Source organism: Pleurodeles waltl, chromosome 1_2, assembly GCF_031143425.1.
Source record: "Pleurodeles waltl isolate 20211129_DDA chromosome 1_2, aPleWal1.hap1.20221129, whole genome shotgun sequence".
Classification (NCBI taxonomy): domain Eukaryota; kingdom Metazoa; phylum Chordata; class Amphibia; order Caudata; family Salamandridae; genus Pleurodeles; species Pleurodeles waltl.
The window spans coordinates 190,404,452-190,981,167 of NC_090437.1; the positions used below are offsets into that span (position 1 = coordinate 190,404,452).

At 45.1% G+C, this 576,716-nt stretch overlaps 1 protein-coding gene and 1 pseudogene across 3 annotated transcripts; both read right to left on the reverse strand.

The window, feature by feature from the left end:
- Positions 1–2,560: 2,560 nt before the first annotated feature.
- Positions 2,561–283,777, reverse strand: MELK (maternal embryonic leucine zipper kinase). Of its 3 annotated transcripts, XM_069237613.1 has the most exons (18): positions 283,641–283,777; positions 214,964–215,062; positions 202,114–202,199; positions 187,565–187,681; positions 184,472–184,615; positions 184,317–184,385; positions 178,891–178,983; positions 164,681–164,779; positions 159,292–159,360; positions 139,385–139,483; positions 101,201–101,287; positions 91,618–91,740; positions 69,910–70,053; positions 53,005–53,227; positions 47,151–47,235; positions 31,306–31,474; positions 6,034–6,137; positions 2,561–3,369 (listed from the first exon to the last, which is right to left on the reverse strand). In XM_069237613.1, the coding sequence occupies exons 2-18, from the start codon at positions 215,025–215,027 to the stop codon at positions 3,192–3,194; spliced, it is 1,953 nt and encodes a 650-aa protein (XP_069093714.1). In that variant the 5' UTR covers positions 215,028–215,062; positions 283,641–283,777; the 3' UTR covers positions 2,561–3,191. The 3 variants fall into 3 exon arrangements, with proteins under 3 accessions (XP_069093714.1, XP_069093722.1, XP_069093729.1); XM_069237621.1 differs by lacking the exons at positions 184,317–184,385; positions 184,472–184,615 and having other exon boundaries at positions 3,048–3,369; XM_069237628.1 differs by lacking the exons at positions 184,317–184,385; positions 184,472–184,615; positions 187,565–187,681 and having other exon boundaries at positions 3,048–3,369.
- A 118,122-nt stretch (positions 283,778–401,899) lies between these two features.
- LOC138295450 (nuclear receptor subfamily 2 group F member 5 pseudogene) lies at positions 401,900–403,619 on the reverse strand (annotated as a pseudogene).
- Between the last annotated feature and the right edge of the window lie 173,097 nt (positions 403,620–576,716).

The window sequence follows — 576,716 nt, forward strand, 5'->3', positions numbered from 1 at the left end:
CGGTAAAAAATAAATAAAAACAAAATCTTCATTGGGACAGTAATCTGGGAGATCAGAGCATGAATTCCTGCCCATGGAGGGACAGGCATTTCTTCATCCTTCATCCTTCACTCCACACCGAAAAAGTGATATGATAAATTCAGTTAAATCAGCTGTGCGGACCACAACATCAGGTAGAAGATCCATATTCTCAGCCACTTTTAAACTTTCTGGCAGACTGAGGCATGTTGACGGCTTGTAGTGACTTTGCACACATTGGCAAGGGAGGTGGCTTATAAGTTTGCAACTTTGCTTATGCCTACAGCTGACACAGCTTGTTTTTCACCAGCTCCTTCATTGGTACAGTCTTGAAAAAGCACCATGGCAGTACCATGTGTGCTGATGTTCCAGACAAAGAAGAGCTGCCTTCAATATCAAAATCATCAAGAGCAGAAATTGTAAATCCTTTCCTGGTAAAGTGACTTGAAAGTGGTGCGTGGTTGGATTCACATGATTTTACAGCATGAGCTAACAAGTTCCTGCTCCATACTATGCCATTATAACTAGTTCAAACTCCAATCCTATTCATACAAGTAAATACCTCTACTTTTGCATATGTCAGACTGCATGGACAGTCATCATGGGTAGCAGAGATTTATTTTTGCCGTGATGTAATTCATAAAACATGATTTGGAAAAGACAGTATCTTTGCACAGCATAAGTCTATTGGTTCATGGGATTGTCTTGCACTTCTTCGCTTATATCTTCAAAGCCATCATCAAAGTTGTCTGCTTCTTTTCCGAACATAAGAACTTTAGTTGGTAACAGTTTTGATTTACTGTTATTAAACAATGATGCAAAAAAATGTTAAGACAGACATTCTTGTTGACTCCCATGATTTGGAGAGCTCTTGGGCATCACAACATTTATCAAGTCCAAAACCGAAATCTTTTAGGATGTTTCTTAAAATGATTCCTGCTGATTTTACTGCATCCTGTAATCTTATTTTGGCACCAAGAACTTCAGGAGTCAAGTCAGGTGAGAACACAATAAGTGGCTCATGCTTTTGGTTAGACTGACAAAAACAAATTCTGTCATTGTACATTCTCACCAGAAAAATCTTAATTTCATTGTTACATGTCAATACAGTTTCATCAAGGTTGATCATTATGTCTCTTAATTTGCTTTTTCAAAGAGAGCAAATAGTTACGTTGCTGCTAGGAGCTCATTGTACATTCAAATTTGTGACCGTATTCATGCATGCAGTTCAGGTTGGCATACAACTCTGCTGCAAATACATTCACCTTGCTGTTTAGATCAGCTACTCTGCTGAAAACTTCATTTTGTAAGAAACCAGCTTCAGATAAAAACATGTTTGCCCTTTGAGACTCACATACACTGTCTGCACTTTTTTTCTTTCATCAGTCCATTTGGCCCTGGTTCTGGCTAAACCACAGATGACACATTGAATATCCTCTGCTTTCTGATCAGTTGTTAGAGGTGGACGGGCCAGCGATCTTCTAAGTGGATGGGCACTGGGCTTGGTTGTTGTTGCTTTCTCAAAAGACACTGATACTTGTTTTGATTCACTGGATTCTGCTATTTGTTGGCACATTTTTCCAGGCTTTTTTTCCATTGTATATGACTTAAAGCACTTGTTACCATGATGAAATATTTGATCCTCTTCACCCATCAGTTTGTCTCTTGTGAACTTCATCTTGCCGTGTTTCTGCAGCATCTCAAACTCTTATCTGTCCAGCTGCAGTTGAGGTTCACTTTTCTTTCGGATTAGTTGGACATGACATTTTTCTTTGTTGGAGTCATCAGATTTTGTACTTAACAATACTGCCAGGAGGTAAAGATCCTCTGCTACCACCTGCTTCGCACATATTAACGAATTTGAATCAATGGAAAAACAAACAAAAAACAGTATTAAAATAAATTATCAATATGATTGCTAAAACACATCATTCTAGAGCCGCCATTTTGGAAAATGGCAGAAGCGTCGCTCTGAGGAGTTATTTTCTGTCTCTATAAGACTATTGACCCCCAAAATCTATGTTTTGACACCAAAATGAACTATATAGGTTGCTTGGTTCCTTAAATGTTACATCACTGCAACACATCCGCAATTTTAAAAAAATGTCGTGCAGGAAACAAAATAAAATAAATTGGTCCTGATTAACAAGTCTACCCAAACTAAATGACTTCTCTAATTATACAAAAACACAAATCAAAAATGAAAATCTCTGTACAACAATTTTTTATGGAGGTAAATTAAGGGGCCAGGACTATTAGTACCATTGGTATATTTTATATCCCGATTAAAAACTAAAAGGTATAAAACATGGAAGAGCAGTTTCAAAAGAATTCACATAGCTGTCCTTTGGAGACTGACTGTTACTGGGAAATACTAGAACACATCTCAAATAGAAAAAAACTGAAACGTATACACCTGCAACGCTACATTGGATATTTCTTCACCTCAACAGTCATGAAGTCTAGGAAGAGCAGAGAATGGTGACCTGGTCCAATTTCAATTTTGGTGCAATTCAATTCAGCTCACAATTTAAGCCAATCGTCGATTTAAAAGAACTCATTTATTGGAATCGATTCTATTTTTTATTCACAGTATTGTGCATACAATTAAACCACAGCTGTGGCTTCATTAACAGACTCAAATCATACTTTGGGCGCAGACAGGAACAGAATTATGAAAATGTTCATTCACCCTTTTTGCAACCTCAGCTGTAGTGACTTGATTGAAATTGCTGTTCATTTATGCAAACAATATATAACAAATACCTGTGGTGGATGACAAACCAGCGCCCTATTAGTTCAAAAATTAGTATATACTTTATTTCAACTATCCTTTTACTTACAAAACATAGCATTTAAAAAGATTTTTATTACCAAATTTTCTTTGCGATTGACAAAAAATACTGTTTACATCTATACAACATTGAACTAACATGTACATTTGGCAGACAACATACACAAGTATGGACAAAACGAAGGACAGACTGGACATCTATTTATATATATATTACAACTATTCACAATATTATTAAAAAGAAATTGAAAAAATGGTGCTTAGAACGGTCACATTTAAACAGATCAATGAGACAGTGTACATTGAACTGGAAGAAACCGTAAAATGTGTCCACTAAGCACTAATTATGCTACTATATATACATGTATATGTGAAGTAATTACACCTTGCAACTGGCTAATATGTCTTCTACCAATCTCTTGTAGACCCAGGCATCCCCCTTGAGCCGCTGCCTCCGGATACCAACGACTTCGGGTTTGCTCAGCTGGCATACTTCCAGTTCAAACTGCAGAGTCACCTTGCCAAAATCGGACTGAGTCCGGCACTTCAGTTTATAACTGGGCAGAAGAAGACAAAGAAAAAGACAATCTCGATTGGTAATCTGGCAGTGCATGCTGGGCAAGAAGAAAATACAGACGATTATCGAGCACCTGCCGAAATGGACGAGAGGGCAAAGATTTTAGGTCTACAGCCACGTGCCACCCATGCCAAGGAGCTCAATCCACATAAGGGGGGGGGGGGGTACTAATCCCACTCACAATATCAAGACTTGCCTGCTATGCTTCAAATAATACAACAAAGCAGCATGGGTGAAATTTCCCTGAAGCCAGGTTATGCACACCCTTAAAGTGCGAAAACTACTGCAAACGTTCTAAACATTATATCACAAGGGGAACCATTTTTTTCTTTTAATGTCAATTTTTATTCTACTTTTCACAGGAAAAACGAGGAACTAAATTGACTGGGTGCAAAGGTCCGGCTCCTCTAGTAATGTCTGTGTTCCAATGTAAGGAGAGTATTAGACAATGACATGACCACTTCAAGAACTGGATGTTCGATTCCCATTGTGAGCATATTTTGAAAGAAATAAGCTACCGACTGAAAAGGCCTAGCATGGGTAGGGCAACGTAAAATAACAATTAACTTATCCAACCAATCAAAAACAGCTCAACTAAAATAGCTCTATTGTGTAATATAAGAACTATGATCTTTCAACAACATTATGACTAAATATTTATAAAGTGTAACAAAACTTTTAAACGGTGCGAATCATCAGAAACCGGGATTTTCGGCCAGCTGGTCGGTCATAACTAGGGCCACTGCTATTATGTGAGTTTGTAGCCCATAATTGTAAATTAAAGTTGTTCTTGCCACACGCTCCACCTTCTGCTACATTATTTCCAGATTACAAGAAAAATATATTGCTCTAAAAGAATCAATCTTTCTAAAAGAAAGACTGCAGGCATGGTGCAGGGGAGTGCCTGGCCCCGTGCTAAAGATAACTGTTATTATTTATGTTGCGGCTTTCTGGATTAATTCATTAAAGGGGTACTAATGAAGTGAAACTGTTGCCCATACGGCATTAATGGCCCGACGACGGACTAGGTAGAACCTCTTCTGTTACGAAAAAAACTCTGAAATATATAAACGTAATGCAAGCATGGGGTAAATAACGATTCCCTATTTATTAAGAAAATGTTTTGCTTCATTATTCGTGACATTTCATATTACACGTCACACTTCTCAGACCAGGAATTCTCAAGAGGGGGCTCCAAGTACAGTAAAAACCCAGACATTTTTGCTTCACTTTTTAAGGTCTGCTATCTTGAATCTCAAAGAGGCTCTTAGCACAACACAATTACATAATGCACAATCCCGCTCTGCATGAACTTTATGAATTAGGAGGTTGTGCTTCTTAAAGACCATAATATGGTTCTAGACAAGAACTAAAACCTGGGGTCGAAGTGGGCAGGATATGTGGGACACTGTGCTCATACTTTAACAATAGTCTTGCAGCCCAGCATATGCACTGTATAGATGACATCTAAAAACAGTTCCACTAGTTGTTTTTAACAATGGCACTGGTGTAGTGTCACGCAATTTTTATGACTGAACCCTTTTGCTCCGAACATACTCCGCGGATGTGTGACGTAGTTGTTAGAGTGCAACGCAATGAAAGCTTGGTTTAAGTGTTTCCCCGTATTAACAAATGAGAGGATGGGACAGTCGTACCTTCATGACATCTGTCTTTTGTAAATCAGTTACTAAGAGTGATGAGTTTGGTGAAATAGTAAAAAGGGTCAAAAATATTCTGAGTGCTAAGCTAGTTGGTAGTAAAGCACATCATGATAGAGTGCACTGGGTAAACCCCAAATGGTTAAAAACGGAGAATGGGTACCTATTTCAAAACAAAGCATAGATCACAAGGGTGCATTGAAAGTTATGACACCTGCACAAATAGATAGTGACAGAAAGTGCAGTGTTACTACACAAGAAGGGGTGGTGAAATAGGAGCTTCATTGTGGTTTGTAAACCAGGTCAGGAAAAGTTGTTCAGAGATAATAGTGTTGATGGATTTCATTTCAGCGATGTGTCTATGCCAAAATGTCCTGATGGTGGTATAATTAGTTATTGTTCACCAGGAAATTTGGTTGGTGGTTGTAATACACATAATGTGGTTTGTGTTGAAACTGCATGAGAGACCTCCTTTAGTTCAGTCACTGGTACATGAGGACATTTCTTGATTTTAATCAGAAGGTACAGAACTCACACTTATGCAGGAAAAGGTTTCCACAGATGTTCCTTGTGGATATGTGCAAAAGGAAACATCTTTGGCTAAGTCGCAATGTACGGGGTTGACAATAATGCAGAATGATTGTTATTGTAAAAACACGATTCAACACCAGTCAAAAAGAGATTTCAAATTCGTTTATTAAACTGTACTCTTTAATTTGGTTTGGGAATGTTATTGTTTGCATTGACTGTTTTGGTACTACATAAATGCTTTAGACTTTGCCCTAAGTTAAACATGTCTGCTCTGTGCCTTAGCTATCAGGGCTGAGCTCAGACTAATTTAGTGACTTTGTGGGTGCACCCAGACAAGGGTTGTGATAATTCCTCGAGGTAGGGGTAGCCACCTACCCCAATACCAATCTGCTTTCTTACATTAACATTACAGTTAGATCTACTGAGGAAAAATGTAATCAGTGTTTCATACTTACCCCTTTTGCACGTAGTCCACTTGTTTCTCTGGAAGGACCTTTGTTATTTCATTGAGTAAATAGTCAGGATTTAACAGCTTGGTTGTGGTCACGTTGTACTGAGCCTGAAAAGTAAATTGACAGTCTTGGAAGAAGGTCAAAACAAAATTAAGAACCATAGAATTGGTGCTAAATTAAGGGTGATACTACAGTGGAAGAGTGAGCAAATGTTGCTCCCTATAACCTAATAAAATAATTAAAGTCAGGTCAGCTGATGGGAGCATTTTATTTTTTTCACACTATGAACTGGCACTGTAAAGGTGAACTAAGTATTTAAACAAGTAAACCAAAAGTGACAATAACATTCTTAACATGTACATGAGTGACATAGGGAAATGTTCTCCACTTAGAGGGAGCACATGAGTTTACATAAGGATTTAGTTTGTTTTTACCAGATTAGAATGTGTTAGTTGCCCCCCCCTTTTTTTTTTTTTTTACATATAGAATGAAAAAACAACATATTTGGTAAAAATATTTCCAGTGGATAAACACCACTTGCGGTCTTCAGGTGAACGGTGACAGAGTATCTTCGCCTCACACTGTTACAACACAAACCAAAGGGCCTGTGAGGTCATGTCATCAGATGACCAGTCCTGCCTAGTAAGGAGACATCTGTGACTATGGTCATTTTAGCTTGTGAGATGTTGAAAGGGACACCCACCTCAGGAAGTCAGAGGTGGCACACACCAGTGCAGATCTTGATGCACCAAATATAAGAGCGTTACTGAATGAAGCAGCTTGCTTGATATTGCAACAATGTCTCTTTAGACACAACGGAAGGGCCCTCAACCACCAATTTATTTGAGGCACCAACAGGATTGACACAGCCATTAGGCCTCCTAGCACGTGCAAGATCTGGAGGACTGGTGTCTTGGCTTGAGTCATAAGTCACAATCAGATTGAGTATCTGTAAACTTTCATAGAAGGGAAGGCCTTCATGAGGCCAATATTGATTCCCCATCTCAATAAACGTCACTGTGTGGGATTCAAGGACATTGATAGAGAAGCCCAAATCTTGGAGAAAAGTCATCATCATAGGCCTCAATCCTTCTTGGGGGGGCAGGAAGTAAAATAAAATCCTGTGTCCCTATGATTTGAGGCATTATTTCTGTGGCCCCCTTTTAAGTAAATCCAGATTTATTTGTTTGGCGCAGTAATAGTGTATAATGTGAACAATGGTGCCAATTGACAAAGAGCGAACACAATAATACTGTTAACTCAATAAATCACTTTTTCGACAAAACTCAAAATCAAAGTACAATTTGGATTAACAGTCAAATTTGTAGTCAACAGGCGATTATGGTGATGTTTCAACCCCAACTGACATTTCATATGGTCTTCATCAGGGTAATGATTGGTAAAAACCTTTCAGGTAATAAAGACAAAGGACTTCTATGAAAGAATCCTACATCCTTGGAATAAAATGCAAATCAGTTTCTCTGATCACGAATGATCTAATGAATTAATGCATCGGAGAGGAGCATAATGTCCCAAGCCTGAATCGAGCCACTGTTCATGGCTGTCTTGCGCTCAAAGACGCTGCTAAAAAGGAAAATGGTCCAGGTGTGTGGTATTCTGGTCAGCAGGACCTGGGCAAGGATGGGCATTTTGAATTTGCGAATCACTAGGAAGACACTTAGAGCTCAAAAGTCCAAAATAAGTCTTAAATTCCTCCCCTGGCTCTCATTCAGGACAAAGAAATAGTGAGAGTACAATGTGCCTTCTCTTTCAGAGTCTGATATTTTCTTAGTAGGACCAGATTAAAGGTCTCACTCAATCAATCAGTTTTTGTAAAGCGCGTCTACTCACCCGTGAGGGTTTCAGGGCGCTGGGGAGGGACCTCATCCGAACAGCCACGTCTTGAGGTTCTTACTGAAGATGGTGATTGATGGGCTTTGTCTAAGGTGCAGGGGGATTTTGTTCCAACTCTTTGCTGCAACGTAGGTGAAGGATCATCCTCCGGTGGTGGTTTTACAAATGTGAGGGATGGTGGCCAGGGCCAGCTGAGCAGAGCAAAAAGATCTGGCGGGGGTGTGGAAGGAGCCGCGGTGGTTCAGGTAGGCTGGTTCTGCATTGTGTATGGCCATTGACGTGTTGGTGAGTAGCTTGAAGGCGATTAGTTTCTCAACCAGGAGCCAGTGGAGGGTCCTCAGGTGTTGGGAGATGTGTTCTCTGCGTGGGAGGTCCTGGATGAGTCTGGCTGCGGCGGCCTTCTGGATGAGTGGTCGTTTTTTTAATGTTTCTAGTTGAGGACGTTGCCGTAGTCAAACTTGTTTGTGACTAAAGAGTGGGTAACTGCCCTGCGGCAGTCTGCTGGGATCTTGCAGATCTTCTGAAGTTTGCGGAGTGTGTTCCAGCAGGAAGAAGCGACTGAGTTCACCTGGTGGGTCATGGATAGGGTGGAGTCGAGGATGACGCCTAGGTTGCGGGCATGCTCAGTCGGTGCAGGGACGGCGCTGAGGGATGTGGGCCACAAGGAGTCGTCCCAAGCTGAGGTGGCGTTTCTGAAGAGGTTGAGCTCAGTCTTGTCAGAGTTGAGCTTGAGGCAGCCTTCTTTCATCCAGGTGGCGACGGATTCCCTTCCTGAGTGGAAGCTCCTTTTGGCCATGTCCAGGTCTTCGGTGAGGGAAATGAATTGTGTGTCATCGGCATATAGCACAATATTCATACCGTAGCTTCTGACTATGGCTACGAGAGGGGGCCTTGCATATTTTGAACAGTGTGGGACTCAGTGAGGATCCTTGGGGGATTCCACAGTTGACTTCTGTGGGTCTGGATGTGTAGGGCAGGAGTCTGACCCTCTGAGTCCTCCCAGAAAGGATGGAGTGGATCTATTCCAGGGCTCTTCCACTGATTCCTCTGTTGTGGAGTCTGGTGCGTAGAGTGCTGTGTGAGACCGTGTCGAAGGCTTCTGAGAGGTCGAGGAATAGGAGCGCTGCTGTGTGGTGTGGTCGCGGGCTAGGGGTAGTCAGTGGCTGCCAGGAGGGCTATTTCCGTGCTGTGGTTGCTGCAGAAACCGGACTGGGAGCTGTTCAGGGAGTTGTTGGCCTCGATGAAATTCCATAGTTGTGCATTGATTGCTTTCTCCTGTACTTTGGCGGGGTAGGGTAGCAGCGAGATGGGCCGGAAATTCTTTAGTTCTGATGGGTCAGCCGAAGGTTTCTTCAGGAGAGGGAGTATTTCGGCGTGTTTCCAGTCCTTGGTGAAGGTGCCAGTGTTGATGGAGAAGTTCAATGTGTTTTGGAGCTGGGGGCGATGGATGTGCTGGCTCTGATGTATATGTGGTGTGGGCAGGGGTCTGTGGGGGCTCTGAAGTGGGTCCTGTTCATGATGCCGACTGTTTCCTTCGTGGTTAGCGTGGGTCCGTCGCAGGTTCCGGTGGCAGGATTTTCCAGGAGAAATCTGTCGTAGAAGTCCTGGATCTTGCAGTGGAAAAAAGTGGTTTGTCGCAGAGGGGGGACTTGTGAACACGATGACTGAGAAGAGTTCCTTAGAGTTGAATGTGGACGAGTTGATGTGATCCCAGAGTGCGTCCTTCCTTGCGTTCTTGATATTTCGGTCGTGGACGGCGGTTGCGGTGCTGAATGAGGTGAGGTCTTTGCTGGTTTGGCTGTTCCTCCATTTCTTTTTCCTAAACGTCTGCAGGTATGCTTTGATTCTTGGAGTTCAGTGGTGAACCAGCTGGCAGTATCAGCCAGACAGGGTTTGGGGAGGAATTGAGAGGGGGGAGTGTTTGAGTGTCGGCGTATTCAATGAACTATGCGTTGAGATTGCACGCTGCTGTGTTGCCGTCATCGGAGGGAGAGATTTGATGAGATGAGGCAAGTTGCTAGCTGGTGATTTCATTTCCTTTCCTGTGGGAGACCTTGGGGTGCAGCTGCAGATGCTGGGTGCTGTGATTGTGAAGTGTATGCAGCAGTGGTCGGTCCAGTCTGGGGTGGAGATGGTTTTGATGGTAATCCGGTTGCTTGAGGTGAAGGTGGGGGCCAGTGTGTGTCCTGCGATGTGTGTGGGTGCGGAGACCAGCTGTCTGAGGCAGAGGGTGGCGAGGTTGTTGAGTAGAGCGGTGGCGTTTGGGTCGGTGTAGTCCTCGAGGTGGAAATTCAGGTCACCAAGGAGGAGTTAGTGTCTGGCGCCAGGGCCTTGGGGAGGAGGGGGAGGGGGTAGCGATGTCTACAACGTTGTCTATGAATGCTGGGCAGGGACCGGGTACACCAGGGTGCTGTGGATGGAGGAGTTGTGGTTGGAGTGGACCAGGAAGTGAAGGTGTCCATGGTGGTGCATTGTTCTTCTAGGATGGGCTTGACACGTAGTGAGGACTTGTGTACGACGGCAAGTTCTCCGCCCAGGTGGGAGGGCTGGTCCCTCCTTAGGATGCTGTATCCGTCAGGAATGGCAATGGTGATGTCTGGTCCCGATGTGGGGTTGGTCCAGGTCTCGGTAAGGAAGGCGATGTCCAATTGGGCGGTGTCGATCAAATACCAGAGTTCGGTGGCGTGTTTGTGGAGGCAACGGATGTTCAGGAGCACGCAGTTGATGGGCTTGTGGAGGAAGTTGGAATCTCTGTGTGTAGGGAGTACCTTCAGCTAGTTGAGGCTGGAACTGAAGTTGCAGTTCCTGCAGGTGAAAGGTCTGTGGGTGTCCTAGGAAGAGATGGTGCAGCAGTTGCTGAGATGTTCAGTGTTGAGGCAGAGGAGGGTCTCTGCGTCGTAACGGAGGCTGGCCAGGGAGTGGTTTGACAGACATCCAGGGCTGCTGGCGCTGGCCACGGTCCGGGCACAGACAGGCTTGCCTTTGGTGCGTCTTCACTGGGACATTACAAAGGAAAAAGGGGGAAACATATTTTAGCCCTTTCAAAAATTGCATCGCAAACGGAGACTTCAACAAGGAGGACTAATCTGGCAACTGTAAGAAGGCCGAAACTCACTGTGCCCAAAGCAAAGTCATGCTGGTCAAGAGACAAAACAAACAGAACATCAGATAATTTTGCCTGTAAGGGGTCAATATGTTGTGTGACATCTTGGCAGCTAGGCATCCCTCTATAAAATCAACCACCTCTGAAGGAATATCAAAGGTGTTCAGCTGCCGCAATTTAATCTCCAAGCATAAAGGTGAAGATTGCAAAAGCCCAGATGCAGAACCCTGCCCTATTGTTGAGACAGCAGGTCCTCCCGAAGAAGCAGTCTGACCAGAGGACATATGGTTAAGCCCAAGAGTTCTAGTTTCTGTGCCCAGTCTGTAGCCAATAGGATGACGTGGGCCCTGACAGTCCTGATCTTTTTTTAAACTCTGGCCAGCAGCGGAGTAGGTGGAAAGGCATAGAGGAGTCCCAAGTTCAACTCAAGGCGGAACTCATCTCCGAGTGAAAAATGTCTTTGAAACGTCACTGCGCAGAAGTGCTGACATTGCACGCTGGTGGCAAATAGATCAAGCTAAGGTTCTTCCCATTTGCTTTAGAGCCCTTGGCCACCTCCAACTGTAATTGCTTGTGATACAGTAAGTGCCGACTGAAGAGTATGTCTGCCCTGGGGTTAAAAGTGCCTGCCTGGTTTGTCACCAGCCATTTCTAGAAGAGCAGTGCCTCCCCGCACAAGGTCAGAGACTCCACGCCCTGTTTATTTCTTTACCACATGGCAGCAGTGTTCTCTGAGCACCTCAAGCAGCCGCCCCTTGATAGACGGAAGGCTTTCAGCACCAAGCGGATAACCCTTTGCTTCAGAAGACTGATGTGAAGCCAGGACTCTTCAGGGGACCAGAGGCCTCCTATCTTGATCTCTCCCAGATGGTCAATCCACATGCAATGCATCAGTCTCCACTGTTAGTTCTGGGTGAGATAGAGAAAGGAGTCTACTGCTGACCCAATCATGGTCCAGCAACCACTACTGCAGTTCTTTCGTAGCCTCCTCTGAAATCTGGATGTGGTCAGAGAAGCCCCATTGATCTTGGGCTCACTTGGACTCCATATCCCACTGCATAGCCCACATATGCCACCTGGCATGCTCGACCCGCAGGATAGAGGAAACCATCAGCCTCAGTAACCTCCAAGGCTACCTCACTGAAATCCAGAACTGAGGCTGAAAGATCAGGATCATAGCTTGAATGTCTTGGACTCTTTCTGGGGAAATGGCACAAAACTGAACAGTGTCTAGAATGATTCAGATGAATGGGTGCACCTGAGAAGTCAGGTGTAACTTTGGTATATTGACAGTGAACCTCAAAAGTGAAAGGAGGTTTGCCGTACTCTCGATGGTGGCTATCGATTGCCTGGGGCGAGAACGCCTTCAACAGCCAGCCAATCATCGAGGTAGGGCAAGACTGGCACCCCTGACCTCAAAGTGTGCTGCCACCGTCACTACTTTCATAAGGACCTGAGGGGCACTGGTGAGATTAAAGGGAAGCACCATAAACTGAAAATGCTCCTGTCCCACTATAAGCTGCAGGTAGTACAGGTGGGCCAGCAGGATGGGTAAAGGGAATTAAGCGTTATGCTGGTCCAGCACCGTCATCTAGTCTCCAGGGCAGATCAGACCTGGGCTAGGGTGGGCATTTTTAATTTCTCCTTCCAGGAAAAGCATTGAGGGTACATGCCTCAAATAGGCCACAGGCCTCTATCTTTCTTGTGCACCAGAAAGTAGCAGGACTAATAAGCATGTCCTACTTCTGGCGCTGGCACTCTCAATAGCTATGTTGGCCAAATGGGCTTGTTCTTTCTGCAGCAGAATAAAAAGGTGGTCCTTTATAAGTTACATGGTCAGGGAAGGCTTGGTGATTGGACAGTGGATGGTGCAGCAGAAAGAAAAGGGTAAGGTATATTCCAAAAGAAAAATCTATGCAACCCACCTGTCTAAAGTTATTGCCTCTCCAACCCAGTAACAATCTGCGGATAATGCATCCCACCTGATATTTGTGCTCCTCTAATGGCACACTCATGATGTTTACTGGGTGGCCTTGGCGGTAGGGGCGGTGGGCACCAAAGCCTCAGAGAAACTGCTGTGTTCCTTGTTGGGGCTGGTGGTGTGGGGTACTTTGGCCAAAATCGGTGAAAGGAGCTGTATAACTGTTGCAGGTGACAAGGTGGGGCAGATGGGCCCAAAGAGCATGCAGTAACCCTGCTCTCTTTAAAACACTCTTAGAGCAGAATAAGCCTTGTCTCTAAACAGGTGAGCTCCGGCAATAGGTGTCCATCAAGTAAGGTCTGAATATCACCCAAGAAGCCAGTCAATAGCAGCCACACAAAACAGTAAATGGCAACAAGTGTGCCAACGGCCTATCCATATAATCTGTGGTGTCCAAGCCACAACAAATAGTAAACTTGTCCACATTACAACAGTCTTGAGTTGTCTCTGCATCAACAGGCATGAGATCTTCAGGGACACCAGGGAAATCTTATGCGATTGAGTCCCAAAGGGCACAGGAATAGTGTGACAACAGACAGCTGGCATAATCTGATTGGAATGCTAGACTGGAAGAGGAAATTCTTATTTACCCAACATGTCCACCCGCTTAGATTTTGTGTCAGGGGGAGTGGTAGGGAAGCTGTTTGGGTTAGACCTGCTTCTGGAATCTAGCACCACTAGGCTTTTAGGGGAATGGTGCAGATAGATGAAAGTTGGGGCACCTGGAGCAGGCCGATGGCACCTGGCAATTTTTGGATTGACTGTGGGGCCAGAATAAGAGTTCGCCCAAGCCCCCAATAAGGTATCAGTCAGTGCCTCATTAAGTGGAAGAAGGGCCTCAGAAGATGTTGGCCCCGGTTGGAGAACTTTTGTCACTGTATTGGACAACCTCAAAGGTGGGGGTTGGATTTCAAGTACTTTGGCAGCCGTACACACTACCATCGTGTAGGAAGAAGATTTCTATGTGGTCAGGCCGAGGGGTGAGAGTAGGCAAGTTTCTGGGGAGGTACCGATACCACTAGCCTCGTGTAAGTCATCATACGAATTAACATCCCAGTAGGGTTAAGTGAACTCATCACTTAAGTCATTGTTGGTACCAAAAGGGGTATGCAATGTGTGTCTCCTACCCTCTGGAGGAGGTAATTCACGTAGAGCAATGTCTATGAACCATCGGGACCTCCTTAGCCAGCATCAATGGGGTTAACATTGGGGCCGCCATAGGCTGTGGTGCGGAAGTGGAGCTGGAGGCAAGACGAGCTCAGAGGGTCCAACTAGCTCAGAGGGCAAACCTGCAGGTAGTACTCCAAAAAGAGGGTCTTTCGGCTCATTAGGCCCAAAGGTGCTCCAAAGAGCCGGAGTATACTCACAGAGAAATCTTCGATCTCATACAACATGGCTGTAGGCCCTAGACCCTCTGATTGTGCAAGAATAGCTGCAGGATTGGCTCTGGAGATGGGTGACTTTGGGAGCAAGATAGTAGAGGAGATGTGGCGCCACTCCTGCTTCCTTTTTTTTTGTGCTTCTCTTTTGACTTACTGGATGATTTGGACCACAATGAAGACAGGCCTCTCAAACAGCTATGTCAAATTGGGTATTGGACGGGGAAATCGAACCTTTGACACAGACCACATCTTAAGAGCAGTCCTAGCAATGAGTTTTATTTATGTTTGGTAATGTAACACTTCAACTCATGATCCCAGACGACCTTCAGGTTTATTGACATGCAGTTGCTGCAGACCTTGGAGTTGTGTCTCAACCCCAGACACCACAGGCAGACCTGGTGGGGATCTCTCACAGATATTTGTTTGCAACAGCAGTTCCTACAGGGCTTCAAACCCTTTTTCTTTTGGAAGGGTGGTGGCACCCCTTGCACATTGAAAAAAAAATTTGGAGTAAATGTTTCAAAGACCGAGCTCTGGCCGGATCCGCATCTGGTGTGTCAGAAAGGAACTGGCATCTGTGTGCAGTAGTGGTGCCTATGTAGGCTGTACAGGGGAAAAAGGCATCAGTCGGGAGATGCGTGGTGCCACCTGAATGCTTGCCAGGGTACTACTGAAAAGTTTCTGGATCCAGTCTGATGCCTGGGGAATATTCAAAAGGTGACAAGTCTGAGCCTAGAAATCGATCAGAAGCCTCAATCCTCTTTAATTGGCTTTCTGGAGGAATAATGGGGAAATGAGTTGTGATTCACTTTATTGGTTGAAGCTTGAACTACGAGGTTTTCTGGAGTAGGATGTTTGGTACGAGTATCTGGTTCTTTAGGAGCCGATCTGTGATGTATGCCTATTTGCAGATGGGCAGGAACAGGGCTTCGATCGGAAAGAAGGTTTTAGTGAAGGCCTTGTTAAATGGGAGCAAGGGCTCAGAAGTAGCTGGCCTAGCCTGCAAAATGCCTGACGACATTTGCCTTGGTCTCAAATGAGGATAGCTGTAAAATCCACAACCTCAGCTGCCCTCCGGACTGCTACTGCAAAGGAAACATTTTCTTCCAATAGTGGGGATTCAAGGCTTACCACAGGTAGAGCTGTCAAGCCCAACAGCCCCTTGCAAATCCACATAGTAAAGGCATTGTCTGTGTAGTGACAGAGCTTGTCATCATCAACATCCAGGGGTGTTCTTTGCTTTGAGGCAGAAACAAAACGATAATAGAACCTCTGCAGGCATGTATGCCCTGGTTGAGTCAAAGGGATCAGAACCAGAGTGCATGACAACCAATAATATTTTGTGATCTCTTAATGCAACATTGTTCAAGATCTAACTGAAGTCAGTTTGGTGTCCAACATCAATATCAAAGCCACATCTTCTGGCACTAGTAGCCTTTTTTGCCTGCATCAATGCAGAATCAAGCAATGCAGGGCTTGAAGTCAGAACGGAAGTCTGTATCTGTGTCAGTGGAGAGACGAAATTTGTCCCAAAGAGTCAGAAGGCACCAAGGATAGATAGGTAAAAACCAACAGTGGGACCCTGTGGTTCCTCAGAGCCCAAGGGTGCACCAGAGGAAACCAGAAGTGCACCAGAAATCGTTAGCAGGGCCTCCTTGAAGGTTGCAGGGTCACCAACAGCCCGGAAAATGCATGGCGTACCATGATCAGTTGAGGAATCAGCTCAACGACTGGAGACCTCAAAGATGGACTGACACTGCAAAACCCTCATGCTTCCTTTTTAGGTTCATAATAGTGGGGTATGGTCAAGCCCTTCTCCACTTTGTACTTGAGCTCCGAGTATGGACCTGGATGACTGAGTGGGATGTTGACAGCTTGCAGGACCTCCTTCTGGAGCAGTAAAGATTCCATGCCCATGACTTGGAGAGGCACTTACAAGAAGGCTGCAACTTCTTGTTTTCATTAACATACATATTCACTACCCAATCCCAGACCACCATCAGGTGCACAAGGGCAGATTTATCATTCGACTTACAGTTGCAGCCCAGACCCAAACATCAGAGAAACCATTTCAGTAGTCATGGCATTCAGTGTAGGCTGTTGGGTCCCTAACACAAAGCATTCATTTTAGGATTCGTCAGAATACCAACAATATTGTGAACGGAGCTCTGTTATAAGTATTCATAAGGATCAGCTTCTGAGTTGTCATCCTCTGTATGTCCATAGTCATCTTAAATAGTCAAGGCATATGAGTCCAAGCCAAAATATTCCTCCAAAAAAATCCTTGGTCCCAAGAAAGGTGCTCAGATAATGGTTCACTGTTGAAATTGCCCCCAACTTTCTCCTTTGCGACAAGAATGCCAGTTCCTATCAACTCCACAGCTTGCACTGGAATCAGCTTCATATCCTGCGACAACACCGACTTTGGCAAAGGTGCAGGGAAAGAGGAGGGAGGGGTCAAGTGAGAGTTGGAAGGAACAGGGACCTGTGCCTTAGTTTCAATTTCACTTTAGGCACCAAGGCCAAACCCCTAGAAGGTGCAGTGTTGGTCAGAGCCACTGAAATTGCCAAGCCTGCTGAATGGACTTGTACAGGGACAGTTGACGTACCAAGTCACTTTTTCTTAGGCACCAGAAGTTTGTGTGACTTTGAAAGAGAGTATGGCCTTGTGGAACATTGTGGAGACTCGGAACTATCAAGAAAACGAGACTTTGTTCTCGAGGAAGAGGTCTTCTTTGTGGCAAGATCTTAGGAGAACATTCCATAGAAAAGGACTTACATTTGGGAGATGAAGTGTGCTCAGGAGTCACCCTGCAGCCCTGATGGTCTTTAAATTCATAGGGGCACATGTTCACATATCAACCCTGGATACCACACTTACATTTGTGGAGGTGGCCGGAAAGGGACATCTTGCTACACTGCCTGCAAGGCTTGAAGCCACAGGCAGTTTAAAGGGACATTTGATTTGACTGGAGTTGAAATCTGAGAACTATGCAGGTGAGACACCTAGAGAAAGCTCCCAACTGCATTGATGAAATGTTGAAAACGGAGGCGACGTAATTGTGCTGGTGCCCATAAAGTAGGATAGTGACGTTGCACCAGGAAGTGCAATCATGGCTGGAACTGCACGGAGACACCTGGCATTGCTGGAATACATTACTTGGGGCTTGCTTTGGGGAAGTCTGCAAGGATTATTCACAAGGTGAGGAATCTACTGGAAAATGCATCCATCAAATTAAGCAAACTCTTGTCAGTTGGGTCAACAGTGTAACTGTGCAAGCAAGAGAAACACTTAAATAGTGAGGAACATCTAAAATTGTCCCTTGAATTAGAGCGGTGTATGCAAGTTCCCTGGGAAACGGATAGTCTAGGTCTGTCCTAAAAGTAATAATGATGCAGTCTGCTGATATGTAAATGAAGAGTATTATATCTCTTTGGCACAATTTTTGCAAAGAATGTTGACTTTGGAGGCTTTTCTAGATCAGGATGGGTCCAAAATGAGAAAAGTTGGCTTTTTATGACTACGTTTCAGCCTGAGTTGGTGTTTTTAAAGAAGATATTCAATAGTATTGGCGTAGTTTCCTAAAAAACAGTGATGGGAACAAAGCTTGCAAATTATCAAAGCACTGGTGACTGTTTGATAAACATGCTCCAAGTGACCAAGGTTATGTGCAGGAGTGGGACCCATTCTCACTGTGCCACTAGAAGCAAGCAGCACCCCACGGAAAAGGCCTAAATTGTCTCAAATCAGTCTTGAGTTGCTTGTGTTTCTGTTCAGCTAGAACTAGGTTGGCAGTTCAGGCTGGGCATGACTGGACTGTTCTAATTGGAGCAGGATCACAAGTGATTTGCATACAGCTGGGTCCTGTCCGAGGTGGCATGATCAGCAAAAAATTATGAATTTGAAAGCTACCCTGAGTAATAGCCAGTGGTTATACTATTTGAAAGCATTTCTATAATCACTTTTCAGGTGTTTGTTGATGTGTATTGCACTGTAATTATACTCAGGCATTTCTGTAAAAGTAACAAAGATGCAAGGGCAGATGTAATGTGCTCAAATATTTGCATTTGGAATCCCATGAGTTCTCATGTGAAGGACTAGCCTGTAAGGAGATAGATGAGATTTGAGGAGGCTTGCCAGTAACTTATTTGGTAGGTTTGTGTAAGGAAATGCCTCCTTGGCATGGTTGCCCCCTGACTTTTTGCCTTTGCTGATGCTATGTTTACAATTGAAAGTGTGCTGAGGCCTGCTAACCAGGCCCCAGCACCAGTGTTCTTTCCCTAACCTGTACTTTTGTATCCACAATTGGCAGACCTTGGCATCCAGATAAGTCCCTTGTAACTGGTACTTCTAGTACCAAGGGCCCTGATGCCAAGGAAGGTCTCGAAGGGCTGCAGCATGTCTTATGCCACCCTGGAGACCTCTCACTCAGCACAGACACACTGCTTGCCAGCTTGTGTGTGCTAGTGAGGACAAAACGAGTAAGTCGACATGGCACTCCCCTCAGGGTGCCATGCCAGCCTCTCACTGCCTATGCAGTATAGGTAAGACACCCCTCTAGCAGGCCTTACAGCCCTAAGGCAGGGTGCACTATACCATAGGTGAGGGTACCAGTGCATGAGCACTGTACCCCTACAGTGTCTAAGCAAAACCTTAGACATTGTAAGTGCAGGGTAGCCATAAGAGTATATGGTCTGGGAGTCTGTTTTACACGAACTCCACAGCACCATAATGGCTACACTGAAAACTGGGAAGTTTGGTATCAAACTTCTCAGCACAATAAATGCACACTGATGCCAGTGTACATTTTATTGCAAAATACACCCCAGAGGGCACCTTAGAGGTGCCCCCTGAAACTTAACCGACTGTCTGTGTAGGCTGACTAGTTCCAGCAGCCTGCCACACTAGAGACATGTTGCTGGCCCCATGGGGAGAGTGCCTTTGTCACTCTGAGGCCAGTAACAAAGCCTGCACTGGGTGGAGATGCTAACACCTCCCCCAGGCAGGAGCTGTAACACCTGGCGGTGAGCCTCAAAGGCTCACCCCTTTGTCACAGCCCAGCAGGGCACTCCAGCTTAGTGGAGTTGCCCGCCCCCTCCGGCCCCCACTTTTGGCGGCAAGGCCGGAGAAAATAATGAGAATAACAAGGAGGAGTCACTGGCCAGTCAGGACAGCCCCTAAGGTGTCCTGAGCTGAGGTGACTAACTTCTAGAAATCCTCCATCTTGCAGATGGAGGATTCCCCCAATAGGGTTAGGATTGTGACCCCCTCCCCTTGGGAGGAGGCACAAAGAGGGTGTACCCACCCTCAGGGCTAGTAGCCATTGGCTACTAACCCCCCAGACCTAAACACGCCCTTAAATTTAGTATTTAAGGGCTACCCTGAACCCTAGAAAATTAGATTCCTGCAACAACAAGGACTGCCTAGCTGAAAACCCCTGCAGAGGAAGACCAGAAGACAACAACTGCCTTGGCTCCAGAAACTCACCGGCCTGTCTCCTGCCTTCCAAAGAACTCTGCTCCAGCGACGCCTTCCAAAGGGACCAGCGACCTCTGAATCCTCTGAGGACTGCCCTGCTTCGACGACGACAAGAAACTCCCGAGGACAGTGGACCTGCTCCAAAAAGACTGCAACTTTGTTTCAAGAAGCAGCTTTAAAGAACCCTGCAACTCCCCGCAAGAAGCGTGAGACTTGCAACACTGCACCCGGCGACCCCGACTCGGCTGGTGGAGAACCAACACCTCAGGGAGGACCCCCGGACTACTCTACGACTGAGTACCAAAACCTGTCCCCCCTGAGCCCCCACAGCGCCGCCTGCAGAGGGAATCCCGAGGCTTCCCCTGACCGCGACTCTCTGAAACCTAAGTCCCGACGCCTGGAAAAGACCCTGCACCCGCAGCCCCCAGGACCTGAAGGACCGGACTTTCACTGCAGAAGTGACCCCCAGGAGTCCCTCTCCCTTGCCCAAGTGGAGGTTTCCCCGAGGAAGCCCCCCCCTTGCCTGCCTGCAGCGCTGAAGAGATCCCTTGATCTCTCATTGACTTACATTGCGAACCGGACGCTTGTTCTAACACTGCACCCGGCCGCCCCCGCGCCGCTGAGGGTGAAATTTCTGTGTGGGCTTGTGTCCCCCCCGGTGCCCTACAAAACCCCCCTGGTCTGCCCTCCGAAGACGCGGGTACTTACCTGCAAGCAGACCGGAACCGGGGCACCCTCTTCTCTCCATTATAGCCTATGCGTTTTGGGCACCACTTTGAACTCTGCACCTGACCGGCCCTGAGCTGCTGGTGTGGTAACTTTGGGGTTGCTCTGAACCCCCAACGGTGGGCTACCTTGGGCTGAGAACTGAACCCTGTAAGTGTCTTACTTACCTGGTAAAACTAACAAAAACTTACCTCCCCCAGGAACTGTGAAAATTGCACTGTGTCCACTTTTGAAATAGCTATTTGTGAATAACTTGAAAAGTATACATGCAATTGAAATGATTCAAAGTTCCTAATGTACTTACCTGCAATACCTTTCAAACAAGATATTACATGTTAAATTTGAACCTGTGGTTCTTAAAATAAACTAAGAAAAGATATTTTTCTATAACAAAACCTATTGGCTGGATTTGTCTCTGAGTGTGTGTACCTCATTTATTGTCTATGTGTATGTACAACAAATGCTTAACACTACTCCTTGGATAAGCCTACTGCTCGACCACACTACCACAAAATAGAGCATTAGTATTATCTATTTTTACCACTATTTTACCTCTAAGGGGAACCCTTGGACTCTGTGCATGCTATTCCTTACTTTGAAATAGCACATACAGAGCCAACTTCCTACATTGGTGGATCAGCGGTGGGGTACAAGACTTTGCATTTGCTGGACTACTCAGCCAATACCTGATCACACGACAAATTCCAAAATTGTCATTAGAAATTGATTTTTGCAATTTGAAAAGTTTTCTAAATTCTTAAAAGTCCTGCTAGGGCCTTGTGTTAGTCCCTGTTTAGCATTTCTTTTAGAGTTTAAAAGTTTGTAAAAGTTTGAATTAGATTCTAGAACCAGTTTTAGATTCTTAAAAAGTATTCCAACTTTTAGAAGCAAAATGTCTAGCACAGATGTGACTGTTGTGGAACTCGACACCACACCTTACCTCCATCTACAGATGAGAGAGCTAAGGTCACTCTGTAAACTAAAGAAAATAACAATGGGCCCCAAACCTACCAAAATACAGCTCCAGGAGCTTTTGGCAGAGTTTGAAAAGGCCAACCCCTCTGAGGGTGGCAACTCAGAGGATGAAGATAGTGACTTGGAGGGAAATTCCCCCCCTCCAGTCCTACTTAGGGAGAGCAGGGCTACTCAAGCCCTGACTCCACAAATAATAGTCAGAGATGCTGGTTCCCTCACAGGAGGGACCAACAACTCTGAAATCACTGAGGATAACTCCAGTGAAGAGGACATCCAGTTAGCCAGGATGGCCAAAAGATTGGCTTTGGAAAGACAGATCCTAGCCATAGAGAGGGAAAGACAAGAGATGGGCCTAGGACCCATCAATGGTGGCAGCAACATAAATAGGGTCAGAGATTCTCCTGACATTTTGAAAATCCCTAAAGGGATTGTAACTAAATATGAAGATGGTGATGACATCACCAAATGGTTCACAGCTTTTGAGAGGGCTTGTGTAACCAGAAAAGTGAACAAATCTCACTGGGGTGCTCTCCTTTGGGAAATGTTCACAGGAAAGTGTAGGGATAGACTCCTCACACTCTCTGGAAAAGATGCAGAATCTTATGACCTCATGAAGGGTACCCTGATTGAGGGCTTTGGATTCTCCACTGAGGAGTATAGGATTAGATTCAGGGGGGCTCAAAAATCCTCGAGCCAGACCTGGGTTGACTTTGTAGACTACTCAGTAAAAACACTAGATGGTTGGATTCAAGGCAGTGGTGTAAGTAATTATGATGGGCTGTACAATTTATTTGTGAAAGAACACCTGTTAAGTAATTGTTTCAATGATAAACTGCATCAGCATCTGGTAGACCTAGGACCAATTTCTCCCCAAGAATTGGGAAAGAAGGCGGACCATTGGGTCAAGACAAGGGTGTCCAAAACTTCCACAGGGGGTGACCAAAAGAAAGGGGTCACAAAACCTCCCCAGGGGAAAGGTGGTGAGACAGCCAAAAATAAAAATAGTAAAGAGTCTTCTACAGGCCCCCAAAAACCTGCACAGGAGGGTGGGCCCAGAGCCTCTTCACAAAACAATCCTGGGTACAAGGGTAAAAACTTTGATCCCAAAAAGGCCTGGTGTCGAAACTGTAGTCAGTCTGGACACCAAACTGGAGACAAGGCCTGTCCCAAGAAAAGTTCCACTCCAAACTCCAATCCAGGTAACACTGGAATGGCTAGTCTCCAAGTGGGATCAACAGTGTGCCCAGAGCAAATCAGGGTCCACACTGAAGCTACTCTAGTCTCTGAGGGTGGGGTGGATTTAGCCACACTAGCTGCCTGGCCTCCTAACATGCAAAAATACAGGCAGCAGCTCTTTATTAATGGGACAAGTGTAGAGGGCCTGAGGGATACAGGTGCCAGTGTCACCATGGTGACAGAGAAACTGGTTTCCCCTGGCCAATACCTGACTGGAAAAACTTATACAGTCACCAACGCTGACAATCAGACTAAAGCACATCCCATGGCAATGGTAACTTTAGAATGGGGAGGGGTCAATGGCCTGAAACAGGTGGTGGTCTCCTCAAACATCCCAGTAGACTGTCTGCTTGGAAATGACCTGGAGTCCTCAGCATGGGCTGAGGTAGAACTAAAAACCCATGCAGCCATGCTGGGTATCCCTGAACTGGTGTGTGTAAAAACAAGAGCACAATGCAAGGCACAGGGTGAAAAAGTAGAGCTGGTGTCTGGAAAAATGGCCCAGCCTACCAAGAGAAAAGGAAAGTCAGTTGGGAAACCAACTGCAACACAGTCAGAAAAAGGGAACCTCTCTTCTCAGGAAGAAGTTCTGCCCTCTGAGGGAACTGAGCCTTTGGAGCTTGAACCTTATCAGGTTGAGCTCTTAGGCCCAGGGGGACCCTCAAGGGAGGAGCTGTGTAAGGGACAAGAAACCTGTCCCTCTCTTGAAGGCCTTAGGCAGTAAGCTGCTGAAGAGTCCAAGGGCAAGAAAAATGGAACACATAGGGTCTATTGGGAAGATGGACTCCTGTACACTGAGGCCAGAGACCCCAAACCTGGTACCACTAGGAGAGTGGTAGTGCCTCAGTCGTTCAGAGAGTTTATTCTGACCTTAGCCCATTATATTCCCCTTGCTGGGCATTTGGGACAAACCAAGACGTGGGAGAGGTTAGTCAACCACTTCTACTGGCCCAATATGTCCCAGAAGGTTAAGGAGTTTTGCCTCTCCTGCCCCACCTGTCAATCCAGTGGTAAGACAGGTGGGCACCCAAAGGCCCCCCTCATTCCACTTCCAGTGGTGGGGGTCCCCTTTGAAAGAGTGGGTGTGGACATAGTTGGTCCACTGGAACCTCCCACAGCCTCAGGAAATATGTACATCCTAGTAGTAGTGGATCATGCTACTAGGTATCCTGAAGCTATTCCCCTTAGGTCGACTACTGCCCCTGCAGTAGCCAAGGCCCTCATTGGTATCTTTACCAGAGTGGGTTTCCCTAAGGAGGTGGTGTCTGACAGAGGTACCAACTTCATGTCAGCATACCTAAAACACATGTGGAATGAGTGTGCAGTGACTTACAAATTCACTACACCATACCATCCACAAACTAATGGCTTAGTTGAGAGATTCAACAAGACATTAAAAGGCATGATCATGGGGCTCCCAGAAAAACTCAAAAGGAGATGGGATGTCCTCTTGCCATGTCTGCTTTTTGCTTACAGAGAGGTGCCACAGAAGGGAGTAGGATTCTCACCCTTTGAACTTCTGTTTGGCCACCCTGTAAGGGGACCACTTGCTCTTGTTAAAGAAGGCTGGGAGAGACCTCTTCATGAGCCTAAACAAGACATAGTGGACTATGTACTTGGCCTTCGCTCTAGAATGGCAGAGTACATGGAAAAGGCAACCAAAAACCTTGAGGCCAGCCAACAGCTCCAGAAGTTTTGGTATGACCAAAAGGCTGCACTGGTTGAGTTCCAACCAGGGCAGAAAGTCTGGGTTCTGGAGCCTGTGGCTCCCAGGGCACTCCAGGACAAATGGAGTGGCCCTTACCCAGTGCTAGAAAGGAAGAGTCAGGTCACCTACCTGGTGGACCTGGGCACAAGCAGGAGCCCCAAGAGGGTGATCCATGTGAACTGCCTTAAGCTCTTCCATGACAGGGCTGATGTGAATCTGTTGATGGTAACAGATGAGGATCAGAAGGCAGAGAGTGAACCTCTCCCTGATCTTCTGTCATCAGACCCAAAAGATGGCTCAGTAGATGGAGTGATCTACTCAGACACCCTCTCTGGCCAACAGCAAGCTGATCGTAGGAGAGTCCTACAACAGTTTCCTGAACTCTTCTCCTTAACCCCTGGTCAGACACCCCTGTGTACCCATGATGTGGACACAGGAGACAGCATGCCTGTCAAGAACAACATTTTTAGACAGTCTGACCATGTTAAGGAAAGCATCAAGGTGGAAGTCCACAAGATGCTGGAATTGGGAGTAATTGAGCGCTCTGACAGCCCCTGGGCTAGCCCAGTGGTCTTAGTCCCCAAACCTCACACCAAAGATGGAAAGAAAGAGATGAGGTTTTGTGTGGACTACAGAGGGCTCAATTCTGTCACCAAGACAGATGCTCATCCAATTCCTAGAGCTGATGAGCTCATAGTTAAATTAGGTGCTGCCAAATTCTTAAGTACCTTTGACTTGACAGCAGGGTACTGGCAAATAAAAATGGCACCTGGAGCAAAAGAGAAAACAGCATTCTCCACACCTGATGGGCATTATCAGTTTACTGTTATGCCCTTTGGTTTAAAGAATGCCCCTGCCACCTTCCAAAGGTTGGTGAATCAAGTCCTTGCTGGCTTGGAGTCCTTTAGCACAGCTTATCTTGATGATATTGCTGTCTTTAGCTCCACCTGGCAGGATCACCTGGTCCACCTGAAGAAGGTTTTGAAGGCTCTGCAATCTGCAGGCCTCTCTATCAAGGCATCCAAATGCCAGATAGGGCAGGGAACTGTGGTTTACTTGGGCCACCTTGTAGGTGGAGGCCAAGTTCAGCCACTCCAACCCAAGATCCAGACTATTCTGGACTGGGTAGCTCCAAAAACCCAGACTCAAGTCAGGGCATTCCGTGGCTTGACTGGGTATTACAGGAGGTTTGTGAAGGGATATGGATCCATTGTGACAGCCCTCACTGAACTCACCTCCAAGAAAATGCCCAAGAAAGTGAACTGGACTGTGGAATGCCAACAGGCCTTTGACACCCTGAAACAAGCAATGTGCTCAGCACCAGTTCTAAAAGCTCCAGATTATTCTAAGCAGTTCATTGTGCAGACAGATGCCTCTGAACATGGGATAGGGGCAGTTTTGTCCCAAACAAATGATGATGGCCTTGACCAGCCTGTTGCTTTCATTAGCTGGAGGTTACTCCCCAGGGAGCAGCGTTGGAGTGCCATTGAGAGGGAGGCCTTTGCTGTGGTTTGGTCCCTGAAGAAGCTGAGACCATACCTCTTTGGGACTCACTTCCTAGTTCAAACTGACCACAGACCTCTCAAATGGCTGATGCAAATGAAAGGTGAAAATCCTAAACTGTTGAGGTGGTCCATCTCCCTACAGGGAATGGACTTTATAGTGGAACATAGACCTGGGACTGCCCATGCCAATGCAGATGGCCTTTCCAGGTTCTTCCACTTAGAAAATGAAGACTCTCTTGGGAAAGGTTAGTCTCATCCTCTTTCGTTTGGGGGGGGGGGGGGTTGTGTAAGGAAATGCCTCCTTGGCATGGTTGCCCCCTGACTTTTTGCCTTTGCTGATGCTATGTTTACAATTGAAAGTGTGCTGAGGCCTGCTAACCAGGCCCCAGCACCAGTGTTCTTTCCCTAACCTGTACTTTTGTATCCACAATTGGCAGACCTTGGCATCCAGATAAGTCCCTTGTAACTGGTACTTCTAGTACCAAGGGCCCTGATGCCAAGGAAGGTCTCTAAGGGCTGCAGCATGTCTTATGCCACCCTGGAGACCTCTCACTCAGCACAGACACACTGCTTGCCAGCTTGTGTGTGCTAGTGAGGACAAAACGAGTAAGTCGACATGGCACTCCCCTCAGGGTGCCATGCCAGCCTCTCACTGCCTATGCAGTATAGGTAAGACACCCCTCTAGCAGGCCTTACAGCCCTAAGGCAGGGTGCACTATACCATAGGTGAGGGTACCAGTGCATGAGCACTGTACCCCTACAGTGTCTAAGCAAACCCTTAGACATTGTAAGTGCAGGGTAGCCATAAGAGTATATGGTCTGGGAGTCTGTTTTACACGAACTCCACAGCACCATAATGGCTACACTGAAAACTGGGAAGTTTGGTATCAAACTTCTCAGCACAATAAATGCACACTGATGCCAGTGTACATTTTATTGCAAAATACACCCCAGAGGGCACCTTAGAGGTGCCCCCTGAAACTTAACCGACTGTCTGTGTAGGCTGACTAGTTCCAGCAGCCTGCCACACTAGAGACATGTTGCTGGCCCCATGGGGAGAGTGCCTTTGTCACTCTGAGGCCAGTAACAAAGCCTGCACTGGGTGGAGATGCTAACACCTCCCCCAGGCAGGAGCTGTAACACCTGGCGGTGAGCCTCAAAGGCTCACCCCTTTGTCACAGCACCGCAGGACACTCCAGCTAGTGGAGTTGCCCGCCCCCTCCGGCCCCGGCCCCCACTTTTGGCGGCAAGGCCGGAGAAAATAATGAGAATAACAAGGAGGAGTCACTGGCCAGTCAGGACAGCCCCTAAGGTGTCCTGAGCTGAGGTGACTAACTTCTAGAAATCCTCCATCTTGCAGATGGAGGATTCCCCCAATAGGGTTAGGATTGTGACCCCCTCCCCTTGGGAGGAGGCACAAAGAGGGTGTACCCACCCTCAGGGCTAGTAGCCATTGGCTACTAACCCCCCCAGACCTAAACACGCCCTTAAATTTAGTATTTAAGGGCTACCCTGAACCCTAGAAAATTAGATTCCTGCAACAACAAGAAGGACTGCCTAGCTGAAAACCCCTGCAGAGGAAGACCAGAAGACAACAACTGCCTTGGCTCCAGAAACTCACCGGCCTGTCTCCTGCCTTCCAAAGAACTCTGCTCCAGCGACGCCTTCCAAAGGGACCAGCGACCTCTGAATCCTCTGAGGACTGCCCTGCTTCGACGACGACAAGAAACTCCAGAGGACAGCGGACCTGCTCCAAAAAGACTGCAACTTTGTTTCAAGAAGCAGCTTTAAAGAACCCTGCAACTCCCCGCAAGAAGCGTGAGACTTGCAACACTGCACCCGGCGACCCCGACTCGGCTGGTGGAGAACCAACACCTCAGGGAGGACCCCCGGACTACTCTACGACTGAGTACCAAAACCTGTCCCCTCTGAGCCCCCACAGCGCCGCCTGCAGAGGGAATCCCGAGGCTTCCCCTGACCGCGACTCTCTGAAACCTAAGTCCCGACGCCTGGAAAAGACCCTGCACCCGCAGCCCCCAGGACCTGAAGGACCGGACTTTCACTGCAGAAGTGACCCCCAGGAGTCCCTCTCCCTTGCCCAAGTGGAGGTTTCCCCGAGGAAGCCCCCCCTTGCCTGCCTGCAGCGCTGAAGAGATCCCTTGATCTCTCATTGACTTACATTGCGAACCCGACGCTTGTTCTAACACTGCACCCGGCCGCCCCCGCGCCGCTGAGGGTGAAATTTCTGTGTGGGCTTGTGTCCCCCCCGGTGCCCTACAAAACACCCCTGGTCTGCCCTCCGAAGACGCGGGTACTTACCTGCAAGCAGACCGGAACCGGGGCACCCCCTTCTCTCCATTATAGCCTATGCGTTTTGGGCACCACTTTGAACTCTGCACCTGACCGGCCCTGAGCTGCTGGTGTGGTAACTTTGGGGTTGCTCTGAACCCCCAACGGTGGGCTACCTTGGGCTGAGAACTGAACCCTGTAAGTGTCTTACTTACCTGGTAAAACTAACAAAAACTTACCTCCCCCAGGAACTGTGAAAATTGCACTAAGTGTCCACTTTTGAAATAGCTATTTGTGAATAACTTGAAAAGTATACATGCAATTGAAATGATTCAAAGTTCCTAATGTACTTACCTGCAATACCTTTCAAACAAGATATTACATGTTAAATTTGAACCTGTGGTTCTTAAAATAAACTAAGAAAATATATTTTTCTATAACAAAACCTATTGGCTGGATTTGTCTCTGAGTGTGTGTACCTCATTTATTGTCTATGTGTATGTACAACAAATGCTTAACACTACTCCTTGGATAAGCCTACTGCTCGACCACACTACCACAAAATAGAGCATTAGTATTATCTATTTTTACCACTATTTTACCTCTAAGGGGAACCCTTGGACTCTGTGCATGCTATTCCTTACTTTGAAATAGCACATACAGAGCCAACTTCCTACAGTTTGCTACTGCCCAATCAGAATCTTAGTTTCAATGCCTGCAAATGGGCTGCATGACAAAATTTGTTAAATCGGACTAAAGCTCAGATAAGGTTGGCCCAGCTTACAAAACTTTTGTTTATTTGTCTTAATTACAGAAGAAGGCAGTTGGAGATCCAAGAAATCAGCAGCACATCGGATTACCACAGCAAAGGACTCTGTGTTGGCAGCCCAGGAGGTAAACCAACCCTGGGTGTGGGGATATATTAAGCCTACTGGCCTCCTCCAAGTCCATTTATGAATGGTCCAAACGGGGTGGGGGTGTTAAGTCACCACCTTCATCACCACTGATCTTTTTGAGGTGGCAAGCTCTGATTAAAGTCAGACCCAAAGGATGATGGAATCTCTCAGGATGGATCTGTGGTAGTAGAGGCATGTGGTCAGAATACGGCTATACAGGAAACTGGTGAGCTGGAGCGTAACGTTGGAGGTGAGAGGGATTCAGCTATGGGTCAGACATTAGAATGTGCACCCAAAACCGCCCTCCAGCACCAGAAACATGGGTACTGGAGTCTACTAAAGAGGAACAGGCACAGGTCTTGGAGCCGAAGTGGAACTCAGAACCGAAGTCTGTGCAGAACCGGAGAGAAGTTCCAGGGGCTCAAACACCACACAGGACCGTTCTGCTGGCTCCAACCAGACAGAGGTCCCTTCAGATCCATGGGGCAAAAGGAGCTCCAGACAGAGCTGAAACAGTATAAAAACATGTTGCTTAGCTTTCTTAAAGCCCTCACCCTCTGCAGTATCGCTGATAGCTCTGAACTCGGGGCACATCAGGATCAGTTGCAGAATCAACTCAATGAGGTGGATGGAAGTGACTAAGTGACATCGCAACACCCTGTCAACTATTCTTTAGATTCAGAGTGGCAGGATGCTGCAGTCCTGCTTCACCTTCTTAGGTTTCCTCTCTGATTTTTGCCCTCAACTGCAAAGGTAAATCACAGCATCGGTTCCGCGGCCTGGGTTGGAAGCTGGAGGGTGCCAAAAATATGCAGCATATCCGTCTTAAAGGCCTTCGCATGCTTTGGCATTGCAGATGGTCTGGGGAGCTTGGGGCATATCGGAGTCCATTGCAGAATCAGCTAGTCAACCTGAGATCAGGCGTGAGTGGCACCTTGATGCCCTTGCAACTTCTCTTTAGATAGTGGTGGCATGGGGGTCGAGTCCCACTCTTAGTTTCCTCTTCAATTCTGACTTACTGAATGACTTCGACCTGCTGTGTGGATTGGCCTCGGAGTTGGGTCCGCCTACTTAATTGAGTGTGAACTGGATTTACACAAGGTCTGCTTATTCTCCCTATATTTGACAACATACAGCTTTGCTTCACAGTCCCGGATCGCCTTTAGGTGCAGGAGGGCGCACTCTGCACAACCTGGAGTTGCACCAAGTGCTCTAATACCATAGGCACACACATGTGGGTTTGTTACATATGTTTCCGACAGTTACAGCATGGGTTCAAGCCTTTCGTTTCAGTGAAGCCTTTGCTCCCTTACACACTTGATTTCAGTTGGAAAATAATTGAATAACAAAAAATTGAATCGCCATACGAAGGTATGGAAACAAGGGAACTGACTTCTGTGCACAGAGATGGCGTTTAAATGCGGCTACACTCAAGTCACTTTCGGGGCGAATAGAAGCCATCGCAGAGCTGCATGGCACCACCTAACGGAGTACGTAAGTACTAATATGAAAAGACTCTGGATGCAGTGTGGTGTCAGAGGAATATTCTTCAGGTGTGGAATCTGTAGTTAGAAGTATTCACCAGAAGTCAACATTTCCCTGGCTATTTGGTTCATGTATACACAATTAGAGCCTGTTGACTTCTAGATGCTTTTATAATGTTCTAGCATTGCTGGTGTCTCTGAGATATTCTGTCAATTGAATGATTGATTAAGAGTCCCACGCCACAGATCTCCCACCACTAAATGTTCCACCTTGTTGACCTTTTGATTGCATCACCCAAACAAGTCGGCAAGCAATTCTTCATACCAGGTCTCTAGTATCCTTTGGTGTTCACCTGTCTAAACACTGTGTGCCAGTGCCATATCAATGTACATATGTTTCAGCCCATCTGTAACTACCACTCAGATTTAAAATCCAGATAACATAACTTGAGCAGAACTAAGATTGATTTTTAATGCCAAAATGTAGGCTATCACAGGCCCAATGACATTGGCAAAAAAAAAAAAAAAAACACACACACACACAAAACACTTTGGCATAATGTCTCACTGCACGACGCACCCACAACCACGATGGACCTTCTCCAGTTCAATGACCAGGTCAGGATCTGGATAGTAAACAACGGACAGACATCTCACCTTTAATTTTCTTGGTCCGTCTCTAGATGACCCTTTCCTTTTGCTTGGAGTGAGCATCATGAGCATTTTATCCAAGCCTCTTTCAAGGCTCCCAAAAACTTTGGTGCTTTTTTTCTTTTGACCATTGTCCAAGTGTGCTTGGTTTAGTTCCATATCCACAGAACGGCACCTGCCAAGAAAGCAAGCCTAAGAACTTAAGATGGGGTCAAATTTGAAAGGTGAAATAGACTGTGCACATACCAGTATTAGACTTGCAATACCATACTGGAAACACTGAAGACCAAGAAAATTTGAATGAAATGTAGTGTGTATAATAACCAATTAACAAGGGTGGCATTTTCAATTGTATTAAACCGACCTTGCCAAAACCAACGGGTCTGTATACAATGCATCCACGAGACAATGTCATGTGCAAAGATATTGCATTTTTGCGATTTAAAATAGTCGATCAGAGATTGTAATGCAAGCCCTCCGTAGTAGGCAGAATGATAGAATATAAAGCCAATAGAGGGGTCAGAGAATTACTCGTCTAGGCAGAGCCAAAGCCCAATCTATCTATCAATAGGTCAACAGACCGCTGCATTGTCAACCCAAATCTAACAAGTTAGAAGACAATCATATTAATGAGTTGATAGTGATGGGAGAAGGATTTACCTTGTTGTAAGGTAGCGCACATTATCTACAATGCACAATTCTTCCATCCCCGATGGGTTGGGAACCTGGGTGTTCGGAAGAACAAGTTACCTGCAATGTACAAATTCTGCCTTCACCTGTGGGCTGGATTTGATAACCTCCAATTTACTGATAAATATAGTCCTGAACAAAGATGGCATGTGTAGAGACACAAAATGAGCAACAAATACAGCACAATACATTTGCAAACCTTAAATGTATTAATCACAACACTAACTCAGAGACTGTGGGGGGAGGGGCCACCACGGTGAGGAAACTGCAGAGATATGGCGTCCACTAGGAACACTACCAAGGAAATTAACTTTCTCCTAACAGACACTGCTTCCTGCAATTTAGGAGTACTAAATCTATACCCTCCAGGGGGTATAATTCAGTTTTGGTGAATAACCAAGAAAGGTCTGCAACACAGCTTTGACAAAATATCTGTCAATGCAGGCCTGAGTGTGAGGCAAATCTATTTAGCAAAGGGATGTTAGAACGAGCACCTGGCTGCCGGCAGGCACTGGCCACTGGAACACCTATGGTGAGAGCTAGGGAAACAGCTGTGGCCCTCAAGGTCTGAATGCCAGATGGAGGTACTTGCTTATAGCAGATCTTAATGTAAGCAGTAGCCCAACATGAAATTATGTGCCAAGGAATCATTTTGCTCTTCGTGTCTCCTGCAAAGCGCACAAAGAGCTAATACTACACTTTGACTTGTCCTATGCAGTCAATATATTAAGGCAGAACACTCAGGGGCCTAGTCTATGCAATTGCTCCACAACATTGGTGGCAGAAGGAGGGAAACTTACGGACTGACCCATTTGAAAAACAGATACTGTTTTCCCTAGACAAGGACGATTTCAAAGAACCCATTTATCTGGGTAGAAAACAGTGAAGGGTGACTGGACCAATAGAGCCTTAAGTTCACCTGCCGCAATGGGCCGAAATTACTGCGACCAATAAAACAGTTTCTTAAAGTCAGAAGTTGAATTGGGAACTGTGCATTGGCTCCAATGGAGATCCAGTGATGAAGGTAACAAGATTCGAATCCCACAGAGGAACAATTGATGGAGTGGGAAGAAACCAGTAAAGCAAAACATTCAGGTAACACACCTCTAGTGGTCACAGAAGCAAAGATGCTGGTCTGCGGGACTTGTGAAAGAATAAGAGGCAGTCAAATAACCCACAACTGTAGCTACTGCTGGTAGGAAGAGTAGAACTTCAGAAAAGCTGGATTTTAAAGAATTCAGACTTGAGTCACACCAAGGAAAAAGATCATACCAGCAGCCCGCACAAATGGATTTGATGGTGAGTTTCCCGGGCGTCATGATGACGTCTATATCTAGCTGGCACCATTCTAAATAAATGTGTTCAGCTGCAGGGTTTGGAGATTGAAGTGAAGGACCTGACCATCCTGCTGTGAGAGCAGGTCCACCCTTTGCAGAAGAGGAAGGATGGAGAGTGTTCTTTACAGCAGTGTAGCAAATCCTTCTCACCAAGTTCGGGCGTACAGAATCATCTTTGCTCAACTTTCTTGCTCCAGGACTTTTGAAAGATGCTGGAACAGGCAAAATGAATGAAGCAGGTCCCATGATTAACTGACTATGAAGGCATCCTTCAGGAAATAATCAGAGAGAAGTGTACGCCACAAAACTAAGACACTTCCTGTTCTCGGCCATGACAGTGAGATCCGCACAGGAACACCCCGGTCTGGAAAAATGCTTAATTCATGTCAGGGTGACGTTCCCTCTGGTGGTCCTCTAAAGAGGGCTGACCTAGCATCCACCCGCATGGTCAGGGTGCTCTTGAAATGTGACACTACTGTAAAAAAAACAAACAGGCGAATCATCTATCACAGGGTGCCTGACACCACAGTCCACTGTCTACGGATGTAATGGGAGGCATGGGTGTTGTCCAAAGGAAGCTGAATAGAGCTCACTGAGACATGCGGGGAAAAAAAGTCTTCAGAGCAAGAGTGACCATCTGCAAGTCTAAGAAATGTATGTGCAGGTGTTGCTTCGATGTGGACCTTAGTCCTAATGCTGCGAGATCACAAAGCTGATCACCTTAGCCCAATGAGGTGTCTAATGGTAGTCTGAACTGCAGAGCGATGAATAGACCGGTTGGAAAGACATCCTCAAGTAGTGAGCCCAGAGTACATGATAGTAAATCTCAACCTGAGACCCCTGATGTTGTAGCTGTTGCTTCCTGAGGCACATCTGAAGGCCCCCAAATCAGGTGCATGGCACTACCAAGATACATAAAGGCATCAGGCCTATGGTTTGCATAACAAAGAAGATGAGCTAGAAACATTAGGATAATATCTGCAAACCTTTGAAGAGGAGTACAAGCCTTCATAAAGGTTTTGTCTAGCATCTCTCCTGTTAAGGTCAGACTGTGTGGGTACGAGATCGGACTGCTGGAGAAGGTTTGTGAAGCCCAAGTCATGAAGAAAAAAAAACAAAATCAAAGTACACTGAAGACGTCCAGCACAGGGGACCCCTACCTCCACCCACCAGTTGCCCAAGAATCTGACTTCATAGAACACACAGTGAAGCCACCAACAAGGTTAATAACTTAGTGAAAATGTACATCGTCACTTTAAATAGCAGAAGCGTGTACTGGCCACACCTGTGAGAGGGTATTATTGGCAGATGAAATTTGTCTTTCTGGAGATCCGGGGACACCAGGTAGTTACTGGCATTGAGGGTCAACAGCCCTTTGCCCTGACAAATTAAATTATTCATGGTTTAGGCTGATCTTCAGGCCTTCGTCCTTCTTGCAGACATGAAGTAAAGGGAGTAAGATCCCATGCCCCATTCCTCCATGCATACTACCTCTATTGCCCTCTGGTTAATTAACTCAAGAATGTCTGCCTCCATTTTCAGGGCGTGTGCCTGAGACAGGTATAGAATGACGTTTGTCTGGAGGAGAGCACTGGAAGGCTAAAGCATTGCCATGTAGATTAGATGGACTAACTAGGACTATCACAATAGTCATTGATGGAGGAAGAGGAGACCCTTCTTTCCCCCACTGGAAGTTGGTGGTGTAGTTGTGGTACATATGTACTTAAAAAGGTTTATGACAGAAAAGACCATCTGCAGATGGCGGAGACTGGAACTGCTGTTGATAGCAATGATGGCATTTTTTGGGATCCATCTGTGCCATGAAAAGAGCAATACATTTCCTTGAGCATTTGGAACGGCTGGACGTGTTGACGCTAATGGGACTGCTCTCTAGCCACTTCCTGTACTGCTGGTGGAACTGTTTCCCTGTGGAGTTCAAACCCAAATAAACTATGTGGCATCTGCTGTTTTCAAAGAATTCCAAGGAAGAGTCTTCCTTCTCTATAGAAAAGCTGCTCATTGTCAAAAGGCATGTTTGAGGTTTGACTGAACATTGCCTGAAAATCCAGTGGAAAGCAGTCAGGCATTGAGGCACAAGGAGACAACCAGGCTAATGGATGGAGCTGTGGTATCCACAAAATTCAGGCCGCACGTCAGCATTTTTTGAAGCATCAGAGTCTTTTTTAACCAGATTGGAGAAAGACTCGTACCCAGGCATACAGATGACAGTCGATTTTGTCAACTACCAAATTGCATGGCTTCATCAGCCTAGTAGCCAATGAGCATTATCTTTGCAATAGTCAAAGCTACTGGAGGCAAATGTTTTTCAATGCACAGAGTTCAGTCTTTTAGACTATCAGATTGGAGGGTCTGTAGCAAAAGGCATGTAAGTTCAGCTTGAACTTGACAGAGGAAGCTTGGATCACAAGACACTCCATACAGGGACATGATAAAATGTTGGTGTCGTTCTGTTATCAAGTGATCTGCAAGCCAGAAAAGGGTTTCTCCTAAGTATTGAGAATTGGCTTTAAGACTACCTTGTTAAAAGGAGGCAAAGGCTCTGAAACTGAAGATAAAGGCTGCAAGCTTTCAGGAGTGGCAAGGTTAAATCCAACACTTCCACTGCTAAAGCAGTATGGTATCTTCCTTTTTCTGATGCACCAAAACCACTTTGGTTGCTCCATATGGGAAAACGTCTAGGCCAGAGGGAGGGGTTTTGCCAAAGGTTAGTTATCAACACATGCTAACGTTATTCTTTTGCCACTTGTAAGACGTCAGCCAACTTGGAATGTTTTGAAGGCAGCACAGGAAAAGGGTTCTGAAGTCAGCGCCACTCTCGTACGAGGGAACCTTAGCACCTGGGGGATATTCCTAAGGAGATAAGGCTGCGAGAAGCAGAATCCATAAGAAATAAAAGGTACCTTTTTGTGGAGGCTAACAATTTTTTGTATAACTAATATTTAAAATGTACTGATCATTAAAAAAAAAAAAAAATTGTAAAAGAGGCTGCTCAGCTTGATAAAAACCTAAATAGCTCTAAAAGATTGTGCTAATATCCCACATCCTTACAAGCCCGCGATTTTTTAAAAAAAATGTCCTCAGGCATCTGACTAGACTGTGAGAAGTTCAAAATTACCTACTAGCGGCACCATGAAGACAAAGCATACATTGGTCATTGTAATAACAGAATTGTACTTGTAGCTCTTAGGCTACATACTCCCCACTTTTGCGGGGGTCCAGTGAAGTTAGGTTAGTGGACCGAGCCACATTTCAGCAGCCACTTTTTTGCCTAGGCACATACACAGCCTATGACCGTATGGCAAGCTGCATCTTCCATGTGCACACACAACCAGCTTTCAAGCCTCCGACCTTTCCCTTTTTCTGGACATAATTTAATTGAGAGCATTGTTGGCAGGTGGGCCATCCAGAGGAAGGAATCTTGACAAAAAACTCCATAAGTATACGGTGAGGAAATCTTAGTTCTACATTTAGTCCCTTTATCTCAAGACTAGTGAGGGCATGTTATGACATGCACTGATGAAAAGAAGAAGTAATAGAATGAGAGCACAATAGACAAGTCAAAGATATTCTTTAACGTATCCTGGCCAAACTTCACATCTAATCTTGAACTATCAAAGTTACAAGAGGCAAGACAAGTGGCTTAAGTGGCAGTTTTATGAGCCACAAGGGACTGTGTATTAAAATGCTACAGTCACTAACTAGAGGATAAATAAACCATTAGTACTAATGCATCAAATAACCAAGAAATGTAGGCGTTTAAGACCTGCTTGCTGGAACATAGCAATTATAGGCAACAGCAACTTTAAGCACACCAGACAGTTCAGTTACAAGAGGTCTATTCGCAGGAAAACTATAGATGACTAAACCGGCAGACGTTTTACTTACATGAAATACAAATATAACTTAACATAAGCGTGATGTTTGAGTTCTTAGGTCAATGTCTACTAAAAAGGTAGCTTACGTTAAATACAACTGTTTCATGCCACTATTAACCATCAGCTCAAGGGACATGAGGCAAAGTTAGGTTCAACTGAGTTATGATGGTGGGCAAAAATATCAATACTTCACTACGAGGCGTACTGATCACCATTATTGGCTCCCTCACCAAGCTGGAACAAAACTCTGAGCAAATACTACCAGGACTGGAACTGGATACAGAACCATTAATGGATCACGAAGATGGCCCAAAAGGCTACAGAGCATTTAAGACAGTGACTGGTTGCAGGAGTGCTAGAGTGGCCTAAGTGCATGCAGTGTGGGCAGTTATATTGGCTTTAACTTCCGAAGGCAGTCCTGACTGGGAAAGCTGTGGGAAGATTCAGCCAATCTACTTGGCCACCCTCGAGCAGGAAAGTCCTACAGTATGGCTGTGCTTAACACTCACCGAGGCCTGAATGCAGGGGGTTACCACCTAAATACAGTAGCTTTATGCCTAATTACTTTATTTTACTCATAGTTGTAAAGAACATTACATTGATAATTATCTACACATAGCAAGGCGTTCATCTATCATATTGCCTTGTGGTTGATATTTCTCTGATAAATGTGCAATGATTAGCAGTGATATTGTCAACAAAAGACCGCTGCTGTTACCGATTTAAGGAGTCAACAACCCAGAAGGAAAACAGCTGTGTCGGGCTTATCTCTCTTCAGAATTAGTCAATAGTACACAGGACGTATTGGAAGGTTTGGATAAAGAAAATCTTATGCCTCAAAATCAAGATTTTTTAGGAGCGAATATCATACCAATAAAATAGGGCATATCATAACCTTAAATATATATATATATATATATATATATATATATATATATATATACACACACATATATAAAATAAAACGTTCATGTTCTGATAACTGACAAGTAAAATTTTACATTTTGGACAATTTTCAGCTATCTGGGAGGTTCAAGAACATCAAGAGCCAATTTAATAGTAATTCAGGCGGTATGCTTTAATACAATAGTTTGTGCGTATGATAGAATAAATGGATGCAATACACGCAACTTTGCAGGCAACAAGGAAGGTAAAGGAGGAGATGTACTTACACTAGGTCCAAATTAACCCGCCAGAGTACAATGAAATGTCACTTGATTATTACATCTACACCATGAAAACAGATAATGCCCTGCGTTCTCGGGGGAGTCTATTGTAGTAAGTAAATAAATATCTTGGGGTTGAAATTAGTGAAAACTGAAAATCTAGAAGTAAGGGAAAGGCATATGGTGTTATGGCCAGAGCTGCCGATTTGGGAACCAGGTTGGTGTATTAGCATCGGCTCAACAAAGGAATATGACTTTGCAAAATGTAACTGTGTAACCGATACTCGTGTGAAGTGCTCCAAAACCTTTGGAGATTAGTTCGCACTATATAAAACTGAAAATAAATGCAATTACTTTTTCCTAAAACTTAAAATGAATATATAGAGTGGTAACTGAATCAATGATCGAATCCCAAACAGGCGGCTTTGTGGTAATTGGGGAGGGTAAGAGGATCAGAGAAGGCAGGGTCCAATAAAATTAGTAAATAAATACGTTTCAGAAAGTGTTTGAGGGACGCCTTTGATCTGCAACATACTGTATTTTCTTGTAAAGTGCATTTAGAACTGTTGTCCATTCATGAAGTACAATTTAATCTTCAGAAAGACTTCTCGGAAGAAGGATTTATCTCAAAATAAAATGTGGACTACTTGGCGAGTTGTTGAATGTCAGTAAGGTCATATCTTTTCCAACTTGTCAGATTGGAAAAGTGGTAACATGGGCAACATATGGAGTGGGAACGGCCCATTCTGCCAAAACACAATGAAAATGTCACGGGTGATTATATATTTATATATACACACACACACACACACAGTCTGATAAACAGTCACTACATATCTATGGTCTTTGGGACTATCACATAAATGGGAAAAGGGCTACTAAAAAAAAAAAAAAAAAAAAAAAAAAAAAAAAAGGCAATGGCAATGGCTCAACTGAAATATTGAGCCATTGGTAGTAAAATTTGTGGCGAATACCTGTTACTTGGTAGGAAACATTGATAACTAGTTTAGGTGTCAAGACACTATTTGGCTTCTGGTTTGTGGTACTCAAAAAAGTGTTTTGGCACATTGTATGGAAATAGCATTTTGAGTAAAGCTTTCAGTAGCTGAAGAACCAAAGTACGCAACTTTGGAACAACTATGGCAGGCCTGCAGACAAAAAAACACAACAAATCAGAAAATTCTGTAGGGCAAGTAACCTATCTTTGGTGACGCCTTATCTGGTAGAGACTATGTATAGCTGCAGATTCCTTACCTTTGAATTCTCCCCAGGCGTCAGACTGGAACCAGAAGATTTTTGTGAGCAGTACCCCTGCGTGCCGGTAGGGCACACTAATCGGCTAAGTTTCAGTCGTTGACATCGTTCGTGTCGGAACGGACATAGCGAATCCTGTATGGGCACCATCTAGGTGCGCTGTCAGTTTCTTTTCACGACTTTACATGCCAGAAGCGCAGCACTATGAAGAACACTGACTACTTGTGGGTCAAACTAAGACCTGGAAAGGGAAATCCCTGCCCCTAAAAATCAGTTTGCAGAGTGGTGAGGATGGGTCGGTCGGTAAGGAATCTGCAGCTAGACAGTCTCTAACAGATAAAGCGTTACCGAAGGTAAGTAACTTCTCCAACTGATAGAGACTTCTAGCTACAGATTCCTTATCTTTGAATAGATACCCAAGCAATACCATCCCAAGCGGTGGGTCTGCAAACCAATTTCAATCAAGAAAGTCCTGCAGGACAGAACAGGTATAGTGCCTGCCACGAAGGAACTGACTGTTCAGGCAGTAGTGTTTGGTAAACGTGTGCAGAGATGCCTACATGGAACTCCACATGCTAACAGCAGTTGCAGCTTTAGCTTGGTTAGAATGTGTGTGAAAACCCTCTAGGGGTTGCTTTTTGGGCTTTGCATAACAGATCTTAATGTGGAGTATGACTCAACTGGAGATAGTCCGCTTCTGAACTGCCCGACCTTTCTTCCCACCCACATACCCCACAAAGATTTGGTCAACCACCCGGAACTCTTTTGTATGATCAAGGTAGAACGCCAACGCTCTTTTTTGGGTCCAGGAGGTGGAGTGTCTGCTCTTCCTTAGAAGGCTGTGGGGGTGCGTAAAAAGTAGGCAAGGTAATGATTGGCATACATAAAAGGGTGCAACTACTTTTGGCAGAAAATGGGCCCTAGTACAATGCACCACTTTTCCAGGATAGGCGGAAAGGAGGGCGGCTTAGGTGATAAGGCCTCCAGCTCACTCACTTTGCAGGCAAATGTAATCTCCACAAGGAATACTGTTTTCAGTGTGAGAAGCCTAAGAGGACAATTGTGGAGAGGCTTGAAGTGAGCGCACATCAAAAAAGGTAGAACCAAATTCAGATCCCATTGGGGCATAATTAATGTGGAAGAAAAAGATGTGTAAGGCCTTTGAGGAACCTACTTAAAGAAGGTTGAGCAGGGAACCAGAAAAAAAAAAAAAAAAGAAACAGCAGACAAATATCCATTAAGAGTGCCTAAAGCAGAGCCCTGCAGGGCAAGGCAAAGAATAAACAATAGGATCACACAGAGTAGGGGGTCAGACTTGTCTGTGCACCATGCCACAAATTTCTTCCAATGACAGGTGTATACCATTTTAGTAGAGGGATGTCTGCCTGTCAAGATTATGCTACAGACTTTAGGAGGAAGGCCAAAAGCTCTCAACTGCCACAGCTCGAGCTCCACGCAGGAAGGTGGAGACTGGAGAGGATCAGGTGAAGAACCCTCCCCCTGCTGCTGCAACAGAAGATCCTTCTAAAGGAGCAATCTGATTGGAGGATCAATGGACATTCTCAGCAGCTCTGGATACCAGACTCTCCGTGCCAGGTCCGATGTCACAAGGATGACTTGAACCCGGTGGTTCCTGATCTTCTTGAGAACCTTAGAAAGAGTAGCATGGGCAGAAAGGTGTACAGGAGGCCTGAAATCCACTCAAGAAGAAAAGCGTCTGAGCGATTGCTGCCCTGGAAACTCCAAAGTGTGAAACTAATGATATTCTGCATTCTTGGCGGGGCGAACACATCCAACCAAGGCTCTCCCTCACTGCTGAAAGACCTTGCGCCACACCTCCGAATGGAGATGCCATTCACAATCTTCTAGGCATTTTCAGCTGAGTTTGTCCGCTCTGGTGTTCAGAGATCCCGCCAGATGATTAGCTACCAGGGATATGTCCTGCTGTTCCAGCCACCTCCAGAGGCACAGAGGCTTCTGACAAAGGTTCTACAACACCATCCCACCATCTTGTTGCAGTACCACAAGGAGGTGTTGTCCATAAACACCTGATCCTCCATCATCCTATCATAAAATGGTGGCATGGATTGAGGAGTAGTCTCAAAGGGACAGGAGTAGCCCCTCGGACCACCTACAAAACCCACCTGTGTTAAATGATGGATTACCAGTGGAGCAGATGATGGTGAATCCTGCCATCAACTGGTCCTTGGTGGTGGGTCAGGGAGACAGGGGGTGGTAGTCAGACTAGGTGGGCTTTAGAGGCTGCTCCGGGGGTTGCAGGGTGGAGGCAGCAGACTGACCAGACCACTGGCCACCTGACCCACAAAGTTGGTGGATCCTGTGCCCTCGGCCATGCAGAGGCTAGGCAGCATGCATGGCACAGTGGCTGGACGGGAATTCATTGGAGACATCTTCTGTAGCCGCGCAAGGCAGGGGAAGAGGTGGGGCTGTTGCGAGGCCCAGGACCTGGCCACAGCACAAGAATCCTTGAAGCGCTCAAGCTCAGTCAGGCTATTCTACGAAGAGACAAGAGACATCCACGGAAAAGCCATAAGTCCTCAACCAGGCATAGCACCTCAAGCATACCACCATGGAAACCACTCTCCCTAGCGAGCCGGTCATTTCAAACTTTTTGGATTCCCTATCTGGGGAAACGGTAGAGAAGGCGCCTCGGGAGGTAGAGGCTTGCACCACCAAGCTCTCAGAGGTGGGGTGTCGAGTCAGGAAACTTGGCTTCTTAGATGCGGGCCGATGGTGGCAGGCAATCGTCCTGTTCATAGGAGTCCCTGTGCTGCGTTTGGACCAGATACGCAAGGACGAAGTCAGTGAGGGCATCATTAAATAGGAGCAGGGCCTCTGGGGTAGAAGCTCCGGGTTGCAGCACCTCTGTCAAGAGATCAGTCTTGATGGCCACTGAGGGGAGGTGAAGGTCCTAGACCTTAGCCACCATCCTCACCACCACTGCATGAAAAGCTTCCTGCTCTGTAGCCAGGGGAGGTGGAGAAAGCATCCCAGTATCTAGAGATGTGTCCAGTTGGTTTCACCCAAGTCCTCGTGCCAGTCCATTTCACCTGTGTGTGTCTGGTATTTAAGAGGATCCAGCGATCTATCCCATCCTTCCAGAGGCCTAGCCCAGTGAAACAGGGCTCAAGATCTGAGTTAGGAGGCAAAGCACCTGTGGATGCCGGAGTCAAGCGACGCCCATCTGGCTCCTTGTCAGAGTCTAGGAGTATAATGGGGATGGCGCTGCCGGTGAGCACCAAGAGCGTCAGCATCAGGGGCTGGCCAAGGTGGTATGATCAACATTGGTCCAGATCCAGAACTGGATCCCTGGAGCCCCTCAACACCAGAGCTGCAGAATGAGAAAGCCCCCCCCCCCCCTCCTCTGACTCTCAGGGCCCTAAGGCACTGCAGAAGGGTCAGACTGCAAAAAGAAAAGAAAAAAAAAAAAAAAAGCTGCAAGGACTCATAAAATTCTTTACGTTGGACAGGGGTTGCTCCAGCTCCTGGAAATTCAAGGAGGAGTTGTCGAGTTAGGCACAGGTTCGGCAGAACAAGGTCTGGAATTTCAAAATTCCCTCATCGGCAAACGGATGAGGGGAAGTCAAAGAGCGCTTCATCTTCTTGATTTCTTTCTTGTACCTTGACTCACCTGATCACCCCAAGGTCTTCAAATGGGATGACAACGACTTTGGACTCCGCGACCAGTTCTGATACCTTCCTCTCAGCCGAGACCACAACCTGGGTGGATTCGACGTGCTGGGCTGGCATCAGCTTCAGGGACTGCTCCCTTAAAGCCTTTGGATGCACAGCCTAGCACTCTGAGCATGACTTCGGGGTGTGGACGCGCTCCAAACACCATGGACTTATGAGGTGCAGATCCATCACCGACATCGGGCGGTGACAGGCTCTGCAGGGCTTAACACCATCCCTCGATACACCAGGAGAAAAAATCCAGAAAAAGATTTGACAAAAATTGAAAAAAGACTGTTAGAAATGGGGTCAGTTGGTTTGCACCCTGTCCAAGTAGGAACCCTCACTCTAGTCAGGATAAGGGAGATACCCACTCAGATAACCCCTGCTCACCCCCTTGGTAGCTTGGCACGAGCAGTCAGGCTTATCTCCGAAGCAATGTGTAAAGCATTTGCACATAACACACAGTAAAAAGTGAAAACACTACAAAAAGGACACCACACCAGTTTTAGATAAATAGCCAATATTTATCTATATAAAACAAGACCAAATACGATAAAAATCCAACATACAGTAAGAAAAATATGAATTCTGCAAGATTTACTCAAAACTACAGTTCCTTGAAGTCGATAGCTCCACCTGGGGCTATCACGGCATCGTGATCAACAAAAGCAACAGTTCAGGCTGGCCGCGGCGTTGCGGGCCAGCTAGGGTGTCGGGAAGACCCGCAAACAGTACCTTGGATTTGCAGGGCGTCGTGAACCTCGCGGTGATCTCCGGAGAGCGGCAACACTGACGTTGCGGTGTCGGTTCCGGAGTTGTCGGGCCCTTGAGGTCACACGCGTTGCAGATCGAACTCCAGGCTAATGAAGTCAGGTGCACCGGCGTGGATGGCGTCAGGGCTGCGGTGTGAAGCGGGACGATGCGACGTGCGTTGCCCACAGGGCTGCGGTGTGAAGCGGGGCGGTGAGACGTGCGGTGTCCACAGGTCACGGTGCAGCCAGCGGCGGCATAGTTTCTGAAGCACTGTCATCAGTAGGCCCAAGCCAGTGGTGCGGGATGGGGCGGTGCTTCATGACCCTCACGAGCGGTGTCCACAGGCCACGGTGCAGGCAGGATGCCTGGTGACGACACAGGAGTCGATGATACTGGCATCGGTGGACCGGGGCCCGCGGTGCGGGATGGGGCGGTGCTTCGTGTACCTTACGAGCAGTGTCCACAGACCACGCTGCAGGCAGCGGCGCCGGTGTCAGCAGGAGTGGCGTCATCAGGGATGCCCAGACTGCGGTGTGAGCAGGCGATGCTGGAGTGCGGGCCCACAGGTCGCGGTGCGAGCAGCGGCTCAGTGAAGTCGGATGACGGCGTCTGTGAGACCAGGGTCGCAATGCGAAGTGGGGCAATTCGACTTCGTGTGGCGTCGGCAAGTCACGGTGCAGGCCAGCGTCGTCGTCGCGGTTGGTTCTCCTCTTGAACAGCACAAAACACACAGTTCCCACTGCTGCAGGTCGAGGAAACTGAAGTCTTTGGTGTCCCTGAGACTTCCAACAGGAAGCAAGCTCTACTCCAAGCCTTTGGATAATTTTCTCAAGCAGGACACACAGCAAAGTTCACCCTTCGCACTCTTTTCAGGCAGAAGCAGCAAATGCAGGCCAGTCCAGCAAAGCAACACAGCAAAGGGACATTATTCCTACTCCGGCTCTTCTCCTGGGCAGAGGTTCCTCTTGATTCCAGGAAGATTCTAGAAGTCTGGGGTCTTGGGTCTTCTTCTTATACCCAGTTCTGCCTTTAAAGTTGACAAACTTCAAAGCAAAGTCTCAAGTGTTTGCAAGATCCTTCCTTGTCCAGGCCAGGCCCCAGACACTCACCAGGGGGTCGGAGACAGCATTGTGTGAGGGCAGGCACAGTCCTTTCAGGTGTGAGTGACCACTCCTCTACTCCCCGCCAGCAGAGGGCTAATCAACATATGTAGGCTACACCCCAGCCCCCTTTCTGTCACTGTCTAGAAGAGAGGTGTGAACAGCCCAACTGTCAAACTGACCCAGACGGGGAATCCACAAACAGGCAGTCACAGAATGGATTAAGCAAGAAAATGCCTACTTTCTAAAAGTGGCATTTTCAAACTAACAATCTAAAAACCAACTTCACTAAATTATGTATTTTTAAATTGTAAGCTCAGAGACCCTAAACTTCATATTTTTATCTGCTCTCAAAGAGAATCTGTGCTTTAAGGATATTTAAGGCAGCCCCCATGTTAACCTATGGAAGAGATAGGCCTTGCACAGTGAAAACCGAATTTGGCAGTATTTCACTGTTAGGACATATAAAACACACTAGTATATGTCCTACCTTGAACATACACTGCACCCTGCCCATGGGGCTACCTAGGGCGTAACATAGGGGTGCCTTACATGTAGTAAAAGGGAAGGATGAGGCCCGGCAAGTGGGTACATTTGCCAAGTCGAATTGGCAGTTTAAAACTGCACACACAGACACTGCAATGGCAGGTCTGAGTCATGTTTACAGGGCTACTAATGTGGGTGGCACAACCAGTGCTGCAGGCCCACAAGTAGCATTTGATTTACAGGCCCTGGGCACCTCTAGTGCACTTTACTAGTAAATCAAATATGCCAATCATGGATAAACCAATCAACAGTACAATTCCTATAGGGATCACTTGCACTTTAGCACTGATTAGCAGTGGTAAAGTGCGCAGAGACAAACCAGCAAAAACAGACCTATAAAAAAAAATAGGAGGAAGAAGGCAAAAAGTTTGGGTATAACCCTGCAAAAAGGGCCATTTCCAACAAAGACCAATCAAAAAACAACTGAGGGGCAGCTCTCTTCAAATCAGCACTGGCTGGCGCGGAAAGAAAAGTACTAACGTCGGTGCCCCTGGGTGTTGCCTATATAAGGGCCCATGACGTCAGTTCAGACGATGATTAATGTGTTGCCGATAGACGCCACCTACCAGTAATACAGGGGTACTGCTCATGAAAATCTTCTGGATCCAGTCTAAAGCCTAGGGAGAATTCAAAGGTAAAATAATCTGCAGCTAGAAGTCTCTATTAGATGTATACACTTGGACAGTATTTGTTTTTTATTGAAAGGGGAGTGTATGGGTGGGTGTAGTTAGGAACAATATCTATAGTGAAGAATATTAAATAAGGCATTTGTTATTCAGTGTACGCTGAAATCAATAGAAGACAATGCTGACCAAAAAAATGAAATCCTGAACAGGAGACTATTAGCATGCCTGCCTATGTTTCACACAAAGTCTGTTTTGATGCTGAAAGCATAGCTTCTTTGATACCATCAAAATGAAAGTAAATTAGTGGAGCGGGGAGACTTTTTCACCTAAATGTCAGTAGTGGTGATTTAATTTGGTGCTACATAAACAAGTCAACCAATACCTCTGTGAGGATTTACTATGGAGGGGTTACAAACAAAAACTCAGCGCAGAGATGTTCTGGATTGTTTGGAACATTAGACATGTATTGCTTACCTTCCAAGGTAGTATCCGCTATCACTACATAATGTACATGAGACACTGAACCCTTTAACATTTAGAGCCCAAGTCACAGTTGGAACAAATTCAAAGACTTGAACAAATGTACGGGGAAATGGTTCAGCATTTTATGTAAGACACAGATGACCAACTTAGACCGGCTGATGAAAGTTGGAGAATTTAGAGTAGGGAGCACAATTTTCCAACAGAATAGTTTGAAATTAAAACAACTCAATTTACTCAAACTAAACATGATGCAGCAAGCAACACTATAATATACCAACAGCATTGTGCAGGAACTGAGACATACCGCCTTTCTGGACTAATGCTCGCAATTTCCATTTCATCCGTTTTGGTAGAATTTTTTTTTGTTGGGTTCTCTTTTGTACAGTTCTCTGTTGGTGAAAAAAATTTATCTTTTGTGATGAAGAATACGTCATAGGATTCCACCTCCATCAAACTGACAACTTATTTCCAAACATCGCTTATCTTCTGGATACGCATTTACATTTTCATTTCTAATAAAGTACAATTATAGGGAAAAGGATTAATGTTATACAGATGAAGGCGATTTGTATATGCTCCATTGATGTTTGGGGGCTCTCACCTTTTAGCAGTAAACACTGCTTTTCAAGGCGCTTGAATAAAAGTGGTGAGTAGCCAAGGAGCGACCTTCCAGAATGCACTTACCCGACTACAATACCTGTAAAGTAGAGTTAAACACTCACCTCAGTTCGCTTTTTAAGTTTGGCTCGAGCTTTAGCTCTAGTCTGTACCTCATCTAAACTCACCAAGAAAGGTCACTATTGACTAAAGGTTTTGAGAATGTAATACTTTCTAGTTTCACACTGACTGCGGCTTTGGAATTTAACGCCATGGCTGAAGTTTTGCCCTTACTTAAATTACAGTGCCTACCTGCACAGTCCAATGTAGCACAAGTACTCAAAATATAAACACAAGGTATTTCACATCACTACCATTACAGTCTATCAAAATAGAACTGCAGTATACATTCAGTGGCATTTCAACAATTGTGTATCACATGTTGATCTGCTGGGTTAAGCTTCGCCTGTGCAAATGAGGCACCAAACCAGTTGCAATGGAGATGAAACCCAGCATCCAATCAGAAAGCAGATAGCAGCTCCATTGAGCCCAGCCTTTGTCAGAACGATAGTCAAGACCAGTACACAGTCGAGTCATTTGAGGCAAAACATAACACTCGCATGTGGAGGCCAGAGCAGCTCCAAGTGAATGCAATCAGGAACAGGAGAAATAGAGCTGGCATCCAGGCAATCAGACGGACCAGTGAGAGAGATATCGAACCTCCACATCTCCCAGAACCATTTCAGACTACCCCACTCAGTCTCCACACAATGCAATCCAGGTCCCATCCCTGCTCCATGGCATCCATAAAGTCAGTCAGTCTGGTCACTCTGACCAGTCATTCCAAACCAGCGGTCTTAGAAAGCTCTACTCACATCCACATCAACCACTATGTGAAACAGCAAAGGAATATGGTCACCACCCAGGAGCTTGATCTGCAAATGCCAGACACTACAGACCAGCTGCAACCCCTCTCAGAGGGATCACTAACAGTCCCTCCAGAGGAAGGGCCACAGGGAAGACTAGCTGATCCTCTGATATCATTTGTGCATGACAGCAGGCAATTTCAAATACAGTTTTGAAAACAGCCAGGCATTTAACTGGGATCTGCCATTGATTAGCGAGTAGGAAAGGCATAGAAAGGATATTTGGCATATTTTAGACTCGTTTGGATTAGGTATACACAGAGGAGGTCTGGTTGGTAGGCTCTCTAGCACTCCTCTTTCATATCGACAGTGTTTTCACAAAGCAGGATCTCTCTCATTTTCATCTCTACCCAGCACTAGTTGGAATGCAGACTAATAATTTGTTGAATGAGAAGAGGTAGGAGAAGCTCACTCTTTGCATGGGGCTTGTTCTTACAGACATCAGCTTCCTTGTGTGACAATAATCGTTAAAGTTTGAAGAAATTTGGATTGTAAGGATATGGTCAGAGTCATGATCCCACTTGCACTTTGGGTCACATGTCCATTAGAGGTGCACTGATCAAACAAGAGAGATAAATGTGTCAAGGGTACTGTGCCATCGAAGGAACTGCGAATTGAGGTAGCACAAGAGATTTGCAGGGGTTTTTTTTTCGGTTAAATGCATAACTTACATATGAGGGGGCTGAAAATCCCAATCCAGTGGTGTAGGAGGCTGGCCTGGCTTATAGTGGGTACCTTGTGGTACTTACACCTTGTGCCAGGTCCAGTTATCCCTTATTATTAGTAGATTAAAGGTGTTCTAGCAGCTTAGGCTGATAGAGGTAGCTATAGCAGAGCAGCTTAGGCTGAACTAGGAGACATGCAAAGCTCCTACTATACCACTTATATCATATAGCACTATATCATAAGAAAACACAATACTCAGAGTTACTAAAAATAAAGGTACTTTATTTTAGTGACAATATGCCAAAAGTATCTCAGAAGATATACTCCCTTAGGAGGTAAGTAAAATACACAAATTATACACACACACAAACCAAAATCAGGTAAGTAACAGTTAGAAAAGTAGTGCAAACACTGTAGAACACAAATAGAATGCAATAGGAGACAATAGGCCTAGGGGCAACACAAACCATATACTCCAAAAGTGGAATGCGAACCACGAATGGACCCCAAGCCTAGTGTAGTGTGTAGAGGGTCGCTGGGAGTGTAAGAACACTAAGGGTGTCCAAGACACCCCACCCCAAGACCCTGAAAAGTAGGAGTAAAGTTACCCTACTAACCCAGAAAGACAGTAAAGTCGAGATAGGGGATTCTGTAAGAACAACAACTGACTGCAACGCACTGAAGACGGATTACTGGACCTGAGGACCTGTAAAGGAAGGGGACCAGGTCCATAAGTCACAAAAGTGTCCGGGTGGGCAGGAGCCCACTAAACCCCGGATGAAGGTGCAAAAGGGCTGCCTCCGGGTGGAAGAAGCCGAAGATTCTACAACAACGGAAGGTGCCAGGAGCGTCTCCTTTGGTCAGAAGATGTCCCACGAAGTGCTGGATGATGCAGAGTTGTTTCCACTCAGAAAGACTGCAAACAAGCCTTGCTAGCTCCAAGAGTCGCGGTTGAAGGTTTTGGGTGCTGCCAGGGCTCAGGAAGGACCAGGAGGTCGCCCCTTGGTGGAGGAGACAGAGGGGGCGCTCAGCAACACAGAGCCCACGCAGAAAGAGGCAGCACCCGCAGAAGCACCTGAACAGGCACTTAGAAGGTCTGAGGATGACGGTCGACTCAGAGTCACAAAAGAGGGTCCCACGACGCCGGAGTCCAACTCAGCGAGTTGGGCAATGCAGGGCGGAGTGCTGGGGACCTGGGCTATGCTGTGCACGAAGGAATCCTTGCAAGAGTGCACAAAAGCCCTAGCAGCTGCGATTCACGCAGTACACAGGATTATTGTCTGGCGTGGGGAGGCAAGGACTTACCTCCACCAAATTTGGACAGAAGGACCACTGGACTGTGGGGGTCACTTGAATCCAGCTCCTGTGTTCCAGGGACCACGCTCGTCGAGATGAGGGGGGACCCAGAGGACCGGTGAAGCAGAAGTTTGGTGCCTGCGGTAGCAGGAGGAAGACTCCGTCAACCCACGGGAGATTTCTTCGGGATTTCCAGTGCAGGGTGAAAGCAGACAGCCCTCAGAGCATGCACCACCAGGAAGAAGTCGAGAAAGCCGGCAGGATTAGTCGCTATAATGTTGCTGGTAGTCTTCTTGCTACTGTGTTGTGGTTATGCAGGCGCCCTGGAGCAGTCAGTGGTCGATCCTTGGCAGAAGTCGAAGGGAGAAGTGCAGAGCAACTCTGGTGAGCTCTTGCATTCAGAATCAGAAGAGAAACCCACAGGAGAGACGCTAAATGGCCCTCAGAGGAGGATTGGCTACTGAGAGAGGTAAGCACCTATCAGGAGGGGTCTCTGATGTCACCTGCTGGCACTGGCCACTCAGAGCTGTCCATTTGGCACTCACACCTCTGCATCCAAGATGGCAGAGGTCTGGGACACACCGGAGGAGCTCTGGGCACCTCTCCTAGGGAGGTGCAGGTCAGGGGAGTGGTCACTCCCCTTTCCTTTGTCCAGTTTCGCGCCAGAGCAGGGCTGGGGAATCCCTGAACCGGTGTAGACTGGCTTATGCAAGGAGGGCACCATCTGTGCCCTTCAAAGCATTATCCAGAGGCTGGGGGAGGCTACTCCTCCCCAGCCCTTCACACCTATTTCCAAAGGGAGAGGGTGTAACACCCTCTCTCAGAGAAAATTCTTTGTTCTGCCTTCCTGGGACTGGGTTGCCCAGACCCCAGGAGGGCAGAAACCTGTCTGAGGGTGGCAGCAGCTGCCCGGAAAACCCCAGAGAGCTAGTTTGGCAGTACCCGGGCTCTATGCTAGAGACCCGGAGATGCATGGAATTGTCCCCCCAATACCAGAATGGTATTGGGGGGGCAATTCCATGATCCTAGACATGTTACATGGCCAGGTTCGGAGTTACCATGGTGACACTACATTTAGGTATTGACCTATATGTAGTGCACGTGTGTAATGGTGTCCCCGCAATCAGTCAGTGGAATTTGCCATGAACAATGTGGGGGCACCTTGGCTAGTGCCAGGGTGCCCACACACTAAGTAACTTTGCACCTAACCTTCACTAAGTGAGGGTTAGACATATAGGTGACTTATAAGTTACTTAATGCAGTGTAAAATGGCTGTGAAATAACGTGGACGTTATTTCACGCAGGCTGCAGTGGCAGGCCTGTGCAAGAATTGTCTGAGCTCCCTATGGGTGGCAAAAGAAATGCTGCAGCCCATAGGGATCTCCTGGAACCCCAAAACCCTGGGTATATCGGTACCATATACTAGGGAATTATAAGGGTGTTCCAGTGTGCCAATGAGAATTGGTAAAATTAGTCACTAGCCTGCAGTGACAGTTTTAAAAGCAGAGAGAGAATAAACACTGAGGTTCTGGTTAGCAGAGCCTCAGTGATACAGTTAGGCACCACACAGGGAACACATACAGGGCATACTTTATGAGCACTGGGGTCGTGGCTTGCAGGATCCCAGTGACATAGGCAAAAACAAACAAACACACAAGTAAAAATGGGGGTAACATGCCAGGCAAGATGGTACTTTCCTACAAGTGGTAATCAGTTTAAAGGCAGAAGGAGAAAGATTCTTGTAGCAGCCTGGTGTGGGCTGGTATGGTGCTGGGTTAAGGCTTCATGTTCAACTCTGACATACATTTATCAGAAGAATGCTTGAGATCAATGCACGTTTCAGCACTATAACAGTTGGCTGATTTCGAAGGAAGCCAGGACCTAAGAGTAAAAGTGTTTATCCAATTCACACGTCAAGTCAAGACGACAGATACTGCAGAAATTTAATCCAAAGATCAAAGTACCTCCAAACACAGTCCGCATTGGAGGAAAGACATTTAAAATTGTTCCATATACAATATGCATGCTAAATACCAACCTAAGTCTTAGCGAGAACAAGAAGACCACGAGAAAAGGCACAAGCCCACTGCTAAACCATAAAAAGAAAAATGGTATTCCTTGCAGGCATTCATGCACTTCTCTGCTTTTCAGAGGTGATATCAGCTCTGCAGAAGAAAGGGGACTGAGTGAAACCAAACCAAGAGGAACTAGGTGAGAGGTAGTCTGGATAACACAAAGAGGTCACAAATTCTCAAAATTGGGCTTTCAGTGCCTGGACATGGTCCTGGTCAATTCACCTACCATCAATCAACAATCCACACCTTCAAGGAAAACAAGGGATACGTCACTTAGAATAGAGAAGAAGCATGTTCTATGCAGCAACACATTAACCTACTTCCATTCAGATTGATTTTTTTTTCCAGCTAAAGTTCAAGTATAAGAACATTTACCGGAGACAACTTTCCTATTAGATCTAGAAGCTGCTAAAATATTGCCTACCACTGTAAAATGATGTGCATCTGTCCAAAGTGACAAAGTTCTACTTATTAGGACCACATAAAGGAAAGTTGCTTCAAACGAGGATGTATTCTGCTCTACAGCAAAATATTTCTAATAATGAAATCTCAGAGAACATCCATTAAAAAGGTAAAAAAACACCCAAGAAAGCCTTACCTTTTGAAGAACTGGCAATGATGCCATTTGGAGTCGAAATAATTTCCCGGTGTTCATTTTGGCTTTTCTTAACTGGAATTTTTGGAGTAGGGGGATACAAGAAGTTTACTTCATTCATCCTACCATAATTTTCTTTGTTTTCAGATCGTGGAGTCACTCCCCGCTTCACTGGTGTTTGAGGTGTAGATTTTATACTGTTTGATCCAGACTTATATTTTGAAGGCTATGATTGATAACAGACAGTTAATTTGAGATCACAAACTGATATTTCACAGATATAGGTGGTAGTTTAGACGTTAATCTGAAAAGAAGAAAGTATCAGAAAACTACTTCTGTAGAAGTGAAGGACATCTTGTTTCCTTCTTTCAACAGCTTAATTCAATTAAAACATTCATGAAACACTGCATGCAAAATCTGTATTCTCAAAATCATCTTGACATCCACATCGCTACCATCATTGAGTTACATGGTCAAAAACTAGAAACAAATATTTTAATAGTTCACTGCCCAGCAGAGTTGAGAACCAGAAGAGCAAATCATCCAACTCAATGAAACCCTCCATGTCTTTGGTAGGGCAGACTTTACATCTCGCAGTTTCTGGAACACACCTGTCCCAAAGGAAGGTTTGTCCAGGGTGACTTCAGGGGATGCCTGCAACATTCAAACATTCCCTTTCATGTCCTATGCAAAAAATCTGTATCATTTTTTGCTGGTAGCCATCAGTTAACTGTGATAACGCCTCACAAAGATGGTGCCGAGGTCAGGGACCCAATAGCAGCCTGCATTCACATCCCCAAGAAACGGCTGCAGAAAGAAAACGCTGAGCATGGAGCATCGGCAATAGGAAAGAACTGCAGCCTTCCTTACGTTCAAAGTGGACATTCCATAATGATGAACAATATTCAGTGAATTAATTCAGAGGGGGAACAATCCCACTGATTTCTAACACAACTATTTTGCAAAGGATTTACAAACACCCGAACACATGTATAACTTGCGCAGTTCTGGATTGGTTATTCATTTTATGAACTCGGACTACTCTCGACGGATCACTTCCAGTGCAATGTAGGGTTACCTACGGCACAAAAGTAATTCTAACCTTTCATAGAACATCCTGGAGAGGCAGGACGCAGTGATTCATCACTATGAGGATGACACTAATCCAACCAAAGAGTTAATGGATGACAGTTCAAGTTTTTAATCATTACTTTTGTTCACTCAAAGCTCTTCACCACAAGGCAAACTTAACCAAACAAACACATTTCTTATATTTTAGAGCAATGTTGCACAGTCTAGAGTAAGCATTATGTAGGAAGCTGGCCTGGTGTGGGGTGGGTACCTATGGTTCTTACACCTTATACCAAGTCCAGGTATCCAGTCTCAGTGAACTGTAGGCAGTAACTAGAAGCCAGGGCCTCTAGAGGTAGCTGTGGATGAGTAGCCAAGGCTTATCTAGGAGACATGCAAAGCTCATGCAATACCACTGTAGTCACACAGCTCTTACACACACAAAAGAAAACTCAGTTGTACAAAAATAAAAAGGTACTTTATTTTTGGAACAAATCACCACAAAATACTAGACAGGTGACTCACCCTTAGGAGGTAATACACTAAATATATACACTAGCAATCCGAAAAAGGCATAGAAAAGGTTAGTAAACAGTGCAAACCATATTAACCAATAGTGACCCCTGGGGGAGCACACCCCATATACTAAAAAACATGGAATGCGAACAAGATACCCCAACCAAGGTAAGTAAAATGAATGCGTAGAGAGGAGCTGGGAGTACTAGAGAACTAAAAAGGTAAGTAACAGTACCCCCCCTCCCCCGCCCCCCCAAGCGACCAGGAATGTAGGAGTTAAAACAATGGATGTTCCCCAAACCACCCAAAAGGAAGAAAAGACGACTAGAGAAGACTGCAAGAAAAGCAGCGGTGGATTCCTGAAGAAAGAAGACCTGTGGAGAGAGGGGACCAAGGTCAAGGGTCACAGTGGAGTCCAGGAGTAGTAGTAGGTAATACCCACCCACCTGTGGATGCAGGAGTTGGTCGACAGTATTGAAGAACAGGTCAGCACTGCTGCCCTGGGGGCGGAGAAGAGTTCCTGATGGATGCAGAAGGTGTCCCACGTTGGAAGGAAGATTGCAGACTGGTGTTGGTGCAGGATTTCCACCAACAAGCCTTGGCAAAGGCCAACACGTGGTTAGTGGAAAAGAGCTGCTGCCTGGGACCAGCAAGGCCCAGGAGGACTCAACCCAGGAGGGAGAGACACAGGGGACCCTCAGCGTCAGAGTCCACAGGAGCAGAGGCATCACCTATAGGAGTCCCACACATAAGTCGCAGAAGGAGCCCTACAAAAGTGGATCCCACGCCGGAGGAGAACCACACAGGAGGCTGTGCTTTGCAGGATGGAGTACTGGATCTGGAGCTACACGTCGCCTGAAGATCCCTTGGAGGAGATGAAAACAAGCCTTGGCAGCTGCAAGAGATGCAGTGCACGGGGGGACTGTCCTGCGTGGGAAGGCAACGGCTTACCTCCACCAAAGTTGGACACCTGGCAGAAAGGTCCAAGAGGACTACTCTGGACCACTACCTGTGATGCAGGATCCATGCAGCTCAGAAGGAAAGGGGATGAACGCAGCCGGTCGTTGCTTGTCATTGGTGCCTGTGGTTGCAGGGGAGTGACTCCTTCACTTCAGGGGAGATTCCTCCTTCTTGTGCAGGCTGAAGGGTTGCAGTCTTCTGAGGATGCACAGCGAGGAAACTGTTGCAAAGCTGGCAGGAACTCTGGTTACAATGTTGCGGAAGAGTCTTCCTTGTGGATCTGCAGCTTGTCGTTTCCTGGAGGATCCAGTCGAGGTGCCAGAGGCCAGAAGTCAAAGCAAAGGTTGCAGAGGAGTCCTGCTGGAATCTTGCAAGCCGAATCTGAGGACCCACCCAAGAGAGAGAGACCCTAAATAGCCCTGAAAGGGGGATTGGTCACCTAACCAGGTAAGTACCTATCAGGAGGGGGCTCTGACATCACCTGCCTGGCCACTCAGACTCCCAGAGTTCCCTGCCAACCTTAGAAACAAGATGGCAGACCCCAAGGACCCTCTGGGGGAGCTCTGGGCACCACCCCTGGGGTGGTGATGGACAGGAGAGTGGCCACTCCCCTTTCCATTGTCCAGTTTTGTGCCAGAGCAGGGACTGGGGATCTCTGAACTGGTTTGGACTGGTTTATGAACAGAGGCCACCAAATGTGCCCTTCAAAGCAAACCAGTGCTTTGGGGAGGCTACCCCTCCCAAGTCAGCCTATTTCCAAAGGGAGAGAGTGTTACCTCCCTCTCCCAAAGGAAATAATTTGTTCTGCCTTCCTGGCCTGGATCAGATCAAGCAACAGGAAGGCAGAAACCGGTCTGAGGGGGTGGAACCTTTATGCCAATTGTGGGTAGAAAGGTTAGTGGCAACCAAATTTAGAGGAGAGAGCATAATCACTGGGGTCCTGGTTAGCAGAATCTCATTGAACACAGTCAAGCACACTGACAACAGGCAGAAAATTGGGGTAACCATGCCAAGAAAGAGGGCACTTTCCTACACATTATGTTTTGGCTCACTCTAGAAGTCATACCATCTGCTTTCATTCCATTCTGTTCTCACATGACTGATCTGAGGATAAATGATTACAAAGTCTAACTCAAATATGAAGCCAGCCTTGCTTTCAAGACTGACTCATTAAGGTCAAAAGCACCATGTAGGAAGTTGGCTCAGTATGCACTATTTCAAAGTAAGGAATAGTATGCACAGAGTCCAAGGGTTCCCCTTAGAGGTAAGATAGTGGCAAAAATAGATAATACTAATGCTCTATTTTGTGGTAGTGTGGTCGAGCAGTAGGCTTATCAAAGGAGTAGTGTTAAGCATTTGTTGTACATACACACAGGCAATAAATGAGGAACACACACTCAAAGACAATTCCAGGCCAATAGGTTTTTGTATAGCAAAAATATATTTTCTTAGTTTATTTTAAGAACCACAGGTTCAAATTCTACATGTAATACTTTGCACGAAAGGTATTGCAGGTAAGTACTTTAGGAACTTTGAATAATCACAATAGCATATATACTTTTCAAATAAAACACATATAGCTATTTTAAAACTAGACAGTGCAATTTTCACAGTTCCTAGGGGAGGTAAGTAATTGTTAGTTCTTGCAGGTAAGTAAACCACCTACGGGGTTCAAGTTTGGGTCCAAGGTAGCCCACCGTTGGGGGTTCAGAGCAACCCCAAGGTTACCACACCAGCAGCTCAGGGCCAGTCAGGTGCAGAGGTCAAAGTGGTGCCCAAAACTCATAGGCTTCAATGGAGAAGGGGGTGCCCCGGTTCCAGTCTGCCAGCAGGTAAGTACCCGCGTCTTCGGAGGGCAGACCAGGGGGGTTTTGTAGGGCACCGGGGGGGGGACACAAGTTAGCACAAAAAGTACACCCTCAGCAGCACGGGGGCGGCCGGGTGCAGTGTGCAAACACATGTCGGGTTTGTAATTGAAATCAATGGGAAACCAAGGGGTCTCTTCAGCGATGCAGGCAGGCAAGGGGGGGGCTCCTCGGGGTAGCCACCACCTGGGCAAGGGAGAGGGCCTCCTGGGGGTCACTCCTGCACTGGAGTTCCGATCCTTCAGGTCCTGGGGGCTGCGGGTGCAGGGTCTTTTCCAGGCATCGGGATCTGAGAGTTAGGCAGTCGCGGTCAGGGGGAGCCTCGGGATTCCCTCTGCAGGTGTCGCTATGGGGGCTTAGGGGGGACAACTTTGGTTACTCACAGTCTCGGAGTCGCCGGAGGGTCCTCCCTGAAGTGTTGTTTCTCACCAGTCGAATCCGGGTCGCAAGTCTCACGCTTCTGGCGGGAAATGCGGTTGTCTTTAAGTTGCTTCTTTGGAAACAAAGTTGCAGTCTTGGATGAACAGGGCCGCTGTTCTCGGGAGTTTCTTGGTCCTTTTAGAGCAGGGCAGTCCTTTGAGGATTCAGAGGTCGCTGGTCCTGGGGAAAGCGTCGCTGGAGCAGTTTTCTTCCGAAGGGGGGAGACAGGCCTGTAGAGCTGGGGCCAAGGCAGTTGGTGTCTCCGTCTTCTCTGCAGGGTTTTTCAGCTCAGCAGTCCTCTTCTTCTTAGGTTGCAGGAATCTGAGTTCCTAGGTTCAGGGGAGCCCTTAAATACTAAATTTAAGGGTGTGTTTAGGTCTGGGGGGTTAGTAGCCAATGGCTACTAGCCCGGAGGGTGGGTACACCCTCTTTGTGCCTCCTCCCAAGGGGAGGGGGTCACATTCCTATCCCTATTGGGGGAATCCTCCATCTGCAAGCTGGAGGATTTCTAAAAGTTAGAGTCACCTCAGCTCATGACACCTTAGGGGCTGTCCTGACTGGCCAGTGACGACTCCTTGTTATTCTCATTATTTCCTCCGGCCTTGCCGCCAAAAGTGGGGCCGTGGCCGGAGGGGGCAGGCAACTCCAGTAGCTGGATTGCCCTGTGGTGCTGGAACAAAGGGGGTGAGCCTTTGAGGCTCACCGCCAGGTGTTACAGCTCCTGCCTGGGGGAGGTGATAGCATCTCCACCCAGTGCAGGCTTTGTTACTAGCCACAGAGTGACAAAGGCACTCTCCCCATGTGGCCAGCAACATGTCTCGAGTGTGGCAGGCTGCTAAAACCAGTCAGCCTACACGGGCAGTTGGTTAAGGTTTCAGGGGGCACCTCTAAGGTGCCCTCTGGGGTGTATTTTACAATAAAATGTACACTGGCATCAGTGTGCATTTATTGTGCTGAGAAGTTTGATACCAAACTTCCAAGTTTTCAGTGTAGCCATTATGGTGCTGTGGAGTTCGTGTTTGACAGACTCCCAGACCATATACTCTTAAGGCTACCCTGCACTTACAATGTCTAAGGTTTTGCTTAGACACTGTAGGGGCACAGTGCTCATGCACTGGTGCCCTCACCTATGGTATAGTGCACCCTGCCTTAGGGCTGTAAGGCCTGCTAGAGGGGTGACTTATCTATACTGCACAGGCAGTGTGAGGTTGGCATGGCACCCTGAGGGGAGTGCCATGTCGACTTACTCATTTTGTCCTCACCAGCACACACAAGCTGGCAAGCAGTGTGTCTGTGCTGAGTGAGGGGTCCCCAGGGTGGCATAAGATATGCTGCAGCCCTTAGAGACCTTCCCTGGCATCAGGGCCCTTGGTGCCAGGGGTACCAGTTACAAGGGACTTACCTGGATGCCAGGGTGTGCCAATTGTGAAACAAAAGTACAGGTTAGGGAAAGAACACTGGTGCTGGGGCCTGGTTAGCAGGCCTCAGCACACTTTCAATTCAAAACATAGCATCAGCAAAGGCAAAAAGTCAGGGGGTAACCATGCCAAGGAGGCATTTCCTTACACACCATTTGTATGAGAATTAGATAATAGACAATGTGTCGCAAATAACCAAAAGTAAGCCTCTGCTCAATTTCAAGATTCCTCTAATGTGATATTCTGGAACACATTTGATCATGCCTCCTGCAAGGCCCTCCAAGCCCACCTAATATCTGAGTAATATCTTCCTTACAGTCACAACCTGTTAATGAAAATATTACCATTTGTCTGCATTTCTACAGTTTGTTTTGTATATACAATTAGTGAAACAATGTGTTGCCCCTAGTGAAGAGTCTCCCACAAAAATACTTTAATAAATATGCAAAATATAAATTAAACTTAAATAATAATAGTAATACTATAGTTATTCTGAGGCACACAGTCTACCTGTTATCAACTGTTGGGACACCTGTCACCCAGATACTGATCAAAACATTTTTGTTAAACAATTTAAGATGTGCAAATCTCCAGACCATTTATGCACTGGGTACACGCGTATAATTTCTCTACCCGATTAACAGTTCCCCTTCAGCTCCGCAACAATGAGATCAGTTGAAAGATCGAGTAATCGATAATCCAAAAGATTGAGGGAGGAATTTATGTTGTTCTCTCTCCTGTTTCTAACTGATGGAACACCAAGTAATGAAGCAGTAAGTTAAGCAGAACAGCAAACAAAGTTCCTCTTAGAACATATTCTGTGAAAGTTTGTCTGAAATGATAATCAAACGCAAAAAAAGCTACTGTTGGAAAAAAGCATATGTAAGTGCCCCACAAAGCATGCTGTACCAATGTGCTTAATTGGCACACAGCTTCTCCCTTGAAGGGCAGCAGTAATGATCTTTGTGTGAGAATATACATTTAACACACTGCAACGCGAAATGCAGTACACTGTCCACGTTGTGATGGTGCCCATAAAGATGAGACTAAATGGGCACAGAAATGTGATTAACTGATGCTTTTCGTCACATGAGCATAGCTCAGTGAAGGTCCTGAAAATGCAACTTTTCCTCACCCAAATTTAAGAATGCAGAAAGAGCAGAGATCACTCATAGGATTTTAACATGAACAAACTACCTACCTTTGGTAACAATTTATTTTTGTGGTGGATACTCGAGGTAGCCATATATTCTTCACCTTGTGAATATTCTCCTGGCATCAGACTGATCTAGAAACTTTTAGAGCAGTTCTCCAGTGTGCAGATAGGTTGTGTTGTGAAGCTTTGGTCCAACGCCATTCTGCACTGGAAGTGATGAGCAGTCCTGCATATGCACGCCAATGTCAGTAGCTTTTTAGGCTGTCTGCACCTTTAGACGCAGAGCCCATCTGCAGGATGGTATGACCTGTGTGCAGCTCTGTAGACAGAGTTTTAGATTACCAAAAAAAAATTTATAATAATAATAAAAATAATAAAAAGTCCAGTTCACGGAAAGGGGAATGTTTGGTGAGAAATCTGCAGTTCGAGTACCGAAGGTAAGTAATTTGTTCATCTGATGAATATAGATTCCTCACAGGGTGATAAGATACAATAGCATTACCTCCAAAGATGATGGGTCAGTGAACTGGCTCAGGGTTAGACAAAATAAAGTGCTGCAGGACCGAGAAGGCAAAATGCAACTCTTGAAGGACCAAAGTGTTGAGGCAATAGTGCTTCATGAACATTCATAGTGTCGCCTACATAGGTGCCTGACAGATGTTGAGGACACAGTCCTCATGTCAACACAGTGCTAGCAGATTTGGCCCTGGTGGAATGAGCAAGCAAGACTTTGGGGGGCTGCTTCCTCATCAATGTGTAGCAGAACTTTGTGCTGAGAAAAATTAATCAAAAAGAAGGCCAGTTTTGCACTGTACTGCCCTTCTTTGCTTTGGTAAGCCTAACAAAGGGCTGATTGTCTGCACGATGTTCCCTGGCATGGTTGATAGAGAAGCTTAATGGGCTTTTAGGATCCAAACAATGGAGTCTTTCTTCCCCAGAGACATGAGATAGAGCAAAGAAAACTGAAAGTGTGATAGCTGGGCCAACGTGAAAAAGGAGTAACCACTATTGACAGAAATTAAGCCTGGATCCTTAAAACCTACTTATCAAGGGAAAAGGTGATATAAGGTGGATTGACAAAGAGCCTGAAGCTCGCTCACACATGTAGCTGATGTCATAGCAATCAGAAAGACTGCCTTCAATGTCAGAAGTCTCAAAGGATAATTGTGCAATGGCTCAAAAGGGGTGCACATCAAGATGGTCCCACTGAGGCATCGCAAAGGGTTTTCGTCGGAAGAGATGAGGCACACCTTTCAAAAACATCACAATTGGCGATTTGAATAATGAAGGATGGTCTGGAAAGAATGCTAAAAGAGCCAATAAACTGCCCTTAATCGTGCCCAAAGCAAGTCATTGATGGGCGAGGGTCAGAATAAATAAAATTTCAGACAACTTTACCAGTACAAGGTCAAATTGTTGGGTGCCACATCAACCCACAAATTTGTTACAACGACTGGCGTACAATTATGTTTGTCGAGGTATGCCTCTCTTTCAAGTTGACATCAACTACCTCAGGGTGCAGGTTCAAACAGGTCAATCGTTGCCCCTCAATCTCCAAGCATGAAGATGCAATGTGTGCAGCCAGTCATCGAACTGGGAGAAGACTCGTTTTTCCAACCTTTGAAGGTGTATTGTGAACACTGCCATCACTTTCATGAACACTGAAAGGGTACTGGTGAGCCCAAAGGGAAGCACTGGGAACTAAAAATGCACCTTGGCCACTACAAACTGCAGGTAGCACCTGCAAGATGGGGGTGTGAAAACAAGCTTCATGCAGGTCCAATACCACCATCTGCAATTTCTAATTTGCATTTGCATTTGTAAAGCGCATTCCGGCCATAAGCACCGAAGCGCTAAAGAGCGAGTTGAGCAGAACAGAGAATGCAAGGACAGAAATTACTGGGAGAATAGCCAGGATTTAAGATGTTTGCAAAAAGATGTATAACCCTCCAGTCTCCTGATATGTACTGAAAGGGAATTCAAGAGCCTTGCCGCACCAACTGAAAAGGCCCTTTTTCCCCATCTAGCTTTCTTACAGCGGGTGAAAAGAGCCTTATGGAGGCCCACTGATGTTCAAAAAGGCGGCTCAGAGTAAGCCACCTTATTGTGGATTGGCGATATCCACCTCCCTGGGCATGAAAAGCCTTACGTGTAAGACAAAGAGCTTTGAAGGTAATGAGCTTCCTAATAGGAAGCCAGTTGAGCTGTCTAAGATTCATTTGCTGAAGCAGACCTGGGTAGATCTAAGATAATCGAGCTGCAGTATTCTGTATAAATTGAAGCTTATGCAAAGATCACGGATTAATATTCAGCAGTAATGTATTGCAGTAGTCCAACAAAGAAATAAGAGCAAGGACCACTGGAATTCTGAGCTCGTTGGGAAGGAACAGTAAAACGTTCTTTAAAGTTTTAACCATCCAAAAACAGGCTCTGATAGTTTGGTTAACCTGTAGGTCGAAAGTCAGGGAACTATCAAACAGAATGCCTACATTTTTTACTAGTGGAATGGGTGATGGTAAAGCCCCAGAGGATTCTGGCCACCAGTGGCTGCCCCAAATAAGCCTGTCTCCGTCTTTTCTCTTTTCACTCAGTTCTGGCTCATCCATCTGTTAACTTCCCTCATGCAAATATGGAACCTGTCAGCAACCTCTTCCCAGTCCCTACTAATGGACACAATAAGCTGAGTATCATCAGAATATCAAGAGACCTGTACACTGTATGAAAGAACCAATTGCGCCAGATGTGCTACATATAAATTAAAAAGGGGTCAGGCTAAGGGACGACCCCTGAGGAACACCACAAGGGAGTTGAAAAGGGGCAGTTCTATAGTTCCCACAGCTCGCAACAATCGATCTCTTGCTCAAAGAGAGACTCCAAAATCCACCAACCACTCTCCAGGGTCTAGGGAAAGCAGGACAAGCATCTCAAGTTTGTCCTTCAGGATGGTGTTGAGAAGAACAAAAATAAGATGAAGGCCTCCATCCTTCTGTAAAAGAAGTATCAGGAATAACACCCAGTTCCCACCTCCAAGGCCAAACCCCCCTCTATAGTCCTTTTGGCCACAAAGGCCCGCACTAAGTCAATGGTATTTAGTCAGCCACCCTGAGCGCGACAGAAGGTGTGGCAGGGTAGAAGAGAAAACATAGCCCCAATGGACAATTCTGAGGATCCACTCGTTTGATGTAATGGCCTGCCACCTCTGAAGGAAATAATGGATTCTGCCTTCAATAGGGTGGCTGTGTGCTGGTAAGGACACACTAAAGTTAAGAGGACTGAGTCTGATTTGTCACTGAAAAGGCGAGGGCCGTCAAACAGCAGGTCAATTAATGAAGACTAGATATCAGAGAAGCCCTTAACCCTCCCTCAGGCGTTGTGCCAAAGAGCCACTTTGGTACCCATGCCGCTTCCTTCACTTTGTCATGTCCAGTCGATATTTGATTATAAATTTTGCTGCATTGCAAAGTGTGAAGGTTTCAGATGAAAGAGGTGTGTGCAATTTGCCAACCAATATTGCAAAAATGTTAGCTACCAGAAAAACACCCTTGCAGGAAAGGAGATTGCAGTCCTGAGAGGTTATTGGTGCCCCAGGTATAAGTTACTTGTGAGCACAAAGTTTAAGCTCTACTGAGCTAGGTGCAGAGTTCCCCCTAGACGGGCGACATTTAGAGGAAGCAACCAGCATATTTCAGTATCTTGTACACTATGAAGACTATTTCCACAACCATTTCCGAATGCTCATCAGATGTAAGCATGACCAACTTAGTCATTCCAAACTTCAGATTACAAAGAGAAAAGAATTCAGGACTCAAATAATAACTCGCATACTAATTTAAAGCAGCAGATCCTTGTTGGCCTGCATGGAGTTGAGAGCGGTCTGAAAAGGACACTGCAATGAAGGTGCTATCTGGGTGATGCTTTAGTAGTTCCACATCTTGTGACAATATTCCCAGAGAAAGTGATATACCAATCTAATTCAAAAGCCATTATGACTGAACCATGCAAATGCACACGATCAATGGAATCGAAGTTTGACAGCACCAGGCAGAAGTGCACTGAATGGGAAGCAGTTGGCTGTGTCTTCTATCAAAATCGCTTTCTGAATGTAGGCAAAGCTAAACCATGGCCAGTGTCCAATGTGTTCAGAACAAAATTAACTCTTTGCAGAAGTTGGACAGAACTTATCTGAACCACAATAAATGTTGGGGAAGAGCAGCTGCATGTTGGGCAGGCTTGTTAGGTATTATAGGGCACTTAACTCATTCTAAAAGAGACAATCACCATTACTGTGATCCGGTCCCTTATTAAGCCACATAAGCCATATCGATACCAATAAGGAGGGAGGAATATTAGGAGCAGTCTCATGTCAAACCCTATTCAGGAGGCTACAGAGCAGCCTCAGGCAAGTAGATCAGAAACATGGTCCTTGAGGTAGTTTGTCACTGGTGTTCTGGAGTCTGTTCCACTTTGGATCTGCAAACTGGGCGAAGTAAAACAGTTTTCAAACTTAACTGTCAGGATAGCAAGGGCAAACAGTCAAAGGCTTCTCAGGAAGGTAGTGCGGGGTACAGGAACTCATCAACCAATAGACAAAATGTATTGATGAGCTATGATTCCTTTCGACAAAAGAGCCTAATTTCCTACAGCAAAATTAACCAATGGTCCTCTGAAAACTGGTGTGTGTGTGTGAGGGGGTGTGGTGGGGGGGGGTGGGGGAGTGCGGGGGTTTGGAGAGGTACAAAGGAATGTCAAAGCATAACCCTACTGGACTATCTGCGGGCCCCACCTGTTGGGTGTTACGGGTTGCTACCAGTAGAGAAAATGAGTGATTCCTGCCTCCCATGAGGAGGTAATAAGTAACTAAAGACCAACTAAAGTGACTTCGAAAGGATTGGGGTGCCTATTGTTGGGGTTGGGGGCTTTGGGGCATTTAAAGGGAAAACCCCTAGAGATGTCTTGAAAGGGCTGAAATAGTTAGGGGAATACTGGCTTGCCTGTGTTGAAAGAGTGAGCATGTAGTAGCTCTACTCTTAAGAGCTCAAGGACGGAAGCGGCCTTCTTGCAAAAGAGAAGCTTGATATCAAAAGGTACATTCATGAGTGACACCTGAAAGTCACCCAAAAACCTGTGGATTTCATCCATGTGTGGTGCCGGAGCACCTGCAAGTATCAACTACTCTAGTCCTAAGCAGCCTGATGTGTCCAGGCCTGTACAGATGATGTACTTGGCCAGGATTGGCCATCTTGAATAGTCTCAACAAAACTCCTCAGCTCTTTCCAGCTCTGTCTGAGGTAGTTAGAAAAGAATTGGGGTTAACCCAGCTACTGGAGGCCTGTTGCATCAGGCTCTCAGGAGTAGGGTCCTGCATTAGAAAGGCAGGTCACCCGGAGCATGCTGGTGGAGACGTCCAATCTGTGTTTAACGGTGGGCAAGAGCAGGGTTTGGTCCAAGTGTCCACGAGGGTGTTGGTCAGTGCCACGTTGAATGGCAATAGGGGTTTCTGATCAGCATTATCTGGGTTATAACACTTCTGCAAGATCATTGCTCTTCACCTCAAAGGAGGGTACATTTAGGTCTAAGACTTTGGCTGCCCGTCTAGTGACCATGGCAAATTAAGCAATTTCTTCTGTGGAAAGGACAGGAGTAGAGACCAGCCCAGTGTCTGGGAAAGTGGCCAGACCTCTGGCCTCTTGCAGGTCCATATAAAAAGTATCATCATATTGTGGGGGAAAATTTGTCCCCAATATCGCCATCACCACATAAGTAGGCTGGCTCAGGTCAGAGTCCAAATCAAACAATTACTGTAAGAAGGGATTATGTGAGCAGAGGTAGAGTGCAAGGGGCCAGGTGCATAAGGACTGACCTCAAGCAGAACTTTGGCAGAGCTCACAGAACTAAGGGTTCAACATCATCTAATGTCAGCAGAGTTAACTTGGTGCAGCAGGAATATGCATGGCCCCTGGTGCCTGGCAAGGGTCGAAGGAGAACCTGGAGCTAGTTCAGTAGGCACAGATGGCGCTGAGGGTGGACCTGCCAGTGGTAAGACTAGATCTCTCTCTGGCTCCATGGGGCCCCAAGGCACACCAGAGGGAGCCAGTAAGGTGAAGAATATGCAAAGCAGGACCTCCATCAATGCCTCAATCTGCTGTAGCGTGAACTGACCCAGAAATTCGGGGTACATCACAATCAGCTGTGGAATCAACTCTTCAACAGGAGTCCAGGAACGACATCACAGGGCCTCTTGACATCCTAATGATTCTTATAATCGAGAGAGTGGCGAGGCTAGGGACGAGGCCTGCTTAGACTTCTCGTACTTTTGCTTTGACCAACCTCAAGACTTTCCTTACAATGACGGCCTGCTGCAGGACCAGCCCGAGAGCAGAAACATCTCAATATCCTTCAAAGTCAAGCCAGACACAAAGTCATTTGGAGTTCAGTGACAAAGATTGGCTTCATGGTCCTGGATCGCTTTAGGTGCATCAGGGCACTCCTTGCACGACCTGGAGTCGTGGTTACCCCAAACACTATAGAGACTTTATGGGATTGGTCACAATCATATGTGCATGAAAAGAAAGGAACTAACATCATAGCACATGCCACATATACGTAGCTCCAAGCACATACAGGGAGGAGCTGAGTTGACAGAGAAGCACAACAGCACGTACTGGCACGCAGATGCCATCCTGAAAAATCTTCGAGGTTCAGTCTGGCACCCATTGAGATTCTAAATGTAAGGAATATGCAGCTAGAAGTATCTGTCAGAATTACGATTTTTGGTAAGGGACTATATCTCCCTACCAGTAGTCTCTCCCAGCTACAGGAGATCTCATTCTCCACCAATATACTGTGGGTATAGGCATGGATTAGGCACAGAAGCACATTAATATAAGTTACTCCCACTGACCAACTGTAAAACTCTATCTTTTACTCTGTGTTCTCCTCGACATGCAGCAGTCATCTGCACATTCTAAAGTTTTGTGTCAGTTCCAAATTGGGACCGCTGTTACCTGATGGTTGGTGTTGCAGTTCTAACGGAATTACAGTGTGCTATGCGTACACCTCCTGGCAGAAGTGGCTTTACTACTTCTTTTGCCACAGTGATGACCTTGCAGTGCAACAGGTGTGCTAAATGAAGACAGCGCAGCAGGACTGCACACTGGAATTGGTATTAGGCAGTGAAGACCTCCTCCATGTCCAGGTGCATAAGGGTACTTGGGCTCAGTAATTGCAGTCTCTGGGATGACTCATCTGGTATGTTGTTTCTTCAGCAGTTTTGTCTCAGGCCCAATCAGTATGCTGAAACGACATGGCTCCTTTTCTAGCCATCAGCAGCACCAGTTTTTTGAAGGGCATAGCAGATTACCAGGAAGCAGTGCTATTTGGGTTTGCTAGTCTAGGTGCTATTTACATAGTAACTGCTCAGAGACATGGGGAACCTCTAAAAGCACAGATTACTCCACATGTCACTTTTGTAGTTCACTTTCTCTTGGTGCTCGTCTTGCTGGGAACACATTGCACTACGCCTCCTGGACAGTCTCTCCTGCTTCAGGGCCAGGCACACTCCTGTCCTCTCAGCAGACAGGCTTCTTGGCAGGCACTATAGGCAGACCCTCAGCCCTTCCAGGAGAAAGTGCATACTTTAGTTTGCATCATGTCACATACAGAGCCTCACTACCATACATATGCTACACAGTCACAACATACTTGAGCACTCAGCATATGCACGGTTTGTCACCGCAAGGTCTGGGGGCTCACTCAACAGAGAAAAGTTCATGTGAAAGGTCAGTAGACTGCACACTCTCTGACACAGAAAAAGGTCTGTTCATACTAAACATCGCATGTCATATGTTCAACACATTGGTAGTGGTCTGGCTGGGTGAGCTTAAGTATGTGCGCCCTGGAGGACAGCAGATAAGAATCAACCCCTTTATTGAATCACCGCCTGACCAAAAGTTAGACATTTTAACTTTTCCATAGGAAAGAACTGGAGAAAACTGGTTGAGATAAGGTGCCTAGCAATGGATGAAATTCTCCATGCTTTTAAAAGCGTATTGCAAATAGGGTCTTTAGAGAAGGAGACTGACTCTACCTGTAAGAGCAGCAACAGTTTCAGTAGAAGTTACAGTGAAAAGAGCTGAAGGCCAAGCAGCTGTGATCATGGGGCTACACTACATTGCAAGGTTTTTTCCCCCAACAAAGGGAAAACACAGAAGCCTTTTGGAAACAACAGTCCACTGATCACTTGGCGGGAAAGCTACCTTCCAACTTGTGTGGCAAGCAACACCGGTGAAACATTCAGTGCAACAATGTAGTTGAGGTAACTGGACATGGCTATTCGGGACAAGGTCAACTAGGGTGAATGTCCCATGAGCAACAGCAGCCTATATACCTTCAGACGTCTTTGAAGATAAAGTCCTGAAAATAATTCAGGATGTTTCAACTGAAGGTATGTGTTAAGTAGACACTTTTTCAGAGTACCTAGCAGGACAGATGATGGAAGAACTGTGAAGGCGGTGGTGGGGGTCCAGCAAAGTGAGTGTACCCCGGAGATCAGCAGCATGAAGACTTTGCACTCCCTGAGTCTGACGGATATAAAGTCGGTCTATAATTTAGAATTTGATTATACCGACCCAAAAATAAATACATACATATATGGAAACTAGGGCAAAAACGCTTGATAAGGGATGGCTTCCGCCCCATCACAATGCACCACTGCATGTTTTATGATGGACGGGTTACTCAGAAGGAGGAGTATGCTTTTGAGGATCCTGCAGTGTTGCTACATGGATGGCTATTTTCACAGCTGAAGGGCGTAGAAGTTGATCTGGCAGGTTTTTGTTTTTAAACAGGACGGTCTTTTTGTCAACAATTTTTCCAGCGTATATTTTGGCACACCTCTTTGCATTAATTTGGATTAAGATGTGTGTGCAACAGTTTTTGTTTTTTTATTTTTTTAAACATTGCCTCTTAAAACGAAATTGAACTCTGTGACAATCATAGGAAGATGACAGCAAGGAGAGAAAAGTTCAGACTATACAACAAATCTTGTGACTTTATCCTAATTTCTATTAAGTCTAACTAGCGTGCTAGTCTCAATAAAGAGATTAATCCCTTTACTATTTACAATATATCTTAAGATGCTTAAAAGATGGCTTGATTCATCTTACAGTAATTATTATGGATGCCAAAATAGACAATAAGGCATTTTCAGCATTGAGACAACACATTTAGTCAGCTCACCATCCTATAAATGCGTTATCGGTTGGTTGGCATGCGGTATTCTTCAATACTTTTGACGCAGTGTGGAACTTCTGTTGTAATTGGATACCATGGGAAATTACATTTTATGACCTTGAACCCAAATAAAGTGGTAGCCTACTACTCGAATAGAGACTGCATTGTGTAAAAACATTTAGAAATTTGTTATATGTCATAAGTTTTAAGTCATCGTTTATGCACATTTTATTTTGAATAGTCCCACCACTATAGAATGTGCAAGGCTTACCTCATTAATGATAATTGGCGTAAGAGGCATAAGACCAGAAAATGGGTAGTCTTCATAAAAATCACAGTCTGCAAAGTCCATGGAACCAAATACGTAAGGACTCTCACTTCCATCAATGTCTTCAAACTGGCGATTCTTTTTGGACTAGTTGAGGGGTGTGTTAAGTGAAAAAAAGCACATTTAGTCGAATAAGGCAAACATGTTTACATCTATAGACGTTTCAAATGGTAATTCAAAGCCTTCTGGAAATTAATTGCACATATTGACAAATCATACAGTATTGATTATCAGCCAGTGCCTTTTACATTGTATTGCACTGTGGAGCACATGTCCAATAACGTGAAATGAAGCTTACCACGGTACTTCAGTACAAATGAACTGGAAATTAATAAGATGTCAGTTTAAACTGGCAGTGGTAGATCTTGCGATAGTTCAAAAACAACTTTCTCTAACTTACATAAATGCTAACAATATACATGAAAGGGCTGGTACTGGAGGTGTCCCACATGGCATGGCATTGAGTGTCTAGGGATACTTTGAGAAAGGAAGCCTCTTCAATGACCCACAGACTGTAGGAGGCTGGCTCTCTATATAGTGTACAAAAATGATGTGCCCAGTGCAGAGTCTCCAAGCAAACCTACCTTGGTTTACAGAAGTAAAAAATAGACCACCTAGTGCTCTGATTTTTATGGTAGCTTGGTTGAGCAGCTAGGCCAATTTTGGAGAAGTGCTAAGCATTTGTTGTACTCACAGTATCAATAAACGTGGACACACAAAAGAATAACTCAAGACCAATTTACAAAAATACTTCAGATTTTTATAAAAGGTTTGAGACCAAGATCCTCAAAGTCAGGTAATTTTTTTTTTTTTAAAGTTATGATTTTTCAAGGTTTAGCAAAAAGTATTTTTGCGTGTAATTATGCACCATAGAAATCAATGAGGAAAACTTTAAAAATGCATACAAAATCAGGCAGTGCGTTTAATAATGTCTCGTTATAGGTAGAGGTTGTCAACATGTCCTGTGGACCAGCTAGGCAAGTTCGGGCGGCTCCCAGTTTGGGCAGGAGCAGTTGCTGAAGAGTCCTTGGAGCTGGTACAAGACCACCGTGGGGGACCACTTGGAAAAGCAATGCAAAGTCAAACTTCAAGGTAAGACCCTCAAGTCCACTTGGAGTGTAGAGGTCAGACAGAGTGGGGGACCCTTACAGCACAGCTGGTTCCATGGTACAGGGCCTAGGGAGGCCTAGTGCAGAGCAGATAGGTGAGCCAGGAGCTGTGCGCAAAGGTGCCCTTGTAAGCAGGAGGAAGGTCACTTTAAGCAGGTCAGCAAGGCCACTCTGGGGGAGGGGAGGTGGGGAGGGGGTTCTTACGTGTCCTCAAGGCCCTAGACTGGGGCATGCTCCTGGTCCTTTGAGAGTCAGGAATGGACTTTTTATTTTCCTTGGTGTCCGACATTGGGTGTCCAGTACCCTGGCCTATTGCATGTTCAGCCACTGGAGGTTGCAGTGCCACCAAACGTGGCACACTTGCAGGATTTTTCCCCCCCAGTCTGTCGGGTGGAATTTGGTCCGGCTGCTGGGTCCGGTTCCTTGGTCAGCGGCGGGTCAGTGAACTGGACTTCACTTGTCTTTAGCTTCTTTGTTGCATGGAGTGATGCCTTCACTCTGGAGGAAGGTTTTTGGTGATTTTCAGAAGGGTGGAGGTCCTCTGGGGTTTTGTTGAGTCAGTCGGATGTCCATGCTACCCCTCAGCGGCGACTGAGTCCAGGGTGCAGCAGCAAGGTTTGGCGCCTTTATCTTCATGCACCAGGAATGTAGTTCGAGCTTTGGGTCTTCTTTGTTGCAAGCCTTCTTGTGTCCTTGAAATCTGATCTGCAGGTCTAGGGGTGCCCACAAAATACTACATTTAGTGGGTGTTTAGGGGAGTCCTAGTAGTGACCAATGGGTCATCTACCTTAGGGTGGCTACACCTACTGTATGACCACTTCCTGTGGCCAAATGTTACTTCAGTATGCCTGATAGGCTATTTTCCTACTATTCAAGATAGAGGAAAATGAAATGGAGAGGTCACCTTGCATGCAACACCTTAGGAGTGGTGCAAGCTGGGGGTGGCCACCCCTCCTGTCCCCTGTGCATTTTCCCACTGTTGCTCCCACCAAAAGTGAGGGTTTGCAATGGGGGCGGCCATCTGCTTCTACCAGCAGTGTAGGTGGTCGATGTTCAAAGGTGATACGCCCTTTGAAGCTCGCTGGAAAGGCAGTGCACATTCCTGAGGGAGGTGGTGTAACACCTCTTCACAGGAAGTGCTTTGTTTTCTGAACCCATAAAGCAAGGGCTCTTACCCCAGGGATCCAGAATCATGTCTAGTGGTGGCAGGCTGGCTGTGACTGGCTAGCAACTACGCCGGGGTTAGTTAGCTTTTGCAGAGGGCACCTCTAAAGTTGGTCCTGTGTACATTTTGCAATAAATCCAATACTGGTACCAGTTTGGATTTATTGTTCTGAGTTGTTTGATACCAAACAACCCTGGACTCAGAGTGGCCATCATATAGCTGTGAAACTTGTACTGATCGGTGACCAGCACATGCATTTATAATGGCTGCTCCATTCACTTACTATGTCCCAAGTTTAGCAAGGACACATTAGGGGCATATTGCTCATACAACTATGCCCACACATGCATTATAGTGCACCCTGCCTTAAGGCTGGAATGCCTGCAAGAGGAGTATCTTACCTATATTCCATGCAGTGGGTAGATCACACAGCCTGTGTGCCCTGTCAGTTTTGCATTTTGGAATTACACCAGCACACAGTCTGCAATGGCAGTGCTGGGCCAACTTGGATGCATGGCCCTTGAGGGTGGTCGAGTCTGTGCTGCTGACCTCAGGGGCCTGCCCTTAGTCCCCATGCCCTCGGTACCCAAGTACCATTTACTAGGGATGTATGGTGGCAGCTAAAGGTGTTGCCAATTGTACCAATGCATCACAACAGTTCTGAGAAAGAGATCTGGCCGAGGAAACCTGGTTAGCAGGGACCATGGGCACTAACAACTTTGAAACCACATTAACTATCAGGCAAAAGGGGGGGGAGGTTGGGAGGGAGGGGCCGGAGGAGGTGTGGGGGGCTAATCATATAAAAAGAGGCACTTTCTCACACAGCCCGCTGGCAATCATTACTAGTATTGCCAATTAAAGATAAATATTTGCAAAGCCAATAGGTCTCACTGTACAAGAGCTATTGGCTTTGGCAATGTGTTTTAGCCATGTTGTACACCAGTGTGGCTGCTGTTCAGCACGGCTAAAAGTTAGTGGCGTGGAGTGTTGTAGAGTGGGGAAGTACAGTGTCAGAGGATTTGTTTGAGTGTTGTAGAGTGGAGTAGGGGTCAGTGGCAGCAAGTGTTGTAGACTGCAGTGGTATACAGTGGGGTGGAATAGGGTGGAGTGGGTTGAGGTAGTGAGTGGATGGGATTACGATTGAGTGGGGTGGATTGAAATGGGCTGGACTAAAATGGGGTGGGGTGGGGTGGAATGTGGTGGACTGGACTGACTGAACTGGGTGGACCGGTGTGATAAGACTGGGGTGGGTGGATTGGACTGGGATGGGATGGGTGGATTGGACAGGAGTGGGGTGGGATGGATTGGAATGTGGAGTATTGGAGTGGACTGATGGGGTTCGGTGGACTGAGTGCGGTGGACCGGATTGGGGCGGAGTGAGTGGGGATGATTTGAGTGGGAAGGTCTGAAATGGATGGATTAGTTTGAGGTGGACTGGATTGGAGTTGAGTGAACTGGAGTGGGGTGGATCAGATTGGATTAGCATTGGGTGGATTGGACTGGAGCAGGGTGGATTAGGTGAAGTGGATAAAATTGAAGTAGGTTGGACTGAACTGAACTTCTTTCCATCACTTCCTTGGTGGTTCTGAGCCAGTACAGAGCCCTGAGGCACCATGTGGCAGTTTGTGTTAATTCAGTTAGAAGTATCCATCAGAAGCAGCAAATCACACATGGTCATTAGAAGGTTTTGAGCCGAAACACTTGCTGAATTCAGACAAATATTGTACCAGGTCAATAAAGCTATTACTTGTGTGCCATGCATATCCCAGAATGAAAAATGTTAATGAATCACAAGCCGATGCCACACTGCAGGAGTTAAAAGAAAAAAGTGCCAGACAACCGACGTAATGCACATTGATTAATTAAACTTCATGTAGCAGAAAAAAAGCTTTCCGATTTTTATGACGTGAAGATCATTTAATGCATTTGTCTTTCTCATTCTGTAACTTCGTTGTGCATTGTGTTTGATTTCAAATGCAAAAATTTGCTTACCTGTAAATTTGGTTCTCCAACAAACTCATCTTTTATGGATTCCAAGGATATTTCAATATCTCTCTAAGTTAATGAAACGTGAAGCCATAAATCAAAATCCCAGAAAAGGGTAACTTTCCGACAGGCAGTTAAGCTCTGCTCACTTTTATCGAAACCTCTTTGCTCTGTAATTATCCCTACCTCTAACACGCCTTTGTTTAGAGCCCGAGCAGGTCTCATAAAAGAATAATCCAGTGAACCTCACCTCACATGGATTTATAACAGACACCAATGTTGGAGAGACGTGTACATGTAAGCAATGTATTCTTCAGTATTGGATTGTGTATAGGTTTACCTGCTATTTCAACAGCATGTCAAGCAGTGGATACAAGGAGGAAAGTGAGTATTTGTAGTTATTGAAACAGGTTATTCACATCCACTTGTCAAATAGTGAACATCTGCCTTTGTTTCTACATTCAAGCAATAATTCTTACAGAAGCTCCAGGACCTTTTGATTACTCCACCAACAACAGATCATGAAAGCCATGATGGCAGCCATTCACCTTGTCAACAGGGTAGTCACTCTTCCGGGAGTTGCCGCCTCTTCTGCCAGGCAAGATGTCTGCAGTCTACTTGTTTCTGGCTGTGGTGGCCTTAGCAATTACCTGACCCTTCTGGCTGTCAAAAGGCTGCAAACAGAGGAGCTGTTGGTTGACCACAGTTACTGTGAACTGACAGCAAAGTGTCCTTTTGACATCCTGAGCAAACACTCACTCCAGCTAAGACATTGGAAGCACCAGGCAGGTGCAGCATAGTGGAGATGAAACTAACAATAACTGTGCCAGATCTTTAGAAGCATTTCAATTGCTCCCATCCCCCAGACAAAATGATAGCTGCTATCCTTCCACATAAGAAATATGAGGTGATGATCTTGCATTGCCTCAAAAAGCTGATATGATCTACTACTACACTACGTTCCCACCTGACCCTGAGCTGCAAAAGATGGTGTATCAGAGGAACTAGTTGGAAGGCATAGAGAAACTCCAATTTATGGTAAACATGTCCCCAGTGACCCATAGGTCATCCTCAACCCTGTGGTAAAGTACCTACCAATGCAACTTGGACTCAAATCCACTACAGTGGCCCACCCCTTTGTTAATTTCCAGCTGTCATCATGCTGTCAGGGAAATAGGTTAGCGAGCAGCTAATGCCTTGCTTCTGGTTGTAGAACCTCAATGTAAAAGCCCGTCATTTACCAGCATCTTTTTCCTTGTCCCTCGAACACATTCAGTGTATTTAAGATAATGTGCAGTCCAAGCATTTTCATGAGGTTTGGGCCCATAACACAGATCCCTTATTAACAGCCAGGTCAGCTGCACAGCCATCAAGGGACGCATCAGTAATGATCATGTGAAGCAGAAATGCAAATCAGTCCTCCGATGTGGATGACCGATCCATTGGTGGAGGTTTAATGTAATTAGGGTGAACATCATCCTGCATTTATTTGCAGGATGATGCCCACCTACCAGTGCCCACCTACCAGTTAAGCTCATCCTGCAAGACTCACATCACAATGTTTCAATGATAAGCATGACCAACAGGGCTATCAACCACCAGGTTGTCAACTTGGTTGACTCACTGAGCAGATCTTTCCAACACAGCCTCAACTGTGCCCTGTTAGTTCTATCTTACAGAACCTGGAATTTCAGCCATTTTCAATAAAGAAACCACACTTGCCTCAACCTTGGCTGAGGGCCAAAAGGGAGTTCTGGAAGTGAAAACCTCACATGTGTAATAAAATGCAATTTACTCATTGCACATGGACAAGTTACAAATCAAAAGAGCAGCTCCATTTGGGTCCTTTGGGACCAGAAAAAGAGTGTTGATCTTATGGAAGTTGATATGATGTCCTAGGGAACAACATTTTCATATTTTGATGCATGATTCAACTCTTGATTCCCAAATATCAACTCTAAGGGGTGTCTGAAGCAATGATCCTGGGACAAATGGTGGATACAGCTATGAATATCAGATTATATTCTTTGACCATCACAAGAGTGAGATTGATCAAGAGGAGAATGAAAGTAGGTAAGACCGGTCATCGGGTTACAGTCTTGAAACAGATGTAGTTCAGTTTGTGTTTTCTTGTCAACTGCACCAATGATGCAATTATAATTAGTCTCTACTGGTACCACACCACATACGGACTTGGTCCCAACATGGTGCAGTGCAAGCAGCATCCTCAGGATTCCCTACAGACGGTTTGACGTGGCAACATATACTTACTCTACACGCCACGCAGCTCCTCCTGTCTGCCTCCGTCCCCGACCCCACCCTTGCTGCTGCGAGTTTGAGGCCCTCAACCACCTGCAGGCACCCTCCTGCGCCTCATCCCTGGTGTCTAGTGGTTGCCGTAAGTATTGTGTGTCTGTCCTGTAATCTGTACTTTGTTATTTGTGCAGTTTCCCCTCTTTTTTGTGCCTTTTTCGGCTCTCTGCCTCTTTTTGTGCCTTTTCCTCATCTTTCTGTCTTTTTCGCAGAATTTTCACTTCGTTGGCTCTTTGCGCTCTCCCTGTTCCCGCCGCTGCGTCCCCGCCCCCTTGCACCCCCACCCTCCCTGCACCCCCATTTGCCCACCGCTCCCCGCCTCCCAGCTGCTCCTCCCTCCCACCTCCCCTTCATAAAGGTGGCCTCTGCGCGGCCGCTCGCAGCGGGTGCGCCAGAGGCAAGCCAGACTACACCCGTCGGCACCTGGACCGCGCCCAGGGCCGGTCCGCCTGGGTCCACGCACTCCCCACACCGCCAGATGCCGTCACACCGCCGAAGAACTCCACGCTCTCAACCCTGGCCACCTCACCACCTGCGTCCAGCCCTTCCCGAGGCACACCCATGGACCCTTTTCCTGCCGGATGTGCAACTTCTCCTGCACCCAATCCACCAAGCACCAGAACAGCTCCACCCATAACAACCACCTCAGCTGCATCCTCCTCAACATCCGCTCCATCCAGAAGCGCGCCGTCGAACTCTGGGACCTTCTCACCTCAACCTCCCCAGACATCGCCTTCCTCACCAAACAAAACAGAGGAGGAATCGCCATAGTCCACAGGAGCACCATCAGGGTCGCAACCAACACCCATGACACCATTGATGCCGCCGAACACTTGCACTTCCAGATTTACGTCAACACCACCCTGAGAGGAACCCCTGTCCACAGTTCTGCGACGCCATTGCAGACACAATCAGCACTCACGCCCTCACCTCTACGGACTACATGCTCCTCGGTGACCTAAATTTTCACCTAGAGAACACCAACATCAGCAACTCCTCAGCTTTGATCAACAAGCTCGGTCTCAAACAACTTGTCACAACGCCCACCCACTCATCTGGCCATACACACTACCCCATCTTCTCCACCAGCAGCCACATCACCTTCTCCCATACCACCGAACTCCACTGGACCGACCACCACTGTCCACTTCTCTTCCAGAAACCTACCACTCACCACCACCTGCAACGAATCCCTCACCGCAGCTGGAACAAGATCTCTAAGGACCAGCTGATCTCCACCCTCGCTCACACCCCGCCACCCAACACCAGCTACCCAAACACCGCCGCCATCAACCTCAAACAATGTCTAGACGACTGCGCCAACACCCTCGCTCCACTCAGGAAACCACCCAACACCCGCACCAGCAAGAAAGCACCCTCAGTCCTCCAAGCACGAGTGCCAGAAAATCGAGAAAATATGGCGCCACGAACAAACGGAGAGCAACCACGCCGCCCTCAAGACAGCAATCCACAAGCATCACCAGCTCATCCTGATCACCATAAGGTCATTCTACAAAGAGCGAATCGACAACACGCACGACAGCAAAGAGCTCTTCAGCATCAAAGAACTTGCCAACCCCAAGTCTTGCTCCATCGACCCCACCCCCTCGCAAGACCTCTGCGACTCTCTCGCCACCTTTTTTCATCACAAGATCACAGATATCCATGGCAGCTTCATCTCCCCAATCCCCACGACCACTGCGACCAACACCAACCCCAAAGTACCCAACCACACCAACATCCTGAGCACCTGGACCCACACCAACGACGAGGACACCACCAAGACCATGAGCACCATCCACTCCGGATCACCCACCGACCCCTGCCCTCACTATGTCTTCAACAAAGCCAGCCAAATCATCGCCCCCCCCCCCCCCCCCAATGCCGCACTATCATCAAGAGCTCCTTCGAGACCGCCACCTTCCCGGAGAGCTAGAAACATGCGAAAGTCAACGCACTGCTCACAAACCCCCAAGGCACACCCCGAAGACCTCAAGAATGACTGGCCTATCTCCCTCCTCCCCTTCCCAGCGAAGGGCATCGAGAAGATAGTCAACAGCCAACTATCCCACTTCCTGGAGGACAACAGTTTGCTCGACATCTCCCAATCCGGCTTCCGCAAGAAGCGCAGCACCGAGACCGCTCTCATCACAGCTACCGACATCAGGATCATGCTCGACAAAGGTGAAACCGTGGCCCTCATCCTCCTTGACCTCTTGGCATCCTTCGATACCGTCTGCCACCACACACTTCGCACATGCCTCCACGATGCCGGACTCTGCCACAAGGCCCTGGACTGGATCACACCCTTCCTCTCCGACAGAACTCAGCGAGTCCGCCTCCCTCCGTTCCTGTCGAAAGCCACCAAGACCATCTGCGAAGTCCCCCCAGGATCCTCTCTCAGCCCTACCCTTTTTAACGTCTACATGGCACCACTCGCCAACATCGTCCAATCCCACGGCCTCAACGCGGACGACACCCAACTGATCCGCTCACCCACGAAGGACCCCGCCACCGCCAAGACCAATCTCCACAACGGACTTCATGCCATCTCCAACTGGATGGAGATAAGCCGCCTCAAACTGAACTCTGATAAGTTGGAGATCCTCATCCTCGGCTCCAAACGATCAGCATGGGACTCCTGGTGGCCTGCCACACTAGGAGCCGCTCCAACTCCCACCAGCCATGCGCGCAACCTTGGCTTCGTACTGGACTCTTCGCTCACCATGACCCAGCAAGTCAACGCCGTCTCATCCTCATGTTTCAACACCTTCTGCATGCTTCATAAGACCTTCAGATGGATCCCCATCGAAACCAGAATAACGGTCACCCACGCCATCGTCAGCAGCAGACTGGACTACGGCAACGCACTCTACGCCAAGCTCCAGAGGAAACTTCAGCGAATTCAGAACACCTCCGCACGCCTCATCCTTAACCTCCCTCACCACAAACATATCTCAGCCCACCTCCGAGACCTTCACTGGCTACCCGTCAGCAAGAGGATCATCTTCAAACTCATGATCCACGCTCATAAGGCACTCCACGACGCAGGCCCTGTCTACCTCAACAAGCATCTCAGCTTCCACGTGCCCACCAGCCAGCTCCGCTCCACCAACCTTGCCACCATTCCCTGCATCCACCGTACCACGACCGGCGGCAGATCCTTCTCCCACCTCGCTGCCAAAACCTGGAACTCCCTTACAGTCAACCTACGTCTGACCCAGGACCTCCTGACCTTCTGGAAACGTCTCAAGACCTGGCTATTCGAGCAGTAGCAATCCAACCCCTTCCTCCCCCCAGCACCTTGAGACCCTACTGGGTGAGTAGCGTGCTTAACAAGTCATTGATTGATATATGTTAGAAATTGGGTCTCTGGTCGGCAGTCAGTTTACACTCTGTCCAAGCAGGGACCCTCACTCTAGTCAGGGTAAAGGAGAGAAACACCTTGTTAACCCTGCTCACCCCCTTGGTAGCTTGGCACGAGCAGAAAGGCTTAACCCCAGAAGCAATGTGTAAAGTATTTGTACCAACACACACAGTAATAAAGTGAAAACTCTACAAAATTGACACCCCACCAGTTTAGAAAAACAGGGAATATTTATCTAAATCAAACAAAACCAAAACGACAAAATTCAACATACACAAGTCAAGATATAAAATTTAAAAAGAATAAGTCAATCCATAGAAAACAGTGAGAACGCGGTTACACAAAGTACCTGGTCTGCGTCAAAATAAAGCTGCATCGGCGAGTGTGCATCGGAAAAGTCAGCGATGCGCCGATTGCTTACTCGCAAGTGAGGCCGTGCATTGTTTTCTTCTCTGGTCCGATCTGCGATGCGTCGTTTTTCTCCCTCGCAAGAGTGACGTGTCGATTTCCGGATGGGCACCTCGGGTCCAGGCAGCCTTGGGGTCAATTTTTCACACCCAGTGATGTTGCATTGAAATCCGGTCACACTGTGTCAGAAAACTGCACTGCCTGGGGTTTGCATCATTAGCAACAGCACCCGCTAGCACGTGTTGCGCTTCGTTTCTCCAGCCGCAATGCATAGATCTTCCAGTAACGATGCAGGCGGAGCGTCAATTTCAGCCGCAAGGCCGGCTGCACGTCATTTATCAGCCACGTTGCAGATGGTGCATCGAAAATGTCCCCGCACGGCGGTCTTTGCATGGATTTCAGTCCTTTTCCACCAGCTTCACCTTTCAAGGGCCGAAGGGACTCGATGGGGCACCACTTGGCAGGAGTCTCACCAGAGTCCAGGTGCTGGCAGAGGAAGTCTGATGGCCCTGAGACTTCAACAATAGGAGGCAAGCTCAACTCAAGCCCTAGGAGATTCTTCTCAAGCAGGCATACACAACAAAGTCCAGTCTTTGTCTACTTTCACAGGCAGAAGCAGCAACTGCAGGATAGCCCAACAAAGCACAGTCACAGACTGGGGCAGCACTTCTCCTCAGCTCTTCTTCGTGACAGAGGTTCTTCTTGAATCCTTGAAGAAATCTGAAAATGTGAGGTTTTGGGTCCAATACTCATAATTCTTTCTGCCTCTGAAGTTTGCAAACTTCAAAGGAAAGTCTTGGTTGTTCACAAGATCCTGCCTTGCCAAGGCCAGGCTCCAGACTAACACCAGAGGGTTGGAGACTGCATTGTGAGAGGGCAGACACAGCCCATTCAGGTCTAAGTGACCCCCTCCCTCCCTCACTCCACTAGCACAGGCTACTCCCCAGTTCCCTTTGTCTCACTGTCTAGAGGGAATTCACACTAGCCCAACAGTTAGTCTGACCCAGACAGGGAATCCTCAAGTAGTCACAAAATGGTTTAAGCAAAAAGTGGCATTTTCAAACTAACAATTCAAAAACCACCTTCACTAAAATATGTATTTTTAAATTGTGAGTTCAGAGATCCCAAACACCACATTCCAGTCTGCTCCCAAAGGGAATCTACACTTTAATGATATGTAAAGGCAGCCCCCATGTTAACCCATGAGAGTGATAGGCCTTGCAACAGTGAAAGCTGAGTCTAGCATTCCTTCTCTGTTAGGACATGTAAAATACATCAGTACACGTCCCACCTTTAACATACACTGCACCCTGCCATGGAGCTACCTAGGGACTACCTTAGGGGTGCCTTACATGTAGAAAAAGGGAAGGTTTAGGCCTGGGAAGTGGGCGCACTTGCCAGGTCGAATTGGCAGATTAAAACTGCACACACAGACACTGTAGTGGCAGGTCTGAGCCATGTTTACTAGGCTACTCATGCGAGTGGCACAACCAGTGCTGCAGGCCCACCAATAGCATTTGACTTACAGGCTCTGGGCATATCTAGTGCACTCTACAAGGGACTTACTTGTAAATCAAATATGCCAATCAGGAATAAGCCAATTACACATATAATTTACACAGGAGCACTTGCACTTTAGCATTGGTCAGCAGTGGTAAAGTGCCCAGAGTACCAAAAACAGAGTCCAGCACACAGTCAAAACATGGGAAGCAGAGGCAAAAAAGGCAGGGGAGACCATGCCAGGTCTAACAATATACTATACTAGATCTCAACAAAATAGATTGTGCAGCACAATTTTGATAAAGAGAATCATCCAGACAATGCATAGTTGCTTGTGACATTTATGCTCAATAAATCTATCAGAACATGCCTTTTGAAAGACCATTGATACTGCCTTAGCTCTTGAAAAAGGATCACAGACTTGAAGAAAGAACGCTTATTCACATAGGATTGGGAGATTGGAGACAACCCCCCTTGGTATTGGTAACAGGCACTCTTTTCATGCCTGCGTTGAGACCACCACAAGTGATGAAATGATGTAACTTTTCAAAATGAGATTTCCTTGTGTAGGGTGAACAGTCTTTGGAATAAAAGAGGACTGTTCTAAGTAAGACGCATTAAGAACTGCTGAATGCAGATTTGAAGAATTGTGAAGGCTTCCAAACTACATTGCTGAGGTGACATATGTAAAGCAGTTTTCAGTCTCCATGACAATATGAGATTAGTTCAAACAGCTTAGAAATAAAGATTAAATGAAGATCACACCACAAAGCAGTTTCACAGATCGATGAGTGCAACTATAGAAAAGAAAACAAGTTACTTACCTGTAACTGTAGTTCTCCAGTATTGCAATCTTTCATAGATTCACATGCTTGAATCATTCCCCGTCGTCGAGATGGGAGTCCCGGTATAATTTTCATAAGTAATGTTAAAACATATTGAAGAGAAAAAAGGCCCTAGGCCTCTTCAATTTGATAGTCTATCAGAGTCATTTTGTAAAAAGGACCAAACTTGATCCTCCACCAATCAGGCGACAGCACCCTTCAGAACCTCCTGAGAGAAGCTCTAGCACCTCAGATTTTCAACGCACAAGTGCGTATATTACTATGAGTATATGTACTGCTAGACAGAAAGAGGTGAAGTGAGCTTCTCCGGGGAGGTGGGTGGGTCGCATGTGAATCTATGAAAGATTCCAATACTGGAGAACTACAGTTACAGGTAAGTAACTTGTTTTCTTACTCCAGTATTGGAACTTTCATAGATTCACATGCTTGAATCAGAGTAGCAAGCAATAACTATGCACATTGAAAAAAGACAACTCCTTTGATAAACAGGTTATCTTATGCCACAAAACCTTATCATCATCATGTATAAATTAATGAAGCATATAATCATACTGACATGTCTCTCTATATCTACATATACATATCTACACATCTATGTATACACATATATATATATATATATATATATATATATATATATATATATATATATATATATATATATATATACAGGGAGTGCAGAATTATTAGGCAAGTTGTATTTTTGAGGATTCATTTTATTATTGAACAACAACCATGTTCTCAATGAACCCAAAAAACTCATTAATATCAAAGCTGAATATTTTTGGAAGTAGTTTTTAGTTTGTTTTTAGTTTTAGCTATGTTAGGGGGATATCTGTGTGTGCAGGTGACTATTACTGTGCATAATTATTAGGCAACTTAACAAAAAAAAAATATATACCCATTTCAATTATTTATTATTACCAGTGAAACCAATATAACATCTCAACATTCACAAATATACATTTCTGACATTCAAAAACAAAACAAAAAAAAAATCAGTGACCAATATAGCCACCTTTCTTTGCAAGGACACTCAAAAGCCTGCCATCCATGGATTCTGTCAGTGGTTTGATCTGTTCACCATCAACATTGCGTGCAGCAGCAACCACAGCCTCCCAGACACTGTTCAGAGAGGTGTACTGTTTTCCCTCCTTGTAAATCTCACATTTGATGATGGACCACAGGTTCTCAATGGGGTTCAGATCAGGTGAACAAGGAGGCCATGTCATTAGATTTCCTTCTTTTATACCCTTCCTTGCCAGCCACGCTGTGGAGTACTTGGACGCGTGTGATGGAGCATTGTCCTGCATGAAAATCATGTTTTTCTTGAAGGATGCAGACTTCTTCCTGTACCACTGCTTGAAGAAGGTGTCTTCCAGGAACTGGCAGTAGGACTGGGAGTTGAGCTTGACTCCATCCTCAACCCGAAAAGGCCCCACAAGCTCATCTTTGATGATACCAGCCCAAACCAGTACTCCACCTCCACCTTGCTGGCGTCTGAGTCGGACTGGAGCTCTCTGCCCTTTACCAATCCAGCCACGGGCCCATCCATCTGGCCCATCAAGACTCACTCTCATTTCATCAGTCCATAAAAGCTTAGAAAAATCAGTCTTGAGATATTTATTGGCCCAGTCTTGACGTTTCAGCTTGTGTGTCTTGTTCAGTGGTGGTCGTCTTTCAGCCTTTCTTACCTTGGCCATGTCTCTGAGTATTGCACACCTTGTGCTTTTGGGCACTCCAGTGATGTTGCAGCTCTGAAATATGGCCAAACTGGTGGCAAGTGGCATCGTGGCAGCTGCACGCTTGACTTTTCTCAGTTCATGGGCAGTTATTTTGCGCCTTGGTTTTTCCACACGCTTCTAGCGACCCTGTTGACTATTTTGAATGAAACGCTTGATTGTTCGATGATCACGCTTCAGAAGCTTTGCAATTTTAAGAGTGCTGCATCCCTCTGCAAGATATCTCACTATTTTTGACTTTTCTGAGCCTGTCAAGTCCTTCTTTTGACCCATTTTGCCAAAGGAAAGGAAGTTGCCTAATAATTATGCACACCTGATATAGGGTGTTGATGTCATTAGACCACACCCCTTCTCATTACAGAGATGCACATCACCTAATATGCTTAATTGGTAGTAGGCTTTCAAGCCTATACAGCTTGGAGTAAGACAACATGCATAAAGAGGATGATGTGGTCAAAATACTCATTTGCCTAATAATTCTGCACTCCCTGTATATAACCATATAAGTATCTTCTTATCTCTAATATAAATAGGAATATTTGTATGAAGATACATGATGAAATTTGAATAACAAACCAGTATTGTATTATTTTTAGATACATTTTTTAATGTGCATACCTTTTCTAGGATGGAGGGATGTAGGAGAAGTGGCTCACCTTCACCTGAAGAGATTCCTGAGAACCGCTTGGCCCACTGCTACCTCTCCATGCGAGAGGGACTCCAAGCAATAGTGTTTAGTAAAGGTATGGCAGCTCTTCCATGTTGCTGCCCTACATATGTCTTGTAGTGGCACTCCGGCAAACAGTGCCGTTGACGCTGAGACCTTTCTCGTCGAGTCAGCATGCACAGATGACTGCAAAGGTTTGCCCGCTGCTAGATGACAGAAGCGAATAGCAGAGGCGATCCATCTTGAAATACTCTGCTTGGATAGTGGGTACCCCTTCCTAGGGGCACTGTACGCCACAAATAGCTGATTAGAGCGCCAAAACGCTTTTGTCCTGTCCAAATAAAATTGAACGCATCTTTTCACATCTAGAGAATGTAATGCTCTCTCCGCTGGAGTAGATGGACGAGGGAAAAAAGACTTGAAAACCAGAGGTTCGTTAATGTGAAAGTCTGACGGAACTTTAGGAATAAAATGCGGGTTAGTGCGCATTAGTAGTCTATCTTGTTTCAACTGTAGGAAAGGCTCTTGGATGGAGAGCGCTTGTACCTCACTGACCCGCCTAGCTGATGTAAGGGCTATTAACAAGGCGACCTTCCATGATAAATGCTTGAGGGACGCACGGTGGATTGGCTCAAAAGGATGCTTCATCAGTTGCGCCAAAACAATGTTCAGGTTCCACGAAGGAGGTGGAGGTCTGAAAGGAGGGTAAACCCTGAATAATCCTTTTAAAAATCTTTTAATCAGCCGAGAAGAGAAGAGCGAGGGTGTGTCATCCGAACGCCTGTATGCAGCTATGGCTGCTACATGAACTTTAATGGACGAATGTGCCAGGCCAGATCGAGCTAACTCTAAGAGATAAGGCAAAATCTTTTCTGGTGGTGAAAGAAACGGGTCGATTTGACACTGATGACACCAGGTACAGAATCTCTTCCATTTGCACTGATACGCCTTGTTCGTGCTATCCGCTCTGGCCTGTGACAAAATATCTCTGCAGTCCTGCGGGATATTCAAATGCACAAATTCTCTGTGGTGAGGAGCCATGCCGCTAACCGCATTGACTGCGGATCGGGGTGTCGAACTTGGCCGTTGTTCATTGTTAGTAGATGAGGTAACGGCTCCAGCGGAATATGAGGCTTGACTGAGAGAATGAGGAGCTCTGTGAACCAATGTTGGCGCGGCCAGTACGGGGCTATCAGTATGAGAGTGCACGGTTCTGTTTTCATCTTCCTGAGGACCCTTGGGATCAACGGAATGGGAGGAAAGGCGTAAGCAAAGATGTCGGACCAGACTATCGAAAACGCATTCCCCCAAGATCCCTTTTGGTGATGCCAGCTTGCGAAGAACTGGCATTTGGCGTTGGTCTTCTTCGCAAACAGATCCACTGTTGGTGTTCCCCACTGAGACAAAATCTGGGTGAGTACCGTCTGGTCTAGTTCCCACTCGTGGCAGTCTGATTTCTGCCTGCTGAGTGCATCCGCTGCCTTGTTGTTTATTCCCGGCAAGTGCACCGCCGATATTGTGACGCCTTGCTGCGAGGCCCAGTGCCAGATCGCTTGGGCTTCCCTGGAGAGGGTGAGAGATCTTGTACCTCCTTGTTTGTTGAGATAGTGCATCGTAGTAGTGTTGTCCGTTCTTATCACCACTCGCGATCCCTGGATTCTTGGGAGAAACGCTTGTAAGGCGAGGTTCACTGCCCTGAGTTCTAGCCAATTGATATGTCTTGATGTCAGAGGAGTTGGCCATTTGCCACTTATCTTCAGGTCCTGTAATACTGCGCCCCAGCCTTCCAGTGAGGCATCTGTTGTTATGGTCCACGGGGCTGGTTGTTGAAGAAACAAGAGGCCGATAGAGAGATGATGCTTTTGAGACCACCACTTGAGGGTTTTGAGCATTGTCGGAGTAATTTGTATCTGGTCTTCGAAAGTTCCTGATACTTGAAGCCATTGACGGTTTAGCTGCTCCTGCAAGGGGCGCATCTTTAGCCGACACAAAGGGATCAGAGGTTTGCATGAAGACATCATGCCCAATAGAGATTTGAAGAGACAGACTGTAACCTTTCGTTTTTTGTGTATGAAACTCCCTAGGGTTAGTAACCTTTGTTGTCTCTCTACCGTGGGACATGCGATGCCGGAGTCCGTGTTCAGTTCCGCTCCCAGAAAAGTAATACTGCGGCCTGGTAGAGGGTTGGACTTCTCCCAGTTGATTGTGAATCCGAGATTGGTCAGCAAGGAAACGCACCTTCTTGTTGACTTGTGTGCTCTCGTGTAAGTCTTTGCCTTTATTAACCAGTCGTCTAAGTATGGAAAGACCTGGTGCTTTCTTCTCCTGAGAAAGGCTGCCACCGGTGCTAGGCACTTGGTAAATATTCTTGGGGCTGATTTGAGCCCGAAGGGAAGGACGCGATATTGATAATGGCTGCCGGCTACGGTAAATCTCAAAAATGTTCTGTGGGCAGGGTGGATTGGTATGTGGAAGTATGCGTCCTTGATGTCTAGTGATGACATAAAATCTCCTTGATTGAGACGCAAAAGGACGTCTTGCAGACTGATCATTCGAAACGATTGCTTCTTTAGGTATACATTTAGTTGCCTTAAATCGAAGATCGGTCTCCAATCCTTCCACTTTTTTCGAATTATGAAAAACCTGGAATAAAATTCTGTTCCTTGTTGATTCCGAGGCACTTTCTCTATAGCTCCCTTGAGAAGGAGCTTGTAGACCTCTTCTTTGAGTTGTTGAGGGTATCTTGAAGGAGTCCTGCAGGGAGGGTTGGAGGGAGGTTTTTGGACAAATTCTAAAGTATGGCCCCGTTCCACTAATTGTAGGACCCACTTGTCTGACGTAATAGTTTGCCATTGACTGAGAAATAAGGAAACTCTTCCGCCCAAGGTGACAGCAGGACTGGGCGTAGCCGGAGCCTCGAGGACATCAGGTTCTACGAGCTGCATCCCTAGCAGGGCGGGCTGAGCGTCCACGGCCTGCCGGCCTATTATAAGCTGGTTGAGTCGATTGTCTTTGGGAATAGTACGGCCGAAATTGTTGTGACGATGATGGGTAGGAAGAGTATCTCTGTTGTTGATACCCTCCTCTGTAAGAAGGCTGGCCACGCCCCCTAGGGCGAAAGGACGACTTCCGATATTGCAGGGTTCCTAGTGACCTTGCAGTGTCTGTGTCTGTTTTAATTGACTGTAGGGCTTCGTCCACATGTTTCCCAAACAACGCTTGGCCATCAAAGGGTAAGTCTAGGATCTTATTCTGGACTTCTGGACGAAAGGAAGTGGCTTTGAGCCAGCCCTGTCTTCTTAATACAGCAGCGCCTGCTAGCTGTCTGAAAGCAGTGGTCGCTATATCCATTGCGCAGTCTATCAGCTCTGCAGACGCGCGTTGACCCTCTTGCATCGTCTTATTTGCCTCTGATCTTACGTCTTCCGGCAGCTGAGTAATAAAGGGTGCAATATCTGCCCAAAGCTGTCTGTCATATCGAGATAAAATAGCCAAGGAGTTGGCAGCTCTCAGAACTAGGCTGGCCATAGAAGAGAATCTCTTTCCTATGTTATCTAGCCTTCTACCATCCTTATCTGGGGGCGCGGAAATCGGAGCAGAAGGATCCTTTGAGCCGCTTGAGCTACTACCGAATCTGGAGGAGGATGGCCTGTCAAGCATGCTGGGGCATCATCGGGAGCTTTGTATTTCTTGTCTAGACGTGGCAAAACTGCTATGACAGTTGCTGGACTAGTCATGACTTTAAGGCCCTCTTCCCACAAATAGTTCACCATCAGGATGGAATGCACAGACTTCTGAAAGGGCTCTTTAAAATCATAAAGGAAACAATCCGTTTGCTTCGTAGGTAGCGGTAATGCAAAACGCTTGGCTGCCCTCTCTAAAAGATTATGAAAGCCTCCAATGTCTTCAGGTGGGGACTCCACCTTCGAATGAGAAGGAGAAGATGGAGCAGGAATAATATACTCGTCCCACTCTGAGTGAGTATCTATGAGCTCTCCTTCTTCTTGATCTCCATCTGAGATGTCAGTGTCCTGGGGAATTGTCATGTCTGGGGTAGCCACATCTGTGAGATGCAAAGACGTCGGTCTTTGATGTGGAGTAGAAGGGCCAGAAATGGGCAATGGATGAGGTTGTTCTCCCTCTGGAGGGAACCTTCTATTGTAATCCACCAACATGGCTCTAAGGCCAGTAAGCAGGTCGGAAGGGATATACGCTCCCTGTTGATACTGCTGATGCTCCAAGGAGGCCTGGGGATCATAAGCTTCCTCAAATTCCTCCTCTTCCTGATATTTTACATTTAATTCAGAGGGGCTGTGAGCTGTACCAAAAGGCCCATCTTCGTCCGAATCTTCATCTCCCTCCAAAAGATGTACTGGTACCAGTGAGGATACCTTACTAGGTGAAGTGTGGGTTGGAGTTAACTTTTCCGTTCTTTTTTGGTATTTTTCCCTCGACGACGGTCGACGACGTGTAAACTGACTTTGTCGTAGACGGTGCCGTCGATGCTGGTCGCACTGTTATTTTAATAGCCGCAAGCTTCGCAGACGATTCTACCGTCGACGAAGTCGTCGTCGACGGTAAGGCTGACACTGACGTGAGCGCCGTCGACGAGGAAGAGGTGTATACGGTCGTCGACGCTGAAGTCGTTGTTGTAGTTCTCGTCGACGGTGGTGTACTCATCGACGAAGTCGCCGATGGAGCCGTGGACGACGGAACACCTGAAGTTGCTAGAGTCGTCGGCAATGCGCCCACCGACGGTGCCGTCGACGGGGAATCCGTCGACGAGGACTTTTTTCCAGTCACAGAAGATGGTTTTTTGAAAGGCACAGATGGTGGAACAGATGAGGATTTTCTGTGCCTCTCAGAACTGGAAGAATGTTTCTTTCCCTCTTTACTTGAGAGTCTAGTTGGGGAAGAGGATGGGCTGCGACCCTTATAAGACCCTGAAACAGTCTTTTTGAGGGCTTTTCTTGAGGTTTGTGAGGGAGATCTAGAGCGTGATCTTGCCCTTTTAGTTGATCTCTTGGAAGTGGAAGATTCCTCACTCTCAGAACCAGAAACTGGATCCTTCCTATGCTTCAGTTTCTGCAGCCATATTAGTAATCTGCCTTCTCTATCCTTTAAGGTTTTAGAAGAAAAAGTACGGCAAATCTTACAGTCTTTGGCTGAATGATCTGGATAGAGGCAGTAAATGCAATCTTGATGAGGATCTTCAGAATGAAGTCTTTTCTTCCCACAAGTCTTGCAGTCTCTAAAGAGACTTTTCTTTTCCTTGTCAGACATCGTTGGTAAATAGCTGACAAATAAAAATAATTGAGTTTCTCTGAGAGAAAAAGAGTTGAATAAAGGTGTGAAAACAGAGCAGAGCTCTGAGGAGACTCCCTAGCACGACGTGCGGTAGAAAATCTGAGGTGCTAGAGTTTCTCTCAGGAGGTTCTGAAGGGTGCTGTTGCCTGATTGGTGGAGGATCAAGTTTGGTCCTTTTTACAAAATGACTCTGATAGACTATCAAATTGAAGAGGCCTAGGGCCTTTTTTCTCTTCAATAGGTTTTAACATTACTTATGAAAATTATACCGGGACTCCCATCTCGACGACGGGGAATGATTCAAGCATGTGAATCTATGAAAGTTCCAATACTGGAGTAATCAAAATGCCCATCTCCATGACAAATTGCATATATTATCTATGCTTGTTCCGAATGGGTATGTGGAATAAGAATCTTGGAAAGCTGCAAATACTAACCAGTCTCTTGATGCAACCCTCCATACTCTGTGCCAGAGCTACCACATCAAAAGTGTCAACCAAGAGAAAATGTTTCAGGTTGTATAGGCCTCAGTTGGCTCTGCTGCACTGAGTCTTCTGGTGGACACTGAAATACAAACCCTCTCTCTTGGCCTTCATTGCTTGGTCTGAAGCAACTTGGTAACTCCAAAGGCAGAACCAGATTACCTGTAAGAACTCCAGCTGTCTCTGTGATGGGGAAAATGTGGAGTAGTGGTTTGGGGAAGGCTCGAAGCAAGACCTTCCAAACGTATTAACAACTCACTAGTTCTGCATTATTGTGAACACAAGGGAGAAAATCTTCCTTCTTGGGGAAATACACTAATTGAAAGAAAAGGAGGGGCCAGCAATCCCTGAAAGAAGTAAATTTCCTTAGATTCTTAGAGAAAGAGTCAGATTTAAGTGGTGGGCTTGTCTTTAGATTAATTATGTGATTCTTGGAAGAGGAGATGAAGGAACATTCACATGTTGCAGACTGCTCCACCCTGAATGTCATTTGGCAAATGTGCTTAAGATGCTTGATCTCCAGAAGGGATACAATTCGAGGAGTTTGCCATTATTATATGTGTCATGTAGTCTAATGATTCATCCAGATCATTCTACGATTATCAATGATAAGAAATTGCCAATGTCATCAGACGAATAAAGCAAGTATAGGCTAGTTTGCAGCAATCCCATTTTTAATTTGTGGCATGTTCACAAACCAATGTGAAAAAAGTAAAAGATTACACAAATTTAACAATAAAAATGTGAAATTCTTGCTTACCATCAGTGGAGTAGCAGTGCTATATTCAGAAACTACAGCTTGAGCCATTAAACGAACAGGCTTGCCACGGGTCTTTTTAGACTTCAGTAGGAGGTAGGTTGCAGTGGTCTGGTCATAATTCCACTAGAAACAAATCATTGCATTAAAAGTTGCTTTATGCCTTAAATACAATGGGTATCTTGCGATTCATAATTAAAGTAGTAATTTCTTAATCTAGTGCCATTCGATTTGAGTAAGATTGTTTATGTACTAACTTCTTTTAAGTAAAATAAATGTTCCAATTTAGTGGTTCACGCAGTTAATTTCATGATACATTTATCACGTAGGCATTGATACAACGGCCTAACAGGTGAGTACAAACAATTGGGGGAAGAGGGGAAGCAAGGGCTCTGTGAAAGCCAGTTTTGAGGTCACATTTGGGTATTGTGTCAGGAAAGTGTTGGGTAGTGTTTCTTGAGAAGCTTCATTGGATAAGTCACGGATCTTGCTTTTGTCCATGCCAGAAAGTCTTTTACTGTCAGAAAGTTGGCCACAAAAGCAATCAAAGCATAAAGCAGGTAACAACCTTGTGATATTTTATAAAATCATGCATAAATTGCATTTTCCACTGCATTATGTAGCCAACTGACTGTACTGGAAAAACGACTTAAGCAGTTTGAGATGGGTAAGGCCAGGGTGACCTAGCACGTAGTCATCTAGTGCTTTGCATTGGAACCTCACACCTAATTTTGCGATACAGAGAGCAATTTGAAATACCCATAAGGCAACAGCTAACCAAGAAAAGATGTGCACTTGCAAGAAAGTAAGCCTACAGTTTAAAATAAACTGCCTCAGGTGAGTAACTTACCATTATTTATGTTTCTCTTACTAGTCACAATAGAGGATAGTAGTTACTAAGCTGAGAATATTGGAAGAGATGTATGTGGGCAGTCCCAAGAATCAGGGAAACAGATTCTAGAAGAATGCAACCAAACTAAGCATTCATCCAATTTGCATTCACAGTATGGAATTCATTGTAGTAAAAAAAAAAAAAGGAAGCCTATGCACCCATCCTACAAATCTCAGAAACCAGGCAGCTCACAGAAAACCACTAAAGATGATCAGTGTTACTTTAGTCTTGATTAGCAAAAACCTATCCGTGGATCAGGGGTGGAAGGAAGAAGGGCACATGTACCAGCTTTACAAAGTGCAGCACCAAAGTCCTAAGCCTCCCATTCAGAGAAAAGGTTGTGGGTTTGAGCAGTGGCACACTATCAGCGTGTGGTTTCAGTTTAGGTACAAGGAGGATGGAGGAATCAGTAGTAATAGTAGTATGAATCAAAGGCCTTTTATACTGACAGAGCACAAACAAAAACGAATAACTCAAAAGTATGAGCATAGTCTGCTTCTTTGTATGTACCCAGATACAGTGTAGCATGGCACAGATCAAAGACCTATTCACTGCGAGTGTGGCATTGCAGATTGGTGTAGCACTTGGTAAAGCTGGTACATGTACCCTTTTCTCCCCTCACTCTAAATATCAAAGTAAACACCGCATCTCCAGACTGTAGCCAGGCTCACCTGGGAGGCACTGAAGGGGCTCCCGAAGGACTGCTTGCCACTTCCAGGACACCTCTTGTACATCGTGTCCTGCTACTTCGCAGCACTCAATCACCCAACATGGAAAACTCATGGGGGCCCACTGTGCATTTCATCTATGAAGAGCAGTGGATATGGTGCTGCTAGACGCATGGTAATGAGTTGGGCAGTGGTGAAAGGCTGGAGCAGCGTAAGTGACATGAACAAGAACATTCTGCATCCGAGAAAAACTCTGTTGAAGGTGTCAGCTTCTGGGCTCTTTTTGGATTCCCAATACCACCCCACTGGACTACAATACTTTCTGGGCAGCCTACCTGGAGAGAATGGTACCTTGACTGATGCTCACGGTACACACTGAAGACAGTTGTTCTGAGTGATAGCCCTCCTAGTAGGTGAACCTATGTGAGGGTAAAAGGCAGGCACATGTCCCCGGCACCATTTACAGCATGAATTATTCAGAGATGCAGGTGTTGCCCTGATCCTCTTGACAACATCTAGATTCTAGACCAACAATCGGCAACTATTTACGTAATCTAGGTACAATAATGACAGCCATGATGGAAGCAAAACTGGTCACTCATTTCTCTTGTTTTTGTGACTGCACGTTTTCATAACAAAATATATTGTGCTGTAGAAATATGCTAGAAATTTTTACTGATGCAACGGTGTGTACGCGTTTTATGAAACGAAACCTACGCAGATGTTCTCTTGTAAACTACTTTAGGAGGTAACTATTCACAGCTAACGAGATCAGATACCCTTTGGTGTCTTGTTGGCGCTGTATTAATTGCCCTGCCTAAGATACATTTATAGGAAATGATTACTTAAAGACAAAGCTAAAACGAGAGGGAGCGTTAAGAGGGCACTAGGACTCTGGGATAAACTAGTCTAGAAAATACATCTGAATAGCTACGCCTTTGCCATTGGGTTTAGTAAAAAAAAAAAAAAAACAAGGCATGAACATTTTTGGCCCAAACATATGAATACAAATGTTCGCCATAGCAACAATGTTGCTACTCTGTCTGGGTGCCAGGTCAACACATTGTATAATTCTGCGAAAATTACACAAATTACTTAAACGTTAACAATTAAATAGGAGTCAAACTGAGATCCCTCCATTACCTATATTCACAACAATCGCCCTTCGAACTCTTTAGTGGCAGGGCCACATTTCTTTTTTTAATGGCTAACTGAATTAGACTTGGATAGACTGCAGTGCCATCTTAAGCCTCTGGCTCTCATGCCCTTTCAAAACAGCACTTGAAATTCCATCAAAAATATATCCCTTGAACACCAGATTTACACTGGAGAAACATCTTAGACACCTTTCAGATTTAAGCCTGGGATAAGCTCAGAAATCGTAGTGCTGTCAGTACTGGAGGACTCATGAATTGGGTTGGAGATGGATAGTGCAAGGCCACACATTCTTTTACATCTGGTAGCTCCTTTGCGCGCGCTCACGACCAGCTGGTCATCCAGTGCCTTTCAGAGGCAAGCATAGCAAGTTCTCTCTTTATATGAGTTGCTTCCTCTCTTGGAGGACATTCCCGACGTGTCCTTCTTCCTTGTTTTCAGCCCTCACCAAAGAAAACTACCTGGGGCTAGGAAGGCCACAGAGGATTCTGCCGTCCACTTTCTCCACCATTACCAGTGGTTGCCCTCAATTTTCATACACACATGTAGGGGACACATAAATGTAAGCCAATGACGCCTCACAGGCCTTATGCCATAACAGCCCATGCGCTGAAGCTAGTTCATCGGGCATACAATGACACCGGTTCAGAGTTCGGTAAATATTTTTAAATTCCCTCTCAGGTCAGTCATTGTGACACTCAAACATGCTTAATGTTTTACACCGCTGGGTTGCAGGACTAGATATACAGTACTTCAAAAGCCTTCAACTGCACATCAAAATAAGCGCCATTAAGACCTTGCAAAGTTCAATTCTCATACATCACACAATTAGGCCAGTTAAAACTGATCTCTTAGGCACTCTAGGAGGAAACTTAAAAAAATTAGGAACAGGCCTGTAGTGAGCAGTGTAAAATCATTTATGCCAGCTTTACTGGCTTTCAGGGGTTCTTTAGCTGAATATTTTCACCATACTCAATCTCCTAGGGCAAAGCCTTACAGCCAAAACACCTTGGTCGAGGTCACAGCGCTCTCAATGTATTTCTCATTCAGTCATTCACTGGTTCATTCTTTGCATTGTTCAGCCAGTAATGGTTCCAGTTAATACTTCTCAAAAATAGTCTGTTTGCTCTCCATGCAGGATGTTCTGATTCTCCTGTAAGCTTCTATTTGCCTGTACTTAGATTTAAAAAGAGCAGTCCGGGCACTCTGGCTTTCCTATGGATTCCCTCTACCTCAATACGTCTTTTGGGAAGACGCAACTGTCCTCCTTTGAAGAGATCATTTTTTTGGTACCAACAGGCCGGTAGGTATTTAATACAGTTTAAACATAATTTCTCATTGTCAGTCATTCATACCCCCTTTCAACCTACCTGTGGATGATCTGAACAAGAAAGAGCCCGCGTCTCATACCATTTGTAGCACAAAGACAACCGGAGGCTGGCTTTTCAAGAAGTAAATTAAACAAGGACTTAAAGTTGCCCAATGCAGAAACTAATATACATGCATTACAGCTAATTCGGACCAACATTTACAGAAAACAAAGGCACTGTTACTGGCTAAACAGAAGGGAATGAAGCCTATTGGAATGTATTGCATCATCTTCTGCAAACAGATACTTGCTACACATACCCAGTTGTGGCGTACTATTCGCATCATGAGGTAGAAGGCACAGTACACTGGCCAGTCCAGCCTGTCCCACAAACGGCCAGGGGAAAGGAACAGGAACGTGCTGCAGACAGAGGGCAGAAATGCAATGGGCTGGCGAGAGGGATATTCCCTGGATCATCTTGAAGCCAGTGGGTACTAGACAGCATCAGTGGTGGATACTGTTTATCATGAGTATCATAAGGACTCGCGTGCCATTGCAGGCAGTTAGAGAATCAAGTTCCCCTTCTACTAGACTTTCAGAGAAGAGTGGGGTCGAAAGGTCAAGGCTTACTTCAGGAGTACCGCACACATTCAGTAGTTTAGCAGAACTTATTTCAAAAACAATTTTATTTTTATTTTATTTTTTTCCCCCAGATTTACACACATGAATGGTGACAAGCAATCAAGTGCACAGAACTAAACATCTATAAAGCAAATGGGTTCACTATGGGCAAAAACCGTATTCACAACAATCTTTCCCACATCGAGAGCCAGCCCTCGGATGACAACTCCAGGCGCATCAATTAAGCCAACGATGGTAACAACGTAGCACAAGTGTTACTGGTGTGCTTATTCTAGGAGCCAGAATTGTTTTTTTGGTTCCTCACAAACCGCACCTGAGTGTGTCAGCAAACGTTGAGGGCTGTAATAGGTAGCAGTTGTTCATAAACAAAAGTTTCAGGGTCACCTACTGAATTGGAGGACCAAACCTAGCTACATCTTGAGCCATAGTTCACAGGACACCGAGTTAAATGGATCAAATAATTAAGGCACTCAGAGGACAAATAACCCGTGCATACCACAGAGCCCTAAGAGAAAGCCCCTTGTGTTCATGGCAGTATTTCCCTAAAATCAGGGGCTTTACCAGGTCAGGGTCAATTAAAAAATGAGACATTTTCGTATATCATTACTCCAGACAACAGTGATAGAGCATTTCATCACAGGCATTCCGCAGGGAAGATTACATCAGGTGACCAAACGGATTCTAAATGGACAGACCAACCAAAACTCCAGAGCATGGTTCTCTGCTTTGTAGGGGAAATCCAAATACAGAGAGCGAAAGAGTAGTAAGTGGTTACAGGGATGTGTATTGGGGCAGGCAAATGCCAAGCGGGCTGTGTGGTTACTGTAACAGCCTAGGAACCCAGTTTCCCCTATGTCTGCAAACTAGCAGAGTGGTTTTAAACCAGACAAGAAGTGCCATTCCCAAGCCTCTAAGAAGGGTGACAGGCTTTGGCCCAGGGAAAGTATACAAATACTGCCAAGTCCACCAGGATGAAGATGCACCTTTTGTGCTTAGAACTCTGGCCACCAGGGATACCATTCATGCAGCACAAGGAATCCCATACATCTACTCTACCCACAAACTCACACAAGATAAAGTGAAGGCCACAGAGTGGTTGAGGCGGCCCAGTAGATCTTCCTTACCCATGCATCTCTACCAGCAGGAGCCACCACTCACCAACTGCTGGTAATCCCAAAGGAGAATTGGGGCACATAGCAGTCCTTTGGGCAGGTGCCCTGTGAAGCAGAGGCAGATGGTCTGCTCCAGGAACTAAATGTATGGAGCTCCTCAAAAGGGATCGCAAAGTACAAATAGGGTTTGTTCTGATAGTTGGGGCCGTTTTCCCTAGATATTCCACATGGGGATTTGTTTTTTGGAGGTATGGGGGAAGGGCGGGGAGGAGAAATGAGAGTGGTGAATTACTTTGTAGAAGTAACGTGAACACGTCTCAAGAGCATGTGTCTGGAACAGAATAAGGGTGAGCTGTGCCCATTTTTTGTTTTAACTGTTCTACTAATGTTTTGCTGGCTCTTTCTGCCAGGAGCTTTAGATACTGGGCAACAAACACCTGGAGAGAAATCGAATCATTCACCGGTTCATAGCAAACATTGCCTACTGATGGTATGAAAATATTCTGGCACAAGCCGAAGTCACTCTGTTTAGTCAAGCTCTGCTCCACGCTCGTACTAGAAAGTAACCTTCCATCAAGATTTGCTATAGAAATCATTTGTTTTTCTGGCAAATCCCAAACCGTGCACACAGAAGGTTACTCTTAAGCACATTAACAAATAAACTAATCAAACGAGCACCAGTGGGCAACACGCCAAAGCTACTGAAACGCGACACCACCAATAAGCTGTATGTAAATGGTTAAGAGCTGTGGAAACAAAAAACGACCAGCTTTGTTTAAACTGCATACGAAATTGCCGTTTCAGTCTCTGGAGTGACAATTGTTACATGGGGTCAATATTTCCTTTTGAAATAAAGTGGAAAAGGGATCAAGAAGCTACTCAAACAGATGCTACACTTGAGATTAGTTTCTTCTCTTCAGGAGGATCTTACTTTATTATTCCACACAGCTGACAGAATGGTGTATGCAAAAATATGCTCGGGGCTAAAGTAAACAAATTACAAACCACGTCCTCAAAACTATAGACCAATTACGCAGAGGACTTTTGCATACAGGGCAAGTAATTGATTCTAAGGTGCAATTGCAAAATTCCAAAATACGCATGTTGTAAATAAAAAATGAAAAGGAACATTTCAGATCAGATAAGGAAATGGCTCATTCATTGATCCTCGACGGCTAAATGATAATTCTATTATTTTGAAAACACTAGTCATGTCTACAAAACTCAGAAAACTGCACATGCATTAAGCAGTTCACAAATCACTCGCCGCAGTGATCCCGAAAATGGTAAGCCTTTCTTTTCTTGCTTCCAACTCATGTTAAAGTCTTCCCTAACATGCAGGATGAGTCGGCTTTAATTTACCACTGGCTAGTACGCAGGCCTGCATGGGGGGGTGGGGGGGGGGGGAGGTTGGTGGTAAACAGGGGCAGGCAGGCGAAAAGCTGGTTCTTCTAGAAGAAAGGGGCCAAGATCTACTCAGTGCTGGAGAACCTACAGTGAATAATCTGTACTTAAAGGTATACCCAGTGAAGGGAGTGACAGACCAAACAGCAGGCAGAGAATTTACTTGCACTCCGTCCAACAACTTGAGAAAACTTAAGAACCAGTCTAAACTGAGCATCAACTCTATGGATGGATGTAAGCTCCAGGACCATCTCCAGAACACAAGGAAAGCTGCGGCATTATTTTAAAAAATGATGGTTGACACCTTGGTGTGTACTTTGACTTTCTCAAGAGACATAGGAGAAACCTTGTAAAGCTCTTGCTATAATGGAGACCTGTATTCCAGAGGGGGAACCACACAATTTGTCAATAGCCTCTCTGAGAAGTACATGACTTTCACCCTGCCAAGTAAAAAAAGATGAAGCATCTCTGAACATTCAGAAAGGGAAGCTTCACCTCTAGAGCTAATAAGGTGTGAAAAAGCACAGACAGTCGAAACACGCCAGTTGTGCACAAGGTGGACAAAGCTTAAACAAAACGTCTGTACACACACGACAACACTCAAAAGGCACAGCGAAAAGCCATTCAGGGAAGGGGATGCACACAGGCATGAGGTTGGGGCATTCCTTAGCACAAACGAGCAGGCCAGAATAGAAGTAAGGAGATTAGGCTGGTGCTAATTAGCAGTTTTTATTTTACAGGGTCCCTTGAACTCATTACTACAACCTACAGAAACAATCAGACTAGTTCAGGCCCAGATGCAAGTAACTAACTGGTGGCTGAACAAAGACAATGTCGTTCATTTTGAGAAAAGGAGGTAGAAGGAGAACTTAACTAGCAATCCTATTGGTTCTTTTGCTTCCCCCTCGACCATTGATATTAGTCCCTGTCTGTGAACCACAACCCAGCATCAGTCGCCACAAGCCAATAGCCACAGCTGAACAAAGCAGCAACAATTATTTTGCCTTTCCCTTGGTGTTCCGGATCAGAGTTTTTTTTGTTTTTTTAAGTCTCCGTAACTAGTTGGGTTAGTCTATGATTGGGATAGAACAGTAATGTACTTCATCCCTGGTTCCCCTGCAGGAGAGATAAGGTGTCATATCTGTTAGAGCTCCAAATAAAGGTAGAATCCAGGGGAGCTGCTGGAGAACCTCATGCCAGGCCAGGAAGCTCATCTCCAGCATCATTGGGTGGGTAAAGAACATTTAGGACTTAATGACACCTCCGTGTTCCAGTAGATTTAGGCCAGAGATCAGGTGTGAGTAGGATGGACAACACACACAATATTATGGACACTATTACAATACTTGCGCTCAATGGCATAAGATGGGTTAATCAATCAGAGGACTTGTAAAGCGCGCTACTCACCCGCGAGGGTCTCAAGGTGCTGAATGGGGGGTGGGGGGTGGCGGGGAAACTAGAACTAGTTTAATTAAATAAAGCTAACACTACAACACCCAGAAAGCATCAAGTCATCACAAAAAAAGCCCAGGAGGTTAAACATTGTTCAGGATGGTTTCTGTAAGGTGGTCACCTCTGAGGAATCTGGTACAGAAAGGTCAGAAAGCCAATTCCGAGATGGCCCTGGGAGCCTTCAATAGTCTCAAACCTAGGGGAAAAAACTGAAGCTGGCTTGAAAGTTCTGGATTTGGTGATTATAGGCTAAGTGGACACCATCAGTGTTCAGCAAATGGAGAATATTTTACTTGCATCAGATACATGGCTTGAAGCAATCAGCTCTCGTCTGATGGCTACCTTGCTGTCACATTCTGTTGGGAAAGAACAGATCTGGTTTGGAGATCTTTGAAAATAAAGGTTAACTCACAGCCACTTCTGCACCACCAAATCCAAACAATGGAGTAAGAGGCCTGGTGAGGAACTCCATGGAGGCTATCTACAAGTACTGCAAGCACATAACACGTGGGCTAGATTGGCAGAATACGATTTACACAAACAGTATCTCTTGAAGCCCACAAGGAGTGCTTCGTGAGGAAAAGAGTGCACAGCACGGATACAATTAACTGCACTGATAACTGGGACATTCGAAAACAAGCATAGCTATGGAAAAGTTCTCATCTGTAAAAGAAAAGTCGTCATGTGAGCCAGCAGGGAGGGACTGTAAATCAACCTCAAATTCTAGTACATTACCTGAAGCCCCCAACTTCAGCTCTGTGTTAGGCAACAGGGTGAAGTCAAGAACAAATAAATTACACCGGAGGCGGGAAAGGACTGAACAAGCACCTGCAAATATGAGCTATGACAATTATAAGCTGAGAAAGTTCAGATTTGTAAGAGCAATGCATTGGGAAGTTACAAATGAGTCGCCAACGCAGTTACCAAATGTAATCTTAAACAAAATTCTTACCTTGGAAATTAAATCAGACATGCTCTCTCTACTTCGTTTATTGAACACGGCAAGTTCTGTAATACAGTCTTCATCGAGGTGGTCGAGCTGCAGGATACAAGCAAAAGGTTCAGAAATCACTTTTTAGTGCTTGCTAAAGTATTGCCAGATACAGCGCTAACAGAAAACGCATGACAGAACATGGTTGTTCACCCATATGACGACCAGATCACATCCTCTGCTACCAATAATACCCGTTATTCTAGGTCAACCGAAATCGAAATATTTTCTGGCCGTGGAGTCTCTGAAGATCGGATTTTTCCCAGGAAAAATAAAAACTTGAAATATTAGCGTAATAAGTTACATCTCAAATTTCCAGATATTTCTTTTAAAAAAACTCAGTTTAACAACTCCAGAAGCACATGTAATAGGTTCACCAATAAATCGTGGCTCGTGGAGGTCATCAAGAGGATTAAAGTATCGCCTGACAGGTGGAGGAATGGACATGAGCAGAAGAAATTCAGCAAGAAGAAATTCAGCAAAAGTTGGCAGCTTTAACAGAGTGAAAAGCGTTTGTCTGAAATATGTTTCCCCCCAGTCATTTATCCCGAGGCATGATGTGCCTTGATACATGTATCCCTGAGCTGTAATGGCTGCTGAATATCGCTGCCCTGTGAGTGAACGGACTCTCCAACTTGATTTATCCTGTTAGGACACGAGGCTGAAGCAGCGTAACTTTAGGGTCATTAGCCCTGCCCAAACTCCATGTCTGCTTTTCCATCTCTTTTAACATCTGCAGTATATTTATCATTTGCAAAGTCCTGACATGAGTATGTTTAGTTGTATCAGTTATATTTTGTGTTTTTATTTGCAAAACCAGTATAGAAATATTTAACCCCTTAAGTGATGATGCTCCTACACCAACCCCTCCACCAGAGTGCTGAGATATATTTATATAGGTGTAGTGATTAAGCCTGCAAAACATTCTTTCCACAAGTTACATCAAGGCCAAATGTGCCCCCTTTTTTCTACCCAGGTATTGGGGAGTCTAGAAAACCAATGGCTCTTCCACAAAAGGCATACTGTCCTAAGATCACCTTCACAGTTTTAGGAACAGGCACTTTATAAAACTAAATAAAATAAAAAAAAACACACACACACAGTTTTTCGTTTTTGCAACTTTCTAAGTAGTAGTCAGTATTTCCTATATATTTTTTTATTTATACCCACCTACAGTTTGTGGGGTTTGGATCAACTGCTCAGAGGCAGTGACCTAGACAGGAGAACAAGGCAAAGTAGGCCCTTTCAATACTACTACCAGTTTCTTTACATTCTTCTTCATCTGACATACCAGGAAAACTCACTTCCCCTGGGTTGGGCCGAGTCTTCTGGGCGTGTTGGCTGGGGGAAGTTGTACGAGAACCTGGGCTCTTTGCAGATGAGCCACAATTGTTTGCTCCTTGATGCTGTCATTTTTTATCTGAAAGTGCACTGAGGCCTGCTGATCAGACCCCAGTGCTAGTCCTCATTTCCTTAAATTGTAACTGATTGGTAAACCCAATTGGCAATGACTTTACCACCCCTGTAAAGCCCTAGCAAATGGTACCAGTGGTACCCAGGGCAGGGATGGTAAAGGAGTCGCCAGGACGGCAGCATCAATTATGCCATCCTGAGTGACCTGAGTAAAAAAGTCTGCAGGGTTGCCAAGTCAGCCTGCACGAGCAGCTTACCTGCTCTAGTTCAACTCTGCTCACACCAACTGCAAGCAGAGTCCAGTCACTGCCCATAACATGTCAGTCACCCCTAAGGTAGGCTTCCTATATTCCAGGAGGCAGTATGCATTGTGATATGAGTGTGGAGATATATGTGCAAGCATATATGGCCCTGAGGTAGCATTTAAAACTTAATGCTACCTCAAGTAACCGGTGGTCTATAGGATATCAAGGGCTGGAACCCAGGCAGATCCCAGACGTCCAGCTCCATGATGGCCTGACTTAATTCCCTAGTGTTTTGTGTCAAACACTGTGCTTTTTAATCCAGGAAATCATGCTCATACTTTACCAAGAACCAAGAATGTACCCAGATGGCTTCCTCAGAGGATACCCACCAAGTTACTAACTTTCTCCAGCCTTGGCGGGTTTTCCTGAGTGTTTGCGACAAAGACAGAGTTCTGACCACATGCTCGGAAGTGTGTGCAGCTCCCAGAGGTCAGGACAAAGGCCTGTGTGGGAAGGAGGTCACACCTCAGTCCTGCCAGGATGTTTAGTGATTAGACCCATCAAGGCAGTAAGCTTCAAAGGCTACACCACCACTGCTGAACAAAGGAATTTGTCCACCCGCTCGAGGACAAAGCCTCCCTCTGCCCCAGGCATTTTCTGAGGTGGGCAGGTGGGAAAATTACCTAGTCAGGAAGCAGACATTGCCCTAAGGCTGACCACACCTCTAGTGTGGGTCAGCTGGAGTTTACTGTGGCAGATGGCCAGTGCCATCTTGAAAATAGTGGGTTCTGGGTCGTATAGTAACACACTCCAACCGGATGTGGTCACCTAAGAGGCAGTTTAGCTGCAGGACTAAATGCTCATTGGCCACTGGTCCTCACACCCCTTAATGCCCCTAATTCCTAAGATTTAAGGGGCACCCCTGGCACCAGAACCTCAGATCTGCTGTGAAACAAGAAGAGACCCGACAACTGACCGATTGCATACCATGTCTTCTCCCATTGACCGCAATGATGGAGTTTGACAGCTCTGCAAAGTACTGATTTATTTAATGCCCTAAAACCAATAACCCTGGTTATCCTAAATTTATCAACTTCGTTTTAGTGTCTAAATTAATATAATAACCTGCTTTATTTTTTATAAAATGGTGTCTGATTTCTTTCGAGTCATGTCAATTATCGTCCATTTTGGTGTTGTGAAATGCTTTATACATTCCTCTACGTAGCCTGACAGCTCAGTCATGGTAGAGGGCCAAAGAGCAAAGGTTTACTGGTGTTAATCCGAGGTCCACTTTTGGGTATCATGTTAGTATTACATTGTAAGACTCCCCAGCAATGTCACATAATACTGCCACCTTGCTATAGCAATGAAAATGAAAATTAAAAGCAACTGTTTCAGCTGTAATCTTTTATGCCTAGATGGCTGAGCTACAAAAGAGATAACATTACCTCCTTCATAATCTTCTAATTGCATGGATAGTTACAGTTTGTTGGTTGACCAAAAACACTCCGTACCCAGAGCCATTGACCAAACTGCAGTTCACAATCTTGCATCAATTCAGAAGGTAAAATGTAATTCATGAAAATGAGTAGGAAAGCCATACATTGTTAAAACTTCTGCAACATTCTTGTTTAGTATATGTGGTTATTTGGTATTTGAATTCAGGGTTTCCTATAACATCATGCGATTCGGAGAATGTTTTACAAGCTTTTTCTTACACAGTGCCTTAAAATTTGAAAGACAAAAACGGATAAATCTAATAGATAGTTACAAATGTTCTACTATTCTGTGTACCAATTTGTGTGGGTGGCCTACCATCCATGACAGGGAAGGCACCAAATGTAACCTCAAGACATGAAGAGTATTTCCTTGGAATTTCAATCTTCCTGAAGTTGTGGGTAGCTGCAGTATTTGGGCCCGGGGTTGGCTAGAAAAAGATAGAAACTGGAAAAAAACCCAGATGTTTCTGAAAACTGGGCAACTGGGAAGTCCAGGGTGGTGCAGCTTACGAAAATCCCACCACCATATTCTCTTAGCCAGAATTTACTTCAAAAGTAGACTAAAATGATAGATTTATAAACACATTTTCCATCATCTACAGGCTGACAAAGATCCTACCAGCCATGTTCCCACAGTTCTCCAAATAAAAACAGTGCCTCGCGAACAGGTGGGCCTGTTGCCTGTGACGGAACAGGTCAAATCTTGAAGTATGAAGTCAACGTTGTATCAATGTGGTCTTCATATGGTTACAGTTTTGGTCCATCTACATATTGGGGGAGGGGATAGTAGCATTTTTATCAGGAGAGCTGTGAGAACAAGTGCCTGAGTTTCATATCACATATTGGGGGGCGCAAGCTATGCTTTTCCATTTAGAGGGCAATTTGATTACAAAAGTGTGCTAAGAACAGAAACATCACCCTGGATTCCTCTGGGCTGATCGTTATCAGAAATGCCCAGGGCTGGCAGGGTTTCCTAGGTGTCAGCTGACCATGGGCAAAAGCGTTGTAATCTGTGGAAAGAGGAGAAATTAGGTTTTGGCATATTGAACACGTTTAATTCCAAGCAAGGGGCACCATCCTTGGTTTCTAGATTTTGTAAGGTTCTCTGCATGTCAGCTGGCCCAAAGCCAGAATATTACAGCCATTCACCATGGCCAGTGTGAGAAGACTGGGTTTTTGATGGCCAAGGTTTTGACATATGGACTGGCAGAGAGACTGTAAACACTTCATACTGTCAAGTGCTTGTTGCCAAGATAGTCCAAAACCCTACCACGTAGCCTTTCTCAGTTTTTCCAAAGAAAGTCAAACCGGGGACTTTACACCCTATCTGCCCATCCTGGGCGAGTTATGAGGGTCAAGAAGTCCATCAAAGAATTAAGGAGCAAAGTGAGAAATTAAATGGGGTGTGGGACTAGCTCATCCTGGCACTTGAGTGAAGCCACGGGGTCAAATCACTATGCAAACATAAAAACACCCCCAGTGATCACCCCAGCACATGAAGTGCACCAGTGTGATTCATATTGTAGAAGGAGATGTACACGCCTCTGGAGCTCTTTCAATAACACTAAAGGGTCTCAGGGGTGCAAAGTGCAGGCACAACTAGCCGTTGTGCCCCAGGGAACTTTCTACAGCGCTTCTCCTGGACCCATATTAGGAATTAGGTGCACGTTCCATGCTTGCGCCACAGCACACCTTAAAGCAGGTGCGCAAGGTGCAAACACGGAAAGTACGCCCTATTAGACAGAGTGTGCTGCCCTAAGGGCAGCCATGAACTCGAGCTGCCCCCAGGGGAGCGTATTCAAGAGAGAAACAGAGCAGCTGTTCAAAAGCTGCTCCATGTTTCTATGTGCAGGCTGCAATTCGCCTGCACTTTTCATAAGGATTAGAGATCCCCTTGCAGGTGAGTGCAGTGAGTCACTTCACCAGCCTGCAGAAGGGCGTCTGAGGGGTCCATAGCAACCCTTTTCATCCCTTTAAAGGTCTACCTTTACAAGCAACTTTCAGTGCCTCTTCTGAAGGCATTGTTGCCTCTGAGCCCACATCAGTAATAGGGTACTGGCACAAAAGCAAATAGATTCCCTCATTTAAATGGGGGTGTGGAATGCCCTCTAAAGATAGCTATATGTGTGTCCCCCCTCAAGGCTAGCAGAATGGGGATACATTTGAACCCTATTTGCCCACCATGAAGGCAGAATGATGGGGAGAGGTACCCCGCGCAGATTTTGTTTACTTTACAAAGTATCAAACTGTGCTGTCAAGCGGTATTTCTCCTCCATCCATCAATATAGGTGTAAATCGCTGAGCAGACATCCAACAGGGACAGGTATTTTTGGAAAGGAGAGTGTAAGGAAATGCCTCCTTGGCATGGTTACCCCCTGACTTTTTGCCTTTGCTGATGCTATGTTTTGATTTGAAAGTGTGCTGAGGCCTGCTAACCAGGCCCCAGCACCAGTGTTCTTTCCCTAACCTGTACTTTTGTTTTACACAATTGGCACACCCTGGCATCCAGGTAAGTCCCTTGTAACTGGTACCCCTGGTACCAAGGGCCCTGATGCCAGGGAAGGTCTCTAAGGGCTGCAGCATAGCTTATGCCACCCTGGGGACCCCTCACTCAGCACAGACACACTGCTTGCCAGCTTGTGTGTGCTGGTGAGAACAAAACGAGTAAGTCGACATGGCACTCCCCTCAGGGTGCCATGCCAACCTCACACTGCCTATGCAGTATAGATAAGTCACCCCTCTAGCAGGCCCTACAGCCCTAAGGCAGGGTGCACTATACCATAGGTGAGGGCACCAGTGCATGAGCACTGTGCCCCTACAGTGTCTAAGCAAAACCTTAGACATTGTAAGTGCAGGGTAGCCAAAAGAGTATATGGTCTGGGAGTCTGTCAAACACGAACTCCACATCACCATAATGCCTACACTGAAAACTGGGAAGTTTGGTATCAAACTTCTCAGCACAATAAATGCACACTGATGCCAGTGTACATTTTATTGTAAGATACACCCCAGAGGGCACATTAGAGGTGCCCCCTGAAACCTTAACCAACTACCTGTGTAGGCTGACTGGTTATAGCAGCCTGCCACACTCGAGACATGTTGCTGGCCCCATGGGGAGAGTGCCTTTGTCCCTCTGAGGCCAGTAACAAAGCCTGCACTGGGTGGAGATGCTAACACCTCCCCCAGGCAGGAGCTGTAACACCTGGCAGTGAGCCTCAAAGGCTCACCCCCTTTGTTCCAGCACCGCAGGGCACTCCAGCTAGTGGAGTTGCCCGCCCCCTCCAGCCACGGCCCCACTTTTGGCAGCAAGGCCGGAGGAAATAATGAGAATAACAAGGAGGAGTCACTGGCCAGTCAGGACAGCCCCTAAGGTGTCCTGAGCTGAAGTGACTCTAACTTTTAGAAATCCTCCATCTTGCAGATGGAGGATTCCCCCAATAGGGATAGGATTGTGACCCCCTCCCCTTGGGAGGAGGCACAAAGAGGGTGTACCCACCCTCAGGGCTAGTAGCCATTGGCTACTAACCCCCCAGACCTAAACCCGCCCTTAAATTTAGTATTTAAGGGCTTCCCTGAACCTAAGAATTTAGATTCCTGCAACTTACAAGAAGAAGAGGACTGCTGAGCTGAAAACCCCTGCAGAAGAAGAAAGAAGATACCAACTGCTTTGGCCCCAGTCCTACCGGCCTGTCTCCTGCCTTCCAAAGAAACCTGCTCCAGCGACGCTTTCCCCAGGACCAGCGACCTCTGAATCCTCAGAGGACTGCCCTGCTTCAAGAAAGACTAGAAACTCCTGAGGACAGCGGCCCTGTTCCAAAAAGACTGCAACTTTGTTTCAGAGGAGCAGATTTAAAGCCCCCTGCAATCCCTGCAAGAAGCGTGAGACTTGCAACACTGCACCCGGCGACCCCGACTCGACTGGTGGAGAACCAACACCTCAGGGAGGACCCTCCGGCGACTCCGAGACCGCGAGTAACCAAAGTTGTCCCCCCTGAGCCCCCACAGCAACGCCTGCAGAGGGAATCCCGAGGCTCCCCCTGACCGCGACTGCCTGACTCTAAAATCCCGACGGCTGGAAAAGACCCTGCACCCGCAGCCCCCAGCACCTGAAGGATCGGAACTTCAGTACAGGAGTGACCCCCAGGAGGCCCTCTCCCTTGCCCAGGTGGTGGCTACCCCGAGGAGCCCCCCCCTTGCCTGCCTGCACAGCTGAAGAGACCCCTTGGTCTCCCATTGACTCCCATTGGAAACCAGACGCTAGTTTGCACACTGCACCCGGCCGCCCCCGCGCTGCTGAGGGTGTACTTTTTGTGTGGACTTGTGTCCCCCCCCCCGGTGCCCTACAAAACCCCCCTGGTCTGCTCTCCGAAGACGCGGGTACTTACCTGCTGGCAGACCGGAACCGGGGCACCCCCTTCTCTCCATTGAAGCCTATGTGTTTTGGGCACCTCTTTGACCTCTGCACCTGACCGGCCCTGAGCTGCTGGTGTGGTGACTTTGGGGTTGCTCTGAACCCCCAACGGTGGGCTACCTTGGACCCAAATCTGAACTCTATAGGTGGGTTACTTACCTGCAAGAACTAACAATACTTTACCTCCCCAAGGAACTGTGAAAATTGCACTGTGTCCATTTTTAAAACAGCTAAATGTGTTTTATGTAAAAAGTATATATGCTATTGTAATTATTCAAAGTTCCTAAAGTACTTACCTGCAATACCTTTCAAATGAGATATTTCATGTAGAATTTGAACCTGTGGTTCTTAAAATAAACTAAGAAAATATATTTTTCTATAACAAAAACCTATTGGCCTGGAATTGTTTCTGAGTGTGTGTTCCTCATTTATTGCCTGTGTGTATGTAGAACAAATGCTTAACACTACTCCTTTGATAAGCCTACTGCTCGACCACACTACCACAAAATAGAGCATTAGTATTATCTCTTTTTGCCACTATCTTACCTCTAAGGGGAACCCTTGGACTCTGTGCATGCTTTTCCTTACTTTGAAATAGCACATACAGAGCCAACTTCCTACAGAGAGATTCTCCCTTTTCCAGTGATACTTCTCCCATTGTGACTGGTGCATGGCTGGCTGGGATGTGCTCCCAAATATTGAAAACAGAAGGAATCCAACAAAAAAAGCTAAGGACAGAGAAGCTCTACCTCAGCAGCCCACAAGGTGGCCATAAAAGAGGGCTGCTCTGGTGCACTAGAGGGATTTTCCTACCCTTAGTGGGAGAACATGAAGATCATGTTCTCCACACTAAAGGGTTTCAGAAGGAGAAAAAAAAATAGAGGGTTAACAGCATGAAGAGATTGAACCAAAGGAAACAGAAAAAATAAGCTTACCAAAGGTGGAATGAAAGTAGAACTTTACTCAGACTAGTGCGGTCTATGACTTGGTGTAACTATACTTCGCAATTTGAGATAGTTGCATTGCAAAAAGGTGGTGAGCGTTAGTTTGTATAGATGACTTGCCTAAACGTGAAAGTTTGTATCTTGCCAATTCTAGCAATCACGTTTAAGTGTTAAGAGAGATTAAATTAGCTGGTGAAAAGTTTGTCTATTTACCTCCCCCCACCATCGTGAAATTTGATGTGATGGAAAAAATATTGGTAGGGGAATGAAAATGCATGACAAGCATTGTTCGAATTCAAAGGCAGAGAGGAAATGTAACTAGATGTATAGATAATTTTACTGAGTGAGGAAAAAAAGTTTTTCAACAGACTGAACTCCAAGTCCTTATGAAAAGCCTTTCAAGCACTAAACTTTCCCATTCCAGACGTGGAGGAGGAGGCAGTGAGGCTGGGATTGTAACGCCCAGGTGGACATAGGTGTGGCAAAGGAATAAACAGAATCTCTTCAAACAAGAGGAAATATTGGCAGGCCGGAAGGCAGCACTGGAACAAGTTCAAAGAGTAAGCAAACCACCGGACTCCCACCTCTCTTCTGCACAATCTACCATGGAGCTGTAGGAGACAGAGGGCTGACATTCGTGGCGGCAGCCAAGAATGAGAGGGTCAAGGGGAGATGTTAGCTTGGAGATGCGCAGAGTCTACACAGCCTATGAGAACTGGACAGAGATGTCACTGGCCGGGGAGTGCGTCACTCTGATCCAGTGTTGACAGAAGCCTTTTCTCCTGTCCAGAACTGTCATATTTGTTCTGCTCTTGCCACTCTTCTCAGCACGTGCCCTATATGGACTGACTCTTACTGTGTTAAGCAGGCTGCAACAACCTCCTTTACAAAGTTTCTTATTTTCTTCCAGTTGTGGGGCTGGTATCAAACCGCCCTCCTTCCTAAGGATTACCATTGATTCTGTCATTTTCAGAGTTTTTGGTTATTGGAAAGGGTTAACCCCCTCCCGCCCGCAGGCCGCAGCCATTCCATTACAAAACACACCATTATACTCAACAAAACATGGATACCAACATATCACATACAATGTAAGGGGTCCCATTAATCCAATTAAACAACCCTCCATTTGCCATGAACTAACCCTCCTATGCACAGACATTGGGTTTCTACAAGAAACCCACCTGTTACGACTCAACCATTCCAGCTCTAAACAGAGAGAATACCCAGGCCAATATTTTCGCTCCAGTAGAAAGAAGACAGTTGGGGTGGGCATCCTGTTACACCACCACTACCCACTGATGGTGGAGGGGACCCATCGAGACACTAACAGGAGGGGGTGGTCCTACAAGGCTCCCTGAAAAGTCAATCACTTAGTATGACCTTTATCTATAGCCCAACCAAAGACAAGAGCCATTTTTTCAGACAATTCGTAGTGTCTCAACCTGGTCGACTACACCGATAATTGGAGGCGACTCCAATTTAGTGCTTGACCAGACGGTTGATACTGAGCACACGGGGCACAGTGGCCCCATAAACAGCAGGTAAAACATTGGAAGAGTAGGGCGTTGTAGGAAGTTGGCTCTGTATGTGCTATTTCAAAGTAAGGAATAGCATGCACAGAGTCCAAGGGTTCCCCTTAGAGGTAAAATAGTGGTAAAAAGAGAGAATACTAATGCTCTATTTTGTGGTAGTGTGGTCGAGCAGTAGGCTTATCCAAGGAGTAGTGTTAAGCATTTGTTGTACATACACATAGACAATAAATGAGGTACACACACTCAGAGACAAATCCAGCCAATAGGTTTTGTTATAGAAAAATATATTTTCTTAGTTTATTTTAAGAACCACAGGTTCAAATTTAACATGTAATATCTTGTTTGAAAGGTATTGCAGGTAAGTACATTAGGAACTTTGAATCATTTCAATTGCATGTATACTTTTCAAGTTATTCACAAATAGCTATTTTAAAAGTGGACACTTAGTGCAATTTTCACAGTTCCTGGGGGAGGTAAGTTTTTGTTAGTTTTACCAGGTAAGTAAGACACTTACAGGGTTCAGTTCTTGGTCCAAGGTAGCCCACCGTTGGGGGTTCAGAGCAACCCCAAAGTTACCACACCAGCAGCTCAGGGCCGGTCAGGTGCAGAGTTCAAAGTGATGCCCAAAACGCATAGGCTTCAATGGAGAGAAGGGGGTGCCCCGGTTCCAGTCTGCCAGCAGGTAAGTACCCGCGTCTTCGGAGGGCAGACCAGGGGGGTTTTGTAGGGCACCGGGGGGGGACACAAGCCCACACAGAAATTTCACCCTCAGCGGCGCGGAGGCGGCCGGGTGCAGTGTTAGAACAAGCGTCGGGTTCGCAATGGAAGTCAATGAGAGATCAAGGGATCTCTTCAGCGCTGCAGGCAGGCAAGGGGGGGCTTCCTCGGGGAAACCTCCACTTGGGCAAGGGAGAGGGACTCCTGGGGGTCACTTCTGCAGTGAAAGTCCGGTCCTTCAGGTCCTGGGGGCTGCGGGTGCAGGGTCTTTTCCAGACGTCGGGACTTAGGTTTCAGAGAGTCGCGGTCAGGGGAAGCCTCGGGATTCCCTCTGCAGGCGGCGCTGTGGGGGCTCAGGGGGGACAGGTTTTGGTACTCACAGTCGTAGAGTAGTCCGGGGGTCCTCCCGGAGGTGTTGGTTCTCCACCAGCCGAGTCGGGGTCGCCGGGTGCAGTGTTGCAAGTCTCACGCTTCTTGCGGGGAGATTGCAGGGTTCTTTAAAGCTGCTCCTTTGGATAAAGTTGCAGTCTTTTTGGAGCAGGTCCGCTGTCCTCGGGAGTTTCTTGTCGTCGTCAAAGCAGGGCAGTCCTCAGAGGATTCAGAGGTCGCTGGTCCCTTTGGAAGGCGTCGCTGGAGCAGAGTTCTTTGGAAGGCAGGAGACAGGCCGGTGAGTTTCTGGAGCCAAGGCAGTTGTTGTCTTCTGGTCTTCCTCTGCAGGGGTTTTCAGCTAGGCAGTCCTTCTTCTTGTTGTTGCAGGAATCTAATTTTCTAGGGTTCAGGGTAGCCCTTAAATACTAAATTTAAGGGCGTGTTTAGGTCTGGGGGGTTAGTAGCCAATGGCTACTAGCCCTGAGGGTGGGTACACCCTCTTTGTGCCTCCTCCCAAGGGGAGGGGGTCACAATCCTAACCCTATTGGGGGAATCCTCCATCTGCAAGATGGAGGATTTCTAAAAGTTAGAGTCACCTCAGCTCAGGACACCTTAGGGGCTGTCCTGACTGGCCAGTGACTCCTCGTTGCTTTCTTTGTTCCCTCCAGCCTTGCCGCCAAAAGTGGGGGCCGTGGCCGGAGGGGGCGGGCAACTCCACTAAGCTGGAGTGCCCTGCTGGGCTGTGACAAAGGGGTGAGCCTTTGAGGCTCACCGCCAGGGATTACAGCTCCTGCCTGGGGGAGGTGTTAGCATCTCCACCCAGTGCAGGCTTTGTTACTGGCCTCAGAGTGACAAAGGCACTCTCCCCATGGGGCCAGCAACATGTCTCTAGTGTGGCAGGCTGCTGGAACTAGTCAGCCTACACAGACAGTCGGTTAAGTTTCAGGGGGCACCTCTAAGGTGCCCTCTGGGGTGTATTTTGCAATAAAATGTACACTGGCATCAGTGTGCATTTATTGTGCTGAGAAGTTTGATACCAAACTTCCCAGTTTTCAGTGTAGCCATTATGGTGCTGTGGAGTTCGTGTAAAACAGACTCCCAGACCATATACTCTTATGGCTACCCTGCACTTACAATGTCTAAGGTTTTGCTTAGACACTGTAGGGGTGCAGTGCTCATGCACTGGTACCCTCACCTATGGTATAGTGCACCCTGCCTTGGGGCTGTAAGGCCTGCTAGAGGGGTGTCTTACCTATACTGCATAGGCAGTGAGAGGCTGGCATGGCACCCTGAGGGGAGTGCCATGTCGACTTACTCATTTTGTTCTCACTAGCACACACAGGCTTGTAAGCAGGGTGTCTGTGCTGAGTGAGGGGTCTCTAGGGTGGCATAATACATGCTGCAGCCCTTAGAGACCTTCCCTGGCATCAGGGCCCTTGGTACCAGAGGTACCAGTTACAAGGGACTTATCTGGAAGCCAGGGTGTGCCAATTGTGGAAACAATGGTACATTTTAGGTGAAAGAACACTGGTGCTGGGGCCTGGTTAGCAGGGTCCCAGCACACTTCTCAGTCAAGTCAGCATCAGTATCAGGCAAAAAGTGGGGGGTAACTGCAACAGGGAGCCATTTCTTTACAGGCGTGGTTAATGAATAGAGGACCACACCCCCATTAGTTTTACTCCCACTATTCGGGAGCCTATAAAACATAGGTTAGACTAAATTACCTTCGATAAATGCCTAGTCCCCGGTTTGACTTACCCCACACAACATTCAATCACACTCTGACCATGGCCAGATTTCTTGGGGTCTGAGACTAAGAATATCTGTGGCCTCCAAGACTACTTATTGAAAAATCCTGTGATGGTTAATAATGTTAAGAGGCATTGAAGACTGCATTACACATAATGATACCGGGAAGGTGAGCACAGCCACTCTCTGGAATGCATTGTAGGCAGTCCTTCCATGTTTTTTTTTTTTTTTTTTAAATAGAGGCGGCGGTGCACTTCAAACTAAGCACTGAACTGGAACATAAGCGAACCTATGCCACAAAACTACGGAGGAAATGTATCATGGTCCAAATCAGGGCCCAGGAGGACGACTGGCCGATCGATGGATCTGCTGGCCTAACTCGACAATAAATACGAGATGGAAAAAAAAAAAAATCAGGCAAACTTTTGGCGAAGTTATTGCCTGCCCATGCCCCTCATGCCAAAACTGTCATGTCAAGAGGTTAAATACCCCAGTGATCAATATAAACAGGGGCTAAAGGGAAGGCGGAATGCTTTCGCACTTTCTATATCCAACTTTATAGCAAACAACGGACAGACCAGATGTCAAAGGGGGCGAGGTCTGAGGGGCCCGACGTGTTCACACTCTTCTCCCCCCGTCCTCCCTCTTAATTTGACACAAACAGTTCCCCTACTTTATGTTAAACGGCAACCACCCTGAGACGGATAATTCCGACATTTGAGATGCCTCAGCTCAAGCGTGAGGGGAGACAGTCTCCTGTGCTGTGAAGCCAAGAGAGACAGATGAACAAGAAACTAGCCTTCTTACCAGGGTGTCTGGTGCCTGAAAGAAATGTAATTGTCCACATTTGGTTAATCTCCAAAATGTAGAGGCTGCTTGTAAGCCTCACAGACCCTGTCTGAAGCCCAGCTAGCTATGTTAAGCCGACTAGACCGCGAGACATCAGTTGGACCATTAGAAAAAGGAAAAACAACTCACAGCCTTAACCAAGCAGCAACCTTTTAGGGCACCGGGCCCAGATGGGTGCAAAGCGGCCTTATATAAGTGTTTTGCCCGACTCTCCGGCCCTCAGTCTACCATATCTAGCCGACGTTTTCGCTATTAGACTACTGTATCGGCATTCAATAACATCCTTCATGCAGTACATAACCTTGCGTCAGGCTACTCTTAGCTGAACTGATGGCATTCCAATAGAAATTATAAGAAATGGCGCTCGGCTGCATTCGATCAGCATTACACAAAGCTGGAAGTATCATGTAGTGTCGTTGATGGCTGTTCAGATTTGAATGGCTAAGACAGGCATAACCCATCCGAACAATTAAAAACAAATACATCTAGCAATCAATCAACAGCAGGAAAACAAACTGTGGCTGCAATTAGACGACTTTTTCCTTGTATAGCGTCCATTAAAACAGATGCCGCACTTCTTCGCCAGGCATATACTCGAAAACAAAATACACGAAGTAAACATGAAATAAAAAAAAGATACATTATCAACTTAAAATAAACATTTTAGTTTGAGCTACTTGGAACGGACTTGCAAATACAGCCATTTAAAAAAGTTGGCCGAGAACTGCGAAAATGCGTCCATTTTCTTGCGATAATGGCATTACTCCTAGTCCTACTCCCTCGCCTTCCTTTAAACCAATGAGGCTTCCTGCCTCCCACTAGACCCTCCCCTTCCCTTTTAAAAACCCCCCCACCCCTACCCCCTCCTGTACAAAAACCAAGCCCAAGCAGCAACTCAGACAGTCCGTACCGGGAGGGCGGGAGGGAACGGAAAGGAAGGCGAGGGAGTAGGACTAGGAGTAATGCCATTATCGCAAGAAAATGGACGCGTTACCTCCCGTCCCTCCCTCGCCTTCCTTTAAACCAATGAGACATAGCAAGAAGCACACAGGAGACGGACACTGAGTTGCAAGAAGTTCAATATCATGCACAAAGGACACCAAAACCCCACCCCTAAGACTTCATAGAGGATAAGACCCGGTGAACCAATACAGACTCCAAACTACCCAAGTCCGACCGGCCAGAATGCCGAACGAACGCCAAAGGCGAGGCCCAAGTGGCGGCCCTGCAAATTACCACCACTGAAATCCCCTGAGACTCTGCCACCCAAGCCGCCATACCTCTGGTAGAACGACCCCAAACCCCTTGATGAGGAACAACCCCTATCAAGGAAAAAAACAAACAGAATCAATGATCTCACCCCCGACTCACGGAAGCCGTGGAAGGCATCTCCGCTACGGGCCGGCCCAAAATTTACAAAAAGCGAATCACCCTTACGGAAAGGAGCCACCACCCTCAGGCACTCCAACAAAGCCCTGCGTACATCCAACAAATGCAAACGAACCACCTCCACCAAAGCGGGATTCGGACAAAAGGAAGGAAGGATGACCTCCTGGCGAGCATGAAAAGAAGAATCGACTTTCGGGATAAAAGAAGGTACCGGAACCAGAACCACCCGATCCGGAAAAACTTCCCAAAAAGGAAAGGAACAGGCCAAGGCCCCCAATACAACTAAACGGCGAGCCGAAGCAATGGCCACCAAAAAGAACGTCCTTAAGGAAAGAAGACGTAAACACAGTCCCCCAGAGGTTCAAAAGGTTAATCCGTTAAAACCTCCAATACCAAAGAAAGATCCCCTGAAGGAAAAGAACGTACAGGGAGAGGAAACAAATGAAGAAGCCCCTGAAAAAATCCCGGCAACAAACGACCTTTAACCGGAAGGCTGCGCCACGGACCTCAAAATGCCTGAATAGCCGCCCACTGTACCAGCAGAGACACCCCAGACAACCACAACTGTGCACCGTCCTGCAAGACCTGCATCACATCAAAGAGAGACGTGCCGGTAGGATCCAATACATGCCTCAAGCATCAAGAAGAAAAAAAAAAAAACTTCCACAGCCTACCCTAAGGAAGTAAAGTGGAACGCCGCCTGGAACCCAGTAAAGTAGAACTTAAAGCCACAGGCACCCCCAGACCCGTCAAACCTCGGCGGGCCATTCCCAGGCCGTCAAGTGTAACCTCCCCTAAGACCTCAACGAGAGGCCGGGAAACTCCAGGGGAGACGGACACAGAGGAAGAGGCCACATCCGACCGGATGCCCTCAGCCGCAGCAATGGGAACCAATTCGCCCTAGGCCAATGGGGAGCCATCCGGACAACCCTGGCCCCCAGAAGCCGCACCCCTAACAGCAAAGGCCTGAGTAGCTGAAACGGCGGGAACGCATACAAAAGGCCCCTCGGCCAAAGACACGACATCCCGTCCACCTCCCAGGCTTGGGGACACCGAAAACCGGGAGCCGAAGTGACCGAGCTACGCGTTTTTCTCTGACGCGAACACATCCAGCACTGGAAGACCCCAGAGCCGAACCCGATGAAGAAACAGCGAACTCTGGATGGAGAAAAGTTGAGAGGAAGTAACACAATGCCCGAACGTATGCAGCCCTGAGAGCAGAAACCCACTCCTGAGCCCACACAAAAATCTTCCAGGCCAGACCGAACAAAGCCCTAGACCAGGACCCCCCTTGAAGTACGACATAAGCCCTGGCCACTACGTTGCCCGAACAAGCACCGCAGAACCACCAAATGACCTCGCAGCCGCAATCATAGAAAAGCACGGAGGGCCGTCTGTACCACAACCATCCACACCATGGACCGGAGCACCACAAACTTCTTCACTGACACTGCCACCAAGCCAAGAAGAGTCCGAAACTGAGACCCCAGAAAACTCAGATCCTGGGATGGGACTAAACCGATAGCCCCCCGTTGATTAAAAAAAAAAACGTGGTTCTGCCGGACACCAGAACTTGGGCAACCTGCTTCCGAAATAGGGCCTGCGAGGTAGAATGGAGCAAATGTCGACCAGATATGGATGAGTAAACACCCCTTCCGAATGTAGCAAAGCCACCAGGGGGGCCAGTACAGTCGAAAAAAATCTGAGGAGAAGTCTTGCGGCCAAACGGCAGAACACAAAACGGACAGTGCACCCGATCCACAGCAAACCTCAGGAACTTTTGAGAGGATCTTGCCACAGGCACGTGTAGGTAAGCATCCTGCAGATCCAGTGACACCAGAAAGTCCCCACGTCTGACCAAAGGAAAAATAGTCTGAATGGACAGCATGCGGAAATGCACTGTCCCGATCCAGGTATTCACCTCCTTTAGATTGAGCACAGGCCGAAATCCCCCTGAAACTTGCAGTACAAGAAACAAGACCGAATAAGTGCCCTGACCCCGTTCGCCAAGCGGAACGCGGGAAATGGCCCCTTTGACCAGTAAGTCTCGCACTCCGTTCAACAATGCTCCTCTCCGTGACCCCACTGAAGGCAGAGGTGTGGGACGTACACCTGAATCTGGAGGAACCACAACAAAATCTATGACATAACCATCGGTCACAATGTCTATTACCCAATGATCGTCTACACTGTCCTCCCCAAGCTGACAGAAAGTGACACAGTCTTCCCCCAACCGGCCCTCTGCCAGGCCCACAGTGATTGTCAGGACCCCTACTTGAAACCACCCCGGGTCGCAGGAGCAGACTCCGTAGGCGAAAAACGCGGCAGAAAACGTCGTTTCCCGAATGAAAAGGATTGAGCATCCCTAGTAGGAGAAGATCTGGAATGATTCTTCCACCCATTACCCGAAGAAGAACCCCCTTCATAAGGTAAGGCATGCTTCCTCTCCTTAAATGCCTTGGAAAACATGGACGGCAAATGCCCACCAAATAGGTTACGGCCTTCAAACGGCAGTCTCAACAAGGCCGCCTTCTCCCCTGGATCAGCCTACCAGGAACGCAACCAGAGGGACCTACGAGCCCCAATCAAAGCCCCAGAAGCCAGAGCCGAAGTACGGACCACATCTGAAGACACATCTGCCAACAACCAGGCCGCTGTCCCATACCAGCCAGGAGCTCCGAACACTCTGCCCCATCCTGAACAGCCACTGCCAGGTCATCCAAGTCCTGCACCAACGACTGGGCCGCATAAGCAGAAGAAATACCTGCCCTCAGAGCCAGAGTCTCAGCCGCAAAAGCCCTCTTAAGCCCTGAGTCCACCCTACGGGCCGTGGCATCAGCAGGCACACAATCCTCCGGATTGACAGCTGTTCTGCCAATCAGGGGAGCCAAACGTGAAACCAGGAGGACCGAGGGAGGCCATACTTCCTTACCCTAAAGTAAAGAACGTATCTGAATGAACCGTGGAACCTGAGCCATATCCACATCCCCACTCCCAAAACACCATATCCTTCACAGGTACCCGAAAAGGCATGGAAAATTCAGACAGCGTCTGATATCGTGGAAATAAGTGAGAGCCAGCGTTGGCGGGACTAAACACAGGAAACCCCAAATTGTCCCGTACATGTGCCATCACAACCCACATCACCTTCCAGGAGCCAAAATCACCCCCCAGAGGACGTAGATGGAGCATCCCCTCCCACACTCTCAGAGGAGGACTTCCCTGCAATTACAGGAGAATGGGTAGCCCAAGCCCCACTAGGCCAGGCCATCCCCGCATGAAGAGCTCTGGAAACAGCCTCCTGCACCTCCTCCCTGGAGATGATGGGCACAGCACCACCACCCGGAATCTGGGGGCTCCCAGGAGTGGAAATGCCATCAGCACCTCCCTCCTTTGAGGAGGAAGAAGAAATAATCCTCATAAGACATTTTAAGGGTGTAGGCGGGAGTCGTACCACTGTACACAGGTAACCTGCCGCACCAAAGGTACTTGACCTCGCCACTGAGCTCTAGCACCTGGATTCCGGCCATCAACTGAATCTGTAGGCACGATCTCATCCACAGATAAAATATACAGGGCCCAGGAACCATATCCCAGAACCAATCCAAATAAAGGATAAAACAAGAATATCAGTCAAAATGCGGGCAGAACGCCCGTCTTACCCGCACAGAAACCCAAAAACACTCTTCGGCATCCCTCCGCGGCGAAGAAAAACCGGAACTGAACGCCCCAGCCACCAAGAGCCGGCTGACCCCGTCAGCCGCCTCCCAGGACGCGTCTTACGAGCAGCCCCGCCTGCACAGAAAAGACGCGCCCGGCCGAAGCACACCTCGCTGAGCTACGCTTCCCGAGGAGTGCATCCAACGATGACCTCCAGGCCCCGCCGTGAAGGTAAGTGAAAAGGGAAAGTCTAGCGTGGGCTAGACAAAAAGAACAGGAGGGGGTAGGGGTGGGGGTGGGGGGTTTTAAAAGGGAAGGGGAGGGTCTAGTGGGAGGCAGGAAGCCTAATTGGTTTAAAGGAAGGCGAGGGAGGGACGGGAGGTAATGATGGTTACATGATTCAAGAGCGGCACCCAGTGGTCAACAAAAGGCATTTCCAAGAACAGCGTTCTTAATTTCCAGAAAGGTAACCACATTTAACTTTAACGGTCTTTGCCATCTGTAACGTTTAAGTACTTCTTGAATGCGGGGTTCACTCGCTGGAATCGATTAACACAATCCACAGATGTTTCTCCCAGTACCCAAAAGCTAATAATGTAAAATGAATTGACATAAACCTACCTTTAACCAGCGATCTATTGCTAAAAGGTTTCATACAGACTTCCAAACATAAAGAGGGAGACACAAAGTGTTAAGTGTTCTCAGTAAATACCTCCTACTTCAGTGGTTCTCAACCATTTGACTCTTGGGGACCACTACTGGAAGCCGGGAACCCCCAAGCAATTTGTACAATTTAAATTTCAAACATTAAAACAGAAATTCACAAAAAACACCCAAACAAGTACACAAATACTTGAATTACTAATGATATAACTATTTTACATTGAAAAATATGGAGAAAAAAAATCCAAAAAAAAAAAAAATCAGGAAGGTTGGCACCACATCTCGGCGACTAACCTTTCAATGTTTGGTTTTATTTAGGAAAGCTGAATCCTCCGGTCAGATTCTACCTTTCCCAAGCGATTTCCGTTTTTTATTTTTTAGGTACATAAGATTTGAGAAAGCTTTCACATAAATATGTGGTAGGGAAAGGAAGTAAAATCATAAGGACCTCTCACCTCTCCATAACCTCTGTCACATGTAATTCATTTGTTTTATAGCACTTCTCATACCAGTGTAGGGTGTCTGAGCACTTTACAGAGGACTACAAGGTGTAGGATTCACATGTCATCCACACTGGTAGGTATTTTCTAAGAGTGCCTGGTCTGGAGAAGCACAAACTTGGGTTTCAGAAAATAACAGTGGTTAGCGTGGACTTTAATAATAAGAATGGATTTCAATGCAAGCACACTTTTTTTTTTAGCAGCGTAAGGAAAATAATGGGGGGAGGCTGGGGAATGACAACATAAATTTCTAAATTGTGCCATGCAGTTAGCATGCAGTTCTTTGATGAAAGTTCATAGCTCACTGTGCTAGGTTACGACTAACTTATGAACTGCACAGTAACAAAATAATCTGTGACAAAAGCAGTAACCCACTGTGCTATGCACATAAAATGCTGTGTTTTGCAGCAGGCATGTTAACCATCTGCGCTACCCTCGAGGAGTCCAAACCGCCACTAGACAAAACTCCAATCTCTCTACAGCAGGTACATTAATCACCAGTTATCTTAACACTTATTTTTGTGGAAAGCTGCTTGCTGTACAAGAAACTTTGCAGTGCTTTTAAAACCGCTGCAAAAAGGAAGTAATAAATCCAAACACACGTGTTTCTGTGGAGGGGCCCCTGCTGGCGAAGTGTCTTCTTGGTGGGCCAGGCCTGATGAACCCCTAGTAATGTGTCACGGACCACAGGTTGGGAACTGCTGTCCTACTTGTCCAGGCAGGCAAGATATAACCATCTTCGCAAACATCACAAGCAGATCCGAACCCCCCAGCAAATGAAAACATTGAACACCTATTAACAATTAACTGGTGGGAGGCCAAGAAAATGGGCAAAATATAGCTAAACTGAGTTTTTGGGAAAATAAAAGAAAAAGCAGTGCTCTGGATAAAAGTGTCAGGTTTTCCCCACTAAAGATAGCATCAATCAACAGTTTGATGTGCTAAAGTCACCATCTTCCCAGCTTTCAGGAACATGCAGAGATGAATAAAGGAAATCTTTTTTACCACACTTTTAGCATTTTTCAAAGAGGTAGCTCAAGTTTCCTTTTTTAGTGCGTACAGCCTACTTTCAGTTTGTGGTGGAAACCAGGGTGAAACCCATGGGTGATTCGCAAAAGCTGCAGATTTCTGAAAACACCTTAATTAATTCAGAATTTTTGTAATGTGTAGAGCCCTCAAGGTTTTCCCAAAGAAACCAACTGTTGAAACATTGAAAATGAGTAGGAAAAAAAGTCGCCATTCGTGACATTTTCATCTGTCATTTTCGGTCACAATGGCCGTTTTAAAAAACCAATATACCATTATGTCCGCTGGACCCTTCAGGTTGTGGAGATATATAGGGTTTGTCGGTTTGCCAACAACCCAACCTATCCAGATCTAACAACTGACCTGCACCATACAATGCTTTTTTCATTGTGTACAGAGTATAAACCAGCTGATATGGTGAACTATGTAGAGTGAAAAAATGGTATTAAGAAAACCTATGTATTTCTGAAATGTGCACAAGATGTGAAGCTTAGGAGCAGTGGGCTCCTAATGTCTTCTAAGTGCCTCCCCTGCCTCTGTCCCCGAGCAAAGTCTCCTGATAAATAAGACACCTCACTTTTGTGGTTGGGCCTAATGCCCGTGACGAGCAACAGCCCAAAATGCCACATGGATACATCATAGTTTTCCACTGAAAACTGACCCCTTTTTTCCCCAAAGTGGGTAGCTGTAGGTTTTGGGCCCTAGCTCAGCTGGCACCTAGGGAAACCTAGTAAACCTGTACATTTTTGAAAACTAGACGACCAGGAGAGACTACGGGTGTGTGACCTGCATGGCTCCCAATAGGTAATTTTACCCAGAATCCCTTGCAAAGCTCAAACTGACTAAAATAAAATTTTCCTCACATTTCTATGATGAAAAATTATGGAATCTTTGGGGAGCCACATATTTCCTACCACCCAGAGTTCCACTTGTCCTCCGATAAGAACTGTACCCTACTTGTGGGGGTGGTCCACGCGACCACAACACAAAAAGCCCTAAAGCACTACACAGAGATAAGCAATCAGGTAGCTGTGGTATTTGGGGCAGTGCAGTGGTGCCTCCCATGCAATCTACAAACCACAGACATTTGTGAAAACTAGACAACCAGGGGATTCCAGGGTAGTGTGCCTTGTGCGGATCTCATGAGGGTTTCTTACCCACAATCTCCTGCAGACCTCAAAGGTTGCCCGAAGTCAAGCATTATCCTTACATTAGTGTGATGGGAACTTTCAAAATGCATAGGAATCCACAAGATTCCTACTACCCAGATTACCTCCCTAGTGCCCATACAAATGTCGCACCACTTGTGTGGCTGGGACTATTGCCCACAACAGGAATGTATCAAAGCATGGTCAATGGGACCCATTGCGAGGGGACACCAACAGTCAAACTGTTCAAAGGCACTTTTGTTTATTACGGTTCATTCAGCTAAAAAATGCAGCCCTACAAGGAAAAAGGAAAAGAAAACCATCACAAAAGTTTGAATGGTACTGGACACAGAGGTTGTAGATCTGATTTTAAAACCAACGTTTTTAAATTACACTGTGCATAAAGACAGAAAATAAACTAAAAGCACAGACGAAAAGTTGTTTTGGTTGAATAGTGTGACTGAACGGATAGTTAGCCAGATCTTAGAAGTCAAGCAATGGAACAGTTTCGTACCTTACCTACAGAACTATATTATGGGCAGTTACTTAACGTCAACAGCAGGTGGTGGGGGCAGGGGCAGCACATCACGTGCCACCAAAGAGCGACAGAACGCCAGCATACATCTCTAGCTATTGACACACATTATAGTCATACGTCTAACCTCCAATGAAAATGTCTCCTGGGGGCCAGTTGACCCATAGGAAGGTCATTACTGTTTACCGGGTCTGCTCTAAATCTCACCTTCTTATCTTTATTCGAATGCGTAGATTCCTTCCTTCCGGCCTTGAGGAACGGAATGAAAAACATCGTCGTATGAACAGAAACATTTACTCATTAAGCAATACCCAAGTCAGTTGGGTAGCAGTGGCTTGTCCAACATATGGTAACATCACAAAACAAAAAATAATGATGGACAGAGTGTTGAAACTTTTCAAACACTCACCACCAGTCACAAATCTGGATTTAATCCATCGTTCTTTTGCTCGCCACATCAACCCATTTTGGAGCCAGCCATATGCAAATCAGTCTTGACCCTGTGGAATAGGGTCAAGACTGATTTGCAAATGGCTCGGGGCAAACTGGGGTGGCATGGTGAGCAAAAGAACGATGGATTAAACCCAGATCTGTGAGGGGTGGGGGGGTGGAGTGTTTGCATTGTTCAGCATTCCGTCCATCATCCTTTTGTGTTGCTAAAGTTGTCCAACATATAGACAGTACCTACATGTATGATTAAATGAGAATAGCATCCATGAGGAGGTGTTCTGATTTCTCAAGTTTGTTGGGAACGCTTGTGATTGCAGTACTGCTAATTGGACCTTGTGTTCTATACCCATGGCTCCAGAGGCATTTTAACAAAGCCTATGGAAAGGAGGCAAGTTGAAAAGTGTACAGGTTCCTTTACCTCATCAGTTGGCATGAAAATTGCTATCAACTCCATACAGTGTCCTACTTACAATCTTTACCACGTCACTTATGTCTAGTAATGACCATGTCCCTTGACAATAGTTGTTGATGTATTTTAGTGGTATTTTTTATATAGAGCAAACTCGGCCCAAAAGTGTTGGAAAGCTTTATATCATCACCAGATTGCATTACACAAGGTCACATTTAATTTATTTTTGTTTTTTTAGAGGAGCAGGGATTGTGCCCACGATCACAAGATGTTGGGCTGATGCTGGGACTCGAAGCTGGTTCAGTAGTTCTAGCTTTTTAAAATGATTTCAGATTAAAGAATGAACTCTAATCTTATGTTATAATCACAAAACATGCCCAGAGAGAACAGTGTTAACCACTAGGGTGCCAGGTACGAGCCTCCCCGTGGGGAATCGCTTCCCCTTCCACCCCCGATCCCCACCAGTGACGTCTGATGACGTCAGCACGCGATTGCCTGCTGACCTCATCAGAGGTAACGTCCCATCGTGCTGGAAGCATGCCTCCAGCGTGATGTGGAAGACAAGTGCTCTGCATTTCTCTTCTGCTCAGGAGGAGGAGGCAGGCAGAGGCATGAAAGGAAAGGCCTTTCCTCTCATGTCTCTGCAAGCATTTCCACTGCAGAGGGAATTTTTTGTATTTTCATACTTACTATCGGGGGAGCGGCCCCTTAGGCAAGGGTCGCTCCCCCGGGGGGCAATTTGTATTTAAGCCATTTCCGCTCGGGGGGGGGGGGGGGGAGCAAATTTATTTTAGGCCATTTCAGCTCCCCTTGGGGGCAGAGGTGGGAGGGGGGGGACCACTTGGGCACCAGGGATTGGTGTGTGTTTTGTTTGGGGGCGGGAGGCAGCATCTTGGGCAAGGGTTGCTCCCCATGGGGGCACATTACTGTTGGTCATATCTGCCTCCCCTTGGGGCCAAATCGGCCTATGTCTTCCCCCCCCCCCCCAAATTAAGAGGGCCAAAGTTGTTCAGGTGGGGCAATTACTCCCGATCCACCCAAGGGGGGATGGTGGGGGGGGGGTACAGAAAGTCTACTGGATGCCAGGGAATTAAAAAAAAAAAAAAAAGTGTGGTGGTGGCTACCAACCAGTATGGGCATGGTTATGCCCCAAACTGAAGGGGGTAACAGTCTTTCAGCTCTCCCCCTGCACACTAAAACATCTTATCACACGGCAAGCAAGAGGACATTTGATTATTTTGGGTTTTGGTTTTACATATGGGCCATGAGACCTTGGCTAACTCTCAAAATTGTCCCACTTGGAATGGTGAGGGTTGCACTTTTTTGGACACTGCCATGTAGAAAAATCCACAAGACCTAGACGCATTTGAAAACTAAACAGAAATGTTTGGGTTTGGTAGGTTTCCTTATACGGCTGCTGAGCCCAGGACCAAAAACGTGGATCCACAACCCCTCCCCGCAAAAACAGGTAATTTAGTATTTGATCATTTTGATGTGTCCATATAGTATTTTGGGGCATTACCTTTCGCGGGCACTAGGCCTACCCACACAAGTGAGGTACCATTTTTAATCGGGAGACTTGGGGGAACGCTGAGTGGAAGGAAATTTGTGTCTCCTCTCAGATTCCAGAACTTTGTCACCAAAATGTGAGGATAAGTGTTTTTTGGGCCACATTTTGATGTTTGCAACGGATTCTGGGTAACAGAACCTGGTGAGAGCCCCAAAAGTCAACCCATCTTGGATTCCCCTTGGTGTCTAGTTTTCAAAAAGGCGCGGGTTTTGTAGGCTTCCCTAAGTGCCGGCTGAGCTAGAGGCCAAAATCCACAGCTAGGGACTTTCCAAAAAAACCCAAACAGTCACATTTCAATGTAAAAATGTGATGTGTCCATGTTGCGTTTCTGGCCGTAAGCATTAGGCCTACCATGCAAGTGAGGTACCATTTTTATCGGGAGACTTGGGGAAACACAGAATAGCAAAACAAGTGTTATTGCCCCTCGTCTTTCTCTACATTTTTTCCTTCCAAATAGAAGACAGTGTGTAAAAAAAAAAAAAAAAAGACGCCTAGTTGAGAAATGCGTTTTAATTCACATGCTAGTATGGGCACCCCAGAATTCAGAGATGTGCAAATAACCACTGCTGCTCAACACCTTATCTTGTGCCCATTTTGGAAATACAAAGGTTTTCTTGATACCTATTTTTCACACTCTATATTTCAGCAAATAAATTGCTCTATACCTGGTATAGATTGAAAACCAATTACAAGGTGCAGCTCATTTAATGGCTCTGGGTACCTAGGGTTCTTGATGAACCTACAAGCCCTATAAATCCCCACAACCAGAAGAGTCCAGCAGAAGTAACAGTATATTGCTTTCAAAAATCTGACATCGCAGGAAAAAGTTACACAGTAAAACGTGGAGAAAAAGGACATTTTTCACCTCAATTTTAATATTTTTTTTATTTCAGCTGTTATTTTCAGCAGGAAAGCCTTGTAGTATCTACACAAATCACCCCTTGCTGAATTCAGAATTTTGTCTACTTTTCTGCTTTCTGGGATCCAGCATTGGTTTTACACCCGTATCGGTCACTAACTGGAAGGAGGCTGAAAGCACAAAAAATAGTAAAAATGGGGTGTGTCCCAGTAAAATGCAAAATTGTGTTGAAAAACGGGGTTTTCTGATTCAAGTCTGCCTGTTCCTGAAAAGCTGGGAAGATGGTGATTTTAGCATCGCAAACCCTTTGTTGATGCCATTTTCAGGGGGGGAAAAAACCACAAGACTTCTTCTGCAGCCCTTTTTCTCCCATTATATATATATATATATATTTTTTTTTTTATTTTTTTTTAAACAAAAACGAAATTGTTGCTGTATTTTGGCTAATTTCTTGGTCTCCTTCAAGGGAGCCCACAAACTCTGGGTACCTCTAGAATCCCTAGTACGTTGGACAAAATGGACGCAAAGTTAGCGTGGTTAGCTTATGTGGACAAAAAGTTATGATGGCCTAAGCGCAAACTGCCCCAAATAGCCCCCCAAAAAACAAAAATGGCACCAGAGGGGGAAAAGGCCTGGCAGCGTAGGGGTTAAAGCACCTAATATTTACATTTGTAAATTAATCATATATTGTAGGCCCTAAACATTTCCCAGAATGGTAAAAAAATCCCTTTTAAAGAAATTACTTTAAAATTAAGGAATCCTTGTCGGAACCCTAAAGCTAACCCTACTACTCAATTCAAAATATTTGATGTTGATAGAACAAGGACCCTACACTGTTCCAATGCTACACCCAGCACACACATTTAAACTGTGCTAATTAAATATCTTTTAAAAAAAGAATCCCATACTTTTAATTTGATGCTAACCCTTACCCAAACCCTAAGCTCAAATACTGGAAAATAATTACATAAATAACTAAATTTAAGGTAATTCTATATACCTTACTCTTGACACCAATAGTCACCCATCACATCTTATTAAATTAGCAGTAAATAGTTAAATATTTTAACATCGAAACCACCTTACCGTTTAATTCTTATCTGAGGTACTGATGCACAATGCAGTGGAAAACAAATTACTGGTGCCATGGAGTTCATTTTGACAAGGTAAACATCAGAAGAGGTTATGCAAGGGCGATCATGCTGAACACCAATTTCTTAAAAACTACTTAATAGTAGTAAAATCAAACCAACCAAAGGCACATTCTTAAGTAAAGTTCTAAATAACATGCCAAGTTTGGTGAAGTACAATTTACCAGTATGTTTTGTATAGAGGAGAAAAGTATCCTAAGACAGAAATCTATAGGAGTCAAAATGATATTCACGTTTGAGAAACTTCCCCCCTCCCCCACGAAACACATTCTCAATTTTAGGATTGCCGCTTAATAGATCATTGCAAAAACTTGCAATGAAGAACTCAAAGTGGATGTATATTTCTCAAAGTGGATGTATATTTCTTATGAAGTTGTAGGAGAGCGGAAAAGTTAAGACAAAAAGACATGCTTTTTCAACAAAATCTGACCTAAACACAAGTACAGATTCTAACATACATAAATACTCACTTAAAAAATACTGTCCTTGAAACAACAGATCAAACACATTTAACAACAATTTTTACTATTTAAATATTTCCTAAATATCCAAGTTAATCATTCACAAAATGACAATCAAAATTAATGTCAACAGCAGTATCATGAATGATGACATGAGTGAGGGCATCAGTGTTCAATGGGGTTGCAATACTTTATTGGAAGTGGCAATCCTACTATGATGACTGTGACTGAATGTCTTGAAATTACTATGACTGCTTGTTGTTTCATGCCACTGAAAACCGATAAAATTTGTTTAAAAAAAAAATAAAATGAGCGAGGGCATCAGTGATGACATACAAGATCTCACCAGTAACCACATTTGTGAACTTATTGCATGTCATGGATGCAAAATATGGTTGATTTACTAAACCATAACAGGCGAATGCCAGTGGTTTTATTACCAGAACCGCACTTTAACTTAAGTTTTTGTTTTCCAGTGAAGCTGAGATTTCTTTCTGATATATGCGCAAGTGTTATAACCAAAGCTAACCTTAAGTTTACTCAAGGCTACACCTTTGCCTTCCCTCACTTTCCATAGTATATTGCTGTAGAGGGCGACAGTGTTTGGTAAATGGGGGTGTCATACCGTTTTTATAGTTTGCCTGGCAGAGCACTTCTAGCTCTGCTCGATTTCCTTCCCTGATCTGCCTCACAAAGGTTTTAGCCGACTCCATAAGCCAAAATACACATGTAACACCAAACAGCCCAGGAAGCGCACCAGTTGTCCATGGCCTGGGCATGGGATGTTAAATCGCACGCCATGCAGTATCCGATTGGAAGAACCCCTAAATGTTTATCTGAGATCCAGGGAGATAGTCCATTGACCTCTGCCTCCCATCTGCAGCCTGGGTCAAGATTTCTGATCTAAGTGCTGGTCGACTGCCTGAAGAATGAAGTGCCCTGCCTGCTAGTAGAAAGGGTTGCTAGACTGCACTGTCGACATAATGTAGTCCTTAGTCTGCAAGATCTTTAGGAAGATCATTTTTCAGAAGGAATGAAGAGGTTTAGTTTTCTTCATTCCATCTGCAGTTATTAACTTGCATAATTTTTTTTTTTCTTTCTATAAAAGTAAAACAAATTCTAGATGACTCTCAATCAGGTTTCAGACATACCCACAGCACAAACTCTGCTCTGGTAGCAACGGCCTCGGGAACATTCTGGACCAATAAGGATCTGCCCTGGTCATTCTAGGAATCTCTCCTGCTTTTAATGTGGTGAGCCACTCAGTCCTTCTAGAACTTTTACTGAAGTTGGGATAGACAAACAGGACCTCAAATGGTTCTAGTTGTTTTTAACTAACAGAACCAACAGGGATCATGCCCCCTTCTGACTCAGCAGTCATTGAAGGGATCCTCAGCCACTCTCAATATTTATATATCCCCCTGGCTGAGCTGGTCAGAGGACATGTTCACCATTAGATCATATGCCGACGACCCCCAGAATACTTCGGTCTCCAAAGATGTCACCTTCACCCAAACCAAATTCTGTCACTGTATGTCTACTGCAGCGAATTGTTTGAGGCTTAACTGTCTCAAACTAAACATGGACAAGACAAATTCTTTGTTCTTTCTGGATGCCCACTTGCTGGCTCAAGGAACTAGGTTCTCCTCCCTATCCCAATCTGCCTCGTAAGAAACCTAGGATTCCTTATTGATGTTTTAAGTTTGCCAAACAAATCTCTCGCTCCTTCTTTGTCGCTTCGCACTCTTCTAAAAATCCTTCTCATCTTTCCAGTCACTAATCAGAAAACCTTCGTCCATGCAAATCTCTGTACTTGGGACTTCCATGCTGTCTTTTAGATCCAACAGCAGCTCATTCAAAACACTGCAGCTAGACTTCTCCTCCAACTCCCACCTAAAGCTTATTTTAACACATTCTGCGTTACATTGACTCCCAGTACAGAAATGTGTCTAACTCAAAGCTTTATCACCAATCATGAGCTTCACAATCAAGGCCAGTCAGCTCAGAAACAATTTGCTTGGTATGCCCCTTCACGTCACCTCCAATCCTCTACTAAGGTCCTGGTATCACCAGCGCAAGTTAGGGTCCTCCAGACGATGATGTAAAAACGTATCCTACCTTTCTGCCAAAACCTGGAAACACCTACTCCTAAAATTAAACTGATCACTTTTCACACCTTCAATTTAGAAAAAAGAAAAACAAACACCACGACCTGGCTCTTTTAAAGCGGATTCTCTTGCATAATTTTTTAAGTCTTTGGCACCAGCCACTATAGGTTATTTGTGCGCTCACCTAAGTGTAGGTCAATTCATTCACAGCATCTTCTTGAGTGACTATTGACTGTTATGCTACCCTGAGACAGTCAAGTGCTGAAGAGGGGTATCTAGTAATCCAGTGGGGTTCAGTAGACAGTTGGTCGCAGGACACGTAATAAGACTTGAAGTTGTCACAAGGAGCCCAGTAACATCGGATTGAACTGAGATTGCACTGGCAGACGAACCTAAATAATACGGTCAAACATTTTTTTAGAAACTAGAGTGTCAAATTAGGGAATTCCTTAGTACCTCGTACTAAGTGTTTCACACAGAGGACTCCTTTACTCGGTGCGTGCAAATCACTCCCAACCAAACAGACGTGTAGCCCTGCCTACTAGGTAATTTCTTCATTAGCCATGATACTAAATACACCAGTAATGATGGTACGGCACCACCGACAGTTCATTGCTCGATAGATGCTCTCCCACAGCAAGCAGAAATTCAGCTGCTGCAGGGCCGAGCTCTAATCAGTAGACTAAGCCAGTAAACGGACTAACAAATCAGCCACCCCAGTCTCCAGGAGGTGTGACTGTCAGCATTACTTTATTCACTCTATAGTAAGCAGAAATGTTGTCAATTTAATATGGGCAGCAAATCTCATGGTCGATTAACTAACCTTTTTATTGACTTCAAGTGGTATCCGCAGTATGAACCTTATTTAGATATGATACCCGATTTACTGGGCAAAGGTTTACGTTAGATTTCGCTTTGGGACCTTGCCATTGATGTCTTTGACAAGCAGTTGGGGGTCAACTATTACTCCAGACACATGCCCAGCATGTGGTGGTGCCCCAGAAACAGTGGAACAGTTTATGTTTTTCTGCCCTGCTTATTCTTCTCCCCGGTCAAAATGGATTCGTAAAATTTGTTGTGAAATGGGGCTGAGTAAATGTAGTATAGCAATAAGGGTTTTAAAGAGTCATAATTCTAATGTGTTAGTTCTTGCCGTTAGTAAGTTTTTAGTGGCAGCATGGCATATACGTAATTGTTTTGTAAATAAGGTCTCATGAAGATTGATTGGGTGGGATTTTAGATGAGTAGTTTGATATTTTTCTTTTTAAAAGTATTTGTTCATCTGTCTTAATCAAGGATTGCATTGGTTTTATAATGAGTTCTAATGTATTGTGATCCTTTGGTGGTTAAGTGACCGAATGCACAAGTTACTTACCTCCGATAACGAAATATCTGGTAGAGACATATTCTAGTTGAAGATTCCTTACCTTAGAATTTCCCCCAGGCGTCAGACTGGATCCAGAGATTTTTCTTCGAGCAATACACTTGTGCATCGGTAGGTGGCGTCTGTCGACTCCGCAAGCGACGTAGTTGCCGTGATGACATCGGGAGTAGTACATAGACGCCGCCCTTGCGCAGTGACGTCAGTTTCTTTTAACGACATTCCACGCCAGAGCGCAGAGCCGCTAAGAACACTGAGATTGGTGCGCCAGACCTAAGGACCTGAAAGGGGGGAATCCCTGTCCCTAGAAATCAGTTCTCAAGTGGGGAGGATGGGTGGGCGGTAAGGAATCTGCAATTAGAATATGTCTCTACCAGATATTTCGTTACCGAAGGGAAGTAACTTGTACATCTGATAGAGACTTCTAGTTGCAGATTCCTTACCTTAGAATAGATACCCAAGCAATGCCATCCTCGGTGGTGGGCTGCGAACTAAGATCATACTAGAAAGTCCTGCAGGACCGAACGACCAAAGTAATCATCCCGACGGACCAGACTATCCAGGCAGTCATGCTTAGCAAACGTGTGCAGGGATGCCCATGTAGCTGCCTGACAGATATCCAGGACAGGAACTCCGCGTGCTAACGCAGTGGATGCAGCAGTGGCTCTGGTAGAATGAGCCCGCAAGCCATCAGGAGGTTGCTTTTTTGCCAAAGTGTAGCACACTTTGATGCAAAGAAGCACCCTTCGAGAGATGGTACGCTTCTGCACCGCCTTCCCTTTCTTCGCACCCACATAGCCAACAAAGTGATGGACTGGCCTACATGAAATGGTGTAACCACCTTAGGGAGGGAGGAAGCTCTAGTGCGTAACACCACTTTGTCAGGGTGCACAGACAAGTATGGAGGCTTTGAAGAAAGTGCCTGAAGCTCACTCACCCTTCGAGCAGAGGTGATAGCGATGAGAAAGACAGTTTTGAATGTGAGGAGCCGCAAGGGACAATTATGCATTGGCTCAACGGGGGTACACATCAAGTAAGTAAGTACAAGATTAAGATCCCACGGAGGCATGATGAAGGGAGTGGGAGGAAATAAGTGGGTGAGCCCCTTCAAGAACCTAATCACAAGAGGAGATTTAAAGAGTGAGGGCTGATCAGGAAGCCTAAGAAAGGCAGAAATGGCAGACAGATACACTTTAAGGGTGCCCAATGCAGAGCCCTGCTGGGCTAAAGAAAGAATGAACAGAAGAACCTCTGAAAGAGGGGCAGAAAGGGGGGTCAACAGATTTAGTGGTGCACCATGCCACAAACTTATTCCAACGACAGGCGTATACAGTTTTAGTCGATGGACGGCTGGCTGCCAAGATAACACTGCAGACTTCAGGTGGAAGGGCAAATGCCGTCAACTGTTGCCGCTCAATCTCCACGCATGAAGGCGGAGGTTGGACAGGTTCCGGTGGAGGACCATCCCATGCTGCTGCGACAGAAGATCCTCCCGAAGAGGCAGTCTGAGTGGAGGGTCGATGGACATGCTCAATAACTCTGGATACCACATTTTCGAGCCCAGTCCGGAGCCACCAAGATAACTTGGGCCCGGTCGTACTTGAGTTTCTTGAGAACTCTGGGCAGAAGAGGGATAGGCGGGAAGGCGTAAAGGTAGCCAGAGTTCCACTTGAGACGAAAAGCGTCTCCGAGCGAGTGCCGCTTTGGAAACTCCAACGTGCAAAATAGCTGACATTGCGCGTTCCCTGTGGAGGCGAACAGATCTAACCGAGGCTCTCCCCACTTGAGAAAGAGACTTGTGCCACCTCCGGACAGAGACGTCATTCGTGATCATCAGTGCGTCAGCAGCTGAGTTTGTCTGCTCTGACGTTGAGAGCCCGCCAGATGTTGAACCATCAGGGTAATGCCCTGATGTTCCAGCCATGTCCAGAGGCGTAGTGCCACCTGACAAAGGGTCCAGGACCCTACCCCGCCTTGTTTGTTGGAGTACCACATGGCGGTAGTGTTGTCTGTGAACACCTGCCCCACTTTCCCTTTGAGAGAGAAAGAAGGAATGCTTTCAACGCAAGTCTGATCGCTCGGAGCTCCAGCATATTTATGTTGAGTCCGACTCCGCCGGAGACCAGAGGCCTCTGATCTCCGCCTCTCCCATGTGGCCGCCCCAACCCAGAAGTGACGCATCAGTCACTATAGAGAGATCTGGGTGGGGAAGGGAGAGGGATCTGCCATTGTCCCAATTGGGATTCGAAAGCCACCACCTGCAGGTCTTTGGCAGTCCCCTCCGATATCTGGACCATGTCGGAGAGATTCCCCTGATGCTGCGTCCACTGGAACTTCAAGTCCCACTGCAAAGCCCGCATATGCCACCTGGCGTGTTTTTACTAGAAGGATGCAGGAGGCCAAGAGGCCCAGCAGCCTCAGAGTCTGTCTCATCGAAACCCAAGACCAAGGCTGAAAGATCGGAATCATAGCCTGAATGTCTTGGACTCGCTTTTTGGGAGGATAAGCCCGAAACAGCACTGTGTCCAGAACAGCTCAGATGAAAGGGAGCATCTGAGAGGGAGTCCGGTGTGACTTCGGCACGTTGATAGTGAACCCCAGCTAGTGCAGGAGGTCCGCTGTAGTTTGAAGGTGGGAGACCACTGTCAGGGGCGAAGGCGCCTTCAACAGCCAGTCGTCTAGGTAGGGGAAGACTGAGACCCCTAACCTGCGCAGATGAGCTGCAACCACCGCCATCACTTTTGTGAACACCCGTGGGGCACTGGTAAGGCCGAAAGGGAGCATGGTAAACTGAAAGTGCTCGTGACCTACCACGAATCATAGGGAACGTCTGTGTGCAGGCAGGATGGGGATGTGGAAATAAGCGTCTTGCAGACAGAACCTGAGTCAGGGTGAGCATTTTGAACTTCTTCTTGAGGAAGTAGTTCAGGTCCCGAAGATCTAGGATAGGATGCAAGCCTTTGTCCTTCTTTGGTACCAGAAAGTAGCAGGAATAACAACCACGACCTGCTTCTGGCACAGGGACCTTTTCTATAGCTCCCTTGGCCAAGAGAGCCGCGACTTCCTGGTGGAGAAGCACCAAATGATCCTCCGGAAGGTGATGGAAGGATGGTGGCATGTGTGGTGGCGCAGATTCGAAAGGGAGGGAGTAGCCCTTCCGAATTATTTGCAAAACCCACCCGTCCGTGGTTATATGTTCCCAGTGGGGCAGGTGATGGAGGATTCTGCCACCAACTGGGCGGGAGTGAGGGGATGGACTAGGAAGGTTTGTAGGCTGCAGCGGGGGCAGAGGTGGACTGGACAGACCTCTGGTTCCCTGTCCCACGGCCACGTGAGATTCCGCGCCCACAGCCCCGCATAGGCTGTCAAGCGTGCATGGCCCAGTGGCTGGGTTGAGGACGTGACAGGGCGCCCCTTGCGTGGCCACGAAAGGGACGAAAAGAGGACTGTGGGGGGCGTGTGATGGAGGAAAGGTCAAGGGACCAAGCCGTAGCTCGGGAATCCTTGAACTTCTCCAAGGCCGAGTCCGCTTTGTCTCCGAAGAGACAGGTGCCATTCAAAGGGGATGTCCATGAGTGACTATTGGACATCCTAAGAGAAGCCAGAAATACGTAACCAGGCATGGTGCCATAAGGCCACTATTGACGCAACCGATCTGCCCAGAGAGTCGGTCATATCCAGCCCACAACAGATCGTGAACTTTGCCGCGTCTCTCCCATCTTTCACTGCTTGGGAGACGATAGCACGGGCCTCCTCCGGTATCTGTGGCAGGACTTGTGCAACTGTATCCCACAGTGAGTGGGAATAACGGCCCAAAAGACATGCGGTGTTCACGGACCGCAGTGCGAGGCTGGAGGAAGAAAACCACTTCTTACCAAATTGTTCCAGCCTTTTGGATTCCCTATCCGGAGGTGCGGAAGGGAACGCACCAGAAGAAGAGGATGCCTGGATTACAAGACTCTCAGGCGTAGGAATGTGGGACTGGAACTTTGGGTTTTTCGGCGCAGGCCGATGGTGGCAAGCGATAGTCCTGTTCACAGGAGCCCCTGTGTTGGGTTTGGACCATGTACCCAAAAGGACATCAGTGAGGGCCTCATTAAATGGGAGAAGGGGTTCTGACGTAGAAGCCACAGGCTGAAGCACCTCAGTCAAGAGATTAGACCTAACTTCACCAGTAGGTAGCTCAAGGCCAAGGACCTCAGCCACCCTACTAACCACCATACCATAGGTAGCTCCCTCAACTGTAGCAACGGTAGGAGGAGACAGCATGCCAGCATCAGGAGAAGTATCCAGACCACTGGCTTCGCCCAAGTCGTGTGCCCAGTCCATAGTAGGGTCTTCCTGGTATTCATAAGGGTCCAGGGACCCCTCCAAATCCTCCCCGTATTCGTACCCATAGGAAAATGGGTCAGAATCTGACCTTGGGCGAATAGGGCCCACCGAAGCTGATGGCGGCGGCCGACGCCACTCCGACTGAGTCGGGTATGAGAATTGGGTCGACGTTGATAGTGGGCACTACCGGCATCGGGAGCGTCGATAATCGACCCGGCGCCGGGGAAGGTCTTGATTGTGCGACCGACGCCGGTGCGGATCTGCGCACGGATCCGGAGGCGACCTTGGTGGCTGGGGCCGAAGCCGCGGGCGCAGAACCCAAAGGCCCCTCAGCTAAGCCCCGTGAGCCAGAAGGCGCCGTATTGGGGTTGGCACGCCCACAGATGAGGCGCATGGCCTCGTAAAACTCTAAGTTAGGTGGGGGAGGTCGCTCCGGCTCCGGGAAACTTGAGGGAAGCGCGGAGTCGACCCAGACGTAGGCTCTGAGGACAGAGGCCTAGTGCGTGGACACTCGTCCCGCGTCGCGTCGGCCGAGCGACGGGGTGAAGTCGGAGAGCGATGGGACTTCTTTGACGACTTCTTCTTACCCTGACCTGAGGACTTCGAAGAAGACGAGTTGTGATGGCTCCGCGACCGATCTCGAGACCTTCCTCTCAAGCGAGACCGGGACCTATGCAGAGTTGAGTGCCAGGCCGCCATCAGCTTTAGGGACCGCTCCCTCAAAGCCTTCGGATGCACTGCCCGACACTCAGAGCACGACTTCCAGGCACCACAGGCAAACACAATGAGGATCCGTCACCGATATCATCCGATGACAGTCCTCGCACGGCTTGAACCCGGTCTTCGGGGACATCCTTGACGCACCAAGTGTTGCACCAAAAAAGTTCCACAAAACAGTCGAATTCGGCCAGAAAATAGCCTAGGGTAGCTCTCTCCGGATCAGCATGTGGCACAGAAAGAAAAGAACTGACGTCACTGCACGAGGGCGGCGCCTATGTACTACTCCCGACATCACGGCGACCACAAAGCCTACGGAGTCGACCGATGCCACCTACCGACGCGCAAGGGTATTGCTCGAAGAAAAATCTCCAGATCCAGTCTGACGCCCGGGGGAAATTCTAAGGTAAGGAATCTGCAACTAGAAGTCTCAATCAAATAAAGCTTGTGATGATTGAATATGGGCAGCCTCCACGAAAAGCTATTTTTTAACTTGGTCACCAACGCACATTAAGTGAATACTGTGTGGTAGGAAGTATATGCCAAGGAAGTAAAAAACAAATTTACAGTCAGCAGTGATTCCTGGAATTCCCATCAAGCACACAATTCACATTTCATTAATTTTGTGAGCAACCTTGGCCAAGAGGGCTAGATTAACAGGGGCGGTTCCTCCACTAGGGCGAAGGAGTGTCGACCTCCCCCCCGGCCAGCAGCTGCAAAACCTTTACAAGAAAATGATAAACTGTTTATCGTATTCTTGTAAAGGGGCGGGGCCACAAGGGTGACTAGCACTGAGGGGAGAGCACTGTGCACTCCCCTCAGAGCGCATGTGTGTTTGGCTGGCTGTCTTGGGCCGGCCAAACAAACATGCATAGTAGGCTCTCTCCAGCCCGGCAACTGTGTTGACAGGCTGTAGAGGGCAGGCACAGGCTCCCAGTCTTCCTGGGAGCGCTCTGGCTGGATGCTCCCAGCCAATACTAACACGGCTCTTAGCAGCGTCAGGATTAACCACAGGGCAGGCTGGGAAGCCTGTGCCTGCTCGCAGCAGAAGAGACGGAGGAGCAGCGCGAAAGCATGCAGGTAAGTGTTTTTTTTGTTTTTTAAATCTTTGTTTATTCTCCCCCCTCTGCCCCCACTCCCCTGTGCGCGGCAATCCCCCCCCCCCCCCCCCCCACCCCAACGAGCGACAACTGTAGAGTAACTATATCAAAAGACAGGACAAATCAGATCTCTGAAGACTGCAGTGAAATAGTTTGAATTGTACCACAGGTTTGAAGATCAATAACTGCAAAAGTGAAGTAGGGCATATACAGCTCGACCCAATGCCATGAAAAGGGGACAATGGCGAAGAGGAGACCGCTACACAACACTAAACATGTACTTCCCCGGTGTCCAGAAATGATGCGATTGATAGAAAACAAAAGCTGCTTTAGAGTGCTTTTTGGAAGGCCTGTAATAGCCAATTTGGTGGGCATTCACAAACATTCTAAATGCTTATCACACACACTTTACACAAGTACATTTTATCAGGCAAATGCTACAATATGTAAGCAAATCGGTTGTGAAGGTAACATACATAAATGGTTCAAGGGGTGAATTAAGTTCCTCAACAGATGAACATGGTAATGAGCTAATTAAGTCAGGCCCATATTAAACAGTACTGGAACCAACAGATATCACATGGAAACATGAATATTGCAAAATTCGGAATATGCTTTGAAATCTTTCCTTCAAGAATTTGTTTATTAATTTATTCTTTCACATACACTCATCTATCCCCATTTCTTTTATAGACATAGCAAGATGAAGAAACAACCCTACATTCATATACAAACCAGCCAGTTCCCTGACAGAAAGAGCTGTGCACTAAAAGCTCAAAAATGCTTTTAGATGCAACAAAACATCAGTCAAATTCCAGACACTTCAGCAGTGGTGGCACACGTGCCCTTTCCATTAAATAGCATTAAAACAAGTCTTTAACAGAACGACAAAGATGTACAAATAAGAAAATAAACAGACATCCAAAACAAATATTCATAAAATGACATTCCAACTCACCGGACATCTACTCTGCCACTCAACAGGACAAGAGTAACCCTGCATAAGCCACGGGTGATTCAAAAGGTGTCCAACCGAGATCCTCCTCTTTGGGTCCACCTAGATTTGGATGAGATCACATCAAAACAATTCTTCATTAGAAATTATCTTGCAACTGAAAAGCATTAGAAGCATTCCAAAAGATATACATGAAATATATTCAATAAATTAAAACAGAATGAACTGTTCTTGAGGGCGTACTATTAGCTTGATTTAATTGGTTAGAAAAAAATACTTCACACAAATTCTTTTGCATTTCACTGATAAGACAAATCATGCTTTGAGTTTCAGGGTAACAATACAAATATCTGTGCATTTAGTGCCTTCCAAATGGATCATTATAAGATTGTCCTTCTAGTTCATAATTCGGTGAAAAGTGCATACAAAATACCTAGTCAGGTAGGTTTGTACACTTCCCGGAATAAAACTTAAATAAAGCGTCTCAAGGTCTTCAATGCACATGGTCTGATAAGGTCAGGAATAGGCTATTAATGGCTTGCCAGACAAGTTTTCAAGGGCCCCCCCCAAGCACTTTCAGAGCTCGCCGACAAGGTCTAAACATTCATGCAACATCCTTTGATGTCTAGAACGATCCAGTGAGAGATGGTCCTCATCTGAATTGCACTTCCCTTTTCACTCCAGCAAACCCAATAAAGAGATGATCATCAACACAATGATCAATATAAAAGGGAAGGGTTCTGAGGGTCCAACCAATTAAGCGTTTCTTCCTCATTAGAGGGGTAAGGTGGGGTTAAGAATGCCGGGAGGGCAATGTTTTGCCACACATAAAAAGGAGTGATCATCTTCCAAAAATAGAAGCTTGTGTCCTCAACACCATCTTGTTCAGAAAGAATGCCGTATATGGAGAATGGACAGAGAATGCTAATAGCTTACATCCATGCAGCTCCGATGTTATGTTGGTAAAGACATTGAGTGACCAGCCACAACAGACAGCTGTGCAGCAGCTCAAAGGGGGCACACATTAGGAATGTGAGGACTACGTTATGGTCCCCCTGGGGCATGATAAAAGGCATAGGTGGGAACAAATGTAAACCTTTCACAAATGCTTTGTGAAAGGCTATTAGTACTGCAGCAAGACAACAGCAGGCATACACTGAGATTGTAGAGTGATGAGTGGCTGTCAAAATATCAACAACTCCAGGAGGGAGATTGAATGTAGTCAACTGTTGCGGCGCAAGCTCCAAGCATCAAGATGAAACCTGCATACTCTACTCCTAAAACAGAAGATCCTCCTGAAGTGGCAGCCTGATCAAAGAACAAATGTTCAAGCTCAAGAGAGCAGGGTGCCAAATTCTCCTTGCCCAATTTGGTGCCACTGGGATGACATGAGCCCGGTTTTTGAACATCTTTTTAAAAATGATGGGTAGGCGAGCCACCAGTGGGAAGGCATTCTTGAGTCCCAAGCTCCACTAAAGGCAGAATGAGTTTCTGAGCAAGAGCATCCTTGGGAATACCAAAGTGCAAAGGTGTTGACACTGCCCTTTCTTTGCATTGTCAAAAAGATCACGCTAAGGATCTCCCCATTCGCAGAAGATACTATGCCCCATCTCTGGGAAAGTACCCCGCAATACCTTTGGGTATAGCTACCATTAATGATCTGCTAGGTGAGGCAGCTAAATTCATCCACGCTAGTGTTTAAAGATCCCACCATGTGGTGCTCCACCAGGAAAATATCTAGGTGATCCAGTCACTAAGAGGTGTAGTGCCTACTGACCCCATGACCACAACCTGTCCTGCTTGTTGCAATACTACAAGGCGGGTGTTGTCCATGAGCGCCTGTACCACCCTCCCTTTGACAGACAGCAGACAGGCTTTGAATGCCAAGCGGATTGCCCGCAACTCCGGTATGTGAATGTGGAGCCAGGCCTCTGCTAGCATGGAGACCAGATACTTCTGCTCTCCACGTCTCCCAGATGGCCTCCCCAACTCAAAAGTAATGCATTCGTCACCACTGTCAGCTCAGAGTGAAGTGAGGGGGCATGGGGAGGGGAAGATCTGCCGCTGACCCAAACACTGTCCAGCAACCATCACTGCAGGTCTCTTGCAATTTTCTTCGAAATTAGGACTCCGTCAGACAGATGTCCCTGATGCTGTGCTGCCAGGGACCACAAATGCAATCTGGCACATTTCACCAGCAGAATGCAGGAGACCCATAGACCCAGCAGCCTCCGTCATCCTCATTAAAAACAAATCAGAGGCTGAAACATCTGCATCATAGCCCAAATGCCCTAGACTCAGCTCCGGGGGAAAGGCACAAAACTACACTATGCTGAGAATAGCTCTGATGAATTGGAGTGACTGGGACAGACTTCTGCACATTGATAATGAACCCCTACGATGTTAGGTGTGTAGCAATAGTCTAGAGGTAGATTATGACTGCTGGAGGCAATCCCATCTTCAGCACCAGTTATCAAGGTGGGAGACGGTTGGGACTCCTCTGCTGCACACACCATCACTTTCGTGAACATACGATGGGCACTGTTGAGGCCAGAAGAAAGCAATAAACTGAAAATGCTCCTGCCCAACCATGAACCGCACAGTGTGTGGGCCTGTAGGATGCAGAGGTGAAAATAGATGTCCTGCAGGTCCACTTATGCCATCTAGACCTGGCCAGGGGGAGCATCTCAAATTTGTCTTTTCAAAGGGAGGCTCTGAGAGGGCCAGGTCTAGATTAGGATGGAAGCCTTAGTCCTTCTTCAGCACCAGACAATAGCAGGAGTAACAGCTACTGCCTATTGCTGAAGCTAAGACCCTCTCTACGGCTTTTTTGGCTAAAAGTGCCTGCACTTTCTGCTGTAAAGAACTGCTGCAGTGAACCAAATAAGGGTAACACCAATAAAATCTACCCCAGTTCCTGGACTACAAAATACCAATTAAAATAAAGAAAAAGGGACGAAAACAATTACTTTTTGACAATGACAACCAATTGTCACTGGACACTTATTCAGCAAGACAACTGTATATTTTTACGAAGCTCATAATTATGCTGCAACAGTCACCAAAAATGATCACATACAAGATACTTGAATAAGAAGAATCAAAACATATTGTGATGCATAGGATTCCTTGTAACTTCCAAGGTTGCTACTGATGTGATTATGACCAGTCCTTTGGCTGCAGAATCCACCTAAACGTAGTCCATTATCTGTTGATGATCCTAGGCCAAAAGGCCTCTTAATCAACTGGCTAAACCCATTCTAAATGTATTTCAATTTTGGTGGACGCCTTCTGAAGTTATCAATGAATTTAAGCCTGTGTAAATTACAGCCCATCAGGACATGGGCAGTCAAGGAATACTCCTAAATCCTGTTTGTCACCCAGGAGGACTAATCACAGAAGGATTCTAAACAAGCCATGGAGAGACTAAAAATAGCTGCACAAATCAAATGTGGAACAAATCAAAAGCCTTCCTTGTAACACAGATCTCTGAAAAACCGTCGACTGAGCTGTCAGATGGAAGGTCCGCTATGAAGGGCAGACTGCCATAAAAAAGTGCTCCCGACTGAAGTGTGTCTCGAAGAAAAAGAACATGTGGTTTGCAGTCTGCTGATTTATGGGTGGTGGAAGGTTGCGCATGGTGTAAGCAAACAGTAATTTGTAGCCCCGATGGACTAATTGTCGTATCAGCATCTTCTGAAGCGCTTGACACCCTAGGAAAAAAAATACCAGATCCCGGCTCTGACAAGAGGCTGTGTCTCTGGAATGACACTAAAGTGATTTATCAGTTATGGCAGCTGGAGGGGAAGGGGACTGGGTTGCACATAACCCCTGCTGTCCAAGCTGTCTGTGATCCACAGCCTTGGCCACAAAATGGCAGTGAAGCCTGCTGGAAAGATTGCATAGGCTGGTGCTAGCAGTATTAGTAGCCAAAGAGGGGGCAAAACTGTTGGTGGAATGTTTGTGTTGCAGCAGGCAAATCCAAAAAGTGAGCAGTGGCTCAGCCATCTTTAAATTGCTCAAGGGATGAATCTGCTTTATTTGCCGAAAAAGCAAGCACCACCAAAGGGCATGTCCATGATAGAAGATTGGAAGTCTTCAGGGAAGCCAGTAGACCTCATCTGTGCATGGCCTCAGTGTCACCAGTGCCTACTGTTCAGCCTAGGCAGTCCATTGTGTCCAATCCAATTTGAATGTAAAATATTGCTGCATCACAGCCACCTTGGATGACCTGTGTGAGAGAAGGGCATAAGTTCTCCGGAACCAAAGGCAACAGAATTGGGAGTAGCGACCAAGGAAACAGCTGGCAATGACGAAGCACAGGGCAAGGGTAGTGAATGAGAATATGCACTTGCCAACGGTTTCAATGCGCTTGGATTCACGGTCCGGTGGAGATGCTGGGCAACCCAAAGAAGGTTGGATTGCCTGGAGCAGGGAGATGGCACCAAGCTATCTGACCGTTCAACAGAGGCCAGGAACATTGCTTTGCCCATGGCCCAAGAAGGTTATCAGTCAGAGACTGTCTGCCCAGGTTTCAGGACCCTCAGTGAGAACTTTTCATTCCACCTTCATGGAGGACATTTGAAGGTCAAGAACCTCTGCCGCCCTCTACATCACCACAGAGAAAGAGGCAGGCTCATGGGGTGAGACACAGCCAGCATCTAGAGAAGCATTCAGATCACTAGCATCTTGTTTTTCCTTTTACTAGTAATCAGCAATGTGAGGTACTAGGTAATCCCATCATCATAATGGTCATTGCCTAAATCCTTCCCAAAACGTTTGTGGAAAACCAGGGTCCTGCCTTGAGGCAATGATAGCATGTCAGAGTAAAGTGGGTTGCCAAAAGACTGCTGCCCTCAATCAATCAATCACTGCATTTGTAAAGCGCGCTACATACCCACGAGGGTCTCAAGGCGCTGGGGGGGGGGGGGGGGGGGGGTGGTACTGGTCGGAGAGCCAGGTCTTGAGGAGTCTTCTGAAGGCCAGCAGGTCCTGGGTCTGTCGTAGGATGGTGGGGAGAGTGTTCCAGGTTTTGGCGGCAAGGTAGGAGAAGGATCTGCCACCGGCGGTGGTTTTTCGGATGCGGGGGACTGTGGCGAGGGCGAGGTTGGCTGAGCGAAGGCTTCGGGTGGGGGTGTGGAAGCTGAGTCTGTTGTTGAGGTAGGTGGGTCCGGTGTTGTGCAGTGCTTTGTGTGCGTGGATCAGGAGCTTGAAGGTGATCCTTTTGTTGATGGGGAGCCAGTGCAGGCCTCTCAGGTGGAGTGTGATGTGGCTGCGGCGGGGGACATCGAGGATGAGTCGGGCAGAGGCGTTCTGGAGGCGTTGGGAGTCGTCTCAGGAGCTTGTTTGTAGTTCCTGAGTAGAGGGCGTTTCCGTAGTCGAGTCTGTTGGTGATGAGGGCCTGGGTACCGGTTTTTCTCGTGTCGAGAGGGATCCATTTAAAGATCCTGCGGAGCATACGGAGGGTGTTGAAGCAGGACGCGGAGACGGCGTTGACTTGCCTGGTCATGGAGAGAGTGGAGTCGAGGATGACCCCCAGGTTGCGTGCGTGGTCCGTGGGTTCCGGGGCTGTGCCTAGTGACGTGGGCCACCAAGAGTCGTCCCAGGATGATGGGGTGGGTCTGAGAATGAGGACCTCCGTCTTGTCTGAGTTCAGCTTCAGTCTGCTGTCCTTCATCCAGTCGGCTACGGCCTTCATTCCTCGGTGGAGGTTAGCTTTGGCGGTGTGGGGATCTTCGGTGAGGGATATGATCAGCTGGGTGTCGTCGGCGTAGGAGATGATGTTGAGGTTGTGCTGTCGTGCGACGTGGGCGAGGGGGGCCATGTAGATATTGAACAGTGTCAGGCTGAGGGAGGATCCCTGTGGGACGCCGCAGATGATCTCAGTGGTTTTGGAGCGGAAGGGTGGGAGGCGGACGCTCTGGGTTCTGCGGGAGAGGAAGGATGTGGTCCAGGCCAGGGCCTTCTCTTGGATACCGGCGTCATGGAGGCGTGCTGATAGGGTGCGGTGGCAGACCGTGTCAAAGGCTGCTGATAGGTCCAGGAGGATGAGGGCGGCTGTTTCTCCTTTGTCCATCAGGGTCCGGATGTCGTCAGTGGCAGCGATGAGGGCGGTCTCGGTGCTGTGGTTACTGCGAAAACCAGATTGGGACGGGTCCAGGATGATGTTGACTTCGAGGTAGCGGGTCAGCTGTTTGTTGACAATCTTCTCGGTCACTTTTGCCGGGAAAGGGAGCAGGGAGATGGGAGGTCCGCCTTGGGCTTCTTCAGAAGGGCGATGATCTCGCCGTGCTTCCAGCTTTCTGGGAAGGTTGCTGTCTCGAAGGAACAGTTGATTGTTTTCTGGAGGTGGGGCGCGATGGCTGCGCTGGCTTTGTTGAAGACGTGGTGAGGGCAGGGGTCCGATGAGGATCCGGAGTGGATGGAGTTCATGGTTTTGATGGGGTCTTCGTCGCTGACGCTGGACCAGGCGGACAGGCGACTGGTGCGAGTGGTAGTCACAGGGGTGGTGGACTCGGTGGTGGGTGCGGGGGGGGGGGGGGGTCGGGGTTGAAGCTGCCGTGGATGTCGGTGATCTTGCAGTGGAAGAAGGTGGCCAGGGAGTCGCACAGGTCTTGAGATGGCGGGATTTCGTTGGTGATGGAGCTGGGGTTGGAGAGTTCTTTCACGATGCTGAAGAGCTCTTTGGTGTTGTGTGCGTTGTTGTCTAGGCGGTTCTTGAAGGCGGTCTTCTTGGCGGTCCTGATGAGTTGGTGATGTCTGCGGGTGGTGGTCTTGAGGGCTGTGTGGCTGTCTGGTGTTCGGTCGTGGAGCCATTTCTTCTCCAGCTTCCGACAGGTGTGCTTGGAGATCCGGAGGTTCTCGGTGAACCAGGCGGCTTTCTTGTTGGTGTGGTTGGTTGTAAAGGTCTTGAGAGGGGCGAGGGTGTTGGCGCAGTCGTTGATCCACTGTGTGAGGTTGGTCGCGGCAGTGTCTGGGTCGGTGGGTGGTCTCAGGGCAAGGTCCTCGGTGACCTTGCCCCAGCAGCGGCGTGGTAGCTGTTGGGTGCGGTGGTGTGTGGTGGGTTTTCTGAAGGTGAAGTGGACGCATCTGTGGTCGGTCCAGTGTGGTTCGGTGGTGTGGTTGAAGGAGACATGGGGGCTTGCAGAGAAGATGGGGTCGAGCGTGTGTCCAGTGGTGTGAGTGGGTGTCGTTACGAGCTGTTTGAGTCCTAGGTTGGCGATCAGGGCGGTGGAGTTGGCGTCATTGTTGTTCTCGAGGTGGAAGTTCAGGTCCCCGAGGAGGATGTAGTCCGTGGAAGCGAGGGCGTGGGTGCTGATGAGGTCGGCGATGGTGTCACTGAACTGTGGGCGGGGTCCGGGAGGTCTGTAGATGAGAGTTCCTCTGAGGGTGGTGTTGGGGTCGGTGTGGATCTGGAAGTGCATGTGCTCGGCTGTGGTGAGGGTGTCATCGGTGTTCGTTGAGATTTTGATGGAGTCTTTGTGGATGATGGCGATTCCTCCTCCCACTCCGTTGGTGCGGTCTCTGCGGGAGATCTTGTAGCCCTGTGGGATGGCTATGAAGATGTCTGGTGCTGAGGTGGCGTTCAGCCAGGTCTCCGTCAGGAAGGCGACTTCGGGGGCAGTGGAGTCTAGGAGGTCCCAAAGTTCGATGGCGTGCTTGCGAGCGGAGCGGGTGTTGAGGAGGATGCAGCTGAGGTGGTTGGGTTCTCTGGCTGGTGGTGTGGAGGGTTGGATGCTGGTGAATCTGCAGTTCCGGCAGGTGAAAGGCCCCTGGGTGCGTTTCGGGGTGGCCCGGTAGCAGGGGTGGTCTCGTCTGGTGTTGAGTGCGTGGAGGGTGCTTGCATCGTAGTGAAGTCTGGCGTTGCGGGGGGTGCGGGTTCCAGGGGTTCTGGAGCTGGGTGCGGTCCAGGCGCGGACGGACTTGCCTTCGGCGCGCCCACTTCACGGCCTCCATATGAGGGCAGAGGGAGGGAGGAGCAGCTGGGAGGTGGGAGCGGGCGGCCAATGGGAGTGAAGGGGGCGGGGCAGCAGGGGCTCAGCAGCAAGGGAAAAACCCGGGGAAAAACCCAGGGGAAAACCAGGGGAAAAAAACTACGGGAAAAGACGGCGGGAGAGGGACAACAGAGCACAGGGGTACAGAAAGCAAAACACAGGGGCACAGAATGAAAAAAACGAAGTGGCACAGAAGCCAAGCGCAGGGGTACAGAAAAAAGGGAGCGAGTAGTCAGGCGGCAAAAGCGGCAACGGAGGTTCAACCCACAGGGGGCTGCGTGGCAGATGGGGGGGGGAGCGACCTGCCTGGTGACAGGGTCAAAGGTCGCTCCTGAGGATTCGAGATGAGGCCTCAGTTGAGGTCGAGACAAAGTCAGCTTGGAGTCAATACAATCGGTTATATCTCTTTCTCTGGTATTGATATCAGTGCCTATGCAGGGGAATCCAGTGCAGGGCATGGCAAAAGGACCAAAGTCAGCACTTAAACTGATGCAGAACAGTGTGTTTAGAGGTTTCAACTAGAGCAGACAGGGAACCCACCAGCAGGATTACAGACACCATGACTTTGGAGCCTAAAGGCACACCGTAGTGTGCCAAAGAGATGCAGCATGGCTTTGGGAACACCTTATCTGCTTCAGTGTCTCCAATGACCCTAGAAATTCAGGTTGCCTCAGGACCAAGCTGGAATTGGTTTTGAAGGAAATCTGATCTGGGAGCAAGATGGAGGCACATGAACACCCTTGCACCTTCTCAGGAGATCAAAAGTGGCGGGAAGGGGTAGAGTACTGATTGAACATCCTGTGCTTCTATCTTGACTTACCCAATGACTGATCACAACAAAGATCTGCTGCTGAAACTATTTCGGTTTGGAAGCGATAACGGGATCTTCCTCTTGACCAGTCATGGCACGGATTCTTTCAGTATGAGAAAGCAAAGCTGCTTCACAGTGCTGTACAGCCTTTGGAAACACCTGGGCGCAGTCAGCACAGGGCTTGGATTTGTGTCCTAAGCCTCAAAGATACATGTCACAGGGAATCGGTTGCAGACATTTGCTTGCAACAGTCCCTACAATGCTTAAGCCCTATAATCTTTGGAGGGGCGTACTTCTTTTTGTACACTTTTATCTCTGTTGTGATAAATTTAGCTAGAACTGTCTTGATCAGAGATGAGGATTTGCCTCCATTCTGCGTGAGGTGTTGTCAGAATGCGTGGATGATGCTTATAAGCAGTACCGCATGTTACTTCGAGTGGAACGTAGTCTGTGAGGAACCACAGCATGCAAGAGTACAAGATCCAGTCTCACACCTTGGGATAACTCAAAAGGTTTAAAAAAAATAAAATAAAAAATAATCTGTGGTAAGTATCCATCAGAATATTTTTCAGCAAAATCAGATTAGCATTAGATTTTCATTCTTTAGGTTTTCTGGTGTATTTCAAGAGGTCTCATGATGACCACAAGACTGCAAAGGGGTTAGTTGGTTTAATCTGCTTTTTTGGAAAGTCTAATAATAGGCTTTCTAGAGTGAGTCAGAGGTTTTTTTTTTTCTTTTCACTACAGCATTTCCAAATCTGCATGTTAACATCAGCCTTGGCCCCTGCTTGCCCAACGGGTTGCCCGAAATACAGGAACAGATGAGACATTTACAGAAGCTCTTAAATTTAGAGACTCTGAAAATTTATATTTTAATTCTGAGTGACTTAAAATGCAGCAGGTTTAGCGCTCAATCCAGTTTGGGAAATCTGAAGAACACTAGTAGCGAAACTGATTGAGGTGAAACTCTGGCATTACCTTCGGTGGGAACTTCAAGGGAGTCTGAAGCAAGACAGTCAGAGTGAACCTTGATAAATGGTTCCTCAGACAATGCAGATTTTGCCCATCCTTCAGGCACAAGAAACAGCCACGAGGACATCTGCTTGCCAAGTAAAGGATTTGAAATCCGAGATCCACATCACGTGTAAGGGCTTCAACAACCCTTAGTGAGGAGTGTCCACACATCTGCTTCCAGATTTTGAAGGAATGATCCCTCTTCCTTGTAAAGAGTGGCTTCGGTGAAAACTTAATTGTGTGTGCAAATGCCAAAACATCCCACCTACTTGCTGACAGATGTGTCACACACCAAGGCCTTGTGGGAAACATCTCATGCACTCCAGGACCCATCATGTTTAAACTTATGCAGTCACACGAGACTGCAAACCTCCCATCATGGGTCTTTTTTGGATGAGGCATTGTTTCCCACGTTTATGAAACTGTTGAGAGTAGCTGGAAGCTATGGCTTAGTAGGTCTGGGAGGATGAAAGGAAGACCTCTGCATAAGGCTGGATAGAGTGCTAAACCAGTCTTATTGACCGGACCTAAATATCCCTTAATTTGGATGCATCAACTTTGAAAGACTGTCTTTCCTGAATAATCTAGGGAAAGGCATGGCCAATACTCTGTCCTCTACCTCGGAATTGAATCCACTACATCTTACCCATGCCTACTAAAGCAGCACTTGAACATGGCATATGTGGTGGGCTCAGTCTGCAACGTCCAGTGCTATTTCCATCTCATTTAGAAGCCCACCTGCAATGTGTGGGTTTCCTTGATTTTTTATTTATTTATTTAAAACTGTCCTCATAGCCAATCCAGCCAGGCTACCAAAACAGCCGGGTTAAGGCACTAAGGGGGGGAAGACCATTGCTAAAAGGAGACATCTCGGGCCCCACCTGGCCGTTCATCAGCCCTGTGGTTAGGGCCCTGCTCTAAGAGACACTGCTCCAAAGAGACAGATATGCCCTCTTTTACTCCACAAATAAGTTCCACCAAAGAACCATGGCGAGAGACAATCATTGGACTCTTTTTCGTTCGACCCTTCTATATTCAGCTTATCTCAACTCTTTTTCCCTCCATAGTGCCCAGAACTTATTTTTCTTACTCAGGCGACCAGACTTTTCCAGATTATATACCTTATTGACTGATGCAATCCAATCATGGAAGCTTGGGCTTTGAGGGAGCGTCCATTTTAGACATACGTCTTGTTGTGCCAAAATTATTAGCGTAAAAAACATATACCTCTGTTCTTTGATCAGGTTAACTGAACAATCATCCCTTAGCAGGATTCCAAATATTACTAGCGGGAATGTTATCTTTACATCTGGACTCACCACACCTCTGATCACTTCCCCTATGTCCATCCAGTAACGAGCTAACTTCTGACAACTCCAAAACATGTGGATATCATCTGCCCTTTCCTTGTTGCATCGTGGACAGAATTTCTTACCCTTCCTCAGGGCAGTTATCTTTTCTGGAGACCAGTACACTCTGTGTAAAGTAAAAAGATGATTCTTTTTCAATGCAGCTGATTTAACTATATCCCAAAGGGTAGCAAAAGATACCTGCCACAGTTTGTCAATGTCCAAAGTTATTTCATTGCTCCTTTTCTTTACTGACAATCGGCAGGGGTCTTCTGACACCTCCATCAGTATCCAATACCAGAGAGCAACCTCCCAGCAATATACTAAATTGTAGGATAATTCCTCCTCCCATATATCATCTCTGTGCTCTCATCTAAGGATGGTTCTTGCCCAACTCGCTAGTTGAGAATATTAAAATCTTAGAGACCGTGTTATCAACTAGTTTAACAAACATGCTCCATGGAATCAACTCCTGATTTACCAAAAGCTGTCCCCATCGGACTACCCCTTTATCCCGAAGTGGAAGATATCATCTATCCTGAAGACATTCTGGGGTGCCTTGTGAGTCCCATATCAGCGCAAACTCACTATCATATGGGATACCCAATTCTCGTTGAGCCTGTGACCATTTCTTACATGCTGCATTGAGGCACTTTAACCTGACCTTCTTGAAATATTTTGGATGTCCATATTTCTATAGAAAATGGTCACCTGCTTCCAGGGTGTCAATCATAACCTTATGATACGGAGTATAGCTGAGACGGTCGCTCAATAACCTCCTTAAATTCTCTAGATTAAATGCCGTATAGTACTTATAAAGGTCCGGAGCGACTATTTCTCCTTGATTCTTCTTCCTGGACAACTTCCTCCAGGCACTGCAGACTGCCCGCGATGCAGACAAAATAAGTCAGTTCCCCCTGCAACCTTTTCAACTATATTGCTTTAAATTCTAAAGGGATCGAGTTAAATAAGAAGGTAAATTTCGGAAAAATAATCATCCTCAAAATGTTCCATCTACCTAGCAGTGACCGTGGGAGAGCAGCCCATGATCTTATTAACTTCCTTGTTGATAACCAAACTATTAAAGTTCCTACAAGCCACCTCCTCCAAATCTAACATTCTGAACCCCCAGGTATTTGATATCTTTATTTTTTTATTTTTTTTTAAACAGAAGGGGAGTTTTATTTTATATTCCAGCACATTACCTCTGTCGATTACCCAAATACCCGGCGACACTACCAAACTCCTCTAAAACACTCAAAATATTTGGTATTGAACCTACCAAGTCGCTAGTGTAAATCATAAGATCATCAACCAAAATTGCAGTTTTTTGTTCTCTCTCTTTGAAACGAAACGGGATTATGCTCTGGTTGGACCTAATCACCACCGTCAGGGGTTCAATGTATAAATAAAATAGGAGAGGGGAGAGTGGGCAACCCTGCTGGGTACCCCTCTCTATCTTGATTTGTATAGATAAATTACCGTTCACCAGTACCCTTGCTATAGGATCCTTATATAGTGCCTCTATTGCCCTAAAGAAACAGCCATCGAAACCATATGTCTCCATAACACTCAATAAAAAGGGCCAGCTAACCAGATCAAAAGCTTTAGCAGCGTCTATAGTAATAATCGCAAAAGGATGACCGTTCAATTGAGCGAGGTCTATATCACTAAATAATTCATGACTCAATTCAAACAGCAGTCTTCCTCTAATAAAGCCCTTCTGATCACTATGTATCAATCTATCCATCACCCCGGCTACCTTTTTAATTAAAATATATGAGTATAGATCTTATAATCTGAATTGAGCAAGGAGATGGGTCTATACGATTCACACTGTGAGGGATCATTATTTGGTTTCAAAGCCACCGTAATTGTAGCCTCATTCCATGACCTTGGGGTTGAGGAGTTACCAAGGAAAACTTAATTCATTAATTTAAGCATGACAAGGGCCAACTCGTTTAAAACACGCTTATAAAATTCATTAGGCAGGCAGTGTGGGCCCGCGGATTACCCCTTTTTCAGGAAATTTTATGTTTCCTGAAGATCCTCCATAGTTATTCCTTGCTTCCAGAACCGGTCTTGCTGTCTCCTCCAAGGCAGGCAGAGGTGTTCTGTTCAAATACTTCCTTATCTGATCCCCATAAACCACCACTTCCTCAGAATACAATTTTTGGAAAAAGCTAGCAAATGCCTGCTCTATCTCTAATTCATCGGTAGAAAGGCCAGCTTTACCTTCAATATGAAGTGTGTTTATTGTATTTCTGGATTGATCTACTTTAGCTTTCCAGGCTAACAGCTTATCACACCCCTCCCCATACCTATACTCATAGCGTGCCAACCTACTAGGGTCCCATCTTTTTCTGATCTTTACCTCTAAAATAAATTTTTCTAATTCCGCCCTTGCTTCTTTCAGCTATATTTCCTACCAGATCGTTCAACCCCATGTCCCCCTTAACCAGCAGTTCCAAAATCGCAGACTCAAGATTTTGGTGCGGTCTCCTTCCTTCCCTGACACACTGATTAGTCTTCCTCTAATAAATGCCTTGTATGTGTCCCATTCTACTTGCAAGGAGGCAGACCCATAATTTGTTGCGAAAAAGATTTGAGTCTTGTTTCAACCCTTCGATAACCATATCATCAGTCAACGAAACCCGATCTAAGGTCCATCTCGGGAAATTAATCAATTTGTCATAGCTCAAATGTATTTTAATCGCCAAATGATCGAACAAATGTCCTGGGGCATGAGCCACATATTTCAACTTTCCACAGAGGCTGTTATGGATCAAAATAAAATCTATTCTTGAGCTGTGTCAATTTTTTTGTTATGAAAAGTAAATCTTGTTTATTTTCTCCCTCAAATGCTCCCTCACCCAGTGTTAGTCTACTTACGCTAAAATCAAATTTTGACACCTTGAATTCCCTCACCCCGAGGAACCCTCGCTACTTCCATTGGAAGTAAATACTCCTATTTTGGACTCCCAGGAACTTCAACATTTCCATCTGAAGAGGATCACTTTGCTACCTTCTAGCTCTAATAATGAGCGCACCTCATCAGGTTCTCTTATGTTATACATTTTGTTGTTCCACATGACTCTAAGAGTTGCAGGAAACCTAATCTGAACAGTTCCCCTCAAAGCTCGGAGATCTTGCATGTATTTCCCCAGTTCCCATTGTCCTGTCTTGGGTTGCCCTAGACATATCCGACCTAATGCGAAAAAAAACAATCTCCTTTGATAAATCTGTTTGTTCTTAAGGCCGCCGTCAGAATTTTTTCTTTCACATAGCAGGATCCAAAATTAACCAAGATTTTCCTGGGGTTCTTCTTATAGGGGTCTCGATGAACTTGATGGATATCCTCCTCCAAATTTATGTGCTGTTAGTTTGGAAAGTACTCTTTAATGAGGGATACCACAAAAGCTCAGAGAATACGGCGACAAAGACTCCCCCCTGTTGAGCCCCCTGTATTTTCACTCTTTAAAATGGGGGTTAGAGGTTCGGATACCATACAAGGTGCCAATGACTATTCCTTGGGGGGGTGAAGAAGCAACTAATGGACGTAATGGGGTGGGGGTGGGGGCAGCGTTGAAGGCGGTCTTGGCTCATTAGGGAAAGATTTTCCAAACACTTCCTCCCCTCCGGAAGAGCATAGAGATTTTATACAGACCCCTAAGTCAGGTTTGCATCCAAGTCCTATAGTTTTGCTCATAAACATGCAACCTATGAAGACTGATGTGCATAATATTGCCGACCTCCTTACCACATTAACGGAAGAAATTCGAGGGGAATTCTTGATTTCCGAGCAGAATCAAGCAAGGATTAGTGCACATTGTGCAACTATGGATACCAAAATAAGCACATTAAATGAAAAAATTGCATTTTTGGATAATACAGTTAAGGAGTTGGATACAAAAGTAACTTCTAATAAAGGAGACATTCAACAATTCAAATCAAGGGAAAAATTATCACAAGATCGGCTGGAGAGCCTGGAAAACCATACGAGATGAAACATTAGAATTTTGAATGTCCCAGAGGAGGTTGAAGGGCAGGATATTAACGCTTTTGTGGGTTACCTTGCTTGTAGATGTGCACAGATTTAAGAAGCATCACAGTATTTTCCAGGATATTCTTTAGGCCTTAGATTCATGTGCCCGGTGCAACATCACATTAGCTGATTAAACACATGCTCTGTGATTGTCTCTGCTTACGAACATATTGGACCGAGGTGATTTGTCAACCAGGGATGATCACCAAGTTTTCTGGGACAGACTCCTTGGAGGTGGCTGTGCTAGGCATTTATAAGCAATCAAAGAAATCCAGAGCTTCTTCCTGAGTTCTTAACTTGGCACTCGTGCTGGCACAATAAAAAAAAATAATAAAAACAACCCTCATTGGAACAGCGCACACCCTCCTCGCATCTGCACCATACACACAATAGGAAAGGGTCTGACCCCTCCATGCCCACCCCCTTAAGCGTTTTTAGTCTCTTGAGTGTTCCCCTACCCCTCCCCTGACTTTACCAGTTCGATGTGTTGCGCAATACAGCTCAAGGAATCACACCCTCAAATCAGGTCCAGGGTTTCAACCTGCGGTTACAGCATTCCTCTTTTATAAATGAGTAATTGCCCAGATTGTTCAATTTGCTGGATTCCCTCATTGCTGGTTTTTGCTGGCTACTACTCATTTCGAAATATGCATATGAATCTACCATGTATGGCCGAGGCACTCGCTGTGTCCTACTTTATGCTCTTGGGTATACAAAAGGTCAGTATAAATGGTTATTAAAAAAAAATACCCTTATGGCGCACAGAAAAATGTGAGGACCGCGTTTAAACCATTCTTTTTAACAAGGACGGACATAGGAAATTAATTATTGGCTGGCCTCTCTATATCCATCTGAGCACACTGAAGCCTGTTTTCTATGCTTTAGGCATCTTAATAGAAGCAAAGGAGCTGTAAACAGTCTACTCCAAGAGACCTTCATGGGTACTACTAGAAATGAAAACTTATTTTAAAACAGTCTTGCATGTAAGGATGTACATCACCGAAGCAGACTACTTACAGGATCCATCTACGGTTTCTGATAGATCGAGAAATATTTGTGCCAAGACCCCCTATTTTCTTGGAAGCAATAATTAAATACATTCAGCGATACCGAACCACTTAGGCCTGCCTAGAATGAATAAATGACAGCTGTAAAGCGCAGGAATGCCTAAAACTGGGAGTACTTGCCTTTTTCTCAGTGATAAGAAAATTTCCGATTTGAGCACATCACTTTGCATTAAGTCACCAGGGTTTTGGGAGGAAGGCACTAGTTATCTTCTTAGCACAGCTTTGACACTGTAGTGTTCCCTAACTGCTCAGATCTACGTCTTGGACTACTAGCAAAGAGTCTGCATGTTGCCTCAGAACTTTAGGCCACAACTGGAGTACCCAGGCCATTCTTAAACATGATAACCAAGTCTGGCTACAACCCACAAATCCCAGAACACTAATACTGGGGCTGTATAATCCACCATCATTCAGGAACGAGCTTCTTACTGTCGACCATACTGTTAGTGAACCCCGCTAGTCCAACTGTGATTCAGGAAGAGTGATTCATTGTAGGCTTTAAGCAAGCCTTTTTTTTTTTTTTTTTTTTACAACAGTCTACCCAAACCACAAAAACTGATGTTAGGCATTTTGTAAACAATGCGATACTATACAAAGCAATACCACAATTGTCACACTGGAAAGATGGAGTTAAGAAGAACAAAATGCAAACAATAGAATAGAGGGGAGGAACGCAGCGCTACGCTTGAAGGCCTCCACTTTAATCTCCAGGCTTTCAAGAAATATGAAATGGCGGGCTACTTTGACTGCTGCCTTCATTCCTCCCTCTCCATAAGGCTAGTAGGAAGTGATTCATGCTGGTCACTGCAGCATGGACTTAAAGTGCAGGCAATAACTATGCGCACAGGCATTTAAACAATGTTGTTGCTGCCCACTCCCACCTTTGCCTGGCCCCCTCCCACCTTTGTCTGGCCCCCTCCCACCTTTGCCTGGCCCCCCAAGCACAGAGGTAGCAAACAATTTACATAAGCAGGTTGTCTCCACTAGGCCTCACTCAGCATGCACCTTTTATCCCTCTTCCTAGGAAAGGTGGCCGCCTCCCTGCAGGTCATTACACTGTTTCCAGGCTCAGACATTTGTGCCAAAGCTTAAGGCATTCTGGGTACTGCAGGTAGCTTTTGCTCTGAACTAGACCAAAACATCGTAAAATCAACATTTTGCAGGTGAAAAGTTCAGGACTGGAGACGGTGTTTCTCCTTAAGTTAGGTAGCCACCCTACTCTATGCCTACATTACATGCACAGAGCAGGCAGTACAGTTCAATACCCCTATAGTTCCTCTAGGAAGCGGCATATTCGTGAAGAATTCTATATTAAAAGCTGAACAAGATGGGCGACAGATGCTTCCTGGGTTGAAGTATGGGGTGGGGGAGGTTGGGGGGTGACAAGTTTACATTGAAGTTCCATAATAATGTTTTCGTAAGTTTAATTTATTGTTTTGTCTTTTTATTTTCTTGCTCGAGGCGATTGACCCGTTACTCACAAGTACACACCAGGCACACAGACATACCTATCTCTCTCACGCGTGGCCCTCATTGACAAAGATAATCTCATGGAATGTAAACGGCCTCTTAGACAAGATTAAGAGATCGGCTGTATATAGTACCCTTCGTAGGTACACCTCTTCGGTGGTGTTGTTGCAGGAGACGCATTTGCTTGGGACTCTATGCCCTGCTACATTTGGCCCGCGTATTCTACAGATCCTGGGCCTCTTCTCAGAGGCCTCAGGCCTCACACTAAACCCCTGTAAATCTCTGCTGGTCCCCCTGCACCCCTCGAGAGATAGTATCGACTGGCAATGGACATCCCCATCCGACGGAACAGTTTCAAATACTTGGGGGTCCACGTTGCCCTCCTCCCGGAGTTAGCATGGGAACTGAACGTTACACCTCTCACTACTAGAATCAAAGTCGACCCTCAACGTTGGCAAACCCTACCCCTCAACCTGCTTGGGAGAATAACACTCTTTAAAATGATGGTTCTCCCTAGGCTCCTCTACCTACTACAGAACTTCCCGTACCCAGTCCCTAAGAGATGGTTTAAAGAGCTTGACTCAAAGATACGCTACTTCTTGTGGAAGGGTACCTGATCTAGACTGGCCCTTACTACATGTCAGAGAGACGTCTATGACAGAGGGCTGGGGATGTCCAATATCTACTACCACCTTGCAACACATCTCCTTGTCATCAATGACTGGGTTGGGGGAGGCTGGTCGGATCCTGCGTACAGACTCGAACTCCACACCCTGGGCTACCCCCGGGTCTTCGATGCTCTTTATGGATGCCCGATTCCTCGGACTATCCCAGAGGTGACGAAGGTGGTCTTGATGGGGTGGCGAGATGCCCAGAAAGTAACAGGTTGGTGGAATCGCATCACCCAACAGACCCCGTTGTGGCACGGGAGGTTCCTTGCTGAGGTGGCGGGTCTGAGGGGGTTCCAGAAATGGGACAACATAGGGATCTCTACAATGGGAAACGTCTGGGGGGGAGCGCATATGAGGTCATTCGAGGAGCTTCAGGGACTCTTCTCCTTAAACAAAACACAATTCCACAAATACCTTCAACTCCGCCACGCCTTGCTAACACATACACGTACGGGTGACCACATCCCCGAGTACAGCCCCATGGAAGCAAAGGTATTAATGGGTGGCTTAGGAAGAGGTGATATCTCTCAAATATACTGCTCCCTGATAGCTAACACCTCTGGTCCCCTAGAGGGACTTCGCCGCAGATGGGAGGAATGGGTGGGAGCAATAGAGGAGGAGGGATGGAGGGAGGCACTGATGGCACCCCGGACCCTAACGATGTCGACCCGATTCTGTCTCCTGCAATCCTTCTATCTCCACACAGCATATCTCACGCCTCCAAGGCTGCACAGAGCAGGCCTTCGCCCCACACCTGGATGCCCCAGATGTCCCAGCCCAGAAGCTGATTTCTTTCATATGATATGGGCATGCCCGATCATAGAGACCTACTGGAAAGCAATCACTCAGCAGATCTCTAGAGCCCTGCAGGAAGAAGTAACCTGCGCACCGCTCCCACTTCTACTCAGAGTGATGGGAGATGTAGACTTGAGGAGAGCAGACCGGGCGTTTCTGGGAGTGGCATGCCCAGTGGCTAAAAGAGATATAATGACAGACTGGAAAGCGGAAGTAGCACCATCTTTATCTAAATAAATGGAGTCGAGGGATGGACTGGTGCGCACAACGTGAGAAACTGGTATATGAGGCCAGGGGATACCCAAGCAAACACAATAAAATATGGGGAAAGTGGGAAGCCTTGACGGGGGACTGATATGAAGTAAGGCCCTGCGCCTCAAGGGGGAAATTGCTACAGAGTTGCAACTGGGTTGCTCCAGTGTTAGGCTTTCACCTCACTACTTACACATCTCAATATGAGTCTGGGATCATGGTATTATCAACTGCTTTGAGGCGCAGACACGACGCACTGAGTCCTGGGTGGGTGTGGGTTGAGGGTACTCGAGCAGTAATTGTTTTAATTGTATCAGTTGTTTTTATGCAGTTGTATATGCCTATTTGCTTAACTTTTTTCTTTCCTCATAACAATAAAAATTACTTTATAAAAAAAAAAAAACAAGCTGGCAAGAATGATAGGTTTCCTGGTAATACGCACCTGCAACATTTGACTGAGCAATAACACGCTGCCAGGTGATAGCCATTTCGGTATTTCATATTTTCCTCTCTGAAAAAAAAAAAAATCATAAAAACCACGAGTGGTGAGAAAGTGGCAGCTCTGTTATGTGCTAATGATTGCCTAAGTTTCAGGTAATGCACTTTATACGAGAGATAATACAAAAAATGCTTCACTATCGCTGAACTCTATGGCGTGAAATCGGCTTCTCGAAATTACACGTTAACAAGGGAGCCATCGCCACTACTCATTTAGCATTGATAGAATTGGGCATACAGGTTATAAAACAGCTTAGGAACCTAATAATTCAATGTTTACCTATTTTGTATTCTAAAAAAACAAATACAAAACGATATCAAAAGCAATGACTGTCGCCAGTGGTCTAGAAACTGATTAATATTTTAATGTGCAATGCTGGTGCGCATTCAGGCGCTTGAACAGAAACATATTGATTGGGTGGTGTATGTATGAAGCAATTCAAAATTTTGCTAGCCTAAAACATTTTTTTGAGTTTTGTTAAGATCCGATAGGTCACTTTCAGTCCACTTGAAAATAGGTGCTTGCGATTAAGTTCACTAACTTTTAACTGCAAGAGCATTAATAATCGTGTATGAAAATCAAAGAGGGACGATGGAGTGGTTGGTAAATCTAGTGCGATTATGTGCCATTCATAGTGGGCAGATGGGATTTTCAGCCAGAGTTGATGCTGGTCCTCTACTTCTCCTTCCATCGCAGCAGACTACATTCAATCCAGACAAGTATTCCATGCCTTCCTAGTCGACCAAACATTTGATGCCAGGTGTCTTTCAAATTCAAGCCTTGCCATCCTGAATAGTTTTAGATATCAACGTTTGCAAACAGAGGGGCTATCTAGCTAGGGGAAGCGTGCAGTTTCAAGATCAGCATGTTGAAATAAAATGTCACTTAACTGCAATTCAAGGTACCCAAAACAGGTTTTATTTCTTAGATCTGCATAGTTAAGCATCATGGCCTGGTATTAGAATGGTTTTGCATAACACTGCAAGATTAAATTAACAAAATGGCTTCTATTAATAGTATCTCAGTGTTAAGTGAAATAATGTCCACACCCAATAAAGCGCGACACGCTGTGCTCACAATTTACTGGGTGCAACAATTATCACCTAGTCCAAGTTGTTCCATCATAAACACACTGCATCAAAGTCCACATGTTCTGGTATTTACCATACATTCTCTCCCTAGGTAAATGTCAGCAAGTTTGAGCTGCTGAAATGTATCCACAGGATGCAGATCTTATCACACCCAATAGTCTTTGGGTTTAATAAAATCTGCACCAATACATGTGTGGTAACAGGAGATACTGCACATATCCTAATACAGCACAACAGAATTAACCTTTTTAATTGAGGCCTTAATGCACTAAACAATCCATGTCATTATTAGGACTTGTTGTTTAAGTAATTTGAAGAGTATTCCCCCAGAGGCCGGATTAACATTTTTATGCAGGACTGTGACTGGTGAAGGAATTTTGTCACATGTGAATCTATGAATGAGATCAATGCTGAGAATGCTGCATTTATCAAGACGTTTCAGAAAAGGTGCCTTCCACAGTCTTCAATTGGTCCCACAAACCAGATCCCTTTTGTCAGAGACTGATATCATTACATTGTGTGGGTATATGTAATAACCTCAGATTCTGGACTGCAAGTTGTAGAGTGATCAATAAACCAAGATTTATATAGTGTGGCTGCTTCACCCATGAAGGTCTTGAGGTGCTGTAGTGTTGTGCTGTGGGCTCAAGCTGTCTGTTCCTGCTGGTTGAACATCCAGGTTTGAGGTCCTTGCTGAACTGCTGGAGGGATGCTGAGGCTCCAAGGTGCAGGGAGAGGGTGTTTCAGATCTTAACCACCAAGGAGAAGAAGGAGCGGCCCCTGCTGTTTGCCTGGCACATGTGCTGGGTAGCTGCCACGGAGAGGGATCTGGAATGGAGTTCTCTGGTAGGCTGGTGGAAAATCACTTGATTGTTGAGGTAAGCCAGTCCTTTGTTGTGTAGTACCCTATGAGCGTGGATGAGCAACTTGAACTGGCATCTCAGAGACTGGTAGCAAATGGAGTTTCCTGAGGTTAGAGGTGATGTGTGTGTGTCTGGGGAGGTCGAGGATGAGTCTGGCTGCTGTGTTCTGGATAGTGTAGGGTTTCCTCATGAGTTGGACAATGATTGTCGTAGAGGGTGTTGTCCTAATCGAGTCAGCTGGTGACTAGAGCTTGCGTGACAGGGAGCCTGGTGTTGGGTTGGAGCCATATGAAGACCTTCCTGAGCATACAGGAAGTGAGGAAGCAAACAAAGGAGACAGCGCTGACCTGTTTCTTCATGGATAGCTTGTTGTTGATGATGCAAAGGTTGGGGGTGTACTCAGTAGGTTTGGAGGTAGGGCCCAGCTCAGGTGGCCACCATTCATTATTACATAGGATGTCCTTGCCTTTCCTGAAGGAGTATTTCTGTCTTGTCTGTGTTGAGTGTTGTCAGCGTAGATGTGGAGTCCGTGGCTCCTGATGAGGTTGGCCAGGGGAGTCATGTATACGTTGAAAAGAATTGGGCTGAGAGGGTGACCCTTGATGTACACCACAGGTGATGTCCTTAGGGAGCGAGGAGTAGGGAGGGATGATGATGATGATCTTCTGCATCCTTCCTGTGAGGTAGGAAGCAATCAACTTGAGGGCTGCTCCTTGGATTCCGATCTGGTGGAGTCTGTTGATCAGTGTGTGGTGGGATATGGTGTCGAAGGGTGCTGAGAGGTCCAGGAGGATGAAGGCTGCTGTTTCTCTGTGGTCTAGCAGCATTCTGATGTTGTCCTTGGCTGCGACTAGAGCCATCTCGGTGCTGTGCTTTGCTCTGAAGCCGGCTTGGGAGGGGGTCCACAAGGTTGTGGTTCTCCTAGTGTCTGTTTAGCAGGATGTTAATAGCTTTCTCAATGACCTTGGTGGGGAAAGGGAGCAGGGAGATGGGTCGGTAGTTCGAGTTCTCCTGGGTCCGCGGATGGTTTCTTTAGCAACAGCTTTAAGTTAGCATGTTTCCATTTCTGGAGAAAATGGGCCGTGGTGATCGAGGAGTTGAGGACCTTCGTGAGATTTATCACATCAATGGTTTCTCATGGAAGATGTACCTAGACATTGAAAACAAACAATCTTCTTTGGCTTCCTCCCTTTTTCATTCTACCCCATCTACAAGATAAGCCTGCTGAGCAGCTATAGGTCTTACCTTTCCTACTGCATGAATTATTTTCCATATGTTAAATTCTGCCATAATTATGAAATTCCAGAGCCCTAAAGACTAAGTGGCATGGCATCTTTTATTTAATTTATTTGGCATGTAGGTTAATAAATTGAAAATTCAACGAAAAAGCTAACTTACCCATTGCAGTTCACATAGAAATTGTGTCTGTACAGGTCACATCTTCTAAGTGGAAAGGAGGAAATCGAGCATACTGTCCATTTAGCTTGAGGGCAGGAGATTGAGTTCAGCCCATCATCACAATCTTTATCATCCAGATACATAATAACACCTAATAACGTTGGCACATACGTGCACAAAATCCCTACAATTTAGGTAAAAAACACACCTTCCTGTCAGTGCAATCCACGAACAGAAAAGGCAGCTTGCTTTTTGGCAGAGCTGCACAAAAATAAGTGGCTCCCGCTATAAAGGCTCACGTTGCATCACATGGTTCCCTCACTTATGTGTTCTGAAAAGAAATGTCTGGAAATTGCAGATACCAGAATTGGAGAATTTACAACTTCTCCCTGGGAACTGACACGATCGTCACCAGTTGTTGCCTGCTTTTCCCTTTCCTTTCCTTTTTAACAATGAAGATGAAAAGCAACAAGCCTGCCCTTCTACTTAATTTGGCTGGTGTGAAAATTGTCGACCCTGGTTCCCAAAGTTGACTTGTCAATTTCCTGCCAGTGCCTTTAATGTTTACTAACGAGTACTTGTCTGACCGTCTGGAGAAATTCTACTGCTCCCAGACATAGGGACTTCTCACAAGAAACATAACTCTGACATACTGAAAGTTCAGTTGCAGTCTCCATATGACGAGCTAAATTGGTATGAACAATTCTTAAATGTGTTGATAAGGTTAATGTGGACTAGATTGTGGAATAAGAATTGATGGCATCCGCTAGATTTATTTAAACTACATCTGGAACTCATGACTACTACCTTGGCGCCATGATCAATGAGCATGCCCAGTCGGGTTTTCTCACATGTCTTCCATGTCATTTAACTTGTTAAGAACAGAAAAACATTTTAACTTCCCTGGGTGATTAGATTACATAATTGATTACATTTGATAATTGATTCAATTCATTGATGTAGACCATGTGCAAACTGGGCAAAAACACAGATACCATGAATATACAAAACTATATCATTTATTAAGATATAACAAAACTATACACGAATTACACTTGATATTAAAAACATCGTTTAAAAACCTTCACAAACAAGATATCAAAACTCATGCACTCTTGTATGTAGGTGGACTCTTACAAATAATCGTGTGGTATTGAGTTCATATTTGTTGTATTTCAAAATGACACAGGCGCAAGGCGAGGCACCAATGGTGCTGCCTGATCACGTCCCGATTAAGGTAAGTGAGGAGGATGAAGGAAAAATATAAAAATTATTCACTGCCGATCTCGCTACTGCTCTTCACTCTCGTGGAATCTGCTGTTCCACTAGGTATGCAGCTTGTCTTCAGCCTATAAGGGTACGTCTTTGAATCGCAAATTTAAATTACTGGGGTAAGAGGTAAGGTCTTTATAGTAAAAAGAGGAGCCACGCATTTCCATTAAGTTTGAAAAGAGATGTAATGGACTCTTGTAAAGGTACTTACCCCCTCAAAGTAACTCCAAGTGTACAAGGAACTGTGATGAAGATTATCTGCAAGTAATCTTAGCCTTCCATTGAGAAACAATTTATTGCACAGACCTACAGCTGATCGGTTTTCAAGAGACTTTTAAAAAAATCCTGGATTATAAATTTAAGATGACTCTGGACGTAGTAGGGAAAGTAAAACGTCAGTCCTGCGTGGCAATGCACTGAAATGTGAAAAATTAACAGCCTAATGGGATACACTATAAAAATATGGTCTAATTTACAGATCTATGTTAGCTAATAGTTAAAATAAACATAGGTAGCCCACTAATCAAATTCTTCTGCTTGTTTTGCCTGTTTAAGAAAATGAAATTCTTAAGAGATGCACGTCAAATGAGTACTCTCCAACTCCGAATAGGTACACAAACAACGCTTTTTCAAACCACTCCAGATTTCTTTGCAGTATTACTGCACACAAAACATTTCTCCGACATACAAGCCCATATATACACTCACCATTATTTTCTTGTAGAGCAGCATGACATTGTCATCATCAAAAGGTAGGAATCCACACATCAGTGCATACATCAGCACTCCCATGCTCCAAATATCTGCCTAAAAAGATGGCACAGAATTTCAGTAAATGCACACAGGGTAGAGGCAAAGGTTCTCAAACACAACATAAGCTTTTCGTTCATACAATTAGGAGTTAAAAACTGTGCCATCTTCAGTGAAGAACCGGCATTGCAGGCAGACTTATACTAACAGAGTTGCAGGCAGACTTCTACTAACAGAGGGGCCAACTTGAAATAGGTAAGTGTTTGAGATTTTTTAGGGCCAAGACAACCAGATAGCGCAGCTGTATGGGTTGCCAACGACTTCTTGGGGACATTTGGAAGGCTTTCCTGAGAATGCATTCCACCTACTGCTAACCATTGGCTTTGTTTTTTGTAACTCTCATGCGCTTGCTTTCTTTTTAATGGATCTGTTTCTTTTAGGCTGCCCAGTTTGAGTTTGTCCCTTCTCTTGCACAAACACCATTTACTGTATTCTTCTACCACTACTGGATTTCTGTAAACAGTCTTTTTAATCTTGCTCTTTTCCTGCCACATTTGCTGTGCATTCAACGACCGAGGTCAAATGTCAAGCTCCCTCCTCCTCGGAGCTTGGTGTTTACTTTTCTTTCTCTGACTTCAGTGAAAGGATTTATGGGAAAATCATGCTGGCAACGGGGGGTTGGGGAGCCTGGGGAAGGCTTTACGAAGTTATCTTTTTTCTAGCACAGTACTAAATTTAAATGTCTGAATGAACAGTGCAGGTATTTAAAAATATATCAGAATTAGAAAAGCACAAATGCAGCACATGTTCTGGTAATTCTGAGGTGTTAAGGAAACAAATACATAAACAAGATCAAAACAAATTAATACACAAGGTGATAACAATTCCATACATCATTTGTATGCTGTATACTTTTATCAGCGCAAACGTAATGATGGTCATTTCAATTGAAGCGGTGTTGTCTGTAATGGCAGTGTACTATCATACCATGCATATTCCGCTCTACTCACTCTACACTATGCCCCTCCACTGAATACTGCGCCACTGCTCTCTACACTACGCCAATCCATTGTACACTGCAACACTGAACTCTATGGCACTCTAATCCACACAACACTACTCTATGCCAAGATGGTGGATGTAAAGGTCCTTCCCATGGAGTACCATGTTGATTTTGACAGAGTGGTGAAAGCAGGTTCCATTACCATGTGGCACATTTTGCAATGATTTATGGTCGTTTTTGGGTGACAGCTAGTCGGGGTAATTATGAAATTGAATGACTATGGTCGGTTGGTAGAAGAAATGGCACTAGTGTGTTCTATATTTACTCCTGCATTTAGTATTACTCACTCAGTGCTTATGGCCACATGAACTGAAGATCTGCATCGCGCACACGAGAGAGACGAGAGACGAGAGGAGCTCAGGCGTGCGGCGTACGGCGCTGGTGCCGGGTGGCTCGCGTCGCGGTTGGCTCACCGCGAGTGCAAGCGTGAGCGCGAGGTGGCGTCCGGCGTCCAGCGCACACGATCTGGGGGCACTCTCCGTGTCAACAGGAGAAACAGGAGAAAACAGCCGCGTCCAGCGCACACGGTCTCGGGGCACTCTCCGTGTCAACAGGAGAAAACAGCTGCGGGAAGCCGGGAAGCTGAGAAGCCGAGTGAGCACGGTCCGGGGTGCAGAAGCTGCTGGCAGGGGGAGCAGCTTCCGCGAGCAGGCGAGTGCGACCAGGGCTGCTGCCTGTTTTTCACCAGCGCCGTCACGGTGCGGACTACGGCGTGGTCACTAAGTAAGCCATTAAGCCAGAAGGCAGAAGCCAGAAGGCAGTAAGCCAGAAGGAGCACCAGAGGAGTACCGGAGTCCCAGAGCACGAGAGGAGCACTAGAGGGGTACCAGAGGAGCTTGGAGTTGCTCCCCTGCCCTGCCCTGCCATCACATGGACTAGGTGAAGCCAAGGAGATTATTAAACTAGTCAGAGGGAGCCAGAAGGAAGGCCGTCCCCCTGTGGACCTCCTGTGACCTCCAACAGCCCCCTCCCGGAAAAAGACGCTGAGTAGGAGAGCAGACCGGGTGAGACCAGGACTGTCCAGGAGAGACCGGGTAAGCAGACTTCGAGGGAAGGGGGGGGGGTCCCTGTCCACCTTCCCGGCCTTTGAACCCCTCTCCCTCTCCCTCTCCTGCCCTCGGCTCCGGTACTCAACCGCGCCACGTCGTCTCACCCAGCCACAGCCACAGCCACAGCAACAGCTCTAGCCATAGCCCTAGTTGGTCTTTGGCCTTGGATTGGGATTTGGACTGGGACTTGCCATTGGTGGTCTCTTCTAAAGACCAAGCAAGGAAGGAAGGAAGTAACCCAGTAAGGAGCCAAGGAGCCAAGGGGTGGGGTGCGGTGAGTGGTGGGTGGCGAACGGTGAGTAGTGAGCAGTGAGCAGTGAACGGTAACCGGAGGATGGTTGGGACAAGAGGAAAAACAAAGAAGGCTAGGGAGGCCAACAAGGCGTTCACTCACCTTGCGGATTCCCAAAGACCAGAGCAGGAGCAGGAGCTCAAAAGTCTACAAAGTCTAGGGTTAGGCCAGAACCAGGATCAGGATCAGGACCAGGACCTGGACCAGGACCCCAGAACCATCCAGCAATCCCAGGGGGGATTCGCAAACCTAGGTGAGGACACAGCAGACACAGCAGAGGGTGTCCAATTCGGGTCTCCCGCCATCAAAAGCGATTCCGAGCCAGGAGAAGAGTCAGGCGGGACATTAGAAGTGGTGACACTGCCTTGCTTGCCAGCCCATACTGACTCTGACGATACAGGGGGTGCCCTACCGAATGCAGGAGAAACTGTAGGCGGAACTGTGGGGGGCCTTCTAAGTCCTCTGTGCAGGGGACATAAGTATACACCGACACACCCGGGCCCGGGTGGATCTACGGGAGTAAGGAAAACTAGACCAAAAACAAACACTATCACTAACTATTACAACCAAGTGATCTCGAACTCAGAACAGCCGCAAACGCAAAGTCCCAGAGCCAGTGGCCTCCGATCACAGCCACCGGGGGAAGTGGGTGGCTACAACATGGGGGGGGGGGTGAACTGGAGCTACCAGCGACCAGGCTCCAGGATACTCGCCCACTTCAGCAGCAACAGCAACCGGCTGGTTTTTCGCAATTATTCTGCCCAATGAGTAATCCTCTTGGGGATGGTGAAGTGGAGTTAAATAACCCCCCAAAGTAGAGCAACTTTTCGGGAGAGCAAAGAAAAAGCAACGATTCACCTTATCCTGACCCCCAAACGGGACTATTGAACTCCGGAAATTTTTCACTAACATCCTCTCCACAATGTGCCCAAGCAGAATTCACAGCACTCCAAAATGTAATGGGTCCAGAAACAGACTGCTCACCATCTAAACAGACCCATAAAACCCCAGCGCCACAGCTTCACTGCGGAAGACAAATTGTTAAAACTAATTCAATGCTGGGCAGACTCAACAGTAGTTCTTTCAGTCTGGAGCTGTCCTCACTCGACAACTCCGTTATCGGCAACACAGACCCTCAACTAAACAGCATAACATCAGTAGATCTAAACTTCCTGGAAGGTAGTATAATCATAGGCCACAGAGGAAAGGAAGGTAAAAATCCAGAAGGTCAGATAACCAACGAACAAAGTGGCATTGGAGACGACCTCTCACTAGACCAACCAATTCTTAGCATCATGAAAGTTATATGTGCAACACTGGGCTCAATCGCAACAACGATCATGGCCCAGTCTCAAAAATTTGATGATCAACTTGAACTGACCAAACAACTTACATCCTCAATACAGTCTATAGATTACAGGATGGCCCTAGTAGAGGGCGTAATTAGGGAAAACCTGTTGCACCAAGCAGTGGCCGATAAAATGGACAAGTTGGATGGACAAGATTGTGGACCACTGCTGGAAAAACTATTGGAAGTCCCAAAAGTAATCAAGGACATAATCGAAGACTGCAAACATAACCTTAAACATAACCTTAAAAGCACACAGGGGTGCATTCACGAGTTAGGAAAAACAGAATCTAGTTTAATTGAAGGGCCAGCAGACAAAGAAAATATAGAAAGTCACTTCGGCCCAGGACGAGAGAACTACCCAGATGTAAAAAATCAGACACCTAAGAGGGAGAGAACAAATGGAAGTCCTGAATTTGGAAGCAAAGTCCCAAATACAGTAGAAAAAAGGCCACCGGGTAAAAGGCCTCAACTAACAGGCAGATGGAAAAACACATGGAAGAAAGCTAGAGGAAAAAAAAAAGCACCAGCAGGAAAGGCCTTAAATATGTTACAACAGATAGGCCTAACAGGAGAAATCAGGAACACAGGTGACGAGAGCGCCCAACATCAGTATAAAGATAAAAGCATTAAGTCGGAGATCTTTGAGAAACCTACTGATAAAGTGTTTAACTTTATAAATAAAAATCCCGGTTTATTGTGCGACAAAAGTTGCACTCACCATTCCCATATAAACCGCATACCCACTGGCCCCAGGGGACACCTAGCATCTGGGCATGACTTAGACAAAGAAAGGTGGTCCGGAAAAGACCCTGGAACAAATCATGGGATAAACGAGGTAAATGATCCTCCAGCCAACGAACAACCCAAATGGAGCCCAGGAACATCCAAACCCAGCATTTGTATCGACAAGCTCCTCCCAGCTACAAAAACTGAACATTTAGTTCAGGTACACTTCTCAAACATAGTAGAAGACCAGTACGGAAAATACCAGCAGCCTCCGAACCCCATTAGTGAGGGGGCAGAACAAGATAATAGCAAAGGCGAAAATAGAAGGGCAGAGACCCCAGAGTATATACGAAACGGACAAAGTATAAGAACAACCATGCGCGTGGACAACACAACAGCCCCAGTTCCCGCACCCCGGACAAAGGCAAAATATTGTTCTCAGGGCAGCCCTGGGAATTATAATCTCAGCAACCAGCCTGGGTGGATCACTGATTCGCCTGCACCATCGCGCCCAGCACTGGACCTGGAAACCAATGAAATCAAAGGAAAAAGGGACAATTGGCCTCCAAAAAGGCAACCCTACGAAGAACAAAGGAACAAAGAAGTGCAACAGGGGAGGGAAAAAGGCCAGGTAAATCGAATATCTACTAGTCGGGCAGTTACCACCCAAGACAGACAAAACGAGAACACCCAACTCCAAGGTAGACTGTCGCAGGAAGGTGGCGGGCACACTGTGATCCGGTCTGAAACAACTAAAAACCCCGAAACCACGATCTTGTTTATGCCTGAGTACTCCTCAAGAGGAAGTCACGACATCCTGAATAGGTCTAACATCTTATGTCTTGTTAACTCCCTGCCAGCCTTACAGAATGTAACAACTAAAGATCTCCTTTCAGTAAGATTCATACCAAAAAAAGAATTAGAGAACGGGGAATTAACAAACAGTCTGGGCCTCACCTTGGATAGCAGAACAGATCTTAAAATGTTCAAACACGATGAAGACCTGGGGAATATCCATTGCTACTCCACAAAAAGAACTATATCCAACAATACTTCTTGAAAAAGCTACAGACCGAAACATGATGCGTAGGCAAGAGGCAAAAGGCAATTTCGGCTCGATACTTCAGGGAGCAATCAGCTCCAAACAACAACTCCCTGAACGAATAAACTTGAGTAACATGAGGTTCTGCCTGGTAGCTAATTCCCCTAGAAACAGTAGGGGTAATTCCCCACAGTTACAGAATTGCAAAGAGCAATCATTTAAAAGCTCGTAGCAAAAAATGGATAACTCGAACATAAAAAATAAAACCAGTCCCATATTAAAAATTCTAAGCTGGAACATAGCAGATTTAAAAAACAAAATGGAAGATAAAGACTGGGTTGAATTCATTAAAAAACAAGACATCAGCTGCTTCCAAGAAACTTGGTCTACACATGCTATTGACCTAGATGGGTTCGCCACCTTCCACTCACCTGCAATTAAGCAAAAAAAAGGAAGACCCTCGGGAGGTCTGAGTATTTGGATTAGGACTTCATTACTGAGGAACTCCGTAGTAACTCACACCGTACAAAGTAAGGGAATCCAGACCCTCGCAGTCAAATACGAGGAATGGTCACTTGAAATAGTAAATGTGTACTTCCCACCTATCAGCCGGGCTCAAGTTACGCCAGGGGTGCGGCTCCTTAAAGAACATATCCTAAACAAAAGAACTATGGATCAGAGGAACCCAGTACCAGGTCACATGAACAATCGCTCTCTCCAACCTTGTAAAATCTTTTTATTGATATGTGGTGACTTCAACACTAAACCTCATTCTATCCTCTGGGACGAACAAGTAGCAGAGGAAGATTATGCTTGGAATATCCCAACGCCTCTTATCCAACGTTGTAATGACTCCAAGAAAGGAGAATTAATCTTTGAAGCATTAATAGAAGGAGGACTTCGCACATTAAATGGGAGAACAAAGTCAGATAAAACCTTTAAATCTACCTTTCGAACTGGAAAAAGGCAAAGCATAATTGACTATATGGCAATAAACATCGAAGCCTGGCATTACGTCATCGATATGGAAATAAGGGACAGAATCGAGGGTGATCACGACCCACTGCTAATGGAGATAGTCCATCCGGACACGAGCCCAGGGAAGGCGGAGTCTCCATTCAACGGAAATAGCCTAACAATAACCATGAGACCAAACAGGAAAAACATATTAAGGTCAAATGAGGATGAACCTTATATGAGTGTTCCCAGCCAAACCTGGTTGTCATCACTTAGCACGTTCTTAAACCCATCAGACAATGACGCTATACCCCTCCTGCATAACTTTAATAATTTGCTACTGCAAACAAAAAAGGAAAAGATCAAGCATCCTCAAATCAGTCCTAAAATGATGGAGGGCTGGTTCGATGAAGAGTGTTTAAAGCTAAAAAAGACCTTATCACAAGCACTGAAGAACCGGCACTTGAATGATTCCAACGAGCAACATTTTCATGGATGTAGGCAACAGTACAAAAAATTATTAAGATACAAAAGGAAGATATTTCCACATAAACTTTGGAAAACTTTACTGCAAGCAATAACGGCAGGGAACTCCAAAAGGTTTTGGGAGATAGTCAGGTGGGGATGCGAAGGCCCCCCGAAAAACCTAGAACTGAATATTAACCCTCAACTTTGGGTAAAGCACTTTACTGCCTTGTATCAGGAAGTGGCCAAGACAGAACCAGGGATGACCACTAACTCAAACATCCTCCCTCAAGGGCTGGGAGGCAGAAATCAAAGATCAAGCAAAGTACTTCCTCTTCAAAAGACCCAAGCAGCATCTTCAAATTGTCTTTTTAGATTGGTAAATGGAACCCAGAATGTACTAGTCTCTAACGAATTTTCCAGCACAAATTCCACGCAAGTAGCCCACGTCATTCCACGTGCAATGAAGTTAATACCAGAATTTAGTGAAAAAGAGATTAAACAAGTTATCCTCCTTCAAAAGCCGCATAAGGCTGCAGGCCCAGATGGCATCCCTTCAGATGCTTACCGTAACCAGCTAACGTTATGGTTACCTGCTCTAGCCCGTCTATTCAACAGTGTTTGGCATTACGAGGTAATCCCTCCTTCTTGGAAGGAATCAATAATCGTTCCAATTCACAAAAAAGGGCCTCGGGACATGGTGAGCAATTATAGACCTATCTCACTGCTTGATAGTGTTGGAAAGATTTTTGCCAAATTGATTCAGTCGCGTCTAGACCAATGGCTAGAGGACGGAGATTTAATATCAACACACCAAGCTGGTTTTAGGAGAGGCCAAAGTACAACAGACCAACTTTTTAAGCTAAACATGATCTCTGCTAAATACGCCACCCTTAAAAACTGTCCATTATACCTGGTCTTTGTGGATCTCCAAACAGCCTTCGACAGCGTAAATCGCCAAACATTATGGCAGCTATTGTCGGACATGGGTATACAGTGAAAAATCTTAAGGCTGCTAATTCTATTGCATACAGGAAACACTGCCAGGGTCAGATATTCTACGAGAAATGATTATACGGCCAAAATCCCAATTGAGCGAGGTGTAAAACAAGGCTGCGTTTTGGCCCCAACCCTATTCAATTGTTATATAAATAAAGTAAGTCAAGTTTTGAAGGAATTAAATCTGGATGTGCCAAAACTAGCCAATGAAAGTATACCTATCTTGCTCTTTGCTGATGACGCCGTATTACTGGCAAGAACAGAGATAGCAATGCATGGCCTACTTAGGGGCTTCGAATCTTTCTGTACCTCAAGGAGCATGGTAATCAATGAGGGGAAAACAAAGTTTATGATTCTCAACCAAAAACAGACGTTGCATTCGACTTTTAGGGTAAATAATAAGCCTTTGGCCCGAGTGGCCTCCTATGATTACCTGGGCTGCAGATTAGATGAAAAACAGACATGGAAACCACAAATCTACAAAAGCAGAATTTCCTTGGCCCAACAAGCCGGAGCAGTACTCAGATTTGCAAAGGCTACAGGCAATCACTCCGTGAGCTCCGCGCTGCTTGCATACAAAACAAAAGCAAGAGCCGCAGCACTTTACAGCGCAGAGATTTGGGGATTCAGAAAGATTCCATCAATACAAGTAACCGTGAACAAATTCTTACGCCAACTACTTTGTCTAGGTAATGCTACACCAATGAACGCAATAAGAATTGATCTACAGATGAGAAAGGTTGAGGACTACATCGCTCTGGCTCCAGTAAGATACTGGATCCGCATTTGGACAAAAGAGGCTCTCAAACCATTCAGAGACGTACTCAAGGATATCATGAAGTTGCAAAACCATCGGAAACTGCCCTGGTTCAAACATATTTCAACTATCCTGGCTGCTATTGGCCAGGATGACTTTTGGCTCCATCCTGAAAAAATCGGAAGGCCTAGTCTTGCTGTCATAAAAAAGGCATATTGGGAGCGAAAGACAGAGATTATGTGCGAGTCATTTAGCCCTTTATTCAAACGGTATATTTTGTTTAACCAAGAGCTTAAACCAGCAATATTCAGACAGTATTTATCCGGAGGAAAAAAGGGCTCTCTACTTTAAATTCCGTATGGGCACCCTACCAGTGACAGCGGTGGTCAACAGATGGCAATCCGCTCCTCCGGGTAGTTTAGAATGTTGTCCATGTCTTCATGGTGGTCCGGAAACACTTTCCCATTTCCTTTTACTATGTCACTTTACGCTCAGACTCCGTAAATTGTACCTTCGTCCACTTTTCAGAACTTTCGGAGTTAGGAAGTGCAAGGAGGCGGAAGCACTATGTATGCGTTCAGATGAGAAATACATTGTGACAAAGGTCTCAACTTATATCTTGGAAGCATGGAAATTACGTCCATCAATGCACCTACAGTTGGCACAGGCACAATAGCCTATGTTATCCCGTACCTATTTAGCTTGGGAAATCGGTGCAGGGCAATGTAAACTGGGTTAGGCCTCGGTCTTTTATTAAATGACTGGAAGGCAATGCAAGGCCCCAAATGACTCGTCCCATAATAAGACATTTTAAATATTAGATTCATAATGTTTTTCTAGAATAAGTTAAGTTTTTATGTAAATTATGGTCAAATCAGGTTTTACGATAATGCATGGTAAATTGGATACATTTTGGCACATGTTAAATCAAAAATTCAAGCATAGTTCCTTGTATTGAAATGTTTTTATCTTAATGTGATTTTTATTGAGTTCGAGGGATTGATATCTACTGTGTGATTATTGTTAAGGCCGGATAGGCTAATAACAATTAAATAAATGGTAATGGTAAATGGCAAAATGATATATATATTTTTTTTTAGAAGCCTGGTCTGGGTGGGTAGTTTCTGACTGCAGTGAGGCATTTAACCATTAGTCCTAGTGCTTTCAATTCATAGAAACAATGCGGGGAAGTTTTCTTGGGGTGTTATGGGTGTCACTCGGAGTTCAATATCGAGACCGTTGATTTTGACAGTTTGAGAGCATTTCTCGTTGACACTGCTTGGCATTGTACTGTGTTTGTAGCTCTCTGATCCCACCTTTGAGTTGTATAACGTTGACGTAGAAAGACACCATTTTCTGTAGTACAACACTAATTATTTCCAGTAAAGTAAATTCTGCAAGGAAAAGCGCAGATTTGATATTTTCAGAGAGGTTACTTCAAAATGTGTTGCCAGGTTAGGGAATTTGCCAACTTCCCATGAAAAATGATGAACAAATCGAATACACAGTGATTCTTATTATACAATAAATGACTTGGGCCAAGAAGGACCAATATTTTATTGTAAAAACTTGGAAGCCAAACCAACAACACTAAAGAATCGTACACACGAATTTAGAGTTTAATTCTTGCATCTATTAAGTCATTTTTTGTGATACGTTTTAAAGTTATAGACCGCTTACAACTTTATTACTGTATTCTTAACATTGCATAGTGCAAACAAAGCTGGTAAACCAGCTATGGACACACGAATCTGTCAAACCATGAGTTTACAATTGCCCTTTGAAGGTACCATGCAGGTTTCATGGGGCAATGTGGAGTACCCCCGTAATCGAGAAAACTGGAACGTGCAGAAGCACTTGCTAGCTTAAAACGGTCAGAAGTGTTCTGTGGTCAAGTAGGGAAGAGCTAAAGAAGGCATAAGGAATATTTTAGCACCGTTATTTCGCTTATCCAGAATTTTAAGATGTTAGGAGGAGGCCACATACAGTGTTTAGGTGTGATAGGAAATAAAGGAAATCCTGCAGTACTTCACAAACTACAGGGAAACAACTTTACTCTTCAGAAACATGACAACTCACTTCCAAAGAGTCCCTGATCCTCCAACAACTTTTTGGATGTTCAGAAGGAAAAGCATGAGAAAGTGACACTCGTCCACCCCTTAAAAGAAGTGTATGTCGGATACCCAAGGAGACCGTTTCTGTGCGATGCCAGGGGTACAAGACAGAAAAACGCTATATCAGAGCCCTTCTATAACATATGACGAGTGGGAACACCAGTAAAACATTATGTGGAGGGTAACGATGCAGTGGGTTCTGATAAGGCAAGAGCTGTCGAAGGCAAAACCTGGTGGAAAGAACCCTCACCCAGGATGTCTCTTTGATGAGTTATTTCTTCTTTTTACTAGTCCTAAGGAGTTTCATAGAGTCACTTGCCAATAAGTACAAGAACTTCCTGAATAGAGGGGGTTGCACAAAAGACTAAAATCAATGGCATGGGATAGGATGATAGAGCAGTTTCGCAAGCAAACCTTACCTAGCAACTAGTAAGAGTAAACGCTTTATTGCACTGTGTTGCCCCTTCATTGTATAGTCTCTCTGTATAGTATTTCTTGAACATGCTGCATGCAAAACCATTGAAAGGTACTTAGTCGAGCACACTTGATGAGTATGATAATACTGATGTTTGATTTTTGGGTTAGGGTGGTGGTGGTGGTGGGGGCTTGTAATTTATAGGTGACATGTATACTTTGCAGCGTGATAGCGTGGTGACCACGACGTGACCAGAAACTGTATTAGGATATGCCAGATTGTACAATTATAGAGCTGTCATACCCTCTATACATATTAGAATATAATGTTATGTCTCACATTCAGAATGTAAATATATACAACTGATATTCGCCTGTTTTTTGCCTTGCGTGTGATAATACTAATAAAAAGAAGTTAAAAAAAAAAAACTACAATACCTTCTTTTGCACAAGTTCTGACGTTAAAGGAGGTTGTAAAATATTAAATGTAACCATGAACAGATGATCAACAGATACAGGGAGTGCAGAATTATTAGGCAAATGAGTATTTTGACCACATCATCCTCTTTATGCATGTCGTCTTACTCCAAGCTGTATAGGCTCGAAAGCCTACTACCAATTAAGCATATTAGGTGATGTGCATCTCTGTAATGAGAAGGGGTGTGGTCTAATGACATCAACACCCTATATCAGGTGTGCATAATTATTAGGCAACTTCCTTTCCTTTGGCAAAATGGGTCAAAAGAAGGACTTGACAGGCTCAGAAAAGTCAAAAATAGTGAGATATCTTGCAGAGGGATGCAGCACTCTTAAAATTGCAAAGCTTCTGAAGCGTGATCATCGAACAATCAAGCGTTTCATTCAAAATAGTCAACAGGGTCGCAAGAAGCGTGTGGAAAAACCAAGGCGCAAAATAACTGCCCATGAACTGAGAAAAGTCAAGCGTGCAGCTGCCACGATGCCACTTGCCACCAGTTTGGCCATATTTCAGAGCTGCAACATCACTGGAGTGCCCAAAAGCACAAGGTGTGCAATACTCCGAGACATGGCCAAGGTAAGAAAGGCTGAAAGACGACCACCACTGAACAAGACACACAAGCTGAAACGTCAAGACTGGGCCAAGAAATATCTCAAGACTGATTTTTCTAAGGTTTTATGGACTGATGAAATGAGAGTGAGTCTTGATGGGCCAGATGGATGGGCCCGTGGCTGGATTGGTAAAGGGCAGAGAGCTCCAGTCCGACTCAGACGCCAGCAAGGTGGAGGTGGAGTACTGGTTTGGGCTGGTATCAAAGATGAGCTTGTGGGGCCTTTTCGGGTTGAGGATGGAGTCAAGCTCAACTCCCAGTCCTACTGCCAGTTCCTGGAAGACACCTTCTTCAAGCAGTGGTACAGGAAGAAGTCTGCATCCTTCAAGAAAAACATGATTTTCATGCAGGACAATGCTCCATCACACGCGTCCAAGTACTCCACAGCGTGGCTGGCAAAAAAGGGTATAAAAGAAGGAAATCTAATGACATGGCCTCCTTGTTCACCTGATCTGAACCCCATTAAGAACCTGTGGTCCATCATCAAATGTGAGATTTACAAGGAGGGAAAACAGTACACCTCTCTGAACAGTGTCTGGGAGGCTGTGGTTGCTGCTGCACGCAATGTTGATGGTGAACAGATCAAAACACTGACAGAATCCATGGATGGCAGGCTTTTGAGTGTCCTTGCAAAGAAAGGTGGCTATATTGGTCACTGATTTGTTTTTGTTTTGTTTTGTTTTTGAATGTCAGAAATGTATATTTGTGAATGTTGAGATGTTATATTGGTTTCACTGGTAATAATAAATAATTGAAATGGGTATATATTTTTTTTTTTGTTAAGTTGCCTAATAATTATGCACAGTAATAGTCACCTGCACACACAGATATCCCCCTAACATAGCTAAAGCTAAAAACAAACTAAAAACTACTTCCAAAAATATTCAGCTTTGATATTAATGAGCTTTTTGGGTTCATTGAGAACATGGTTGTTGTTCAATAATAAAATTAATCCTCTAAAATACAACTTGCCTAATAATTCTACACTCCCTGTAGATCTAGGAGCACCAGATCAAAGCAAGATTATTTGGATTGTCATATGACACATTTAAAGTCACTGAACCTAAATACAAATCATTTAATTGCAGTGGTTATATCAAAAACATGGCCTTAACACTTCTCTCCTGGGACATATGTTGAACACCGCTGGTCTAAAATATCACCATGCATCTTCGAAGAAAGCAGAGCTGCAGTCTAATCACTGATCAGTGCATAATCTGTGACGTAGAAATGAAACCATTTTCTCCACATAGATACTCCAATCCTAGTTTGTTCAATACAAATAGCCAGTTCCTCATGTAAGGAGATTTTGTTTACACTCGGAATTTGTTTTCTAGGATAGGCATTAATCTGGCAGTTTTGCACTTCTAGTACAATGGTAAAATCATGTTAGGAAAAGGTCTGTAGATTGAAGATGACACAAAAGGTTAATCTGAGTTATGGTCCTAAAACTGGACAGCGCAATACAATTCTTTGGTGCTGCAACAGCAGTCTGGAATGAACAACCAAATCGGGAGCAAAGGGCACTCCTGGTAACAGCGACTCTTCTCCCACTCTCCCAAAACGTCCCAGATAATAACAGTCTTGAACCAAGAAGTCATCTCTATGGTAGAGTGGTCACCCAAAAAGGCCCCACTCAAATACATTTCCACAGCTGGTCTTCCGATCTTCTCCATTTCAGTAGCCCAGTTCGCTCCGAGCTTCTGCAAGACGAGCATAGCTTCGAAGGAGTAATTTAACATAATGTAAGTCAATATAAAATGTTGCCTCTGTCTCTCATGTAAGCTCTAGCTAGGAGACACCGTTATAAAAATCACAGTTCAAAGTAATACTTGTTCTATTATTGGGTACCTCTGATCCGATGTACGCTTTCCCCTGGATTAGTTCGGGTGCTGCATAAGCTGGGCTTCCACAGCATGTCATTAGATGGTAGTCAAGCCCACCCTGCAATAAGCACCAGAGAAAGGAAACAATTTTCAAGATTCCGAGTAAAATAATTTTAATTCGAGAACAAGACATTCGTGTGAAACGTCATAGTTTAAGTTTTAGAAACACAAGAGGGTGAAGATAATCGAAAAACAGATGAAGCAGTATATAGCCATCATTGTAAGGATCGAAATATGCGCACATACCCCCAAAAAACAAAATTAAGCTGAAGGTGAAAAAGGCACACAGAAATGCAGGCCATGTGGGTCAGCAAGATAAGACTTAGCACACGCTGGTCACCTCTGGAATGACCAGAGGCTCACAAACTGAAACATGGCAGTACAAAAGTACAAAGCCAACCTTTTATCTGGCCAAGATTGATAAAAAAAAAAAAAAAGCTGTAATCTGGGCAACAGTAAACGCCAGTTACTTTCCAGCACTAACAAACAGTAGAGGTGCTGCATTTTATGTGGCATCAAAACAGTTAACAGCGCAGCACTTTTAAGCGTAAAGAGCGAACTGGGCAAATAAAGTGGAAAACTAATGGTGCAACACATACCAGGCTTCTTTCAAAAACTGAGACGTGTGATGCGTTTGAAAACAAACTAAATAAAATGGAATTCACCTTATGCAATATTTAATTCGAGTAACAGGTTGACATTATCTACTCCTCTTCTCACGCTAGCCCTTAAGATTCACCCATGCACCGAGGATGAGCCTCGACTCTCAGTCGCACACCTTTCCTGACTCTTGCATTCTCTACACATTAGTCATGAGGTCAGCAACCTCCCCCAGCTCTCCTATTTCAGTCACCAAAGTCTCAGTTCTAAGACTTTTCTAATCTCTCCCACTGCTCTGCATAAAGACATTTCACCACAGAGCTTTGTGCAATACGTGTATGCAGAAGACCCTAAAACTTTACCATTTCTCTGTATTGCCCCAGTAATCAAATCACTAACCTCTTTCCTAGATGAAGTTAGAACAGCTCAGTGCTGTCTGGCGCTCAAAACTGCACCTTCCATCACCTCCGCCAGACAGACTGACAGACACGAACAGACATACAGCATAATTTTACAATCCTGCACTCAGAAACTCAAAATGAGACCTTCCTAATCACTCCCCTCAGTACGGGACAAGTTTAACAGCAACATCACTCAATCCCCACTGCTGACTGGCTCAACCTGCTTAGCATTCCTAAAGTCTAACTTCAAGCATTCCAAAAATCTAACGAAGGCGCCTTCAGAAGGCTGTATAACTACATTAGTGTGCTAAATAGGACTCCACTCTCTTGAGAAAGTTCTATAACAGTATTCGCATACAAGATAGGGTTCGACCGTACTCCTTTCATCCCCCAAAGTAAAGTTCCCAAATTCATCTCAAGGATGCCCCTGAACCATCTCTGTCTTCATACCCTGTGAATCGATGGTGCTGAGCCTTCTTGTGGAATTCAGGTATTTGATGCTACTACAGAAATCCTAGTATTAACTATAACGTGACACTACTATGAACAGTGTTCTGACAAATGAGGTCATTTGAGATGTCATAAGTCTGGTTATAAATGCTATTTCACATGGTATAACTGTCATATGAAAGAGTAAGCAGTGAGTTGTACTTAATGTAGTCTGGCTAGAGAGTTGACAATACTGAATGAAGGTGCTCAAGTTATAGTAATTTGAAGGTGGTGCGTAAATTATAAATGCAAAGTATAACTATAGAATTTGTAATGTTTGTGTAGTTCAAATTTGGTTTGTATTGAAAGAATAAATAAACCTTTTTCTAACTATAACTAATGGGCTGATTAGGAGTTTCTTGGATGGAAACACCTATCCGCTAAACTCCCGAGAGGGTGGTCACCACCGTGCTGGCGAACCCCCCGCACGCGTAATTATACTTTCACACTGGGATGACCGGCGGAATGCCTGGGCCAGCCCAGTGATAAAGGTTTAGCAGCATTTTTGCCAACTCATAACTGAGCCAGGGGCAATGCTGCTGCACGCAAGGGGCACCAGCACCCTGGAAATGCGCACTGTTTGCACAGCAGACAGTGCACATTCCAAGGGTGCTGGGAAGAGGACCCCTTGCACTGCCCATGCCACGGGCACTGGCAGTGCAGGGGCTCCCCGCCCCTGTTCTCCACCAGCCTTTTCATGGAGGTTGAACTGCCATGAGAAGGCTGTCGGAGAACAAGGTTGTAAACAGCAGGGAGGCGCTAAGTTCAGCACCGCCCGGGCTGATCACAACCTGCATCTCCATCAGCCTGTTGGGATCTGAAATCCTGACTGGGACAGCGGGTCTGCCCACCAACCTCGTAATATGGTGGTCAGGCTGCCACTGCAGCAGCAGTCTGACAGCCACCTCAAGGCTGGCGATCTTTGGATTGCCAGCCTCGTAATCAGCCCCATAGTTTTAACCTTTGTTTTTTTTCATTGAGTTTCAATGGTTTTTATTTTTTACTAGTGTTTCAAATCGTAGAGTGCAGTGTTGTTTAGTGGAGTGTTATGTGGAGTGTTATGGAGTACAGTGGAGTAGAGCAGTGGAGTAGAGTAATATAGTAGCATTGTGGAAAGTTAAGTGGTATACACTGAAGTGGCAGAGAGTGGAACAGCATACAGTAGATTGGCACAGAGTGGACTATTGTGTAATAGCCTACAGTGTTGTGGCTTAGAGTGGAGTGCCATAGAGTAGAATAAGGAAGCATGGACTGGCGTAGAATGAAACAAAGTGGAATGGCATAGAATGGAAAGTAGTGGTGTAGTAGAGTCTAGTTTAAAGAGACATAGCATTAAAATGGCTCAACAGATGTAAATGGAGTTTGTTATAAATATAGATTATGGGGTGGAAAGGGTAATTTTTGGTATTAGCTCTAAATTGGTTATGGAGTGCTAAAGTTATAAGTCACAAAACTCTTGGTTATGTATTGGGCCATGGTATACCAAAGCAACATTGCAGTATAGCACAGTAACTGTTGTTCACAAGGCAGTAAATAATTGGCTAATGGCTGCCTTTGCAAAAAGTAAAAGGCAGCCATGTAGTTTTCACAACAGTTAGGCTGTGTTCTGTGTTAGGGTCTTACATATAGGAAGTAATAGGTTTTACAATTGTTCTCTGCCCATTTTCACTTTCTTAAAGTGGTAATCAGTAGGGAAATATATATTTTTCTATATATTTTTTAAAAAGTAACGATGTTTAATGAGCATTGCGCTAGTACCTAAAAAACACAGTTGTAGTCAAAAGGAAAAGTAAAAAGTATAGAAAAAAAAAACTATGTGAAAGTGCAGAAAAGTGTATTGAAAAAAAAGAAACATTTAAGTGAAGTAGCGCAATACTTTCTAGGTAGTACCAATGTACTTCATAATTTTTTTTTTAAAGTAAATATTTTAAAAAATTGAAAATCCACACATACGTCTATGAAAAATGCTTTGTTAAAAAAAATGGGTTTTGATGCATAAAATGAAGTTTGACTGAAAACTCCTTTAAGCAACTATGTTATACACAGAATTTTACTAAAATCAAAAGGCCTAGGCTAAAAGACTTCAAAAAGCATGATCTGCCAGCCACTTTAAAAAATAAAGAAAGAACGCACTAGAGAAAGACAGTAAGAAGAAACGGACGGAATGAAATGCAACCTGAAGGAAAGCAAGAGGGACAGAAAAAAAAGAAAGCACAAAAAGAAAGTAAAGCAGAAAAGACTGAAAGAGGAGAAAAAGGAAGGTCAGAAATAAGGAATAGAATGCAAGCAGTTAGGGTTGCAAAGATAGAGCACTCATGCTTATATTCAAAGCTTATCTGAGCTGCTGATATGTCCCACAAACAAAAGCCACTTCTAAAGGAAGTTCTCTCATGTGGTAGGAAGTGTCCTATCACAGACTCTACAAATGAAAACAACACTAAAGTAATAAAGTAAAACCAAAATCACTGGCATTAAAGGGAACCATCTTGTGTGTGGACGTGCTACTTATGAAAAGGGCTAAATGAATTAACTCAAAGTGAAGTTAGTCAGTGACTGAAGTATGCTGACCGACTGCCCCATGCTGTATGCTGTAGTGGGCAGAAGCAAAATATGAATGCCACAAGAAAAGACCAATGGATGAAGAGATGTGGCTGAAAGCACCTTTATGCAAGTATATTACACGTATAATTTCAGTAAGATAAAAAGGTCTAAAAAGTTCTAAAAAAAAAGGGATTAAAAAAAAAGAAAAATGAAATCCACCATTAGAAGAAAGTTTCACAACCCCCCTCCCAAAAAAAAGGTAGTTCTCATGACTACATAGGAAATAGCAAGTTCTGTGTGGCTAAAAACTAGGTTTGCAAACTTTGCATATGTGCAACTATGTCACATTGAGAAAATTACAATAAATAAAAATCTGTCATTTAGCGCTATATTTTAGCACAAAATCCATCCTTCTGTCAGTGTTTGAAGTGAGGAGGGGTTCCGCGCCTCACAGAAGTGCATCAACAATAGTTGCGCACATTGTGTTGTTTGTGTTAATCCTAGGTTATAACTTTCTGCAAGCAGTAGAGTAATTGCAGAGCATGGTATTTCAGAAATATACCAGAACAAGCAGAAATGATTTACATTTAGCTGGGCTTACTGAAAACCAGGTCAAATAACATCTATGGGTTGTGGTGTTGATTGCAAGGTTGACCAAGTCCCGTACCCGAAGAGACTGGAGTATTCAGGAACACATTACCCATAGAGCAGTGGTTCCCAACCTGTTGTCCGGGGACCCCCGGGGGTCCGCAAAGCCTTCTCAGGGGGTCTGCGACTGCTAAGAAAATTTAAAAATATTAATAAATATTGACAAATTAGGTCCCAATCTTACAGTAATGACTCAGTGGGGGGTGCCCAGATTCCAATGATGATTTAGTGGGGGTCCCTGGGTTCGATTAATGATTAAGTGGGGGTCCACAGAAGTCAGAAGGTTGGGAACCACTATAGAGCACTGGCCATGCCAAGTCATGTTTCAGAAGGTGAACTGAGCACAAACCTAAACGTAGGACGTGTCCCCATGACAGTCAAACACTGGCTACAGATGAAATCCGCTCTGACCTCCGCACCTTTCACACTAAAGTAAGCGTTCATGAGCAAGAATTAACTGCATAGCTCAACTTTATTTGCTGGCAAATTCCAATATGGTTGATTTTATTCTTAAACTGTAATGAGTTTAAAATTGCGTTTTATTTTTAAAGGGGAATACCTATTTTGTGGTGTTAAAAAGAAAATGTTCATTATGCACAAGGTGGTACATACCGACAAATATTACCTGCATTTTAAGTCATGCCACCTCAATAAGTGCAAGGCCAAGATACAAATTCAAAGAAATTGAAACAAATGAGAACTTGCAACATACTTTAGGTTTCGCACAGAGCCCGAAATCTATCAGTTTCAAGTTACGATCTTCATCAATGAGCAGATTCTCCTGCGAAGCAAAGATCAGCAGTTACAAAAACAGAACTTAGGCCATAAGTAAGATGATCTAAAAATATATTGGATTTCCAAACTTACTGGTTTCAGATCCCGATGGGCATACCCTTCTCGATGTATGTAAGCCACTGCAGACACAATCTGGCGGAAAAATATCCGGGCTTCATCTTCTGTTAGGCGGTCTTTGGCAATTATGTAATCGAACAGTTCCCCGCCAGGGCAGTACTGTAGGACCAGAAGACAGTTTATATCTATCTTGCTGTCAACGGTTAGCACCGTTAGGACTCAGCAATAAGCAGTCAGCAACGCTTACTCACACCTACTCATAGATAGGGTTGAGTTTCCAATAAATGCAATGATAAATTCCAACACTGTTACATTTTAGTCTAAACCTTTAAAGCCCGCATCACAACAACGGCTCTCTGGGGTGATTCCAAGACCCGAGGGGGGCACTTCCGATAATTATGCCAGTAAGATTGAATCGTGTGGCACCCTTTCAATCGAGTATTCCGTTAGAAACACAGACCAATCCGAAATGCACCGCTGATGCCATGATAGGGCCCACCAAGGAGGAAAATCTTATCCACAAATCAGGGTTGGATTGGGGCCACAATTAGGCCCGGGCAGTCAAAAAAAAGTGGCCCACGTTCGCATATCGCAAAACACTATTTAGTTAGGAGCATGGACCTAATTTTGGTAAATATTTGCAATGCTAAAAGTATTTTAAACCTTATAGGGCCAGCAACTTTTGTCAAGAGTGGAAACAAAATTATTCCACATTATTCTCTTGGGTGCTCTTGGAATATTTCTCACCCTAAGATCCCCTGAGAGCCCTCTTCATCCATAGGCCTTTTACACTCACCCATGGCTTTTTTTAGATATGCACAGTACTTTTACACTACTTAAGAAAAGTCCTGTAGTGTTCAGAGACTGGCGAAAGGTGCATTGTTATTTTTGTTTCACTTGCAGGTAGTATCATGCCTAAATTCCACAAATGGAATGATTGATGCTAGTGTGTAAATGCAAAAATAAATATACATAGTGTTGGAGAGCTTTACAAGAGCACCAGATAACATTACATATAGTCAGATTAATAACTTTGGAGGCTCAGGTGAATTATGTGATTTGCCCAGGATCACAGGATGCTGAGCTGATGCTGGGACTTAAACCTGGTTTCCCAGTTTCAAAGTCCGGTAAGGCCACAACCTCTCCCTATTGACTGCAGGAACGGATATGGGGCAAGCAAAGAAGAACAGCAGAGACTAATTTATCCCACCCTGTTCCATGGAGGGGAGGGGACAAAATCAACTGCGGAGTTCCCTCTGACTCTCACCAACCCCCACCACCCAACTCTCAGAATCTCTCCCCTGTCCCAATCCTCTGCAAAGCAGGTAGTAACTGCTTCCCATCAGGAGCTCTGTCACACCTGGAGAGAGTCGGAGGGGGCATTCTGTGACAGCTGGAGCAGCCCCACTGTCATTCTGCCTCTGACAATTAGCAGCTGCCCTGACTTCATTTGCATGGAGACAGGTTCAGTATATTAATATAAAAGCTATTATAACAGCCTTTGACGTTGTGCACTTGGTGGCGTACGAGAGGGCCAAAGCAGGTTGCACTGCTTAATAGATCAAAAGTCCGGCCCATTAACTGGCCTCAGGCACAGGCCCATCGGCCGATGCCCGATTGCCCGCCTTGCCAATCCGAGGCTGCCACAAATATAATACAATACTACGAGAACAGGCAGGAAACAATAATCAAGAGTACACAGCAAACCACGATAGTCATTCACTTAGAGACTTGATGCATTGAAGCCGTGTCCTGCACTATTAAAGAGATTACTGCTTACTCGTCATTTTTTTTTTTTTTTTTTAAATAGGAAAAGAGCAATAACCACAGGTAGCCAGTTTTAGCAACAAAAAAGTGGGCGGTTCCAGGTTGCTGCAGAAGCTACTTTCATGGAAGCCTTTGCAGGTCAGGAGAATTGGAAGCAGTGCAAAATGGAGGAAAAAAAAAAAGATTGCGATGATACAACAAGAAGCTCAAAATCTCGATCACATGACCTCACCCAATTCAGCAACTCACAGATTATTAAAAATCAATTTATATTGGACTTCTGGGCTCAGACATACTGTGAGGAAAAGCAAAACTGCAAATCCCAATGAGCAAAGCATTGTTAGCCAAAAGGTATCACAGAACTCAGACACTCGGGGCTATGGGTGCCCCAAAAAAACTGAAGAGAACTAATTTCTTCCTAAGGAAATCAAGATGCAAATAATGTCTACTTGCGAATGGTATGTCCGAGAACACATGGTTGCATATTTCGGTTAGAAATGCACATATGGATCCAGAGCACTCTTAAATGGCCAAGTGAAATTAAGAAGGACAGTCAGTTTTAGTCTAGGCTGAGAGACGTAAGATAAAAGGAATATGGGGTGTATATGCACGTATTATTGTGGAAGGAGACAGATTCCTCTAGCCTGTTTAACATTTCTTACACGCTGACCACCTCTTATTACATACAGATTTACAAACATGTTTCTTTAAAAAATTGGACTATTGCAAAGCCTAGTACATTATCTCTAAAGACTTCAGAAATCTTGAGCCTCACCATAATGTCCATTCTGAGGACTAGCAAAAGAGCACATCCCACCCTCCAAGTTACCTTACCATTGTGTCCTCACGCTGGAGTTAAAACCTAGGCTGCATAGCAGTGTGGAACCAGATTCCAAGACCTCAAAGGGATTTAGCTACATCAATACCCATGAGCCTTCTGAAAGTAGGTCCTCTATTGCCACACATCATTCTTGTAATAGTATAGATTACATCCGGCATCTTGCACCACCCTAGTTTTTCAGCTTTCCCCCTCCTTGAAAACACCTCATGGTACAGTGCTTAGAAAACAACTCACCTTTTTATTTTATCTAGGCCTTCTAGTACTTCACAGTCTTCCTGTGGGAGAGGAAACTAAAGTTTTGAGACTTGATTCTGCTCTAAAAACTGGCTTAGAGATGCAACAACAACTACAGGAGCAAAGGTACTTTACCAAGTTTCACTAAATACAAGCCTTGTTGTCATCACTCAGGTATCATTGTGGTCTCAATCTACTAAGCATAGAAACATAAAAACTATAGGCATATTACAAAAAATTGGGTTATTTCAATATGGTGAACCCACCTCCAAAATCATGAAGATCTTCTTTGAAGTTTCGATAACATGATATAACCGGCATACATGCTGATGACTCAAGCTCTTCATTGCTTTAATCTCAGTTTTAACACGAGGCAAATCATCCTGCAGAGGAAACCAGAATAACTAAACACAGGCTGGCATTTGGTAGAGATCACACTAACTATTAGGCATCACATCTTCAATTCCCTTCTTAAAATCAATTCCTAGTGATCTAAACTCATGATTATCTTTGGGACCAAGAATACCAACTATTTCTTCTGGTTCAAAGGATCATTGCCCAGGCTTTGAAAATTGAAATTCAGGAGATTAACAGCATCATTTAGAAGATTCAAACAAGTGAAAACCGAGCACAATCCCGCCATCTCTCACTATATCTATGCAACATCTATCAGACAGAACGTCCCACGGATGCACAGCGTTAAATAGAGTACAGTGTGAAGATTCAAAGGCAGATGAATGAAGATTGTCATCATTCAAAGAGCCACTGCTAAGTGAGAATATTTGGTTTGTAATATTTTTGTACTTGGCTGTACAAATTATGGATCCAACCTAATTTGGGTTTTGAAAATTTCCTGGTTACAAGTTTCCTCAATCTTTGCTGCTAGGGTAACTTGACTACACAAGACCGACAGAGTAGCTAGATGACTAATGTGTAGATCTCTTTAGCAGGAAATATAATGTCTAAGTTAGTGGGCACTTAATAAAAAGAACCTACATTTTTTTTTAACTCTAGTTTGAAATGTATAAACCTGACTGAAGAAAATGCAAAAATGCGAAAGTGTCAACTCAACCGAGACCGTGTCTTGGCATATATTCTTGGAATAAGCACATTAACAATACTGGCATATTTAGGTTTTGTGGGTGGTGCAAGGGTGTTTTGAGAACCCTTTAAGGAGGTGCTTGACAAAGATGAAGGGAGAGTCCTGAGAGAGCTTGCTTTTTGGTGGTAGAGTAGCCAATGATTTGCTGTACCACATTCAGTCATAATCCAACAACTCCGCCTCTGCTCTCTTTGGAAATTGCGCAGCAGACAGTCCTTTGCAGTAACTGGCCTGACCTGTTTTAATGCCTTCCAATGGTTTTGACAGTTATAAGGTCCTATGTTGTAGGCTGTAATAATCAACAATAGGTCACTGCTGTATTTATTATATGGTGACAACTCTGCAGTTACAGGTAGAAGTGCAGTTTCATTATGCTCCCTTGTGTCAGTCTTCTAATCCTACTTCCATGCAAAACAATTAGAGCCCCAGGTTGCAAAAACTAATGCCATGATTCTTGGTAGCCTTCGTTCCAGGAATAAGGAAAAAGCTTATGAAGGGGGCAGCAGCCTTCCCGTCATACCGTTTTTTTGTTGTTTTTAATAGTGGGGAGGGAGGACAGACATGCAGGCAATGAAAGAAGAACTGCGGGTGGGTGTGTGAGGGTGTGAACAGCAGAAAAAGGGCAACCAACACAGGAAAAAAAGGGAGGCGGGAGGGTGCAACCAACACAGGAAAAGCAACATTGGAAAAGGGAGACGGGAGTGTGCAACCAACACTGGAAAAGCAACATCGGAAAAAGGGAGACAGGAAGGTGCACAAACACTGGAAAAAGGAAGGCGGGAGGGTGCAACCAACACTGGAAAAGCAACATCGGAAAAAGGGAGGCAGGCGGGTGCAGGTTTGCCATATTTAATCCTCTTTTGCAAGAATGTCTAGGTTACAGCCTTTTAGAAATGCTGTTCTTTATGTTCAACAATGTTGACATTTAAAGCATATTGAACTGAAGTACATTTGTGTTCATTTTAGTTTGGAAGGAGTGAAGCTCACATTCTTTTTATGTGTTCTAATCTTCAATGTGAAAGCTTGTTTTTCCAAAGCTGCAGGTGCCAAAGTTAACAAGGAGCTAATTTGTGCACAAAAGATAAGAGACTGAGAAAAACAATACAGGACTGAAGAAGTATCCTGGCATTGGCAGCTATAGCTTTTAAGATTCCTGAATGTGAGGGTGTATCAAGGTTGAGTGCCAAAGGCTTCGGAAAACTGAAGTGTCAATTATAATTGAAACGTAGTTTTGTTGTCAAATGAGAGTTTTGGGTTTGATGGCATCACACCTGGAAAAACCAAGATTTAAGTGGGTTTTTGTTGGTAATACATTCAGATTTTCTTTGCCCCTTGCTCAGAGCGTACCTTAATGAGGTACAGACCTCATACTTTCAATGTGGCTCTATGCCACCACACATCTCTTGAACAGAATATTCTACCGAAGTTCAGTTTGCTAACCTTTCTCAGCTATTCCTTTTGTATTAAACAGTTTAGGAGCTAGATTCAGTGGTTAGGCAAGAGAACTTAATTTTAGAATCCAGACATCACATACTTTCTCATTTTCTGCATTTCTGTTGTTGAAGTCTTGGTCTTTTATACATTGCTTCGGTTTAATAATGCACAATGCCTTAATGCTCCATTGGTGATTTTGTAGATCTATAATATGGTTTTGAGACTCACTTACGTAACTTTGGCTTCAAGTCTTTAATAAAGCCCATTGAAACTTTAATTTGGACTCTGAGATTTAACATGTGACAATTAAGTTCTACTGCAATTGATGTGAACAAGCTTGTAAAATTATCTCTCCACCCCTCGGAATACAGAAGAAAGATTCATTACACCCCAAATAAAGTGATAGGTCCTCGTGCAGGATCACATGCTATTTTAAATGGACATTCTTTCTCTCCCCCCCTTTTTTTTTTTTTTTACTGCATAGCAGACATTAGCCAAGCAGTTGTTTTGTGTCTTATGCACATACAAACAACTGAAGATTTGATTTTCTTATACCCAAGATAAGCAGCAATAGGAAGGATGTTGCCGAAACACGCAAGGCTAGACTATAGAATTAGGTATGGCATCTTCAGTCTGCTAGAACTTAAAAAAAAAAAAAATACTGCTATTTGGGATTCATGGAAAATATAGAAGAATGTGCTACAGTGGAGTAACCAAATAGCAGTTATATGAACTATTTATTGTACCATGTTGCTACTAACACACCACAGAAAGTGGTTAATTGGAGCAGGTAGTTAAAGGTGAATGGCACCATCCCTGTTTTGCCCATTGAGATGCTGACGTCCCGCTGGGGCAGACCCGGCAATGAGCAAGGAAGTTATCAAGTATCTGCTCTCCCCCTGCTTACAGCCCCACCCAGGCCATGGCATGTATTGTGCCACTTAGAACTGGCTTTGCTTTGACACAGTCACGTCACAAAACTGCAAGCAGTACTGGCAGAAAATGTTCAAGTGAGTTAGAAAAGCACACTTGCTGGTATGAGTTTCCTCTTGGATGCCCGCCACCCTGATTAGAGCTACGCTGCTTCTGCCCAAGACTCAGGCCACATCACCTCCACAGGCATTCTGTGCCACTAGCGGATTCAAGGCAGACTGAGCTGTGCTGTGGTGAGAAGGAGCAAAGTCTTGTGTGAGCCTCAGCTGCCCTACCACGCCCCATCCAGTAAGGAAGTGCCATAATTTGTAAATGCAAATAAAACAACTGTCTCATGTTGCAACTTCAAGAACGAGTGCAGTTTCTCCTTGCCTGGACAGAATATGTTGACAGAGTGCACGAGGTACTTGAATTAAAGAACAACTTTTAATGAAACCTGGTGCATTTCTTTATTGAACGTTTACTATGCCTTTATGTAAAACATAAGAGAGCGAAAGGGGTTAGACAGATCCAGTCTGTGAAGTCTTAGATCACATGGGGCAATAGTACACTACAGGTGCATTGTCCCCGTTTTTGCTGTGGAAAACCTTTTCCTAGCTGCACCACAGCCCCGATTACAGAACAGGCGCACTGTCCTGGTCTGCACCAGGAGCACCTTATAAAAAGGTGTGCCTGGTGCAGACTGGGACAGCGCTATCTATGCTAATAAATGCACTACTACCAGGGGCCACTCTGTTTCAACTGTGCGGGCGGCCAACATCTGTACTTTAAAAAGACAGATTCCCGTATAGGTGGGTGCAGCGAGTGACTGTACCCACATGCCTGCAAATGTCCTGGTGAGGGGCCATGAAACCTCCTTTGCTCCCTCCAGAGGGCTGCCCTCAAGCAGTGCGCTACCAATGCACCACCTTTTTCAGGTGTAGGAGGCTGGACTGGCTTGTAGTGAGTACCAAGGGGTACTTGCACCTTGCACCAGGCCCAGTTATCCCTTATTAGTGTATAGGGTGTCTAGCAGCTTAGGCTGATAGATAATGGTAGCTTAGCAGAGCAGCTTAGGCTGAACTAGGAGACCAGTGAAGCTCCTACAGTACCACTTAGTGTCATATGCACAATATCATAAGAAAACACAATACACAGTTATACTAAAAATAAAGGTACTTTATTTTTATGACAATATGCCAAAGTATCTCAGAGTGTACCCTCAGTGAGAGGATAGGAAATATACACAAGATATATATACACAATAGCAAAAATATGCAGTATAGTCTTAGAAAAGAGTGCAAACAATGTATAGTTACAATAGGATGCAATGGGGAAACATAGGGATAGGGGCAACACAAACCATATACTCCAAAAGTGGAATGCGAACCACGAATGGACCCCAAACCTATGTGACCTTGTAGAGGGTCGCTGGGACTATTAGAAAATAGTGAGAGTTAGAAAAATAACCCTCCCCAAGACCCTGAAAAGTGAGTGCAAAGTGCACTAAAGTTCCCCTAAGGATAAAGAAGTCGTGTTAGAGGAATAATGCAGGAAAGACACAAACCAACAATGCAACAACGCTGGATTTCCAATCTGGGGTACCTGTGGAACAAGGGGACCAAGTCCAAAAGTCACAAGCAAGTCGGAGATGGGCAGATGCCCAGGAAATGCCAGCTGCGGGTGCAAAGAAGCTTCTACTGGACAGAAGAAGCTGCGGTTTCTGCAGGAACGCAAAGGGCTAGAGACTTCCCCTTTGGAGGACGGATCCCTCTCGCCTTGTAGAGTCGTGCAGAAGTGTTTTCCCGCCGAAAGAACGCCAACAAGCCTTGCTAGCTGCAAATCGTGCGGTTAGCGTTTTTGGACGCTGCTGTGGCCCTGGAGGGACCAGGAGGTCGCAAATTGGACCAGGAGAGAGAGGGGACGTCGAGCAAGAAAGGGAGCCCTCTCAGCAGCAGGTAGCACCCGGAGAAGTGCCAGAAACAGGCACTATGAGGATGCGTGAAACGGTGCTCACCCGAAGTTACACAAAGGAGTCCCACGTCGCCGGAGACCAACTTAGAAAGTCGTGCAATGCAGGTTAGAGTGCCGTGGACCCAGGCTGGACTGTGCACAAAGGATTTCCGCCGGAAGTGCACGGAGGCCGGAGTAGCTGCAAAAGTCGCAGTTCCCAGCAATGCAGTCTAGCGAGGTGAGGCAAGGACTTACCTCCACCAAACTTGGACTGAAGAGTCACTGGACTGTGGGGGTCACTTGGACAGAGTTGCTGGATTCGAGGGACCTCGCTCGTCGTGCTGAGAGGAGACCCAAGGGACCGGTAATGCAGCTTTTTGGTGCCTGCGGTTGCAGGGGGAAGATTCCGTCGACCCACTGGAGATTTCTTCGGAGCTTCTAGTGCAGAGAGGAGGCAGACTACCCCCACAGCATGCACCACCAGGAAAACAGTCGAGAAGGCGGCAGGATCAGCGTTACAGAGTTGCAGTAGTCGTCTTTGCTACAATGTTGCAGGTTTGCAGGCTTCCAGCGCGGTCAGCAGTCGATTCCTTGGCAGAAGGTGAAGAGAGAGATGCAGAGGAACTCGGATGAGCTCTTGCATTCGTTATCTAAAGTTTCCCCAGAGACAGAGACCCTAAATAGCCAGAAAAGAGGGTTTGGCTACCTAGGAGAGAGGATAGGCTAGCAACACCTGAAGGAGCCTATCAGAAGGAGTCTCTGACGTCACCTGGTGGCACTGGCCACTCAGAGCAGTCCAGTGTGCCAGCAGCACCTCTGTTTCCAAGATGGCAGAGGTCTGGAGCACACTGGAGGAGCTCTGGACACCTCCCAGGGGAGGTGCAGGTCAGGGGAGTGGTCACTCCCCTTTCCTTTGTCCAGTTTCGCGCCAGAGCGGGGCTAAGGGGTCCCCTGAACCGGTGTAGACTGGCTTATGCAGAATTGGGCACATCTGTGCCCAAGAAAGCAATTCCAGAGGCTGGGGGAGGCTACTCCTCCCCTGCCTTCACACCATTTTCCAAAGGGAGAGGGTGTAACACCCTCTCTCAGAGGAAGTCCTTTGTTCTGCCATCCTGGGCCAGGCCTGGCTGGACCCCAGGAGGGCATCTGCCTGTCTGAGGGGTTGGCAGCAGCAGCAGCTGCAGTGAAACCCCAGGAAAGGTAGTTTGGCAGTACCAGGGTCTGTGCTACAGACCACTGGGATCATGGGATTGTGCCAACTATGCCAGGATGGTATAGAGGGGGCAATTCCATGATCATAGACATGTTACATGGCCGTATTCGGAGTTACCATTGTGAAGCTACATATAGGTAGTGACCTATATGTAGTGCACGCGTGTAATGGTGTCCCCGCACTCACAAAGTCCGGGGAATTGGCCCTGAACAATGTGGGGGCACCTTGGCTAGTGCCAGGGTGCCCTCACACTAAGTAACTTTGCACCTAACCTTTACCAGGTAAAGGTTAGACATATAGGTGACTTATAAGTTACTTAAGTGCAGTGTAAAATGGCTGTGAAATAACGTGGACGTTATTTCACTCAGGCTGCAGTGGCAGGCCTGTGTAAGAATTGTCAGAGCTCCCTATGGGTGGCAAAAGAAATGCTGCAGCCCATAGGGATCTCCTGCAACCCCAATATCCTGGGTACCTCAGTACCATATACTAGGGAATTGTAAGGGTGTTCCAGTAAGCCAATGTAAATTGGTAAAATTGGTCACTAGCCTGTTAGTGACAATTTGGAAAGAAATGAGAGAGCATAACCACTGAGGTTCTGATTAGCAGAGCCTCAGTGAGACAGTTCGGCATCACACAGGGAACACATACCTATAGGTCACAAACTTATGAGCACTGGGGTCCTGACTAGCAGGGTCCCAGTGACACATAACAAACATAGGGCTTTCACTATGAGCACTGGCAAGCAGGATACCAGTGAGACAGTGAAAACACCCCGACATACACTCACAAACAGGCCCAAAGTGGGGGTAACAAGGCTAGAAAGAGGCTACTTTCTCACATCAGGCATGGTCAGTGCGCCCCCCTAAAGGTTTTCTTTCCTCGGCACCCGCATTTGTAATAAGACACAGGTGCCGAGCCAAAGTGATTCCCTCATTTGCATGGGGCCACACCCCGTGCAAAAGAGGAAACGCACTCTTGAGAGAGCGATGACGCTACATGTGTGCTAGCACTATCAATATTACAAAAGAGGCCGCACAAGCATCTGCAGCCCCTATCATAGTGCCTCTGGGGCACAGACGGTAGTCTCATACACCCTGCCTGACCCCAGGTCACAATGCAAAATAAGGCTTGAGCTGCAAATAGAGACATTGTGCCCCATTACTGATATGAACAACTCTAGGGCACCCAGTGGCCCCAGGAGCAGAAAACTACCACACACACATCCATTGCACTCTAGGGCACTTTACATAATATAGCCTCCATCATATGTTAGTCTCTGAATCCAAAGAGTTCAGGCAAGTATGCTGGTAATCCAATAACATAAGAAGCTCAAAGAAGTTAACTTCTAAGTGGTACGATATTTACATTTACACAACAGCCAGCCTGGCAGTCCCCATCTTTATAAAGCAAAAGACGTTGAAGGCTGGCCTGGTTATTCCACCCAAGGTGCCTTCCCCAACATTCTATGCAAACAATTGTTCATCCTCATGGTCTGATGCAAGTAGGAATTGTATACAGTTTTGATAGCTTTCATTGACAGTGACATTTTTAATACAGTGTGATGTGCATTAAGAATGCCACCACAATAGAGTAAAAATGTAACCATCCCAAAGCACGCTCATGTGCAGAGTGAGTCAATATCTCTCCATGCCAAAACATTGATGACGTAGTGTACAGTAGGTTTTGGAAAGTATCCCAACCATCCCTTCTTCAGACATCCAGCTTGGTCACTCTTCAACATGTTTTTTGTAACTTTAAGGTTACAAGGCTGACCAGCCCTCCTTCGAAGCCAAGTGCTTCTATTAGCTAGCAACTATTAATCACTATGTTACGAATGGGTACACCTGTGCTAGAAACCAACATATTCACGCTAACCATACTGCTACCAGGCTTCTTCAACAAGTAGCTTCTGAGCTACTGGTAGCCCTCCAGCTACCTGTAAGTAACTCTTCTGTGTGCAGCCTAGACTACTAAATCAGAAGCTTTTGCTTAAATGGATTAATTCACATACGCAAAAATTGAGTGTGTATTCCAGACTAGAATTTGTTCATTTTCAGAGCTCATAAGCTGATATTTTAAGAAAAAAGGCTGAATTTTCAAAATATGTTTAACGCGGATATTTGAGTGATAAATCATATGGTCATGTGGAGACTGTTAGCATATGTTATTGCCTTGGTACCAGAGGAATTGAAGCTATGGATGTTAAGTATCATCCATGTAGAGGTGTTCCGTAGTAACAAAAGCATTTATTACATTACTGCTGGAAACCCTGCCTGATGCACCGGGGTGATCGCTGGTAGTCACCTTACATACAGTGGCCACTAATATAATACTGTCTGATGTAGATACTAATATTAGCTCTCGATGAGTTGAATTGAAAATAAGTATCTCATTACAACCCGAACTTCTCCCTGCCTCATTACCAACACTGGAAAAAAAAAATCATTAAAAAAAATAAAAAATAAAACAACGCAAGTCAGAAACAGGTTGCCAGCCATTTCTGCGTGCTACTGGGTGAAAAACACCCTCAGAGTGAAGACACTGAATCCCGGTTTCTACTACCATGACCTCCCACACTGCAGTCCTGCTCTAACCTTCCTTGCACTAAACACCACAAAGGCACCTTCCTAGTAGAGGGCCACAACAGAACTTAGTTAGCACTCTGAATCCGGCCGCTTGATTCCTACTATTAGTGGGTCTGTATTTTGCTAGATTATCCGAATAATTCAGTTGCCCCTGGTATGTTCAATTATGGATCCTAGAAGTACTGGGTTATCAGGGTTTGCACGGTTTCTAGAAAGGAAGGCCAAGAAGTATTCCTAAAATGCACTCATCTGGTGGCAAATGGGAAAGGTGCAATCCAGTTACCTGTTTACATATAAGGTGTTTTCTCCCTAGATTTTTATTTTGAAAGCTAGTATCACCAATCTTCAACCCAAAAGATTTCGACTCCTCCACCTACTATGTCTGCATGTTGAGCACATTAAATTAGCCTGGAAGACTTTGGTCTATATTCCCAAAAATCAAATAAGGGTAATGCCCAAATAACCCCTCAGTTCCAGGGATAAACATAAACCACAAAAAAGTGGAAACATAAGTGGGTACATTTAACAGTTACTTTGCCCCAATGACCCTTTGTCACTGGACATACATTTATTCAGCAAATGTTTTTTTTTAGATGATTAGTCAATGCTGCCATACCACCCCCTCAAAACCAACTATGTAGCATAAAATAATATATATATATATATATATATATATATATATATATATATATATATATATATATATATATATGTTCAATCCACATTCGAGGACAGCAAAATTCCTTGTGACTTCATAAGTTAATGTTGAGGTGGTTGCAACCTGTCCTTTGGTTACTGAATCCACTTGAAGGTAGTCCGATCTCTGCCAAGGTCCGGGTCCAAAAGACCTAATTACCTTGCTATCCCTAATCTAAATAAGTTCTGTTCTATTGGACTCCTTCAAAAACTGTGAATCCATTTCAGCCCGTCTGTGAAACTGCCTCATCGGGTCACTGGAAGACAAGGAATAGTTCTAAATCGTCTAGTACACATACTACCACCGCATTATGTAACCGGCAGGAGTTTACCGTAACCATCAGTTAATGCCAAAGAATGACAGGGAAATGCACTAATGGAAAAAAAAAAGCGCACAGATTTTCAAACCGCATTGGTTCACATGTATATGTACCGGGTGAAGCCGTCTGCTATCACTGTGCCGTCAGAATCACAGAGCATCGGACCTCCTGACAAACCCATCCGTTATCGCCCAAAATCTGTATTGGGCAGGATTCCCTGCGTCCTCTCTACGGACTCCTTAATTCGGAAGGTGTCCACTCAGAGGTCAGACCTGTGTGTGAGGGCCGGGGGTCTTTACTCTCCAGGTATTTCACAGAACTTGTGAAAGTGTCCGTTAATCTAAATAATGACATTGCTATCACAAAAATTGATAGCCCAGCTGATAGTCTGTTTTCCTCCCCAAGGAACACTCTCCTGGCTGAGGTCTGATAACCACAGCTGATATGCTGTGAAGGCTATGCAGTGCGCTAGGCCCCAAGAAATTATATCAGCAAGCCAGCTACTCCACTTCTATGCTTTTAAACTGTAGCGCATAAACGTGGTCTTTAGGGTGATAGGCTGCTAGGACTATTCTTATTTTGTTAAAACGTTTCATTTTAATCTTGCTGCAAGTAACAGGCATAAGTGCCATTTATGTTCTCTGCGACTATTACCCATGCACTAGGCAACCGGACTATACTGTTGAAATAAAACACTCAAAGATATATAGTGCCGTGTCTTAGTGCAGTGCTGGACTGTGCTATTCGAAAGAACGAAAATTGGTTTGGATTTTTCCTATTTTCTTTCACCCCTGAGCCCTCTACAGGACTATTATTAATCCATGAAGCACATACAACACACCGGCCAGCATGTTCGGTGAACTGTGTGGGCTTCAATAACCAGGACGCCTCTGCTCAAGTGACAAGGCACTCAACTCAGTCCAGGCACCCGTGGGTAGGAAAACCAAACCTTATAGGCCTGGGCTAGTCCCAGGTTACGCGACACTGCACGGGTGAAGGCCATGCTTGTTGTGAGGCAAGCTAATCCTACAGCCATACTTGTATTTTATTTTGGGTTTGCGAGTGAAGATTGCATTGCTACTGCATATTCCACATACCCTTCTCAGAAGACTACCAGTATGCAGTTGGACAAAGATCTTCTGAGAGCCTCTTGCTCTAACGAGCCAGTATGGCTAGAACAGAGTCTGACACGTGACAGTCAGTTCCTGACCTACCACCCGTTTGGAAGCACTCATATGACTACTGCTCTTGAAAGGCCCCTACAGATATGTCCTCAGCTTCCTGTTTTATGTGGGTAAAGATTGCCATGCTGCTGTCCCTGATCTAGGTTACTACCACTCGTTTACTACTACTCGAGTTGATCTTTGCCCTACTATTGCCTATGTTGTACTGTACTGAGACGATTTGGTCAAAACTGGGGCTGGTGGCTTAGTGAACGAATGTATGCATTCCTGGGATCTGTTGACACCCATAGTCAAAGGATTGAATCTCAGCTAATTCAGCATTCCATCTGTAGTTAATACGACTCCAACCGTATGTATCCTTTGTTGATTATATATTTTATTGTCCAAGTATAAAACAATTCAGCCCCAACAGTCCCAGCAGCATATCTAAGATCCTTCTCTGACCAGCTCCATCTCCAACTGCCTTTCACCACGTTCCATCCCTCGTTCACATTCTTCCATTCACAACATTCTCACATGCGCCACTCACGCGCAATTATACAGGGAGTGCAGAATTATTAGGCAAGTTGTATTTTTGAGGATTAATTTTATTATTGAACAACAACCATGTTCTCAATGAACCCAAAAAACTCATTAATATCAAAGCTGAATATTTTTGGAAGTAGTTTTTAGTTTGTTTTTTGTTTTAGCTATGTTAGGGGGATATCTGTGTGTGCAGGTGACTATTACTGTGCATAATTATTAGGCAACTCAACAAAAAAAAATGTATACCCATTTCAATTATTTATTATTACCAGTGAAACCAATATAACATCTCAACATTCACAAATATACATTTCTGACATTCAAAAACAAAACAAGAAAAAATCAGTGACCAATATAGCCACCTTTCTTTGCAAGGACACTCAAAAGCCTGCCATCCATGGATTCTGTCAGTGGTTTGATCTGTTCACCATCAACATTGCGTGCAGCAGCAACCACAGCCTCCCAGACACTGTTCAGAGAGGTGTACTGTTTTCCCTCCTTGTAAATCTCACATTTGATGATGGACCACAGGTTCTCAATGGGGTTCAGATCAGGTGAACAAGGAGGCCATGTCATTAGATTTCCTTCTTTTATACCCTTTCTTGCCAGCCACGCTGTGGAGTACTTGGACGCGTGTGATGGAGCATTGTCCTGCATGAAAATCATGTTTTTCTTGAAGGATGCAGACTTCTTCCTGTACCACTGCTTGAAGAAGGTGTCTTCCAGGAACTGGCAGTAGGACTGGGAGTTGAGCTTGACTCCATCCTCAACCCGAAAAGGCCCCACAAGCTCATCTTTGATGATACCAGCCCAAACCAGTACTCCACCTCCACCTTGCTGGCATCTGAGTCGGACTGGAGCTCTCTGCCCTTTACCAATCCAGCCACGGGCCCATCCATCTGGCCCATCAAGACTCACTCTCATTTCATCAGTCCATAAAACCTTAGAAAAATCAGTCTTGAGATATTTCTTGGCCCAGTCTTGACGTTTCAGCTTGTGTGTCTTGTTCAGTGATGGTCGTCTTTCAGCCTTTCTTACCTTGGCCATGTCTCTGAGTATTGCACACCTTGTGCTTTTGGGCACTCCAGTGATGTTGCAGCTCTGAAATATGGCCAAACTGGTGGCAAGTGGCATCGTGGGAGATGCACGCTTGACTTTTCTCAGTTCATGGGCAGTTATTTTGCGCCTTGGTTTTTCCTCACGCTTCTTGCGACCCTGTTGACTATTTTGAATGAAACGCTTGATTGTTCGATGATCACGCTTCAGAAGCTTTGCAATTTTAAGAGTGCTGCATCCCTCTGCAAGATATCTCACTATTTTTGACTTTTCTGAGCCTGTCAAGTCCTTCTTTTGACCCATTTTGCCAAAGGAAAGGAAGTTGCCTAATAATTATGCACACCTGATATAGGGTGTTGATGTCATTAGACCACACCCCTTCTCATTACAGAGATGCACATCACCTAATATGCTTAATTGGTAGTAGGCTTTCGAGCCTATACAGCTTGGAGTAAGACAACATGCATAAAGAGGATGATGTGGTCAAAATACTCATTTGCCTAATAATTCTGCACTCCCTGTACACAACACATACAACACCATCCACCCTAGGTCGATAAAAAGGGTATATCCGAATTAGATTAAAAAAAAATCCATTCGCCGTTTATAAGCATCAAGAGCTTTTCTTGCTTGTGAATGTTGTACTCAACAAATACACTCTATTTTCTTTGTGCCGATGTTTGCCAGCGAACGTCAGAACTCATTTTAGGGGTCAGTACTTTGATTCAATCAATAGCCAGAATCCAGAGCCACCTTCTGAAGAATCAATAAATCATTCGCTTTGTATTCTGCTGGTGAGAGAATGCGGCTTGGCCCTGGTGCTGCCACCCAGGACTGCCTCCCACCGCACAATGCTCTCAGCTGAGCAGCTCAAGTAAGGGAGGTCCCACATCTACTGCCACCCACCTGTGGCCCCAAGAGTAGGTGCCACATTGTAACCTCCACATTTGAAATTGTGCCTTGTGGCAATCACCAAGTGCCTTTCCTTTCTAAGGTGAACTACCACTGCGCCCTTTGTCATCTTCTGCTTAATATGCGTGCTCAGAACTTAGCTATATGGTGGGGTGCGGCAGGACAGGAAGTGGACGGTGCTCTCTCCTATGAAACAGAGAAACAAACATTTTGGGAAACTGCATTTTCTTTTCGCCAAATCCAGTTCACTCCTACAATGCATTGTAAATGTCCCTTTTGAATAATAACCTCGGGACTGTATGGTGTCTTTGCAATTACACATACTGGTTTCATGCCAGTCTGAATGCAAGTTTAGACTTAATTACATGCGATTTCACCCCTCGTCCCCGCCCCGTTCCCCCAGCATCTCGTAACCGCCGGTATAGGTTACTTTTGTACTTAATTAGCAAGCTCTGGATGCGAAGCTTATACTTGCAGCTATAAACCGAAAGGGATTCGTAGACCTCTGGGGTGACTGACTCGTGCCTGCCCCACTTGTTCTACGTGTAGGGCGGTTATTGTTGCTTAGGTTCTTTAATGGCTGCCTTGCTTTGCCGGAAATAAACATTTCTCGGTTGATAGAGAAGCAGCAAATATATCAAACACCAACTGAACATAAGAGTAAACACCAAAAACATTGCTTTATCAAATAAGACTTAAGTTGCGTTGTCCATTATCAGAGTGAGTAGCTTGGCAAGACAAGATCAAACCCATATTGATTAATTCAAGACTACTTCTGGAAGACATTTCACACCATCAATTAGGGACGTTTTCTTTAAACAAAAAGCAAGGTTTTCTTATATGGACACATCTTTGTGTGCAGTGAATTATTCAGGAGACATCCACCTTTCAGCTCAGCTCATGATAAGCGGCAAAGAACTTACCCCGAGTGCAATTTTGTCCATAATTTTCACTGCCACTTTTTCACCAGTAAGGAGATGACGAGCAAGTTTAACCTTTGCAAACCCACCTGTACGTTGCACAAAAGACAAGTCTAAGATAAGCGCACAGATATCACTAAAATAATTATGGTGTAATGAATTCACAAACGAGATACAATCACTGAACATGTCTGATGAACAATAACTTATAACTGCTGCTAGTTTAACATACAGGAGTGAAGTACACATTGCAATGATTACGTGGAGGGAATAACATGCATGTTTTAACATGAAATTAGCCTTATCAAGGGACTGGAGCCATAGCTGTATAGCTGGACGTTTAAAGTCAGCGACCTGCCTGTTCCGCTATGGAGATCTCTAGGTTTATGAAACGGAGTATTAACTTGTTCTGAATTACTTCAACGGTACGTCAGTTCCCATAAAATGGAAGTCTGTCGCATGTAAACAGGAACTGCTCCTTCTCTAAACTTCCATAAAGTTTACCCAAATGAAAAATGCAAAGAAATATTGGTACAGTTTTGCTGAAAAGTGCACGTCTGTTGTACAGCACATATGAATCCCAGAAAATATCCGAGATTAAAAGTAGGAAGGCGATCTAAAGAATTCCAGTCACTTCATCAGAAAGGGTAGAGGATGATGGATTTTTCCAGCGGCCGTGACCTAAACTATTCTTCTGTTATTTAGGGGGAGGCGGGGGATGCAGTTCAGTGGTAAAGTCTCTGACCTAAAGCTCTAACAGAAGATTAACAAGTAAGAGTCATTAGCAGGCGCCTCTAACTAGTAAACACAGGCAACAGGGCGTCCTGAAACTGTATTTGTACAACTCAGCCAACATAATGTTCTACCGTTCAGGGAAAGGATATCAAATAACCCTGCCAGAAAATCCTAAAGAGATCAGTATATGTGGCGAGGGATGGTTTAAAGAAAAAAGAATGTCCAAGTTAGGTACTCACTGGAGGAGGAAGCACGGAGGTAAAGCCCTTTCGCCATATCACACAGGGGAGTTTGCAGGCAGGGGCTAGCGGAGGCGGGAAGGGCCCAAGGCACATCTTGGCATGCTGAGATTTAAATATGAGTACTAAAGAGAGCTAGGGACACAAGCAGAGGAAGCCTACAGAGAAGCCTACAGAGAATAGAAGGAGCTTAAGAGGAAGGTGCAAGGTCTTAACACTCCGCAACGATGGAGGAGAAAAGGTGAAAAAGAAAATGCAGTTTACAATTAAGACAGCCCTAGGAGGAGAAAAGAACAGAGGAGAAAAGAACAGAAAGGGGTCCGAGCTTAAGATGTGATGGGTCAGAGCACAGCCTTTAGAATGTTAGTGAGAAAAAAAAGGCCATTAAGATGCATCCAACAAGGAACAGGGAGAGGAGCGAAGCCCGAGGCGAAAAAAAGGACATGGGAAATTCTAAGTGGTCAACATATAGAGGGAGAATGCCACAGAGAGAGATGGCATGGACACTGCACAGCCCAGACAGAAACTAAATGGCGAATGCAGGGACATCCACGCTTTTTGATTATCTGATAGATCAGTGCTTCTCAAGCTTCAAGCTTTTTTAAAACCACAACCGAATTTTTAAGAACAAACTTTCACGACCACCTACCTTTAATGGACATGATGGCAGGAGCGATTTTTCAAAGTAATAATAGCAACTGCTTCTAAAAGTCACTTTGACCACGCTCTTCAATATCAAACTAGGGCCAAGCTATTGATCTGCCCAAAAAAGTGGCAGAAGGTGTACTGCTCTGGAGTCTGCTGCTGGAACAGTTTTCAGAGTGGGTTGCCGACCTTTGCCATCTATTCACTAAAATCAGAACAATTCTGAAAAATTGTGATGTTTTTACAAGTAATTTTCGCATATCTATATATTTCCACTTATCTTGCGGTCATGCTGGTGAGCAGCCTAAAAGCTGGTGGTGCAGGCTGGAAGCAGAACGCCTGCACTCGGAATTGTAAGTCATCCATGTTTATTCAAATAGTGCCAGTTACAGAATTTAAAATCTTCTTTCAAGGTGCTTGCCACAGAGAACGCGTTTTGGCTTCTAGTTCAGCCTTTATCAACTCCAAAGTGCCATATCAAATGTCATTTGTAATCACCAAGTGGTATCAATTGAGTTGACAGACGAAATACTGCAAAATAGCAAAATCTTTTGATTTTAGGCAAAATCATTCCTTAACACGAGTGCAGATTTAAAAATAACACAGTCTTACAGTTTCCTCACTGGGGTCAATGGTTACGCAACCCAGCTCCAAGCAGTTCCAATATTTATAAAGAACATGCTTGATAAAGGCTGAACTAGGGGCCATAGCACGTTTTCTGTGGCAAGCACCGTGAAAGAATATTTGAAATTCTGTAACTAGCGCTAGTTGAATAAACATGGATGACTTACAATTCCGAGTGCAGGCGTTCTTCTTAAGGGAAGAAAGGAGTATATCAGTGAAGCTCCCCAGTGTCAGAGAAGTAGAACTATAACAGCTGAATTTCTATGGTTTTGTACAGGTAAAACGTCAGCCTAAGTATAACGTCCCAGTAACCTTTGGTTCTTTCAGTATGTATATATGTACACATACATATAAACACTTAAAAAACACTAAGGTCACAGGGACATTCTGAATTTACTCATACAAATTCAACAGTTATAGTTAGAGTGCAGTTAGAGTTATTTCAAGCAACAATAACGCACTGCCCCAAAGTAACTAACTCGCGCCCCCGCCATGCAGTTTTTTCTTCAATAGTTTAATTTCTAATGTTTAATAAAAAGTTGTCATGAGTGCTGTAAATTCTGGGTTAATTAGCAGTGCGTGGCAAGGGGACGAGTTATAGTTACCTTAGGGCTTATTACTTGAAATAACAAACTGCTGAATTTCTAAGGTTTTGGACGAGTACATTCAGAAACGAACTATGAACGTACCTGTAACTGTTTTTTTTTTTTTTTCAGTGAATTTCTATGTTTTTTTTCCAATGTAAAGTATTTTCAATTACTATATGTTAATCCAACCACCGCTGAGCAGGGCTTTTGGCCACGACCAGGACTTGCGACCAACACCCTATAACCACCCAACTCTGAGCCAGGCCACACTAAAACTTTTTTTTTCCTCTTTTTTTTAAATAAAAAGTGCTTCTTTTTGGCCTGGCAGGTCCCCCTGGGACCTCAGCACCAGAGCTAAGGGGTCAGGGTGTACCTACCCTGGCCTCTTTTTTTGGGGGGACTTGACTGAAGCAGAGTCCCAAGATGGGTAGCAACACTTCCTAGTTTGAAGTGTTGGCAGACAATCAGAGCTCTGAAGCTCTTTGTACAAGTTCTTATTATTCAAGAAGTCATCTTCTCGAATAGTACAAATACACAAATGTATTTTCCCTTTAATGTGTCGAAAACTACCAAACGCATTTACGCCAAATAAGCAAAGTGTAATCGTGTAAGGACGCTACCTTTCCGCCAAATCTGATGTAATTTTGAGCTGGAGTCATGTTTAAAAGTCCTATGGGAATTAACAATGAAACACAAGTTTTTTTACCCCCAGTTTCTCTCAGCCCCGCTTGACGGATCATCATGAAACTTTGTATACAACAAGAATCACAACACACTTTTTTTGGACAATTTTGTAAAGATTCATCAAGCGATGCCACAGGTATAGAGAAGTAAAAAAAAAAAAAAAACTAAAAAAAAAAAAAAAAAAAATCTATGGAAACTAGGTCTCAACTATAACTACCTACTGTTAACAGACATCATACACACACATATATATATATATATATCTATATCTATATATACACACACACACACACACACACACACACACACACACACACACACACACACACAAATATAAAAATAAAAATAAAAATTAACTGGCCCAAAGGCATTGGTGCACTTTACTTTAACACTAGATTACATTACTCAAAGTCAGATTCATTTTTATTAAAAGTATGGGCGATTAAGTAATTTGACCTTATTCAAGAGTTTTTGAGGGAACAGTGGGACTCAAACCCAGGTCTTGGATCCAAAATCAAAAGTTCTGCCCATTAGGCCACATCTATATTTCTCAATTTGTGTGTGAAAGTCTTACACAAGTAGAATAGTTGTGCATGATCACATATAGTAAGCAATTCTCTGTTGAAAAGGATTTATTAAGTAAAAGAAAACAGCAGCAACAAATACTGAAAGGTTCACCCAAAATCTTGCTTGGGAATTTCTGCACAGGTTTGTTTTCAAACCAGACTTGGGGGCGTTGCTCACATTTGCAATGGTGCACACGCAGGGCTAATATTTTAAATATCACTTACACAGATAGAAGGACTTTCACAACCAATCAAAAATCAACTTGCAACCCAGTTTAGGAAATGTGTTCGATAATAAGTAAAGCGTCCTCACAGGATCAGGGCGGTGTTATCCTCAAGAACAGATAAGGTAATAGGCCCATTAAACTCATCAGTAATTAAACAGCATGAAATAGGCCATAGGACATAAAAAGGCTCAGGATCAATAAAGGTAGAAACCATGAAGGTGTATCAAATAGTTTTAAAAGTGCAATACAGAAGGCAAAAACAGTTAGTGTGAGAAACTGGGGTGTTGGCTGATGGGGTTGAAACCCTACTCAAGCAACAGCCACAATCCTCGTCAGAGTGAACCACAAAGTTACTTAATTAGACACCAAAACAACAAAAACCCATTCAGCAGAACAGGGGATATAGAGTTTTAAAGGATTAGAAAAAGAAAAAGAAAAAAAAACCTGCGCTATAAGGTGCAAAGGCCAACTACGGATATCTGGTTGTGCTGGACTGGGACAAAGTCACATGCTCAGGCTGACTGCAATGGAGCACAGACCAGCTGAAGATTGAACCTGGTCTATGGTATGCAATCTCCGCAGTGTTATGTTGTGAGGCTTGGAGTCATCAGCGTCATTTCCGATGAAGCTATGCAGTAAGGCTTTGCAGTGCATTGCATCGGTTCTGATGAAGCTTGCAGCTGTGCGGCAAGGTTACGCATCACTTCGTGCTGGATTTGATGGAACCTTTAGTTAGGCCAGGAGGACCTCTATCAGATACCAGCCAAGAGCCCAAGGACCTGGAAGGCACTTCTGTGGGGGTGGGGGGGGGGGGGGGGGGGGGGGCGGGGGAGGAATCAGCAACTCATTCCAGCAAAGGCCATCAAGACTCATGTAGGTCAATTTGCAGGTACAGAAAAGCAGGTCAGCTGTGCAGTTGCAGGAAAGCCTCTGAAGCTGGTTATGTCCCTGTAGCTCAGAACAAGAGGCTCGTCAGCTAGCCCTTGAAGCTACTGTGATGGTTCTTGGTTCAAGGAGCAGGTCCTATTCTCAGCAGTCCCCTGAGTTTTCCACAGGTCCAGGAGTGATCAAAGAGTAGGTGAGGGTCCTAAGTGTACACCTGGTGCCAACTTTAAAATGGAAGAATCTCCTGGAGTCGTCCTCTAGCCCTCCCTCCCCATACAAGCATCTGGAATTTCCTGCCTCCCTGCCCTGGTCCCAGGAAGTCTGGAATCACTAAAGGTTAGTAAACTTTCTCGTGTGTGCGCTGAGGCAGTGTCTGAAGTGCAAGTACTCCCCTCTCTCCCTCCCCCAAAAATTGTGTCTGGATTGCACATCCTGCAAACCACCAGTCACACTATTTGGAAGGAATGCACAAAGGGCAACTGCACCTTGTCATGTGACCCAGGAAACAGGCTGCAGGCACCAAATGGTAAAGATAAGAAAATGCCAGCTTTCTAAAAGTGTCATTTTCAAAACTGTGACTTAAAGACCACCTTTAAAGCGGGATTTAAATTACAAGTAATCATTTTCCTATCTGCTCCCAAAACTTGAGTTATTTCTTATTAAGAGTAAAAAGGGTACCAAATGTTATCCAATGGAAGAGTTGGGTCTTGCAATAGTGAAAAAAGACTTTAGGAGTTTTTCACTAGCAGAACATGTAAAACTTAAACCTTCATGTCCTACTTTTTAAAATGCAATGCACCCTGCCAGGGGGGGCCTTTATGGCCTATGTTAGGAGTGGCTTATGTGTATTAAAAAAGGAAGGTTAAGCCCTGACAAAAGTTTATTGCGTTAGGTCGAACTGGTAGTTTAAAACTGGCCTACAGGCTGCAGTGGCACACCTGAGAAAGGTTTTAAAAAGCTACTATAGCGGGTGGCACAAAGTGATGCAGGCCCACAAGTACCATTTAATTTACAGGCCTTGGGCACACTTAGTACCATTTTACTTGGGACTTACAAGTAAATTAAATGTGCCAATTGGGTGTAAGCCAGTTGTACCTGGAGACAGCACAGGCACTTTAACCCTGTTTAGCAGTGGTGAAGTGTGGAGTCCTAAAGCCAACAAACACTTATTCAGCAGAAGGGGAGGGTGATGGTAATAAGTTTTGTGGGGGCTACCACCCAAGGGTGTCAGGTCTAATAGTTATTTAAAATGCATGTTAAATCAATAAAGGGAATTAGTATAAGGCTCAATCAGATGTAGTTAAACCACAGAGAATTGTGTGTGTGTGTGTGTGTGTGTGTGTGTGTATATATGTATATATAGTCCCTGTCCAAAGCGAGTGACAGACTGACTAGGTTTAGCTCTCTAAAGTCAGGTAAACCAGACTCTGGGTCTTATATAACAAAATAGACAAATTTACATTGTCACCATAAGATGATTACATCATTAGACATTTTGACAAATCAGAATATAAAATGTAATATACCATTTAACACCATCCCCTAAATGGATATTAATACAACCTGATTTGACCTAATGGCACCTATACAAATCTAGTTACAATGAAATTCACATCATGAATATGTCTACAGGGCAGAGAGAGAAAGACCGGAATGTAGCAAAAGGCTTATTTCGGAGTTTTTCCAGTCAATACAGAGTATTTCACAGTGTATATTTTGTTACATGCAATGTGAAGAGAAATGAAAGGACATACATCGGGCTGCATTTAGATTCAAGATGGAGATCAGGCCTAGTTTAGTCAAGCACAAGAAAATATAGTTTTGTAAAGTGCAATGCTTTTGTTTGAATGCGAAAATGTTCACAACTTTGAGCACACATCTAGTATATTAGAATCATCTCTCACAGTGGCAAGTGGTGGGGTGCAGAGGCAGAGTCAAAATGTATTTGGCGTAGGAGGAAGGGGCCGAGGAAGCCGCACCTGAAAGGCTTAGGGCAAACCAGAGATGTCATGAGACAACAAGGGGAGTGACAGGATATTACACTGAACAATGGGGAATGAGTAAAAGAGAACAGGAATATAAGTCTTGCACGAGAAGTCAAAACAGAGAAGGTGGGGGAATTACAAGCAGACAAATAGATACAATGATGGGCAAAGCCCTGAAGAGAAGCTATTGGGGCTACTAGCAGGAAAAGGGAAGGGGGAAGAGAACAACGAAAATAAAAGGACTGGTAGGAGCATAGTCGAGGGAGGGAAAAAAATTGACCGGGTAAAAGGGGTTAACAATCAATTTTTAACAAGGGGCTGTAGTGGAGGGACAATAAACTAAATGGTCCTAAAAGAACAAACAGTGTGATGATGTGGGCCATCTTTACAAATGTTCAATTATTTGGGTTTTCTTTTGCTGTAATTTAAATTGTTTGCTTAGTCCACTATAATTTTAATTAACATCCTGTTTTTCCCCAGTTCATTTAACTTTGAATTCGCTCGAGTTAAAAATAATTTCTTCGATCATGTGTTTCTTTAGGTTTCCGGCACTCCTCAAAATGCCTTTTCTGCCAGGAAGCACAATGAAAGCCTGTCACAGTTGTTCGCTACATTGAGAAGGAACATGCGTATAGTTGTACAATATCCTTTTTGTCAAGTGATTATAATGTAAATCCATTCTGTTTAATGAAATACTGGCAATATGATTTATGTGCTGCTATTAGGATACTCAAAGAAATTTGCTGAACTGCGTTCATTTGACAAGTGAAATAACGTCCTAAATATTGATCAAAACGTGTCATAGCAATCAAAAAAATGAGGCAAGAGTTGACTAAACATTTAAAGCTGACTTACATACCCAAAGATGGGCGCCTTGGGGGATACGTGGTACATTGGTATTTCAGACTGGTATTTGGACAGCAGTCAAGACTTTTTGCAAGCAGGCTTTTTTGTTTTTGTTTTTTTAAGAATACGGGGGGAAATAAAAAGAAAGAGCTTAGTATCACCCATCACCAACTTGCTTTATGCAATCCATCAGTCGTAGGCCATTCCTTCCAAAGTGTCTGCAAAGCAATCCTATAGTTTTAGCGTTCTGCTTCGTTCTTCAAATGAGTGGCACCTTCTGTTTCCAGAAGCATCGTCTCAAAAGCAAGGTCATGACCTGCGAGGACTTCGCACGCTGGCCAATGTGTGTTTTTCCAGCAAATTAACTATGATGTACAGAACATGGACGAAGTGTATAAAAAGAGAAAATGCACTCGTCCAAGTCTGGTTTTTGTTTTAACATTTTCAAGTGATTGAAGGCTGTGGTCACATTTGGCGGAACTCCGGTCTTCTTGGCTTAACATGCTGAACTTGTTACACGGTGCCTGGTACTCTAGATTCAGTGCCTGCTAATACAGAGAGAGGTGGTGCCGTGCCTTTCTTCAGAAAGCATGCGCTCCAAGCCTCGATCCAGTGCATGCTGCAATTCACAAGAATCTGTAATTACAACTATAGGCTCTGGACAGTGTATGATCGCCCTTTCCAAGCACAACGCCAGTGTCAATATGCACTCAGAATGCATGCCAGGGCGTGGAGTATTACTACGGTGGGGCCCAGGGTGTGGAGAGCCAAGTAAAAAAATATTTTCTCGGGTAAAGGTCACACTGCAAATTGTGCAATATAATCATCAGCCATTGGGTGAGTTAGGTGGTGCCCAGTATCCACCCACAACTATGTGCAGCGCATGCAAGCCACAATTTGTACATTCATGGAGTCTGGGTGTGCAGTTGTGCTGGCCAAAAGTTCAAACTTAATGCAAAAAAAAAAAAAAGTAGCAACCGCAAGTTTCAGATTCCACGAGGTATATAGAATTCCTAAAGGAAGGGGTGTTTGCGATCCAGATTTGAATACTCTGTAAAATGTTACTAATTCTAGAAGCTACTCTGAATATGAACAAACTGCTAAGTAAACTTGTTCAGAGTTGGTAAACCACCGAGGGCTTCTGAAGCAGCACACTTTAACGAACGTTTAATATAATAATAACGGCCGTCATGCTTTTTGAATTGTAAGGTTTATGTGTAAAGCCCACCACAGTACTTCTTTTAACTGCACAAATCGCTGCAACCGGTGGATGGTTGGTGGAAACTTGCACACACGAGCATCTATTAGATCAAAGTGTTGTAAGTGGTTAAATTGTACAAATCTGGATTGGTAAAATGTATGCAAGTATGCAACAATCATTTTAAGATTCTAAAAATCTTCAGTAAGACGTTTGCCCTCGTGTAGGTTTGACGTCGTAAAACCTTTTGTAAACTTAACAGTAAATGAATCTTAATTTATTAACTATCTTCGTCAAAAAAAGCGATAGAATGGTATAAAACACGGTTTATGCATTTAGTTTTTAAATCGTGTTTGTGATTTTGATGCAAGATACTTATATTTAATTTTTTTTTCCAAAAGTGTGTGGGAGGTTAAATTGCCCTCTAGTTAAAAGCAGGTGAAATGCAAAGAAGCAGGTAGAAAAATCTCACCAGCCCATGGACTTTCCTCAGATTGCGGTTCAATGCCAGAATCTGCCCCATCCTTCCCGGGCTAGTGGATGGGCAGTTTGTGGCTACTGATGTGGAGTTAAGTGGGACAACGGGGGCTGCTCTCACTTTTGGAGCCCTGAACATCTTTCAGGAAGGGTAAACACCCTGTTGAACATCTTCTTGCACAGGGATCGCAGTTATACAGCAATCCTGTGCTAGGATTCCATTTAGGCTCTTCATCTTCCTAAAGGAAGAGCAAATGAGTAGTGTTTAAACCAACCAATATGCCAACTTTGGGAGAACTGAAACACCCTTAACAAACACAGGGTTAACTTTAGTCAAGAAAACAGATATTAACGAGTCGCATTGCCAGTTAAAAGGAATTCACACTTTGATCTTTACCGACCATTTGTATTTCACCTAATCAAAGAGAGCAGATGTGGGATGCTTAGACTTTTGCTATTATTTTGATTGTCAAATAAAATCTTAAGCGTTTTTCTCAGACCCCTCCAGATGAAATCACTATTCAATGATATCTTCCATTTTGTAACGTGGTGGAAATTATTCAACTTTGGACTGAATATATTTTGAGGATAGAAAGTTGAGGCTTAAATGCAAACTGGATCAAGTTTAAAAACAAGCATTTGCAATGGCTCTCGCATTTGCTCCATTTAGAGCTATTGGCGCTATAAATTCCTAACTGGACTTTTCTTGCCACGTAAATTGAACATGAAAAGTAAAACATTAGTTGACATAAGCAAGCTGATTCAAAGCACCATGAGCACAAAGGAGAGACACAGAAGGAAAAAGAAGTCAGCTCACAGTCAAACATATCAGCAATCGTGCAACTATCCACGTAACAGGGACAGTCTGCAAGGCTGTAACAAAACCTCCCCAAGGAGGAACAAAGGTAAAGCATTTACCAATGAAAGGATTTTTGAAAGGCAAGCCCATGAACGAATGTGTGTAATGGGCGTGCAGTGGGCATGGTTAGAGGCCCACAATACTTACAACAGGTCAAATCGCTTGCTCGCTCGATCTAAAAAATAAAAAAAACAGCGCTAGAGATCACCACTCATAAATCTGGAATCTTCTAAATGCGATCAGCCAGTGACACCCTCAAACTCACATCCTGCCCGATTGTTATTCAAACCTGAATGGCTGCAGTGTATCTGAAACTCAACAAATGAAAGACAGAGCATGTCCTTGCCAGAGGAACTGAGGGAATTATCGAGCAATAGTTCACAGAATAACTTAGATGGCTTCTTGCTCATCCAGCTAAATCCATGGCTTCAATTACTCCTGCCTTTCAAATAGCATAAAAAATAATGTCCATCATCCTTCGAACTGCCTGTCCGTAATCTAGGTCTTTATCCTATCAGAAATCAGAGGCAACACATTGCTCACTAGTCTCGCTAGTGCTCAAGAACACCAAAGTAGTTTATGTGGTAGGTTCCCCGTTCACCAACCAGACAGCATTCAAACACATCTTTCCTAATTTGACAACTACATTGGCTTCTCTTCCCTGCCAGAATCCACTTCAGAAGCTGCCGAATGATCTGTAAGGTCACTCGGCCCAAGTCAACTGGACTACGTTCCCTCTTTGCTCAACATGTTCAGTGCCTCCTGCACTACGAGGAACTTCACTGGCCAAGCTGGAAACTATAAAGCCTAATAAAGCACACAAGCCAAAAGGCTTTTTCTACTTCTAGGAAGACACTCAAATAACTTTTCCTTGCACCTCATACTTGACAGTATTTCTACTATCTGAGACTGTATATGCCACAACCCCAACATAGTTAGTTAAAACCAGGGGTTGTTCTGCAAGGAGAAATTCTACTAGCAATTGCAAAGTCTACACAGGAAAGAAAGTGAACTTAAGTAGATCTATTTTGTTTCAAAGCAGAAAATAATATTTCTTTCAAAAGAGACCTAAGTTTAGTCGTATAAAAGCACTCAGGCTAATAGCAACAACCTGCTCTACTGAAAACACCACATGGTTGGTGTGAGGAAAAGGGGGCTCTTCACCACAATTGCAATTTAGGCAAGTGTTGTTCCCTCGAAGTGAATTCACTTCAGTGTCACATTTGTTTTTTTAAGCTATAACTTTCCTTAAAAAAAGCAAAATAAAAACCCCCACTAGCGAAGTGTCACAGCTAAATATTGAGCAAGCTAAGCAAGCAGCTGATGCCAAATTTTCAATTTCTTAAAACCTAATTTTACTCAAATAAAACACCAGCCTCTGCATGGTTAACTACACATTCTTATTGCAAATCAGCATATGCCGATATATTTGTTTCTATACAGTACACAAAAGATTAAGCAGCCTGTATTAAAAGCTATGTGTGAATTTGTGGGCACAGCATTTCGCTTATAACTATGGATTTACTGCACTTTCCACATAATTCACCATTTGGTATATAATTTGCAGATGTTAATGATATTTCTAGAAGAAATAAATCAACATTTACTATAAAATGCACAACACGTGGTGTCAAGCATTTCCAAGCCCTTTTCAAAGGCTAACTAGAAACCTTTCAGGGGAATGACTACCGTATTCAGGTTTTAAACGGTTGCAAATAAAGTGTTTTTTTCTTTACAAAGTGCGTTAGACAAAAAAGCAAAATATTACATGCATAATTTGCATTTTCTTGCTGCATAACTTAATCAATCCTCAGAAAATATAAAATTCCAGTGGACCTGCCTGTATCCAATTTTAATCACCCATGTACCAAGGAAAGAATACGAATAGATTAGAACTCGAACAGAACCTTAATAGTTTGAGTGAGAGAAACTGAGTTGTGGGCAGGCAGCTCTTAGTCACTGGGTTGTTTTCCACTGCAGGTTTCCAAGCGGCATTCTAGACAACTCCATCTTCTTTCTCGCTGTCTAAGTGGAAATCAGTCTCCACAAGTAGATAGTCCAAATTCATGGTGGATAACCACTCTATAGTTTATGCTGTCTAACACCCCTCTTCAATAACCCAAGTGTTGACAAGGATTTAGCATTTCAGGGAGCGGTGTGCCTGCACTGACCTGCAACAGCAAAGGGAAAGGGTGGGCGATGACATGAGTGTCAATGGTACTCCCCAGTCTCCCTCTGGTCCGCTGGACCTTGGGTGGATCGCTAGATGAAAAATTCAAAAGGACACCACACTTACCCGTTCCAATCGTTTCGTGCAGGTCATAATACTTAAGAAGTTCGTCATAGTCATCCACGGCCATCTTAGTTTCCACAGAGGAATAGTCCAGGTTGGAACCTGTGTGTGAAATGAAGCATGTCTTTTTGCATAAGTTGAGAAAGTAGAAATTTATTACACAGGTCACTTTTACACAATGATTGGTTGCATCCGCAGGCTGGTAGATAGAAGCCATCAATTTCCTAAAACCTGAGCAAGCCCTATCTGACAGAAGGAAGCTGCTCATTTGGGAAAGACGTCCTTCCTTCTACTGTAACAACTAATATCTATGCAATCTAGTTACAAATTCAGAACCAAACAAGCAACAAATATGTAGGAAAAGCATTCAATTTAAAAAAGCCTGTGACGCCTTTCTCGCCCACCCCCCTAAAAAAAGCTATCATGTTACTAGAAAACAGGGAACAACATTAAAAGTCACCTATAAAAACCGTGCAAGTGGCAATTTGACAACGCATTTAGGAGGACGCATCCAGGTAGATTTTCCCAATAGGCGTATAGACTGTGCAGAGCAGAAAACAAAGCAGCCCCATTTCCTCAGGAATAGCAGGAATATCGGTTTTTAGATTCCACAACACACCTGTAGAGTTACAGTATTTAGCATCTGAAATCATAATCCAGGGGTTAACGATTTTACAGTGCTTGCTATGAGGCACTAAAAAAGAAATATTGAGCTCTAATACATAGAAACAAAACACATCATTACCAAGATAGGGACATACTGAACATAAAGCCTTCTGGTTCTCCATTATTCATGGTTGTCCTACTCAGTGGGTCGTTTATATATCTTCAAATACTGTGTCAGTGAAATAAACATGTATTAACACCCATTTCCTATGTTATGTCTTCATTCTACGGATAATATGACAAAATAAAAACGTCCAGAAGCTAATAATACCATAAACAGTTATGCATCGATTACACAATATTCTAATACAGAAATGAGCTATCACCCAGTATTTTAAAACATTTTTTTATTATTTTTTTAAACTTAAACTACCCTGTGCAGTTACTAATCTTTTTATCGTAAGTCGTTCTAGATTCTTAGATGTGGTCCAGATGAACAGAAACCTATACACTACTATTAATGTATTATTAGTCAACAATGAGATTGTGAAGCACTACTCAGAAGGCTATGAGACAGAAACAAATAAGCAAAAGACCAGTTTCGTATTGAGACTTTAGGACACAAATCTGTAATGCTGCACAATGCCTAGGACCCAAACAGGCCATAGTCTGGGACAAACCTTCTCTCCTCTCCAGAGATCCTTTTCGACCTTCCCAACTGTCATTATGATCACTAAACAAATCCAACAGATTCCTTAATAAGTTTTCATTGTGCTACATTCCTAATTGGAGTCACTAATGGGCTCACAGTCTAACTCTGTGGTTCTGAACCTGCGGAGCGATACCCCCCTGTGGGGGTCCATAACTGCTTAGAAATTAAATAATATTAACAGATTAATTAAGTGATTGTATGTATATGTATGGAAAATGTCACTTACCCAGTGTACATCTGTTCGTGGCATGAGACGCTACAGATTCACATGCTTTGCACATCCCGCCTTCTAGTGCTGGGCTCGGAGTGTAACAAGTTGTTTTCTTCGAAGAAGTCTTTCGAGTCACGAGTTCGAGGGACTCCTCCCCTTTCGGCTCCATTGCGCATGGGCGTCGACTCCATCTTAGATTGTTTTCCCCGCAGAGGGTGAGGTAGGAGTTGTGTATCATAGTGATAGTGCCCATGCAATGGAGTAAACATGTATGTACATAATGTAGTTTAAGGTGATATATTTACAAATTTACAAATGTTCAAGATCAACTTCGAAACGGCTACAGGCTCCCGGGGAGGTGGGTGGGCGCATGTGAATCTGCAGCGTCTCATGCCACGAACAGATGTACACTGGGTAAGTGACATTTTCCGTTCGATGGCATGTGTAGCTGCAGATACACATGCTTTGCATAGACTAGTAAGCAGTTATCTCCCCAAAAGCGGTGGTTCAGCCTGTAGGAGTTGAAGTTGTTAGAAACAAAGCTCGTAGTACTGCTTGTCCTACTGTGGCTTGTTGTGCTGTTAACACATCCACGCAGTAGTGCTTGGTAAACGTATGAGGCGTAGACCATGTGGCTGCCTTACATATTTCAGTCATTGGAATGTTTCCTAGAAAGGCCATGGTAGCACCTTTCTTTCTAGTTGAGTGTGCCCTCGGTGTAATAGGCAGCTCTCTTTTTACTTTGAGATAACAGGTTTGAATGCATTTAACTATCCATCTAGCAATGCCTTGTTTGGAAATTGGATTTCCTGTATGAGGTTTTTGGAAAGCAACAAATAATTGTTTTGTTTTCAGAATTTGTTTTGTTCTGTCAATGTAGTACATTAACGCTCTTTTGATGTCAAATGTATGTAGTGCTCTCTCAGCTACAGAACCTGGCTGTGGGAAGAACACTGGTAGTTCTACTGTTTGATTCAAGTGGAACAGTGATATGACTTTTGGTAAAAAAATTGGATTTGTCCTTAGAACTACTTTATGCTTGTGTATTTGAATAAATGGTTCTTGTATGGTAAATGCTTGGATTTCACTGACTCTTCTTAGAGATGTGATGGCAATTAAAAATGCAACTTTCCATGTTAAATATTGCATTTCACATGAGTGCATGGGCTCAAAAGGTGGCCCCATGAGCCATGTTAAGACAATGTTGAGGTTCCATGAAGGAACTGGTGGTGTTCTTGGTGGTATAATTCTTTTTAGGCCTTCCATAAAGGCTTTTATGACTGGTATCCTAAACAGTGAAGTTGAGTGGGTAATTTGCAGGTAAGCTGAAATTGCGGTAAGATGTATCTTAATGGATGAAAAAGCTAGTTTTGACTTTTGCAAATGTAGCAAGTAGCTTACGATGTCTTTAGCAGATGCGTGTAAGGGTTGAATTTGGTTAATATGGCAATAATAAACAAACCTTTTCCACTTATTTGCATAGCAATGTCTAGTGGTTGGTTTTCTAGCTTGTTTTATGACTTCCATACATTCCTGTGTAAGGTCTAAGTGTCCGAACTCTAAGACTTCAGGAGCCAAATTGCTAGATTCAGCGATGCTGGATTGGGGTGTCTGATCTGTTGATTGTGTTGAGTTAACAGATCTGGTCTGTTTGGTAGTTTGATATGAGGCACTACTGAGAGGTCTAGTAGTGTTGTGTACCAAGGTTGTCTTGCCAAAGTTGGTGCTATGAGTTTGAGTTTGTTTTGACTCAACTTGTTTACTAGATATGTAAGGAGTGGGAGAGGGGGAAAAGCGTATGCAAATATCCCTGACCAACTCATCCATAACGCATTGCCCAGAGACTGATTTTGTGGGTACCTGGATGCGAAGTCTTGGCATTTTGCGTTTTCTTTTGTTGCAAACAGGTCTATTTGTGGTGTTCCCCAATTTTGGAAGTAAGTGTGTAGTACTTGGGGGTGAATCTCCCATTCGTGGATCTGTTGGTGATCCCGAGAGAGATTGTCTAATTGATTCTGAATCCCTGGAATGAACTGTGTTATTAGGCGAATGTGGTTGTGTATCGCCCAATGCCATATTTTCTGTGTCAGGAGACACAACTGTGTTGAGTGTGTTCCTTCCTGTTTGTTTAGGTAATACATTGTTGTCATGTTCTCTGTTTTGACAAGAATGTGTTTGTGGCTTATTATTGGTTGAAATGCTTTTAACGCTAGAAATACTGCCAATAGTTCTACGTGATTTATGTGAAACTGTCTTTGCCGAGAGTCCCATTGTCCCTGAATGCTGTGTTGATTGAGGTGTGCTCCCCACCCTATCATGGAGGCATCTGCAGTTATTACGTATTGAGGCACTGGGTCTTGAAAAGGCCACCCTTGGTTTAAATTTATATTGTTCCACCATTGAAGCGAGGTGTATGTTTGGCGGTTTATCAACACTAGATCTAGAAGTTGACCCTGTCCCTGTGACCATTGTGATGCTAGGCACTGTTGTAAGGGCCGCATGTGCAATCTTGCGTTTGGGACAATGGCTATGCATGAGGAAATCATGCCTAGGAGTTTCATTACTATTTTGACTTGTATTCTTTGGTTTGGATACATGACCTGTATTACATTGTGAAATGCTTGTACTCTTTGTGGACTTGGAGTGGCAATCGCTTTTGCTGTGTCGATTGTTGCCCCCAAGTATTGCTGTGTCTGACACGGCTGAAGGTGTGACTTTGTGTAGTTGATTGAGAAACCTAGTTTTTGTAGGGTTTCTATGACGTACTTTGTGTGTTGTAAACACCGTTCTAGTGTGTTGGTTTTGATTAACCAATCGTCTAGGTACGGGAACACATGTATTTGCTGCCTTCTGATATGCGCAGCTACTACTGCCAGGCATTTTGTAAAAACTCTTGGCGCAGTTGTTATTCCGAATGGCAACACCTTGAATTGGTAGTGTACCCCTTGGAATACAAATCTTAGATACTTTCTGTGTGAAGGATGCATTGGTATATGGAAATATGCATCCTTTAGGTCTAGTTTTGTCATGTAGTCTTGTTGTTTGAGCAGTGGGATTACGTCTTGTAATGTCACCATGTGAAAGTGGTCTGATTTGATGTAGGTATTTAATGTTCTGAGATCTAATATAGGTCTCAGTGTTTTGTCCTTTTTGGGTATGAGACAGTACAGAGAGTAAACTCCTGTTCCTTTCTGTTGAATTGGTACTAATTCTATTGCTCCTTTTTGTAGCAATGCCTGGACCTCTAGTCCTAGAAGATCCATGTGTTGTTTTGACATTGTGTGTTTTCGGTGGAATGTTTGGAGGGAATCTGAGAAATTCTATGCAATAACCATGCTGGATAATTGCCAGTACCCAAGTGTCTGTTGTTATCTCCTCCCAATGTTTGTAAAAATTGCTTAGTCTCCCCCCCACAGGTGTTATGTGTTGGGGATTTGTGACTTGGAAGTCACTGTTTGTTTTGAGGAGTTTTGGGGCTTTGGAACTTCCCTCTATTCTTTTGGAATTGTCCCCCTCTATATTGCCCCCGAAAAGTTCCCCTCTGATACGGACTTTGATAAGTGGGCCTTGTTTGTGAGGTCGTGGGTTCTGTAGCTTGTCCTCGAAAACCCCCTCTAAACTGTGTTTTGCGAAATGTGCCTCTGCTCTGTGGGGAGTAGAGTGCGCCCATGGCTTTGGCCGTATCAGTGTCTTTTTAAAGTTTTTCTATAGGAGTGTTCACCTCCGGCCCAAACAACTGCTGTCCATTAAAAGGCATATTCAACACAGCTTGTTGTATTTCCGGCTTGAATCCTGACGTACGCAACCATGCGTGTCTCCTTATTGTTACTGCAGTATTTACTGTCCTTGCAGCTGTATCTGCTGCATCCATTGCTGACCATATCTGATTATTTGAGATACTTTGTCCCTCCTCCACCACTTGTTGTGCCCTTTTCTGGAACTCTTTGGGTAAGTGTTCTATGAAATGCTGCATTTCGTCCCAATGAGCCCTATCATATCTTGTCAGAAGTGCTTGTGATTTGGCAGTGCGCCATTGGTTTGCTGCTTGTGCTGCAACCCTTTTCCCTGCAGCATCAAATTTGCGACTCTCCTTGTCTGGAGGTGGTGCGTCTCCCGAGGTGTGAGAGTTTGCCCTCTTGCGAGCTGCCCCTACTACCACAGAGTCTGGTGTTAATTGCTGCGTGATATACACAGGGTCTGTAGGCGGTGGCTTGTACTTTTTCTCCACCCTTGGAGTTATGGCCCTGCCCTTCACAGGCTCCTGAAACACCTGTTTGGAGTGTTTTAGCATTCCAGGTAGCATAGGTAAGCTCTGGTATTGGCTATGAGTGGAGGATAGTGTATTAAACAAAAAGTCATCCTCAATCGGTTCTGCATGCAAGGTGACATTATGAAAAGCCGCTGCCCTTGAGACCACCTGCGTGTAGGATGTACTGTCCTCAGGTGGGGACGGTCTCGCTGGGTAACAGTCTGGGCTGTTATCCGATACTGGCGCATCATAAAAGGTCCCATGCGTCGGGATCGGCCTGACTCATTGCAGTTTGTGTTGGGGATTGCATCAGTGGTGGAGTGACTATCGGTGATGTGTGCATTGATGGTGGTGGAGATGGTGGCGGAGTTGTCTGTCTTGCCACCTTTGCCTGTGGCTGCTTGTCTTTTACTTGAAAGTCAAGTCTTCTTTTCATTTTAATTGGGGGAAGAGTGATTATCTTCCCTGTGTCCTTTTGAATATGGAGCCTCCTTTGAGTGTAGTCTGGCTCCATTGATTCTAGTTCTTGTCCGAACTTATGTCCTTGCATTTGGGAGGACAATCCCTGTTACTTTGTGTAGGAACCTGATTTCGGTTCCGAGGCTGGATGTTTCGGAATGGAAACATTTTCGGTAGCCTTTTTCGGCTCCGACGACACTTTCTTTATTTTCGGCGTCGTGTTCTCTCGGTGCCGACCCATTTCGGTGCCGCTGTCTCGGTGCCGAACTTGCTCGGAGCCGCTGTCTCGGGCTCGAGATTGCTGTGTGCCGGTATCTCGACCGGAGTCAGATGACTTTGACACAAGCGTGCCCTTTTTAGGTGCCGATGATCAGTCACCTATTTTACGGGTTAAGCCACGGCCTGTTGGCGGTGGCGCACCCTTGGGCTTTTGTGGTCTTCTCCTGAGCTTTATGTTTCGACGTCTTACTCACGGTTTTAGGCGTTTCTTCGGGATCGAGCTCGTCCGAGTCAGATTCCTGGATGGAGAAGGTTTCCTCTTCCTCCTCCAAATCCTTTGTCCTGTCGGCGCCGACGCCATTTGCAGTCTTCTCGCTCTTCGGTCTCTTAATGTCTTCCTCGACCGAAACGCTTGACAGGCTTCACAAGTATCTTCTTTGTGTTCTGGAGACAAACACAAGTTACAGACCAGGTGCTGATCTGTATACGGATACTTGTTGTGACATTTTGGGCAGAAGCGGAATGGGGTCCGTTCCATCAGCCTTGAAGAGACACGTGGCCGGGTCGACCAGGCCCCGACGGGGGAACTTCAAAAGTCGGTGTCGAGCTGTAGTAACTAACCCCAATACCGAACGCAAACAATACCGTCGAATTTTCAGAGATTCTAACTAATTTTCCGAACCGAAACGCGGAGCGAAAAGGAACACGTCCGAACCCGATGGCGGGAAAAAAACAATCTAAGATGGAGTCGACGCCCATGCGCAATGGAGCCGAAAGGGGAGGAGTCCCTCTATCTCGTGACTCGAAAGACTTCTTTGAAGAAAACAACTTGTAACACTCCGAGCCCAACACTAGATGGCGGGATGTGCAAAGCATGTGTATCTGCAGCTACACATGCCATCGAACATACACATATATATATATATATATATATATATATATATATATATATATATATATATATAAAGTAAAATTTGAAATTGGAGGCCAAAATTGAAATTGATATCCTCCGATTAATTTGTGGGATCAGTGTATGTACGCCAACCAGAATACAGTAAGGACAATGGGTCGCTTAAGTTGAATTTAGAAATGCTCTGCCTATCTCATTAAAATTGTTGTATTTGTGAATTAAATAAAATATTTAATCTTGTGTATTTGTGTGATGAATGCTTGAGCCTTGTGTTTAGGTTCAACTCATCGAAATTTCTTAGGGGAGAGTCCTTAGAATTATGACTCAGTAGAGAGGTTCCCAGATTTCATTAATGTTTAGTGGGGGACCCAGGTTCCAATAAAGATTAAGCGGGGTCCACAAAAGTTAAAAGGTTAAGAATCGCTGGTCTAACTCGTCCAAGCAGTCACACAGCACATGGCTCAGAGTCTTAAACCAATCACACACAGCCTTAACAGGTTACATAACATATTACGTGGACAGCTTAAACAGCTGAATTATTTCCACTGCAGCACCACTGGATTACACAAATTAAAGTTAATTACGCAATTTCGGCAAATATATTAAAAACCGTCCATAAAATACACCTTTAATGTCTGCTTAAGGAAAACAAGGACCTTGTGGGTTTTAAAATGTCCAACTACTCAGCATTTGGTGATAGTGGCAGCTTGTGGATTGTTGGAGCCATGAATGGGCATACAGTTCTTCTGAAAAAAAGAAATAAAACTGTAAAATAATGATAATCAGGATTCTATGTAAGGACCGGAGAATAGGATTATGCTTCTTCGCTTTTTATTAATAGCAGCCATAGAACATCATATAAAATCAAAACTACTTTCCCCATAACCACCAGGGAAAATAGAACTGAGAACACCTGCAACAGCCAATTACAGATCAGTCTATTCCAATAAAGTCTTTTGTCTGTATCCATTCCTCCTCTTTCTTTAATGCTCCCCAGACCTCAGGTCAGGTTTTGAGTCTGTACTCCAAATGTGACCTTTTCTCTATACTGTTTAACTATATGGTTGTCGATTTGCATGGGTTAATGCTATCGCTGTATGTTAAGATTGTACGAGCGCTTTGTGCAGTGTGATTTGAACGGCTTGAACACATTTCATCCGCCGCGCTCTTGGCTTTAAACAGCATTGTTTAAGGTGAGTAAATTTTGAATTGCTTGCATGGTGACAGGTCGCGGTAATGCTACGCGTCCCTTCACGAGACTCAGAGGGTGCAGCATGCGGCGCATACCGGCGACCAATGGGGGGTGCACCTCTATAATCAGGGAGCGCTCGTCACTTCCGTGATCGGCATGCACTTCAAACATGCTGTACTGCCGATCACGGCCCGCTCCGTCAACCCCACCAGGCCTGGAGGGCAACACCCTACTGTGTCAGGGTCAGTAATGAGGCTTCAGTTCGCTCTGTGGCAACACCGTCCTAACTGTCCATACAATTTAAATTGCTGTGCATTTACATCATCACAGTGACAGTCTGTACTATTTACTTGCTATTCATAGTTGATAAGCACTTTTTGGACACTCACCCAGGCCCCGGCCAAGTATCCAAGGGTGTTCTAGTGACCCAGGGAGTGCCCCTCTGGCCAAATAAACAAACATCGCTAACCACGCTTGCTAGTCCTTGCACCCCAAGGCCTTGCTATGCGGGGAGAAGAGGCCTCCTTTACGAAGGAAGAGCAAATTCAGTGCATCTCTCTGGATGAGGAGTTCTGTGATGCAGTGGACCAATTCATCCACACTGCGGTGTCCTTTGCATTGGAGACCATCCAGAGGAAACTTGAATGGCTGTCAGCTGCCCGCCCTATACCCCTCTTTCAGAGGGACAGTGCTTATGCCCCTTCAAACACTCCTCCTGGGATACCTCTTCCCTCCCTTAAACTGGTAAAGCTAAGACCAAATGCAAGAGTATTGGGGAGGGAGACGTCTTTGTGCTGCTCAAGAGAGCTTTTCTAGCTAGGGTTGTTCACATACAGGGTCCCATGACATTATCCCCCCCCAACCCCTGTTAAGTACATGTGTGTCCCCAAGAAGGGCATTGATCAATCCTGGAAAGGTTGCCAGGACAAGCTCCTTAACGTTTCTGGCCCCTTAATGAAAATATTAGACATGGCAGAAGACATCAATGCTTCTGTGTCCCTTATCTCCCCAGACATTTGCTCCCAGAGGGCCATCATTTTGCTGGGCAATACTAATTCTGCCCTACCAACAGAGTGCACCGCAGATCCTTTCCGATTAAAGTGGATCCTAAATTAGGCAACTTAGCTCAGTCAGAGGCTGAGGCAGTTGCTCTAGGAGGTCTTTTTGGAGATTTCTTTATTAAAGAGTTGGGAATGTTTTTTTCACTTTCAACTTGTTGGACAAAGAGCAGGCCTCCATTAAGCACATTTTCGCTTCAAAGGTTTTGTCGCGGTCAGCCGTGGTCGAGGACGCACGACCGGCTGCCAGGCAGTATAGTCCTCAGTCAAATGCCAAGGCAAACGGACACAGCGGCAAGACAGCATTCAGGTCAGTGGATTCTACCCCTCCAAGGACATGCTAACCTCAAGTCCAAAATTTCAACTTCACATGGCAGTTGGGGGCAGATTGGCCCAGATCATGGTCAAGTGACGACGGATAACCTCAGACACATGGGTACTTCAAACCATTCAGGGTTTTCAGATAGAGTTCTATGGTACCCCTTCTCAACCTCATCGGCCACGACCCCTTGTCTTTTCACTTTCAGATTCGGCTGTTAGGCAAGGGAGTTTCTCAAATTCTGGCAAAACAGGCAATTACTCCCCCTCTCATACCCCCTTGGGTTTTTCTAGGCAATCTGTTTTTAGAGAAGAAGAGGGACAGGGGTTATCAGCCAGTTATCAACCTAAAATAATGTAACAGTTGGCTAATCTACTGTCATTTCAAAATGGAGGGGATCCACCCTTGAGAGACCTGCTACACCCGAAGTCTGGATGGTGCACCTCAATCTCAAAGATGTGTATATCTCAAATCCGATATCTCCCCTATCGCAGATTTCTATCGTTTCAATGAAGAAGCCAGATCTTCGAGTTCACATCCTTCCCATTCAGCCTGCCCATGGCGTGTCACTAAAGTTTGCAGCCACTCATGGAACACATGCGGGGATGAGGCCTTTGCCTGATAGGTCTATTTAGACATTATTCTGCTTGTGGATCAATGCCCTCTGCATCTTTCTGAACACTTGCAGAGGGCGGTGCACCTTCGAGACCCTGGGCTTCATCATCAATACAGAGAAATTCCAACTGGTTCCGACACTGACCTTTCTCCGATTTGTCATAAACTCTGAGACTTCCTCCCTCCCTCAGTTTTCCTTCCAGGAAAATGACAAAGATCAAACAGGTGCTTTGCAAGACTCTTGCGAAGAACAACATATCAGAGGCCTCCTGTCCTTCTCGATACAGGCAATTTCCCCAGGCCCTCTGCCGATCAACCCTTGCAACGCCTGAAGGCCTTCCATCTTCGTTGTGGTCTGTCCTACAAGGGATAAGTTCTGCTAACTACTTGCAGATGCACGAGAGGAAATGCATGGGTGGATGACTCCCATGGAGCTATTTTTGGTTCCCATTCACATATCATCAGGTCAGATGCCAGGTTGGGGAACCCACTGTGGGGTGTTATCCACTGATGGAAAATTGGTCTTCTCAAGAAAGATTACTACACATCAATTGCCTGTAAAAACTGGCCGGTTACTTTGCATTCAAATGTTGGACCAAGGACAAAATCCAGTGTTGTGCCCTACTGAAAATGGAGAATGTCTCCGCTGTCCGTTACATCAACCGCCTCCGAGGCATGAAATCCAAAGCTCTGCTGGATCTGACCACGGACTTCTGGGAGTACCGCCTCATGCAAGATCTCCGTGACAGCAAAGCACCTTCCGGGCTCTTCCAACATGATTGCGGATTGGAACTCCTGGTATCTTAAGGACTCCAGCATGTGGAAACTCGACCACAAAGTTTTCCTGCTGTTGGCAGACAGGTGGGGTCCTTTTTCATTGGAACTGTTTGCGTCCTGTCTGGATCCTCAGTTGGACAGGCTCTTCAGCTGGACACTGGATCCAGTAGCAACAACGACGGACACATTTCTAAAAGATTGGACCACAGTGCTGGGGTATACCTTTCTTCCATTCTCAATGATCACCCAGCTGAATGCGAGCATCAGGAGACAAGGAGCGACCTTGGTGCTGGTGAGTCCCCTTTGGAGATGCCAGGTATGGTTTCCAGTTCCTATGGAACTTTCTTGGGATTTTCCAAACCTTCTAGCCCTATATCTGAATCTCCTGCGGGATCCGTCCAGGAATCTACATGACATAATCCTGGATCAGTCTTTCCATCTCATGGTATGGCAAATTACTAGAGATGCTGGCAAGCCCCAGGCCTTTCCCAACAAGCTCAAGATCTCCTCACACAAGCTATGGCTTTGTCCACAGTATGCAGATATAAATCCGCTTGGAACACGTGGTCAAGTTTAAATATGCAACGGGAGCTGGATTCCGTGGGCTACGGGATTCTTTCAGTGGTAAAATTTTCTGCAGGAATTGGCAGCCAATGGTATGGTCAGTAAATTCATTCCACTCAGCAATGTCAGCGAGTCATGATCATATCGAGAGTCTCTTGAGTAAGAACATCCAATGGTGCGGAAATTACTTTGGGGTATCTGTCATGCCTCTGACTTCTAGATATTCTGCCTTATGGGACGTTAATAGAGTGCTCAATCTCTTTATCATGGCAGAGCGATAGATATCATTATCGAAAGGAGCTTTAACGTAGGTTGGCTATGCTACTTTGCTTGGGGTTGTGCCAAAGGGTCTCAGATGTCAGAGCTCTGAAGATTACAGATAGAGCCTTTAACCCTGAAGGGGTTTCCTTCCATATATCTAAATGCGTAAAGACACATGCTAGAGTGATAGCTTATCTGGCTTTCCCAGACAATCCTCCAATCTGTGTGGTGAAATGGATTAAGACCTATGAGACAATGACCGAGGAGTTGCATCCTCCAGGTGCAAGACACCTGTTGATTTCCATTTGGAAACCGTTCAAAGCAGTTTCTTCCCAACTAAAGTCTGCTGGATCTGATGGCTGATGCAGGCGGAAAGCATCAATACCTGCATGTTTGGAGCACACTCGGCGAGGAGTGCCATGGCATCAAAAGCATTCAGGCGTTGTGCCCATTTGGAAGATAACACAGCTGACTGGTATTCAGATTCCAACTTTAAAACCTTTTACTTCAAGCTGGTAATGGATATGGCTTCCTCAGTGTTGAGTAAGCTTTGAACTAGCATAATCCTCACCTCCAGCCCCGATATAGAATACAACATTTTCTAGCTATTGCAAAGAAAAGTTTTCAATTCTATTAGGGACACAGAGGTGAGGATTATTCCCACCCAGCGATCAGAGATCAGTATATTACCTCCCAAGATTTGCTTTGCATGAAATGAACCCAATCATTCAGTGTGGGTATGTTGTTCTACTTATGTTATTGTAACAATTATGGAAGTCATTTATGCTTCTGCTGTATGGTTCATGATAGTGCTGGTTTTGAATATATAACAGTTGGCATTGGTAGAATTGGTCTTTATGCACTACTTGTTGTTTCCGAGAAACTGTTTTATCTAAACAAAAGTAGACAATAATGCCAGGGTTTTCATCACACAAAGAAAGAGGAGGAATGGATACGGACATGGTACTTTATTGGAATGGACTGATCTGTGTTTGTCTGATATACAATTGTTTCCAGTTCTATTTTTCCTGGTAGTTATGGGGAAAGTAGTGTATGATCTCCCTATGACTGCTATTAATAAAAAGTGAAGAAGGAAAACCATAATCCTTGCCTCCGTGGCCTTAATAGAATTTAAAACTTTCCTTTATGACAGCTAGGATATGTATTATACACAACAACAAAAAATATGCAAAACATTTGGAGGATCATAAATTGCTTAGAAGTAAAGGCCCTTACTTAAGTCAGCCCAGGAAATTGGCCACTCTTACTGAACCTGAGTGCAAAACACCACATCATGGCATAGGAGAATTGTTGGAGATTTTATCTGCAGAGTACCTGGTAAGTCAGTGCATAAGACTCGTCAACATGAAGCCCTTTTCCAAACTTACCAATAGCAGCAAAATCAGGTGTCATAATAATTCCCCAAAATTAAAACAATTCACAACAGGTTCCTTAAAAATGTTCTGGGAGTGCACAGATCAGAGAGTCTGCACAAGAAAAACATCCACAAGTGTTTGGGACCACTACTATACTAATGAAAGAAAGTTTTTGATGAAAATAAATCTAAAATGTGCTTGCATCACGTCAATGCGTGTGTAAAGCACCCACTGCAGGGACAAGTATCATGGTGTAGTCCCTTCAAAAAACTTGTATCTAAGCATCTGAGACGTGTCTATGTGTTTTATTGAGGGTCTCGCCTGTTAGAATAAAGATGAACGTTAGATTACTCGTTTTATTTAGTAATGTTGATTTCCAAGGTAGCCTCTTAGAAATAAAATATAGAATAAGAGTGTGTTAAAAGAAATTAATGTAAAATCACATATTACAGCAATCAGTCATTCAGCAAGGTTTTCGTCTACACTGCCTGTAAGTAAGAGAAGTAAACCAACATTATGTTTACATCTAGGGCAGTCAGCAAAACTATGCTAATTCTAGACGATTTCTCACTCCGTTTTTTAAAATACAGGTGAAATCATCATTTTATGTTCTCTTAAAAACAGCAAGCATTTTAGAAGAATGTACACTATACCAAACGTAACCCTCAATACACGTACAGTTACCTTCATTTTACGGTTTCCCCCTCGACCCTTTGATTCTTAAGTAAAAGATTTGAGTATGCATCTGTTTATCATGCAATTTGAAGAAATCGACATATGGTCAGTGCCCAACCATGTAAAGAATTTGTTACAGATTTTTTTTTTTATAACCAATCAGTTTGTCTACTACTTTCGGTTATTTGTTCCTTTAACGAACATTTCACGAGCGCAATTGTTACAGGATACTCCACATGCAGCATGTTAGTTCAACAGCAACGCTTACTCATAAAAATGAAATAAAATAGCTTTTAAATTAATACAATATTACTTACCATTATCATATTTCAGCTAATAAAGAAACTTTATTACCTAAACAGCAAGCGCGTGATTTAGCAATTAGGTCCCATGCTCTGAGTCCTAATTCCAGCCAAATTGTTTCAATCACAGTATTTAATGGGGCCAAAAACAACAGTGAACGTATTTCTTTGTTGGGTTTAACAATTCACATATACACCCCCTCAATGATTAATTTAAAACGTTACTGTAAAGAAATGGCTCCCTGTTGCAGTTACCCCCCACTTTTTGCCTGATACTGATGCTGACTTGACTGAGAAGTGTGCTGGGACCCTGCTAACCAGGCCCCAGCACCAGTGTTCCTTCACCTAAAATGTACCATTGTATCCACAATTGGCACACCCTGGCATTCAGATAAGTCCCTTGTAACTGGTACTTCTAGTACCAAGGGCCCTGATGCCAAGGAAGGTCTCTAAGGGCTGCAGCATGTCTTATGCCACCCTGGAGACCTCTCACTCAGCACAGACACCCTGCTTGCCAGCTTGTGTGTGCTAGTGAGAACAAAATGAGTAAGTTGACATGGCACTCCCCTCAGGGTGCCATGCCAGCCTCTCACTGCCTATGCAGTATAGGTAAGCCACCCCTCTAGCAGGCCTTACAGCCCTAAGGCAGGGTGCACTATACCATAGGTGAGGGTACCAGTGCATGAGCATGGTACCCCTACAGTGTCTAAACAAAACCTTAGACATTGTAAGTGCAGGGTAGCCATAAGAGTATATGGTCTGGGAGTCTGTCAAACACGAACTCCACAGCACCATAATGGCTACACTGAAAACTGGGAAGTTTGGTATCAAACTTCTCAGCACAATAAATGCACACTGATGCCAGTGTACATCTTATTGTAAAATACACCACAGAGGGCACCTTAGAGGTGCCCCCTGAAACTTAACCGACTATCTGTGTAGGCTGACTAGTTTTAGCAGCCTGCCACAAACCGAGACATGTTGCTGGCCCCATGGGGAGAGTGCCTTTGTCACTCTGAGGCCAGTAACAAAGCCTGCACTGGGTGGAGATGCTAACACCTCTCCCAGGCAGGAATTGTCACACCTGGCGGTGAGCCTCAAAGGCTCACCTCCTTTGTGCCAACCCAGCAGGACACTCCAGCTAGTGGAGTTGCCCGCCCCCTCCGGCCAGGCCCCACTTTTGGCGGCAAGGCCGGAGAAAATAATGAGAATAACAAGGAGGAGTCACTGGCCAGTCAGGACAGCCCCTAAGGTGTCCTGAGCTGAGGTGACTCTAACTTTTAGAAATCCTCCATCTTGCAGATGGAGGATTCCCCCAATAGGGTTAGGATTGTGACCCCCTCCCCTTGGGAGGAGGCACAAAGAGGGTGTACCCACCCTCAGGGCTAGTAGCCATTGGCTACTAACCCCCCAGACCTAAACACGCCCTTAAATTTAGTATTTAAGGGCTACCCTGAACCCTAGAAAATTAGATTCCTGCAACAAGAAGAAGGACTGCCCAGCTGAAAACCCCTGCAGCGGAAGACCAGAAGACGACAACTGCCTTGGCTCCAGAAACTCACCGGCCTGTCTCCTGCCTTCCAAAGATCCTGCTCCAGCGACGCCTTCCGAAGGGACCAGCGACCTCGACATCCTCTGAGGACTGCCCCTGCTTCGAAAAGACAAGAAACTCCCGAGGACAGCGGACCTGCTCCAAGAAAAGCTGCAACTTTGTTTCCAGCAGCTTTAAAGAACCCTGCAAGCTCCCCGCAAGAAGCGTGAGACTTGCAACACTGCACCCGGCGACCCCGACTCGGCTGGTGGAGACCCGACACCTCAGGAGGGACCCCAGGACTACTCTGATACTGTGAGTACCAAAACCTGTCCCCCCTGAGCCCCCACAGCGCCGCCTGCAGAGGGAATCCCGAGGCTTCCCCTGACCGCGACTCTTTGAACCTAAAGTCCCGACGCCTGGGAGAGACCCTGCACCCGCAGCCCCCAGGACCTGAAGGACCGGACTTTCACTGGAGAAGTGACCCCCAGGAGTCCCTCTCCCTTGCCCAAGTGGAGGTTTCCCCGAGGAACCCCCCCCTTGCCTGCCTGCAGCGCTGAAGAGATCCCGAGATCTCTCATAGACTAACATTGCGAACCCGACGCTTGTTTCTACACTGCACCCGGCCGCCCCCGCGCCGCTGAGGGTGAAATTTCTGTGTGGACTTGTGTCCCCCCCGGTGCCCTACAAAACCCCCCTGGTCTGCCCTCCGAAGACGCGGGTACTTACCTGCCAGCAGACCGGAACCGGGGCACCCCCTTCTATCCATTCTAGCCTATGCGTTTTGGGCACCACTTTGAACTCTGCACCTGACCGGCCCTGAGCTGCTGGTGTGGTGACTTTGGGGTTGCTCTGAACCCCCAACGGTGGGCTACCTTGGACCAAGAACTGAACCCTGTAAGTGTCTTACTTACCTGGTAAAACTAATCAAAACTTACCTCCCCTAGGAACTGTGAAAATTGCACTAAGTGTCCACTTTTAAAACAGCTATTTGTCAATAACTTGAAAAGTATACATGCAATTTTGATGATTTGAAGTTCCTAAAGTACTTACCTGCAATACCTTTCGAATGAGATATTACATGTAGAATTTGAACCTGTGGTTCTTAAAATAAACTAAGAAAAGATATTTTTCTATATAAAAACCTATTGGCTGGATTTGTCTCTGAGTGTGTGTACCTCATTTATTGTCTATGTGTATGTACAACAAATGCTTAACACTACTCCTTGGATAAGCCTACTGCTCGACCACACTACCACAAAATAGAGCATTAGTATTATCTATTTTTACCACTATTTTACCTCTAAGGGGAACCCTTGGACTCTGTGCATGCTATTCCTTACTTTGAAATAGCACATACAGAGCCAACTTCCTACATTGGTGGATCAGCGGTGGGGTACAAGACTTTGCATTTGCTGGACTACTCAGCCAATACCTGATCACACGACAAATTCCAAAATTGTCATTAGAAATTGATTTTTGCAATTTGAAAAGTTTTCTAAATTCTTAAAAGACCTGCTAGGGCCTTGTGTTAGATCCTGTTTAGCATTTCTTTTAGAGTTTAAAAGTTTGTAAAAGTTTGAATTAGATTCTAGAACCAGTTGTAGATTCTTAAAAAGTATTCCAACTTTTAGAAGCATAATGTCTAGCACAGATGTGAATGTGGTGGAACTCGACACCACACCTTACCTCCATCTACAGATGAGAGAGCTAAGGTCACTCTGTAAACTAAAGAAAATAGCAATGGGCCCCAAACCTACCAAAGTACAGCTCCAGGAGCTTTTGGCAGAGTTTGAAAAGGCCAACCCCTCTGAGGATGGCAACTCAGAGGAAGAGGATAGTGACTTGGAGGACAATTCCCCCCTACCAGTCCTATCTAGGGAGAGCAGGGTCCCTCAAACCCTGACTCCAAAAATAATAGTCAGAGATGCTGGTTCCCTCACAGGAGAGACCAACACCTCTGAAATCACTGAGGATAACCCCAGTGAAGAGGACATCCAGTTAGCCAGGATGGCCAAAAGATTGGCTTTGGAAAAGCAGCTCCTAGCCATAGAAAGGGAAAGAAAAGAGATGGGCCTAGGTCCCATCAATGGTGGCAGCAACTTAAATAGGGTCAGAGATTCTCCTGACATCCTAAAAATCCCCAAAGGGATTGTAACAAAATATGAAGATGGTGATGACATCACCAAATGGTTCACAGCTTTTGAGAGGGCTTGTGTAACCAGAAAAGTAAACAGATCTCACTGGGGTGCTCTCCTTTGGGAAATGTTCACTGGAAAGTGTAGGGATAGACTCCTCACACTCTCTGGAAAAGATGCAGAATCTTATGACCTCATGAAGGGTACCCTGATTGAGGGCTTTGGATTCTCCACTGAGGAGTATAGAATTAGATTCAGGGGGGCTCAAAAATCCTCGAGCCAGACCTGGGTTGATTTTGTAGACTACTCAGTCAAAACACTGGATGGTTGGTTAACTGGAAATGAAGTGTGTAACTATGTTGGGCTTTATAATTTGTTTATGAAAGAACACATTTTAAGTAACTGCTTCAATGAAAAGTTGCATCAGTATCTGGTAGACCTAGGTCCAATTTCTCCCCAAGAATTGGGAAAGAAGGCAGACCACTGGGTCAAGACTAGGGTAACCAAAACTTCCACTGGGGGTGACCAAAAGAAAGGGGTTACAAAAACTCCCCAGGAGAAAGTGGGTGACACTAGAAACAAAGAAAAAGAGTCCTCTGTAGGCCCCCAAAAACCAGAACAGGTGGGTGGGCCCCAAGACACAACCCAAAACAAAGGTGGGTACCAGGGTAAGAACTGGGATGCCACTAAGGCATGGTGCCACAACTGTAAACAGTCTGGGCACCACACCAAGGACACTTCTTGTCCCAAAAACAAACCCCAGAACAAGATTCCAGGGGTAACCAGTGTAGCCATGGGAGATGACTCCTCAGATGAGGAGGTCTTCATAGCCTTCAACTGGAAACAGGGCCCAACAGGTGAGTTGGAGATTCCAGAGGGAAGTAGACACTTCCACCACCTACTGGTGAATGGAATCCCAACCACTGCCCTGAGAGACACTTGTGCCAGTCACACTATTGTGCATGACAGGCTGGTGCTCTCAAACCAGTACATCCCAGGTGAGACTGCCAGGGTAAGAGTTAGCCTAGACAGGGTCACTAAGAGGCCTGTGGCTTTAGTACCCATAGAAGTGGGTGGCACTCTTAGCTGGAGAAGGGTAGTAGTCAGTACAGACCTCCCCCTTGATTGTCTCCTTGGAAATGACTACCCAGAGGTTAGTCAGAGCCCAAGAGAGGAACTGGACCAGTGCCAGTCCTCTCCCAAGGATTCTGGAAGTCCTGCCTCTGCAGTAAATGCAAGCAGGCCCCAGAAGAAGAAGAAAAGAAAACAGAGTAGGAAGGGGGGACAACCTTTAGCCAAGGTTACAGCAAGCCAAGGAGATTCTGCTCCAGTAGGGGAGAACTCCAAAAATGGCTCTGATAAAGTCCAACCTGACCCACAAGAAGTCCTGGCTAGTCAGGCAACTGTTAAGCCTGAGTGGGTGGCTCCTCAGCTAACAGAAGAAAGAGTGGAAGAAGGGTGGTTACTACAAGATGTGGTGACCCCCCACTCTAATACAGCAGACAGGCACCCTGAACCCAAAGAAGCCTGTAACTTAGCCCCTTCCCTTGTAGGTGAAGAGCTAAAGGTGTGGTTCTGGGCACTGACAGCTGTCAGTGGCCTCTGCTGGGTGTTAGCCTTTATGGCTGCACTATCCTTGGCCTGGTGGTCTGACCCCATGCCAAATAACAAGTTAGGCCCCCTGACCCTGTTGGTCATGGTGGGGTTACTCCAGCTCTGGGTAACCTCTTTGGGTAAGCTAGGGGTGACCCTGGCTAAGATAAGATTAGCAGAGGTGGATACCTCTGACCTCAAAATAGAGAGAATGGGTGAAGACATAAAAAGCACAGACAAGAGGCAGTTCAGACTAGGTCCTATCACTGTGGAAGTGGGTCAGTTCCCCAGAGGGAATGACCTGAACAGGAGGATGTAAGGCAGAGTAGGCCCTGCAACAAACCAGCCATTTCCTCTACTCTTCCTCGCCTGACAGACTAGGAAGACTCTTCCAGCGTTGGCTGAGTCTCCTGGCCTGTGGGCTGGGGGGGGCTTGTGTAAAGAAATGGCTCCCTGTTGCAGTTACCCCCCACTTTTTGCCTGATACTGATGCTGACTTGACTGAGAAGTGTGCTGGGACCCTGCTAACCAGGCCCCAGCACCAGTGTTCCTTCACCTAAAATGTACCATTGTATCCACAATTGGCACACCCTGGCATTCAGATAAGTCCCTTGTAACTGGTACTTCTAGTACCAAGGGCCCTGATGCCAAGGAAGGTCTCTAAGGGCTGCAGCATGTCTTATGCCACCCTGGAGACCTCTCACTCAGCACAGACACCCTGCTTGCCAGCTTGTGTGTGCTAGTGAGAACAAAATGAGTAAGTCGACATGGCACTCCCCTCAGGGTGCCATGCCAGCCTCTCACTGCCTATGCAGTATAGGTAAGCCACCCCTCTAGCAGGCCTTACAGCCCTAAGGCAGGGTGCACTATACCATAGGTGAGGGTACCAGTGCATGAGCATGGTACCCCTACAGTGTCTAAACAAAACCTTAGACATTGTAAGTGCAGGGTAGCCATAAGAGTATATGGTCTGGGAGTCTGTCAAACACGAACTCCACAGCACCATAATGGCTACACTGAAAACTGGGAAGTTTGGTATCAAACTTCTCAGCACAATAAATGCACACTGATGCCAGTGTACATCTTATTGTAAAATACACCACAGAGGGCACCTTAGAGGTGCCCCCTGAAACTTAACCGACTATCTGTGTAGGCTGACTAGTTTTAGCAGCCTGCCACAAACCGAGACATGTTGCTGGCCCCATGGGGAGAGTGCCTTTGTCACTCTGAGGCCAGTAACAAAGCCTGCACTGGGTGGAGATGCTAACACCTCTCCCAGGCAGGAATTGTCACACCTGGCGGTGAGCCTCAAAGGCTCACCTCCTTTGTGCCAACCCAGCAGGACACTCCAGCTAGTGGAGTTGCCCGCCCCCTCCGGCCAGGCCCCACTTTTGGCGGCAAGGCCGGAGAAAATAATGAGAATAACAAGGAGGAGTCACTGGCCAGTCAGGACAGCCCCTAAGGTGTCCTGAGCTGAGGTGACTCTAACTTTTAGAAATCCTCCATCTTGCAGATGGAGGATTCCCCCAATAGGGTTAGGATTGTGACCCCCTCCCCTTGGGAGGAGGCACAAAGAGGGTGTACCCACCCTCAGGGCTAGTAGCCATTGGCTACTAACCCCCCAGACCTAAACACGCCCTTAAATTTAGTATTTAAGGGCTACCCTGAACCCTAGAAAATTAGATTCCTGCAACAAGAAGAAGGACTGCCCAGCTGAAAACCCCTGCAGCGGAAGACCAGAAGACGACAACTGCCTTGGCTCCAGAAACTCACCGGCCTGTCTCCTGCCTTCCAAAGATCCTGCTCCAGCGACGCCTTCCGAAGGGACCAGCGACCTCGACATCCTCTGAGGACTGCCCCTGCTTCGAAAAGACAAGAAACTCCCGAGGACAGCGGACCTGCTCCAAGAAAAGCTGCAACTTTGTTTCCAGCAGCTTTAAAGAACCCTGCAAGCTCCCCGCAAGAAGCGTGAGACTTGCAACACTGCACCCGGCGACCCCGACTCGGCTGGTGGAGACCCGACACCTCAGGAGGGACCCCAGGACTACTCTGATACTGTGAGTACCAAAACCTGTCCCCCCTGAGCCCCCACAGCGCCGCCTGCAGAGGGAATCCCGAGGCTTCCCCTGACCGCGACTCTTTGAACCTAAAGTCCCGACGCCTGGGAGAGACCCTGCACCCGCAGCCCCCAGGACCTGAAGGACCGGACTTTCACTGGAGAAGTGACCCCCAGGAGTCCCTCTCCCTTGCCCAAGTGGAGGTTTCCCCGAGGAACCCCCCCCTTGCCTGCCTGCAGCGCTGAAGAGATCCCGAGATCTCTCATAGACTAACATTGCGAACCCGACGCTTGTTTCTACACTGCACCCGGCCGCCCCCGCGCCGCTGAGGGTGAAATTTCTGTGTGGACTTGTGTCCCCCCCGGTGCCCTACAAAACCCCCCTGGTCTGCCCTCCGAAGACGCGGGTACTTACCTGCCAGCAGACCGGAACCGGGGCACCCCCTTCTATCCATTCTAGCCTATGCGTTTTGGGCACCACTTTGAACTCTGCACCTGACCGGCCCTGAGCTGCTGGTGTGGTGACTTTGGGGTTGCTCTGAACCCCAAACGGTGGGCTACCTTGGACCAAGAACTGAACCCTGTAAGTGTCTTACTTACCTGGTAAAACTAATCAAAACTTACCTCCCCTAGGAACTGTGAAAATTGCACTAAGTGTCCACTTTTAAAACAGCTATTTGTCAATAACTTGAAAAGTATACATGCAATTTTGATGATTTGAAGTTCCTAAAGTACTTACCTGCAATACCTTTCGAATGAGATATTACATGTAGAATTTGAACCTGTGGTTCTTAAAATAAACTAAGAAAAGATATTTTTCTATATAAAAACCTATTGGCTGGATTTGTCTCTGAGTGTGTGTACCTCATTTATTGTCTATGTGTATGTACAACAAATGCTTAACACTACTCCTTGGATAAGCCTACTGCTCGACCACACTACCACAAAATAGAGCATTAGTATTATCTATTTTTACCACTATTTTACCTCTAAGGGGAACCCTTGGACTCTGTGCATGCTATTCCTTACTTTGAAATAGCACATACAGAGCCAACTTCCTACAGTTACATATAACAAACATGGCCGTCAACGAATCCCCAAACCTTTCTGCTAATAAGCCTTTGTTCCAGTTACCCATATCCCCAAGTATCTGACTTGTCAGTGGAACTGAGGGAGATAATTGGGAACTCTTCTATGTATAATAGCACACCTAGCCAAACTCGCTCAACTCACCACTGTCGAGCACTAGGTCCTCTGGCAATTCTTTTCTACAAAAAGTGTCCTCCAGAATCTCTTATCACACTACCATTAACCTTACTTCAGAACACTTGGTGAAATAGTCAACCAGCAAACAAGCTAATGCCTCTTTTCTTGGATGGAAACAAAATGGACCCAAAATACTCACTCCAAGCTTCCTCCATAGACCAGCTGCATATCCAGCAGGTGTCAAATCAGTAACACAAGCTCTGGCAGTCTCGTCACTACAAGCACACACCCTACACTGTCTTACCTGCTAATCCACAGGACAGTTAATTTCAGGCCACCAATAAAATTAGCAAATACCTCTTTTAGTGTTGCAGATATCTAAATGACCCTCGAATGCTAAACTGAAAATTCGATTCCTCAAATTATAAGGTGGAAACACCTGACATGCCCACATCAAATCTTCACACATCATTAACCGACTGCTCACTGGAAAAAATACAGGAAGGTTTACTTTCAATTGACATTCTTCCGGCCAACCTTTAACCAGATATTCACAAACCAATTTTATCTCAACACGCATTCAATTGATTTTGCACAAAAAAAGAAAAACAAAGAAAGAAATGAGACTGATCTTCCCGCTGCATCCCTCACAGTCACATCTTCTGCAGTACAGTAAAGTCAACATCACACTCATTCTCTTCCTCGGCTTGTCCTCCATGGAAGAAGACGTGATATATATATATATATATATATATATATATAGTCTGTATGGTCATTCACTGTCACTGGAACATAATTGATAAAATATGGATAGTGCTGGATCTTCGCTGCCAAATGAGCAAGATGTGCCATCACAGACATTCCACCTCTAAGATACAACATATCAACAAAGGGCTGGTGGTCCATTATTAACATTAATGTGTCACAAAAGAACTGTCTGAAATGTTCTGCAACCCAGGTGCACACCAATAATTCCTTTTCAATGACACTATAGTTTTGCTCAGATTCTCTTAATCTTCAAGGCGTACAACACCTCCCACTAAGCAACCTTGTCCAGTTGGAGCACCACTGCTTCTAGACACACAATGGCATCCACTGCTACCAAACGTTAATTTTCCCCCCTCAAAAAGTAGATTGCACCATTTTATTGTTTAACTGTACAAAAGCTCACTGTTGCTCAGGATCCCAAATAAACTTCACACCTTTTTTCAACAGTCCTAATGAATCAACACTGGTGGCCTAATTCCATATAAATTTGTCACAGAACATAGCTAACCCAAGAAAGGACAACAAATGGTCTTTAGTCACAGGTGGTGCTACTTCAAAGATCTCCTGGAGGTGGTTTTGTCTTAGCTTGATACCTTCCTTCAAAAGTTTAGGTCCAAGGTACTTCACTCTCATACATGAACCTAAGATAACAACAAAGTCAAATCCTTGCACTCCAACACACTCAAAACATGCAAATTGCTATTGTGGTCATCAAACCACGACATCAGTCACTCCCTTGAGTGTCTCTTTCAAAAGGCGTCGGAAAACTGATAAAGCACTTGCCAGATCAGAAGGCAGAATAACATTAGTATTGAGCTATAATCTCATTTCCTACACTAACCTCTCAACCCCTAAGTTAGATTTTTTCTTTATAAATCTATTACATGCTATCAATGGCCGAACACCCTACGAAATAGCCCACCATAAAGACTACCTCGTCTGAAGCAAGACATTATAGTTTTTGTCTCAGTTCCTTGAACGTTGCATATTTTCTGTGTTTATTTATTAAGAAATTCTTTAATGCCCTTAGGTCCACTCCAACTTCTGCTTTCCTAGCCCATTGACACCATATGCAGACGTCCAAGACAGCTCAGTCCTTTCTGTAATATTAATGTTAGCACTCTAGGTCATCTCTGTGCCTACACATAATCTCTCTTAGACATACTTGCTTTTAGTTTTCATCAACATTTGATCCCCTCAAAAACTTGATCATACGTGCTAGTCTAAAATTCATATGACACTCAAAGAGTTCTTAAAATGGCGACAGTTCTCCAATGATTCACCCTCCGTTTGAGCCCATAAGTAGAGCTTAAACCTCTCCATTGTGGTGTCTCCCCCCACAAACTTTAAACTTAATTGTTTGATTGCATAATCAACTAGTTCAAGTCACCTAACATACATTTTTCTTTTTTTAATATATAGGGCCTCATACTGCACTTTTGCCATTTTGAATCACTGCAATAACCAATGCTATTTCCTAATGTAATAATGCTGGCACCAGAAAAAATTGAGGCTGGAGTTGCCTTGCCTAGGCATGGAACTTGTGACCAAACAATGCAAATGTCAGCAGCTAGCATTACATTGCTGATCCATCTTACTAGTTGTGGTTGTATGGCATTAACTACGTCGCCAGAGAACCAGCCAGCCGCCATTACATTTACTATGTTTTTTACACCATCTTATTTTGATTCGTGCAATTAGGTTTGAAAGTAAGCAAAACGTGCTTTGCACATTTTTGTGAAATGGGTCCTTTATTCTAAACGGAAATACATAATCCAAGACCAACAAAAGCACCTTTTTTTGTTGTTTAATTTGAGCGACATGTGTCAGGAGACCAGCAGTTAAATGAATACCTTCTTTACACTATTTGATCTCTGGACAAATACAGCATAACCGTTATTTAGCTGACAGTCCCCTATAGAGTGAAGATTTCTGCTATTTAGCAAGCTATGGGAAAAATATCAAAGATTATGTACTACTTGATAACACACTGTATATACACTTCATTTTTTTCCAGACATGCAGTTATTCGTTTAGGAACTTGGGAAATACCGGTATCCAATATATCTCTGAGCTACAGCAGAGTTCTAAAAAATGCCTATTTCCAGCAAGATATTCATCCAAAGACAGCATTCATGAATTGCATAGCGTTTCCAGCATGTAAAACATACATGCTTATTCCGCATATCCAACACCTCACAAAGTAACTTTGTCAGACTTGGCAACATACAACTGTAACCGTGTAGAAACTGGAGATGTTATTTCAATACAACCATAAATATGTGGCTTTCATCTGAAAACAATTAGAGAAACAACTATAAACACTCAACTTTCAAGAACAAACGCGGTTTGCACATAAGCAAGAGAAAGCAGCGCGCGTACAAATATAGCCGCTAAGGTATACCATGTCATGTGACAACTCTGGACATTATGAGCTTTTTACCCATAAACACGTTGCAATCTAGGATTTGAAATGTCGCTTACTACATTGTAAGCACGAGCTTTAAAAATATAACTTCATCTTGCAAACCGTTGTTAGCTAAAAGGACAAACTGGCTTAAGTTGTCACAAGTGACATGGTACACTAGTAGCAATGTAGTGCAGTGTAGCTTGGTTCAGAAGAAAAATGGGCCACAAAGACACTACTGGGGTGCACTTGGGCTGATTTCACAAGGCTAATGCACAATAAAACATTGGACAGAGTCATGATGCCAAGTTTCCGAGGTTAATGTGGCTGGCTACTCCATTCTGTTTTCTTCTTTGAAATCTTGGATTTATAAAGGAACAAACAAAATTATAAATCCCAAAGTACAAAGAAAAACATGAACTGGAGCAGTGTATCAATCATACATAGGGGAAACTTGAAAGAGCTGCAATTTTCGAATTCAAAAATTAAAAAGGGGCGGAGAGTTAGACGAGAAGTTAAAAACTTTAACTCGAACTAGCTCCGATAAAATGTGACTTGTTGGACACGCGGGCAACTGTACTACTGCCAGCTCCGGGTGTTGCAGTCAGCAACTACTTGTCATATTGCAGATAGTGAATAAGTCACCTCCTGAAAAAGATTGTGGCATCCGCGCGTCGTCCCATGAAATGCACAACATCCATTCATTGCCAACGGTTGCCTTGGTTCGCACTCACCCTCTCAAATCCCAAAGGATATATCTGCTCAGCAGCTTGCAGGGATGTAGTTTCTACCAACCTCTTGTTTCAAGGATAAGAGAACTGAGAGCTGGATAACTTTTTTATTTAATTTTTTTAATTTCCCTGAAAACCAAACCCGCTTCCTGCCGACAACCTCGAGGGTCCAATCAAATCAAACCCGCTGAAGAGGCTCATGGGCGTGCGGTCGGAAAAGACTGCTGCTAGCCTTGGCAGCCATGTTGCTGGAGGCGCTTGGAGGTACCTACAGGAACTAAAATGAGAGTGCTATCTGTGTGTACCGCGAACACTATCGGCGAGCAGCGGAGATACTGGGGAGGTGGAAACAGAGAAGTGGGCTCGCGAAGAGGACTAGCTAGAAATTGTTGGAAATGGTGCAATCACACTAGCCAGAACTGATATGGCTAAGAACACCCTACGTATAAGTGTACGGGAGACGTTGTGCACTTCAATGCACATTGCATCAGTGTCATTGACTGTAACGTGAATAAAGCACCAAGGCGTAGCTAGGGCTTTGCCTTATCCCACATGGAAGATTTTGTAAGCAGCTCCGCTAAGTGCCAAGCACCTTGAGTTAGGATAATGCAATTTAATGAGTGTCTCCACATCCCCTCTCTAAATTGCATTGCCATGCATGTCAGCTAGTCTTCATTGCTGGAGACTCACCGATATCAGGATAGCATGTGTAAAGCCAGCTCTAAACTGATGAATTTTTTAATGGGCCTAATAAAGTCAGAGCAGGGCCCACAAAAGAGGTAGAAATGGAAACCAGCCGCAAACTCTGCTTTCTCTCTGAAGTCAGGTGAATTTTGATCTGGAAAAACACAGCAGAAGCCTGCCTGGCGGTCCAAGACTGCAGCAGGGACTCAGAAATCACAGCCCAGATTTTCTCAACAATGACTGTAACCCAGTTAGGTAATCCAGCTCTGCCAAGTGCCATCTATCAGGGACTAGATTTATGCATTTTAATGCAGGTGTCCACATCACTGCTCTAAAATATATTAGTCATGCACAATTAGAGCGCCTCCGACGTAGCGCAATGACAAGGCACTGCAATTTAATAAAGTAAAAGAAGGCAGCAGGTTCTTGCCATAGCAGTTTTCCGCAGCTGGGCCTGAAGTCAGTTGTTGCTTTGGTCACAGTCACGTTTCGGGTTTTTGGGGTACAGCCCTGGTCAGTCTGTCCCCTGGGGGCATTGGGGGTTGTAGCCCATGGGTATTATAAGCCACCATTTTAGGGTGGCAGCCACCATTTAATGGTGAGCACACCCAGTGGCAGCACCTCTACAGTATAATTGCGCTGTGTAATTTTTTTTCGCTGTGTAATTTTCACGTCCTGTTAGGCATTTGGTTGTGGCGGTTGGTCAGGATTTGTGAGTGTGAACAGCTGTTAGCACTGTACACTCACCATGTCTTCAGCTGATAAAGTGCAGGAGGCCCTGAGGTTGTTGGCTGAGGCTGGCCAAATGCAACATCGTCATGGGCGCTTCAAGTAGGGTGGTGGCAGCGGTTTTCGCTTGCACCCCACCCCAAACACGTAAGTAGGCATCTGAGGCTAGGTATTAGAGGTCACCCGCGATCACACGGTGCAGCCAAATCTGCTGGGAGAGGTCCGGGCGTGGGAGTGGCAACTGGTAATGAGCGGCTTGGAAGGCACGGGAAGGCCTTGGATGGTGCTGCCCTTCAGGGGCTGCAAGAAGGGGAGGAGCTGTAGGAAATGAGCAGCATGAGAGGGGGGAGGAAGGGGCTTGGGCCGTCTCGGATTATGGAGGCTTTAGAACAGGGAAGAGAGGAAAGGCAGCAGGGAGTTGATCCTTCAGGCCCTGGCACTAGGCACTCTGGACACGGATTCAAGAGGGCTTTTGAAGGGGTGGATGGGATGACATAGATGGTTGTGGGTCAGTAGGGCCACTTCCACTTGGGTGGGGCCCACGGGGCCCAGAAAGGGGAGGTGGGAGATCCAGACAGTGTTGTGCTCTTCAGTTGATGTCACAATGGCATTGGTGGATCAGTTTGGCCAAGGGGCACTCATGGTGAAGTGTGATATTAAGTCGACAATTCATTCAGTTACTGCCAGTACACCGAGATGATTTTAATCTCCCTGGGTATTCAACTTGAAGGACAATGGTATGTCAAAAGGCTTTGCCTATAGGTTGCGCTATATCATGCGCACTTTTTGAGTGCTTCAGCTCATTCCTGGAATGGCTTTTCACATGGTGCATGGGTCACTAAAAGGTGGCACACTACTTAGATGACTTCTTCTTCGTTATACCCTCGGGTTCTGCAGACTGCCAGAAATTACAGAGAAGTTTTCAGGAGCTAATGGAGGATGTGGGGGTGCCCTTGGCTCCTGAGAGAACAGTAGGTTCAAGTGCTTCAATTTCATTACTAGGGATTGAGCTTGAGTCGCACAAAATGGAAGCTTACCTGCAGGTTGAAAAGAAAGTGGCAATACAATTGTGTTGGATGCCATGCTGGCAATACCAAAGGTCATGGTCAGGGAGCTTACAAGTGCTTTTAGGCATCTGAATTTTGCTTGTAGGGTGGTAAGGGCTGGAAGAACTTTCTGTAGACGTTTGGGTTTGGCATTGTTACCTCATCATTTAAGATTATTAGCATGTGTGAAAGAAGATTTGCACATGTGGCGCATATTTTTGGAATCTTTCAGTGGCATCCTTATCATACCCCATTGGAGATGGAGTGGGAGCCACACATTTTTTCTGATGTTCAGGGGGTTTGTTTTCAGAATATACTGGTAAGGGAAATGGTGTGCCAAGGAACGGCCCTCAGGGTGGAAAAGCGGAGGCCGCAGCTTTGCATTTTTGGAACTTTTCCCTTTAGTGGTGGCTGTGTAATTGTGGAGTCATTGTTGCAACATAAGATGGTACTGTTCAAGGTGGATAATTTGGCCGTGGTGCAGGTCATCAATAGGCAGTCAGCAAGGGAGCCGCAGGTACTGAAGTTACTAAAAGTATTTGTACTAGCATGTTTGCTGTATGATATACTATTCAAATCCAGGCATGTCCGCCGATGTGGACAATGGCATTGCTGGTGCTTTGTCTTGTTCACAGTGGGAGAGGTTCCATGGGGTTGCCATGGAAGCCGAAGGGCAACAGACTTGAATGCCAACACAGTTTTGGACAGGGCTTCTGGCGGGGTCAGGTCAGCAAAGAGGGCTTATGAGCAATCCTGGGTGGATTTCATCAATTCAGGGGCTTGTAAGAGAACTTCAGAATGGGACAGGATGGAGGATGTCATGCACTTTATCATGTGCCTTATGGACAAGGGTCTTTCACAGGTGACAATAGCAGAGAAGCTAGTGGGCGCGACTTTCGTGGGTAAGCTCCTATGGCGTTTTGCACCATCAGCTGGGGAGTTGGGTGCAGGCATTTTAGAAGGTTGGGGAAGGGAACAGAGGTGAATGCAGTGTTTTAGGAAGCTTTCGACCCTTGGGTTTTCAGAGACAGTGGTAGCCGCATTTCCAGATGTTTGTCATTCCCTTCAGACAGTGTACTGTTTTCTACACTAATGGTATGGATGTTTTTCGGAGTTGTTAGGGTATCTGAGCTTTTGGGGACTAAGCAGGGAAAAGGTTTGTCATGGGAGAATGTTCACTGAAGTCACGGGGAGTGTCTATCTTTCTATGTTGTTCCAAGACAAGCCAGAGGGCGCAAGGAGCTAATTGTTACCAGCACAGAACAGGAGGGAGTTTTGCCCTTTACAGTGGGGATTTAGACTTGAAGGGCTGGCAGTAGCAAGGAATTGGCTAGTTTTTATACATATGAACGGCAAGGCAGCAAGTGTGTTTCAGTTGTTACAAATATTAAGGAAAACTTTGACACAACTGGGGATATCAGGGAAGGAGTTTGGCGCACACTTGTTTAGGATTGGTGCGTCCACGGAGGCAGGGCTGAGAGGGTGGTCATGGGAGGGAATCAAACAGTTGGGAAGGTGGTCTTCAGAGGTACGTGAGGCGGACATGTGAGGAAGGTGAAGGGTGATATAATCCATGACTTGGTGCCAACCCCCTTTTCTTCTGCAGGTTTAGTGCCGGATCCTTTGTCCTTTTGTGTGGAAACTCGGACTCCTTCATCAAATGGGCAGCTAAAGAAGCCAGGATGTCTAACATGGGGCTGGACGATGCATCTTGTGTGGTTTGTGGCATGGTAAAGGCGGCATGAAATGGCGGGAACTGTTACCAGCATTGAATAACTTAAAAAGGGGATCATTGTGCCTAGATATGTTGCTGATTCATGTACATGAAAATTATTTAGTGCAGGAAAAAGGTTTGGCATTATTAAAAGTTATGAAGCGGGACCTGAAAGAGATTAAAGAACAGTGGTCTTGTTGATTTCCAATATGGACGGAGTTTGTACCCAGGAGAAAATTGAAAGGTGTTTTCAAACCGGCAGTCATAGATAGAGCTTGCAGGAAGATAAACCGGTAGATGAGGCATTTTTGCAGGGACATAGGTATCGGTTGTATAGCTCATCTGGATTTGCATTACAAGACTGTGGAGTTTTTTGTAGTGATGGGGTGCATTTATGGGGATTTGGTATGAGGCTTTATTTACTGGAGATTAGGGAGTTTGTAGCACGCACGCTATAGGGCTACGTTTAGAAGTTAAATTAGGAGGTCGGGGTGGGAGAGGAGAAGCAGTGATGCATTTTTCTGGTGGCAGATGGCCCTAAAGTTTGCAGGGCCTTTACAGAAGTTTATTGTACTTGACAAATTGGAATCAGGATCTATGGGAAGCCGTTCATGTCAAAATTATAGCTCCCTATATAGGACACATCCTGGAATGCATAGCGTGTTGCAAAATGAATATGACTTACACCAGAATGAATGTACTGTGTGTCAAAATAAATATGATACTGGGCAGAGTGAATCTGACTTGAACCAAAACAAATATGAAACCAGGCAAAGTGAATATGCTACTTAGTGATTATTATGAATAACTGACACTCAGAATTGAATAACAGATATACTGAAATATATATAAATCATACTGACATAAATATGGCCCTCTTTGTAAATAATAAAGCAATCACTGAAACACATACAATATTTGTCAAAAAGAATGCAACATTTCTTGAAATGACTGACATATGCCAAGAGCAATATGACACACATTGGAATGAATATGAGAGCTTGAAATGAATATAAGGTACTGAAATGAAAATGCATTATTCTGAAAGGAATATAATGTGCAATGAACATTACATTTATTAAAAAAATGAATATGGTTTGCATTGAACGTAATATGACACACATTGACATGATTATATGTGTTGCAATTGGTATGAGTCATGTTAAAATCAATATCATGCGTTAATATGAATGAGACATCCATTGAAAGGAATATGACACATGCTAAGATGAATATGACATGAAATTAATATGAGCCCTTTTGAAATTAATTCAACATGCCTTAAACTGAATATGACCAATGCTGACGTTAAAATGAAACTTATCAAAATGAAGGTTATGCTTTGAAATCAATATGATACACATTGACATGAATATTGCTTATATTGAAATTAATTTGACTTATGTTGAAATGAATATGACCCATGTTAAAATTATAATGTCAGGTGTTAAGAAGAATATGACATCCACGGACACGAATATACCATTCATTTAAAGCAATATGACATGTTAAGATTTGTATAAACCATTTTCAAATGAATATGACATCTGATGAAGTTGATATGACCCATATCAAAATTAATATGACATTCATTAAAATTAATATGACAATTAAAATGGATATGAAACTATGAGATAAATATAGCATGCTTTGAAATGCATAAAGCACATATCGAAATGAACACAAGCCATGTGTAAATTAAAATGTTCACTGTTTAAATATGGCTTGCCTTGAATCGATGTTGATTTGCTTTAAAATTAACACTACATATTGAAATTAATATTACATATTCTGAAAGGATATGATATGAACACAAATTGATTAACTAAAATAAATATATGTTTTCGACTCTGTGCTACATTTAGTTTTTGCCAGCTTTACGACCCTGAGCACTTTACCACTGTGCTCTCTGTCTAAATTGACCTGATGATTGGTTTATCCATGATTGGCGTATTTGTTTTACCAGTAAGTCCCTAGTATAGTGCAACATGTGTCCCAGGACCTGTAAATCAAATGCTACTATTGGGCCTGCAGCACTGATTGTGCCACCCACATGAGTAGCCCTGTAAACATGTTTCAGACCTGATACTGCAGTGTCTGTGTGGAGTTTTAAACTGCCATTTCAACCTGCAAGTGCACCCACTTGCCAGGCCCAAACCTTTCCTTTTACTACATGTAAGGTACCCCTATGGTGGGACCAAGGCAGCCCCATGGGCAGGGTGCAGTGTATTTAAAAGGTAGGACATGTAAAATCCCCCTGTACATGTCCCGATAATGAAATGCTGCTGAAGGAAAGTATCATCTTCCTTGGCATGTTACCCCCATTTTTACTTGTATGTCAGAATGTTTCTGCCTGTCTCAGTAGGATCCTGCTGGTCAGGACCCCAGTGCTCATAGTTTATGGCCTAATGTGTGTGTCTGTATAGTGCTTGACTGTGTCACTGAGGCTCTGCTAATCAGAACCTCAGTGCGTATGCTCTCTGCTTTTAAATTTTTCACTGTAGGCTAGGGACTTCATTTAACAATTTCAATTGGCACACTGGACCCCCCCCCCCTTATAAGTCCCTAGTATATGGTACCTAGGTACCCAGGGCATTGGGTTTCCAGGAGATCCATATGGGCTGCAGCATTTCTTTTGCCACCCATAGGGAGCTCAGACCAACCATTTCACAGGCCTGCCATTGCAGCATACGTGAAATAGTGCATACACTATTTCACAGCCATTTTCACTGCACTTAAGTAACTTATAAGTCACCTATATGTCTAACCTTCACTTGCTGAAGGTTAGGTGCAAAGTTACTAAGTGTGAGGGCACTCTTGCACTATCAAAGGTGCCCCCACATAGTTCAGGGCCATTTCCTGGGACTTTCTGAGTGTGGGGACACCATTACACATGTGCACTACATATAGGTCAATACCTATATGTAGCTTCACAATGGTAACTCCAAATAAGGCCATTTAACATGTCTAAGATCATGGAACTGTTCCCCCATTCCACATCTGGTATTGGGGAGCCAATGCCATGCATCCTGGGGGCTCCAGCATGGACCCCCAGTACTGCCAAACCAGCTCTCTGAAGCTTGCACTACAGCTACAGCTGCTGCCACCTCACAGACAGGGTTCTGCCCTCCTGGGGTCTGAGCAGCTCAGTCCCAGGAAGGCAGAACAAGTCATTTCCTCTGAGAGCAGGGTGTTACACCCTCTCCCTTTGGAAATAGATATTACAGGCTGGGGAGGGGTAGCCTCTCCCAGCCTCTGGAAATGCTTTGAAGGGCACAGGTGGTGCACTCCCTGCATAAACCAGTCTGCACCGGTTCAGGCACCCTTTGTCCCCTGCTCTGGCACAAAACTGGACAAAGGAAAGGGGAGTGACCACTCCCCTCTCCATCACCACCCCAGGGGTGGTGCCCAGAGCTCCTCCAGTGTGTCCCAGACTTCAGCCATCTTGCTTTGTAAGGTGTGGGGGCACTCTGAAGGGCTCTGAGTAGCCAGTGCCAGCAGGTGACGCCGGAGACCCCACCTGAGAGGTCCTTACCTGATAAGGCAGCCAGTCCCCCTCTCAGGGCTATTTAGTGTCTCTCCTGTGGGTTCTCTTCAGATTCTGCTTGCAAGTTTCCTTCAGGAATCCTCTGCAACTACTACTTCATCCTCTGACCTCAGATCAACCGCAGCCTGCTCCAGGAACTGCTGTAACAGCAACAAAGTATCCACAAGGGATACTTTTCTTCTGCAACTTCAGGTCCAGCTAGCAACTGCAACAGTTTCTACAGTGTGCACACTCTGGGGACTCCCTGTCTTCATCCTGCACCAGAAGGACCGAAGAAATCTCCCATGGGGTGATGGAGTCACTCCCCTGCTCACGCAGGCACCTTCCAAGACGACGACCGGTACCCTTGGACTCCTCTCACAGCGACGAGAGTGCTCCTAAGGACACATCGGGTGGACCCCATCGACATAGGCTGTCCTGAGGTCCTGCTGATGCAGTTAGGAGGAGATAAGACCTTGCCTTCCCTGAGAGCGATGGTACTCCTGTGTACTGCGCCTTCTTCACCTCCTGAGGCCTCTGTGCACTATTTGCAAAATTCCTTCATGCACAGACAGTCTGGCCCAGGTCCCCAGCACTCCATCCTGCGACACTCAACTCGCTAAGTTGTTCCCCAGCGGCGTGGGACCTGCCTTTGTAGTGCTGCACCAACTGCATTTTGCACCTCCTTTGTCCCAATGTCCTGGGACTTCCGTTGGTGCTGCCTGGCATCCTGAAGGCTCTCTAAAGTGCTGAGAGCCCCTTCTTCCTCCTCACACAGAGGGGAGGCCCCCAGGTCCCTTCTGGGTCCAGCCAGCACCATTTTGATGCAAAACGCATATTTGTCGTAACCAAGGCTTGTTGGTGACTTCCGACACAAAATCACGTCTGCATCCATCTTCACGTCGTGGGACATCCTTTGCATCATGCAGGAACCTGCTGGCATCTTCCTAGGGTGCATTCCTGCAGGCTTCGTCCAACCGGGGACTGTTCTTTCGCACCCTCTTCTGGGTTGGCAGGGGTACCTGTCCTCCCTGTAACTTCTTTTGACTTCTGAACTTGGTCCTAGCCTTTTGCAGGTCTTCAGGTCCAAGAATCCAGCAGTTGTTGTTTGCAGACTTGGTTGGTTACTGCAATAATCCATATCATGAGGTGTAGTGTCCTAAGGAAATGTGCAGTAACTTACTCCTTCTTTTCTGGGCTCTGGGGTGGGGTAATTTACTTCCTTTACTGTATTCTTACTCCCCCAGCGATTCTGCACACACTACACTTGTCTAGGGGGGAATTTGTGATTTGCATTCCACTCTCTTAGTATATGGTTTGTTTTGCCCCTAGACCTATTTTCTCCCATTGCATTCTATAGCATTTCCTATTGTTTGCACTATCCTATGTCTAATTACTTACCTTATTTTGGTGTCTAGTGTATATATTGTGTATAATACTTACCTCCAGAAGGAGTATTGCCTCTAAGATATTTTTGGTACTGTGTCACCCAAATAAATACCTTTATTTTTGGTAACAGTGAGTATTGTCTTTACTTGTGTATACATACTGTGTATCTATAAGTGGTATTGCATGAGCTTTGCATGTCTCCTAGTTCAGCCTAAGCTGCTATGCTCTGCTATAGCTACCTCTATCAGCCTAAGCTGGTAGAACACTACTACTTCACTAATAAGGGATAACGGGACCTAGTACAAGGTGTAAGTACCCAAGGTACCCACTACAAACCAGGCCAGCCTCCAACATTGGTGGTGCAGCAGTGGGATAAGTACTTGCAATTGCTTTACCACTTTGTTACCTGTGAAAAGCTTGCTCCAGTACTTAGAGCATATATAATATATACCTAGCAGGAATTGTCTAACTTTCTAAAAGGTCTGTTTAACTTTGAAAACGTTTTTACAAAGTTCTGAAATGTTTTTCTTCCTTTCTCTAAAAAGTCAGCTCTGTTATTCTACTATTATTTAAGAGTGAAAAGAACACTTTAAGAAATTTAATGCTCTGAGAAATTTTCAATAAGAAACGCCATAATACTGTCTTTAATAGAAATCTGTCTTATGCATTGAAGAAGTTTCAGTTGCAACAGAATGCTTTAAAGTCCCTGTCTATGTTGCAGTTCAAATGCTTGCTGTCAAAATTGGTAGGTAATATCAGTGTTGGGCATGATACTGACTTGTGCTTGAGAAAAAAGTTTATTCATATTGCTGCTTCTCCACCTCTGAACAGACCTCAAAATGTTTTAACCTGGAATTTAGTTCATGGAATTAGAGGCTTGTTTCTTTTATTAAGAATGAGTATCTTACCACTGAAACATAACAGGTGCCTGGCAAAATTTACCAGCTGAAAATAGAATCTTTGATTTCTCCAATAATGGGATTCCCAATGTACACACACAATTTTATATGCCCTACATTTTATTTTTACTCGTCAGCCATTTTTAAAACTGCTTTTTATCATTTCAAATGTCCTGACTTCCTGTGAAGCTCGACAGTTATTTTTACATGAGAATTAAATGTACTGTTTTAAAATACTTACATTTCTAAAAGAGTTTTATGAAATTGTACTAAAATGAATGAATAGTATTGTGTTGTGTTTATGGCATCTTAGGAGATCCAAAGTTTGTTAAAAAAAAACTTGAACTTGGTTGCTTTTGAGTGTATAAATGTGATATCTCTGTGTTGCGTTTTTGGACTTTCCTGTTGTTGGCTCATTGTTATTGTGGTACTTTTTAAGGAATCTGGCACCTTTTGGAGTTTTTCTAAGTACTCCTTACAAGTACTGATGTAAACAGCATTATCAATCAGATGGGCCACGCAAGACTATAAATCATGAAAAAAATAGTTCACCAGCCACTAAAGTGTGGTATTAATCTGGCGACAGAGTAATTTGCGCCAGTAGCAACTGACACTGATGAAATCAAAAGTACTAAAGTACTATGCTACACTCCACTTATACACAAGCTTTCAGTTCATCGAATGGGGCAGCCATCGGTCTTGGTAAGAATACCGAGGACCACTGGGGGCTTGGCTAAGATGGTGGTGCAGTCGGACGCTCTGCAAAGAGCTCCAGCACAGGCCCAGAGTGAATCCTGCTGAAATCCTGCAAATAGATGGCACATGGAGCTATGCCCTCGATGGGATCATATGTGACGCACGCCAGAAGTGAGAGCGGTGAAGGATCGCCTGGATCCCCCAAGCGCGCCGCACTAGGTGAAGAGCGGCTGTCGCATTAACGACCTGTGACGAGGCAAGGACAGTGGGTCCTTGGCGGCCAGCAGACCTGTGCTACGGGCAGTGATCCACTGTGGCATGATACGAGGTGGAGGCGATCACTGGGCCGCTCCTGCCCCACTACCGACCCCAGGCTTTGTGGTAGGGGAATTGATAGCCACTTTAACCCTGTGGCAAGGAAGTGAGAGACGGCTTGAGGACTGCGCGAAGCTAGCGGAGGCCACCCCAGCGCTTCCCTGATCCCGGCCCTTTGGCCTGCTAGAATGGACGCACTGGGCAAAGAGGACTATCTCATGGCCCCACTCAGGCCCCAAACACTGTGAGGGCACTTGGTGGTCAGAGGACATGGAGTGCAATACTGAATGTAAACCTGTGCCGTGGTGGTGAGTTGCGACTAGAGAGCCATTAGGGGAGGGCTCCCCTACCCTGCTGGGCGTCGGGAGTTCGGGGCACGTTCGTGTGGGGTGGCCAGCGTGGTCTCCCCCATTGCTCCTGCCTGGACCTGCTTTGGACAGAGGACCACTGGACAGTAACGACCTGTCGTGAAACCCGGGGATCACCAGGGCATGCGGAGGCTGAGAGAGGAGAGATAATAAGCCCACAAACCGGGTGACAACAGATCTGCCCCCCCACCACTGGGAGGCTACATACAAGAGCTAGTGGACGCCCTGTGGTAACCCACTGGATGGCTGAGAAGGCTTCCCCACTGTTCCTGGCTGGAACAAGGGGGCCCGACACAGAGGCTACACTTGCAGCGGCGGAGGCTTGGAGGCACGCGTGTGGCTTTGCCCAGCTGCCTGGCCGGGTGGGACCGGTAAGGTAGAGAAGCGGCTGAGGGCGGCGCGGATACAGGGGACTGTCTGGCACAGTCTCCAGTTACTAGACCCAGTGGGGAGACAGGTACCATTCCGGACAACAGCTTCTCCTCACGGAATGGAACAACTTCGAACTGGTCTGTCTCAGACCCTATAAATCCCAGCGGTCAGATTGCCGGGATCGATCCTCGACTACTCCCTGGAGACATAGAAAGGTCTGAGGCTGCACTGTCAGTTATTCCCTACCCATAAAGGGGGGAGGCGGGCCGGGGATGTGCCGCATTGGCCTCTTCCTTGGACCGGCTGGGCCCCTGGACTGGTGTCATGCATACCTGACCTCTATGACATAGCACAAGGAGCAGTGCCACCCCCTCGCTGCTAGGGGAAACTTGACAAATACTCCATAATGGTGTCCTTCACAGTGGGAGATGACGGCCTGTCGTCCACACAGTCTCTGTCATACAACGCTACCCTCTTATAGGCGATACAATACTCAAGGGCTGCCCTGGAGGGCAGAATCAGTGAAGTCAGAACTGAGGTTTCCCTCTTTCGACAGGATCTCAGGAATGTGGCAGAAAGTGCAACAGCCGCTGAAACAAGGATATCAGACTTGGAGGACGCCATCCACACCCTCAGGAAATAAGCCACGGAGGCTCGAGCTACCACTAAAGACATGGTATGGCAACTCGAAGACGCAGACAGCGCAGGAAAAGGAATAACCTGCACTTCGTGGGGTTCCCAGTGTGAGTAGAAAACACAAACACAATCAAATTCCTGGGAGACGGGCTCGACCAAACTTTCCCGAGGGAGAGACTCTCGTCATGCTTTGTGATAGAACTAGCGCACCGAACTCTGGACAATAAACCACAACCTGGGACCCCACCCAGGCCAGTGATAGCATGGTTCTTGGACTTCCAGGAGTGAAACCTAATCTTTTCTGAGGCCAGGAGGATGAAAAAGGTGCAGCTTGAGAGCTCGAGGTTACAAATCTTCCCCGATTACTCCAGGGAAGTCAAAAGCCAGCGACGTACCTTCGACGCAGTGAAAGCCAAACTGCAAACTCTCCAATTACAGTGCATGCTACTTTTACCAGCCAAACTAAAAGTCCTGTTTCAAGGAAAGACCCACTTCTTCCAGACTCCGGAGGCAGTGTGAGGATGGCTGAGAAGAGGCCACAGCTATCTAGGGAGGCAGCAAAGAGAAAAGTGAGCCCCCCACCAGCACAAGCAAAAGGGCCCACTCTGGACTGCAGCGAGAACCTCTACATAGGGAGCCACACTCAACCAGACGGCGTAGACACTCCAGACATCAGAAATCCAGATCAATAACGCGCACCCTCATGCCGATCTTGGACTCAGATGGAGATGCCACGACTGCTGCCAAAAAAAGTAAGGAGGCCCGGTTACAAGTATTACGAGCAGACAACGCAACCAGATCCAAGGAGGGGATGACCCGGACTCCCGACACCCCCTGGTGTCAGCCATGGACCAAATGGAGGGAGGAAGGGGGAACTGGGCATGTCATCGCCAACTGACAACGCTGACCCTTCCGCAGAACTGGCCCCGATGGCCATCTAGTAATACTTTCTGGGGCACCGCACAAAGCACAGGCCCCCCTAGTAACTATAGCTCCTGCTTAATCCATAGACTCTGTATTTGTACTACTGATAACACACATTGAGAGATTGCCAGTTGATGTATTGGTTTGTAAAGTTGCAATGGGCATATAGCGAGGGCAACGACTGAATGGGAGGGGTGGGAGTACAGACCTTTCCAACTTCTTTGTGGAACAGTTTGCTGGTTGGGGATAATAGCATCTGCAGGGAATTGTCAGGGATATTATGGGGGGGCTCAGGAAGTTTTTGTGTTTAGTTGTTACGAAGAACGTCAAGAACTGGAGACAATACCCACAAGACAGCCAAAGCTCCATTAATACCAGAATGCGGTGTGTTTCCATAATTAAGGAGGAGCCAACCCTGTATCGTGTATGTCTGGCACATATTCCCAATGGGTGAGAGCAACAGATACACCTTGCTGTCCTGGAATTTTAATCGTCTTGGCAATAACACCAAGAGGGAGTTGATAATGACATACATTAAAAGGCGTAGGCTCGATATGGTCTTCCTCCAGGAGACCCAGCTCATGGTCCCCTACTGCCACTTCCTCAGTAGAGTAGCTTACTCCATCATAGCACATGCAGGATTTACTAAGGGGTCTGGAGGGGTGGCGATCCTGCTTAGAAAGTACCCACCATTTCGGACTACAAAAATCTGGAGAGACCCTGCAGGCACATTCATACCGGTACAAGGACACTGGGGCAGACAGGAGATGACACTAGTGAGCATTTACACCTCACCCAGACTTCAGTAACAGGCATACGTCAAGGTTGCAGAGGTCCGGATGTAGTCAAATTCACCTCTCCACCTACAACTTCAACAACGTTATCTGCCCCAAGCAAGACAGGTCACAGCTTACAACACCTCTCACAAGGGTCACCCCTCTGACTGATATGGTACTTTGCTTGGGCCTGACTGACCTCTGGCGATGCCATCAGCTGGGTGAGAAGCGGTTCTCCTACTTTTCCGGGGCCCATACACTCTCCTCAAGATTAGATTATATCTTAACACCGGTGGGTTAGGTAACAGTAGTGGTAGAGGCAGAATACCTAGCGAGAAGGCTGTCAGACCAAGCCCCCCTTGTGCCTCACGATTGGGACTTGCCCATCTGAAGATAGGGGTTGCTGGCAGATGAATGCATGGGAATTAAAAGATGCAGAAACAAACTGAGCAGTGAGAGTAGACACAGAGTTATCCTTCACAGAAAACAGACTCGGTGGCCTCCGCCATTACACTCTGGGAAGCATACAAACCAGTTATTCGGGCAGGGCCCAAAACATTATAGATCGTAAATGTAGAGAGGAGAGGGATGGCCTAGAGCATGGGTACTCGCAAACATTTTCCCAGGGGCCAAAAAGTTTGGTCTGTGACGCGCCTGGGGGCCGCATTGATGCCAGGGCAGTGGAGGTCAAGTGCGGTGGCTGGGGGGATTGGTAGCAAGGTAGGTGTAGGAGAAGCAAATGTTATACCTCTAGTGGCTGAAATAAACAATGGGAAACCAGAAAACCTGGAATGAATCCCGGCTTACCCAGTTTTCCGAATTGTGTGATCCTAGGCAATTGTTTAGTATCACTTTCCCTCCTTTTTTTGCATTATCACATTTAAGATAACCTAGAAATACATGATTTATGGAGTGCGCTGCACAAAACCTGCTTCTATGTTTGATTTATTAAACTATAATGTTGTTAATGTATGATAGGAACCCAGGCCACCCATAAAGTGCACATACCAAGTGACTTGCCTCTTTAACTTACTATTATTGGTGTTCTCAGGGTAAGGGAAATAATTAATGTTTCAAAATTTATGTTTCCAAATATATGTTTGAAAACTATCACTTTTAAAGGAATACATCTCAATGCACTGATAAAATATTTTTTACTAAGGCAAAAAGGTTCTGTATTTTAACTAAATCCCTAGTTACTTCCTTTCTTTAACACCAATTAAGTTTGAAATAAGTGATTGTGTGTGTATTTAATATTTTCATTGTTTCTGTGGAGTTGAGCAAGCAGCTGCCCAGTGGTACTGTTGCCGAAGTGGCCGCATGTAAAGGTCAGAGGGGCCGCATGAGGCCCGCAGGCCGTACTTTGAGTATCCATGGCCTAGAGTCAAGAGAAAAACAATTATTCACCTTAGAACGAGATCCCGGGGCTATGACAGACCCTCATGCCCCACGCAAACTAACAATCCTGCAAAAAGAAATACAGAGCATTCGCACACCACGAGGCAAAGATCCTAGATCTGGCCCAAAGACACCGCTTATACAAAACAGGGGACAGAGCAGGCAAACTTCTTGCTTGGTTGGGGCGCCGTGAGAAAGAGATGCAATGGGTGCACTCCATAGTGGGGGACAACGGAGTTAGATATAATACAGAATTGGAGATTGCCAACGTATTTGCAAATTACTATGAGCACCTCAATCACAAGCACACAACAGCGGAACCATCCTTTATCGAGAGCTACCAGGCGCAGATCCCCTCACCACGCCTGACAGTGGAGGACAGGAATTCCCTAGATCAGGATATAGACCTGACTGAAATCAAAGCGGCCTTCTAATGGAGCTCTTTAAGGAAAACTCCAATATCCTCACCTCCTACCTCTTGCGAATATTCCAAGAGGCCAAAGAGGAGGGTGTTCTCCCATGGGATCTACAAAGGGCCACGATACTGGTGATTCCCAAGGAGGGGAAGCCCCTTGAAGAGTGCATCTCCTACTGCCCAATCTCACTTTTGAATATAGAAGCAAAAATCCATGCGAAGATACAGGCCGCGCCGCTTGTGAGAACTATATCTTCACTGATTCACCAGGACCAAACGAGCTTTATGCCCAAGAGGGCAACGCAATGTAATCTGCATTGCCTCCACACTTGGATTTAAGCAGTTATGGGGCGGGAGGAGCCCCACCTGCTGTGGAGTCTTGATGCCCAGAAAACAGTTGACACTGTCCACTGGCTGTTCATGATGCTAACGCTGGAAAAGTTCTGGTCCAAGGTTTAGGGAGTGGTTGGTGAGAAGGGTTACCAATCAGTTGAATTTGCTAGAAGGAGAGGCACACGCCAGGGATGTCCCCTCTTGCCATTGCTGTTTGCCCTCATGATTGTACCACTAGCCAGTATTATCCGGTCCCACCCAGACATTTCTGGCTGCGTGAGGGCAAGAACGAGTCAGAAATATTTCACTATATGCAGATGACAACCTTCTTTACGCCACCTGTCCAGTAGAGACGCTGCCCTGGATTTGGGATTTGCTAGAGGAATATGTATCCTACTCAGACTATAGAATTAACTGTGCCAAATCAAGCCTCTATCAGATGGGGGCCGCCTCAAGCATATAGACTCCACAGCCACCCTATACATGGACGGGGAGGACTTCAAATATCTGAGGATTTATGTGACACTCGACCACAATAAACGTCGAAAGCGAAATGTCCTAACAATTCTGACTGAGCTTCATAGAGATATGGAGCACTGGGGGTAAACTCCCTTCAACACTGTTTCGAAGCTCAGCTCTGTATAAAATGATCTCCCTTCATAAATTATTGTATGCCCTCCAGAACACCTATGTGAAACTATTGGACAACATCTTCACCAAGCTAGACTGCGCGGTTTGTGCATTCCTCTGGGACGGGAAACACCCCAGGATCTCCCTGCAGACACTCCAGTGAAACCCCTATAATGGAGGGATTGACATACTGATCTTAGAACATACTATTGGGCTGCACATCTCATAGCAATAAACAATTGGGAACACGCACCCGGGAATCACCCTACATATCTGCTTGAGAGTCGTCGATTTACGCACAAATCTCACCCGCACTACTTATATGGGGGTAAAGGCACACAGTCACTCCTGGGGCCCACACAGCTCGCAATAGATGCTTGGAATAAAGCTGGACACAAGATAGGGTGGCACAAGAGGAACCCTGTTGTGGGAGCGAACCTACTTGAAAGAACTGGGGAAGATCCGGGGTTTTCAGGTAGGGGACACCATAGGTATCTCCAAATTGGGCCATCTCATAAGCGATGGTGCGCTGAAGACTTTCTCCACACAAAAGAGGAATACCACCTCTCTCAGACACAGCAATACAGTTACATTCAACTAGCACATGCTTGGCGAGCCGAAAACTTAGACCTATTGGACCTCCCAGAATACACCTCACTAGAGGGAAGGCTCCTCATGGGTCAACTAGAAGAGCAAGTCATTTCATGGATGTACAAAACCCTGAACAATAATATGCCAGACACACTTACGCGATTCAGGATTCGACAACACAGACTGGTAGGCCGACCTCATGCACCCACACACAGTGGCCATACGTATCCAGTTAAGACTAATTCAGTATAAAATCCTGCACAGGATCTATTATGATAGGGTAAGGCTCCATAGGATGGGGAGGGCCCCAACTCCAAGCTGCCTATGTTGTGAGACCAAAAAGGACACATTCATGTACACCATGTGGACATGGCAGAGTATACAGAAGTACTGGTCAAGTATTATAGGTGAACTGGGGTGGTGCCCAAGGTGCAAATACTGATGGACCCTCGTTACACACTGCTAGGCATACCCACAGATGTAGATCTGCCAAACTCCAACCTTCTTGTCTGCAACCTAGGCTTAGTGTTGGCTAAGAGAGATGTGGCCAAACACTGGGGATCCCCCAAGACCCCCCACAGTGACAGAGTGGAGGCAGGGGATGGTTCTTTACATGATGGCTGAGAAGGTGACTTATGTGGCCCACGGCTGCCCTCAGAGATTCAACAAAGTGTGGGGTCCACGGAGGACCTACCATGACTTACAGGACCTGCAACCCCCTCATAAATAAAATTATTTCATTTGAATGCTGATGCACAGACCATCCAAGTTGAAAAAAAGTAATTACACAGGAAGCTCTTCCCTTAACCCAATGGATAAGTGTATACACCATATCAGTAGAATTGGTAACTGTCCTTATGTATCATGGCAACACGTGTACTGTCTCCTGGCTTGATGGGGCTTATTGTTTTCGTTACATAAAATGCTAATAAAAAATGTTTTAAAAAAAACAACAACAAAAAATGTATATATATATATATATATATATATATATATATATATATATATATAATTTTTTTTTATACCAAAAGTTCACAAAAATAAGCACAGGTCAGTCGAATCTTGCTTGGGTACCGTTATCACCTCTGGCCCATGAACTACTCATGTAAACAGACAGGTATAGACTCAGCAGTGACGGAAAAGAATAACCAAACTGGTTTAGCACTGCCTTACATTCTTCTTACTGCGATGCATCAGACTTCTCGAACTGGTAAACTATCCCGAAAGTACAGTCAGTTTCTCCTTTCTGAGGCAAGGCTTCAGCTTATAAATATGGCACACATGATGCAATTTGGACCTCACAGTTCTTTTTGCAGATAGGATTTTGGCTGAAAATCTTGTTCTTTACAAGCTGAGAGCAAAACAGTTTGAAAATCAGGACCATGAGACACTCCTGGTAACAATTATGGGTAACCTTCCAGTGAAAACGATTCCTTCAATAGTTTGTGATTGTAAATAAAGTTTTCACCCCATGCATAATGTAGAGCATAGTTAACAGAGGTCCGTCACTTATTCAACCATTTCATGGTTTCAGGAGATCCCAACCCTCGCTAGGCAATATGAGGTATGCAAAGATTTAGTGGACTAAAAACAAGCTTGAAAGGACTGACTCCTACTACTTTATAGGGAACCTCCCGCCATGCTAAAAAGAGACATAATGGGAGCGGTCCCACTTCCTCCTTACACAAGCCTCAGTGGCTTCCAGTAAATCTTCCCACTAAACCACTGGCCAGTGGCTGGTAAAATGTAAAGAAGTGGTAATTTCACCCCATGGTTCCTACAAGACGTACATGAAGGTTAACAGGAAGGCAATCCTGTGCTTAGAAAACACATTTCTGGAAAATAAGGGTTTTAATGGGGCTCTTGTAGTGAAACCACCTATAAGGTTTTGAATCACACATTGGTAATTATCCTTAACCTATATAATCACTTCTTACCTGCACGAACAAAAGGAAAATGGACAGTTATTACCCACATCTTCCTATCTAGATTATACTTACAAGTGTTGAAGATGTTCAGAATCAGAGAAGTTCAAATGTATTTGGATTTTCACCATAATAATAGATAACTCAGTGAATCAGAATGTTGCCAAAGTAAAGAAAATACTGCCCCACCCCAACATATCACACATACCTAACAGATTGGTGTAGAAGTCTTTATCTGCCAGAAGGCAGTATGTAAGTATGTTTCTTATTGCGGAGCCATGATCTTCCCACAACACAGCTTTTGTGGCTAACAGGGACTACAATTAAAAACCCTAAAAGGCAGTATGTCTTCAGCCTTGTTACATCCTTCTACCCCACCCTAATCAAGGAAACCTTATATATGCTTCTCACTTTAGCCTTTTATGAAGCATGTGGTGAACTTCTCAATCAGAACATCCAGCCAGGCACAATGATTTTGTCTTCATAGGTGTTAAAACAAGATACTTTCAATACCCATTCAGTACCGAAAACAAAGCTTTTAGTAAGATCATTCTGCTGTAAAAGGTTTATCATAACTGAAGCCCCACATATATACAGGGCAGCCAACGAAATAGATAACTTCCCTTCTGCTAAAAAAAACAGAGTATGGCAAATGAACACCCACAAAACAAGACATACCAACATTATGTATTGTTATTTAGTTGCATGGCAAATGTCTAGCCAACCTGCAAAATGGCAACCTCTGAATAGAGATACATGCGGCCCAGGTAAAAAATGGTATTTGGCACATATATTTATACTTCTGGAGACACATTCAAAGTCTTCAAGAAAGAGCAGAGTGCTATCACCTGAAAAAAACTTCGACATGTTCCGAACTCATGAGGCCTAAATCAGCACCACTCAAAACTGCCAAGCAGCCTGAACAGTGCAAGGAGACCATTCCACCCAATCTGCGGTGGTCCATGAGGTTCCTTTTCTTGTTGTGACTTTGGAGAATTGAATTCTACCCAGTGAGCTCCAGTCAGTGCACTAAGGCTCTCCAGGCTCCAGAAAGCATCTGTTGTGGCATTGTCTACCTGGTCAACCTTGGAGAATCCATAAACTGGCCTCAACTTACAACAAGCTCCAAGGTGTCAAAGGGAAGCATGGAGAAAAAGATAGATGAAAACAATGGTACAATACGTAAACTTAAGTGCTTACCACCAAGAAATCAAGATTTAGAATTCCAAGTCAACAGATTCCAGTGCACAGAGGAACACTTGGAAAACATGAGTCTCTCTGGCATTCTAGTAGAGAGGAGAGATGCAGTACCCGTTTTAATGGGTTTCCTAATCAAACTTCTCAGCATCTCAACAGAGGAACCCTTGACTATGCAGCATGCTCATCAACTAGGCTCTCTGTTGGTGCCTGCAAACAATTCGAAACCTAGAGGCATAATAATCCAGTTCCTTGACAATACTCAAGCGTGAATGACTCTTGAAGCAGATCTATGCCAAGATCTATTGAAAGCAACACCCAGAGGCAAGAAAGGGTTCTTAGAAATAAGACCTGCAATGTGGGTGTTGCTTAGACACAATGGCGTAGGGAGTGGATTACCAGAACTCCCGGCGGCGCATGGAAGCCACTTACAAACCTACATCTGGACCGGGTATCTGATTGCCGGACCTGGTATTGGAAGGTGGCAGAATCATACTGCCGAAAGAGGAGCTTCGTGTGGAGCGCAGCAACAGTCCATTTTGCCCTACGAAGGGGAATGGAATTGGCGGGCTGCCTGGCTGGTAAAATGGCAGCCAGCGGCCTTGACTGGCAGTGGACCGGGCTGACGCAGCTGGTAAATGACTAGCAGGTACTGCAGTATATGTAGGACACTGAGGTCCCCTTCCTTTCCCCATTCCCCCCCACTTCCCACCACCACGATCAGATGGTGCCGGAAGGTGAATCAGACCCAGCCTAACTGGGATGCACCACTCAATTGAGGCCTACCGCTACTAAGAGCAATACTGTGATATTGGGAAAAGGGGAGATCAGGCATTAGTTTCCCCTTTGGCAGGAGTGAGGATGTGCTCAAATAGAACCAGATGTGCAGGCCCAAATTAACAGCCCTGCTGTGGCAGTTCACCATACGGCACTTGGTCGCAGCCGAGATAGCAGCCACTAGAGCCTCTCGAAGATGGGTAATCTTGAGCCATGCAACAGATAAAGAGCAGCTGGCGCCCTCACAAAGGGGTCGAGGAGAAGTATGATTTGCCCCTCCATTTAAGCCGAGATATACACTGATGAGTTGGAGAGATGGTAGTGGGGAATCAAAAAATGTACGGTCAGAATACCCGCAACATGGTGGTGGCCCTTCACCCCACTGACAATTGCCATGTCACTAACAATGGTGCACCTCTGGACAGAAACTTTGCATCATTATGCAAACCGCTGGAGAACACCTCTTTTTGGTATGATAATACAGGATTATAGCACCCCCACTATTTTGCACATTGATTCTGATAAGGTAGCATTCAACAGCCTGATCGTTTGTAGAGGCCACTAGCATCAATGAGCGAACACAGTACTGTTGATTTCGAACTTCATTGCACGAGATGGGGAAAACACTGAGACTAGGGACATTTTCAGTGCCAGTGAGCAGCAGAGATGCAAACAAACCTACTACCTTAGTATAGGCACCCTCTGTCAGTGTTCAAATAGACTTAGGGGACAACCTTAATGAGCTCTTAACCGCCATCACCTCTACCAGAGACTCCATGGAGCACAACATTAATATGGTTTTGATTGATATAAACCTCCTCCAAGATGACGGTAGAGCAAGTTCATAAGGCAGAGCAGACAAGAACAGATCTGCAGCCAGGAGCTGTGTGAACAGGTCCAGGATCTAACTGAGCATTTCAAGTTTCTGGAGTACAGAACAGAAGATCTGGAGGGAAGAGACAAATGAAATAGCATTCGAATTTTCAGTCTCTCTGAATGATTTGAGCAAAATCGACACAGTTGACTACCTGGAGACATGACTTCAGCAATTAGTGATACAAGGAGAATTGTCACAGTTCTTTTTTTGGAAAGGTCTTACTGATCCCCGCTGCCTGGCACACTGCCAAGTCCAGACGTAGCCAGAATTGTGCATTACAGACACCCTGACCATATTCTACAAGCACGCGTGAAAAGACATTTCATAATAAGTGGATAGTAATGCCATGATAATCTCAGATTAAACAGCAGTCCAACAGCATAGAACATACATTGTGGAAGCAAAACTCAAGATCATGGCAAATTGAGGAAGACATTTCTGCACCACTAGGAATGAAGCCTGGGAATGGATGGAGAAGTACAATGTGGATGGGAACGATCATGCTCAAGTGAAAAATCAGAGTTCTAGCCCCAAGAATGAAGAAAGGAAAGAGACTTAGGTTGATGTGACCCACCAATCAGCAAGCTAAACTGAAAAGGGACAGAGCTTTGGCAAGTGCCACCACCTTATGGAAGACTCCCCTGCAACTATCTGCAATTAGTTATTGGCAGGTGAATATGCCACAGACTCAAAGCAGTCTATGGACAACATCAGCAGCATGAAAATACCCAAAATCAACTTCAAGAGCTGCAAACAACCAGACCTGACTTCTTGAGACACCGACCAAATGTCATGTACATGACCTGTTGAGGGCGGCTAGGGTAAAGGCACTCTGTGGAACCAGCCACTCTCTCGTTTTGTACTGCCTGTACAAGGTCTGGAGACGGACATTGTCAGAAGCTGAGAAAAATGACTACTGATATAAGTTTGGGCGGCAGGCCAATGCCTGTCTGCTCAGGGGAAAGTTTGGGAGCAGAATACTACATTTGTTATTGCATGCTTAAAAGTGATTGCAATCGTTTTGCACCCTAGTCAGGATAAGTGAGATATCCAGCTCAGATAACCCCTGTTCACCCCCTTGGTAGCTTGGCACGAGCAGTCAGGCTTATCTCAAAGCATCTGCACACAGTAATACAGTGAAAACACTACAAAAGGACACCACACCAGTTTTAGAAAAAGAAGGGCAATGTTTATCTGTGTTAAACAAGACCAAAACAAGAAAAATCCAACATACAATAAGAGATTAATTTTGCAAGAATTAACTAAAAAAGTTTCCTTGAAGACGATAGCTCCGTCTGGGGCTATCACAGCGTCGTGAACAACAAATTCAACAACAGTTCAGGCTGGCCGCGGCGTTGCAGGCCAGCTACGGTGTCAAGAAGACCGCAAACACTACCTTGGAAATGTAGGGCATTGTGATCCTTGAGATGAGATCCGGAGTGTGGTGTCGCTTCCAGAGGTCAGAGCAGGGGTCGTCGGGCCCTTAAAGTCACACGCTTTGTAGATCGAACTCCGGGCTGATGATGAAGTCAGGAGAGCTGGCGTTGATGGTGTCCGGGCTGCGATGCAAAGTGAGACAATCTGACGGTGCGGTGCCAACAGGTCATGGTGCAGGCAGAGGCTCGGTGGTGGAGTTAGTGAGACCAGGGCTGCAGGATGAAGCGACTGGCGGTGTATCCGGGTCACGGTGCAGGCAGCGTCGTCTTGGTTGCTGAAGCGCTGTCACTGGTAGGCCCAAGGCGGCGGCGCGGGCTCCGGGCGGTGCCCACAGGTTGCAGTGCAGATAGAAGTGTCTGTTGATGACACTGGAGTCAATGGCGCTGGTGGACCAGGGCTGCAGTGCACAGAGGGATGGTGCATCATGTACCTCACAAGCAGTGTCCTCAGGCCATGGTGCAGGCGTCTGTGTCAGCGTGGAGCGGTGTCATCTGGGATGCCAAGGCTGCGGTGTGAGCAAGTTGATGTCGACTGCGGGGCCCACAGGTCACAGTGCAAGCAGCTGCTCAGTGTTGGCATTGTCGCTGAGACCAGGGTTGCGGTGCGACCTGGGGCACGGTTCCATGTGGAGTAGTCTGTCACGGTGCAGTCAGCTGCATCGTTGATGGTGTTGCAGTGTTTTTTCTTCTGCTGCAGCACAAAACACACAGTTCCTAGTGCTGTAGGCAGATGAAGCTGAAGTATTTGAAATCCCTGAGACTTCCAACAGAAGGCGAGCTCTAATCCAACCCCTTGGATAAACTTCACAAGCAAGATACACAGCAAAGTCCAGTCTTTGCCCTCTTTAAGGCAGAAGCAGCAACTGCAGGCCAACCCAGCAAATCACACACAGCAAAGGGGCAGTACTCCTCCTCCGACTCTTCTCCTTTGCACAGGTTCCTCTTGATCCAGAAGTGTCCCAAAAATCTGGGGGTGTGGGTCCACTACTTATACTCCTTTCTGCCTCTGAAGCAGGCAAACTTCAAAGGAAAATCTCTGTTGTTTACAAGATCCTGCCTTGCCCAGACCTGGCCCCAGACACACTCCAGGGGGCCTGAGACTGCACTGTGTGAGGACAGGCACAGCACTTTCAGGTGTAAGTGTAGGCTCTTCCTTCCCCCACTCTAGCCCAGAAGACTCATAAGGGTAAGCAGGCTATACCCTAGCTCCCTTTGTGTCACTGTCTAGAGGGAATTCACAACAACCCAAGTGTCAGTCTGACCCAGACGTGGAATACAAAAGGAGGCAGAGGCACCAAATGGTTTAAACAAGAAAATGCCAACTTTCTAAAAGTAGCATTTTCAATCTGACAATCTAAAAAAACAACTTTACCAAAAGGTGAGTTCAGAGACCCCAAACTCCACACTCGAGCTGCTCCCAATGGGAAACTGCACTTAAAAGATAGTTAAAGGCAGTCCTCAGGTTAACTTATGAGAGAGATGGGCCTTGCAACAGTGAAAAATGAATTTGGCAGTATTTCACTGTTATGACATGTAAAACACATCAGTACATGTCCTACCTCTAACATACACTGCACCCTGCCCATGGGGCTACCTAGGGCCTACATGTAGCAAAACGGAAGGTTTGGGCCTGGCAAGTGGGTACACTTGCCAGGCCGAATTGGCAGTTTAAAACTGCACACACAGACACTGCAGTGGCAGGTCTGAACCATGTTCACAAGGCTACTCATGTGGGTAACACAATCAGTGCTGCAGGCCCACTAGTAGCATTTGATATACAGGCCCTGGCCACCTCTGGTGCACTGTACTAGGGACTTACCAGTAAATCAAATATGCCAATCATGGACGACCCAATCACCAATACAATTTACATAGGGACACTTGCACTTTAGCACTGAGACAGTAAACCAGCAAAAACAGATCAGACAAAATAGGAGGAAGAAGGCAAAAGGTTTGGGGATAACCCTGCAAAAAGGGCCATTTGCAACAAGGAGGTATAAAATGAAATAATCGAGTTCTCCTCCTGGCCCCTTTATGGGATTAAAATAAGATTGTCTTTTTGCACTTTGCAATTTTCTTTTTTCTAATTTTGAACTACCGATTTTATATAATTGGATCATGTATGTAAATGAAATGAGACCATTGCCCCTTTGTGTCTGATATATTTCTTCATTTTAATTTTGATTCACTGATCTGATAGAAATTGTTCCATTGGCATTGTGGTTGACACTAGTACCGTACTGACTCTAGTTTCAGAACTTGGAGTGCAATGACTAAACATTTAATGCCTCAACTATGGATGCTGGTAATAAGCAAAATTTAAATGAAAACGTTTTTTTTCCTTTTTTTTTTTTTTTACAAAACATCAGAATTTAGAGGACTGTGATAATGTCAAGCTAACGTAGAAGGTCTGGAATGCCAGAAATTGTGTGGTATGGGAACTGGGTCTGGTAGGTATAGACTGAAAAGTCCTAAGCTCAAGGACGGCTGCTGGAAATTCAGCATATAATTTCGGAGGTTAGACTTTGTTCAATATACTTTTTGATACAAGCTTTGAGATTATTTGACACGGACTCGTCTCTTGGGTCAAATTATAAATTTGGAGAGTTTATACGAGATGGTTACTGAAATAGACGAGGAGTCTTTGTTCAGGTTTTACTATTTTGGAGTTTTTTGGATGGAATACTTCCAGGTTACACTGCATGGCAGGTAATTGGCAGGAATACTGCTGCGGTATTTATGGGGCATCAAAATGGCACCCTGATGCACGCAAACGAACTATCAAGGAGGTTGGGTTGTTACAGCTTCATTGTTGGTAAGAGATCTAGGGGAGAAGTTGTCTGCATGGTGGTCAATAAGGGAAGATTTACTGTTTCAGCGAGTCTATGTTTAAAATAGTGACCTTTACCAAGGAAAAGGGATAGGTGTAGTAATAGAGGACAAACATCTTTGGTGCACTGTGTAATGTGTATGGGCAACACCATAATTGAAAGATTATGCTCTTATTTGATTAAAGTTGTTTCTTAACAAAAAACGTTTCTGAATTAAATTTGATCCAGTGTTGTAGTCTAGAAGGAATAAATGGTAGCTATTTCAAAGTAGCAGATTTTTGTCTGACAATTATTGGAGGAATATTAGGTGGACTAATGACAAAATATAAGATTGATTTTATATTTTTGTACACATCAGTATGGGGAAATGAGCAACAAATAACTATAAGAGAATATTTCATGGAAATTCCTGAGACAAACGTATAATAATTAAAAATGTAGGAATTTATTGTTCATGATTGTATGATGCTTGAGAATACATAAATGACTATAAAGTATTAAATGGAATATACAAAAAGAAATTGTGATTGGAATTAAAAGTAGCCTTAATCTATTTAAATTGAATATGGAAACATATAGGGTTGATCAATACTATTAATGTTATTATTACATATAAAAGTACGGTAACATATTTATATGTATATTATCAAGTTGGGTTTAGAACAAATGTATTACTTTTCAACGTACTTACTTTGTTCTCTCCCTTTTATTTCTCTCTTTTTTCTTCTTCCAATTTATTTTACTGTTCATTTTAAATTTTCTGCGTTTTTATTTTTACCTTTTTCTGGGGGTTTCTGCACTTGAGCTCTTCATTTCCTGTCTTATATACTTAATTGACTTTAGTAGCTCTTGCTTCTGATAGAATATATTCTGTGTGGTACTGGATTGAAACTAGTTCACGTTAAGGGAAATAAGAATGCCAAAAAATCTTATATAAATTGTTTTCGATTTGAATATTTACAGTCCTAAGGAAGAGAGTCTGCCGCTCTAAACATGTTGGTTGGCTGTACTTTGACTTCAACAAATTAATAAATATGTATTTAAAGCAGTGTTACAAAGATTTGATGTGGATTACGTCAACCTATCTAAAATAAAAGAACTAGAAATGGAAAAATAAAGAGACAGGATAAAGGGTCACTATATACCTCCTCCAGGTGGATTTTAAGTATGACAGAACCAGTTGGGCTGGTTTGGAGGTGAATGTGCCAGGCCTCTCTAACCCTGCATTCTTTTTTTTTTGTTTTCACATCCACTCTTACCTACATCGGAGATGCATTGAACAGCAGAGGCACTTAAGAATAGAGTGATGCATGAGGGCTTACTTTACATATGGAAGGAATGCTATCCTGCCAGGAGGAACTATTCTTTCCATTCTAGTCTGCATGGCCTTTATTTATGACAAGACAGGTTTTATTGCCTCCCAGAACAGCAAGTAGATGTAGACCATACTGAATATCTGTTTAGAACTCTTTTTGATCAGAACTAGCTTATGGGGAAGATAAATAAAGGTGGTGACAAAAACAAATCTACAGAGTTGGAGGTCAGGGTACAATGACAGTGCCTACATCAGGTTATTGAGAATACAGGTCTTGGCATACGGTTCAGGCAGTGGACACAAATGCTGTATACTAAGCTCACTGCATGCGTCCCAACAGGAAGAATTATGTTACACTAGTACCTAGTTGGTAGGGGTACTCGCCGGGTTTGCTCTTTGTCACCTATCAATTTTGCCAGAGGAGCCTCCAGCGAGTGTCATTAGACATGATAGGCATTTTCTGGGGCTAGATATAACCGGAATTGCTCACAACATAGATTTGTATGCAGACAGTGTTGCTCATGAGAAAGGCTCATACTAATACAGGAGGTGCTATAAATGTTTTGGAATAGTTCACAGAGATTTCAGGGCCAAGTGTTGTTCTGAGCAAGGCAGGGGCATACGCTGTACATTGCGCTGAAAGGGAGGATGCACCACATATGATCCTTAATAAATTGAAATTGCAATTGGAGACGGTAAAGTATTTGGCAGTCCGTATTTAGGGATCTACGTCTGATCTCCTAGAAGGGCACATTAGACAGCAATACAGACCATGACGAGCTGTGTTAAATTCTGGTGGATAATACCATTGTCTGTGATCAGAAGGAATGCTCTAGCAAGGATGGTGGCACTGCCACGGCTACTCTACCTTTTTTCTTCCCTATCTGTCAAAAAAAAAAAAAAAAATAAGAAAGTGTTCCAATGGACAGATTCAATACTGCTACACTTAACATGGGGATCAGCCAGGCATACAGTAAGATTGTCCAAATAGAGACTCCCTGTCTCAGCAGTGGTGGGATAAGGGGGTGCCTCACAGTATCAGATTCTGACAGACTACCTGGCTGCTCTATTACAGTGAGCTGCCAGGTGGAGGAGTATCGGGGTGTGGAATTCCTATAGCCCGATGCCCAGCACATATTGTTTGAGGTCAAGGACACGTTTTCATGTTTATTCTGTCCTTAGGCCCAACCCCCTGCAGCACAAATCTTTTAGCTGTCAGTTTACAGGTAAATTAAGTGTCTGCAGTGGAGGTAATATTTGTGCCCATGTGTTAATGCTGTTAGAACTTGTATTTATGGTTCATTAATACAAAGCTTTTATTATTAGGGTGAGCAATCTAATTAAACGTTAAGGTCACACTGCACTACTGACAGTGGTTCCAGTAAAAAATTAAAAAATAAAGTGTGTACACACACATTTGAAAAGTTTAAAATAGAAGGCTATGTATTATGCACTTGAAATGCTCTCTGATTAAATTACAGAAGCTTGTAAGCAAGACTGAGGATTCTTTGATATCAATATTAAATGTTCATAAAACAATGGAAGTAGGAAAAAAACGTTTTGCTAAATTACTGTGAAATTTTATGTATTATTTCTTTGAAGAATCATTTAGCAAAATATGTTGATGCATCTTAGTATTTCCAAAACATATTCATAATGGAAAATAAGTGTAATCATTTTCAACAAAATTATGGGGACCATGAAAATGTACAAGCACGGGCAAAGCCAACCGATCCAACATTGGTGGTCAGTCTTTTGGGTTTGTCAATGCATGTTTTGTTTAGACATGGATTTTGTAACACTTTACAGCTCCCACAGCAATAAGGCTCTCACCATTGTAACAAACATTGGCAAAAAGCTCAACAAAAACAAACACTTGGTCTAAAAAAACACACAATGCCACAGCAACTCCTGTCATTGAACAAAACGACGGTGTGCCAATATACCTCTTGTGGAAAAGAAGAATGCTATCACTTGCAGTAAAGCCAGACAACAGGTGGATAGAGAGAGAGAAACAGAATTTAAATAAAAACAAAATGTCTTGGTTAATGCCAAACCTAATTGAAGGCCCAATTCCTAAAGAAAGTCACAAAAGTGATGATATACGCCTTTGCATTTGTGGCTTTCATGCATCCATATGAACTTACATACGTAGACCAGGAAATCATACTCCTAGAACATATTTGTGAACTGTATTTTAACACAAGCAAATATAGATGTTTAGATTTGCTCTAGCGAAAATATATTGAGCGTTTACAAGTTCACTTTCCCTCCAGCCACTTGTTACCCAACCCTGAAAGAAGGACTTCTACTTCTGCCTTTTTCAGAAGTAAGTTTCCAAGCTTTTTCGGTATGGGAAAAGATTAGAAAAGAGCTGGTGAAATTTTTTAAAACATGCCTTTTAGTAGGTTTTCACAGTCTCAAAGGTATTCCAGCCCTGGAACTATTGCTTCCTCCAGTCCCAGTATGCAGAGCTGTGGAAAGGTGGCAAAGCAGGGAAATTGCTATAGTAGGGCTTGAAATTGCTAGTATTCAAGCCTTATTATTGTACTAGACCTGGCATAATCAGAGAGGCTATTATCAGAGCTCTTACATAATGAAATTGCGGACATAATTTGTCACCACATTACATGGCAAAACAGACAAGTAGATTTTTTACAGGGCAACTAGATTTATGAAGCAACCTGTCCCATGGACAAGTAGATATTTTATTAAATTCCACACTCTTGTGTAGACATATTACACAGAGAGCAGAGCAAATGTTGGATGTGCACTTGATGGCGATATTGAGGCACATATTGTTGAGACCTACATGGAAAGGTGAGACTGGAAATATTTTGTTTGATACCATTAAATATAGCTAGAAAAGGGTACTTCAGCGAACGTAGGTCACTTATTCTGCAGAACTTTTAAGGATGGCTGCGTGAGCCTTCCCTTATCAGTGGGCATAGAAAGAAATATTTAGTTGGTTAGAAAATGGAGTATAAAGGGAAAAGAAAATGCTCGTTTGCAAATGGTGAATATGTAAACTTTGGAGAGCTGCAAGATGCTTATGACATCCCTAGGGGCACTTTCCTCTCTTTTGGATTTATTACAGCTGGTCTGCGCAAAATGTGGAAGTGGAACTAAACTTCAGACACATAAGGGGTTAAAATACTGACCACAATTGATTGCAAACAAAAAGCCATTACACTGTTATATGGAACCATTGGGGAACAACAGAAGTAAACAATGGAACCTCCTAGGGATAAATGAATAACTGAGATAGCCGAACAGATTAAAGAGGAGGAATAGGTGAGGATACTGAGAAATGCTCCCAAATCTCCAGAAGTGTCTGGTTTAAATTAATCCATGTTTATTACATACACTGGGTATATGTTACCCCAAACACTATTAATAAGATTTATCCAGATATGTATGTGTAGTCGTGAACATTACTAATACAGCCTACGCAACCATGGATTGGGAGATTCAAAAAAATCCCAAAATATGCTTATTGGGGTAATACCCAAGATCGAAAACTACTACAGCCACAAGTAAGTTTATTGAACTGGCTCTGATCCTAGCAAAACATCACATTGCTATGTGTTGGAAGTCTAAAAATGTTCCTAACAATCAAGTAAGAATGGCACAGGGAATAACTAAAGTGGGCAGACAGTGATAGCAAATCCCTTTACAGTGAAGATAAAAGAGGGATAAGGTGAGACGGCATAGCCAGTGTTGGGGACACTATCAGTGAAGCAAGCCCAGATGTAGATGGAAATCCGGGTCAACCCCAAACATCACTGCACACTGGTGCTACCTCTTCAGATCCAATGTGCACCCTCATCACTTATAAAACTGTGGCAGGCAACTCCCCATCCTACATCTGTTCACTTGTTCACCCTACGTTTTTCGACGCAGAGTGTTGCTGAAATATGAAATTTGACTCCTTTCTTTCTCCTTTATTCTTCTTAGATATAGAATTCTACCTGAACCTAGTAAATATGTTGCACAGCAGATGCATCCTGGGACTCAGCATGTATGACACAGTATAGACGGTATGGTACAATAGTTTTGTGTGTGACAACTAACAACATGAAATGTTCTTACTATGCCCCTTAGATGCTTGCTTTGATTAAAAGAAATACGAGGCCTGCAGTGAAAAACTTGGACATTACATATGATACATTATTTCCCAGAAGATGCAAAAATGCTTAAAAAGACAGAACCAAAATCCTGAACAACTCACAACCTCTACAAAAATGGATCAACTCATTTGCCCCCCAGAGGAGATAAAACAACCTAATCCTAATTAGGCCATGAGCCAACCACGTTATCAGTACCACTTGAGGGGATGGGTTCTAATATGATTTACTGGCAAGGTATGGAAGCCTACAGATTGAAAATGTGTGAAAGAAAGTCATACCTCTGTCTTTTGTGAGTTACCACTCCACTCCCAAGATACCTTGATGTAAGTGGACATTTTTTCATAATTTTTATTATTGTGAATGTTATTAATAATTACAGTCAACGGGATTACATAAATTGATAATTTAATAGTAATTATGATTATATTAAGTACACCAAATAAAATGTATGAATTTTTCAAATAATGTATTTTTCTAGAGCTGGTTGTGAAGGAACGTGCAGCATCACGAAGAAGATTGAAACAAGCACATCCTGTCCCTCTGATCCCCAGTGTATAATTCATCTATGGTCAAATGTCCAACATGGAGTTACGCTGACAAGGCAGGTCTACTCATTGTGGAAAACTGTGTTAGAGGCAGATCAAGTAAGGAATCACATTCCACTCTTAGACATTGCGAAAGAATGTGGAAAGCAACACTGTTCCACAAGTGTTTTACCACAGAAAGTGCAGGAGCCTGTTTACTACAAAGAGAGATTTGCAGACCTTTAAGTGAAAATGTTGGAACGACTGAGTGCACGAGTAAACACTTAAACAGAAAAACATCATTAAAGTCAAACATGTATGCTGAAGAATGTATATTTTGTGGGAAGATAAAATGCTAGAAGGGAACATCAATGTGTGAGAAATTATTTAAGGCCACAGAGCTTAGAGTTGACAAAAGGCTTTGAGAGTGTGCAAGCATTCATTAACAGCGATTCAAAGATCTTAGCAGTTTGTAGTAGGGACATAGTGGTTGCAAAAGCCCATCATAATGCATCTAGTTATAGGAATTATACAAGGGTTAAAGCAAAGGAGGAAGATCATGCACCTAGCATTCAAACCGATGATCACTCCAAAATATGAGAGATGAAGCATATGATGAACTATTTCAATATATTACAACTGTGATTATTCCTAACAAAGAGGTAATACGCGTGACAACATTCACTGAAAGGCTTGAAACCCTCATGACCCGCAGAGGAATACAGGGAATAGAAGAATCAACCAAGAAGCTTATTAGAAGAAAATTGGACTCCGATTTCAGAGACAGCCTTCACATATTCCCAGGCAACCGAGGAAAATTATTGGCCCAAACTATTAGTGTCATGCTACAGGATGTTGTAAGAGAAAACCAGAGTCTGAAAAGAGAATTATCAGTTTTAAAGGTTAAGGCAACTGACATGAACAAGATCATGTATCAAACATCATCGCACAGAAGAACGATGATTAAAACAAACTTGACATCAACACTATGGCCATATAATCCATCAGACTTTAATTAAGATTCATTTACAGTGCCCGATTACATTAAACGGTTCCTATTAGGTCTTCTGACTAGAGATCCAGAAATCACAAAGCCGTCCAAAATAGTTGCCTTACTTATGCAACCATTCCGTCAGGACATTATATATGCAGTCACAAATGGACAGCAGAAACAACCACCCCCCCCCCCCCAGAAATTGTTGTTCCCATATGCTGTAATAACGCTGACAGGCAACGCTGAAATCATTTGCACTCTAAACAGACTTGGTCATAGGATTACATACTCACAACTGGAAGAAAATAATATGCCTTGTCTCTTCAGAAACTTGCTGCTACCATGAATGAGCAAATTGTTCTTTCAGCCAACATTCAGCCTTATGTGTTCCCTAACTTAGCATGGGATAGCACTGATAGGCTGGAAGAGACTCTTACTGGTAAGGTGACAAATCATCAAGTCAACGGTATAGCTGTGCAACCCAATTTGTTGGACCACAACCATTTAAAGCTCCTCTCCCAAGCACTGAGAAACAAAAGCAAAGAACATTGACGACCACAAATACTGAAGAATTGTTCATGTATGTTTCTGATGAACGAGTTGGGCCTCGGCCATTGTTGACAAGTACCGAAGTCATGACAGAATGTGTTGCACAAATGAAGCTTGCACAAAATAAGAACAACATTTGGGTTGTTACAAGACAAGAAGCAAGCATTGCACAGATAATTCCAAGTTGGACATGATTTAACATAAGTACTAGAGACCTGGTTAGTGTATCACAGTATTCCATTGACTACTTTTACTACCATTAATGCCCCTGCAACTGAGTTGACAACTGTTTTTGAAATTTTGAAACAGTCATGGCGGATATCGGAATCACTGCATTTGGCAAAAATTGTAGTGGTCATGGATCATGCTCTCTATACAAAAGAAACTGAAATTGTGTGGAAGCATAAAGCAACGTACAACAGAATCATTCTTCGAATGGGCATCTTTCACACCATTTGCAATGACATGTCCATTCTTTGAAAACGCTTTTAAAATGCTGTCTTTTGCAACCTTTACATTGAAGTAGACATGATAGCAGAAGGATCAATATCATCAGTACTAGAAGGTCATATGTACAATAATGCAGTTCGAGTACACAAGCGCGTATATGAAGCTATCTTAAGACTGGTTTGGTAGGAATTTATCCCTTGGGTGGAGAAGAATTACGAAGCAAACATTCAGGTAGTCTACTTCTTCATTGAGGATGTTAATGACTTTGCAAAAGACCTATTCCAACAGAGATTAGACAACCAAAGCTGCCTTTGCCGAAGAAAAACAGCTTTGGGATGTCTTCCTGGAACATCTTCGTCATGACAACGGCTATCTCGCTGCATTTTGGATGTTATATGTGGATATTGTTGAAAATGTCTTGCTGGCTCTGTTGCGTGCTGCTCGAGAAGGAAATTTGCATTTACATTTTACTGCCATACGCTCTATGATCACATCAAGTTTTGCGTATGACAGGATGAACTACGCTCGATATTTTGCTGTATACTATGCAGAAATGACATTACCTGCAGTGAAAAATCCAGAGATACACCACATCTTCACCAACGGATGCGTTTCAGTTCAACTGCCAGATGTTAATCCGAATAATTCCAGTCAATTAATCGATAGAGGTAACAGTCAACAAAGACACACAGATCTGGGTGGTAGGACAAGGTCCAACCTCAAGGCGGGTGCAGTGAAACAATATTATATGGCAACTAAACACAGAGGCACCTTTTTTGGGTCAGGAGGGGTGTGGAATTCCTATAGCCCAACACCCAGGACATATTGTTTGGGGTCAAGGACAACAAGTTTTCAAGTTTATTTTGCCCTTGTGACAAGTAGACCCAACCCCCTGCAGCACAAACCCTTTGCCTGCCAATTTACAGTACCTCGTTAAGAGCAGGGAAAAAAATTGTCTGCAGTTGAGATATGTGTCCATATGATAATGTTATTTGAAATTGTATTTAAGGTTCAATAATGCAACGACTTTATTATTAGGGTGAGCCTTCTAATTAAATGTTGTAAGCTCGGACTGCACTACTTAGAGTGGTTCCAGTAAAAAGACATGTATACACATTTGCAAAGTTTAAAATATGAGGCAACATATAATGTTCCAGAATGCTCTCAGGTTAAATGCACATTTTTCCAGAAGCTTTAATGCAAGATTGATGAATTTTTGCTTTCAAAATAAAATGTTCACAAAAAAATGCAACTAGGAAAAATAATGTTTTGCTAAACTACTGTGAAACTTAGGTACCAGTTCTTTGAAGCATCATTTAGTAAAAGTGTTTACACATGCAAATAATATTCATAATGGAAAGTCAATGCAACAAGTTTCAACAAGATTACGGGAAACATGAATATAAACAAGCATTGGCAAAGCCAATAGGTCCAACTTTGGTGGTCAGTCTTTTGGTTTTGCCAGTGAGTGTATGTTTTGACATGGCTTTCGTAATACTTTATTGTTGTGGGAGCCGCAGGGCCCTCACCATTGTAACAAATATTAGCAAAAAGCAAAAATATTTTTTGTCACAATAAGAACACATTGCCACAGTAGGTCCTGGCAGTGAACAAAACCACTTTGTGTGCAGGGATGCTCCTTGTGAAAGAGCAGATTGTGATCATTTACAGTCAAGCCAGCCGGTAGATGAAAGGAGAGACAGAGAGAGAAAGAGAGAAAGATAGAATTTTAATAAAACAAAAGCTCTTGGTTTATGCTAGACTTAATTAAGGGCCCAATTCTTAAAGAAAGTCACAAAATTGCACTCATGGTATATGTCTTGGTATTAGTGCAAATTTACGTATTTTGTGAATTCCCAAGAATTTACAGAAATAGATGCGGAAATCGTACTCCAATAAAATATTTATGAACTGTATTTTAGCACAAGCAAATACGCCTGTGTAGATTTGCTTATGTGAAAATTTGTTGAGGGTTTACAAGTTATCTTTTCCTCCAAACTCTTAATTCTGACTCTTGGCAGGGGTAAATTTCTAACCTTTCTCAGTATGAGAAAAGATTAGAGAAGAGCTGGTGAAAATCTGTATAACATTCAAGTTAGTAGATTTGTACAGACTCATAAGGACATTCCAACCCTGAAACTATTACTTACATCTACCTCTAGCCCCAGTATGTATGTAGATTTGCAGAACAGCAGCAAAATAAGAAAAGTGCTAGTATTCAAACCATGGTATAATCAGAAAGGCTATTATCAGAACTCATATAATGAGGTTGCTACCATAATATGTTACTGCACTACATGGCGCCAAAGGGGTAAGTAGATTTTTTTACAGGACAAGTAGATTTATGAAGCAACCTGTCCAACTGATATTTTATTAAATTCCACACCCCTGGGTACAATGACTTCTGGGCTACATACCGCGTCAATTTTAGAATACATGTATGAAAGCTGCATTTACACGATCAACCAAATACACGAGCAAAACTCTCATCCCATTTCATGTCCTCAAACTGTGCCACAATCTAGGAAACCAGGAAGGGAAACATTATCAAAAAAAAAGACCACACAAAATATCCTTAAAGCAATAACGTTAATGTTTTCAAAGAAGCTGCTAAAATGTAATTTTCTGCCAGGCAATTATCCTCCCACCAACCCTCACCAATTGCAACTATCTATAAACAAATCAACAACATTAACGTTGACTTATCAGCAATTAATCTGCTGGGTACATGGTTAAATTCACTCAACATCTCAGTACCAGACCAAGTCCTACAGCAAGTCTGGGAAAGAGCCATCAACTTCTCTAAATTAGCCTCTATCACACAATCAGTTTTCATATTTCGAAGGCATAATGGTCTGCTAAAAAAGTTTTCAAAGCAAATCTTTCAGATGAAGACTTCTGTTGGCCTGGCAAGGAAAGGAATGCCAGCAACAAAAACATCTTCCTCTTTTTCTCTAAATAGGGAAACTTTGGGGAATCAGATTACAAAAGACATACATTCCATACTATAGTCAAACAGCAACATTATCATCGAAAAACCTTTCCGCCTTGATGCAAAGCAAACCCCTAGCAAGCAACAAATCCAATTAATTTGATGTATTGACAGCATTAGCCCTCCAATCAATCACCTCTCACAGGAAGGATCATCCTACTCGCCAGGCTGGAATTCACAAATGTGGTATCCTGCATGCAGCTCCGTAAACAAACATTGTTCAAGCCATGAGAGAAGCCTACAACTCTACTTGTAAGAAGCGTTCCTGACAATACAATATGTTTTTACTAATAATAGGTCTGAATTAAGGCCTATCTTTAAGCTAACTGTTTTTCATGCACTCAGTTAATCAATATATAATATGTTATATCCTCTGTCCCACTGCCAACAGAAAAAAGATTAGGCCCTTGTGAGAGTTTGTGGTGCCTTTGCAGAGCAAAATATTACATTTAATGGGAACAAATATGAGTTTTGCCACCAGTTACTCAAGGGCAACGGTAAAATCTTTTCATATAATGGACTATTCCCCACTACGTTAAGATATTATCCCTCCTTTCGGTGCAAGCATCTTGTAATGCATCACACCTTCAAATGTTTCTTGTAGGTGGCTACTTAGATTGCAAAGTATATAAATGATCTTGTATCCACCAGTGCAATACTGAAAACGTTAACCAAAACTGGTCGCGACTTAATGGTGTAGACACTGTCAAGAGGGCTTTGAAGTCATTTAAATGAGGATCACTGAAGTGCAAAAACATGGAACATATTGACCCCCTCATTGCAAATGAAATCATATAAGATGCAGAAACTGTGAGATAGAGCTCTTTCTCACACATCCAACCCATGATATGAAATGCCTGTGACGTATGATTACTGTCTATGCCAACTAGATTTACATCAACCGTAAATTGCATAGTCTTAGGCTGAAAAAGAGTTTGGCAAGGCATTTGGCTTGTGAACCCTTCCATCTATTTGCCTATGGTTAATGGTTGTTACTGATCAACAGGACCTTTCTCAATATTTGATAGTCTGAGGTTAAATGTACAGCCCAGAATTTAGCATGTTGATCTACTTCTTCGGGAACAATTGCTTCCATGATGTTCACAAGCCTTGGCTGGATTTAAACCATGAAAAGTTATTCTCCTGTTTTCCGATGGCCCACGACTCATATCAGCCTTCGACTACGAGTATCAGTAATACCTTGTTAAAAGACCTCTAAAGACATAATCAGGAGTGACATTCTTCAAGCTACTTTCACAGATCAGACACTACTGGTTGTGACTAACCTACTAAAACCTCAAAACTGGAGACCTGGAGGTGTCAAAAAAGACATGCATACAAATTGACACGAAGGAGCTAAAAGCTATTGTGAGGCATGGCGGGGATCCGATATGTAACTGGATAGATCTGCTTCTTCGAGGGACTTGCTTTTAATCCCTGACACACTGAAAAGGATTTTCATTGACCTTGCTCAGGAGAGAAAGAGCTGTTGCCACTCAGCTGAATGAGTAGTTTCCTTTCATTGATCATCTGAAAATACTAGATAACTCGGGTATGCCAACATCGGAGGGTGAACAGTCCTTCTAAACCTCTCTAAAGGACTCGCTTCCCTGACTATGCCAGGGAAAAAGTGTTCATAGGTTTCTTTGATCCAAATACCGCTGGAGACTATTTAGTAATGGTCATCGAAGTTTTCCAGATTCCTAGATGCTAGTCCAGAGTGGAAACTAGCTTCTGAAGGTGCCATTCCTGGCATGACTTCAATTTTCTCCACATAATGCATATTTCAAGTAATCACATCAGGCAATGGGCCACCCTTCAATAGGAAAGACTTCAAGCACTTTTTAAAGTCCTTCCACTTCCACCCTTGCAAAATGACTTTGTTGCCATAAACAAGTGGCACTGCAGAATTCAGGGTAGCCCTATAAAAGGCTATACAGATTGTCAAGATGACGGATGAGCCTCTTCAAAAATTCTTGTACCAAACCATAAAGCATAACAGGGACACCTCCCATTACACCATAGGAAAATCTAGTACAGAGCTGTTGTTTTGTATGAAAGTGTGCAAATGCCTCCCTCAAGCAATCAAAATTTTTCTGTGAGAAAGACAATATACTGCATCATGAGCATAAAGAATGTGTTGACAAAAGGAGGTGAGCTAAGGCGTCATAAATATACCAAGAGAACAAGGGACGTGCCTGGTTAAAATGCTCACATAAAAGTGACTCCCCATTCAAACCACGGTCTCATCTGGCAATTAATGACAAGGGATTTATACTTAAAGTTTGGAAACAACCACACTATGTCAGGCAAGTCTTTACATTTCTACATGCAAAGCACAGACCTCTGTTTCCAGTTATCACAAGAAGAGAACCTTCTTGATGAAGAGGTGCCTGTGGAAGCCAGATTACCAGATTGTTCACCAAAGCACTTGCCACCCCAGTCTTTCTGCTCGCCTCTGGATCATTCTCCCAGTTTGTCAACATTTCCCTACACAGCTGTCTTGAACATCTAAAATGCATGTATGTGTATAACTATTAACAACTAATGTATATCAAGCCATTCACTTTTAATGTCTTTCACTGGTTCTCCTCCTAACTTTTCAACCAACACCACTTTGTTCATATGAGCACGTCCAGCTCCCAAAAAAAAAACACATCACATGAGGCATCTGCCAGGGTTCCATACTGTGTCCTGTCATTTTCAAGCTTTACTTGAAAATGATTAGTGCCAAACTCAGAGATAACAACATCAATATGCAGATACACAACTCTACTTGAGTCTTCTCTGCTTCAGACATCCAGTGCCTCAAATACTGCTTGAGGCTGTCCAGACATTCAGACCTGAATGTCCAGCACCTACCTGAAACTCAACCCATTCTAAAGAAAAATACTATTTTTTGCCTTGAGTAACAAATAAAATAGGAGTACAAACCCTGGTCAATGACATGAACCGTGCCAGGTTAGAACCCCATATCCAACTGAATATGAACTCGCTTGGACTCACCCTGGATATCAACCCTTCCCTCAAGGAACAAATTGCCCGGAAAAAAAAAAAAAAGCAGCAGCAACAACCTGGTGCCAGCTCTGCTCCAAAAAAAGTCGAAACATTTCTTCCAGAAAGAGACTTCTGAACTACTGTTCAAGCCCTCCCTTGCACAATCACATCTAGATGGTGGTCATGACGTACTCAATTGCCTCCCAAACTCCACATTGGAACCCCTTAAAGCCATCCTACATGCTGCAGCAGTATCATCCAAGGCCTACAGAAATATGATCGCATCACCCGCATCATGGTGGAACTCAATTGGCTCTATTTGCAAGTGCACCTTCTTCAAAACTAGCTGTAACATTAATTAAGTCAACACAACCAGCACCCTAGCTTATCTCATACACAAAATCATCATCTCTAGACTCAAGACACACCTGGAGCCAGGACACCACCGGACTGCAGACTAATAAGCGTGAAAAGGAGGAAACAAGACAGCTGGCATTTTCCAAATAGGCACACAGGATCTGGAACACCACCCTCTTATCAATCAATCAACTTGGATTTATAAAGCACAACTAGTTCCCCGAGAGGGTATTTAGGCACTGCGTTCTTGTTGAGCTCAGTCGAAAAGCAATGTCTTGAGTCTCTTTCTGAATAATCAATCAACTTTGATTTATAATGCACAACTAATTGCCCGAGAGGGTATCTAGACCCCAACAGTTCTCCAATTTAGGAAAGAGTTGAAGATTCACCTAATTTACTTCACAATGCATTTAACTATTTTATTACTGGACAAATTAAAGATTGTCTTTAAGCAAATACAGTGCTATGCCCCGTTGGTTAGGTTTGTGCTATGCAGATACCACAAACACACCTTACAGTACGATAACCAGATGTCACCTCTTGCAGCTAGAATTGGGACATGCAACTGCACAATCACCAATTAAAACAACAGGTAATCAGCAACACATCTTTAAAGTGAAGATCATTTGACTCAGGCTAGTGGTGACACACAGTGCTTGAAATGGAAAAATAGAAGTGCAGGTACTCTGTAACAGAGTACCTGCTTGTTTCTGAGAAGTGCCGGTACTCTCCAATTAAAAGTATTGCATTTATCTAGAGAAGTGCAGGTACTCTCCCTCTCGAAATAAAAAAGTGCCCGTACTCAGTACCGGCCCATTTAAAGCACTGCAGCATCCAAAAGGGGACATGGTTGGTCCATGAAACATTACAGAACTTTCACACAGAAAACTGCATGTGTCGTGGATAGAAGATACGACCACATAATTGCTTCTCAACGTAAACAACAAACTTACCCTAGTCAAAAACGAAGCACAACCCTTCTTCCACTATATCCTAAGATGAAAAGCAAAGCCAAGTTAGCAATTGGCATGCGCCTTATCCTGAAGTGTACGTCCTCCCTGGTTCACTTCCTACAGATACAGAGTAACGATAGCTCGCGGACTACAGCGAAATCACGTGCTTTTCACCTTGGTCTATCTAAAAGCCAATGTAAAACCGGTCTGGCACACGAGCGCCACAGAATCATGCAAAAAGCGGCCATCTTATAGTAGTCTAAATCCTATTAAAATGTTACCAGGCGTTAGAAATGATTTACATCTGTCTGTGCAAACCTAGAGTAAACAGCAAGGGCTTATCTTCCAAATCCGAGCAGGCGCTAATAGCACGAACCTTAAATCTTTGGATTTCCAATTCTTTCTCTTCTGTTCAATTGTGCATTTTTGTCTAAAAACATGCATGCTGGTGCGCTCTACATTTCATATACGAAGACATTGTGTTCATCGAGGGATACGATCTGTATTATTAACAATGCTTGGCAAAAACTAGAGGAAACTACATAATAAACTGAGCTATCCTTCAGGTTCCATGTTGAGTTGCCTCACTCCAAGATGGCTGACGATTTAAACGTATTCGAAGGAACAGCAGACACGTTACTGACGTATTGGATTTTTTGAATTTTCTGCACCCGCGATAGAGTGCCAACGGCCCATGCTCGTGACGTCACTCTACGCGCTACAATCGCCTATAGCAGAGCGGAGTCCCCAAGCTCAATTGAAGGGGCTGCAGAACGGCTATAGCGAGGATCTGGTTACCTCTGCATTGAGCGGGCTTGTAAATTCGTTGGATCAAGTGTACTGTTTTATTATTTTGTTTGCAATTTAACGTTGCGCGTGAGTTACAGCAGTTAAAAAAGAACGCTTACATTGGTAAATATGCCTATAGGAGTTAACACACGAGACAATTGACCAAAGTTTGTACGCAGTTAAAGCATTTATGTAGATGGTGGAGTCAAATAACGAGAGTAGTTCTGATCTTGGTGTAGATTACTTAAGTATGGTCGAGGGGGATTAGCCAAAATGTCAGTTAGGAGAACCTTGAAGTCCTTTTTGAAGGTGGTTAGTCAGAGAGTTCCACATTCTTGTGGCACTACCAGCGAATGACTAACTCATGTATCGTTCTTGATTGAAGATGGAACTGATAACGCGTCCTTCTATGTCAATTTATACACATTAGGACTCGTTTTAGGCCGATGAATCTTTTGACCCAGTGGTGAGACACCGTAAAACGAGGTAACTGATCAATATATCAAGCAATATATCAATAATATCGTCAACATATATCACCACAATATATCTCAATTTAGACATTAGTTAAAACTGTCGGCGCAACCATGACCTTTCAGTCATGAATAACCACACCTTATTGAAGTTTTGTGAATTTTATTCCCTATTGATTACAATCTAATAGCAGATGTATTAATCTCAAAACCAAGAAGCAAAAGAGCATAGTCACGATATGGCAATTGTGATAAGATTTTGACAATGTGAAGATGACAAATATCAAGCCACTAATATATGATATATGCACAAATCAAATAAGTAGAACAGCATGTATGTCTCAGTTCAGCATAGCACAATGTCAGTCACGTTCGTCGCGTCAGTCAAGATGAACCCTATCCTAACCACTAATTAGCATCAGCATGTTGGACTTCATGCAAAAACAATTTAGAACATCGATTTGGAAAACATCTAACTAAGGTCTCTAATCAAAAATACAGCAGTTGGTACCTAGAAAGGAAAAGCGAATAGACAAATTACAAGAGCAACTGTCATAATTACCCTCCTCGGAATGAGTCAGCATACAGGATCAGACTTCGTTTTCAGGACATCAGTTATATCGCCGTCAGTCTATCTAATGGACAAGGGTCACTTCCCTCATAAGGAGGAAAATGTAATGGGGCGACTAAGGGTGAGGATGGTTTATTAAGTCTCAAGTCACCAAACAAAGTGACAGAGTTTCTGGATGCAATCAATATCATTCCCTACCTAGTTCTTCTGAGTCTCCTGCTTCATGGGTTTTTATCCCCTTTTGGCAATACCTTCCCCCAAAATTCTAATGGATATTCGCTACGCCCCACTATCTTTAACCTATCAAATTATACATTAAGTCATATAATTGTCACCCCGCGATAACTTATAACACTTTGATTGGTCTTCATAATTGACGTTTTTCGTAGGTGGCACATCTGGGGTTACTTCATTCCCTGGCACACTCTTCGTGTCAAAAGTTCTCTTTTCCATGGTAGAATGTCCTTGAAAGTTTCAGTAAATGTTGCAAAAACGTATAAAACTTATACTAAAGCAGCTAGCATCCAGATGAGAAAAACTAGCATTGTTGCAAAAACGAAGAAGAGAACAAATGCTGGGTAATGGCCCTTTTGCAAGTCAGCACACTGGAGAAACAGAAAAATATGCTTTAATATGAGAGCTACACAGCTAATTCTTCGGCTCACGCTAACTTAAGGCTTATGGATTCTAATAAATGCAATCTTTGTACGTGTTAACATATTCAATTAATCAAAGTACAAGTAATTTTTTCTTCTTATTAATATTAGTATATGCGTACAATAAGTCTCCACGTTTAAAATACGTTTTAATGTATAATATTATTAATGCAGCATTGTTAAATATAAGCATTTCACATCTAAAATAGGTCATATTTAAACTACGCTCTCTCAGAAGGTTCCCAAAGCAGGGACTGGGCATTGTAGAGTGTTGTCCGGAGAGCCATCCGGGCTCTCCTCTGATGTGTTGCATGCTCTGCGTGTCCGGGAGGGGCGCAGAGCACTGGTATAAATAAAGTGGGAACTGCTATGACGCAGTTCCTCGTGTGCTGGCAGCCGAACAAGTTGTCTGTGTCATGATTTCAGAACCGCACTAAGGCTTTTGCTACATTGGTGACGAGCGGGATTTTTATTCCGCGCGGTCGACACGAAAAAAAAAAATATATATATATCAAGGAGAGGTTCCCCCCCTTGGTGATAACGTACCGTTGGGAGTAATTCGGCAGTATCTGGAAGGCGTGGTGTGTGGCGTCGGACGAGACAGCGTGTGAGGCGCTGTTTTGCCTCAGCAACGAAGGTGCTGGATGTTCCTGGCTCGTGCGGGGCCTGAAGACCCGGTTTCCAGCCCAGAGGGTATGCGGAAGGTGAGCCACGCCTACGCCCCAGGGAAGTTGTCACGCGGGAGAGGAGCGCTCTGAGATGCGAGGCGTTTGTTGCTAAGCAAAAGCAACAGTGAACGCCGGTCGCGTCTTTGAAGCCAGAGGCTCCGAGACTGAGCCGGCAGAAGCAGTGAAGGGGCGTGTCCCTTTGTTCTGAAGCCAGAGGCTCCGAGACTGAGCCGGCAAAAGCAGTGAAGGGGCGTGTCCCCTTTCTTCAGTGATTTTCAATGAGGAAGCTGCCAGAGAAGGAAGCAGAAAGCTGATTTAAAAAAAAAAAAACTGAAAAAAAAAGTAATAAAACACAGTTGAAGTGATATAAAAGGAATAATTGCACTAGGAAAACAAAAAGGTGCACAAAAGAAAAAAAAACAAATAAATAAAGGCTGAAGTGATTCAAAGAAGGAAAAAAAAATCTTTAGTCTTTTAGACAAGTACTGGTAGAGTGCTAACATGAGTGTCCCACCGCAAGAAAATGCGCCACCACCACCAGGAAATCGCCAGCTCCCGGCGCAGTTAAACAACAGTGTTCATTCTTCAGTCACATCATTACCCCCGATTTAGCCAACTGATTGATCCAGCCACTGCCGCGCCAATTTGGCACCTGTGGATAAATCGACTAAACAACTATTTGTGTGCCACTAAGAAACGGATGGAGCGGTGCGCAGGTCTTTAATGTTGTTGATGGGCAGAGATGAACTATAAGAGCTGTTTGATTCACTCCCAGATACAGGGGACAAATCTGACTTTGATGCAGCTGTAACAGCTTTGAATAGGCACTTTGATCCCCAACTTAACTCTGACTATGAACGTTTCAAACTTAGACAGGCGCAACAAATGGAAGTTGAGTCAGTGGACATGTTTTACGCTAGATTAAGAAAGCTAGCGAGTTTGTGTACAGGACTCAACCAGAAAGAAGAGATCAGGGCTCAGATTATCCAAGGGTGCAGGTCCAATGCCTTAAGAAAGCTTATTCTTCGACAGCAGGGTATATCCCTTGACGAAATCCTAATTCTTGCACGATCTCACGAACTGTCAGCAGTACGGGCAGACGCAATGGCGGCTGTGCGAGGTCAGTCGTTGGCTGCAGCGTCGTCTTCCTGTCCAGTCCAAGTGAAAGAAGAGCAGGTAGATGTTGTTCAAGCACGCCAGGCACCACCGCGCTGGCCAGACCTCGCTAGACCTGGTGAACGTGCCTGTGGGAGCTGTGGCTACGAACACAAAGCAAACATGGGGTGCCCGGCAAAGGGACAGCCTTGCAACCCTTATGGCAAAGCAAATCATTTTGCAAAAGTGTGCAGGTCTAGGAGGAATAAGCAAGGGGATCAAAAGGGAAAGGATGCTAACGTCAGGAGTGTATCCAAGAGTGCTGAAGAGGTGAGAGACCACACAGCATTGGGTGGCCCCGTTTTTGAGAAAGATGAGGAAGAGGACATTTTTGTGATTTAATTCACTGGCAGGAGGCAACCAAAAAAGAGACCGCCTCCCATGAGTGACGTACAAGTCAACGGCACATTAGCATCAGTACTTATTGACACAGGGGCCTCAGTTAACGTTATGGATGAGACCCTATTTCAGCAGTTAACTCCCACACCGCCTCTTACCCCGACTGCCACCAAGATATACAACTATGGAAGACGGGAGCCTCTTCCTCTAAAAGGAACTCTGGAAGTGTCAGTGACCAGTGGGGATCGGTCGGCAAAGGCAAAGTTCTATGTGGTAGCAGGAGATCGAGGCACCTTATTAGGGTGTCACACGGCAGAGGATTTGGAGCTGGTATTCCTTGCACGTCAAGTTTATGACTCTCAGGTGGAACGCCTCGTCAGTGAATTTCCGCAACTCTTTGAGGGGTTGGGACTGCTAAAAGGAAAGCGTGTCAAACTTCACATAGACCCAAACATTGTCCCTGTGGCTCTGAGGCATCGTCGTGTGCTGTTCCATTTGCGGCCCGCCGTCGAAAAAGAACTACAACTGCTTGAAGACCAAGGAGTCATTGAAAATGTAGATGGGCCTACACCCTGGGTTTCACCTTTGGTGATAGCGCCAAAACACAAGCAGCCTGGAGCTATTCGTCTCTGCGTTGACATGCGCTTGCTTAATAAAGCCATTCGAAGGGGAGACACCTAACGCCCACGATGGATGACATCATAACAGATCTGAATGGGGCGCAGTGGTTCTCAAAACTGGATCTTAACGCTGGCTATCATCAGCTGGAGATAGACCCTGAGAGCAGGAACATTATCACTTTCTCAACACATGTGGGGCTCCGGCTATATAAGAGGCTGAGTTTTGGGGTGTCCTCGGCAGCCAAGGTGTTCCAGAATGCTATCAGGGAGACTTTGTCCGGATTGCCGGGTGTAATCAGTTTGAGTGATGACATCTTGATACACTCTAGGACGAGAGAGGAACATCATCATCATCATCTAAGAGCGACATTGCAAAGACTAGTGGAAGCCGGACTGACACTTCGCAAAAAGAAGTGTGCATTTTATCAAACGTCAAATTTTTTTGGTTACATCTTTTCAAAGGATGGTCTACAAGTGGATCCACGTAAGGCTGAAGCGATTCGTCAAGCCCCAGCTCCCCAAAATCCCACAGAAGTACGCAGTTTCTTGGGGATGGCCACGTATTGTGGGAGGTTCATACCACAGCTTGCCACCATGGCAGAGCCTCTTCGACAACTCACAAAAGGGCAACACCGCTGGGAGTGGAATTCGGCTGCACACAAGGCGTTCAAAGACATCAAGGCAGCGTTGTTGGATAGGTCAACCATGGCTTATTTTAACCCCTGTAGGCGGTCAGAAGTGGTGGTGGATGCGAGCCCTGTTGGACTTGGGGCTGTTCTTCTTCAAGAACAGAGACATCAAGAGTGGATTCCAGTTGCATATGCCAGCCGGGCATTGTCGGCAGTTGAAACACGATATGCGCAGATTGAGCGCGAAGCTTTAGCTATTCGATGGGCATGCAGGCATTTTCATTTATATCTGTATGGACATGAGTTTCAAGTAGTAACTGATCACAAGCCTTTAGTTTCACTATTTGCAGGAAGCCCCATCTCGCTCCTCCTAGGATTGAACAATGGACTGTTCTACTACAGCCTTATCGATTTACAGTCATTTATCGACCCGGGGCAAACAACCCAGCAGATTATCTGTTTCGCCACCCGTCTCCAAAGGTACTTGATTCTCACCAAGAGCAAGATGAAGAAAGCACTGAGGTCTTTGTCAGCATGGTTGTGCAGTTGGCATGTCCTAATGCCCTTCTCATAACCAACATTGTGAATGCCACCAAGGATGATGTGGTACAGAATCAGGTAAATGAGGCGTTGAGTCACAGGAAATGGAAACACTTTCTAGAAAAGACGAATGCGTCCAGCCCAGACCAGAAGTTGGCTATGCAAGGCATATGGAAGGTGCGTGATGAATTGTCCACCGATAATGCTGGACTGATCCTGAGGGGAAGGAGAATTGTACTTCCTCAGTGTCTGTGGTCTCGAGTGATAGAATTGGCTCATCAAGGGCATCAAGGTGCTGCCAAAACGAAAGCCAGATTACATGCCAAAGTGTGGTTCCCTGGCATGGACAGTCAAGTTGATGAAATGGTGGGGAAGTGTCACTCCTGTATCATCACATCGGCGGAACCGCCGAGTTGGCCAGTGGTGACTGAACCAGCCACTTTGAAACCGTGGACGAAGGTGAGCATGGACTTTGGGAGTTTTCCAGATGGGAGGCTGACTGTCGTTATGATAGATTCCTATACAAATTTTCCTGTGGTTGAGGTCATAACGTCTACGGCGTTTGAAAATGTGCGGCCAGTTCTTCAGAAGACTTTTGCATTGTTTGGGCTACCTGACGAAATTAGGACAGACAATGGGCCCCCTTTCAGGGGCAAGAGTTTTGCTCGTACCTTGATGGGTTGGCTATTCGTCATCGTAAGATCATGCCGTATTGGCCTCAGGCGAATGGTGACATTGAAAGATTTATGCAAACTTTGAATAGGGCTCTCAAGATTGGAGTTGAGCAAAGGGAGGAAAGCAAGCAGTGTCTACAACTGTTTTTGAGTGCATACCGTCAGACACCGCATAGCACCACTGGGTGTGCCCCCTCAGCTTTGATGTTCAAAGTTTCTCCACGTGACTGTATCCAAGCTGGTCCACGGTGGAAGCCACCTGTGTTGGATGTTAAGGCCACTCAGAGACGTCGAGAAATTACTAATCAGAAAGCCAGTGGAAAACGAAGAGCTAAGTATAGGGAGTTTCGGGAAGGTGATCGAGTGGTGGTGAAAAGTCAGAGAGGAGGAGGAAAGTTCCAGACACCTTTTGAACCTGAAGTCTGGGAAGTCATCGGCGTGCAAGGGGCAATGATAACAGCGTCCAGAGGAAGACAGAGAGTGACAAGAAATGTGTCACATTTTCGTAAAGCTGGTGTTGTTGTCCCTGCAGAAGAGGAAGGAGAGATGGAGGACGTCACAGGCGGCTCGCCGAGTAGACCTGAAGAGACTGTGAGTATCCCTGTGACCGTGCCGGTTGAGCGAACCTTCCCGTGTGCTGCTCCTGGACATGGGGGTTTGCTTGCCAGAAGTGCGAGGTATGATTTACGCCTCAATCCTGCCCCCAGCAGCCAGCTGAAAGACTTTGTCTGTAAAGCGGGCTGTTTGTGAACTGTGCTTCTTTGACATCTCCCGTCGACTGAAAACTGATGATGCCTGATATCGATGGTATGAGGAGGTGTCCGGTGGTCAAAAGTGAACATTGTTGTTGTGTTGGAAATTGGTTTTTTCTGGATTGTTTTATTCCATTTTTTTCGTTCTTTCTTTCTTTTATCTTCCCTAACACATTCACCCTTTTGGGGGTCTGCGGGGTAATATTCCTTTGGTTGTTTTAAGTTTATAAAGTAACCCCTGTACGTGTGAAGTAAAACATGGGAGGGATGTAGAGTGTTGTCCTGAGAGCCATCCAGGCTCTCCTCTGATGTGTAGCGTGCTCTGCGTGTTCAGGAGGGGCGCAGAGCACGGGTATAAATAAAGTGGGAACTGCGATGACGCAGTCCCTCGTGTGCTGGCAGCCGAACAAGTTGTCTGTGTCATGATTTCCAAACCGCACTAAGGCCTACGCTTCAGGCATTTCTGGACCCTTTATGTACTCCATGTTTTTTTATTTTTTTATTATTAAAGGTAGGAGTGTGATGAGGAGTGCAGTGCCCTGCGAATAATGGCAGGTGGTTTTGAATTGGGCCTGCGCTTAAGTGGGAAACCATTGGAGGGTCAGGGTAGGGGAAATGTGGTCACATTTTTTGAGGCCTTAAACGAAGCGTACTGCTGCATGTAGTGTTGCTCTCAGGGGGCCTGGTTTCTTTGGGCATGCTTAGGAAAAGGGAAAGTCCATCATCTGGTCTGGAGAGAATGAGAGACTGCCCCATTGTTTTATGGTCATGTTCTGGGTTCAATTTTCTGATACCACAAAGCTGCCTAAGTTGTTGTGGTACACTTTTGGCTATGGCTGGAATGTGGCTGTAAAGATTGAGATGATTGTCATGGTTGGGCAGCCATCCAGGGTGGGAAGGTTAGCCGTGTCGTCTTGTACTGGAATTTTTGCTTCCACAGGTGAAATATAAAAGAAGTTCTATTTTAGTTGGGTTGAGTTTTAAATGGTTGTTAGTCAGATTTTGAATCTTTAAGAGTGTGTTTAAAAGCGGAGCAACGCTTCAGAGGATGACATTTTTATGTATATTTCGGTGTAATCAGCATAGAGGTGGAAGAGAATCCAGGAGTTTCTGAGAATCAAACATAGTGGTTCTAGGTAGTTTAATAGGATTAGAGAAAGGATCAAAACTTGAGGAACCCCTTGATATATGCTAACTGGGCCAGAGAGCGAGTTACCCATTTTCACAATTTGTGAACAGTTGGTTAGGTTTGAGGAGAACCAGTTGAGGACTGTACCTCCACATCCCATGCATTGTTCTAGAGTGTTAAAGCGGTCCAGAAGGGTGACAGTGTCATATAGTGTAATCTAGCTCAAGGAGTGCTTGAGAAAATAGAATCTCAAATAAAGGCTAGGCATGAAGTTTGGTGCATGAGCTCTGAAAGCAGGGAGCTTTGATGTCTTTAAGGGCAGGGTATGATTGTGCACATAATGGGATAAAAGTCGGAGAGGCTAAATGGTTGGGTTAAAGTAACTGTTCAGTTATTTATAACTTTTCTATTTTATAACACATAGTTTGAATTGGCGGTACATATTCATTAATGTTCTTGATGTTAGCACAAGAAATTGACAATAAAATATGATGATGGAAGTGTGTTCAGGCTCTTTCTGTAGCACGTTTAGTTGTTTCCAGCAAATCCCATGTATAACTTGGGTGATGCGTTTTCTGAAGAGATATATATGCGTGTGTGTAATCGCTTGGCACAGGACAGGCCTGAATTCTAAAAATACATTAGAGGGTTAATGTTCACTATAGAACATTTCCTGTAACTGGCAGATCACATTTTTCTCTAGTAAATCAGGTTATTGCTTTGATGTGTTTGCTTTTGAGATCTTCCTTTCTTGAAGGTCACAAGTTCTAATCCTGATTAAATGGATTAGTGTCATACACCTTTTGCAAGGACTTCCATGTAACCTGCAAATGTGGAAGGTCTTATGTTCTTGAGAGTTTAAAATGAGTTCTGCTGTGCGTTTAACGCCTATTGTATGTGTGACACGTAAATGGTCTTTGCTTGGTTAATTGCACTCATAGATGTGCATGGCTTACTATCATGAAGGTGTGGGGATAATAAAGCACTACAATTTTGTAACCTCTCTTGGCCACCTTTTAAAGCAATGCGCAGTGTATACATGGATTTTCCATAAAGGACAGCTAAGTCTGGCAGTAATGCTTCACAGTGCAGCTTTGGTTTGTTGTGCTTGATGACAGCTAGGGCAGAGCTGTGGCAAAACGAATCCATGAAAGCAACATTTGCAGCTTAGCATGAAGAGGGCCTCCCATCCTCCTCTGTGCTGCTATTCTTCATAGACTGAGTGTGCATAGGAGTCATTTTTAGGCCGAATCCTACTAGACCCTGCAGCTGTCTGGTTTGCTAACAACATCTTGGGGACATTCGAAATGTTTCCCTGGGGGTGCGTTCCACCCATTGCTTACCAATGGCTTTGTGATTTGCAGCTTACATTTTCTTGCTTTCTATTTGCTGGCTTTATTTGTTGTAAGGCTGCCCAGCTTGAGTTCGTCCCTTCCCTCCCATCCATCTCTTTAAATTTTGTTCCTGTCATTTGTTGTGCATTCAAAGGTAGAGGCCAAATGGCAGGCTGTACCATGTTAATTTTTTGTCTAGTACACAGCAAAGTTTTTACATCTTGTAAATGAACTGTGACAATATTTCAGGATATATCAGAATTATAACAGAATGAACAAAGCAAATTTTCGGTATTTAAGTGTGGTGGAAATATTTTAATACAATCAAAACATACCAATACACTAGGTATACGTTTATCAGTAAAATTGTATGTCTGTGCAAATATAATGGTAATTTCAATGGAAGATGTGTTGTCTGTTCTAGCAGTGTGCTACCACACATGCATATTCCACTTTACGTAGCTAAAACTCTACTTTTGTCTGACCACCACATTGTGTAACTGCACTGTGCACCACTCCACTACTTCACTCTACACCTCTTTACTCTGCCAGTGCACTCTACCCGCACATTACTCTGCTATGCACCACTGCACTCTACATTACTTCACTCTGCTCCACTCTGCCTCTCTACTCTGCGACACTGCACTCTACACCAGTGCACTCTACTCTGTATCACTCTGCGCCACTCTAATCTACTCTGCACTCCACGTCTCTCTATGCCACTGTATCCTACTGTGCACCCCTCCACTCTGAAACAGTCTACCTTATCCCACTACATCTCACTCTACTCTGCAACACTGCACTCTATTCCATTTTACTCAAAACCCATGCACTCTATGGCAATCTACTCTGCACTGCAGTACTTTATGCCACTATACTCTACAACACTTTACTCCACTGCACTCTGCGCCATTGTACTATGTCACTGCACTCTACGACACTATTCTACTCTGCACCACATAACCGCTCTCTACGTCACTCTACTCTACGCCACTGCACTCTGCTATGCCCTGCAACACTGCACTTTCTGCCACTGAACTATACTCCACTCTATACTGCAAGACTGCCTTCTACACCACTCTACCCTAAACCACTGCACTCTACACCAATGCACTAAACTTAATTTTTACTGAAAACCAGTGCACTCTATACCAACTACAATGCACTCTATGCCACTAATCTCTAATACTCTACATCACTGCACACTAGGCCACTCTATTCTGCTCTGTGCCACTCTGCTCTTTTTGCCAATGTCTTCTACGACACACTCTACTCTGCAAGACTGCACTTTCTACTTCTGAACCCAGTGCCACTCTACTCTGTACCACTCTATACAACTCCCTGTGTGCTATTTTACAACACACTATGCCACTCCACCATGACACTCCACTCTGACACATTGTGCCACCCTAATCTATGCCATTGTACTATACAACATGGTACTCCACTGTGTGCCAGTAAATGCCAACCGTTTGACTTCATCACAGCGCCCTCCCCCCCCCCCCCTCCCCCCCAAATCATTGAAATCTGGGGAACACCCTGATCGGGCCTTTTTATAAATTAAATAGAAGCCACACACTGTCCATAGTATATTCTGTTTGATGCACCTCTACTGCTCCCACCAAGAAATTTGAGGATATTAATTTAAATTTTAGCCCCCTATTTTAAATTCCTTGACATTTACAGTATGTTTTGAAAAATTTCAGTTGTACACTTAGTCACGTTATATATACTTTCTTAATCTGTTAACATTAGTTAATTTTCTAAGCAGTCACATACTCCTTCCTTGAGGAGGCTTTGTGGGCCCCAGGGGTCCCCGGACCACAGGTTGGGAACCACTGCTTTATGTCATTCCACTTTCCTACACTATGCCACTCCACTCTTCGACTATCTACTTTGCTCCACTTCGCTCTACACAACACCATCTACACCACTCCACTCTGTTGTACACCATTTCATGGCTCTCTGTGCCACTCCACTTTATGCCACTCAACTCTACTCCATTAAGTGCCCTTCCACTCTCTACTGTCTCCACGACTAACCACACCATTCCACACCACTGCGTGACACTCCGTTCTACTCCACTTTGCAACACTCCACTCTCTTTTACCCACTGACTTTTAGCCATGTTGAACAGCAGCCACACTGGTGTTCAACATGACTAAAATATATTGGTGAAGTCAATTACTTTTGCATAGGCAAGACCTATTGGCTTTTTCCAATGCATGTTTGTTTAATAATTTATTTACGAGTGTTCTTGGTTAACAACAGTGTCTTGATGGGAGGTGGGGTGGTAAAAGGTTCAATACTCTTATTTTTCACACCTTTTTACTGTGAAACCCAAACTTTCTTAAAACCCTCTTAGAATTCATCTGTGGAAATTTTGGTATGGTATACAGAGGGTCAGGAAGATTGTATAAGCATTCTGACGCTCAAGGGCCTCCCATCAAAGGTGGGTTTGTAGTAAGAAAGTGTTGAGGCAAGGGTTTTGGAGGTGAGGTGAAAGAAACAATATTTTTTTCCTGTGATGGACGCAGTGAAATCAGCGATCTGGCGAAATATAGTTTTGTTAAGTTATGTGCTATTTCATGACTGCTAATACTTAATCATGAGTGTGACCAGATCAGTCTCCTGCTTGAAATGGTTAGAGTGCCATCCTTGAGGACAGACTTGGGTTTGCTGTTTGTTTCTGCATTAGTACATAGAGAATGAAGATTCTCCTTCATTTTCAGTTCTGGCGTTAGCCAAGACGTTTTGATTGAACACATTTTATGTATAATATATTAATGGAGGATTTCAGTCAGCCCTCTTCTTCCTTAGATCTGTTTGTCATTCACGTTTTTCGTCTGCCTACTACATCATTTGCTTTTAGACACGTTATTTTACTTACTGAGCCCATACAGCCTTTGCAAAAAAGAAAGTTTTGCAAAACGTTACAAAACCAACATTGACAAAGCTAAACAGCTGACCGTTAATGCTTGTTCCTTGTGGTGTTGACAATAATAGGCTTGTGTTGGCAGACTTAATGGCAATTCATGTGTACAGTATGGGGACAGAAAAGAGGCACAAAGCTGTGGTCGAGAACCCTTTTCCATTCTTGGCCAGATTTTCTTAAAACTATAGGGGTCATTCCGCTGGGCCGGCGGGCGATCTCCAAAAGATCGCCGGCCGGCCCAGCGGGAAAGCCCCTGCAAAGAGGAAGCCGGCTCCGAATGGAGCCGGCGGATTTGCAGGGGTGCGACGGGTTCAGTGGCACCCGTCGCGATTTTCACTGTCTGCTAAGCAGACAGTGAAAATCTTTGTGGGGCCCTGTTAGGGGGCCCCTGCACTGCCCATGCCAGTGGCATGGGCAGTGCAGGGGCCCCCAGGGGCCCCACGACACCCGTTCCCGCCAGCCAGGCTGGCGGGAAGGGGGTCGGAAACCCCATGGCGGCGCTTCAAGCAGCGCCACCATGGAGGATTCCCTGGGCCAGGGGAAAACCGGCGGGAAACCGCAGGTTCCCCTTTTTTGACCGCGGCTTTACCGCTGCGGTCAGAATGGCCCGGGAAGCACCGCCAGCCTGTTGGCGGTGCTTCCTCTGCCCTCCACCCTGGCGGTTTGAAACCACCAGGGTCGGAATGAGGGCCTATATCCTGAATCTAGCGAGTGGGATGGGGACGGGGCTCGTAGATGCTTTGCAAAAATTGATTTTTTTCTAGCGTGGACCTATTCAGTTACGTGAGTTTCGGACATTATTTGTCCAATATTTTTCAACTGCCCAGGACAGGAGCATTTAAAGATTAATTTTATCTCAGGTCTCTGCAGACAACGCATCCACAGTTCGGTCCTGAGGCTATGTTCAGGTTGTTCGAGTGTGGACAGGCCCAGCCGATGTCTATGAAACCTATTTCAAATTTACAGAAACGTTAAACTGTGTCCATACAGCTGGAGAGTGTTTTTTTGTTTTTGTTTTTTGTAGTCTTCACCTGGCAACAGCCTGTAATTGGAGAAGTTAACATAGCTAGTGTCTACATGTGGGTGGAATATGGGTCTTTCATTCCAATGACTGCCAGTGGCTGTGTGACTCAAACCTTGTTGCATCGTGTTTCTTTAGCTTGTCATTCTGATGAGTTATATGGTCCTATATTGTGGCAGTTGAGCAGGATCAGAGAATCTTAGTTGCCAAGATACATTACCTAGTTGCAAACTATAACAATTACCTGTTTTTTAACTAGCGTTTAGGTCATTGTTCTCAAGCTGTTAATAACTTCGTGGTTTTTTCCCCCCCCCCCTGCAGAACTGAATCCATCACCATGTCGTCTACCTCTCAGAAACATCGAGACTTTGTAGCAGAGCGTATGGGAGAAAAACCAGTGAAATGTCTTGCTGGTATTGGAGATGCTCTGGGTGGTCGTCTGGAAGAAAAAGGCTTTGATAAAGTGAGGTTGTTTTTTTCCTTCACATACGACGAATAGGTGCTAAACTTTTATCTTTGAGTTTCTTAATTATGATCCTTTTGTTTATTTTTTATTCTGTTGTCTCCTGTATTTTGTTCCAAATCTGATCTTGTTTACACATTAAATTGACGTGGGCTGCATGTCTGTGTTAAGTTTTGCAGTTAAGTTAAGCATGTTCCATAATTGTTAGTTTCACAATGTTATCCGGTCCATTGTATCATTAACTCTATCTCTGTTTTGAAAACATGACTGCTGTTGAAATTGCCACTAATGCATGTTGTGCAAAATGAGTTAGAAAAGAGAGCTTACACGCAGACACTCAACTTTTTTTGTAACCTTACATAGAGTTGATTATGGCTGAAAACTGTTCACCACTAACAATATGAGCTTAACATAGTTTTTCATTTCCTACATGCAGATACCTAATTTCGGTGTATGTTGATAACAAGCTGTTGTTTGTAAAAGACCCTTGCGTAAACTTAAACTCCATCATTCAGGTTGTTGTACATTTCTGAAGCTTTTCAGGCCTCTGAATTAATTGGGCAAAATCGGACACATTCCCATGACGGAGGAGATCTTTGGATTTGTGTTGGACTTTCTGCTTGTATGGAGAAAAAGATTGGTACGATATCTGTAAATCCTAGTGAACGGAGACTTAGAGCTGATAGTACAAGATAATTATGGGTTGGTACTGGACAAGCTAGCATTGCAACTTGACCGGTGGATCACTCTTTCACTATCTTTGACTGCTCATGTGGTGTTAATCAAAATGCTAATTCTCCAAAAACGGTTCTATCTTTTTGTAAATATTCCCACCCCTGTAGGTGCGCACTTTTTTTGAGAGGGTGCTTCCCAGGCTCATCAGACTAGTTTGGGTTGGGGGTGGTGTTCAGGCGCCATGTGTTAAGTGGGATAGATTGACCCATCCATACAAACGGGACAGAATTCATGGTGCTGGATCCAGAACAATTGTTTTTGGCAGCCCAGGTACAGTACGCCATTTGAGCTAACATGACCTGTAAAGCTCCCTGTCTCCTAAATGAACAAAAGCAGGTCGAATTTGGTGGTATTTGCCACTCCACTTACTAGACCACAAGCTTGTATTGAAACAGCTCTTCTGCACATACTGGTCATTCATAACCCTTGCGAAGAGCACGAGCTGTGAGATTATGTACTCTATTGAAATGCCATTATTAAATAACAAAAAAATGTTTTTAATATAACATCATCCATAAATAAAATTCCAGAACCAAGTATTGCAGTGTGCAGTCAACAAAGTGACATGAATAGAGTGAGGGAAGTGTTCAGGCAAAGGTGTAATAAGTCTTTCCGGGAAGTACACTGTGTCACAGTTGCATTTGCTGAGCACACATGTATATAGAAAAAAATTGGTGTTGATGGACCGATCTGTGGTGGGTACAATACTTTGGCACACAGCATTGCTAGAAAAAAGTCATAGGACATGTAATCTGTTACTGGTAAATCGTGTGAAAATGGTTCAGGAGATATGGGGTAGTATAGCAATCGGGGAAGCAGGCATTTCCTGTCACCTAACACACCTATTCATGATAACCCTGACTTCTCACCACCATTTGTGTTGGGGGGGGTTACGTATATTAAGAATTTAGAAATGGGGGGGAGGGAGGGTACCGTAAGAATTTAGGAATGGGGTGATGCAAGATGCTTTCTGGCTTCTTACACCCTGGCCAACCCAAGTTATTGGAGACGGCAAAATGGATTTTGAGGTCTGAGAACAAGACCAATAAAGTAGCCAGCAGGGACACTTGTGACTATTAAGGAAGATGGGGGCAGACTGGGAGAGAACGAGCAGCCCAAATAGTGGGACATCATCCTGCACACGTTTAGAAATATCTCATGTGGGGAATCTGCCTATAAAATTGTGTATCAGTGGTACCGGATGGAAGTGCCCCAGTCAGGACACGTCTTTGCTGAGACCTTCCTACCTCTGTGAGACACTTTCAGATATTCACTTAGGGACTGGGTCAAGCTTTGCTCTATCCAAGCCCTGACTAGACTGAGAGACGTTACCGCCCTACTCCTGTGCAACTCTGCTTTTTTGTCGCCACGCCTCTCTCCTAAAAGCTTTTTGGTACATGCATCTACCAGTCGGCTGAACCAAAATACCTTTCCGACTGTTCCCAAAATAGGGATTCCAAATGAGTGTAGACCTTTGGAAAGAAGGTATTCCCTTCCTCCAGCTTGGCCCTCAGGTCCACGAATGCCAGTTGCCTGATGGGCTGCTGTTCCCACGCTTTTTGGGATTTGGTCGCTCAAGTCCTCCATTTGTGATCTATTGACACAAGTCTCGCCATGCCTGGCTGTGGTGAATGGGTTTTTCAGGAGATGTCCAATCATCCCTCTTGGACGTGCCCTTCGACGGGGCTCTCTTTGGGATAAGGCTGCTTCAGCTCTTGAGTGTTTCAAAGAGAGCAGATCCACATCATGCTTCCTGGGGTCATGTTCCCCACCTCACTAAGCGCATCAGATCAACCATTACTTTTGCCGATTCCAGAGAGGTACCTCATACCGGCAGCCAGATCGGCCTCAGCAAGGTGCACAGCAGTTTTGCTGCTGAGGTCACAGCTCCACTCGTGGTCAAGGTCAACAAGCCGTTCAGTTCATGGAACCAACATCCACCGGCACCACCAAATTCAACCCCCTTCCCCCAATACCCCTTTTTGCATGTCCTTAGTGGAGAACAGTCAGCCGTTCGAAGGATTGACCCAACAGCTCTTCTCTGGTTGGTAGACAATGACGTTGTACCCATGGATACTGCTGATAGTATGACCGATACCATTTCCCTTCATTGCCACTCCACCACACCTTCCACTGTCCCAACAATGACCTATGGCAGGAAGTGCAAGGGGATTGCACCAGAAGTAAGGCGTGATTTATACCTGCTACTTTCAGTTGCCAGGGGAGGATGGAGGCCTTCTTCCTATTTTAGACCTGTGCCCTCTCAACGCCTTCCTCTGGCAGTAAAAATTCAAGATACTCAGACAATGTTGGCCATCAACCCTAGAGAAAGGATGCTGGAGTTGGACCTGCAGGACGCCTTCCAATCCTGCAGGGGCTATAAGCATTTTGTAGTGGGGCAGGAGCATTTTCGGTTTGCTGTGCTCTTCTGTGGAGGTAGCAGTACACCTTCAGAGGTTGGGGGTCCCAGTTTTCCCCTAACTCGATGACTGGCAGTTGGAGGCATGCTTTACTGTGCATTCGTCAACCACCTACAGACTATGAAAAACCCCTGTCATTTTTGGAGCTCACTATCAAAGTGCCCAAGTCACACCCAACTCCTCCTCAGACACTCCCCTTCATCTTAGATATTCTGGACAGTTTGGTCTTGTGCCTTTACCATAGAAATGATAGTCCTTAATATTCACGCTATGATTCCGATCATTCACCCTCTGTCCTGAATAACAATGAAGTTGACTCTGAGGCTGCTGGGATTAATAGCCTCGTACACCCTGCTGGTCTACAATGCCAGTTGGCATTTGCGGCCTCTGCAGTGGAATCTGAAGTTTGTGGGCCAAACATCAAGGGGACCTTTCTGATCACATCTGGATTTCGGTGGAGACTGAAAAATCTGCAGGCAATCCTCAAAAACAGAAAAATGTTACCAGACCTGCAAGTCTAATTTCTTGAATAATCTATTCCAGTGGTTCCCAACCTTTTGCCTTCTGTGGACCCCCACTTAATCAGTACTGGGACCCCCTACTGAATCATTATTGGAATCCAGGAACCCTCCGAATGAGTCATTACTGAATCCTCTTTGAACACAGGGCATTCAGCCTCTCACAATTGATCTTGTGAAGCCAAACAAACATTATGGACCTTATGCCTAACCGGCATGGCTTTGCCCTCCAAATGATTTTGTGCTTGAATCTCACAAACTTTCCCAACTGTTCCCAGACAACTTTAGTAAATTGTCTCTTGATAACAGAAACAGAACACTTTCCCAGCTCATACCAACACAACCAGAGTACACAGGTGGAGAGGAATTAGGATCCAAACAAATAGCCATGGTTTGTTGGTGCAGCCAAGACAGAATAGCATCACCCTCAACTGCCACACAGATTTTCCCACTGGTTTCCCAGCTTGTTAACTCCAAAGTAACCAAATTTATCTTGTCCAGTATACCCAACCCAACATGAACCCCTTCCCAGTGAAGCAAAAGCACGCACACAAGTTCACTATCATGGGCACTTCCTTGCTACCCATAGTCAATACGTGTGGGAAACCCCTGTGACCCTTCAAACACAGAATAACATTAGTATTGAGCTATGACACCTCTTACTCCTTAACTATGATGCTATAATCTCATTTCCTACACTAACCTTTCAACCCCTAAGTTAGATTTTTTCTTTATAAATCTATTACACGCTATCAATGGCCGAACACCCTACGAAATAACCCACCATACAGACTGCCTCGTCTGAAGCAAGACATTATAGTTTTTGTCTCAGTTCCTTTAACGTTGCATATTTTCTGTGTTTATTTATCAAGAAATTCTTTAATGCCCTTATGTCCACTCCAACTTCTGCTTTCCTAGCCCATTGACACCATATGCAGACGTCCAAGACAGCTCAGTCCTTTCTGTAATATTAATGTTAGCACTCTAGGTCATCTCTGTGCCTACACATAATCTCTCTTAGACATCCTTGCTTTTAGTTTTCATCAACATTTGATCCCCTCAAAACTTGATCATACGTGCTAGTCTAAAATTCATATGACACTGAAAGAGTTCTTAAAATGGCGATAGTTCTCAAATGTTTCACCCTCCGTTCGAGCCCATAAGTAGAGCTTAAACCTCTCCATTGTGGTGTCTCCCCTCCAAACTTTAAACTTAATTGTTTGATTGCATAATCAACTAGTTCAAGTTTCCTAACGTACATTATTTTTTAATATATAGGGCCTCATACTGCACTTTTGTCATTTTGAATCACTGCTATAACCGATGCTATTTCCTAATGTAATAATGCTGGCACCAAAAAAAATTGAGGCTGGAGTTGCCTTGCCTAGGCATGGAACTTGTGACCAAACAATGCAAATGTCAGCAGCTAGCATTACATTGCTGATCCATCTTACTAGTTGTGGTTGTATGGCATTAACTACGTCGCCAGAGCACCAGCCAGCCGCCATTAAATTTACTATGTTTTTTACACCATCTTATTTTGATTTGTGCACTTAGGTTTGAAAGTAAGCAAAACGTGCTTTGCACATTTTTGTGAAATGGGTCATTTATTCTAAACGGAAATACGTAATCCAAGACCAACAAAAGCACCTTTTTTTGTTATTTAATTTGAGCGACATGTGTCAGGAGACCAGCAGTTAAATGAATACCTTCTTTACACTATTTGATCTCTGGACAAATACAGCATAACCGTTATTTAGCAGACAGTCCCTTATAGAGTGAAGATTTCCGCTATTTAGCAAGCTACGGGAAACATATCAAAGATTATGTACTACTAGATAACACACTGTATATACACTTAATTTTTTTCAGACATGCAGTTATTCGTTTAGGAACGTGGGTGATACCGGTATCCAATATATATCTCTTAGCTACAGCAGAGTTCTAAAAAATGCCTGTTTCCAGCAAGATATTCATCCACAGATAGCATTCGTGAATTTCATAGCGTTTCCAGCATGTAAAACATACACACTTATTCCGCATATCCAACGCCTCACAAAGTAACTTTGTCAGACTTGGCAACATACAACTGTAACCGTGTAGAAACTGGAGATGTTATTTCAAAAACAACCAAAAATATGTGGCTTTCATCTGAGAACAATTAGAGAAACAACTATAAACACTCAACTTTCAAGAACAAACGCGGTTTGCACATTAGCAAGAAAAAGCAGCGCCCATACAAATATAGCAGCTAAGGTATACCATGTCATGTGACAACTCTGGACATTATGAGCTTTTTACCCATAAACACATTACAATCTAGGATTTGAAATGTTGCTTACTACATTGTAAGCACGAGCTTTAAAAATATAACTTAATCTTGCAAACCGTTGTTAGCTAAAAGGACAAACTGGCTGAAGTTGTCACAAGTGACATGGTACACTAGTAGCAATGTAGTGCAGTGTAGCTTGGTGCATAAGAAAAATGGGCCCCAAAGCCACTACTGGGGTGCACTTGGGCTGATTTCACAAGGCTAATGCACAATAAAACATTGGACAGAGTCATGATGCCAAGTTTCCGAAGTTAATGTGGCTGGCTACTCCATTCTGTTTTCTTCTTTGAAATCTTGGATTTATAAAGGAATAAACAAAATTATAAATCCCAAAGTACAAAGAAAAACATGAACTGGAGCAGTGTATCAATCATACATAGGGGAAACTTGGCAGAGCTGCAATTTTAAAATTCAAAAATTAAAAAGGGAGAGAAGTTAAAAACTTTAACTCGAACTAGCTCCGATAAAATGTGACTTGTTGGACACGCGGGCAACTGTACTACTGCCAGCTCCGGGTGTTGCAGTCAGCAACTACCTGTCATATTGCAATTAATGAATAAGTCGCATCCTGAAAAAGATTGTGGCATCTGCGCGTCGTCCCATGAAATGCACAACATCCATTCATTGCCAGCGGTTGCCTTGGTTCACACTCACCTTCTCAAATCCCAAAGGATATATCTGCTCAGCAGCTTGAAGGGATGTAGTTTCTACCAACCTCTTGTTTCAAGGATAGGAGAACTGAGAGCTAGATAACTTTTTTTTTTTTTTAATTTCCCTGAAAACCAAACCAGCTTCCTGCCGACAACCTCGAGGGTCCAATCAAATCAAGCCCGCCGCAGAGGCTCATGGGCGTGCGGTCCAAAAAGTCTGCGGCTAGCCTTGGCGGCAATGTTGCTGGAGGCGCTTGCAGGTACCTACAGGAACTAAAATGAGAGTGCTATCTGTGTGTACCGCAAACACTATCAGCGAGTAGCGGAGATACTGGGAGGCGGAAACAGAGAAGTGGGCTCGCGAAGAGGACTAGCTAGAAATTGTTGGAAATGGTGCAATCACACCAGCCAGAACTGATATGGCTAAGAACACCCTACGTATAAGTGTACGGGAGACGTTATGCACTTCAATGCAAATTGCATCAGTGTCATTGACTGTAGTGTGAATAAAGGGCCAAGGCGTAGCTAGGGCTTTGCCTTATCCCACATGGAAGATTTTGTAAGCAGTTCCGCTAAGTGCCAAGCACCTTGAGTTAGACTAATGCAATTTAATGAGTGTCTCCACATCCTCTCTCTAAATTGCATTGCCATGCATGTCAGCTAGTCTTCATTGCTGGAGACGCACCGATATCAGGATAGCATGTGTAAAGCCAGCTCTAAACTGATTATTTTTTAATGGGCCTAATAAAGTCAGAGCAGGGCCCACAGAAGAAGTAGAAATGGAAACCAGCCACAAACTCAGCTTTCTCTCTGAAGTCAGGCGAATTTTGATCTGGAAAAACACAGCAGAAGCCTGCCTGGCAGTCCAAGACTGCAGCAGGGACTCAGAAATCACAGCCCAGATTTTCTCAACAATGGCTGTAACCCGGTTAGGTAATCCAGCTCTGCCAAGTGCCATCTATCAGGGACTAGATTTACGCATTTTAATGCAGGTGTCCACATCACCGCTCTAAAATATATTAGTCATGCACAATTAGAGCGCCTCCGGGGTGACAGTGGTTTCCTGGGTGGGGCTGCTGCATGGTGAGCATCCAGGGCTGTGTGAGGGGCCTGCCTGCTCATCAGTGTCCAGGGGTCCTTCGCCAAGGTCTTGTGATGTGCCTCTGTCTCCCTGGAGTGCTGTGGCACTCCTTGTCCCCTCCATTAGGGTTGCATGGGTGGTGGTGCCTGTTGGGGGACATAGACATCTGTTACATATGCTTGAGAGTTTGAGGTGTACAGAACTGTACACTTTTGTGCTGGTGTGACTTTCAGTGGCCTTCCAGGGTGCCTTTGTGAGGTGGACATTGCATTTAGTGGCAGTGGTGGGGTTCCATTGTGGTGGGAGGTATTATTCCATTGTGGGTACGTGCATGGGTGGGTGGCTGTGCACAGCAGGAGTGATGTGGGCCTGGTAGTGAGTTGTGGGTAATGCAGGGTGGTGGATGTGGTGGGTAATGGCTGGGTGGGGTGTGGGTCGAGGTGGGTGTGGGTGGGGTGGGGTGGTGCATACATTGCAGATGTGTTGTATATGGGGTAATTGTAGATGACTTACCCGAGTCCATTCCTCCAGTGAGTCCCTCTGGGTGCATGATGGCAAGTACCTTCTCCTCCCAGTCGATGTAGTCGGGTGGTGTTGGTGGCGGTCCTCCCCCAGTCTTCTGCACTGCGATGTGGTGCCTGGATGCCATGCCACGGACCTTCCCCCGCAGGTCATTCTATCTCTTGCGGATGTTGTCCCTGGTGCGTGGATGGTGTCCCACTGCATTAACCCTGTCGACAATGGTCAGCCACAGCTCCAATTTCCGCGCAGTGGGTGTGGGCTGCACCTCAGACACGAATATTTGTGGCTCCACCTTTAGGATCTCGTCCACCATGGCCCTTAGATCCCTTTCGGTGAAGCGTGGATTTTTTTGGGGGGGACATGGTGAAGGGTGGTGGATGGCGTCGGGACTGGGGACGGGGTATGGGTGCTCCTGTGTGGGTCGCTATGCGTGTCCTTTATGCTGGCGTTCTCTTTCTGGCTCTGGTGCTATCCGTCTTCTGGTCCTGGTTTTGTTGCACTGGATTGTGGGGTATGTCTGGGGGTGTTTTATGGTGTTCCGGATTTGTGTCAGGTGTGTGGGTAATAGGCCTAGCCGATGTGTGCACTTGTTGCTGTTGAGCCCACTTGCCGCCCGTGGCAGTCGCAATGGTCGTCCCGCCTCCACTGTCCGCCAAGGTGATTTGTGCATCATTATTTGGAGGGCGGGATGTGAGTGTTCTTGGCGGGGTGGGGTGGGACGGGATTCCCGCCGTCAGGGTCCTGGCGGGGAGTGGTGGTCTGGGATTTTTTGGCGGGGTTGGGATTTTCAATCATTATATGGTGGGTTTCCATTCGCCATCACCGGCGGGATTCTGTTCACCACCGACACGGCAGTCGGCTGTCTTTCCCGCCATGTTCATAATGACCGCCATAATATATTCATTTCAATACTTTATATTATTTTCAATCTGCCACATTAATTTCAATGTATGTCATATTTCTCTTGGCATAAGTCAATCATTTCGAGAAATGCCCCATTCTTTTTGGTAAATATTGTATTTGTTTCAGTGATTGCTTTATTGTTTACAGTGAGAACCATTTTAATTTCAGTATGGTTTATATATATTTCAATATATTTCTTAATCAATTTGGTGTGCGTGTTATTAATCACTAAGTAGCATATTCATTCTGCCAGGTTTCATATTTGTTTTGCTTCAATTAAGATTCACTCTGCCAGGTATCATAATTATTTTGACACATAGTACATTCATTCTGGTGTGTGTCATATTCATTTTGCAGCACGCTATGCATTTCAGGAGGTGTCCAATATGGGGAGCTGTAATTTTGACATGAACGGCTTCCCATAAGAGGATCTAAGAGAGGATTTCAACAAGTTCAAATCAGAAAGAGAGCAGGACTTAAGGTTATTCCACAGCAGGTTATATTTAGTAATACTCACAAGTTTAAAGTTAAGCAGGGGGAAGTTCAAGTGTTCTGATTATCAGGAAAAGTGTTCTGTTTATCAGAAGTCAGTAGTTCATAATGTATGGTTTTGCAAGGTTAAAGGGGAGGGTGGGACCATAGGGGTGGGGGATAGATGTTAGGGGGATGTTCAATGTATAGTGAGGCCTGTAGTTTTGTAAGGCAGTATGCCAAAGGTGGTATTGTGATGCGCGCCTGTTTCAATAAAGCAGCCTTTTTTACACACAAGAAGAGGGTCTGTTTCCTTCTGTGTTCTGTTCACCCAATTAACAGAAGTTGATGTTTTATTTAATGTTTTTTTCTCGTTGCAGCCTGAATGAAGTCCCTTAAAAAATGTGAGCTGAGATCCGGCCGCCCTCACGGTGCCACGTGGATCCAGTGACCTGTCATCACTAAAAAAGGTGCAAACGGTTAGCGCACCGACAAAGGTAGCAGCAGCTTCTGCTTACTTTCAAGGCGCGTACTTGTAGCAGTTAATTGGCCTGACTAAGCAGCAGCTTTTTTAATGCTGTGCTGGCCGCACCTACTGAGACAAGGTGGTGCTAAAGCGTTGCAACCCTGTGGAGCTGTTTCCCATCCCGAGCAGGTAGCAGAGGAGAGGGCCTGTGCAGGATGTTTACAGGGCATGCACCAACTGGGGACAACAATATACCATGATGGAGATAGAGGACAGGGAACCTGCAGAGCTCGCTGAAAGAATCATATTATCAAACAGTTGTGTGCAGGATAGCTGCCACATGGGCATGAAGTAGCTTGAGACCTGAGCAGGCAGTTTAAGTAAAACATTATCTCCCAGACTTTACTTATTTCTGTACTGGTCACCCATGTCGTTTCTTGCCATGAAAATCTCCAAAATGAAAATGTTCAATAAAAGAGCAAAGTTTTCATCGCACTTGTAAGGCACTACATCACCAACTGCTCTAGAACAAGGTAAAAGGTTTCACTTGGCCACTGAGGTTCTTTTTTAATTCTAACTGAACTCTGAAAAAATGTATAACATAAAATGCTTCCCCCAGACTTTAAGAGATCGGGCAGTATTGATCTTTATGAGAAAAACACATGGCAAATAATAATAGTTATATAGTGTTGGCAACTTTAGACCTGAGGTCTCATGCTCCAACCCTTTATTCGTAGTTTGCTCAGGTTGTAGACAAGACAGTTTGATTTTATAGGATAGGCTTTATTTCATCTTTAAGCTTGTGGTGAGCACCGATGATTGTTGTGTATAGTTGTATTGTTAGATAGTGGGTGGTCGAAATATTATTTGTGGGAGATGTGGCAAGCCTCTTTTTATGACTTTATCACGGTGGGGACCATGTCCAAGCTACACAGTGCAAGTGGACCATTCTCTCATCTTTTGAAATATGTTCACTCACAGTATCACATATTAAGTAAAGAAATGTCACACATGCACATACGAAAATGATGAAAATGTCACACTTCGGCAACCTGAAAACTTGGCAGCTATGTGAATCCATGTAGTGATGTAGTCTGAGTCCCTGTTTACAGTTCATGTTTTGATGTTTTGTTTCTGAAGTTTTTTCAGTGCAACCTGTGATTGTTGTTTGGTGCATACTGTGAAGTGAGTTGCCACTGGATCTACGAGTAACTTCAGGTAATGGGTGAGGGTGCATGACTTGGAACGACTGAGAGATTTTGAGCTGAGGCTGAAGACAGACTTTCTCACAGTGTTTGTCAGTGGATCATATAAATGATCAGCGTACATTTATTTAGTCCCTGGCCTCTCTGCAGAGCACACAGAGTAATGGTAAACCATTAACGCTATCCATGTCATCGATTTGACAATATGACATCATTAGTAGATTGTAGATAGCAGCGGTCAGAAAGTAGAATATTAGACTGTTATGTTGTAGGGTAAATTCTGAAGATCAGTTGAGGTATTGTGGAAAGATTAATAGCTACCATTAAAAAAGCAGTACCAAGAACACAATTGTTCCAGACCTTGTCTTTGTCACAAGCGATGCAGTTCCTGTTTACATTTCACATTTCAATTAATCACGTGCTTCCTAAAAGTATATGTTTTTCCAGGCGGTATGTCCATGTAGTTATTTTTTCAATGCAATGCATGTCTCTTGTATAGTGCTTACTGTGAACTAACTCACCTCTAAGTGACTATATAAGTTCAGGATATTGATGGGTTTGCAAGAGGATGTACAATTGAGAACTCAGGAGTCGAGGTAGAAGGCTGTAAGAGTTTCTCACAGTGCTTGTCTGTGGGCCATAATGGTGTTCAGACTGAATTCCCATCCAATCCTGGGTCTCTCTGCAGAGCACACAAAGCTATGGGTGCATATGTGGCAACTGTACTTACTGTTTTATATCAAAGCATGTGAAAGAGGTACACAGCTGCCGATATATTGACACTTCCTAAGGAAAAGAAAAGGTTTTGTTTACAGGTGAAGCAATAGAGAGAGTTGGTTGGTGTGTTGTGAAAGGGGGCAACACATGAAAGTACCTTCAGCACAAAGTGAAAAGACAGTAATAAAGAGGCATGAGATGATGCACTTGATGCACTAAGTTGTTTACGATGATAGACTGAAGAGGAAAGTTGTGAGAAGTGAACAGTAGGAATAATTGTGACACTCAAAGATAAAAACCTCTTCCACAGACCTTAGCAACGTTCATTTCAGAACTGAAACATTTTTCAGTTAAAATCATTCACTCCAAAATCATAGTTCTTATTCATTTAGCTTATACTGCTAACAAACATAGACAATGCCAATCAGTTTTGTTTGTATTGGTGAATGTTCATTGTTGTAGAATACTTATGAATGCAATAAGAGGAAACTCACAGAGAGGCACCACAATACTGGTCATTGCTTTGATTTATTCATGAGAAAGTGTAATTTAGAGTATCACATATTTGACAACACAATGTTGCTTGTTCACATACTGAAACCATAGGAATGTCACACATATTCAAGCTGAAAACTTGATAGCTATGCATAAATGTAGTCGGAAGTTATTTATTTTAATTTACACAGTGCCAGTACTGCTAATCAGATCCAAATAAATCATACATATGCAACTTTATGTGGGAGCTGCACCCTCATCTAAGGATTGTTTTGAAAATGTGCATTTAAGTCAATCACTTAATCAGTCAAGTAGAAGAGCTCAGCTTGTCACCCATTATGGTATCCAGGTGCTGGCATGGTCCAGGTTCTCAGTCAAAGAGTCTGGTTTTCAGTGTCCTACTGAACTCCTGTAGGGTAGGAGAGCTCCTGAGCTGTAGGGGGGAGGCCGTTCCAGGCTTTGGCTGCAAGGTTGAAGAAGGAGAATCCTCCTGCTCTGCTTATTTGTATGCAGTTGTATGGGCCAGCGCAAGGGAGGCAGATCTCAGGCAGTGGTTGCTGTAGGCATGTCCGGAGTCGTGCAGGGCCTTGAACGTGTGGGTAAGGAGTTTGAACTTGCATCTCTTCTGACAGTGAGACAGTGGAGTTTTTTGAGGTGGGGGCGGGGTGTTGTGGGTGCGACAAGGGAGATCCAGGGTGAGTCTTGCTGCAATGTTCTGGATGGTCTGTAGTCTTTGAACTAGTTGGGCCTTAAGTCCCACTTCCTTATACAGTTGACTGGTGATGAGGGCTTCAGTGATAGTGTGTCTTGCATTATGGGAAAGTCACTTGAAAATGTTACATAACATGATGAAGAAGCAGGAGGATGATATTGCGTTGACTTGGGACCTCATGTTGAGTTTGATGTCCAGAATGATACTGAGATTCCTGGCATGCTCAGCTGGGGTTGGAGTGGGCCTCAGTTCTGTGGACCACCTGGAGGCATCCCAGGGGCAGTTGTCACTGCTGAAGCTCAAGGCACCTGTCTTGCCTGTGTTGAAATTGAGGCAGTTCCTCATCAAATTGGTGACACTGGTCATGCATTGGTGGAGGTTGTTTCTGGCAGCAGTGGAGTTTTTGGAGAGGGGGAGGATGAGTAGTGTGTCGTCTGCATAGGATATAATGTTGAGTCCATGGGATCTCACTATGTTGGCAAGGGGGGAGCATGCAGATGTTGAAGAGGTTGGAGCAGTGAATCTTAAGGCACTTCACAGATGATTGGTTTGGGTTCCGAGATGAAGGGTGGAAGGTGAAATTGTTGGTGAGGAAGGAGGTGATCCATGTGAGGGCAGCTTCTTGGATGCCTATGTCGTGAAGTCTGGCGACGAGCGTGTGGTGGGAGATGGTGTCGAAGGCTGCTGAGAGATCTAGGAGGACAAGACCAGCTGTCTCTCCCTTGTCGCAGAGGGTCTGGAGGTCACCTGTGGACACCATCAGGTCTGTCTCGTGTTGTAGTTGCTGTGGAATCTGGATTGGGAGTCGTCCACGAGGTGATTGTGCTCCAGTTGATGGTGAGTTGTTGGTTGATGGTTTTTTTATGCCATTGGCCAGGAAAGGGAGCAGGTAGATGGCTCTGTAGTTGCTGAGTTTGTTGGGATCCCCCGAAGGTTTCTTTAGCTGGGGTTTGATTTCTATGTGCTTCCAGTCTTCTGGGCAGGTGGCATAATCCAGAGAGGTGTTGAGTAAGGTGAAAAGTTCAGGGCCGATCCTGGATGCTCTTAAGTTGAACATGAGCTGGGTCATGGGTCAGATGGGGCCCCTGAGTGGATGGATTTCATGATGGTGATGCCGTTCTGAGTGGTGATGTGGTTCCATGTGGTTAGCCTTGGGATAGCCATGTTTGTGGAGGTATGGACATTGAAAAAGTCTCAGGCTCGAGTTTGGGGTTGAAGTTTCTGTAGATTTTGGCAATTTTGTTGTGGAAGAAATTTGTGAGGCTGTCACATAGGTCCTGAGAGGGACAGATGTTGCCCGTTGCTGGGGTTGGTGAATACCTTGACTAAGAGCTCCTTCCTTTTGTTGAGGTTAGCTTTGATGTGCAATGCCAGGGCTTTTTTTCATCTCACATAGTTGGCAATGGTATAGGTTGAGTGCTGATTTATAGGCAGCTCTGTTGTCTGGGTCTTTGTTGGTGCTTCACCTTCTCTTGAGGTGCTTGCAGAGGCACTCTGGGGTCCATGATGTACCAGCTGGCTTGCTTGGTGGATCCTCTGTGTTTCTTGTTCTTGATGGGGACGATGATGTCAACGTAGTCAGTGATCTAGGTGCTGAAGCATCTGATGTCCTGGTTCATGTTGTTGTGGTGTTTGGGTGGGTTGAGGGTGGGAGTGTTTGTCCATTCGGTCTCTTAGGTCTTGTTTGAGCTGCAACGGATGGTGTTGGGTTGCATCAGGGAGAGAGCGTGGGGGTCATGATGATGAAGTGGATGATTAAGTGTTCAGTCCATGTGAGTTCGGTGGTGTGGCTATGTTTGATGCGGTCGCTGGAGGTGAATATAGGGTAGAGCGTGTGTCCTGCGAAGTGCATGTGGTTGTGTACAAGTTGGGCGAGGGCAATTTTGTTCAGGCTGTCGAGAAGGGTAGTGGAGTTTGGGTCAGTTATGTCATCGAGGTGGAAGTTGAGGTCACATGTAGTTCTTAGAGACAATGGCAAGGGGGTCGATGAGATCGGTGCTTCAAGGTCCCGGTGGACGGTATAAGAGAGTTCCACTAATGGTGGATGTCTCGCCCATTGGAATAGTGAAGTTGAGGTGTTCCATTGCTGGGATGGTATCGCCTGTGTCAGTGGTGCATTTGATGGAGTCTCTGTGGATGATGGCGATTCCTCCTCCTGGCTTTTTGATTTGGTCACAGTAGGTGATTCTGCATCATGCTGGTATTTCAGTGGCAATGTTGGGGGTTGACTCGGGGTTGAGCCCGGTTGCTGAGGTAGAGGATATTGGTGGCAAGAGTGTCAATAAGGTCCCAGACCTCATTGGCATGTTTGCTGAGTGAGTGAGTGAGTGTAGGTGAAGGGGCATGCGAGCTGGTGTTACACGCTGAGTGGGCTGGGTGTTGCTGAGATGGGTGGAGGCGTCCATGTTGTGGCAAGTGAAATAGCAGAGGGTACAGGTGAAAGGCCCTACGGTGGAGTGTGATGCGGCCCGGTGGCAGTGCTCGTGGTGGCATCCAGGGTCGAAGATGCAGAGGGTGGTAGAAGTGTAGCTATGCATACCAGTTGGACCAGGGTTCCTGGTGCTCACCAGGCATAGACAGGCTTGGATTTGGCGTGCCTTCAGAGCAGCCGCTTTGTGGCACACTGTGGCCACCATTAAGTAGGTCCTGGGAGGGGTATTGTGAGGGAGTGGGTAGGGCTGGCAAAAAGATGTGAAGAGGGGGAGGAGGGAGGCGGTGGGAGAAAGGAGTGGGTAAAGGGCAAAAAGGGACAAGAGCAAAAGCAGTCTAAAAGGGCCCAAAGACGGCAGAATAAATAAAAAAAAGAGCAAAAAGAATGAAAGAGTAAGGTGAGACTGAGGCAATAGAGAAAAGACTCAAGTGCAGAGCGAGAAAAGGGGCGGGAAACGGGCGGGAGCAGCAGCAAAAAGGGTGGGAAAGGGAGCAGGGAGAAGCTTGAGAAGAGAGTGGCGCAGAAGCACAAAGAGAAAAAAGAATGCAGCAGAGGAGAGAAGGCCTAAAAGAACGCGGATCCTGGAGCAGGTCGAGGATCAACAGAGGTAGTTGAAGAGCTGGGCCTGGGCACCTGCTCAGTGGGGCTGTGCTGCAGCAGCCATTAAGTAGGTCCTGGGAGGGGCACTAGGAGGCATTGTTCAGGGCTAGTGAAAAGGCAGGAAGGAGAGGGTGAGGCTGGAGGAGGCGGGAGCAGAAGAAAGGATTGAAAAGATCAAAAAGGGGCAGCCGCAAAAGTGGACTAAAAGGGCCCAAAGAGGGCAGAAAAAAAGCAAAAAGAGAGCAAAAAAGAATGAAGGCATAAGGTGAGAATGAAGCAACAGGGAAAAGACTGAAGTAGAGAGTAAGAGAAACAGGTGGGAAAGAGTCAGGAGAAGTAGCAAAAAAGGCAGGAAAGAGAGCAGGAGCAGCAAAAGAGGTGGGAAAGAGAGCAGGAAGAGGCTCGAGAAGAGAGTGAAGCAGAAGCAGGAAGAGGAAGAAGAATGCAGCAGAGAAGAGAGGGCCTCGAAGAATGTGGATCCAGGAGCTGGCCAAGGGCCAACAGAGGTAGGTGGAGAGCTGGGCCTGGGCACCTATTCCTATCTTTAGTACATATTAAGCCACTAACAGTGGCAGAAACTAATAACTTTGATTTAAGCACACCTTTACAGGCAAGGTGGGAATTTGGGGTTTTCTCAAAGGAATATTTGAAAAATCACATGATGGCAATTCGGGGGTCTCCCAGATTATATTTGATAAATCCCATGGTAAAAAGTGTTTTTAAAGCACCTTTAATTGCTTCCCTTTGTATGCTCCAAGAGCTTCATTTCCAGTGAAGGGATTGTTAATTATTGGGCATTGTACTATATACAACATTGTTACTTAAGAAGACTGTGTTTTATGAAATAGTGACTTTAGAACTGTGGTGCTCTCCTAGGGTGGCTTCGATCTGGTTGGTGTTTCAAGGGCTTTGCACCTACTTTATAGAGGTTCAGGCTACTGGTATGAACAATAGAGACTGCAGAAGCAAGCACACAAACCAGAGGTGGTGGTATATTGTGAAATGCCTCCTCCTTCTCATGCATGATGTCTCAGATATTCACAGACTAAGTGAGCTGATGAAATACAAAGCCCAGTCATACCTTCTATGGACCAGAGATCACCAACGGTCACAGTTTGCAAGGTCAGTAAGTGAGTTTCTGATCCACTCCATGCTTTTCCCTTTCATTCCAGGGTGGTATTTTTTCTCGATTATAAAACCAGGACTACAAGTCCTAGAATGCAAAGTAAAAACCTGATCTTATGAGCTAATCATTCAGGGACTTGGAAACCTCAAGAACTCATATGACAAAACGTGGCAACAGGATTAGCAGTTCTGCTTAAATTCACTACCAAACAGGATGGGAGAGAGCATGCAAATCATCTGGGTGTGGTATCTCAGTGGACTGAAGCATCCACTACACTGGTATATGGTTGACCCCACAGTCGCTGAGTCAAATCCTGACACAGCCTGTCTTCACCCAGATGTCTATAAAATAAGTCTAATGTGCTGGATAAAAGTAAACATTTTCTAACTGTCCCTTGAGGTGAACATGAGTTTACAAATGTACAATTCATACCAGCTTACCTTTACCCCCGGATCTGCTTTTGTTTCTTCAGCCCCAGCTGATACACCCTGCCTCTCTTACTCCAGCTTCCAATTGCCTACTTCACCGCAGCTTTTCCTTAAAACTTTTCACTCTGCCCCATCACTCTCCTTTACCCCAGCTCTTCATTCTTCTTCATCCCCAGCTGAGAAACCTAGTACATTCTCACGTCTTAACTCCAAATCAATTTCTTCTCCCTAATTCTTCTTTCCCTTTTTCTGCCTCAGTTCCCTTCTACATCACTTCCTCTATACCTCCTTCACACAAGCACCCTCTCTTCACCCAGCTCTTCTTTTGTTCCACTGAGCAGAGAATGCTCTCCTTCGCCTCAGCTCTTCCCTCCTATTTTACCTCAATCTTTCTGTCGCTCCCAGTATTTAGCTTCTATTCTCCTCACACCTTCATCTCAGCTCTATTTCCCCATCTCTCCTGCTTTAAATCCAATTGAACTTCCATCTCTTTTGTTATTATCCACCCTGTCCCTCTTTTAGTCCGGCTTTTCTTTCCTTTATTGGACGCAGCTAACTTCTAAATCCTACAGCTCTTTTTTCCCCTCTCTATTTCCACCCCTTATTCGTGGTTCAGCTCCCTTTTCCCATTCTACCTTCATCTTAATGTCCAGCAGAACCACTGATTGACAGTTTCTAGAAACCCAATTAGGTTGTTAATCAGAGAAATCCAAACTACGGAAGAAAAGTGCAGTTTTATGGCTGTGCATGTGCCCACTTCTGCATGCCATGACACCAGCAATTTGCGGGTAAATTTGACAACTCTGTTTGTTGTCTCGTTTAAAAAAGATATTCATCATACACAACTTATTTCCACAGTTTGCAATCTGTCAGAGTTGTAGCAAGAGTCACATGCTTTTGAAATGCAGGTCCAAATAGGGATTTGAGTTAAAGTACGTTGGGCTGTATGAATGTTTGTGGGCGTCAAATCAAGTTATTAGGTCTTAGAGACAGCAGCAGGAGGTAGAGTATCTAATGTCATAAATTCTTTAAAATATAAAAAACATATACAGTCAATGTGGGCGCTTACGTTACACCCCTTCAGACATTTTCACGTTTTCTTCATGCTTTGCTATTGCTCGCATGGGCTGTTCATCAAGCCATGGTATTTTCAGAACCTTACATTGTTCTATTTGTCTTCCCATTTCAAGGACATTGCATTGGTCTCTGTGTCTTCTTAGAGGAAGTGAACGCACACTCCATAAATCTCAGTGGCAAACAGATTAGCTGCCTCCTATATACAGACATCGGTCTTTTAATATCTAAAACCAGGATGGGGCTACAACGCATTTTGGGCAAATTACATAATTACACCAAATCCAGTGGGCTTAACATCAATTTGGAGAAAACTAAAAACATGTTAAGGGGCAGAAAGATAAGAAGGCTGGGTCAATAACACCCAAGGGAACGTCTGATTCAACAAGCATTGGCAAAGCCAATAGATCTCACCTATGCAAGAGCTATTGGCTTTGCCAATGCGTTTTAGCCATGTTGTACACCAGTGTGGCTGCTGTTTAGCATAGCTAAAAGTTAGTGGCATAGAGGAGAGTAGTGTTGAGTGTGGTAGAGTGGAAGGGAGAAGAGTGGAGTGACTGAGAGTGTCATGGATTGGAATGGTGTAGTGTGGAATCACGTGGAATGGCATACACTGGAGTGGCATAGAGTAGAGTGAACTGGTGTGGAGTGCATTGGCGTAGAGTGTGGCAGAGTATAGTGGCATAGAGTGCAGTAGCATTGAGTGGAGTGACACTGAATTCAGAAGAAATGAAAGAAAGACATGACAGCCTCATAGTAGCAAACATGTTGTTAAGAGAACTGATACCCGGGTTTGACTTTCTGACTTCTCTGGAATCAGATCAAATGACTCAATTTAATAATGAGGTCCTGAAATTGTTGTGGATGGCATTGTAGGTGGAACAGAGACTACACTGCAGTTTTAGAACTGAGGCTTTGGGTCTTGTTGAACAGGTTAATGGGACACTGAAATCCAGATTGGCGAAAGCGCGTTCTTCGACATCTTTGAAAATTGCCTGATGCTTTGCCCCTTGTGTTGATAATGCAGTGTACCTGATCGGAAGACAGGACTGTCTCCCCATGAGATCCCTATGGGCAGAGCTATCAGGTTGCCTGCTTTACCCACAAATGCGCTTATGAACTTTATGGATGATATGATCCTTAATTACTGCAAAGGGCTAGCTGATGTGGTGCTTTCTGAGTGTCATCAGGTCGGAGCAGCTACAGCCCCTCAGCATCAAGAATAGTGCCATGACCTTAGTCCCAGCGACTACGTTCTGGTGAAGATACACGTAAAAAAGGCATTTTTGATGAGGAATTGGTGTGAGCCGTTCCAAGTCATTTTAGTGACAACAAAATCTGTTGAATGTGGACATATTTTGCTGCAGATGACGGAGAGAAAAAGTTTGGGAGTTTTAGGATAATGCTTCATATCCAACTGAACCTCTTTCAATTGAAAATTGTGCTTGCAGTTTATTATGAGTTTCCTGTGCTGTTGGATAGACTGAGACATTTCATTCTGGATGTGAATATTAGCCACTTTGAACTGTCTGATTTAGAGACTTTGCATTGACTTTTATAGGGAATTAAGAGGAGTACCAAGGCCCGAGTCTGCAGAAGAAGAGAGGGTTGTCCTTTAGAAGAACACGGAGTGGGGCTAAGGAAGACTCACAAAGACCTTGTAAATAAATCTGTTGCTGTTCATCACTTGGACTTTGTTTTGCCACTTTGCACAGGGGGAACTCTGTTACTGTTGCATTCCACCCTAAAGATCTGATTTTAAATAAGCCATGGAAACTAACCAAACCCATAGATGCAAATACATATTAGGTGCAGTGTTACTTGTTTTCCTTGTAGTATTAATGCTTTTATTGATAGACGCATTTTCCCCTACACCTTCTGTAGAAAATGAGTTATTGTCTAGGGTTCCCCCACAAACACTGAGTCCTCAAGATAGTGGCTTATACAGATTAGATGGCAAGGCTTTATACATGGATTAATCATCTAGAGGAGATTATTCTGCAAATGTATATTTTAGACTGCTTTGTGAGTACATTGACTCTATGGATGCAAGGGATTGCTATGTCTATACGCAATTACCTGTTTCTGTTTCAGAAGGTATCACTTACCATCACATTCCTTTGAGTTATGGAGTTTCTTGTAGCCTCTTATTGAGCATATTTTATAGATAGAGTAGCTTCCAATATTATTTTTCAAATTACGATTTAGTTCTTTCAGAAGTTCCTGTGTTCAAACTTTTGAAAAAGAAACCTAATTAATATTTGACTGCTATTTCTGCACCTTTATCCTTAAAGGTGCAAGAATAGCAGGCAAATATTTTGTATCTCTCAAGCCACTAGACACTGCATATGCACATAGACATAATATGACTTGTTCAATGATAGATGTAGAGAATGCATTTTATAATCTAGTGGACGACAGAAGGAGAGATCTAGAGTACATTTGAGACGGAAAAGGACCTTAAGAAACAATACAGGTAAAACACAGAGGAAACTGAACATCAAGTAAAGGGAAACCAACCAGCACTAGCTCTAGATTGGCAGCATAAGGGAGAACTGTGCACACACATTGATCAAAGCTATTTGAAAATGTTATTGATAGGGAAAAGTGAATATGAACACACCTTTGATGTTAGGAGAAAGAATGAATTATTTTTAGATGGGAAAGATATTGTGAGTCCTGGACTCTATTTCATTTGTGGACAGTATGCTTATTTCAGGTTGCCCAAGAGATGGCATGGTACATGTTATTTCAGTATAGTCTTTCCAAAGATTTACCATGTGGAACATTTCAGTTATCCTGTATGGTAAACCAAGCCTAGAATTTAAAGAGGAGTTAGTGCTGGAGAAGTGGTAGGGGATATTTTTGGTGCATTGTTTCTATCTGTAGGGGTGATTCTGAATGATCTGAAGATTAGAAAGCTGCCTACGATATTGAATAATTTGGCACCTAGCATAGCAAATTCCTTATTGCTTGAAAATACAGAGATGGTAGCAATAAGATCTATGGTATTGCAGAACAGACTTGTGTTAGACCTTCCTCTCGCAAAATAGGGTGGAGTCTGTCAGAAGCTAAAAGTTCAGCAGTGCTGTACTTACATACCAGACAAGAGTAAATATCTGGAGAAATGCATTCAGAGCATTTCTGGTTTGACGAAGGATTTGAAAGAGTTGGAAGCAACAAGTACCTGGGATGCTTTGGAAAATTGATTTGTTGCTATAGGCAGATGGTTTGAAAACTTGGGAAGTGGAGTGGTAGGTTTTGTTCTGAAGCCATTGTTAGTTATTACTATTTTTGCAATAGTTATAGTTGTGGGCTTTAGAATCTACCAGAGGCTGAAAGTTGAACAGCCAAAGAAAAGAAGGAGAGTGGATGTTAAGCTGGAGGAGAATTAGTGTAAATGATATGATGACATGAAGCATCTAAAGGAGTCTAAACGGAAATTGATGAAAATTACAAGGTTCTAGTCGGTCTCATTAAAGGATTTTATCATAATTGTGATGACTTAATTTGTCATCAGTAAGGGTATTGAGAACGCATAATTTTGGTTACACCATCATGTGCTATGAAAGTAACATTATCATGTAATAAAAAATACAAATATTGTGTGTTTTAATGTTACTAATGTAAAGCAGAGAATCTAGATTGTAATACTGAAGGTGCATCCACAGTAAAAAATATTAATTTACTTGTCTATACGTTTTCTAAATGTCTGAATTTAACATGTCGAGTTTAATACATGTGCACATTTATGTTGTGCATTTTAGTTATGGTTTTATGGTGTAATTGCATATAATCAGATCCCATTTATAACTTTTGTTTCATTTATGTACGTAAAATGAATTTATAATCATGTATTTCGAATGTGCTTTGAAATGTCATATTAAGTTAGCAGAACCAAAGGGCCTGAACTGTTGATCTTGTGTATGTAACTTTCAACATGGAGTTTTGCTCGCAATGCAATATTCTTTATTTGTAGGTGCACCCGTCTGAGTTTACAGTTAATGAAATGCATATTGTGTATCTGAGATAGTGAGGTACGGTAGGATACTTTGGCAAGGACAAGGAGCACTAACGATTGGAGAAGAAAAATACTTCTGTTTGTGTGCCGTTTTCCTAGATGCACTTAAGTTCGTCTGTATGTTTGACTTGTGGGATGAGGACTTGATGGAAGTTGCCAGCTTCAGCAGTGTAAGGAAGATGGGAAACTACTGGTGTTCATGACGTAGACTTTTCGAAGGTTCTTTAGGTTTAATTGGTATTCACCTAGTTAGATGAGGGTAGATTCTCTTTAGCTTCTTACAAGAGTATATTCCTTTGAGACTGAGAGGGGCACAGACCCCTCTACTCTTTATTCCTCTTGGTGGCTTTTTGCTATGCAACACCTCTCAGTATCAGAACTTCTACTGAGGTTTCTGTTATGCTGACACTTTCCTATGTTTCCCTGAGACTTAATTAGGATTTGTTTTAGCTTAGTTTAGGATACTTAGATTAATTAGGTTCTCCAATGATTAGACAAGAGGACCAAAATGTATATACTGATCACCAGTTATTGTTCCTTATCTTTTGTATCACTGCAACCAAAATGTATGTATGCCTTATGCTTGTACAATTTAACCTGATTCAATACTTTACTCCACCTTTGGACATTTTTTACTTTTATTGTATGTTTTTGAGATTCATTTACATAAGTTTGACCCTTAATTTGTGATAAACTCTTGAACTTTACTTTTCGACTCCGATATTTAATGTGTGACCAAATATTTTACACTACTAATTGATTTGAAGTGTTGATTTTGACTCCCTTACCCCTTGAAACTCCTAAAAAAGTCTGTCGGAAGAAGAGACGTAAGAATATGGGCCCAAGCGTTATCACTTGCCTACAAGGGGATTTTTGAATTTAACATATTCAATTGCCACTTTTCTTAGCATGAGGATTGTCCTGTCAGGTGCATATTACATGCCTTTTAAAAACAAGATTTACCCTAAAACATAGCAGAAATTCCCTTTCCTTTATTGCACATTATCCTATGCTTCAGATGATGTGGAGAGTGAGTGTGTGTATTTATTGTTGAAACACATTTTCAATTATGAAGTAAACTGCTTACAAATGTATTGTGGTCATTGTGCGCACGTATTACTTCAGGTCTGTTGATTTTTAATGCTTTTTGTGCCAATATCTTTTTGCATGTGTTTATTCTTTGTGAGAAATTGGGTTGTTGGTTGACTGAGGTGCAAGCCCTGGTCAAGTAACAGCCACAATCCCTTGTGGTGAACCACAAAAAGTAATTAAATTAACCTGCACCTAACCCTGGGTAGCGCGGCACAAAAAGCAGTCAGGCTTAACTTAAAGGCAATGTATTGATGAGGCAAAACCAATTTAGGAAAATAGAGTATATTTAAATAAATTATGTTTGACACCAAAACAACAAACGTCCAGTCAGTAAAACTGGAGCAATGAATTTTTAAAGTTTATGTTCAAGAAAATGCCTAAAAGATAAAAGCACCAACCATAGACATCTGGTCACATTAGACCAGGGCAAAGACAAAGGTTAAGGACAACCACAGTGGAGTGCGGTTCAGATACAAAGAAGTGGATTGTGCCCGGTCAGAGCTTACCTTTGGACTTGGAAATTTCTTGAAGAAAAAGTATCTAAGAAGGTAGAAGTTCAGTGGGGCAAGGCTGCAGAAGTGTCTGTGGAGGGAGTGCCATCGTCAGATTGCCGTGGAGCAAAGATGTTTATCTTCGGATGTCGAGATGGAAGCCAAAATCTCCAGCGGGATGAAGCAGAAGGCTGTAGCTGAACAAAGTTCCACAAGTTCGGACACCCTTTTGACAAACAACCACTGAAATGGTTTCGTTGCTGCGGAGAAGAAGGTGTTAAACCGCAAAGTCAATCTGACAAGCGATGCAACTCGGATGGAAAGTAGAGCAGGTCTGTCCCGGTCACCTCCTGGTTCTCAGAGCACTTTTTGGCCAAATTTTGTCCAAGTTCTCAGTTTTGGAAATTGGCCATCTGGACATCTTTAACACTACAACCAAGTGTCTAGGAGTGGAGGGAGACCTCTTGGGGGTTCAGGACTCACCCAGGCTGGGTCCAGGTGCGGGGTCAAGATGGTGGGAGCCAATTATGTCCCTCTGGCTCTGAACAGGTGGCCAGCAAACTGGCCCTTGGAGTCACTTCTGGAAGTCCTGGGTGCAGGTAATGAAGCAGGGCTGGCTTCTGGGGGTTCAAGGCAGGCTCCCGGCAGCAAAGCAGTCTTTCCAGGTACAGCAGCGGTCTGGCAAAGTGCACAGCAATGTCACAGCAGCAGGCAATCCTCTGAGAGTCCTTCTGCAGATCCAGTAGTGAACTGAAGAGTAGGTCTGAGAGCACTTTTTTTTATACCATGGTGCCCCTCTCTTAAAAGGTGGAAGAAGTTTCCAAAAAGGCTCTTTGAAGCTCTGGGAGTTTCCTGACTCCCCTGGCCTGGCTCCAAGTTGGCTGCATTGACAATACAGGGTTGTTAGTCCTATTGTGAGGAGACAGGGCAAAGTCTATTCAGGTGCAAGTGGAGCTGTGCTCAACTCCGCCCCCTACCCCATCAAGCCAGTTAATGGCCCAGCTACACCCAGTCATGTATCCCAAGTCAGACTGCAGGTACAAAGGGCAGGAAAATGCCAACTTTCTATAAGGGCCTTTTGAGAATTACAATGAAAAACCTGACTTTACCATTAAGGAGCGTTAATCATTACAGTTCCATAGGTATCAAACATGACATATTGACCTCCTCTCTGTTAGGAATTACAGCTTATTAAATGTAATCAGGGATCCTCAATGTTATCCTATGGAGGGGGAGGGTAGACCTCACAGTAGTAAAAAACGAATTTGGGAGTTTTTCACTACGAGGACATGTAAAACCTAAAAGCACATGTCCTACCTTGCAAATGCTTAGCACCCTGCCCTATGGGCTACTTAGGGCCTAACTTAGGGGTCACTTATAAGTGATAAAAGGGGAGTTCAAGGCTTGGCAAGGGGGGTTAAATACCAAGTCGACATGGTAGTGTGACACTGCATTCATGCAGCATGGCAAGCCTGGGACACGTTTTAGAGGGTTACTTAGGTGGGTGGCACAATAAGTGCTGCAGGCCCACTGGTAGCACTTCATTTACAGGCCCTGTGTATATGTTATACCACAGTACACAGGACGTACAAGTAAATATAATATGCTAATTGGGTATATGCCAAACAAACCATGTTTTAGAGAGACAGCACAAGCACTTTAGCACTGGTTAGCAGTGGTACAGTGCACAGAGTCCAAAGGCCAACAAAAATGAATACAGCAAAATGTGGACGGTTAAAAGCAAAAAGTTTGGGGGTGACCCTGTAGAGGGGGCCAGGTCCAACATTCTTTAATTCACTGAAAGTCCTCTCAACAAGTTTATGTTTTCCTGCATGTTTTAACATTCTTCAAATGCACTGCGTGCAAGTGCATTGTGGGGCCATGTTCTGATTTTATGAATTAAAAAGTCCAATGAATCAATAACTGCTGGAACAAATAAAGAGTATTGTACATTTTAGGGTGATTTTTTAAAATATTTTTTATAAAGAATTTGTATTTATTTTTAGAGAAAAACAAAAAGTTAAAACACAGTAGAGATACATTGTAACAATAAGTACAAATACAAATATCAATACCCTAGCACCTTCCTCGAGATATATCATCTGTCACTTTCGTCTTACTCGTCCTATTGGTCCCATTGGTCCCCGTGGGCTCCATGAAGTCTGGAGTAACTATTAGAGCTTGGTCCTGCCTCTACAGCACGGGATTAATGACCCCTGTTGTTACAGTGTTTGAGGGAGATCGGCATACTCTTCACCTCGTATGGCATGGGTTTGGCCCCTCAAACACACAGAGCTAAGATTGCAGGCAGCTGTGCCCCTTACCCCCTGGGTGAATCTTTGCTTTAAGGGAGTTGCTTTGAGGTTTCTGTTGCCTTAGGTTAGTCAAGTAGCCAATAAACCCTCCCAATTCCCCCACACTCTATTGTATTTGTCAGGGCACCCTCTCGCCTCGTATACCTCGCACCCTGCACACCAATCCACTCCTCGTCTCCATTTGCTAAGGGTCTGCACTTTTACGGCCTTCCATTCTGACATGATGTCTCTTTTTGCCACCAGGCAGGCCACTCCCAGGAATGTTCGATTCGCTCTGTTTAGCCCTATCTCACCCATAGCCCCCAGCAAAAGTGGTGTTGGGGATATCTCTACCGTTGACTGTAGTGCCTCGGAGATCTCCCCCATAACTGACCTCCAATATGACTCTATAATTGGGCAGGCCCAGACCATATGAAAGAAATCGGCTCCCGGTTGAGAACAATGGGGGCATTCATCTGTGGGTCGAAGATTAGCCCGGTGGAGTCTCTTAGGGATAAGGTAGGCTGCGTGTAGGTAAAGGGTTTGTAGCAACTGAAATCGCACCTCCGTATAGAGCATTGAAAACCCCGTTATAGCCCATCGCCTGAAGATCCATTCTGTACGCGGGGTCAGTCCATCCTCCCTATAGCCAGTCGTTAATCACCAGTAGGCGCATAGCCAGATAGTAAAAGTAAATGTTGGACATTCCCAGTCCCCCTTCATAGATGTCCCTTTGACATGTAACAAGGGATAATTTGGGGCGGGAATCGTGCCACAGGAATTGGCGTGCCATCGTCTCGATTTCGTTGAACCATTTCCGGGGAATTGGGTGTGGGAAGTTCTGCAGTTGGTATAGGAATCTGGGGAGTATCATCATTTTATATAGTGCTGTTCTCCCCAGGTGTTGAGTGGTATTTAGGGTGATTTTTACAAAGGATCTATTCAATTGTGGCTTTTGTCTGTGTGTTAACTTACATTTAGGTGTTGTGTTTATTTATGCTACCTCAACCTCCAGGATTGCCACAAATAAACTTTTTTGATACGATTTTATTACCATTAGATATCTCCCCAAAACAATATGTCTATCATAATGTTCCACATGGTAGAGTAAGGGGAAATTGAGTGTGAAGGTCATAACCCATTAACAGCTAAAGGCGAATTCAAATTCTATCTACCTCAAATATATATATTTCAACTAATGTGCAATTTAGTAATGAGTGTCTAATAAATATAATTTTCTGTTTTCAAAGAAAAAGCACAAACTGGATAATTTATTGAGTATTATTTTTTCATGCCCACAATTATAAATTACTTGCCTACAGTACATCATCTGAGTACACCTTACAATGCTTTGCTTCACTGCCCTAAAAATGTAAACTGCTATGATGGGGTGCTTTATTTCTAGAAAGAAAAAATCGTAGACCTATCACTTGTGCAGATCTCACATCCAGCAAAACTAATAACACAGTTTATTTTATTTCTTACATATATTACTATTGTCTTTGTCATGTTTGTAAAAAGTGTTGTACAGCAGCATAGGCTGTGGTGCAACATAGTAAAAAAAAAATTCAAAGCCAATAGATGTAACATAAGCAAAACGTATTGGCTTTGCCAATGCTTGTAATGTTGCTGTCATAAAGTATTTAGATTACATTGTAACATTCTAGCTGTGATGGTTAGATATTTATTTTTTGTCTCTTCAAAAATACTATTATAATCCATGACTCAACTGAAAGTTTTATTTAAAAACATCACTTGTAAAACAGTCACATCAATGATTGTTTTTCAGTTTCAAATTGTTATTGCAAGCATATGGTGGACACGGTTAGGTGGAAGCATGTTTTTATTTTTCTTTTAGTGGCATATGCTTGTAAACCAGAATAGAAAAAACATTTCTCTACCTTTGCTAATGCCATATCTTTTGCTATGTCTGTGCTTGTTCACTTTGTGTATGAGGGAGTGGAATAGGGTTCTTGTGAAGGCTGAGCTTGACCTCACGATTAGCACCTTGGTTTTCACTCTCTCCAAGGTCAGGTGGCTTTCCTTTCTCCAAATCTCTAAATGAAAATGGAAGGTGAATGAGCGCTTGATGCTTTAGGTATGCGATTGCACTGTCTCTGAATAGGAGCAGGACCAGCAAGGAGCCCCGTGACACTCCTTATGTGACTGACTCCCTGCTGGATTGGACCAATGCACATTTGTAAGGTGTGGCTCACAAGGAAGGACCTCGTTCATCCTAAGGAAAGGCCTGCCATGCCCATATACCACTATAGTTAATTAAGCACAACTAAACTCTCAATCAGTGTCATAGGCAGTGAATAAGTAGTGGATAAGAAAGGTTGCTAATTACAAATATGAAATTCATTTTACACTTGAATATATTTGTGGAGTTGCTGTGCAACCACCTGTACCAACATTTGCCTGGCAATAGGAGTTTTAAATTGGGCCGTAGTAGGAATGGGCTTTATTGGCTTGCAGAGGCATTCGCCAAAAGTGAGGTGAGCATTTCTTGTTTTTTCTGGTCATGCAGTGAACTATGGTGCATTGATCAGGTTTCTGATGTTAGGCACAGGTGTGGGTAAGAACTCCTTACAGCATGGTGTGAAGAAGGTGTGTGTGCTTTGGAATCTTTGAGGAACTGATTTTCACTGCTGAATCCAAAACCAGGGACATGTGCATCTTCTTGAATCATTGGCATTGATTATGAAAATGGATATTGGAGAGAATAGGGAGGGTTGTGTGTCCTCGATAATGTCTGCCCATATCATGTGTAGCTTTGATTCGAAGAAGCAGAGCAGGTCCTCATAATGCTATTGAGTTGTGAAAATGTTCCAGTACCTCAGAAACACAGATTTCACTGAAACCTTTGTAGTTTTTAAATGTGTAATTTAGGGATTTATATAGTTTCCATGGTAGTTCTTCTCTGAAATAGAAGTGTTGATACTGAAAGTTTTATGGTAACTCAGAGGTGGCATTAACACATTAATATTGTAGGGTCTTGCATGATTTCGAACGGAACCATTCTGGCTCCCCGAGGACTCTGTATCAGTGCGTGACGTAATCGCAAGAATAGAATGCATGAAAGCTTGCTTTACAATGTTGGCATTCACAGGTACATACACAGGAATAAAGACATGTCACTTAGAGCTTCATGTGTGGCCTAGTCATTAAGCGGGTACCAAGCTGGGGAAGACACTACTACTGGTGATGAAATAGGGGTTAAGTAACCCAAAGAAAAAAGTGCTTTCCCCGAGAGCTTGCAGTGGTCCAAGCAAACTGCTCATGCATGCCAGATGTGCCTTTATTGAAGAGCCCAGTTGGAGTTTGTGGAGTGAAAGCACAATTCCAGCTGGTGTGAAGTGTGTGAATAGAAAGAGAGCTTCATAAAAAAGTCTATGCATTGTTGGTTGAGAAACTACAACCAAGATCGTACAAGGAGGTACGGCGCTGCCACTCTAAATAAAGTTATACAATATATGGGGTGTTAAAGCTAAAGGCGGATTAAACTAGGTTTACAAAGGGCAATTAAAGACAGTTATCAGATACCAAATAGCGCTGATGATGGATCAACCAGGTGTAAGACAATACAAACTGAAGTATAAAAACAATAAAGTAAAAAAATTAAAGAGCCTGATAGACAGAGACATCACATCCCAGTCGACTGTAGCTCCAAGAGAAGTGCCAGGGGTTGTGCTAAAGGAGCGGTCCGTATTTACAGAGACAAGGAACTTTGGCAGAAGGACGTTCTCCCAATAGAGCCCATCAAGGACAGCCCTGAGTATGGCCCATCAAAGAGCCAAGATAAGGGCCTGACTGTAACAGATCCTGATTTGTAGTCAAAGGGGCCATAGAGAGCTCCAATCCCTACATCAGTAAGTTCAACACCGGTTTACAATGCTGCTGCCATCCTCAGACCACCACCACCATTCAGCACCACTAAAAAGCAAAATATTGGCAATAGATGGACTGCCTGGATAGAGACCTTTGAAGATTCCATTGATGCACTGGAAGAGACTGATGAGAGGAACATTATCAATTATCTCACAAATCTTGCTGATGATGCTGTGAAATAAGTCATAAAGAAATGCTGAGAACTCACAAAGAAGTCACATACCATCAGATTAAGAATACATTGAATCAACTTGAATCTAGTATCATATGTTAACTTTGAACAATATGTTTTCAGTAAAGAACGTCAAAGAGTTGGTGAAACAATTGAAGGATTCGTGGAAAGACTTGGCACACTCATCAAACACTGTAAGTTCAATGAATTTAATGATGAAGAAGCTATGTGGCTTAGAGTAATCGATGAATGTATGTCCGAATCATTCAGACGATGAATGCTAAGAAACATTTAGTCTGGAGCGAGTGTTGATAGCTGCCAGAGCTCAGGAATGTGCTGAAAAAAAGCTGCAGACATGGAAGCTGGAGGTGCCCAGAGCAAGTCAGTCATGAATGTGAAAAGTAATTTGAAATAAAAGGCTGAAATAACCAAAGTGATGTCTACACATAAAAAGAAGTTGTGTTTCAGATGTGGATTTGCATTTCCACACGAAGGAAAGTGTCCCGCCACTGGTCAGATATGCAAAGGCTGTGGTAAAGAGAAACATTTTGTGATGACGTGCAGAGCGAAGGAAAATGAAGTGCATTACGGCATGAAGACAGAATTCCCACCAGTACGTTCCAAAAGCAAGATTTGACGCACTCTGAATAGGCCAAGCGGCGACATCAGTTGAGGCAAATAGATACTAAACAAAGTCGATAGTCAACCAAATCATCGTCAAACAGTTCTTCAGCTACAATAATAAGTGAAAGTGAATTAAGTGATTGTGCCATGTCAGTGCTTGAAGTTGACATGTCAAAATAGCTAAATCAAACAAACACTCTCCAAAGATTACGCTAAAATGAATGAATGTTCAATACTTTTCATTATCAATAGTGGTGCTTTGATACATATAATGAATGAAGAAAAGTACAAAGAATTGTTTCTGTTACAGTGGCTCACACCATCAAAGACCAAAAGTATACACTTTGGATGCATCAACACCCATGAAGAGTAAAGGTTCATTTGTAGTGACAGTCAAACCTAAGAAAACAAAAGTACAAGCACCAATCCAAGTACTTCAAGGTACGGTGACATGGGACTAATTTCACTGAATTACAACATGAATGCTCGTCATTAAATAGTAAGTCAATTCCCTTCATCGTTTTGTGGTTTTGGAAAACTAAAGACTATGAAAGTAAAACTGCATGTTAATGAGGATGTCCGTCCTGTTGCTCAGAGACATACATGAGTTGCTTTTCATTTATAAGAAGCTGTTGAAAAAGACCTTGAATCCTTACTTAAGCATGATATTATTGAATGTTCCATTGGTCCAACCCCATGGGTTTCTCCCAAAGTACAAGCCTAAAAAGGACCATGAAGGAGTTGTGTGCATATGCGTTGACGTGCAGCAGGCAAACAGAGCAATTGAACGAGAGCAACATCCAGGGCCGCACCTTGCTGACATGATTACGCAATTGAATGGTGTCTAAATGTCCTCTCGACTTGATTTGAACAAAGGTTATCATCAGTTAGAACTAGAAGAAAACTGTATAAATTACAACCTTTGCTGCACATTTTGGTTTGTTTAGATACAAGTACTTAGTTTTGGTGTGTCATGCGACACATCATACAACCTGGTGTAAATGCATTTAGCTATAGCGATTACATACTGTTTTTTGGAGCTACACAGAAGGAGCATTATTGAGCCTCATACAATTATGTCAATTGCTCAATGATGCATGCTTGACTTTAAACTCGGACAAGTGTGAGTTCAAAAAGACAAAACTGAAATTCTTTGGCCTTATTTTTTTTGATGGGGACATGACGCCGGATGCTGCAAAAGTACAAGTTTTGACAAATGCTGAAACCACACAAGATATTTCAATGGCATGTTCTTTTCTTGGAATGGCCAGTTATTGTTCATTACGAGAATTAACAAAGAAAAATGTTTCTTTTAAATGGTCACAAGAATGTGAAAAGAGTTTCAGGAGAATCAAACATGTCATAGAAAATGCTACAGAAACGGAGTACTTCAATTCAAAGCTCCATACTGAGATTGTAGTTGAGGCTAGCCCTGCTACCTATACATGCACTACATAGTGGACTCTCAACTGCAAGCCAACATATCGTGGCCTATGCTAGTAGAAGTTTATCTCAAACAGGATATACATACAGCCTGAAAAAGAAAGTTTGGCTGATTTATGGGCTTGTGAACATTTCCATGTATTCCTGTACAGGAAGCCTTTTACGCTGATGATTGATCATCAAACTTTGCTGACTATCTTTGGAAATCCAAAAGCCAAGATGCCTCTTCAAACTGAACGATGGGGGCTATGATTGCTAGAGTAGGGCTATACAATTGTGCATCACCCAGGAAAAGATCAAAATCCTGCTCAAGAGTGCCCATTCAAGGTCATGGCGCTCCATAAAAAAAGGCTGAGGCCTACATCAATTGCATTGTCAAGACAAGTACACCAGCTGCTGTGTCGTTAGCCAAGATTGTAACTGCTACGAGTCATGATAATGACCTGTTCAAGTTGAAAGTCATATTTACGCATCAGTCGTGGAACAAACATGTTCGACCTCTCAGTAATGATGGTGAGTATCAAAAGTACAAAAATGTCAAAGATGAATTGTCCATAATTCAGGAAGTATTTATTTTGCAAGGATCAAGGATCCTGATTCCAGGAAGTCTACAACAAAAAGTGATAGAAATGGCTCACAAAGGATATTGTGGTATAGTTACTACAAATAGAGCTCTCCGAGACCCACTTTGGTTTCCATACCTAAATAAAAGAGTAGAAAAGGAACTCAAGTCCTGTCACATTTGCAATTGCCAGTCAACCAAAGTCACTCAACATATGCTAAACATGTCAGAACTCCCTAAACATGCCTGGGAGAGAATAGCCATCAATTTCTTTGGTCCACTTGGCAATTGTTGCAGCGCAGATCCTTGTCTCATCTTATTTCATAATAGTGAGTGATTGGACGCTGCTTAAAGGTCAATTAACCTTTTGACTCGCTTAGATTATATTGATTGTCAAATTGAATGACATATTGATTATTGACACATAAAACAACAACATTAAACAATAATTGTAATTACCAATCATCCATATATGACACCCCATGACCATTTGGCCATGAATAACCACACCTTTTAGTATCAGTTTAAATATTTATTTCCCTCTATTAACAATGCTAAGGTCACGAAAATTACCCTCAACACCAAATGGTACAAATAAAGTAGCATCACAGGCTGCCGGATTGGCCTGAAAAATCTTAGTTTAAACAGAGAAATTAAAACAATGAACTCAATAGTTAGAACACAAATCAATAACATGAATATCTGTGTAAGAGAGATAGTATACATTTGATTCAGTAAATAAACAATGTCAAATCATAAGCATAGAGAAAAACACCTCACTAACCTCAAGTTACCATTAGTATGTTGGGCATCATTCAAACGTTTTAGTAACATAGATTTAGAAAACATCTAGCTAAGGCACTACCAAAACAATAGCAGCAGAATTTAAAACAGTGGCAGCTGGTACCTGTAAAACAAAAGACAAATACAATACACATAATTCATACATTTATCTCTCCTTAAGATAAACAGCAATCAGGTTACAACTTCATCAGAGGGACATCAGCATCGGGACAGGGGCAGGGAAAGAGGTGACAATTCAGGACTTTGGACTCTAAGTTCTCTGAACCAACAAGTTAGTTAGCTAAAGCAGGCAGCATATCACTACAGGTTCTAAGCACTGAGTGCTAAAGTAAGCACCAGCATCATTGCATGCAGCATTAAAAAAATAATACAAATATCCGAATGTCAGTAGACTGACTGGTGAAGCACGAAATGTCAAAGTGACAGATCATATGAAATGAGAAGTGAAGTCTCTGGAAACCAGGAATCAATGAACCCCCGATGTCTGATTCACAAACAATAAATTACATTTGCTAAACTTCTGTGATTTGGTGAAAACTTCATATGTGCATAAATCATCCAATCACAAAACATCAGCTCCTCAGAAGATATTCCACCATTTGCCTAAATGTTCTGTATTTGTCTGCCTCTTCCCTTTTGCGTAAGCCCAAACAATATTAATTATTATCTTTGATGTCTTTTCCACACTGTTTTAGTTCAACACATTTCAGAATGCACTTGCTGCCGGACGATAGTCAGGAAGGAGTAGAAACATTTTTCCCAATCAGATCTTCCCCTTGAGAAAAACACATTCCATTAGTACGAACACAGAATAAACTTGTGATTAAGACAAAGGAAGCTTGTAATTCTTCAGAAATATATATTTATTATATATGATACTTTCGTTCAGCTTGACAGACAGATAACTACACGCTGTGACCTTGCTGGCTTGACACACAGCAGAGAACAAATGCCTTCAGTTCCTTTTGGCAGACTTTCAACATTAGCTCTGGCCTAGTTCTGCCAAAAGGCACAGCAGAAAACTCAAGAATTACTCGTATTATTTCAGCATTTATTTTTTCAAAGCACATGTTCTTAAAGAGACAGAATATGTTTCTTTCATCACGGAGTTAACACATTTAAAAAAATATATGTGCAGGTCTTTCACTTGATGGTGGCCACTAAATAGGCACCCTTTTCATGTTAATATTTATTTTTCATTTGAAGCATTTCTCATGTTAGTGCATCAGTATGATTACATAGAAATAATTATTTCATGTCAAATCTGCGCTCACACAATGAACATCATTTAATGGTTTTATTAGATGAATGTTCACGTTTTCCATTGGTCGAAGATCTCTTATTCATGACACATGAGCAAGTAATCAAAAAACGTGATGGCAAATGGGGTTTGCCAGCCATTGTGAAGTCTGAAAATAGTCCACCGTTCAACAGCAAAGAATTTCTGGAACATATGAATGTACAGCACCAAAAGATCACATCCTTGTGGTCATTGGCCAATGGACATGCTGAACATTTTATGAGTATTCTAAGGAAAGTAGTACAGAGTGCAACTCTTGAGAAGCTCAATCTAAAAGCAGTACTGAACTCTACTTTCCGAGCTCATCAGTCAACACCATGCTCAGCCACAGGTGAAAGTCCTGCGACCATAAAGAAAGATACTAATGAAAATATGATTTGTATGGGGGACTTGGTTCAAAAACAGAAAATGTGAATGTGTGCAGACAAGAGGCAACATACAAAAGACCTCTCATTCTGAAAAGGAGATTTGGTGATCGCTCAGCAGTTACGGAAAAGAAAATCTGATGCTCCTTTAGATGCTGAACCTTTTCAAGTAGTCTCTATCAAAGGACACATGCTGACTGCCCACTGACCTGGGAAGTCCCTTACCACAGACTTCTCACTTCAGGCCTGTGGTTCATCGGTCTTCAACTCGAGATGGTAAAAAAAAAAGATATATTTTGAAAACTCAAAGACTGTTGCTGATTCCTTACCATCATTGGCAATTTCTGACATTGAAGACAACCACTTACAACTTCCAGTAACCATTTCGGATCAGCAGATCAAAGTACCAAGAAGATTAATTAAAGAGATTTAGTTGTACATGTTTCTAAATATGTAGATATTTGTGTCTGTTTCATGATTTTCTAGAAATATGCATTTTTCATTTAACCCCTTAGCTGCTGGGCCTTTTCCCCCCCAGTGCTGAGCCCTTTTTTGGCTATTTGGGGTAGTTCGCGCATAGGGCTTCATAACTTTTTGTCCACATAAGCTAACCAGGCCAAATTTGCGTCCTTTTTTTCCAACATCCTAGGGATTCTAATGGTACCCAGAGTTTGTGGTTTCCCCTGGAGGAGACCAAGAAAATAGCCAAAATACAGTGAAAATTTTGTTTTTTCCAAAAAAATGGGAAAAAAGGGCTGCCGAAGAAGGCTTGTGTTTTTTTCCCTGAAAATGCCATCAACAAAGGGTTTCTGGTGCTGAAATCACTATCTTCCCACCTTTCAGGAACAGGCAGACTTGAATCAGAAAACCACATTTTTCAACACAAATTTGGCATTTTACTGGGACATACCCCATTTTTACTATATTTGGTGCTTTCAGCCTCCTTCCAGTTAGTGACGGGAATGGGTGTGAAACCAATGCTGGATCCCGGAATGCTAAACATTTCTGAAAACTAGACAAAATTCTGAATTCAGCAAGGGGTCATTTGTGTAGATCCTACAAGGTTTTCCTACAGAAAATAACAGCTGAAATAAAAAAATATTGAAATTAAGCTGAAAACAACAGCCATTTTTCTTTATGTTTTACTCTGTAACTTTTTCCTGCGATGTCAGATTTCTGAAAGCAATATACCGTTTTGTCTGCTGGACTCTTCTGGTTGCGGGGATATAAAGGGCTTGTAGGTTCTTCAAGAACCCTAGGTACCCAGAGCCAATAAATGAGCTGCACCCTGCAGTTGGTTTTCATTCTATACTGGGTATACAGCAATTCATTTGCTGAAATATGAAGAGTGAAAAAGAGGTATCAAGAAAACCTTTGCATTTCCAAAATGGGATCAAGATAAGGTTTTGAGGAGCAGTGGTTATTTGCACATCGCTGAATTCCGAGGTGCCCATACTAGCATGTGAATTGCAGGGCATTTCTCAAATAGACGTCTTTTTTACACACTCTCTTATATTTGGAAGGAAAAAATGTAGAGAAAGATAAGGGGCAATAACACTTGTTTTGCTATTCTATGTTCCCCCAAGTCTCCCGATAAAAATGATACCTCACTTGTGTGGGTAGGCCTAGTGCCCGCGACAGGAAATGCCCCAAAACACAACATGGACACATCCTATTTTTTTTTATAGAAAACACAGCTGTTTTTTCCAAAGTGCCTACCTGTAGATTTTGGCCTCTAGCTCAGCCGGCACCTAGGGAAACCTACCAAACCTATGCATTTCTGAAAACTAGAGACCTAGGGGAATCCACGGAGGGGTGACTTGTGGGGCTCGGACCAGGTTCTGTTGCCCAGAATCCTTTGCAAACCTCAAAATTTGGCTAAAAAACACATGTTCCTCACATTTCTGTGGCAGAAAGTTCTGGAATCTGAGAGGAGCCACAAATTTCCTTCCACCCAGCGTTCCCCCAAGTCTCCCGATAAAAATGATACCTCACTTGTGTGGGTAGGCCTAGCGCCTGCGACAGGAAACGCCCCAAAGTGCACCGTGGACACATACACATTTTTGGAAGAAAACAGAGGTGTTTTTTGCGAAGTGCCTACCTGTAGATTTTGTCCTCTAGCTCAGCCGGCACCTAGGGAAACCTACCAAACCTGTGCATTTCTGAAAACTAGAGACCTAGGGGAATCCAAGGAGGGGTGACTTGCGGGGCTCGGACCAGGTTCTGTTACCCAGAATCCTTTGCAAACATCAAAAAGTGGCAAAAAAAAACAAGTTTTCCTCACATTTCGGTGACAGAAAGTTCTGGAATCTGAGAGGAGCCACAAATTTCCTTCCACCCAGCGTTCCCCCAAGTCTCCCGATAAAAATGATACCTCACTTGTGTGGGTAGGCCTAGCGCCTGCGACAGGAAACGCCTCAAAGCGCAACGTGGACACATACAAATTTTTGGAAGAAAACAGAGGTGTTTTTTGCGAAGTGCCTACCTGTAGATTTTGGCCTCTAGCTCAGCCGGCACCTAGGGAAACCTACCAAACCTGTGCATTTCTGAAAACTAGAGACCTAGGGGAATCCAAGGAGGGGTGACTTGCGGGGCTCAGACCAGGTTGTGTTACCCAGAATCCTTTGCAAACCTCAAAAAGTGGCTAAAAAAACAAGTTTTCCTCACATTTCGGTGACAGAAAGTTCTGGAATCTGAGAGGAGCCTCAAATTTCCTTCCACTCAACGTTCCCCCAAGTCTCCCGATAAAAATGATACCTCACTTGTGTGGTTAGGCCTGGTGCCTGCGACAGGAATAGATCACACAACGGTCAATGTTGGTCCTTACGTGAGGCAGCTGTTGACCCTGGGGTGATACATTCCTGACACAGGCACTAGGTGTAGGCACTCAAGTGGGGTAGTGTTTTTATCAGGACAGGTGAGGAGTCACTGGGTGGTAGGAAGGTTGTGGATCCCAGCATATTCCTGTAGTTTGTGTGACAGAAATGCGAGAAAAATTTAGTTTTTTTTCAACATTTCAGCTTTGCAGGGTATTCTGGGTAAGAAAACTTTGGGGAATCCACACAAGTCACACCTCTGTGGACTCCCCCGAATGTCTAGTTTCCAGAAATGTTTGGGTTTAGTGTGTTTCTCTATATGGCCGCCGAATCCAGGACCAAAAACACAGGTGCCTGCCTTACAAAACCAGTTTGTTTTGCCATAGATAATTTTGATGTCTCCACAATATGATTTGGGTGGTGGAATTTGGGGCTGAACTAAATTGGGGAGCTCCCAAGAGAGCACTCTCTCTCTGCTTGCCGCCGCATTCACCTGCTCTCTGGGTTGGCCTAACCCACTATTACCCAGTTGCACGAACAGCTTGCGAAGGGACAGCAGGACTGTCCTCATCACCTCCCTCATAATGTACTGGAAGAGGAGTTATCGAATGGGACTCCTCTGACTGAAAAATCACTCCCAGAGTCTGCGCCATTGTCCTATCCCTCAGATGCTGTCTCAGTATCTGATGTCTCAGTCTCTGATCCTATGTCAGAGCGGTCCTCTATAACCCGAGTGCAGGCAGCAGTCATCCATCAAGATGCCATCTCTGCTATTGGCTAAACTGTTGCTCTAAAACACTAGCCTACGTAGACAGTCACAAAATCGATGGTGTGTGAGATACGTGCAACAATAGAGGCCACCTTACCTGCGCTTCTTCCCTCAATCAGCACGTACTTTCAAGACCCTCAAAAAACACCTTGTCACATACCATTCGTCACAGTCTTTAGCACCTCTTGCGCCCAGTCCAACAATCATTATTGGTGCTCCCACTCCCTCCTCCTCGGATTCCCTCATTACCACCCAGCAAAAGTGCCCTTCATCTCTCCATAGACTTTACTAATGTACTCAGCTATTTACATAAAATACAGATTTGCTCTTTGCAGTAGGCATATAAACCTTCTGCGCTTCTTTATGGCACTAAAACTGCCACTAGACAAGTCGGACCCTTTTCCCCCCAGGGAAACCACACACATATTGACAAAAGTGATATATATATGACAGCCAACCACCTGAAACTCAACTCAAGCAAAACCGAAATAATCCTCTTTAGCCCACACAAAAACACCTGGGACCCCTCATGGTGGCCCACCACGCTAGGCCCTGCACCCACCCCCGCCAACCACGCACGCAACCTCAGCATCATCCTAGACTCCTCCCTCTCGATGACCCAACAAATCAACACTCTCACTTCCTCATGCTTCAACACACTCCGTATACTGAAAAACATTCAAATGGATCCCCACAGAGACCAGAAAAACTGTCACTCACGCACTCATCAGCAGCAGGCTTGATTACGGAAACGCCCTATACGCCGGCACCACTCTAAAACTCAAGCGCAAACTACACGCATCCAGAACTCAGCAGCACGACTCATCCTCGACCTCCGCCGACACGAACACATCTCTCCACACCTCAAATCCCTCCACTGGCTCCCCATTGACAAAAGGATCACCTTCAAGATCCTCATCCTCGCACACAAATCACTCCACAACACAGGCCCTGCCTACCTCAACAAGAGTCACCTTCCACACCCCCACACGAAACGTCCGCTCAGCTGACCTCTCTCTCTCGCCTCTGTCCCCCGCATCAAACACACCACCACCGGGGGCAGATCCTTCTCCTACCTTGCACCCAAAACCTGGAACGCCCTCACAACCCACCTTCGCAAGACCCAAAACCTACTTCTTTTCAGGAAGGGCCTCAAAACCTGGCTTTTCGAACAGTGAACCTCCCAGCCCTTTCCCTCCACCGTCCCCCCCCCAGCGCCTTGAGACCCTCACGGGTGAGTAGCGCGCTTTATAAATCTCTCTGATTGATATAGATCTACCTCTATATATATATATATCTTCAAAAAACAAGATTCTCTTTCTGTTTTAGCAAGAGAAAACCGCACTCTGTCGTTGTGCCAAAAATACCTTAACTTTTAATACATTAGTGAGATCATAAACAAACAAACAGGAATCCCCTGACGCGTTTCGGTCTCACCAGACCTTGTTCACAGGTGTTTCCTGTGTGCTAATTTCGGCGCTTAAAATAAAGTACTCCAAAGTAACAGAAAAAATACTCAAGTTACACCACTTATCAAGAGTTACTCCATAACATCACTAAATATATATACTTTAACAAAGAAAAATTAAACGTTTTTCTATATACATATTTACCAAATTGTAACAGTGTTTTGACTACAATCCAAGGTGTTTTTCACTGAGTTCCACATTGCATTCTGGTATATGTAGTTTATAGCATTTCATTAAATCAAATTATTTTTAAATATATGTCATAAAATCTTGTTTCAGCGACTAATGGAGACTTCAAAACAATTTCTGAGGTGTGTTAACAAAATATAGGGGCCCTCATTAGTTTTTAATTTATATTCACATTGGATTCATATTCATGTATTGCATGTTACCTACAATAGCACAATCCCCAAAGTTTCTTTTAAACAAGGCCCTCGCTAAATCCTGCACCTCTGATGGAAGAAAATTAATGTTTGGGTATTATTCCTTCAGTCAATTTATATTGATTGCACCAAAATTGTATGTCTATCTGACAAATGACAACGGGAAAGAAAGCATCTTATCAATTGGTGGAAATGACATAAAATAAATGAATGGCAACATCTTATGAGCTATGACAACTCTTATAGGTGTACAAATAACTCCTCATCCTGGTTTAAACCTAGCGGGGTGAGAGATCGGATATCAAGTATATGTCTGGATTCTAGTTGACGCAATTTCTTTTCTCTGTCACCACCGCGTTCTGATTTTAGTACCTGATCAATTACATAGAATGTCATGAGTTCCCACTTGCTATCATGTTTCTGTTCCATATGTCTCGCTGTTGCATAGCTCCTATCTATATTGATAGTTGCTCGAATATGTTCTAAAATTCGCTTTTTAGTCTCACATATGGTACTGCCAACATATTTCAACCCACAAGGACATTCAATCACATATACTGTGAATCGACTTTTACAGTTCAAGTGCTTACGTATCACTCTCTCCATGCCAGTATTTGTTGAGTACTCTTTCTTATTCACCCCAATTTTACATGCCTTACAGCTGCTGCACTTCCAAAAGCCAGTTTTCTGTAACCAGTTTGCTTTTGTAGTTTGGAAATGGCTGTGCGATAATTTATCCCTTAAGTTTGCTGTTCTTCTGAAAGTCATTAATGGGTATTGTCCCATGATTTCCCCCACTATTGGGTCCATTTGTAAAATTGCCCAATGGTTTTCCAAGATTTTACGAACTTGTGTAGCACTCTGTGAGTATGTTGTTATGAACCTCAGCTGTTGTTGTTTGGCATGTTTAATGGCTTGGTTTCCTCCATGAATTAGTTGTTCTCTTGATGATTGTTTCACACGTTTCTGTGCCAGAGCTAAACACTTTTTCGGATATTGTCTTGCCAGGAATCTCTCCTCCGCTAATTTCAAGTGCTTCTCACACTCTTCCGGCTCTGAGCAGATTTTCTTTATTCGTAGAAATTCACCATAGGGAATGTTCCACTTTGTGCATATTACATGCTAACAGTTTTCACCCACCACGAACAAAGTGGAACATTCCCTATGGTGAATTTCTACGAATAAAGAAAATCTGCTCAGAGCCGGAAGAGTGTGAGAAGCACTTGAAATTAGCGGAAACGTGTGAAACAATCATCAAGAGAACAACTAATTCATGGAGGAAACCAAGCCATTAAACATGCCAAACAACAACAGCTGAGGTTCATAACAACATACTCACAGAGTGCTACACAAGTTCGTAAAATCTTGGAAAACCATTGGGCAATTTTACAAATGGACCCAATAGTGGGGGAAATCATGGGACAATACCCATTAATGACTTTCAGAAGAACAGCAAACTTAAGGGATAAATTATCGCACAGCCATTTCCAAACTACAAAAGCAAACTGGTTACAGAAAACTGGCTTTTGGAAGTGCAGCAGCTGTAAGGCATGTAAAATTGGGGTGAATAAGAAAGAGTACTCAACAAATACTGGCATGGAGAGAGTGATACGTAAGCACTTGAACTGTAAAAGTCGATTCACAGTATATGTGATTGAATGTCCTTGTGGGTTGAAATATGTTGGCAGTACCATATGTGAGACTAAAAAGCGAATTTTAGAACATATTCGAGCAACTATCAATATAGATAGGAGCTATGCAACAGCGAGACATATGGAACAGGAACATGATAGCAAGTGGGAACTCATGACATTCTATGTAATTGATCAGGTACTAAAATCAGAACGCGGTGGTGACAGAGAAAAGAAATTGCGTCAACTAGAATCCAGACATATACTTGATATCCGATCTCTCACCCCGCTAGGTTTAAACCAGGATGAGGAGTTATTTGTACACCTATAAGAGTTGTCATAGCTCATAAGATGTTGCCATTCATTTATTTTATGTCATTTCCACCAATTGATAAGATGCTTTCTTTCCCGTTGTCATTTGTCAGATAGACATACAATTTTGGTGCTATCAATATAAATTGACTGAAGGAATAATACCCAAACATTAATTTTCTTCCATCAGAGGTGCAGGATTTAGCGAGGGCCTTGTTTAAAAGAAACATTGGGGATTGTGCTATTGTAGGTAACATGCAATACATGAATATGAATCCAATGTGAATATAAATTAAAAACTAATGAGGGCCCCTATATTTTGTTAACACACCTCAGAAATTGTTTTGAAGTCTCCATTAGTTGCTGAAACAAGATTTTATGACATATATTTAAAAATAATTTGATTTAATGAAATGCTATAAACTACATATACCAGAATGCAATGTGGAACTCAGTGAAAAACACCTTGGATTGTAGTCAAAACACTGTTACAATTTGGTAAATATGTATATAGAAAAACGTTTAATTTTTCTTTGTTAAAGTATATATATTTAGTGATGTTATGGAGTAACTCTTGATAAGTGGTGTAACTTGAGTATTTTTTCTGTTACTTTGGAGTACTTTATTTTAAGCGCCGAAATTAGCACACAGGAAACACCTGTGAACAAGGTCTGGTGAGACCGAAACGCGTCAGGGATTCCTGTTTGTTTGTTTATGATCTCACTAATGTATTAAAAGTTAAGGTATTTTTGGCACAACGACAGAGTGCGGTTTTCTCTTGCTAAAACAGAAAGAGAATCTTGTTTTTTGAAAATATGGTTGTCCTGCCTCAAACCAGCACCACCGGAGAATTAAGTGCGCCGTAACACGCAGATCAGGACATCTTTTCTTTCATATATATATATCTATCTACATAGATATATCTATAGATATATCCATGTACCTAGATATATCTATCTACATAGATATATATAGATCTATATATATCTATTTTTTTTTTAGTTGTTGTATGGTTTTCTTGGGGGCCAAAATGGCCCCCAGGGAAACCCTACAACATCTAAAAAAAAATATTGTCCCCACAGGGGGTCACCCTGCCCACGGGCGACCCCCTGTCATTTTATTTTATTTTGTTTATTTTTATTTTTGAAAAAATAAAAAAATTCCCGGGGGGGGGGGGGGGGGGGGGGCGATCGCTTCCCCCCCAGGGGGCACCTACCTTTTTTTAAAAATAAAAATTATGCCGGGGTGGCGGCCCGTTTTCTGAGGGGGCCGCCCCCCCAAAGTGAAATCCCTGGCATCTAGTGGTGTTTCCTGGCCCCCGATCGCAGCTGTGCTGCGATCGGGGGCCAGGAAACACTTTCAGAAGGCCTCGTAAGAAAGGGGAGACTCTCCCCTTTCTTACGAGGCCTTCTGAAACTAATTCTGGCCCCCCAGGAAACAGTTTCAGAAGGCCTCGTAAGAAAGGGGAGAGTCTCCCCTTTCTTACGAGGCCTTTTCAAAGTGTTTCCTGGCCCCCGATCGCAGCACAGCTGCGACCGGGGGCCAGGAAACACTTTCAGGAAGGCCTCGTAAGAAAGGGGAGTGTCTCCCTTTCTTACGAGGCCTTCCCGAACGTGGGAAAGGCCGTTTTCCCCATCAAAGCAGGAAGCGGCCGCAAGGCTGCTTCCTGCTTTGATGGGGAAAACACCTTTGAAACGTCAGCGCGCCTCGTGGCTCGCTGACGTCACAAAGGGGCGGGTGGGGGGCGGGGGGAGACACGGAAGCTTCCGTGTCTCCCGGGGGAAGGTTTAAAAAAAAAAAATCCTCAGGTGCGATGCACCCGAGGATTTATTAATACCCTTCCTGGTGTCGGCCACTGGTCGTGACCCGCACCAGGGAGGGTGTGTGGGTGTCGGCCAGTGGCCGACGCCCGCACCTAACAGGTTAACATTGGGGGTGATGTTGTGTCATGCATGATTTAGAACGTTACCCCACCAAGGACTCCATATAAGTGTATGATGTAATTGCTAGAACAGAATGTATGAAAGCTTGCTTTAGAATGCTGGGGTTCACATGTACAGGCAGAGGAATAAGGATGTGTGATTTACAGCTCTGTGTGTGGTCTAGTCATTCAGTGGGTAACAGGCTGGAGAAAACGCTACATTTATGTCAGCCGGTGACTTGATCCTGCGCCAAATACATTTGTGCCTGAGGCTAATTCTCTTCAGTATCTTGAGCTCATGGTCCTGGCCACCGTGTTTTCTCCCTGAAGATGGATTTGCCAAAATTGACACATAAAGCACCATAATTGACATATTTTGTACATTTTAACAAAACTATTTTTTTCCTACCCCACACATATCAAATGTTACAAATGCTGCACCAATTATACTATGGTACACCCAGCCGCCTTGCAAAATGTAACTTATCTACTTTTAGAAGTTGAAGTGTGTATTCATGGATTTTAGAAGTTGCAGTATCAACTAGGTAGACTGACTGGAAAATCGTGTTTGTCAAGAACAGGTGACCAAAAAAACTTGCGTAAATGTAAATCAAGAAGGATTGAACAATTAATTTCTTGTTTGCAATGAAATATTTTGTTTCACTGTTACATCCATGTATACTTCACAGACACTGTTCTTAAACTTAAGTTGTTTCACGGACAGTTATTTACAGAGGGCACTTAAAGTCTGAAAGAATCCCAAGTATTGTTGAATCTGACTTTAAAGGTTCGATGTCGTGAATATTAAAGTAGCCACTAGTGAACACATACATTATATATATGAAGTGTACAATACGGACTAGTTTCTAAAGGAGAGAGTTGTTTCAAAAGGATCTATAGTGAACACAGAGTAAACCTTAAAATACAGTCAAGTTTTAAAATATAACTGGCATTTGCAAAAAATGACAGGTGCACTTTTTACTTTAAGGAGCATGTAGGCCTGAGTTCTCTAGAGTGCAATACTCTATACACAAACTATTTTCCACCTTGACCAAGAGCTGTTCATGGCCCAACAAGTACGCCTTGTGGTAGCCATTCAATTTTCCATATGTAAAATGCCAAGAAAGATCTTTAGGATTCTTCTCATTTAGGCTCAGAAATGTGTCAATAAGGATGCTTGCAGATGTAGTCAATGTCAGTGTTCTAATTATGGTAGAGCAGTCAGCATCTCCTGACCTACAGTCAATCTTGGATCTTATTTGAGAAGTGAAAGGTTTCAGAGAATGTTTTTTGGCCTAATTACCCTTTTTGACAAGCAGGCCCATTAGAGTGGTACTCTAACTTCTTATTGCTCAGTCAGTTGCTTCATGTCAGGTTATAAGAGTTCTTTGTCATTGTTCTTAATGTCTATATATAGCCTTTGGCAACCATAATTTGGGTTCGACAGTATCTGTGCCCAGATGCCATTTAATTTATATAACCGCAGATCTCTCTCTTCCTACAGGCTGTAGAAGAATCGAGTACATCCAATGGCCTGAAATTAAGGGCCTGATATAGGAAAATCCGGCATTGCGACTCGCAATTTGCGAGTCGCAATGCTGGATGCAGGATGGTGTCACTGACACCATCTGCGAGTTCCAAGGGGGTTGCAAAGGCCCACTTCATTAATATTAATGAGGTGGGTCGCAATTTGCGACCCCCTTGCGACTCGCAGCACTTACAGGGATGGTGGCCCGCTGGAGGCAGCAGACCACCATGTCTGTTACTGCTTTTAAATAAAGCAGTTTTTTTTTTGTAACGCAGCCCGTTTTTCTTAAAGGAAAACGAGATGCATTACAAAATGAAAACAAATTTTCCAGGGCATTCACAAAGGAGAAGGGGTCCCCTGGGTACCCCTTCCCTTTTGCGAATGGGTTACCACCAGTGTGACACTGCGATCGCGGTCACAAAGCAATCTTGCATCGCGCTGCGACTCTCAAATAGGAAGGGGAACACCCCTTCCTATTTGCGACTCGCAGTCCCATTTTGCGAGTTGGTAACCAGGTTACTGACTCGCAAAATGGGAATAGGGCATCACGATGCGGATTTTGCGCGTCGCAAACAGCGAAAATAGCTGTTTGCGACGCATAAATCCCTTGCTACATCTGGCCCTAAATTCCTTCAAAACAAAGGGGCACCCTTTCTAATGAAGGATTTGTGTGTGGAACAATAGTGTCTTGTTTCCAGAGGTGAGTGCCTATCTGCAGTCTCAAAAATGTAAAAGATCTAGGCTTCCTCAATGATCCAGGATTGCCTTTGATACACCAAATAAGTGTTAGGTGGAGCCAAATGACATAATAAAATACCTGAAATACATTCACAATCCATTGAGATCCACCTTCCTTCATACATGTGAACATTCATTTTACCAAACGGGGGTTCCAACAAATCTCAGTTGAGTCAATGTTTCACAGAGCTGCAGCCCGAGTTACAGTTCAGGGTGGTAATGTGAAAACTGATGATCCTGGGCAGATACAATAAATATGCCATTAACAGACTAGCAATAAATATGCCATCAGGGTATTACACAGTAGACCTACTTTGACAAGGAGGAGGCAATGGAACCTGATGCATAGAAAATTTGACATCTGTACATTTTGAAGTCACCCAGTGTTCTCCAAAGCTGGTTTCAAAGGAAACATGCAGTCACAGAAGGTACAATGTCCAGGGCTCAATGACAAGTCCTATTTGAAGACGGATAGGGCTGGTAACAGGAGTGACCTGTTGTGTGGCACAACTGTGAAGAGGGGTGTGTCCCGTTCTGTGATACACCCCACTTGCCTTCTGCACCTGAGAATGACTTTATGAACACCACGTTCTCCCCCTGTACCTGCCTTCTGAAGTGGTCATGGAGAGAGTGCACTCCAACCATTGCATCATGGCAAGGAGTACAGCTGTCACTTTAGCGTGTCATGCTTCTGGCATGCATCCACTTACCTCCAGCTTGTGCTCTGGATCCAAAGACAGCCACCCACACTGCAGTCTTCTCCCACAAGGGAGGCTGATAGTCTCCATCAGTATCTGGCCTGGTTCACTGATTTACATTTGAGCAATGATAATTGGGCGGAGAAGAGTTGCAGATGACTTACAACTATGCGGCCCTTGCTGGTAGTTACCTTTAGTGCACTGTGCATGATTTTCCGTTTGATGCATATGTTTTGTTTTTCTCTGCCCAAGATGGTGGTTAACTATTTCCAGAATATCATAGAAGGAGCTTTTGCTGAATACTATTTAGAGGCAACTAATTGTTTTATCCTTGCTTTGCTGCTCGCAGGGATACTTATCCTTGTGTTTCATTGTCCACTGCTTTTGGTTCCTTGTTTTTTCTTTTGTGTTTATGCTGCCTTTTCGTACTTTCTCTTGGGGTTTTTGTCCACTTCTTACTTTGTTTTGGCAGTTATTCTCAAGCCCCCTGCAGGTCCTGATGTTTTTAAAGAAAAGCATGGTGCCTTCAAAGATGTCTCGTCCTTATCATTCTTGTATCAGGACCAAGGTTAAGGTAAGGAAGGAGGTAAGGCCAGCACTTGACATTAACAGCCACATTGAAATTACATTGAGAGAGCCTTGAGAAAACTGCACGACAGGGGTCTTTCAACCACAGGCTTCGCTGGTGGAGGCTTTGGGTGAAGTATTAGGCACGAAATGGGGACTAACCAGAGAGATCTGGACCCGATGTACTGATTCCTCTGATAATTCCTCATTTCCAAGGAGACCTTCTAGGTCTAACTTGTAATCTCTGGAAACGCCACGCATGGTGATACCGATGTCCCCTGCAACAGTGAGCTGGACAGGTTTACTTATCGGTTGACTCGTAATGAAGCCCTAATCCTTATATTTAATAAAGAAAGGCATAAAACCACGTGTTAACTAATGCTTTAAATTTGAGCACCTACGCTGCTCTTATAAAATCTGTCTACAAATGTTTTATGTTCAATGTCTGTTCCAGCAACTATTTATTTTCGATTTGTAATATAAGTATTTCCTACAGTAAGTCACACGGTCTCCATTAACATTAACAAACGCAGTGTACAACAGCAAACTGTCACTGTATTATTCAAATCTCTTTGTGTCGCTCCTGCCCTGTTTCTAAGGTGGGAAGAGTAATATTACAAGACATGTAAAGGTTCTTTGTTTGCATCGTGTAACTATAATCCTGTTTCCGGGTTAACACTGGCAATGAGCACCTGGGAGGGTACAATATTCCATTCATCTATGAAGCCAAGAAGTTCATTCTGCTCGACCCAACTTTCTCGCAAAACAGACAATGTGTGTTTCTAGAATCGAGAACGTTGAATGAGATGTTATGCAAAAAAACGCTAATGTACTTGTGGAATTCAATCTGTATCCAGGATAGGTTTGGGGAAGTTACACTTCCAAACTTGATTGGAGATGTAGGAGAAAGGATTTCAAAATGAGTCAAATATTTTCCTTGTTAGGGAAAAATAAAAAGTGTTAAAGTACAATTGCACACTTCGAGGTATGCATGCATTCGAAAATGTACACTACCTGCAATGGGGAACTTGGAAATCTATAAAGTGGAAATTCTCTCCGTGGGAACTATGACTGACTTAGGGGCTGCTTTAAGAAAAGGGGTGCTGCACCCAGTGAAATGCCATTTTCCTTGCACCCCATAGCGCCCCCCTACCGCCACCATGTGTGCGCCGTATTTAAAATACGGTGCACCATGGTGCAGGGTGGGGGCAATGGCGTCAGAATTCCTGACGCTATTGAAGTACTCTGCAGGAGTAGCACCAACATTTTGGCGCTACTCCTGCAGAGTACATAGGGGCCCATTGTATTCAATGGTATACCCCATTTTAATGCCTGCTCTGAGAAGGCATTAAAAGTGCAAAATAAATAGTGCAAGGAAATCTCTGAGATTTCCTTGCACCATTTCCTCCCCCCCTCCCCCAACCAGGGTAACACCCCCTTGCATATATTATGCCTGGTGCAGGCATAATGTGGCACAAGGGTTTACAAAGTGGCACGATGCATGCATTGCGCCACTTTGTAAATATGTCAAGTGTAAAAAGCCACTTTAGCGCCACCATAGCGTAAACAAATGACGTTATGGCAGCACTAAGGTGACACTAGGGCCTCTTAAATCAAGCCCTTAGTTTTCAAGGATTACAAATTGTAGGAAAGTACCATCTTGCCTGGCATGTTACCCCCATATTTCACTGTATATATGTTGTTTTAGTTGTATGTGTCACTGGGACCCTGCCAGCCAGTGCCCCAGTGCTCATAAGTGTGCCCTGTATGTGTTACCTGTGTTATGACTAACTGTCTCACTGAGGCTCTGCTATTCAGAACCTCAGTGGTTATGCTCTCTCATTTGTTTCCAAATTTTCACTAACAGGCTAGTGACCAATTTCACCAATTTACATTGGCATACTGGAGCACCCTTATAATTCCCTAGTATATGGTACTGAGGTACCCATGGTATTGGGGTTCCAGGAGATCCCTATGGGCTGCAGCATTTCTTGTGCCACCCATAGGGAGATCTGACAATTCTTACACAGGCCTGCCAGTGCAGCCTGAGTGAAATCACGTCCACGTTATTTCCCAGCCATTTACCACTGCACTTAAGTAACTTATAAGTCACCTATATGTCTAACCTTTACCTGGTAAAGGTTGGGTGCTAAGTTACTTAGTGTGTGGGCACCCTGGCACTAGCCAAGGTGCTCCCACATTGTTCAGGGCAAATTCCCCAGACTTTGTGAGTGCGGGGACACCATTACACGCGTGCACTATACATATGCCACGACATATGTATAGCGTCACAATGGTAACTCCGAACATGGCCATGTAACATGTCTAGGATCATGGAATTGTCACCCCAATGCCATTCTGGCATTGGGGAGACAATTCCATGATCCCCCGAGTCTCTAGCTCAGACCCGGGTACTGCCAAACTACCTTTCCCGGGGTTTCACTGCAGCTGCTGCTGCTGCCAACCCCTCAGACAGGTTTCTGCCCTCCTGGGGTCCAGCCAGGCTTGGCCCAGGAAGGCAGAACAAAGGACTTCCTCAGAGAGAGGGTGTTACACCCTCTCCCTTTGGAAAAAGGTGTCAGGGCTGGGGAGGAGTAGCCTCCCCCAGCCTCTGGAAATGCTTTGATGGGCACAGATGGTGCCCATCTCTGCATAAGCCAGTCTGCACCGGTTCAGGGATCCCTCAGCCCTGCTCTGGCGCGAAACTGGACAAAGGAAAGGGGAGTGACCAGTCCACTGACCTGCACCTCCCCTGGGAGGTGCCCAGAGCTCCTCCAGTGTGCTCCAGACCTCTGCCATCTTGGAAACAGAGGTGCTGCTGGCACACTGGGCTGCTCTGAGTGGCCAGTGCCAGCAGGTGACATCAGTGACTCCTTCTGATAGGCTCCTTCAGGTGTTGCTAGCCTATCCTCTCTCCTAGGTAGCCAAACCTCCTTTTCTGGCTATTTAGGGTCTCTGCTTTGGGGAATTCCTTAGATAATGAATGCAAGAGCTCATCAGAGTTCCTCTGCATCTCTCTCTTCACCTTCTGCCAAGGAATCGACTGCTGACCGCGCTGGAAGCCTGCAAAACTGCAACAAAGTAGCAAAGACGACTACTGCGACCTTGTAACGATGATCCTGCCACTTTATCAACTGTTTTCCTGGTGGTGCATGCTGTGGGGGTAGTCTGCCTCCTCTCTGCACTAGAAGCTCCGAAGAAATCTCCCGTGGGTCGACTGAATCTTCCCCCTGCAACCACAGGCACCAAAGAACTGCATCACCGGTCCTCTGGGTCTCCTCTCAGCACGACGAGCGAGGTCCCTTGAACTCAGCAACTCTGTCCAAGTGACTCCCACAGTCCAGTGACTCTTCAGTCCAAGTTTGGTGGAGGTAAGTCCTTGCCTCCCCACGCTAGACTGCATTGCTGGGAACTGCGTGTTTTGCAGCTACTCCAGCTCCTGTGCACTCTTCCAGGATTTCCTTTGTGCACAGCCAAGCCTGGGTCCCCGGCACTCTAACCTGCATTGCACGACCTCCTGAGTTGTCCTCCGGCTTCGTGGGACCCTCTTGTGCAACTTCGGGTGAGCTCCGGTTCACTCCACTTCGTAGTGCCTGTTCCGGCACTTCTGCGGGTGCTGCTTGCTTCTGAGTGGGCTCTTTGTCTTGCTGGACGCCCCCTCTGTCTCCTCACGCAATTGGCGACATCCGGGTCCCTCCTGGGCCACAGCAGCAACCAAAAACCCTAACCGCGACCTTTGCAGCTAGCAAGGCTTGTTGGCGGTCTTTCTGCACGAAAACACCTCTGCATGACTCTTCACGACGTGGGACATCCATCCTCCAAAGGGGAAGTTTCTAGCCCTTGTCGTTCTTGCAGAATCCACAGCTTCTACCATCCGGTGGCAGCTTCTTTGCACCCACAGCTGGCATTTCCTGGGAATCTGCCCACTCCCGACTTGATCGTGACTTTTGGACTTGGTCCCCTTGTTCCACAGGTACTCTCGTCTGGAAATCCATCGTTGTTGCATTGCTGGTGTTGGTCTTTCCTGCAGAATTCCCCTATCACGACTTCTGTGCTCTTTGGGGAACTTAGGTGCGCTTTGCACCCACTTTTCAGGGTCTTGGGGTGGGCTATTTTTCTAACCCTCACTGTTTCTTTACCGTCCCAGCGACCCTCTACAAGGTCACATAGGTTTGGGGTCCATTCGTGGTTCGCATTCCACTTCTAGAGTATATGGTTTGTGTTGCCCCTATCCCTATGTGCCCCCATTGCATTCTATTGTGACTATACATTGTTTGCACTGTTTTCTATTACTATTACTGCATATTTTGGTATTGTGTACATATATCTTGTGTATATTTGCTATCCTCATACTGAGGGTACTCACTGAGATACTTTGGCATATTGTCATAAAAATAAAGTACCTTTATTTTTAGTATTTCTGTGTATTGTGTTTTCTTATGATATTGTGCAAGTGACACTAGTGGTACTGTAGGAGCTTCACTCGTCTCCTAGTTCAGCCTAAGCTGCTCTGCTAAGCTACCTTCTCTATCAGCCTAAGCTGCTAGACACCCCTCTACACTAATAAGGGATACCTGGGCCTGGTGCAAGGTGTAAGTACCCCTTGGTACTCACCACAAGCCAGTCCAGCCTCCTACATTGGTTGTGCAGCGGTGGGATAAGTACTTTGCAACTACTTACCACTTTGTCATATTGTAATTTTCATAAGAGAAAAATATACAAAACAGGTTCAGTGTATGTACACCTAACCAAAAAGTTTTGCTTTTCTCCTCTCACTTCTTTACTAAGTGCTGAAAAGTAACTCTAAAAACTTTCAAAAAGTTCTTTAAAAGTTTTTTAAATTTTTTTTCTGTCCTTTAAAAAGTTCTGAAAACTTTTTATCTCTTTTTCTGTCCCTTAAACCTTTTCTATCATGTCTGGTACAGGCCAAACTCTTGATCTGGCCAGCATAGCTTATGACAACCTTAGCTGGAAGGAAGCAAGGAGTCTCTGTGTAGATAGAGGTTTAGGGGTAGGGAAGAATCCCTCAAGACAACTGTTGGTTAATATGCTCATTGAACAAGATAAGACCTTAGGTGGCACTTCTGGTGAGAAATTAGCTGATGGTTCCCACTCTGATTCTGGGGCACCCCTAGCAAAAGATTTGGGAGGGAATCTTTCCAACCTGCCCCTTAGCAGGCCACCTAGCATAGCTGGTACTGATGTGAATTCACATCACAGTAATAGTGTTGCTTCTCATCACAGTAGAAGTGTTACTTCTGTAGGGCAGAATGTTAGAGTGCCATCTGTTAGGGAAGGGTCTCCCTCTGTTCATTCTCACCATTCTTCAGTGTCAAGGAATGCCCAACCCACCCACCCTGATGACAGAGTGTTAGAAAGGGAGCTCAATAGATTGAGAGTGGAACAATCCAGGCTGAAGCTCAAGAAGCAACAGCTGGATTTAAATAGGCAGTCCTTTGATTTAGAAAAAGAAAGACAGAGGTTGGGGTTAGGACCCCATGGTGGCAGCAGCAGTATTCCAAATAGTCATCCTGCAAAAGAGCATGATTCTAGGAATCTGCACAAGATAGTTCCCCCTTACAAGGAGGGGGATGACATTAACAAGTGGTTTGCTGCACTTGAGAGGGCCTGTGTTGTACAGGAAGTCCCTCAAAGGCAGTGGGCTGCTATCCTATGGCTATCTTTCAGTGGAAAGGGTAGGGATAGGCTCCTTACTGTGAAAGAAAGTGATGCCAATAATTTTACAGTTCTTAAGAATGCACTCCTAGATGGTTATGGCTTAACCACTGAACAGTACAGGATGAAGTTCAGAGAAACCAAAAAGGAGTCTTCACAAGACTGGGTAGACTTTGTTGACCATTCAGTGAAGGCCTTGGAGGGGTGGTTACATGGCAGTAAAGTTTCTGACTATGAAACCCTGTATAACTTAATCCTGAGAGAGCATATTCTTAATAATTGTGTGTCTGGTTTGTTACACCAGAACCTGGTAGACTCTGATCTGACCTCTCCCCAAGAATTGGGAAAGAAGGCAGACAAATGGGTCAGAACAAGGGTGAACAGAAAAGTTCATACAGGGGGTGACAAGGATGGCAAGAAGAAGGATGGTAAGTCTTCTGACAAGGGTGGGGACAAATCTAAAAATGAGTCTTCATCAGGCCCACAAAAACACTCTGGTGGGGGTGGTGGGCCCAAATCCTCTTCAAATCAAAACAAGGAAAATAAACCATGGTGCTATTTATGTAAAATAAAAGGCCATTGGACAACAGATCCCAGTTGTCCAAAGAAAAGCACCAAGCCTCCTACCACTACAACCCCTGCTGCTACACCTAGTGCCCCTAGTAATAGCAGTGGTGGTGGGAGCAAACCTACTAATAGCCAATCCAAGGGAGTAGCTGGGCTCTCTTTTGGTAATTTAGTTGGGGTTGGTCTGATTAGGGAGACCACAGAGTCTGTGTTAGTCTCTGAGGGGGCTATTGATTTAGCCACCTTGGTTGCTTGTCCCCTTAACATGGATAAGTACAAGCAACTACCCCTAATAAATGGTGTTGAGGTTCAGGCCTACAGGGACACAGGTGCCAGTGTTACAATGGTAATAGAGAAACTGGTCCACCCTGAACAACACCTACTTGGTCACCAGTACCAAGTAACCGATGCTCATAACAACACTCTTAGCCACCCCATGGCTGTTGTGAATCTCAACTGGGGGGGGGGGTTACTGGTCCAAAGAAAGTTGTGGTTGCCTCAGATTTACCTGTAGACTGTCTGTTAGGGAATGATTTAGAGACATCAGCTTGGGCAGAAGTGGAGTTGGAGGCTCATGCAGCAATGCTGGGCATTCCAGGGCATATTTTTGCTTTGACAAGGGCTCAGGCCAAAAAGCAAAAAGGACAGGGTGATTTGGATCCTGGAAGAATGGACCAAGTGCTCCCTAAAGCTAGGGTTAGTAAAGGTAAAACACTACCTACTATCCCTCCCTCTACAGTGGATTAAACTTCTGAGGAAGAAGAATTTCCACCCTGTGCAGAACCTACACCAGAGGAGCTGGAAGCAGACACTGCTGAGCTTTTGGGTGAAGGTGGGCCTGCCAGGGAGGAGCTGAGTGTGGCACAGCATACCTGTCCCACACTAGAGGGTCTAAGGCAGCAAGCTGTCAAACAAGCAAATGGGGATGTCAGTGACTCTCACAGAGTTTACTGGGAGGATAACCTTTTGTACACTGAAGCAAGTGATCCAAAACCTGGAGCTGCCAGGAGATTGGTGATTCCTCAGGAGTACAGAAAGTTCCTCCTAATTCTAGCCCACGACATTCCCTTAGTTGGACATTTGGGGCAAATGAAAACTTGGGACAGGCTTGACCCCTTGTTTCATTGGCCTAGAATGTCAGAGGACACAAAGGAATTTTGTAAGTCCTGTGAAACCTGTCAAGCCAGTGGCAAGACAGGTGGCACCCCAAAGGCACCCCTTATTCCACTGCCTGTGGTTGGGGTTCCCTTTGAAAGGGTAGGGGTTGACATAGTTGGCCCCCTTGACCCTCCTACTGCTTCAGGCAATAGGTTTATCTTGGTGGTAGTGGACCATGCCACCAGATATCCTGAAGCAATTCCTCTAAGGACCACTACAGCTCCTGCAGTGGCAAAGTCCCTTTTGGGAATCTTTTCCAGGGTGGGCTTCCCAAAAGAGGTGGTATCAGACAGGGGAAGCAATTTCATGTCTGCTTACTTAAAGGCCATGTGGAAGGAATGTGGTGTGACATACAAGTTCACCACACCCTATCATCCACAAACAAATGGACTGGTTGAGAGGTTTAATAAAACTCTCAAAGGAATGATAATGGGACTCCCTGACAAACTCCGCAGGAGATGGGATGTCCTGTTACCTTGCCTCCTTTTTGCTTACAGGGAGGTACCCCAAAAAGGAGTGGGCTTCAGCCCCTTTGAACTCCTACTTGGACACCCTGTAAGAGGTCCCCTAACACTTGTGAAGGAGGGTTGGGAACAACCTTTAAAAGCTCCAAAGCAAGACATAGTGGACTATGTACTTGGCCTAAGATCTAGGATGGCTGAGCACATGAAAAAGGCCAGTAAAAACCTTCAGGCCAGCCAAGAGCTCCAAAAGCAATGGCATGACCAGAAGGCTGTTTTGGTTCAGTACCAACCAGGGCAGAAAGTGTGGGTCTTGGAGCCTGTGACCCCAAGAGCACTCCAAGACAAATGGAGTGGACCCCACATAATTGTTGAGAAAAAGGGTGAAGTCACCTACTTAGTTGACTTAGGCACTGCCAGGAGTCCCCATAGGGTGCTCCATGTCAATCGCCTGAAACCCTACTATGACAGGGCTGATCTCACCCTGTTCATGGCAACAGATGAGGGACAGGAAGAAGATCTCTTCTCTTCCACAGAACAAGATGCTCTAGTGGAAGGTGTAGTTGTGGCAGATTGTCTTACTGCTGAGCAGAAAGACCACTGCATAAATCTCCTAGGTCAATTTTCTGAGCTCTTCTCTACTGTGCCAGGCACCACTTCTTGGAGTGAGCACACTATAGATACTGGAGACAGCTTGCCTGTCAAAAGTAAGATCTATAGGCAGCCTGACCATGTCAGAGACTGCATAAAGCAAGAAGTGCAAAAAATGCTTGAACTGGGAATGGTTGAGCACTCTGAAAGTCCATGGGCCTCTCCTGAGGTACTTGTACCAAAACCTCATTCCAAAGATGGTAAAAGGGAAATGAGATTTTGTGTGGATTACAGAGGTCTCAACCAGGTAACCAAAAGTGATGCTCACCCTATACCCAGGGCAGATGAGCTAATAGATACACTGGCATCTGCCAAGTATCTAAGCACCTTTGATTTGACTGCAGGGTATTGGCAGATCAAGTTATCAGAGAATGCAAAAGCAAAAACTGCATTTTCAACCATTGGAGGCCATTACCAATTCACAGTAATGCCTTTTGGATTGAAAAATGCACCTGCCACTTTTCAAAGGTTGGTGAACACAGTCCTGCAAGGGCTGGAAGCTTTTAGAGCAGCATATCTAGATGATATAGCTGTCTTTAGCTCCAGCTGTGATGATCACCTGGTCCACCTATGGAAAGTTTTGGAGGCCCTGCAAAAGGCAGGCCTCACTCTCAAGGCTTCAAAGTGCCAGATAGGGCAGGGGAAAGTGGTTTATCTGGGACACCTGGTAGGTGGAGAACAGATTGCACCACTTCAGGGGAAAATCCAAACTATTATAGATTGGGTTCCCCCTACAACTCAGACTCAGGTGAGAGCCTTCTTAGGCCTCACTGGGTACTACATGAGGTTCATAAAGAACTATGGCTCCATTGCAGCCCCTCTTAATGACCTCACATCTAAGAAAATGCCTAAAAAGGAATTATGGACAGCAAACTGTCAGAAAGCTTTTGAGGAGCTGAAGCAGGCCATGTGCTCTGCACCTGTCCGGAAAAGCCCCTGTTACTCCAAAACATTCATTGTCCAAACTGATGCATCTGAATTAGGGGTAGGGGCAGTCTTATCACAACTTAATTCTGAGGGCCAGGATCAACCTGTTGCTTTTATCAGCAGGAGGTTGACCCCTAGAGAAATGTGTTGGTCTGCCATAGAGAGGGAGGCCTTTGCTGTGGTCTGGGCACTGAAGAAGTTGAGGCCATACCTGTTTGGCACTCACTTCATTGTTCAGACAGACCACAAACCTCTACTTTGGCTAAAACAAATGAAAGGTGAAAATTCTAAATTGTTGAGGTGGTCCATATCCCTACATGGAATGGACTATACAGTGGAACATAGACCTGGGAGTACCCACTCCAATGCAGATGGACTCTCCAGATATTTCCACTTAGACAATGAAGACTCATCAGGTCATGGCTAGTCTTATTGTCCTTCGTTTAGGGGGGGTTGTGTAGGAAAGTACCATCTTGCCTGGCATGTTACCCCCATATTTCACTGTATATATGTTGTTTTAGTTGTATGTGTCACTGGGACCCTGCCAGCCAGGGGCCCAGTGCTCATAAGTGTGCCCTGTATGTGTTACCTGTGTTATGACTAACTGTCTCACTGAGGCTCTGCTATTCAGAACCTCAGTGGTTATGCTCTCTCATTTCTTTCCAAATTGTCACTAACAGGCTAGTGACGAATTTCACCAATTTACATTGGCATACTGGAACACCCTTATAATTCCCTAGTATATGGTACTGAGGTACACAGGGTATTGGGTTCCAGGAGATCCCTATGGGCTGCAGCATTTCTTGTGCCACCCATAGGGAGATCTGACAATTCTTACACAGGCCTGCCAGTGCAGCCTGAGTGAAATAACGTCCACGTTATTTCACAGCCATTTACCACTGCACTTAAGTAACTTATAAGTCACCTATATGTCTAGCCTTTACCTGGTAAAGGTTGGGTGCTAAGTTACTTAGTGTGTGGGCACACTGGCACTAGCCAAGGTGCTCCCACATTGTTCAGGGCAAATTCCCCGGACTTTGTGAGTGCGGGGACACCATTACACGCGTGCACTATTCATATGTCACGACATATGTATAGCGTCACAATGGTAACTCCGAACATGGCCATGTAACATGTCTAGGATCATGGAATTGTCACCCCAATGCCATTCTGGCATTGGGGAGACAATTCCATGATCCCCGAGTCTCTAGCTCAGACCCGGGTACTGCCAAACTACCTTTTCCCGGGCTTTCACTGCAGCTGCTGCTGCTGCCAACCCCTCAGACAGGTTTCTGCCCTCCTGGGGTCCAGCCAGGCTTGGCCAAGGAAGGCAGAACAAAGGACTTCCTCAGAGAGAGGGTGTTACACCCTCTCCCTTTGGAAAAAGGTGTCAGGGCTGGGCAGGAGTAGCCTCCCCCAGCCTCTGGAAATGCTTTGATGGGCACAGATGGTGCCCATCTCTGCATAAGCCAGTCTTCACCGGTTCAGGGATCCCTCAGCCCTGCTCTGGCGCGAAACTGGACAAAGGAAAGGGGAGTGACCACTCCCCTGACCTGCACCTCCCCTGGGAGGTGCCCAGAGCTCCTCCAGTGTGCTCCAGACCTCTGCCATCTTGGAAAGAGAGGTGCTGCTGGCACACTGGACTGCTCTGAGTGGCCAGTACCAGCAGATGACGTCAGAGACTCCTTCTGATAGGCTCCTTCAGGTGTTGCTAGCCTATCCTCTCTCCTAGGTAGCCAAACCTCCTTTTCTGGCTATTTAGGGTCTCTGCTTTGGGGAATTCCTTAGATAACGAATGCAAGAGCTCATCAGAGTTCCTCTGCATCTCTCTCTTCACCTTCTACCAAGGAATCGACTGCTGACCGCGCTGGAAGCCTGCAAAACTGCAACAAAGTAGCAAGGACGACTACTGCGACCTTGTAACGCTGATCCTGCTGCCTTCTCGACTGTTTTCCTGGTGGTGCATGCTGTGGGGGTAGTCTGCCTCCTCTCTGCACTAGAAGCTCCGAAGAAATCTCCCGTGGGTCGACGGAATCTTCCCCCTGCAACCGCAGGCACCAAAGAACTGCATCACCGGTCCTCTGGGTCTCCTCTCAGCACGACGAGCGAGGTCCCTTGAACCCAGCAACTCTGTCCAAGTGACTCCCACAGTCCAGTGACTCTTCAGTCCAAGTTTGGTGGAGGTAAGTCCTTGCCTCCCCACGCTAGACTGCATTGCTGGGAACCGCGTGTTTTGCAGCTACTCCGGCTCCTGTGCACTCTTCCAGGATTTCCTTTGTGCACAGCCAAGCCTGGTCCCCGGCACTCTAACCTGCATTGCACGATCTCCTGAGTTGTCCTCCGGCTTCGTGGGACCCTCTTGTGCAACTTCAGATGAGCTCCGGTTCACTCCACTTTGTAGTGCCTGTTCCGGCACTTCTGCGGGTGCTGCTTGCTTCTGAGTGGGCTCTTTGTCTTGCTGGACGCCCCCTCTGTCTCCTCACGCAATTGGCGACATCCTGGTCCCTCCTAGGCCACAGCAGCATCCAAAAACCCTAACCGCACCCTTTGCAGCTAGCAAGGCTTGTTGGCGGTCTTTCTGCACGAAAACACCTCTGCACGACTCTTCACGACGTGGGACATCCATCCTCCAAAGGGGAAGTTTCTAGCCCTTGTCGTTCTTGCAGAATCCACAGCTTCTACCATCCGGTGGCAGCTTCTTTGCACCCACAGCTGGCATTTCCTGGGCATCTGCCCACTCCCGACTTGATCGTGACTTTTGGACTCGGCCCCCTTGTTCCACAGGTACTCTCGTCTGGAAATCCATTGTTGTTGCATTGCTGGTGTTGGTCTTTCCTGCAGAATTCCCCTATCACAACTTCTGTGCTCTTTGGGGAACTTAGTTTCACTTTGCACCCACTTTTCAGGGTCTTGGGGTGGGCTATTTTTCTAACCCTCACTGTTTCTTTACAGTCCCAGCGACCCTCTACAAGGTCACATAGGTTTGGGGTCCATTCGTGGTTCACATTCCACTTCCAGAGTATATGGTTTGTGTTGCCCCTATCCCTATGTGCCCCTATTGCATTCTATTGTGACTATACATTGTTTAAACTGTTTTCTATTGCTATTACTGCATATTTTGGTATTGTGTACATATATCTTGCGTATATTTGCTATCCTCATACTGAGGGTACTCACTGAGATACTTTGGCATATTGTCATAAAAATAAAGCACCTTTATTTTTAGTATATCTGTGTGTTGTGTTTTCTTATGAAATTGTGCAAGTGACACTAGTGGTACTGTAGGAGCTTCACTCGTCTCCTAGTTCAGCCTAAGCTGCTCTGCTAAGCTACCTTTTCTATCAGCCTAAGCTGCTAGACACCCCTCTACACTAATAAGGGATACCTGGGCCTGGTGCAAGGTGTAAGTACCCCTTGGTACTCACTACAAGCCAGTCCAGCCTCCTACATTGGTTGTGCAGCGGTGGGATAAGTACTTTGCAACTACTTACCACTTTGTCATATTGTACTTTTCATAAGAGAAAAATATACAAAACAAGTTCAGTGTATGTACACCTAACCAAAACGTTTTGCTTTTCTCCTCTCACTTCTTTACTAAGTGCTGAAAAGTACCTCTAAAACCTTTCAAAAAGTTCTTAAAAAGTTTTACAAGTTTTTTTTTTCTGTCCTTTAAAAAGTTCTGAAAACTTTTTATCTCTTTTTCTGTCCCTTAAACCTTTTCTATCATGTCTGGTACAGGCCAAACTCTTGATCTGGCCAGCATAGCTTATGACAACCTTAGCTGGAAGGAAGCAAGGAGTCTCTGTGTAGATAGAGGTTTAGGGGTAGGGAAGAATCCCTCAAGACAACTGTTGGTTAATATGCTAATTGAACAAGATAAGACCTTAGGTGGCACTTCTGGTGAGAAGTTAGCTGATGGTTCCCACTCTGATTCTGGGGCACCCCTAGCAAAAGATTTGGGAGGGAATCTTTCCAACCTGCCCCTTAGCAGGCCACCTAGCATAGCTGGTACTGATGTGAATTCACATCACAGTAATAGTGTTGCTTCTCATCACAGTAGAAGTGTTACTTCTGTAGGCCAGAATGTTAGAGTGCCATCTGTTAGGGAAGGGTCTCCCTCTGTTCATTCTCACCATTCTTCAGTGTCAAGGAAAGCCCAACCCACCCACCCTGATGACAGAGTGTTAGAAAGGGAGCTCAATAGATTGGGAGTGGAACAATCCAGGCTGAAGCTCAAGAAGCAACAGCTGGATTTAGATAGGCAGTCCTTTGATTTAGAAAAAGAAAGACAGAGGTTGGGGTTAGGACCCCATGGTGGCAGCAGCAGTATTCCAAATAGTCATCCTGCAAAAGAGCATGATTCTAGGAATCTGCACAAGATAGTTCCCCCTTACAAGGAGGGGGATGACATTAACAAGTGGTTTGCTGCACTTGAGAGGGCCTGTGTTGCACAGGAAGTCCCTCAAAGGCAGTGGGCTGCTATCCTATGGCTATCTTTCAGTGGAAAGGGTAGGGATAGGCTCCTTACTGTGAAAGAAAGTGATGCCAATAATTTTACAGTTCTTAAGAATGCACTCCTAGATGGTTATGGCTTAATCACTGAACAGTACAGGATGAAGTTCAGAGAAACCAAAAAGGAGTCTTCACAAGACTGGGTAGACTTTGTTGACCATTCAGTGAAGGCCTTGGAGGGGTGGTTACATTGCAGTAAAGTTTCTGACTATGAAACCTTGTATAACTTAATCCTGAGAGAGCATATTCTTAATAATTGTGTGTCTGGTTTGTTACACCAGAACCTGGTAGACTCTGATCTGACCTCTCCCCAAGAATTGGGAAAGAAGGCAGACAAATGGGTCAGAACAAGGGTGAACAGAAAAGTTCATACAGGGGGTGACAAGGATGGCAAGAAGAAGGATGGTAAGTCTTCTGACAAGGGTGGGGACAAATCTAAAAATGAGTCTTCATCAGGCCCACATAAACACTCTGGTGGGGGTGGTGGGCCCAAATCCTCTTCAAATCAAAACAAGGAAAGGAAACCATGGTGCTATTTATGTAAAATAAAAGGCCATTGGACAACAGATCCCAGTTGTCCAAAGAAAAGCACCAAGCCTCCTACCACTACAACCCCTGCTGCTACACCTAGTGCCCCTAGTAATAGCAGTGGTGGTGGGAGCAAACCTACTAATAGCCAATCCAAGGGAGTAGCTGGGCTCTCTTTTGGTAATTTAGTTGGGGTTGGTCTGATTAGGGAGACCACAGAGGCTTTGTTAGTCTCTGAGGGGGCTATTGATTTAGCCACCTTGGTTGCTTGTCCCCTTAACATGGATAAGTACAAGCAACTACCCCTAATAAATGGTGTTGAGGTTCAGGCCTACAGGGACACAGGTGCCAGTGTTACAATGGTAATAGAGAAACTGGTCCACCCTGAACAACACCTACTTGGTAACCAGTACCAAGTAACCGATGCTCATAACAACACTCTTAGCCACCCCATGGCTGTTGTGAATCTCAACTGGGGGGGGGGGGGTTACTGGTCCAAAGAAAGTTGTGGCTGCCTCAGATTTACCTGTAGACTGTCTATTAGGGAATAATTTAGAGACATCAGCTTGGGCAGAAGTGGAGTTGGAGGCTCATGCAGCAATGCTGGGCATTCCAGGGCATATTTTTGCTTTGACAAGGGCTCAGGCCAAAAAGCAAAAAGGACAGGGTGACTTGGATCCTGGAAGAATGGACCAAGTGCTCCCTAAAGCTAGGGTTAGTAAAGGTAAAACACTACCTACTATCCCTCCCTCTACAGTGGATTCAACTTCTGAGGAAGAAGAATTTCCACCCTGTGCAGAACGTACACCAGAGGAGCTGGAAGCAGACACTGCTGAGCTTTTGGGTGAAGGGGGGCCTGCCAGGGAGGAGCTGAGTGTGGCACAGCATACCTGTCCCACACTAGAGGGTCTAAGGCAGCAAGCTGTCAAACAAGCAAATGGGGATGTCAGTGACTCTCACAGAGTTTACTGGGAGGATAACCTTTTGTACACTGAAGCAAGTGATCCAAAACCTGGAGCTGCCAGGAGATTGGTGATTCCTCAGGAGTACAGAAAGTTCCTCCTAATTCTAGCCCACGACATTCCCTTAGCTGGACATTTGGGGCAATTGAAAACTTGGGACAGGCTTGACCCCTTGTTTCGTTGGCCTAGAATGTCAGAGGACACAAAGGAATTTTGTAAGTCCTGTGAAACCTGTCAAGCCAGTGGCAAGACAGGTGGCACCCCAAAGGCACCCCTTATTCCACTGCCTGTGGTTGGGGTTCCCTTTGAAAGGGTAGGGATTGACATAGTTGCCCCCCTTGACCCTCCTACTGCTTCAGGCAATAGGTTTATCTTGGTGGTAGTGGACCATGCCACCAGATATCCTGAAGCAATTCCTCTAAGGACCACTACAGCTCCTGCAGTGGCAAAGGCCCTCCTGGGAATCTTTTCCAGGGTGGGCGTCCCAAAAGAGGTGGTATCAGACAAGGGAAGCAATTTCATGTCTGCTTACTTAAAGGCCATGTGGAAGGAATGTGGTGTGACATACAAGTTCACCACACCCTATCATCCACAAACAAATGGACTGGTTGAGAGGTTTAATAAAACTCTCAAAGGAATGATAATGGGACTCCCTGACAAACTCCACAGGAGATGGGATGTCCTGTTACCTTGCCTCCTTTTTGCTTACAGGGAGGTACCCCAAAAAGGAGTGGGCTTCAGCCCCTTTGAACTCCTACTTGGACACCCTGTAAGAGGTCCCCTAACACTTGTGAAGGAGGGTTGGGAACAACCTTTAAAAGCTCCAAAGCAAGTCATAGTGGACTATGTACTTGACCTAAGATCTAGGATGGCTGAGTACATGAAAAAGGCCAGTAAAAACCTTCAGGCCAGCCAAGAGCTCCAAAAGCAATGGCATGACCAGAAGGCTGTTTTGGTTCAGTACCAACCAGGGCAGAAAGTGTGGGTCTTGGAGCCTGTGACCCCAAGAGCACTCCAAGACAAATGGAGTGGACCCCACATAATTGTTGAGAAAAAGGGTGAAGTCACCTACTTAGTTGACTTAGGCACTGCCAGGAGTCCCCATAGGGTGCTCCATGTCAATCGCCTGAAACCCTACTATGACAGGGCTGATCTCACCCTGCTCATGGCAACAGATGAGGGACAGGAAGAAGATCTCTTCTCTTCCACAGAACAAGATGCTCTAGTGGAAGGTGTAGTTTTGGCAGATTGTCTTACTGCTGAGCAGAAAGACCACTGCATAAATCTCCTGGGTCAATTTTCTGTGCTCTTCTCTACTGTGCCAGGCACCACTTCTTGGAGTGAGCACACTATAGATACTGGAGACAGCTTGCCTGTCAAAAGTAAGATCTATAGGCAGCCTGACCATGTCAGAGACTGCATAAAGCAAGAAGTGCAAAAAATGCTTGAACTGGGAATGGTTGAGCACTCTGAAAGTCCATGGGCCTCTCCTGATGTACTTGTACCAAAACCTCATTCCAAAGACGGTAAAAGGGAAATGAGATTTTGTGTGGATTACAGAGGTCTCAACCAGGTAACCAAAAGTGATGCTCACCCTATACCCAGGGCAGATGAGCTAATAGATACACTGGCATCTGCCAAGTATCTAAGCACCTTTGATTTGTCTGCAGGGTATTGGCAGATCAAGTTATCAGAGAATGCAAAAGCAAAAACTGCATTTTCAACCATTGGAGGCCATTACCAATTCACAGTAATGCCTTTTGGATTGAAAAATGCACCTGCCACTTTTCAAAGGTTGGTGAACACAGTCCTGCAACGGCTGGAAGCTTTTAGAGCAGCATATCTAGATGATATAGCTGTCTTTAGCTCCAGCTGTGATGATCACCTGGTCCACCTATGGAAAGTTTTGGAGGCCCTGCAAAAGGCAGGCCTCACTCTCAAGGCTTCAAAGTGCCAGATAGGGCAGGGGAAAGTGGTTTATCTGGGACACCTGGTAGGTGGAGAACAGATTGCACCACTTCAGGGGAAAATCCAAACTATTATAGATTGGGTTCCCCCTACAACTCAGACTCAGGTGAGAGCCTTCTTAGGCCTCACTGGGTACTACAGGAGGTTCATAAAGAACTATGGCTCCATTGCAGCCCCTCTTAATGACCTCACATCTAAGAAAATGCCTAAAAAGGAATTATGGACAGCAAACTGTCAGAAAGCTTTTGAGGAGCTGAAGCAGGCCATGTGCTCTGCACCTGTCCGGAAAAGCCCCTGTTACTCCAAAACATTCATTGTCCAAACTGATGCATCTGAATTAGGGGTAGGGGCAGTCTTATCACAACTTAATTCTGAGGGCCAGGATCAACCTGTTGCTTTTATCAGCAGGAGGTTGACCCCCTAGAGAAAAGCGTTGGTCTGCCATAGAGAGGGAGGCCGTTGCTGTGGTCTGGGCACTGAAGAAGTTGAGGCCATACCTGTTTGGCACTCACTTCATTGTTCAGACAGACCACAAACGTCTACTTTGGCCAAAACAAATGAAAGGTGAAAAACCTAAATTGTTGAGGTGGTCCATATCCCTACATAGAATGAACTATACAGTGGAACATAGACCTGGGAGTACCCACTCCAATGCAGATGGACTCTCCAGATATTTCCACTTAGACAATGAAGGCTCATCAGGTCATGGCTAGTCTTATTGTCCTTCGTTTGGGGGGGGTTGTGTAGGAAAGTAACATCTTGCCTGGCATGTTACCCCCATATTTCACTGTATATATGTTGTTTTAGTTGTATGTGTCACTGGGACCCTGCCAGCCAGGGGCCGAGTGCTCATAAGTGTGCCCTGTATGTGTTACCTGTGTTATGACTAACTGTCTCACTGAGGCTCTGCTATTTAGAACCTCAGTGGTTATGCTCTCTCATTTCTTTCCAAATTGTCACTAACAGGCTAGTGACCAATTTCACCAATTTACATTGGAACACCCTTATAATTCCCTAGTATATGGTACTGAGGTACCTAGGGTATTGGGTTCCAGGAGATCCCTATGGGCTGCAGCATTTCTTGTGCCACCCATAGGGAGATCTGACAATTCTTACACAGGCCTGCCAGTGCAGCCTGAGTGAAATAACATCCACGTTATTTCACAGCCATTTACCACTGCACATAAGTAACTTATAAGTCACCTATATGTCTAGCCTTTACCTGGTAAAGGTTGGGTGCTAAGTTACTTAGTGTGTGGGCACCCTGGCACTAGCCAAGGTACTCCCACATTGTTCAGGGCAAATTCCCCGCACTTTGTGAGTGCGGGGACACCATTACACGCGTGCACTATACATATGTCACGACATATGTATAGCGTCACAATGGTAACTCCAAACATGGCCATGTAACATGTCTAGGATCATGGAATTGTCACCCCAATGCCATTCTGGCATTGGGGAGACAATTCCATGATCCCCCGAGTCTCTAGCTCAGACCCGGGTACTGCCAAACTACCTTTCCCAGGCTTTCACTGCAGCTGCTGCTGCTGCCAACCCCTCAGACAGGTTTCTGCCCTCCTGGGGTCCAGCCAGGCTTGGCCAAGGAAGGCAGAACAAAGGACTTCCTCAGAGAGAGGGTGTTACACCCTCTCCCTTTGGAAAAAGGTGTCAGGGCTGGGCAGGAGTAGCCTCCCCCAGCCTCTGGAAATGCTTTGATGGGCACAGATGGTGCCCATCTCTGCATAAGCCAGTCTTCACCGGTTCAGGGATCCCTCAGCCCTGCTCTGGCGTGAAACTGGACAAAGGAAAGGGGAGTGACCACTCCCCTGACCTGCACCTCCCCTGGGAGGTGCCCAGAGCTCCTCCAGTGTGCTCCAGACCTCTGCCATCTTGGAAACAGAGGTGCTGCTGGCACACTGGACTGCTCTGAGTGGCCAGTACCAGCAGATGACGTCAGAGACTCCTTCTGATAGGCTCCTTCAGGTGTTGCTAGCCTATCCTCTCTCCTAGGTAGCCAAACCTCCTTTTCTGGCTATTTAGGGTCTCTGCTTTGGGGAATTCCTTAGATAACGAATGCAAGAGCTCATCAGAGTTCCTCTGCATCTCTCTCTTCACCTTCTGCCAAGGAATCGACTGCTGACCGCGCTGGAAGCCTGCAAAACTGCAACAAAGTAGCAAGGACGACTACTGCGACCTTGTAACGCTGATCCTGCTGCCTTCTCGACTGTTTTCCTGGTGGTGCATGCTGTGGGGGTAGTCTGCCTCCTCTCTGCACTAGAAGCTCCGAAGAAATCTCCCGTGGGTCGACGGAATCTTCCCCCTGCAACCGCAGGCACCAAAGAACTGCATCACCGGTCCTCTGGGTCTCCTCTCAGCACGACGAGCGAGGTCCCTTGAACCCAGCAACTCTGTCCAAGTGACTCCCACAGTCCAGTGACTCTTCAGTCCAAGTTTGGTGGAGGTAAGTCCTTGCCTCCCCACGCTAGACTGCATTGCTGGGAACCGCGTGTTTTGCAGCTACTCCGGCTCCTGTGCACTCTTCCAGGATTTCCTTTGTGCACAGCAAAGCCTGGTCCCCGGCACACTAACCTGCATTGCACGATCTCCTGAGTTGTCCTCCGGCTTCGTGGGACCCTCTTGTGCAACTTCAGATGAGCTCCGGTTCACTCCACTTTGTAGTGCCTGTTCCGGCACTTCTGCGGGTGCTGCTTGCTTCTGAGTGGGCTCTTTGTCTTGCTGGACGCCCCCTTTGTCTCCTCACGCAATTGGCGACATCCTGGTCCCTCCTAGGCCACACCAGCATCCAAAAACCCTAACCGCACCCTTTGCAGCTAGCAAGGCTTGTTGGCGGTCTTTCTGCACGAAAACACCTCTGCACGACTCTTCACGACGTGGGACATCCATCCTCCAAAGGGGAAGTTTCTAGCCCTTGTCGTTCTTGCAGAATCCACAGCTTCTACCATCCGGTGGCAGCTTCTTTGCACCCACAGCTGGCATTTCCTGGGCATCTGCCCACTCCCGACTTGATCGTGACTTTTGGACTTGGCCCCCTTGTTCCACAGGTACTCTCGTCTGGAAATCCATTGTTGTTGCATTGCTGGTGTTGGTCTTTCCTGCAGAATTCCCCTATCACGACTTCTGTGCCCTTTGGGGAACTTAGTTGCACTTTGCACCCACTTTTCAGGGTCTTGGGGTGGGCTATTTTTCTAACCCTCACTATTTCTTTACAGTCCCAGCGACCCTCTACAAGGTCACATAGGTTTGGGGTCCATTCGTGGTTCGCATTCCACTTCCAGAGTATATGGTTTGTGTTGCCCCTATCCCTATGTGCCCCCATTGCATTCTATTGTGACTATACATTGTTTAAACTGTTTTCTATTGCTATTACTGCATATTTTGGTATTGTGTACATATATCTTGCGGATATTTGCTATCCTCATACTGAGGGTACTCACTGAGATACTTTGGCATATTGTCATAAAAATAAAGCACCTTTATTTTTAGTATATCTGTGTGTTGTGTTTTCTTATGAAATTGTGCAAGTGACACTAGTGGTACTGTAGGAGCTTCACTCGTCTCCTAGTTCAGCCTAAGCTGCTCTGCTAAGCTACCTTTTCTATCAGCCTAAACTGCTAGACACCCCTCTACACTAATAAGGGATAACTGGGCCTGGTGCAAGGTTTAAGTACCCCTTGGTACTCACTACAAGCCAGTCCAGCCTCCTACACAAATCCTCTGTGTAATCCAAAAAAGATGGACTTTGGACATTTACTGCATACATAAGATTGAACCTGCAAGAGTAAATGTTTGACTTTTTTGAGGCTCAGGCATTTGAGCTAATCACAAGTATGATACTATTGTGTTTTGACTTTTCACTTGCTAGTTTGGAGTTTGGGTGTTTTAGCCTAACAACAGACAATGGCTAGTGGTCCCTCTGTTGCCTGGTTTTCCTTCATTCCTTTTCCCGTTTTTTTCTCAGCACTTTACAGTATAGGAAGCTGTGCAGAAAAATATCAAAAGCCCATGACAGACAATAAATGCACAAGTCTTCGGCACTGCATCCCAGAAGGGACAACAGGCTGGTTTTTCCACTGTTGTAGCCTGGTGGCCTTGAACTTATGAATATAATGCCACTAATCTGCATCTACTACCTTTCAATTAATTCATGCTATATTTGTAATGTTTTCTTTGATTTAAAAATATTTTTCAGTGAAAGAAAGTTAGATTTTTACGAGGGATCACTGACAGAATATCGGAAACAGAAATATTGTGTGAAAATAATACTGTCAAACATATAGAGGACCAAAATATTGAAAAAGTGCAAATAGGTAGGTATAGATTTACTATTCTTATATCCACTTCTATGTAACTTTAAGCTATATATATTGTCAAGGGACATATATGTGGAGTTATAGACCATATAGTAAAACTTTGCTTACCTATAGAAATTTACCTTCACAATATTTTTGTATTCAATATTCTTGAAACAATAAGTTGTCCATCGATATTTCTGTTTCCTATATTCTGTCTAAACACTGTTTAACAGCAATCCACAAAAATGAGGTAACAATGTTTCTTCCAAATCTTTGCTATGGAGCTGAGGCCACCCAAAAGGAAAATTAACTTCACTGTGACTCTCTCAGTCCAAAAGTTTGGTGCGAGCTTTAAACTTGATTGGCCATAGTGAAAAGCCAACAGTCCACAGGAGAAAATATAGGCTGGTCCCACCAGCATATCCATTGTTTACCTTTTGACTCAACATCATTGTAAAATAAGGCAAGGACCAGAGGCAGAATTGTGGCCGTCTCCCTTTTTGGTATAAAGGCTGTGCCTCTGCTGTTGGGAAGATACTTTGCTGATGGAGTAACCAGAAGGCCGACGACCCAGTGGAAGCGTACCTGGCTGATAAACCAGAGATAGAGTGCAGCTTGAGCATCTACTGTGAAGGGGCGGAGAAGTTCTGTCTACTGAGACAGGAGCTGTGAATTGCTGCTCAGTCAACCTGTGTCCTCCCTTTTATGCAGCCTCCGTAGCCAGCATGCTTCATTCTGTTCTTCGCCCAATGAAAGTGAGATTCACCTTTTCTGCAACCCTGCATTGCCACCTCCTGTTTTGCACCTGATGGTCATAAAAGTTCTGAGTCTTGTATTGCTGCATGCTGGTCTACATCCATCTGCATGATCGAGGAAGGCCAGTGTGCCTGAACCTTACATCTCTGCTTCCTGTTGTGCACCTAATGATCATGAGAGGTCTACAGTGCTTAATTTGTAAACTAAGTGCTGATGGCCAAAGTTTTTCTTGGAAGTCTGCAGCCGATGCAGAAGAATGTTGAGATTGCCAGATACCAACCCTGCATAGGCTTGATTCCACCTCATGTCTTTCTTCTACCATCATTCACCCCTTGCCCCTTTATTACACACTCGCAGGCTCTTTTCTCATCCCTGCTCCCTTCCCTTGTTAGTTTTCTGTCTTTCTCTTTCTCTTCTTTCCTCCTTTTTGTTTTTCTCTCACTTGCTCTGGGTCAAAGTCTGATGAGGAAAAATAAGTGCCTTCCTGCAAAGGTGAGTGCCGCTGATCTCCCTGCAACCACCAGCTCAAAGAGTTAGTGTGGGCTGTGTTCCTGAACACAGCATCACTGCATAATGCGCAGCTTGCAGTGATCGTAAGAGGCCAGGTACCTAAACCATACATTGCTGCATCCAGGTATGTGACCTTTACCACACATCCATTACCACTTATTACCTTTACTTCACAATCTTTACCACTCAGTTAAGTATGCGCAGGCACCTTTTAGGTACTTAAGGTACATTACAATGTAGGACTTTTCTATGCAGTTTAGTATTTTTTTAATGGGATGTACATATATATATAACCTACTGGTGGTCGCTAGGAGGTAGTTATAGTTAGGACCTAGGTTCCATAGGACAAGTGTTTTTTGTTTTGCCAATAACTTTGGCGCAAATTAAAGAATCTTCACAAGATTTTCAAAAGTTATACTTCAGTTGGGTCAGCTACTGTGTTGAAAATGTCGAGGTGATCCGTCAAGTGGGTGTGAAGAAAAAGAGGGGGTCCCAAAATGCATTTTCCCCACGTACTTTACCGAACCACTGGCGAAATTACCCCAAATTTGGCAGAAAGTTATCTCTTGGTCCAGTAAGCATGCTTTTGTGATTTGGTGTAAATCTGTTCAGTGGTTTTAGACATATAAAAGAGGACAAAAAATATAGCTATCTAGGAACGTGGATCCTCTGCAGATCCAACTGTACCTGTGCTGATATCTGATTGACTGCCAAAACTTCAACAGGGAAGTGTTGGTATTTGGGACTCAGCTTGAGTCGAGTCCCACTATAAAAGATAGAAAAAAGTAAAGGGGCCTGGATGGGAGCACCCTGAACAGCTAGCCTTGGTTTAGGGGTCCCTCACTGACCCCTCCCCTCCCGCACAAGGAAAAAAAGCATTTAAAAAAAAAAAGAAAAAGCTCTGAAAAATCCAAAGATGGATCCGCAGATTTTTCTGAGATTTTCTTATTGTTGTTTTTTTAAAAAGGGCATTTTCGGGCCTTTCTCTTTTATTTTGTCCCTGGGTAGGCCAGGTCCTGGGTGCATCGCGGGCTTAAAAAGTAGGGGGGCATGGGGCCCATGTACTAGGGTTTATATTAGCCCCAGGGACCTCCACATCCCCGGGGCAAAATGGTAATTTGTAATGGGGAGGCATGTATGGCCTCAGCCAACGCCCCGGGGACCACCACCTCCCTGGGGCTAAATATGAAATTTATGCTGGGGGCCCACACACCCCCCTGCAGCCCCAAGGACCGCCACTTCCCCCAGGTAGTTTATTGAAATGAAGGCTGTGTTCCTGAACACTGCATCACTGCATAATGCGCAGCTTGCAGTGATCGTAAGAGGCCAGGTACCTAAACCATACATTGCTGCATCCAGGTATGTGACCTTTACCACACATCCATTACCACTTATTACCTTTACTTCACAATCTTTACCACTCAGGTAAGTATGCGCAGGCATCTTTTAGGTACTTAAGGTACATTACAATGTAGGACTTTTCTATGCAGTTTAGTATTTTTTTAATGGGCTGTACATATATCTATATATATATATAACCTACTGGTGGTCGCTAGGAGGTAGTTATAGTTAGGACCTAGGTTCCATAGGACAAGTGTTTTTTGTTTTGCCAATAACTTTGGCGCAAATTGAAGAATCTTCACAAGATTTTCAAAAGTTATACTTTAGTTGGTTCAGCTACTATGTTGTAAATGTCGAGGTGATCCGTCAAGTGGGGGTGAAGAAAAAGAGGGGGTCCCAAAATGCATTTTCCCCACGTACTTTCCCGAACCACTGGCGAAATGACCCCAAATTTGGCAGAAAGTTATCTCTTGGTCCAGTAAGCATGCTTTTGTGATTTGGTGTAAATCCGTTCAGTAGTTTTAGACATATAAAAGAGGACAAAAAATATAGCTATCTAGGAACGCGGATCCTCTGCAGATCCAACTGTACCTGTGCTGATATCTGATTGACTGCCAAAACTTCAACAGGGAAGTGTTGCCATTTGGGACTCAGCTTGAGTCGAGTCCCACTATAAAAGGTAGAAAAAAGTAAAGGGGCCTGGATGGGAACACCCTGAACAGCTAGCCTTGGTTTAGGGGTCCCTCACTGACCCCTCCCCACCCGCCTAAGGAAAAAAAGCATAAAAAAAAAAAAAGAAAAAGCTCTGAAAAATCCAAAGATGGATCCGCAGATTTTTCTGAGATTTTCTTATTGTTGTTTTTTTAAAAAGGGCATTTTCCGGCCTTTCTCTTTTATTTTGTCCCTGGGTAGGGCAGGTCCTGGGTGCATCGCGGGCTTAAAAAGGAGGGGGGCATGGGGCCCACCTACTAGGGTTTATATTAGCCCCAGGGACCACCACATCCCCGGGGCAAAATGGTAATTTGTAATGGAGAGGCATGTATGGCCTCAGCCAACGCCCCGGGGACCACCACCTCCCTGAGGCTAAATATGAAATTTATGCTGGGGGCCCACACACCCCCTTGCAGCCCCAAAGACCGCCACTTCCCCCAGGCAGTTTATTGAAATGAAGGAGAGGACGTACGCGCCTCTCCCCGCAGCCCCAGGGACCACCACCTCCCCAGAGCTAAGTTAAACTTTGGAGGGGGGCCGTGCGGCCCCCCTTGTGGAGCCAATAATGGCTCTAGGGACCACCACCTACCCCCCCCCCCCACCCAGGGCTGGCTCCTGCAATTGACAGCTCCCGTCAAGTCAGCGCAAACACTCTGCTTCTAGTGGGAGAGAGGTGTCAAAGTGCTCTTACCCGCTGGAAGCAGAGGTTTCATCTCTTTCCTTGCCTGCAGAGATGCAGGCAGGGAAAGAAATGAAACAATTGCTCTTGCACCCAGGGAGCTGCATGTTTTGCAGCTCCCTTTGTGCAAGAGCAATGCTGCCTCCTACAGAAGGCAGGGAGCAGGCTGGGACAGCGGGGGACTTGAGGCTCCCCCTGCGGTACTGTTGCACACTGGCTGCCCTGGCGGCACCCAGGAGACACGGCCAGGCCCCAGGGGATGGGTTCCATGCACCACCCCTATTGAATGAAGGTGAGGCCCCAGGGGATGGGGATCCTAGGGACAAAATTTTGCCCTGTTAGGGGGGCCATGCGGCACACACTCCTCCGTTTGTTAATACCTGGTCCCTGGGGAATGGGGTCCCCCAGGCCGAAATCAGCCCAGGAAGGGGGGCCATGCAACCCCCCCTAGAGTCCATGGTCTCCCTTTAAATTGCTACTAGTATGCAAATGTGCAGATCACCAGAAAGCTGCACCTGCTTGGCCTTGCACAGTCAACCTTAGCAGTTTGCAAAGCTCTTTCCTCATTTTGCCAGGATGATTGACAGCTTACCAAAGGGCCCCCAGTGTGTTTCCCACTGATTTTGGTTGCACGTTCTTGATGCAAAGGAATATGAGGACATCTCCATGAAACAAGCACTTACGTCATATAAATAAGAGGAAGGACTCTGCTTTGTTGGAGATTTACATCTTTGTAGTCTTGTTGGCCTCTCTATAAGAGGATTCGTGTTATCACACAATTCTACAGAAAGAGGCAACAGGAGCAATCATGTTGCCAAAATGCACACAAGGTCACTGCTGACCTTTCCTTGTGCTCCATTACATAGCTGTAGTGTAGAATACATCCTGGACATTTACCCAACAAGGCAGAAAGAACTCCACTTGGGTAGATATTTTGTGCAAAGCTATGGACTCTTGTTGGATAAAAGGCCAGGTGAGGTTCCTTTCTGGCCAAGTCACTCACACAGTTACTGACATACCCAGACAGATACTCACACACCCACTCACAGATGCACTAAGACTCGCACACCCATTCACAGACCAATTCAGACACTTACGCACCCACTCACAGACCAACTTAGACACTCTTTCACCCACTCACAGGTCCACTCGGACAGTCACACACCCACACACAGACCCCCTGAGTCATGCACTCACTCACAGACCCACTGAGAAACTCATGCACTTGCTTAGAGATGCACTTACAGACTCATGTACCCACTCACAGACCTACTGAAACACTCACGCACCTGCTTACAGACCCACTCATACACTCATGCACCCACTCACAGACCCACTCAGACTCGCACACCCACTCACAGACCAATTCAAACACTTACGCACCCACTCACAGACCAACTTAGACACTCTTGCACCCACTCACAGGTCCACTCAGACAGTCACGCACCCACACACAAACCCCCTGAGTCATTCATGCACTCACTCACAGACCCACTGAGAAACTCATGCACTTACTTAGAGATGCACTTACAGACTCATGTACCCACTCACAGACCTATTGAAACACTCACGCACCTGCTTACAGACCCACTCAGACACTCATGCACACACTCACAGATGCACTGTCAAACTCGGAGACACCCTCTCACACCTGCTCTCACACCCAGACAGACATAGACCCTCTCACACCCACTCTCACATCCAGGCACACACTCACACCACTCTCACATCCCTCCCTCACACCTGTTCTCACACCCAAAGAGGCAGGCCCTGCAGCCAACTCCCACCCGCATGGATGGGTGCCCATGTGCAACATGGGGTTTTGTAGTTAAAGGTGGTTGGCCACAGGCCCTGGGGTGCACAGCAGTGGTTGGATTAACCTATATAATTGAAAATGACTTTACTTTAAAAATACCACAGAAATTCACTTAAAAACCAAAGGTTACTGGGACGTTTTAGTTAGGTTCTGAATTTACTCGCACACAACCAGAGAAATTCAGCAGTTACAGTTGGAGTTATTTCAAGTAACTATAACTCGCAGCCTTAGGTAACTATAACTCGCACCCTCGCTATGCACTGCTAATTTAATCAGATATTACAGCACTCATAACAGCTGTCGTAAATGGCCCTTTTTGCAGGTTTATCCCCAAATATTTTGCTTCTGCCCTCCTGTTTTTGATTGTGTGCAGAATTTCATTTTTGCTGGCTTTAGGACTCTGGGCATTCTACTGACCAGTGCTAAAGTGCAAGTGCTCTCTGTCTAAATGGTATTGACGATTGGTTTATCCATGATTGGCATATTTGATTTACCAGTAAGTCCCTAGTATAGTGCACTAAGGGTGTCCAGGACCTGTAAATGAAATGCTACTAGTGGACCTACAGCACTGAATGTGCCACCCACATGAGTAGCTCTGTAAACATGCCTCATACCTGCCTCTTCTGTGTCTGTGTGGGCAGTTTTAAGCTGCTATTTCGACTTGACAAATGAATCCCCTTGCCAGACTCAAACCTTCCCTTTTAATACATGTAATTCACTCCTAAGGTAGGCCCAAAGCAGCCCCCTTTGCAGGGTGCAGTATATTTAAAAGGTAGGACATGTGGTAGTGTGTTTTACATGTCCTGATAGTGAAATACTGCTAAATTTGTTTTTCACTATTGCAAGGACTATCTCTCCCATAGGCTAACATGGGGATTGCCTTGAAATATCTTTTAGGTGTAATTTCCCAATGGGAGCAGATAGAGATGTGGAGTTTGGTGTCTCTGAACTCACAATTTTAAAATGCATCTTTTGTTGAAATTGGTTTTTGAATTGAAGTGGGCATTCTCTTAATTAACCATTTCATGCCTCTATGTCTGTGAACTACATGTCTGTGTCAGGATGACAGTTGGGCTGTTTGTATATTCACTCTGGACATTCACACAAAGGGAGTTGAGGTGTGTCCTGCATATCCTGATGGTCCATCACCAGACTGATGAGTCTCCAATCCAGTGGAGTGTGTCTGTGGCCAGGGCAGGGAAGGCATGGTCTTGTGCACTGCAAAATGTTTATTTGAAGTTTGCCTAATTCAAAAGCAACAATGGGTACTGTACCTGTGACACCACAAAGTTAGAATCCTTCTGGACTGAGGACATTCTGCCAGGAAGAAGAGCTGGATGCTTTATGGGGGACTGCCACTCTGCATGTTGCTTTGCTGTGCTGGCCTGATGCTTGCTGCCTCTGCCCTGGGAGTGAAAGGACTGGAATTTGCTTTCTACATCCTGCTTCCAAAGATTATCCAAGGGCTTGGACTAAACTTGCCTCCTGTTAAGAAGTCTCAGGGACATCAAAGACTTCATATACCAGCACCTGGGCTCTCTTGCTGAAAGTCCTGACTTGCCAAGTGATGCCAAATCCAGTTCTTGGGCCCTTGCGAGTGAGTTCTAGTGTAACCAAGAAGAAGCAAGAACATCGACTCCAGAGTGACTTCGTAACCAGTGCTGCTGTCCAACTCTGTGCTGCTGCCTGCACCCGGAGCCCTGGTCCCCGCTTTGTGCAAAGACCGCAACTGATGCCACAGGCCCGATGCCGCCACAGCGCTCCCAAAGTCTCACCACAGCATGAGTCCCAAGTACCAGGTCACTGATGTCCGTGGCACCCGACTCTGCTGCAGCACCTATGGCCCCATGGTGTGATCCTGACACTGCAAAGTCGATGCCTCGCGTCTTGACCTGCTAGATTCATCGACCCCTCCTTGTTATGAGGAACTGACCCCTCGCCACCGATGCCACATCGCCTCCCTGCAACCATAAGGAACCAACACCTCACCTCTCCTTCCCAGCAGTAAGGAACCAACACCTCACCTTTCCAGTATCAGTAAGGAACCGACGCCGCACCGGCTTCAGCAACGCTTCACCTCTTCAACTCCGTGCAACGTGTTTGTTTGCTCGTTATCCAAGGTACTGCACATGGGGTCCTTGAGACTCCCTGATTGGCCTGCACTCCGTCGCAAGTGCCGTTGGGCTGTTGGGAACAACTCCGTCAATACGTTGTGATAGCCCCAGTTGTAGCTATTGCGTTTCTAAGCACTATACTAAGATTTATTCTTTGAAAATTTGTATCTTTGCTTGTGTATGTTGGATTTTTGTCTTGTTTTGCTCTGATAAGTATTGGCTATTTTTCTAAACTGGTATGGAGTACGTTTGTGGTGTTTTCACTGTGTTACTGTGTGTGTGTGTGTGTGTGTGTACAAATACTTTACACATTGCCTCTGAGTTAAGCCTGACTGCTTGTTCCAAGCTACCAAGGGGGTGAGCACGGGTTATCTCAGCTGTGTGAATCCCTTACATTGACTAGAGTGAGGGTCCATACTTGGACAGGGTGCAAGCCACTGCCAACTAGAGACCCCATTTCTAACAACAACTTTTATAAAGTCAATACAAATATCAATGAAACATTAGCAGTCAAGTTACTGTAGAAGAAACTGTGCATGGCGTGAGCGCTAGTTATAGTTACCTTAGGCCGCAAGTTATAGTTACTTGAAATAATTCTAACTATAACTGCAGAACGTCTCAGTAACCTTTGTTTTTTATATATATATATATATACACACACACACCGTAAATTTGAGTTTTAGGGTTTAGTTTAGGGATGGGTAAAGGTGAGTAAGGGATCTTTACTTTTCTGAGAGGATCACTGACACAATACTGAGGTAAACAATATAGTTTGACACAAATATAATGTCAAAAATATTGTTTACCAAAATATCCTGTCCCTATACTTATAATGATAAGTACAAAAATATTGGAACTGAAGTACAATTTCGCACTAATATCATCCAATATTTTGTGTGTGTATATATATGTAGTTATAGTTAGGACCTAGTTTCTATAAAAAAAAGTGGTTTGCAGTTTTTTCTTGCCTATATCTTTGGCGCCAGTCGACGAATCTTCGCAAATTTTCCAAACAAATATGATGCTCACGTCAGCTTCTGTCTTGAAAACAGGGGTCCCAAAACGTGTTTTCTCCATGTTAATTCCCATAGGGTTTGTAAATAGGAATAGCGGCCGAACCGTGGACGAATTTACATCATATTTGGCAGAAAGCTAGCTCTTGATCCATAAAGCACCCTTTTTGTTATTTGGTGTAAATCCATTCATTCATTAGTCTTTGAGATATTAAAGAAAATTCAAATTTATATATATCAGGATGTGGAGGTTTCACAAATCCTCCTAATCTCGTGCTGAGATCTGATTGGCTACCAACACTTAAACCAGGAAGTGTTGGCAGCCATCTTGGGACTTTGCTTCAGCCGAGTTCCTAAAACAAAGATAAAAAATAAGAAAATGGGCCAGAGTAGGGACACCCTTACCCCTCAGCTCTAGTGCTGGGGTCCCAGAGGGACCCACCCAAAGCAAAAATATTGCAGCAAGTTCAGGACGGGGTTGCAAATTCACAGCAAAAATGTAAAAAGAACAAGCACGGTGTCCCGCGCTTGTTTTAAGAAACCCCCCGGATGGGCCTGGTCCTGTCGACATGTAAAAAAAAAAATGGAGGGGTGGGCACGGGGCCCCCATCCTGCGCCTATTTGTACCCGGGCACTGCAACGTCCCCGGGACTTCATTGCAGTAGTCTGTAGGGGAGCCATATGCCCCCTGTGCCCGAGGGACCACCACATCCTTGGGGCAAAATTAGTTAAAAAAACTAGGGGGAGTCCTGCAGACTTCCCTGCATCCCGGCGACCTGCACCTCCCTGGGGCTAATATTTCATGATATGCGGGGACAGCACAACCCCCTGCAGCCCACCTCCCTGGGGCAGCGTGTGTCAAATAAGTACAGGAGGTTCTGTGGGTCCCCCACAGCCCCAGGGGACCACCACCTCCCATGGCAATTTTAACAATTAAGGTTAAGGGGTTCCTCATGCCCCCACTGCCCCGGGGACCACCACCTCCCAGGGCAATTTTAACAATTAATGTGGGGGGGGTGCCCCCCGCAGGCCCGGGGACTGCCACCTCCCAGGGCTGAAGTAAAAGATTGAAGGGGGCCCATTGCGGAACCCGGCTCCAGGGACCACCACCTTCCCGGGGCAAATACAACATTGGAGGGTGGCCATGCAGCCCCTCTCGACGAGCCATAGATGGCCCTGGGGACCACCACACCCCCAGGGCTGGCTCCTGCTATGTCCTAGGGTGCCCAGGACAAGCTGTTTGCTCTGACTTGGCGGGAGCTTTGACGGCTTCCGCCAAGTCAGAGCAAAGACTCTGCTCCCACCAAGTGAGAGCTGTCAAACAGCTCTTGCTTGCTGGTAGTGGAGGTTTCCTCTCTTCCTCTACCTGCAGACATGTGGGCAGGGGAACAGAGGAAACTATTTCTCTCACAGACAGAGAGTTGCATTTTTATCTGCTCGCTGTGACTGCAATGCAGGTTCCCACAGGAGGAAGGGAGCCAGCTGGGACCACAGGGACCTTGAGACTCCCCCCACAGTCCAATTGCACACTGGCTGCCTTGCTGGGCACTTAGGACAGATGGCCAGGCCTCAGTGAATGGTGTCCATGTGGCCGAGATTAGCCAGAGGAGGGGAGCTATGTGTCCCCCTCCTCCAATTTGAAGGCTGTGCCCTAGGGATGGGGTCCCCTGGGCCGAGATCACTCCAGGGGGGGGGGGCGCATGCCCCCCCTTGGAATTGTAGTAGGCCCTAGAGGATGTGGTTCCTTGGGCTGAAATCAGCCATGAGAGGGGGGGCTGTGTGACCACCCCTCCCCTACACTGCATAGGTAGCACTTACTAACTAAGTAGTAGAAAGTGTGCCAGTTGGGTAGACATTTTGTGCGGTGGACTTTTGTTGGATAAATGAGCAGGTGAGCTTACGTCCTGGCCATGATGCCCATTTCACAGAAATTAAACATCAAAAGAAAGCACTTAAAAATATAAACGTAGCAGGTGCCCCAATTGAAGCTCCACCTCTGGAAAGGACTAATGATCCTAACTCCTGGGCTTGGCGAACGCAAAGCAACTGTGTTTACTTTGTGATTCCATATTGAAAAATGATCTGAAATCCCTTGTGGAGATGAATTAATCTTTCGTCTACTAGAGCACAATCAGACACTCTCACACCCACATAGACTCTCTCACACCCACTCTCATACCCAGACAGACACTCTCACAGCCACTTCACACCCAGAGGCACCATTTCATATCTGTTCTCACACCCAGGGAGACACGCCCTGTCACCAACTCCTGCCACGCACGACTAGCTGGCCATGCATAGCGTGGGGATTGAGTGATTATAGGGGTTTACTGCAGAGCCTGGCCACAGGCTAGGCCCTGCAGCCAACCACTGCCACGCCACTGCCATGCCAGAGGCCATGCGTGGCAGTGGTCGGGTTAACGTACAGTAATGAAAATTACTTTATGTAAAAAAAAGCTTAGACAAAAACTTAGAAATTCACTGAAAAAAACAAAGGTTGAAGGGATGTTATAGTTAGGAAATATAATTTTTTTTAAATGTAAAAATTCACTTGAAAAAAACAAAGGTAACAGGTACGTTATAGTTAGGTTCTGAATTCACTTGCACAGAACCATAGAAATTCAGCAGTTATAGAGTCATTTCAAGTAGCTATAACTTACGGCCTAAGGTAACTATAACTGGTGCCCTTGTCATGCACAGCTAATTACCCCAGATATTGCTGCACTCATGACAACTTTTATAACATCAATAAAAACAAAAATAACAATGAAACATTAGAAGTTAAATTATTGAAGAAAAATCTGTGCATGGCGGGCATAATTATTTTATGTTTTTGAGAAGGGTATCATAAAAGATATTTAGAAATTGAGATTTAAGAACAGGTCATGTTATGATAATCTTCAACCCCAACAGAGAGAGATGATTAAATCATTACAGAACAACAAGGTCATTGTGATTAAGGAATCAGACAAAGGTGGCAATGTAGTTGTGCTGTCAAGAGATATGTATTTGAAGAAGGTCTTAGGGAATTATAAGACACTAGCAGTTATAAAATCCTAAGTAGAGATGAGATGATACAAGCCAAATTGAGATGTGTTTATAAACTGGAAGAGTGGAGAGATAGAGATCTGGTCGAGTGGGAGGAATATCAGTTTCTTAGAGTGGAATTTCCTAAGACTCCAGCAATTTATTTTTTACCCAAGTTACATAACGATGCAGCCAATCCCCCAGGAAGACCTATTATCTTCTATAAAGACAGTTTATTAGAAAATTCTTCCAAATATGTAGATTTTTTTCTGTGTCCTTTTGTGGAAACACTGCCTTCATACATTAGAGGTACTAGGGATTTTTAAGGATAATCAATGGAGTTACTTGGGAGGAGGGTTTTCTACTTATGAGTCTTGATGTCAATAGCCTCTATACCCCATGATTATGGAATCAGGGCCATTAGGCTTTTTTGGAAAGCCCGGTCCTTGTCATATCTTTCACATACAGAAATGCCATGGGATATGATCTACACTTGCCTTACAAATAATGTTTTAATCTTTAATAAGGCAGTACATCGTCAGACCCAAGGGTCTGCGATTGACACCTGTTTTGCCCCCAGTTATACTGGTTTGTACCTCAGCTGGTGGGAGCAACAGGTGGTCAGTAACATCGGGGACCTTGAAAATCACATGGTCCTTTGGGTCAGGTACATCAACAATATTTTATGCATTTGGAAAGGTAATGTTGAGTTCGCATTGCAATTTATTACCATTCTCAATGATAATTACCTCAATTTGAAGTTCACTTGTGAAATTCAGTCGGAAGCTATTGAATTTCTTAATATAAGAATTTTTATTGAAAATGGTAAGGTGGAAAGCACCTTATTTAGAAAGAAAGCGGCAGGAAATTGTCTGCTTCATGCTTGTAGCGGTCACCCACAGAATTTGATACATAGTATCCCCTATGGGGAATTATTAAACGCTAGGAGAAACTGCAGTTCAGATGTAGCTCTTTATAAAGAGACTGAAATCACAGAAGTGCGATTCAGGGAAAGGGGATACCCTAAGTCCTTATTGAAAAAGTTTTGATTAAAGTAAGTCAAGTCAAAAAGGAGGATTTGTTGATGGTTAAAATGGTGGATGTGAAGAAAAGTGAACCCATTACATTAGGATTTTCAAGAAAGTGCCATCCTGTCCACAATGACTGAGGCAATGCAAAGAGTCTGCCCTTCCTATTCTGTGTAAAAAGGACCTGGAGCGATAGGGTTTATGTAGAATCCCGAGCTACACCAGGTGGAACTGGACCCTGATTCCCATCTCTTGGGGGCTTTGTAATGCTTCCACCCAGTCATCGTCATCAAGGTCTCCCAGGTCCAAAGACCAGTAGGTTCTCAGAGATCTCATTGGATCAGGGGAGTTGTGTATCATGGAGATCCCTTTCCTCCCTATGGGTTCTGTTAACAGTCGATCTTCCAGGGGTGCAGTGTCTGGAAGTTGTGTCCCTCTTGGGACACACCTGAGAAGGTCATGTCTAAATTGCAGGTATCTGTAGTGATCAGTTGATGCCAAGTCAAACTCTTTTTGGAGGGTCTTGAATGTAACTAACTCCTGGCCCTGCCACACGTCGCCCCAACTGCCCAATTGCTATAAGCTCCCACCTCGAAAACCTGATTAGGTTCCCAACCTCCTGAAACAAGTCACTGTCCCATAGCAGCGTCATGGAAGTCAGTTTGCCCATCCATCCCAGGTATGCTGTTGTCTCCCTCCATGCCCAAACCACAGCCCGCATATGATGCGGGAGGTCCCGTTCCCTTTTCCCGCTGTATAGGATTGACCCGTGTCCTCCACACCCCATTGCCTCTCTGTCTACCCCATACACTGGTTCCTGCTGGTCTGAGAATGCCTATTCATATATCAACAGGAGTTGTGCTGCCCAGTAGTACAGTCTGGTGTTGGGGATAGCCAGGCCCCCATCATATAACCCTCTCTGTAATTTCGCTAGTGTGATGGGTGACAGCCCACCATTCCACAACAGTAGGCTCACCTCTGCATCAATCTTCCTGAATAAATCCGGTGGAACCCTAAAAGGCTTCTTTTGCAGAACATAAAGAAACCATGGGAGGGTCATCATGTTAAACAGTGCAGCTCTGACCAATAAGGAGAGAGGAAGGGTCCTCCAGTGCTCCACATCCCTCCGCAGGTGATCCAGCTGTGGCAATAAGTTTTTACTGATGAACTCCTGCGGGTCTTGAGTAATGAACATTCCCAGGTATGTGAATCCCCCTGTCTCTGTCGCTGCCACGCAGTACAGCAGGAGTCGTGGCACCCCTCCTGCCAAGGGGAACACTACCAATTTATTTTGTAGCCAGAGTGATCACTGAAGATATGAAAAATCTGCATCAGTCTGGCCAGGGAGTGGGGGGGCTGAGTTAAATATAGCAGTATGTCATCTGCGTATAGTGAAATCCGATCCTCCCTCTGATCGTAGGCCCCACACCAGATGGATCCAGCCAATGGCTCAAGTGCTAGAGCAAAAATCATAGGAGAGAGGGGGCACCCCTGTCTGGTCCCCCTGCACAGAAGATGGCCTACGAGGTAGCCCCATTAACTCTGATCCTTGCCAGAGGCAGACAGTACAGGAGTCTGACCCATTGACTAAACCTGGGACCAAAGCCAAATCTGTTAAGCGCTGCAAAAATATAGGGCCACTCTATGCTATTGAATGCCATTTTTGCATCCAATGATAGCAGTGTCGCCTGCTGCACTTGGGAGAGGGCAGTTGTGTGGAGCGCTCCATACAGGCGCCTCAGATTTAGACGTGTACTCCTTTGAGCATGAAGCCAGACTGATCAGGGTGGAATATGGAGCTGATTACTCTGCGTAGTCTACTTGCTAGTATCTTAGCTAATACTTTGGCTAAGTTTAGCAGGGACGAGGGCTGATAGAATCCACAATCCATCAGCGGCTTGTCTTTCTTAATTATAACTACAGTATAACTTTGGTCTTTTGGCAAGCAGCCCTCAATTAGTGCCTCCTGGAACCTGTCCAGCATGGGTTTAGCTACCTTACTGACCATCCCCTTATAAAGTTCGACAGGGAGCCCATTTGGACCCACCACCTTACCCGATTGTAAGGTCTTGATGGCTTCTGTTGCTTCAGCCCCTGGGCAGATCTCCCTCTAGTTACTTCCTTTCTTCTCCTGTTAAAGTCGGTAGGGTGAGATCCCTTAAGAGATCTGAGCAGTCCACCTCCAACACACAGCAGTTGACAAGTAGAGGCATTCGTAGTATGCTGAAAGGGCTTCAGCGATATCTGCGCTCATGGTCTGCGGCTCACTAGCATGATTCAGGATGACCGGCACCCATGAAAGCTTCCCGTCCCACTTTTCCAGCAATGCTAGTAATTTAGCAGCTTTGTCACCTACACCGTAGAACCGCTGCTGATTTGCCAAGGCGTAGCTTTGTGCCTGATTTTCTTCCAGAATCCTGAGATCCAGTTGTCTCATGTGTGATCGATGGTTAAGATCTGGACATTTCCCTGTCAGCATTTCGACGTCCAGGGCCAGGATTTCTTTCTCTATTGCCTCATACTTGAGCTTGCCTTCTTTTCTCTTCCCTCCTATATGTGCTAGTGCTTGTCCTCTTATTACAGTCTTGAATGCCTCCCAGAACGTGGTGGCAAAGGGAACTGACCACTGATTCCCCTAGAAATAGTGCTCCGCATCATGTGAGAGCTTCCCATTTAGTTCTCCATCGCAACAGTACCATGGGTCAATCCTAGGGGGCAAGGTTAGGTCTCTGTACGGTCCCCACAGTAGTACCGCAACCGAGAATGATCTGATATGCCTCTGGGTAAGTGTGTCGCCACCTGAAAGTTAGCTCCGTATGCATGCTGCGTAAAAATGGTAGTCTAGGTGGGAAAGGCTCAAGTGGGAAAGCGAGGAAATGGTAAATTGTTGGACACCTGTTTTGCGTTCCCTCCATATATCTGACAGCCCCTTTGCTGTTGTGAATGCCTGTAGCCCACCTTGAAGAGCTCCCAGGCTGCTCAGGCCGTCCTATCCAGTTTTGGGTCCGTTACTCCATTCATATCTCCTCCCAGTATTAAAAGGCACTGTGGCATCTGTAAGAGCATTCCGCTGAATGCAGGCAGTGTGGCGCTATGTAATCCAGGGGTAATATAGACCAAGCATATATTTAAACAAGTTCCCTCCCACTTGCCTGGTAGGGCCACATAGCGATCCTGTAAGTCATACCAAGAGTGCTAGAGAGTTAGTGGCACCATTTTCCAGACAAGGACCCCACCCCGCGTGCGTCTGTGGAATACCCAGAGTGTGCCACCAATTTGTGACCAAAGTGATCAAGAGCTTTGTATAGGTTGCCCCTTAAGTATGTCTCCTGGAGCAGGACCACGTCTGGTGCACATCTGCGCAGGTATTGCATCACCAGGGTGCTCTTAATTTTGCTGCCCAGGCCGTTCACATTCCAAGACCATACCTTTAGTCTAGATGGTGCCATTCATATCTAAGTGTAGTGTGCCACGTGTCAGAGTTGTTGGTGTTTGGGGAACCCCTCCTGTTACTTGCAGCCCCACTGTGCCCACTGAAGTTACAGTACCATGCTTGTGAAGATGAGTGAACCCAACCTTATAACAAAACTGTAACTTTTGAGATTCCAACTCCCCCCTCTCTGCTACCCTGCACCGCAGGCTCAGAACTGCCCACCACCCCAATTTGCAGAGTGACGGTAGCCCAGACTTAGTCATAGTGCTAGGTAGAGTTGGCTGGCTCCAGCACAATAGGCCAAACCAATGTGCTGGTTGTGCCTCATCCAAGTCACATCTGTGCGCAGTGACACCTGTTAGTCATGCTTTCTGGCCGGTGGTTGCTCCTTCCAGTCTATACCGACCAACATCAAGATGCTGAGTGTCAGTTATGATGTCAGTCCAATGAGGCCTCTGCCCCCTCAGTGTTGACATCTCCGTCTCTAGACCCCAGCTCCTCTGTGGGCGCACCGCCTTGGGGTTCAGAGTCCGGCAGGGCCCGTTCTCCCCTGTTGGTCCGGCTGCCTCATTCAGTCGGGCAGCCCTCCGTTCCTCCTTCAGAGTTGCTGTCTGTTCCACCCGGGGGGGGGGTCATTCCCCGTTGTCCTCCGCTTCTGATGGCCAGAGGTGCACCACCCCTCTAGCCAGTCCCAGGCCTCCTCCGGGGTGGAGAACAGCTATGCCTTCTTATCAGCAATCACGTGCATCGTCGCAGGATACAGCCTAATGTATTTTATCTCTTTAGCCCAAGGTGCTTTCTAACTTCCTCAAAGCTTCGGCGTTGTCTCTGCACCTGCAGGGTGGAGTTAGGGAAGAAGCGTTCTTGTACTTCAGATCGGCATGGGACCTGGCCACTTGCAGGATAGCGTCTCTATCTATATATTTAAAGATCCTTGCTATTATGGTCCATGGTGGTACTCCTGGTCTTGGTGGAGGGATATGTGCTCTGTGAGCTCGCTCCACTGAAAAGAACTAGGAGAGGTGTTTGGGGCAGAGGGAATTAGGTACCAAGTCCTCCACAAATAAGTCAACGCTGGGTCCCTCTGCTCCTTTGGGACCCCCATTGTTCCTGCGGGCACTACCCTCCTGGTCCTCCGGTCGGGTGCCCATGAGAGCTTGTTGGTGCTCCAGCTGCTGGACCTGCTACTCCATTTTCTTGGACTTGGATTGTAGTGTGTTTATATTGGCTCTCCCATCACTGCTCTTCCACCAATGCACAGACGGAGGGCCTCCACCTCATTCCAGGCGTGCCCTTAGACCCTTGGCAGTAGCTGTCTCCCCCTCTGGTTGCAGAATCGGCCAGGGCACCTCATGAGCACAGCCTGCACTGTCTCTCTGTTCGGCTGAGTCCGAGCCTCCGCTGCTGCTCTCACTCTAGTCCAGGCAGCCCTCCGGACGACTGTAGCGCCCAACTGCCATGAGGCCCCAACCTGGCAGCAGCAAGGAGGGAGGGGGCTGCGACGGGCAGTCCCCGCCTGATGACTGCCCCCTCCCGGAGGCAATGTCCCACTGTTGTGCACCGGCCGCTGCTCCCCACACTGAGCCGGGTCCATCACGCCCCACCTCCAGCCAGACTCTCGATCCTCAGGCTCATCGGGAGATGCCCAGGAGACGCCCCCTGTCTATGGGTCCCAAGCGCTCCAGCGCCCAGTAGGAGTCATGATGACAGGGAGCACCAACCTGTTTGGCCGGACCCCGGGGGACGACCTCCAGCAGCTCAGAGCCAGACCTCTGCCTCTGCGGCTCGATAGACACCTCAGTCCTAAGGGTCATCCAGAGCGCTTGTGAGGGGTTGTGTCACTGTCAGATATTGGGTGGATTGAGGGATGAGGCCTCCGACCGGTTGGAGCCTTGCTAGCTTGTGGCCATCTTTGCGGCTGCCAAGCCATGCCCCAGAGATACATACATAAATACACACATATATATATATGTATGTGTGCATTTATATATATGAAATTACATTTAAATAAAGTTAATATAATGTAAAGTATATAAATAATACTAATACTTAACACTATATATAAATATATACTTATATAAACACAAACATATATGTACATGTGTGTTTATATATGCATATATATAGCGTAACACAATTATTAAAATATATTTTATACATTAAACCTATTTTGTTACATTTTTTTAATTTACTACTGTGAAATGCATACTTATATAATTTTTAAACAAATTTAAAACCAATTAAAAATTCTATAACAAAATATGAGATAAGTTACCATATAAATAAAATATAAAAAATTGGCAAAACACAATTACAAAAACAAATTAAAAAAAAGTAAAAAATAAAACTGTAATAAGTAGCAAAAAAGAAAAAAAAAAAAACAATATTACACTTAAGTGCAAACACATCACAAATTTGAATTTGCCCATTAATTTAGAAAAATATTATACTCCTAACATGCACATTATTAATTAACATGAAAAATATATGTATGTATTTATTAGGACAGTCAAAACAATTAAGCAATTTACATAATAATCAATCAAATATTTATTTATTGATTTAATATTTATGTATAATTTAATTAGCTTTCCACCCAATACCGCTGCAAACCTAGCAGCCCACGCCTAAAATAAAACTAAAATGAATATGTATAGCAAAATTTACATAATGATAATCAGTTAAAGAATTATTTGAAAATGAATAATTAGTTGTTAAGTATTTACTGCTTAATTAACTTCTCATCCTATACCACTACACATCCGGCAGTCATCACCTAAAATATAACTAAAATCTATAAGTATTACACATCTCAGATAAGTAATAATTTAAAAAATGAACAATTAATAAAGAATTGTTAATTAATTGTTACTTAATCAACTTCCCACCCAATACCCCTACAAACCTAGCAGCCCACACCTAAAATCACTAAAATAAATATTACATAATTCACATGATTAAAATCAATTACATAGTTAATTAATTAACATTATTCAATTATGAATGATAGCTTATTGACTTCCCACACTATCTCCCACATACACAATCCACTGCAACAAATAAATTACTTTTAACAATCAGATAAAACATTTGAAATCACTTAAAATTACAGACTATAGTAAAACAATGAATAGCAATTATACCAAACAGTAGTAAAACCTCAAATTAATATATGAACTAAAACATATTAAAATTATTTAAAAACTATATTATTTACTACTGTATTACTGAAACCAATATTAAAAATGATATTCTTGAAACCCATATTACTTACCTAAAAAAATATTCTTGGCAATAATATTTTTGCATCACTCTATTTTATTTCCAATATTTCTGTCTCCCAATATTTACAACTCAATGTTTTGTCCAAATACCTTTCAGAGATGGGTAGTAGTAAGGGATAGTAAGGGTAGTTAGATTTTCGGGGTCAGGCATGGATAGGAGAAAGGGGTAGTAAGTGGCTTTAGGGTTCAGGGACGGGTAAAGGGATAGTAATGGTTTTTAAGAGTTTAGTGATGGGAAGAGGTAAGGGATCAGAAAAAAAAAAGTTTGTTGGGTATCACTAAAAAAGGGAAATATTTTTTTTAACAAAAAGGGAGTATATTTAAATATATATATATAAGTCCAAAATGTCCTTGTCCAATTACAAAGAAAGGTCAAAACACCTTCGAGGAGTTGAAAAATATTTTAGAGATAGCACAAGTTAGTTCCTCCCAACGCGTTTCAGCCGAAGCCTTGTTCACGGATGGGGGAGTCACAGTTCAAACTACATAAATAGCAAAATACATAGACATAGAAAATGGACTAAAACTACAGTACAAACATACTACTTAAAATGGTGGGCACCATCTTGGAATGTTAATTTTTCACAATATCTCCAAATAAAGATGAATAGTCTTTTAATTGTCCAAAACGGATTGTCATGATGGAGGCAGAATCCATTCTAAATATATCTCACACATTTAGTTTGTGGATAATGAATAAATATTTCTTATGTAGTTACAATTTTTTCATATAATCTTATTACTAATTGTCCCAATCAAAATATATTAAATTTCCAATGATTCTGTCTGCATCATTTGCAAATCACCAATCTCTCTATATCATTGCAATGTGGCACCTTCCACCTAAAGTCTATGTTTGAAATTGATCATTATCCACCACCCCATACAAACACCATATTAAAATGACAAAAAGTGTCATATAGATGCTCGACTAGAATTATTTCATCCTATTATATACAATTCTACCTACCAAGATTTATGCTCATCTCCTCACTTGAATTTAGATCCATTGGAGAGAGAGTCATAAAATTGATAATATACTTTGATTCTAAGATTCGTAACATTTTTTGTCTATCTCCCCCACGTGAATTCAATTTGATCTGGTCACACACCAAATAGCTGAGCAGTTTTTCATCCCCCTGGTGTGCCTCATGGAAGTGACGTGCTACAGGATAATTCCGGTCATAATTTCGAATGGCTCTCACATGTTCCAACACTCTCTTTTTTGCTTTATGTATAGTGCTTCCCACGTATATCTTATCACATGGACATCTCAAACAATACACAAAAAAATCAGTTTTGCAATTAAAATGTCCTTTGATTTCATAATCTTTTTGTCCATTTCCCAATCTGACATTTCTGCAATTGTTACTGTATTTACATGCTTTACATTGTTTGCAACGGTAAAATCCCATCACTTTAGATCTGTCATTATCTAAATTGTTGGCGCTAACCACCATATTATGACTGAGGTTGTCCCGTAATGAACTACCCTTATGGAAGGTAACCGCGGGGCATTACACACGTAAGCTCCTAAATCCGGATCTGTCTGTAAGATGTGCCAGCTTCTAGTAAGTACATGTCTTAGATTGTATGCCTGATTTGAATAAGTTGTAATAAATCTGATTTTCTCATCATTCATAGTGCGTTTCTGTATTTGGTATAATAACTCCGATCTGGAGCAACCTTCTACTTTTTTTTACAGCCTGCATGATGACACTATTGCTGTATCCTCTTTCTCTGAATCTTGCACACATAGTTACACATTCTTGCTGATATTTCTCCCAGGTACTACATATATGCCTGGCTCTCAGTAACTCTCCAAACGGGATACTTTTAATCAGATTAGGTGGATGGGCACTCTCAGCATTTAACAGACTAGTTCCTGCTGTTGCCTTTCTGTATAATCTTGTATTCACCAAGTCATTTTCTACACTTATTTCTACATCCAAGAACTGGATTGATGCCCTACTATGCTGCTCACTTAATTTTAAATTATATTTGTTGTCATTTAAGGCTGCCACAATGTTCATTGCCGATTTTTCATCACCTTTCCAGATGATAAAAATATCGTCTATGTAACGACACCATAGCAAGACTTTGTCCTCATAATCTGTTATATTATTGGACAACTGTTCCTCCTACCAGCCCATGAAGAGATTTGCATAGCTGGGAAGCGAAACATGTGCCCATAGCTGTCCCTTGTATTTGCCTATATATTCGATTATCAAATAGAAAAAAGTTGTTAGTAAGGCAATACCAGAACAAATCACAGATCATTTCAGTGTGCATTAGATATGAAATAGATCTCGTTCTCATGTAATGTCTAACCGCCGCTAGACCTAGATCATGTTGTATACATGTATATAAACTTGTAACATCCAATGTCAAAAACAAAAAATCATCCTCTCTTCTCAGGTGATCCATCATCTTTAGAAATTGTGTTGTGTCCTTCATATAAGAGGGTAGGCTTTCCACAAATGGTCTAAGATAATAATCAATATATCTAGAGGTATCTTCAAGTAATGATCCTATCACTGACACAATTGGTCTACCTGGGGGATTCTGTTTGTCTTCATGTAACTTAGGTAAAAGGTAAAGGACTGGAGTCTTAGCCTGATCGCATTTAAGAAACTGGTATTCATCCATTCTACTAATAGCTCATGATATTGAGAGATAGATGTTTTCAACTCAAACAGGCTAGCAGTAGTGTAGCAATCCAGATCACTTAACTGTTGTCTTCCTTCCCCAAAATATTGGCTTTTATCTAGGACAACCACGTTGCCCCCTTTATCTGATTCACAGATAACAATACTTGTATCCTTTCTTAGTTTATCAAGAGCCAATTTTTGCAGAATGGAGAGATTATCATATTTCTTATTCTTGAATCCATATCTCATTTTCTTAAGTTCACTTATCACATCCTTCTCAAATACTTCTATAGCTTCACTATGTACAGCTGGTAAAAAAAGTGGATTTCGGTTTGAAAGGACTAGGACACAAGATATCTGTTTCTACTCCCAAAATTTCCAAATTCAAAAATGGATCAGCATGTGCTGCTGTATTGTCATCCAAAATGGATAATGTATGCAACAATTCAATGTCTGAAATACATAATTTACTAGCTTTAGCTGTTTCCATCAAACCAGATTTTCCTATCACTTTAATTTTATACCACTTTTTTAGCTTTAATTTCCTTACAAAGTGAAAAAGATCTATCCTAGTTTGAACATAGTCAAAGTTATTAGTAGGGCAGAAAGATAGACCCAGGTGTAGGAGACTTTTCTCCTCTTTGGTCAATATTCTACTGGACAGATTTACTACAGTCATTAAGGTGTTTCCCGTGCTCTCGTTGTCATTCCTGTTGTTGTGGGACTTTCTTTTCCTTCTTCGTATCTTCGCTGCACGGTTCCTCTTCCTCTGCTTCTCTGTCCTCATCCCCTGCCCCTTGGTTGAAAGAAATATTTCCTTTGTTCTGTCCTTCCTTGGTTCAATAGGCGAAACTGTTTTAAAAAATTCGATCTACTGTTATTTTTATCTATGTCCATAGTTTTCCCAAGGGAGGTATCCGACGCATCAGATAAGTTACTTTCCGATACATCACTTTCTTCCGACATTCTCAAATTAAGATCAGAAGATACACTCATAGCCGGTAGTATTGGTTCCTTATGATCTTCTGAATACATATAATCATATTTGTGGTGGAAGGTTAAGATTCTCCCTGATTGGTAGTCCCTAAAATCCCGAATATATTTTCTCTGTTTCTTTAACGTAATTTCTTCTTTGAATTTGGAAAGCTTTTTATCCAAATTCTCCTTTACTTTATCAAAGGTGGCCTGTGAGACCAATATTAAGATCTCTTTGGTGGTTTTATCAATGTCTTCAAGAATTTTGGCTCTATCCTTTGAGGCATATTTAATCAGTATTTTCATCATATTAAGGGAGCTTACTTTTGAATTTTCCACCCATTCTTCCAATAATTCCAGATCCGGGTCTTCATATGTCGGAATTGTGTAAATTCGTAAGCCCCTTGGTACTCGTTCTACCTCAATATATTGCTGGAGATACTCAATCTCCCACCATTTGGAAAGTTCTTTTTTCATGAACTTTTCCAATTCGTCATATAATAGTTGTAATTTCAATGCAGATCCTGTAGTAGATACCCCTTGTCATGCACCACCCTCACAAGCATTCTTGGTAAAAAAAAGTTTGCTAGATTTTTCTTTTCTTCGAGCTTCTAATGAGGAAGCCATCCTTGTGAGACCTACAAATGTCCAATTCAACAACTGTTCGAATGTGGGCAATTAAAAAACAATGATGCAAAGTAGTCCTTAAGCCCACTCCACACCACAGAATTAACTGTCGACACCCGATACAGGTGAGGAGTACTTATCAAATAACACACTGATCAGTGTTGTGGAAAGATTTGAGGATAGGGCAATGAGCGGTATTACATGTCCAAAGAGTTATTCTACTATGCAATGTAAACTGTATATCAGCACCAATGTACAAAACGCTGCTCTGGTTTATTTGATTCTATATTTGTGACACTGTGGCCTCATACAAATAACTAATGAGAGCCATTCAATTATGACCGGAATTATCCTGTAGCATGTCACTTCCATGAGGCACACCAGGGGGATTAAAAACTGCTCAGCTATTTGGTGTGTGGCCAGATAAAATTGAATTCACGTGGGGGAGATAGACAAAAAATGTTATGAATCTTAGAATCAAAGTATATTATCAATTTTATGACTCTCTCCCCAATGGGTCTAAATTCAAGTGAGGAGATGAGCATACATCTTGGCAGGTAGAATTGTATATAATAGGATGAAATAATGCTAGTCAAGCTTCTATATGACACTTTTTGTAATTTTAATATGGTGTTTGTATGGGGTGGTGGATAATGATCAATTTCAATCATAGACTTTAGGTGGGAGGTGCCAAATTGCAATGATATAGAGAGATTTATAATTATCAAATGATGCAGACAGAATCATTGGAAATGTAATATATTTTACTGGCATACTTAGTAATAAGATTATATGAAAAAATTATAACTACATAAGAAATATTTATTCATTATCCACAAACTAAATGTGTGAGATATATTTAGAATGGATTCTGCCTCCATCATGACGATCCGTTTTGGACATTTAAAGACTATTCATCTTTATTTGGAGCTATTGTGAAAAATTAACATTCCAAGATGGCGCCCACCGTTTTAAGTAGTTTGTTTGTACTGTAGTTTTAGTCTATTTTCTATGTCTATGTATTTTGCTATTTATGTAGTTTGAACTGTGACTCCCCCATCTGTGAACAAGGCTACGGCTGAAACACGTTGGGAGGAACTAACTTGTGCTATCTCTAAAATATTTTTCAACTCCTCGAAGGTGTTTTGACCTTTCTTTGTAATTGGACAAGGACATTTTGGACTTATATATATATATTTAAATATACTCCCTTTTTGTTAAAAAAAATATTTCCCTTTTTTAGTGATACCCAACAAACTTTTTTTTTTCTGATCCCTTACCTCTTCTCTAATATATTTTTCAACTCTCCGAAGGTGTTTTGACCTTTCTTTGTGATTGGACAAGGACATTTTGGACTTATGTTTATGGGATTCCCGATCCCATGGTCAGACCGCCACATTAGAGCCTCGTTATTTTGGGACACATAATTGGTAAATATATATATATATATATATATATAGAGAGAGAGAGAGAGAGAGAGACTTTTTCCTCTAAAATAAAGAAATGACCGGCACTCTAGCTTGAGGATCATGGCTTATATTCACTCAGACAGCTTCTCATTTAATCATTTAGAACACGTTTCGGCTATTTGTTTAGCCTTTGTCAACTATTAGAAGTGCTGTGTAGCAATCAGTTTTAAATACTTCGCACATGTGATACTACAACCAAAATGGTAGAAATACTAATGTCTGTTCTTTCTCTTCTTAAATAAGCACAATCTCCATTTAATGTGCACTTTATCCATGTTGAAATCCAACCGCCATTTCTCAATTGATTTTGCAGTCCTTTAAAATAAATAAATCACTTAAGTCACCTCAAATTTTAAATCATTCCCAAGTTGGATACAAGTTTTATTTTAGGTACATACTTAAGATCCTTCTCCAAGCACTGTAAGCTGAGATCACATGCTGCTGAAATACACAGTTCCTCTCGCTCCGTCACATTTTCAGAATTCTGTGTGATGCCCAGCTCTGAAAGTCTGAAACGGTCCCGGGGGCACTCTGACCTTAAGACAAACACTGCTGCTTGCGGATGGCGGTGTGCTTCCAAAATGCTGGTGGTGCACATAAGGACGTTCTGCCTTTGCCTTTACATAGACACTCTTTCCTCTAAAATGAAGAGAAAGACCAGCACTCTAGCTTGAGGATCATGGCTTAAAGAAACTCAGGCTGCTTCCCATTTAATCATTTAAAACACATTTCGGCTATTTCTTTATTTCTTTTGCCTTTATCAACTATCAAAAGCGCAGTGTTGCAATCAGTTTTAAATATTTGGCACGTGATAATATAACCAAAATGGCAGACGTTAGTGTATATATACATATATATATATTCAGTTTCCATCACTCCCTCCAGGGGTCATCACTATTCTTTCTTACATAGAGAAGATTATTCGCCTTTGGTCCATGTCCAGCGTGAAAATTGTAGAACATATTTATGGGTGGAGATCATACTTTGGACATTGAGATTATTTGAATTGCTTTATTATTTTAATTTTAATATATATATAGACTGAAAAAATCAAAGGTTACAGGGACGTTATAGTTACGTTCTGAATTTACTCGTACAAGACCATAGAAATTCAGCAGTTATAGTTAGAGTTATTTCAAGTAACTAAAACTTGCATCCTAAGGTAACTATAACTCATGCCCTCGCCATGCACAGTTGTCTCATGAATAATTGTATTACAAATGTTGCAGCCCTGAGTCCAACCCCCTATAAGTACCCAACCTTGCATCGTGCACTGCCTTCTCCCGTGTGTTGTAAGGTTGCCCGCAAGGGCTGGCCTGCAGGCAGTCCCTGCGGCCAACATCCCTAACCACCCAACCTGATGTTGTGGATGGCCCTTGCAAATGCACAGTGGAAGTTAGCCACAGCCTCTGTGGGTATGAAAATAGGTGTGAGAGGCAGTATCTGGGGGTAAGAGTGTCTGTCAGAGTGTCTGCCTGGGTGTGAGAGTGCGTACATCAGTGTTTTAGTGGGTGCCTCAGTATGTGTGCAGGTCTGGGAGTGGGTGCATCAGGGTGTTCGTGGGTGTGTGAGTGGGTATGTAACGGTCTGAGTGGGTGTGTGAGTGAGTGCGTAACTGTCTGAGTGGGTCTCAGTGGGTGCATGAGGTTCTGGCTGGGGCTGTGAGTGAATGTATGAGGTTCTGAGTGGATCTGAGAGTGGCTACGTGAGAGTCTGAGTGGGTCTGTGACTTAGTGCATGAGTGTCTGAGTGGGTCTGTGAGTGGGTGTGTAAGTGTCAGAGAGGGTTTTTGAGTGGGACAATTGATTGAGAGACAAAGAGAGAGGGATTAAGAGTTTTAAGGCTTTGATATCTGATATACTTAGAATGAGTTATTTCCCTCCAATTTGAAATAAAAAAATGTATTTGTTTAATAATAATTATTTTTTTTATAAAAAAAATGGAAATGAGTGCAGCAGAACTTGAACCTTCATTGTGACCTTCACACTGATGTATGGACGTTTATTATTATTTTTTGTTTTTTCTAGCCTTTTATCAGCTTTCATATTATTTAAAATAAAAAAGAATAATTAAAAGCCCTTTATGGGCAATCTGGCACTGCAGGAAGCCTTAAGAGCTCTCCCACGTACCCTATATATATTTTTAATTAAATTATTTTTTTAATACATTTAAAAAGAATGCCCTTTATGGGGTGCCTGGCAACGTGGGGGAAGCCATATGGCTTCCCTTGCCGTGCCATTGCTTCAGCAAACACAGAGCTGCTTTGACAACAGCTCCCTGCTTGGTGAAGCATTTCATCTCTGTCCCCTGCATCTGTGCTGGTTGTTCCCAGGGTGCCATGGCCATGGGCCCCCGCATATACTTTCACCAATGCCTCAGGTTTTGATGGCCCCCAGCATGCGGGTGGGGCACAGGCACCCCACATATTGTAAATAATGCAGCCCTGGGGCGGTGGCAGTACCTAGGGAAGCATGGGGGCCATTAGCCCACCTGCATGTAGAAGGCCCCGGGGTTGGTGGTCACCGGGGCATGGGGACCTCTGGGCCCCACATGTATAAAAATTGAAGCCCTTGGGAGGTGGTGGTCCCCAGGACAGCAGGGGGACTGCATGTCCCCTGCATATAAAAAAAAATAAAGCTCAAGGGAGGTGGGGGTCCCTGGAACTGTCAGGGGGGCAGAGGCCCCCCACATAGAATTTTTAGTGCTCCCAGGACCCAGTCCACCTGGAGTCTATAAAAAAACTAAGCACAAGAGCCTGCGCATGCTTTCTCAAAAAATGTTGCTGCAAATTTGTGAATCTTGTGAACTCACAGTAAAAAAGTAATTAAAAAAATGTTGTTTTGCTCTGAGTGGTTCCCTCTGTGACCCCTCCACCAGTGCTAAGGGGTCAGGGAACTGAATGGGTTCACACCAAATGAGTGAAATGTAATCTGCGTATCAACAGCTAGCTTTCTGCCACATTTGGTGGGATTCCATCCGGTGGTTCAGCCTGTAGTCTTGTCTAAAGAATCTTTTTTGAGTCCCATTTTCCTCGTGCCCTGCTTGACTAATCACCCTGAAACTTTCCATGCGCAACAAGAATCACTGCAACACTCTTTTTAAAAAAATTCATGAGGAGTCATGAAACGGTGCCAAAGATATATGAAAGTCAAAAAACGCTTTTCTCTTGGAAACAGGGTCCTAACTATAACTACCTTACTGGTGACTGTAGGAGGCTGGCCTGGCTTATAGTGGGTACCAAGGGTACTTACACTCTGTACCAGGTCCAGTTATCCCTTATTAGTGTAGAAGAGGTGTTTCTAACAGCTTACACTGATAGAAGGTAGCTATGGCAAAGCAGCTTAGGCTGAACTAGGAGACATGTAAATCTCCTACTATACCACTGGTGTCATATGCACAATATCATAAGAAAACACAATACACAGAAGTACTAAAAATAAAGGTACTTTATTTTTATGCCAATATGCCAAAAGTATCTCAGTGAGTACCCTCAGTATGAGGATAAGATATATACACAAGATATATATACACAAACCAAAATTAGGTAAGTAATAGCAAGAAAAGTAATGCAAACAGTGTAGAAATACAATAGGTTGCAATAGGAACACATAGGTATAGGGGCAACACAAACCATATAATCCAAAAGTGGAATGCGAACCACGAATGGACCCCGGACCTATGTGAGCTTGTAGAGGGTCGCTCGGACTGTAAGAAAACAGTGAGGGTTAGAAAATACCACACCCCAAGACCCTGAAAAGTAGGAGTAAAGTACACCTACTACCCCCAGAGAGCACAGAAGTCGTGATAGGGGGATTCTGCAGAAGAACAAACACCAGCAATGCAACAACAGTGGATTTCCGGACCTGAGTACCTGTAAGACAAGGGGACCAAGTCTAATAGTCGCAACAGTGACGAGAGTGGGCAGGAGCCCAGGAAATGCCAGCTGAAGATGCAAGGAAGCTGCCACCAGTTGGAAGAAGCTTGGAGTTCTGCAAGAAAGAAGAGGACTAGGGACTTCTCCTTTGGAAGACTGATGTCCCATGTCGCGATGAAACTTGCAGAGGTGTTTCTGTGCAGAATGAACGCCAACAAGCCTTGCTAGCTGCAAGAGTTGCGTTAGAGGTTTTTGAGTGCTGCAAGGGCCCAGGAGGGACCAGGATGTCGCCACTTGGAGGAGGAGACAGAGGGGGCGCTGAGCAACTCAGAGAGCCCTCACAGAAGCAGGCAGCACCCGCAGAAGTACCCTAACAGGCACTTGGAAGAGGAGTGAACCGGAGTCCACGCAACGTTACAAAAGGGAGTCCCACGACGTCTGATGCCAACTCAGTGAGCTGTGCACTGCAGGACGGAGTGCTGGGGACCCAGGCTAGGCTGTGCACGAAGAAAATCCTGGAAGAGTGCACAGGAGCCGGAGCAGCTGCAAATCACAGGGAAAACAGCTTTACAGTCCAGCGTGGGGAGCCAAGCACTTACCTCCACCAAACTTGGAATTAAGAGTCATTGGACTGTGGGAGTCACTTGAACAGAGTTGCTGTGTGCCAGGGACCATGCTCGTCAGGATGAGAGGGAACCCAGAGGACCAGTGATGCAGTCTTTTGGTGCCTGCGTTAGCAGGGGGAAGATTCCGTCGACCCACAGGAGATTTCTTCGGAGCTTCTGGTGCAGGATGAAGGCAGGCTACCCCCAGAGCATGCACCGCCTGGAAACAGTCGAGAAAGCCGTCAGGATGAGGCACTACAATGTTGCTAGTAGTCGTCTTGCTACTTTGTTGCGGTTTTGCAGGCATCCTGGAGCAGTCAACGGTCGATCATTTGGTAGAAGGTGAAGAGGGAGATGCAGAGAAACTCTGATGAGCTCTTGCATTTGTTATCTAAAGAATTCCCCAAAGCAGAGACTCTAAATAGTCAGAAAAGGAGGTTTGGCTACCAAGTTAGGGGGATTTGCTACCAAGAGAGGTAAGAACTTATCAGAAGGAGCCTCTGACGTCACCTGCTGGAACTGGCCACTCACAGTAGTCCAGTGTGCCAGCAACACCTCTGAATCCAAGATGGCAGAGGTCTGGGGCACACTGGAGGAGCTCTGGGCACCTCCCCTGGGAGGTGCAGGTCAGGGGAGTGGTCACTCCGATTTCCTTTGTCCAGTTTTGCGCCAGAGCAGGGCTGGGGGATCCCCGAACCGGTGTAGACTGGCTTATGCAGAGATGGGCAGCATCTGTGCCCATCAAAGCATTTCCAGAGGCTGGGGGAGGCTACTCCTCCCCAGCCTTTCTCACCTTTTCCAAAGAGAGAGGGTGTAACACCCTCTCTCTGAGGAAGTCCTTTGTTCTGCCTTCCTGGGCCAGGGCTGCCTGGACCCCAGGGGGGCAGAAACCTGTCTGAGAGGTTGCCAGCAGCAACAGCTGCAGTGAAACCCCGGAAAGGCAGTTTGGCGGTACCCGGGTTCTGTGCTAGAGACCCGGGGGATCATGGAATTGTCACCCCAATACCAGAATGGTATTGGGGTGACAATTCCATGATCTTAGACATGTTACATGGCCATGTTCGGAGTTACCATTGTGACGCTACACATAGGTGGTGCCCTATGTGTAGGGCACGCGTGTAATGGTGTCCCCACACTCACAAAGTCCGGGGAAATTGCCCTGAACAATGTGGGGGCACCCTGGCTAGTACCAGGATGCCCACACACTAAGTAACTTGGCACCCAACCTTCACCAGGTGAAGGTTAGACATATAGGTGACTTATAAGTTACTTATGTGCAGTGTAAAATGGCTGTGAAATAATGTGGGCATTATTTCACTCAGGCTGCAGTGGCAGGCCGGTGTAAGAATTGTCAGATCTCCCTATGGGTGGCAAAAGAAATGCTGCAGCCCATAGGGTTCTCCTGGATCCCCAATACCCTGGGTACCTCAGTACCATAAACAAAGGAATTATATGGGTGTTCCAGTATGCCAATGTGAATTGGTAAATTTAGTCACTGGCCTGTTAGTGACAAATTTGGAAGTAAAGATAGAATAGCCACTGAGGTTCTGGTTAGCAGAGCCTCAGTGAGACAGTTAGGCATCACACAGGGAACACATACAGGGCACATACTTATGAGCACTGGGGCCCTGCCTGGCAGGGTCCCAGTGACACATGGACTAAAACAACATACATACAGTGAAATATGGGGGCAACATGCCAGGCTAGATGGTATTTTCCTACTGTGACCGCCAGTAGGCAATATATATAAAATATACAAACCCACAGAAATTCACCTGTTATAGTTATAGTTATCTTAAATAACTATAACTTGTGCCCTAAGGTAACTATAACTCACGCCCCGCCATGCACATTTTTTTAATCAAAAAGTTTACTGCAAATATTACAAACATTACTAATGATGGTATCAAGGAGGTCATGAGTCCCGTAATTTGTAGAGTAGTTAGCAGTGCATGGGGAGGGTGCAAATTATAGTTACCTTAAGGCCGGTCAGCCCAATAGAAACCTTGTAATTGGGCTGAGGGGGTGGTGGTGGTGGGACCGCCAACTCCACAGCCGTCTCCTCTGCACGGGGCTGGCAGGCCGACGGTCAGGCCACCAACATTGTAATGAGGCCCTAGGTCCTAACTATCACTAGCTAGTGATGACCACCACTAGGTAATATATATGTGTGTGTGTGTGTGTGTGTGTGTGTATATATAGATAAATATTTATGTATCTATATATACACACATACATCTATATATAGTGATTTTCATGGTAACAATATATATATATATATATATATATATATTTATATATATATATATATATATATATATATATATATATATATATATATATACATTTCAACACTCATTTAATAATAATGCAAATTCACCTGAAAAAAAACGAACAAATGTTTTTAGTTTTTTTCCCCCAAAAAAATTCACAATTCACGACAAAACATATCTTACAAACATCAAAAATCTGAATGAGAGGAAAAAAGTACATTGATCATCTGAGCAAAAAAGAAAAACGTTTTTTTCTGTTTTTGATGGGTCTGTTATATAAATAGTTCTTTGCCCAGACTTTTTTTTCAGGTAGAGTTTTGCCATTTATATTTTTTCATGAATACAAAATCAAACATACGTCTCTTGAAAATGGTGGTTTTTAAGGCTCAGAATTTGCCTATGGCTGAGTGGTCCCAAGTCTATTTCTCGTGGATGCAGACGGTTAATTTGCTGTAGTTAGTGCTTGTACTTTTCAGTGCTACCATTCAAATGTCAGTTTGTAGATTGCAAGTAGCCAGTACACCAGCATGCATCAGCTATTAGTTATTAACCTTCTTGGATGCTGGAATATTTAAAATCAAAATCCTGTGTGGCACGTTAAAGCCTACAACCGAGTGCTGGTTCTTTGCACCTGTTGCCTGTCAGAAGATTCACCCTGACTTCTAGTATACATATAAGTGAGAATTATGTTCTGCTTAAACCCCAGTGGTATTGCACTTGACTCATGGTGCATAAGTGTCCTTGATTGCTTGAACAAATGCAGTATTAGACATATATAAACTAACTGGTCTGGAGGTGGTGGCCCGCTTAATAGGAGGAGAAACTCCTGGTGGCGGTAAGACATGGATGTGATACTTTCCAACATGTCCTGTTGGGGAAAAACTTCAGGGGGTGTTTCCCAGATCTCCGGCCAAATCATCAAAGAATAATGCACAGAACGTTTACGAGTACCTAGGGGTGTGTTCAGCTGGGCAGAACCATAAGGAACAAGAACTAAGGAGCCCCTCTGAGCACTCACTGAATGGGCATGTACGGCCAGTTGAAGCTGGATCCAGAGAGAAGCATGTCCCTGATTAAGCTCTCGATGGGCGTCTTTCCCACTAGACGCACAAAGAAAAGTTGCTCGATGACCGGAGCAGAAACAATTCGTAGAGAAGGCAAACGAAGGAGGAGTCTTCCAAATCTACTGGGCTGGTTGGGGTATTGGTTTCGTATGTACTCTTCCAAGGCACACTGGGATTTCTCTTGAACGCTCTCAATGTGGCCCAAATCTGACAATCCAACAGCATCTGGTGAAAACAAAGCAATGGCTTTCAGTCAGGAGTACTCAGCCGAATCCACATGTAGGGCTTTCAGTTTTTCCACCTGCTCCTGAAAGATGCGTATGTGGTCCATGAAAGCTACCACCCTGTCGGCGGACATGGGTGAGGCGTGCAAGCCTGCAGCGGCCAATAGTGGTGCCACGTGTAGTGGCATGGAGCATTGGGCTGCGTTGAGGACAAAGAGCTCGCTCCACATCATGCGCAGAAGGGACACCTGGTCTGACAGCTGGAAGTCGGGGAAGAAGGGGATATTTTTGGCCCACTCGATAGCACTAAAGAGCAAGCGTGCTGCCAGCTCGCAGATGTTCTCGATACCCATGATGTTGTTGGGCTGCAGGCACTGGGCGCCATAGCGGGGAGTACGGTAGGGCTCTGCCCGAAGAAGTAGGGAGATGAACCCCATCAGGTATGAGTGGCCGTTGTATGGGTCTCGTTGGTGAGTGCGTACTGGCCAGGGCTCGTCTGTGGATGCGCCATTCGTCCACGATGGCCTGCTTCCCTTCTCATGCCCACCTTCAGGCACTTCTTGAGCCGGCAGAACTGGCACTGGTTGTGGTGGTGTTAGTCGATGGGGCAGTCCCGGTTGCCACGACAGGTGTAGCTCAGGTTCCGTCGCACCGACCTCTTGAAGAAGCTCTTGCATCCCTCACAGGTGAACTGGCCATAGTGCTTTCCATTCGACTTGTCCCCACATACCATGCAGTTCACGCAGGGAGGAAGTCCTTTGTCCCCAGGGTCCTGACCCTTTGGGGGCCCGAGGAGGTGTGTGGGGTCCCACCAGGATCTTGGGAACACAGAGCGACTGGTCCCACAGCTTGACCGAGATCCTCCTGCCAAGGGCTCACAACCATGGCCATCGTAAGATGGGACACAAGTTACAGCGGTGTCCCAAGAAATCCACTACTACGGAAAAATGACTATCTTTTGGCCCAAAACACACAGAATTCCAAATCTACCAGAACATCCAACATATAGGAAACACCAAAATGTTGACAGTATCTCTGCGTTCAGGATGAAAGTGCAGCACAAGCTCGCTATTGAGACCTTCTGGAGCTAATGTGTTCAGTTCGATAGTCCACCTCTGTCTGACAACAAATTATGGGGCCTGAGATGAGAGTAAGGCAAAATAAATGGGGGAAGATCAGTCAGTCATCTGGTTCACAGAGAGGCTTTGTTCTGTAGTATGCAATACAGGCACGTCCCAACTCAATTTGTGTCTTGCCTGTGAGGTGGCTATCTTTACAAAGGGACCAAGAAGCCAGTTCTGATTTCTGCCGTCCACAAGCTGGACAACTGATGAATTATATTAGTGAGGTGAATTTTGGAGCACAAACTATACTAGTGATGTAATCTCCTGTCTGGATACATATGTTTACTGCATGTTCTCTGTAAGATGCCTTAGTCATTCTGCACAAATAGTGTGTTTTAAAGACTTTCTTGAATGGGGTGAAAAGCAAGCCTGTTTTCGAGTTTTATGACCAAATCAATTGTAGAGTCTCTTTCTTTTTATCTGCTTTTATTTGACACATTAAGAAATCCACGATAGGAGTTAATTTCTGTCCTTTTATCCATGTCTTCCCATAAACAGGGTGAGAGGGGAACTACTGTACTTTTGAGTCTCTCGCGGCACTCTGCTGCCCGGGGATGTTAATCACGATGCAGATAATAATGGCCCGGGGATCTGGCAAGGGGGCTCGGCACGCAGTGAGCCTGGCAGAGCAGCTCCCGTCCTCTGTGAGGTTCCCTGGACTGTGACAGTTCGCAAACATTTCCTAAAAGGAAACTTCAGGCAGCGCAAACCATATATATATACATATATGCGTATATATATATATATATATATATATATATATATATATATATATATATATTTATATATGTACATTTATTTTTTTATTTTATTTTTTTACATTGAAACAAACAAAGGTTCCAGGGGCATTTTAGTTAGGTTCTGAATTTACTCCTACAAAACCATAGAAATTCAGCAGTTATAGTAAGAGTTATTTCAAGTATCTATACCTCACGGCCTAAGGTTACTATAACTTGCACCTTCATCATGCACAGTTTTCTCATCAATAATATTATTTGCAAATGTTGCAGTGATAATATCAAAGATGCCATAGAAGGTGTCATCAGTAATATAATATGTGGAGTAATTAGCAGTGCATGGCGAAGGAGCAAGTTATAGATACTTGAAATAACTGTAGCTATAACTGCTGAATTTCTATGGTTTTGTACGAGTAAATTCAGAATCTTACTATATCATCCCTGTAACCTTTGTTTTTTTTCAGTGAATTTCAATGTTTTTTTTTTTACGTAATGTAATTTTAATTACTTTATGTTAATCCAACCACCACCGCGCACAGCCTTTGCCCATGTGAGGTGGGGTTGGCCCATCCCACACTAGGTAAAAGCATATATATATATATACATATATATATATATTACCTACTGGCGGTTGACAGTAGGTAGTTGTAGTTAGGACCTATTTTCCATAGGAAAAGCTTTTATTGTATTGCCAATAACTTTGGCGCTGTTAGATGAATCTTCACAAAATTTTCAAAACAAGTACACACCTGAGTTCAGCTACTGTGTACAAAGTTTTGGGGTGATTCAGCAAGCGGGAGTAAGAAAAAGGGGGATCCCAAAGCAAAATTGCATATCAAGGAACGTGGAGGGTCTGCGGATCCGCTAGCTCTCATGCTAAGATCTGATTGACTGCCAGCACTTAAACCAGGAAATGTTGGCAACCATTTTGGGACTCGGACTCAGCCGTCCCAAAGAAAAGTAAAAAGAAAAGGGGGCATGGTAGCAATACCATGGCCCCCTAGGCTTGGTGTTGGGGTCCCACAGGCACCCTGCCTGGGCCATAAAGCATTTTGTTTTTCATTTTTGCCACAAAAAACACAGAGAATCCACTGAATTCAACAGAAATTAAATAAAAAAACTAGGATGGTCTCCCTCACTTGTTTAAACTTGGCCCCTGGGTGGGCTAGGTCCCCGGGTCTAATTTATTTGATAATTTTGAGGGAAGGGGCACACATGTCCCCCCTCTCCATGGCCAATATTGACTCCAGGGACAGCTACCTTCCTGGGGCCAGGCCATTCAAATATAAAAGATGGAGTGGGGGCTGCTGGCTCGCCCTCTCCAGACCGTTTACAGCCCCAGGACCATCACCTGCCCGAGACAAGGCCAATGAATTAAATAGTAGGGAAGAGGGCAACACAGACCTCCCCCTCCAGGGCCCTTTATGGCTCCGGCGACCACCATCTCCCCGGGCCAGGCCAATTGATCAAAAAAGAGGAGAGGGCAGTGCAGTCCCCCTCCCATGCCATTCACTTTCCCAGGGGTTTGCCATAATTAGAATAGGGAGTGGGCCCCCCTCCCGGGCCGTATTCAGCCCCTGGGACCACCACCTTCCCATTGCAGGCCCTGCAAATAGAAAGGAGTTGGGCTGTGCAGCCTCTCGCCTGGAGCCATTAAGGGCCTAGGGGACCACCATCTATGTATCTAGGGGAGGTTAGCCGCAGGTCAGACCTACAATCAACCCCCGCCGAGCATGAAGGCCATCTGCATTAATTAAATATTACTTAATGTTAAAAAAAATTGAAATTCACTGAAAAAAGCCAAGGGGTACAGGGACGTTATAGTTAGGAAATAGAATAAAAAAAACTTCGAAATTTACTGAAAAAGCCAAAGGTTACAGGGATGTTATAGTTAGGTTCATATCTTACATGAACAAAACCATAGGAATGCAACAGTTATAGTTATACTAATTTCAAAAAACTATAACTTGTGCCCTAAGGTAACTATAACTTGCGCCCATGCCATGCACTGCTACTTACCGCTCATATTACATAGTAATAACATCTTCTATAGCACAATATAGAATACAACTGCAACATTTGCAAAAAAGCTATTGATAACAAAACTGCATGGCGAGGATGTGAGTTATAGTTCCCTTAGGGCATATGTTTCTGTTGTGTTCAACAAGGTTGCATGGAAAGCTGGAAAGAATGTCCAGCACAAAAGACAACTTGTAACAACTGTGGTAAGCGGGGACGTTTTATGATGTGTTGCAGTTTTATGATGTGTTGCAGAATCACATAGATCAATAAAAAGCAAGGCGACGTGAAAGAAGAGTGCAGTTAGATTGTGTTGTGTGGAAAAGTTGGGAGGAATAACACATACAGTTTGAGTGTTGAAGGAGGAAAAAGTGGCATGATGTTCGAACCCTGTTTTTGCTCCGTACTGCAGATTTTTTAAAGACTTTTACGTTTTTGTATGGTGAGAACATTTTACTGAAGAAGATGGGCATAAGATCTGGTAGATGTATATATAAGTTAGTAAGATCAAAATGACTGAGTATTTTGAAGGAACAGTGGGTTCAGGAGCAAACATATTGTGTCCCAGATATATTTGGAGTTAAGGGGCAAAAGTATTGTGTCCCAGATATATGTTTCACTATTTCTAACCCCACATCTACGTATCTATATGTGGTAGGTATTGAAAACCTAGACCTGTTACCTGTGTTTTTTGTATATATTGTGTTCTCACTATTGTGTCCATCAATATTTTGGGGTCTTTATTTAGGGTGGACACCCTCCCGGATGGATATCATGGTTCAAAAGGAGGCTCGAGGTATCAGTGGAGAATGATTGGCATAAAAGAGAATAGAGATGCCTGGAGAAGAGGAAAACTGATTTTGATAGGAACCATTTCATGAGTGGTGTACAAGTGTGTGTAGGAAATTGGGAAAGGTACAACCTCCTGTAGGAACTGAGGTGTGGTCAAAGCTTACTCAGCCATTTAGAGTGATTAAGAAACCTAGGAACTGTAGTGAAGACAAACGACAGGGGAATATGGAATTAAGTCATGTTTATGTGTGTCCAAAGTTTCTTGTGAAAAGTTGGAAAGGAGAATACAAGAGAATTAGGGGGTTCAATATATGTCGTATTTTGTTTCTCCTGTCATCCTTCAGTATTGGAAAAGCATGAGTGGTCAAGAAACTCAGATACCTTTAGGATTTTGTTTAACTGAATTTTTGTGAAGAATCTTCTTCCAATTCTAGTGATGTTGTTTATGCTGATGTTGTATGTGGTGATGTTTTATATTCTCTTCTTATAAATATTTTTATGTTTTCTCTCACACATTTCTGTGGCGCCTTTTTCTCTTCCACTCATCAAAGAGTTATGTTTCCTTTGTTGTTTCGTTTGTCTATTTCCTCACCTGTAGCTGGTTTCATTTTGTCTGGTCATCAATTTGTAAAAGCAATTTGTAAAAGGTAACATGCGTGGTGCCTTAAAATTGCTATAATGGAGACATTTTACTATTGAATGAATAGTGTTGGGATCTTGTGGGATTTGGTTGGTTGGAAGTTGGTTGAGGCAGGCGATGACTAAGCCCCCTGTCAATAAAGTTTGTTATATTAACGTTTTGAGAGAAAACGTAAATCTTCATTCCATTCTTTCCTTATGTTTCTCTTCTAAAGGACAGCTCTACACCAAGCAAGTCTTGGTGGTCAGAACATTACATCAGACCAACAATATACTTTGGCAACAACCTGCTGGAAGCCATATAATTGGCTGGACATTTGCCTGATGGAAACATAACTGTATCAAACTATACCCACACATCACCCTTCAATAACAGTACACATTACACATTGAACACTCCAGCAGAACAAAAGCAATGACAATATTCCTTCAGCACACATATCTTGCACATTATGCTCCACATAGATTCATAACAGGATCAAGCTGGCCATTTTGCAATATAAACAATCTCTAAACGACACAGTCTACTCAAACTTTACTAGCCATTGTCCGATATGACTCATCTCCAAACAATATGAAACACAACTAAAAGCAATAGCAACATAATATCAAGAGACCACTTTCACTTTGCTGTAAGCGCTGTTAGCATGAATGCACCCAGATTTCAAAGGTACGTCAGGATCTTACAAATGGAGGGGAAAACACTGTTCAAATGCACTTAACATCATAACATAGCATGCCACAACATAACAAACCACTTCACTACACCACCACTAGGTAATGAATAAAACAAGCACCACTACGCCTGATAAAAGCAATTATAAAGACTCGTAAAACTGGTGGCCCAATTGAAAACCGAAGAGAATTAGGGCCAGATGTATCAAAGGGTTTTACCCATTCTGTGTCTATGGGAAAATGTGTTTGTACATATGGCCCTTAATGTGCTCTTAAACACAACAAACATCTCACACGCTACACCAGAGGACAGTTACCATTAACACCTTCATAATGCTCAAGGATCTGAAAGAGATAATTGCTTATTTTCCCAAAGTCCATCTCACCTTTCCCAAACCTTCAATCATGTCACCTGTGAACTAACAATTACTTTTATATGTGCCGCTAACAGCAACATGTGTAACTTCAACTGTTGCAAATCAGTAACGATCGTCAAGTCAGATACATTTCGTTATATACTTTTAAACTTTCTTTGCAGAGGTGTATGAAGCACAATCAGTACATGTTAAGAAAAAACATTTAAGGGCCAAATATACAAAGCATTTTTACAGTTGCATACACTCCAATTCGGAGTTTGAGACCACAAAAATGCTTTTTCAGTTTTACAAATCTCATTTTAGGCACCAGTAAATTTTTAGCAGCTGCTAAAATGGGACTGCAACCCTAAACCCATTCAATATTTGGAAGGGTTGTGTTCTGAGCATTCTTTCTAAATGACAACTACAGTATGTGAAGTATCAATAAAGTGACGGTGATCCAGTCGCAAAACATTTAAAAGTTACTGACTACTGAGTTGGGGTAGTATCCATGTTGCAAAAGGGAATGAGCCCCCTTGAGACACATTCCCCTTTGGGGATGCTTATTGGGGAGTAGGTAATAGTCCTGGCATTAGGCAAGGTCATTTGATTTGATTTATTAAAATTATTACTTACAGGAGCTTTCTGCAGGTACTCTTCAGAAATTTTATTCTGCCCACTAAAGTATACAGCATGGGGCCAGCCCACTTCGGCCACTGACTAACGTCTCTGTGAGTAATGGCATTCTGCCCTCTCCCAAGGAGTAGATCCAAGCACAAAGTAGTTCTCTTTAGAGCCTTTGTCGTATATGTTAATGGCCCCTTTTAAGTTTAAATGTTGCTTTTTTTCCATTTTGCAAAGGCCAAGCAGCTTCCCAGACATTGCTCCTGGGCCTGCGCTGCAACTTGTTTGATATTCATATGTGTATAACAGTAAAAACAATTGCCATCGCACATACAACATTACCAGTTCTCTCCAGCAGCATCCTGTGATGCCAGCCGGTTCACACCACGGCATACTGAGACGGCCTGCTCCTCAGACAGCTTTTTGCTGTCTACTGCCTGCCCCCCCCAAACGCTGCCAGGATCAAATAAGGGACAATGATGGGTTCTTGTGAAATTATTCATAAACTGATGTTATGCTGGTTTCAGCAGCTTGGAAGTGGACAACGTTTTTCTACAAAGTGTCAAATTATTTAAATTTAGTTTAAAAAACACATGTGCAGGGCAGCAGTCCTTATAGTTTTCTTGCAAAAGATGTTACATTGTATTGGATTGTATTGCATTATTTACACAGCACTTACTACCCCTATGTGGGGCACTGAAGCACCTGCTTACATGAGTAGCATGCTAGACCATGTAGAATGTGTGGTTGGAAGAATATTGTCTTTGTTTTGAACCTATGTGGTAAGTATTTCTATGATGTGCATGATGACCACCAAGTTGCTGCTGTTGTGCAATGGTACGCAGCACATAGCAGTGTGTCGGATGATGAAAAGGGAGAGACCGGCACACAATTTCATGGTTTTCAGTATGCTAGTAGCTTCAAACAGATCTGCAGGTCCTGTTATAGTTTCTCGTATGAATTGGTCTGCTTAGATGGTCACTGTAGTGGGTTGTCCAATCTAACATTTTGTGCATATTGTAGCCTTGAGCCAACATGGTTGGAGAGAGAGATGAGAGATCTGTTGAAATGGGTGTTTTTTGTTATCAACCCATATCTGAGTGTCTTTGTGAGATGTAGAGGAACAGTCAGATAGCATAGAACCTGCACTTGTGGACTATATTAAGTCCTGCAAATTGTCCAGCAATGCAACAGATCTCTTTTGTTATTCCATGCCTATTCATTTGGTGATGGCTGGTTTTTGGCTGAACAGGGCTGGTCATAGGCAGCCCTCTTAACAGATATGTCTTGCATGACTTTAAACCCTGTCAAACAATGGTCTACATATGCAGTGTGGAGAGATGAGGGCAATCAATGTTACACAGAATGGACCTTGGAAAAATGACACATGTGGAAGGAAAAGAACGTCTTGAACATACAAAATGAAAAACAACTTGTCCAGTATAGAAAAAATATTTCAGAGATATCAAAAAAAGCAGAAAACAGGTCAAAAGCCATTTGCAGAACTCTGCTTCATTGTGTAAACTGTCACAAATCACTGTGTCAAATTTCTCCATGATGAGGCAATTGTCTCTGAAGAGGATGAATTGAAATGAATAAACTGTTTTTTAATCCTGATTTGCTAACACACGTAAAATAAAATATGTTCAATAGGTATCTTGTTCCACGCTCGTGCACATGAGGATATTATCAGTGAAGGAGTTCACAATCTAAAACAGAAGAACAGATGGAGGTTATTTGAATGAATTCTATTCTATCTTCACTTACTCTTACAAAAGAAGGAATTACCTCAAATTAAGGACCATTAAGTAAGATTTTGAGAGGTAGCAGCAAGAACTTTTCCAGGATTGTTAATTGTGGTCAAGCAGACCTATACACTAGCTGAAAGAACGTTAGAAGAAAAAGATGTTCCACTGGTAGGAGTCAGGACTCGATCGATAAAATAATGTGCTTTAAAATGCTATTAAATACTAGTGTGTGGCAGATGAGAATAACAGTATTTAGGGAGGGAACTACAGCTGAAGTGTACAAGAGGAGCAGTTAAGATCCACATCTATTCAACTACCACCACAAACATAACTGTACTACTGATATGGTGGTTCTGTGTTGTAGGGTGCTTACTGACTAGCAGTGTAAGAATGTCAAACTGAAAAGGGAGAGGGCATGATGAAGAGCCAGAAAAGTTAAAAGATCTGTTTACCATCCCTAGAGGCCTAGTACTGTAGTCTGAGCTCAAAGGGTACTAAACGTTACCGCAGAGAAGCAAGCTATGACAAATACCCTTAACTGTCCTTTAATTTTGAGCACAGCTGATCAAAGAGGGGTTGGCTTCAACATATACATCTGCATATTTAAGTTGGCAAGTCTAATGATTTTTGCTTTTTTTCTAAAGCCTACATAAATATCCCAATGCAGGATTTTGACAGTTACAATCATATGGAAGCTCTGAGTGTATCCCCTATTTATTTTTCAAACAGTCACCTTAATATTCATATTTCATACGAGTTACTTGTATTCACAAACTATTTATACACTCCGTCAGGAATAGCTCTTTAGCTGTTTCCTAGAATGGGTAAGGAATCAACTAGCAGTGTGAAGGGAATGACAAGAAAAGTAAACTATGGGGATGAACATGGGAGCGAGTGAAGTGCACAGTAAAAAATAACGGGGAAGCAAGCTGGCAGCATGGGAGCCAGGGAGCTAAGTAGATAGATAAATAGATAGGTAGATAGATAGAGAGATTCATTCTTTATTGTACAATTATTTAAAATCATTACAATAAGACCTTAAGTGCATTGTTTTTTCGGCAATAAAACAATGTTTACATTGGCCTGAGCGGCCTAGAACCTAGGCAAATAAAGACTCACTCAAATTTAAAAAAGAGTGAAAATATATTACTAAAAAGTATCTCTTTAAAAAGTGCATAAGCATAGAAAACAGGGATGAAGGAGTGCAAAAATTCTAAAATACTATTTTTGCCCCTGAGCCCCTGGTCATGACTATGCTTGGGGCCTCTAAACTCACCCCAGAGGCTAACAGGAGTCTAGTGAAGAATGTGCTTAGATGTTAGAAAACTATAGTACCTATTGCAGACTGATGGGGCATAGTGTTTAATGCATATGATGGGAGAGCCCAGACCGCTATCAGGAACTTCATGAATCGATCTGCCAACAATGAGGACTTGCTTTTCAAACATGTTTCAACAGCTGCACTGCAAGTACGAGTAAGTAATATGCACCTAATTGGGTGGCGCCAGAATACTCTGAGAGGGAGCAGCTTTTTGCAAAGGCAGAAGAAATGGAATCATGATTCCTCCTGCATTGCACAGAATCTACAACATCTGTCCTGCTCATCGAAATTTCTCTGGCCATACCAGTACATTGTTAATGGAATTAACCCCAAATGGACACCCAAATGCCATAGGCCAGCTTCTTAAAAATCTGAGCGTGCTGTTCCCTTGAGAATACTTTTGCTTGCTTGGTTATCAGTCTAGAGACTATTGGCACAGAAAGACCACTTGAGCACATCTCTTGAGGCTCAGGGCTGTCCAGTGCCTTGTTAAAATACGTTTACCAGTTAGGGTTTTTTACTTTTTCCCAAATTATACTTTTCAGCATACTTTCTTTTGATTGTGTGGCTTTCACACAATATATTTTAAATTTGACTTTAAGAGCCCAGTGCTGAGAGCTCAAGCAGAACTCCTGTCGAATTTGGGCATGTGTCGTACAGTTTGGCAAGGAAACAACTCTCTGACAGCAGATGAATTGGGTCCTAACTAGCCAGTTTGCCATTGTCTCTCCGAAGACAAATGCCCCATACGTTATTGTTGGGAGAAATTTGCAACCCATCACCTTTAGCAAAGGGATTAAATTGATATTCACCAATGACTTTCGTAACTTGGGAAAGTTCCACTCCAATTAATTTGCGGCTACTTGTTGAGCCTGGATATGGGATGAGATACAATCCCTATGGTCCAGCCAAACTCCCAAATATGTATGTGCTTCCACAACTTCTCCAGGGCTCCCCTCAATAAACCAGAACCCACATTTTTTCAGTTTAGATGAAATGATCAAAACATTTGTATAAGTGACATTTATCTTCAGGCTGTTGTTTTGGCAATAGGCTGATAGTCTGTTGAAGAGTTGTTGCAGCCCAACAGATGTCAAGTCGAGAAGCACTGTACTGTCCGCATATTGTAGCAATTGTATTCTGGTGCCTTCCATTTTTGGTGGGAAAGCCCTCACCCTCTCTAGATCAATTGGCAGGTCGGCCAGATACAGGTTGAACAGCAAAGGTACCAATATGCATCCTTGTTTTAGGCCCTTTTCTGTCATAATTTTTGCTGTCATGGCCCATCCACCACTAGCCTTTATTTTAACCCACGTGTCTGAATAGAGTGCAATGATGGCTTTTAGTAAGGTGTTTGGAATTCTCCAAGCATTCAGTTTTGGCCAAAGCCCCACTTTTGAAATGCTATTGAAAGCCATTTGAAAGTCTATAAAGCCCACAAAGATGGCCTTTGCTTTTGCGGTCATGGTTGTGCCACTCAAATGGGACAGGCAGAGGAGATTGCTCTCAATATAGTATCCCCTTTGGAAGCCTGTTTGACTGGTCAGAATTAAGTTGATACTCTCTGCCCTGGCTTGAAGCACCATATTTTGAATACTGGCAAAGCACTTCCCTAAGAGTGCAATTAGCCTATAGTTCACGGAAGATGACCAAGGGCCCTTTTTGTGTAGCGGTACCAATAGTGAGCCCCTTCATGACTCTGGGATGTCTAACCCCAACAGATGTTGCTGGAAAAGGAGAGCCATGACTGAGGCCCATCTGGTTGGGGCCCATTTATATACTGCTGCCAGGAGCACCACTTAGGCGCATTGCTTTAATCGCCCTCACTACTTGTGCTGGACTTATTATTATCGAGTCACCATCCACTAAGCTAGATAATCTTGGACGTTGGTTGGAAGTCTTACCAAAAGCCTTACTTTTGTTTTTGTTTTCACTTATGTCTTCCGTCTGTCCCCTACGTAGACTTATAACATATGATTCCTAATCAGTTAAAGCGACATTGCCACCTGTTGCCTGGGACTTTAGGGTAAGGTTTTTATTGTTCCACCTCCAGAATTTCCTTTGGTCCTTTGATTTTATTATTAACTTCGAATCAGCCCATTTTCTAGCTTCCTCCTCTTTTTTTTGTGTAAAGGGCCTTTCTGTATTTTTTCTTTACTGTGGTGATCTGGAGTTGGAGCCATTTGTTCTCCTCCTTGTTATTCCTGCAGGTCTTCAAGCCTTTATTTGGTTGTTGTTTTAAGGCCCGGATTTGATTTTTATTGGGAGCCTCAGAGAGTAAGGGCTACTTGAATCCCTGTGTTACCAAAACCTAATGGAAACCATGATAGGAAAAAGCAACATTTCACAAAATGCCACATACTTGAAGGACAATTCATCTAAACAATGGCTCTCTCTAATACTTTGTGTATGTGTGTCGTGTTTAAAGTATTGGTAACAATATGTCTTCCAGATATTTAAATCAGGTCTATAGTGTGATCTAAAAATATGAAAGATGATAACAGACAAGAGGTCAAAAATTACAACTTGTAGTGCCATCAGTTCACAAACCTGCAGTATCATGGCAGCACATTTCTGGTATTAACTTGGAATTGCTTGCAAATCCCATTGAGAAGAAAAAAGTTCTCTATTTTGATATTCTGTGATTTATTAGATTTAACTTTAAGCTTGTTCTTACAAATATGTGTGAGCAAACTCAAAATCTATCTATCTATCTATCTTATTCTTTCAACCCTATCTATTTATTTTAAGATTGTAATTAAGATTTTCAGAAACGTTACAAAAAAGCTTTGTCAAATACAAGAGCTTGGCAGCCAACACCAGACCTATTGTCTTTGCCAATATTTGTTTTCTAATAATATTGTGTGTGTGCTTCTAGTTTCTCTGCCTTGCTTCTGTGTTGCAGTTGTGGAGTTAAGGGCATGTCATGTTTTCGAGGGTTGGGTAACCTTGTGCTATCCTCTTCCTGATTTCATCACTTTGCTTTATCAGATACTTTTTCCTCTGCTTGTAAACTCATACCATGCACTGTGGGGAGTATCGAGCCACAGCATAGTGCTAGCCTGCGCTGCACATGTGGGTGAACCCAAAGTTTACCCCCGCTTTGCACGAGAGTCAAAACAGCAGAACTCTTTCTAATTAACTTGCATGGACACAGGCTGTTTTTCCTGGGCTCTCTACTTTGTCCTAGTGGTTAAAATATTGTATTGGATGCCTCATTCCACCTGATTTATGTGTGAATGTTGTTTAGGTGGTGCATGTGCCCACCAGCTATTGAGTTAATTTTAGTCTGCACAAAACTGTGCACTTGCACCGAGAGAAGGGTCAGACAAGTGGCAGAAAACCACAATGCACCACTCCTGGGCCAGGGTCCAGGTATCGTCTCTAGGATTGCACAGTGGCCTGCTGCGGCTGATTATCAGTGGGAAGAAGTGGACTGCTATAAAGTGCAAGGACGATGCCAAATTCGAGGACCAGGACCTCAAGGCCCAGTTGAATACAAGGTCATTGTAGTGTCCGACTTGGACGTGGCCCTGTTGGGAGTTCAGTGCGACTCCTTTGGCGCGGCCTACGTTGCCCCGCACAGCCCATGCAGTCCCATGGCAATCCAGGGGCACGGGACTCCAGGGAATTCTGGTGAGAGGGGAATCCCAACACAAGAGATGCATCTGAGACAGCTCCACGACAGGCATCAGGAAGCACGGAGGTCACATACTGAGCCTGGTCACCCAAAGACTTTTCACTATGGCCAGAGCACCTGAATCCGGACGGCTCAGGCAAGCTGACCCTGCGTCAACCACCCTTGTGGCTCCATGTGAGATTAGGATGTGGTTCTGTAGGCTGTTCCTCAGCGACACCTTCGTCTGGCCTGCGATAGGCAGGCAAGGTCCACACAGTCCCGTGGCAGCCCGCCAAAGGGCCTCGAGGAGACTCCTGTTCGATTGGGGTTCTGGCACGAGTGGGAAGCCTGCCGCAGCTCTGCTGCTGGACACCCAGGTGAACCAGGCCAAAACACCATCTGCAGTCTTAGGAGGTGTGCCATCCTCAGAATCGGAATGCCTTCCAGAACTGTGTACAGTGAACTCCCCACTGCTCCAGATGCACCCACATCAGAAGTTGTACATAGACTTTGACAACGTGAGCCCCGATGGGACCGCACTGACAATCCCCAGCGAACTGTGAGGTAGTAGACCAGTGACTGAAGTATCCAGATGCCATCTGCACTGCTGTTCGTGTCCAGTGCAGTCTGGTTGAACAATGGAGGCGTGCTGTGATGACGAGTGTCTAGAGGCACCTGTTCCATGCCGCCAGTCAGGCGGATCACCTGAAGAGACTCTATATATATTTTGTGTCTTTGTTTCTCTCCCACAGGTTGGACTTTGTTGTTTTGTTCCTTAATAAAGTTTGGGAGGGATGTAGTGTCCTGCTGGACACATTCTAGTGTTCCACCGGCCACTCAGCTGAGGGCTGGCTTTACACACACGCCCCACACCCATCCAACACAGGCGTCACCAGTCAGGTGACCCTGCCAATAAAAAGGGCCGCGTGCACATGCCCAGTGCAAGTTACCAGAACAGTAACCATGTGTCTGTGTCACCTTACCTTCTTTCGTAGCATGAGGGCCTAGGGCCCCCAACACTACAGTCATGTTGACCTATTGTGTGAGGAGCCTGTGCTTAAAGTGGAGTACCAAAACCCAATTCTGGCAAGAATTACTATGAAGAACCAGCAGTGCCTTCTGTGCTTCCCACCACATAACTCTGCGAGGAAGTCTTTCGCTGTGTGCTCCTCTCCTGATGAGGCACTTGGGAGGTTGATACATAATGGCCTAACTATACGTTCGGCCTATTTTGTGATCCCTGTGCAAACAGGAGATTCCACAGGGATTAGAATTACGACGTTGTGATACATTTCACACCCTTACAGTTTTTCCTTTATAGACTTTGATTACGAAATTAGCCTAAAAAGTGAGGAATTTAGGATACCTTGTAAACATCATTAATCCTGAGTGAGGTATTTACTGGGTGTGGTAAAGAGTTCCCATTTCACGTTTTCTCTTTGAAAAGGAACCATACGGAACATCTGGAACCAGTATTTAGCTAACTCACTTCCAGGTGCTCAGCCACTTTTCCAGGCCTTTCCTCCCGATAAATTTCAGCATGTCTCACCTGCTGACATCCATCAGGGAAAAACAGTGGGGATGCCTCTTTTAAAGTTGAGAGCAAATTTGTGCACAACTGTGATCCCTGAACAAACCCTTGTTTGCATAGGGTTTGATATTCATCTCCTAGCCTATGATCAGGGCCATAGTTTTCAGCCAAAATTTACCAGTAGGGTAAGGCCAGGAAAAAACGGCAATACCTGAGGAATATGGTGTGATAAATATCGAGTCTGCATGTTGTTCCTCATTTTCAAGTTGAAAACCCAGAATAGGAGGTATTTATCACACCCGATAAATACTGCATCATGCAGATTAAGAGTGGCAGTGAGTTAGGTGTTTTAAGTGATGACAAATACACAGTGTTATAATATTTAAATGGTGCGATAAATAGCACCTCTAATAAGCTTTATCCCTAAAATGATGGAATGACATGCAGATGTTGGTACTTACAGCACCAAAATCTTCAAGTCCCTGTAATTAACACCATTTTTGCCAAGATAAATATCTGGGGGAGGAATAGGTTTTGTCGCAACATATATGTCCTGGGTGCAATAACATACAATAAACTCAAAATTTCGATATGTTGGTAACATGAGTTATAACACATCTTTCAGTTTGGTAGCCAACTTGTAATTGAGAGTCAGATCCGGTAGTTATCCCACCCTATTCTGCTAATCTTGTAATAGGGGCAACGATGCCCTTCCTCATTTGTGATTGATCATCTCTAAGAGGCCAGCCCTCAGACGTCTTCCCACGAAAGGTGACATCACTGTTTCCATAGGAGGAGTCCATCTCCACCTCCTTGTCTGCCTGCAATGGAAGATACTGCATCCCTCTGAAAAACTGCCACTGTGTGACACTGTTCGTTTAAATCCATTCTTGTTTGGGTGGCAGGTTTCACTGGGATGAGTCATTGTTGGTCCTTAAGCTGAGACTGTCTGTTCACCTAACAAAATAAACATGACCACCCTCGGACACATCTACAAGCATCTGGTACCAGTGCACTGCAAATGCCTGACCTGCTCATGAGCAGGTAAAACATTAACTCTACTGCATATTAGACTTGCCTTTGGCAAAGTCCACACACAAGGTTAGTAGCCTCACGTGCTCCGGGCTGTGACAATTTGGATCACCACACTTAGGATGTCAGTCAGTCCCATAAATTAGGGAGTTACAGTGATATTGTTAATAGCTGCATTTTACTCTTCTATTTTATCCACTTATAAATGGGCTGTTTTTCTAAAAGACCTAGCATTGCTTCAGTATTCACTTTGTGTGTTATTCACGTGTTACCTGTACATTAAGGCCAGATGCATTATTTACTGTTCGCAAATAGTGGTTGCAATTTGTGAATAGTAAATAGTTTGGCGAACCAACCTATGTATAAATAAGTCCGTTTCGAAAATTCAGATTTGGAGTGGGTCGCATTCCACCCTACCTTATTAATGTTTATGAGGCAGTTCACAAATTGTGACTTGATTTGTTTGGAAGCCATCAGGAACTCCTGGGTTCAGCATACCAACATGTCTTTGCCTTTCAATTCAGTAAAAAAATGCATTCCGTTTTCCTTATTGGAAACAGGATTGCATTAAAAAATTTGAGAGTTGGAAGTGTTCTTGTGGACCACTGCCTACTCCACAACAAACCTTTTTTAGCCTACACAAACCAGCCGAAGGAGACCACTTCCCTTTTGCAAGAGGGTTACCACCCAAACATTGTGATCAATAAGTATTCAATAGTTCACAATCGTTTTTTCAGACCTACACCATTGCTACATATGGACGGCAAATGCCATTTGGAAGGGAAATCTACCACACGCCACTTCCAAATAGCGAGTTCTTATCCATTTCTTAACCCATTTTAGGTGTTGCAAAACTTACTGATCCCTAAAATGTGTTTAGTACTATGCAAAAACCATTTTTGCTGTTACACACTCCAAATTGGAGCATTTGCAACCACAAAAATACTCTGTACACCTGGCCATTAGTTTCTAAACCTAAATCACCCTCCATGGCTAGGCTTAAGTTTTCACTGTTTAACCAAGCTACACTCTCAAAGTCAAAGCACAGTAATTGGTTCTTGTTATTCTGTGAGACATGCGTCAGTACTCAATCTCCTTGAATCCATCCACAAAAGGTAAAACTTGACTTTAAGAATTTCCCAGAATCTCTACATGCAGCATCTCATTTTTATTTGTAAATATACTCAGAAGCATAAGAACTTGCTTCAGAGGGGATAGTATCTCCATCCAGGCTCATCTTCTTGTTAGTATTTTTGATCTCATTAATCTAAGTGGTTCGCTCTTAACCTTTTATTGCAATATCTGCAAGTTGCATGTTGAACAAATTGTCTGCCTTGAGACAGAGAGATTGTACCATCGAGACAATCATTTTCTCCTAAAACATTAGATGTAGCAACTAACTTGTTCTGGGACCCAGAACTGCTTGAGAGGACGGTCACGTGAGCTCCCGTCATGCTCAGTGGCTAGGAGCCTGAAGGAACTCGCATGATGGCGGTGGTGGCAGTAGCGGAATGGCGTGGGATCTCTGCGGTCTCTAGATTAAGTCAACAGAGGCATTTCCCCTTTCTTTTGGCCAGAAAAGAAGACGAAAAAACAAGCAAGTGAAGGACGGGATACCGGGTTTTCATGGGATGCCCAAGCACTGAGGAGCGGTTACGAGGTCGGAACTCCGACGGCACCGCTATGGAACCAGCGAGGTGAGACAGCGTTTGCTGTTGGTACTCGTCTCTCCTCGTTCTAGGAGAGGGGCGTGTTTTCTTCCAATTTTCTTCGCTCATAGCCTTGGTCCCGGCGGGGAGCCGGGAACCAGGAACCGTGACAGCTGAAATAAAAGCTGAAGGGAGAGGAAAATCGTGGATCTCTTGCTCCCTCGCGCTGCGCTTGGAGAAGTGCATATTGTTTTTAAAAAAGACTTGTGACACTGAGTCTCTATGATTTACGATTAGGATAAATTAGAGACGAGGCTGCAGAAATGAAGGCAGCGACAGCTCTTCAGAGTAAAGCCAGCAAAGGAAGGAGGGGGTAAAAAAAGAAAAGTAAAAGGCAGTCAAGATCGACAGTGGATGGCATTAACGCACGGTGTATGCTAGCATTGCAGAGTGTCCCTTTTCTGCTTCTAACCACGGGAAGTAAAGCAAGGGGAAAGGGGAAAGAATAAGAGCGGAGGAAGCAAAAGGAATTAAGCAAAAAGAAGCTAAAAGAAAGCAGGAAGAATTAAGGGGAGAAGAGAGAGGAAGAAAAAAGGAGGAAAAGCACAAAGCAGCATACAAGAGTGGGAAAGGAAGTATAAAGCAGGAAAAGGGAGCTAGGAAGGAAGAAGGATGAGGGAAAAGGAGGAGAGGAAGAAAGGAAGAAAAAGGGAAGGGGTAAAAAGGGAAAAAAAAAAAAGGGGAACGATGTATAAGCATTTTTTATGGTCTTACCACAACGAGATAACAGTCTGTCCACATAATGAAGCATATGACCCGTGATGTAACAGGGAGGACAAGAATGATTGGAAAAAATATGAAGGGGTCCAAGTCAAAGATTTAGGGCCAGATGTATCAAGCGATTTTGCATTCGCAAACGGTGCGAATCGCAAAATTCGGCTGCTTGCGAATGCAAAAATGCCTTTCAGAATGTATGAAAGGCATTCGCAGTGCAATTTTAAGGAATTGCAAAAATAGCGATTCCTTCAAATTGCGACCCCATTTAGAGAATCGCATATTGCGATTCTCTAAATAAGAAATCGCAAATAAGGAATCCTTATTTGCGATTTCTTAAGCACATGTATCAAGCATTTCCTAAATGCGAATTAAGCATTTAGGAAATGCAATTACCACAAACAAATGTTTGGTGGTAACCATGTGCAAATTTTAAAAATACATTTTAAATGCATTTTTAAAATTGACATGTAGCGCACACATGCCCCTAAGGGCAGCAGAGGGGGCCTTAGGCCCCCAGCACCCTGCGATTTGCATTTCCTAAATTGCAAATTCCTAACTGGAATTCGCAATTTAGGAAATGCAAAACCATTCGCAACAGGCCCATAGGTGCAAATGGGGTTGGATTCTCTATTTGCGATTCGGTAATAGCATTTGCGAATTTTAAGAAATCGCTATTACCGAATCGCAAAAATCATACATACCATTTTGCATTTCTTAAATAGCGATTTGTTAAAATTCGCTATTTATGAAACGCAAATCGTTTTTTTGGATACATCTGGCCCTTAGTTGCCAGTTCTAAATAGACTAACCCCAGGCTCTGTCGTGCATCTTCAGGAGAGATACAGAGAGATGGTATCACAGAACAGGACATCTTTCAATATACTTCCACCTCCAATTAATTTCTACTGAACTTCAGAGGACTAATTCGGGAGAAGCTTGTCCCCCTCCTCCGGTTCATACAGCATCAGAAATGGAAAGGGCAACATATCCTCGCATAACGAATAACAGTATCTCCTCAGGTAGCTTTATCAATTCTGATAAAATTTCTCACATAGTCCTGGAGGATACCCTGCAGAATAAGGAAAAGACCATATATCCCTTATTTGCAACCACCAGCAATCATGTTCACCCCAGGTTAACCACAAAGGACAACGATAAGGGCCCCAGGCAAGCTTTGATTCCTTCAGGAGGCGAAAGGGGCATGTTGCCCACCTCTACAGCTGCAATTTCTGACAGTGATATGATAGACAATTATGGTCTGGTATCCGATCCTACACCTTTAAAGGGTGGGGCCGCCAAGGATCCAAATCTCGCCACTTCTAGCTCCAGCAGCGCGATTACATCGCGATTACAAACTCAATGGAGGACTGGATGCGACAAATTCTACAAGAGCTGCGGACAATCAAGCTATCTCAGGAGGAAGCTCACAAGGAGACCAAGGCTCAGCTTAGTCAGTTAAACACCAATTTGACCCACCTATCCGCAAGGCTATCTCTGGTTGAGCAGCGGGTATCGGACCTGGAGGATTCGGGACACAGATTCAAATAGAACTAGAGGAGTTACAGATAAAGCTAGAGGATTTAGAAAATAGATCACAACGTTTGAATCTTATATTTACAGGGGTTCCGGAGGATTTGGAGGCAACATCATCAGTCACCAAGGTGGTCTCTGACCTTATACATAATACTATTCTCCCGGAGATCGCCAAGTCAGATATGGATCTCTCCATAATGCGAGCACATAGGGTACCCTTTGTGCGCCCTACAAATTCTAAATATCCTCACTCTATTTTAGTTAACTTTGGGGATTCCAGGATTAAAGAGCAAATCCTCTTACAGGCAATCAAAAAGAAGATCTTTAGGTCAGGAGATCTATTCAGTTTCTGTGTGTTTTCAAACGTGTCAGCTTCAGCAGCCAAACGACAATGTGAATTTGTGGGACTGATTGATGACTTTAAAAAACTTGGGACACAGGCAGGGATCGTTCAATTAGCTAAGTTGAAAGTTTTGAGTAATGTCAAAATGCATATTTTTCAACGAGTCCAAGATGCCAAAGACTTTTTAACCTCCCTAAACTGACATTTGTAATGACATATACCCATAAAGGGCAAGAAATAGGCTATGTGGGACAGTAGCGACTGTACAGGGGTTAATTTTCCTTTTTTTTTCTTTTCTTTCTTTCTTTCGCTCTCTTTTTTTTCTGCAATCCTTACCGCTCGCAGTAATGCGTATCCTTGGGGGTCAGGCTCCCGGAGTACTAAGTAAGTAAACTCAATTCAGGGTTTGGGGGGGTATGAGAGTTGGGGCACAGGGGGGGGCACTAGGGGAGGCAGGAGGGTGGGAGAGGCCAAGACGGGGAAGGACCTTGCCGAGTACAAGGGAGAGGGGCAAGAGACGATGGTGCACACAAGAGTGGGGATCACATAGTGGGGTTGGGGGATTAGGAAGGAGATTGCACAAAAAAAGCAGGTGATACTTAACCAGATTAATTATTTATTTGAAGAGAAAACACAAGACAAAAAATTTGTTAAATTCAAAGTATTAGGACAATGGGGCAAGGTAACAAAGATTAGCATCTTGCGAGAGGATGGGAATTAAATTAAGAACAGCCTCCTGTAATCTGAATGGGGCTAATAACAACGTGAAATTCTGCGCTGTAATAAGCTGATTAGAATCTGCACAGGTGCAAGTACTTCTCCTACAGGAAACACATTTAAAGATTAATGCTAGGCCGCCTAGACTCACGTCATATGTAGCCAATTCTTTTTATGCTTCGGCGAGTGCTGCAGTATGGGGGATGGCAATTTTGTTCTCTAGGAAATTTGTCGGGAGAATTAATAGTTCTCAAGACGAATAGTGGCTGTGTAATACAGTGGTGCGCACTTCCTTAACATATATTTTGCTAGTATAAGTCTGTAAAGATTACTGATATTGAAATACCAAGCATGTATGTTAGGAGGAGTGCCAAAGTGGTTCCACACCCAGCCACAAGGCGTGTAGATTGTGAGCCAAAAGTCCACAATGAGTAAATGAAATTTGAAAGAACCACGGCACATCCAGTCATTCCAAATGTATATCCTTTAATCTTCTTGGGTTATTCATTGGCTAAAAACCATTATAGTGTTCCATGTATAAACAGCAGACACGTGTTTCGTCATAACAACGACTTTCTCAAGGCTGTAAAGTAACATACAGAATAACATAGTCAGCCAATAATTCCATTGTCTAGTATCCGATCTTATTACCTTCACCCACAGGAGATGTGACCCATAAGTGTGTTCACACAAAGCTTCAGGCAAAAAACCGAGACGTGTTGTTCGAGATCCGCAGGCAAGATGGATACAAATCTCTGTGACTATGGCAGGCAAAGAGGTTCACTTTGTAAGTGATTATGGTCCGATAAAGGATGACATAAATCCAATGAAGTCCTTATATACACATCTTTCTCCTCTTCAAGGGTATTTTGTAATTTGTGGAGACTTCAGTGCTATACCAGATACTCGGTGGGACTCATCACGAAAGGACAAAGTACAAAACAAAACAAAAACTTCGCAAATCCTTGCTAAACTGACGCAAGTGCTAGCTCTAGTAGACGTGTGGCATGCTGATCATCTTTATGCTAAAGAGTACACATGTTATTTTAAAAGGTATAATACGGCATCTAGAATTGACTATATTTTAGTGTCATGTATGTTAAAATGATATAAAACAGGAATTTTTGCAAATTCTTTCTCAGATCACTCTGTTTCGATTTCGATGATTTTCAGGATTTGGGAGATCAGTTTCGTCGTTCACCATGGCGTCTGGATAGATCTCTCTTGACAGATACAGATTGGGTAGCCAGTCTAAAAGGGTTAGTAACTGACTTTCTGAGGGTAAATAAGGGATCCGCCTCTATTTTTTATGTCTGGGGGGCCACTAAAGCCTTCGTACGTGGGGAGGCTACCTCTTTTAAAGCATATCTAGGTAAAAAAGCACTTTACTTCAGAAGGAGGTAGAACAGGCCCTAAAAAGAAAGCAAATATGCTCTAGTCCGGAGACGGTACAAGGGCTGGCAAGGGCCCAGGTTAATTTAAGAGATTTGTTTCTGTCAAAGGTAATTTTAAATAGACACACTAGTTATCAACGTCAAAACGAAGAGAGTGAACATGCGGGTAGATTTCTGGCCTGGTCAATTAAAAAGCGCTAGCACTAGCTTAATAAAACCCATTTTCGTTGAAGAACAGGGCAGAATGGTCACACATTCTAAAGAGTTTGAGAAAGTGTTTCTATCACATTATTGCAAGTTATATACAGAGACACTACAAGCAAATAATTTGCAAATTAAACAATATCTAGACACAGTAACTCTATCAAGACTCGATGTGGAGGCACAGAACCTATTACTATCCCCTATTGCTTCTCAAGAAGTTAGTAAAGTAATAAGAGATGCTCCCAATGGTAAAACCCCAGGTGATGATGGCCTTCCGACAGAAATGTATAAAATCTTGCAAGATCAAATAGTGGATATATTACTATATTTAATTAATACAATATTAGAAGGAGCGGAGGTTCCCTCTGAGTTTTCAAGAGCTATAGTGGTCAGTTTTATAAAAAAAGATAAACCACCAGAATATCCGGGTTCATATCGACCAATTAGCTTGTTAAATCAGGATTACAAACTTTTTACTAAAATATTGGCAGTTTGCGTGGCTCAGGTGGCATCAGTACTGGTACATGAGGACCAGTGTGGATTTCTGCCAGGCAGGTTACTATCTACAAATACTAAATTTTTAGTACATGCTATAGACTATCTATCACATAGTTCCCATCTGCCGGTAATTATGATGCTCGATGCCGAAAAGGCATTTGACTTAGTTCTATGGCAAGTGCTATTCTTTGGTACTTGCAAAGTATGGCTTTCCCGTGAAGTTTGTTAAGATAATACAGACTTTGTATACTGGGGCTCAAGCCAAGATTTCAGTTAATGCTTAAACAGTAGGGTCAGTACAAATAGCACGAGGTACGCGTCAGGGCGGCCCTCTCTCGCCAGTCTTATTTGCACTCTTTATCGAGCCTCTAGCTGCAGCGATTCGACAAGATGTAACTATTCAACCCCCTTTGCCCTCAGCTCCTATAGTAAAGCTATTTGCGGATGACATGATTTTGTATCTTCGGGGGGATCAACATAATATCGATAGAACGCTGGCAAAGATCAGGGCATTCTCAGCGTTAGGAGGGTATAAATTAACCATTCTAAATCCGAGGCTTTGCTGTATAACATGGAATCATCGGTCCTGCCGCAAGGTATTCATGTTGCATCCCCATCATCCCATCCCATTAGATATCTAGTTATATACGTATCCCTGAGCTCGGCAGATTTGTTCCAGCTAAATTACATGAATGTTTTAAAAAAAAATCAAGGATTACTTCGTCAGTGGCAGGAGACTACCATGACCATTATTGGGAGGGCAGCATTGGTTAAAATGTCAATCCTTCCCTTACCAGTATTTGTTTTCTCAAGCGTGATTTTGCGAGTCCCAAAAAGGTTAGACGTATTAATTAGACAATTCATTTGGAATCACAAGAAGCCCAGGCTCCAGCTGGCAAAGCTATCTTTGGCAGTGGAAGATGGGGGACTAGCTCTCCCCAATATGATGGTGTATTATGAAGCAGCAGTGTTGGATTGGGCGCTAAGAGCAGCGCAAAAGCCAAAACATAATTTCTATTTCAATCAGATGCTGCTAGAAATTAACATTCAATTTTCACGCTTCTTGAAATTCCCTCGCTTACCAAAAAGGGTCAGATATAAATTCCCGGTTATGATTCAATTAGCCATATTACAGATAAAGGACAAGTACCAAATTGATAAAGCACATTCAATTTTACGAGTAAGGGATTTTTGGCTTTTAGGAGTGGAATTAACTCAAAGCATCATATAGCAATGGGAAGCACTGGGCTTTATGACTCTAGAGGATTTTTATCTGGCAGATCGGTTGAAAACATGGGCACAGTGTGTCAGGGGGGGTAAGCGATATTCCAGTTCATTTAAAATTCTCATATTGTCAAATTATGCACTCCCTATATTCAGTGCGACAACCATCGAACAGTGCTAATAAAGCTATAGCTCAAGCCTTTTATGAGAACCAATTAGGTATTGGTAAATGCTATAAACTACTTCAGGACGCAAAGTCAACCAAGGTCATTTCCCAGCTTTTGGCGCAAATAGCCAATATGATAGAGATGCAGCATTGGAGAAAGCATAATGAGGTGTCGTATAAAGCGCTTAGAGGGGCTAATTTTAAAAGGATTACTCTGTTTTCCAAGTGGTTGTTATAATGTACCCCCGCTAAGATAAAATAAATGTATCCAGAGACATCAGGTTTGTGTCCACGTTGTCAAAAATTTCAGGGGGACTGGATACATATGTGTTTCTCTTGTGAATTCTTGGCAAAATATTGGGAGTTGATTTTTCAGAGGTTAACCTCCTGGATAGGCCATGTGATTGCCCCTAGCCCATTGGTGGCTCTTTGGGACATTACGCAGGATTCAAACTTGTCAATTTCATGCAGACAAATAATTATTGTGGGTACTCTAATAGCTTTATCACTTATTCTCCAGGCATGGAAATCACCAGTCCCCCGACATACACATAATGGCAGGCAAAAATGGAGTCTACCAGGGTTAAAGAAAAATTGTACGCTCAGCGGGTAGGAACTATGAAAAGATACAAGGGGATATGGGCCAAAATGACCAATATGTTGATAAATCAAGTGGAGGGGAGGGAAAGCTGAAGATGGAAAATCAAAAGGTCTCAAATTTAAAAAATGTTTGTTATTTGCAAACAACTTTAGTATTAATGTAAAAGGTAATGTTATGAGTTGGACGAATGTATGTAATGCAAGTTTCCTGCGGAAAATAAAATATAAAACAAAAAAAAAACTTGTTCTGTTCTGTGCTTGTAAGCTCTTTGCTATGATTACTGATTGTCTTATTAACAAGTATTGCTCCTTCTCTATGGCGAAGCAGCGTTGCCCCCCCCCGCCAGCAGCAGCAGCTGCAAGACGTTTCCAGAAAACAATAATAAACTACGGGGCAGATTTATGAAAAGTTGAGCTACATTGCATGTAGCGCCACTTTTCTTGCGGCTTCTTGCGCCCCCCTACCGCCACCATATGTGTGCCATATTTAAAATGTGGCACACCATGGTGCAGGGTAGAGGGCAATAGCATCAGATTTTCAGACGCTATTGATGTACTGTTCAGGGTTAGCACCAAACTTTTGGCGCTAACCCTGAACGGTATGTATGGGCTCATTGTAAACAATGGTGTGCCCCCTTTTAATGCCTGCTCTGAGCAGGCGTTAGAAGTGCTGAAAAAAAATTACACAAAGAAATCTCTTAGATTTCTTTGTGCAATTTCTTTGCCCCCTGCCTCCCCCCCCAACAGGGGAATGCCACCTGTGCAAACATTATGCCTGGCATAGGCATAATGTAGCACAAAGGGTTACAAAGTGGAGCAATGCAGCAATTGTGCCATTTTGTAAATATGGCACGGGAAAAGGCCACATTAGAACCGCCTTAGAGTGAAAAAAATGATGCTAAGGCAGAAGTAAAGTAGCGCTAGGCCCTCTTAAATCAGGGCCTATGTTCATTATTGTTTTCTTGTAAAAGGGACAGGGCAGCGGGTGAAGACAGGGATGGAGGGGGAGTGCAGAGCACAGCCCCTCAGTGCACATGTATGTTTGGCCGGCCATTTCGGGCCAGACAACCACACATGCGCACTAGGCTCTCTTCAACCGGGCACTGCTTTGCTGGGTTGGAAATAGCAGGTAGAGACTTTCACTCTGCCTCTGAGCGCCCTGGTAGGATGCTCCATCCAGTCCTAACGCTGCTTTCATGCTGCCAGCAGCATGAAAGCAACGTTAGGATTGGATGCAGAGCAGGATGCAAGCCTGTGCCTGCAGTGGAGGACCGAAGAGCGGATTGGAGCTGCGAGAAAGGTACTTATTTTAGAAAATGATTATATATATATTTTCTTTGTACCCCCTGACCTCGCACCATGCTACCCGCTCCTTTTCCTTCCCGCAAACCACCACTGCTTATTAAGTCTTTCAGTTTTGTTCCAGATGCTCTTGCTTGTGAGGATCCATCCATTTGTGGAGGTTTTATAGTTTCAATAAGTGTAGAAGTTTCACAAAGTGCTTCTGACATTACTCCATTGACAGAGCAAAAGCGCTTGCTTCATGTGCTCATAGCACTAAATCCTCTAAAATATCTAACACCTGAAACATAGCTACTGGCATGACTAATGCTGAAGTACATTGTTAGCAAAGTCTCCACTTCATTGTTGAAACTGTTTGTGTAAGGGAAATGTGTTACTGTCTGTGCTAGATTTATTTCCTGCATATTAAGAGGTTCCTCATATTTTTTTTAAACTGAAGCATTGGTACTTTATTACTTCTTCCATCATCATTTTGTAGATTACTTGTGTGAGAAAACAGGGCTGATTGCAGAGCCCCCCTAACTTTTCTGCCCCCATTTTTCACCTTTTGCTGGTGTTTTCCTGACTTTTGGCTGTGCCCTGGGTACTGCTTACCAGTCCCAGGGCCAGTGTTTTGTGTAAAGTGAATATGCAAATTAGGCTAATTATAATTGGCAGTATTAACCTACCTATAAATCCCTAGTAAATGGTAGGGCATGTAGGTTTAGGGACCTCAGCATAGGTAGTGCACCCATAGGTGCACTGCTGAGGTGCGCAGGGTCATTTTAAAGGCAGGCCTGCCTTGCTAGCTGCTTTTAAATTAAAGTTAAATGCAAATTCGACTTTAGAATCAAAAGTACTTCCAAAGTCTTAAACTACCTTATTTTTACTCATAAGTCACCCCTAAGGTGTGCTCGATGTGCTCCTAGTGTTGGGTGCCATGTAACTATAAGCAGGGACCTTTTAAAAATAGTTTTATAAGCCCTGGTGAGGTAAAACAGCCAAATTCGTTTTTCCCTCACTGTAGAGAATGGCCTCCATAGGCTAAAATGGGGAGAATTTATTTTAATTAACAACGTCCCCTTAAGTATTGGATACCTCTAGTTTGCTATCAAATGAATTGTTATAATAAATCCCACAACTTACAATTGTTGGATTTAATATAACTAGTACAGGTAAAGAGTTTTAAACTCTACCTGAAAAGTTGCCAACTTCAGCTCTGTAGTGCCCTTCTCTGATTGGCCAGCCTCTGGCAGCCTGGCCAGGCTGCTTTGATGAGGTGTGAAGTGGCCTGGCTAAAAACAAAGGATGTGCCTTGGGGAGGAGACCTACCTCAGAAGATGGGGAAGCAGGGAGGGGAGGGCTGCCAAACTGGTCTTCGAAGGGAACATTAAAAAAAAAATACAAATTCACTGAAAAACAAAAAAGGTTAAAGGGACATTAAAGTCAGGAAATAGAATGTTAAAAAACAAAGAAACTCACTTAAAAAACCAAAGGTTACAGGGACGTTATAATTAAATGCTGAATTTACTTGCACAAAACCATGGAAATTCAGCTGTTATAGTAAGAGTTGGTTCAAGTAACTGTAACTTGTGCCCTAGGGTAACTATAACTCGCGCCCTCATCATGAACTGCTAACTACCCTATATATTGCATCACTCATAATTGATTGTTTTTTGGTTTTTTTAAAATAACTTTTATTTATAACAATAACAACAGTTGCCAGATGCATGTAATATATTTCCACATTTGACACCCATATTGTAATTAATGCATAGGCGGTCATTACGAACATGGCGGGATGCACCGCCGCCGACCATGCTGACGGTCGACGGAAGACCGCCAGTGGCGGCGGCAGGCATGGAGCCTCACGCGGTGAGGCCCGCCATGCTGGCGGGGGTGGATGCTGCTCCACCCTCACTGCCACGTCAGACCATACACCGTCACTCCTATAATGAAGAAGTTATAGGCGTGGCGGTGTATGGAGACGTGCCGATGCCGGCGGAGCAGCATCCAAGGAGCCCGTTCCCTCCCGCAGCAGTGTGACGGAAAAGGTAAGTGCTGTCCGAATTAGAAGGGGGGAAGGGAGTGTGTGTGTGAGTGCATGGGGGTGCGCATGAGTATTTGTGAAGGGGGGATGTGTGTCTGTGTATATAAATGCGTGTGTGTATGTAGGTGTATGGGTGCATGAGGATGTGGGGTTTGGGGGGACCTGTATGTATTGGGGAGGGTAGGGGATGGTGAGGGGGGAGCTGGGAGGCCTATATGGACATTTGGGGGAGGATGGTTGGGGGGGGTCGCTTTTCGGGGTTCAGGGGTGGGGGCAGTTCTAGGGGCTTGGGTGGTGGGTGGGGGCCTGGCGTGTCACATATAGGTGTCAGGAATGAGAAATTCTTGTCACCCGTATGCTTTCCGTCAGGGATTACCAGGTGAGGTATCCCGCCAGGAAATCCCTGATGCAAATGGGATCATAATCCCACTGCAGGTCTGGCCTCCACCACTGGGTCGAATGTGTCTAACGGAGGCCTGGGTGGCAACTCTGGCCTGGCGGTGGGTGGTAGTGAACTGGCTGACTTGCAGCCAGTTCACTACTGTGTTCAGAATATGGCGGTCTGGACCGCCATGCTGTTGGTGGTAATGACCGCCACCGCCGGCGTGGCAGTCATTACCGTGATGTTCATAATGGCCACCATAGTTTACATTACAGTTAGCTCAGACCCTCGCCATGCATCCAGTTGTCACAGGCAGGGAGTAGCATGTACAGTGTTCTCCTCACCCCCTCAGCTTGATGAGAGGCCATTGTCACTGTTTTTAATTTTTTCCTCTCTTTTTCTGCCTTTTTCGTTTTTTTTATCTTGGTCTGCGTCAAAGTCCGAAAAGGAAAAATAAGTGCAGGTCCTCCTGGGGACCACCTGCAAACACTGGATCAAGTTAATCACTGTTTATATCTATATCTATATTTATATCTATTTCGATATCTCTATCTATATATCTATATCTATTTTCAGTTGAAAAAACAAAGTTTAAGATGACATTATAGGTACATTTCAAAATGGGTTAAAAACTAATGTTTATAACCCACAAAACTCTGAAATTGGGCAGTTATAGTTTAGTAAACTAACTATAACATGGGCCCCCATGCACTGTTTATGACCTCACATATTACATCGCTCTGGCATGTTAAATGACATAATTGATTACATCACTGATGACATCCTAAATGACATTAGTGATGACATAACTAATGACTTAATCAAAGCTACTGCTCCTCATATGCTATAAACCCATAGATCAGTTTAGAAAGAAAAGCTGGAAGTAAAGGGCCCACACATATATACAGCATAGATTAAATGCATGTGTGCATGTTCGAAATTGAAATAGTGTATTACTAGAGACAAGTCTGATTCACTTTGGTGAAAGGTATAGGGCACACACTTTGGGGGTCATTCTGACCCTGGCGGTTCGAGTCCGCCAGGGCCATTATGACCGCAAGCACCGCCAACAGGCTGGCGGTGCTTTTTTCCCCATTTCGACCGCAGCAGTAAAGCCGCGGTCGGACCGCCGGGGCCGGCGGTTTTCTGCCATTTCTGCCCCGGCGGCTATAATCCGCCAGGGCAGCGCTGGATTATGACCCCCTTACCGCCAGCCAGTTTCTGGCGGTTTTCACCACCAGGAAGAGGCTGGCGGTAAGGGGTGTCTTGGGGCCCCTAACAGGGCCTGCCCAGCTTTTCACTGTCTGCCTAGCAGACAGTGAAAAGCGCGACGGGTGCAACTGCACCCGTCGCACGGCCGCAACACCGCCGGCTCCATTCGGAGCCGGCTCCTGTGTTGCAGCCTCATTCCCGCTGGGCCGGCGGGCGCAAACTTGGTTTGCGCCCGCATGCCCAGCGGGAATGTCAGAATGGGGACCGCATGGCGGTTTCCGCCTCCGCCAAGGTCGGAATGACCCCCTTTATCTGCCAGTAAACTGTTAAGTGCAAACACTGCTTCTTTTAAACAAAATAGCAAATGAGCACAACTAGTGTAAGCTGCAGACATATGTTATAAACAGATTGCAACTTAAATCAAAGTCCTGTTGCCAAAATATGTGAGAAAAACTAAAACTTAGTCTTGCAATACATTTTTCCTCTGTGGATTTCTTTGCATATGCTAATGTTAAAGAGTTGTCATGTATTGTTTTGACAATTTCTATGTAAACTGGAGATTTAGAAGGTGCAGATATTTATTTCCAGAAGTTCATTGAAAATTTAAAGACATTATACATTGTTGAAGAATGTATAATCCATGGGTGACTGACAAATGGTTGGTCTCAGAATGATTGGAAGTCTTGTCTTTATGGTGTACACCATTCTGCTCACTTCAGGAGTATGTATGAGATATTCTTACAAACCATAGAGGGTTGTTCCAAGAACCTGGCTGTACATGCCTTTTGTGTAGCTAATGCACAAATCTGAAGAAATTATTTGTCAAACGAGATGTTTAATACGGAAATCTTATTTAAGTAAATAATCAGAAAACATACTTTGAAATGGTATTCAAGGTTCAAAATTACTGATCGCATTAATGTCTACAAAGATATTACAGGGGCAAATCACAAAGGTAACTTACACTTGTGAGTAATTTACACATGTAGGTTTACTCTTACATAAATTGCCTTCATGTTAATGTCTACAGAGATATAGGGGGTTATTACAACTTTGGAGGAGGTGTTAATCCGTCCCAAAAGTGACGGTAAAGTGACGGATATACCACCAGCCGTATTACGAGTTCCATAGGATATAATGGACTCATAATACTGCTGGTGGTATATCCGTCACTTTACCGTCACTTTTGGGACGGATTAACACCTCCTCCAAAGTTGTAATAACCCCCAATATGTTTCTTACAGATCTGAATACCAGTAAAAAAGACCATAATATCTGCTAAAATGGGTGATTTCACACATATACTTCATGTTCTGCATGTTGTAAAAGGCTACACCCATAAGCACTACAGAGGTTATGGAACATTAGGGGGGTCATTACAACCCTGGCGGACGGTGTTAAAGGTGCGGCAATACCGCAAACAGGGCGGTGGACCAAAAAAGGGAATTATGACCCTGGCAGAAACCGCCAACAAAGACAGCCACTTAAACACACCGCCCGCCACGGCGGTACAGACAAGCAGCACGGCGGTCACCGCCAACAGACAGGCGGAAGACAATGTACCGCCCATAGTATCACAACCCGCCAATCCTCCACCTTTTCCGGGGCGGATTCACCGTGGATAAAAACACGGCGGAAACAGTTACTGCAATGGGAAAACGCTCACCTCAACACATCCCACGAGGAACGAGGACTCCATGGAGCCCAAATTACACATTCTTCCGGCCCTTGTATTCCTACTCATCTACGAAGCCCAACAGCGGCGCGGCCGAAGACAACGGTGAGTACAGCACCTACGACATGGGGGAGGGGGGAGGCAAAAGTTAGGGGGACACCCACGAAACACTCCCACCCTCACATATTACAACATACACACCAATGCATCCAAAAAAATCACAGTAACAACCCACAATCCCCCCGGAAGAATGCAAAGACAAAGCAAAATCTGATCAAACATTGTAATGTATCAATATATATGTCTGTCAAAAATATACAGATATATAAGAAAATCAGCCAAAAATATATACATTACGAGAAGTAGTGCAGATATGCACATAGCAATGTCCGTGCACCACTAGTCCAAAAATGCATGGGCGAGGCCCACAAAAGATAACTGTCCTCAATCGGAGAGAACACTGCCGGGGCATCAGATAGAAATACTACAGGCACCTCAGGGGGAAGGATAGGGGGGGCACCTCAGCCGGATGACTGCAAAGCCAGATCCACGACGGGGCTCCATGCCCATTGATGTATCCTGAGGAGTACAAAGCCACAGTCTCTCAAGTCTCACAAGTGGGTGGCTTGCCCACTGATCAATCCAGGGGAGTGCAAAGCCACAGTCTCTCAAGTCTCTACAGTGGGTGGGTTGCCCACTGTACCATCCTGGCGAGTGCAAAGCCACAGTCTCTCAATTAGATAACATCCGCCAGTGGCTCTGGAGGGGGACTGGTGGCCAGACTGCATCAGTCTCCCCGTGAAAGTTCTTGTCCCGTCACTGTCCCAGATGCACATGGGATAAGGATGCTTGATGTGGCCGTCTTTACATTCTTAGCCGGTGCATGCCCTGTTCAGCGGTGCTTTGCCATGGCGGTCTCTGGACTGTTCAGCGGTGCTTTGCCATGGCGGTGCTTGCCCTGTTCAGCGGTGCTTTGCCATGGCGGTGTCTGGACTGTTCAGCGGTGCTTTGCCATGGCGGTGCTTGCCCTGTTCAGCGGTGCTTTGCCATGGCGGTGCTTGCCCTGTTCAGCGGTGCTTTGCCATGGCGGTCTCTGGACTGTTCAGCGGTACTTTGCCATGGCGGTCTCTGGACTGTTCAGTGGTGCTTTGCCATGGCGGTGCTTGCCCTGTTCAGCGGTGCTTTGCCATGGCGGCGTCTGGACTGTTCAGCGGTGCTTTGCCATGGCGGTCTCTAGACTGTTCAGCGGTGCTTTGCCATGGCGGTCTCTAGACTGTTCAGCGGTGCTTTGCCATGGCGGTTCTGGACTGTTCAGCGGTGCTTTTCCATGTCGGTTCTGGACTGTTCAGCGGTGCTTTGCCATGGTGGTCTCTGGAACGGGCATTGGTGTGCGGCATGACGATCCCTAGACTGGGCATTGGTGTGTGGCATGACGTTCCATGGACTGGGCATTGGTGTGTGGCATGACGTTCCCTCATAGCGCACCGGGGCTGTGGCAGCCGGGTCCCTCCTGGGCACTGACTCCGGCGGTGGTCTCCTGACCAGTGACAATACTTGGGCCCTCCTGGGCAGTGACTCCGGCGGTGGTCTCCTGACCAGTGGCGATTCTTGGGCCCTCCTGGGCAATGACTCCGGCGGTGGTCTCCTGACTAGTGACGATACTTGGGCCCTCCTGGGCAATGACTCTGGCGGTGGTCTCCTGACCCGTGACGATACTTGGGCCCTCCTGGGCAATGACTCCGGCGGTGGTCTCCTGACCAGTGACGATACTTGGGCCCTCCTGGGCACTGACTCCGGCGGTGGTCTCCTGACCTGTGACGATACTTGGGCCCTCCTGGGCACTGACTCCGGCGGTGGTCTCCTGACCAGTGACGATACTTGGGCCCTCCTGGGCACTGACCAGTGACGATACTTGGGCCCTCCTGGGCACTGACTCCGGCGGTGGCGGTGGTCTCCTGACCAGTGACGACGGTGCTGGCGGTGGCGTCTCGACCGCCGGGAATGATGCCGCCCTTCTCCACCGTGAGACTCACAACAGGCTGGGCAGACTTCCTCTGGGTCTTCCCCACCTTTGGTAGAGTCACAGCTGACTCTCCAATCCCCTTGGGACCCCTGTGAGTTGTTTTCCCACCAGGAGTCTTCACATGGTCACGTCGTCCACTTTCCAATTTCAGAGCCTTTACAGGGGGTGGGCTGCCAGTGCCTTGGCTCCGGGCCATACTGCCTGCCCTGTTGGCCGGTGCACTCCACATACCTTGAACAGGCACCACTGGTATTGGAGGCTTTTTGGGTGAGACGCTAGAACAGGACTGATGAATTGGAGGGGGGTAAAAAGGTCAACTTTACACAGGGACAGTTTCTGACGAACACTGGGATGGGTAGTTGGAGGGGGTCTGGGAGTGGAGGAAGAGGAGGTTGTTGTAGGAGGTGTCACTTTAGGTGTTTTGGGTGCAGGTGCAGGTACTGGAGGCTGTCGTGAGGTGGATGGATGTTGGGTGTGTAGGTGCCCGCGTTTGTGTACTTTGGGAGGGGGCGTCACAGACACACTGGGAGAGGACACAGGGGACGTGTAAATGGCAGTGGATGTGGTGAGTGCAGGTGAGCGGCTTGTGGTGCTGGGTGTCCTGGTGCGATTCCTGGTGCCTGTAGATGTGGTGCATGCAGGTGTGTGTGTAGACGAGACTGGGAGGGAGGAGGGAGAAGAGGAGGAGGGGGACACAGTGGAGGCAGTGGATGTTGCTGTGTCTGTATGTGTGTGATGCTTGCGTGAGTGCCTGTGGGTTGTGTGGTGCCTATGTTTGCTTGAGCTACTTGTGTGTGCTGACTTGTGTGCATGCTGGTCTGTAGGTGTGCTTGGGATGGGCTGGGGTACAGGGGATTGGGTCTGGGTGGAGGAGGTTGGAGGGGGGAGGCTAGACACTGGGACAATGGCTGCCATCAGTGCTGAGGCCAGGGATTGCAGGGTTCGCTGAAGGACAGCCTGACCAGAATGAATGCCCTCCAGGAATGCATTACCGTGTTGCAACTCTCGTTCTACACCCTGGATGGCATTCACAATGGTAGACTGCCCAACAGTGAGTGACCTGACGTGGTCAATGGCCTCCTCACTGAGGGCAGCAGGGGTGACTGGGGCAGGGCCTGAGGTGCCTGGGGTGAAGGTGATGCCCACCCTCCTGGGTGAGCGGGCACGGGGCGAACGCTGAGGGGCTGCTGGGAGGGTGGTGCTGGTAGGGGAGGTGGCGGCTGTACCTGTAGTAGTGGGGCGCACAGATGGTGCCGCCACCACAAGGGAGCCCCATCGGCGGAAGAGTCCGTGTCGCTGGTTGGTGATCCGGTGGCCGACGTGAAGCTCCCCTCGCCCTCCGTCCCACTGGTGCATTCTGAGTCCGTGGTGTGGCCCTCCCTGGCCATGTGGGATGCAGCTCCCTCTTGCTCCGATGCCACTGTACCTCCGCCTGATGATGCTGATGCACAAAAGAACAGGGAGAGCACAAAAAGTGGGGGGAAAGACAGAAGAAGAACAGGTTGAGTGCATGGCATACCGCTACCGTTGGCGGACAAGACAGACACAGCAGCCCCCTGCATTACGCCGTGCTCCTGGCCTCTGCATATGCAATTCCTGGGATATGGCCTACATCGCTATGGTGGACATCTGCACACATGGATGCCACAGGGGCAACTATACCTGTACTTGGCACTGTACTGAGGTGGGGTAGAGTGCCACATGGGCTGCATTACAGAGGGGCCTAGTCTACGAATTTCTGGCTGGCCTAGGTACACCCACAGCCCTCCTCCCCCACCCAGACCCCTTTACTGCAGGCAAAGTCCGCAGAATGAGGTTGTACTCACCCCCTTGTGTCCGCTGTGATGCCGTCAAGCGCCCATCCAACTCCGGGTAGGCCACCGCCAGGATCCGGAACATCAGGGGGGTCATAGTGCAACAGGCACCCCTCCCACGTTGGGAGGCCATCCCCAGCTGAGCCTCCGCCGTCTTCTTGCTGCAGCAGCGAATGTCCTCCCATCTTTTCCGGCAGTGGGTGCCCCGTCTCTGGTGGGCCCCCAGGGTCCGGACCTCCTTGGCGATGGCACGCCAAATGTCCCTCTTCTGGTGGGCGCTGACCTACATGACATGCACAAGGGAAGAAGAGAAGTCATTACCAACTGCTCCGTCGATGTGAGTGGCCCCCCTCCCTACTCTAGCCATGTGGCCCATTCATTGACATGCATTAATGTTCCCTGAACTCTGCCCCCTTCCCTCTTCCACCCAGCCCTCTCCACCCAGGCATAGCCCATACAACGTGCTCCCTGTGTACTAACCTGTTGGTCTGGAGGACCGTAGAGTAGCGTGTACTGGGGGAGGACCCCGTCTACAAGTTTCTCCAACTCCTGAGCAGTGAAGGCAGGGGGCCTTTCCCCAGACGCAGCAGCCATCTTCGCTTCCAGACCGAGGTCACAGCAGCACTTGCAGTGTAGGTCCTCTCCTGTCGAAGGTCAGGTATCTAGTGATTGAACAGATAGAAAATGGCGGTGACGTCCACGGCGGTGACGTCCGCGGTGGCACGTATCATCACCGCCGGCGCACCTGTTCATTGGCTCCTGGGACTCATAGGGTCCTATGTGAACCAATGCAGCATTGCGCCGCGGTCTACGACCGCCTACCGCGACGGTGTGCAACGCCAGCGCAGTTACCCCACAATCCCATTGACCCAGTGTAGAGGTCAGGCAGCCGCAATTTCAGGGGCCCACATGGTTTCATTTAATTCTGCGTCACACATAGCTAGGCCTACACTCAACACACATACAGGAAGGGTTTTGTGTGTGGTATCGTGTTCTGTGTAACTGTGGGTACATACCTGGATGAAAATTTACTTTATCGTCGCTCTTGTCCTTCGTAGGCGCCGTCAGCTGGGACATGTGAGAAGATGGAGGAATCCTCCGGTGTACCGACCGCTGGTCGACCTGTTGACAGTGGAAGAGCGACATGTCATCGTCACCTACAGGTTTGACCGTGCCACAATCCAGGAACTATGTAGCCAGTTGGAGCCAGACCTGATGTCACCAATCCGCCATCCCACAGGAATCCCCCCTGACGTGCAGGTGCTGTCAGTGCTCCATTTCCTTGCAAGTGGCTCTTTTCAGACAACAGTGGCCATGGCATCAGGGATGTCCCAGCCTATGTTTTCCAACGTCTTGTCCAGAGTGTTGTCTGCCCTGCTGAAAGACGTAAGGAGATACATCATTTTCCCTGAGGTGGAGGATTTGCCTACAGTTAAAAGTGACTTCTATGCCCTTGGACATATCCCCAACGTCATAGGTGCCATTGATGGGACCCATGTAGCTCCTGTCCCCCCCCCCCACAGGAGTGAACAGGTGTACAGAAACAGGAAGAGTTATCATTCTATGAATGTACAGATGGTCTGTTTGGCAGACCAGTACATCTCCCAGGTTAATGCTATGTTCCCTGGCTCTGTGCATGACGCCTACTTCCTGCGGAATAGCAGCATCCCTGATATGATGGGTCAACTCCAGAGGCACCGTGTATGGCTATTAGGGGACTCTGGTTACCCCAACCTTTCCTGGCTACTGACCCCAGTGAGGAATCCCAGGACCAGGGCAGAGGAACGCTACAATGAGGCCCATGGGCAGACTAGGAGGGTGATCGCACGCACCTTCGGCCTCCTTAAGGCCAGTTTCAGGTGCCTCCATATGACAGGTGGTTCCCTATTCTACTCACCGAAGGTGTGCCAGATCATCATCGCCTGCTCAATGCTTCATAATTTGGCTTTACGACGCCAGGTGCCTTTTCTGCAGGAGGATGGTCCAGATGACGGTGTTGCGGCAGCTGGGGAGCCTGTGGAGCCTGGGGACAGTGATGAGGAGGAAGCTGAGGAAGAATACAACGACAACAGGGAGTCAGTCATACAGCAATATTTCCAGTGACACACAGGTGAGAACATTTTCAGATTTTACATTACATTCACTGTTACACGTCTTCCTCAGTCCTGTGTGTAATTACTTGGGATTATTTGGTAACTGAGTTGTTTCTTTCCATTACGGTTTCACAGGTGTGGTTACCAACGTGTGTCATCTACTTGCATCCTTCAAGGACTTTTGATGTGTGACAGTGGTATGTTGCTTTTACATCTCGCAAGGCATTTTCACACTGTCATTGATATTACATTTTAACAAATCGTAGACTGACTCCAGATTGTTTTGTGTTTCAAGGGTGTTTATTGCAGTGCTCAGAATTGGGAGGGGGTTGTTAAATGGTGATGGGTGATGGCGGAGGAATGTCCATGGCAGAGTCCAGTCTATTAGTCTCACAGGTGCACTGCCCATCTGGGCATAGGAAGAGGAGCTGGGGCAGTTCAACTATGGACAGGGTAACAAAGTGGGGCAGTGGGGGGACAATCAGGGTGGTCTCATTTCCTGGCGGGGGTCTTGCCATCTTGCTCTGTCCTGTTCCTGGATCTCAGGGACCGCTTGCGGGGTGGTTGTCCGTCTGCAGGGGGTGGGGTGCTGGTGTGGTGGTCCTGTGGCGGGGCATCCTGTCCACTAGTGCCGGTGGAGGCGGTGGGCAGTTCATCGTCCATGCTAGTGTCAGGGGCCCCTTGGAGTGCCACGGTGTCCCTCAGGGTCTGCTGTATGTCCTTCAGCACCCCTACGATGGTGCCCAGGGCGGAGCTGATGGTCCTGAGCTCCTCCCTGAACCCCAAATACTGGTCCTCCTGCAGGCGCTGGGTCTCCTGAAACTTGACCAGGACCGTGGCCATCGTCTCCTGGGAGTGGTGGTATGCTCCCATGATGGAGGTGAGGGCCTCGTGGAGAGTGGGTTACCTTGGCCTTTCCGCCCCCTGTCGCACAGCAGCCCTCCCAGTTCCCCTGTGTTCCTGTGCCTTCGTCCCCTGGACCGTGTGCCCACTACCACTGCCCCCAGGTCCCTGTTGTTGTTGGGGTGGTGGGTTTGCCTGGGTTCCCTGTAGTGGTGGACACACAGCTGATTGACCTGTCCTGGGTAGGGAGGTTTGGGCCTGCTGGGTGGGTGCTGTGCTGGTGTTACCAGAGGGTGGAAGGTCAGTGTTAGGCTGTGCCTGTGCGAGGGGAACCGACTGTCCTTAGGCCCACGATGGTCCGGGCCGGTCATCAGGCTCCAGTAGGGCAGAGCTGCTATCGTCACCTTGGGCCTCTTCTGGGGGTGGAGTGGTGTTGTCTGGACGCTCTGGTGTGGTGACGGTCCTTCGTGTTCCTGCAGGGGCATAAGAGCATGATTATTGCATGTGTGTGTGTCATGGTGTGCAATGGGTGGGTGAGCGTGTACCCCAGTGCTAGCATTCCTGTGTGGGGGCTTGTGTGATGATGGTTAGGGGGTTGTTCTGGGTATGTGCAGTGGGCTTGCTTAGGTGATAGGTGTCCATGCTTCGTTGTGTCATGCAGGGCTTGGTGTTGGGATGTGTAGTTTGTGTTATTAGTACATTAGTGAGGATTTGGGGTGATAGGGGAAGGTGTGAGGGTGGGGGTGTGTGATAGCATGCAGGTAGGGTGGGGGATATGTTAGTTAAGGTTTGACTTACCAGTGTCCCATCCTCCACCGACTCCTCCGAGGCCCTCTGGATGCCTGATGGTCAAGACTTGCTCCTCCCATGTTGTTAGTTGTGGGGGAGGAGGTGGGGGTCCTCCGCCAGTCCGCTGAACTGTGATGATGTACCTGGAGATCGTTGAACGCACCTTCCCCCGTAGGTCGTTCCACCTCTTCCTGATGTCCTCCCTATTTCTTGGGTGCTGTCTCACAGCATTGACCCTGTCCACTATTCTTCGCCATAGCTCCATCTTCTTGGCTATTGATGTGTGCTGTACCTATGAGCCAAATAGCTGTGGATCTACCCAGACAATTTCCTCCACCATGACCCGGAGCTCCTCCTCGGAAAACCGGGGGTGTCTTTGGCATGCCATGGGGTGGTGTGTGTGATGTGTGGGGCGGTGTGTGTGTTCATGTGTGTGGTGATGTGTTGTGGTGTTTTGTGCGTGGATGTTGTGTTGGCGATGGTGTTGTGTGCCTCTGCGTGGTGGGATTGTCTAATCTGTGCTGTGTCTCTGGCCTTCGTGATAGATTTTTTGTCATAGGTGTTTGTGGGTGATGTGGGTGTGGGTTTTATATTGTGTTGGGTGTGTGGGAGTGTTGTTTGTATGTGTGTCAGGTGTGTGTATTTTGAATTGTCCAATGTGGCGGTGTTTTGGAGATGTGTGTGTATTTTGAGCGCGGCGGTGTGTACCGCCAATGGAATACTGCGGTTGAAAGACCGCTGCGTGGATTCGTGGGTCGTAATAGCATGGGCATGTTTCTGTTGGCGTGGAGTTGGAGGTATTGTTTTCGCCAGTTTATCACTGACCATGGGTGTGGCGGACTTGTGTGGGTGTCTGAATTTCGGCGGTTTCCAAGATGTGTGTCATAATAGCTATGGCGGAATTCCGCGGCCGCGGCGGTGTATTGGCGGTCTTCTGCACGGCGGTAAGCGCCTTTTACCGCCAACGTTGTAATGACCCCCTAGGTCTAGACTCTAAATGAACCTCGCTGAATACGTTCCAGTTTGAAAAGTGTATAGCAAACTGTCACATTCACTGGATAAAGGCTGTGGGCAGTTGGTGTGTTGGCTGAATATGATCAAGAAACCCAGAAAATCACTGGGAAAAAACAAAAGTTAAAGAGATCTTTTAGTTAGGTGTTGAAATGGCCCTCTATGTCAGCTTGATCCCCTGCCCCTGCTTCCCTCATGCCTGCATTTGTTCTCCATCTGTTTGCCACTACTGCTTCACTTCTACTCACCATGGTTAGCTTGCTGTCCCTGCCAGCCTGCACTGAATTGTCTGTTTGCAGGCTATGCCCTGGTACCCCTGCCCTCCATTCTCCATCTGCATGTCCCTACCCCCTCCGGTCTGCCTTTATGGTCAGCGTGCTCCCTCTGCTCATGCTAGCTTGCATTCTGTGATCCCCTCCTGCCTGTCCAATGGTGTATGTGTGTGTGTGTGTGTGTGTGTGTGTGTGTGTGCACCTGCCCCCTGCCTCCTGCCCTCCGTGGTCCGTTGTGCTGAACCTGCCCATGCTGGCCCACGCTCTGTGGTCAACTTGTCACCTCTGCCCCTTCCACTCTCCCTGCCATCCGTTGTTTGTATTTTTGTCCCTGCCCTCTCCCTCTTGCTCTCCGTAGTCAGCTTGTTGAACCTGCCCATGCCCGGATTCCCTCTGTGATCAGCTTGCTGCTCCTTTCTCCCTGCCCTCTATTCTCTGTGTGAGCAGCCCTGCTCCCTTCTGCCATCTCTCTGTGGTCTGTTATGCTGGCCCTGCCTATGCCACCCGGCTCCGAATGGTCAGCTTTCTGCTCCTGTCTCCTTCATCCTGCCTTCTTTGGTCAGCTTGCTCCCCCCGCCTATACTGGCCTGCCCTCTGAGGCCTGCTTGCTGCTCCAGTCTCAGTCCCCTCCTGCCGGCTCTTAATTCCCTGTAGGCGTACCCCTGCCCCTCCTGTTTGCCTTCTGTGTCAGATTCCTGCACTGTCAATATAGGTCTCTCCTCTGTGGTGGGCTTGCTGCCCTTGCTCCTGCCCCATACCATGAGCCCTCTATTCACATTGTGCATGCCCCTGCCCCTTTCCTCCAGCCCTCTGTGGTCATTTGTGTTGCCCCTACCCATCCCGGTCTGCCCTCTGCGGTCAGCCTGCTGTCTCTGTCACTTCTCTCTCCTTTGCCCTCTGTTCTCCAAGTGCATTGTCCTGCTATGTCCCTCCTGCCCTGCATGGTCTATTATGCAGCCTCTGCTGGCTTCCCATCTGTGGTCTACAAGCTGTCCCTTACCCCATCACCTGCCCTCTGTTCACTGTATTTATGCCCCAGCCTCCTCCCACCTGCCCTTCATGGTCAGCTAGCTGCCCCTGCCATCCTGCCCTCCGTGGTCAGCTTACTGCCCCTGCCCCCGCCCCCTCTCTCCCTACATTGTCCATGCCCCTACCCTCCTCCCCCTTGCCCTCCATTGTCTGTGAGCATGTCCCCTGCATTTTGGCCTCCGTGATCCATTGTGCTGATACTGTCCCTGACCCGCAGCCTGCCGCCTGGCCTACCTGAACAGCTTTCTGCTCCTGCCCTGCCCCCTCCCACTGCCCTCTCTTGTTTATGGTCCTGTCCTTGCCCCCTTCCTGCTTCCCTCTGCTGCCAGTTGCACTGCCACTGCCACCTGCCCTGCCTCGTCTTCTTGTTGCCTTCCTCTTCTTTTCCCTCTGTTGTACATGCGTGCCCCTACCATTCTCTCCTGTGTTCTTAGGGCCAGATTTACAAGTAAGTGGTGCATCACCTGTCATGCTCCACTTTCCTTGCACCCCCTGCCCCCACTAACGACGCCATGTGTGCACTGTATCTACAATACGGCACACCATGTTGCACGTTAGGACAATAGCATCATAATTTAAGAAGCTATTGTGGTACTTTGCAGGATTAATGCCATAACTTGTGGTGCTAATCCTGCTAAATAAAGGGAGATCTATTGAAAGTAACGTGCACGTCATTTTAATGCATGCTCTGAGCAGGTGTTAAAAATTATGCTAAAAATGGCTCAGTGAAATGTTGTAAATTTCACTGCCCCATTTTTATGGGCCTCCCAGTGTGGAACGCCCCCCCTTGCATACATTATGCCTGGCGCAGGCATAATGTGGCGCAAGGGGGTACAAAGTGGCACAATGTAAACATTGCGCCATTTTGTAAATATGGCGAAGAAGAATGGCCTCCTCAATGCCACATTAGCGTAAAAAAATTACGCTAGTGTTGCACTAAGAGGCGCTAGAGCCTTGTAAATCTGGCACTAAGTCTGTTGTGCTGCCACTGGCCATGCTACCTTCCCTGTTAGATCAGCTGGCTGCCCCTGGCCCCCAGTTGTCAGTGTAGGTGCCCCTGCCTCCTTCTTTCCGCCCTCTACAACCCATTGTGCTGCCACTGCCCCACAACCTGCCCTCTCTCATCAGCCACTGCCCCTGCACTGTCCTCTGCCCTCAGTTGTCCAGGTGCATGACCCTGTCTCCTGCCCTCCACAGTACTGCCACTGTCTCTGCTGCGTGGTCAGCTTGCTTCTCCTGCTCTCCTCCTCCACCCCTCCTCTTTGTTGTCCGTGTCCTTGCCCTCTCTCTCCTGCCTTTCACAGACCGTTGCACTTCTACAGTCACTGCCATCTCCCCTGCCTGGTCAGTCATATGGTTCTAACCCTGACCTCCATTATTCATGTCATTGCCCCGTAAATGCTTCCCTCTATGGTCCATTGTGATGCCACTATCCCTGCCGCCTACCCTAAATGGTTAGCTTGCTGCCCATGGCCCCCTGCCCTCCATTGCCTGTGTGCATGCCTTCCTCCCTCCAGCCTTCTGCAGTCTGTTGTGCAGTTAATGCACCTGCAACCAGATTTCCCTCATTTGAGTTTTCTAGAGCTCTAACCATATTTTCTGTGACAGAAACAACCCCCTACCTCTCCATTTCAAGAGGAAATGCGTTACGATTTACACCTTTGAATCTATCAAGATGGCTTCAACTGTGCCACACTCCTGGCATAGTTACAGAATGTTAGTGTTCTAGTTGTTCATTACAGCACTGTGGGAGGTTGCAGTACAACACTGGGTATACCAGACTTATGGCCAGATGTAGCAAAGGGTTTTACCCATTCTGTGTCTATGGGAAAATGTGTTCGTACATATGGCCCTTTATTCCTACATGGCTAAGGAAGATAGTGTGACTTTATAGAAAATGTGCTCTCATTTTAGCTTATAGAGCACATTCTATAACCTCTTTGAGAAAATCATTAGAGAAAATATTTTTCTTTCAAGCATGGCTCGTCAAATCCCAGCAGAGGATCAGGATTTTTCACTGGGTAATATAACCTTAGTACACACCTCGGTTCCTAAAAAATATTATGGTACCACCAAAAAAGAATTTATATTATGACTAAAATCTGTTATCACCTTTTTTATGTGCTCATTTTTGTGACCCTCAAAACCTGACATTCACTACAATGCAATTCAATGGGGCCCATGCCTCGAGTCCTGTAATGGCTACCACAACATGTTGCCCATGTTGTGGCCATCCAATCATGGAGGAGTAGCTTTGGGACCTCCACAGCCTCTCAGGGGGTCAGGGTGTACTTACCTTGCTCCCTTACATATTTTGTTTAATTTGTTTTTAGGATGCAAGGACCATGCTCCTGAATCATGTAGGGGATGTGATGGTTTTTAGAGATATTGATGGCTTTTGCACCACACAGAGTGGGTGCAAATCTCCACTATGTCCACAGGGACAGACCTTTATCCTGAACAGAGGCTAGAATCCTAAATTGAACAATATATCAATGACAGTGAAGCAGCATTGACCCCACAGTAACAGAGAAGAGTAGTTACACAAATCAGGAAGGTTTATTAACAAATTAGTAAAGTTGCAATCTCAACTTGAATAAAGTAAGCCTTATTCAATAGTCACTTCAATACACCATTTATGAATATAATCCAGGAAATCCAAATCAACAAATGTAAGTACAGATTATTTAAAGACAGCATATGCAAAGTAAACTAATATTCTGGTTCTGTAAAGGGAAGCTGTGGTTGTAAAAAAGTCTGGGAATTTAGAAGCAGCAGGTGCCAGTGAATATACCATCGAAAGTAGAACCAAATGAAGGTTCCTTTAAAAAAAAGGAGAAATGTACTTTTAATAGAAAGTACGTTTATGAGCAAAAATATAAGGAGCATTGGGTCTTGAGAGGGGGAAGAAACATCCGCCTACAAAGGTAGACATAAGCAAGTGTCTTAACTAAGTAAAAAGCTTCACACAATTAAACATGACATTTTATCCAAGTTATACATTGTACAGGTTTCCACTGAGTAAGAACCAAATAAAAACCAGTGTTCACTTTGTTTTTGGTGTCGGCCTTCTCGTACATAATGCAATACCAGCTTCTTCCATCATCGTGGTCTTCACAATATCTCTTAAAGGAATATTCACCTTCTCAATCTACTATCCTATGCGGATGCTGGGAAACATCATCAAGCCTTCACACAGTAAGCTAACAGAATTTTTCTTTTAATGAGGGCATGGTGACTCTAGTGTTTGAAACAAAAAGAGAGGTGTGCACAGCAAGCAGAAATACAATGTTTCCTTTTTCAAGATGGAGTTAAGCACCTAGGCTCATGTCAATGTTACGATGAGCACATTCTAAATTTAGTTAATAGAAAATATGTAATTCACTTGTTTCGCTGAAACTAAGTGTAAAATAACAAATGCACACATGTAAGTAATGATTATGCATATAATATCATTTAACATTTCATTAAGCGCAAACACATGATGGATGTGCTTTCTGGATTCCCCTGAACAATCATACACACTAAAGGTATTGCTAGATATGGGATCCTCCTGACGAAAGTCTCCTGATTTTACATGGCCCTGAAATAAGACAAATCCAGGGTGGAATTACCTGCCAGAACAAGGCTGGAGGGGGATCCTACAGTACCATTGGATGATGGGGAGTGGAATATATCCCATGCACTAGTACAGAGAGCATCCAGCAATGCCACTTTTAAGCTCACACTTATCTATCACCAGTGAAGTTGAACAAAATTTGCCCAACCAGAATGGACATTTGCTCCATATGTGGGGTGAGGGGTTGCTGTTGTGTGCATACTCTAGAGCTGCACCAGCATATTATCACAGAGGGAAAACATTGCTGTAGGAAAGTAACTTTTTTGACATGGTCACCCTCCCACTTTTTTGCCCACTGGTACTGAGGTTTTTAGACTGAGGTGCACTGGGTCCCTGCTAAACAGGTCCCCAGTGATAGTTCTCTTTCCCTAAAAGCAGATAACAATGTATACAATTGGCACACTCCTCTACCTATGTGAATCCCTAGTACTAATTGGTACCCCTGGCACCTAGGGCATGGGTAGAGGAGAGGGTTCTTAAGGGCTGCAGCACATATTGTGCCACCCTCAAGGACCCTCCTAAAAATGAGATGCACACAGCAGCAATTGCAGTCTGCATGTCTTTGTGCAAGGCAGTCAAAAGTACTGTGTGCCATGTCATTAATCACTGCATCTAAATATATGTATGTCACCCCTACAGCAGGCCTGAGAGCCCTAAGGCAGGGTGCATTAGATTTGATGTGTGGACATATCTGAACGAGCAGATATGCCTCTATGATTCCCAGCTCCATTGCTGAGCATTGTAAGTGAACACGGAAGCCATTTTAAGGTATGTGCTGGACACTTGTCAGCACGAGTGACCCTGTCACATAACGGCTTCACTGAACCCTATGGTGTTTGGGATCAAACACCTTGTCTTAATAAGTCCAGGCTGATGCCAACCTTGGACTTGTTAAGAAATGCACCCAGAGAGCACCTTAGAGGTTCCCCATGAATTCCACTAGTCGCTTAGTGTGTTGGCTGACCGGCCTTAACCAGCCTGCCACCACTAGACAGGTTTCTGACCCCCTGGAGGTGAGATCTGTGCTCTCAGAGGTCAGAAACAAAGCCTGCTCTGGAGAGGGGTGTTGCCACCCACTCCAGCAGGATGGCTAGCAGAGCTTCAAAGACCCTGCTGCTTTTGGTATGCAAAGATTTCCCAGACCTGGGTGTAGCCACCGCCTGCCCTGAGGCCCATTTGGTGCCAGGACAGGTGGGAAAATTGGTAGGCTCTGAGCTAACCACACCCCTAAGGTGGGCTACCCAAAGTGGACGCTTGAGGAAGGGTTCCACCATCTTGTTTTTGGTTGGAACTAGATGTTCTGGGATAGGACTATGCCCACTCACCTTAGGAAGTGGTCATATAGGGGGTGTAGGCACCCCAAAGGTAAGTAGCCCAGTGGCTACTACCCTGCATACCCCTACACTCCCCTAAAGTAGGTATTTAGGTAGCTCCCTGACACCAGAAGAAAGATTCTCTGGATCTACGAAGAAGGAGGACACTGAAGAGCTGCAAAAAGCAAGAACAGAGGAGCAGCTACTGACTTGGCCCTGACCTTCCAGCCTGTCTGCAGTCCCCAACCATTGCACCAAATTTGTCTCGTCCTGCAGCTGCTCTGTCTTCAGAAACCTGGGTGGACTGCCTGCACTTCTAAAAGCACCATGATTCCCTGCGGAGTAACAGAGCTACTTCCCTGCACCCTGCAGGCACAAAAGAAGATCCTTGAGGACTCCGGGATGCACCTGACAGCACCATTGCACCTATGCCCGCGAGCCTGAGTAGAAGTGGGCCAATGGTTCCAGTGTAGTTCCCCAACCCTCCAGGACATGAGCCCACCTTGAGTATCTCAACTGTGGACTCCCTGCCGAGGCATACAGCCATTTATGCAGGCCTCCTCAATCACAACCACATGAAGTGACAAAGACCCACTGTTTCAGGACACCTCGGCACCTGGCCACCCTGAACTGAGGAGAAGAGGACCAAAGGTGTCCCAACGTCCTCTAGCATTGCTAGACATAACCTTCTTCCTGTTGGTTCAATCGGACTGCCTCTCTCCCCCCCCCCCCCCCCCCCTTCTTCACCTGCAGTTTCTTTTCCCCAGGGCAGTTTATTGAAACCAATGGGGCACCCCACATTGTAAAGTACATCTGCACCCAGATGCCCCAGACCCCCCGAACACACAGCATCCATTTTAGGACATCCTCATTCCTCACTCCTCATCTCTACTTCTCATCCATCATCCCTACTTCTCATTCATCATACATCATCCTACTTCTCATCCATTATCCTTTCTTCTCTTCCATCATCCCTACTTCTCATCCACCTTCCCTACTTCTCATCCATCATCCATCACCCCTACTTCTCATCCATCACCCCTACTTCTCATCCATCATCCCTACTTCTCACCCATCACACATCATCTATACTTCCCATCCATCAACCCCACTTTTCATCCATCATACATCATCCCTACTTCTCATCCATCATCCTTACTTCTCTTCCATCACTACTGCTCATCCCTCATCCCTGCTTCTCATCCATCATTCATCATTCCTACTTCTCATGCCTCAGCCATCATCCCTACTCCTCATCCATCATCCCTACTCCTCATTCCTCGTCCCTCAGTCATACCAACACATTTTCAGTTTTGCGAAACACAACTTTACACTGATTGGTTGGTAACAGCCAATCAGAGCTGTGACAGAGAGCTGCATTCTATTTCACTGAAAAACAGCCTTCTCATTGCATGTGCTGGGTGATGAGGGAGGAGAAGAAATGCAACTGTGTGTTTGTTTCCATTGAATTCAAGGTTGTACAACATTTCATTTTATTTAACTAAGTGTTTTCCTGTTTACACAGGCTTCTGCAGAAAGCTCTGCTGGTTTGTTAAAATACAAGGAGCCCACAGCTTGGGCCATAAATCAGCTCTTGGAGAATGGGTTATACAGTTCATCTACAGTTCAACAAAAAAACTTTCTGATTTCAGTTTCATACGTAGAAAGAAAATGTTTGAAATCAACTATGGTGAAAGTGCATTCCAATTCATCCAAATCCTTTCTGGTTTCATTTTTATTTGTAACAAATAAAATGTTTAAATCTGAGAGCTGATTTTTTCTTTTCTGAAACCAGAAAGGTTTTCATTCAACTGTAGATGAACTGTATAACCCTTTCTCCAAGAGCTGATTTACGTCGCAAGCTGTGGGCTCCTTGTATTTCCCAAACCAGCTGAGCTTTCTGCAGAGGCCTGTGTAAATAGAAAAACACTTAGTTAAATAAAATGAAATGTTATATTGCCTTGAATTCTTCCGTCTTCACCCAGCACATGCAATGAGAAGGCTTTTCTTCAGTGAAATAGAATGCAGGCCTCTCTCATAACTCTGTTTGGCTGTTGTCAGCCAATGAGTGTGAAGGTGTGTTTCAGAAAACTGAAAATGTGTTGGTATGATTGAGGGATGAGGAATGAGGAGTAGGGATGATGGATGAGAACTAGGGATGATGGCTGAGGCATGAGAAGTATGAATGATGGAAGATGGATGAGAAGTAGGGATGAGAAGCAGGGATGAAGGATGAGAAGTAGGATTGATGGAAGAGAAGTAGGGATGATGGAAAAGAAGTATGGATGCGAAGCAGGGATGAGGGATGAGAAGCAGGAATGATGGAAGAGAAGTAAAGATGATGGATGAGAAGTAGGGATGATGGATGAGAAGTAGGGATGATGTATGATGGATGAGAAGTAGGGCTGATGGATGAGAAGTAGGGATGAGAAGCAGGGATAATGGAAGAGAAGCAGGGATGATGGATGAGAAGCAGGAATGATGGAAATGAAGGAGGGATGATGTATGATGGATGAGAAGGAGGGATGATGGAAGAGAAGGAGGGATGATGGAAGAGAAGGAGGGATGATGGAAGAGAAGGAGGGATGATGGATGAGAAGCAGGGATGATGGATGAGAAGTAGGGATGATGGATGAGAAAAGTAGGGATGATGGATGAGGTATAGGGATGATGGATGAGAAGTACGGATGATGGAAGAGAGGAAGGAATGATGGATGAGAAGTAGGGATGATGTATGATGGATGAGAAACATTGATGATGGAGGAAAAGTAGGGATGATGTATGATGGATGAGAAGTAGGGATGATGGATGAGAAGCAGGGATGAGATGCTGGGATGAGAAGTAGGGATGATGGAAGAAAAGTAGGGATGATGGTTGAGAAGTAGGGATGATGCATGATGGATGAGAAGTAGAGATGATATATGATGGATGAGAAGTAGGGATGATGGATAAGAAGTAGGGATAATGGATGAGAAGTAGGGATGATGTATGATGGATGAGAAGAATGGATGATGGATGAGAAGCAGGGATGAGAAGTAGGGATGAGGAGTGAGGAATCATGATATCCTAAAATGGATGCTGTATGGAGGTGACCTGTTGGTGCTGGCTTGGAAAGTGCCCGTACTTACCTTAGCTCCTGAGAACTGGTCCTGTGAGTCGCTGTTGAATGCTTGTATGCAATATATGTGTTTTTCTCCATAAATTTACATTATTGCTTTAAAGACACTTTGGTATCTTGCTATTTTACTTCACAACTGCAACAGTATTTATCGTGGTTAAAGTAATCTGGTGTTGAAAGATAATATAAACAAAGTATCTCTTTTTCTAACAATTGGTCTTGAGTTACTTCTCGAGTGTGTCTCATTTATTGTCTCTCTGAGTACAAACATTGCTTAGCACTACCTCCTGATAAGCCTAACTTCTCGCCTACAATACCACAAATGAGAGCTTTTGGGATTATTTGCAATGCTGGTATCGGGGTAACAGACATAAAAATAGATATCACTGTTAGACACTGTCTCCTGCACACATTCTCATGCCTGAATGACCGCAAGATGGAATACAGATTTGTGCTTCTGGGACTGGTCTCAGCAAAGAGAACAGTAGCTACTCACTGGCTATCTCCCACAGGACCCACACACCTAAAGTGGGTTAAGGACATTGATGGAATGGGCTCTAGCAGAAGAAAGGCATTCGCAAGAGGTCAAAACAGATGATAAGGCTGAGGAGGATTGTTTTGATTGGGATGAATGTTGCTGAACTGAATATGCCTTCTAGCATAGAGTTCTCGGCGAGTTTCACTAACATATAATCAGTTCGCCGCAGGGGCCATCAAACTGAGCCAAAGTTATTAGCAAAACATAAAATGGTCTTCCTATAGAACACGCTTCTCCACCAAGTAGCCCATGTGCTACTGGTAGCTCTCCAGCTACCTGTAAGTAGCTCTCCTATTTGCAGCCCATTTCTACTAAGTTAAGCTTTTTCTTGGTAGAATCAAAATATGTGTAACAATATTGAAAAAAGTATACTTTAGATGAAAATGGCTGAATTTCAAAAAATATTGAAAACCATTATTTGGGTAATAAATAATGCAGCACTGGGGAGACTTTTTCTTCCTATTATTACCTCATGACAGGGGCATTATACCTACGGTTGTTATGTATTACCCATGTAGAGGCACACAAAATTGGCAAAGTCTTTTTTACATTACTGCAGACAGCCCTGCCTGATGCACTGAGGTAATCACAAATGGTAATCTTGCATAGGGTGACCGCCAATGTAATCTTGTCTGATGTGGTCTCTGTTACAACACAAATAATATTAGTAGCTCTGGATGAATTTAATTGCACAAAAGTAACTCTTATTACAAAAAAGGTTGAGGAGCCATGATTATTAGACAATGCACTGCCTTGTGCAGACTGGATCCCACCCTCATTCTATATGACCTGTCCTGGGAGTTCCAGTGTCAGGCCAGATTGGAAAAACACTTTCATATAGAAATATATTTGGCTTTCCAGTTGTGTGACACTCTCCTCAAACAGCACATATCTCAACTTAACATATAAGCATACCCAGACACCCCCTCCTCGCCTCCCCTTCAGAATGAAAACATTATATGAAACATTACATTTTATAACTTTTCATTCTGCAGTCCCCTTGTCTGGTGCACTACACGCAACATTTGGACACCGACAGCCCCTCTTGTGTCAGAGTCATAACCGGGACTGGCACCTTAATGCATCCCTACCCCCATCCCTGTATACTTCACTGTTATGAGTATCACAAATACACTCTTGAGAAGTGTACCTCTTTCATTGACATACCTCAACACTGCCATAAATGTACCTTGTCTGCATGTACCAAGGCAATCGCATCATAATATAGTTATGAGTGATTGTGTTTCAAATATGCTTCTCTATCATATATTTCTTTCATTTACCACGCCTGTGTTGTCTTCCTCTCAGCCATCTCCCGCCGGCTCCTATTCTGCTGCACTGTCTGCGCCACCGTATGGATTTACCTCAGATACCGATAGCAATTGTCAATACTGCTTGTATCACCCACTCTGCATTACTCCGAGCATCCTGAAACTGGAACATACTGAAAATGTGACTTAGTTACACAAAAAGATTCCTCCTGTTCAGCATGTGTTACAAAGAGTTGTAATGAATCTGATCTGACGTCTGTGTCCTTATATCACAAAATATATTCTTTATGTGCACTGCTTTATTGGTAGGTATGTGTATATTCCACATGGCGTTTCTAATCTTGTGACCTAGTGACTCTATGGGTGAGCACACTGTCCATCTGGTATCCTCTTCCTCCTCCTCAGTGGTGCTTCTTGGTGGTGGTGTCTTTTTGTATTGTCTAAGCGACTGAGACCGTGGTCCTGCTGTTCCTTGCCTCCTTATTTGCTGTCCCATGAAAAGGAACATCGAGAGAGCAAAAAACACATGACTGCATCATCCCACTACTTCATGTACATGGTACCCCCTCCACTCAAACGTAAGCCTTTGTCAAAGACATGCGAAAAGAAATAACAATTTTGCACATGGTTGCCTTAACTTACTCAAGCAGTGTCACTCTCGCTTTTTCTCCTGATGCAAAGAGGAATGCAGATGTGATTCTGAGGCCATCAGGCAAAGATTAGTGGGTTCAGAATGCGTGGTTGTTATCTCTACATATGATGGTAAATACTTCTAAGGGTTTGAACATGACTGAATAATTGTTTTTGTGTGTTAAAATGTCAGAGTGGCCAGGGCATCTAGTTCACACTGTCTGTGATCTGTCTGTGTATGATATGAGAAAAGGAGACACTGGCAAATGCCCCTGGTGGATTTAAAAGTCAAAATGTCAGCATCATAAAATTAAGACACATGACCACGGTGATTCGGACCATCTTTTATATGATCTATCATGACAAAGTTCCTTGGTGCCAATATGTGACGCAAATGCATTTAATACATGTATTTGGTTAAATTTGAAAAATTCAGACAAGAATTACATTGACCGCATATCCTCAATTGCACGTTATGGATAACATGATGACATTCTGACAACATGGACCTGAAAACATCCATTAATCAGAAGACAAAACACCCCTTCACTAGCAATCCACTGACGGAGTGCACTTTCTAAATGCAATCAATTACCATTGTGTTCCAACTCATGTGTCTCCATCTGTGCATGAAGGTCCGCCAAGCTGTTCTCAAGACCCTCCCGTACAATGGACTGAGCTGGGGATAGCATATATGAGGTTGGAAGGACACCTCCAAACCAGTTATTGATGTCCACCTCTGCTTTCCTGGATCAATCTACACTTCTCTATGGAGACGTTGGGGGCGCTCTTGTCTCTCACCTCACAACCTTTGGGGGCTTTCAGGGTGAAAGCAGCAGGATTGAGAAGGATTCTGTACTTTTACAATAATGGCTCAGTAAACAGCTTACCACCTCTTTGTAGTTCTGTGCACAGGTAGTGGAGGGAGAATAAACCACCTCTCCCATTTCGTTCTACACTGCGTACATTTAGAAACTAGAGGAAAAGAGAACCTGAAGGGGCAATATGCCTGGGGTTGTGAATGACTCCCTTGAGGTATAACACAACAAATTCTACTAAAATTACACACTGGGAAAATATAAGTATAAAATGTGTATCGTAAGTTATGTGTGTGAAATCCAACAGGTATTAGTTGCTCTCCCCTGCACACTAGGGGCCAGATGTAGGTAGCAAAAAAATTGCGAGTCGGAAATTGCGAGTCGTTGCGACTCGCAATTTCCGACTTGCAAAATGGTATCCAACAAGAAAAAGCGACTTCATTTTGTGACTCGCAAATGAAGTCACACCGCAGATTGCGAGTCCGCTGTTTGCGAGGTTGTGTTTTGCGACCGCGCAAAAAACGAACACGCAAATTGCAAGTGGGTGTCGCAAATTGCGACTGTGCCACAAATTTAATGCAGGTGCAGCAGAACACTCTGGAAAACACTTCCTGGCTCTTGATGATGACATCACAGCCAGGAAGTTTACTAATACACCTGGGAGGAGGGAGGACCACACCCATTTTCAACTGCTGAACAGCCAACAGGAGGAACAGCAGCTACAATGGAAGAAACACCCAGGAAGAGAAAGCTCAAATTTGCAGAAAAAGAACTGGAGGTGCTGACGGAGGAATGCTGCCAGCACCATGATCAACTCTTTGGGAGAGCATCCCTCAGTGTGCCAGAGCAGGAAAAAAGGAGGATTTGGAGTGAAATCCAAGACAAAGTTAATTCAATGGGTGTGAGCCACAGGAGTATTGAGGAACTCAAAAAAAAGGTGGTATGACCTGCGCTCCCGGACCAAGGAGAGGGTGGCAGAGCACCTCCAGGAGATGAGGGGCACTGGAGGAGGACCATCTACCATACCACCACCCACACCCTTGGAGGAATGAGTGGAGGAGACCCTGGAGCCAGAGGTAGTGTCCGGAATAGGGGAGCTGGACAGGTCAGCGCCAGGACCATCAACCAATGAGTACCATGAGACATGCATGTACACCCATATCTGCCATACCCCCACCCACCTAGAACACAGCAGCATGTACAACCAAAATAGCTCCACTTCAGAGTAGCAACCACCTGAATGGTGCATTATGGGCAATGTAGTCAAGTAGGCAGCTGATAGGCAACAGTTTATTAGGAAGCATATAACAGATGGTAGATACTGACAGTGTGTTCCCTATGTCCCACAGGTTTCCCACACAACACCACCTCCAGCCACACCGTCCAGGGGCCACAGGTCAGCTACCAGCCAGCACAGGACCCAGGAGCAGCCACCACAGGGACCTGCACCACCCAACCACAGTCCCCTCCAGATGCACCAGTGGCCATACTGGAGATTGAGGCAGCACCCGGTCCCAGCCACAGTCCCAGCTTACAGGACCACCACTGCGTTGCAGGCGACGTCTCAGTGTCCCTCCAGTGCCACAGGGTGAAGTAGGGGACGCCTCCATGTCCGCCGCCGAGGCTGCACTCATCCATGGTCAGCGCCTGCAGACAAGGGAAATTATAATTATTTCAGGGGCCATGCGGCGCATGGAACGAAACCAAACCACAGGGCTCCAACAGGTCCACACTGAGCTGCAACATCTAAATAGCAATGTTGGTGACCTTGCGCTCTCAATCAGACAACTGGTGGCTGAACCTGTCACGGAGAGAGAGGGTGCAAGGCGCCGTGATCGGCAGCTCTTCTACCGCCTGGCCCGCATGGCTGCCTCCATCGTCCGGCTGGCTGTAAACACCACTGGGCTGTCACGCCGCACAGTCAGCCTACAGGTGGACATGGGCCACTTTGCCAGCGATGTGGCACGTGGGCTGGGACGCATTAGCCACGCAGTCGACATGATGGAGGCACGCCAGGAGGCTAGGGGCACGGCAGGCATGCCGCAAGACAGTGAGGAGGGCTCTACCATAAGTAGTGCTTCAGCCACAGACACCAGGGTGTTGCGTAGTGGAAGCGCACGGCAGGGCACTGCGACGCTCCAGGAACCAGCCATGCTGGGCTAGCACGGAGTAGGGTGTGAGCTATGCACTGACATAGACTGGAGGCACATGAGGTTAATGTGTCCTCATAGCAGGTGGACTTTTACAGCCCCTGATCAGTAGTTTCTGTAAATAGTTTATTTGTTCACATCATTAAAGTTCTTGTTTGTTCCACTTCACACCTGGACTCTTTGTGTGTGACATTTGTGTGTGTGGTGACAGTAACCACGTACCTTCCCAAGTATTGGTTTGCAATGTGGTCCCGTCTCTGTCTGCCTTGATTTGCAATGCTTCTATCCCCATGATGCGATGTGGTAGCTCTTGCTCGTCATCCACTGAATCTGGGTCTTCTGGGGTGAGAGGTAGCCCACGTCTGGTGGCAATGTTGTGCAGTATAGCGCATGGGCCAACGATCTTGAATGGTGTTATTGGGGCATACTGGAGGGCACCTCCACTTCTGTGGAGGCATCTGAATCTTGCCTTCAACAGTCCAAAGGTCCTCTCTACTATGTGCACTGTTGTATCGCCTCTCTGTCTCATTGCTGGGTGTTAAGTACAGGGTAAGTATCCATGGTCGTAGTGCATATGCACTGTCACCTGTTTGGCACAAAATGTACAATGTTAGCTGGGCATAGATGGGTACCACATTGACCTGTGTGTATGTCTGCAAGGTGTATTCAGCTATACCTAGGAGGTATCCGTCTCCAAACTCCCCACGTTCTAGGCGTTGGTGTATCCCACTGTGCCTGAAAATGTAGGAGTCGTGTACTCCCTGGAAATTTGGCAACCATGTCAGTTATAACATAATGGGCGTCACATACCACCTGGATGTTCAGTGAGTGGGTACACTTCCGGTTGCGGAACAGATATTCCAGATTTGCAGGAGGGCATATTTGTATATGTGTCCTGTCTACACACCCTATTACATGCGGGAAGTTGGCAATCCTATAGAATTCCAACTTGGTGCTGTTGATTTCTGCCTCATTCCTGGGTAGGTATATGTATATGGACATGTGTGTGAGTATGGCATCTAGGAATGATCTAAAGAACCGTGAGAGTGCACTTTAGGATACCCCACCTGCCACGGCAATGACCCCCTGATAGCTACCCGAGGCCAAGAGGTGCAGTGAGCATAGCACTTGCACATGTGTAGGGATGGCGCTACCGCGCACAGTCTGGCGTTGAAGCTGCGGATTGAGTAAATCTATTAAATCTAGTATTGCTACACTGCTAAGTCTGTATTTATCATATATCTCCTCCTCAGTTTGTTGGAAAAGTGTCTGTCTGGTTCTGTATATCTTCTCCTGTCTCTGGCTCCTCCTCCTCATCTGCTGTGCGGCGTGGGCTCTCCTCCTCCTTGCTATCACATATATCTCCACCATCTTGAGTGGCCCAGGTGCCTTCTGGGTCCCCTTTTATACTTTGGTTATGGTTACCACCTGCTCTGAGTTAGTGGTAAATTGGAAGTGAAAAATGGGCTTTTTGCGACTAGTCGCAATTTGCGAGTGGCCATTTCATATGGTTTGTGACTCGCAAATTGCGACTTCCTATTTGCGGGTCGCAAAATGGGGTCGCTATTTTTGCGAGTCGGTAATGGCTCGTGTCGCAATTTGCGATTCGGAAATGGGATTTTTGCATCCCATTTCTGATTTTGCGGGGTTGCAAATTGCGATTCGGGCCATTTGCGACTCGACAAAAGTTTGCTACATCTGGCCCTAGATGTGGCGTGTCTTGATCTGCAATTACTAGTGTGGGTGAATAATGTTTGTTAGGGCCAGATGTAGGTAGCAAAAAAATTGCGAGTCGGAAATTGTGAGTCGTTGCGACTCGCAACTTCCGACTAGCAAAATGGTATCCAACAAGAAAAAGCGACTTCATTTTGCGCCTCGCAAATGAAGTCGCACCACAGATTGCGAGTCTGCTGTTTGCGAGGTCGTGTTTTGCGACCGCGCTAAAAACGAACACGCAAATTGCGACTGGGTGTCGCAAATTGCGACTGTGCCACAAATTGAATGCAGGTGCAGCAGAACACTCTGGAAAACACTTCCTGGCTCTTGATGATGACATCACAGCCAGGAAGTTTACTAATACACCTGGGAGGAGGGAGGACCACACCCATTTTCAACTGCTGAACAGCCAACAGGAGGAACAGCAGCTACAATGGAAGAAACACCCAGGAAGAGAAAGCTCAAATTTGCAGAAAAAGAACTGGAGGTGCTGACGGAGGAATGCTGCCAGCACCATGATCAACTCTTTGGGAGAGCATCCCTCAGTGTGCCAGAGCAGGAAAAAAGGAGGATTTGGAGTGAAATCCAAGACAAAGTTAATTCAATGGGTGTGAGCCACAGGAGTATTGAGGAACTCAAAAAAAGGTGGTATGACCTGCGCTCCCGGACCAAGGAGAGGGTGGCAGAGCGCCTCCAGGAGATGAGGAGCACTGGAGGAGGACCATCTACCATACCACCACCCACACCCTTGGAGGAATGAGTGGAGGAGACCCTGGAGCCAGAGGCAGTGTCCGGAATAGGGGAGCTGGACAGGTCAGCGCCAGGACCATCAACCAGTGAGTACCATTAGACATGCATGTACACCCATATCTGCCATACCCCCACCCACCTAGTACACAGCAGCATGCACAACCAAAATAGCTCCATTTCAGAGTAGCAACCACCTGAATGGTGCATTATGGGCAATGTAGTCAAGTAGGCAGCTGATAGGCAACAGTTTATTAGGAAGCATATAACAGATGGTAGATACTGACAGTGTGTTCCCTATGTCCCACAGGTTTCCCACACAACACCACCTCCTGCCACACTGTCCAGGGGCCACAGGTCAGCTACCAGCCAGCACAGGACCCAGGAGCAGCCACCACAGGGACCTGCACCACCCAACCACAGTCCCCTCCAGATGCACCAGTGGCCATACTGGAGATTAAGGCAGCACCCGGTCCCAGCCACAGTGCCAGCTTACAGGACACAGGACCACCACTGCGTCGCAGGCGACGTCTCAGTGTCCCTCCAGTGCCACAGGGTGAAGTAGGGGACGCCTCCATGTCTGCCGCCGAGGCTGCACTCATCCATGGTCAGTGCCTGCAGACAAGGGAAATTAGAATTATTTCAGGGGCCATGCGGCGCATGGAACGAAACCAAACCACAGGGCTGCAACAGGTCCACACTGGGCTGCAACATCTAAACAGCAATGTTGGTGACCTTGCGCTCTCAATCAGACAACTGGTGGCTGAACCTGTCACGGAGAGAGAGGGTGCAAGGCGCCGTGACCGGCAGCTCTTCTACCGCCTGGCCCGCATGGCTGCCTCCATCGTCCGGCTGGCTGTAAACACCACTGGGCTGTCACGCCGCACAGTCAGCCTACAGGTGGACATGGGCCATTTTGCCAGCGATGTGGCACGTCGGCTGGGACGCATTAGCCACGCAGTTGACATGATGGAGGCGCGACAAGTGGCTAGGGGCGCGGCAGGCACGCCGCAAGACAGTGAGGAGGGCTCTACCATAAGTAGTGCTTCAGCCACAGACACCAGGGTGTTGCGTAGTGGAAGCGCACGGCAGGGAACTGCAGACGCTCCAGGAACCAGCCATGCTGGGCTAGCACGGCGTAGGGTGTGAGCTACGCACTGACATAGACTGGAGGCACATGAGGTTAATGTGTCCTCATAGCAGGTGGACTTTTACAGCCCCTGATCAGTAGTTTCTGTAAATAGTTTATTGGTTCACATCATTAAAGTTCTTGTTTGTTCCACTTCACACCTGGACTCTTTGTGTGTGACATTCGTGTGTGTAGTGACAGTTACCACGTACCTTCCAAAGTATTGGTTTGCAATGTGGTCCCGTCTCTGTCTGCCTTGATTTGCAATGCTTCTATCCCCATGATGCCGATGTGGTAGCTCTTGCTCGTCATCCTCCGAATCTGGGTCTTCTGGGGTGAAAGGTAGCCCACATCTGGTGGCAATGTTGTGCAGTATAGCGCATGCGCCAACGATCTTGAATGCTGTTATTGGGGCATACTGGAGGGCACCTCCACTTCTGTGGAGGCATCTGAATCTTGCCTTCAACAGTCCAAAGGTCCTCTCTATAATATTTCGGGTCCTCCTATGTGCACTGTTGTATCGCCTCTCTGTCTCATTGCTGGGTGTTAAGTACAGGGTAAGTATCCATGGTCGTAGTGCATATGCACTGTCACCTGTTTGGCACAAAATGTACAATGTTAGCTGGGCATAGATGGGTACCACATTGACCTGTGTGTATGTCTGCAAGGTGTATTCAGCTATACCTAGGAGGTATCTGTCTCCAAACTCCCCACGTTCTAGGCGTTGGTGTATCCCACTGTGCCTGAAAATGTAGGAGTCATGTGTACTTCCTGGAAATTTGGCAACCATGTCAGTTATAACATAATGGGCGTCACATACCACCTGGATGTTCAGTGAGTGGGTACACTTCCGGTTGCGGAACAGATATTCCAGATTTGCAGGAGGACATATTTGTATATGTGTCCCGTCTACACACCCTATTACATGCGGGAAGTTGGCAATCCTGTAGAATTCCAACTTGGTGCTGTTGATTTCTGCCTCATTCCTGGGTAGGTATATGTATATGGACATGTGTGTGAGTATGGCATCTAGGAATGATCTGAAGAACCGTGAGAGTACACTTTGGGATACCCCACCTGCCATGGCAATGACCCCCTGATAGCTACCCAAGGCCAAGAGGTGCAGTGAGCATAGCACTTGCACATGTGTGAGGATGGCGCTACCGCACACAGTCTGGCGTTGAAGCTGCGGATTGAGTAAATCTATTAAATCTAGTTTTGCTGCACTGCTAAGTCTGTATTTATCATATATCTCCCCCTCAGTTTGTTGGAAAAGTGTCTGTCTGGTTCTGTATATCTTCTCCTGTCTCTGGCTCCTCCTCCTCATCTGCTGTGCGGCGTGGGCTCTCCTCCTCCTTGCTATCACATATATCTCCGCCATCTTGAGTGGCCCAGGTGCATTTTGGGCCCCCTTTTATACTTTGGTTATGGTTACCACCTGCTCTGAGTTAGTGGTAAATTGGAAGTGCAAAATGGTTTTTTTGCAACTGTAGGAAAGTACCATCTTGCCTGGCATGTTACCCCCATTTTTTCACTGTATATATGTTGTTTTAGTAGTATGTGTCATTGGGACCCTGCCAGCAAGGGCTCCAGTGCTCATAAGTGTGCCCTGAATGTGTTACCTGTGTTATGTTTAACTGTCTCACTGAGGCTCTGCTATCCAGAACCTCAGTGGTTATGCTCTCTCATTTCTTTCCAAATTGTCACTAACAGGCTAGTGACCAATTTCACCAATTTACATTGGCATACTGGAACACCCTTATAATTCCCTAGTATATGGTACTGAGGTACCCAGGGTATTGGGGTTCCAGGAGATCCCTATGGGCTGCAGCATTTCTTTTGCCACCCATAGGGAGCTCTGACAATTCTTACACAGGCCTGCCACTGCAGCCTGAGTGAAATAACGTCCACGTTATTTCACAGCCATTTACCACTGCACTTAAGTAACTTATAAGTCACCTATAAGTCTAACCTTTACCTGGTAAAGGTTGGGTGCTAAGTTACTTAGTGTGTGGGCACCCTGGCACTAGCCAAGGTGCCCCCACATTGTTCAGGGCATATTCCCCGGACTTTGTGAGTGCGGGGACACAATTACACGCGTGCACTACACATAGGTCACTACCTATGTGTAGCTTCACAATGGTAACTCCGAATATGGCCATGTAACATGTCTATGATCATGGAATTGCCCCCTCTATGCCATCCTGGCATTGTTGGCACAATCCCATGATCCCACGGGTCTCTAGCACAGACCCGGGTACTGCCAAACTGCCTTTTCAGGGGTTTCACTGCAGCTGCTGCTGCTGCCAACCCCTCAGACAGGTTTCTGCCCTCCTGGGGTCCAGCCAGGCTTGGCCCAGGAAGGCAGAACAAAGGACGTCCTCACAGAGAGGGTGTTACACCCTCTCCCTTTGGAAAAAGGTGTTAAGGCAGGGGAGGAGTAGCCTCCCCCAGCCTCTGGAAATGCTTTCATGGGCACAGATGGTGCCCATTTCTGCATAAGCCAGTCTACACCGGTTCAGGGACCCCTCAGCCCTGCTCTGGTGCAAAACTGGACAAAGGAAAGGGGAGTGACCACTCCCCTGACCTGCACCTCCCCTGGGAGGTGCCCAGAGCTCCTCCAGTGTGTTCCAGACCTCTGCCATCTTGGAAACAGAGGTGCTGCTGGCACACTGGACTGCTCTGAGTGGCCAGGGCCAGCAGGTGATGTCAGAGACTCCTTCTGATAGGCTCCTTCAGGTGTTGCTAGCCTATCCTCTCTCCTAAGTAGCCAAACCCTCTTTTCTGGCTATTTAGGGTCTCTGCTCTGGGGAATTCTTTAGATAACGAATGCAAGAGCTCATCAGAGTTCCTCTGCATCTCTCTCTTCACCTTCTGCCAAGGAATCGACTGCTGACTGCGCTGGAAGCCTGCAAAACTGCAACAAAGTAGCAGAGATGACTACTGCGACACTGTAGCACTGATCCTGTCACCTTCTCTACTGTTTTCCTGGTGGTGCATGCTGTGGGGGTAGTCTGCCTCCTCTCTGCAATAGAAGCTCTGAAGAAATCTCCTGTGGGTCGACGGAATCTTCCACCTGCTACCGCAGGCACCAAAGAACTGCATCACCGGTCCTCTGGGTCTCCTCTTAGCACGACGAGCGAGGTCCCTTGAACTCAGCAACTCTGTCCAAGTGACTCCCACAGTCCAGTGACTCTTCAGTCCAAGTTTGGTGGAGGTAAGTCCTTGCCTCCCCTCGCCAGACTGCATTGCTGGGAACTGCGTCTTTTGCAGCTACTCCGGCTCCTGCGCACTTTTCCAGGATTTCCTTTGTGCACAGCCAAGCCTGGGTCCACGGCACTCTAACCTGCATTGCACAACCTCCTGAGTTGTCCTCCGGTGGCGTGGGACTCTCTTGTGCAACTTCGGGTGAGCACTGTTTCACTCCACTTTGTAGTGCCTGTTCCGGCACTTCTGCGGGTGCTGCCTGCTTCTGAGAGGGCTCCTTGTCTTGCTGGACGCCCCCTCTGTCCCCTCACGCAATTGGCGATATCCTGGTCCCTCCTGGGCCACAGCCGCATCCAAAAACCCTAACCGCAAGCTTTGCAGCTAGCAAGGCTTGTTTGCGGTCTTTTGGCGGGAAAACACTTCTGCACGACTCTTCCCGACGTGGGACATCCATCCTCCAAAGGGGAAGTTTCTATCCCTTGTCGTTCCTGCAGAATCCTCAGCTTCTACTGACTAGTAGCAGCTTCTTTGCACCCACAGCTGGCATTTCCTGGGCATCTGCCCACTCTCGACTTGATCGTGACTTTTGGACTTGGTCCCCTTGTTCCACAGGTACTCTAGTCTGGAAATCCATTGTTGTTGCATTGCTGGTGTTGGTCTTTCCTGCAGAATTCCCCTATCACAACTTCTGTGCTCTTTGGGGAACTTCAGTGCACTTTGCACTCACTTTTCAGGTTCTTGGGGTGGGCTATTTTTCTAACCCTCACTGTTTTCTTACACTCCCAGCGACCCTCTACAAGGTCACATAGGTTTGGGGTCCATTTGTGGTTCGCATTCCACTTTTGGAGTATATGGTTTGTGTTGCCCCTATCCCTATGTGCCCCCATTGCATCCTATTGTAACTATACATTGTTTGCACTGTTTTCTATTGCTATTACTGCATATTTTGGTATTGTGTACATATATCTTGTGTATATTTGCTAGCCCCATACTGAGGGTACTCACTGAGATACTTTTGGCATATTGTCATAAAAATAAAGTACCTTTATTTTTAGTATATCTGTGTATTGTGTTTTCTTATGATATTGTGCAAGTGACACTAGTGGTACTGTAGGAGCTTCACTCGTCTCCTAGTTCAGCCTAAGCTGCTCTGCTAAGCTACCTTTTCTATCAGCCTAAGCTGCTAGACACCCCTCTACACTAATAAGGGATACCTGGGCCTGGTGCAAGGTGTAAGTACCTCTTGGTACTCACTACAAGCCAGTCCAGCCTCCTACAGCGACTAGTCGCAATTTGCGAGTGGCTATTTCATATGGTTTGCGACTCGCAAATTGCGACTTCCTATTTGCGGGTCGCAAAATGGGGTCGCTATTTTTGCGAGTCGGTAATGGTTTGCGTCGCAATTTGTGATCCAGAAATGGGATTTTTGCATCCCATTTCCGATTTTGCAGGGTTGCAAATTGCGATTCGGGCTATTTGCGACTCGCAAAAGTTTGCTACATCTGGCCCTTCATGTATGACTGAGTATGTGGATGAATAAATGAATGATGTGTTTGCAGATTCATCATACATTTAGAATTCCAATGCTGGTTGTGACATCATGGTGGTGTCTCTGTATGGTAAGTATGAATGGTGTTATAATCCACCTTTCATCTTTGATTTAGCATTGTCTAACCACTGTGATGCAGCAACCAAAGTAGTAGATCAGATGAAATGTGAGAAGACTAATGAGTTTAGTCAAGCACCAGTATTTACTGACCTCTGAGCTGTTTAACACCCCAGGAACTTGGATTGGGAGGCAGTTCAGGAGTAAGGTTTGGATGTAAACCTGCCACATGACAATAATGTGCAGCATGCAATGATCTTCTACACTACTTTTGATGATAACCAGAATGTGCTCTTTATTATCAAGACATCCGAAGAGTGACTTGAGGATGCCAAGGTAGGCTCGATGATGGCAGGCATAGGTGTATGTGGTGCCCCCTTGCCATAGTAAGGCAGGGTGATTGGATGTCGGATGGGGGTGAGAATTTGGGGAGAGTGGACATATCCAGGATAACCTGCAACAAATACATAAAAAAATAGTTTCAACATGGTTACCATGACAATGCTGTAGACATTAATACATGCCTTCCTTGTTACTATCATGGGTGTATTTGGATGAGGTGAACGTATAAGTGAACATATTTCTGAGACATTTCCTCAGATACACAGGTAGTCCAAGTGTGAGTGAGGTAAACTTACCTAGCAGCCACATGTCACTGAAATCCTCAGCAACTAAGTGATGTGTGATATCGTACTGTCTGAAAGGGTAATTGGCATGTGTCCGCCCAGCAATGGAAGCCTACACATTATTGAAACAGCCTCTTTCATTGAATACAGCGTGTATGTTGATGAAGTGCCAGCACTGTTCCCAGTTACCCTCTGGAACCATTCAGCGACCAAGAAGTGGAGTACAGTTAGCATTTTAAGCATGTGCAAGGATGGCCTGGGAGTTGGCTGTTGGAGAGCTCCTTCTACCAGCCTGCAACCATACAAAGGATCACATGTGAAGAGAGGAGGAGTCTAGCAACTACTGCTTTCCTGTGCATTGCAAAGATGTTGATCCTCTTCCTGTACATCTTCTCAAAGTCAATTTGTTTATTTTCCATGTACAAAAACTTCTATAAAACATGCACATGATATAAAATAATTATAAATAAACAGAATGACATGCTTGGGAACTATCATTCTTCTTACTGCTTTTACAAAAGTCTATAATTTAGTCCCAATTACGAGTGTGGCATAAACAGTGCAACAGATTTAGAAACTATGCTATACAGTATGGACAATTATTATCTATAAATATACATATTTGTCCATACACTTTCATAGCTTAAACCCATGAGCAACTATTCCTGAGTTACGTACGTCAAGAATAAACAACTGATATTTTATCATAAAAATCAGCAGTAACTCGTCATGGCAATTACTAGGCATATCTGGGAATTATTTCCTGATACATTCCTAGTGCACAAAGGATTTATAAATTATATTAATCCTAAATTGTGTTGATTTGCCTTAGCTTTAAGTACCAAGCAGATAACAAATATTTAGAAATAGGTAAGATTAGGGTATCAGAGTTGTCTGCTTTGGATAGTACTAAAGCACCTTTGTTGTGTCTAATATCTAAATTTGCTGTTTCTACTGTGACAGAAGACTTAAAATGTGCCTCTACTTCCAGGCTATCCTAGAAAAAGGACAGCGTCCTAATGAACTAGCCTTTTGTGCCCAGGACATAGTCAAAGCTGCCAAAAGCGAGTTCCCATACAGAATCTTGTAACCAGTGTGAGAACGTATCCTTTTTCTAGCATGGTTACCCCATACTAGTGCCCCCTTATAAGTCCCTAGTATATGGTACTTAGGTACCCAGGGTATTGGAGTTCCAGGGGATTCCTATGGGCTGCAGCATCACTTTTGCCACGCATAGGGAGCCCATGCAAAGGCTTCTACAGGACTGCCATTGCAGCCTGTGTGAAATGGTGCTTGCACTGTTTCTCAGCAATTTACACTGCACCAGGTAACTTATAAGTCACCTATATGTCAGGCCTTCCAACCCTGAAGGATGGGTGCAAAGTGTCTGTGGGTGACGGCACCCCTGCACTAGCATAGGTGCCCCCACTTTGTCCAGGACCATTTTCCCGGACTTCATGAGTGTGGGACACCATTTTATGTGTGCACTGGACATAGGTCAATACCTATCTCCAACTTCACAATGGTAACTCCGAATATAGCCACGTAAGGTGTCTAACACCTGAGAATTGTGCCCCAATACTGATTCTAGTATTGGTTTTACAATTCCATGCACACTGGGGGCTCCACAGTGGACCCCCAATACTGCCATACCAGCCTTCTGAGGTTTTCCAGGCAGCCCCAGCTACTGCCACCTCACAGATAGGTTTCTGCCCTCCTGTTGCTCAAGCAGCTCGAGCTCAGGAAGGCAGAACAAAGCATTTCCTTTTGGAGGGGGTGTTACACCCTCTCCTTTTGGAAATAGGTGATATAGGCCTGGGTGGGGTTGCCTCCCAGAGCCCCTGGAAATGCTTTGAAGGGCACAGATGGTGCACTCCTTGCATAATCCAGTCTACACCGGTTCAGGGACCCCCAGTCCCTGCTCTGGCACGAAACTGGACAAAGGAAAGGGGAATGACCCCTCTCCTGTCCATCACCACCCCAGGGGTGGTACCCAGAGCTCCTCTAGAGTGTCCCTGGGTTTTGCCATCTTGGATTCCAAGTTGGTGGGGCACTCTGAGAGCATCTGAGTGGCCATTGCCAGTAGGTGACATCAGAGCCCTCCCCTGAATGGTGCTTACCTGTGTAGCTGACCAATCCCCCTCTCAGGGCTATTTAGGGTCGCTCCTCTTGATGTTTCCTCAGATTCAGATTGCAAGACTCCAGCAGGAATCCTCTGCATCCTTTACTTCATCTTCTACTGACGGAACTGCATCTGGAACCTCCAGGAACTTTACAAACTGCAACAAAGAAGCAAAGATGACTTATGCAACATTGTATATTCAGCTCCTGCCAGCAACTGCAACTGTTTCAAGGTTGTGCATCTTCCAAGGACTGCCTGTCTTCAGCCTGCACCAGAAAAACGGTCCTAAGGTCCAGCTGTCCAACTTTGGTGGAGGTAAGAGCTTGCCTCCCCAAGCAAGATAGTACCCCTGTGTACTGCATGATTTGCAGTTGCCATGGCTTGTGTGTGACCTTCCACAAAATTCTTTGTGCACAGCACAGCTTCTACCTCCAACTCTCCTTCCTGCGATGCACAGATCCTGAGTGGTTCTCCGGCGGCGTGTGCTCACTTTGTATCATGCTGTGTGGGCCTCCATTTGCACCTCCTTTGTCCCCATGCTGTAGGACTCCTGTGCACGGTGCCTGTTCTTCTGAGGGCTCTCTGAGTTGCTGAGAGCTCCCTCTGTCTCCCCCTCCTGGGTAGAGGCCACCAGGTCCCTACTGGGCTCGGGCAGTGCCATTTTCTGCTAACTGCGAGCTTTGTGTGTGCCAAGGCTTGGTGGCAGAATCCAGCAACGCAAACCAGACTGCAATCATCCATCCATTATGATGAGACATCTTGTGCACCAACCAGGAACCCGCATCTGTCTTCTTGGGTGCATAACTCACTTTGTCTTCTCACCAGTGGTTTTTCATTTGCACCTTCATCTGGGTTAGCAGGGGCTCCTGTTCTCCCTGGATGCTGCAGTACTTCTTGGACTTGCTCCCCTTCTTCCACAGGTCTTCAAGTCCAGGAATCCATTGTTGGTGTCTTGCAGCCTCTTCTGGTTCTTGGATATTCTTCTATCACAACTTCTTGTGTGTTTTAGGAAACATACTGTGATTTATTCCTGTTTTCCAGGGCTCTGGGGTGGGTTCTAGTACTTACCTTTCGTGTTTTCTTACACTCCCAGCGCCCTTCAACACACTACACTTGCCTAGGTGGAAAACCGACTTTTGCATTCCACTATTTTAGTTTATGGTTTGTGTTCCCCCAGGCCCATTGCAACCTATTGTGATTTTCACTATTTGCACTGTTTTCTAACTCTTTTTACAGCTATTTCTGCATTCTAGTGTATATTCTGTATATATTACCTACCTCCTAAGGGAGTATAGTCTCTACAATTTGTTTGGTATTGTGTCACTAAAAATAACGTACCCTTATTTTTGTAACACTGAGTATTTTCTGTCAGGTGTGTGAGTACTGTCTGACTACAGTGGTATTGCAAGAGCTTTGCATGTCTCCTAGTTCAGGCTTGGCTGTTCAGCTACAGCTACCCCTAGACAGCCTGGCTTCTAAACACTGACTACATTTCACTAATAAGGAATAACTGGGCCTGGTATAATGTGTAAGTACCTTAGGTACCCACTACAAACCAGGGCAGCCTCCTACAACCAGTTGCTTAGCCTTTGCCACTTGCATATTATTGATGTGTTGGTCAAATCCAGCTGAGGCCTTAATCACAAAATACTGGCCATTTAAGTTTCTCATATTGGTGTTCCTAAAAACTTCCTGTTCATTCCTTACCTTCTAATCTCCTTTTTAAGATCTGTGGCTTACCTTTATGAATTACCCCAAGATATAATCAGTTACTGTCCAAAACAATCAGCAGTAGCTGATTGAGCATGTTTAAAGCACTTAAGATTACCACTGCCCTCTGTAATCATGAAATCCTTTGAGGCTTCTCTGAATATCCCAAGATAATCAGTCTTTGATAGTTCATGGTGTATGTTAGACCAGACAGCGTTTGGGTTGTCATTCCCCAACTTTTTGACTACCTCCCTCCACTTTTCTGACACTGTTTTTGCTGGTTTTAGGACTCTGCACATGCCACCACTGCTAATCAGTGCTAAAGTGCATATGCTCTCTCCCTTAAACATGGTAACATTGGTTCACACCCAACTGGCATATTTGATCTACTTGTAAGTCCCTAGTAAAGTGCACTACATGTGCCCGGGGCCTGTAGATTGAATGCTACTAGTGGGCCTGCAGCACTGTTTGTGCCACCCACATATGTAGCCCCTTAACCATGTCTCAGGCCTGCCATTGCAAGGCCTGTGTGTGCAGTTTCACTGCCACTTTGACTTGGCACTTAAAAGTTCATGCCTAGCCTTAAACTCCCCTTTTTCTACATATACGTTACTCCTCAGGTGGGCCCTAGGTAACCCATAGGGCAGGGTGCTATGTAGGTAAAAGGCAGGACATGTACATGTGTATTTTATATATCCTGGTAGTGGAAAAACTCTTAAATTTGTTTTCCACTACTGTGAGGCCTGCTTCTTTCATAGGATAACATTAGGGCTACCCTCGTATACTGTTTGAGTGGTTGATTCTGATCAGAAAGGGGTTGCCAGGTCTTATTTAGTATGGCCAGAATGGTAATACAAAATCCTGATTTTTGGTGAAGTTGGATTTTATATTACTATTTTAGAAATGTCACTTTTAGAAAATGAGCATTTTTCTGCACTTAAAATCCACCTGTGCCTTACAGCCTGTTTCCAATCCACGTCTGGCGGGGCTGGTTGACAGCTCCTTTGTGCATTTCACCCAGACAACCACAAACACAGGATACTCAGTCACACCTGCACTCATCGGCATACTGAATGGTTCTTCCTGGGCTGGAGGGTGGAGGGCCTGATACTTACATTTCAAAGTCTGGTGGCCTGCCCTCACACAATGGACTGCCTAACCTCCTACTGGGACCCTTGCAGAGAGACCTGTACTGAAAGGGTACCTAGTGCACTTCAAAACCACTCTTTGAAGTCTCCCCCACTTTAAAGGCATTTTTGGGTATATAAAATGGGTCCCCGACCCCCCTCCCCCCAATCAGACACTTCTGGATCTGAACCTGCAACCTTTCAGGAGGAACTGCTGGCTACCCAAAGGACACACCTGGTCTACTTTGCGGTGAAGGACTGCTGGCTTGCTGTTGCCCTTCTGCCTTGCTGGCCTCTGACTTTGCTGAAAAGTGCTCTCCAATGGCTTGGATTGAGCTTGCCTCCTGTTTTCTGAAATCTCAGGGCCAAAAAGAATTCATCTCTTCAAGGAAACTCCTTGTGTGCCAAAATTCGGTGCACAGCCTGCCGGAAACAATACACAGTTTTCCCTGGATGAGAAAATCGCTGCACAGCCAAAACGAAACGACGCAGCCCGACTTCCCGAGCGAAGATCCATGCAGCGGCTGCGTTGTGACTGGAAATTCAATGCACGGCCCTATCAGATCGACGCACAGCTGAGCCAGAGCAACACAGCCTGACGCAGCCCGACTTCCTGAGTAAAGATTCAACACATCGCCTACAGGATCGACGCAACGCCTGTGAGTTTTTCCTGCATGCCCAGGATTTTTACCCTTATCATCCCTGGGCGTCAAAAGAACCCTGCATCGCAGTAAGGATCCAAGACTGCGCACCGGAAATCAACACAAAGCACCTTGCAGCATGGAAAGAAACAGCACATCATCTATGCTGAGCTGGAAATTCTGAGGCACACCTTAATTTTTCACCAATCTGCTCCTCTGCGGTCTCCGTGCGTGGTAATTTTGACGCAAAGCTGGTACTTTGTGCAAACAAGAGACAACTGTTGCTTTTTAAGATCCAAGACTTTTTTAAAGTGATATCTCAACTTGTGCTTATTGAATCTTGATTGTTTTTACCTTAATTTAACCACATAGATATCTTATATATTTTTTTTCAACCTGTCTGGTGTATTTATGTGGTGTTTTCACTGTGGTTTTGCATGATTTATTGCACAAATACTTTACACATTGCCTCTGACTGCTCACTGCCAAGCTACCAGAGAGTGGGCACATGATAATTTGGATTGTGTGTGACTCACTCTGACTAGGATTGTTGTCCCTACTTGGACAAGGGTGTATACCTCTGCCAACTACAGACCCCATTTCCAACAGTGAATCAATGACTTAATACTTACTTGTCCTAACTCACATTGCAAAGAACATTAGAAGTTCTTCATGGCAAGCTCATAGAATATTTCAGAAACTTATCTGCAGGTGATAATAACTGTCAGGATCATGGGTAACAGGAGACATGAGACCAACAAAAACAGAAGTCTGATTGGAGGATTAGGAAGGCTACTCAGTGGTGTTTGGGCCACAAAGGTATCAGGCGGGCCTTCGAGGTCAGGCTCAATAAGAGACCAATCGGAGTGAAGCCGCAAGGGAAGGTGGGAGTTTTTAGGGGGATTGAAATACTCTCACTTACAGTGGTCAGTTGTCTTGCAACTGCTTAGCTGTATGGCTCTCCGACTAGTGGTTTTGCCCACTACTTGTTCATTTTTCTGCAACTTTTTGTTTTCCACCTTCCTTTCCTTGTTTCCATCTTCAGTTGTCTACTTCGTTTGGCTTATTCACTTCTGCATCTGCTGTCTAACCAAACCAGTTATGCTCTAAACCTGCCTGCTGGCGTGCTACTCTGTTGCCTCCTTCCATAACATCCCGCTGGCTTTATAGCTGCAGCACCTCGATATATTTGCTACCCAGTTCTCAGGCTGTCTGGGTTGTTGGAAATTTACCAGTACTCTTGGCCTGTTACCTGCACTACCTTACTGAGGTCCTGTAAGTCCTGGACTGGAGTGAGGGTTCTGGCTAGGGGTGGTTCTGACTTGTATTAACTGTCTCCTATGTCCTTTATCCAGGCGGTAATGGGAGGTCATGTGCAAATACATATGTCTGAAGAATTACCAACACATTCCAAGCTATTATCGAACCACAGAAGATTCCTCAGGTGTCTCTCTAACTCTTACCCTTGTTTTCCTCCATTCAAGAGCCTGGGCTCTCCGCATCTATCATGCAGATGTGGGTCTTTCTTCAAAGGTGGAGTCCTGGATGATAGCAGCAGAACCAATCAAACATATCCTTTTACGACTTGGCCCTCACATTGAGAAATGAAAATTTGTATGCCCCCAAAATATTTCCACCAAACTCTGTTCACCAAACGCAGTCGTGTTTGGGGCCTTAAACACTTTCAGGGCCTATGATATTGCCCTGTAACTTAACTTTTTATCAGAGTGCATAGAGCCCCAGTTCCTTGGAATAAGATGCTGTTCCTCTTCAAGACTTGATTGTCATATTTTTGATTGCAGCCTATTCGAACACCCAGACTATCAATAATATTGACAGCTTCCAAGGATAGTTTGTCCAATTTAAAATTGGGTTAAAAATTCTTATGGGGAAGTAATGCCATTCATATGGTTTTCATCTGGGTAATTATGAATCCATTCTGTTTACAATAGCATTTATAACTGATTAACATATTCTGCTTCCCAAACAGGGGTTTGAGAGCATAGTAAAGAATCATCTCTGAACTGAATGCTTGCTATTTCTTCCCCCCTCCCCCACCAAAGGTGTTGTATCAATTCTACAGTTACTAAGCCAGATTAGCACGTTTTTGGTATACAAAGATGGTAAGATTGGGGATAATTCACTCCCTGGCAAACTCTGGTTAAGAAGGAAGAACTCGGCCATCTCCCCTATCATCCCATCTACCTTCTGCAAATTATACTCATGTGGTCCAATTATAACGTTAAGCTAGTCAAATGGCATCCCCATTAGCTCCAAAAACTTCCATATTTGTTCTTGAGGGGTATTATCAAAAGCAGACATCAAGTCTACAAATAACATAGCGACTTGAGGAAAGTTACAAACCGCTCATCCTTTGAACCAATTCGTGGCAATATTTGAACGTGTTATACTGTGACTCGGGATGTATTTTTATAGTAAGTGTTTATTTTGAGGTAACTAGCTTGAGAAGAGTGTTTTTAACCGGGAAACGTGTATTGAAAATAAGTGAAATACTAAACTATACTCTTTGGCAGGAAATAGAAGAAAACAATGAAGATATCAGCATATGGATAGATTTATGTAATTGCAAAAACACTCAAAAAATGTTATGTTACATTTTCAATGGTTAGTCTTTACAAATATCGTGGGCAGAAAGATTTTCCTAAGAGCCCTCTGCACCCGTTCTTCGGAATGCTGCTGTTGACAATCACCAGAGTTGCCTAGTCTTGATTCCACCTCATGCCTCTTTTTAACATCACCCTACACTGCCTGTGTCTTTTCCCTTACTATTGAGGGGTCCTTGCTCATGCATTTTTAGTCCATTTGAGACTGTTTTCCTATATTTCTCCCTTTTCTGTTTTTTTTTTACCTGAGTGAAACCTTTATGATGCAAATATAAGTCCCAGTCCCCAAAAATGAGTGCCTCTGCGGCCGATGGCACTAGTTAAGCATGACTGGCATGTTAAATATGACGAATCCTTTTTATTTGCTAATTTGTGGATAACTGTACATAAACACAATATTTTTTAGTTTGAAAAATTACATTCGTCCAGGAAAACAATAGAAAAAACAGTCCTAAACAAAACTTGTAAAGCTATCCTGACTACCAGTTTTTGCTCATATTTCAAATGGTTTGTGAGCAAGACATGACAAACTCTAAAAAGGGTGTGTAATGTAACTTTTCACACATATGTAATCTCTTTGAAATGGTCTAATTTTCTAAATATATTTTCTTTTTTTATTATTTCTTTTTTAATTTTTATTTAATGCTTGAGACACAATTCATTACAGAAAGAAGATAAAAAGAATAACAATATCACATCGATTACAGTGAAAGGAGGTATGTCACCCAATACTTCATTGACGTGTGTTATTTAGTTACTACATTCATTTATCATTCCAACTTTTAATTCTCACCCATGGAGCCCTTTAAAATTCAGTTCGCCCATTTCCCTGACACTGTCTCTGCCCTAGATATTCTAAACAAAATGCATGAATAGCAAAGGAAGATACATGTTATGCGTAAGTGCATAAGTACGTAAATGCAGAAAAGAAAGTGCATATTATATTAGGTAATCCTACCATTAACCATAAATCACCATTTATTTATTCCACATCTACTATCGTTTCAGTAGTTAACTACTCCCGAAACTTAACTCACTCTTCAAGCAAACCCTAAATTTCTTGCCCCTTGCATCTTTCTTTTCTGGCCTTGTGTTGATACAAGGCAGTCTCCAGATTATATATGGAAAGGAGGCATCCCAGTCATTGTTGAACAGATTGAGGTTGCGAGTCGAGCCATGCAGAAGCTAAACAAAGGCAGTACACCACTATTAATAAGAATATAAAGGGCCGATATTTTGCTGTTCCTGGTGCCTCTATTTCTCCTAAAAGGATGGTAGAAGGAGTGAGTTTCATATCATACTTCGTTACTTCCTTTAGAAATCTCACAATCTCAATCTTCAATGTGTTAAATCTGCCCCAAAAGCATGGCATCTCGGGCAGGTCTCCCCCCTCTACCCTTCCACATTTGTCTATTGTAGATGGGGTATAATAAAAGTCGAAGATTATCTTATAATGTTGAGTCTGCAGTCCTGATTACACCAAGATGGTATAAATTAACTTTAGGGATTCAAAAACGCTAGTGTCTCTTGTATTTAATCGAGTTTGCCAGTTATCCCTGTGTTTCTCCAGATCATCAGGTTGTTTGGAAGTTAAAATTGAGTACAGAAAGCTTATTGAGAGTCTGGCTCTCCCAGTCAGTGCTTCCTTGGGGGGAATCTTTCCAAACCCTGTCTGCCCCCTGGTTTTCCTGAGTAAGGAACCCCTGATTTGCAGGTATTTGAAAAAGCTGCTTTGCTTGAGCCAGTAGCTCTCCCTGAGGTCTTTAAATGTTCTCACCCCAGATCTTTCAAAGAAGTCGCCTAATTTTCGAATCCCCAGTTGACTCCACTTTGCTATATGCCTATCTCGAAATATTTCTGGGAGGGAAGGATTATTATAGATAGGGGTGTATCCGTTAAACCTTCTAGGGCTAGCTTTCTTTAACCACGAGTTCTATCATTTAAATGCAGCCTCTAACTTTCTTGAAATAACTGTGTTCCAACAGGGCTAGCAGGCCGTTACTAGACAATGAACTGATTAGCAACTCATAAAGATTTGGAACAAATTCTATCCTCTTTAAACCCTCATCTTCATTTACCACCAGAGGCTGCGTATACTGTAGGGCAGCAGCCAACTGATGCAATCTTAGATTAGGCAGAGACCGCCCACCTCTTTCCGTAGGTAAAGTCATATATTTATTTGCCCTTCTAGTCTTACCTTAGACCCAAATTAATTTTGTTATTAAATTATCCATAGCTGTAAACCATGTCTTTTCAAATTCAAGTGGAATTGCCCGAAACAAGTATAAGACCTTCGGAACGAAAATCATTTAAATTATATTACAACAACCCATAATGGACATATGTAAATTATTCCACCTGCTAAAGTCCTGTTTTGCTTTCTCTAAGATTAGCGATAAATGTAATTTTACCATCTAGTCTGTATTTGGGGTAATATCAATCCTGAGATATATTGCGTGCTCCACCCTTCTGGCATTGTGTGTGAATTTATGGCTATTAATCACAAACTCAGTTTTGGCTCTGTTCAGTGAGTATCCCGAAAACTTGCCAAACATTTCCGCCACCCTTGCAATTTCCCTTAAAGCCACATCGAGATTTTTTGTTATGACAGCTACGTCATCAGCATAAGATAGAATTTTGGTGACCCATCCACAGCTCCTTACTGGTACAGTAACAGGGTTGGTTTCTAACTGTTGGAGTAGGGGATCGATATACAAAGCAAATAATAATGGAGAACATGGGCACCTTTGCCTGGTTCCTAGTCTTCGATTGTATCTGGGCAACTGGGTTCTTATATATTGCCTGCACTACCATGATGAAGCAACAAGAGGTTTGCTGCCTTGCTGTACTTGAATAAAGAGTTGTAGCAAGACTGGCATCAGTACAGTCATAAAATTATTGTAGAATTTGAGAGGCGTCGCGTCCTTACCAATTGCTTTCCCAGAAAGTAGATCACGAATGGCCGTTTCCAATTCCTCACCCAAAATCTCAGCCCCAAGTTCCTCCTGATCGCCTTGCGTGATTTTATCCACATTTACACTGCTCGGAAACCCATTCCTTAAATATTCGCTCTCTAGGGGATCTGAGGGGGTCGGCAATAAAGTTCTTCATAATATCTGTGGAAGATTTCCCTGAGGACCTCAGCATCAGAGACAAGCACCCCCCGCAGATCCCTTATTTCTTTAATTATTCTAGCTGCTACCTTCTGTTGAGGTCATACTCCAAGCAGGCAGTCTACCCTTTTGTTATACTCATAGCACTCCCTGCACTTGGCACTGTATTTTTCTGCAGCCTTTTTAGCGGAGCACCTGCTGATTGCAGCTCTAGCAATTACAACCTTCTGTAGGACAGCATCAAGATCCATGCCCCTGCTAACTGACTTTAAACGGATGTGAGTATTGCTACCGGATCTGATCTTCAATATACTTCTGGTTCCTTATGCTAATGCTCAGGGTTTCACCTCTGATCCCTGCCTTTAGAGCATCCCATTCTACTTCCAATGGTGTTGTGTCTCTCTTTAGTTCCAAAAACTCCTGTAACCAAATGTTCATGTGGTGTACGTATATGGGGTCATTCAAAAGCCCTCGCTCAAAGGTCCAGCTTCTACTTCTAAGGCCCTTTTTGGGAATTTCTTATAACAAGGCGTTATGATCTGACATGAAACCTGGGTATAGCTCTAGCCATGACCCAGTTATCAACTCCAGTGATATTAGAAAGTAATCTATATGAGCTAATTTTCTGTGTGGGGCAGAATAATTTGTGTAGCCGGGGTCTAGTGCGTTTAGTTAGGCCACGCATAGACTAATCAAATCTCTTTCTGCAGACTACAGAGTGCTTTCAAGACGCTTGGTTTACGGCCAGTGTTACCACAGGCTATCTCCAGAGCCATTAACATTTAAATCCCCATACACTACGTAAGGGGGAAACCACTCTGCGAGTTCGACTGCCAGGAAGTCAAACACACCTGGATCATCCAACACTGAGATATAAATTGAACACAGGGTGATCCCGACTGGCACTTGGCTCTAGCTCATCTACCATACTTATCTGCATTATGTCTGATAAACACACAGTCCCTACTTCAGGTTATTATAGCAACCGCTCTGGTTTTCATATTCTGCTTGGTACGTCACTACTGTACTTTCATCCCAAGAGTATCTAATATGTGTTTATTACAGTATTCTACAAGTGTCTCCTGCACACAATATATCTCAACCCTTAAAGTTCTCAGATCTACAACTAATTTAGTCTTTTTCTGGGCATTATTTAACCCACAGATATTATTAGGGGCTATTCGAAGTTGAGCCATTTTTAAAGATTTGAGCTGTTATTGCAGTGGGGAGGAACAACCTGAGATACTCATACATCCTATCTAATCCTAGTAAGCATTCCCCATACCTTGCACCTTTGTCTTTTTTATTGACTATTGTTTTAATCTAAAAAAAGAACGGCACCCTTCCTCTCTCGCAGTGACCACTGCATCTTTCATTTCTCAAGCATATTGTTTGTTTGCACCCCCGCTAGCCCCTCTCTAAATGTATTTGCATTTTTAAAAGTTTGCATAGGTGCCACAAGACGGGATCACAAATCTTTAGTATTTGAATCGAGACGCAGATTGAAAAGCTTATGGGGCAAATTTACAAGCACTGCTTTTTTAAAAATATGTTTTTATTATTTTGCAGTTTCGCAACACATACAAACAGCATTACTATGATCATTACACTTAATTGCCGTAAAGCATGGGTGATACTCAATTTCTTAATCACAATCAAGCAACTTAATGCAAACCCTTCAACTACCCCTCCACCCCCCCCCAAACTGCTTCTGGTATCTCTCTGGTCCTAACATATTTGTACATCCAATATCTACTTTTCGTATCTGTGTACATTTCTAGACTCATTAGCCATGCTGCTGCCCTTAGTCTTTACAGGTGTCTGTGTCATAGGCATTAGTCTTTCCTCACCACCCACCTCTTTATGTTGCAGCCTGCCCCTCTGATTCCTAGCACATGTGTTTTTTAGCCCCCACTCATTTCTTCTGGCAGAATATTTGGTGCTATTAGGTCTTGCACCATCTGTGCCCAAGCCATTATATCTTCTGGTAATTTTGCATCTGCGCGGACATGTTTCATCTGGACTTCTTCTACTACTGCCCATTCGGTGAAGGCTTGTTACCAGTCCCCATATTTGGGGGGATGGGGTTAAGCCATTTAATCGCTATACAACTCTTTGACAACAAGATTCCCACCACCATATATTTGCGGCTTAGGTGTTTCCCCTTACGTGTAGGAAGCAGTCCCAGTAGTATCACCGTGGTGGTAAATACCAATTTCCAGGCAGCAGCCCCCTCCAAAGCCATCATTATACACTACCAGTATGAGTCCAGGGCACCACATTCCCATACTATGTGGAAGAAGTCTGCCGAGGCGCAGCGTAGCCCCCCCGGGACAACAATCCATCTAGGGTGGTTGAGGTCAGGGGTTCATCAGGAAATCCGGAACACGAGCTATCGCCGCCACTTTTGCATATTGCAGGAACTGATCTCTCCCCAGCTAAAAAGCATCCACAGCATCCTGTTGGGTGATGAATTGCCCCCCAAGGAAGAGATCTCCTGCTATCTTACATCCCCCATCTTTCCATCTCTTCATAGATATGTCCAAGGTGACTCATGCAAATGCCTGCATATCCCAGATGGGTACATCCCTAGAGTAAGGGTGGCAACGCAACACGGAGGACAACACTCGGTCCAAACATTACAGACCTGTTTCACTCTATAGGGGGCCCCTTTCCTTGCAGCCCAATCCCCCAGTAGTAAGGCCGACAGGGTATGTTTTTCACACACATCCTGTCATAGTCTCTTCTCCTAGTTGGTTTAGGGTCAAACCAGTGTACCGCCTGCTGCAGCTGGGAGGCAAAATCATAAAGTTCCATATGAGGGAGCTCAATTCCCCAGCATGCCCATGTTTGTCGCAGCGCGGCAGGGTGACCCTCTTTTTAATGGCCGCCCTACCCATCAGGGACAGCAGCTATTCCTTCTGAAATCTGAATGAAGTCTTCAACCCCTCCAGCACTCTGCCATGGTTTAGGTCATAATATTTATCAGCAGTATGTGTCAATCGTATCCCAAGGTACTGAAGGCCCTCAGCTCCCCATGGCAATCCAACTGACGGGAGAGTATCAATCCGGTCTCCAGCTATCGCGCCCATCTGGAACAGGTAGGCCTTGCGAAGACTTACGCAGAGTCCAGACCAATCCCCAAATTACCCCAAGGCATTTAAAAGAACAGGAATCGATGATTCTGGGTGTTGCACATAGACTAGCACATCATCTGCATATAGAGGGACCACATGTGTAGTCCCCCAATGCACCAGGCCCCAGGGGTTCAGCAGCCCATAGCCATAGCAAACAGGATTGGACAGCCTCCGAAACCACCGCTGATGTTCGCACGCGAGCATCTGGGCTTCGATTCAAGAGTTTGACCGAAGCAATATACCTCGGGCCGATACCCATTTTGGCCATAACTTGCCAAAGATACCCCCAATCCACAGAGTCAAAGGCCTGTTCTATATCCAAGAGTGTAAACTCTACTGGTTCCTTCCACTGGAGGTACGTGTGATATAAGTGGGTAAGGTGACAAATATTGAACATTGTGCTGCGGTGGGGTATAAAACCACTGATCCTCATATTTAAGGGAGGTTAAGTGTGGGAGCAGGTGCACCACTAAAATGCTACTGAGTATTTTAATATCCACATTCAGAAGTGACAGTGGTCTGTACCCAGCAGGGTCCGTCGGATCTCTATCTGGCTTGGGGATAAAGGCCACCCAGGCCTCCCTCATTGAGCCCGGCAGGCTACCACGGGCAGATGCCTCTTGGTATACCGCCTACAGTTTCTCAGAAAGGATATCAATATACTTTTGATAGAACTCTGCTGGGAGTCAATCAGAACCAGGCATTTTTGATGTTTTTAACTGTTTTATGGCCCCTTGTATTTCTTCCCGATCAATTGGGGGCTCTAACAGGGCCCTGGCTGTCCACGTCAGTCGAGGGAGTGTGACCCCCATCTAGGACCCTATCACCACCTTAACACCACCCACCTATAGTCATTTTTATGACGCTAAAGAGGTGAAGGTGGCCGTTCTCCCATACCATATTTACAAAGTGGGGCAATGCATTAATTGCACAACTTTGCAACCCCTTGTGCCACATTATGCCTGCGTGAGGCATAATGTATGCTTGAGAAATGTCCCAAGCAGGGAGGCCAGGAAAAATGGTTCAGTGAAATTTACAAGATTTCACTGCGCCATTTGTTCCTTCATTTTTAATGCTTGCTCAGGGCAGGCATTAAAGTGACACTCCCAATGTAACCTATAGGTCTCCTTGTGCTTTGCTACACTAGCGTCACATTTTTTTACACTAGTGCAGCAGAGCTCCACAACAGCATCAAAACTTTTGATTGGGTTGTGGTAACAATCGCTATGGTGAGCCGTATTGTAAATACGGTGCAACCATGGTGTCTTTAGGGGGGTAGGGGAAGTACAAGAAAAATGGTGCACCAGGACTGATATGCCCCTATATTCTTTAAAATTAAGAATACAAACAACCTGCACTTTGTGAAGTAATTTCACAACATTTATGGTGGGGGGCAATGGGTTCTTTAGGCGGATACAATTTCAAGAACATAACAGCTGTAATTTCTCCAAATTTGTTGGGTTTTGAAGGTGCCAGAAAACAGTTTTAATCCCAAAAACATTTTTAAAAAAAGCCCTTTTAACACCTGTGGCTAAAGATATATTTTGCAGCCAATGTGAGTGGTTGGCCTAAAGTCACACTAGTAACATTTTCAACTGTTGCCTCTGCACAAAGCTCACAACCACCTTGAACTCTTTGTGACTGTTGGAGTTTCATGTTCTATTGGAAGGGTTGCAAAAACGTAGATACTAATTGTACACTGACATTTTGTGAACTATCTTGCATTTTGTGATGCAACTGATTTACTATTTGGCCGCGTCACAAAATGGATATTCTCAAGAGATTGCAAGACATCCTTCCTCTGGAATATTAATGAGGCAGGATGCACTTTGCTACCCTTTACACATGACTGTGAAGAGAGAAAGAAAGAAGTACCTCTCTCAAATGTGAGCAAGTTGAAAAGGAACCAGGTGACTGCAAGGATAACAAACATGTCCTACTTTTTAAAACAACAGTATAATTCTGATTGACTAAGCTTGGGATGCACATTTCCTTGCTCTATTCTATGTCCCTGGTCAAATGTGCCCCACCTAATCTACATTGCTTCCTTTACATTATAGAAAATGTAGCCCTGGACTCCCAGATGGAGCCACTACATTCCAAAACAATCAGTCAATTGAATAAAACCAAACACAAGGAAACTGCAGCTGTGGAAAAATACTGCGCACCACAATCCCTAGTGAGTTACTAGAATTATTTACCCCTCTCCGGTAGTCTGGTGGTCTAGTGGTGCGTTCTAAACTGGAAACCGACCCTAGACATTCTAGCGAGGTGTTGCTCAGGGGATAGATGGGCCTCAGAAATTGGCTGATCTGCCCCCTTAAGGACAGAAACCCAAAATAAATATATGCACCATTAGGAGGGAGTGAATCCTTGCCAGAGAACTGCCTCCCCAACACAAACAAAGACATCCCTTGTGATCTCGTGGGATTTCTGCCTCCCCTGGGGGGGAAAAATCAGCCTAAGAAGGCTGATTAGTCTCCAGGGGATTGAAAACCAAAAAGGAACAAATGCCCCCTTCGGGGAGTGACCTTCTGATAGCCGGACACTCACCCCAAAAACTAAAATATCCCTGGTGTTCTAGTAGGGGTTCCACTCCCATCCCATGGGATCAGGTTAACCTAAAATATAGCCCAGGCGTTGGAATGCTAAAACAAGTATTCGCCTCTTAGGAGCCAGCAGATTTAGCCAGGGGGCACCCCTTATAAACCAAAATGTCCTGTTGGCCAAGTAGGGCATTCCTGTCAAGGGATCATGTTGACATCCATGGTCCCTCAGCATGAAATCACAAAAGAGAGACACCAGAGGAAATGAAGAACACTTGCCTTTCCGTTGGTGTGTTTCTTCCTGCGCGATCCCTCCCTAACGACGGAACTGACTTCAAGCAGACCCTGCTCACATACATGCTGAAAGCATAAAGTATTCCTGTATGTCTCCAAGCAGTATCATGATGACGCGGCGCTGTGCGCACACTGATGCCATGAGCTCATGAAAGCAGGTCTCTGGGTGACAGCAGAAGCACTTTCGATGCCATCCCTTGTGGGGGCTTGCAGGGGAGGGGCACCAAAGGGGGTGGGGGGCACCAGCACTTCCCCCAAGGGTGGGTGCTATACCTGACAGGCGATGCTAAAGACGTGTTCAGCATGACCTTAGACCCCAGGAGGTTAAGGGACAAATTATGCTTTTAAAAACAAATGTTGACATCCAGGAAAACCTTCAGGGGAGCATGCACTGGTACAATGGATCTCTGTATGCTCTGACACAATTCCAAAAGGAAAACTGTCACAAGAAAACAGCTTCCCCTTTCCAAAACCAGTACTGCTCCAAAAAATGTTTTTTCTCGGATCACTGTTATATACCTTGTGGCTTTTGGATTTAGGATGGTATCATGCACAGATCTTACAATTCACACAGTGACACCATGTGTCACATGATATCGGCTCCCATCACACGGTCACTTGTTGAGGAGCTAACATCACACAATGTGCACACAATTACCAGCAGCCCTCCACAGAGAGCAATTTTCTAGCTAATTACTTGAGAGCTGAGTGCAGCCGATGACCATAACGGGTGTGAAACCTCCACCAGGACATCAGCAGAAACCTCAGGAACTTTGGCTCATATTTAGGAAGGGCTAGCGCCACCTTGTGCCACATTAGCATAAATTTTTATGACACTAATGTGGCTCAATGAAGCCAAATTTGCCGCACCTGATTTACAAAGTGGTGCAATGATTGCATTGCACCACTTTGTAACCCCTTGCGCCACATGATGCCAGCGCCAGCCATAATGTATTCATGGGGGGCGTTCCCCCATTAGGGGGACCACAAAAATGGCACAGTTGAATCTATGAGATTCCACAGCACCATTTTTAGCGGCTATTTTTAACACCTGCACAGAGCAGGTGTTAAAAAGGGGGCACACCATTATTCTTAATGGGCCCCTATGTACTTTGCAGGATTAGTGCCAACATTTTTTGGCACTAATCCTGCGATGTACTACAATAGCATAAAAAATGATGATGCTATTGATCCTAACCTGTGCCATGGTGCACCGTATGTTTGATATGGCACCCATGTTGCCTTGTGTATGCTTTTGTGTGGGAATATACTACCACCTATCATTTGACTGTTCAGGACACAGAGACCTACAAGTCTTGCACCATTCTTGTTCATGTTGCCGAAGCCATGGTGGCCCATGACTTCTTCGTACCCAGTGTTGTTGCTTCCAATGTTGGCATTGAGGTCCCCATCAGTATGGTGATATCTTTTTGATGGTATTTCTCCAGGATGGACTGGAGTCTGTTGTAAAACTGTTCTTTTTCCTCTTCTTTGCTATCATTTGTAGGTGCATAGCACTGGATAACATTCATATTGATCCTCTTTTTCTTTGTGTGGACGGTTACTGTGATAATTCTGAGACTGTGGGCTTCCCATCCAATCAGACCTCTATTGGCTGCTACCGTTAGCATCAGTGCTACTCCTGTAGTATAGTGGGCGTTCTCTTCCTCGTATCCAGAATATAGGAGCATTTCTCCTAGAGTCAGCCTTTACTGTCTGGACGGTGTTCATCTGGTCTCATTGATGCCAAGCTTGGCAAGGTTGTATTTTTCATCTCTGCTGCCACTTGTGCTGTCTTGCCTGTCTCGTACATGGTCCTCACATTCCATGTCCCTATGGTGATTGTCTTGGTCAAAAGCAGATAGATTGACATTGTGGCTTCCAGGAATCTCTGGCTTTCACCATAAGGCGTTGTAGCTCTCCATGAAAGAGATTGCTCTCCCCCCAAGTCTGGAATGTCTTTTGGTTTTTGTTTCTGTAACCAGGATTTTTTTTACATTTTGGGGTAGCTAGCCCCAAGCATAACCCTCCTCCTTTAGTAGTTGGGCTTAGGGCCGGCCATGGTGGAGTTTTGTTGGTACTTCTCTGTGAAAAAAGTTGAGAGAAGTCTGTGAAGAGGTGGTGTTCCAGATGTGTTGCAAAAGGAGTGGAAGATTATGTGGTGATGGATGGTACAAAATTTCAGATGATGTCTAATACTTGCTCTCCTTTGAAGAATAAGGGGGTCATTATGACCCCGGTGGTCGGTGTTATAGTGGCGGTAGTACCACCAACAGGCTGGCGGTACATACCGCCATACCGCCAATGTACTACACCGACCGCCACAGTGGTAACGACCGCTGGGCTCTAGACTACAGACTCCAGCCTGGTTGCTGCCACTGTCCCAACCGCGGGATTATGACCCCGCCAACCGACATGGTTTCCGTGGCTTTCTTATCACCACGAAAACCTTGGTGGTAGGCACTACCAGTGCCAGGGTATTCTTTCCCTGGCACTGATGGGGGGGTCTCCCCCACCCCCTCCCCAGAGTCTTCCCCAACCCCCCCTTCCAATACCCCCCTGACATACACACACCTACACGCACAGACATACACACGCATACACACACACATACCCACATTCACCCATGCAAGCATACATCCATGTACACACACATCCACACACACTGACATACATACAAGCACACACACATTCACACAACACAACATAAAAGCACACTCACATCCATTCATGCACACACGCATTCCACATGCCCCACACCCGCATGCACGCACACAGAAACATACACCCCCACACACACAACACCCCTCCCCTCTCGGAGCACCTGACTTACTTGCTTGCAGGGGGTCCTCTGGCAGGAGACGGGACAGGGCAGTGCTGCCAGCAGCGGTGTCCGCTAGCAGAACTCGCCAGGCAGCATCATGGATCATGATACAGTCTGCTGCGGACTACTGGCGTGGCGCTGCTGCTGGCAGCCGCGCCACCTTACCGCCGACCGCAGCCATGACTGTAGCCAGAATTCCGCCAGCCTCCTGGTGGAATTCCGGCTATGGTCATAATATGGCAGTCAGCTGGTAGCCACGGCGACGGTCTTTTGGTGGCCGTCGCCGTGGCGGTAGGTGGCATTTACCGCCTATGTCTTAATGAGGGCTTAAGTATTTTAAAAAACAAATAATTAACATAAAACCTTAATGTTATGAAGGGCAGGATATCAAAATGAAGGGTTATTTTCCAGCAGAAATGGTATTTAGTGGAAAGATTATTGGGGGAAAGATGCATATGTCTATTAAAAAAGATGATATTTTAGATTGGCTACACCAGAAACAGTTTAGTGTTTTCCTAAATCCCAATGCTAGCGCCAGAGGTAGGTACCTCATGTAGTTGGAGGTTGTGCTAATTTTGAACAGACGTGTCCTGCATAATTTAGTAAGGATTTTGGTTGTTTGATCAATTACGTTCACAAAGTTGAAGCATTTTGCAAAGCCTATAGTATCTAATTTGAGAATATAGCCAGTAAAAGTAGATGTTGCAGTGAGGGGGGAGTTGGTGAAACTTTGCAGGAAGGGGTTATTGTTTCTGTGGAGGCAACAAAGTGGTTGGCTTCCCCAGTGGTGCCTGTAATATCCAAATTCAGTGTAAAGAAGTGGAGGTAGATCCCAACATAACCGAGGAGTTGACACTTTTGTCGAGGGTGCTGGTCTTCACTAAGCTAGAAATAGGGCCTCTGTGTACCATCACATCAGACGTCATGAAGAGTCCCAGGAGTTGACTGTATTTATTAAACCTGTAGGGGTATTTCAATCAATCAATGAATCAGGATTTATAAAGCGCGGCTAATCACCCAATACGGTATCCAGGTGCTTGCAGGTCCCAGAGGCCAATTCGAACAGCCAGGTCTTGAGGGCCATTTGGAATTCCAGAACTGAGATGATGTCCTGAGGTGTGTGGGGAAGCTGTTCCAGGTTTTTACTGTGATGTGAGAGAAGGAGCGTCCTCCACTTCTGCTTCGGTAGATGCTGGGAGTATGGGCAACAGAAAGGGAGGCAGAGCCTAGTTTCCTTGATGGTTGGTGGAAGTTCAGGAGGTGGTTAATGTATGTGGGTCCTTGGTTGTGTAGATCCTTGTGTACATGTGTCAGCAGCTTGAATGAGCTTCTCTTCTGTACCGGGAGCCAATGTAGTTGCCTGAAGTGGGGTGTGATGTGGGTTTGTCAGAGAAGGCCGAGGATGGGTCTGGCTGCGGCGTTCTGTATGGTCTAAAGTCTCTCTAGGAGGTGTGCAGCAATTCCTATGTAGAGGGCGTTGCCGTAATCCAGTCGACTGGTGCTGAGGGTGTAGGGTTAGCTACTTGAAGATCTTACGAACGTTTGCAAAGTGAGGAAGCAGGCAGAGCAGATGGCGTTGATCTGTGATTTCATGGTGAGCTTGTTGTCAATTATGATTCTGAGGTTTCTGGCATGGTCAGAGGGAGTGGGTGCGGGTCAAACGTCTGATGGCCACCAGGAATCATTCCATGTGTTGGTGCTGTTGTTAAAGATCCGTACTTCTGTCTTGTCTGTGTTCAGCTGCAAGCAGTTGTTCTTCTTCCAGTCAGCAATACTTATCATGCAGCTATGGAAGTTGTCTCTGGTGGTCAAAAGGTCATTGGTGAGTGAGAGGATGAGCTGAATGTTGTCTGTGTAGGAAATTATGTTGAGACCGTGGGATCTGATGATGTTTTCTAGCTGGGTCATATAGGCATTAAACAGTGTGAGGCTGAGGGATGAGCCCTGTGGGACACAGCAGATGATCTCCTTGGGTTTGGAGGTGAAAGGTGGGAGGTGGATCCTCTGGGTTTTTCTGGTGAGGAAGGAGGTGATCCATCATTTAAGTTTGTATGGATGCTCTGTGGCCTAACTTCAGCAGTGCCAGTATTTCAGAGGGCCATTGTCTTGATGATGAGTGATGTAAAATTAGCCAGATTCACAATGGCATTTGTATGTTGGAGGAACACAATTATAGAGTGACGGAAGTCTTTGAGAGGTTTGATGAGATTGGTTTAACATTGATAGCTGAGAAGTGTGAGTTTGGAAAATAGGAAAAATGTTATCAAGGTCACACTATATTGGCTAGCTTGGGTGAGATTTCAAGAAGACATTGTGGAAACTACAAAAAAAGAAGGAGACATCTTGTAGTAAGGAAGAGTTGCTTCCATTTTTAGGCATTACAGAATTTTATAGTAGGTTTGTAGAAATGTTGGTGGAGAAGACAGACAATATAAGGTTGTTGTTGACAAAAAATGTGCAGTAATAGTGGAATGAAAGGTCGAAGAGGAGTTTAGTTTGTTGAAATATGGATCTGGATGCAACACATGAATTACAGGCACCTGTATTTGGAGAGACTGTGTGGTAGTAACTGATGCCAGATAAAATATCTTGGGGTAAGTGTTGATTCCTGTTACTGATGGGGTAGAATACACTCTTGCCTTTGCTCTGGGCCTTTCAGAGGAACAGAATTAAACTGATTTGTCTTGAAAAATAAGTGGTGGAAGTTTTGACATTTTTTATGAGGCATTATATTTATGGTACACAAAGACCATAAACTGTTGTGTGAAATTTCATCAAGAATGGTCTGGATGTGGTTTCATTTGGTATTAGAAAATGGGAATTAAATTTACAAGAGGACATCTTTCATACCAAACATGCCATAAACTACCAAACCAGTCTTGGGTAGATTTCTTGGACTGCTCCAGCAAGGCACTGAGGGGTTAATGAGCTATGCAATTTGATTATGAGATAGCACATGCTCAATTTCTCTTTTATAGAGGTGCACCAACACCTGGTTGAAAGAAGGCTAACTGATTCCAGGTGGCAGACACTGCTTATCAACAGCAGTCTCACTACAGTTGGACTCACCACTGAAATTGCTGATTGATTATGTGTTTGTTGACTCACCATTCCACCCTTACACACTGTGATGTGGTTTATAAGATGGTGTAAAAATAAGCACTTGTTTTGTATTGCCTGTAAAATAATCGCCCATTGTGGTGTCCCGTTTTGAGCTTAGATTTCATCACATCTTGGTCACCAGGGAGGTGATTCCTTTTGCAGATGGTCCAAGCATGACTTGGGAGTCCAGCATTACTCTAGGGTTCGGTTCTTTGGTTAATAAAGGTTTGTGGTTGCATTTTTAGATTTTAGGTGGTGTGGCCCTACACACAGTTTGACCAGATGCATTGGAGTTTAGGAATCCTGACACACCACCATCAGTTTCATATCCAATAAGGCATTACGATTCAAGTATAGAAAATAATTCTTTATTGAGCTTGAATCATGTCTATAGCTGACACGTTTCGCTGGAGACAGTTAGCCTATGAACATCTTGAAGGCTTCTATAGATATATGCCACTTTCTGGATAGTCCAGTAATACTGAGTCGTAGTTTGAATCACATGTAATGGTAAGTACATATGAGAAAGTAAACTTGCCATTTCATTCACAATAGGTAATTACGTCCACCGGTTTTAAGAACATTATGACCTACATTTCCTTCCAATGGTCCATCTTAAGGCCTGCATCTGGATTCTCATAAATATCCACCTTATTGTTTTCAAAAAGTACTTTCAATTAACTTCCAAAATGTTAGCCAATAGAGTGACATACAATTTCAGTCTGGACTCCGAGGTCACACATGAGGCGCAAATACCTAGAAGTGTCAGCATATTACGGACAGTCCTAAGTGCCTGCCAATACGTTTTCGGCCTTGTCGACTTCAGAAGCGCTTTCATTCCATCCAGTGTCCACTGCTATTAGTACATGCTCCTCCAGCGGTGCTAGTGGTTTCAGAACCTCTCCACTTTTAGTGCAGTGCTGTGGTCTTTAACTTCACGTGTATGCTCTTTGGTTAAAACCCACCAGACAAACCACCACTTATGACAGTCTTGTACCATTTAGCCCCAGCTAAGTATGGGTTATATGACAAAATGTACCAACAACTGTTTCTAGTTCCCTCGGTGTAAAATCCGATATCTTCCTGCAACTTTTCCTATACTGTGCCTCCCGCAATAAGCAATACATATAAAACATTTTAAAGTATTTTATGACACGTTTTATGTGTGGAGCCGAGCTGAAAACAGAGAACCAACACGAAGTCATAAATGTACAGTGATCTCAGAGCTACTCTTTCCTTGATGTTAACATACTACTGAGTTGATGCTCACAGGCAACATTTAATGGCCATTAAGCAAGGATTTCCAATATATTCTTCCCCCAGCTTTCTTCCAGATGTTTTCGTATTTCAAGATAAATATGTGCGACCATGTCATGTGTGCCATTTTCATGTGAGCTTGCCTCAGCACACCAGAGCAACACAAGTCCTTGTAGTGTACATTTAGATTGGTGGATGTTGCACCGGGCATACATCCGTGTGCAATGACAATAGTTAAAACAATTTTATCACTGTGTGATCTGGTAAGACATATTGCTAAGTAAGCACCTGGAAGCAGGCAAGAAAAAAATTATACTTAGACACCCTGCCAGTACTCCTCAATAACGTTGCAGGGGTCACCAGGCAACCGACATATGCGTTTTGTTACCTTGCAGACGTCTGGGGAATTTGACCAAAACCCACCAATGATACTTGTGCTTTCTGCCAGGTCTTTGCACATTTGTTAGGATTTTCCCAAATAATCTCTGTACTTGGATCCAGACATGGATTCAATGTCTGTGCCTGCATCTACATGTAACATGTTATCTTTCTTAATTTAACGAGTTGAATTGATTTGAAAATATAAACTTAAAACAGTTGCATAAGCTAACATTTGCCTAGGACCTCAGACTGCAGATCATAAGCCTTTGCCTCAGCAAGTGACAAAATGTTGATGAAATGACAATACATGTAGTGTGAATGGAGGTAAATGAGGAACGTTCTCCAGAACCATGACTTTGTGCTTTATGTGCAAAAACATGTGTTAATTGTTTGTTCTGCTGAATTCACAGTCAAGGGCCAGATTTAATTAGCTTGCTTATGATTTCATACATCAGACACTCTCCAGCTTTCCTGAAATAGACAAGCATCTATTAATGAGCAGCACAGGTATGGAAATGTCCCCAAATGCAGAACAGTGACATGTGGGCTCACACCCCAGCACCAACTATTCCCACTTTCCCCTCTCTTTTACCCAATAGTTTGGGGGATGCCTCCTTATCACGTTGCGCCTCGTCTCCATTAAATGCTAAACCTGAGACCAGTGCTTAATTTGTAAAAGAATAAGTGCTGAGGCCCAACGTTTTCTCAGGACGACCACACTCAACTCTATTGAATGTCAAGAGTGCTAAATGCTAAGGCTGGTGGTCTTGATTCCACCTCACGTCTCCTTATTCCACCACCCAGCTCTCCCTGACCCTTTATCTCACTCCACGGGTCCCTGATGTCGCCATTGTTTATGCTTTTTTTTGGCGTTTACCTCTTCGTCCTTCTTACCTCATGCCTGCTTTTCTCTCATTTTGCAGACAATTAATTTTATGGAAAGAAAAACGCTGGAGACCATCAAAAGAAAATATTCCAGGTGTTAAAATCTTTGAAACAGATAGCTGATGACACTGGTAGCTAATACTCAGACACAGGCCCTGTATACATATGTATGGCAGAGTCTGAAACATACAATGGTCGTCTTTGAGGATAAAGGCAGGTGATCAGTATCGCATCTAAACATATATAATCACAAGCAGCAATGTGATGGGAATGATAGAAGATACGTGATCACCTCCAAGGAGAAAGGCAACGAAAGGATGAGTCCATAAGTACTATGTGTATTTCATATAAATATCGTCCTTGTGCAAAAATCTGTAGTTCATTACATTTTTGGTCGAAAGGTTTGGTTTTTCACCATCTGTTCGAAAAAAAGGTCGCTATTGACCGTCAAAATTAACCCTGGCAGAAAAATGCTGCAAGCGCAATGCAAGATTCGCAGTTCTACTCTGCGATAAAAACATTAACCAAAATAGGCCAGATAAACACCAGTGGCACAAAAAACATGATGGAACTTCGTAAGTGCAGGTAATGGCATAACTGATAATCCTTGAAAGGAGTTCTACGCACAATTACGCTTGTGCAGTCATAGCTATGTGCAACCCTAACTGCGGGAAGTAAAGAAGAGGTGTCTCTATAGACAATGATGTGATAACTTGCTCATGAACCATGTTGGAGAGGAGAAGATGAAGGACAAAGCTGGTGAGGGAAGGTAGTGGTAGGAAGCGGAAAGTAAAGAGACAGTATTACTGTTTGTATCAGCGTTGCTCCAGCAGACTGACATTGAACTCTTGCTTTAACATTAACTCCCCTGTGATGCACACTGGCTTAGATGAATGTGTGGAGACAGAGCAGAAACTGACTGGTGAGAAGGGTCAATAAATACTTGTGACCACAGACTGGACTGCCCAGGAACGAATGAATGAATAGATGAAGAAAAGAACATAGCACGGTAGACATGCATGGGGCAAATGTATTGCTTATGCGCCCCCTGGTAACTCCAAAATGATGCTCCTTTACTGAACACCTCGCTGGTTCCTTTGGAAGACAGTCAGCATACGACCCCTCCCCCGAAAGATCTACACCCAGGCAGTTTCACTTGGAAGCTGATGCTCATACAGGAGTTTTTGTTCGGAAAGCATTGCAGGTTAAAAATGCTGCCTTTGTAAGTGATGGGTAACATCCATGAGTGCACATCTGCTCTGAGGGCAGGGTGTGGTCTGTTGGTCTTTGCTTCACACCATGTTTCTCTTTTAATTATTTCCCAATGTATGAAAAAACCCACAATCATACGTTCCACCACCCATTGGTAGCTGGGAAGAAACAATTCTTGCTCTGTTTGCACAATCCAAATAGATACAATAGCGAGCTCTGACAAAAGCAGTATGGCTTTTTATTAGGGGAAGTGTTTGTTTGTACTTTGGGGTCTTTGTGAGTGTTGCGCCTAGGTGTAAGAGAAAGAAATTCCCATAATGAGGCAACATCCTTGGTTACAACAGTATAAAGCTGACTGCATCAGTAGAGTTAGGATGAGTGTCATAAAAAGGCGTCAGAAGATGTGGTTTGTTTTATAAGTGGTGAGTTTAAAAGATATTCCCAGCAAACTATTGCGTAGTAGATACTTTTGACTGAGGGGCCATGTTTATGTTGTGTGTTTAAGAAACCCTATGTGCAGCATGTCCTTATTTTGTGAACAAAAAAGCAAGTCCTAAATTCAATAACATTTTATCATGGCAGCAAGGTGAAACAAGTGAACAAACACATAAGGGAAATTAGCAAACAGCACTTTGTCTTTATGAAAAGTTAAGACACCCAGACAGAAAGCAATTCCTAAACAAAAAAAAAACCAACCCATAAATCAGCCATTAAAATGTTGTGTCAGCGAAGTAAATACATCAAATAACACTCAGTGGGTCTCTGTTACAAGCTACATGTTGCATCTACAATCTAAGAAATGGAGTACTTGATGCACTGTGACCAGAACCTAATAGGATCAGAGATGGGACAATATAAGCATCCTTGTAATTCCTCAGCCTTGATGGACAACCCATCAATGCAAATGTAAATCATGAAAAAAAATGAAAGCTAGAGAATGAAAAGGTTGACTCTAAGTCCAAAATCTTTCTGTACTGGTTTGTTATTGTACCTTGATGCGTAAGGGGCTGATTTAAGAAAAGTGGTGCTGCACCTAGAGCAGCGCCACTTTCCTTGCACCCCTTAGCGCCCCCCTACTGCCACCACGTGTGTGCTGTAATTAAATTACAGAGCACAATGGCGCAGACTAGGCAGCAATAGCATCAGAATTCCTGACGCTATTGATGTACTCTGCAGGAGTATTGCCAACATTTTGGCGCAACTCTTGCAGAGTACATAGGGGCCCATTGTATTCAATGGCATGCCCCCTTTTAATGCCTGCTCTGAGCAAGCAATAAAAGTGCAAAACAAGTTTGCGCAAGGAAATCTTTTTGATTTTCTTGCACCATTTTTTCTGCCCCCATAACAGGGGAGGGCCCCCTTGCATACATTATGCCTGGCACAGGTATAATGTGGCGCAAGGGTTTACAAAGTGGCGCAATGTATGCAATGCGCCACTTTGTAAAGATGGTGCGTGTAAAAAGCCACTTTAGCACTGCCTTAGCGTAAAAAAAATGATGCTATGGTGGCGCTAAGGCCTCTTAAATCAGGCCCTAAATGAAATAATTAAAAACCCAATTTTCTTACTGGCTGAGATCCTTTCTTCCATTCTACAATTTGATGCCCTGGCTCAGTTTGCAAAAACACAAAAAGCTTTGTGTATAACTGTACCAAATCTATTAATCTACAAAGCTTTAGCAAAACTTATACCACCATGTCATACTAATAAAGCATTTTTGCTGCTACCTTGTGACAAATACTAAGTCTGATTTGACAGCGCGTCTCTTCAAGAGCTATTCTTATTAGTTTTTTTTTTTAAATACACAAAGAATGTTCTTTGGCTCACTAAAGAGGACAATTCGCAGTCACGTCAGGCTACGGCCTGTTTAGTGTATCACCCCACCTTTTAAAAAGTGCTTTTATAGGAATTTATGTTGGAATGTTTTGCATATGAAAAGTACACTCAATCTTCACACTATTGCGCTCAATTCATTATTTCTTATATGCACGCCAAACCGGTCGCTATCCTCTTTGCTACTTTTTATCCAAGTTTTGGCAAAGCTAGTAGGCCTGGCTTGAATATCCTAAACATAATTTGAGCAAGTCTGTGTTTAAGATGCGTTAGGCTGTTAATGCCAAACCTACTGATTTCGTTAAGACCTCCTACTAGCACTGAGGGCTACGATTTTAATAATACGGGTTTGGTTGCGTGTTAAGTTTCTGCTTGCCTTTTATATTTTGACCACGCGGTGACACTCTAGCTCCATAACTGCTCTTAAGTCCTTATGTCTGCAGTTGACTCAGTAGGATGCTAAACGAGTCCTCCAAAGACTAGATGGCAGTTTTGGTGTGCCTTAAACTCCCAATCAATGAAGGAAGGGAATTCTTATCTTGCTTGTAATTACTTCTTTGTCCTTTCGTTTTCTATCTATTATGTTAGCTGACTTCCATCCCAAAGGACGTGGCCTATTTGTGAATGTGCTACATGGGGCGTGAAAACTAAAAGTTCTTGTTTTCTCGCTTCGGATGTTTTTTTTGCTATTTTAAAAAGTTCTCTCTGTATGTTTTTCAATACGTGTTCGCAGAACCACCTAATTACCTACAAACAACTTTCAAACCGGACATAAATTGTAATTAGGAGAATTCTAAGAACATTGAATTAAATCGTTACATAACTTTTGTTGGGAAGATTGGATATTTTACCGCTTTAATGTTTGTGCCAAGAAAACATAGATGCCGATTATCAACGTATATTAGATTTGTGTGCAATTTGTAATGAAAATATTGCAAAATAAAGCCCACCCACATGGACGTCAATTCACCAAAATGCCAGAGGTAGCGGAAGTGACATCACGCGCCCGTTGACCTCCACTTTCATTCACACAAACGCACACACACACACACACACACACACGCATACAAATGCACACTTACACAAACACTCTCACATAAACACACTCTCACCCTTAAGCACGCACACAACATACAGTTACATGTATTTATCTTACCTTAGCTGCCATAGACGGGCATATGCCAGCTAACTGCACCTCATTTTTATTACACTAATAGTGAATAACATGTTATTATTCACTATCAGTGTAGTAAACATTGACAGAAAACAAAAAGAGTGGATTCACAACCGACCTCTACAAGGAAAGGCTTCCCCTATGTTCCTGGCACTGATTTTGCCACCTCAGAGGCCAGGGGTCGCAGAGGGGAAGCCAGGTGTCCCATGCCCACCCACGGTTATATGTCGGAACCACGGGTGCCTAAACCACCCGGGGCTCAACAAAGACCTCGTTCTAAACACTAATGCCTTTACCACGAATGCATTTACAACGATTTTACCATTATAAATGCATTCCTGGTAAAGGCATCACCAATCAGCTTGCACGACCCAGCATGCTTCCACCCCAGCCCCCCACCCCACCCCTTAAACCTAAACCCTGACCCCCATCCCTGCTAAACCCTAATCACCCCCAGCACCCCACCCCAAAAACTAAAAAAAAAATGAGTCTCCACCCCCGCCCGTAAAACCTAAACCCTGCCCCCCTTAAACCCCAATCACCCCAGCCCCCCCCCCAAAACAGCCCCAGTCCCAGCCCAACTTACCTCCTTCTTCACTGCGTCCTCTCCGACTCCCTTCTGTACCTTAACCACGCATGTACGTTGTTCAGACATGCATGGTTAAGGTATCAAAACCAGGAAGTCGTGGAAAACGAAAGCGCTGTTTCGCTTTCGTTTTTCACAACCTCGTGGTTATGGACTCGTTCTTCCGGGTGTTTCCCAGGATTACTACATGCTAGAAAGGCAAAACTGCCATTTTTTTCAGATTGCCCATTTGTGACATTTTCATGTTTTTAGCCCGCTTATATGTGACATTTCATGCATTAAGTGTGACACTTTGAGTGGCCCTTTACCAGAGCACAAGGGAATTTAGCAAAGCACGGGGAAAACAGAATGACAGGGACAGGCAGCACAAGGACAGAGAGCGAAGAGAGGGCCCAGCTCGCAGTGAGTAAAGATATAGGGACAGAGCCCATAAAGGCGATAAGGGACATTGGGCAAGAGCAGGATGGGTCCAGAGAGCATAGGATGAGGTATACAGCACTGAAGAAGATGAGACGAGCTGAGACTTTAGAGGCCAGAAATGATGGAACTAGGGTGCATAGAGCAGGATTATCTCACTTCCTCTTGAGCTGGAGACAGCCTGTGTCATCACTGCACTTCTTCACTGTGTCACACCTGTCACTACTGACTGTTCAGCTGCTGCTCATACAGATTCGGGTCGGGCTAGGGGCCGCAAGGTTGAGGCGAGTGCTGCTAATTTCAGGCATCAGAACAAAACGTAAATTAGAGTTGCCCCCAGTTGGTTCTCTATAGGTATTTTAATGTCCACGATGGTAGAAAAAGTCACTGAAAGCCAGTATTTTTCATCGTTATTGACACGTACTTCACACAGTAAATATAAAGAATGAAGCACTTTAAACCTGCTCTGCTTTTACCCATAATGATCCCTAACCGATAAGTAACAAACAAAAAACGAAAGGTCATGTTGAAACTGAATACAGATGACTTTCTGTGAAGTTCATTTTATGTATTAGGTCGGGGCCTCTGCATGCCCTTAAAACATGAGCACATGTTAATAGCCGTTTTTTTTTAGAAAGGTGCCAATCCTCCCTGAATGGAACACCAAGTACTCAAAAGTTCACACCTCTCCCCCTTCCAGTGGCGGCTGGTGACATTTTAAAGTGGTGGGGCGTAAATGTTTGGGACGAGTGCCCTATGGTGAGCGAGCATAGCGAATGAGCCCGAACATCATGAGGCAGTTTCGCGGGGTTCTGCCCCCGGGGAAATTTTTTATAAAGAGTGGGCAAATGGTGCATTTTCAAGCAAATTTGAGAAAGCAGGAAGGTTAATAAACCAACTGTAGTTAGGACACCATTAAGGCACAAAAGAATGTAAACCTGTAACGCATGACACAGGCCCATACTACTTTATATATTATGGAGCCTCTTGTGGTCTTTTAATAAAAACATCTCTGTAATCCAAAAGCATCCATGGCCCTACAAAGCCCATGTAACTGTAACTATTACAGAAACACACCAGGACAGCAATGACTTTAGAACTGTTCAATACTTCTTCATGACGTCCAACCATCAGCTCACTGAGCCATCATTTCAATCACCACACTGGCTCAAAGCCTTTCTATGTGAGTTATTTACACTATGCTTATCTTTTTTTTCTTTGTAATAGGAGACTGGAGACCAGACCTAAAAAAAGATTAAAATTCTAAAGAAGCAAAGATGTATTTGTGTGATATGGTGGCTTTTACACAAAAAAATGAGATCTACAAAACGCTGTCATGGTTTGACTTAAAGTGCACACAGTGCATTACCTTACCTCATAATGTGTTATAAACTCTGAAAATCAATTTTTCCACTACCTTTTTGGCGTCCTGTTATGTTCCTTGAACTCACCCCAAAAGTGATTAATAGACCTTGGTGCAGAGCTTACGGTCTGTAGCAATCACTGATGCTAAGGGGGCAAAGCTCCAGTTCTTAATATATTAATGAACTATCATGAGCCTTAGCTACTGAGTGAGAACACGGTCTTCCCAATACATTGCCACGTTTCCGTGGGCGAGCAAACACTAGACGCACTGCATATCCAATAAAACCGAAGCCGCTGAACTAGCATTTCTTACCAGTGGCCTCAGAGGGATCGCTTGACACTTGGTTGGATCATTTCTAGTTCCTGACTCCTGCCAGCACACTTACCACGGTACATCAAAAAATGTTCTCGGGGTAGCACTTGCAAATGAAAAAAATGTGCTGATGTTGCACAGTTTTCACTAATCCTAAATACTTTGTAGTTATGTCCTAAATTCTGCCACGCACTACACCATGTGAGGCAATAATATGTGTTTATACAACTACACTTGCAAAAACGACCTGCCTGTGTTCCATGCAACGTTTCTTTACTTTCTACATATGCAACATTTATCTACACATAGGAACATTTTTGTCACTCTTTGTGAACAAAGGACATAATCATTTTTCCCAATAAGCTGGTGATAAAAAAAAATACCCGCTATTGAACCAGAATCATAATGTAAAAAAAATGGTCTTGTGGTCATGCCAAGCAATTTCATAGTGTGAAATATACGGTCACACTCACACACAAAATACACGTGTGTTTTTTTAACTAATGACATCCCCCATATTCGTGTACTTATCGCAGGCCGGGTGCAAACAGACAGGGCTCCCTGTGCAGGTGCCAGGCTCCTGCCAAGTGATGCTGTGTGTGGGAGGCAAGGGCTTTAACTGGAGCTTATAGGTGAGGGCTTACCTTTGGTTGTTCAAACCGAATTAGGGCAGCTTGCATGGCATTTTTTCTTTCTGAAACTCATGTTCTCTCTCTGTTTTCTTCCTTAATTGGAACTAAGAGCCAACATCGCACTAATGCACGGCCCCGCCAGAGGCAGCCAGCCCTCTTTTTTATTTCAGGGTAATGGAGCTATTCAGGAACGGGTATTTGCCATCTCTTTGTGTGTTAATTTCATGATCTCGAGCTGACATGACAGTTGCCTTGTCGAGGGATCGATGGCGACACAGCACATGCCTCAACATAATATTCCCATGGCTATGGGGACCGGCGCAGCAATGAATACACATTAAAGCACTTATGAGGGGAAACAAATTGTTGTCAATTAAAATGGTAGTGTGCGCGTTACTGTGTCCGTGAACCATGCATGCGCGGGTCTTCAAAGATGGGTGCTTGGGCAGGCATTCTTTAAAGCGCAATATCCTTTCCCTGACATTTATGAGGAGCTATTTGGAACTGGAGTGAATAAACTGAGAACGGGATTGGAATTGTATTATGTAGCTCATCGTGCAAATACAGCTACTGATGTGGTGTAACTTAAATCCCCACATACCTCAGCTCCGACGGGCTTCATCAATGAGGGTGAGATGATCGGGGCCCAGCAGCAACGCAGGGAGAAGCACTACTCACTGTGCGCGGCGACAGCTGTCAGTCTGAGTCAGTTGAAATGGAGTGAAACCCTCCTCGGCCTCGTAGTCATGCGGGTACTGCATCAGCTGCGTTCTTTTGAGGCGAGAATATGTATTCCCTAAGAGTTTTCTTAATTTCGTATGCTTAATGCATACAGTTGCGTGACCCTGCCTGATCACTTGTAGTCTGCTATAACCACCACTAGCATTGGCTCAGGTCTAGCCTTATCGTTTAAACTTTAAAGAATTAAAGATTATTTCAATTAATTTATATAAGGCAGCACGCTGAGTCAGGAACGGCAGCTCCATGCCAGTGTTGGTCTCGAAACCTCGAGCACGATTTACTTTGGCGAGCAAGCGAAGGTGAAGCCGGGTTAAGGCACAATATAGTGAAATAAGTACAGCTGAAAACTGCACTCACAGATGTACGCACTCATTTATACATGGACTGTGTGGATTATTAACTGGCACTCGACATCCAAGCCCACTGTTGCACAGTAACACTAATTTCACTACCACTGCTTTACTCGGCTCGGTCTTTTTGCTGAATGTGCCCGCAGTGGCCTACAGAGTTCTGTGTTTCTCTGGAGATATGGAAATGAGTTCCACTTAAAGTAGAAGGCAAACTCCTGAGGCCTGCGCAGTACATGAGCAAGTGTTGACGGATAGGGTGACATAACTTGTGCACACCTCAGCTCCCCGTACAAACGCAGCCTTTTGTATTCACCCACCCTTTCAGAACTCGTCACAACTGGTTTTAAGCAACGTTTTTCATTGGGACAGAAAAATGAGCAAGCTGGTATTACCTTCTGCCTTAGATTTCAGTGGAGTCTACCGTCCAACCGAATCCAACTCCCATCCACAGCGCCGGAAGCAAACACCTCGTGTTTGTGCAGTGTTAGCCAACTACGCAGACACAATTTTGAGCTTGCTGCCTGCAGCCCCGCCCACCATTTCCCAACTTCTCACAGGGCTAGACCCAACCTCTGTGACGAATTGGGAAAGGGTGGGGTGACCATTCTCCACTATCCTGACTGACGTGAAGCCCCTAGCGCTACAGGGCTTCAACCTGAAGCGCCCGGGGCTAACTTTATCCACACGTCATTAGGGGGTGGAGACTGGTCCTCTGAGTTATGTCTTTGCCGAGCTGATGACCTCACAGGCCTCAGGCTGTGAGCTTGTCCGCCCGGCAAACATAGACTCAGTCAGGGGAGGGCCTGGCCTGATGCTGCCAGTCTCATGTCACGTGACACAGTAGCCCCGAGCCTGGCCCCAGCCCCAAGCAAGAAAGAGGTGTGTGCGTTTATTTTAGGGAGGGAGTTAGGGGAGTTTATTTCACTTTTTTTTTTTTTGTTACAGTTACGAGGGCGGAGCCCCGACGCCCTCGTGCAGAAACCGCCACTGCCCCCTTCCCTCAAACATGTGAATGGCAGAAGACGAGTTGATCATTATCCTGGGCTCCACCTAGGGGCCGGGGCTCTTCAGATGGGAATAGGGGGTGCAAGACTTACAAACCATTCTATCTGCTGCGAATCACACATGCCGAACTCTTCACAGAGAGCAGCGCTGAGGTGTCACACTGTAGACCAGTGTGTGCTGTAATGAACTGTTCAGCCCTTGGAGCGGTGTGACAGCTCCTTGTTTTCTTTGCCCCGGATGTGCACCTAATACATCCCCTGGCCAGGTGTGGCCAGAGATTATCAATACAAAGGGGGAATGACCGCACTGTGGGAAACTGGCACCTTGTTGCAGTACCTCCCACACTTTTTGCCTGGTTTCTGAACGCAATTTGGCCTGGAGTGCACAGGATCCCAATTGCCAGTGTACTTCCCCAAAATTGCAACAGTAATTGGATGCACCCTTAACAACCACTGTAAGTCCCTAGTAAATGTGCCCAGAGCATGGGGTACTATAGTTAGGCCCCTAAGGGAAACAGCACTGATTGTGCCACCCTCTAGGGCCATGCATCCAGATGCACCCAGCACTGCCATTGCAGGCTAAGTGTCCTGGTGCAAACCTAAAATGCAATCTCGACATGGCACACTGCTCTTGTGCCCTGTCCACTATACACTGCATACCATATAGATAAGTCCTTTCACCCCTAAGGCAGGGTGCACTATGTTGTATGTGAGGGCATAGCTGAATGAGCAATACACCCCCACTGTGTCCTTGCCAAACCCTAGTGAACAAACAGAACATCTATTTATATATATGTGCTGGACATTGGTTAACACAAGTTTCTCAGCCTCATGATGCCTACTCGGAACCCTGAGTTGTTTGATATCAAACAGCTCAGAATGATAAACCCAAAATGGTACCTGAACTGGATTTATTATAAAATGTACCCAGGGTTCACCTTAGAGGTGCCCCCTGCAAAAGCTAACTAACCTGGCATGGTTGCTGACTGGTTCCAGCCAGCCAACCTGCCACCTCCAGGAAGCCAATATACAAACCTTCGGGGAGAGCCATGTCTCTCTGGTTTGTAAAACAATGCCCTTCCTGGGTGGAGGAACTAACGCCCCCTCCCTTAGGAATGTGCACTGCCCTGGCAGTGAGCTTCAAAGGGCTGCTGCCCTTGGAACTCGACACCCAGGCCTGCTATTAGCAGCAGATGGCCTCCCCCTTTGGAATACCCCACCTTTGGCAGGAGCAAAAGCGGTACACCACACAAAGGGTAGGCGGAGTGGCCTCACCCAGCATGCACCACCCTAAAGGTGTTGTCTGAGAGGTGAACCCTCTTTTTCATTTTCTTCCATCTTGAATGGAGGGAAAGTAGGCAATTAGGATTAGGGCAGTGACCCTACCCACAGGAAGTGGTCACTAAAGTGGGCAGAGCCGCCAAAAGGTAAGTGTCCCTTTGGATACCACCAGGTTTCCCCTAAAACGACCACTGAATTCAATATTTAGTGGGCCTCCCTAGACCAAGAAATCAGATTTGAAAGGACAAAGAAGACCAGCACCAAAGAAGATCCAAAGCAAGACAACTGTGGACCTGCTGCATCAAGAAAAGGTGCCAAACTCTGCCTGCTGCACCCAGGACCAGTCAGTCGCCGCTGCAAAGGAGGTGGCCACTGGACTGACCCCAAGAAACCCAGAGGACCTCCAGGCTTCACAAATCATCCAAGATTTCCGTTCTGAGTGGAGGGACCACTCTACAACCAGCAAAGAACCAACAAGCCAGACAGGGTTACTACAGTGACCAGCCAATATCTCCCGAACTGGACGTTGCAGTCAGACCTGATGACACACTGACGACCGCCAGACAAACCCTGCAAGTGTGCCAAGTTTGGTGGCACTGTGCCCTTTTGGTGGCTGGACCATACCAATACCCTGGGTACTGGACAGTGGACGTCGGACAATAAGAAAATCAGCTTCCCCAAAGCTGAAAAAGGATGAGGAGGAAGCCCCAGTTGAGGGACTTCAGGAACACCATGGACCTCCTGCCAGAATGCCCTGGTTGTCCTGTAAGCCATCCTCAAAGAGACTTGAGCTCCAAGGGACTCCGTTGTTCACAGCTCCTGGATCAACAACTTGCCCTGCACCGACTGCCCAGCTCCCTGCAACGAAGAACCAGCTGTGCCCCAAGGGTCCCACACCCCTTGCGACCTCAACACCACAAGGGGACCACAAGGCACCACCTTTAAATCTGCAAGAACCACCCTTTTCCAAGTGGTTCCTCTGAGTGGCCCTGTACCTGCTCCAAGAGACTTTGCAATGCTGCTCCCGCCAGAACCGGGAGCTGCCCGAGCCTCCCTAGCTGGCACAGTGTGTCCACCTACGTCCCCGACCAACCTGCAAAAGCGGAACCTAGTAACACAAGTTTATGTTTTTATACGCATTTTTAAAAGTGAGTGCCTATTGATTCCTATGGTACATAATTATGCACAGAAAGACTGCATTTATTAAAACTTCAAAAATTCATAACTCAAAAAGTACTTAACCAATATTGATAATCTTGGTCTTAAAATTTATATAAAAATCTGAAGCAGTTTTATAAATTGGACTCAAGTTATTCCTTCGAATGTGTAAGATGCATGATTGATACTGTGAGTACAACAAATGCTTTGCACTTCTCAAAGATTAGCGTAATTACTCGATCTAGCTGGCTCAAAAATTAGAGCATTAGGTGATCTAGTTTTTGCCCTGGGCTCCCTACAATTGGTGCTTGGCTTTGTATACTACATAGAGGGCCAGCCTTCTACATTTGGTGCCAAATGTGGGATGAAGACTGCATTTGCTGATACCACTCTCTCAATTTTGTGAGCACACAGATAACTCTCCAAGTTGTCTTTAGTTAATTATTTTTGATCTTTATTTGACTCAATATTTTTTGCAAATGTTTAAATAATTTTTAGGGCCCTAGTTGGGTCCCTACAACTCTAGCAAAAAAGTTTTTAAAAGTCCTTACTTTAGTTGGCCTATCCAAAAGGGGGATTCTATATTTCTAACAAGGTCCCAACTTTAGTAAAGTAAAAATGTCAGATGCAGAAGCCAACACCCAGGAATTCGACCTAGAACCTTATGAGGCATATAGTTATGACCAATTAAGGAGACTCTGTAGACTGTACCAAATCCATACTGGTAAGAGTCCCAGTGGAGAGACACTTACTTTTATGGTGGCCAGGTACAAAAGTGATAACCTCCCAGAAGAAGATGATGATGTATCTGTGGTGGGTGAAGATCCTGTGAAGAATGGGGTTGAGGGTAGCTCCTCCTCTCCCAGAAGCTCTAGAACACCCACTGAAACACACCTGGATACTGCCCAGCTGACCAAGATACTGGCCTTAGAGAGGTAGCTCTTGGAAATAGAGAAATAAAGAAAATAGTTGGGCCTAGGACCCATCTCTGGTGGCAGCATACTAATAAATAGGGAGGAAGAGAAACCTTTCAACCTAAGACTCCAAAAAGGAGTTGTCCCCCCCCCCCACCATGAAGGAGCTATCCAGAAATGGTTCATTGCCTTTAAGAGAACCTCCATTGGGAGGGATGTCCAAAAGAAGCACTGGAGCACTCTATTATGGGAACTGTTCTCTGAGAAGTGCAGGGATAGGGTCCTGACACTGAGTGAAACAGATGATAAATCCTATGACCTCATGAAGGGTACCCTGATTGAGGGCTTTGGATTTACCACTGAGGAATACTGCATAAAATGCAGGGGGACCTAGAAATCTCAGATTCAGTCCTGGGTAGAATTTGTGGGCTTCTCAGTAAAAATGCTAGGTGGTTAGAAGCCAACAAGGTACATGATTATAAAGAGCTGTACAATTTATTGACAAAAGACACCTTTTGAGTAATTGTGTCCGTGACAAGTTGCAACAGTACCTAGTAGATTTGAGGCCAGTCTTCCCACAAGAGTTTGGGAGGAAGGCTGATCACTGGGTGAGAACTAGGGTGTCCAAAACTAGAACTGTAGGGGGTGACCAAACAAAGGGGTCAGGGAAGCCCCCAGAGAAAAAGGTGGAACACCCTAGAAACAAAGAAAACGAGTCATTAGGCCCCCAAAAATCTGTCCAAGAGTATGGGCCCAAAGACACTTCACAAAACAAAGGTGGGTACCAGGGTAAAAGATAGGATGCCACCTAGGAATGGTGCCACAACTGTCAAAAGACAGGGCACCACACCAAGGACACTTCTTGTCCCCAAAACAGACTGGCTAGTAAGCCCACAGTGGTAACCAGTGTAGCCATTGGGGATGACTCCACAGATGAGGAGGTCCTCATAGCCTTTAACTAGAAAGTGGGCCCCACAGGCGCGTTGGAGATTCCAGAGGGGACTAGATACTTCCACCACCTACTGGTGAATGGAATCCCAACCACTGCCCTGAGAGACACGTGTGCCAGTCACACAATTGTGCATGACAGGCTGGTGCTCTCAAACCAGTATATCCCAGGAGAGACTGCCAGAGTAAGGGTTATCCCAGGGAAAGTCGATGATAGGCTAGTAGCTGTAGTGGTTATAGAGATAGATGGGGTCTTTAGTTGGAGAAGGGTGGTAGACCTCCCCCTTGACTGTCTCCTTGTAAATGTCCACCCAGAGATTGGTCAGAGCCCAAAGGAGGAACTGGTCCAGTACCAGTCCTCTCCCAAGGATTCTGGAGATGCTAACCCTGCAGTGAGTACATGTAGGCCCCAGAAGAAAAAGAGAAAGCAGAAGAAAAGGAAAGATGGTCAACCTTTAACTTAGCCACCAGAGAGCCAAGGGGTTTCTACCCCATTAGGGAAGAACTCCACTGTTGGAACTGGTGAAGCCATTCTTGACCCCCAAGAAAGCCTAAGTTATCCCTGTCCCCTGTGGGTATGGAGCTAAAGGTGTGGTTCTCGGCACTGACCGCTGTCAGTGTCCTCCACTGGGTGTTAGCCTTTATGGCTGCACTGTCTTTGGCATGGTGGTCTGACTTTATACCAAATAGTAAGTTAGCCCTCGGACCCTGTTGGTCATGGTGGGGTTTCTCCAGTTATGGGTAGCCTTTTTGGGTGAGCTAGGGATTGCTCTGGCTAAGATAGCGGGTAGCAGAGGTGGACACCTCTGACCCCAAGACAGAAGGGAAAAGTACAGACAATGGTGGTACAGGTATAAGAAATTTCAGTTTGGGTCCTATAGCTGTTGTGGTAGGTCAGTTCCCCAAAGGGAATGACCTGGACAGTAGGTTATGAGGCAGAGTGGGCCCTGCAACTAACCAGCCTGTTTCCCTTCTCTTCCTCACCCGACAGACTAGAAAGTGTAAGAATCTATTTTGTACTGCTCCTTTCCTGCTGAAACATTTGGTTTGAGTCCTCTCTCTAAACGCACTACATACTGCATGTTTTTACTTATATATTCTTTTAGTAATAAGCCTGGTTCTACAACGGGCCTGCATCTGGTTTCCTTTTTTTAATCTAGGGCACATTACTCAAAGGATGATAGTATATGGCAGGAAGGCCTGAATGATATATCTGTATCCATGAACCATGAAATCCTTTGAAATTTTCCAAGAATGTGCAAGGCGAGACAACTGCAGAAGGGAGTCGAGGACTGAGCAAGGACAGGAACAAGTGTGTGAAAACTGATTCCCTCCTTAAATTCCTGTATGACATGTATCATTATTCACTTATTTTATGAATCCTTTGATGTATGAGTATAAATATCACTGTTAGAAACACCAAGCTAGCACACTTTACTTCGGGATGGGGATGCCAGTGGTAAATCTGTTCTCTTTGCTGCAGCATAATAAATAAGACCTTGGTATTGATTCTCCACTCCGACCCCTCATGTCTAATTCGTTTGTAAATGCATTTGTAAGTATTTTTGGATTGTGCTTTACAAATGGAGGCTCGTCCGGGATCTTCCAGTGGATGTCTCCAATAGCGCTGTCACGAGACGTGCTGCCAGTGGGGGGACGCCGTCCCGGAGGTGTAGATTTCAGGGCCCCTGCACAAAGATGTAGTTTCAAAGCAGCTGCATCTTATCCGCCGGGCAGGCCTCTCCCCGCTTTCGCGACGTCTCAGCAAAGATCCTGAACATCGGCTTTGAAACTGACTGAGTCGGACACGGGCGGCCGGAGGAGATCTTGGAAAACAGATGACCAGGTGAGACTGTTCCACGCTGACCGGTTGTCTGTTTGTACTTGCATTTGAGAGGGAAAAATGTTTTAGATAACTGTTTTCAACTTGGAAAGAACTGGTTTTTGGTAAATTTGTATTTGTAATGGTACCTAAAAATTGTATTGCACGTGCTCTGTTAACTTTTGAATATTTTGTCCAGGCCTGGACCAGTTTGGTAAGTTGGTAAGCATTTGGTAGAGGATTTGGAAAAAGGTACCTTATTGCACGTTACACTTTTGGAATTTGAAGTCAAATATGGGAAATAGAAAATGTTGGCAAGGGATATGCTGTTGTTTTCGCCGAAATCGTGTTCCACGTTTGGACGAAAGACAACCGATCCCAAAATAGGGAACACCAGGGTGGGAAATGTTGAAGGGCTATGGTTTAGAGAATAATTTGTACAATAGTATATGGCGCAGATATACTAGACATTGTCCTGACCTCCAGTGGCCGGAGGATGGATCTTTTGATTTGAAGAAAATATCTTACCTGCAGGAATGTTTGTATAAAAAGGATAGACAGCACATGTTTGATGTACATAGAAAATGGGAGACTGAGGCTACTAAGAGAAAAACTAAAATGGACAAATTGTTAGAGAAAGAAAACGAAAAACAATAATGCAAAAAGCGGTGCAATACCACCGCTCCCAAGCCCAGAAGGTAATTGAGTCCGAAGATAGGGTCCATAGAGCCCAGGTGGAAGGATGTTATGTATCAAAACAAATAGAACCCAAACATGCATTTGAAGAAAACAATGTATTGCTAAAGTTGTTAGATAATAGCCCCACTGCACCCCCACCCTATACCCCCGTAGCTGTTCAACCTATGATGGGGGTACAGCAGCAGCAGCGAGGGCAAGGGAAGAATCTGGGCAATCCAGGTGTACTAAAATATCAGCATGTGCCGCAGCAACCACAGCTCCCAGCCCAGGTCCCAGTTCCCCTACCCCCTGCTCCGCCGCTGCCCACAGACAATACGATTTTGCAAGTAATGTCCTCTACTCCTGACACTCCAAATCGTCAATGTACACCTATGAAATTGACTTCACCCCCTAATACACGCTCCACTACTAGGGAGGATGAAAAACGGGTTATTAAAAATCAGTCAGAGGGTTGGATGGAAATTCCAACGTATACTCACACTGACATTATGCAGACTGTACGACACATGCCACATTTTGAACAACAATTAGCAGTTCAGTATATGGTCGAAAAATTGGAAAGGGATTGGCATTGTTATACTAAGAACTCTACCCCTCTCCCTTATAGACAGGAATCATACTGACTTTGGCATGACAGCGTAGCTTGCAAACTTGATGTCAAGGATTTAACGGAGGGAGTAAGCATTTGTGTTTTAGCTAGAGAAGATGTTTTCAATTTTAAAAGACTCCTTATACAGCAAATCTCTCTGATATGTATGAAAAGGAATACCCAATGAGGGAAGCACATCCTGATCCTCCCACTGCTGCTGCAATTGCAGCTGCAGCTGCCGCCAACCAACCGCCTCCCTTACCTGTGGCTCGGTTTGTCCATATCCCATGGAAAAGGGAAGAGGTCATGGCTATAAGAAAGGACTTGCCGGATCCTCTAAAGAATCCAGCTGGGTTCTATCGTGACCTTAGATCTGCTATTTACACCACCACCATGACCCTCAAAGACATTGATTATTTTTTTTGTGTTTTATTGGGCCCTAAAGTCTGGCATAAAATCCGAAGAGTAGATGATGCGCCTACCCTCGGAGCCACATAGGGGCCTTTAGAACAACATGAAGCAGGCAGGGCACCAGGAACCCTGCCTCATCAGGACATTTTAAATTTACCTGACCGAATATTAACTAAATTAGCAACTATTATTCCACTTCAAACTGTGGACTGGGGAAAACTTGCCACTTATAAACAAAAAACAGATGAAGATGTCCCAGATTCCTTTACTAGATTTGAACAAGCGTTCTCAGATTTTAGCGGTCAAGACCTTGCTACCGTAACGGGTGTCACGTTATTTGTGGAATGCTTTGTTAATGGCCTTCTACCTGAAATATCACAAAAATTAAAAGCAACAGAGTGTTCGTGGATGACAAAAGGACAGGCAGAGATCTTACAGATGGCACAGTATTATGAGAGTAGGTATAAGGAAGAATTAGAAAAGAATGAGAAGTCAGTAAAAGATTTGAAGAAAAAGGTACTATTACAGCAGGCATATCCCCAGTCTCACACATTCCCTCAGCCGAGGGGCAGCCCACCAAGGGGACGGGGAAGGGGCCGAGGGCAAGGTGTATCTGCACCACCCCAAGACGGCCGATTGAATATCAACCAATGCGCCTACTGTAAACAGGATGGCCATTGGCGTGATACTTGCCCATTGCTGGAAGGTAGACAGAGCACGTTACTTGAAAGAGGGAATGCGTCAGGTAACTCACGAGGGCCAGGAAGAGGTAGAGATAGTCAGAATTTGCAGCATGTAAACCAGGTCCTGTACAATACTAATATTTTTGACAATGCATTTGAACGACAATGTTATGCTTGTGATTCCCTTTTCAAAATATACAATTACTAGGACAGCCACAGACAGGGCCAGGGGCGAGTTAGTATTCCTGTAGATCAGAGTGGTTCCTACATCAATGCAAAGATCTAAGGGGAGGGCCATAAGTTTTGTCTAGATACTGGCACCACCAGAACATCTATTGCACATGCTGCAGTCCCCCGGGCTCCCCTGTCTGGGCTTCATACCACTTCAATAGGGATTTCTGGGATCCCCGTGGTGAGCCCCATCTCAGCACCTATGAGAGTTACTGTAGGACCATTTACAGTAGACACGCCACTCTCCTTAACCTCAGGTTGCTGTGAAAACTTATTTGCATTGGATATGTTAAAGAAATTAAATGCAGTCATTTACTGTTCAATGGATGGTGTCTATGTAACTACTGATAACACTGCCCCTACACGGTGCATGTTTTCACAGTAATGCAACTTACCCCCAGAGCTAGCAGAGGTAGACCCTCGCTTATGGGCCACTGCAAAAATGATGTAGGCATCATGGATATCGATCTTATTGTAATCAAAGTCAAACCAGGTGCCCGGCTACCTCGTATTCCTCAATACAAATTGTCTCATCCAAGTGAAGAAGGGATTAAGGCGGTCATTTCTGACCTTGTGCATGCAGGTGTGGTAAAAGAAATAGTGGGCAGCCGATGTAACAGCCCTATTCTCCCCATTGTTAAGAAACCAATTGATACTAATAACTCAGATGTTGGCCAATCAGTTATTGATAACATGGTATACCGTTTAGTAATTGATCTCCGAGAGATCAATAAAAGAGTCCTTCCCCAGTTTCCCATGGTCCCCGACATGAACAGTCTTTACACCATGATACCACCCACTGCGTGTTATTTCTCAGTAATTGATTTAAAGAATGCGTTGTTTAGCATCCCGATAGCACCACAAAGTCAATGGTGGTCATTACAACCCTGGCGGACGGTGTTAAAGCTGCAGAAATACCGCAAACAGGCCAGCGGACAAAAAAAGGGAATTATGACCCTGGCGGAAACCGCCAACAAAGACAGCCACTTTAACACACCGCCCGCCACGGCGGTACAGACAAGTAGCGCGGCGGTCACCGCCAACATACAGGCGGCAGACAATGTACCGCCCACAGTATTACAACCCGCCAATCCGCCACCTTTTCCGGGGCGGATTCACCGTGGATAAAAACACGGCGGAAACAGCTTTTGCTATGGGAAAACGCTCACCTGAACATATCCCACGAGGAACGAGGACTCCATGGAGCCGGAACTCCAAATACTCCCTGCCCTTGTGTTTCTGCTCCTCTATGACCAACAGCTACGTAGGCGCCGAAGACAACAGTGAGTACTGCACCTACGACATGGGGAGGGGGGAGGCAAATGTTAGGGGGACACCCACCAAACACCCCCACCCCCACCCTCGCATATTACAACATACACACCAATGCATTCACAAAAAATCGCAGTAACAACCCACAATCCCCCCGGAAGAATGAAAACACAAAACGAAAATCGGTCAAACAATGTAATGTGCCAATATATATGTCATACAAAAATATACAGATATATATTTGAAAATCAGTCATAATTATATACAATACGAGAAGTAGTGCAGATATGTACATAACAATGTCCGTGCACCATCAGTCCAAAAATGCATGGGCGAGGCCCACAAACAATACCTGACCACAATCGGAGAGAACACTTCCGGGGCATCAGATAGAAATACTACAGGCACCTCAGGGGGAAGGGAAGGGGGGGCACCTCAGCCGGATGACTGCAAAGCCAGATCCACGACGGGGCTCCATGCCCATTTATGCCATCCTGGGGAGTGCAAAGCCACAGTCTCTCAAGTCTCTACAGTGGGTGGTTTGCCCACTGTGCCATCCTGGGGAGTGCAAAGCCACAGTCTCAAGTCTCTATAGTGTGTGGTTTGCCCACTGTGCCATCCTGGGGAGTGCAAAGCCACAGTCTCTCAAGTCTCTACAGTGTGTGGTTTGCCCACTGTGCCATCTTGGGGAGTGCAAAGCCACAGTCTCTCAAGTCTCTACAGTGGGTGGGTTGCACACTGTGCCATCCTGGGGAGTACAAAGCCACAGTCTCTCAAGTCTATACAGTGGTTAGTTTGCCCACTGTGCCATCCTGGGGAGTGCAAAGCCACAGTCTCTCAAGTTGATGCAGGTCTCTACTGGTACTGGGGGGGACTGGTGCCCAGACTGGATGAGTCTCCCCATGAAAGGTCGTGTCCTGTCACTGTCCCAGCTGCACATGGGATAAGGATGCCTGATGTGGCGGTCCATTCATTCCTACCCGGTGCTTGCCCTGTTCAGCAGTGCTTTGCCATGGCGGTCTTTGCCCTGTTCAGTGGTGCTTCGCCATGGCGGTCTTTGCCCTGTTCAGCAGTGCTTTGCCGTGGCGGTCTTTGCCCTGTTCAGCGGTGCTTTGACATGGCGGTTCAGGACTGTTCAGCGGTGCTTTGCCATGGCGGTTCAGGACTGTTCAGCGGTGCTTTGCCATGGCGGTCTTTGCCCTGTTCAGCGGTGCTTTGACATGGCGGTCTTTGCCCTGTTCAGCAGTGCTTTGACATGGGGGTTCTGATAAGGACATTGGTGTGTGGCATGACGTTCTCTACACTGGACATTGGTGTGTGGCATGACGTCTTCTACACTGGACATTGGTGTGTGGCATGACGTTCTCTACACTGGACATTGGTGTGTGGCATGACGTTTCATCATTGCCCAGCGGGGCTGTGGCAGCCGGGGCCCTCCAGGGCACTGACTCCGGCGGTGGTCTCTGGACCAGTGACGATACTTGGGCCCTCCTGGGCACTGACTCCGGCGGTGGTCTCTGGACCAGTGACGATACTTGGGCCCTCCTGGGCTGTGACTCTGGCGGTGGTCTCTGGACCAGTGACGATACTTGGGCCCTCTTGGGCTGTGACTCTGGCGGTGGTCTCCTGACCAGTGATGATACTTGGGCCCTCCTGGGCTGTGACTCTGGCGGTGGTCTCTGGACCAGTGACGATACTTGGGCCCTGCTGGGCACTGACTCCGGCGGTGGTCTCCTGACCAGTGACGACAGTGCTGCAGGTTGTGTCTCGACCGCCGGAAATGATGGCGCACTTCTCCGCCATGACACTCACAACAGTCTGGGCAGACTTGCTCTGGCCCTTCCCCACCTTTGGTGGAGTCACAGCTGACTCTCCAATCCCCTTGGAACCCATGTCAGTTGTTTTCCCACCAGGAGTCTTAACACAGTCCTGTCGTCCACTCTCCAATTTTAAAGCCTTTACAGGGGGTGGGCTGCCAGTGCCTTGGCTCCGGGTCCTACTGCCTGCCCTGGTGGCCGGGGCACTCCACAAACCTTGAACAGGCACCACTGGTATTGGAGGCTTTTTGGATGAGGCGCTACGAAGGGACTGATGAATTGGAGGGCGGGGGTGGGGGCAAAAAGGTCAACTTTACACAGGGACAGTTTCCGACGAACACTGGGATGGGTAGCTGGAGGGGGTCTGGGAGTGGAGGAAGAGGAGGTGTCACTTTAGCTGTTTTGGGTGCAGGTACTGGAGGCTGTCGTGAGGTGGATGGATGTTGGGTGAGTGATTGCCGGCGTTTGTGTACTTTGGGAGGGGGTGTCACAGACACACTGGGAGAGGACACAGGGGACGTGTAAATGGCAGTGGAGGTGGTGAGTGCAGGTGAGCGGCTTGTGGTGCTGGGTGTCCTGATGCGATTCATGGTGCCTGTTGATGTGGTGCATGCAGGTGTGTGTGTAGATGAGACTGGGAGGGAGGAGGGAGAAGAGGAGGAGGGGGACACAGTGGAGGCAGTGGATGTTGCTGTGTCTGTATGTGGGTGAGGCTTGCATGAGTGCCTGTGGTGTGTGTGGTGCCCAGGTTTGCTTGAGCTACTTGTGTGTGTTGACTTGTGTGCATGCTGGTCTGTAGGTGTGCTTGGGATGGGCTAAGGTACAGGAGATTGGGTCTGGGTGGAGGAAGTTGGAGGGGGGAGGCTAGACACAGGGACAATGGCTGCCATCAGTGCTGAGGCCAGAGATTGCAGGGTTCGCTGAAGGACAGCCTGACCAGAATGAATGCCCTCCAGGAATGCATTACCGTGTTGCAACTCTCGTTCTACACCCTGGGTGGCATTCACAATGGTAGACTGCCCAACAGTGAGTGACCTGAGGAGGTCAATGGCCTCCTCACTGAGGGCAGCAGGGGTGACTGGGGCAGGGCCTGAGGTGCCTGGGGCGAAGGTGATGCCCACCCTCCTGGGTGAGCGGGCACGGGGCGAACGCTGAGGGGCTGCTGGGAGGGCGGGGCTGGTAGGGGAGGTGGCGGCTGTACCTGTAGAGGTGGGGGGCACAGATGGTGCCGCCACCACAAGGGAGCCCACATCGTCAAACGAGTCCGTGTCGCTGCTTGGTGATCCGGTGGCTGACGTGAAGCTCCCCTCGCCCTCCGTCCCACTGGTGCATTCAGAGTCCGTGGTGTGGCCCTCCAAGGCCATGTGGGATGCAGCTCCCTCGTGCTCTGGTGCCACTGTACCTCCGCCTGTTGATGCTGATGTACAAAAGGACAGGGAGAGCAGAAAAAGGGGGGGAGACAGAAGAAAGAGAGTTTTAGTGCATGGCATACCGCTACCGTTGGCGGACAAGACAAACGCAGCAGTCCCCTGCATTACGCCGTGCTCCTGCCCTCTGCACATGCAATTTCTGGGATATGGCCTATATGGCAATGGTGGACATCTGCGCACATGGATGCCACAGGGGCAACTATACCTCGACTTGGCACTCTGCTGGGGTGGGGTAGAGTGCCACATGGCCTACATTACGGAGGGGCCTTGCCTACCTAACTCGTTCTGGCATAGGGACACCCACAGCCCACCTCCCCCACTCAGACACCTCCACTGCACGCAAAGTCCGCAGAAAAAGGTTGTACTCACCCCCTTGTGTCTGATGTGATGCCCTCAAGCGCCCATCCAACTCCGGGTAGGCCACCGCCAGCATCCGGAACATCAGGGGGGTCATGGTGCGACGGGCACCTCTCCCACGTTGGGAGGCCATCCCCAGCTGAGCCTCCGCCGTCTTCTTGCTGCAGCGGCGAATGTCCTCCCATCTCTTACGGCAGTGGGTGCCCCGTCTCTGGTGGGCCCCCAGGGTCCAGACCTCCTTGGCGATGGCACGCCAGATGTCCCTCTTCTGGTGGGCGCTGACCTACATGACATGCACAAGGGAAGAGGAACAGTCATTACCAACTGCACCGTTGTTGTGAGTGGCCCCCTCCCTACTCTGGCCATTTGGCCCATTCATTCACATGCATTAATGTTCGATTAACTCTGCCCCCTTCCCTCTTCCAACCAGCCCTCTCCACCCAGGCCTTGCCCATACAACGTGCTCCCTGTGTACTAACCTGTTGGTCTGGAGGACCGTAGAGTAGCGTGTACTGGGGGAGGACCCCGTCTACCAGTTTCTCCAACTCCTGTGCAGTGAAGGCAGGGGCCCTTTCCCCAGACACACAGCCATCTTCGCTTCCAGACTGAGGTCACAGCAGCACTTGCAGTGTAGGTCCTCTCCTGTCGAAGGTCAGGTATCTAGTGATTGAACAGATAGAAAATGGCGGTGACGTCCGGTGGTGCGTATCATCACCGCCAGCGCACCTGTTCATTGGTTCCTGGGACCCATAGGGTCCAATGTTAACCAATGCAGCATTGCGCCGCGGTCTACGACCGCCTACCGCGAAGGTGTGCAACGCCAGCGCAGTTACCCCACAATCCCATTGTCCCAGTTTAGAGGTCAGGCAGCCGCCATTTCAGGGGCCCACATGGCTTCATTTACTACTGCGTCACACATAGCTAGGCCTACACTCAACACACATACAGGAAGGGTTTTGTGAGTGGTGTAGTCTTGTGTGTAACTGTGGGTACATACCTGGAGGAATAATGACTGGTTCTTCGCTGTTGTCCTTCGTAGGCACCGTCAGCTGGGACATATGAGAAGATGGCGGAATCCTCCGGTGTACCGACCTCTGGTGGACCTGTTGACAATGGAAGAGAGACATGTCATCGTAACCTACCGGTTTGACCGTGCCACAATCCAGGAACTATGTACCCAGTTGGAGCCAGACCTGATGTCACCAATCCGCCATCCGACTGGAATCCCCCCTGACGTGCAGGTGCTGTCAGTGCTCCATTTCCTTGCAAGTGACTCTTTTCAGACAACTGTGGCCATGGCATCAGGGATGTCCCAGCCTATGTTTTGCAACGTGTTGTCCAGAGTGTTGTCTGCCCTGCTGAAACACGTAAGGAGATACATCATTTTCCCTCAGGTGGAGGATTTGCCTACAGTGAAAGGTGACTTCTATGCCCTTGGACATATCCCCAACGTCATAGGTGCTATTGATGGCACCCATGTAGTTCTGGTGCCCCCCCCCCCCCACAGGAGTGAACAGGTGTACAGGAACCGGAAGAGTTATCATTCCATGAATGTACAGATGGTATGTTTGGCCGACCAGTACATCTCCCAGGTAAATGCTATGTTCCCTGGCTCAGTGCATGACGCCTACATCCTGCGGAATAGCAGCATCCCTGATATGATGGGTCAACTCCAGTATGGCTATTGTGGGACTCTGGCTACCCCAACCTGTCCTGGCTATTGACCCCAGTGAGGAATCCCAGGACCAGGGCAGAGGAACGGTACAATGAGGCCCATGGGCGGACTAGGAGGGTGATCGAACGCACCTTCGGCCTCCTGAAGGCCAGGTTCAGGTGCCTCCATATGACAGGTGGATCCCTATTCTACTCACCAAAGAAGGTGTGCGACATCATCATCGCCTGCACTATGCTCCATAATTTGGCTTTGCGACGCCAGGTGCCTTTTCTGCAGGAGGATGATCCCGATGATGGTGTTGTAGCAGCTGTGGAGCCTGTGGACAGTGATGAGGATGAAGCTGAGGAAGAAGACAACGACAACAGGGAGTCAGTCATACAGCAATATTTCCAGTGAGACACAGGTGAGAACAATTTCATTTTTAGCATTAAATTAACTTTCACACGTCTACCTCTATCCTGTTTCTCGATTTGAATCACTATTTGGTAACTGAGTTGTTCCCTTCCATTACGGTTTCACAGGTGTGGTTACCTACGTGTCAACTGCTTGCATCCTTCAAGGGCTTGTGATGTGTGACATAGGTATGTTAGCTTTACAATGGTAAACCCATTATGACACTGTGATAATACATTTTTACTAAATCACAGACTGACTCCAGATTGTTTTGTGTTTCAAGGGTGTTTATTGAAGTGCTCAGAAATGGGAGGGCATTGTAAAATGAGGATGGGTGATGGAGGAGGACTGTCCATGGCAGAGTCCAGTCTATTAGTCTCACAGGTGCACTGCCCATCTGGGCATAGGAAGTGGAGCTGGGGCAGTTTAAGTATGGACAGGGTAACAAAGTGGGACAGTGGGAGGACAATGAGGGTGGTCTCATTTCCTGGCGGGGGTCTTGCCATCTTGCTCTGTCCTGTTCCTGGATCTCAGGGACCGCTCCGTGGTGGTTGTCCGTCTGCAGGGGGTGGGGTGCTGGTGTGGTGGTCCTGTGGCGGGGCGTCCTGTCCACTAGCGCCGGCGGAGGTGGTGGGCAGTTCATCGTCCTGGCTAGTGTCAGGGGCCCCATGGAGTGCCACGGTGTCCCTCAAGGTCTGCTGTATGTCCTTCAGCACCCCTACAATGGTGCCCAGGGCAGGGCTGATGGTCCTGAGCTACTCCCTGAACCCCAAATACAGTTCGTCGCGCAGGGTCTCCTGCAACTTGTCCAGGACCGTCGCCATCGTCTCCTGGGAGTGGTGGTATGCTCCCATGATAGAGGATAGGGCCTCATGGAGAGTGGCTTCCCTTGGCCTGTCCGCCCCCTGTCGCACAGCAGCCCTCCCAGTTCCCCTGTGTTCCTGTACCTCCGTCCCCTGGACCGTGTGCCCACTACCACTGCCCCCAGGTCCCTGTTGTTGTTGGGGTGGTGGGTTACCCTGGGTGCCCTGTAGTGGTGGACACACCGCTGATTGACCTGTCCTGGGTAGGAAGGTTTGGGCCCGCTGGGTGGGTGCTGTGCTGGTGTTACCAGAGGGTGGAAGGTCGGTGTTGGGCTGTGCCTGTGCAAGGGGAACCGACTGGCCCGAGGCCCACGATGGTCCGGGCTGGTCATCAGGATCCAGTAGGGCAGAGCTGCTGTCGTCACTGTGGGCCTCTTCTGGGGGTGGAGTGGTGTTGTCTGGACCCTGTGGTGTGGTGACGGTCCTTCGGGTTCCTGCAGGGGCATAAGAGCTAGATTATTGCATGTGTGTGTGTAATGGTGTGCAATGGGTGGGTGTTTGTGTACCCCAGTGCAAGCATTCCTGTGTGTGGGGTTGTGTGGTGATGGTTGGGGCGTGTACTGGGTATGTGCAGTGGGCATGCTTTAGTGAGGGGTGTCCATGCTTAGTTGTGTCATGCAGGGCTTGGAGTTGGGATGGGTGGTTTGTGTGATGGGTACATTAGTGAGGAGTTGTAGTGATAGGGGAGGGGGTGAGGGTGGGGGTGTGTGATAGCATGCAGGTAGGGTGGGGGATATGATAGTTAAGAATTGACTTACCAGTGTCCCATCCTCCACCGACTCCTGCGAGGCCCTCAAGATGCAAGATGGTCAAGACTTGCTCCTCCCATGTTGTTAGTTGTGGGGGAGGAGGCGGGGGTCCGCCGCCAGTCCGCTGTACCGCAATGTTTTGCCTGGAGACCGTTGAACGCACCTTCCCCCGTAGGTCGTTCCACCTCTTCCTGATGTCCTCCCTATTTCTTGGGTGCTGTCCCACTGCGTTGACCCTGTCGACTATTTTGCGCCATAACTCTATCTTCCTGGCTATTGATGTGTGCTGTACCTGTGATCCGAATAGCTGTGGCTCTACCCGGATGATTTCCTCCACCATGACCCTGAGCTCCTCCTCGGAGAAGCGGGGGTGTCTTTGGCGTGACATGGGGTGGTGTGGGTGATGTGTGGGGTGGTGTATGTGGTGATGGTTGTGGTGAGTGTAGTGGTGTGTGGTGTTTTGTGCGTGGATGTTGTGTGGGTGATGGTGTTGTGTGCCTCTGTGTAGTGGGGTTGTCTATTCTGTGCTCTCTCCCTGTCGCCTTCGTCTCAAATTTTTGGTCGTAGGGGTTTGTGGGTCATGTGGGTGTGTGTTTTATATTGTATTGGGTGTGTGGGTGTGTTGTTTGTATGTGTGTCTGGTGTGTGTATTTGTAATTGTCCAATGTGGCGGTGTTTTGTATATGTGTGTGTATTTTGAGAGCGGCGGTGTGTACCGCCAATGGAATACTGCGGTTGAAAGACCGCCGCATGGATTCGTGGGTCGTAATAGCATGGGCGTGTTTCTGTTGGCGTGGAGGTGGAGGATTTGTTTCTGCCAGTTTATCACTGACCTTTGGTGTGGCGGTCTTGTGTGGGTGTCTGAGTTTCGGTGGATTCCAAGATGTGTGTCATAATAGCTGTGGCGGAATGCCGCTGCGGTGTATTGGCGGTCTTCTGCACGGCGGTAAGCGCCTTTTACCGCCAATGTTGTAATGACCCCCAATATCTCTTCAGTTTCTCAATATTTGTCCGATCATTTTCCTTCACAAGGGCTCCTCAAGGATTTACCAAGAGCCCTAGCATATATAGCCAAGCTCTTAAACGTCAATTGGACCTATTCAATCCACCCTCAGGTTCTGTACTGTTGCAATACATTGATGATATTTTAATTGCCTCCGATTCTATGGCACAATGTAAAGCTAATACTGTTGCATTATTACATCATTTAGCATCCTTGGGTCATAAAGTATCCCTCCCAAAATTGCAGTACTGTAGAGTGGAGGTCACCTATTTAGGACACCTCCTCTCTAAGGAGGGAAGGAGATGACATCCAGACAGAATAAAACTTGTTCATACTATGAATGCACTATGCACCCCCACTGAAGTGCGAGAATTTTTGGGTGTTACATCCTTTTGTAGACAGTGGATCCCAAATTTTTCGCTTATAGCGAAACCATTGACTGCCCTGATACTTTTGGGTGTGCCCTCTCCTGTACCTTGGACTAACGAATGTGAGGAGGCTTTTCAAGAACTAAAAAAGGCGTTGTGCTCTGCTCCTGCATTAGGTAATCCGGATTACAGCAAATCATTTGTTTTATTTGTGCATGAAAAGCATGGCTGTACATTGTCAGTTTTGACACAGGATCAAGGTGGGAGACAACGCCCTTGTGCATACTTCTCTTCCACCTTGGACACTGTGGCACAAGCTTTGCCTAGTTGTCTTAGAGCAGTGGCTTCTGCAGCTGCTGCGGTGAAACAAAGTGAAGGGTTTGTTGGTAGCAATCCACTCACTGTGATGGTTCCTCATGCAGTTGGTATTTTGTTAAACAAAACACAGACGCAGCATCTCACCAGTGCTCGTCTAATGGGTTATGAATTAACATTGTTCAGTCCAAATATCATTTTGAAGCGTTGCAATGTCTTGAACCCAGCCACGTTACTACCCCTCCCTCCGGACACTGTGGAATTTGACCATAATTGCATTTTTGCCACTGAGGAAGAAACCAAGAGACGGGTAGATTTAACAGATACTCCCCTATCTGACCCACAGGGAGAGATGTTTGTAGATGGGTCTTGCTTCAAGTTACCAGATGGTACAACCACTGCAGCCTATGCCGTTACCACGTTAAAAACAGTGGTCGAATCCCATAGAATCACGCAAAATTCGGCACAGGCTGCAGAATTAATTGCCCTCACTAGAGCTTGTGAAATAAGTGAGCATCTTAATGTTAATATCTACACTGATAGCCAGTATGCGTTTGGAGTAGCTCATAATTTTGGGCGACTCTGGGCGAATAGAGGCTTTTATCACTTCACATGGCACTACCATTCAGCATGGCACTTTGATTGTGGCACTTCTGAATGCTCTTGGTTTGCCCCGTCCGGTTGCAATCATAAAGTGAGGTGCCCACAAGAAAATGACTGTTGACATAGGAAGAGGAAATGCTTTTGCAGATTCTACTGTGAAAGCAAGAGCACAAGCAACATTTGACAATGTATACGTTGACAGTAGTACCAGGTGGGACCCCAAGAACGGAGTACTAGAAAATACCTTGCAGTGTGTAAGAGACATTCAAGCAGAAGCAACAGCAGAAGAAAGGGAGCAATGGGAGAAGAACTGTAGACTAGACAATGAGGGTTGTTACACAGAGGACACAGACAGGAGAAGATGGATGTTACCTAATTGTTATGTACACGCTATGGTCACTATGGCACACAGTCCTGCACACATCAGTGCTCTAGGCATCAAGACAACTTTGGACAATGTTTGGGGTAATCCTATGATATCCAAAGCTGCTAGTAACCTGGTCAAGAGTTGTATGGTGTGTGCAATGCACAATGCAGGAAAAGGGACCCCGACGCCCCCTGGTCACTTTGCCCCTCGTGATCTCCCCTTTGAAGCTATACAGATGGATTTTATCCACATGGAACCATGTAACAAACTGAAATATGTGTTAGTGGTAGTATGTATGTTTTCAAACTGGACAGAGGCCTACCCATTAAAAGACAATGGTGCCCTCTCTACCGGCAAGATACTACTAAAAGAGTACTTTCCTAAATACGGATTACCTAGGACAGTATGGAGTGACAACGGCCCCCAGTTCACTAATGAAGTGATGGAAAAAGTTTGTACTGCCCTTAACATCAAACAGCGATTTCATGCTGCTAATCACCCACAATCAGCGGGCCTCGTAGAGAGGTACAATTACACCTTAAAGAGCAAAATAGCTAAGATTTGTACTGAGACCAATTAAAAATGGCCGGATGCTTTGCCCCTAGCGTTGGTGTCCATTAGGACAACTGCCAGTAGCAAGTCACGACTATCCCCCAACGAGATAGTCATGGGAAGGCCAGCCAATATCTCGGGAGTACCGCGGCCAAAGAAGCTTTCTGAAGTACAGTTTTCTTTGTTTCATCCACCAACAGGTCAAGGCCAGCCTACCGACTCCCCTCGAAGGCCCTGGTCATCATTTCAAACCAGGGGACTGGTTTATGACAAAGAACTTTCAAAGAACCAGCAGTCTTTAGCCCAGGTGGTGGGTGCCGGCCCTGGTACTGCTTGCTACACAGACGGTAGTGAAAGTGGAAGGAAGGAAAAATTGGATACACTAGCCATTATAAGCGTGCACCAATTCCACTACAATCCACTCCAGCAGCAGAATTACCTTTGCCCCCTGACTACAGTGAAGTAGGCAGACAGGAGACACCGCCACATGATTCAAGTATCACCACTTCTGCTCCTGGGGTGATACAGCAGCCCAGCGACGAAGGTTTGCTGTTTGAAGATCAACAAACCCGTTGATACAACCTGCATCCTCGCCCACCCAAATGAACAGAATTCTGAAGGTGCGTACGGTGGTGACACCCACGACAAACTACATTTACATCACCCTGACAGCTCCCAGCTTGGAACTACAAACTGAGGTCTCCTCTGAATGGCCAAGGAATCCCTTGCTCAGTAGAATACGGCGCGCTTGCCTTCACAAAATACAGTTCCCCGCCTTCAGCGCCACAGGTATTTCTGATGCCCCTGATGTACCAGCATTAAAGCGAGCTAGCCTCACTGTTGTAAAGCACATGTTGGGCGATGAGGTTGTAAATGATTATGAAGATTAAAACTTCAGCATGAACATGAACACGGGTGACTAGCCTGTGCAACGATACCAGAACATTGGTCAGTATAACACTGTCTCAACGTGAACACATGCATAGTGGGATGCAGCTTGTACAACGATATTATCTGCTATAAAAACGTGTGTAAGTGGGGTTAACAGTTCTGTGGCTATCCATGGTGTAATTAGAGAAACTAATCCCAGTTCTACAGAAGCGGCCAGTCATTAGGGTTGGGGTAGCTTGTAGTCCCAGCGGGAAAGGTGCCTCTTCTGTTAAGTACCCAGCAGATCACCAACCTGATTTCAATTGCTGGCCTCTGCCCTCTTTTTGCTGAAATATTGAACAAACTGACAAACTATGCTGGAGAAAAGCTTTGAAGTATTGCGCCCTACTCGCTGGGAGTTGAGCTTCCATCAGGAGTAAAGCCCAACAAGGAGTGATCAAGGAACTCAGGATCAAGCCAGCACCTATTGCACAGTGTTCGGAGAAATTGTTTATGGACCAACTTGTGCAGCGAGGCTACTAAAGTGGGAAGCGAGACGCTGCAGGACTCTAGTGGGTTGTGAACATTACAGGAATTCAGTTATTTGTATATACATATATGATTATTAGTATAGTGGTCTCAATATTTTGCATTTGGATATTTGGTAATTGTGTGGCCATATTCTTAAACACACATAGGTGGTGGAGACAAGTAAAGCGGCACCCTAGAAAGGTAGTAGGAACAGGGAGGAGAGTAGAATAAAGTTATGAAAATATATCCATTTGACAGGACAAACATCCCTCGAGAGACTAGAGAAGAGTGGCCTTATAATTATTTCCACAAAACAATATTGAAGTACCTAGTGACCCTTATGTCAATATGTATAAACGTCCAGCGGTGTTGCATCATTGTTGCATAATCCCACCTTACATCCATTGATAACGTTTCATGGCCGAAAGTGTCCGAAACATTGAGTCTCACTGACTGCTGGATTTGCCAGCACTTGTCCAGACACCCAGAGGACCCAATAGGCCTTTATGAAGTACCAGTGTCACCAGGCGAATATGGGAAAGGGGAAGTGTGTCTTGTACCCAATAACACTTGGAAATGTGACCAACGAGAATTTTAGGTGTACTTTGCTACCTAATACCCAGGCAGAATATAATCTTTCCCCGATTCCTGGAAAGAATGTCACACACAAAATGTTTCCCATTTGTTTTGGTACTCATTCTTACGGTCAAAACCCAGAGGCAAAATACATGGGGAAGGTCCCACGCGAACAATGCGTTTACACTCTGTTATTTAATAATAACACGAGCAACTGGGAACACGATGAAGAAGAAAAATTAGACAGAAATTGGACCTCATTAATTAATGGGACTCAGCATAACTATACTTTACATTATGGGAACATGACGGTGGGAGAAGAGGAGGTTCTGGTAGATCCAGAAGGATTGTTATATGATCCCTCAAGGGAAAGAGATAGAGATGGGAAGAATTCACCTTTTATATTGTCACGATTTTTCCTTGGCCCTCTCTGGACAGCTAGATGCTCCTATGTTGCACCCTGGGCAAATTTGGAGGGATTACAAGTATTGTAATAGTTCTGAGCAAGACACACCCGAGGGTGTGGGTTTTTCCAGAGTAAAGTACAGCATTATAAACTCACAAATCCAGGGAGGCATGTATTTTGTATGTGGAAGAACTGCGTATAAAGTACTCCCCCTAAATTGGGAAGGGATATGCTCGCTGGCATATTTGGCACCCAACATTACTGTGATATCAAATATATCATCTTCCCAGCCCCTTAACATGGGTAGTTTTGCTCATAGGTACAAACGAGGAACACCTATGTTGGAGGAAATAAAGAACTGGGTATTTCAATTATTACACGTTTTTATTCCGGGATTTGGAGTTTTTGACTTACAGCTGGCAATGATGAACATGTCTGCTGAATTAGCCATTGCATTTAACGCCACAAGGGAGGCCATACGAAGTGTACAGCTAGAAATAAACTCTGCAACCCAATTGGCTATACAAAATCGTCTTGCTCTTGATTTAATTACGGTACAACAAGGAGGAGTATGTGTTTTAATCCAACACCAATATCAGCTAAAATGCTGCTATTTTGTCAACAAATTGTCAGAGATAGAATTGGATGTCAGGAAAATAAAAGATGCAGTACGAGTATTTGAGAAGGGGGGGCAATATGATGGAGGCAGTTTGAGCTTGTCATGTTTATGGTCCTGGCTTGGCGGGTGGGGCTGGTTGTTTAAAGACATAGGCCCTCATTACAACCCTGGCGGTAAATCCCGCTTACCGCCGTGCAGAAGACCGCCAACATACTGTTGCGGCCGCGGAATTCCACTACAGGTATTACGACCCACAGCTCTGAATCTGCCACAATTCAGACACCCACACAATTCCGCCACACCAAAGGTCAGTGATAAACTGTCGATAACAAAACCGACACCGTCACGCCAACAAGAATACGCCCACACTATCACGAATCAACGCAGCGGACTTTCAGTCGCTGTAAACCATTGGCGGTACACACCACTGCGCTCAAAATACACACACATTTACAAAACACCACCACATTGGACAATTCGAAATACACGCACCTGATACACATACACACACCACACACTCACACCACCATAAAATACACACCCACATCACCCACAAACCTCTTACTACCAGAAATTTGATAGCAGGCCAGAGAGAGACACTACCTTAAACAACACCAGCCCCCACAGACATACAACACCATCACTTACACAACATCCACGCACCTCAAACAACACACAGCAACACATCCCGTCACACATCACAACACATACCATCTCACACATCACCCACACCACATCATGGCACCTCAACGACACCCCAGGTTCTCTGAGGAGGAGCTCAGGGCCATGGTGGAGGAAATTGTTCGGGTAGAGCCACAGCTATTCGGATCACAGGTGCAGCAGACATCCATTGCAAGGAAGATGGAGCTATGGGGCAGAATCGTGGACAGGGTCAATGCAGTGGGACAGCATCCAAGAACATGGGATGACATCAGGAAGAGGTGGAACGATCTACGAGGGAAGGTGCGTTCCATGGTCTTCGGACACCAGATTGCAGTACAGAGGACTGGCGGTGGACCTCCACCTCCTCCCCACAACTAACAACATGGGAGGAGCAAGTCTTGGCAATACTGCATCCTGAGGGCCTCGCAGGAGTAGCAGGAGGACTGGACTCTGGTAAGGCAAATCTTTACTACTTAATCACCCCACCCTACCTGCATGCCCTCACATACCCCACCCTTACCATCACACCCATCACCCCAACAACCAACAGATACCCCACCAACACAACCCACACATCCCCAAAACAAGCCCTGCATGTAACACCAATACATGGATACCCATCACCAAAGCATGCCCACGACAGATACCCACACAGACCCCAAACCAACTATCACACAAGGACCAAGCCAAGAATGCAAGCACTGGAGTACAGGGTCACTCACTCATTGCACACGATGGCACACACAGATGCAATATTCATGCTTTTACACCTCTACAGGACCCCTACCAAACGTCACCGGACCGGATAGTGATGACAGCAGCTCTGCACAACTGGATCAAGATGACCAGCCCGGCCCATCAGGGACTTTGGGACAGTCGGTTCCCCTGACACAGTCACAAGCCACCACAGACCCCCCTCCCTCAGGAAACACCAGCACAGCACCCACCCAGCGGACCCATACCTCTGTCCCCAGGACACGTCAATCAGCAGTGTGTCCACCACTACTGGGAACCCAGGCAACCCCACTAACACAGGACGATCAGGGACCTTGGGGCAGTGGCAGTGGGCACACTGTTCAGGGGACAGAGGCACAGGACAACAGGGAAGCTGGGAGGACTGCTGTGCGACAGGCAGAGGACAGGCCCAGGGTACCCATGCTCCACGAGGCACTCTCCAACATCATGGGAGCTTACCATCATTCCCAGGAGTCGATGGCAACGGTACTGGCCAAGTTTCAGGAGACCCAGAGGCTGCAGGAGGAACACTACCTTGGGATCAGGGAGGAATTGAAGTCCATTAATAACACCCTGGTCAGCATTGCAGGGGTGCTGACAGACCTTTTCAACACCAGGAGGGACACAGTGGCACAGCAAGGGGCCCCTGACACTAGCCTGGACGATGAACATTCTTCCACCTCTGCCGGCGCTAGTGGACGGGAGGCACCGCCACAGGAACACGATACCAGCATCCCACCCCCTTCAGAAGGAGAACGACCCCGCAAACTGTCTCTGAGATCCAGGAACAGGACAGAGAGCATTGCCAAGACCCCTGCCAGGAAATGAGAGCCCCCTGAATGTCACCCTTTTCTCCCACTTTGTCACCCTGTCCATCCTTTAACTGCCATTGCTCCACTTCCTATGCCCCTTTGGACAATGCACCTGTGATACAAATAGACTGGACTCTGCCATGGACATTCCTCCACCATCCCCCCAGCCCATTTTACAACCCCCTCCACTTATTAGCACAGAAATAAACACACTTCAATCACAAAACAATCTGGAGTCAGTCTGTGCTTTCACAAATGTGTAATTGCAATAACCATGGAATATAGCAATGCCAATTTACTTGTGCACATACCGCTGTAACACAGCTGTAGGCCAGGAGGAAATATATCGGAAAAGGCACAAAGTGGGACCCACATCTGTGAAATGGAAAGGCATAGTGACAAGTCAGGGTCCATACACTGAGTGAAAATGACAGACTTATGCTAGCTCCAACAATAGTATAAGATGTGGGAGGCAGTGACATCTTTTTACCTGTGTCTCACTTGAAGTATTGCATGAGTATGTTGTTTCGGTTGTCGATATCCTCTTCTTCTGCCTCCTCTTCTTCACTGTCCACAGGCTCCACAGATGCCACAAGACCACCAGCTGACCCATCCTCCTGCAGAAAAGGCACCTGCCGTCGCAAAGCCAGGTTGTGCAGCATACAGCAGGCCACGATGATCTGGCACACCTTTTTGGTGAGTAGTATAGGGAACCACCTGTCAGATGGAGGCACCGGAATCTGGCCTTCAGGAGGCCGAAGGTGCATTCGATCACCCTCCTAGTTCACCCATGTGCCTCATTGTAGCGTTCCTCTGCCCTTGTCCTGGGATTCCTCACTGGGGTCAGTAGCCATGACAGGTTGGGGTGACCAGAGTCACCTGCAAATATCGAGGGACAACTGTTAGACACACACTAACCCTTAGGGGCAACCCTATACCCAGACACCTATTCACACTGTATTGGGTCCTTGGCCTCACCTATTAGCCACACACGGTGCCTCTGAAGTTGCCCCATCACATAAGGGATGCTGCTATTCCTAAAAATGTAAGCGGCATGCACTGAGCCAGGAAACTTGACATTCACATGTGAGATGTACTGGTCTGGTGCACACCATCTGCACATTCATCGAATGGTAGCTCTTCCGGTTTCTGTACACCTGTTCACTCCTGCGTAGGGGTACTAATGCTACATCTGTACCATCAATGGCACCAATGACGTTGGGGATATGTCCCAGGGCATAGAAGTCACCTTTCACTGTGGGCAAATCTTCCACCTGAGGGAACACAATGTAGCTGCGCAACTGTTTCAGCGGGGCAGACAACACTCTGGACAACACGTTAGAGAACATTGCCAGGAAATGGAGTACTGACAGGACCTGCACTAGAGGGGGTATCCCAGTGGGATGGCGGATAGCTGACATCAGGTCTGGCTCCAACTGGGCACACAGTTCCTGGATTGTTGCACGATCAAATCTGTATGTGACTATTATGTGTCTCTCTTCCATTGTCGACAGGCCCACCAGGGGTCTGTACACTGGAGGATGCCGCCATCTCATCACCTGCCCCAGCAGACGTGCCCTATGGAGGAGAACAGCGAGCAGAGAGTCAGCCAACACTGAGGTATCACAAGATGTCATTTGCTGAAATGTATTAATCCGCAATGTGCTTGTAACTGTGTGTATTCCAGGCCTAGATAGGTGTGATGCAGTTATTATTAATGCCATGTGGCCCCCTGAAATGGCGGCTGCCTGACCTGTAATGTGGGACAAGGGGATATGAGGTAACTGCGCTGGCGTTGTACACCGTCGCGGTGGGCGGTCCAAGACCACAGCGCAATTCAGCATTGGTTCACATTGGGCTCTATGGGTCCGAGCAGCCAATGACGATGTACGCCGGCGGTGATGGTATGCACCACCGTGGACGTGACCGCCATTTTCACTTGATACCTGACCTTCAACAGGAGAGGACCTACACTGCAAGTGCTGCTGTGACCTGTGTATGGAATCGATGATGGCTTATGTGTCTGGGGAAGGGCCCCTGCTTTCACTTCGGAGGAGTTGCAGAAACTAGGGGATGGGGTCCTCCCCCAGTACACGCCACTGTACGGTCCTCCAGACAAACAGGTGAGTACACTGTGAGCATGCTGAATGGGCAATGCCTGCTTTGAGTGGTGTGGCTGGAAGATACATGGGGGGGGCAGAGGCCTACATGTGTGGATGGTGAGTGTATGTGCGTCATGGCATGGGTGGGAACTGGTGGGCAATGAGTATGACGGTCCGGCCGGGTGAGTAATGTCGTTTCACCCTGTACTATTCCTCTAGGTCAGCGCCCACCAGAAGAAGGCTATTTGACGGGCCATCGTCAAGGACGTCCGGACCCTGGGGGTCTACCACAGATGGAGCACCCACTGCCATAAAAGATCGGAGGACCTGTGCCGCTGGAGTAAGAAGATGGCGGAGGCCCAGCTGGGGATGGCCTCCCAACGTGGGAGGGGTGCCCGTCGCACCATGACTCACCTGATGTTCCGGATCCTGGCGGTGGCGTATCCGTAGTTGGATGGGCACTTGAGGGCGTCACAGCAGCCACAAGGGGGTGAGTACACTCTCATTCAGCTGACTCTGCGTGCATTACGAGGTGTCCGGGCGGGGGAGGTGGGCAGTGGGTTCCCCTAGGCCAGGGCAATCTTAGTAGGCAAGGTCCCTTGTGTGGAAGGCTACGTGGCACCCAAAACCCACTAGTGGTAAGAGCCATCTACACCTATTCAGGCTCCTGTGACTTCCAGGTGTGCAGCAATTGGGCTTAGGCCTCGTACCCCATGGGCATGTGAAAAATCTAGGAACTATAAGTGCACGGCGTAGTGCAGAGGGCTGCTCACCATCTGTTGTGTCCGCCAACGGTAGTGGTGTTGCATGCACTGAACATGTCTTTCTTCTGTCTCCCCCCCCCTTTTTGTTTTGTCTCCCTGTTCACAATAGCATCATCAGGCGGAGAAGCATTGGCACCGGAGCAGGAGGGAGCTGCATCCCACTTGTCCCTGGAGGGTGAAGCTACGGAGTCTGAAGCCACTAGTGGAACAGAGGGGGAGGGGAGCTCCACGGCGGGGACAGGAGCAGAGACCAGCGACAGCGACTCCTCCTCTGATGGGAGCTCCCTTGAGGTGGCGGGCCGCTCTGTGCCCACTGCATCAACAGGGACAGCCGTCACCCCCCCACCCCCCCTACCAGCACCGCCCTCCCAGCAGCCCCTCAGCATGTGTCCCGTGCCCGCTCTCCCAGGATGGTGCCGCCAGTCAGCCCTGCTGACCTCCTGAGATCCCTCACTGTTGGGCAGTCTACCATTCTGAATGCCATTCAGGGTGTTGAGAGGCATTTGCAACAAACAAATGCATACCTGGAGGGCATTCGTTCTGGCCAGGCAGCCCAACAGAGAGCATTTTAGTCTCTGGCCTCAGCACTGATGGTAGCCATTGTCCCTGTGTCCAGCCTCCCCCTCCAACATCCTCCACCCAGACCCAATCCCCTGTACCTCAGCCTATCCCAAGCACACCATCAGACCAGCATGCACACACATCAACACACAAGAGTGGCTCAGGCAAACATAAGCACCACACATCCCACAGGCACTCACACAAGCAACATACCCATGCACACCAGCCAACATCCACTTCCTCCACTGTGTCCCCCTCCTCCACGTCTCCCTCTTCCCTCCCAGTCTCGTCTCTACTCACACCTGCATGCACTACATCCTCAGCCACTACCTCCATCACCAGCACGCCCATCACCACACACCGCTCACGTGCAATCACCACCCCCACTACCATTCACACATCCCCAGTGTCCTCTACCAGTGTGTCTGTGAGCCCTCCTCCCAAAGTACACAAACGCAGGCACACACCCACCCAACAGCCATCCACCTCGCAACAGCCTCCAGCCCAGGCACCTTCACCCAAAATTCAGCAGACGTACACCTCCTACAACCTCTACCTCTTCCTCCACTCCCAAACCCCCTCCATCTTCCCGTCCCATTGTGTCTAATAAACTCTTCCTGGCTAACATTCACCTCTTCCCTACACCTCCCCCCGTCCTTACCCTAGGGCCAGGCTTTCCAGGTCCCAGCCCAGCACCTCAGCCACCACATCCCCAGGCACAGTGGTGCCAGCAACTGCGGGGTCATGGAGTGCGCCAACTATCAGGGCTGCCAGTGTGTCACGTAGCGAGGGCAAGGACATTCCGCCACCTGCCAAGGTGAAAAAGGTGCCCACATCCTAGAGGGAGAAGCTGAAACCACCAGCCACCAAGGGATCAGCGAAAATGAAAGGGGATAGTGGCAAGACAACTGCGCCACCTTCCAAGGTGGGGAAGGGCCAAAAACAGAAGGGCAGGTCAGGAGAGGGCATGGTGGCACAGACTGAGGTACCAGTGTCACACCTTCTGTCCACGTCCACGCCAACCTGTATGGCCAACCTGTACAGCGGCGAACACCTCCACCTGCACCACCACCTGCACTGCCTCCGGCACGTCTACATCCGCTGTGACAGTCCCTAGCCTCTTCCCTGGTGGGCAGCCGTTCGAGGCTGCAGGAGACATCCTGCTTTATCCCCCAGCAGGTGCTGACACATGCCCCGCCGCCAGCCCTGCCACCACAGACCCCGCCGCCAGCACTGCCACCACAGACACTGCCGCCAGTACCACAAACCCCGCCGCCAGCACCGCCACCACAGACACCGCCGCCAGTACCGCCACCACAGACACTGCCGCAAGCACCGCCAGTGGCCCGCGACGTCCTCAGACAGTGGCACCACCGCTGACATGCCTACCATCCCCAGTGGTCAGTCGTCCGAGGCTGGTGGTGAGTTCCAGGATCCTGGGCAGCTTCCATGAAGCATTACTGTCATCACTGTTGGCACCTGCAGGTGGAATGCGAAGCCGCAGAAGTGTAGGGTATGTTGCTGCCTCCATGGCGTATCATGCTACCTGTACCTCGCCAATGTTGTGGCACGCACACCCAGGTGAGTGAATTGTACCGGCCACACTGCACGTGGAGCACTCTGGGCACCAGGCCCCCTCCAGAACCAGTGGAGAATGGCATCCACTACCTCAGGCCTTGGCAGGATGAAGCACTCTGGGCACCAGGCCCCCTCCAGAACCAGTGGAGACTGTTATCCACTTGAGAGACTGTGGCTTTGCACTCCCCAGGATAAAGCAGTGGGCAACCTACCCACTGGAGAGACTTGAGAGACTGTGGCTTTGCACTCCCCAGGGTACAGCAGTGGGCATGGAGCCCCCTCGTGCAGCAGTGGCGTTGTGCGTTCATCTGGCTGAGTTTCCGCCCTCCCCCTGAGGTGCCTGTTTCATTTTGATCTGATGCCCCTGCAGTGTTCTCTCCATTTCCAGTCAGGTATCTAGTGTGGGCTTTGCCCATGCATTTTGGGCCCAGTGGTCCGCGGACAAAGATTGGTACACTATCCGGACTTGTGTAGTTGGTGTACAAAATTGTATTTACTGGATTTTGAACTTTGATAATGAGCTTTCACATGATTACATTTGTTCAAATCATTTCCTTTTGTCCTTGCATTCTTCCAAGGGGTGTGGGGGGCGTAAATGTAATGTTGCTGCATGTATTTGCGTGTATGGTGTTGTGGGTGAGGGTGGGAGTGGGGGGTGTTGTGTGTTGCGTGTGTGTGTCACTCTCTTTTCCCTCCCCTCTCCCCCCTCCCCTGTGTTGTAGGTGCAGTACTCACCGTGGTCGTTGCTGCCGTCTTTGGTGCTCCTGATAGAAAAGAAGGAAGACCAGCATCGGCAGTATCTGCAATTCAGGCTCCATGGCGTCCTGGTTCCTCGTAGGGTGTGGAGAGGTGAGTGTTTTCCCTTCTGTGTACTGTTTCAGCTGTGTTTTTGTTCGCGTTGGTTCCACCCCGGAAAAGGTGGCGGATAGGCCTCTTGTGATACGGTGGGCGGTACATTGTCTTCCGCCTGTCTGTTGGCGGCTACCGCTGAGGTGTTTGTTTCTACCGCTGCAGCGGTCGGGGTGTTAAAGTGGTTGTCTATGTTGGCAGTTTCCACCATGGTCATGATTCCATTTTGTTTTCCGCCGGACTGTTTGCGGTGTTACCGCCGCTTTAACACCGACCGCCAGGGTTGTAATGAGGGCCATAATGTTTATGATAATGGCTATTGTATTAAGTTGTCTGTTAGTTCAGTGCTTACCCTCTTTATGTTCCTGTTTAAAAATGTGTAAGCCACCCCCATTTAATATACATGAAACAAATCGAGCTATGATGCAGAGAGAATAGATCCAATCCCTAATGGCTATTGATCCCACCGTACTCGCAAAAGATACCGGCTGCTCATTCCCATCGGTCGTTTATGTCCCCATAAACACCAACTCAAAGGCCGTACGAGTAAAATTAAACATATATGAGGAGATTTAGAGCACCTTGTGAGAATGTTTGTTGCGTTTGAGAGAGAACTCAAAAAGGGCCAATTGTGAGAATCCATTTTGCACTCCTCCTTTCCTGTTGAAACATTTGGTTTGAGTCCTCTCTCTAAACGCACTACATACTGCATGTTTTTACTTATATATTCGTTTAGTAATAAGCCTGGTTCTACAACGGGCCTGCAGCTGGTTTCCTTTTTTTTATCTAGGGCACATTACTCATTATATTCTTGTGGTAAATATAAACTGACCTTGGCTGATGTACTCTGGGGAGGGAAAGGATGATAATATATGGCAGGAAGGCCTGAATGTGATATCTGTATCCCTGAACCATGAAATCCTTTGAAATGTTCCAAGATTGTGCAAGGCCAGACAACTGCAGAAGGGAGTCGAGGACAGAGCAAGGACGAGAACAAGTGTGTGAAAACTGATTCCCTCCTTAAATTCCTGAATGACATGTATCATTATTCACTAATTTTATGAATCCTTTGATGTATGAGTATAACTATCACTGTTAGAAACACCAAGCTAGCACACTTTACTTTGGGCTGGTGATGCCATTTGTAAATCTGTCCTCTTTGCTGCAGCATAATAAATAAGACCTTGGTCTTGATTCTCCACTCCGACCCCTCGTGTCTAATTCCTTTGTAAACGCATTTGTAAGTATTTTTGGATTGTGCTTTACAGAAGCATCTCCCAGATATTGTCTGAGTCTCCTGGCCTGTGGGCTGGGGGAGTTGTGTGTGAAACTGGCACTTTGTTGCAGTACCCCCCCACACTTTTTGCCAGGTTTTTGCATGCAACTTGGACTGGAGTGCACTGGGATCTTGCTAACCAGGTCCTCATTTCCAGTGTTTGTTCTCTAAAATTTCATAGGTAATTGGATACACCCTTAAATACCACTATAAGTCTCTAGTAAATGAGTACCTATGTGTCCAGGGCATGGGGTAGGGCCCTGAGGGCAGCATCACTGATTGTGCCACCCTCTATGGCCATACATCCAGATGCACCCAGCACTGCCATTACAGGCTGAGTTTCGTGGTGCAAAACTAAAATGCACCACAATACACCGCATACTATACAGGTAAGTCACCTGTCTGGCAGGCCTTTCAGCCCTAAGGCAGGGTGCACTATGTTGTTTGTGAGGGCATAGCTGCATGAGCAATATGCCCCCACTGTGTCCTTGCCAAATCTGGGACATAGTGAGTGAAAAGAACAGCCATTTTAATGTATATGCTGGACACCTGTCAACACGAGTTTCCCAGATACATAATGGCTACTCTGAACCCTGGGTTGTTTGGTATCAAACAACTCAGAATGATAAATTCAAACTGGTACCAGTACTGGATTTATTAAACACTATACCCAGGGGTCAACTTAGAGGTGCCCCCTGAAAAAGCTAACTAACCTGGAATGGTTGCTGACTGGTTCCAGCCAGACTGCCACCTCCAGACAGCCACTATACGAACCTTGAGGGAGAGCCCTGTCTCTCTAGCTTTTAAATCAATGCCCTTCCTGGCTGGAGGAGCTAACACCCTCTCCCTCAGAAATGTGCACTGCCCGGGCAGTGAGCTTCAAAGGGCTACCACTCTTGAAACTCGACCCCCAGGCCTGCTTCTAGCAGCAGAAGGCCTTTTCTTTGCAAACCTCCACTTTTGGCAGGAGCAGAGGTGGGAAACCACTCAAAGGGCACGGGGAGTGGCCTTACCTGGCATGCACCACCCCTAAGGTGTTGCCTTGAAGGTGGACCCTCTTTTTCATTTTCCTCCATCCTGAATGGAGGGAAAGTAGCCAATTAGGTTTAGGGCAGTGACCCTTCCCACAGGTAGTGGTCACTAAAGTAGGTGGAGCCACCTAAAGGTAAGTGTCCCTTTGGACACTGCCAGGTTTCACCTAAAATACCCACTGAATTCAGTATTTAGTGTGCATCCCTTTATTAAGAAATTTGATTTGAAAGGACAAAGGAGACCAGCACCAAAGAAGATCCAAAACAAGAGAACTGTAGACCTGCTGCATCAAGAAAAGGTGCCAAACTCTGCCTGCTGTTCCCAGGACCCGACAATCGCTGCTGCGGAGGAGCTGGACACTGGACTGACCTCAAGAAACCCCAGAGGACCTCTGGGTTTCACAAATTACCCAAGATCTCCCTTCTGAGTGGAGGTACCACTCTACAACCAGCAAAGAAGCCAGTGAGAGTTACTTCACCGACCAGCCAATATCTCCTGAACCAGAAGACGCAGCCAAACCTGACGACACACCGACGACCATCAAGACAAACTGCAAATGTGCCAAGTTTGGTGGCACTGCGCTCTCTGGTGGCCGGACCATACCAATACCCTGGTTACTGTTCAGTGGATGTCAGACAATAGGAAAGCCAGCTCCCCAGAGCAGAAAAAGGATCAGGAGGAAGCTCCAGTCGAAGGACTTCAGGAATACCCTGGACCTACTGCCAGAGTGCCCCCATTGTCCTGTAAACCACCTGGATCAACAATTCATCCTGCAACCGGCCACCCAGCACCCTGCAACGAGGAACAATCTGTGCCCCAAGTGTCCCACACCCCTTGTGACCTAAACACCACAAGGGGACCCGAAGGCACCACCTTTAAATCTGCAAGAACCACCCTTTTCCAAGTGGTCCCCCTGAGTGGCCCTGTACCTGGTCCAAGAGACTTTGCAACGCTGCTCCCTCCGGAACCTGGAGCCACCTGAACCTCTCCAGCTGGCACAGTGTGCCTGCCGATGACACCGACTAATCTGCAAAAGTGGAACCTGGTAACACAAGTGTATGATTTTATATGCATTTTTAAAAGTGACTGCCTATTGATTCCTATGGTGTGTAATTACGCACAGAAAGACTGCATTTATTAGAACTTCAGAAATTCATAAGTCAAAAAGTACTTAACCAATTTTGATAATCTTGGGCTTAAAATGTATATAAAAATCAGACACATTTTTATACATTGTGCTTGAGTTATTCCTTTACATGTGTGAGATGCATGATTGATACTGTGAGTACAACAAATGCTTTGCACTTCTCCAAGATTAGCCCAACTGCTTGACCAAGCTACCTCAAAAATTAGCGCATTAGGTGATCTAGTTTTTGCTTCTGGAAACCGTGTGGTTGCCTCAACCCCCTAAACAGCATGTCTAGTTTTGTACACTACATAGAGGGCCAGCCTCCTACACGCACGGGGTCTTCCAACCCAAGTATATACAGATTTGCGTGTCTCTGATTATTAGCAACGCTGTTAGCGTCATATCACTTGTGCAGGAAATCGGTAGCTCTGACATTCAGGCCACCACGGTGCCATTTGGGTAGCAGCAGGCTTGGCAAGGGTAACAAAGCTGCGGCCTACAACCTCATTGCCTAGAAGGGGCCCATCACTTTACTTGATCGTTTGCCGTTAAACACAACAATCATATTAGTATCATGATTCAAAGAGACCGATCAGCCGTGGCCGCGACGAGTCTTGCAGTATGCACCAGAGGCAGTTATATCCTTTGGTATAATGATTCACATCTCATCATGATCCTGCCTCTTCGATAACTGTGCAGCCTCTCACGGCCAATAAATGCCTCTGCGCATGACCAATATAATTACTGCGGGACAGTGAGCAGCAGCAAACTAAAGAAACATAAACTGCTGCTCGCTGCAACCTGCACTCAGAGAGACAGTTGACTTGTTGACAAATTCTGGATACACCATGCTGCTTTATTGGAATCACGTGTCACGTGAATGCCACCATGGCCGACCCATAGCAGCTGTAATAATGAATGCTGCAGCTAGCCCAGTTGAGACCCCAGCCTGGCGCAACCCACTCCTGACCTGGCATTCATGAATACTTACTTTGCACAGTGAGTGTGCAGTAGTACTGCATATAAACACTCTGCCACAGCAGCGCACAGTCTGCACTGTTTGCTCATCATGAGAGTGCTCAGGTGGCGCTTCCCGTATTGCTTGTGTCTATCTGTATCAGCGCCAGTGGTGTCAATGAGACAATATAAATGTGTGACTTTGCATTTTAGTGCAGTGATGCGGACCACCGCACTAAAATGCATTAGTCTGACCCTGGATGCATGATACTTTGCAGGGCTGGAAAGGTAAATGAAAAGTATTGTCTTTGTCTGCACTTCAACTACACAAATGTTATTCTATGAAAAAATAATTCTAATAGACTTGAAATAATCACTCTGGGTTTGCTTGTATTCCCTCCTGGAGAGAAGTTTGTCTGGCAGTTGATGATGAACTGTTCCCATAAGTAACAAGGTCTGTAACGATTTTCTTAGGGTAGGCATCTGTCTAGTGTGGTGTGGTGGTCGAAAAACGATTGACTGGAATCTGGCCTGACTGATCTCCAGTGTCTGAGATTAATTCAAGCATTCCATCCATCACCTTGTTGTTGGTTGTATTATGGTGTCAGAGACAGCATTCCAAAACTGACCCCTACATTGAGGCAAAACGTAGGTCTGACACCTCACCCAGCTTAATATGATTCTCAGTTGATTACCCTTCGTTGCAGAAATTGAAATCAGGTTGAAGAGTGATCCCAAATCATTCACCCTCGACAAGATGATAAGGAAAATTGAGGCACAAAAACAAAAGCCATTCGTGGGTCACATTAGAAAAAAAAACTTCCATGCACAATAAGCAGGCCTCCTGTCCCAAGTCCAAGGTCGTGCTTAAGGGCAATGCCAGTGATAGGAAACATTATCAGGCCAGCTCTAGGATTCTTGATCTCGGAGGGATATGACAAATTCTGGGTGAGCATGAAGGTACATGGGAGAAGAAAGTGAAAATAAACAAAGGGTTTTGGGAGATCTGCTATTGAGAAACTGACAACTTCTGCTCAACAGGGACAGGTGTAAGAAGTAATGGTTACACTTCTTGGATCTCATGCACGACTACTGACCATGCCCAGTCCCCATTTTACTGTCTGCGACTCTCAACTATCATGGTTAGGTGAGGCTTTCTCAATTAACACACTGTTTGCACTGCTTCTGTGAGTTTGTGGTGATCCTTGTAGAGTTTAGGATTTTGACATGTATGTGAGGGTATATATTTATATACTTAGATATGTATATCTCTTACTTAGTGATGGTTGTCACTAGGTAGTTTTAGTTAGGACTTAGTTTCTATAGAAAAGGCGTTTTTTGACTTGCCTCTATCTTTGGTGCACGCTTGGTGAATCTTCACAAAATGTTCAGCTGCTGTCTGGAAAGTTTCAGAATGATTTGTCAAGCAGGGAGCAAGAAAATGTGGGAGACCAAAAATGTTCTTTTCCCATTCATTTTTCTTTAGGGATTTTGAGCAGCGATAGAGCCCGAACCACTTAACGGAATTACACCAAATTTGGCAGAAAGAAACCTTTTTGTGTTTTGGTGTGAATTCGTTCAGTGGTTAGGTGAAAAAACAAATTTATATAAATAGGGACGTGGATATATCACGACTCCTACGCAGAGCGTCGTGGCTGCGTGAGCCAGAAGCAGCAGTGTGATTGTCTGGCCACAATCTGTGCAGAAAGAGGCGGCTGCCATTTTATCAACTGGGCAACGGTCCCGGTGGATGAATTTAGAGACTGAAAAGAATAGAAGAGGCCAGGGAAGAGGTTCTGTGACCCCATGAAGTTTAATAATAGGTGTCTGAGGGCCCCTTCATGGCTTTGAAAGGTTCAAAAACATCGTTTTTTGTCATGATCGCGGAGTCATGACTCTTTTGCGGCACTCAGGGCGGCACACTGTGTAACACTGTGACGGGGTGACAAACCCTGCTGAAAAATATTTAAAAAAACATAATGAGTCACTCACTCACTCACTCACTCATACACTAATACACGCACTGTCAGACCCATTCAGACACTCAGACACCCACTCAAAGCCCCATTCATAGACTTATATATCCACTTAAAGACCTATTTAGGCACTTAGACACCCACTCAAAGACCCACTAACGGTCTCACACATCCACTCACAGACCCACATGTACCCACAGAGAGACTCGCTGACCCTCATACACCCACTCGAAGACTTTAGTCAACGCCCACTCATCGACTTACTCAGACACTTATACACCCACTCTGAGACTCACTCAGTCGCTCATACACCCACTCACAGACCCACTGACTCACTCATGAACCTACTCACAGACACAGTGACACTCATACACCCACTTAAATACCTACTCAGACACTCATACACCCACTCAAAGACCTCCTCCGACACCCACTCACAGACCCACTCACAGTATCACACACCCACTCAGAGACCCACACAGACACTCATGCACCCACAGAGAGATTCACAGAACCTCATACGCCCACTCAAAGACCTATTCAGTCACTTCAGACACCCACTCACAGACTCACTCACATAGTGATACACCCACTCGGAGACTCACTCAGTCACTCATACACCTACTCATAGACCCACTGACATACTCATGCACCTACTCACAGACACAGTGAAACTCATACACCCACTCAAATACCCATGCAGACACTCATACACCCACTCAAAGAACTATTCAGACACTCAGATAACCAATCACAGTCCCAGGCAGGCTCACACAACCATTTACAGACCCATACAGACATTCAAGCACCCACAGAGAGACGCACTGATCCTCTCACAACTACTCGAATACCCATTCAGTCACTCAGACACCCACTCACAGACCCACTCAGAAACTTATACACCCACTCAGGTACCCACTTAGTCACTCATACACCCACTCAAAGACCCACTGACCCACTCATGCACCTACTCACAGATAGAGTGACACTTATTCACCCACTCAAATACCCACTTAGACACTCTTACAGGGATGAAATAGTTAGGAAACAGAATACAAAAAAACATAGAAATTCACTTAAAAAAAACAAAGGTTTTAGGGACGTTATAGTTAGGCTTACATTTTAAACATAAAACCCATAGAAATACACCTGTTATAGTTAGAGTTATGTCAAGTAACTATAACCCGTGTCCTAAGGGAAATATAACTCGAGCCCTCGCCATGCACTGCACATCACCCCAGAAATTATAGCACTCGTGACACCTTTGATAACATCACTGATAATATCAATGTAATATTTGCAGTAAAACTTTTGACAAAAAAATATGCATGGTGGGGGCACAAGTTGTAATTAACTTAGGGCACGAATTATAATTACTTGACATAATTCTAACTATAACAGGTGAATTTCAGTGGTTTTGTACATTTAGAATGTGAGCCTAACTATAACGTCCTTGTAAGCTTTGTTTTTTTAAGTGAATATTTGGGGTGACTCATCAAGTGGGAACTGAGAAAAGTGTTTTTCCATGTTAATTCTGGTAGAGATTTTAGACATGACTGAAGCCCGAACCGCTGGATGGAATTACACCACATTTAGCAAAAAGGTAGCTCCCGGACCAGTAAGTGCCCTTTCTTTATTTGGTGTAAATCTGTTCAGTAGTTTTTGAAATATTAAAAGAAAACCAAGTTTGTATATCTAGAATCGCGAACCCTTTTTGATCTTGGGCAGTGATCTGATTGACGCCAACACTTCAACCAGGAAGTGTTGGCAGCCATTTTGGAACTCTTCTGCAGCCGAGTCCCAAAACAAATGTTTTTTAAAAACATAAGGGAACAGGATAGGAATATCCTGAGCCCCTAGTCTTCGTCCAGCTCTCCCCAGAACCCTGCCAGGGCAAAAAAGCATTTTTTTTAATTCAAAGGGAAATTTGTGAACATTTATGAATTTTGCTGTGAATTTGAAAAAAAAAAGCAAGCACAGTTTCCCACGCTTGCTTTTAATTTTGTCCCTGGTGAGCTAGGTCCTGGGAGCATGCTTATTTAAATTATTGGGGAGGGGGCGCATGGTTCACTCATCCAAGGGCTTTAAAAAATACTGTGGACCAGTACCTTCCCAGAGAAACATTTCATAAAAATGTAGGGGGCCACTTGGACCCCCCCGGGCCCAGGGGACCGCCATCTTCCCAGGGCAAGAACAAAGACAGAAATGCTGGTTAGGCACATGGACCCTCCCCAGGGACCACCACTTCCCCAGGGTTACAATAATAAATTATGCAGGGTCTGCGCGGACCCTCCCGGGCCCCGGAGGCCACCACCTCCCCAGTGTTATAATAGAAAATGATGTGGAGGGCCCCTCCAGTACCAGGGAGGCCCACCTTCCTTTGGCCAAATCACTTTTTAAACTAGAAGAAGAGGCCGGTCCTCTGCAGAATAGCCAAATATGGGCCAGGGGACTGCCACCTCTTAGGGTCAGCTCCTGTTATCTCCTGAGGTGCGCACCCTCGGGAGGTAGCTATTTGCTTTTGATTGGCGAGAACTGTGACAGCTCACGCCAAGTAAAAGAGAACACAGCTCCACTGTCAGAAAGCGGGAGTGTTAAAACTGCTCCCACTTGCTGGGAGTGGAGTTTTTATATCTTTTCCTGTCATGCGGGCTGGGAAAGAGATGAAAAGATTGCTCCCTCATGCAGGGAGCTGCGTTTCCAGTAGCTCCCTACATGCAGGAGCAATGCCAGCTCCCACAGGAGGCGCAGAGCCGGCAGGGACCACAGGGGAACTCAGGCTCTCCCTGCAGTCCGGCCTCTTTCTGCCTCTCTCTCTTCCATCTCATAGTGGGATGGAAGAGATAGATTACTATTGCAATGGTCTCTCCATAAAATTACTTGTAAGCGGCACACTAGCATGATGTTTGATTACAATGTTATAGTTACATTTTTATGCATAACAGAAAAAAGTCTCTTTTGGCCTACTGGTAAAACTCTTGGACTGTCATTCAGAAGCCTGAAGTCCTGATATCTCATTTCAGTGTGTCTGTTTATTTACTTGTGATTTAAATGTTAAACATTGCTTGTGATGGAACATTTACGTCTTTGTCCCATCAACGTATTTTGTTTGAATGTCACAGATGTCTGGACAATGCACAGCAAGGAGTCACCTGTGGCCTAGTGATTAGGGTCTCAGACCCTCACACAGAAGGTTGAGGTTTCTGGTTTAGGTGTGTCTGTTGTCATTTCTCAGCTTTAATTATTTTTCAACTTCAACTATTTACGTACTTACAGAAAGGTGGTCTCACTCTTTTTACTTGTCAAATACATTTTGTTTTCAATTTGTCAGAACATTTCTCATTCTAAGTGTCATGGGATTGGGTGGTTACAGGGGGGTTGACCGCAGGGCATGGCCCTATGCTAGGCCCTGGGCCAGCTCACGATGCACATGGGCACAGGATTGGCTGCAGCGGCTGGCCGCAACGGCTGGTCGCAACGGCTGGCTGCAGGCAATTCTTGGATGAACATATAGTAATTATAATTACTTTATGTTTAAAAGAAACATAGAAATTCATTTAAAAAACCAAAGGTTACAGGGACTCTTTAGTTAGGAAGCAGAGTTAAAAAAACATAGAATTCACTTAAAAAACCAAAGGTTATAGGGACGTTATAGTTAAGCTCACATTTTAAACATACAAAACCATAGAAATTCAGCTGTTATAGTTAGAGTGCTCTAAGGTAACTATAGCTAGTGCCCTCGTCATGCACTGCTAATTACCCTACATGTTGCAACACTTGTGACATCTTTGATAACATCACTGAAAACATCAATGTAATATTTGCAGTAAAACTATTGAGTAGAAAACTGCGCATGGGTGGGGGGCGCAAGTTATAGTTACCTTAGGGCATGAATTATAGTTACTTGAAATAACTCTAAGTATAATAGCTGAATTTCTATGGTTTTGTGTGTTTAAAACGTGAGCCTATCTATAACATCCCTGTAACCTTTGGTTTTCTAAGTTGTAGATATAGTGAGGCTTTCACAAATGTATGCACTCTTCATTCATTCAAATATTGTTGGGTACAGCTGTGCCAGTTTTGTGTCCAGTTGAAGGAATTTCTTCCTCAGATCTTGTGGTTCCAGACGCTTTTTCCTGCATCTTTCTACTTTAACCAATAAAGTCAAGTTTGGAGGCAAAACCTAGAGCAAATTTCCACAGTTGTAGTCTTCTTCATAGTGGTTCTATCCATAACCTGTCTGCGGAGACGAATAACCATTCACACCATCTCTGAAATCACTTCTTCTTCGTTCACCTTATCAGAGGTTAGAAAGCCATTCATCTTAATGACTAATTTCTCATATACTGTAGAAGCAGTGAAGCCTAAAAATGTATCTTTGTAACAGTGTGGGGGCAAGCAACATTGATCAAGACAAAATATGATTTATGGACGGGCTCCCATAAGAAATAGTAGGGGAAACTGATGAATGGTGCATTTTAATGAAAACTGGGACAGCAACATAGATGAAACATTAGGATGGATTTCAACAACATTTTGTATAGGACTCGTAGTTCCTTTCCAGTGGTTATGTACAAAAAAATGCATGGTACACTTAAAGACTTGGGGCAGTAGCAGTAATCGGAACACGTAAGCCCAATAGCGAATTGTTTTAAAGTGCACTAAGAAATAGTGAGTATTTATATGGAGTCTATTAAAGGAGACCAGGGCTGGGATAGATTGAGCCACATGCTGGGCAACAATATAACTGAGGTATTCTCTGACATGTGTTTGACTCTGACATTGTCCTGTCAGCCTTTCAGAGACACTACCTGTGTCATCATTAATCACCAATCAGTAGGTTTGCCATTATTTTACAGTGTGGCCTGCATTTTTATTTCATGGCCAGTAAAACTGTTTGGAAAATAGAAAAAGCCTGTATTTCTTTGAACTTTCCAATATAAAGTTATAACAGCAATTATATACTTTTGTTTAAACTATTTCTAAAGGACCATTAAGTGAAATAGGAGTGTTTTGCCAGGCTGAAAATGAAGGCAGGGAACTTTACACAAATTTATATTCAGGCACTATTATGAGGCTCTTCCATAATCTCATAAAGGGAAGAAATTGCCAAAATATCTAAACAGAAGCCCCCCATTCCAGACTCCCCCGTCACCAGAAATGGGCAGTCATGTGTCACTGGAACTAAGGAATCATGCAAAAACTAGACACCCTTCACATCTTTGCACAGTCTACAAAAGCTACTACATAATCTATGCAAACTGATCTTTCCTCCTTGTAATAAGACATGATACTAATGAATATCAGAGACACTGAAGCCGAATCACGCATAAGTCATCTGGAGGACCATAAACCCAACTCGGCTAAGGCTATTGCAACCACTTCGACAAGACTGGCAGTCTTGGAGAAAAACATCACAGAGTTAGAGGACAGAAAAAGGAGGGGCAAACTTTGCATTTTTGGCCTTCTGGAAGGAGTGGAGAACCAAGCCCCTTCATGTGCCTTGTTCATTGAAAAATGTATCACTTTATCCTAGGAATAAACTTTAATAAAGACTTTGAAACACCACGTGCACAAAGAGTTCCCACTCATGCCATCAAACACTCTGACACACCAAGAACCCTAAGCTTCCCTCATCTTTAGAACCCTCAGATAGGCTGTTAGACCTGGCATCCTTGGCATGGTTTCCCCTGTCTTTTTGCCTCTGCTTCCTGTATTTGTGACTGCATGCTGATTTTTTTTTTTCTTCTGGTTTTTGGTACTCTTTCCCCTTTACCACATCTGACCAGTGCTAAAGGGCAAGTACTCCCTGTGTGAATTGTGATTATGATTGGTTATCCCTGATTGGCATATTTGATTTACTAGTAAGTCCCTAGTAAAATTAACTAAAAGTGCCCAGGGCCTGTAAATCAAATCCTACTAGTGGGCCTGCTGTACAGATTGTGCCACCCACATGAGTAGCCCTGTAAACATGTCTGAGACCTGCCACTGCAGTGTCTGTGTGTGCAGTTTTGCACTGCCAGCTCGACCTGGCAAGTGTACCCACTTGCCAGGCTCCAACCTTCCATTTTACTACATGTATGTCACCCCTATGGTAGGCCCTAGGGGGGCCCAGAGTGCAGTGTATTTTAAGGGAAGGACATGAACTGGTGTGTTTTACATGTCCTCATAGTGAAATACTGCCAAATTCGGTCTTTACTATTGTAAGACCTATCTCTACCACAGGTTAACATGGGGATTAATTTTCAATATCTTTCAGTGCAGTTTCCCTTTGGGAGCAGATAGAGATATGGATTTTGATAAAGTTGGTTCTTAGATTGTTTGAAAATGCCACTTTTATAATGTGGGCATTTTCTTGCTTAACCATTTAGTGCTTCTGCTTGGCTGCTGAATACACGTCTGGGTCAGACTGACAGTTAGGCTGTTTGTGAATTCACCCTAGACCTGACACAAAGGGAGCTGAGTTGTGTCCTGCATATCCTGACGAGTCTTCCTGGGCTAGAGTGGGAGGGAGGAGCTGACACCTGCACTTGAAAGGGCTGTGCCTGCTCTCACACATACTCCAGTATAGACTACAACCCCCTAAAGTGTGTCTGAGGCAGGGCAAGGAAGAGTCAGGGACTTGTGCACTACAAACTCTTTCCTTTGAAGTATGCCTACTTCAAAGACAGAAATTAGTATAAGTATTGGGCTGCTAACCCCACAATTTTAGAACACTTCTGGATCTAGAGGAACCTCTGCCAAGAAGAAGAGCTGAAGAGCTGTGCAGAGGAGTACAGCCTCTTTACTGTGTGTGCTTTGCTGGGTTGACCTGCAGTTGCTGCTTCTGCCTCAGAGACGACAAAGACTGGACTTTACTGCAAACCTGTTTCTGAAGATTCTCCAAGGGCTTGGACTGAGCTTGCCTCCTATAAAGAAGTCTCAGGGACATCAAAGACTTCATCATGATTTGCTAAGTGATGCCACGTCCAGTCCCTGGTTCCCTGTAAGGAGAACCTGGCAGAACCCGAGTGAAATTGCATGCACCAGAGCCAACCATCAGACAAATCAATGCATCGCGGCTGAAAAATCGACACACCACTGGTGAAAACAGCACATCACCAGCTTAGCGCTGATTAATCGCTGCCATGCATTCTGTTTTTCCACGCATTGTCCCTGGGCGTTAAAATCTTCAACACCACAGCTCGCTTATCCAGCGAAGAAAGAATTGATGCACGGCCTCACTTGCGAGTAAGGAATCAACGCATCGCTTGCTTTTCCTACACACACTCGCCCATGCAGCCTTTTTTTTATGCATACCAGGTACTTTGTGCTAAAACAATAAATCCATTGATTTATATGGATTAAGACTCTTTATTTTAAAAAATCATATCTTTGCTTGTTTATGTTGGATTTAGATAAATACTGGCTATTTTTCATACTTTTGTGGTGTTTTCACTGTGTTAAGCTGTGTGTTTGTTCACATTTTTACATATTGCCTCTGAGATAATCCTGCCTTCTTGTGCCAAGCTACCAAGGGGGGGGTGAGCGGGGGTTACCTGAGGTATGTATCTCTTTTACCCTGACTTGCGTGAGGGTCACTACTTGGACAGGATGTAAACTGACTGCCAACTAGAGACCCCATTTCTAACATACACCCCTATCCTCTCCCAGTTAAAGAAAACACAATGAATCAAATGGTAAGGGACTGGGATCTTGCAGGACCATGCAAAAGATACTGTTAAAAAGAGGAAAGCTTTCTGTCTCAATGTCAAATCTTAAAAGAATTAACTATACAATTCTCCTTCATTGATCCAGCATGCATAAACACAATCTACAATGGAAAGACTACCATCTTCGAGGATGCTGAGGATTTATACTCCTGCAATGCCGCTATTGAAAATTCTAAGATGTGTCCCTAACTGCGTGCTGAAAGACTCCACTGCTCATTTATCATTTTGATAAACCCGTACCAATCACTAACCAAGCCCTGCTCCTCTAACATACACTCACCCACTGCTAATATACACTTACTCACTCTGCACAACCAGTCGACCTATTTAAGGTCTTTGTAGGATCGATTTGATAATACAAATCAAACCCTGTTTAATAATGACCATCTAACTTAGTAACGGACACATAATGTAAACTCATAAAATCACTGAGCGTGATATATAGTTAGCAAACATTCACCCGAAGGCTCCGGATTCAGGAAATTCAGAAAACTCAGAACCTCTATTGTGTTAAGCATTATGACGTGCTAATTGGGTTGACTGCCCCAACAGGTAGTTTTACAATCACATAACTAAACTTCTACCTGAATTATCAGCTGGCTAACTGGACAAACTACTAACTAAGGAACAACCAGAGTCCCTCTGATTCACTAGATCCTTTACGAGCTATTATCCTTTACATGTTATTGTACCTTTTATGCTTTAGCGTGCTTGATGGCGTGCTTGTTGGCTTGATGGCATCCTACTTGTATTGACAGCCTCACCAAGTTGTCTCACAAAAACGTAAATACGTCTGCTTGAACAATTAACTAGCTAACCGGACAAACTATTAACTAAGACAAACTACTAACTAAAGAACAACAGAGTCCCTCCAATAATCTATAACCTCTATGCACTTCATACGTTATTGCATCAGCTAAACGTCTCGAATACTGTAATCTTGCATGAATCTACATAATGCTCTACAGCTGTTACTCAGCAACACACTAACCATGCATTCTTAAAGGTTTTAAAGATTTCTGGTGCCTGTATATCTGGATACCGGATGGATACTGCCTACCGCTTCTCCGGGCCCTCTTGATCCCACAAGCAGAAATATTGGACTGCATACTGTTAACTGCATCCAGTTAAATTCATTACTTACCCTTTATGATTTATTATTGCGAGCTCTATATATTTAACCACGTTTGGCTACTTCTTTTGCTGATCTGCATCACCAAAGCCCTTTAAATGTAAGCTGGCCACATACTCGGATCTTTAAATCCAAAATATCAAAACTTCAAATGAGCTTCCGGAACTCCAGTCTTTGAAACATTCATAGCAGACATCAACAATAGTCTTGGCCTATTTACAGTTATTAGAAATTTAGATATGGAATGGATTACTGTTTAGTGTTACCATGGTTAACAATTGTATTCTCTCCTAAAATCAACTGTCTCTCAGATGCTAGTAATCACTTATTCTCTCAGGTGAATCCTGGCACCAACAACATAAACTCACAGCCAGTATTATCCACGAACCCACCCTAGTTAACAATCTCTTGCTATCACAATCCAATTCAGCCTTGCTCTCCCCACTAGCCCATCCTATCATGGAGGTAATTTCAAGGTCTCATAAAATACCCCACCACACCTCTATGCTCTGGGACCTCCTAGACTCCACAGCACTGGACGTCGCCTTCATCACGGAGACCTGGATGAACGCCTCCTCTGCTCCAGACATCGCCACCGCCATCCCCAAAGGCTACAAGATCTCCAGGAAAGACCGCACCAACCAAGTAGGAGGAGGTATCGCCATCGTCTTCAAAGACTCCATCAGCGTCACCACCTCCACTGAAGACTCCCCTCTTGCCGCTGAACACCTGCATTTTCAGATTCGCACCGACCCGAGGACCACCCTCAGAGGATCCCTCGTCTACCGTCCTCCCGGACCTCGCGCCCCTTTCAGCGACACCATCGCCGACTTCATCTCCCCGACACCTCGCCTCACCGGACTACATCCTCCTAGGCAACCTCAACTTCCAACAACGACCCCAACACCACCACCCTGCTCGACAACCTCGCCAACCTCGGCCTCAAACAACTGGTGAACACTGCCACCCACATCGCCGGACACACACTCGACCCTATCTTCTCCGCCAGCAAACACGTCTTCTTCAGCCACGCCTCCGCCCTTCATTGGACCGACCACAGCTGCGTCCACTTCACATTCCGACGCGAGACCCGCCACCTCCGCACTCAACCCATCCCTCGCCGACAGTGGACCAAGATCCCTGAAGAGCAACTCTTCGCCGCACTCGCCGCCAACCAACCCACCCTCACCACCGACCCCAACGTCGCAGCCCTCAACCTCACAAACTGGATCTCCAACTGCGCAGACAACCTTGCTCCCCTCAAACGCTCGCAGCGACAGAACAACACCAAGAAACCCCTCTGGTTCTCTGACACCCTCAAAGAATCAAAGAAAACTTGTCGCGCACTTGAGAAAGCCTGGCGCAAGGACCGCACCGCTGACAACATGACCGCCCTCAAGAACGCTACCCGCAAACACCACCACCTGATCCGCACTGCCAAAAGGAATTTTTTCACCGACAGACTGGACAAAAACAGCCACAACAGCAGAGAACTCTTCAGCATCATCAAGGAGTTCTCCAACCCCAGTGCCAACGCCAACGCCGTCACGCCCTCACAGGATCTATGCGAATCCCTCGCCACTTTCTTCCATCGCAAGATCAGCGACCTCCACGACAGCTTCGGACACCAGACCCAACCTAACACAACCGAACCCACATCCCCGACCATCACCCTCAACAACTGGATCCACATCCGCACGGAAGAAACCAAATCCATCATGAACTCTATCCACTCCGGCGCCCCTTCGGACCCCTGCCCGCACTTCATCTTTAACAAAGCCGACAACATCATCGCCCCGCACCTCCAGACCGTCATCAACTCTTCTTTTTCTTCTGCTACCTTCCCCGAATGCTGGAAACACGCCGAAGTCAACGCCCTACTAAAGAAACCTACGGCTGACCCGAGCGACCTGAAAAACTTCCGCCCCATCTCCCTTCTGCCTTCCCCAGCCAAAGTAATAGAGAAGACCGTCAACAAACAGCTGACCACCTTCCTGGAAGACAACAACCTGCTCGACCCCTCACAGACCGGATTCCGAACCAACCACAGCACTGAAACCGCCCTCATCTCAGTCACAGACGACATCAGAACCCTGATGGACAACGGTGAAACAGTCGCCCTCATTCTTCTCGACCTCTCGGCTGCCTTTGACACCGTCTGTCACCGCACCCTAATCACCCGCCTCCGCTCCACCGGGATCCAAGAGCAGGCCCTGGACTGGATCGCCTCCTTCCTCGTAAACCGCTCCCAAAGAGTCTACCTCCCTCTGTTTCGCTCAGAACCCACTGAGATCATCTGCGGCGTACCTCAAGGCTCATCACTCAGCCCGACACTCTTCAATGTCTACATGAGCCCCCTCGCTAACATCGTACGCAAGCACGACATCATCATCACCTCCTACGCCGACGACACCCAACTTATACTCTCCCTCACCAAGGACCCCGCCAGCGCCAAGACCAACCTACAAGAGGGTATGAAGGACGTCGCAGATTGGATGAGGCTCAGCCGCCTAAAGCTGAACTCTGAAAAAACTGAAGTCCTCATCCTCGGCAACACCCCGTCCGCCTGGGACGACTCCTGGTGGCCCACGGCCCTCGGCACCGCACCGACCCCCGCAGACCACGCCCGCAACCTCGGCTTCATCTTGGACCCCCTTCTCACCATGACCAAGCAAGTCAACGCCGTGTCCTCCGCCTGCTTCCTCACCCTCCGCATGCTCCGCAAGATCTTCCGCTGGATCCCCGCCGACACCAGAAAAACCGTGACCCACGCCCTCGTCACGAGCCGCCTGGACTACGGCAACACCCTCTACGCTGGGACCACCGCCAAACTCCAAAATCGCCTGCAACGCATTCAAAACGCCTCAGCCCGCCTCATCCTCGACGTACCCCGCAACAGCCACATCTCCGCACACCTGAGACACCTGCATTGGCTCCCAGTCAGCAAAAGGATCACCTTCCGACTTCTCACCCACGCACACAAAGCCCTCCACGACAAGGGACCGGAATACCTCAACAGACGCCTCAACTTCTACGTCCCCACCCGCCCCCTCCGCTCCTCTGGCCTCGCACTCGCCGCCGTCCCTCGCATCCGACGCTCCACGGCGGGTGGGAGATCTTTCTCCTTCCTGGCGGCCAAGACCTGGAACTCCCTCCCCACCAGCCTCAGGACCACTCCGCTTTCCGGAGACTCCTAAAGACCTGGCTGTTCGAGCAGCGATAACCACCCCCTTTGTCCCTAGCGCCTTGAGACCCGCACGGGTGAGTAGCGCGCTTTATAAATGCTAATGATTTGATTTGATTTATGCTCAAGAATTAACATGCAAATCTCCTCTCCTGTTACCCCGCTGTCACTCAAAATTTCATTTCGATCTACTTTAAGGGTGTGTCTCACAGCCCTCTATCTCTAGACTTGACCTCTCGTGACCCTACCACCCACTGTCTGTATATTCTCCTAGGTATACACCTCTCCATTATGCATAACTTAAAGATCCTATCCCTTAATGTCAAGGGATTAAACCACCCATGATGCGTCAAAAATCCTAGACTACATGCGCAAACTCAAGGGTGATTTAATAGTCCTACAGGAAATGAAAACTGCTTTAAAAAAGCACTTCTTCTAAAAGGATCTTGGGTGGGGGATTTAGCCTCGCTGTAGCCACCAGTAAGAAAAATGGCCTAATCAACCTGATTTCCACCTCCTCAGGGCTCAACATAACCGTAACAGAGGTAGACTCTGAAGGTAGATGGATCATTACCAAACTCCAAAAAGACAACTCCGATCTTATAATTGTGAAAGTCTACGCCCCAAACTACGATGACCGAGCTTTTTCGTCAAATCTTATTAAAAAACTATCAGGCTTACCTGCATATTGCAGCCTCATAGTGGGTGGGAACTTTAACCTCCCATGGAATGGTATCCTAGACAAGAACTCTGCATGCTAATTTAAAGCCAATAAGTCCCATAAACAGATGCAGACCTCTGTAAATCCCATAATCTAAGAGATCTATGGAGACTATTCATCCCCACAGGCAAGGATTACACACTTTTTTCCACACCCCCACAATACCTTCTCCCATATTCATTACCTACAGGTAGACAAAGCACACGTTCTAGATACAACGAACCCCACTATTGAACCGATTTTAGTGTCTGACCATGCTTGTATATCTTGGATCTACGACATGTCAAGTAATGCCCCCAAAACCAAAATCTGGATGATAAATTACCTTCTTGCAGAAGACTCGATCTTCAGAGAAACAATAAAAAAAGAAATGGATCTGTTCATAGAAACTAACAGGAAATCAATACCTAACCCCCAGATTTCATGGATGCTCTGAAAACCACTATTACGGGCCATGTGATCAAACTCATGGCAAGGACAAAATTAGCAGGCCAACACAGCCCTAGATCATCTAGAAAGTCAAATAAAAAAACTAGAAAGTAACCTTAAACAATCCAGAGATAAAACTCAAGTAATCAACTCACCAAACTAAAATATGATTTCAACAAAATCTTAAGCAATAAAGCCCATCTGATGGTCCAAATATCAAAAGCCTCTTATTTCAAACAAATTAGAGATACTCCTAAAATTCCAGGTATCCCATTCAAAGCAGATCCTCAAAAAGTAGCCACTTATGCTGACAACATACTACTTTTTACCTCTCAAACAGACCAGGTGCTACCCAATATCATGCTAGCCATCAACAACTATGCCGGGATCTCAGGCTAGTGCCTTATCAGAGACAAAACAGAGGTCCTTCCTCTTAATGTATACTGTAACAAATTCATTATAGGTGACAATGGTCTCAAATGGACTACCAACAAAATACAATATTTAGGCTTGTGATTCTTCCCAAATCTTAGAGAATCAATTACCTATAACGAGAATATGGCCCTAAACAAAATGAAAGACACCATAGACAACTGGTCCTCTAAATTCATCACATGGTGGGGGAGATTAGAATCCATCAAAGTGATGATCACATCTCTCATCATGTTCCTCATCAGTATGTCTCCCATATATCTCACAGACTCCTTTTTTACCGAGCTAGATTTAACCCTCACCAAGTGTGGGGCGCAAGTTCCCCTGAGAGTACACCATTAATATACGTGCTTCGGTCATGCTTTGCCATTTTGGTGCCATTAGTATTGAGTAAGGGAGAGAGAGTGTTGTGGATTAGAAGAAATGTAAGAGCTTGAATATGGTTGGAGACAGGAATAGGAGAAGACTTCCTGGATGGGAGTGGAGAGAATGTATCTTAATGGAATGTAAGTGATAGAATATTGGGTACTCAGGAGAGGTGAGGATGTGACTTTAAATAGGTGGGGGGTGCTAAAAGTTGGAAAAGGGCTTTATTTACAGTGCTTAGTTCGAGTTTCTTGTTGCAGCTGCTGCACACTGGCACTCGATTTTAGGGACTGGCACTCACCAGACTTTGACCAAGAGCAAGAAAGCACAAAAGAGAGAAAGAATGAGGAATAGAGAGATGGAAAACAGTGACATAGAAAGAAATCAAGATTAAAATAGAACCTGAAAGAGCTAGATGAAGAGACATGGAGTATATGGTGGTGTATTAAAGGGGCATGGGGGAAAAAAGACTACGCAGCCCTGATATTCAGCACCCCCAATCTTCGACAGAATGGGCCGCGGTTTGTGAGTAGTCGAGGGAAGAGGATGTGATGTAATGGCCAAAGCTGCCGACCCTAGAGCTAAGGATCCAGGTCTGAGTCTCGGTGTCAGCTCAACATCCTGTGATTCTGGGCAAATCACTAAGGGCCCCATGTATGATGTAATTTTGCAGTCGCAAAAGGTGATTTTTGCCTTTTGCGACCACAAAATGTCCTTTCCTAATGAACCATCCCTATTTTGTGAGCCGGCATGCAAATACCAACTCGCAAAATGGAGATTGTGACTCGCAATTAAGAAGGGCGTTCCAAGGGCGTCCCTTCCTAATTGCGAGGCACAGTGGGTATGATCATTGGCGGCCCGTCCTTTAGGGCGGAGGGGCCACGCCCCCCACCTTTTGCCCCTCATGAAGAGTGTCTGTCAGGCTGAACAAAGGCCAGCCTCACAGACACTCTTCATGTTCAGGCCAGGCAGCCAGGAGCAGACATGCGTGATTTGCGCAGGCTCCTGGCTGCCTGAGCTGAACTTTGCTGGGCTGAGGAGGTCACAGTTCCTGTGGGCGTGACCTCCTCGGCTCAGCAAAGGTGCCTCGAGGCCCTCCCCTGGTTGATGAGGAAAGCGCCACCCATTGAAACTCGCCCTGGGCGCTTCAGGTTTAAGCCCTGAAGCACCCAGGGCGAGTGTCAATCAGTGACACTTCGTCACAGGAGTGGGGTGGGGTTAGCAGTCTCATTGACCCCATCCCACTCTGTGACGAGGCTGGGACTGCTGCCTTCCCTCATTGGCTGAAGGCAGCAGTCCCAACCCTCCTGGAACCTGAAGGTAAGTGTGTGTGTGTGATGTTTTAAATTGAATGTTTGGTGTGCGTGTGCATGTTTTAATGTTATGAGTGTTAATGGCTGTGCGTGCGTGCATGTGTGAAAGAATGAGTGTGTGATGTTTTAAAATGAATGCTTGGTGCGTGTGTGCATGTTTGAATGTTATGACTGTTAAGGGCTGTGCATGCGTGTGTGAAATAATGAGTGTGTGTGATGTTTTAAAATTAATGTTTGGTGCGTGCATGTTTGAATGGTATGAGTGTTGTTGATGGATGTGCGTGCGTGCGTGTCTGTGTGTGAAAGAATGAGTGTGTGTGTGTGTGTGTGTGTGTGTGTGTGCTTCCCACCCGCCCCCTCCCTCCTAAAGCTGCCAGATGCGACTGGGTATGATTGATTTGTGACCGCAATTGCGGTCGCAGAACAATCTCAGTTAACACCAATTTCAAATTCACAAACGGTAATGGGTCCCCAAGAGACACTTTCCCCTTTGTGAATGGACGCAAATATATTTTTTCAGAGCAGGTAGTGGTCCTATGGACCACTACCTGCTCTGAAAAAATTAAAAGAAAACTTTTAATTTTTTTGTTTGAAATGCTTCCCCATTCTCTTTTACGGAAAACGGGCTGAATTTTTTTTTTTTAAACTGCTTTATTTAAAAAGCAGTCACAGACATGGTGATCTGCTGTCTCCAGGAGGCCACCATCCTTTTGAGTGCGGCCCTTCCCAATGGGATAGCAATTTGCGACCTACCTCATGAATATTGATGTGGTAGGTTATTTGCGACCGCACTGGGAATTGCAACCAGTGTATTTAACACTATTGTACATTTTGTATGGTGACTCGCAATTTGTGATTTCCAAACAGATCGTAAATTGTGAGCCGCAAAACAAAAGGTCGTACATCTGGCTCTTAATCTCCCTGTGTCCAAGGACGGCGCCTTGGTTACCTCATGGGTGATTAGCCGCGTTATACAAATCCAAGTATTAGTAAATATTTGGGCCACAGCACTTACTCTTTTAACCCCTTCACTGCGGGCGTCGGCCACTGGCCGACGCCCGCACTACCTCCCTGGTACGGGTCACGACCAGTGGCCGACACTAGGGAGGGGGTTAATAAATACGCACCGAGGATTTTATTTATTTTTTTATATCCCAGGGAGACACGGAAGCTTCCGTGTCTCCCCTCCCACCCCCCACCCGCCCCTTTGTGGCGCCTTGCGGCCGCTTCCTTCTCCAATGGGGAAAACGGCCTTCCCCACGTTCGGGAAGGCCTCGTAAGAAAGGGGAGACACTCCCCTTTCTTACGTGGCCTTCCTGAAAGTGTTTCCTGGCCCCCGGTCGCAACTGTGATGCGATCGGGGGCCATGAAACACTTTCAGGTTTCCTGGCCCCCGGTCGCAGCACCGCTGCGATCGGGGGCCAGGAAACACCACTAGACGCCAGGGATTTCACTTGGGGGGGGTCGGCCCCCTCGGAAAACGGGCCCCCCCGGGGGCATATTTTTTTATTAAAAAAAGGTAGGTGCCCCCTGGGGGGGGGGGGGGGGGGTGCAATTGCGCCCCCCCCCCCCGGGAAACATTTTTTTTTTTCCCAAAAATAAATAAAATAAACTAAATGGACAGGGCAGGGCGACCCCCTGTGGGGGCAATATTTTTTTTTAGTTGTTGTAGGGTTTCCCTGGGGGCCATTTTGCCCCCCAAGGAAACCATACAACAACTAATATATATATAGATATATAGACCTAAATATATATATAGATATATCTATGTAGATATATCTATGTAGATGGATATATCTATAGATATATATAGATCTATGTATGTATATATATATATATATATATATGTATATATATATATATATAGATCTATCTATAGATATATCTATGTAGATAGATATATATAGATATATATAGATATATATATATATATATCACTTTTGTCAATATGTGTGTGGTTTCCCTGGGGGCTGCGATCGGCCCCCAGGAAAACCAGACCCACGTGTAAAAGTGATATATATATATATATATATTTGCCGCCAGTTGTCTTGCAGTTGCAGCTTGCGTCTTCAAAGCAATGCACATACTTCAACTAACGCTTTTCAACTGTAGCTTTTAGGCAGCAATAAAAAAGTCAAGTAAGTATTGTGACTATGTTTCTGCTACAAAAGGGTCAGACTTGTCTAGTGGCAGTTTTAATGCCATAAAGAAGCAAAGAAGGTTTATATGCCTACTGCAAAGAGCAAATCTGTATTTTATGTAAATAGCTGAGTACATTAGTAAAGTCAGCCATTACCTGCGCTATAATACCAATGAAATGTATGTGCGGGTGGAGGGCGGCTATGGAGAGATGAGGTTACTTTTGCTGGTTGGTAATAAGGGAATCCGAGGACGAGGGAGTGGGAGCACCAATAATGATTGTTGGACTGGGCGTAGGAGGTGCTAAAGACTGTGACGAATGGTATGTGACAAGGTGTTTTTTGAATGTCTTGAAAGAACGTGCTGATTGAGGGAAGAAGCGCAGGTAAGGTGGCCTCTACTGTTGCACGTATCTCACACACACCATCGATTTTGTGACTGTCTACGTAGGTTAGTGTTTTAGAGCAACAGTTTAGCCAATAACAGAGATGGCATCTTGATGGATGACTGCTGCCGGCACTCGGGTTATAGAGGACAGATCTGACATAGGATCAGAGACTGAGACATCAGATACTGAGACAGCATCTGAGGGATGGGACAATGGCGCAGACTCTGGGAGTGATTTTTCAGTTGGAGGAGTCCCATTCGATAACTCCTCTTCCAGTACATTATGAGGGAGGTGATGAGGACAGTCCTGCTGTCCCTTCGCAAGCAGTTTGTGCAACTGGGTAATAGTGAGTTAGTCCAACCCAGAGAGCAGGTGAATGCGGCGGCAAGCAGAGAGAGAGGGAGAGAGAGAGAGTGCTCTCTTGGGAGCTCCCCAATTTAGTTCAGCCCCAAATTCCACCGCCCAAATCGTATTGTGGAGATATCAAAATTATCTATGGCAAAACAAACTGGTTTTGTAAGGCAGGCACCTGTGTTTTTGGTCCTGGGTTCAGCGGCCATATAGAGAAACACACTAAACCCAAACATTTCTGGAAATTAGACATTCGGGGGAGTCCACAGAGGTGTGACTTGTGTGAATTCCCCAAAGTTTTCTTACCCAGAATACCCTGCAAAGCTGAAATGTTGAATAAAAACTCTATTTTTCTCGCATTTCTGTCACACAAACTACAGGAAAATGCTGGGATCCACAAAATTCCTACCACCCAGTGACTCCTCACCTGTCCTGATAAAAACACTACCCCACTTGAGTGCCTACACCTCGTTCCTGCGTCAGGAATGGATCACCCCAGGGTCAACAGCTGCCTCATGTAAGGACCAACATTGACCGTTGTGTGATCTATTCCTGTTGCGGGCACCAGGCCTACCCACTCAAGTGAGGTACCGTTTTTATTGGGAGACTTGGGGGAATGCTGGGTGGAAGGAAATTTGTGGCTCCTCTCAGATTCCAGAACTTTCTGTCACCGAAATGAGAGGAAAAAGTGTATTTTTGGCCGAATTTTGATGTTTGCAAAGGATTCTGGGTAACAGAACCTGGTCAGAGCCCCACAAGTCACCACATCTTGGATTCCCCTGGGTTTCTAGTTTTCAAACATGCGCTGGTTTGCTAGGTTTCCCCAGGTGCCAGCTGAGCTAGAGGCCAAAATCCACAGGTAGGCACTGTTTTCTATGAAAAAATGTGATGTGTCCACGTTGTGTTTTGGGGCACTTCCTGTCGCAGGCACTAGGCCTACCCACACAAGTGAGGTATCATTTTTATCGGGAGACTTGGGGGAACGCTGGGTGGAAGGAAATTTGTGGCTCCTCTCAGATTCCAGAACTTTCTGTCACCGAAATGAGAGGAAAACGTGTTTTTTTAGCCACATTTTGAGGTTTGCAAAGGATTCTGGGTAACAGAACCTGGTCAGAGCCCCACAAGTCACCCCATCTTGGATTCCCCTAGGTCTCTAGTTTTCAAAAATGCACAGGTTTGGTAGGTTTCCATAGGTGCCAACTGAGCTAGAGGCCAAAATCTACAGGTAGGCACTTTGCAAAAAACAGCTCTGTTTTCTGTCAAAAAATGGGATGTGTCCACGTTGTGTTTTGGGGCATTTCCTGTTGCGGGCGCTAGGCCTACCCACACAAGTGAGGTATCATTTTTATCGGGAGACTTGGAGGAACGCTGGGTGGAAGGAAATTTGTGGCTCCTCTCAGATTCCAGAACTTTCTGTCACTGAAATGTGAGGAAAATGTGTTTTTTTAGCCACATTTTGAGGTTTGCAAAGGATTCTGGGTAACAGAACCTGGTCAGAGCCCCACAAGTCACCCCATCTTGGATTCCCCTAGGTCTCTAGTTTTAAAAAAATGCACAGGTTTGGTAGGTTTCCCTCTGTGCCGGGTGAGCCAGAGGCCAAAATCTACAGGTAGGCACTTTGCAAAAAACAGCTCTGTTTTCTGTCAAAAAATGTGATGTGTCCACGTTGTGTTTTGGGGCACTTCCTGTCGCGGGCAGTAGGCCTACCCACACAAGTGAGGTATTATTTTTATTGGGAGACTTGGGGGAACGCTGGGTGGAAGGAAATTTGTGGCTCCTCTCAGATTCCAGAACTTTCTGTCACCGAAATGTGAGGAAAACGTGTTATTTTAGCCACATTTTGAGGTTTGCAAAGGATTCTGGGTAACAGAACCTGGTCAGAGCCCCACAAGTCACCCCATCTTGGATTCCCCTAGGTCTCTGGTTTTCAAAAATGCACAGGTTTGGTAGGTTTCCATAGGTGCCAGCTGAGCTAGAGGCCAAAACCTACAGGTAGGCACTTTGCAAAAAACACCTCTGTTTGCTGTCAAAAAATGTGATGTTTCCACGTTGTGTTTTGGGGCACTTCCTGTCGCGGGCACTAGGCCTACCCACACAAGTGAGGTATCATTTTTATCGGGAGACTTGGGGGAACACTGGGTGGAAGGAAATTTGTGGCTCCTCTCAGATTCCAGAACTTTCTGTCACCGAAATGAGAGGAAAACGTGTTTTTTTAGCCACATTTTGAGGTTTGCAAAGGATTCTGGGTAACAGAACCTGGTCAGAGCCCCACAAGTCACCCCATCTTGGATTCCCCTAGGACTCTAATTTTCAAAACTGCACAGGGTTGGTAGGTTTCCCTAGGTGCCGGCTGAGCTAGAGGCCAAAATCCACTGCTAGGCACTTTGCAAAAAAACAGCTCTTTTTTCTGTCAAAAAAATGGGATGTGTCCACATTGTGTTTTGGGGCATTTCCTGTCGCGGGCGCTAGGCCTACCCACACAAGTGAGGTATCATTTTTATCGGGAGACTTGTGGGAACATAGAATAGCAAAACAAGTGTTATTGCCCCTTATCTTTCTCTACATTTTTTCCTTCCAAATATAAGAGTGTGTGTAAAAAAGACGTCTATTTGAGAAATGCCCTGCAATTCACATGCTAGTATGGGCACCCCGGAATTCAGAGATGTGCAAATAACCACTGCTCCTCAAAACCTTATCTTGAGCCCATTTTGTAAATGCAAAGGTTTTCTTGATACCTATTTTTCACTCTTCATATTTCAGCAAATGAATTGCTGTATACCCAGTATGGAATGAAAACCAACTGCAGGGTGCAGCTCATTTATTGGCTCTGGGTACCTAGGGTTCTTGATGAACCTACAAGCCCTTTATATCCCCGCAACCAGAAAAGTCCAGCAGACAAAACGGTATATTGCTTTCAGAAATCTGACATCACAGGAAAAAGTTACAGAGTAAAACATAAAGAAAAATGGCTGTTGTTTTCAGCTCAATTTCAATATTCTTTTATTTCAGCTGTTATTTTCTGTAGGAAAACCTTGTAGGATCTACACAAATGACCCCTTGCTGAATTCAGAATTTTGTCTAGTTTTCAGAAATGTTTAGCTTTCCGGGATCCAGCATTGGTTTCACACCCATTCCTGTCACTAACTGGAAGGAGGCTGAAAGCACCAAAAATAGTAAAAATGGGGTATGTCCCAGTAAAATGCCAAATTTGTGTTAAAAAATGTGGTATTCTGATTCAAGTCTGCCCGTTCCTGAAAGGTGATTTCAGCACCAGAAACCCTTTGTTGATGGCATTTTCAGGGAAAAAACCACAAGCCTTCTTCTGCAGCCCTTTTTTCCCATTTTTTTGGAAAAAACGAAATTTTCACTGTATTTTGGCTAATTTCTTGGTCTCCTCCAGGGGAAACCACAAACTCTGTTTACCATTAGAATCCCTAGGATGTTGGAGAAAAAGGACGCAAATTTGGCGTGGATAGCTTATGTGGGCAAAAAGTTATGAAGGCCTAAGCGCAAACTACCCCCAAATAGCCAAAAAAGGGCTCAGCACGGAGGGGGTTATGGGAAGGCCCAGCAGCTAAGCGGTTAAAAATTAAGCATTCATTATTTTAACCAATAACAAAACCATATAGACTCGAATGCATCGCTCATCTGACAACAAAGTGTCACACAAAGTGCCACACATTATTAACTAACTGAAACCTTCGCAGTTGTGGCTCTATATTAATAAATGAGAAAATTGAAAGACGTGGAAAAGTGCACAAGAAGGCAAATAAAAGCAATGCCACAGGCTAGCGACTTTATGAAGAAGTCGGAAATTGTTTGGCAAGTTGGTGTTAAACCGCATGCTGAAAGGAATTAAGAAAGATCAAATATTGAGTTACTGCTAGGCGGAATGCAAAGAGAGAGGGCTTACGTAACCATTGCATTAGAAGTCATGTTTCATCTTTTGCAAATATACTTTGAGTCTCATTATGACCGGGTGAACAGAGAGGTGGATGCAATGGCTAGTTCCCACGAGTATGATTGACTGTTAGGAAGGTGAGTATCCTTCGTGAGAATTCTCTCTTTGTCCTCTAGGTGGCAGCGCTCCCGTTGAATTGAGAGGGATATTTCTCCTGACAGAGAGCAGATTACGGAAGGGGGCAGCAGAGGGAGGGCCTCGTTGTCATTGTGCACAGGTCAGGTGCATTGGCTTGGAATATGTCCGGGCCTGAATGTTCGGGAAAGGGGAGTTATTAGTGGGATAGGGTCCGGGTACAGCGTAAGAATCGTACAAGTCGGCACGCCGCTCATCGTGAACAACCGGATGGTGACCCTCTGGGCACGCTGATCTTCCAACCCCACCAGAGCATGTTTCGGTGCCAACATTCTAACTCTTTGATCCATCCAGACACCAAAACTAATTTTCATCTCCTTATGTCACACACAGAAGTATAACAACCACTATATATTCCTGATCTTTTTAAATATTTATGTTTTCAATTGCGATTGATACATTTGTAGACTTCCATCCTAGGCAGGTATTATTGTTATCTATTGACAGTCATCTGCACTGTCAGATGTTGAGATTTCATTTTCTGTTCTTGGAACTTCTGTTTTTTACTCACTGCGTTTAATTTATGTTATGTTATGGTATTCTATGACGGCTGCCATCTTTTCACCTTTGGTATTTACCCTGAGTTTGAGGTATTGTGGGGGCTTCAGCAGCAGGTACACGAACACGCTGAACTACTGTAACACTTAAGACTATTCAGTCACTGTTTAGGGTGCGCTCCTTGTCCTATCCTTACACGGACACTGATTACATTTATGTAGTCCACGCCACCAAAAAACGTTGTTATTGGGAGGAAGAACCCATTCAGTGCAATTGAAGCCAATGACATCTGAACCAAGTTCACAGGCTGGGGAGTACGGAAAGGTTTGGCTCTGTCACCTTTACTTTTTATGTGTATCTCCAACCACCAGCCTATTTTATATCAGCGTTAGCTGTTGTTCTACATATACACAGACAGCGCCCAAGTCCTCCTCGCCTTACACGGCATGGATGCAGATGCACCCGATAGGCTCTCTCAGGTGCTATAGGGAGCACTGGAACGGATATCATACGGATTCCTAAAGCCCAATCCATCAACGTTATGTCAGCCAGCTGTCGACCCTTTGGTATGGGACAACAGGCTATGGCGTCACTCCTTACTATTGTCGTGAGTCAGTTCCTGCTGGCATGAATCTGTCAATAATGAGTGATGCCAGTTCTGATTTATCTAACCAAGTTGCACCAACAACCAAAGCCTGTCTTCAACCTTTGAGACTTCTTGACAGGATGTTTCCTTTTGTAAAAGAAAACAGACACTTGGGATAGCTTTTATAAGCCTAATGCAAGTTTAATGCAAGAATAGCCTGCAAGCCTCAAAAGAAGCAAAAGTAAAAAAGCCTGATCAACAGACCAGAGCTTTGCTCCCTGGTGAATTGCAGCAGGCACAGCTATAATCCGTACATTTCATTATTACATGTATACACGTTTTCTTAATGCGAATGGGAGATAGAACATGTGATAAATAGAAACTGCAGATAGACGCTAATGCGCAGGAGCCAGGCTCTTCCCATGAGATGAATGTGAAAAGACTAGAGTTTGATGCAACTTTCTAGAGTTAAATGTCTGACTTCATCAATTTCTTCAGTCCTTACTTTGTGGTTCCAACTTCAGAAAGAGGCTACGCTTACAAGGACAATTGCGCAAAATGTGCAATGTACAACATGGGATGGCAAACATTTAATATACTTGTAAATGTGCAATGTTTCCAAAGCTTTAGTTAGCTTTAAGGAGCTATGAAACAGAATCACAAATGTTAATACAAAAATAGTTTGTATTATTAAAATTTGATAGCCTGTATTATTTCCATCATCGCGTATGGTGGCAAACAATTTTGTAAAGATTAAATAGATGTTGCTAACTCAATGTACCTTGGTCTTCTCAAGAAGAGTATTTCTAAATTTTAATACAATGAGAGTAGGGCAGCCACTAATGTGCTAAATAATGTAATTTGACTATATAATTGGGGCGTTCCATCCGCTGTATTGACACGCAGGGAGCATACACAATGCCTTTAACGCTGTCTTTTTGATGCATCACTTCCATTCACAAAGGCAAGGGCACAAGAGTAGGATATTTGGTAAATATTTACCCAACATGTCCCTGTGGTCTATAGGCCAACTTATTCTGTAAGTGCCAACATTTAAGTTGTAGAAATGGGGGAAGGGGATCACGCCTTCCATGACCTAGAGGCTCTTTTGTAGAACTCCCTATCACTAGCACTATGGAGTTAACAGCCTGTTTTTTAGAGTTTTACACAAATAAGAACTTGCCTTTTCCTAATTTCTTCTTTAGCATCTGGCAGACAGCCCAAACTCAACCTGTCCTAGAATACTCTTTTATTGCTCCAAGAAATCCATACAGGGCGTAAGCTGCACTTTAAAAATATCATAAAATAGTAAAAGAGATACACCTTGCAGCTGCCATACCCCACGGCCCCTCCTATGTATTGCTGAGGGGCCAGAAGACAGAAAGGGAGTGTGAACTACTGAAAATAAATATGACTTTTCAAGTTCTGTTTACTTTCCCAACCTAGTCCTGCAAATAGGATGCTTGAGAACAGCTGCAGCACGGCCTGTGACAGGGATACCAAACAGCAAGGCTGGGATTGGTAGGATAATAGTTTCTACTCTGAGGTAACTTTAATAGAGATTTATAGGAGTGATTCTGGTAGGAACAAACACTATAAGCACCTATCCACATCCTGGAAGGATATTACCATCAGAGCGGACTTAACCGAGGTCGGTCAGGAGTTCTTCTATAAATTGTTACTGGATTTGAAGCACGGATCCAGATAAATTAAAGGTAAAAATGTCTCAGGGTTACCCAAAAGAATCTTCCTTTATTAATTGAGTTTTTTTTAATCACGTTTTTATAAGAATGCTCGACCTTTAGTTTCTCCTATGAAGCATCAACTGTTAACAATCTCTGACTGGCTCCTCCTATACCTCCTCCAGTGTTTTGGCTCTTTTTGTCATTTTCGTAACTCATTCTATGAGAGCGCATGTGTTTTCCAGCTTCCTCCCAAGTGTGCTTCAGTCTCCTCTTGTCTCACTACACTTTTCCATTTCTCAGCCCTTTTATCTTTCTCTACAGCAGCACTTCTGTTGCTTTCTCTTGTATAGCTGCAAAATTATTTACAACCCATACATTTAAATTGATTTATAAGCAACTGCCCTTTTCAATGTATTTTCATCCCATGTACTTTGAAATAATTTGTAAACAACTACCTTTTCCTATATACATTCTTACTCTGCCGCATTACACGACATACACACATTTTCTATATTAACGTTCCTGATGCATAATAAACGTAATTTCACGCTCCCTATTAACGTTTTCTAATTCAATTCAATTCTATCATTTCTTTAAGCGTTTCACACCCTGAACTTTGGATCACAACTGATTGCGTTTTTCCTACAACAGTCCATGACAGTACATGTGTTTTACAGAGTTCTCGCTCGTATGTTATTCAGTCCCCTCCTGTAGCGCTCCACCTTTATATTTCTAGGCCCTTCCATTTTATTTCTCTAGCTGCCCATTTGTCGCCTTCTCTTGCCGTTCTGTATTGTTATATTCATCCTGTAAAAAATAATTTCCAAATTCATAATGCCATCCTGCAACTACTTCACATCTGCATTTTACAACTGTGCTGTCTACACAGGCCCTCACTCAGGGCGTTAAGTGGGCCGGGTCCCGCTGGTGCCCAGCACCAGCAGTTCTAAAAATCAGGTGCCGCAACGGGTCCCTGTGGGGCTCTGCTTTTTTGCCCTCATCCTCAGGGTGAAAAGAAAATCTTAACTAAGCAGCAGTACCACCCTTCACTACCTTTGGTGTAACTTCAAAATGATTAGTTACAGTTACCGCCTTATCATTTCAGAACTGAAGCATTTTAAATATTTTATACGAAGAAGCCATTGTTGCTTCCTATTTATCTTATGCAACTAACAACAATTGGCAAAGCCAATAGTCCTGGCTTGTTGCAGGTGTTATGTTACTTGTATTATATATTGGATGCAATGATAGAAAGAAGCAGCGTACTTTGCTCAGCACGGATTTTTAGCATATGTGTGTTTTAAGCCACGCCTTTAAATACATCGACCATGCCCCTTTGAGAGACCCTACAGTTTTTTCACCCCACTTAAAGCCCTGCTCTCACCTCTTCATTTAGGTGGACTCTTCCTTTGAAGCGCTGCTCCCACTTAGCCCTAAACTAAGGAGGGAACTTCGACTGCTATTCATCTATATTTACAAATGTTGTCGGCACTACAAGGTCTTCAATGAAAACGATTGACTGTTCCAATCCATATTAACAAACATTCACAAAAATTAGTCCTAGCACTCAAACACATTCATACTGTACAAAACATTTCCCAACAATCTTACACATGTCTTTTTAGACACAAAATATGCTTTTAGTCGACGGGCGCAGCTCGGATCTGTGACGCTGTTAACTTGCACCTTGTGATCACGGAAGCAAACCAGGAGGAGGGGGAATATGACAGCTTTGCAAGCCACATCTGAGCCAAACCGATCCTGCTCACTCTTTGCACCTCTCTATAGCATTTGGAGAAGCCCTTATACCCCCGCTGTATCTGGGCCAAATATTAATTCAAACATGTAGATATACAAATGGAATGAATACATATCTATTTTATATCCAAGTGACAATATCAATTGATCACTGAGCAAAATTACTTCTTTACCATTCTTATTGGGCCAGATGTATGAAACTTTTTTGCACTTGCAAACAGTGCGAATCTCAAAATTCGGCCGTTTGCGAATGCAAAAACGTGGTCTGCGGATGCATGAAAGGCATTCGCAGACCAAAAATAAGAAATCGCAAAAATTGCGATTTTTTGCTTTATGAGCTGGTTTTGCGAGTCGCATTTTGCGATTCTGTATTTCCAGTAGGAAATTGCGAGGCGCAAATTGCGATTCGCAAAATCCAAGTCGCAAATTGATGCATCAAAAAATCACAAATTGCGATTTTTCACAGAATGGCAGAATATAAATATCAGGAACAAAGAGCCTACGAAAGGCCGTACTAAACATCATTACCTCATTTGAAATACTGCTTGCCTGGAAAGGTTTAGCAGATTACAATTTCAAAAACTTTGATTGGAAGCTGTCAGTGCAAAATAATTTTTAGAATATTGAATGCCAAGTGGCACATGTCAACCATTATGTATTAAGTATTTAGACGTTTATAGTCATATGTGTAAATGTTTGTATATATTGTTTGTGAAAAAGATGTACGTATAATTTTATGATATTTACTCAAATCAAGAGAGCGAGACAAAGAGAGATAAATATTAATAAACAATAAGAATGGTAAAGAAGTAATTTTGCTCAGTGATTAATTGATATTTTCACTTGGATATAAAATAGATATGCATTCATTCCCTTTTTATATCTACATGTTTGAATTCACTCTTTGCACCTCATCAGAGGGCACTCGTCACCGCTTCATTCACACAGCCCGCAGGTCACCCGCTGCTTGCCCACAGCCCTACTTACGGCCGCATCAGTCTATGTATGGCCTGCAGCTCTGAGTTTTGAGCTGCTCCCAGCAGCCGCTATCTTGCCTAGCAGTGGAGCGGTCCCAGGGCGATCTCAGATCATGCCAGAGCATGCCCTAGGCAAGCAGAGAGGCGGGTGGAGCAGGCACATCAGCGGTGGCAGTTGGCATCAACAGGAGCAAGGTGAGAAACTGCACCTTCCAAGGGGGAGCCGCACCTTAAGGCCTTAAGCTCACAAGTAAGCCGCCTGTCTTTTTACACCAGCACATCATCTGCCATCGAGTTGTGCATATTGCAGCTCACCAACCAGCTTGTTGCTGTTGTCTGTTATCTGTTGTTTGCTGTGACCATACTACATTGAACCGTGGAACTGAGGGTGGGGGCAGAGAGGTGCGTACAACCCTAGGTGTCGCTACCTTGGTAGATAAAGCCCGGTAGCTGCTGAAGCGGCTGACTAGGTTCTGGTGTGGTATGGCTTGTGGCCCTGGTGAGCTCCCTCCATCCCATGCCTTCTACAATGTAACCATTTAATTGGTGGTGTGATGCAGTGAAATCACCTCAGACCTTGCTTGCTCTAGACCAAGACCCTTGTATTGCTGGTTCTGCAAGTTGTGATATAATGAGGTCTGGCAGGACTAGGAGAGCATTACCAGTGGCCCTTAAGCACAAGAAGTCCAAGGCCATTTGCCCAGTAAACCTGGGTTTGACAGAGGAGTCCTTGTCCCTCAACCCTGAGTTTAGCCCCCGACTTCGACCTCAAATCTGCACTTAACCCGACACAGCCAACCATACTATCAGGGTAGATCAAACAGGCTGGCCCATATCCACCCTTTCAGATTTTTTTCACTAAGAACCCTGTGATTGTTTACCCTACTTATCCATCCCAAGAGAGGAAGCCCTCACGAATGCATGGTGCTGGAGGAGACTGGGCCAACAGTGACCACTGTTTATGGTACAGTTCATCCATCTCCAATGAAGCTTTGATGCCCAGCATCTCAGTCCATCCCCCGCCCAAGGCTGACCACATGGAACTGAATGACCAATCATCCCTGGAGCTGTTGTTCTCGTTCCCAGATACTTGCAGTCTTGGTTCACCTGCTAATGTCAACCCAGGCTTACCTCTGGCCACACCCTGTCACATCTTGTCCCAACCTTTGCAGACTCTTCAGTCTACAGTAACTGCCCTTAAATATCATTCTGACAAGTTGGATGTTCAAGTAGATCTGTCTAACTCCTTTGCCGTTTTTACTGTTGGGATCCACAATAAGATTGACAATTTAAACAAACTCAAGCTTAGAGTTCAATCTACTTCCAACCTGGCACAGGCAGTTTGCTGTTGCTCTCCAGTTATCGACAACCTCTCAACACTTCTAGCCTTTCTCAACACCATTTCAACAGCAATGAAACTCATTAGAGCTGCCTCTGGGCAGTGTTTAATTCTGGCAGAGGCAGCACACCCCAAGCTCCCAAAGTTCCAAGCTCAATCTACAGAAGGTTTCTTTGACAAATGGCCTAAGTTCTGAGCACACAGGCACACCTCTTCGAGATAACTTGGCCATTACTACATATCTACAGTAAAGGTGCCTCAGCCTGACCTCTGAATGGCCGACCCAACTCTATCCCAAATCTGCCCCCCTAGTAAAAGATAGAGGAAACACTGCCAAAAGCATTGGAATAAAAACTGCAGAAATTCCTGCTCAGGAATCCACCAGCTGTACGTGTTTGCCAAAAGGAGCTCACGGATCCCAGTAGCCCTCGAGGAAGGAAGCAGCGTCTGTCAACCCATGAAGGCCCTATCATTGAATCAAAAAGCTGGCATGGAGATCATCAAATGAAATGTCCTTCCACATCTAGGTAACAGGGAAACCAGCCAAATTGAAAGCTGTGGGAGCCAAACTTACCAGCACGCTGAAGAAACTGACACAAGGGAGAGTCAGCTGGAATGGAGGGTGGACAGGTCCTCTCAGAGACAGGGGTCAAGCAGAATTTGGGCTGTGTAGGCAATCCTCCTGGGCTCTCCAGCCAGGCTAGCAGAGGAAGTGTTCGACCTACAACTGCAAGGGAATGCATCCCCCGGACCTCTGGTTCAAAAAGGGCTCAAACTTGGAGCAACCGCTGAATGGCCCATCAGCAAAACAATACCAGAGTGGTTACAGTGTTTTAAAATCTATCTAAAACCATCCTGGCCCTATTTTAAGCCAGGGAACTGTAAAGCAAGCAGTTCTGCAACATCCCAATGTTAAATTGTTGTTCATTGTTGATCCTGGAATATCATACACAAGGTTCTCAGAATATTCTGAACTGGGGAAACATTTTAAGTCTAATGAAGGCCATCTCTGAGTTCTGCTTCCTGGAATCAGATGACATTGTCTCAACTGAGTTGCTGGCCACCAGTGGTGCATACATCTCCAAACCTACAATGGTGATATTTACCTCAGTGGCCCACATGCAAAAGATCTTATCCACAGAACAGATCTTCAACTCTTGGGCATTAGGTTAAGTGCCTTCAAAAAATGTGGTTACCCTGAAGTTCTTGTAAAATAGTAGACTTCCTCAGTCGTGCCTAAACAAGAGACTGACTCTATTTAAAAAAAAAAAATGCATTTGGCTGTACTCCTACAGTTCCAAGTAAGTGAGTGATGGTGACATGGGACCCATTAATGGCTTAGTGAAGGTGTTTTCCCTCAGTTTTAGCTAGCAGGTGCTCTGACTGAATTAATGAAAGCACACAGCCACGCACTATGAGTTTTTACTCCTCTCCTTATGTTCTTGGAGCATTTGCAGGCATGCTCAAAAACAACAGTTCACAGTTCTTTCAGTCTTTTGGAGTGACTTTAAAATTTTTCCCTACAACAAACATGGTCTATTACTGATCACCCCGTCACTGGCTTCCTTGACTACAGTAAATCAGCCTTTAAAGAGCACAAAACGGCAGATCCAAACATGGCTTCTCACTGTATATCTCCACAAAGTTTTGGGTGACAATCAGATCTATGAACATGCAAGAAAATTATCAGCAGATAGTCAAACTGCTCAATCGAAGACCTTACGCTTAGCTCCTGTTAATCAAAACTTACATCAACCCTTGTTCAAGAGGAAAGAAGGCCCAAATTGAACCACCTTATATTGGCCTTATTGGACCTGGCCAAGGACCACCCTTCATCAGATTGTATGATAGTGGGGGACTTTAACGTGAATCTCTTTCAAGACTACTATGAGGAAACTCCAGAGATGCCCCCTGAGTGTGCATGGAACATCAGAAACAAAATCAGGCCCAAGGGATGTCCAAGAAGCTTGCTGGGGGAACTTGTGGTCTTGCATCTTAACAACCTGGGCTTTAAAGTCCTCAATGGAAGGTTCCCATAGGTTTTACCACCCAGCTGGACAAGATCAGATGGAAAATTAGTCTTACCTTGATTATTCCATATGCAACATAGAAATGCTCCATTCTGTTGAAAGTTACTGCATAGCCTACTGCCCTGAGAGTGACCACTGCCCCATAGATTATAAGAATTAAAACCAACTTGGTACAACATGCCCTGGCCTGTGCCACCAGCAAGGGAGCCTTCACTGACAACTTCAGGCAACTCAACTGGAGGAATGACTCTCACGGTAAAATCATGTCTGAATGTATAAGGGCTACCAGAGGGGTATTTCCAATAGAAACACCTCAACAATTGCTGAGTGGAATACCTTTATTACTCAGCTTCTCATGAAATTCCCATCTACAGCTGCAGCCACTTCTCAATCATCAACAAGATTTTTCCTCCCACTGCCATGATCAAAAAACGCTCAACAAAAGCTCAGAACTTCACCCTGAGAGCAACTTGTAAAAATCCTAGCAACAAAGAGAGTTGGTGACAGAATTCAAGCTTGGTGCAAAAACATCTTGCACAAGCTGTTTGGGCAGAGAAGACCAGACCTCCAGATCAGTTTTTAGTGACACTTTCATATGAAGGCAAAAAAAAGAACCTAAGGAAATTCTGGGCACTGGTTAATCGACAGGCGAATGATCCAGTCATAGCCGGCAGTGCAAACATCTCTGAGCCAGAATGGTCATCTTTCCTCTTCAGACACTTCATGTCTAGCGACTCTGATAGCCAAAACCCAGTGCTTAATTTGTGCTTGTTGATTCCGGTGCTGACCACCGGCACTTATTTCTGAGGGCCGGGGCTTATTCTTCTGCCCCAAACATTTGCTGCCAGCAAAAGATGCATATGGGAAAGAGGGAGGAAGAGAAAAACGAAAAAGCGTTACAAAGGGAGAAAGCAGAAAGCTGCAAGACTGAGCTGGACAGCAGGGAGTGGCTGTAAATGGATGGAAGAGGCCCGAGATGGCTTTAGCATTACGTTGTCTCAGTATTCTGTGCTCACATATTTAATTACAGCAGCCGCGAGGTTAAGAGGAGGGCTTTGGGCACCGGCACCTTTTTATTTACAAATTAAGCACTGCCAAAACTGCTATGTCACTCAGTCAGCAAGGGAGTGCTGAAGCAGGAGTCTTGATTAGAAATTATTAATGCATGTTTATGTATTTTGAATAATGAATCATGTAGAAAATGAATAACGTAGAAAAATAATGTGCACGTTTGAAATTGTGACCTCGAAGAATGGCCACCAGTGTTCACGAAATGTACTAAATAAATGATTAATACATGTGAAGTATTGGAAATGTATTAGATCAATGTGGTAATATGTCATTTTGAGAGTTATGAAAAATGTTCTTGCTTTTTAACTGTAGGCCTTAACTTAGCGAGTGTCTTGGCCTAGTTTGTCAGGCCTCATGCAGAAGCTGTATTTCTTAGTGATTAATAGAAAATGCTGACAGAGCGCACTAACTGTGAAATGCTCGTTTTAATACAATGCTTAGCAGAAGCTTCCCATGAGAACCAACTAGCAAGAGACCGTGTCCTTAAATTGTATTTTACTGTATGTAATGTGTGCTAGATGTACTTTCCCAGGACACGAACAATGAAGACACTGACTGGAGAAGAAGATACATCAAAATCGATACCTGACTAGCCGGATGATGAGAACATCGTAAGGCAAACCAATCAACGCTATGAGAAAGAGGAAATATTACATTTCATAGATTGGGGACAATTAAACTATTGGCTAGAGTAATAACTACTAATATCTGACCAATTGGAAATTAAGGGATAGTTTGGGTGACTTTGATATAACAACGTGACAGAGGAAGTAGACTTCAGATCTTACCCCCATTATGAGATGCAATATTGAGAAGAAGAGATTCGAGATTATGTCATTGGGCTCATACTCGCTGACTGAGAGCCTGACGTGTTGCTGATTGATTGATGACCTGAGGAAGAAGATTGATTCTGTTTGCTGATCCATACCGTGGATAGGTAGATATGATAATATGACTGAAATGTATTTTTATGCCTTTCCTTTCTAGGTACCAACTGCGCTGTCTTAGATAGTTTGTCTTTGCCAGATGTTTTCCTAAATTCATTTTCTAAATTGTTTTGCATGAAGCCCCACATGCTGATGCTAATCTGGCTTAGTAGAGGTTTTCTACATGACGACTGACAATTCGCAGAGACAAATGGTTGACTAATATGCTGAACTTATGGATTGTGTTGCATTATTGAAGCTGACTTTACTAATGATCTGCACTGATGCTTTATAATGTAATGTAGTTCAGGATTTAATTAGATTGTGATTCTTGCATCTTTTTGCTTAATAAATAATATTCTCATGATGCATTTGATTTGAATTCGAGACTAATCTACATGACTTTAGCATTGTTAATATGAGGGAAATAAAATTACGAAACTTTTACTAAAGGTGTGGTTATTCATGGCTGAAAAGTCATGGTGTGTAAAAATCACTGACTCAATTGATTATTGATTTGACTAATGTTTATTGATCATTGCGTATCAATTGTTGTTTCCCATACTGGAGCTATGGTAAGATCATTTTAAATTAGTCAAAAGGTTCATCGACCTATATGCGTCCCCTTGTAAGTTTACTTATTAAGGACCGGCGCGTTACCAGGAGTGAGCCTTCCTCCACAAGTCCAACTGAGGATACCACCTCCATCAGTTTCCGAGGCCCCAAAGGCTCTACCGCTTCCATCATTGATTTACCATTCCTGACCACTTCTTCCATCATTGATTTACCATCCCTAACCAGCCAGCTAAGCCCGATTCTGGCTAAGGCCAGATCAGATCGGGACCCTGTGCCAAATGACACCCCAGGGGCCCTTTTCAAGCTGGATTGGGCCAGCAAACTCACTCTGCTTGTTGATCACTACCTAAGGGGCTTGGTAATACCTGATTCCTGGGGTGACACCATTACTCAACCCATTTTCAAAAGTGGTTCTAAATCCACTCCCAGCAATTACAGACTGATAGTGCTTCAGGATAAGAAAGCAAAATTATTTGCTAGTCCACTTCTGAAGGACTTCAACAATTAATGGATTTGAGAGGACTCATCCCAAAGAACCAAACTGAGTTCATTGAAAAATCAGGCACAATGACTAATTTGTTAGCTATATCCGTCGTATCGGAAAAGGCAATAACACTGCGGACCTTGCTGCATTGCTGCTTTGTCAACTTCAGGGCAGCATTTGACTGTGTCCCAAGGGGGGGTGGCTTTGGACAAAGCTAAAGAACTGGGGCATTCCACTGAAACTCCTTGAGGCCATCATTTAATTGCATAATGATACATGGGTTTGCGTCAAACTAGGAGATGTTTTCTGTGTATCTAGAAAATTTGTGGCCGGGTAAAGCAGGGGTGTGTACTGTCCCCCCACTGCTTTTCAACTTGTTAATTTCAGATTTGTCCAGCACTCTTGACATCACCAGTGGTCATTCCCCTAAAATATAGGGCAATCTCATCAGGAATTTGCTTTCCAAGGTTTGCGCTGTAAAGCTTGTTAAATGTGCTCCATTCCTACTCTAATGCAAACTGCCTGGAGGTTAACTAAGGAAAACCAAAATTGTAACGCTGGGCAGGAAAATCATCAAGGTCTGTGGCTGGCTCTTTAACAACAATAAGATCTCGAAGGACCAGTCAAATATCTGGGTATCACTATTGATGCAAAATGCACCTTTACTCGGCACATAAGTGAAGTTGAAATTAAAGCCTTGGCTCCCCAGTCATCTTTTCTAAAATTGTCAGCTCATTGTAGGGGGTGAGTCTCCTTCTGCTCTTGAAGTTTATGAGGGCAAAAAACACTCCATCCCTAATATATGGTAGTAAAATCCTGCTCTGTTTAGGCGGGAGGGAGGGAAAGCTTCTGAACAAGCTTATCACCAAGATATATACGTTTGCCCTTGAGAACTTCTTCAGCTGCCCAGATTCGGCTGGAATTTGATCTCCTTGACCAATGGGTGGCAAGGGCACGCACATTCCTAAACTTTTGGGCACAAACTTCGGCTTGTGAGGAGAGGAAGTCTTGAAGCTCTACTGTGGGATGAAATCCAATCTGGTGGACCCAGACAGTCCCACCTTCTGTACCTTGAGAATTGCCTTAACATTATAAACTTTAGAGAGCTTTGGGCCTTACACATAGGCCAAAATGCTTTTCAGCAATGCATTAATAAGCCTGTGCGCTTCCTCTCACATCACTCTGATATGGATGTTCAAGCAAAAGGCAAACAGGGCTGGGCTGTTGCTAAGAGGCTCTGCCATCTAGGGGTACCAAAAAGTAGTGCTAGCCCGAGTTTCTTACAGGATTGTCCGTTAGTAACTCCGCCATAAAGAAGCATCTTTTGATTGAACTATCTAAAGACTAAGAAGGCGTCACACAAGTCTTGGGTCACAGTGATGTTTATCTTTTTATTTGTTTATACTCACGCTTTTCTTGAAATTTTATTAATGTTATTATTTTTCCAAACTGTAGTTTGCACATTGACATTACCATTGGAGCTACTGTCTGCAGTAGCTCTTTTATTGAACATAAGCTGCTAACCAAGTGCTTGTTTTAGACATGAGCACTAGGCTGCCACACCATTCCTTGTGGACAAAAGTCTGCAGTTACTCTCTGTTAGAAATGGGGTCTTTGGTTGGCAATCAGGTTACCCTCGTCCAAGCCAGGACCCTCACTCTAGTCAGGGTAAGTCACACACAATCCAAATTATCCTGTGCCCACCCACTGGTAGCTGGGCACTTAGCAGTCAGACTTAACTTAGAAGGCAATGTGTAAAGTATTTGTGCAATACATCAGGCAATAACACAGTAGAACACCACAAAAATACACCACACAGTGTTTAGGAAAATATATAATATATATCTGGATAAATGCAGGTCAAAACGATTAGGATGCAATAAGTATATGTTGAAAATATCACTGTAGAAATGATATAAAGTGTCTTTAGTCTCTTAAAAGCAGCGAATGTCTCTTGCAAGCACAAAGTACCTGGTTTACATTCAAAATCTCTGCAAAGAAACGCAGAGGAGGAGATGCGTGGAAAACAGGGAGGTGTGCGTCAATTTCTCGGGCCACACACGACGATGCGTTGTTTATTTTCCACACAGGGAAGGCTTTGCGTCAATTTCCGGTGCTCGGTCTTGGATCCTCTTTGGGTTGCGGGGCTTTTGGACACCCCGGGGATGATGCATTGAAATCCGGCGCTGGCAGAACGAAGTCACAGGGGCTGCATCGATCCAGCATGCGTTGCGTGGAAAATTCTACCGCACTTCAGGCACTGTCGATTTCTCTCAGGAAGTTGAGCTGCGATGTTCCGGCTCGGCTGTGTGTCAATCCAGTGGGCTGTGCGTTGAATTTCCAGTTGCTACGCTGGCGCTGCATCGATCTTCTCCTTAAGAAGTCGGGCTGCGTCGTTCCGGTTCAGCGTGCGGGTATTTTTTCACCACAGTGAAGCCTGTGCATTATTTCTGGCAGGCTGTGCATCCTGTGTTTGGGGTTTGTCTGAGTGAATGCACAAGGGGCTGCCAACTGAACCTAGTCAGACGTGGATTGTAAGGCACAGAAGGATTT

Bases quoted from the DNA above. Each gene is read 5' to 3' on its own strand.
- MELK (XM_069237613.1), bottom strand. From the start codon at position 215,027: ATGGCCGTGGATGACTATGACGAACTTCTTAAGTATTATGACCTGCAC. The intron at 164,780-178,890 runs GTACCCAATAAT...CCATCTTTTTAG, and splicing joins AAGCGTACATCGGATCAGAG to GCAGATATTTGGAGCATGGG. The intron at 53,228-69,909 runs GTAAGCCTTGCA...TATCAATCATAG, and splicing joins CGCCAATTATCATTAATGAG to CCTTCAAAATATAAGTCTGG.